The following is a 556942-nucleotide window of genomic DNA, read 5'->3' as shown; positions in this document are numbered from 1 at the left end:
ACGCACTTGCGTGCGGGGCTGTCCACCACCACCGTCTGACCAGCAGAGCCACAGGGCCCCTTCAGGGCCCAGGGTGACCTCCTGTCTGAGGGCCCCTCCCTGCCGCGCCCGGGGAGGGAGGCTGCAGTGACCGTGAACATTGTCCAAGCAACCACAGCTGACTCAGAAAGCTCCCTGCAGCCAGAGGAAGCTGGGAAGGGGCAAGCCCGCCGGGCGCCCACGGGTCAGCTCTGGGATCATTCTGGAGGATCACTTCCCCTGACAGCGATGTCAGCCCTGCAGAGGCCTGGGGCCCCTGTCTCCTCGCAGGGCCCCGACTTGACGGGACCAAGGTGGGGGGCGCCCGGCTGAAGCCCGCCCTGGGGACCACATTGTGGCTCCCCGGCACCCCTCTGGCCCAGTTTCCCTGGCCGCCTGCGGTGGGAGGCGGTCACAGTTCCAGGCCGGTTCCAAGCCCAAGGTGCCTGAGTCCCCGCCGGGAGCTGGAGCGGAATGAGGCGCTGGCCGCGCAGTCTTGGAGGCCCCGACCCTACAAGTGGTGCTCTGGTCCAGCGTCTTCCTTGGCTCCCGCCTCACCACCCTCTCGGAGGGCTGGCCTTCCCCCACCCCACCGCGTCCTCCGCCTGCTCCCTGCACACCCCGAGTCCAGCAGACAATGCTCCCGACCCCCCGGCCGGCGCCTCTGCCTGAGCCTACACCCAGGCCGCCCACCCCAGCCCGTAGTGTGGCCCTCAGGTCACCGCTCCAGGTGGGGGGAGGGAGGGTCCCCAGCCTTGGGGACTGTCTGTCCTCCGCCCAGCGTGGGGGTCCCGGGCAGGTAGGCTCTCTCTTCTCAGCCGTCCTCCAGACTCAAAGGCTGCCCTCCAATCGTAGCGCTCTGAGGCCAGCCCCCTGCGCCTGGGGGCGGGGGTGCGCGCCCCCCCATCCCGCCCCTGCCTGCCACTGTGTCACTCTATCCCAGCAGCCCGGCGGGGCGGGGGGCCCCGGGGGAACAGTGTCCCCCTTTGAGGCGAGGGCAGCGGTGGATCAGCTGTCCCGGGCGGGGCCGTCTGCTGGCTCAGGGCAGGGGCCGCGGCTTTGCCGTCTTCAATAGCCCGAGATTAGGTTCCATCCCCGGGGGGGCCGCCCGGCTGTGTGGTCATTGTGACAGCGTGGGAACTGCAGCATCCCGGCCAGACAGGGATGCGCCTCCCAGCCCACGGGAGCCCCGGGCTGGGGCTGATGGGGCGTCCGCCAGGGATGGGGCACAGGCTGGCACGTGTACGCAAGCACACACAGCCCTGCGTCGACGTGGGGTCTCGGGAAAGCTCGCCCCGCGGGTGGGCCGTGTCCGCACTGTCTCACTGGCTCGCCGGCCGCCCCAGGCCATGCTAGGGAAAGGGTGCTCCTTCTTTACAGCCAGCCTGGTGCGCAGAGCGCGATGGCGGGATCTCAGTCGCTTGTCCTTGGTCAGCGCATGACCGCCCGCAGGGGCACGGCGGTCCCTCCCAGGCCTTCCGAGGCTTTCTGCAGCCTCTGCTGACCCGAGGTCCTCCCCTGGCCTCTGCCCTGGCTGCAGGGCTCGTCCTGGGCTGACTGGTCACAGGTCAGTCCCCGCTGGAGGCAAGGAGGGATCAGGCCGCCGCAGGCCGACAGCTTCAGGCGCCAACCGCGGGGCCTGAAGACTCGAGTCTCATCCAGGGATGGGCAGGCTGTTGTGGCGGTGAGTGAGACTCCTCAGCTGCCCGAACACCCCGCGCCGCGTCCCCATTGCCCTTCCCCAGCGCGTTCCTCGGGCCCTGACGCTCGGGGCCCGGCCGTGCACACAGTTTGGCAGACAGAGCCCAGCTGAACTCCTCAGAGCACACACACGCTTGTGTCTGTGCGTGTGTGCATATGTGTGCCTGCCTTCACACACGTGCAGGGGAGCCCGTGTGCCTTGGCTGGGGGTAGGGGGCACGGTGGCTCCAGCTCTGCTCGTGCCAGCCAGCCAGCGTGTGGCTGAGTGCGGAGGACACGTGTGTCCACGTGTATGCACGCCCAGGGCCGGCCCCTGCAGCTCAAGCCGCCTCCTTCCCCTTGGCGCAGCTGTAGACTCGGGAAGGAGGGGCGGGGCGGGCCGGCCTCGACCTTGCTCCCCAGAGAGGTGGCCAGGCCAAGGTGGGAGGCCGGGGCCAGGCCAGCGAGCCGGCGGGGGCCGGGGTGGCCTGTGGTCTGCGCCACGTGCTTCCTGTCCGGCCAGTGGCAGAGACTTTGGACGGAAGGTTGGCCCGATCAGGAAGGCGCTGCCTGGAGAAGTGGGGCTCCCGGAGGCTGAGTCAGCTTCCCCCGGAGTTCATGCAAACCCTCTGCCTCTTCCTCCTCCAGGAGCCTCCTCGACCGCTGCTGTCCCCAGGCTGGCCCCAGAGGCAGGGCGAGTGGAGCGGGAGGATCCCGCCTCTGCCCGTGGGCTCTGCCCGTGGGCCCAAACACGGCACGTCAGGGCCAGCTGGTGGTGCCAGGCCCTCTCGATATCCCCCAGCACCTCCCAGCTGAACCGCTGCCTGGGGACCCCAGCAGACATGCTCCCCAAGTTCTCACTGCCCTAAGAAGTGACTGAAGACCGCGAGGCGGGCAGGACTTGCTTAGTGACCCACAGCCAGCTCTGGAAGGACGTAGCTGGGCCCTCCCAGCTCAGGACACTTATGACTGTGGCATCGACGGCTGACCCCAGATCATCCTCCAATACACCTGAACCAATGGCTGAAAACCCCCGTCGGGGAGCAGGGGTCAGTGAGCAGCCCCTCAAGTCCAGGGAAGGTGCAATCCTCCAGGCCCTTGTCCCCCACCCACTGCCCTCCCGGCTTCTGGGAGATAAGCCCTTTCAGACGCCCACCCCGCTTACCCTGTGTTAGCGTCCTCGGACTGCTGTAAGCAGTGACCGTGAACTTGGCTTAAAACAACAGGTATTTATTATCTTCCAGTTCTGGAGGCTAGGAGTCCGAGATAAGTTGTGGGCAGGGGTGGTCGGGTTCTTCTGGAGGCTTAGGGGGGCGTCTGCTCCCGGGCCTCTCGCCCAGCTTCCAGGGAGTGCTCACGGCCCTCGGCATTCCTGGGCGAGTGGGAGCATCGCTCCGACCTCCGCCTCCGTCATCACGTCTCCCCTGCATGTTTCCGTGTTCTCTGCTCCTCTTCGCAGGGTGTTTCTCACTGGATTTAGGATCCACCAGATCCAGGCTCATTTCCCATGCTGGCAAGGTGATGCTCAAAATCCTTTAAGCTAGGTTTCGGCAGTATGTGCCCTGAGAACTTGCAGATGAGCAAGCTGGGTTTCAAAGAGGCAGAGGAACCAGAGATCAAATTGCCAACATTCTTTGGATCATAGAGAAAGCAAGGGAGTTACAGAAAAATATCTACTTCTGCTTCGTTGATTATGCTAAGGCTCTTGACTGTGTGGATCGCAACATACTGTGGAAACTTCTTAAAGAGATGGTAGTACCACACCACCTGACATGTCTCCTGAGAAACCTGTATGCAGGTCAAGAAGCAACAGTTAAAGCAGACATGGAACAACTGGCTCCAAGTTGGCAAAGGAGTCGGACAGGCTGTATAATATTGCCCTGCTTATTTAACTTCTGTGCAGAGTACATTGGGTGAAATACCGAGCTGGATGAATCACTAGCTGAAATCAAGATTGTCAGGAGAAATATCAATGACCTCAGATATGCAGATGATACCACTCTAAATCCAGAAAGTGAAGAGGAACTAAAGAGCCTCTTGATGAGGGTGTAAGATGAGAATGAAAAAGTTGGCTTGAAACTCAACATTCAAAAAACGAAGATCATGGCATCCAGTCCCATCACTTCATGGCAAAGAAAGGGGAAAAATTTGAAGTAATGACAGATTTTACTTTTTGGGCTCCAAAATTACTATGGACAGCGACTGCAACCATGAAATTAAAAGAGGCTTGCTTCTTGGAAGGAAAGCTAAGACAAACCTAGACAGCATATTCAAAAGCAGAGACATCACTTTGCTGACAAAGGTCTGTATAGTCAATGCTATGATTTTTCCAGTAGTCATGTACAGATGTGAGAGTTGGACCATAAAGAAGGCTGAGTGCCAAAGAATGGTTGCTTTTGAATTGTGGTGCTGGAGAAGACTCTTGAGAGTCCCCTGGACTGCAAGATCAAACCAGTCAATGCTAAAGGAAATTAACCCTGAAAGTTCATTGGAAGGGCTTATGCTGAAGCTGAAGCTCCAATACCTTAGTCACCAGATGAGCTGACTCATTGGAAAAGACCCTGTGCTGGGAAAAATTGAAGGTGAAAGAGAAGAGGGAGGCAGAGGATGAGATAGTTAGATAGCATTATTGACTCAATGGATGTGAGTTTGAGCAGACTCAGGGAGATAGTGGAGGACAGAGGAGCCTGGCCTGCTGAAGTCCATGGGGTTGCTAAGAGTCAGATACAACTTAATAACTGAAAAACAACAAATCCAGGCTGACCCCCATCCCAAGGTCCTTCACTTAATTATGTCTGCAAAGACTCTTTCGGCAAATAAGATCCCCTCCACAAGTTCTGGGGGTTAAGAGTTGGACTTACCTTTTTGGGGGAGGCCATCATTCAACCAGGGTCTCCCAGGGGGTGCAGTGGTAAAGAATCCATCTGCCTGCCAATGCAAGAGATACAAAAGATGCGGGTTCAATCCCTGAGTTGGGACAATCCCCTGGAGAAGGAAATGGCAACTCACTCCAGTATTCTTGCCTGGAGAATCCCATGGACAGAGGAGCCTGGTGGGCTCTGGTCCATGGGGTCACAAAGAGTCAGACATGGCTGGGCACACACTCACCCCCCCCACACACACCATTCAACCCTTAAATGCCAAGGGTCTGGGAGGCTGCGTCTCCCCTCACTGCCCGCCAGAGGCCCTGCACTTCATCACGGCAGCCTGGGGGCCATGACGTGCGTGAGTCAGGAGGGGCAGGGAGCCCAGCTGATGGGAGCGGGCGGCGGCTTGGGGAGCAGGCAGCTCCAGGCCTGCCCCCGGGAGTGTGGACGGGCTGGGCAGACAGACAGCTGCTGCAGCCCTGCGCCCGTGGCTGGTCCTGGGGGCCCGGGGCCCGCCCCACGTAAGGACAGAGGGCACTCGTCGATGGGCCGACACCCCCTCAACGGCCGGCACTCTGCAGGGGCCTCCCACTAGCAGGCCATGGGCATGAGCCTCAGGTCTGGGCACGAGCGCCGGGCAAGTGGCCACCAGGCCCGGGGCCAGTGAGGCCCAGGGCTCACCCCCCGCGATTGCCCCACCAGCGGAAGGCGCCTTCCGCCTGGAGTCACGGTGCCAGACACAGGCTCCACTTCTCCTCCGAGGCTCCTTTTTCAACAAGCAGAAGGCTTGGCTCCGAGCTCACCAGCCGGGACTGAGGCCGGGCCTGAGGGCTCCCACGCTGAGGGTGGCCTCCTCGGCCCTGGCTCGAAGAGCTGGGAGCTCCACCGCGTCTTCTGTGAGCCCTGCTTCGGGCTCAGCCGGCCCGAGTGTAGCGTGGGGTGAGGCTCCTACACGTCTGCGTGGCTTCCAGGGACCCCGGAAGCGAGGGACAGTGTCCCTGGCCACAGATACACAACCTGAGGCCAGGAGGGGCCTGGCCTGAGGAGAGACGTAGCCTCCCAGACCCTTTGGTCTCTGCCCGTCAGAAGCGGGTCGAGGCCCCAGATGGCCCACCACCTGCTGACCTGCCTCCTCCCAGGCCCTCTGGGGGCAACTGGTGGGAACGGGCTGTGTCTCAGCCTCCCAGCCCCGGGCGGCCGCCCCCTGGGAGGCCTGGCCAGCGGGCTCAGGTGTCCCGCACGGCCGGTTCCTCTGCCTCGTCTGATCCTCGCCTCTGTGGAGCCAGAGGGCGGGTCAGTCCCCAGGGGCGGCAGCACGGAAGGCAGGTGGGCGGGGTGGCCGTCTGGCCTCGGGGGTGGGGTTGGCGGGGGGCCTGGGCAGGCTCTGATGCCATCTTCCAAGTCCCCCCGGAGGCTGGGCCTTCCAGGTGTGTCCCCGGGGACCTCCCTCGCTGCCCCTTCCCACGACCCCTGTGCCGCACCCCTGCCCGGGGTGTGGTCCTCACTAGCCACCGGCTCTGCAGCCCCAGCCTGCACCGGTCGGGGGCGCCCATCTGGGGCCCCCCGGCTCAGGCGAGTGGCTGCCAGCTGCAGAAGGCCAGATGGAGCCTGGAAGCCTTCCCGGGTGAGGGGCCTGTGCTCCCCGGCCGCCTGGTCCTTCTTGGGGGGTCACAGTCGTGACCTCGTTTTATAGGAACTGAAAGGAGGCCCCGCATGTGAGGGTCCCGGCACGAGGGCCGTCCGAGCCTATGGCCAGGACATCCCGCCCGCCACTTCCGGCTCCTGACTGTCCAGCCCGGCCCTGGGTCTGACCGGAGAGACCTCATCATCTTGAGCCGGGGTTGGGAAAGCTGAGGTTGAGAGCTGGGCCGGATGGTCACCCTGCTTGTCTGCCTCTCAGAGCCACACTCCTGGTCTTGAAGTCTTAGTTCTGCGGATTGTGCATTAGCTGTGTGACCTCTGGTGAGTCAGAACCTGTCTGTGCTTTGGTCTCTTCACCTGTGAAATGGGAGCCGTTAGAAGACCTACGTCAAAGGGTGCAGTGAGGAACGCGTGAGCTGACCCTGCAGGCCTGATGTGTGGTGAGGACAGCAGCAGGTGGTGTTCTGGCCCCGTCACCGTGGCATCATCAGGCCCCCCTGCTACAGCATGACCTCCAGAGCCCAGTTTTGCCTTGGCCACTGCAGAATCACTGGGCTCAGGCCAGAGTTTATGCCTGGGGAATGCCTTTTTATATGTGACATTTACTTTTGGCTGTGCTGGGTCTTCGTTGCTGCACAGGCTTTGTGAAATGGGAGCCGTTAGTTGTGGCGAGCGGGGACTGTCTTTCGTGGTGGGGCGCGGCTTCCCATCGCGGTGGCCTCTCTTGTCGCAGAGCACAGGCCCCAGGGCGCGCAGGCTTCGGGAGTCGTGGCCCGTGAGCTCAGCACTCATGGCTCCCAGGCTCTAGAGCGCAAGCTCAGTAGTTGTGGTTCACGGGCTTAGTTGCTCCGAGGCACGTGGGAGCCTCACGGATCAGGGATGGAACCCGAGTCTTCTGCATCGGCAGGCGGAGTCTTTACCCCTGAGCCACCAGAGAAGCCGGGTCAGGGAAGGTCTTTAAACACGGAGCTGAGGCATGAACCCAAGTCGGCCTCACTCCGGGGGTCTCCCCTGCTCTGTCTGTCTCTCTGAGCCCCTCACGGGCTTTCTCGGCGCCCTGCTCAGCGCTGCTGTTATCCGCGTGCTGCAGTGGAGACTGGGGCTGAGGAGGCAGCCCGCCCCAAATCCAGGGCACCCCAGTTTGGTTGGTGCTAAGGAGCTGCTGGGTGGTCCAGGCTTGGGGGGCTGGGCCGGGGTTAGGGGGATGGAGAAAAGCCGAGCTGGGGGTGGGGGCCCCGGGCCCCTGCAGGCACGAAGCTGGGCAGGTGCCCAGGTGGCTGGGCCTGCCGAGACTCGCCGACCAGCGCCGCTGCAGACCTCAGGCAGCCACACAGAGGCAGATCTGGGTGCCCCCCCAGGGGCCTGCGACCCCCTCCCTGAGCGCCAGCAGTCAAGGGCTGCTGCTCTGCCAGCTCCACCCAGGGCTGGACTTGGTGGGGGACAGGGGGCCCCCTGAGGCGAGTGTTTGCCCCCCATGGCTGAGCCCGCCCGCAGGCAACCCGCACAGCGCCTGCCGGAGGTCATCCGCCCGGGAGTCCTGCGGACAGTCCCGGTCCTCGCGTCCTCTCCGGGCGCAGTGACGCTTGGCACAGAGGTGCTGACCCTCACAACCTGTCTGCCTGCGGCCTGGGGGAGGAGCGAAGGCAGGAAGTGCGGGGGAGGGGCGGCCTTGGCCTGCAGCTTGGTGATGGCAGCTGCAAAGCTAGGTCTTCCTCGGTTCCCCGGGGAGCCCCGGAATCCGGTTCCCGCCTACACACGGCAGAGGGAGGCCCCCTCCCCACCCCTCCTCCTCTCAGGGCCCCTGACGCTCCCTCCCGCCTCTGGGGGACAGGACGTTTTCCCCTCTGCCGTCCCTGTGGGGCGAGGAAGCAGAGGCTGGCTCGGCTCCTCCCACCCCCCGGGGCCAGAGGCTTGGTGGGCCCTGGGCCCGCTCAGGGCCCTTCCTCACTGAACCCCTTGGCGGGCCGTCCCTCTGAGCTTCAGCCTCTCTCACCACTGCCGCCTTCGCGGGGCCCGGCCAGCCGCCACCTCACCTGCATCTTTGCACGGCTGTCCCCTCTCCCCCAGGGTGGCCCAGGCCTCCTTGGTGGCTGCCTCCGGCCAGGCCGGGCAGCAGGAATCTATCTGGGTAGCCAGCCTCCTAGTCACTCCCATGGCCCCTGGGAGCCGAGAGTTATGGGAGGCTGGAATGGGCAGAGGGTCCAAGCCGGGGCCACACGCTTCTCACTCAGGACTGGGCAGAAAGCTGTCTTGCCTCACGAGGCCCCTCAGTGAAAAGCCTGGGCCGTCACCCCTTGCCATCTAGGGAGAGGCCCAGAATTGGAAATCGGGCGCTGCCTCCCTGCTGGAGGCTCTAGCCCTTTCTACCTAAGACTCGGTGTTCGCAGCTGTGAAATGGGGTGGTGTCCTGTTCTTCCTACTTCGCATGATTCCCGAGAGGTTGAGAAAGCAATGGAGGCCAAGGGTGAGCATCAGCAGGTGCCCAAAAGGGTGAGGAGAGACAGGCCAGTTTCAAGGGAGGATGCTCCCGGCTTATCAGGCCTGAATCCTTCTAACAGTCACTCATCCATGGCCCCCAGCCAGGGAGCAGCCACCACGCACCCCAAGACAGGAGCCCCCAGCAAGGTTCCCATCAAGCTGAGCTCCCCTGACATCTGAGCTGGAACCCAGAACTGGAAGCACGTTCTCCCAACTGCACCACCCCGATGGTGAGCTCCCCATCGCTGGAGGCATGCAAGCAGAGGCAGGAGAGGCGCCGTGGGGAGCCAAGCATGGGTCTGGCGTCCAGGCTAATCAAATCCTGGGGATGCCGGACTGCATGATTCTTTCCCTGGGGACAGGATGCAACAGGAAGTGGTGTGTGGAAAGACTGCACCCAGGAGGCAAACGGAACAGTGAAGACCTCTGGTGTGAATTCAGAGCAGCCCAGACCTGGGACCTCATCCACCTCTTGATGAGAGCGCCCCATCCCTTCACGCAGGGCACCCACCGCCTGCCAGGAGCCAGGCACACGCTTGGGGCTAGGGCCCTGTGCTCGTGGGTCTGACCTCCGGGGGAGAAGGACTACACGGAGCTCTGCAGGGCGTGTGGGAAGGGACAAGGTTACAGGAAGAACAGAACCGGTGCTGGAGTTGGGAGGGCAGGAGGGCAGGGCCTGTGGCCTCACGGGGACGGTGACATTTGAGTGAAGACTCAGATCGGGCGGGGCGCAGGGTGCGTCTGAGACATTTGGGGAGAAAACGTGCAGACAGAAAACAGACAGAGGGCAGGCGCAGGCCTGGCGCCTCCCGGGCGCAGCGCGGAGGCCAGGCTCGTGGCGCGGGACTGCGGGAGAAGGTGGTCTCGTGCACAGCCATGAGCATGTGGGCGAGGGGGCGGACGAGCAGAGGACAGGGCCCGGGGTGGGCCTGGAGACCCTCCACTCCCAGGACAGGAGCTGACCACTGGGCCACGGCTCCCCTTCCCGCCTCTGAGGCTCCCAGAGGAGGAGGGCGGGGACTCGGGGACGATGCCAGGGACAAAGGGCCGGGGGGACCCAGGGGCTGGATTTATGGCCTGCGCTGACCCCGGCAGAGAAACCGGCCTTGTTGGGCATCCCTGAGTCACCAGCGACCAGCCTGGGGGTGGGACGGCCGGGATGAAAGGCCCAGGGAAAGGATTAGCCGTGGCCCAAGAGGCCACGCAGGGCGCCATAGCAACCGCAAGGCCACAGAGCCCCAGAGAATGGGGCTTGTGTTAACACCCCACACAGCCTCCCCCATGGGGCTGGGGGCTTGTTAACCAGCTTACCAGGCGGCCTGGCCCGGCCCATTGACATGGAAATGCGGGCCTGCCATCAGTCAGCCCTGAAAAGGCCTGCCGGACCCTGAAAGGCGGCAGCTAGGGAGCAGGGGGCCCTCGGCGGGCGGGGTGGGCCGGGACGCGCCCGAGTCCCACCTTCCTGCCCCGCGTGCCCCCAGAAGCTGAGTGCCCATGCACCATGCCAGCAGGGGCGCCCAGGCTGGGGAGGGTGATGGGGGTCAGAGTGGGCCCTGGGAGGAGGCTCACAGGGGCGGTGCGGCGGCAGGAGGCCGCGTGGTCCATGACGCCGGGTTGCATGGGGCTCGGGGGTCAGCGCGGGGCACGGTGGGCCTGAGCCCGCTCAGTCCCAGACTTCAGGGCTGGAGGGGACCCCGAACGTGGCCATGGACACACGCGTGGGCAGGGGCTGTCTGACCCTCACCCCCACCCCCGGGCCCACACCCATCCCACCCTGCCCCCAGCTCAGAAGTGAGCTGTCCCCGAGCCTGCCCAGAAAACGCGCTCGGGTGACCTGTCAGAGCGCCCAGCCCTCCCCGGCACTGAGACACGGGCTCAGGAAGGAGGAAATGAGGTGGGGGTGTGGGTGGGGAGAGAGCCCCTCCGCCCGCCCCAGTGGGGGAAGCCCCTGTGAGGAGAGATGTGCAGAAATGCTGGGCAGGCCCGCAGGGGGTGGGGGAGGCTGGGCAGGTGCCTAAGCCCCTGCTGACGTGGGATTACAGCCATCTGGCGGCCCCCTGCCCACCCGGCCGGCCCCCTCCCCTGGGCTCTGGGCAGAACGGGGGTCCCTGCAGGGCGGCTCTGGCAGCTGGCTCCCGGGTGGGGTCTCAGTTTCCCTGTCGGCAAGGTGGAGTTGGCAGTGGGCAAGGGTGCCCAGGGGGGTGGCGGGGCCTGAGGGCTCAGGAGAAGGCCTCTCTGCACTGGCCTCCGGAGGCAGAGCCCACTTGCCGGGCACTGGACGTGTCCCCGAGCCTCAGACCCTCATCCTGGCATGGAGAGGGGGTCATGGGCTGAGCCCTGGCTTTGCAGGGAGGTGACGCGTCTCCCTCCGGAGAAAGGAGCAGGAGGCACGATCCTGGGGAAACTGAGGCTCGGGGCCTTGACGCCCCCCAGGGATCCCAGCCTCACCCCTGGCTGGCCCTGGGATTTGCTCACAGGGCACCCCTGTTCCTGCCTACAGACACAGTTGGTCACACATGGCCCGCGGCCCCGGCCGGGGAAGCCCGTCTGCAGCCCCGGGCCCCCGCTGGTGTTGGGTTTCTCAGGGCAGGGCCCCAGCTGCACACAGCTGGCAAAGGGCGGGGGGCTGGGAACCTGAGAAGGTTGCATCCCCCCGGATCCCAAGGAGGGGGTCGCCCATCGGAGCCTCCCCCTGCGTTCTCAGCCCCCAGCTGCCATCTGCCTCTGTCCCTCCTCGGGGAACGAGGCGGGGCCGACCCGCATTCCTGCACGCGGCCCTCCCCACGTCTGCCTTCCCAAACCTCCCTTCTTCCCCAGCAGGCCCCTGGCAGTGTCTGGGGGGCCACGTCCCCTCTGCCCGCCCGGTGCCCTGGCATCTGTGTGCACTCTTGCCCGCGGCCCCTGGCAGCTCCGTGTCCCTCATGCCCCCTGTACGCCCAGCTCGGGCGGGCACCTCTCCGCCCCCCCAACAGGGCTCAGGAAGGCCCTTGAGCTGAGCGGGCAGGAGAGAGGCAGAAGGAAGGAGGCCGGCTGGACGGTGGGGACAGGTGTGCCAGGAGGAGGGGATGGGCCAGGTGGGCACCCCGCCCTGACCTGCATTCTGCTGACACAGAGGCCTTCCGTGAAGGGGTACCTGGCTGGGCAGAGGGAGAGGTGGAGGGATAATGGGTGCCAGAGGAAAGTGCAGACCTCCAGGCTGAGGGCTGAATGCAAGGCTCCTTATTGACCCCATGGACATCCTGAAGGAGGAGGTCCTAGAAGCTGGGTCATAGCAGGGTGCATAGGAGTTCGCCAGGCAGAGACAGGACTCGTTTTCTAAAGTTCTGTGTGGGCCTGGTACTTCGCTCAGTCAGCATTTCTAGAGCACCTCCTGTGTGCCCAGCCCCAAGCTGAACTCTGGGACAGAGACATCCAGAGAGGACTGCTACCCATGCCCTGCAGGAGGAGACGGGCTATTCCCTGAAGCCTAGGGAGGGTGAAGGACTGACCTACACTGGGACGAGCTTCTCACAGGGGCAGCTTGCCGGGCCTGGGGGGACAATGTGTGCAAAGGCCCTGCGGCCAGGAGACTGCAGTGTTTGAGGACAGGAGAGAGGTCAGCGAGGAGCCAGACAGAGGGGCGCATGCACGCTGAGGGGGAGGCGGGCACGGTGCGGGTCGTGGGGGGTCCCACCCTCCTGAGTGCGCTGCCCCCCGCCCCCAGGCTTCCTTCCGCGGGAACCCAGAGCCTGCAGTGGACTCCCGAGGGGCCCACAGGGCGGCGCTGAGGGCCACGGGGGCCTGGCTTGTGCAGGGAATGATGTGCGCACATGGGGGACACATAAAGTCACGCTTCGAGACACTCAGAGACAGGGACGCAGCAGAGACGCAGGGACTTAGGCAGGCTCTTGGCCCCCCAGGCCCCCCCCCAGCGCACACACCAGCCGCCAGGCGGATCCCCTTTCTCCGCTGCCCCTTTCTCTGGCTCTTCAGCAGAGCAGTTGCTCGAAACTAATTGAATTTTCCGCCTGGGAAGGGCCTGGGGAGTTAAGGCGGGTGGGGGCTGGGAAGGAGCTTGTTAACAGGTCTGGCCTCCCTCCCCACCCGGCTCCCCGCCTCTGCAGTGGGGGCGGGGTGGTCAGGCCCCGGTGGCCTGGGAACAATGGGCAGACGGATAGGACGCAGCCCCCGCCCCCGGCAGGGCCTGAGGGGAGGAGAGGGGGCCTGGCCGTGGCCCCATGCTCCCCCCTCCCGCCACAGAGAGAATGGGGTGCGGCCCCGGGTCCGTAAACCCGACCCTCGGATGGTGGATGCAAGGCGGTCCCTGCAGACTCGGGAGCCCAGCGCGCCGCCTGCGGGGAGACTGAGGCCCAGGCAGGCCCTCTGTCGGCCTGGGGACAGGAGAGCCGGTGGCTGGTGGCTGAGTGGGCTGGGGCTTTGGGGAGAAGGGGTGGCTGAGGGGCCCCAGGGTTCCCCCCGCCCAGCTCCCGTGCCATCCTGGGAGGTAAGCTGCAGGTGTGTGCGTGCGTGACAGGTGTGTGTGCGTGACAGGTGTGTGTGTGCATGACAGATGTGTGCGTGCATGACAGGTGTGTGCGGGCTGGGCTGAGGAGCAGCAGCCTGGAGACAGAGGGGGGCTTGTAACCCTCGCTGCCAGACTCCTGCCCCCCTACCAGCCTCCCTCCTTTGCTGAACCCCAGCCCCCTCCCACTTGGAGACTGCCCCAAATGTGAGGTGGTTTCGCCCTGTTGGCAAGCCCCCAGCCCCATACCCTCACGGGGGCCATGAGGGTGTGGGGCGGCTCCGGGGGCTTTGGGAGCCAGATGAGGGCCCCCCGACCCCCGGGAAGCGGCCAGATGCTGGGTCAGGCCTGAGGGCTGGCCTCTGACTCGGGACAGCCGCGTCTGCCCCTCCCTCGCTAAACAGCTGCCTCTCGGGCCTTACCGGGGCTCCTGCCTGGGGGGCCTGCTGCGGGGTCTCAGAGGCAGTGCTTCCCCTAGTGAGGGGGTGACAGTGGCAGGACTGCAGGTCTTGTACCGTGGGGGCCCAGCCCCTCTGGCCCCTCAGTGCCATCCTGGCCTCCCGGCTGGGCCCAGAGCTGCACAAGCCTCTGTGGGGGCTTGGGAAGCGTGGCTGTCCGTGGAGGGCAGGGTGACATGGCTGTCCCTGGGGATGGGGTGGTGGCACGTGGCTGTCCTGAAGGCAGAGTGGCTGTAGCCCAGGATAGGGACGCTGAAGCCCTGGGTCATGCAGATGGGGGTGAGGCTTTGGTTCGGGGTTCAGATCCTGACTCCATGTGTATCCCCCCCAAGTCCGGATCCTTCCCCCACTAGGTCTGCAAGGCTGCGGGGGTTCCCCTGGAGCAGGGTGGGTCCCAGATGTGGGGTCAGGGGGTCTGGGGAGGACGCCGGGAGGACCAGGGGCCCAGGCGAGGCTGGAGGCAGCCTGGGGTGACCGAGAAGTCGGGAGCTACCAGCGGCCCCGGCTTGCCCTGCCCCCCAGCTGACCTCCGGGATGCCCGCAGGCACAGCCTGCCTCCCTTCCTGCCCCCCTCCCCGGGGCCCTGGCCCACGAGGCAGGCACACCCGTTCCTGCCTGCTTCTCCGGAGGGCACGCGCCAGGAACCCGCGGCAGCCTCTCCGGCCTGCGCCTCTGGGGGTCACGTGGGGGTCACGTGGGAGCCCGGGGTACTGAGCTGGCCGGCGGGAGCAGGCGGGCCCTGGGCACTGATGACCGCCTTTGCCAGGCTGGGGGATGACCTGTCTGTCCAAGCCCACCCAGCCACATACCACCCACCCACCCAGCACTCCTACCCAAGGGCCTTAAGCGCCTGCCTGCCGCAGACCCGGGGCCCGGCTGGGTCACAGGCGCTGACCACACAGTGCCCTGTTCCAGGACCCCAGGCTGGCCACACCTCAGCGTCCAGGCGTTCAGACAGGGATGCAGGCCCTGGGGGGGCATGCGCGAGGGTCACTGCCTGGAGCTCGGCACTGTAAGTCCCTCCTAACAGCCGCCAGGAGGCCATCCTGGGGAGGTGACCATGTCTAGGGTGGGCGGGGCCGTGAGGGCAGAGTCCCGGCGATCAGCCTCCAGGGCAGGCGCTCTGCTGTAGAGAGAGGCCCCCAGAGGAAGGATGTGGTTGGAGACGAGTCAGAGATGCAGACACAGAGACAGCGAGACCCAGAGGACCGTGAGGTCGACCGGGTCCTCCCCTCTGGCTCGGCGTCCCGGACGGGCGGCCAGCGGGCGCGGGGCCCCTCCCTCCTCCGCCCCAGCAGGGAGATGAAGGGGAAGAGGCTGTGATACGCCTGAGTCTCTTGGCAGTCGGAGCCTGGTTCTCCTCTCGGGGGCATTTTTTCCCCATCAAGTCATCCTGGGCTTGGTCCAGGGCCCTCTCCCCAAGCCTGGGGTGACCATCACTCCCCCGCGAGACACCCTGAGGCCAGAGAAGGGTCTGCGAGGGGCCTTTCCCACAGCCTTTCCTGGAACCCAGGGCTCCCCCTGTACTGAGCTCGCGGGGGATGGGGAGGGACGTGGAGTCGGTGAGGACCTGCTCCTCCGGGCATCTATTTGTCCATCCAGGCAGCGGGGCCCCTCTGCGGCCTCTGGGGCTGTGCCTGAACGGGGGTTGCCCACCCTGCTCATGACAACGGATCCAACCCCGCCAGCTCCTCGGGCTTGGGTCAGAGACCCGGAGGGCCAGCTGCGGCCTCTGTCTTCCTGGAGCCCCCACCCCGAGCGGGTAGGCGTGGCAGAGGAAGCCGTCCGTCGGGGTGGGGGTGGTGGTGGTGACAACTGAGGGTTCCAGGAAGGAGCGAAGCTCTAAGCAAGAGGACACTGAGCCAGGCGAGTCTGGGGCTCTGCCTGCTGTCCCCACCGCGTCCTCTCTGCTTCTCTGATCCTGCTCCCTTGGCCCCCTGCCCCCTCTGGACAGACAGATGGACAGAGGGGCATGTGAGTGGAGGGACGCTTGGAGGATGAGTGGTCAGATAAAGGGAGGGGGCGGACAAAAAAGACAGAGGGATGGATGGACAGAGGGATCAAAGGACGGCTGGATAAATGCTGGGCTGGCTGGCTGGCTAGACGGATGGATAAGTGGCGTAGAGATGGAGAGATGGCAGGAGAGTGGATGGATGGAGAAGCAGATGCTCATATAGACGGAAGGATGAGGTGGCAGAATAGTGGCCCCCACCACCCCCAAAGACGTCCACGTCCTCCCCCCCCATACCCGTGGGTTTCCTGCCCTTATACGGCAAAACACTTTGACGACATAATAAGTGAAGAATCTTTTTTTTTTTTAAGTGAAGAATCTTGAGACAGGGACAAAGAGGTTTTCCTGTACCTTGCCAGGGGACCCAGTGCGGCCACCAGGTTTTTGTGAGTGAAGAGGGGGTCCGAGGAGCTGTGAAGGTGGAAGCGAGGCTGAGTGTTAGCATGGCGACCTCTGAAGACGGAGGCCGAGGCCTCCAGCCAAGGGATGCAGGCACTTCTGGAAACTGGAAAAGGCCGGAAAACAGACCCTCTCCTGGGGCCTGCAGAAGGGATGCAGCCCTGGCCACACCTTGATTCTCACCGGCCAGACCCATGTCTGTCCCACGGGGCTGTGAGATAATAGATTCGCGTTGTCTGAGGCCACTGCGTTTGCGGTAATTTATTACAACAGCAACAGGAAGTTGATACAGACAGAAGGACAGGCGCTAAATGGAGGGGTGAGTGGATGGATGGTCAGAGGGACAGGCGTGTGGAGAGACGGCCCCAAGGCTCACTGCGCAGTTCACACTTAAATGAGTCCTGGTGCTGAGGGCTGGGTGGTTAGACCACTGGCCCTAAGCAAGGTTCGGGGTTCAGACGCCCCAGACTTCCAACATAACCAGAGCCCTCACACCTGCAAGGCATGAGCCAGGCCGTGGGCCTCAGGGCTTACTGAGATCGGCCTAGAAACTCCCAGGAGGCAGTCCAGAGTGGGGCCTGCCCAGGTCCTTGGGGGGTCCAGACGGCCTTTGTTTGGACACTCACCTTCACACACACACACAGAGCCAACGGACACACGTATGCACACGCCTACCCACGCTCCTACATGGACACCACGTCGCGGTGGAGGAAGGGCCTGCTCAGCCCTGAACCTGTGTCCCCAGCCACGTCCCTAGGCCTCTCGGGGTCTGCATCTCCCCATCTGCAGGCTGAGCGGGGCGGGGGCCCCGGCCACGCGTGGGTGTGGCATCAGAGCGGCAGTCCTGGCCCTCGCCGCTGTTCCTGACCACCAGGCTTCCTCCCCCGCGCCCCTCTGGGAGGGACTGTAATTAACTTCTTCCTGTTCTGATCAGGAGCCTGTTTCCAAAAACATATTTCGAAGGATTATTTTGCAAAGGAAATGTTTTTGAAAGAATCTCGTGTCCCGACCCAGCCTGGGGAAGTGGGGGCCGCAGTCGGAGTGGGGACGGGGCAGGGTGGTCCTGGCGAGTCCTGGCGGCCACGGCGAGCTGGTCCCGGCCCCTGGCCCCCCGTCCGTCCGGGGCAGGGAGGGCCTGGGGCGAGCAGAGGCCAAGAAGTGTGAGGAGGTGAGCAGGGACGGCTCCTCTTCCCCCCACCCGCTGCTGCTGCCCTCTGCTGAGCTGCAGGCCCCAGCCATCCTTCGCTGGGGAGTCGCTGCCCGTGGAAGCCTCTGCCCGGCTCCCTGCTGACCACGCGCTCCTGTCCTCACCTCTCCCCGGGTCCTCTCCTGTCCTTTGTCCTGGGCCCAGAGTCCTGCTCACCCTAGCCCTCGTGCAGAACACCCGCTGCGGCCGGGGGTCATAGGCATCCATCCTCCAGCCAGCGGGGCGCCGGCCTCGGTGTCTGCCCCTCCCGAGATCTGCTGCTCCCGTGCACACCTGGCGGGCACTCACTTTCTTCACTTCTTGCTGGGGTCAAGAAACACGTAAAACTTCCATCATCAAAAAGCGAGCAGTACTTTGATGGAGCGTTGCTGGGGATGGGGGGAGTCGTTTAATGGACAGTTTTGGTTTCCAGTAGAAAACACCTCGACTCTTCTCTGGGACGTGTGGGCCGGGGACACGCCAGAGCCTGCAGAGTCCTGACCCTGACCCTGACCCTGACCGAGCAGACTCCAGCCTCGTCCGTGTGCCCACACGGGGCCCACCGCGGCCAGGTGGCCTTAGACGTCCGTTTACATTGTTCACCTCCTGTTGTGGTCACCAGCTCCCGGCACACGATGAGCATTTAGTAATTGTCTGTTGAACAAATGATGGATGGATCATGTGGACCGCGATAGGGGTCTTGCAGTAAAGACCCTTTAATTTTAAAAAATCCACCCCACAGTTCCCACCACTCAGAGTTCCCGGCTGGGTCCTGGGGTGGGGAGGGCCCGGCTCCCCAGGCAGCACCCCCGGCCTCCGCTTCCTCCAACCTCCCCCTCACAGGGTTCAGCCCACTGTGGATCTCACCTTCCCTGTTGTTACTGGGGCTGTGGTCACAGTACTGGCCACGCCGCTCGGGGGACGACCCCCAGGGGGCCCAGGGCAGGGGAAGCCCGCCAGCAGGGGGCGTGGGGAGCAAATGTGAGAAGGACACGGAGGGGAAGGTGTGCTCCTGCTGAGCGGCTGAGAGCAGGAACTCGGCCTCTCTGGGCCTCAGCTTCCATCCTGGGAACACAGCGCGCCTAGGAGATGAGTCCTTCACGACCCCTGAGGCCCTGGGGTCAACCGGGTCAGACAGAGCTCCCCACCCGCTGGCGCTGAGCATCCATCCACCTCCACCTCCCGTTCAGCTGCCCGCCCAGCCGGACCTCAGCCAAGGGGCACAGCCCCCTCCCGCTCTGGAGGCGCCCTGGAGGCCCACCCGGCCTGGCCCTCTGGAGGGGTTGGGGCTGCCAGTCTAGGGTGCCCGTCTCCACCCACCGCCTCTGCCCCCTCTGCAACCCTGCTTCTTCGCGTGCCTCTGCGGGTCTCTGTCCATGCCCGGTTTCTCTCGCCCTCACCTTCCCTGCTGGCCCCGCTCTGCCCCCCCAGCCCCCACCCTGCATTGGGCTTGCCATGTCACCGCTTGGGGTCCCGGGACTCCGCCCCCCACAGATGTCCTGGAACTGCGTGAGGTTATTTCGGGAGCTGGCGGCTCCCCCGGGCCTTTCCCAACAGTTCTGGCGAGCGTGTTCGCGGGGGTCAGCCCGAGCGGGCCGAGGACATGCGGCGGCCGGCCCGGGCAGGGCTGCAGGGAGCGTGCTGCGGGGACTCGGTGACCGGCGCTGACCTCCGCTGTCCCAGGCGGGGGCACCGGCTGGGCCTTCCCAGCTGTGCGGGGCCAGAGCTGCCCCAGAGGACGCTAGGGAGGGGGCGGCCCCAGGCCAGCTCGGTCCCCGGCTTGTAGGGGCCGCTGGACGCGCCTCACGTGGTGCAGCCCAGCCTGGTGCTCCCTCCGCTCACCGCTGAATGCCGCCTCACTCTTTCCCAGCCCCCAGTGCTCCCAGGCTGCGGTGAGGCCGGCCCGCGTGCTGCTCTGACCCCAGGGCCTTTGCATCTACATCCCTCTGCCTCTCCTGAGCAGGCCTTTCTCGGCATGAGCTCTCGAAGCAGCAGCCACTTCCCCTCAGAGTTCCCTTCCTGCTCGAGCCGAAACAGCCCCCACCTCTGAAGAGCCGACTCGCTGGAGAAGACCCTGATGCTGGGAAAGACGGAAGGCAAAAGGAGAAGGGGGCGGCAGAGGTTGAGATGGTTAGATAGCATCACTGACTCAGTGGACATGAATCTGAGCAAACTCCAGAGGACAGGGGAGCCTGGCGTGCTGCAGTCCACGGGGTCACAAAGGGTCAGACATGACTGAGCGACTGAACAAGAATTCCACCCCTACCATCTCAGCCTGCGCCATTCCACAGAAATAGAATGCAGGCACAGATGCAATTTAAAATTTTCCAGTGGCCACATTAAAAAAAAAAAAGATTTTAAAACAGGTAGAATTAATTTTAATATTATTTTATATTTAACCCAGGGTTTCCCCAATGGCTCAATCGGTAAAGAATCCATCTGCAATGCAGGAGACAGAGGAGACTCGTGTTTGATCCCGGGGCTGGGAAGATCCCCTGGGGGAGGAAATGGTTAACCCACTCCAGTATTCTTGTCTGGGAAATCCCATGGACAGAGGAGCCTGTGGGCTATAGTCCATGGGGCCGCAAAGAGTCAGACAGAGTTGGGCAAGCATTCCTATTTAACCCAATACATACAAAATATTATCATTTTGTTCAGTTCAGTTCAGTCACTCAGTCGTGTCCAATTCTTTGTGACCCCACGGACTGCAGCACACCAGGCCTCCCTGTCCATCACCAGCTCCCGGGGTTTACTCAAACTCATGTCCATCGAGTCAGTGATGCCAGCCAGCCATCTCGTCCTTAGTTGTCCCCTTCTCCTCCTGCCCCCAATCCTTCCCAACATCAGGGTTTTTTCAAATGAGTCATCAGGTGGCCAAAGTATTGGAGTTTCAGCTTCAGCATCAGTCCTTCCAATGAACACCCAGGACTGATCTCCTTTAGGATGAACTGGTTAGATCTCCTTGCAGTCCAAGGGACTCTCAAGAGTTTTCTACAACACCACAGTTCAAAAGCATCAATTCTTCGGTGCTCAGCTTTCTTCACAGTCCAACTCTCACATCCACACATGACCACTGGAAAAACCAAAGCTTTGACTAAATAGATCTTTGTCGACAAAATAATGTCTCTGCTTTTTAATATGCTGTCTAAGTTGGTCATAGCTTTTCTTCCAAGGAGCAAGCATCTTTTAATTTCATGGCTGCAGTCACCATCTGCAGTGATTCTGGAGCCCCCAAAAATAAAGTCTATCACTGTTTCCATTCTTTCCCCATCTATTTGCCATGAAGTGATGGGACCGGATGCCATGATCTTAGTTTTCTGAATGTTGAGTTCTAAGCCAACTTTTTCACTCTCTTTTTTTCACTTCCATCAAGAGGCTCTTTAGTTCTTCTTCAATTTCTGCCATAAGGGTGGTGTCATCTGCATATCTGAGGTTATTGATATTTCTCCCGACAATCTTGATTCCAGCTTGTGCTTCATCCAACCCAGCATTATGCATGACATACTCTGCATATAAGTTAAGTAAGCAGGGTGACAATATACAGCTTTGAGGTACTCCTTTCCTGATTTGGAACCAGTCTGTTTTTCCATGTCCAATTCTAACTGTTGCTTCTTGATCTGCATACAGATTTCTCGGAGGCAGGTCAGGTGGTCTGGTATTCCCATCTCTTGAAGAATTTTCCACAGTTTGTTGTGATCCACACAAAGGCTTTGGCATAGTCAATAAAGGAGATGTTTTTTTGGAACTCTCCTGCTTTTTCTATGATCCAACAGATGTTGGCAATTTGATCTCTGGTTCCTCTGCCTTTTCTAAATCCAGCTTGAAAATGTGGAAGTTCATGGTTCACGTACTGTTGAAACCTTGCTTGGAGAATTTTGAGCATTACTTGGTTAGCATGTGAAATGAGTGCAATTGTGCGGTAGTTTGAGTATTCTTTGATATTGCCTTTCTTTGGGATTGGAATGAAAACTGACCTTTTCCAGTCCTGTGGCCACTGCTGAGTTTTCCAGATTTGCTGGCATATTGAGTGCATCACTTTAACAGCATCATCTTTTAGGATTTAGAATAGCGATCTAAAATCATTAATGAGATATTTTACACCATTTCTCTGCACTAAGTCTTGAAAATATAGTGTTTTTTTAATACTCACATCTCGATTCACACATTTCAGGTGCTCAAAGGCTAAGTGCAGTCAGAGGCTATGGAACTGAACGGTACAGCTTTTTTTTTTTTTTAATGCTACTGTCCTATTTTACTTTTTTCCTAGCACAAATCACTATCTAGAATGTTCCATGTCTTTGTTGAGCTAGCTATCATTTGTTGTGCTCTCCACAATGCCATGCAATAGGCACGCTGAACATGTTTGGGAATGAGTGATGGGAGGCTACGTGGGTCTGACTCACCCTCACCCGGGAGGGGTCACGGCCCCCGGGTCACAGAGCAGGTCACGGACGTTCACTCTCTAGAGAGCGGGGGCTTGAACCCATGCCTGGTGTCCTGCATCCCCTTGAGCTGTCGCCATCTCTGCCCTGGTGCTGGGCGCGGGGACTCTGGGTCCTCGAGGCACCCGCAGCCCCATCTTAGGCAGCTTTAGGATCCCCCAGCCACTTCCCTATCTAATTGGATTCCCAGCTCTTCCGCCTTCAAATGGGGCTGCTGCTGGGTCTGTTTATAAACCCGGTGCAGCCTGCTTCCCTGGCGGCTCCCGGAGCCCAGAGCCCATCTGGAGGAGTCGTTACAGTCCCCCGTCCAGGCCAGATGTCCGCCGGTCTGTCCCGCCCTGGCCAGCCCAGCTGGCCCCCAGCCTTTGTCCTCCGCAGAAGCCTCACCTTGGCCTCTGTGCCCGGCCAGCGGCCGCCGCACCCAGGCAGCCTTTCTGGCAGGCCCGTCTGGGCTGATTGAGCTTCCTGCACAATGGTACCATCGTGGGATGACTCCTGACTGGTACTGGTCAAGGCCCAAGAGGCCCCGGAGTCCCAGCCACATCCTACCCCGCCCAATCCAGAGCCATTAGGGAACCCTCCCCCTCAGCCCCAGGACCCCAAAGCAGCATCACCAAGGGCTTTGGGGGTCTCCTGAGCACGTCCTTTGACAGGGCAGGGTCGTTCCCAGCGTACCCCACCAGGGACACATGCACGCGGCCCACAGTAGCCTCAGGCTCTCCGTCTGTGAAATGGGAAGGGAGGCCCGTGCCTAGCAGGGCTGTGAACAGACGTGAGCTCACTTGGAGGCCTGCAGAGGAGGGGGGCCCTTGTAACACACGCAGAGCTGAGGAGCGCAGCTGTGGGAGCCGGGAAATGACAGAGGGAAGCTGGGCGGGGGGAGGCTCTGTCCTGCCTCCCAAATCCTGCCCCACTTCCGCAGGGCTGTGACTGAAGACAGCGGCTCCACCAGCAACCTGGGCCAGTGAGGTCTCCCCTGAGCCCGGCTGCCGCATCTATAAGCACGTGGTGAGACAGAGTGGGGGCCGGGCGCCCCCTCCTGGGGGCTGAGGCCTGACTGGGGTGGGCCTGCACCCCCTCCGGGAATCCTGTCTGGGCAGGAGCCCACATTTGCCGACAGGAATGGGGAAACCCCAGCCTTACCCCGACCAGCGTCGGATCTCCGTTGCTCAATTGCCCAGAGCCCTCCCTCCGTGTCCCTTGCTTGGGTCAAGGCCAGCTTTGCGTCCGTGTCCGGCTGAGCTCACGGGCAAAGCTCATGGTGCCCCTTGGCAGCCTCAGGTGGGGAAACCGACTCCCAGAGGCAAGGACTGTCTGCGGTCAAGGGCAGGCAGGCCGGCTTCCACTTGCAGGGAAGGACTGGAGGGAAAGGTAGGGCTTTCCTGGCGGCTCAGCCGTGAAGGATCAGCCTGCAGTCAAGGAGCCGTAGGAGATGTGGGTTTGATTCCTGGATCAGGAAGATGCCCTGGAGGAGGGGAAGGCAGCCCACTTGGGTATTCTTCCCTGGAGAATCCCATGGACAGAGGAGCCTGGTGGGCTAGAGCCCGTGGGGTCTCAGAGAGTCGGACACAACTGAAGCGACTTGGCACGTTTGCACGTGTGGAGTGAAAGCTGTGGGTGGGGAAGGAGGGGTGGCCCCAAGAGGGGAGACCTGCAGGGTCCCCACAAGAGAGAGGCCAGGCTGACGCCAAGTGTCCTTTGGGCCACCAGCCCACCCCTGCCAGGGAGGAGGCGACATCAGATCTGGTAGCCCCTGCTTGGCACTGACTGGGGTAAAACCTTATCACCCTCCACGTGCCCCTGCATGAGCTGATTCTCTGGGCGATAAGAGACTCGGCGGAAAGCAGGGGACACAGACAATGGCCTGGCACTGGGTGGGCAGCCAGGCCAGGAACAATGCCAGCCCAGATGAGGGAGGCGACGGTGGTGCCTAGCAGGAAGGCCAGGGAGGGATGGATCTCAGCCAGGCAGCAGAGGTGGGGCGGGGAGGGCTCCTCCCATCTTGGCCTTTCCCTCCCCAGGGCCTTTGCACACTGTTCCCTTTTCCAGTAACACCCTTCCCCTGAGTGCCTGTTCTAAGCTCAGTTCCAATGTCACCTCCTCCAGGAAGTCTGCCCAGACCAACTCATGTCAGTCCAGGTTCCCCCAGACACCACGATCCCTCCTCATATTTTCCCTCACGTGAAGCTGGACTTGCCTCAGACACTGGAAGTTCCCTGAGGGCAAAGGCTCTGTGGCTCTCTGTCTGTCTGTCTCGTGAACCACGGCTCAGGGCCCAGTGCAGAGTAGGGCTCAGCTGACGTTTGCTGAGTGACTGTGCGGGCGTCTGGTTGTGATGGGGGATATACCCCACCTGGCCAAGGGATGAGTGATGAGCACTGAGCTCACGGCAGGGGCTCAGCTGAGGCGTGACCGCGACCGTGCCAAGATGGGCGGGGTGCCCTGGATGGCTCTCGCGTCTCCCTTCTCTGAGCCTGGCCTCAGCTGCCCCCGGTGGCATGGCCAGAGCCCGAATATCCAGTGCAGGTGGCGCCATTTGCAGGGGATCTTCCGGAGCCAGGGATGGAACCTGCGTCTCCTACAGCTCCTGCGCGGCAGGCGGGTTCTTTACCTGCTGAGCCATCAAGGCTCCCTGTGGACGGTGGTTACCACTATGCCATGGGGCAGGATCTCTCGTCCGGGTACCTCTGCACCAGGCCCGTGCCTGGCGCCACCTGGCGATGGCGGCCCCAGGGCTGAGATGGGCCTCTGAGCCCAGGCTGCTGTCTGGGTGGATATCCTCCTTGGAGCTGGGTGGAGACCCTGCTGCCTGCTCTGGAAACCAACAGCCTGGGGCAAAACCGCACATCCGGGAGGGGGAGGGGCTGCGTCTGACTGCTCTGGCTGGGCAGGTCTGTTTGCTTCAGGCCCCAGCCCTGGCTGGCCAGAGACTCCAGGTGGGGGCACCGCCCCCGGGCCCCGCCCCCACACCTCGGGGACCCCTGAGGACAGCTGGACTCCATGACGTTGGGTGCACTTGCAGGGCTGCGCCAGCCCTGAGGGGCCTTCAGGGCCCCTGGCTGCCCGGCCACTCCTGGCTCCCACCCCATGTGGAGAGGTGCCAAAGCCACAGCGGTGGCCGTGTGCGGGCCCACGCCAGGCACAGGTGTCACGGGGTGGGCAGAGGCCCAGAGCCTGCCTGGGCCCAGTTGGGCTTCGTGAGGTCCCCAGGCTGGAGCGAACAGGCAGGCTCTCCACCCCACCTGCTCCAGGTTCAGTGTCTACCTGTGGCACAGTCCCCAGAGGCCCCCATGTACGGGGAGGCTGAGGCTCAGAGTGGGACAGGCCTGCGTGCATCAGGGGTCCCCCGGCTCCTCACCCAGGCCAGGGCTCTCGGCCACTGAGCCCCGGGGGCCCTCAGCCGGGCCCTCTGCTGACCTCAAAGCCAGGAGACAACAGCCCAGGGCGCTGCATCCACCCCAGGCTACCCTCCCTGCCTGGGGGAGAGGCGGGGGGCACAGATGGCGTTGTGCAGCTGGGAGGACTACGCCCAGAGGTTACCGGCTCTGGGCCCCCAGAGTGCTGGAAGCCTGCTCGGGACCCCTGAGTGCATGCTCTGCCCACCCCAGCCCGTGCTGTCCCCAGAGTCCAGGCCATGAGCGCCCGCCTCGCAGCGGGACTGGAGGCAGGACCAGGAGGAGCAGAGGCAGGAAGGGGCTTCACCTTCTCTGAGATCCTCGGGGAGGCAGGGGCCAGGGGTCTGCCGTGCTCGGGCCCCAGGATGACCCGGCCAGGTGGGGCCCTGGATGTGGGAGTCAGCAGGCTGGTGTCTGAGCCGGGAGGCCACAGCGGGCAGCCTCACCTCCGCTGCCCAGGGCTGCCCCCTGCAGGCCCCGCCGGCCCTGCCCAGCCCCCTGCCTGCAGGGGAGGGTGAAGCTGGCGCATGCCCGCGGGGTCACGGCCACCTCCTCGTCCCTTCCCATTACCACTACCTCCGCATCAAAATGACAGGCACACACTTCTCACCAGCACAGAGGGAGGCCAGGCCGGACCCAGCAGGGGGCGGAGGGAAGAATGACCCAGGGGAGTGGGGTTGGGGGGGGGCTGGCAACCCTGCCCCCCTGGGGCCCTGGGGGGCCAGATAAACCCCGGCCCCTGCGAGGCTGGGCAGGGAAGAGCAGCAGCCCCAGGAGCCACACACTCAGCCTCGCACACCACACCCCCACATCCAGCGTGCACATCGTGACTTGCTGACTCCCCCGCCACCTGGTCCCACACTCACCACACATCTGCACACTCGCTGCCCACGCACTGCATGCCCCACCCCCCGCGGCAGCCCTGGGCTCCGTGCGTCCAGCCTGGCTCCTCTCGGGCTTGGCTCCCTGGACAGTCCAGCCAAGACTCCCCCTTGGCCGCCCGGAAAGCCTGGGGAGATACTGCCTGTCTCCCCCGCATGCTCCCCAAGGACCCCAGCCTGGCCTGCTCCGTGCTCAGCTGAGGGGGCTCAGGAGCAGGCCAGCAGGGGTGTGGGGGTGTGGGAAAGGCCGCCCCACCCCATCCACCGCCAGCGCCCTGGAATGCGCTGAGCGCAGCGGCCAGCCTAATCCGCGTTCCGCCCGTGGGGCGGCTGAGCCCCTGGAGCAGGGCAGCCAGGGGAGGCCGGGCTGGACTGGGGGGCTTGAATCACCAGGCGGCCAGACGGCCCCAAAGTCCAGGGCACGGTGGGTAGGCCTCCTCTCTTGACCAAATGGGGGAGTCTGGGTCCCAGAGACCCTGGAGGCTGAGGCTGACTGGGGTGCTGCCTGGGCCACGCCTTGCCTCCAAGAATGGAGGAGAAGTGCTTTCCTGGGGGCCTGGGGGTCCTCGGAAGTGGAGTGAAGCCCGAGAGCCAGGCAGGCCCCCGAGGAGAGGGGGTAGGGAGGGGCCACCCTGTCCGGAGCTGGACTAGAGGACCTGCTGGTGGGGGTGGCGAGAGGCAGAGGGGGCAGGGAAGGCGGGTGACCTCATCCCTGGGGTGGGGCCCTGCGCCCCCGCCCAGCCCAGCCGCTATATCCCCAGGCTGCGCTGCTCCCCACAGAAGCCGGAGAGATGGCCCTGCAGGTGGGTGAGGCCTGGATTTGGGGAGCAGAGAGCAGGGCCCACTGGCGCCCCGCCAGCTGTGCTCCCCCTCCCCGGAGACTGCCCGGCCAAGTGGGCATGTTGATCAAGGGGCTGGGGTCTGGGCGTGGGCCACAGGCTGTGGGGCTTCCAGGGGAGGGGGTACCCCAGGGAGAGGAGGCCGGGACCCAGGCCCTCTGCCGCCCCTTCTGTCTGCAGTTTGAAGCCTTCCACGCGGGCGGCCTGGCCCCGGGCTGGAACCTGCTGGTGCAGGGACATTCTGACTCTGGAGAGGACCAGTAAGGGCCGCGCTCTCCCCCTCCCGGGTCCCCTCCTCGGCCTCTGCGGGTGACTGCCAGCCGCCCTCACCAACGCCATGGTGCCCCCCAGGTTTGAGATCAACTTCCTGTCTGAGACGGGCGACATCGTCTTCCACATCAAGCCCCGGTTCTCCAGCGCCACCATGGTGGCCAACACCTTCCAGGGCGGCCGCTGGGGCCAGGAGGAGGTGTCCAGCGTCTTCCCGCTGGTGCTCGGGGAGCCCTTTGAGGTGAGGGGCCGGGGCGAACCCCTGGGAGGTGGGGGAATCCGTGGGGCGGGAGGGGGAGGCCCGTGGGGTGGGGCAGGCAGGTGGGGGGAGGGTCTGTGGACTCACCAGGGCCACCCACTGCTTTGCGGGGTCGCACTGAGGCGCCCCGTGCCCCCGGCTTCCAGCAGCCCTGCTATCCCCGCTGGGGCTCCAGTTGAGTGGGGGGCTTATTGCAGATGCTTACAGGGGAGAGCCAGTTCGGGAGTCTCCCTGCTGGGTCTGGGGGCTGCAACCCCTGGCTGCCGGCTTAACCCTCTTAGGCGAAGGGAAGGGGCCCCCAGCTGGGGGCTCTGAGCCCCTGAGGGGCGGGCCTGCATGACGGGGGTGGGGGGTTCACATGCTGAGGGGACCCGGGCCCACCCACCTCCACGTGCTGAGGGGACCGCGGATCCACCCGCCCCTGCTGGGCCTCCGGGGCTCAGAGCTGTCGGAGCTCACGCAGGGGCAGGACGCGGGCCCCAGGGCCACAGGTCCCTGGCCTCCCGCCCCCAGATGGAGGTCAGCTCGGACGCGGAGCACTTCCACGTCCACGCCCAGGAGCACAAGGTGCTGCAGTTCGCCCACCGCCACAGGCCGCTGGCCGCCATCACGAGGGTGCAGGTGCTGAGCGACCACCGCCTGGCCCAGGTGGAGCTGGCCAGGAAAGGCCTGAGCTGGGGGTAACGTTCCGCCCGCGGGGCATCTTCATCCGGGATCCCACCCACCCGGGAGGGGTCTGTGGGCTCGGTCCTCCTGCCCGGATCCTCTGCGAGCCCGTGGGCCCGTGCGGGGGCGGGGGGCGGGGCTGGAGCTCAGGCGGGCCGATGCTTGCAGGGCCGGGGGCTACTGAGCTGTGTCGGAAGTCCCAGGATCGAGCCTCAGCCGTTGACCCTCCCATGTCCGGTGAAGCCCACTCTGGAGAAGCTGGGGGGAGAGGGCTCTGTGGTTCTGGGACCTGCACTTCAGCTCCACCTCCAATAAAGTTTAAGCAGGCTACAGGAGCTTGGCTGCAGTGAGACAGGGGTGGGTCGGTGCGGGGTGGGGGCCAGAAGCCCCTGAGACCTGTGTCTTGGGGATGGTCTGACCCTTAACTCATCCCCAGGACACGGGGGTCTGGGGGGCTGCGACAGACACAGGCTTGGGGTTGTTACTGTTCAGCCGCTCAGTCGTGTCCGACTCTTTGTGACCCCGTGGACTGCAGCACGCCAGGCCTCCCTGTCCTTCATTATCTCTCGGAGTTTGCTCAAACTCTTTTCCATTGAATCGATGATGCCATCCCACCATCTCATCCCCTGTCACCCCCTTCTCCTCCTGCCCTCAGCGGGGAGTCCTCCTCTAGGGGGTGGGGGTGGAAGTGGTGACGAGATTGGGGTGGGGGGCGCTCCTGGCCGGAAGGTCCCAGCTGGTCCTCACCCAGGACACCGGCCTCACACCCTCCAGCTCTGCCCCCTTGGGAAGTTCCCAAACTGTCTCCTCACCCCGCTTCTCGAAGGGTGGAGGGAAGGGGTCCCACCTGGACAGAAGGGCCCTTCTGGGTGTGGGGGGGATGGGGGAGCCCTGGGGGCCACGTCTGGGGAGAGTGCACACGGCTGGGGGTCCCCTGGCCCTGGTTTCAGAGCTCACCCATCCACCCCTCTATCCATCTCAATTAAACCAGTGGCAGCGCAATTTAGAATGAGTCTTAACAGGTGTCCGCCCTGTACGGGTGAGTGACAGAGACAAGTCAGGTCAGCAATCGCAGACACAGGAGGGCGGCTGTGGCAGCAGCGGCCCGGGCCCGAGAGGCAGCTCTGCGGTTCTGAGGGGCGAGGGGCGGCCTTGGCGAGCTTCTGACCCTCTGGGGGCCGGGCGAGCCCTCAGCTCACAGGGAGCGCTGGGACTCGTGAACCGACCCAGGGGAAGCCCGAGAGAGGGGCTGGCACTCATCCTGCAGGAATCCCTGGCAGGGTCCGCCCTGGTGTCTCCTGCTCCAAGGTTACAACGGGGAAACTGAGGCTGGGAGGGAAGGAAGTCAGCAGGGAGGGGCTCAGAGAGGGCAGGGCCCAGTGACCACCCCGGCTGGGGACCCCAGAGTGGAGGAGCCTCGGGGCACCCGGACAGAGGGCAGACACAGCGCCCCTGCCCCCAGGTGGGACAATGGCGGCCCCAGCCTCCAGCAGAGCGGCTTCCTTCCTGTCTCCGCTCACTTCCCCGCCTATGTCCACAGCCCAGCTGGCCCAGGAGCCCCTTCCCGCCCCCTCCTGCGGGAGGCCTGGCCTTTTGTGTTGGCCAGGAGGGGCTGGGGGCTGGCGGGCCGGTGGACGTGTAGCCGGTCAGGCCCCGGGAAGGACTGGGGTGGTGGGAAGGGGCCAGGGTGGGGTGGGGGTCCGAGCCCACGGCGGGGCTCCCCGCTCACGGTACGGGCCCCCTGCTTCACCTTGAGATGCCTGCTCACCCTCTCTGGGCCTGGTCTCCTTGTGGGCAAAAGGCTCCTCTCCTGGTGAAACTCTGCCTCCCCAAGAGGGATGCAGGTGGGAGGGCGGGAACATACGGCTTTCGTTTCCTTCAGTTCGGGGCAGGGGGTGCTGAGTCTGGGGACGTCCCGGGCCCGGAGGCAGACACACTGACTCCGGATTTTGCTGGGCTCTATTTGAGGGCCAGGTCTGCACCATCTCCCAAGGACTCGTCCGGGTATAGAGAGAACATTCCTTTTACAGGTGGGAGGCCGGCTCAGAGAAGTTAAGTGACTTTCCTGGGGTTGCTCAGCAGATGAGAGATGGAGCCAAAACATCCATCTGACAGAATTCACACACACACAGAGCATCCCTCGAAGTTGGTCCTGAGCTAAGGCTGCTTCAAATCAGCACTTCTGTGGGGCAAGTCAGACCTCAGGGGCCCCAGGCCCACTGTGTCTTGAGCCCCAGCTATGAAGCGGGGTGCAGGGGGCTACGGTCTCGGAGAGTGCTGCCGCAGGAGCTGTGTGCCGTGTGGTGACCCTTCCATGAACCCCAGCCCGCTCTCAGCGCAAAGGGCAGGGGGTACCCACCTGTCTACAACTGCACCACAGCCCCGTGGCCAGAACTGACACTGTCCCCTTGGCGCAGTGACACCGCCCCTGGGAAGCCCTCCCTGATTTCTGCTCCCCTCCACCTCCTGCCAGCCTCACATTGTCTCTTCTGGAGGCCGGGGACCGGGTCCAACGCCAGCCTCCTTCTCCCCCAGCCCCAGCCGCTCCAGAGCACGTCTAGCCCTGGAAATTGCTGAACGAGTGAGTGAGTGACTGACTTGGGGAAGACCACTTAGAGCTTTGAACAAGTCAGAGAACCCTCCCAGAAGGGAGCAGGGAACGGCAGAGGCCTCTACTGCTACCTCCATCCTGTTTGAGGTGGGCCGCACACCTGGGACTTGAGAGCAAACGCAACCGCTCCCCTCTGTGCCCAAAGGCCTCGCACTTCTGGTTTCTCTTCTCCCGCTGCTCGTCCACCTGCGTCCAGTCCTGGAACAGGAGCCATCTCTGCCCCAGGGCCTTTGTACCAGCTCTGCCCTGCAAATCCTCCCCCAGCGCCCAGCCAGCCTACCCCTTATGGTTATTCAGGCCCCTCTTCTGCACGCTGTCTCCCCGTAGGGACTGCTAGGCTCCCTGGCCGAGTTTACTCTCCACCACTGTTGCACTTGCTCCTGAGGAGCAAAGTTTGGTTCATGGGTTTAGCTGCTCCCAGGTTGGCCATCTCTCTCTCCCTGCCTGGACAGCCAGAGCCCAGACGGTCCCCCACTGCGCTCACCCCTTCAAACTAGGCACAGGAGGATGTGGGTCCAGAATGGGCAGCTGCTCTGACTCTTAAAAACCCCAAGTTAAGTTGCTGTCCAATAATGTCTGTTTTTACTAACAAATACTGACCACTACATACACAGAACGAGGCATCAACCTGCAAGCTGCCCTGGGGCTGACCAGTTCAGAGCCTCTGCTCTGAAATCCACTGTTGCCTGTCCAGTCCCACTGGGACAGGGTTACAGGTTACCGGGGCTGGGTGGGCAGGTGCCTTCCAGCTCCCCACCCCCTGTTCCGAAAGCCTCTCCACCTCCTCTCTGACCAGCAGAGGCACCAGACACAGGCCTGTCTCAACCCCAGTGGCAGGCTGCAGGGACCCGCTTCCAGGGCCCGCCAGGGAGTGCCTGGGCCCAGGGTTTGAGCTCCTGCAGAACAACAGTCTGGGCCGGAGGCCAGCTGCTGAGACGGGGAGAACCAGGCACGGCCGGGCCCTTCCTGTCTGCCTTACTGCGGAACCCCAGCCCTGGCCCGCACTGAATGACGTGTGTGTGCGCCCGTGTGTGTGTGTTAGTCACTCAGTCATGTCTAACACTTTGAGACCCCCTGGACTGTAGCCTGCCAGCTCCTCTGTCCGTGGGATTCCAGGGAAGCCCCCAGTGCGTGATGGACTTGAGCCAATTACAGCTTCTCTGACCCTCACTTTTCAATTGGACACTTGGCCTTGGAGAGGGGGGCGTGGGGCAGGTGTGATTTGCCCCAGCTCCCCTCCCCGCCCTGGCTGGAGCCCCTGACCCCTCAGTCACCGCACAGCACCGCCCTGAATAAGGGGCTTGACCCTCCCGGTTACCTCTCCCCACCCGTCGGCCGGAGCTGTCTTTTCAGCACCGAGGCAGTGACTCCAGCCCCGAGGGTGAGGGCCCCAGCCAAGGGAAGCCTCTGCCCCCAGCCCCACAAGCAGCAGCCCTTCTTTGCGGAAGCCCCGTGGACATCAGCTGACTCAGGGAGGCAGGGCTCCTCCCGTGGGAATTGAGCCCCCAGCCCCGTCTCCCCCCGGCAGGCTCTCCTGCAGGAGGCGGAGGTGGTGCTACCGTGCTGGGGTGGTTCACTCCAGCGGGTCCTGGGGGGCTGGCCTGTCCACCTGGGAGGCCTGTGGAGGGCGGGGTCCTGCACAGAAGTGGGCTCGGCCTCCTCCCTGGGTCGCGGCTGTGGGTTTTGTTGGGGGGCGGCGCCTCTGATGTGCCGATGGCGTTCCTGCTGGCCTCACTGCACTCAAGCGCCATCTTCCCCACCCCAGCCCGTATTGGTCCCGTGGGTAGGGTGGTGACATGGGAGGAACGTCCCCTCCCCAGGCCGCCTGGTCCTCTACAGGCCTGGGCTCATGTCTTCCTCCCCAGAAGGAGAAGGGCAGCCCGGGGACCCTGGGTCGGGGGCTGAGAAGGTTCCGCCAGGCAGAGGGGAGAAGAGCTGGGAGCGGAGGAATCGGGATGGGCGGGAGGCATCAGCATCCTCCTCCTCTGGGGCCCTCCAGGGGGGCTGGGTCCATCTCCCAGCTTAGAGGGGGGGCACCTCTGAAAGTCAGGTACTGTTCCCCGGGGGAGGGCTGGCTCTCCTCCAGAGCCTGGGCCATGCCCCCACCCCCACCCATTCTCCTCTCTGTTCACTGTCCCTTCCCACATGGGGTCTTGGTGATGATTTCAGGGGTTAAAGGCAGCCCAGCTTTGGCGGGATAGAACTTGCCAAGAGAGGGCTCAGTTGTGAAAAATGTGAGAGATGTGACGTCTGGGACCCGGGGCCCCCAGGGGCTCGGCAGAGAAGCTGTCTTTTCTAAACACTTCGCGGTGACCTCACTTATCTTCACAAGAGCCCTCTGAGGTTGGTCCCGTTGTCGATTTTTAGACGAGGGATCTCAGACACGGAGAGGGGGAGACGTTTGCCTGAGGGCACACAACATGGGCCCTGGGAGAGCTGGGATCCGAACCTGGGCAATCTGATTCCGGAGCTTTCTAGACATTTGTGTGGATGTTGTTGGAAAAAACATGTATATGGATACACATTTAGTGCTATTTCCATCGCTTTTCTTCCTTTTAAGAATACTTTTCGCAGTTACTGACGGCCGTGCGGGTCTTCACTGCCGCCTGCAGGCTCTCTCCAGCTGTGGACGGGGCAGCGTGGCTGCTCTGGCCATGCAGCCGTGGCTCAAAGCGCTCAGGGTTTAGTGGGTGCAGCGCGCGGACCCAGCGGTCGTGGTGCGTGGGCTTAGCTGCCCTGCTGCACGTGGGATCTTCCTGGACCAGGGAGCAAACTCATTCTCCTGCATTGGCAGGCGGTTTCTCAACCACTGGACAACCAGCGAAGTCCTCCTTACTGTTTTATTATTTTTTTTCAATGACATTTTGTGTTTGCAAACATGGATTTTGTAAACACCATTTGGGGGGGGGCTCTGACCCCCCCCAGCTGGGGAGGCGTGGGTCTCTCTGGCCCTGGCAGAGGCCCACACTCATGTCTGATTCCTGCAGGTCTGAGAGGGGGTCTGGGGGGGCAGGCAGGTAGTGGGAAGCGGGTAGAGCCAGGGGCTGTGGCCCATCCAGGCCCCGAGGGAGCCCAGGGGCTGGCTGGAGGGGACCCTGCGTACTCTGGCCAGCTGCCTGCAACCTCCTGGATCCTGGAGAAGGGGACTGCCTCCTTCTGGGAGCGCCAGGCCCTGGGCCTTGTGGGGGTGGGGGCGCATGGAAGCGGGGCGTGAAGGAGGTGGCCCGCTCCTACGGCCCCTGCGGGAAGGCGCCTCCAGCCGCACCGTGACCCGGCCGTGCCTCGACTGGACCCTGGCTGTGGCTTCAGGACCCTGGAGACAGCCCGCCACCCTCACTTCAGCCCCCGCCCTCCCTCCAGCCCCGAGCCTCGTTCCCGTGTGCTGAGCACTGCCCTCCCTGACAGCCAGCCTTTCAGAGCCCGCTCGCCTGGGACCGGTTCCAGCCCACGGGACAAAGCGGTAACCAGGGCCGCAGGCCCGACTGACCCTGGACGGGCAGTTGGCTCCGCTGCCTGGCAGGGCCCCTGCCATGGTTACAGCCCGCCCAGGGCTCTGCTCAGAGGCTGGCATTGTCCGGGTGTCAGAGTGTGGTGAGAGCGCGGGAGCCAGGCGGGCACTCTGGCGAGGGCTTTCCCACGCTCCGGGCTCTCAGCCACCCCGGGGAGCTGAGCGGGCACCAGCTTTGGCACCTGGAGAAGTGGGGGCCCGGGGAAGAAGCGTGCTGGGAAGTCAGGGTCGGCCTTGGGATGAGGCTCTGAGTCAGGGCCTGAGGCATTCAGATGATGAGCGCAGCTCCCCACCTTTGCGAGGGAGTGTCAGCAAAATGACGGGACTGCTGTGACGCGAACCGTGAACACATCCAGGCTGACGCGGCCGCTCTACCAGTTCCGTTCCCAGGCGGACAGGAGCACGCGCGGCTCAGACGCCCTCAGGCCTCCAAGCCTCTGCCCCACTGACCACTCTGCCTAACTGCCTGTCAACCAGTTCTGTCCCTGGGCACAGATCTTCCGTAACCCCTCACCACGGAGCAGGAAGGGACACTGTTTCACTTGCCCCTTTTAAAACACACACCAGCTTCTCTTTGGACACTTGTCCTTCCCTTGTGCACTGTGGTCTTGGGGCGAAGAATTTCCCCCCTCAGAGGCTGAAGGTGCCTGGAGGGTCTTCCTCCTGCGCCCCCTCCCTCCCCTGGGTCAGCCCAGGGTGGGCCCTTTGGCGTTGTCTGCTGGATCTGGGTCTTGAACGAAGGACACAAGAATGGGTCTACCAACTGCACCCACCACCCCATGGTTACCACAAGGTAAATCAAACGCTGAGGAAAAACACGGAAGCAGAGACTTCGCTGGTGGTCAGGGGTTAAGACCCCACCCTTCTACTGCAGGGGGCATGGGTGGAATCCCTGGTGGGGGAACTAAGACACCCCATCTCTGCTGTGGGGCACAGCCAAAAAATAAAATAAAATCCAGTGTCAAATTGTTTTAAAACATCTTCAAAAAAGATATGAAAACAGCAAGAGAAAAAGAAGTCTCGCATTCACAGAACAACAGTAGGATGATGACTCACTTCTTAATAGGGAGACGAGTGGAAGGACATACTCAAAGTAGTAAAAGAAAAAGAAGTCAACCCAAAATCCTATATCCAGCAAAACTATCATGAATGAAAGTGAACTGAGAACATTTCCAGGTTTATAAAGTCCAAGGAGAAGCACTGCAGGCAGACCTGCCTTACAAAAAATACTAGAAGAAGTCCTTCCGGGTGAGAAGAAATGACAAGAGACAGTAACTCAAACCTACAGAAATAAATGAAAAGCACTGAGATGGTAAAAATGTGCATTAAGTAAAAGACCGGGTAAGTGTATTTTGATTTCTTACCTTTTTTAAAAGACATAAGATTGTGTAACTAAATAAGGATAACGCTGTATACTTTAATAAATAATTTTACCACTGTATTTATGACAGATATACAGATGTAACACATATGACAATAATAGCACAAAAAAGTGGAGGGAGGTAGAGTTATAAATTATATGGAATTAAGTCAGTATTATTCAGAAGGAGATGCTGATAAGATGCATATGTAAACCTCATGGCAAACACTAAGAAAATTACTAAAAATATAGTTTTAAAAAATCAACAGAGAGACTTCCCTGGTGGCCCAGAGGTTAAGATTCTGCTCTTCCAGTGCAGGGGACCCAAGGTTTCATCCCTGGTTTGAGCCCTAAGATTCTGCATGCTACAAGTTGCAGCCAAAACAACCCACAAAAACAGAGAAATTAAAGTGGTGTGTGTGTGTGCATGCATGCTAATTCATTTCAATCGTGTCCGGCTCTGTGCAACCTTATGGATTGTAGCCTGCCAGGCTCCTCTGCCCATGGAGGAGGAGAATGTCCATGTCATTCTCCAGGCAAGAATACTGGAGTGGGTTGCCACACCCTCCTCCAGGGGATTTTCCCAACACAAGGATCAAACCTGCTTCTCTTTCGTGAATATTTATGTGAGTTATGTGAATAATTACATTAAATATGAATTTGAGTCTAAACACCCCAATCAAAAGGCCAGTGCTTTCAGACTGACAAAAATTTTGCATGACAAAAAAATTTTTAAATCAAGATTCAACTCCATGTTGTCTAAACCTTAGATTCAAAGACACAAATAGTTGAAAGAAAATGGACAGAAAAATACACGTGCAAACATCCGGCCACAAAACAGCTCAGGTGGCTGTATCAACATGAGACAAGACAGACATTAACATAAGACATACGACTAGAGACATTTCATAATGATATGGCAATTATAAATGCATGCATCTCTAATGTAAGAGTCTCAAAATACATGAAGCAAAAGCCGACAGAACTGGAAGGAAAAAATTAAACAACGCAGTTGGAGATTCCAATACCCTACACTGGATAACTGATAGCACAACTCGTCAGAAAGTCAGGAAGGACAGAGAAGACGTGAACAACACTGCAACCAACTAGACCTGACATGTACGGACACCCCACCCAGCAAGGGCAGGAACACATTCTTCCCGAGCGTACCTCGGACCATCTCAGGACAGAGTGTGTGCATGGCCACAGACCACATCTCAAGATACTACACAAAGCATGTTCCAGCCACAGTGGAATTAAATTAGAAACCAACAGCAGAAAATCATCTGGGAAATCCTCAAATATCTGGAAAACAAACAACATGTTTCAATAAAACATGAGTCAAAGAAGAAATCACTAGAGAAAAAACGGAATGTTTTAAACTGAATGAAAATGCATGCATGCAGGCTTAGTTGCTTCAGTTATGTCTGACTCTTTGCAACTGTATAGACTGTAGCCCACCAGGCTCCTCTGTCCATGAGATTCTCCAGGCAAGAATACTGGAGTGGGTTGCCATGCCCTCCTCAAGGGAACCTTTCCGGCCCAGGGATCGAACCCACAACTCCTGAGTCTCCTGCATTGGTGGTGGATTCCTTACCACTGAGCCACCCGGAAAGCCCAGATGAAAACGCAGCATATCAAGCACTGCAACAAAAGCAGTGCTTAGAAGCAAACCATAACTCTGGACACCTAGATCAAAAGTCTCAAATCGATAACATAAGTTTCCACTTTAAAAGCTAGGAGGAGAACATTAAACCCAAAGCAAGCATAAGGAAGGAAATAATAAAGACGAACACAGAAATCAATGGTAGCAGAAAAACAAAAGAGAAAATCAATGAAACCACAAGTCGTCTTTTAAAAAAATATTGTGACTTCCCTGGCTGTCTAGTGGTTAAGACTCCATGCTTTCAGTGCAGGGGGCTAGGGTCCGATGCCTGGTTGGGAAATAAGATCCTACAGGCCGAGCCAAGCTGTGCTTAGTTGCTCAGCCATGTCTGCCGCTTTGCAGCCCCACGGACTGTAGCCCACTAGGCTCCTCTGTCCACGGGATTCTCCAGGCAGGAACACTGGAGTGAGTTGCCATGCCCTGCTCCAGGGGATCTTCCCAACCTAGGGACTGAACTTAGGCTTCCCGCATCGTAGGTGGATTCTTTACCGTCTGAGCTACCAGGGAAGCCCATGAATACTGGAGTGGGTAACCTATCCGTTCTCCAGGGAATCTTCCAAGCAGTGTGGTGAAAAAAGTAATTTTTAAGAGTTAAAAAAAAATAAATCCTTAGTTAGACTGACCAAAAAAACCCACAAAAGGGCAGAAGGTATAAATTACCAAATTCAGGAACAAAAGAGGTGAGAACACTTACCCTATAGAAATAAAGGCTTACAAGAGAATATTATGAACAACTTTATATTAGCAAAATAAACAACTTAGATGCAATGAATAAATTCCCATAAAGACTCAAAATTTAAAAACTTACTTAAGAATAAATTGAAAGTTGGAAAAGACCTACAGCAAGGAAATTGAATTAGTAACTTAAATTCTTCCCACAAATAAAAGTCCATCCCAGATGGCCTTACTAATAACTTCTACCAAACATTTGAAGAAAAAATAATACCAAATCTCTCACAAAATGAAAGAGGAAACATTTTCCAACTCATTCTATGAGGACATTCCCCGACACCAAAACAAAGACATCACAGGAAAACCACAGACCAATATCCTTATGAACACGGATGCAAAAACCCTTAACAAAATATTACGAACTGAATAGAGTGCCATGTAAAAAGGATTATACACCATGACCAAGTGGGATTTATTCCAGGAACGCAACGTTGGCTTAATATTCTCAGATCAATTAATGTAATATTCCCAACTGACAAAAGAGAAGAGAAAACCCACAGGATCACCTCAATAGATGCAGGAAAAGCATGTCACAGAGTCTAATACCCATTCGTGATAAAAACTCACAACAGATGAGAAATGGAGGGAATTTCCTCAAACTGATAAAGCAGTCTATGAAAAGTATGAATAATACCATGCTTCATGATGAAAGACTACATTTCCTCTCTAACGCTGGGGAAAAAAAAAAAAGGATATCTGCTCTTGCCACTGTTATTCAACATTATACTGAAGGCTCCAGCCAGTGGAATAAACAAAAATAAAATAAGATAAAACAAAAGAAATAAATGAAAGGCATTCTGGTTGCAAAGGAAGAAGTAAAACCGTCGCTTCTCACAGATGACACAGTCCTGTTAAATCCTAAGACATCTCCCCCCAAAGCTATTAGAACTAAAAAATGAGTTTAGCAAGGTAGCAGGATTTAAAATCAATATACAAAAATCAATTGTATTTCATTTAAAAAATATTTTTATTTGTTTATTTGGCTGTACCGAGTCTTAGCTGCAGCATGCTGGATCTAGTTCCCTGAACAGAGATCAAACCCAAGCCCCCTGCATTGGGAGTGTGGATGGATCCCTGGGTCGGGAAGATCCCTTGGAGAAGGAAATGGCAACACACGCCAGTTTTCTTGCCTGGGAAATCCCATGGACAGAGGAGCCTGGTGGGCTACAGTTATGGGGTCGCAAGAGTCAGACAAGACTTAGGGACTAAACCACCACCACCAGGATGGCTAGAATCAGAAAGACAGTAACAAGTGTAGCGAGGACTGGGGACATTGAAACCCTCAGGCATTGCTGCTGACAACCAAATGGTGCATCCACTTTGTAAAACAGTCTGCAGTTTCTTTAAAAAGTCAAACTTCCATGCGACCTAGAATTTCTACTCTCAGGAATCTACTCAAGAGAAATGAAGACATATGTCCACACACAGAGGTATCGATATATGAATGTGCACAGCATTATCTCCACAGTGTTCCCCAACTGGAAACAATCTAAACGTCCATCCACTGAGGAAGGGCCAAACAAGACGGAGTCCATCCAGACAATGGGATACTATTCAGCAATTAACAAAGTAAGTACTGATACCTGGGACAACCGAACGAATCTCAGAAACACGCTAAGTGAAGCCAGACACACAGGACTACTAATACTGCAAGATTCAATATAAGTGTTTGGAAAAGGTAGACCAAAAGAGACGGAAAGCAGGTCAGTGATTTCCTGGGGTTCCAGTGGAAGCAGAGTGGGCTAAACAGACTTGGGGGCACTTTTGGTGTGATGGAAATGTTCTAAAACTGGATCGTGGTTATGGTTGTATGACCCTGTAAATTTACTAGAAATCATGTACAAAGGGTAAATTTTGTGTGATGTTAATTTTACCTCGTCAACAAACCTATTTTTTTTAAAAGAAACAAACGTGTATTATTCTGTGGTATCATAGTATCTGTGTTTGTTGTGTTATTTTATTGTGAGAAAAATACAATAACCATTCATAATCACTAAAAATAAAAACTCAAGACGCAAATCTAGAGCTTCCCAGGTGGCGCTAGTGGTAAAGAATCCGCCTGCCAGTGCAGGAGATGCAAGAGATGTGGGTTTGATACCTGGGTTGAAACCATGGAGGAGGGCATGGCAACCTACTCCAGCATGCTTGCCCGGAGAACCCCATGGCTAGAGAAGCCTGGGGGGCTACGTCCATGGGGTTGCAAAGAGTCAGACACGACTGAAGTGACTTAGCACCCGCACACAGATGCAGATCTAACAAAACACGTATAGGACTTTTATGCTGCAAATTACAAAATACCAAAGCAAGAAATAAAAGACTTAATAGTGGAGAGACAGACTTTCCTCATGGAATATAAGGCTCAACATAGTAAAGATGTCATTTCTCCCCAAATTGATATACAGATTAATGCAATTCCTGCAAAGATCCCAGCAATATTTTTTTTCCCAGCAATATTTTTTGTAGAAACAGAAAACAGTACACTAAAATGTATGTGGAAAGACAAACGAACTCAGCTAAAACAACTCTGAAGAAGAATGAAAGGAAAAGAATTACTCTGTTCAGTTTCGAGCCTTACTCGACAGTGACAGTGATCAACAGCGCATGGTGTGGGTGGAGGGTAGACACACAGATGGAGGGAACAGAGAACTTGGAAAAAGCACTGCGTAAGTACAGCCAGCTGATTTTTGACAAAACTGCAAAAGCAATTCAGTGGAGGAAAGATTGCCTTTTCAGTAAACAACGCTGGAACAATTGACTAGCCACAGGCAGAAATAGCAAACTTCAGGGGCATTGCTGGTGGTCCAGTGGTTAAGGATCCGCCTTGCCCCGCAAGGGGCACCAGTTTGACCCCTGGTCCTAGAAGATCCCACATGCCACGGAGCCACGAAGCCTTAAAGCGCAACCGCTGCAGCTCTCACGCCCAAAGCCTGCGCACGGTGACGAGAGGCCCCTGCTCCCCGCACCTAGAGAAAGCCCACACGCCTCCACCAACACCCAGCACAGCCTAAAAGAAATCAATTTAAAAAATGTAAACTTCAATCTAAGCATCACAATTTATTTTTAAAAATCAACTCAAATTAATCATGGATTTAAGTGTATAATAGAAAACTTTTAGAAGATGGCATAGGAGAGCTTTGGGACCCAGGACTCGATGGAAGAGTTCTTAGATCTAACACCAAAGTCACAGTCTGTTAAAAAAAAAAAAATGAATAAGTTGAATCTCATCAAAAAACAAAAAACAAAAAACCTCCTGCTCTGTAAAAGACCCTCTTAAAGGACAAAAAGACACATGCTTGCAGAGTGGGAGCAAATATTTGCAAACCACACATCTGACAGAGGACTCATTTCCAGGGTTTGTAAGAACTCTCAGAACTACATTAAAAAAATCCAGTGAGAAGATGGACAAAAGACACACCGAGCCACTTCTGCTGGGGGGCCCTCACAAGTGGACAAGTGTGTGCGGGGGCTGGACCCGGTCCGGAGCCCAGGGCGGGGCGGGGCGCGGCGGGGCCTGCCGCTCTCTGGCAGCACCACGCATGCGTGCACCTGCCCGTATTCGACATCACCCCCCGAACAGAGGAGGCCCAAGGACCGACTCGGGCCTGGTGGTCCTGGGGCCACGGCCTCGGGGCTTCAGGACCCGGGGGAGGCCCAACAGGGGCCCTCGGTGAGGAGTGACCTCCTCAGACAGCAAGTAATGGAGCTGACTGTGAGGGGGTGAGGGCCACGCACCTCTCTCCTGCCAGCCCATCACTGCAGAAAGATTCACCAGGCCGGGGGACTGCCCACGCCCCTTGGAAAAGCCCTTGGATTTCCCAGCAAAGGCCCCGCCCGGCAGGCGGTATTCCTGACCCGAGGCTGCCCCCTGGCGGCAGACACGGGGACACTGCAAACCCAGCCCCCAGCCGACCCGGGGACCCGGTCACCTTGCCTGGTGGACCCCTCCGCAGAGGTCCCACGTGGCGCTAGTGGTAAAGAACCCACCTGCCAAGACGCGGGTCCAGTTTCTGGGTCAGGAAGAGCCTCTGGGGAAGGAAATGGCTATCCCCTCCAGTATTCTTTCCCAGAGAATCCCATGAACAGAGGAGCCTGGCGGGCTACATGCATGGGCTCGCACGGAGTGGCGGACACGACTGAAGTGATTGAGCACGCACGCCTCCCCAGAGGGGACCTCGCTGGTGCCCATGTTATCCGGAGGAGGGTGGGGAAAGCCCTGGGGTCACTCCAGAGCTGCAGGCCAGGCTTGTGTCTGGCCCCTGGGAAGGCCTCTGCCTGAACGGAGCCAAAATCCTGGGGCAGCTGCTGGGCGTGACCTGGAGGACTTCGATCTTGGTCAGACCCCTCTCTCACTTCACTTTCCTTATCTATGAAACTGAGACAGCTACGGTGCCCACTCCTCAAACTTACACAGTCTATTCTGGCGGCCTCTGGTCACTTGTGACCACCTGAGCACTTGAATGGCATCACCGACTCAACAGACATGACTTTGAGCCAACCCCGTGAGCTAGTGATGGACAGGGAAGCCTGGAGTGCTGCAGTCCATGGGGTCGCCAAGAGTCGGACACGACTGAGGAACTGAACTGAACTGAGCACTTGAAACGTGAATTGGTATGTGCTGAGTATAAAATACACACCGGATGTTGAAGTCTTGGTATAAAAAAAAATTTACATTCAGGCTATAAAATAGCTTATAATATTTTTTATATGATTCACAAATTGAAATGATATTTTGGATATATTGAGTCAAATATATTGTTAAAATTCACTTTTTGCTTGCTTAATTTTTAGGGAGATTAAAGGAAAGGTTTAAATTAACATGTGGTTCAAAGGGTTGTTGGGAAGTTTCAATGAGATGGCACGGTGACCAGGTTACCCTGATAAACGATGGCCACGTCAGTCCCCGCCGGAACAGCCGAGTGTGCTTGGCCACTCAGTCCTGTCTGACCCTGCGAGCTCATGGACTGCAGCCTGCCAGGCGCCTCTGTCCACGGGATTCCCCAGGCAAGAGTACTGAAGTGGGGTGCCCTTCCCTCCTCCAGGGGACCTTCCCGACCCAGGGATCGAACCTGTGTCACCTGCATCTCCTGCACTGGCAGGCGGGTTCTTTATCCCCACGCCCCCTGGAGCAGAGTGGCCGATGACAGGAGGAATTTCCTCAAAATCTGGTTTTATCTGGAAAACTGACAGTAACTCTGAATTCTGTTCTTGTGCTTCTTTTCGAAATTTTTCTTTTTAACAACACTTGAATTAGTCAGCAGCTGAGGAAGAGGTGCCCCCTTTTACCTAGCGGGTCAGCAGGGCAGGTGATCGCGGCCAGGCCGCCTCCGTGAGCAGCAGGCCCAGCCCCGCTGCCCTCAGCCCCGCCTGTCCAGCCCCCTCCCGCTGCCCCGACTCTGCTAACAACAAGAGCTAGAACTGTCTGCCTCATTCATTCCTCAGGAGTAGCTGGGGAGACTCAGCCACACATCTCCTGGGACACCCCCACAAGACGGCCCAGAGCAGGGAGTGACGCTCCTCACAGACAGAAAGCAAGAGAGTGAGCCCCACGAGAACTCGGCCCGGGTGAGTTCTGGAACTGTCCATCACGGGGGCAGACAAGCCACAGGTGGCAGCTGAAGTCGGGAGAGGAGTGGAGGTCAAATGTGGGGAGATTTGGGGGAAGACACGGTCCTGGCTGTCACGAGAACAGGGAGAGAAATCAGCGGGCTTTGAGGAGGAGGTGATGCCGCCTGAAGGCCAGGGCGGTTCTCAGAGCCCCTCCCTGCCGCAGCTTTCGGCAGCGGCCTCCTGTGCCCGCTCCGTCACTCAGGCTCTTGGCAGCTGATGCTGGTTAGGGGCAGAGCATGACCACCCCGGGCGAGTGCAGAGTCGCCCCAGGCGGACACGGCCTTGTCCTAAACGAGGCCCCTCCTGGAGTCGTTGGGGCCACAGGGTCCCCTGGGGTGGCTCCTGATGCTCCACACTCGCTGGGCGAGTGGACGGCCAGCAGCCCCATCCTCGTGCCTGAGGAGAGGATCTGCATGCACGCCCGCTGCGTCCTCGATCACAACCAGCACAGGCACCAGCTGCTGCACCTTCCTGCACTCCAGCCGGTCCTCTGACCACCCTCCCTCTCTCTGGCAGGAGTTCACGCATTCACGAATGCATGCGCGCGCGTGCGCGCGCACACACACACACACACACACACACACACACACACACACACACACACACACACACACACACACACACACACACCCCACACACGTATGCGGCCAGGCTGCATGCCAGTTACTGCCTTCACACCCTCCGAGTGCACAGGGCTTGGAGAAAGGCTGAGAAAAGTGGATGCTGTGATAGCCAATTCTTACATAACACTCAAGGTGTTTGGCCAGGACAGAACGTGTTTCCATTCAAGACGTGACCACTGCTGAGCAGAGAGCACATTTCGGCGTCTTCACCAGCTGAGAGGTTTGCAGTTTCTCAAAGCCCCTCAGAAAGCCTACAGCATCTTTCGCATGCCTGTCTCAAAGTGTCCTCAGGAAGGCAAGGCAGAAGTTGAGCGCTAGGATCACTGATTCCCCCAAAGCAGTGACAGGCAGGGGCCAGGCTCTGACCTCCACTCTTAAAAAGAAATTATTTATTTGGCTACACTGAGTCTTAGTTGCTCCATGCGGGATCTAGTTCCCTGGCCAGGGATGGAACCGGGCCCCCTGTGTTGGGAAGATAGAGTCTTAGCCACTGGACCACCGGGAAGTCCCCTGACCTCCACCCTCACCAGCTTTCGCATGAGCCTCTCTTTAACCTGGGGAGATGAGTACAGTAGCTGTCTTCTGGGATCTAAGCCATCTAATGAGGGAGAGGCCACAGGTCTGTGTGGTTTCTGAGTCAGAGAGAGGCGGGCTGGGCTCCCGAGTTAGGAAGAGGTTATCCAGCCACTGGGGGCAGTGAGGTAGTAAGCCTCCTGCCACGGCGGGTGTGCAAGGCAGAGCTGACCCAACCTGCTAGGGAGACTGCTGTGGGTTCGGGGTGACCCCAAGATCTCCTCCCACTCAAACATTTTCTGGTGCCAATTCCTTCAGCTGCACAGACGTTAGAAGTGTTTATTTACTCGACAAGCCAGATTCGTGGGGGTGGGGGGTTCACCAAGGAACAGCCTCCAAGGAGAGTCCAGCAAAACAGCCCCCGCGCTGCCCCTGCAGCCCTCTGCGGGCGCACAGAGGGTCTAGGCGGGGACACGGATGTTGGTGGAGGAGAGGCAGGGGAGGGCGGGCTGTGGAGAGAGCCCGCGGCCAGGGCGGGCGGGGGCAGGGGTGGCCGAGGGGAGCCTGTGAGGGGGGCCCCGCCCGGCGGCGGTGCTGGAGCCTGGGCCTGGCCTCCGCCAGCCGCGATGGGGCGCTGGCAGCCCTGTGCGTGCTGGGAGTGGGCTCACAAGGGCCTGGGGTGTGGGAACACCCACAAGTACCCCGTCCCAGAGCTCGGGCAGGCTCGGGGCTGACTTGGCGTCCCTGGCCTCCCTGCTGGACAGGGACATTCAGGTCCAGCTCGTCCGGACAGGGCCCCCGGGAGGCCAGCACAAAGGCAGAGGGCGCCCGGCCAGGTCCTAGGAACCCTGGGAGGCAGCGTGCGGGGCTACGGCGGGGTATCCATGGGGACCACCTTGACCCCATTCAGCTTAGAACGCCACGGCCGCAGCCCCGAGGAGCTCAGAAAATCCATGTCTCCGGGCATCTGAGCAGGCTAACTCACGGCTTGCACCTCACCTCCACCTGGCACCTGCCTGCGTCTCCAGGCCTCGTCAGGTAACTACCTCTCCAGGTGGGTCCCTCAGCCCGGCCAGAAGCTCCGGGCTGGGGATGGGCTCAGGGCTGCTTGTCTTCTCAGCGCCTGCGGCGGGGTGCCCCTTCAGGAGGCTGTGGGAGTGTGGGGGCGGCACGCACCCTCAGTACCTGGTTGACAGTGAGTGTTAGTTGCTCAGTCAGGTCTGACTCCTTGCAACTCCATGGACTAGAACCCCAGCTGCTATATCCATTGAATTCTCCAGGCAACAATATTGGGAGTGGGTAGCTGTTTCCTTCTCCAGGGGATCTTCCTGACCCAGGGATGGAACCCGGGTCTCCTGCACTTCAGGCAGATTCTTTATCATCTGAGCCACCAGGGAAGCCCTTGGTCAAATACCTCTGTATTAGAACGGCGCCGTTCTGATTGTGCCCTCATACTGGCCCTCACGGGGCATCAGAACTGGCTCTGGGCAGAGCTCACAGCCGCTGAGGGCAGGCGGCCTCGGGCGCACTGCCACCCTGGCCGATGAGGATGCAGCCCCGAGCGCCGGGCGCCCAGCCCTCTCTGGCTGCCGCCCATGTGGCGTGAGCTGCACTGGACGGGAAGAGGCCCCCAAATTAATTAACACATTTAAGGCAAGACTCTCTTGGCTCCGCAGACGGGCGCTGACACCCAGGGCGGGGCTGCTCCGCTGGGTTTTTCCTCTCCCCTCCCCTCTGCGCTGGGCCTCCCTGCCAACACTGTCGCCCACATCACTCCACCCCAGGACCGCGGCGGGCTGTCGGCTGTGTCCTTCCCGCCAACTCCCCACTGTTCCATCGTCAGCAGCCTGAGGGCCAAGCCATCCCGAGGCCCTGCCTGTCGCCTTCCTCCCAGCCAGTGTCTCCTCCTAGGGAGGCTTTCCCAAAGGCTGGGCCTGACACCGGAGCCCCCGCGGCCTGCTGTCGGACGCACAGCCCACGCAGACAAGGCAGGTGGGGGAAGGCCGGTCAGGTGGCTCAGTGGCAGGCGCTGGTCCTGAGTGCTCTGCTGAAGGGTAGGGCTCAGCGGGGAGGTAGGGTCGGAACACCTGGGTTCCTGAGGAATGGCGGGGCCAGAACAGACCACCACAGCCTCGCGGGGTCTCAATTTCCCCATCTGCAAAGTGGGGCCAATAATCCGTATAACTATGGATTCTGGTCCAGCCCATGTCTTCACAAGAACCTTCCAGGAAGCCCTGGCGCTTCCATCAATATGCCTTTTCCCAAATTAGACCTCTTTCCTTGGAAAGTCTAGTCTCACGGCAACTTTCCTCCTTGGAGTATGACACCCACAGACCGCCCCAGGTCAGGAATGAAAGGGGCCCTCTGGCAAAGAGACTGGCACCCATTAGCAGAGTGCCCGGTGGGGACGGCTGGAGGAGAAGTGACGCACGGGAGGGGATTTCTGAAGACACGTTTGCCGGAGCCAGACCGGGTGTGCCCAGATCCTTCTGCCACCTAACTGTAGGCTGGGCAGCAGACCCTGCCCAGGGCAGGACGGCCCTGCTCAGGCTGGTCCGCCCCCCACAACGCCCCACGACAGCCCGGCGCTTCTCCTGAAGTGCTGTGGGAACTCCATGCTCTGGGAAACATTTCTGGAAGAATTTAGAACCCAAACATTTTTCAACCAAACCTTTTAGAAATCCAGACCACTTCCAAAGCCAACTGACTTTGAAACCTGACACTTTAAATCCACTTTTCGAATTTGTGCCCCAAAGTTTTGAAACCAAAGTATTCTGGAAACCTCCTGGAAGCAAGATACTCTGGGAGAAAACCAACTGAAATGGCAAAACTGTTTCATCTGGATTGTTTTTAAGCCCCCAATTTCTGTAAAGGGCTTTGAAGAGTGGTTTTGTCAAAGCCAGAGTTTCCGCTAGAACTTTCCTGGGAAGAAGCTCAGATGTCTGAGCTGAGCCCACAGAAGTGTGTGCTTGTTCCTTAAGGACACTCATTGCGCTGTAAACAGGGATGGTGTCCAGATCGCGGGAGGGGTCTTGGATCCCTCACTTCACACACTTCTTTCTCAAACTCTCCACCCAGCAGTCTGCTGCCTGATGCCGCCGCCCTCCAGCGACTGGGGTGGAAAAATCCATCCCCGAATCACGGCTCAGCCCGTGTTTCCACCAACCCGCAGCTCTTCCCTTCTGGCGTCCAGGGGCCTGTTCAGCCTCGGAGCTGGATGAGGGGACACAAAGTACCGGCGGCCAGTGACCGTGGGGCCCAGGTGGGCAAGGTGGGGCCTGTGCACGGATGAGTGCTTTGAAATCCCATCTCCCCACCCTCCAATCTCTTGCTGGACTTCTCTTCACCGTTTTCACTTCTCCGACAGGCCCGGTGAACACCACTGTGCCCTGGGTCTGGGGGGTGCGCCTTCCACTCCCTGCCGTCCCCGCTCCCGGTGAGGGGCGCCACAGGGAGCATGGGGCCACGCGGAGGCCGTGCTGGCGAGGGTGGAGGTGTGCGGGCTGGGGTTTGAACTTCACTCTTCCCCTGTTTTGGATGGGGCTGGAGCTGACCCTCCGTGTTCCCAGTCTGTAGATCCTCTTGCTCCAGGCACCGCTGCTGACCGTAGGGCTGGCACTGTGCTCCTGCCCCTCCGAGGGAGCATTCTTCCCTTCAGAGGTCAGTGCCACCCCACTCAAGCCCGCACCCGGCTGAAGTGTGTGCGGTCCCCACCGCAGCAGGGGCATTCTGAAGGCCCGGGGACCTAAGTTGTGCTTCTCAGCTATACCCTCCAGGCACAGCACACGTGCTCACAGTCCTGCCAACCTCCCACCAGGACTGCAAGCTCGCACACTCAAAATCTGTCAAGTGCAGACGCAGGAAGACAGGCTGTGTTTGCCCATCACTGACAAAAGTCACCCAGCAGATCCTAGTCCGCGGGCGTGATGGTGCCATCACCACGAGCAGATGCCCTCTGGGTGGTGACCAGGACCGCCAGGTGGAATCATTTCCAGCAGGCCTGACGGGTGAAATCTGGTTCTCATCTAAAGCACTCAAGCAAAGGCAGGGACAAGTGCAAACCAGGGGTCTTCATTAGCATCACCTCCGGATGATGTAAGACGAAATAATTCCCCAAAGAAAACACCCCAGCCTTCCTCTTTCACAAGGATCACCTAATCCCGGAGCTTCCCCACTGCCTCAGTGGTAAAGAACCCGCCCGCCAAGCAGGAGACCTGAGTTTGATCCCTGGGTTGGGAAGATCCCATGGAGAAGGGAATGGCAACCCACTCCAGTGTTCTTGCCTGGAGAATTCTATGGACAGAGGAGCCTGGCGGTCCATGAGTTCACAAAGAGTCGGACACGACTGAGCGACTAAACAAAAGAGCTTTCACTTTTGGAGGATGTGCTGCCCTTGCACAAATAAGGTCCTCCTTTTTGCTGAAGACAACCAGGAACCCTCCCTTCCTGAAATCGAGGCCCTGAGGCCTAAGCGCGGGCCACGGCATTGCTCGGGGCCCCTCGTGAGCGTGTTGCCCCACCAGAAGAACCACAGTGCAGGCGGCAGGAGCAGGTATAACCTTTTACTCCACCACTTCCTTCTCCACTTTTCATATTAAATATCTGAAATATATTAATCTTAAAAAAACAATATTAACACAGTACTCAATGAATACAGGGAAGCAGTAAACAGTAAGTCTAGACTGCAAAACCATAGGTTATTTTACAAACTGGAGTGTGGGTGTGATCAGTTCCAGGTGTTTCCAGCGGGCTCGTCAACTGAGCACTGTGGAATTCACACCAGGAGAGAAACGAAGCCGTAAAAAAATATATGTGGCAGGCCGGTGCTCCATCCTCTGGAAGATGGTCACGGTACCACCGGCCCTTCCTTCAGGTTGAAAGGAACAACACAAGCACTTTTATTTTGGTGTTCAGGATCTCCCCCAGCGCCTTCAGTCTCTAAGCAGATTTTCAGGTTTGGGGTAGCCGAAGAGAACAAAGTCTGCTTCGTAGAGTTTGTAGAGCTGCTGCCTCCAGGCCAGGGGAATGTTGGCAAACCAGCCTTCCTCCCAGCTGCTGGCAGTCCTGTTGCGGTAACTCGGGGGGAATTGGAGCAGCCGGTCCACCTTGAGGAGCCGCAGCAGCTGGGCAGCATCCTGGTCCAGCGTCTCCAGCTTGCCCACGAAGTCGTAGTCGATCTGGCAGGGGTGGCAGAGGCGGTGCACCTGCCGCCAGTGCTCATTGAAGGGCGCCAGCTCCTCCGTGTGCGGGTCCAGCAGGTACTGGATGAAGTTGGCGAAGGACACCCTGAGGCCGGCGCTGAAGGCCTCGCTGACCGAGGCGGGCAGGCTGCTGTGGTTGGAGTACATCCTCAGCATGGGGACAGCGAACTTCTGATAGAACTCCTCGTTCTCCAGCTCGAACTTGCTGCGGAAAGCCGAGATGAGGCGCACGAAGGGGTCGCGTACGAACAGGAACTTGGTGTACTTCTTCAGCTTAATCTTCATGAGGTGCCTGGAGAACTTCCCGTAGCGGCGCCAGAACTTGTTGAAGGTCAGGTGGGTGCTGGAGTTGTGGACGTACTCCCGGGGGATGTCCAGGGGGTCGCGGTAGGGCATGCCCTGGTCCGAGAGGCTCTGGCTCAGGACGATCATCACACGCTTCCAGTTGGTGCAGGCCACCTTGGGCACGTAGCAATAGATGACCCCGTGGCGGTCGTCCACGATGAGGTGGTTCAGCTCGTAGTTGGGGATGTCATCGAAGGAGCGCTCCTTAGTGGGGAACATGAAGCTGGCGTTGGCGCAGAACTCCCTCAGCACGCTCCTCCGCTCGGCCTGCCGCCCATCTGGGTCCGGACTCTGCTGGGCAGTGTGGCTGGACCAGTCGTAGCCCCTCACGCTCTCCTCCAGGTTGCCGAGCACAGGCTTGCTGGAGGCCGGCAGGGAGGGCTGCTCCACCCTTTTACCCAAAAGGGGGCGCTGCTTCTCCCTGATGAAGCTCTCCCAGATCTCGAGGCTGGAGGTGAAGACGTCCCCGGGCGCTGAATTGGGGCTGGGGAAGGGCTTCAGCACGTGTGGCCTGGAGAGGGAGGTGTGCAGGTTGAAGTGGGCGGGGCCCATGTTGTCCCAGTACACGATGATCAGGAGGATCATGAAGGCGGACCCCAGGACCAGCCACAGGCGGAAGAGCCGGCTTTTGGTCATCGTGTCCATGGATGCAGGGGCCTTTCCCTGGACCCTTTCACTTCCGCTTCCAGTAGAGACGGGACGCCGTGCTCTGAGGAAGCTGGAAGACAACAGAGGCCAAGTGAACGATTAAGGTCCTCTCCCAGCCTGCAGCCCAGATAGGAGGGGTCTGCTTCTCCACCTCTTCACCCTCTGTGAGCTGAGTTTTGTGGGGGGCCTGGTGGGGGGTGTCAGCTTCCCCATGTGATGTGACCCCCTTGCCCCACCCCAAGCCCCTCTGCTGCGGTCACATCATCCAAACGGACACGTGAGCTGGGCCCTGTGAGAGGCCGACAGAGTGCGTGACCTGGGCAGGCTTCTGCCGGGGCTCAGCCTCCACCCCCACAGCACCGGCGGATGCCGGGGCCACCGGGAGCGGGGCTGCTCAGGAGGGAAGCCAGGTGTGTGCTGCGGCTTCAGCCCTGTGGAGGGCTGTCACGTGGCAGAGGGAGCAACTTCAGAAGAGGAAACCAGAAACTGAGTCAAGCCCAAGGACGGAATACCCTAACAACCGTACGTGGGCCCAGACCCAGAGCAGGCGGCTTTCTAAGCCGTCCAGGGCTTCTCTCCAGGGCTTCTCTCACTGCGGACACCAGGCACAGAGAGACGGAGCTCATCCTGGGAAGTCCAAAGGAGAGTACCGTGCTGAGCACACTCTGGGACAACTCCCAGTGTGCACCTGAGTCTACATTTCTAGTAGACTACGCACCTGGTATCCAAAACATTTTCATTAGGCAGAAATTTGAGGACAATCTCTATTCACCTTTGCAGCTTTTGCTTACCCTTAATTCACTTTTTTTTTTTAATGGAAAAGTGATACATACTCATGGTAAAGATATCAGCAGACTGTGGGGCTGGAAAAGACGCTCAAGAGTCCCTTAGACAGCAAGGAGATCCAACCAGTCCATCCTAAAGGAAATCAACCCTGAATATTCATCAGAAGGACTGATGCTGAAGTTAAAGCTCCAATACTTTGGCCACCTGATGAGAAGAACTGAAGCACTGGAAAAGACCCTGATGGGAAAGACTGAAGGCAGGAAGAGAAGGGGGTGACCAGGATGAGATGGTTGGATGGCATCACTGCCTCAATGGACAGGAATCTGAGCAAACTCTGGGATACAGTGAAGGAGGAAGCCTGGCGTGCTGCAGCCCATGGGGTTGCAAAGAGTTGGACACAACTTGGCGACTGAGCAGCAACATATAATTACCACACATTATACAGGTAACAAGCACACCACAAAACCATGAAGCAGGCTGCAGGTGAGACATCGTGCTGTCTCCTGTGAGACTGCCGCTGGGACTTTAGCTGGCTCCCGGCGAGTGGGTGTGAGTGAGACAGGGAGAGGCAACGCTGCAATAGCGTTCAACACCCTTTTAGTGGTAACGGTTATAATCACACACTTTTACAGCCTATTTTTAAACTAGATCATAAGTACCCATGTCACTGAAGTTTTCAAGACCATCCCTTCTCAAGGATGTGCCAGGATGAACAGTTTATAAAGATGAAGATGAAACCATATTAAAAAAAAAAGTTTGCTACAGGCTGAGAAAGCAGCAAAGGGAAAAAGTAACTTAAGATGTCAGGTGATTTAAGAGACCGGTTTTCACTTTTAATATTAAGACCAACAAAAAGAAGAGGTGATGCTGAGCCACGGGCACATCTTGTGGACACAGGCACAGATCAGCCGCATGTTTATAATGCAAAGAACCACCTGGCCTGATGACCTAAATGCTTTATTTTTCAACCAAGTAGTAGTATATGCACATTAATAAATGCCAGTGTCTAAACCCTGACTCTTTACTAATAATTGCAAGGAAAAGACACGATCACAGTCACAGAAAAGACAAATACTGTATTTGCACTTACATGAGGTTCCTCAAGGACTCAGATTCATAGAGACAGAAAGTAGAAGAGCCAGGGCCAGGGGCAGGGCCGGGGGTGGGGAGTCAGTGTTCAGTGGGCACAGTCTGAGTCTCGGATGATGAAGTCAGTGCTCACAACGGATGGTGGTGACGGCTGCACAAGAACATGAATGTGCTAACGTCACTGAGCTGTGCACTTGAACATGGCCTAGGTGGTAAGTTTCATGTTATGTGTATTTTACCACAAAGAAAACACTGGAGGAAGAAAAATGAATTAGAGCTGTAACAGTCGACTTGTGGAGGAATTTCTAAGAGGCAATGCTGCGTGAATAAGGCAAATGTTGGACAGTGGGTAGAAACTAAAGCAAGGCCTAATGTAGCAGTGAGCGGTCAGAGGCTGACCGCGGAGCCTGCTGCTGGAGCCACAAGTTACCTGCACGGTGCAAAAGCTCCACAGGCGACCCTACCTCAACCTGTTTATTAAGCGAACACTAAAGTTGTAGAAATTTATAATTGGGGGTTACTGCACAAAAACAGGACAGGCCTTCCCCTTGGGACAGCAGAAACCCTGCGCCTGGTTACTCACTGGGGAGACTGGTCCAGGAGCTTTGTCTCGCCCCGGAGTCCTGCCACGTCACAGCCCCTTGCAGCCCTTCTACACCACAGGGCTGCGTGCCTATACACCGAGAGGCAGTGCTGACCCATGGGGCTGAGGCCACGGTTCATTTTTAACATCACGGAACAAGGGCAGTCCTTTGTGTTGTCATCGCTAACCTCAAACAAGCCACAAAAGCAGCAGTGGTGGAAACCCGCTGGGCTGTGCGCATTAAATGGCCTGTGAGAGCGGTCCTCTGGGAGGAAGGACCGCGGCTGCCTCAAAACATGCACGGAGACAAGTACACAGCCTCTTGGAACTGCAATGAGAGAGCAGAGAAGCAAACTGAGTCAAGACTATCACACAGCACTGCCAGCAACAAGCTTTACTTTTCAAAGGGGAATGGGACATCTGGGAACTCCTGGCCCAGCGGCCTGGGCAGCTCAAGCCAGATAATCCAGGTAACAAGGCCCCATTCTCTGGGGGAGAGAGCAGAATGACGGGGAAAGCCAGGCTGAGAACCGACGTGCGTGCTCAGTCACTTCAGTCGTGTCCGACTCTGGGCGACACCGTGGATTGCAGTCTGCCAGGCTCTTCTGTCCACGGGACTCTCCCGGCAAGAATATTGGAGTGGGTTGCCATGCCCTCCTCCAGGGGATCTTCCTGACCCAGGGATCAAACCCGCATTTCCTGTATCTCCTGCATTGCAAGAGGATTTGCTGAGCCACTGGGGAAGCCCGCTGAGAACCAGGGACTGCTTCAAAAACATGTCAGGGAACAACAGTGACCACATAAAGTAATTTCTCATTCATGAAATAAGGGCATTATTTCTGAACATAAACCTCTCAGTATTTCAAAAAGCAGTCAACAAAAAGCCCCACCAGTTTTGAAGAAGCAGAGCAAGAAGAGCCTTCACAGAGGAAAGGCTCCACGTCGGTCTCCAGTTTTTGCCTCCAGCAACAGGACCAACAGTGAAGGTGAGCTAGAAGTCTCATCCCTGGAGGGCCGGTTTTCTACTAAAGCAGAACACTGTGGTGAGGTAGTTTCTGGGCCCAAAGGGGGGCTGCTGAACATTTCTGCTCACACAGGGCCGGGTATGATGCCAGAGCAGACGTGGCCACCCCTGGAGGCAAGCACCCCAAGCAAGCTGGCTGCCCACCTACGGCTGCTGGTCTGAAGGAGCTGTCGTGCCAACGACAGACAGGAGTCCGGGAAGATGGGGCAGTCCATGGCACAGAGCTGAGGGCCGACCTCCCTCACACTCAGGAGCGTGTCACCCCAAAACCTCTGAAAGCGAGGGCCACGTGGCCAGACCCACATTCAGACGCATGTAAGGGCGTTTCCCATAATTTAACGGCAGAACAGCACAGGAAGGTCCCGCGGTGTGTGCAAATACACTGTCAACTTTCACACGTCAACTTGACTGAGCTGTGGCTGCACAGGGAGCTGGTCCCACACGCTGGCGTGTCTGTGAGGGTGATTCTGCATGAGATTCATGTTTGAATCGGTAGGCTGAGTAAGGCAGATGGCCCTCCCCAGCGTAGGTTAACCTCACCCACTTTGGTGAAAGCCTGAATAAAGCAAAAACGCAAGGGAAGAGAGAACTCCTTCTCTCCACCTGACTGTCTTTGAGCTGGAGCATTGGTTTCCTGCCTTTAGACTCGGACAAATTCGGGAACCCTCACCACTGGCGTTCCTGGTTCTCAGGTCTTCAGACTTAGACTGGGACACACCAGCGGCTCCCAGGGTCTGAACTCCTCAGCCTCCATGCCATGGGAGCCAATTCCTTGTGATAAATACACACACAGACACACACACACCCCTTACTGGGGTTCTGTTTCTCTGGAGAGCCCTCACTAATATATGAATATTTATTTTGTCACTTGGACTGGGGTTTGTGGGTCTGTGTGTGTTTGTATATTTACTACCTATTATAGACACAAATGATCAAACCAGTAGAATTAAACAGTGAGTGGTAATAAATGGAAATTAATGGATCTGGTGTTGTGGAAAGGAATGTTAAATGCAGAGAATTTCAGCCAGTGTAGAATATCCAATACAAGTATTCCAGAGGGAGACGCTGAGATTGTTTTTTCCCCTATAGATACCTTGCTGTTCCAGCACCTGATTTGTTTAAAAGACTGTTCTTTCCTGGTTAAATCATGTTAGCACCTCTGCTTTTTTTCCCTAAGTGAAGATTACTGAGGTATGATTTATACACAATAAAATGCACTCTTTTAAACTGCACAGTCTGATGAGTCTGAGCAAATGAACAGTGTTAAAGACACAGAACATTCCCATCACCCCCAAAGTTCCTGCACCCTCCCCAATATCCAGCTCCAGGCAGTTGCCAATCTGTTATCTTCCCTATAGTCCTGTCTCTTCTTAGAATGTCACAGAAATGGAATTACACAGGAAGCAGGTGCTTGTATTTGGTTTCCTTCACTTAACAAGATGCTTTTGAGACTGGTCTAAGATGTTGCTTGTGTCATGGCTGAACAGTACCTGCTATATGATTAAACCACTACCTGTTTATCCATTTACCAACTGACGAACTTTGGAGTTAGTTCTCTATTTTTGTTATTATGAAAAAAATTGATACCAACTTTTTTTGCATACAGACCAGTTTTTTTAATGCTGAAACATTAAAAAAAGTCAAAAAGATTGTATTTAAAAATATCAAGACGATTTTTCACTTCCTGGAAGGTTCTATAAGATCTATAACAGCAGATGTTCTAGAATTAAGCTTAGGGATTCTATTTAAAGATGAATCAAACTGACCATCAAAATATGATATACGAATCTTAGATTATCATTTTTCAATTATAAAATTTTACAGGCTCACGTGATTAGAGCAAGTTTGTGAGACACAAGGTTAATATACAAAAGTTAACCATTTTCCTATATATCAGCAATGAACAAGTAGAATTTGAAATTAAAAACACAATCCCATTTATTAGCACCTTCCCAAAATAAAATACTTAGGTTTAAATTTAATATGTATAAGGTCTCTATGAGGAAAACTGAAAAATTCTGATGAATGAAATCATCAGAAGAACTAAATAAATGAAGAGATATTCTATGTGCAAACTGCTAAGGATAAGAAGACTCAATATTGTCAAGATGTCAGTTCTTCCCAGCTCCATCTACAGATTAATCCCAACCAAAATCCCAGCAAGTTCTTTGTGGACATCAACAAACTCTTCCTAAAGTTTGTAGGTGGAAGCAAAAGACCCAGAGTAGCCAACACAATACTGAAGGAGAAGAATAAAGCTGGAAGATTGATGCTATGTGACTTCAAGATTTACCACCAAGCTACAGTAATCAAAATGGTGTAGATTGGCAAAGAATAGAGAAATAGATCAGTGGAACAGCACAGAGAGCCAGAAACAGACCCCCATATAGCTAACTTATTTTTAACAAAGGAGCAAAGGCAATACAATGGAACAAGACAGTCTGCAACAAATGGTGCTGGAACAACTGGACATCCACATGTTTAAAAAAAAAAAAAAGGAAACTAGACACAGACTTTACACCCTTCACAAAAATTAACTCAAAATGGATAATAGACCTAAATGTAAAATGCAAAACTATTAAAGCTCCTAGAAGAAAACCTAAACTACCTTGCATATGGTGATACCTTTTTAGATATAACACCAAAGACACCATTCATGAATGAAATTACTGTCCACACAAAGATCTGTACAAGAATGTTCATTGTGACTTTATTAAAAATTACTACAAATTGAAAACACCCCAGAGGTCCACCAACAAGTGAATGAATCAACAAACTGGTATACTCATTCAGGAGAAAACTATTCAATGATAATAAAGAATGAACCACTGATTCACACATCAACACATGCAACCACACAGATGAACCCTGCAGATATTACACTAAACAAAAGAACCCAAACACAAAAGAGCACATACCACATGATTTCACTTATCAAGTTTATAAAAGGCAAAATTAGTAACAGAAATCATCAACTGCCAAGGGACAGGGGGAAATGTGGGTGAGGGAAGTTTTCTATTCCATTGTCTGTAAGGGTGGTTACACAGGTGGGTATATCTGTCATGGAAGTTTACACTTAAAATGCGTGCATTTTATTGCACGTAAATTATACCTCAATGCATTTGACTGCAAGGGGGAAAAATGTGAGCGGTCTTATTAACTTAATCTCCAAGAGTTAAAACTTTGCAGCGTAAACTCTATGCAACTAACCAGCTGTCACTTACTTCTACCATACAGGATAAAAACACCAGCACTGAAGTCCTACACACACATTTAGAGATTGGGAAGAAATGGACAAGAATTCTGAGGCCCAGTCCAGTCTCTGCTGAGCGGCCTGGGATATTTCTTTAAGTCTGAGTTTTACTTCTTTACCTATAAAACAAGAATAATCAAGGTCTTTTTGCTACTCAGAGTTACTGAGAGGATGAAAATGAGAAAATAATAAATAAATAAAAATTTAAAAAAAAGAAAATGAGAAAATATCAGCTAAATGTTTTGTAAAACAGTAAAGCATGTTCTTTAGACTATACCACTGGCCCTACTTATCTTTCTGTTTCATCTGGCTCTCAAATATAACATTATTTTTATTATTAGTCATGCTATCTATCAATATCCAGTTATTAGCAAAGAAGAATGTATGATTTTAATTAATTTTATAATAAAAACAACAGTAGCTAATATGCTTTCCAAAGTGCTGATATAAGGTCTGCATATCTGAAGTTATTTAATCCTCACTGTAATTTTGATAGAGTTAGGGCAAAATAGCCAGGCAAGTTGCCCAACTGTGAACAGCTACCACTGTGCAAAGCTGGCATTTGACAACTGATTTTAGGGCCTACATTCCCAACTATTACACTCTACCAGCCTCTCAGGAAATACTTAATGTGGAATTAGTTGGTTTTTCTATGCACTCAAATTTTTATCACCTTTATTTCTGAGAGAATTCGCTTCTCCTTATCCAAATAACCAACTTCTGAGCCTTAAATCAAATGACATGACCTTCATTAAGAAGTCCAAGAATGTTTCAAATTTTATTTCTGCTACTAGCAAAGAGACCAGAAACTATCTACTTCTTATCCAGCTTTGCAAACACTATATAAGGCAAATACTTCGCCATGGTTCTCATCACTGCAGTCAACAGAAATCTGGAAAGTTTGTTAGTGAAATCAACATTTACTCTCTGCACCCTCTATCACCCAGCCCTACAACTGGTGCTGGATTAAAACCTCTACTGAAAGGTATATTTTCACTTCATGCCACCAGCACTGGGGGTTTATTTGCTTGTAAAATTACTTCACTTGTATTCAGTTAACCCTGAGAACTAAATCTGACAGTGTATCCAAATAAAAATAAGTAATAAATGGTCACATTGATGAGAACCAAAGGTTGATGTTCATCCCAGAAGACCTGAACGAACACTGGGCCAAACTTGGCCTTTGAAATAAAGTAACTTCCCACAGAGCTGGCCACAGCACAGACGGCCATCTGCTGACATTGATGTCTTCATCCCTGGAGTCTGAGCCCAGGGAGAGCCTCACAAGTAGTCAGGTTATTAAGGTAGGCACTCCAGTCCCATATTCCCAAATTAGATTTCAGGTTCTTGGGAGACAGGGATCATGTCTACCATTTCTTCTGTATTCCTCACAGGACTCAAATACTTGTTGCAAGGTACTTGACTCTGGAATCCAAACAATAACTCATTTCCTAGAGTTAAGTCAATTCAAAGAAATTATTTCAAGGGAAAATAGATAACAAATTTCACTACGATTAGCCGAAAAACCTGATTAAGGGCTTTACTTTCTTAATACACGCAGACCCTAACCTTTCTCAGCCAGTTCTCACCTGTGTTACTCCAACAGCCTCCGACCTGGTCTCCACTTCTGCTCTCGTGTCCATATAATGTAGCCATGGTTATTCTGCCAAAAGTGAGATCATGTCATGGCTCTGCTCAAAACTCAATCACTGGGGTCCAATGTCTCCCATTTCCAGTCCTTACGATGGCCTATGACAAGCCCTGCAGGACGGGGGTCCCACACTCCCATGCCTCTCACTCCCCGTCACTGGCCCCACGAGAGCCACAGTGGCCTCCTCCCTGTGCACGCCCTGCACCAGCCAGGCTCCCACTGCCTGGACGGCTCACGCCCGGGAATCCTGTGGCTCACCTCGCACCTCACCGCATTAGCGAGGGCTTCCCTGATCGCTCCCCACCCTGCTGGCCCATCCTCCGTACCTGTTTCTTCTCCGTGTCATTTGTCATCACCTACTGAACTGCATATTAAATAGTCACTAGTATATTTGCTTACTGTCTATCGGGACTGGAATATAAAATTTAGAAGGGAGGTTCTTTGTCGTAGTTGTAGTCTCAAGGCTATGAATAGTGCCTGGAATATTGAGCTAGATGCTCAATAAAGAGTTGCTATGCTAACAAAAACAGATAAACATGACTGACTCTGATTTCATAGTTTCTGAAACTCGGTGAAAGTAAAGAAGAGAGAATAATATTATCATTTCTACTTTTGGATATGTTTTAAATTCCTTTTGTTGTTAATTTTTCAGTCACTACATGGTATCTGACTGTTGACTGCAGCATGCCAGGTTTGCCTGTCCTTCACTATCTCCCAGAGTTTGCTCAGATTCTTGGATCACAGCCTTGTCATGGCGAAAGGGCTTGCATGACTCAATGAAGCAATGAGCCATGCTGTGCAAGTCCACCCAACAGGTGATAGTGAAGAGTTTTGCCAAAACATGACCCACTGGAGGAAGGATTGGCAAACCACTCCAGTATTCTTGCCTCAAGAACCTCATGAATAAAATTCCTTAACAAGTTAAAAGAAAAAAGCTAAAGATAGCACCAAATCTCTGATATGGGACCACAGCCAAGAGACAGGATACTGAGAACAATAACAATAATGGAGAGGAAATAAGAACAAGTAAACTCTCCCATTAAGAGCCTGGTGAGTGATCCAGCTGCACACAGAACACCCAGAGTCTGGCCTCTTCTTTCATTGGAGTAGGAAGCTTACTGCTTTGTCTTTATTTTGATCAACATTATGTCTGTATGTGAAAGGATTACATCATCACCAGAGTTAACTATAAACACAGCTCCCAGTCCCTGCTTTCCTGTTACCCACCTCCATCTTTCTTATTTGTTTTTGGCCACGCAGCATGTGCGATCATAGTTCCTTGGCCAGGGATCAAACCCGTACCCCTGCAGTAGAAGCACAGAGTCTTAACCACTGGACTGCCAGGGAAGTCCCTCCCTCATTCTTAGCTGTCTCTTTTGGTGTCACCACCTGCCTCTAAGTAATTGCCCTGGGCGATAACCGAATAGTTCAGCTTGGGCATCATCCACTGACTTCCCCAAATAGTGGCAGGCGGCAGGCAGAAATGTAGTCTTTCTTTCCTCCATCAGCCCTTCAAACAACCATGCCACGCTCATCTCCACGCCTCCTCCATACAGGCATATCATCATTTTAATGAGAGCGATATTCAATGTTTACATAAATTATTACCGTTGCGCAAAGGCTATTCACAGCAAAGCCTTGCAGTACACCATAATTATTTTTCTTTCCTGCACAACAGCTTATTTTCCTTGGAACTTGTTAATAGTCTCATGCTTTCACTTGCTTTGTTTTCTATGTACTTATCACTACTACAACCCCAACTCTGCCAACCGTCTAAATCTCCTCTCCAGATGTTTCAGAGCACCAGGGACCCAGTCTTTCATCTTCCCCAAAAAATCCCTTTGAGGAAACATAGAGGCTCAAGTCATGAGATACCTGCTCTCCCTACCCAGTGCCTGGGTTGGCTGGTATCCCAGCTTCTCCACCTACCCAGCAGATTCTTTTCACCTTTTCTCTGAGGATAATTCTGTCTCCTCTAGTTCTGACTTTCCAGATTCCCCACCTTATTCTGGGAAAGTATGCTTGCCAGTCATTTCTTTAAAATACATGAGAGACAAATTTTTGGAGCAAGTGTGAAAATATCTTTATTCTACCCTTCTTTGCCTGATTTTAGAATTCAAGGTAAAATATTTCCCTTCAGAATTTTGAAAGCAATGCTCTCTTGCCTCCTAGCTTCCAGTGCTCCGGTAGATGGTTCCCAAGCCATGCTGCTCCATCCTGTGTTGACCCGCTGGTGGCCTGTCTCTGTTCGTTCTCTAGAAGCCAACACAGTCTCCTTAGCGCAGAGTTCTGAGATCTCACGGCGGTGCCTTGGAGAGAGTGTGCACGGTTTCTCTCCACGTGAACTCTCACCATGGAGATTCCGCAACACACACCTTCGGATGCTCTTTCAAATAAACTCCTTGCTTCCAAACTCTCACGAGTCACTACCAGAAATTCAGTATTCCTCCCTATAACAAACTTGCTCCCCACACTCTGAATATCCAAACTGGGAACTGAACAGACGAGGTGAGTGAACCTGCATTTTCATCTGTGGTGCTGGTCACTCAGTAGGCCCCTTCAAAGGAGGAAGTTTTTGTTTTAGGATTTACCTTATACTTTTGTGGATGATTTTATCCCATTTTATTTCTTGCTGAAACTCTTACTATGTAAACCGCCTAATCTGACCATTTAATTTTCTTTTTTCTCTCATTTTCCTTCTCTTTTTGTTGTTGTTCTATTTCCTGAGCTGTCAACTTCTTCTTCACTTACTGAGCTTTTTATTTCTTCCACTGTATTTATACACATGAGTCATCTTTTTGGATTTCTGAACGCTCCTTTAAAACAAAAAAAAATCCTCAATCCTCTGTGGTGACCTTTTCCTAAATAGAAAGGAAACCCAAGGAAAGAGGGGATATATGCACAAGTGTGGCTGATTCTCTTTGCTGCACAGCAGAAACACAACACAGTAAAGCAACTAGACTCCAATAACATACATAAAAAGAGAGCATCCTGTTCTTGCCTACGGATGAAATGTTTTCCATCTCCATGTGTGTATTAGTGACAGTATGCTTTTTAAGTTTTCTTCCGGCATACTCTCTACTGCTTCCAAGTGTGTGTTATGATTTCTGTCCTCCCAATCAGAGGTTTCTTCACTTGTCCCTGGTTATCCAGTCCTATTTAAGGGGAAGGGGATTAAAAGAACCTGGAAGCTTTGGACTCTAGAAGGGAGTTATTATTATTAAGTATGAGCTTTGTTAGTGAGTGATCCAATTAGGCCTCCTTACTGTGGGCCCCTGATGTCATTATTTTTAAATCCTTTCTCAGGCTACTCACTTTCCCCAAAGATTCTTCCATTCTCCTACCTGGAAGGAGAAGTACCAATTGATAGTATTCTGCGAGCCACACAGGCTCCATTCACTTCATCCTCCTGTGTTCTGTCCACCCCTTCTTCCCCATTCAACTACACCCACTGTTTCCTATTCCTCTCTGAAATGCAGTTCTCTAAACAGTTACAGAAACCACCACCTTGGTTAAGTACAGGAAGTGCTGAGTTACTGAGTCAGTTATCATTAAGCACATCTGCTGGCAAATGACTGGTGAACGATGAGCTTGGCTGCAGCCACAGACCCACTAAGTACTCTGAAACTAGCCACTCCTCTCTGAAGAAAAAGAGAAAGAATCTAAAAACTGAAACTGAAGATGTTAGTTTTAAAAAACTACAAACTAGCAGCATTTGTTTCAGTATTATCAATATCCTGTCTCTTATCCAGGAATGGCACTTTAACCTGAGACCTTTCTGGAAGAGAACCACCCGCTAGCCTTAGTGACCATGCAGTAATGACAGTAAGCTGCATTTCCTATGGCAACCATCCAACGTGCTCCTCTTCTGCCATCTACCCCTTTCCTGCTGGCATTCCCCAGGATTCCCTCCCGGGGCACATTCTTTCTCTCCAAGAGCACATCTCACCCAGGATGGCCCACAAATACTGTAAATTTCACAAGTCCAAAAATCAAATGCATTTTAGCCCCTTCCTTCTCCACATGTGCTCCAGTATTCCCTAGCTCAGGTACCGGCCCCTCCTCAGCACCCACATGAGACATCCTGGTTACTTCTGCCTCTTTCCTTTCCCTCTCACCACATCCCACAGAGTGCCGTCGTAGTGTCGACCCTCCTGCTTCTTTCAAGCTGACGCCCTTCTTGACTCTCAGCCACCGTTCTGACCCACGCCCCCTACAACTGTACCCCATTCAGTCTCCATCTCCTGATACCCTGGACCCATTTCTCTGTTCTCACTAGGGTTACTTCTCTAAAACACATCTTTCACAGCCCACCCCAAACCTTGACTACCCCTCACCAAGAGGATAAAGTCCAAGCTCCCTGGCAAAGCATTCATGGCCCTTCGATCAGAAACCTCTTTCTGGCCTTAGCTTGCATTTCAATCCTCAAACCCCATCCTCCAATCAACACAGGGGGCTCATTGCTCCCTCCCATCAAACATTCCATTCACTTCCTCGTTTTCACACACCCTGGAATGTTCTCCCCAAACTTCACTCACCTCTCAAGGCCCAACTCCTGTCATCTCCACTATGGAAAACTTCTGCAACACCTAACAACGAGTTTAGCTGCTCCCTCTTTCTTCACACTTTGTAAACACCTAGATGACAACACTAATCGCAGGGTGTTACAGTCAGGCTAGCCATATTACCAGCTTCTGGTCCTACTTGGCATCTTACAAAGGATGAGAGGCTCACTGTTGGCTCAGATAATGAAGGAGGTGCACGCCGAGTGACAGCGAACAGCCCTGCTGGCTTGAAAACACCAGCCCAAAGTCTTATACACCATCTGGCAAGAAAACGAAACATCCCTGTGTTTCCATGCAGGCACTCTCTAAATTCTCAGCAGTGCTACCTTCAGGTAACAATTTCCTAGGCGTTAGCTGACACTTCTGTGGTACTCGTGTTGCAATATATAAGTGCATCAAATCAACACTCTGCACATCTTAAACTTACACAATGCTACATCAATTATACTTCAATTTTAAAAAATCTTCCTAGTATCTCCTTTCTCACCCTGACACCAGCCCTGTCTCACATTCCCAACACCAGATGTTCACAGAGAAGGGCTAGACTATGTCCTGGTTTGGGGGCAGGTGAGGACCAGCTGAGCTGCTTCTCAGCTGCCCCCTGCCTGGACCCACACATTAGGGGACAGTCTCCTTAGAGATGCACTTGCATCCACTCTCCCCTAATCCACATTCTCATTCATCCCGGGTCTCCCGAGTCTCTCCGGCGTCGAATCATAAAATAAATAATTCAATAATCACAGGAACACTATGGCTTGTTGTGCTCCGCGCCAGACGGAACCTCGGCTCCAGCCAAAGGCTCGCCGGAGATGTCTTGGTGGCTGCCAGCCCAAGTGGAAGATATAAGTCCTACTGTTCGCGACTAATACATGGCTTCCTCGCGCTGTTTCTGGAGCAAAGGCTCATCTGAGTGGTGCTCTTCCAGGACGCGCCCGCCTCGGCCAGGGCTGCAGTTCAGGCTGGCGGTCAGCGGGACGGGGGAATGCTCGCGGCCTCGGATGGCCCAGGGCATCGCGGGCCCCCCCGCAAGAGGCTGGTGGAGGGACGCGTGCGCCTGGGGCGCCCGGCCCCGCGCCGGAGCCCCGAGCGCCTGCTCCCGCTCCAAGCTCCCGACCAGCCCGATGGGGGAAGCCGAAGACTCTCCGGCCGCCGCCGCCGCCGCCGGCCCCCTTCAGGATCGATGCCCAGCAGCCAAAACGGGCGGGGGCCAGCCCCGACGGCGGGAGTTGACCGGCCGCGAGCTCCAGCGCCCGGCCCAGGCCTCTTTCACCCCCGCAGGACTGGGGCTCAGAGACGGTGCGAGCCCGGCCAAGGTCACACAGCGAAGGCGCGGGCGCTCGGCCCGGGGCTGCGCTGGACCTGCCCTGGCGGCTGAGGGGCAGGACCTGCCCCGGCTCGCCGGCGCCACCCAGGCCCCGCGCCCCTCGCCTCACCTCACCCTGCACCTCTCATTTCGCCGCTCACCTCACCTCGCGCGCCCCTCACGTCCCCGCGCATCACCTCACCTCGCGCCGCAGCTCGCGCCTCCAACGCCTCGCGACCGGCGGCGCCTCTTGACACCGCCCCTCCACCGGCCCCGCCCCCTGCTCCTCCTCTCGCGAGAAGTCAAGGCCGCGGAGGGGCCGGGGAGGCAGAATCGCACCCCCACGCAGTGCGCCTGCGCCTTCCGCACCGCCCCCGGGCCTCCCCAGCCCCTGCCATGTGGCGCCGTATTTACGGCTCGGAGCGCCCCCGCCCCCTTCCCAGCAGCCAATCCTGTGCGGCCGGGCGCTCGAGGCCAGCGCGCTGCTGCAGGCGCTCCGGACCTCCCGGCGAGCACCTGCTGTCTCCTGGGCTGGCTCGCTAGCAGCGACCGCCTGCAGAGCATCCTTACGGCAGGCCCTGTGTGGCCTTGAGCAAGTGACTGAACCTCTCTCTGCGGTTGTCTCTAAGTCCATCAGTAGGGCCGTGACTTCGTCCTGCAGGGAGCTAGCGAGACAAATGTATGGTGCTGAGCGAGGTGCCCGACGCACCGTCAGCACTCCCCTCGTGGTTCTTACTGTTTGTTGTTGTTTTTTTTTAAGTTGGGGTAAAAATACACATGACATATTGCCTCTAACCATGTTCAGTGTACCACAGGGCAGTAAGTGCATTCATATTTCGTGCAACCGTTTCCACTGTTTGTCCCCGAGACTTTTACGGTCAGCTGTTCATGGTTCCTCCGGGTGAATGAGTTGCCTTCTGATGAAGCCACGTCTCATTCAGTCACTTGGCGGTGAGGTCCCGCTGCCGGGCCCTGGAAGCGGGGGAGTGAAGGAGACAGGAAAGTATCTTATTTACATATTTATTTATTTGTTTATTTTTGGCTGTGCTGGATCTTCCTTGCTGTGAGGGTTTTTCTCTGGCTGCGGGCCAGGGGAGCACTACTCTTCAATGCAGTGCGTGGGCATGTCATTGCGGTGGCTTCTTGTGTTGCGGAGCCCTGGCTTTAGGGGAGAGGACTTCAGTAGTTGCAGCATGGTGGGCTCAGTAGTTGTGGCTCCTGGACTCTAGAGCACGAGCTGTAAGCCCCTGAATGGTGGCTCACCGGTTTAGTGGCTCCACAGTGCCAGGGATCTTCCCAGATCGGAGGTGGAACCGGTGTCTCCTGCTTTGGCAGGAGGATTCTTTACCACTGAGCCACCAGGGAAGCCCAGGCCTGCCCTGTTTGAAAAACAAAAACCAGACTGACTTCTACTCCTGCAGCCAGCCCCTTCTCAGCTCATCTCTCAAAGCAGGGGTCTCTGCACACCCTCCATTTCCCTTCATCCTACTCCCTGGAAGAAGGAAGCAGGCGCCAGCCAGGCAAAGACGGGAGCACCCGGGGAGATGCAGAGACACTGGTTAAGTTGCATTTCTGCAGTCAGTCAGAAGGTGACGGGTAGGTCTTTTTATCAACAGGGTTCAAAACTTAGATATGTCACCTATGTCATCTTGTCTGTGTGTTAGCTTCCTGTGGTTGCCATAACAAAGTACCACAGACTGGGTGACTTAAAAGAAAACTGAGATTTAATCTCTCTTGGTCTGGAAGCTGGAAGTCGGAGAACAAGATGTCGACAGGGTGAGTTCCTTGCCTTATAGACGCTGTCATCTCTGTGTCTCTTCACATTAACTTCCCTCTATGTGTGTCAGTCTCTGCATTTAAATTTCCCCTTTTAATAAGGACAGTCACATTGAATTAGCGCCGTCCTAATGACTTAATTTTAACTAGACTTCTTCTAGATACGAGGGGTTAGTTAGGACTTTCAGGTACCATTTGTTGAGAGGGACACAATTTAGCCCATACCAGAATTTGTCAAAAGTTACAGAGTAAGCTGGCTTAAAATGCTGTTTCCTGTTATGCGTCTATTAGAATACATAATATAGAATATCTATAGAATGATTAAAGCAAATTTTTAAAACATTACAATACTCCATGCTGGCCAGGATGCAGAGCAGCTAGGACTCCCCTGCATTGCTGCTGGGAATGCAAAATGGCTCGACTGCGTTGAAAACCAGTTTGGCGGTTTCTTAAAAAGTTAAACATGAATCTACCATACAACCCAGCAAACCCCACTCCTAGGTATTTATCTAAGAAAAATGAAGGCTTATATTTGTCCAAAAACCTGTATGCTAGTGTCTTTTTGTGGCTTTATTCATCATTGCCCCAAACTGGGAACGACCCCCAAACCTTTGACGGGCGGGTGAACAAAGTGGGGCTCAGATCCTCATGCTGGAACGCAATTCAGCAATGAAAGGAACAGAGCGTCTGCAGCCACACAGACGACCTCAGGTGCTTCATGCTGAGCGAAAGAAGCCTGTGGTGTGAGTCCGTCTAGATGACACTGAAAAGGCAAGGCTAGAGCTACAGGTGCTCTGTGGAGTCTGGGGTCAGAAGAGGGCTGCGAAGGGCCATGAGGAAATGTAAGGTGCGTTAGAACTGTTCTGTGTCTTGAGTGTTGGAGATGTTGGAGGTGGTTACTTGACCAAATGCACTTGTTAAAGCTCCCCAAACTCTACACTAGAAAGGAGGCATCTTGTCTTACACATAAATTATACCTCCATTAAAAAAAAAAAAAAACTTTTAAAATGTAATTTCCCTGCAGCCAAGATCTTGCTAGTTATGAAGAAGTGGTGCATAATGGAGATGAAATCATTTATCCAGGGGACCTGCCTTTGGAGGCGCTCAATTGATGTTTCTACAAGGCCAGGGATTCCCAACGTATCCCCTGAAATGGGGGCCTGCAGAGAGGGACTGGGTGCCCCTTTGATAAGATTAAAGGGCCTCTGGTCAGAGAAGAATGGGATACAGTTTTAAATGTTTAATTACAGGCAGACTTCTCAGAGCCTTTGCCAGGATAAAGCTGTTGTGATTGTAGAGAATTTCCCCACAAATTCCCCAGGCCTAGCCCCAGGGGGTGTTGGTAAAGGTTTGTTTGAACTGAGTAGATGTTCAGGGTCCAGGAGCCAGAATCTCACACTGACAAAGCCATCCTGGGAAGGTGAGCAGGGCAGCAGGGCTGCTGGGTGGGTGTGAGGGGCTCAGGCTTAGGAACAGGGCGAGGGTCTCAGCCGACTGGACCTGGAGCTGAGATTAGGACCTTCCGTCCCTGGGCTGTGGGGAGGAGCAAATTCAGAATGGGAGCAGGCCCCTTTTGGGGAGCTGGAAGGTTTTGGAACCGGATAGAAGTGCTGGTTGCACAACATAGTGAATGTGCTGAATCCCACACAAGTGTACACTTTAACAGGGGGGAATTTTATCTTCTGTAGCTTCACCTCAATTAAAAGAAAAAACAGTTCTTACATTAGCAACCTACACTTTTACTCACCCTCTCTGAAATAGCTACATGTTACCTCCTCATTTGGGCTTCCCTGTGGCTTAGCTGGTAAAGAATCTGCCTGCAATGCAGGAGACCAAGGTTCCATCCTGGGGTCAGGAAGATTCCCCTGGAGAAGGGCATGGCAACCCACTCCAGTGTTCTTGCCTGGATAATCCCACGGACAGAGGGGCCTGGTGGGCTCCAGTCCATGGAGCTGCAGTTAGACAGGACTGAGCAGGTATCACTTTCACAGATTCACCTCCTCATTTATATACAGGGTGGCAGAGGCTCAGAGAAGTTGACCAACTAGCCAAAGACACAAGTTGTCTAAGTGACAGAGTTGGAATGGGAAACCAAATTTGGGGCTCCAGAGGCAAAGCTCTACGACACTCCAGTGACCTCCTTGACTGGAAGGGCACCAGCTATGAGGGATCTGTGAGCAGACCAGTTCCGGCCTGGAGATGCCTGGCTCCAGTCCATTGTGACTTTCAGCTCCCCCTCTTCCAGTCCCCGAGCTTCTTCAAGCTGCTGGACCCCAGCTGATCATCTTCCCCTACAGCAACATCGTTGGCTGAGACCCACCTTCAGGACCCCTGTGCAAAGGGTTTAGTGTTCTCCCCTGGGCTTGCCATAGTTTCCATGTTTTAATCACGTTGTCCCTACCACGACTATTTCTGCTTTCATAACCTGTGTTGCAACAGAAAGAAGACAGAAGTAACTGTGGATTGGTTCAGAAAATGTCAACTGCCCCTGTTAGAGCAGCTGGGAGATTCTGATTACTTCTGGGTGCTGAATTCTTGAGAACGTCAAGAGGGTAGAGGCTGGGGAGGATAGAGGTATCAGAATTGCAAATTCAACTCACCGTCTTTGCAGGTGACAAGGAAATTCAGGAGAATGGACGCACGAACCTCCCTGAATGATCTGAGCTCCTGCACCCTCAGCCCCACCCCAATCTCACCGCCGTGTTTCTATTTCAGACATCTTGTGGGTGGTGGAGCAATGCAGGTGTGGTCGGAACCCACTGGACACTGAGGCAATTACAAAGCCGTGGTGTGACCATGCCGGGTCTCCCAGGCTCTCTGAGCTTCAGTTTCCTTATCTGTATAATGCTTGATGTAATTACCCCTGCCTGCTATCGCGGTTACATGTAAAAGGGGAGATGGTGTGTGCCCAGTGCTGGCCCCTAACAGCATTTCTGCTGGGAGAGCAGCTGGGAAGCCCTGTGGTGGTCCTGACGTGGATGATGGTGCCTTAAGGAGGTGGGGGGAAGAGGACAACCGGGAGAGATGTAGGAACAGGTGGACAGAGTGGAGAGGGTGGGCTGATGGCGGGAGATGGGAGAGAGGGGTCACGGCGACGCCTGATTTCCAGGTTGGCGTTGGAGCGGGTGATGGTGCCGCTGTTTGCAGAGGAGAGCGGTTTGGGAACAAGCTTTGTGAACTTGGCTTTCTGTGTGCAGAGTGACGGTGGTGTTTGCATCTGGGACTGAGGGAAAGGGGAGCAGGCTGGAGATGTGAGCATTAGAAATGTTGTAAGCGGGTGCTGTCACCCCAGGGGCCCACCCAGCCCAGTCCGTGCACCTCCCCCCACACCTTAATCCTGGCCAACCCTCTCTGCCACCTTCTGCATTACCCCTCCTGGCCACTGGAGTGACCAAGAGAGGTCACGTGCCGTGGAGGTCACATTTTATTCTGGGGGCAGCAGGAACCCACAAAGGGAAGGAAGAGGGGACCCTGGTCTGGCTTGAGAAGCTAAAAGAGCAAAACCTGGTTCCCCCAAATCCACATGCTCAGGGCCACCCTGGGGGTAGGGACAGGAAGGCTGGGGACCCCTGAGGAGGAAGTCACTGGCTGAGCCCGATGCTCTGCGCGAAACCAGGAAGGACAAGCTCCTTGTGGATTAGAATGACCTGCTCTCTGGAATCAGCCTGTGAGGTGTCAGACTTGCTGCCGCCTGGTGGCCTCCGTGACCAAGACGCCCTTGGCAAGGGGCCGGCCCCTGCTTGCCCACCTCCAAGTTGGGGGGCTCATTCCCTGTACTCGGGTCGCCCAGACAGACTTCCTGTCTCTCCTCCCCAGGAAGCCCCACTAGCTCCTTGTTTGCGGAACGGCTCTTCTTCCTTGCCCCTCGCTCCCCTCCTGCAACGAAGCCTCAAAACAACCACCGTAATAATCACAGGATGTTCCCAGTGCAGTCATCTGGTTTGCACTTTCAGACTGTACCGCACACACGATGCCTGGACACTGATGAGGTCCCAGCACCGGTCCACACCGCGGGCAGCTGGGGCAGTTCAGAGTCTTCCCACAACCTCAGTCCAAGCGCCAGTCCCCACCGCACCCGCTGGCTGTCTTCAGGTTGCTGGAACAGTGCATCTCCTCTGCCACCTTCCTGAGTCATGTTTGCTGCATTATCTTAAAGGGCCAGCCTTTCCAACAAAATGAGTGCAGTGCCGTGTAGGCGACCTGAGAGGTTCTCAAGTGTAATGTTGAGCCTCCCTGGCTTTGCCTGTATATAAGGCAAGCATGGAACGCAGTTCTGCTACCTTGCAGGGCTTAGTCTCAACCACATCCCTGATGTACAGGTGAAAAGAACCTGAAACTCAGAGAGCAATGCCAGGGACTCCGGAGCTGCAGCCTTGGCCACAGCCCCCAGTGCAGAGCAGGGTGGCCACACCAAGGAGGGTGTGCACCCAGGCACCCCCCTATGCACTAGTTGAGGGAGGAGGCGGCTCTGCATGGGGCCGTTGAAGGGCAGTTTGATGCCACAAGTTTGGTCAAGAGGATTAACAGTTCCAAAGTGCATGTATGGTGAGCCCAGGTTTGCATGTGTTGGTAGTTTAGGAAAGACACATTTGCAGCTTCTAATGCATGGGCCACTCCGCAGCCTCACGCTGAAGACCCCCAGCCCTGAGATACACCAGCTCTCTTTCTTAGCCAACAGGACAGGGTGTTGAAAGACTGGAAGTTCCTGCTGTCCTTTCACACCACCCTAGGACAACTTAGGGGTCGTACCCAAACCCCATATCTCTACCACCATGCTTCCATCTCTGATCCCCCACTGTCACTCCACAAAAGCACCAGGATCTTCTCTAGTCATGACTTGCCAGCTGCCTAAGCTTCCCCTCATGTGTCACTTGGAATGAGAGGCACCAACCACAGTGTTTCTTTCTCTCTCAGGTTAAGTCTGGAGGTAGGATGTAATAACAACAATGTGGGACAGCTCTGCTCCCCAAGGACTCAGGCTCCTTCTGGCTTCGTCCTCCATCCTCTGTAGGGTGTGGCCTTTGCCCTCATGCCCCCAAGATGGTTGCTAGAGTTCCACCCATCATATTCTAATTCCAGGCAGCAGGATTGAGTAAGTGAAGAAGAAAAGAGGCAAGAGGGACAAACCAATTATCCTTTATGATAAAGAGTTCTGGAAGCAGCTTCTGCTTTTATCCCATTGGTCAGAACTTAGTCACGGAGCCATATATCACAGCAAAGGAGGCTGGGAAACAGAGTATGTTGGGAGCTGCGGCCAGTTAGAAGTTGGTTTCCATTATCATGGAAGAAAGAGAGCGGATTAAAGGGGCAGTCAGCAATTTTTGCCCTTCCCGGGATCTGGGGCCAGGACAGGAAAGCAGACGGCATCCCTCCCCACTGTGGCCCCAGCACTTCCCCCCCAGGCGAGGGAAGTGGGCAGTTTCCAGTGCCCACACAGCAGATCTGCAGGAAGCAGGCAGCAGAGCCCCTGAGGATAAAGGGGACCCACTTCCCCACCTCCACACACTCCGACACTCCTCCAGACAGGAGAACATGGCTCTGAGGAAGCCCCTCGCATGTCTTCTTTGACGGCAGGCGTTACGAGGAGGCGGCCAGGCCACAGCACGCTCTGTGCCACTTGCACAACACTTGTGGGGTGCCCAGCACATGCCAGGAACACACAAGGGCAAAGATGCCCCGCCTCCCACTAGGGCCAGGAGACCGCGACATCGCCTCCACCTCCAGGCCCCACGCGCCCGACCCACACCAACTCCTGCCACCAGGGGGCATGGTCAATCCCCAGGACTCCCAATACGGGGACCCTGGAAGTGAGGGCTGATGATCCAGCTCACATGGGATGCTCTTCCGTTTCTCTGTTTTCGTCTTTTTTTTTTTCTGTCTTGATGAGAAGAATGACTGATGCTTATGCAATCCTAATGCAAATGGAACCTTAGCTTTTGGATTTCCAGTTTACATGACTGGTTTCATTCACCCTGACAATTCTGTCTTGTTCTCAAGAGTTAGCAATGTTTTCCTCTCTGCATTGTTGGGGTGTTGAGAGGGACCAGAGAACGCAGTGGGAGATGGGTGGGTCATGGAAGTGGGAGCGCATTCTTGTGTTTCCCTGGGAGCCCATGATTGCAGTGACCAGTGGCGCTCTGGAGTCTGGCCAAGGCTTGTGGGACAAGAAGGTAAATTGTGTATCAAACCGGCCTGACCCACAGAATCCAGATATCTGGTCAAATGCCAATCTCAGTATTGCAAGGGAGGTATTTTTTAGGTGAGATTAACTTTTAAATCGGTAAGTAGACTTTGAGTAAAGCAGATGAGCCTCCATAATGTGGGTGGGCCCTGTCCAATCAGTTGAAGGCAGATTAAACAAACTGAGGTCCCAGGAGGGAACCTCTGAAGAGGGAACTCGGCTCCAGATGCCCTTCACACTCCAGGCTGAAGCATCGACTATCCCCCCTGGGTCTCCAGCCAGCCCTGCAGACTTGCAGGCTCCCACAACCACATGAGCCAATTTCTTCCAGTAAATCTCAGTCTCTCTCTTTTGTGTCGACTCCCTGTTTTGTATAGACTCCCATACAGACACATTTACACAGTCACAGATATACACATACACCCCCTTCTGGTTCTCTTTCTCTGGAGAACCTCAGCTAGTACATAGGTGTTGGAGACACATTCTTTCCTGCCTCTTGCCAGGAGCTGTTCAGGTAAGAAGTCACTGACCTGGGGGTGTGACCCTAGTGTCCCAGCCCCTACAGAAGGTGCTCCCAGAGCAGGAACCACAGAGTGGGGTGATCCAGGGAAGAGCACCCATGAGTGGGAATGGCCCCAAAAGGCTTGAGGTCTCTGGGAAGGGATCTGATGCTCCCTAGACAGCCCTCTTCTGAAGATGGTTGGTGAGACGGTCGGTGAGGCAGCCACCAGACCTATGCACAGGGCTGTAGGAAGCATACACGGGGCGGGCTGCCCCCTGAAGCGTCCCTGGCAGAATCCCCGTCTCTCAAGTCCAGCTTCGGGGCAGAGATACCCCGGTACCCAAGACATTCTCCCCACCTGCTCTGCCTGCGGCCATCTTCACTTTGGTCTTCTTGGCCTCTTCGCGCTGCCGCCCTGGCGCTTGCAGGGGTGGCTGGGAGGCAGTGGGCTATGATGTCGGCCTCCGCTGTCCGTAGACCCTGGGTGGGGGAGGAGGGGGAAGACTTCATTATTGTTTTATTTGAAATACAACTTTATTCTGATTCTAAATGAAAAGGAATGGGAATGACAGTAACAAACAAGATGGTACCTCTCAATATTGTCAAGTGACTATAGCAGTCTTATATTTGAAGCTCAAGGAGGAAACAACGTGCTCCAAAACACCTAAATACGCAGGTCCAAAAAACGAAGGGAGGAAGACTTTAGAGCAAAGTCAGAGTCCCAGCTAGGACTTGGTGACTTGGCTGACTGGTCCCTGCTGGGGTGGACGCCCTGGCCCTGGCCTCAGTCTCTTGCCGGGCTCAGTTCAAGACCAGTGTGGACCTTTCTCCCCCTCCAGCCCTGCCCACGCCCCCAGACAACCTCTGGGCCCTGTGGATGTCACCTCCCAGACCTGGGGCCTCGTTTCTGAGTCTGTCCTGGCCTCCACTCCTCCCATAACCCAGGCCTGTCCCTAGAACCCCTTCAGCCAAATTGTCCACTATGGTGAACTCACGCCATTAGGACAAGGGAATCCTTGTGGACTATTTCCCATCCCTCATATTTAAAGAAACGTTGTTTAAATCCACTATGAACAACTGGCTGTTACTCAGCCTGCTCTGGTCTGAGAGCTTTTGGCTCCAAGGTTGTGGCCAGTAAGCACCTTTGACACCATTTCCCCCAGAACATTTAAACAGAAGGGCATGAGAGGAGCAGTTGTTAATCTTTTCTGAATCACCAACGTAAAGGTACAGGAAGAAGACCAGGGTTAGCCATGAGGAACTTCCTGCCTAGGACCAGCAGCTCCTGGTGGTCTTTAAGCTGAATGTTGATTTATACACATCCTTACAGACAACCTGGTTGTGCGTTGGGTCAGTGGTGAGAAAACAGTGCCAGGATGTCAGAGGGAGTTTCCTGTTCCCAGAAAGGATTCAGGTCACACGGGCCTCACAAGCTGGCACAAGGATGACATGAACATGAGTGCTAATGTGACTTAAACCATCTCTGGGATTGATGAGATACCCAGACACATAGGCGTTCTTGCTCAAGATATAAAAACAAAACAATAAAGGAAGGAGGTGAGGAAGAAGTGGAGGGCCATTAGCACAGTGACAAATAGGTGTCTTGTGTTTTATGGTTAATACACAGAACATGCAATATTATAGTAAACTTGTAATTTTCATGATAGGACTAGTAAATGTGCAAAATTACAAATATTCTGGGAAGAGGTTTGGCTAGAAGTTAAATAAACCTGCTTTTGAGTGAGTGAAAGAACAGGGATGCATGATTTGGGGCAGGTTCTACCTATTTAGTTGCTAAGTTGTGTTGGACTCTGCGGCCCCATGGACTGTAGCCCACCAGGGTCCTCTGTCCGTGGGACTTCCCAAGCAAGAATACTGGCATGAGTTGCCATTTCCTTCTCCAGGGGATCTTTCTGACCCAGGGATCAAACTCATGTCTTCTGCTTGGTGGGCGAATTCTTTACCACTGAGCCACATGGGAAGCCCTTAAGTCCACGTAAGTTGTCAGGGGCCAAAAAGGCTACCGAGGTGAGACGAGTCATGTGGAAGGTACGTGCACTGCTGCCCTTCCAAGATGAGGGGATGTGCAATGAACACTCATGTCTGAGAAGCATGGGGACTGCTGTCACAGCCTCCTTAGCTGAAGGCGTGCGTGATATTGGTCAACTCTGAGTTACAGGTACATTCTGTACGCCACCTCAGGTGAGGAGAAGTATGGTGAACTCTCATGTCTAAAGTACACACGCACTGCTGTCCTGGTGAGGGGGCATGTGGTAAAAGGTCATGTGTGTGGTTCACGTGCAATGCTGAGCCTCCTCAGGCGAGGGGAGGTGTCATGAGTGGTCAAGTCTGACTTACTCGCCCTGCTGTTAGAGCTCCACAGTTGACAGGAGGTACCTGTGAGGTACATGTACATACTGTATGGCCTCCTCAAAGAGTAGACACATGGTGACTGGTCATGACAAAGGGATATGTGCATTGATTATCACAGACTAGCACTTTAAGGGGAGGATGGTATCAGACAACCTTGAAGTAAATGTACATGTTGTAACAGACTCCTCAGGTGGGGAGACACATGATGACTGGTCTTATTTGAGGGATATGTGTACTGTTGCCACAGCCTCCACAGGCGAAGGGGCCTGTGGTATTAGTCCACCTGAGGTGAATGTACAAGCTCTGTCAGCCTCAAGGGAGGAGACATGCAGTGACTCATCATATCTGAGGAAAATGTGCGATTCTTCGAAAGCTTCCTCAGATGAGAAGTGTGGAGATTGGTCAGGTCTGAAGTAAATGTGCATATGTCACAGCCTCCTCAGGTGAGGAAATCTGTGATATTGGTCTGACTAAGGTAAATGTGCAAGTTCTCTCTGCCTCCTCAAGTGAGGAGACACGTGCTGACTGGTCACGCATGAAGAACACGTGCAGTTTTCTCACAGCCTCGTCAGGTAAGAAGACACGTGGTGTTTGGTTAGCTCTGAGGTAAATAATGTACATGCTGTAACAGACTCACTGGGTGAAGAAGCCTTTTATATCCATCAGGTCTGAGGTAAATGTGCACACTGTCACAGTCTCCTTAAATGAGGAAAGACATGGTGACTCATCGTGTGTGAGCTATGTGCAATGCTGTAATTGCCTTCTTAGGTGAGGAATCTTCTGATATGGGCCATGTCTGAGGTAAACATGCATATTCTCTAAGCCTGCTCAGGTGAGGAGACACATAGTGACTGGTCACATTTGAGAAGCATAGGCAATTCTGTCCCAGCCTCCTCAGGTGAGGAGACTCACAGTAACCAGTGACACTGGAAGAACATGCGCAGTTCAGTAATAGCCTCCTCAGGGGAGGGGCCTGTAGTACTGCTCCAATGAGGTATATGTACCTGCTCTCTCAGACTCCTCAAGTGAGGAGAAGTCTAATGACTGGTCACGTTTGAAGAGGCCTTCCCTGGTGGCTCAGTGGTAAAGAATCTGCTTACAATACAGGAATCACAGAAGATGCAAGTTCAATCCCTGGGTCAGAAAGATCCCCCAGAGGTGGGCACAGCAATCCACTCCAGTTGTTCTTGCCTGGAGAATCGCATGGACAGAGGAGCCTGGTGGGCTACAGGCTATAGCGTCACAAAGAGTTGGACACGACTGAAGCAACTCAGCACGCACGCACGGACACATGCACACACGCACTTTGGAAGAACACGTTCGGTTCTGTCAGAGTAACCTCAGGTGAGGAGATAGGTGGTGACTGGTCACATTTCAGGAACACATTCAATTCAGTAATGGCTTCCACCGGTGAGGAGACCTGTGGTATTGGTCAAATCTGAGGGAAATGCCCATACTGTCGTCGTCTCTTAAGGGGGGAGACCTGTGGTGACTTGTCACATGTGACCTACAAGCAATGCTGTCACAGCCTTAGCAGGTAAGGAATATTTTTATATGAGTCACTTCTCAGGTTAATGTGCATGTTCTCTCACCCTCCTCAAGTGAAGAGAACACGTTGTGACTGATCCTGTTTGAGGAACACATCCCATTCATTAATAGCCTCCTCTGCTGAGAGAAACTGTGGTATGATTCCTGTTTGAGTTAAATGTACATACTGTCACAGACTCCTCAGGTGAGGAGACACGTGGTGCCTGGGCACATGTGAGATACGTGCACTGCTCTCACAGCCTCCTGAGCTGAAAAGCTTTCTATATCATTTTTTCTGAGGTAAAGCGTGCATGCTGCCATGACCCCCTTAGGTGAGGAGACACTGGTGACTCATCACATGTTAACTGCACATGTAATGCTGTAATGACCTCCTCGCGTGAGGACAGTCATGGTGACTGATCATGTCTGAGAATTATGTGCAATGCTGTAACAGTCTCATCATGTGAGGAAGATTTTCATACCCGTCACTTCTGAGGTAAATGTGATTGCTGTTCACAGCCTCCTCAGGTGCGGAGACATGTGACTGGGCACCTTTGAGGGTTATTTGCACTGTTCTCACAGCCTGCTCAGGTGAAAAGCCTTTTATATTGGTCAGGTCTGAGTAAAGGTGTGCATGCTGTCATAGTCTCCTCAGGGGAAATAACCTTTTATATTCATCTGGTCTGAGGTAAATATGCATGCTGTGACAACCTCCTTAAATAGGAGACACATGTGACTCATCAGATGTGAGCTACTCATGAAATACTGCTCAGGTGAGGAGAGCTGGCAATCTATCCTGTCTGAGAGTCACGTGCAATGCTCTGAGCCTCCTCGGGCGAAGAAAGCTCTTGATATCAGTCACATTCGAGGTTCCCACGCCTTCTGTCACACCCTTCTGAAATGAGACGTGTGGTCACTAGTCACTTCTGAAGGACACACACACGCTGTCACAGCCTCCTTAAGTGATGGGCCCTGTGGTATCTGTCATGTCTGAGCTACAACTGTACTCTGTCACACCCTCGTCAGGTGAGAGGACTTTTATTAAATGGTCACATCTGTGGACACACTCACTGTTGTCACAACCTTCACAGGCGAAGGGGCATGTCATATCCATCATATCTGATGGATGGGTGCGCAGTGTCACACCAGCTCAGCTGAGAGGACTTGTCTGAGCTGCCCTGTTGGAGGTACTGATGCACCCCTGTCACTGCTCTCCTGGTGACGGGATGTGTGGTGATCACTCACATCTTAGGTACACATGCTAACTGTCACAGCCTCCTCATGTTAGGAGACAAGGTGACTGGTCACGTCTAAGAGACAGGTGTGCTGCTATCATAGCCTCCTGCATTGAAGCTGTGTGTGTTATCAGTCACGTGAGGTACACGTTCACGCCGTCACAGCAGTTCGGGTGAGGCGGCGTCAGGGAGCTGTCATGTTGGAGGTACTCGTGTACTGACGTCACAGCTCCACTGGTGAGGGGGCGTATAGTATAGGCCATGACATGGTGACCGACCACATCTGAGGGACACGGCACACTCTTATGGCCTCCTCAGGTGAAGAGGTGGAGGCACATGTGCACTCTTTCTCAGCCTCCTCAGACAAGGGGGTGTGTGGTGAGCTGTCACGTCTGAGGTACAGCTGCGATGCGGTCACACCTTCTCAGGGGAAGGTACCTGTGGCATCGGTTATGTCTGAGGTAACACGTGCACTATGGTCTCCACCTCCTCACGTGAGCGGCTGAGGTGAGAGCTCACGTCTTAGGTATAAGTGTCTTGGTGTCCCAGCTCTCACAGTTGAGTGCCGTGTGTTGACAGGTTAGGTCAGATCTGAAGTTCAGGCGCAGTGATGTCACAGCCCCACCAGTGACAGGGTGTGTGATGAGCAGCCATGTCTGAGGTACTCACGCTCTGACAGATGAGAGCATGTGTGTCTGGGAGAGGTAGGCACTGACCTCGGATGTCCCGGGGCAGGAGGGGTGCCCTGCTCAGGCCTGGGCTGCTCTGCCAGGTGGCGATGGGAAAGGTGAAGCTGACCTCCGGCACGTGCAGTGTGCTTTCATCTATAACAGTGAACCAGAGAGGAGAGAATATCATTATTTTCAGGGACCACCCAGTGAATCCCGGGAATAAACTAAATAAGGAGGGTCTGATGCACTATATTCAGACTCACTATGTGCTGGCTGTTCACTGAAGTTACCTCATTTTTTTTCTCCTACATCTCTGTGAGGGGCTGTGTTTTCCATGAGCTCCTGAGCTTAAGACTTTCTGGAATTTTCCCCTCTGGCTTGTGGCTCCTCCCTATTCTTCTCAACCACACTCTTCCTTCCTCTTTCTGTTCCCTCCTTGCTCTTAGCTGACCTTGACTTGGTTATGAGAGGATTCTCTGGGTTCATTGAAAGGTTTAATCAGATGCCATCATCAAACAGGAAAGAAGCAAGGAAGGTGTGGTGGGGAGATAAGGGGTCTCTCCTAGGGTCGAGTCAGGTGCCCACTTCCCCAGGTCTCTGCTCATGGTTACCCCTACTCACTCGTTCATTCATCTGTCCATTTTGCTGCTATTTATTGAGAACCTGTTGTAATTACTGGGCATAAAGCAGTGATTGAGATCCACCATCATCCCTGTGCTCACGGAGCCTAGCACATAGGATGAGCTCAGTAAATGTGAATGCTTGTTATGCGGCGATACAGGCCAGTGCTCCCAACCATCCACGGTGAGGACTAGCTTGCTTGCCTGCTTCTCAGCCTATATGGGGCTGAGAATTTTGCAAATATAACCAAAGCAAATTACTAGGAAGATTAAATGAAAAATTTCTTAAAGACGGAATCTAGGCCATTGATGACAAGCTGTGGTTCCGTCGAATCTGACTGCCACGTTCTTTTCTAAACCCTTGACCTCAACTTCCGTGCTCCTCTGATGGCAGGTCAGTAACAGCTGGTGACCCCTTTGAGGAGGGCTGTCATCCACCAATCTGTTCCCACAACTGTGATAAACTGGACACAATCCTAACATCCCATAATAGGGGACATATGTTCATGTCCCTGAGCACCCCATGAGGAAGGAATGATCTTACAGAGATCATTCCTGGGTGGTGGGGTTTACAAGTGGTTTCTCCTTTATTTATGATGTTATCTATATTCCAAAGTTTTCATGATGAGTACTTATTTTTGTAGTAACAACCACCGCAGAAGGTGGGACTCAAACCAGCACTGAGAGAACCCACAGGGGCCCGGGGTGCAGACTGAGTAAAGGCAATCAGCCATATGCGCACAAATTCAATCACTGCCTCAAACTCTACTGGGACATCAGGCAGGCCAGCAGCAAAACTGAGCACACCCCCAAATATATCTTTTCAAAGAGCCAGTGGTTATGACTGACCTGCTGCCTAAAAAAACCTGAAACCTCACTCACACCAAGGAGCAGACAACTGATAACAGCCCAGACTGTCACACCTGCCAAACATTTGAGAGGAGGGGCAGAGATGCAGAAAAGAACCCAACTTGCTATTTTCCTTTTTCGATCATATACCTGCATGAATACTGAGGCTGGGTTTCATCTTAGAGGCTGAAGGTACAGCAGGGAGAAAGCTCTTTCCCAGAGACTTTGACAGCTGAGGGAGTGCAGGGGGAGGCTGGCTCTCGGCTATATGATCCATGGAGGGTGGCTGAAGTTTTTCTGTTGCCTATGGGGGGAAATATGACCAAGTATGGGGAGCAGGTAGAGAAGGAATGAAATGTCAAGGTCACTTTGAGCTGCAGCCATGCACTGATTAAACACCTACTGTGCGCCAGCTATGTGGGTATCTTAGTGAACACAATGGGCAGAATCACTGCTAACATTCACTTTCAACCACCACCAAGAATGAATGAATGATTGATGCTGTTCTGGGTTTTTGTCCCCGGGCTTTTCCCTTCTCAACCACATGCCCCCATGGAAGGGGTTCTCATCTAAACCACTGTGATGGTTACCATTTAAACCCATCAACCAAGTAAAGCAGATGGCTCTCTCTAATGGGGTGGGCTTCATCCAATCAGTTGACAGCCTGCATAGAACAAAAGGGCTGACTCTCCCATGAGTCAGAGAGATGCCCTCTCTGACAACCTTTAGCTGGGAGATCAGCGTTTTCCTGCTTTTGGACTTGAACAGAAACATTGGCTCTGGTAGCTGGCATGTGTGTTTGTATGGTGGTGGGGGTGGGGTGAACATATACACACACACACATTCTTTTGGTCCTATTTCTCAGGATAACCCTGACCACTACACCCACCTTCTGCTCCTTGCCGCTGTCTCACTTTTGTTCCACTGAAGAGTCACCAGAGTCATTTCTATTTGAATTAGCAAATGCCCACTGTGTGTCCAGCAGGACTCAGGGTCTCACCCGCAGGGGCAGAGTGGAGCTCTGGCAGCCCTCTGGCCACCAGCAACGCCCCCAGGAGTAGCCTGCTCCCTTAGGCACACTCGGTTTACTTAACCAAGTGGATGGTGAGAGGCAAGCCCCTCCCGGTGAAGACGAGCTCCATTTGCACCCAGGGACTCCGCGCCCCCACCCCCCATGCAAATGTCACTCCCACCATTGTGGTCACTTAAACTCTTCCACCTGCTCTCTGCTTTTGCTTAATGCTATTTGTTGAGGCTTTGCCACAGGTGTTCACTGCCTAATATCTCAGGAAAGTAACTCAGCATGAAGAAATCTGTTCCCATAGAGATACATAAGCATCGTGCATGATGGTCAAAAATGAAAGACAGGGACCTCCCTGGTGATCCAGTGGTTAAGACTCCGTGCTCCCAATGTGGGAGTCACAGGTTCAATCCCTGGTTGGGGAGCGAACATCCCACACACTGTGCGGCATGGCCAAAAAAAAAAAAGAAAGACAACCTGCGTGGCCATTTAACGGGGAGCAGAAACCCACAAAGTGGCCACAAACGGAATCATGTGTGTCCGGTCATCCCTCTGCAGATATGACAGAGGGCCGGTTGCCAGGCTTGGGGAGGAAAGACATCTCCTGGTCATTAGTGCATAGCAACTCACCTCTCACCAACTGTTATTTATCTCACGTGGTTTAGAATCAACTAAGTATTAGTCGCTCAGTCGTGTCCGACTCTTTACAGTCCCACGGACTGTAACCCACCAGGCTCCTCTGTCCATTGAAATCTCCAGGTCAGAATACTGGAGTGGGTGGCCACTTCCTTCTCAAAGAATCTTCCCGACCCAGGGAACCAACCCAGGTCTCCTGCATTGCAGGTGGATTCTTTACCAACTAAGCCACCAGGGAATCCACAAGAATCAAGTCATGTGCCTTTTATAAAGTGCAAATACTAGGTAGGCACATGAAAATTCATGAAATAATGTTAGGGAAAAAGACCCAGATCACAAAACTGTGTTTCCCTAGAATGATGACCACACGTGATGTGCACACATGTGGCTTCAGTTCAGGAGGAAGGGACAAGGTCACAGTGACGGGGGGCGGGGGGGTCTGGTTCTCTTCCCTCCCTGGTGTGCTAGGCACTCCCGCCCCCACCATGATTTTGTTGAGGTCAGTCCTGCTGTCCCCCTCCTCTGCTCTGAGTGAACCCCTGGGACCAGCACCCCCAGGCTCCTGTCCACCTACCGGCTGGACGCTCCCAGTGAGGAGGCGTGACGGCTTCCCCCTGGCCTTCCTCTCTGCAGAGCAGGCCCTGCCCGGGCTGGCTTGTGGCCACTTCCTGTCGGCCGGGATTGTCTCCGTGGTGACGCTGGGCTTGGGGTCCTTGGGGTCTGGAGCTGCCTCCTCTGCAGGGTGGAGGGAGGAGCGGCCACTGCTGCCCTCGCGGTCCTGTGCCCTGGAGCGCCGGGTGGCTGCGATGAGGGCGATGCTCTTGGTGCCTACGGCCATCTCCTTGAGGGCCTGGGCACTCAGCCCGGCCTCCGCCACCGTCCTCGAGGTGGGGGTGCCTGGCTCCCGGCTGGCCGGGGAGCACAGCTTGGAGACCAGTGTCTTCATGCTCTGGGAGCCTGGCTTCTGTGGGGAACGTTGCAGCGGTGGACCGTCAGCGGCCCCAGGTTGGGCCCAGCAGCAGACCCAGCGACAGGGGTCACGAGTGGTCACCTGGCTACTCTGGGTCTCATTTCCTGTTTATAAAGTGAGGGTGACGCCCATTCCTGCTGTGCACGGCTGGGGGAGTGTCTGTAGTGGGTTGGTCAATGGTGACCCCAAGTCCATGTCCACCTTGGACCCCGAGTGTGACCTTTGGATTGAGTGTGGGTCTTGGATCCCCGGGGGGCGGGGGGGGTTTACAAGAAGGGAGACACAGAACCACAGAGGGAGGAGGCCGTAAAGACAGAGGCAGACGTTGGGGAGGCCGCCCAGGAGCCCAGAGCCCCCAGGGGCTGGACGAGGCCACAGGGACCCTCCCCTGGAGCCTGTGGGGGGAGTGCAGTCCTGGGACACCTGACCTTGGACTTCCAGGCCCCAGAAGTGGGAGAGAATGAACGTCTGAGCTTTAAGCCTCCTGATCTGTAGTGTTTTGGCCTAGACGTTTCAAACCCTAATGTGGTGACACTAGCTGGGCTCAATACATGGTCACCACCATTGTGATGGCTGCTTCAGGACAATCTGCTTTCCAGAAGCTTCTCTCACGCTCGCCCTGGGCCAGCACTGACAGGCCCCCAAGCACCCACTCGGGCTGGGGAGCCTCACTAGAGCTTTGGGCCCATTAGCACCGCACACACCAACCTCGTGAGCCGCCGGGCTCAGCAGGATGTGGAGCGAGGAGTGGGGGAGGAGGGAGTCTTTCTTGTCCAGCTTTTTCGACGGCGTGGCTTTTGATGACTTGTAACTGTCACTGTGGATAAAACACAGAGGTCTCAGCAGGGCCGGGGCTGGGGCCCCGGGTCCTTCATCCAGTCTCCAGGGCTGTGAGAAAATAATTTCTGCTGTTTAAGTCCCCTGGTCTGTGGTGTCTGGTTATTGCAGCCCAAGCTGAGGTGGTGACACACGCACGGGGAACATTAGCTATTAAACCAGGTGGTGAGTATGTAGTCTTCAGTCTACAAGTCTGAGTCTGGGTGCGTTGGAGACACCAGAGGAAAAGAAAGAAGGACAGAAAAGAGGAGGAAAGCGCTGAGGTTGGGAGCCGCAGGCTGATGGTGAAAGGAAACCACATGTGAAGTACAGCTGGTCTTTCTAGCATCAAAGAACCCAGTCTCACAATCGCTCCGTGTGGTGCGTACCCACACTTATTCCCCTTAAACAACTCTGCAAGGACTAGGCATTAGCCTTGCCTCACAAGATGCGCCCAGGGTCACACGTCAGCGGCTCTGGCTGGATATCCACCTGCCAGCCTCCGGTTCCCCATCTGGGCTCCACCTCACCCTGGGAACCAGGTGATGCCCATGGCCTAGAAAGGGGGCCCTGTCACCTGTCTAGATCCAGCAGCGTGGGGGGCAGCTCAAACTGGGCGCCCCACGGGAGGTCCTCCCTGTCGTCCAGCTGGTCTCGGCTGGGCTCCTCTGGCGGGGGAGAGATGTTCAGAACAGAGCCATCCTGGGACCAGACAGAGGGCGGGGTGAGGCGGCAGGGAACATAGACACGAGCGGGCTGTGTCGTCAAACAGGGCCCGAGGAGCCAGAACCTCTGGAAGGAATCACGGGCTCCTCCACTATGCCTCCCATCGCAGGCAGAAAGGGCCAGAGCCCAGGAAGCACCGGGCACAGCCTTGACCCTGGGCAAATCGGTGCATAAAGGAGACGCTGTTACCAGCACTCTCTATAGCCAGCAGGGCCTCAGAAAGTCAGACAGAATCACCATACACAGGATCCAGCAATCCCACTCCCGGGGGCGTCACCAAAAGAACTGCAAGCAGGACACAAATATGCGTGTGCACCCACTTTGGGAGCAGCCCTATTCACAACAACCAAAAGGTGGAACAACCCGAGTGCCCGTCAATGGGTGATGAGTAAGCACAGTGTGCTCCATCCACACACGGGCTGTGATTCAGCCTCAACACGGAAGGGAACGCTGACAGCTGCCGCAGCACGGATGGACCATGAGGACGTGATGCTCAGAGGGATAAGCAGACGCCGAAGGACAGAACTGGGTGACTCCACTTCTGTGAGGTCCCCGGGGGAGTCAGGGTCACGGAGACAGGAAACAGAGTGGGTGCCAGTGACTGGGAGGATAGGTGGTTTGTCGAGTGCTTGTCGGGTGTTTGTCGAGTCTAGGTGGTACAATGGCCTTTCTGAGTTCTGCGAGTCCTTTCAGTGAACTGAGCCTGAGGGGGGCAGTCTTGGGGACCCTGACACTTACCCTAGGATCCCACGAGGGATCCTTACAACAGCCCAGGGGACAGACCTGCCGTGGGAGCAGCACACAGGCCCCCTCCCCCAGGGACGCCTCGTCTGAAACCTGCCTGGATCCTGGCGGGTGGCACGGCCCTATCCAGCCCAGCCCCAGGTGCCTCTGGCTCTAGGCAGCCTGGTTCGTGGGGTTTCTGAGTTCCCTCTTCTCTCTACTGGGGCCAGTGCACCCCAGGGCTAGCACACAGGCCAGGCAGGAGGGGGCCGTGCCAAGCAGAGCCCGAACCCGAAGCCGACTCACGCGCAGGGAGCTGGCCATCACGGCGTGCAGCAGCAGCAGGCGGTTCAGTGTGCCCGCGCCCAGCTCCCGGGAGAACAGACGGTACCGCTGCTCCAGGGCCTCCGGCACCACCAGGCTGCTGTCTGCGGGAGTCGGGGAAGCAGAGATGGGGCGAAACATCCATCACTTGTTAGAAAGACAGTTTCTTTTTTGGAAGTTTGAAGGCAATGCGCCAATCTGATAAAAAGATTTTTCTACAGAGCGGGGTTTCTGTGGGTCGTCTTCTTTGCGTTCCTATTTTTAAAGTTTTCTGTTATGTTCATGTATTGCCTTCAAATCATAAAATCATATCATTAGCAATTCTAAAGGATAAATAAACTTCAATTTAAAAGTTAAAGAGCAGGAGTTCCCCAGTGGTCTAGTGCAGTGAGGCCAAAAAGTAAAAACACTAAAGAACATCCCTAGGGCTTCTCTGGTGGCTCAGTGGTAAAGAATCGGCCTGCCAATGCAAGAAACGTGGGTTTGATCTCTGATCTGGGAAGATCCCATGTGCCGTGGAACAACTAAGCCCATGCGCCACAAGTACTGAAGTCCATGTGCCCTAGAGCCCACCCAGGCTCTGAAGCCGCCGCAGTGAGAAGCCCGCTCACCGCACCTAGAGAAAAGCCCTTGCGGCAACAAGGACCCAGCAGTCAGAAGCAAATAAATAACAACAACAACAAAAGAACCACTCGTAAGGTGTCCACCCAGGACTGAGAACAGGGAGCGGAGGGCGGGGACAGGGCTGGAGACTGGCGCCTCCCGGCCTGCTGTGCGGGGTGCGGCTTTCTGGGGACCACATGCACTGCCCACTCTTTCCAGAAAAGTGTGAGTCGCTCAGTCGTGTCCGACTCTGTGTGAGCCCGTGGACTGCAGCCCGCCAGGCTCCTCTGTCCATGGGACTCTCCAGGCAAGAACACGGGAGTGGGTTGCTTTTTCCTTCTCCAGGGGACCTTCCCGACCCAGGACGCAGGGATTGAAGCACCCGGGGGCTGCTCTTCCCAGAAGGTAACCCTGACGGAGACGGGGGGCCCGAGGACGGGGCGGCGGGCGGGCCTCACCCTGGATCAGCTGCCGCTGCTCCCGGATGATCCGCTCACATAGCAGCCGGTGCTGCTGGCAGCGCTGGATCAGGAAGTCCTTCTGGCACAGCAGGCTTCTCCCGCGCAGGCGGTGGGCCTGCAGCTCCGTGTTCTCCACCTCCAGCTCGTGCGCCCGGCAGAGCAGCCGCAGCACCTCCCGTTGGTCCTCGCTGATGGCCTGCTTGGGCAGCAGCTCCTCCATCTGTGAGGCCTTCTTCTTGGCGTTGGCCAGACGCTGCTCCAGGCCCGCCTGGCGGAGAGACCAAGGGTTCAGGGCAGACGCCCGGGGTCTCTGCTGCTGCCAAGTCCGCTCGTCCTTACAGACTCTGGTTTGCAATCGCGCTCACAGAAACATGCGGGATTGACTGTGAGGACGTGCCCCACATTAAGCGTGTCCTTCATTTCCTGTTCTGATGCTGTCGCATCTGGGGACCCTGCTGACCCTGCAGGGGCAGCTCCCCCAGAACAGCCAAGTCCGACAGACAGCAAACAACTCGCCCTGAGGCACATCTTTCACTGCAGACCAGCCAACCCAGAGCCCAAACCCTCTCCCTCTCCTCCACGGGGTTCCACAGTCTGGGCCACTGTCCACCTGCCCTCATCACCCAGGACAGGTAACTGGATAGTCCATTCCTAGGCAGGTTGAAAAGAAGTCCGGGGTCCCTGAGGAGGAGAAAGGAGTCTGGGGCTCTCAAGGAGGAGGAAAGGACAAACTTTTTTTTCCTCTACATCTTAGTCACATAAAACGTTTTTTTCTTTACACCTCGAACTGATGATTACACAACAAACAACTCAGTTTAAACTCTGTACTAGGGATCGCGTGACAACAATGTACCCTGCTTGAGGGCAGTTTCTTCTTCCTGAAAACCTGACTAATCCTGATGTCTTAGAATGTATATTATGGGAGTGGGTCTGGTAGGATCTTTCTATTGTTAAATTCTCATCCTGTTATCCTAAAATGTAAATTTTGGGAGTGGGTCTGGTAAAACTTTCACAAACTTGAGACATTCTTTTGATTAATTGTAATAACCAATTAAAAAAAGTATTTAACTCCCTTGCTAACACTAGCGAGGCGGGCACTCTCAGTCCCCTTCCGAGTCTGTGTCAGAAGCTTTCCCTGTCCCTTTTCTTACTTTGATAAAACTCTGCAACGCTGTTGAGTGATCACGCCTAGTCCCTGGTCCCGAAGCTAAATCTTCTTTGGAGAGCACAAATTCGACATCTTTCACCATAAGCTATCAGTACCAAACAACCCGGGACGGGCCCTGTGCCCCGGAGCCTGTGGGAACGATCCAGACCAGCCAATCCTCAGCTGCCCACCCTGCCTTGTCCACTCCTTCCGCAGAAACCTCAGTCCTCAGCTGCCCACTCCGCCTTGTCCACTCCTCCCGCAGAAACCTCAGTGAGGTCTCTGGTCCGCACTGACCCTCCCTCCCTCTGCCTCCAGCCGCTCTGGGGTCTCCTAGTGTGGCCCTGCCTGGCATCGCATGCCCCTTCTTGCGAACTTTGAGTAACAAACGATCTTTCCAAGGCAGTTGTCTCCTGATCTGTTGGCCTCATCTTGAACGTTCTTGAATGTTCTATTAATGCACGGCATTTTAAGAAGTAATTATTTTTATTGATTTATGTATTTGGATGCTCCGGGTTCTTGGTTGCCACATGCGGGATCTAGTTCCCCGACCAGGGAATTGAACCCCAGCCCTCTGCATTGGGAGTGTGGCGTCTTAGCCACTAGTCCACCAGGGAAGTCCCTTGCCTGGCACTTTAGAACAGACCCAGGGCTTAGTCCTCACCACAGCATCTGCTGTGGGACACCAAGGCTGCCTGTTTTCACGCTGTGACGCTGTTGTAAGATGGCCCTGGTCGTCACAGAGAAGGCTCTGCAGGGATGCCTCTACAGCCTCTGTATTGGAGACCTCTTATCTGAAAGTTCACTTCCCCGGTGGCTCAGAGGGTAAAGCGTCTGCCTACAATGCAGGAGACCGGGGTTCGATCCCTGGGTCAGGAAGATCCTCTGGAGAAGGAAATGGCCACCCACTCCAGTACTCTTGCCTGGAAAATCCCATGGACGGAGGAGCCTGGCGAGCTACTGTCCATGGGGTCGCAAAAAGTTGGACATGACTGAGTGACTTCACTTTATCTGAAAGTGAGGCCCTGGTTCTTTTGGGCCGAAGTCAGACTTAAGAAGGAGCAGAAAGACGGGAGGCCTGGCTCGTCGACTGCAGCCCTCTTGCAGAAAGTCAGCGGAGGGGGGCGGGTGGGGGGACTGTGAGGTCTGCCCGAGACCCTTGATTTTACTCTGTGGGTGAGTCAGGGCTCCAGAGAAACAGAACAATATTTATACATGTTTGTGTATATATATGTGTTTACATGTTTCTGTGTATATAAATACATATATACACATTCATGTACATGTTTGTATGTATATGTATACACACACACACATGCACACACTTACATAGAGGGGCACGGTATCCCACTCCATTAGCCTTGCCTGGAGAATCCCATGGAAAGAGGCTGGCAGGCTACAGTCTACAGGGTCACAAAGTTGGACACGACTGAAGCAACTTAGATGAGCTGGTTGGATGGCATCACCGACTCAATGGAGATGAGTTTGGGTAAACTCTGGGAGTTGGTGATGGACAGGGAGGCCTGGTGTGCTGCAGTCCATGAGGTCACAGAGAGTCAGACATTAACTGAGCGACTGAACTGAACTAAAGCAACTTAGCACACAGCACGTACATATACACACATAGACTCACACAGAGATTTTTTTTTTTGGCCAAGCTGCAAAGCATATGGGATTTTAGTTTTCCAACTAGGGATTGAATCCATGCCCCCTGAAATGGAAGCATGGAATCTTAACCACTGGGCCGCCAGGGAAGTTCCCACAGAGATTTATTTTAAAAAACTGGGACTGGTGTGTCCAAAACCCATCAGGCAGGCCAACTGGCTGGAAACTCAGTCGGGAGCCAGTGGTGCGGTCTTGGGGCAGAATCTTCTCTTCTCTAGAATCCTGTGTTTTGCTGGTAAGACCTTTCAGCGGACTGCATGAGGCCCAGCCACTCTATCTGGGGTAATCTTTACTTACAGTCAACTGACTGCAGATGTTCACCTCACCTACCAAATACCTTCACTCAGCCGTGTCCGACTCCTTTTCGACCCTGTTACAGTATAACCTGCCAGGCTCCTCCAACCATGCGGTTCTCCAGGCACAAACACTAGGGTGGGTAGCCAGTCCCTTCCAGGGATCTTCCCGACCCAGGGGTCAAACCTGGGTCTCCTGCATTGCAGGTGGGTTCTTTACCATCTGAGCCACCAGGGAAGCCCAAAAACCTTCACAGCAGCACCTATATGAGCATTTATTCAATCAGATCCCTGGGTATGGCAGCCTGGCCACGATGACACCTGAAACCATCACCACACCTCATAGCTCCATCCAGTCCCCCAGATAGTAACGCTCAGGCCGAAGCTGCCTGCATCCCATCCTCAAACTCATGGTCCCTAGGGGCAGGTGGGACGCCAGCCCCTAGTGCGGCCCATGAGGCCCTGCACCAGCCTTCTGTGTCTTCATCCTCAGGGGCTGAGAAGGGATCCATTTGGGAGAAGCTGGCTCAGCTGCCCTAGCAAGATCCTCCTCTCTTCCTTCCAGACCCATGCCCCCCCGAATCAACAGCCCCTCCGCCAGCTCCCTGGCACCCTGCTCCTACATCTATTATCCTGCTACCATACTGAAGTGTACACGTTTGTGTCTCTTCCCAGTAGACTGACAGCTTAAGTCTTAGTATCTTGTTCATCTTTATGGCCTCGGGGCCTGACACGGAACTGGACACTTAAAACGCTGATTTGTTATTGACTGATCGACCAATTAATTAATTCATCAGTAGGCCCACATGTACACGGCACAGCTCAGCGTCTATACTTGGCTCTTGGAGGCCATGTTCCCTGCTGAGGCACGTTATCTGTTTAAGAAGAAGGCGTTTTTCTTATTTTTAAATGTTAGAGAACTTTTGCAGTGAGATCATGTAATCTCCAAATTGCAACAGGCAGATGCAATAATATTAAGAGGTTCTTGGTTTGGCAAATAGCTTTTAAGTGAAATAAATGCTGCCTGCTTTTAGCAACATGACATCATCAGATGCCTTCTCCGCTTGCCTGAAAATACACCTGCTAACATTTAGCTAATGGGCTGAAATAGTAGCCAGCTTCACTGGTATTTTCCCCAAAGTCTCCATCAGGCGCCAGTTCTGTCATTTTTCTGAAGTGAGACTATTAGATAACCAGCTATTATATAAATAGCTCATATAAATAGCCGGCTCTTCTCAGAAAAGAGGAATGTGAGAAGAGTTCTCTCTCCGGAGAGGAGCCTGGAGTCTGGGCTTCCTCTGACCACACTCCTCGTCCCCGAGCCACGGGCCTGAGACCAGCCTCAGGGGAGCCTGAGGGGATGCCGATGGACAGCGCCACAGATGGGCAGGCAGAGGGCTCGGGAGACATCACACCACCACTCAGGCCTCGCTTCCACAGCCCCCCGTGACCCCCAGTGTAGCCACAACCATAAATCGAAAGGGCATGGACCATGGCATCAGACTCAGGTCAGGTCCTGCTCTCTGGGGCTGGGGGACAATCCTGCTCATCTCCGAGCCTCAGTTTCCCCACCTGTAGGATGGTCATGATCAGCCCTACTCTGAACGACTATCCCAGGAGGGCGTAATGCATCAGCTTCGATCAAAGAGCGTTAGTGACTCGCGGCACCCCGGCTGAGCCCGCGGACGCGCTGTCTCTCCCGCACCTTGAGGGCGGCGGTTTTCCGCTGCTCGGCCAGGAGCATGTTGACCTCCTCCCTGGCCAGGGCTACCTCGTGCGGCTCTGCGGGCTGGCCCTCGTCCCCTTTTGGGCCGGCCTCCAGCACCTCCTCGTCCTTCTTGGGCGTCCCGGCCCTGCGCGTCACATGGTGGGTGTTCTCCCGCTCCCAGCTGCAGCCACACAGAGGGGTCAGGGGTCAGAGTGCAGGCCACGCCCGAGCTGGGGGCCCTGGCATCTGGCCCTGGAGTCCCTGTGAGTCCCAGTTGGCAGGTGTGGGTGTGAAAATGGGGCAGAACTGGGTCTGCTATCTGATGCCTTCTACACATATGGAAAACAAGAAGTCTTAAGAAACGTTGGAAGGAAGTAAAGAAGCAGTCAACATTTGTGGCAGGACCGCCAAGTGCAGAACTCAGCAGCCAGCCCAGCATGCCTCCAACCCCAGGGCCGTCAGGGTGACCATGGGCCCCCTGCCACAGCTCCTCAGCTGTAAACTTTGGAGACTACAGCACCCCCAGGGCTCTGTGAGGACGGACTGGGATGACCCGGCTCAGGCGACACCTGCAAAGGTGCGCACAGGGCGCCAGAAATGGAACCTAAACTACAAGGAGGATCGAGTGGAAACTGCGAGGAAGGAGGACGCGGAGGGGCGAGGGCAGAGACAGAGGAATCCGTCCAGTGCAGCTGCCCTGCCGTTTGCCTAATTAAGAAACTACACAGGAAGGGAGAATAAGGAGGAGAAATGGGAAGGACTGGAGAAGAAGCGGACTCAGGGCACGGCGCCGGGCCCATCAGCGCGTGGACATGTGTCCAGGTTGTCCAGGGAAGTCCCACTGACACCATCGCCCCGGCAGGATGGCTATTACAGCACCTCCTCGCCCTCCAGTGACCCTGGTCTGGATGAAAACCTGCATGGCCAGTCCCTTTCCACACAGCCAGTCAGTCACTCACAGTAGGTGTGAACCGCGAGTGAGACTGGAACGGTAGAAAGACCCCAGCAAGGGGACACAGTTTCCACATTCCGTCTGACCTCAGCATCCTCGCTGTAAAATGGGGTTGACCCTAACCTGTTGGGACTGGGCCTGCAGCAGGAAGCCAAAGCGGCCTGGAAGGCTCTCCCACTGGCCCAGCTTAGCCACAGGGAGGGAGATGAAGGAAGGGAGGATGCCTGTGGTGGAAGTCCCCCTGGGGATGGCTCACTCGGCGATGGTCAGCAGGTGGCGGGACGTGTCCACGTCCAGCTCGATGTTGATGTTCTCCAGCTCCACCAGGCTGCGCCGCATCTCCAGCTGCTCCTTGAAGGCCCCGATGAGCTGCGCCCGGATCCTGTTCATCTGCAGGCGGCTGTCCTCCTCTGCGTCGGGGGCAGGGATGGTGGCTGGGGCAGGAAGAGAGCCAGCTGCACCTGGCCATCCAGGCCAGAGTCAAATCCATGCTTGCCCAGCAGCGTAGGATCTGGCCCAAAGAGGGGCTTTAAACACAGTGCGTATGGAGGGTAGACAAAGCAGGGAGGCTGGATGGGTGGATGGGCTGGTGAATGGATGGCTGAATGCTTGGATAGATGGATGGAAGCATGGATGGGTGGATGACGGATGGATGGATTAATGGATGGGTGGATGGGTAGACGATGGGTGGATGGGGAGATGATGGATAGATGACAGATGGATGGATAGATGGATGGGTGGATGATGAGTGGATGGATGGGTGGATGGATAAATGGGTGGATGACAGATGAATGGATGGATGGATGAGCGATGAATGGATGGATGGATGGATACTTGGATGGATAACTTAGAGTGATTTAGACTCTCCATTTGCCTATTTTGGGCTCGGATTGCATGGATTTGAGTCTCAGGAATCCCAGGAGTGGGGCTAGGTTATCCATCTCAGCTTTGACCTCTCTTTCTCCGGGAAATGCTCCCAGACTGTCAATCTGGGTCCGTCTGCCACTTGCTCTGATAACATCCTGCCTTCTCCTTGGCAGTCTCCTGTGTATCCATAATTTGGTGGTATGTTCAACACCTGCTTTTCCTGCTAGAATGTGAGTTCCACAGAACAAAACTATTTCTGTTTCCCATGGTCAGGTCCTACCAAGCAGTTGTGCAGTGGTTAATCCACGGTTTTCTCTGCTTGTTCCAGCAGTTAGCTCTACCCTGGTCATAAGTGATCGGTTCCCCTGACCTTGAGGGCAGTGGTTAGGGGGTAGCTTTTCCCTGAACATCAAGCAATCTGGAATTGGTGAAATAAATTGTGATGCACTCAGATGAGCAAATCATTGCAGTCATTAAAACAAACCACACAGAATCCTAGGAGACGCTCGTAAAGGAAGGATCCTGGGAGAGCGTGGACATCAGCATCCCACAGCATCCCTAGGCTCGCCAGAGCAGGACCCAAGGGAAGCCCCTCATGCCCTCACCATGAGACCCCCCACCCTCTCCGCGACGCTGCCCACCTCCTCAGACCACCAAGCTGAGTCCCGGTAACTAACAGACCAGCAGGATGAGAACTATTTTACAGCATGTCTCCCTGTTGACCCCTGACTCCAGACAAGCCCAAGTTTCCCAGTCATCACCTGGTTTTATAGATTCTCTACAACAGCCCATCGACCACTGCCACCACTCCCTGAAGCCCTCAGCTGGCCCCATGGGGCTCTGTCTCGTCAACAGCCCCTCTTCTTTGAAATCTTCCTTCACTGTCTCGCTCCAACAGAAACTCAAAGCCCCAAATTTACCAAAGAGAAAAAGGCACCCACGTGGGCAAGGGGGTTATGTGACTAGAGAGCCCAAAGTGCCCACCAGAAGGGGCAGGACAAGCAGACTCTAGTGTGGACATTCCTGCCCTTTATCATCCATTTAATACTACCTGACATTTTAATGTTAGACAGTCCGATAAGTGAAAACAGTTCCAATCTGCGTCTGTTTCCTAATGCAATTGAGAATTTTTTCCTATGTTTACAGCCACTAGAGACTCTCTCCAGTGCCTATTCATTTCCTCACCTGTATTTGTAAACTGGGCTGTTTGTTCTTCCTTGTGTGTGTGTGTGCTCAGTTATGTCCACCTCTTTACGACTTCAGGGACTGTAGCCTGCCAAGCTCCTCCACCCAATGGAATTTTCCAGGCAAGACACTGGAGTGGGTTGCCATTTCCTGCTCCAGATCTTCCCGACCCAGGGATCAAACCTGAGTCCCTTGCATCTCCTGCATCGGCAGGCAGATTCTTTACCACTACACCACCTGGGAAGCCCTTTGTTTTTGTTCTTATTGATTTTCAAAAGTCCTCTATTTACTATGGCAAAGCTTATCTTAATAAACGAAAAGAAGTGTGTGTGTACACACCCGTCTACTTAACTTCATCACAAGTATTTTTTTAAGGGCATCTTTTAAACTTACTGATGAATCTTAGAGTAAAACGATGGTATGCTCTCCTCCAAAAGGAGGCCTCCGAGATCAAACCGGTTTGGGGAGAAGGAAGGACTGGACAGCAGCTGCCTGCTGCGTGTGGGTTCCACTTCGGGGCAGAAACGATCCAGAGTAAGACAAGAGGGGGAGGCTGCCCCACACAGTGGGCCTGCCGAATGCCAGTGGATGAAGCATTTGATTTAAGGGGTGGGACGCTCAGCAAGGACCTAGCGCCAGGCAGGAGGAGGCCGTGGGCTCGGGGCAGCCCCTCGCAGGGGGTGCAGGTGTGCTGGCCCTACCTTGAGCATCCCGGCCGCCAGGTTCACCCCTCCGCTCCCTCTCCTGCCTTTCCACCTTGGCCTTGAGGCGCTGGATCTGCCCGCGCAGGTCAGAGATGACGTCCGTGTACTGTGCGATGTGGTAGGACACGCTCAGCAGGTTACGCTTGACCTGGTGGCCGGACGCGACCAAGGTCAGGGCCCGCGGCTGCCCTGGGAGAGACTCCTTTCACGCGATGGGAACACGCAAGCACGTTTCGCAAGGAAAACTCAAATCAGCACTCTTCAGCCTTAAACAGGAAGGCTGGAGGCTTAAAAGGGAAGGCTCCGACACCTGCTACCACATGGGTGGACCCTGAGGACGTGACGAAAAATGAAATAAGCCAGACCCAGAAGGGAGATACTGCAGGACCCACGTGTGAGGTCCTCGGAGGAGTCGGGTTCACAGGAAGGGGGAGGGTGGGGGTCACGGGTTGGGGGAGGGGGGAGGGGGTTACTATTTAATGGGAACAGAGCTTCAGTTTGGGGAGATGAAATGAGTTCTGGAGATGACAGTGGTGATGGGTGTGCAACAAACTGATGTACCTAATGCCACCAAACTGTGCTGTTTAAAATGGTTAAAGGGGTGGATTTTATGTTACGTACATTTTGCCATAATTTAAAATATGTCCAGTCCAACAAGAGGTTTCTGAAAGCCCTCTCCGTGGGTAGACACTGCTACCATTTTGGCGTGCCCCTTCTAGATCCTTTTCTGTGTGGCGTTATATGTATATGTGTTCACATACCTAGAGAGACGCACATGGGGAATGTGGGGGTGTACGTTCTGCTTTTGGGCATTTACATAAGTTACATCAGACTGTAGCTGTTATTCTTTAACTTGCTTTTCTGGTCCAACGATGTGTCTTAGAGGCTATCTGTCTGCATGGGCTCCACCCCGTGCTCTGTAGCAACTGCGGAGTGGGCTGGAGCGGCGGGACACAGGTAGCTGTCCCGACCTCTTCCTGGGCACACGGGGCACACACACTCGCGCTTTAACCAGACATGCTCAACGGCCCCCACTTTGCACAGACACACTCTCTTTATCACCCGTAGCTCAGCTCCCCTGCCTGACCCAGTCCTCTTTGGTGAAGACCCCTGTGAATCCGGCCTTCTCTGTTATTCTTCCTTGCAGCGCCCTGAGGCTCTCTTATAGAGCGCCCACCACAACTGGAAATGGTACATTTGTCTGTGTGGGTTCATGTTTCATAGCTGCCTCCCCTCTGCTGGGCTCAGGGTTTGTGTGGGAGCAGAAGCTCCGGTGATGATGATGATGGTTTTATCAGGGCGCCTCCCCCAGAGCCTCAGAGGGAGAGCTGTAGAGTCAGTGAGCAGGTGGGAGAGTGAAAGAGAGGGATGGGGCAGGGAGGGGGCGAGGGGAGTGGGGGCGAGCGGCTCACCCTCGTCTTGATGTTCTTGGCCCGGTAGGCGTACAGCAGGGTGGTCCGCGACTCCTCGAAGTGTGTGCTGGCCGGGCTGATGTGGGCGATCATCACGGTCCGGCTGTTCCCTCCCAGGGCGTCCTGCTCGGGGCAAGGTGCCAGCTGGGGATGACGGGACGGGGGCCCCCACCTGCCTGGTGATGCACCCCTCCCCGACCTGTACCAAGCTCTGCTGGACCATCTGAGCTTCCCGCTCCAAAGCCCGAGAAGGGCAGCTGAGCTGGCCCAGGAGTCAGTGCTCGGGGAGGTGACACTCAGGATGAGAAGACCTGGGGCAGGCCTCCCCATGTGCCTTTCACTCAGATGTGAGCACATTAGACCAAGAGGCCACTCTTACAGGGCCACTTATGTATAGCTTTGCCTATCTGCCTATCTCTGCCCTGCCTTCCATAGAATGAAGGTGACAGCATTCAGCTTGGTATGAGTGGTATGAAGTTTTTCGTGGTCAGACTGTCTGCCATGGGACAGGCAGCCTCAGTGAGGCAGTGAGCTCCATGTCCCTGGGAGTATGCAAGCATGGGTTAGACTACACTCACAGAGATGGAGGGGAGTCGAGCAGAGAGCAGAGGTGGTTTCTACAGTGTTTTCCTGCCCTCAGGGGCTCCTTCCTGCCCTCAGGGATAACTGGAAGGGCCCTTTGGCCCAGGTAAATCCTGAAAGATGCAGTCAGATGCTGCAGCCATGCCTTCGTACCTTCAGCAGACGCGTCAGTTTGCTGTCCCGGAAGTTCACATACTGCGCCCGGCTGCCACCCTTTTCGCTGAGTGCGTTGATGCAGTTGCCCAGTGCCAGCAGGGAGCGGTTGATGTGGGCGCCCTCCTTCATCCTCTTGCCTTGGTTCTGGGTCTGCATGAAGAGAGGCCGCTGGTGGGGAGGTGTTGCTCACCCTCATCACTCAGGGCAGGTACCAGTCAGCCAGGGGCATCCCTGTGCTCCAGAGCCCACTCCTTGCCCATGCTCAGCCTGTCTTCATAGAAACCACAAGAAAGATCTTGTCCACGTTTTCCCCTTGTTCCCTCTGCCTCCTGGCCGACCCTGGTGCCTCCCTGTGGGGCACTCATGTCTTCTCATGCCCTCTCCTCTTGGGAACTGTGAGTAACAGACTATTTTCTCAGTGGTAGCTCTCTTCTGACTGTTTGGCCTTACTGGATCTCGAATTCCATTCTGTATTAACACAATACACTGACTCTGTTGGCTTCTGGGCCAGCTGGCCAGGCTCTGCTCCTTTCAGTAACCCAGGCACCAGGGCCGGGCCAGGTGACGAGCAGATGAAGGAATGAATGAGTGAAGCAAGGTAACGGTCAATAAGCCCTGAGGACTCAGAGCACAGACCGCAAAGTGAAGTAAAGTTGCATAGTCGCGCCCGACTCTTTGCAACCCCATGGACTGTAACCCACCAGGCTCCTCCATCCATGGGACTTTCCAGGCAAGAATACTGGAGTGGGTTGCCATTCCCTTCTCCAGGGGATCTTCCCGACCCAGGGATCGAACTTACCCAGGTGACCCGCAAACTGGACTACAAATATCAGTAGTGAAAGGCAAGGATTGGGGCCAAAACCCTCTAGGCCCAAAGCCCAGATCCATTTAGTACCTTTGTGTAGGTGAAGTCACACCACCTCAGGTCACAGCCTTGCATTTGTAAAGCGGGCAGGAGGCTTTCTGCCCTCTAGGCGTTGGGGGATTATGTGGGTGATGAGTGCTAAGTGCGTTGTTGTATAGTTGCTGAGTTGTGTCTGTTTTGCGACCCCATGGACTGTAGCCCACCAGGTTTCTCCGTCCATGGGATTCTCCAGGCAAGCATACTGGAGTGGGCTTCCATTTCCTTCTCCAGTGGATCTTCCTGACCCAGGGATCGAACCCGCGTCTCCTGCACTGGTAGGCGGATTCTTTTACCACTGAGCCACCAGGAAAGACTGGTGCGTTAGAAGGACATAAAATGTCCTTTGTTGGTAACATTACTGTTGTTCTGACATGGCCGCCGTTAAGCGTCGTCTCTGTTCCTGGCGCTGGTCTAGGATCTGCCTTCAAAGAACGCTCCGCCCTGGGGCAGCGGCTGGAACAGTCCTGACCTCCCACAACAGGTACCGCGGTGCGGCGGGTGGGGCGCGGGTGCTGGGCGTGACCGCAGCGGGTGGGCGGGGCTCGGGGCGGGGCGGGCGGGGCCTCTGTGGTGGGGGGGTTGCGAGTGGGCGGGGCCCCGGTGGACATCCCGACAGCCCCAGCGCAGGCACCGCTCTCTCCGCCTGAGGGGCTTCCTCTCACCCACCGAACTCCTGGTGACCTTTCGGACTCGGCCCTGAGGACCCCCTTCCTCTGGGCTCCACAGCCGCCGTGTAACCCCGAATCTCAAAGCTCGGGCCTCCCGGTGCTTCATTATCAGCTCGCACGTCTGTCTCCCGGCCGCCCCCAGGGGCCGTGAGCTCCCCGAGGGCGGCCGGGGTGTCGCCCATCTTTGTCTCTGGTGCCCTCAGGCCCTGCCGCGCGGGAACCCTCCGAGACGGCCTGGCCCCCTGCGCCTGCCGAGGACGCATTCGCTTGGCACACGCTCGGCGGGCGCCTCCCCTGGGCCGGGCGCTGTTCTAGGTGCTGGAGACGCCGCGGCCTGAGGGGCTGCCTGACGGGGACGGAGAGGACGCGAACCTGGGACGCCCGCTCCGAGCCCGCCAGGTCCACCATGAAGAGCCTGCCGACGCGCACTTCCTCCGCCAGGTGTGCGCCGCGGCCGCGCCGGCGCACGGTGACCTGCAGCACCGCGTGCGAGCGGGACGACGTCTTGTTGGTGGCCGTGGGCTCCTGCGTGCGCTGCCGGTTGCCTTTGGTGAGGAGCTGCATGATCTGAGGACAGTTAGGAGAGGACAGACGGTCAGGGGCCCCTGGGCGGCCACAGGCTCCCTCCAGAGCAAGAGAAGCGGGGGTGCGTGCACCCCTCGAGCTCCTTCGGGAGGCTTTCCCCCAGCTGGTTTGCTGATAGTGGCAGAACCGCGTCCAGCAGAGGCCATTTCTGGCTTGCGGCATGAAGTGATTAATTAACCAAGTCAGCAAGTCCAGCATAAAGGGCACGTTTCAGATCGCTCACACGTTTATCACCCCGTCCACAGCCTCTGCCCATGGCAGACATCACTAGTGGATCACCCAACTCTTCCCCACTGAGCCCTCTTCCATACCGAGCTCTGGGCAGTTGTAGGATTTGCTGGAGCTGGCAGATGGACTGAAACCCACTTGTGCACAAGCAGCTGTGGAAATTAAGCTAGTGAGCCTCTGCTGCGTACCTACTGTGTGCCAGGCATGCTAGGACCACAGAGCATTGTGGAGAGAGACTGACATGGCCACTGTGCTTAACAAATAGGTGAGCAGGCTCCTCTCCTGTTCCTGGAGCCTATGCGGGACTGTGCTAAGGGTGGGTGGCCTCAGACCTAAGCCAGCACGACTGAAGACTGGGGGACGAGGAGTCTGTGCTGTTTGCAGGCAATTGGGAGCCACTGAAGGGTCTGAATGGGTGGCAGACCCACCTCAAGGACTGCCCAGAGAGACTGGAGGAGAGAGAAAGACAGAGGGCTGGATAAGTCTTTCCAGCTCACCCTCCTTATGGGAGCAACCCTTGATATCAGGGTGGCAAATGGATTTCAGACTTGATTGGCTGTGACTGCCTGCAGTGGTGTAGAAAAGGGGTCCCCCACCTCCATCTGAAGGCAGAGGGAAGAGTGCGAGATCCATTGGTGAAGTCTGCCCTGAGCACAGATTAGCAGAGCGGGGACATGGCACAGAAGCTTGCTGCACCCTTAGCTCAGAAGCCGCCTTGGAGCTGTGTGTCTGGCTCTGCTCTGCGAGGCCTGGTGAGTGTGGTTGCCGTGGAGGAACCACATGTCCCTCTGTGGGCCCTGTGACCCTCACCTCCTGGGCGTTGGAGGTAGAGACCTCTGTGATGCCTGCAATCTGGATACTGCCCCTAGAATCTTCCCGCAGGTCCAGAAACCCCGAGGACGGGCTCAGGAGGTCCCGGATCACTTCATTATAAATCTGGGATAAGACAGAAGCGCTGGCAGCAGTAGGTTTGGTGCAAAGGAGGCACTGGGGCTTTCACCTATCCCTGGGACTTTGCATCTCCAGAGAAGTCTCAGATGCCCTGAAGTTTCCCACAGGCCAGGGGGATTTTGGGGTGACACACGGGGGTTTGCAATCACAATCAGGTCTGTTTTGCAGACAGGGCAGCCAAGGGGGTAGGCAGCTCACCTCGAGATAAGACATGGACACGCTGCAGTCCATGTTGTCACGGGTCTCCTCGATGGCCTGGAAGAGGTCACTGAGCATCTGCAGGTAGATCCCGGGCTCCGTGTCCATGCCTAGCATCGTGTGGGTCTTGCCAGCACCTTCAAGAGGAGGGAAATGCCCACCTAGGCAGGGCTCCTGAGCTGGGCTCAGCCCCTCCCAGAGCCTGGTCACACCTTTATCTTGCAAACCGCCCCGGCCACTCTGACATGCTTGGTTTCCATTTTGGAAATAAGAACAAAATTAATGGCTGGGTGGGGAAAGCGGAGAACATGAAGCAAAAATGCAGACAGTGTCAGAGGAGGGGGCCCGGGAGATGGCTGTCCTCTCCAAATGCACTTGAAGATGTTTGTGTTGTTCTCATGACGGGAGCGTTAAAGTGTGTGTTAAACTCTAAGCAGTTACCTTCAGGGGATCTGTCACCTCCCCTTACCTGTTGGCTCTGTGGGAGAGGGCCAGCTGGCACTTTCCCTTCCCTGGAGCCCAGCAAATAGCAGGCGCCCCCTAATGTTTGTTGAATGAATGAATGAAATAAACAAGCTGTGATTTCAGACCAAGGCTTCTCAGTGCCTCAGTTTCCCCACCTGCACAGGGAGGCGGTTAAGGCCTGTCTAACTCTGACCCTCCATGAACCTAGTTTCCAGGAGGAGAGGCAGCTTAGCTCTATGAGCATTTACCAACCCCAACTGGTAACTGCAGAGAAGGAACCTGTGGTTCTCACAGGCAGCAAAGTGTTGGCTTGGGCTGAATTTCGGATTCAGTCCTACCTGCTGTGTGACCGCAGGCAAATTCCTACCTGTCTGAGGCTCAGTTTTCTCATCAGTGATGGGGCTCATTCTACCTGTCTTTTGGGGCTGCTGCAAGGACCAAAGAGCCAGGTGCAGAGGGGCCAGCATGCGGCCGGCCCTCAAGAAGGGGGCGCTCTGTGACGCTGTGAGGAGTCCCACCGCCACCGACCTGCCTCCCAGGCCAGTGCCCTGGCGGTACCTGAGGGGCCGTAGGCGAACACCGTTGCGTTGTATCCAGAAACCACGCCTTCCACTAGTTGCTGGGTGGTGGCCAGGTACACGTCCTCCTGCGGACAGACAGACAGAAGACAGTCAACACAAAGTCAGGCACCTGGCTGTTTGGAGACATGGGGTGTGTGGTGCCTCAAAGGCCCTGCTCCCCCTGGACACGGACAGGCACCCCATGGAGGAGGAGGCCAGTTCAGACGGGGCCCGAGCCCCACCCCAGTCCTGCAGTTGTGTGACCACAGACACACTGCCTGGCCGCACCGAGCCCCCCGGAGGAGACCATGGTGAGGGAGCAGAGCATGAGAACGTAAGTGATAGTGCACGCCGTGAGGCTTGCCGGGTTTGGTTCCAAACAGGTGTGAGTCCTTCCCGGGGTTTCTGTATGAACTGAGAGAAATCAGAGAGTGCCAAGGACTGGGAAGCACTGACAGGGCTGGAAATCTGGGAAGAGCGTTATGGTTCCTCTCGTGGGACAGAACCAGGACCAGGCAGTGAGTTTCGGGCTGGCGGAATTTAATTCAGGGCAGCAGTGCATAGCTATAGGAGTGTGTGGGTAGTAAGCACCCTGTCCACAGAGGTATTCAAGGAAGGACACCTTTAGGGCTGGTGTTTGGGGGTGTGGGGGTTGGGCTGGACTGGATAAAAAGGACAGTTCCCCTTCTTCTGTCTTCCCTGAGTGCCGCCCCCTGCCCAGACTCCACTCTGCACCTCTGTTCCAACATCCCTGGCCAGTGACCCGGCTCAGAGCATCTGAGCCCTGGTAGGACAGAGGCCAAAACAAAAGGTACCGCTTCCCTCCATCCTTGGACTTACACGGTCCAGGACTTTGTCCTGGCTCTACGGGTCTCTAGCCACGTGACCTCAGGCCAGTTGCTGACCTCCTTAAGCTTTACCTTCCTTCCCTGAAAAATGGGGATACTATCACCATGTACTTTATAGAGTTGCCCTGACGCTTGTAAGACAATGCATGTCAAGCACTTAAGCACAACACTTGACATGAAACAGCTGCTCAATAAATGACAACCACCAGGTCACTTCTACTTTTGATGCCGTGAAGGTCTCGGGAGCAGAAGAAGCCTGTCTGCTCAGAGAGCTGGGCCTGCCCCGCTGGCTGGGGCGTGAGCCACTGTGGGCAGGGCATGTGTTCTAGCCTGGTGTGGACCAGACACGGCTTTGTTGGATGGTTGCATGGGTGGAGAGATGGGCACGTGGACATGGAGGGGTGAGTGAGAACCGGTAGAGCTGGGGCACCTTGCGGCCCCGCGTCTGTGGAAGGGGCCTTCTGCCCCCTGCCCCTGGGGTGACCCAGGAACCAACCTCTCTGTCCTTCAGGGAGGGCCTGTGAGACGTCACAGGTGAGGCTACCTGGCCAAGTCCTCCCGCGTGAGGACATCTCGGCGGGCCTGGGCCAGCAGGGTGTGGGGGGTGGGGGGCGGACACCTGGGACGCGTGCTGGTCGAACACAACGTCGAAGATGAAGGTCTTCTCCCGGGACCGGTGTGTGCGCAGCGGGTCCTCAAGGTCCTCGCTGGGGTCCATGAGCACCACCATCTAGGAACCGTGAGGGGCGGGGGTCGGCTCCTGGATCAGGGCAGAGGAGCCAGGCCTGGCTCTCTCCCTTGGCGGCATCCAGGGCTCGGCCCGTGGCTGGGACGGGCTGCAGGTGCCTGTGCTCACCCACAGGCAGCCTCCCCACTTCCATCCACCGGTGAGGGTGCAGCGACCCCAAAGCCATGGCCGTGAGGCCCCCAGGCCTCCCAGGCGCTGCCTCCAGTCCTCACACACCAGCGCCCCCCCAGTGCCTGTCTGCCAGGCCCTGCCCGATGGCACCCGGACACCGGCGATCAGCCAGACGGGGTGCTGAGGGTTAGGGAAGAGTCCCGCCAGCCCCAGCGCCCCCAGCCGCGCCCTGCAGGTGGGGGACCGGCTTTATGGACGGTGGAGCTCAGAGCCAGTGGCGTTGCACACAACCCTGGGGATGTTTACCTGCCCATTTTCCTCTTGCTCAGGGTGCTGCGCCCCCCAGAGGAGAGGGGAGACAGAGGAGTGTGCCACAGAGGAGGAGGACGGGGCCCACCAAGCTCTGGAGCCCACCTGTCCCTCTGATCTCCTCGGTGCCCCCTCCCCAGGGCCCCTCCTTTCTCACATAAATACGTAATTATAAAGCAAGATGTACAAGGCCCCTGGGGACAGGGAGGTTCAAGAGAGCCCTTCCCTGGGCACTGGGGGCAGGGCATCTAGAGACCCATGAGCTGTTTACTCTGGCGCGGGGCCTGGGGTACCCAGGGAGTCTTAGGGGCATGACCATGGGGACCGAGAGCCCCGCCCCCTGGCCACCTGCCCGTCTCACCCAGAGACGGCCAGAGCTCTCTGGGAGGAGGTCAGTCCGTCCCCATGATGGGCGACGTGCCAAGATCTGGGGACTGGGGAGACCACGTCGACAGCTACTATGGGTTCTGCCAATTGTTTGCTTTCCAATTATTCTGAGGGCCGCACCTGCCTCCTCACTTGCGTTGGTTTAATCAGTGAGGTGCGCACAGTTTAAGCGTAAGGACTTGTCAGCCTATGGACCCGCAGCCCCGCTGCCCCGGCTCTCGGCTGAATTTGGGGCCACAATAGCCCTGTCTCTGCAGAGCGCGGGCCCTGGGAATCTGTCCATCTCTGCCACATCCTGCGGAGTCGGCCCCCACGTCCCGCCTCCCAGGGAGTCCCGTCATAAGCTTAGTTACATTTGCACTGTCTCCTTGTTAAGACTGTGTACATGCTCTTCACGGCTCAACTGAAATCTTTCCTACAAGACTGTGTACCCCTCAATCTAACAGCGGTCTCTTCAGGTCTCCGTGAACTCAGCCCTAGCCATCCCACCCTCTCTGCGAACCGCCCCAGCACCTTTACACACCCAGACGTCCGTCCCGGCCTCCTCCCCACGGTGTCACCCCAGCGTCTCCCTGCTGTTGGGACTGGGCGCCCCCACTCGGGGGGCATTCTCAGCCGGGTGCCGCGCCCCACCCCCAGGCTCCTTTGCAAACTCATCCTGGGAACGTCCCGGAACAGCTGCCCACTGAAGGCAGACGGGGGAATGCAGTTTAGGCACCAAGTCTGCTCTTCCCCCGGATTTGGCATTTATTCCGGCTAGTGGCGACCATGGGCCCCGCACCTCGAAACCGCGCTGAGAGCTTGGCTTCTGAGCCGGTCTCCAAGGAGCGGGAATCCTTGATGACTTGGCAGCCAGTGAGCCACCCGTCCTACAGTGCGGGGGTCAGTCACCCGGCCCCTTCACAGCTGCACGGGCAGCCCCCCTGCTAAACCGCAGGCCCTGCTGCCCTGTCCCGGCGCCGCCTGCCTGTCTCTGCGTGCTCCCGCGTTTGGGCCTGGAGCGGCCTCTGGACCGCCCCTCCCTGGACCACCGGCCTCTCCCACCTCCACGCCACTCAGAGAGGCTGCTCGCGGCCACCTCTGGCTGCTTTGTTCTCTGTGCACTCAGCTCCCCGACCTTGGATTGTTATCTCTTGCTTGACGCCCTGCTCCGTTCCCCCCTCCCAGGTAGGAAGGGAGTTGAGGTGGTGGGGTCAGCGGGGCGGGGGTGTGGGGGAAACAGGCCCTCGAGTCCCCCTTGGCTCCACCCGTGTGTGGAGCACCCGGGGCCACCGTGAGCTCTGATGTGAACTTTTCTGGGAGGGAGGGTGGAAGGAGTGAATGAGTGGACGGGAGAGGGGGCCCGAGGTGGGAGACCGCGTGCGGGGGTGGGGGTCCCGCTCTGCAGCCCTGCGACGGCCTCACCTGGTCCCCCACCTTGTGGGCGATGACGGCGGCCCCTTCCTCCAGTTCTGTGTCGTTGAGCGGGCGGATCCGCAGAGCCACCTGTGGGCAGGACACCGCTTCAGCTGCCTTCCAGGGACCCAGGGAGGGAGCGCCCCGTCCTTCCAGGCCACAGAGTCCCCGGCCCAGCGCCCACCGCCACCTCGGGTGAGCCTCCCACTCCCGGTGAAGCAGTTAAGGCCGCGGAACCCCACCAGGTGCTGACTTCCTCGTCCACGGCTCACGATGGTGCCCAGAGGAGCACTGTGGTCAGGTGACCCTCCTTAGTCTGAACTGGGGAGACTGAGGCACAGACAGTCTCACACCTCACCCTGGCTTCTTCACCCAAGGGACCTTCTTGCAGGCTGTGAGCACTTTCAGAGCAAGAATTGGTTTTCTAAGTAGAAAAGCCCTGGGCTCTGCCTCCCACCTTTCTCTGCCCCCCACCCCCCTCCAGCTGGGCTGTGAGGGGGTCCTACAGGAGACCCCCTGGGATCTTGCTGACCCAGGCCCCAGATCTTCCTTGGTCATGAGCCGTGGGCCCCCAGCAAGCCAGCACCTTGCTCCTGGGCCTCTGCTTTCTCGTCTGTGAGATGGGAAAGTCCCTCCTGGTAGAAATGGGAGCTGTGCTTCTCCCAGACCCGGGACCGGGACATGACAGGGTTCCTCTGCGCTGAGCCTGCAGGCCAGCGCACCCCTGGCCTCCACTCACCCCACTGTCTAATGGACTGAGCCTGCCCGTCACCTAGGGGACGGTGGTCAGGCCTCTGGGGCCCTGATGGGGCCAGGTGTAGGGGGCATCCACCCCACTCCATCTGGGGGTCATAGTCCAGGCCCTGAGCTCCCTGGGGAGTGAGGTTCAGAGGGCAAGAGTGAAGGGATGCTGGAAACTCGGGCTGAGGAGCAGGGGGGTCACCAGGTCCTCATGAGGGACGGCTAAGCAGAGCAGGGACAGAGCAGGGCTGAGCAGATAGGGGGCCGGGCTGATGACAGCGGGTCAGGAGGAGGCAGCCGGAGGGCTGTCCCGGCACGCGGGGGAATGCTCACCGTGAGCTGCTGGTCCTTCGGCTCCACCTGCCTCATGGCTGGGCTGCCCCGGGCCGGGGAGGGGCCGGCAGCAGGGCGCGAGGGCATGGCTGGCTGCGGACAGGAGCTGCCTTCTCCCTGCTATCCTGGCGGGAGACCTGTTAGCCCCGCCCCATATGTGACATCATCAGGGTCCCTGGGGCCCAGCTCGTCCCTGAGTGTCTCAGCAGCTCGGGGGACCGCCTACGTGGTTCTTCGGGGGGCGCCCCTGTGTCGGACACCATGGGCTTCCTGTGGTGTGTCTGCCTGAGAGCCCACCAGGCTTAGCACCGGAGCTGTTCCACCAAAGGGGCACACGTTCGATGAAATAGTCCCCTAGGAATACTTCCTGCCGGAGGCATGTCCACGGCAACCTTGAAACGTACCTGCAGCTTCTTATTAGGATGTGGTTTTTAAGCCCCTTTCCCACACTGCTTGTCTGCACACACCCAGGGCCCCGCTCCCCTTAACCCTCAGGCGTATTTACTCCTTAAATGCCGCGCCCAACTTTTCCACTGCGGTCTCCAGGGAAGTCACTGCGCTGTGAACCGTGCCTGACAGGTGGCGCTGCTCGGCAGCGTGCCAGGTTATGGCAGCAGTGGAGAGCGCGCGCTGGTGAAACAACTGCTGCATTTCCATACAGACCGCGGGGGCCAGATCCGCGAACCGAGGTCTGAGAACTCTGACTTCAGGGTGGGAGGGGCCCAGGGCCCCTCCACGTGCGGGGCTGGGCCTGGGGTTGGATGACCGCAGGGTTGCCTGGCTCCGTTTGGCTGGCCCAGCAGCATGGACCATCTGCTGTCTAGGGGCAAGGCTGTGCTGGTCGCATCCAGGTCAACGCTGGGCTCCAGGACTTCTTGGCCATGTGAACGAGCCCCCCTAACATCCATGCTCCCCTGCCCCCTCCCCACCTCCACCCCCAACGAAGGTCCAGCCTCTGACCCCCTGGGAACTTGCTGGAGTCGTCACTGGGTTCCCCCATGAAGGCAAATCCCTCACACCCCGACTGCCCCGCAGCACGACAGAGACAAGGCCTGTGCAGGTGGCCAGGAGCCCAGAGCCTACCTGGGGCCCAAGCCACACGCTGGGGACCCTGCCGTCCCCACTGACCCCACTGGGTGGGTCAGGAAATTGCTCCACGAAGGGCCAGCCCCAGGACACCCAGTTAGTTCTACAAAAGAAAGAACGCAAACACAAGTGCTTAAGAAATTTTTATTCACAAACTATGTAAAAGTTACAACTAGCCAGTTTAAAACAGTGAGAAGTTAGTTTTTTAAAAGCTCTGTTAAAAATCTGTTAATATGATAGAACCATGTGCTTGTTCCTTCCTAGGGCCATGAAATTAGAAAACGTGGGTCTCGACACAGTGAAGTCTGAGGAACAGGACAGGTACCAAGAACTGCCGTGATTCTGAAGGGGTGAGAAGGAGCCTGGAGCGCCTGGCCCGCAGGGGGAGGCCCGGCGCTCCCGGGGGAGCCGGCGGGTCAGGGACCACTCCGCGCCAGCCAGCTGAGCCACAGGGCCGATGGCTGCCTGTGCCTCGCCCCACCGGGTGTCTTAGGTCTGTACACAGTACGGGTCATGGCTGTGAGCTCCAGGCGTCACTGCCTTTTAAACTAAACTTCAGGTTCTGGGAGAAAGACAGACGTGGAAGAACTGCCGTTTCACAAGGCACGGAGGACAGCGCGACGCTGCGGTGAAGACGGGCCGAGGTACATGGGTTTGCTCAGCCCCTCCCGGGAGGGGAGGGTTAAATATTCAGACAGGTGACAACTGTCAGTGTAAGTCTTCAAACCTGTGTGACTGAGCAAAAGGCTAAAGGGTTCTTTCTCATCAGGTGAACTGGGAAGTGCAGGAAACAAAACAGAAAGAAGAAACCGTGTCTGGGCTGACGCATCACTTCTCAGAGCTCAGCTGAAAAGGAGGGGACCCCGAGGGAGGCTGACGACCCCTCCGCGCCTCTTGAGTGCAGTCTGGACACAACGAGCCCAAGGCGGCTGCTACTGCGGCAGACGGAAGAGGCACCAAGGTCAAGGCCGCTATCTACATTCAAAGAGGAGAAAGACAGCTTTTTCATACACGTTTGCTTTATTTCCGCGTTCAGCCTGTTGAGAGAACCTGTCACAACCTGAATGGCAGGGGGCGCACCACCCCGAGTGGCTCCCCTGCTGGCGGCCAGGGAGCCCAAGGGGCCCGCGTGGCTGTGCAGGCGCCGACCGCGGGAGGCAGGGCGCCATTTGCAGTGCGAGAGATCCCCAAGGGGCAGCGCCATCACGCCTCCGCTGCGGCGGGCACCCGGGGCTGAAAGGCACAGCGACGTGTGGAGATGGCGACTTCCAGGCGCGGCCTCGGTCCGAGCGACAGAAGCACAGGTAGAAATTCAGGATGTGCAGGCTTTCTGCAAAAGGATGAGCTTGGTTCCAGCACAGCACACGGCGACACTGCAACAAGGGACACGGCTCACCCTCCGTCCTGAACGAGGGCCGGTGGCAGGCCGGGCGGCGGCGGCCCCAACCCTGGGAGCAGCAGGTGGAGGGACGCTCCAGTCCGATGCCTGCTGACGGGGGCCACCTGGACAGGGTAGCCTCCACGCCCGCGCTCTCTGCCACGGGGACCACACAGCCAGACAGCCCTGTCCCGCCCCCAGACACATGGTCAGCTCTGAGGGCAGAGCCCCAGGTCCTCTGTCACTGAAGTATACGTTCAAGCCACAGCGGACAGGATTTTGGAGGCTCTTGTCCAGACCAAGCGGGGACTGACTGAACAGGCGCTGCGGCTGGTGTGGCCGCCCGTCTGATGGGCACCCCTGTCTTCTCCCAGCAAAGCCTCCCTTGGCCCTCTTCGTGGCCACAGCCAAGTCCTACTGGGTTTCAGAGGAACATTGCTCCCTAAACGTGGAGTTCAAGGCCCAGAGTGCGGACACCAGAGTCTCCCCGGACTCCTCATGGCTCACAGGCAAGGATGTGGCTAACGCTGGATACAGGAAACGGGGCTTCACTCGCCACCTCCTCGCTTACTAGACAGGACGCCAACAGCTCCCTGTCCCGTCTTACCACAGTGCTCTCGGATCACTCCTGATTTCCAAGGGGAATAATCTCTTCAGTGACAAAAAACTCGATGGTCTCCTCCTCCCAGTCGTCCACGTTGCTGTCCAGCTCGTCAGTGTCCACACCTGTGGGGGGTTTGCCGGTCACGCCATGTATGTGTGGGGCACAAATCTGAAAGACGCCACCCCCACCCCACTCCCCACCACAGGCCAGTGTGAAAACCGCAAGGAAACTCAGTTCTGTCAGGAATCTTTTAAAGACTCTGTTTATGATCCTTTTAAGAGGACTTCCCTGGGGGTCCAGTGGTTAGGACTCCCCCTCTGACCGCTGGAACCCAGGGGCAATCCCTTGTCAGAGTGCTAAGACCCCACAAGCCACAAGCTGCGGCCAAAAAAAAAGGTTCTTTTAAATTCAGGCAACACTTGATGTTTTCCAAAAAATCTGGGAAAAGATCCAAAAGGGGAAAAATATTTTAACTATATGCTATAAAAGGTGTGTCTTTGGCTAACAAAGTTACCTCCTCGTAATTCTAGCCGTGCATTTTTCTGCTCCATATAGAGCTCTTGAGCCATTTTCCGGTATTTCCGGAAATCTTCCATCATGGTTCGTCTTCTCTCCACTAATTCCTGTGTGCAAAATTGGGAACAACTTACAGGACGATCACTTACCACACACCACTGTCTTCACTTTGCTCAACCAAGTGGGAATGAAACATGGTCAGGGGTGCCCAGCCTGACGGACAGGATGGCGTAGGGCTCCACTAGAGACAGTGGGGTGGGCACACCAGCCATATCTGCTCGCCCTCAGCTTCCTCTAGCGGCCCCTCCGCCACGCCCTCCCGTGGACGGAAGCCAACCCTGGGGTCTGTCCCTCTGCCTGGTGTTGGCCTCTGCCATGAGGCAACAGGGACTGTCTGGGCGCTTCCCTCATGCCTGGGGACAGGGCTAACCTTTGAGGCTTTGGACTGGCTCAAACGATCCTTCTGTTCAAAGATTTTGGAGTATTTCTTCAGATCCTTTTTAATTTGCTGAAACAAAGACAATTCCCTCAGGATCAGCATATTCAAAGCCAAGAGCCACAGACACGCTCCTCACGGCTGCAGCATCAATGGTCAGCAGAGCACGGCCACCTGAGTGCTCAACATGGCGCTGGCCTCCACGTTTCCCACCGGCAGCCTTCCTTCCCCGGGATATACACTCACCCCTCAGAAGAGCTGTCCCACCAGTTAGGTAAATCCCAGGTCTTACAGTCTCACCAGGACTTTCCAGCAGCCCATCACCCTTCACCCGCCCCTCCATTTCCAGAAACTTCCTACAACGGTTTTGATGTGGTCTCACAACCGAAATCTGTTTCCTCTGCTGAAACTACCCTCTTCCTTTTGGTTCTCACTGCTCTGCATCTCCTCAAAGGGTCTGCTGTGAAAGCGACACCTCCATTCCTCACTCATTATCACCCTGACAGTATCAGGAAGGAAAACCTTCTTCTCTTCAGGCCAGTCACTGCCACGTCCCTGCAGCTGATGAGGAAAACCAGACCTTGATCTGATCCTGGCTCAGGAGCGTGGGGGGCCGAGGCCTCCAGAGCAGCTGGCAGAAGCGGTCCTTGCTGTTCTTCTGCAGAAGGCGGCCTTGGAAGGTCCACAGCCAGTAGGCATTGTCCACCTGGAAGAGAGCAGAGCCTCGCTAGCTGCCCACCCCACCAGATGACCCCAGGACAGACCCTGAATCCTGTCAACAGACCTGGCAAAATTCACCATGTCACTCAACAAATGTCTGAGAACCAATCATTTGCCAGTATTGATGGCACTGGGGGACACCGTGAGCAGGGGAGGACAGCTAAGAGGATGCACTTGGTGGGACAGTGCAGTGCGTGCAGCAGCCAGAACAGCACCAGCAGAGCACTTGTGCCGGAACACTGAGGACAGTCCGCCACCACCGCTCAGCAGGCATCTCTTCTGTACCAAGACCTTCTTGACGAAGGAGGTAGTGCCTACATCCTGGTGGACTCCCGCTACTACTCGGGGGGCAGTAAACAGAGTGGTCAGCACACTCAGAGGATTTAGTGTCAGGGCGGGCCTTGGTGAGGGGACCTCTAAACAACAGGCCTGGGCACGGCCAACATACCCTGACCTGAACACAAGGACGGCATTCAAGACACTGCTTCCAGCAACATTTGCAAAGCTCTTGCTCCTAAAACTTCACTAAACACAATCACTCTGTCTCGACTGGTAAACGTGTGTCAGCTGGTTCAACTGTGAACACTTCAATCAGTAAAAATAATTATTAAATATAAAGAAGGATCTTCAGCAAATTTTACCAGCAATGGGAATACTGGGCTTATAAAAAAGATAGTATAGACTGTGACTTGTACAGACACAAACTTCTCAGGCCCTGACTCTCCCAAGACCCAGAGGAAGCAAGTCCTCTCCCAGGAAAGTGCCAGTGCACACACGGCTTCCACCCTTCCAGGGAGGCCCCAGGCCAAGAAGCCCCCTGCCTGGCAGACTTCACAGCAGTTCTGCAAGCACTGAGTCCTGCATCTACCCCCACCAATACACCCTCGGATCTTTCGCTGAAGACAGAGAGGATGATCTTTTCAGGAAGTTAAAAACAGAAATGACATATTTTCTCACATGCCAGTTCGGTCAGCAAATCCTGACTGAAGGCTGACAATGTGCGGCAGTTTCAGATGCTAGGGATGTAGCTCAGGAGAAATGGCCCGTCCTCGAAATGTCTCAAGCCGGCAGGAAGAGAGGACAATGAATGGCTAACAATGGCTGAGGCGAGTTCATGCTGTTGAGCGGGGTCACGATGAGAACACAGGGGAGGCAGAGAGGATGCAGGGACCAGGCTGGGGGAGCCTCTGTGGACGAGGGCTGGGGACCCGTAACGGCAAGACGCTCCGCCACCCACAGAGCTACAGCCCTGGCGTGAGTGCACGGGCCCTGAGGCAGGAACAAGCAGGGCGCTTAGGTCCCCGTACCTTGTGGCTCCACCAGGACACGGAGGTGACGACATAGCGCCCAGTGGGGTCCCACTCCACGTCAGAGGCCATGTAGTGCTCTGCGATGTTCATGACTGTGCAGTCTGAAGTGTCAACAAACGCCAAGGCGCCGTTCATACTGGGGAAACAGCACAGCTGGAGTCACTGAGAGCCGCGTCTGCGCCCGCCCTTGGCTCAGGGTGAGCAGGCTTGGACTGGGAAGCTGGGTGTCCCGCCTGATTGTGGACAGGGAAGTGATCACAGTGACACAGACGAAGCCCAGGGCACACAAGCACCGCAGTGTCTGCTGTGATTGCTCCTGGAGGAAAGGCTGGCAGAGGCCAAGCCGCCAAACCACAGCAAGAGGCGCCCAGTGAGGCGGGGAGCCCCGCGGGCCCACAGGAGACACTGCACGCTTGTCACAGGTTCTGCACGGCCTGCCGAACAACCAGGTGGGGAGCAAGGGGGTGAACATCCAGGTGCTCGTGGGCTCCCAGCCTGACCAAACACCCTTCCCACACAGACACGCGGCGCTCACATCGGGGAACTGGGTCACCAGGAGGAGGGCCTGTGTCCTCAGTCCCTGGTGGAAGCGTCTGCAAGGGGCCTGGTCCTGGCCACGTCTGGGCAGCAGGATGGAGACACCGCACGATTCACCCAGGTTGGGACGCCCTGTGGGAGGACCTGTCCCCACACTCTCAGGGAGGCAGCAGAGCAACCTTCGGGGCCGGAGTCCAGGCCTGGGTCACGGTCTCCCCCAGCCCGCAGCCCCGCACAGGGCAAACCCACCTCCGCACGCAGCAGAACCCACCTCCGCAGGCCAGCCAGCACGACGAACTGTCCTTGGGGGCTCCAGAAGATGGTATTGGCCTGCTGCTTGTCGAACATCTCTGAAAGGAGAGGGTCAGAGGTCAGCATGCAGCCGAGTTGGGGACACCCCATGGGTGTGCACACCAGACTCCAAGGTGCTGCACCTGCATTGTTGGGGGGCCTGGAGGGGTTCTCAAACTGCAGTACTTTAAATGACACAACACTGCGCCTGACAGAGTAATCAGACAAAGCACGCCACTCAGGCTGTGCTACCAGGGGAACTCGACACCAGGGTAAGGAGTCCAGCTTCCATCATATTCTCACAGAGATGCATGACCCCAAAAGCCTAGAAATCCGTTCTACTGACTCAAACATTTTTTAACTGAAAGAAGCTAATCCCACCATCTCTCCCAATGCTAATTGCTCAGTCCTGAAGGGGTGGAGCCTGGTCCTCATCTCTTTACTCAGGAGGGAGGAGCAGGGTGGGGAGGGGGACAGCACCACCCTAATAGGGAGGGGCAGGATTCTCAGACCAAGACCAAGGGAAAGCATCTCCGCGAGCCGATCAGCTCGGCAGTCCCCAGCACAGTGTGGTGACCTGCAGGCTGACCCTGCAAGGGCAGGCAGGGTTGCAGGGGGCCTGGAAAGCAGAAGCATTTGGATGCTTGCTGTATCATAACCGACTTTACAACAGGAGGCCATGAAGTCTTCAGTTGTCCAAATTTCCTTTCATGACAAAGAAACTAATAACACTCAGTCTTGTGACCACCAGTTGACGACACCACAAAGTGATGCTCCCACAGACACCGCTGCTCAGGAGTGCGCAGAAGGCCCGTCCTTTGCGACAAACTCCCTCGGCGCCACCATCAGCACCAGCCCACACGACCCTCTGTCCAGCCAAGCACTCTCCCAGGAGCAGTAACCAAGCTCTGACCCTGGGCTCCCGTTCAGCTACTCTGAGACAGGCACAGGCGGCACTTACTAATAAGCTCAATCTTCCCATTGCTCTTCACATGGTAGAAGGAAACGGATATCCGGGGCGCCTCCCCATGCAGCACAGCGAACTTACTTCCGTTTGGTTCCCAGGCGAAGGCGATGATGGTTTCTAAGGCCAGGAAAAAAGGGTGAGCTCCTTGGTCACAGAACATCATTTTCAGTTAAGGCTGTTCAACCAGAGACGCTCCAGATTCTTCAGTTCATTAAAAGGCCCACAAGCAGCACAGCACAAAGACAGCAGGCTGAGCCCTGTGGAGCCGCCACGGCCGGCAGGCGCCCCCTGTACCCCGACCCCTGCCACAGGGGGCAGGGCGGCTGGGGTGAGCCCCCACTCTCCTCACAGCACTGGACGGGGTCACGCCCTCTACCAGGCTGTGCCTTCCCGTCCTCCTCAACCCAGCAAAACAGGATATAGGCTAAATGGTCCACCTAACGGCGGGAACAGTGTCTCAAGTTTTCAGGAGTCCAAAAAACCAAAACACCACTACTAAACTGAGCACTTTCATAGATAAGAGGACAAGCCCTTCAGCTGCGTTGCTGGGTGTGTGGTGAAAACCTGCTCTTCACCCTCCTAAGCGTGAAACGGCTTGAACCTGTAGTCCCTCTGCTACGTAAGCAGATCACATGGTATGAATGAAAAAAAAGGGGGCGTCTCTTCACTTGGCAACTGGAAAGGCTAAGAGACTGAAGCTGGGAAGGACAAAGAAACCGTGAACCAACGTATGCTTTATAACATATAGACAGACGCCTGACCTCGGCCAGCCTGCCCAGGCCGTGAACTCCCAGGGAAGCGTATGAGTAGGTGGGACGGCTTGGGAGCCACTCAACCAAAGGACAGGACAGTGGCACTTGCCTTTCATCTCGACCACATCAACAGGCACCTGTTTTTCTCTCATTCGGAATATTTCAAAATTTGTGACAACACCCTGTTTAAAAGAAAAAAGAAGGGGTGACATTCTGAAAACTAAAAGCATGACGCAGACTTAAAGGACAACTTAAGAATTTAATGAAGGATTAAACGTATACACCTGGTAGAGAAATGAAAATCGGCAGTGACTGAAATGGTGAAAACAACAGCTCTCAAACGCTGATGAAGGCAGAGACTGGTACAATGTCTGGAGAAGAAACGGACCCCACGGCCTCAACCCAGACCCTACTTCAAGGCCTGCCCTAAGGTCTGTCCAGCAGACAGGCCCAGGGATCCGTACTGTGGCTTCTCTGCAAACCTTCTGTAGCACCCCAAAGGCCCACCAACTGGGACTGATCCAACTATTATTTCAAAACAATGGAACGTCCAGGTTCATGTAAAAAGCTGCATTATCCGTAATAGCCAAAGGATGGAGACAACCCACAGGCCCACCAAAGGATAAATGGGCAAACACGATACAACACAGTACACACTGCTCAACCATAAAAAACGATGAGGGACAAGCCTGCACCCCTCGCTCAGTGAAGGAAGCCAGATAACGGAAGGCCACAGAGCATGACTCCGTTCCTGAGAAATGTCCAGAACCGGGATGCCCAGAGACAGGAAGCGGGAAAGCAGGTGAGAGGGTGTCAGGAATGGGGTGACGGCTGCTGCGTGAGGAGTTTCTTTCGAGGGAGATGGAAATGTTCTGGAGTTAAGACAGTGGTGACTGCTGCATGACTGCTACGTGACTGCATACCTCAAAAACTTTTTGTGAAAAAAATATTTCCGTTAGAAGGAAAAAAAACCACGAGTTTGTGTATAAACAAATGTTAAGTGATACAAACAAAGTCTGGATGCAGAACTGTGTCAAGCATGCTACTCTGTGTTTCCAAAGAAAAACCTAAAGAAAACAGTGTGTTGTTTTAACACCTACAGAGAAGGAAGGTGGGTGCCTGGAGGAGATCTCCCTGTGTTCTCTTGTGAGCTCTGACCTATCTCAACTAAGTGATGCATCACCCACTCAGTTTATAGGAAAGAATTATACTCCTCTGCTGGAATATGATGACAGTTCCAGCCATGATGCAACAGCTAACTTTTGGTGCCAGGTGGGCCTGAAAAAAGTCTGAAGTTTGAACCAAAAATCCACCAACACAGCCACACTCCCCCCACCCCCAAACAGCGCTGAGTAGGCGGCATGACCCCGCCCACTGGTGTCCACTCACCTGGGTGCCTTTTGGAGTCCTGTCTACTTTAACACACAAGTAATCTCCATTTTTCTGCCAATGCAGCTTGCAATCCACAACGTTAAATAGGTTTCTAACTCTGATCTCTTGTCTGGTAGGCAGCTGCATCAGGGTTACCCTGGCTGGAATATCTTTATCTTCAGGTACCCAAAAGGCTATTATGTTACCACCGGGGGACCAAGAAAAATCTCTGCAGAAGAAGAAAATAAAATGCTTACCAGGACCGGCTGAGCCGTGATGAGGAAGGCACAGAGAATGAAAGAGCTCACTCACTGTGTAAAGCGGGGCCCTGGCACATTCACCTCCCAGGACAGCATGGGAGCCAATACCACCGAGTGCCCACCTCCAGAGGCCTGCTCTGGGCTTCCTGGGCAGCCTGTTCTGTCCCCAGGACCACCGGGGGCTTTGGCAGACTCACTGGGCCAGTGAGCAGAGAGGCGCTGATAACACCATGACCCACCAACATGGGGGTCACAGGACTGAAGCCCCGGCTCTGAAACCCCACTCATGCTCTTAACCACGAGCCAAGTAAAATAAACTTTAGATTGATGGACCATCTATGTGATTTCTGAACATTCATTAAGAGGTCAAAGGGAGAACACCTCAGATCAAAAAATATAAGTGAAGGAAGAAGTAGGGGCAATTCTCTACACAGCAACATTTTAAAAGTGCCATTAACAAACAATTCACGAGTTCCTGTCCATGCAGAGCATATTCACTTTTGCTTTTACTGAGAGTTAACGCCCAGTTTTAATTATAAGCCATACTTTTGCCCAATACATAAATATAATAGAACAGTAAGAAATGTGCACATCCCCTGCACTGCTATTTCACTGCCCCCAGAGATTTCAGGCGGATAAAGACGTGCCTCCTCTCTGACAGACGAAACCAGTCACAGCTCAGAGGCCAAGCAAACCCATGGCACGCACCATCAGACTGACATGGAGACTCCCGACAAAGAGGAGACTTCTCTTCCTCAAAGACTGTGCCCCCAAGTCTCCCATCCCCAGGCGGGAACGTGAAAGGAAGCAGCCCTCGAGACGTCCCTACGAGCAGGAGCGGAGAACGCTGACGTGGCCACCAACGAGCAGCCCACAGCAGCAGGCACGAGCCTGCGGTGGCATCCCTATGCCCCTGACTGGCACTAGCATTTTCTCCAAGGGTATAGGAGCCAGGTGCTAAAGGAGGGAGTTAATCCCCACTCCCACCCCAGCCTGTGCTGAGAGAGTCACTTACTTTATGCCAGAGATCTTCAAGCTCTTCTTGTCCAATAGACCCATAGACTGTGGAAAAAATGAGGTCACAACAGCGTCAAATCAGACCACCGTCTCAACAGCACATACAATTCTTTGCAGCGTGAGCTTGTTGAGGGAGCAGTGTCGGCACAGGGCGACAGACCAACTGGGACACGATCACCCACACAGCACACCCTCCCAGGGCTGTTCCAACCACTCCCATCCCAGCTCCCCGTGGCAGCAGAAGACCCGAACCAGGGCCCGAGAACCCGAAAGGCAGACACCGGAAGACCACCCTCTCTCCTCTCGGCCACCCACACACTAAGGAAAGCTCTGCGCCCGGAACAGCTCCTGACAGGGCAGCTCAAGTCAGGTAATCAAATAAGCCACTTACAGGAGTTTCATAGATACTGAGAGTATCAAGTGTCATTCTGGCAAAAAATTTACCATCGTGGCTCCACCTGAGGAAAAAAAAAAGAAGTGCCAAGCTGGCCGATGAAGACAGGGGCACAGAGGCCACCGTGGCTACCCGGGGCCACTTACTTAAAGATGGGCCAGTGGGCTGAGCTCTCACAGTGGAAGCCTCTCTTCTTCTGCCCGGTGAGGATGTCCCAGATGATGATGGCCTGGGGGTCATCCTGAGTGTCCATCAGGGGGCTGAAGGTCACCAGGTACCTGCAGCAGAGGGCACAGCGTCAGCCCCTGCACCCCGCCGCCTCTCCTGTGAGGGCACCCCAGGAACCAGCCACAGGGGGCGTGACGGGCTTCTGCTCCCAAACGTGGCTCCAGGCACAAGGGAGGGAGACTCCTAGGACAAGCACTCAAGACTCGTGCAACCAGCACCTTCTCCAGCCCTCCAGGCTCCCCAAAAACGTCATCCCGTCCAGAGAGCCCACTCCAGATACAGGGCAGAAGCACTGTGGCACATGCCACTCAGGCCTGCCTGGCACAGCAGCGTGCTCCAAGGGTCACCTTAAGATGTTCCTCTGATAAAAGCAGAACAAGGAAAGATCCAGTGGGTTCCCAACAAAAGTCCGCTGTGTGCACTAGCGGGAGGGGTGGTGTGGAGTGCTCACACTTTCTTTTCCTTGGACTCATCAGGTAAAGAGCACCAGGGGTCATGAGCAGCACCCAAAGGGAACTGGTCTGGGCCCTGCAGTGGATACCGACGGCAGCGGGTGCTTAAGGCCCTTGTTAGACGACGGGGTTTACACACATGTGTAGAGAGAGGAAGTAATAAAGCACATGCAACAAAATATGACCCACCACAGTAAAGAGCACACAGGAACCCTCTGTGCTCTCTTGTGACGCTTCTACTTTACAGAGGCAATTATTGCAAAATAAAGCTTTAGAAAAGCACCTACAGAGGGCTGGCAGCATCCCATTTGCCATTTTATAACGGCTTACCTTTCACAAGGTGAGAAATCTATAAGCTGAACCCCTTGGTGGCTGAATCTCTGAATCTGTTTGAATTTCTCTCCCCCCCACAGAGCAATGCCTCGCTGGTGAAAGGTGGCCAGGTAGGTTCCCTTAGGAGACCAACGCACATATGTCTCTGTCCATCGCTGTGGAAAAAACCAGTGCCAACGTTAACACAACAAAAAAACTAAACACAAAGACTCCAAAGTCTATGATGAATTGAGTTCCCAAACTTTTAACTAAAAATACAAAAAGCCTATTCACTTCGTAGGATTTGTTTCAAAGCTGGAAGAATAAAAGTTGCTGTCAAGAGGGGTAACCTCAAAGCACATGACACTTCACCTGCTCATGTACCAAGCTCTCTTTCTCTTTCTGGCCATACCACGTGGCTTGTGGGATCTCGGTTCCCTAATCAGGGATCAAATCCAGGCCCGTGGCAGTGAAAGTGCAGAGTCCTAACCACTGGACCGCCAGGGAATTCCCACCACACCCTTCTTTGTTAAGGAAACCTAGCAGTGAGTCCCTGCCTGGCAGCAAATACCCACCGCTCTCTCCTCGATGGAGACCGGGTCCTTCACATCATTCCAGAATATGGAAGTGCGGTCCCCGCTCTCGAAGATCACACTGTACTGATCTCTGCACTCTGCCTCTTCAAGCCAGTAGCGCAGGTTTCCCTAAAGGAGTCAAGCGCAAGGGATGGAATACGTTTCCTTAATTTTAGCCAAATAAAAATTATATTCATAACTGTCACACTTAACAATATGACGAATTCACTCAGCATCGTTAATTCCTAAGGAAGTCACCGCTTCAAGTCAAGAGCCACCATTTCTTGTAATTACATAGAGATTTTATGCAACATACCAGGTCTTTGAAAGGTTGCTTCTCTGGGATGTCCCATTCATCACTGATGGTCATGTACCTAGAAGGTCAGTGATATTCAGATGACCACAAGGGTGAGTGGTCCTCGGCCAGGTAGTACTGCACCCGCCCCTCCCCAAGAAGGACAGGCTTTGCTCAGTCATTACTGGTGAGGAGGTGCTGGGGGGGCGGGGGCGGAGCGGCTGGCCGGGGATGTCAAACGACCCTGCACTGTCTGATGGAAGAGTGCAGCCTCCTGAAAGGCCACTAAGTACCCCCCCGGCCTCCTGGGGCAGAAAGGCCTGACCGTGCATGCTCAGGAAGATGTCTAGGATCTCCTGGGCTGAGTCAGAACTTACTTGTCAAAATCGGTGAAGAGGTTGACTCTGAACGTGTGCTGCTTGTCGAGCTTGTAGCCATCAGCATTTTTCACAGCGTCCAACGCGTGGGCAGGGGATGCGTATTCCAGGAAAATATACCTGAATCGAGGGAGAGGGCAACTCACAAGAGTGCAGACCCAAAGAACAGGCAGGTCATCCTCCACACACCCAGGCCCCCGCAGGGCTTGTACGCACCACGAGCATCCATGACCCGTTTGCCTGCCACGTCCTGGAAGCAGTCAGGTCCCTAGCAGAGCAGCTACAAACATGAACAGAATCCCAACACAAGAGCCAATGCCTCTAAAATTAACCAAAATGCTCACTACCCTGACTATGGTAACCATTTTATGGATGTACATGTTCATCAAAACTTACGAAATTGTACACTTTAAAACTCTCTGACTTGACTGTGTGTCAAGTATCTTTCAACAAAGCTGTCTATAAAAAACAAGAATAAAAAAAACTAGAATATTCTGATACTGTGTATTATAGGCAAAATCACAAAGGCTCTCAGAGAATGTTTCATTTTAATAAAATCGCGCATGCAACTGCTCCAAAAAAGGTTATCCTCCCACCTTTCTCAAACAGAAAATGTATGAAATATTACTTGTGTGTGATCAATTTTCCAAGAAATTAAATCTATTCTAGGCAGTATTTAAAATCTGAAATTAAAAAATGAAGTTTATACTACTTTCTCATTCCTGTCCCATAAAAGATGATTTTGCCCATACTCAGAGGCTGATGTTTTTATGAAATTTTAATGGAGAAAGTCTGACAAGTGTGTGGCACAACCAGCAGAACTTTGATTGCTGCCGGCTGAGCACAAGCTGGGAACGACCACGCGGGTGTCTCTGGGGATCGCCCAGAGGCGCTGCAGACGGGCCACTATGCAGGCACACTCTCTCCTGTACCCAGAAGAGGACAGGCTTCCCAACTGCTGCTCAAACAGTCTGTGGACAGGAAAACTGATAAACTGTCCCACGACGGAGCACCACAGCGTTTACAAGGAAGCAATCAGAATCACATTTACCAACACAGAAAATCTAATATTGAATTTAAAAAGCAAACCGTAGGACACATACCTCATGCTATTGTTTTTAAAAGACCCGATATTTCAGGTAATACCACAAAAAAGTTACCAACTGAACAATGACACAATGCTTTCCTTTAGACTCTAACAAGTACCCCCATTTCAGATGTTAAAATGTGGGAGAAAAGCATATTTTAGAATCAAAATACCATACGTCAGATGTTCCTGAAGTCCTGCCAACCCCTAGATTTGCCTGGATCTACCTCGCATCAATCACTATTCAAGGACAGAAGAGACCGAGCTCCGATGTTCCAGCAGCTCAGCAGCTGACTCACAAAACCCAACTAGAACCAGATGCCCATGTCCTTTTCCCTCCCATTGACGGTCCCTGCCCCGAGGCCCTGCCAGCTGAGGGCCGCCTCAGCACACTTGCCCATCCACCGGAGTCCCCAGCGCACCATTGCACCATCGCCTTCACGGTGTCAGCTGCCAAGAAAACACAAACCACACGTCCGTGCTGGAGGACATCACTCACCCTTTGGTCCTTCCGTCCTCCTCTGGATAAAAATCGTTTGTGATTTTCCCAAACTTGGAGAAGATCTTATGGATGACGTTTTTGAGTTTCTCCAGGCGGTCGGGCCCCACCTGAGGCACGTTGTCGACCACAATCACCGAGTCAATCCCGTCTGCTTCCTGCGGCCGGTCTTTGAGCACGTCCCCCAGCAACTCTGCAGGAGGGGAAGGTGTGCCGAGTGACTTTGTCTCACCAAGTTAATGCACCAGGTTAACACACTGAACAGATCTCCAAAAAGTAAAAGATGCATAATTAATCTGAAAGCTTTTGCTCCGAACATTTAGATATTACAGCCCTAGCTTGACTAAAAATTTAAACTTGAAATAATTGGGAGGACTGTAACTCTTTGCACGCCCCCTAACAGTCAAAATATGTCAATAATAGGCAATATTAAATGAATTTTTAAAAAATTTTAAAAAACTTTTCACTCTATCCCCAAATGAATTTTTTAAAAAGCCTTTAACAACAACAACAACAAAAAAAGCCTTTAAAAGTGAAGAGGCAAAGAGGATGGACTTTTACCAGAAAAAAAACAAAAACAAAGTGAGCTGAGGAACACTTGTGGTAAGCCTTCTCCGACCTACCTCTCTTACAAACTCATCACCCGAGGTTCTTCACGTAAAGCAGCCTTGTTTGAAGACAGCATGGGACAGAGACTGGCACTTAAACCAGGCAACTAGAGACTACAGAAGCTCATGAAGGCATGCAAGTGATGCGTCTTATAGGTTGCGGTGTCTCCAGCTGGACAAAATACCTGGCGGTATTATCACCGGGAGACACCAGTCATTTAGACATTAGATTGTAAACACTTAGAACAGTGCTTGGAACATAGCAAGAAACGTCAACTAGTATTTTCATAACTTCATGCAAAAGCTCAAAATGCATTCTGTTCACGTGACAGAACAGAAATTAAAATCACAGAACCCAAATCTTAAGTGCTCTCAGTAACACAGATCTTCCTCGACTTATAATGGGGTTACTTCCCAATAAACCCATTTTTGAACCATTGTAATTCAAACCATCACAATTTCAGGACTGTCTGTACAGGCAAAATGAATGTCCAAGGTAATTTTTAAACAACAGCTGAAGAACAAAGGCTTATTATCTGTGTATCTATGTGTTCTAGAACCTAATTATGACTAGTTTTTTAAGTTTTTCAACATTATATAGGACACATGTCAGAAAATATTCTTTGTTGTATTTTATTTTCAAAAGTTGAGGTGGGAAAAAAAAAAGTTGAGGTGAAATTTCTCCACTTTAGTGCTTGAAATTTTCAATAATAAAAAGTCTTTAAAAAAGGAAAAAGAAAAAAAAAAAAGGAAAAAGAGTAATTTCCAGAAGCAAGTCCTGTTATAAACTACCTCTGATGAATTTCAACACCTTTATGAATGATATTGGAAATGTTGCCTTAGATAAAAGAACTGCCATTTAAATTTCAATGAAGCTAAAATTGTGACCAAACAAAGAGGAAACAGAAGGAAAGAGGCAGATTAGGGTATCTTCCCTACAGAGACTGGACTCAGATGCTTGGGTGACTTTTAAAGCTGACTTACCAAACTTTTACATCACCTGTTAAGCCTGATCTGAATTTACAAGGTTTACAGTAAGAAGCTCAGCTTTTATACAAACTGTGGACTCCTTCCCACAATCTTGAAGTGTCTAGCTTTACAAGAACCCGCCCATACACAGTAAGGGAATGATCATAGTAACTACAGGAACACACTTCCTTCTCATCACGGCCCACGCATCTGGTTACTCTTGGCTCATGGACTTCCAATCTGACTCCAGAAGAAATACAAAAAATGCACGTCTCAAGACTTAAGTACCAAAGACATTTGGTCAGAACCTCTACCACATGTTTGCCTCGTTGAGCACCAAGGACAAAAGACGCTGTGATTAAGATGCAACTGTGTGACAGTTCATCTGTCGGGGGGGGGGGGGGGGGGGGGCAGACACAGGCACCAGAGCTGTGGAACGTGCAGGAGGGCTCGTCATGACACTCAGTCCATTTTCACAAGAATCGGTACCTTGAGCATCACTCTGACCCTATAGGACAGTTCTCACCAAACAGAAAACACATGAACTACTGACTACAACCACTGGCCTCAAGAAGACCGACAGCTTGCTTGATTTTAGCTCCTTAGGACCAGGAGCCTCACAGGCCCCTCTGAAGAAGTATCAGGATCACAAGGGCTTCCAGAAGCCCTCCCAGCAGCCACCTGGCTTGGCTGGCCTGTGCTCATGTCAGCATCCTCTGTCACACCATAAGTCACAATCCAGAAATCCTGTGTGATTAGGTGTGTTCAAATAATACTTAAAAAAAAAAGTGAATACCGAAGGACTCAAAATGAGCTTTAAAACCAAACTTAAGATTTTAAAATATAAGAAAAACTGGGCCAGTAAAAAAGAACAGTGGTCTAAGCTGGGGGGGCGTAATGAGGAGGGGTGGGCTACCAAGCAACACCGACTCTGTGGATTCTCAGCAACCAACTCCCCAGGAAACACATTCTGTTAGAGGTGAATGGGTGAGGGGCTTTGACTGGGTCAGCAGCTCCCAAGTCCTCATGAACAGGAAAGTGCAGCCTTTCCTGCTTTTCATGCTGAAATGTCTTTTGTCTCATGAAACAAAGTGTAAGACAATGCGGACAATAACCTTTAAACTTCTGTTTCAAATAAGTCTTTATGGGGTACATCCCAAACCTATACAGTGCTGTGTTATCAGTTACCTCTCAATATAACTGGATGAAAAAAAAGAAGCACTTGATAAAGAATTTTAAAATAAACTATGTTTCTAAGTCAAACAACTCTTATGTTCTCTAAACTTTCTCATTTTATGTGAAATTCTTTATGATTCTGACTCAATCTCAGTGATGAGACATGCTCCCCCGCCAATCTTTCTATCTCTGTGTGGTAACATCTTATTTTTCTGGTGTCTCATCAGCTTTTTCAATGGTGTTTTACTCATTATTCCATTTTAATAAAGTGGCCAATATGCAGAGGAATCCATTGATGTGCTCCCAGCCTGAAGAGTCACAATGGCTTAACAACAAACAACGCAAAAACAAAAACAAATGAGATCAGGCATCATCAGAAGTCACCTTAGGAAACAGGCTCTCTCAGGCAAAAAGCAGAAAAAATGCCTGTTAGTCGGAACCAAGGCAGAACCAAAGTTATAATATACTACAATTCAAGAACATCATTGCTAACAGAAGGACGGTAGCATGCCTACAGATTTAGGAAAAGAGATGGGAACAGGTATCTGGCAAGTCTGCCTGGGACTGTCCCTCTGAGGACAGACACTCCTGTGGGGCAGCCGGGGCAAAAGAATCCAGTCTGACCACTCCGCTCTGCCCACTCCTGAGACAGCGTCCGTCCACCCCTACGGACACGGCACCGAGTCAGTTTCAGGCCTCTGACAGGCAGGTCTGGCGGGTCACTCGGGGCACCCAGACCTCGGAGGAAGCGCTGTCACCCAGGACTGTGCAGCACGTGGAGCGTCCTGCCGGGCCCTAATGACCACACCGCTGCACACTCGGTCACAGCTGCTGCGGGCCCGCCGCCGACCCTCGCCGCCCTCCAAACTCCCGGCTGCAGTGCCAGTGTCTGGCTCGCCAAATTGTCTCCCCCTGCTCCCCTCCTTTCGGAGAAAAGACGGCGATCCAGGCGCTCACGGAAGCCTTCCCCAGGTGCGGGGAGTCAGGCGTGGGACCGGGAACCTCGGTGCGGCGCAGCCCCGCCGCCTCACCTTCCTCGCTCACGTCGTCCACGAAGTCCTCGGGGTCGCTGAAGGAGGGCTCGTCCGCGCCGCCGTCCTCCGCCGCACCGTCCGGCTCCCCGCCCGCCCCCTCGGACCCGGCCTCGGCCGCCGCGTCCTGCGCCTGCTCCGCCGGGCCTTCGCCTGCGAGCGGGGCAGGGAACTCCTCGGGCGGCGGCGGGGTGGCGCCGGGGGTCGCGTCAGCCTTCTCCTCCCCGTCGGCCGCAGGCTCTGCCGGCCCCTCAGGCCCCGGCCCGGCCTCCGCCTCCGCGTCCTCGCCGCCCGCCGCCTCCTGCACGCCGGGCCGCGCCACCTCTGCCCCCGGCGACGGCTCGGCGGCTGGCTGCTCCGGCCCGGGCTCGGCGCGCTGCTCGGCCGCCTCAGGCGCCGCCACGTTCTCCGCGTCCTGCATGGCCCTCCGCTGCCGCCTCGCCCGGTCTCGCCGCGCTTCCGACTCTCCCAGGCCGCACCGCGCGCCTACCTCCCGGCCATGTGCGTGCGGCGGGGCCGCCCACGGGCACGGGGGGGCGCCCGCGGCCTGAGGCCGTCCCGCGCGCCCGGAGGAGCTCACAGGGTGGAACTGTGTCCGCCGGGGATTGCGGCGGCTCCCCCGCCACAAGCGCCGGTCCCAGGCTGAGCAGCACCCTTGTGTCGGTCAGTCTACAGGCGGCTTGAGAACCAAGCCACCCCACCTCAGACAGCGGGTGGTTCCGTCCAACATGGCAGCACCGCGTCCTCCTCCCATCAGGCCGTGCGGTGGGGAAAGACCACCTGTGACGCCGCAGGGAGGCACCAGGCGTCCGCCCAGTGCGCGGAGCGCGAAAGGGCCCTTCGCCTAGACACTGATGCCAGCATGAACGCTAACACAAAGTACTTTGGTTGGGATATCTTGGCCTTTCGCCAAACAGTTCAACTTACATTACCAAGTTCCACCTCTACACGTCGGCTTTTAGACGCGTCTACTGACTGGGCAAAAGAATGGGCGGTTCCAAAAGATAGAAGGAATACTTGGCGAGCCAGAGAAGGCCCAGGCTGCTACAGGGACGACCGCATGGCGCAACACAAAAATGAACGAGCGCTGCTTTGATCCCTCACACCCACGTTCACCGCGGCGGCTGTAATTCCGCCCTTCCCCATTCTGATGGTCACCATGGTTCGACCCGCGCGAGCCTCCGCCCCCTGACGCGCGCGAGAGCGCGGCCACGGTGCGGGGCGGGACCAGGCGCGGTGCGGGGCGGGACCATATCGTAACGGGCGGGGTCTCCGCGGGGCGGGGCTAGAGGGCGGGGCCTGCGCGGCCAGGTGCTGAGTTACCCGAGGCGCAGGGCCGCGGAGACTCTGGCAGGTATACCGTGTTTGCATCTCTGTCTTTTCGATTTTGCGGAGCGCGCGGGCCTCCGCTCAGTGTAAATGTTTTAGTTCTAAGAAAGAAGGCGGTGCTGCGGCGGCAGGCGGGACGGGAGTTTAGGACAGTTTGGGAAGACGGATAGGGTGCCGGCTGCCGAACGCGCTTCCTGCCTCTGAACTCTGCTCTGAAAAATGGATAACACTGTAAACGGAGTGCTGGGTGTATTTTACCTCAGCTGACAGGAAAAGAGAAAAGAAGCAGCGTTCTCAGGTTGCCTACCTGTGCGTTCGAATGCTCCCTGTCTTCCTTTCAGCTTTTGTAGCTGTGGGCAGGCCCCACGGCCTCTCTGCCTCGGTCTCCTCACCTGTGAAATGAGGTGCAGGCAGGGACGGGCTTCAAAAGGCAAACTAACTTTTCCTGGCCGTCAGAGTTACCCTCCTAATTTCTGGTTTCTTCCACAGTTTTCACCGGTTGCTGGGCTCTGCCAGTGCTTTTCTTCTAGAATGTGCTATGGGTGACAAAGCAATGAATAATAAGTGAATGTGTGTGTGGTCAGTCGTGTCCAGGTCTTTGTTACCCTATGGACTGTAGCCCACCAGGCTCCTCTGTCCGTACGATTTTTCAGGCAAGAATACTGGAGTGGGTTGCCATTTCCTCCTCCAGGGGATCTACCCCACCCAGAGATGGAACCCTCCTCTCTTGCATCTTCTGCATTGGCAGGCAGATTCTTTACCACTGAGCCACCTGGGAAGCCCCTTAATAAGTGGATAGTCACAGAGCGCTTGAAAACAGCTGACCTTAGCAGGGCAGCTACATGTTTCTTAGGGAAGACTTCTCTGGTGTGCAGGTATTGTAAGTAGCCACTCATTACTATTTTCCAGGGGAGGGACTCGTAGCTTATCCTGCAGGTAAACTTTTGAATGTGCTCATGATGCAAAAAAAAAAAGTGTATTTTCAAAGTACATCCCGCAGTGTTCTAGCAAGAAGAGCAGCAAGATCATCTGTAGTTCCTCCACCCTCCAGAATTTGAGGAGTGCTGAGGGGAAAGTTCGGCGTGTATCAGAGCCAGAGTGGGAGGCACTCTGTGTGGGGGGTACAGCAGGGAGGAGGCATTGCGGTTCTTGTCTCAAAGTCCCAGTGCCATGGGGGGCAACAGTCAGGAGTCAAACACCACAGGAGTGAAGCTAAAAGTAAATCTGTCATAGAGTCAGAAATCCTTTGGCACCCCTTTCAAAAGGGGAAGCTAGGGAATCTCCCTGGCCGTCCAATTGTTAAGACTCGACACTTCAACTGCTGGGTGTGCGGGTTCCATCCCTGGTTGGGGAGCTAAGTCCTACATGCCATGAAGTGCAGCCAGAAAGTTTTTAAGAAGGAGGAGCCAAACCCTGGTCTCCTTAAGTGTGGGTGCCCCTAATCGCTCAGTTCTGACAAACACGTTGTGGCAGAAGTGGCGCCATGTGACTGCCAAGTGTAGATCCTGAAAATGATAAGCTTCCACCTGGCTCGCTCTCTCTCGGGTCTCTGGATCTGAAAGAAGCTAGCCACCTTTCCCTCAGGGCACCCAAGCAGCCTGTGGAGGAGCCCGCTCTGTGGAGGCACCCCGTGTGGAGGAATTTCGGTCCCTGGCCACCATCAGCACCCAGTTGCCAGACCCCTGAGATGAAAGCGGCCCTCCGTCCCCAGTCCAACCTCGCTGGCTGCAGCCCCAGACCAGTTCTTGAGAGAGGGCTCAGGAGACTCCAAACCTGCCAGCACCTTGATCTTGGACGTCCAGCCTCCGGAACGGTGAGAAATAAATGTGTTGTTTTAAGCCTTCCGGGCTGTGGTATTTTGTTATGGCAGCCTGCACTGACTAATACATTAGATAAACATGTGAAACATGTAGAAAAAAGCCTGGACGGATACACGTCCACCTGCAAAGGGTTTGATGAAACTGAGCGGTGGCGGCGGTCAGGAAGAGCGTTGGCCATGCCGTCTGGGTGGCAGACACGTGACTGCTCACTGGGACATTCGTTCTGCATTTCTGTATGCTGGAAAATTTTTATAATAAGTGGTTGGGAAGGGGTGGGGAGGACTTCAAGAGGCCCCCTGCTGGAACAGTTGGAGCCTCAAGAGGAATAAAAAGCTGTATATGTTTGACATGTTTAAGTTCATTTGTTCGTAATGCTGTGTTTTATAAATCCCGTTGCTCACAGGTGAATATTGCTGGGGCATTGTCTCATTCTGAAAATAGATAAAAGACTGAAGCAATACAGTTTACCTTGCCTTTTAAATTTTATCTTTATATTTCAAGGTAAGCAAACAGTTGATGAGGGGAAGCTCTTACTTATAAAATAATTCTAGCCAATACATGCAGAAGGTTCAATAAAATTAGAGAAGCAACAGTTTGCAAACCTTATGAAATAACCATCCAAGGAGTGATCCTGAAACGTTGGTGAGAGGTCGGTGGGGGACTGTGAATTGGAGGGACCAGGATGATAGCATCTGAATTTAAAGCTGTAATTTTCCCTCTAAGCACTACTTTAGTTACATCCCACAAATTATAATATGTTGTGTTCTCTGTTGAAAATGTTTTCTAATTTCCATTATGATTTCTTCTCCGATCTGTAGTTTGTTTGGAAATGTGGTCTTATTGTGCAGCCATTTGAGAATTTTTCAGCTATGTCTGCAAAGTTGGCTTCTGGTTTAGTTACGTTGTGAGCAGAGAACAGACTTTGCTTTTTGCTTTTTATTTTGGCCATGCTGCTTCTGTGATCTAGGTTTCCCAACCAGGGATCAAACTCGGGCCCTCTGCAGGGAGAGCGCTGAGTCCTAACCCCTGGAATTCCCTAACCAGGGGAATTCCCCAGAAAACATACTTTGTATGATTTCAGACCTTTTGAAAACTTGTTGAGCTCTATGGCCAAGAATGTGGACTCCCTTGGTGCATGTTCCTTGAACTGCTGCTGTGGGTGCGTGTTTAGGAAACATCACCGAGACCCAGTGGGTCCCGGGCATTGCTCCAATCTTTGAAACTTTACTGATTTTCTGCCCCTGTGTCCTGTCAGTTGCTGAGAGGCACATGTTGGAAACTTCCAGCTCTAATGATGGATTTGTCTCTTTCCATTTTTTTGCTTCTTTCATGTACCTTGAGGGTCTGTATCGTGTACACGTCCGTTTAGGGCTGCTTTGTCTTCTTAATGAATTGGCCACCTTGCCTTTTTAAATACTTCTTTTTATTCCTGATAATATCCCCTGCTCTCCAGTTTACTTTGTCTGGTACTAATATAACAAACTTCCAACTTTTTTCTTTTTCCTCTTTTAAAATCGTTATTTATTTAGTTTTGACTGTGCTGTGTCTTTGTTGCTTTGTTGTTTAGGGTGAGAAGGAATAAGGAAATAAGTCTAGAGCGGGGTGGGGGGGTGTGAGCCAAGTGTATTTTGGGGGGCAGGGTGTCAGCCAACTGTATACATTGTGTTTCTGGCCAGCAGAGCAATTACAGTTACCGCTTATCCACCTTTGGTTTACCATAATGGCACTTTTGACCAGAGCAGCTCCAACTTGGGCCTAGAACGTTATTCCAACACATCAAAAACCTATTTTTTAAACTTAAAAGCATTTTAAGGTCAAATTTAGAGTTCCCATTGAAATCATGAGTTGGACAGCTAGTTTTATTTCAATTACATTAGGAGAAGGGGATGACAGAGGATGAGATGGTTGGATGACATCACCGATTCAATGGACATGAGTTTGACTGAACTCCGGGAGTTGATTATGTATAGGGAGGCCTGGCGTGCTGCAGTCCATCGGGTCGCAAAGAGTCGGACACGACTGAGTGACTGAACTGAACCTGACTAGGTAACTATCAAAAGGGAAAATGTTCTGCCATGTTCTCACCCACTTTGGGAAGCCTGGGGCTTGGGAGAGAAGGAGAGACCTGGGCTAGGTCTAAGCTGCCTGCCTTGTTAGATGACCTTAGGCCATTTATTCATCATTTCTAAGCTTCAGTTTCCTTATCTTAGAAGTGGGAATAACAATAATATTTGCCTCGTAGGCTTGAGAGAAGTTCCAGTGAGATTAGGTGGATGACTTATGCCTTTATTTATCTGTTGTTATTGTTCTTCAGTCCCTAAGTTTGTCTGACTCTTGGCGACCCCACGGACTGCAGCATGCCAGGTTCCTTTGCCCTCTGTCTTCCTTATTTATCTGTAGATTTATCTTAAAACAGTGAGAAGTATTTTCAAGAGGGCTAACCTTGTTCTCACTGGAAAAGACTCAGATGCTGGGAAAGATTGAAGACAAAAAGAGAAGGGGGTGGCAGAGGATGAGATGGTTAGACAGCATCACCAACTCAAGGGACATGAACTTGAGCAGACTCCGGGAGATAGTGGAAGACTGAGGAACCTGGCATGCTGCGGTCCATGGGGTCAGGAAGAGTTGGCCACAGCTGAGTGGCTGAACAACTGCACCCTGGTTCTGAAGGGTGGAGGTCCCCTCTGGTTTTCAGCAGGAGGTTCAGAGCTGGGTTGTGCCTGGCTCCTGGAGGGCAGTGGATGAAGTGGCAGAGACTCCATATGCCTGCTGGAGGTCTCAGGGTGGCAGGATCCCCAGCAGGAAGGTTCGTGGGTTTTGGACATCTTTGTTGTCACCCGCAGCCTAAGCCGAATTTCAAGAACCCTGTTGGGCTGGAGGGATTGGATGGTAGTGGTGTGACCTGAGGCCTAGACTGCCCACCTTACCTCCTAGCCATTGGCCAGCCTGGGCGGCTTTGCCAGCTCTGTGGCCCAAACTTGACAGCCTGAAGGACCGCCCCAGAAAAACAAACCATTAAAAAAATGTGAAACTGAATTTCTTCTTGGTCAGGTGAGCGGAGGCCAGTTGTCAGACGTATTGGGGTTGAGAAAAAGGAAAATACGAGACAGCTGCACATCAGATTTGCTCTCTTACCGTGTAACGTACTGTATGCAGCACACAGTAAGTGCCCGGGAAGCGGTGGTGCTGATTAGCTCTGATGGCCTGACTTGGCACACACTTGTCCAGCCAGCCTGCTCTCACATGACCAGGGGGCCCAGGTGAGAGGCACCCCTGCTCCGGGCCGCGGAAAGCTGACCTGAGGAAACCAGACGCACTCAGACGACGAGGCCTTAGGGAACACGCGGGGTGGCACCCATCGTGGTTATTCCTGTCGGTGGTCCACGTGGGGAATGACTGATGCCTTGTTCTTCTGACACGAGGTGGAAGGGAGACAAATAAAAAAGGGAAATGAAAGGACTTCCCTGGTGGTCCGGTAGTTAAGATTCTGTGCTCCCAACGCAGGGGGCCTCGGTACAATCCCTGGTCAGGGAACTAAGATCCTGGATGCCACGTGGGTGTGGCTGAAATAAAAATAAATACTCTATAAAATAAATTTTTTTAGAAAAAAGGGAGGTGAGGCAAGGAGGGGTCTGCTCATTGGTCTCGTGTGGACGGCAGCCCCACTGCCATGTTTGAAGTGCTTCAAGGCAGGGAGCCCCGATGACGAGGACGTGCTGTGTGCTGGCCGAACCCTGAATGTGCACACTGCCTCAGGTGCACGGCTGGAGGCGCTTTGTATCTAGGAAACCGTGGCCCGGTCAGGACACAGAGCTTTTCATCCTCCAAAGTTTCCTCTCGCCCCTCTGCAGGTCAGCCCCTCTCTGTCCCCAACCCAGGCACAACTGATTTGGGGGAGAAGGAATCTAAGTGCTGGGAAAAGAAAATAAAAACAAAGCTAGTGACTGAGGAGGGAAAATTGAGAAGCAGCAGGATGCCATCCGAGTTTCTATTTGCAAAATTGCTCTGTGTGTATACATACATTTGGGAGAGAAACTGGGCTTTGAGAACAGATTTGCATTTTCTTTGTGATTTTTCTATTGAGTTAGAAGGAACAGAACCTCAGTGGGCAGAATCTCAGATGGCTGCCACCCCTGTGGTTCTCAAATTGTGGTCCTCAGGGTGCTGTACTAAGGTAATGTAAGAGAACAGCCTTGTTCCCGGGAAATACTCCCAGAAGTGCAACTTACTCTCAAACATATAAAAGACTGCAAGTTATGGAGCATGTCAGTAAGATGTGAACAGCAGTGAACAAGAGATGGGAAACCTCCTAAACTTGGGGAAGATTGGGAACAGGCATGGCGAGTTTTTTCTAGGAGCTCTAGGGCTTGACACAGCGTTTGCAAATGTCTGTTGAGTGAATGAATGATTGAAGGAATGAATGAGTTAATAAATAATGTGATAATATTGGGTGAAATTGAAAGACGTTTGCTCCTTGGAAGAAAAACTATGACCAGCCTAGACAGCATATTAAAAAGCACAGATGTTACTTTACCAACAAAGGTCCGTCTAGTCAAAGCTATGGTTTTTCCAGTGGTCATGTATGGATGTGAGAGTTGGACTATAAAGAAAGCTGAGCACCGAAGAATTGATGCTTTTGAGCTGTGGTGTTGGAGAAGACTCTTTAGAGTCCCCTGGACTGCAAGGAGATCCAACCAGTCCATCCTAAAGGAGATCAGTCCTGAATATGCATTGGACTGAAGCTGAAACTCCAATCCTTTAGCCACCTGATGTGAAGAACCGACTCATTGGAAAAGACCTGATGCTGGAAAAGATTGAAGGCGGGAGGAGAAGGGGACGACAGAGCATGAGATGGTTGGATGGCATTACTGACGTGATGAACATGAGTTTGAGTAGGCTCCGGGAGTTGGTGATGGACAGGGAAGCCTGGCGTGCTGCAGTCCATGGGGTTACAATGAGTCGGACACGACTGAGCGACTGGACCTGGCTGAACTGAATCTTGGCTGGACATAGATATAGGGCCGCAGTCCTCAACCTTTTTGGCACCTGGGACTGGTTTCATGGAAGACAGTTTTCCCACAGACTGGGGAGGACATGAGGATGGTTTCAGGATGATTCAAGTGCATTACACTTATTGTGCACTTTCTATCTATTATTACACAGGCTCCACCTCAGATCATCAGGTATTAGATCCTAGAGGTTGGGGACCCCTGATGTAGAGAAATCTTAATAGTAACGTTGACCTTTCTGTGAAGCTTCATTTTGAGCAACACTCCCAGTGCACAGTAGTGGCCAGCACACTGTCCAGCAAAAGTATAATGTGAACCATGTATGTAATTTTAGAACTGTCCAGTGACCACCTGAGAGGTGTAAAAAGGATCCGTTCAGTTCAGTCGCTCAGTCGTGTCCAAATTTTTGCGACCCTATGGACTGCAGCACACCAGGCTTTCCTGTCCATCACCAACTCCTGGAGCTTGCTCAAACTCATGTGCATGGAGTCAGTGATGCCATCCAACCATCTCATCCTCTCCCATCCCCTTCTCCTCCTGCCTTCAATCTTTCCCAGCATCAGGATCTTTTCCAATGAGTCAGTTCTTCACATCAGGTGGCCAAAGGATTGGAATTTCAGCTTCAGCATCAGTCCTTCCAGTGAATATTCAGGACTGATTTCCTTTAGGATGGACTGGTTGGATCTCCTTGCAGTCCAAGGGACTTCAAGAGTCTCCTCCAATACCACAGTTTAAAAGCATCAATTCTTCAGTGTAAAAAGAATAGGTAAAGTCAATTTTAATAATGTGTTTCATTTAACCCAATGTATTAAAATATTATTTCTTTAACATATAATCAATATTAAAATCATTGAGACTTTTTACATTCATTTTTCCATTTTCCAGCTTCCCTGGTGGCTCAGAGGGTAAAGCGACTGCCTGCAATGCGGGAGACCCGCGTTCGATCCCTAGATTGGAAAGATCCCCTGGAGAAGGAAATGGCAACCCACTCCAGTACTCTTGCCTAGAGGATCCCATGGACAGAGGAGCCTGGTAGGCTACAGTTCATGGGGTGGCAAAGAGTCGGACACAACTGAGCGACTTCACTTTCTTTCTTTCTTTCCCATTTGAAGTCCTGGCAGTCCAACACATACTTTACTTATAGCACTTCTCAATCTGATCACTAAATTTTCAGCAAAATACTTGATCCGTATTTTGATTTCATAAAATTTACAATAGAAAAAGTAGATCCATATACCCAAATTGTTCCAAACACACTTGAAAGTTTTCCCATAGCTGAATGAGGATGGCTTTTAAATTTCAATTAATTTAAAGGAAATAAAATGAAAAATTTGGTTCCCTAGGTACTCATGTTGTTTTTGTTCAGTTGCTAAGTCGTGTCTGATTCTTTGGGACCACATGGACTCTAGCACTCCATCCTCCACGATTTCCTGGAGTTTGCTCAAATTCGTGTCCATTGAGTCGATGATGCCAGGTACACTAGCTGCCTGTCAAGTGCTCAACAGTGCCCTGTGCTAGTGTGCGCTGTGTTGGACAGTGTGGGGGTACATGCTCCCTAAATATGGGTGGATGAATGAATGAGTGAGTGGAGCTAGGCTGGTTAAACCACCCTCTCATAAGGGTTTTATAGTCAATCAAAAGCGTTTTGTTAAAGGAAAACATCAAGTAGCAAAATCATATGTGCAATATTCCATTTCTGTTTTTTTAAATATTAAATAAGTAGGGATGTCCCTGGCAGTCCAGTAGTTAAGAGTCTGTGGTTTCAATGCAGGGGGCGCTAGTTTGATCCTTGGTTGGGATGACTAAGATGCCACATGCCATCAGGTGCAACCAAAAAATAAAAATTGAAAAACATTAAGTAAATGTTAGTATATGCATAGGAAGAATAAATATCAGACTGTACGCAATGAATTCAGTACGAGTTCGCTGAGAGCCAGGCCTACTGGAGTCGCCAAGTTAAGGCCTCCACTCTGACGGAGCTGCTGCTCTGATTGGGAGACGGTGGAAAGCTGGAGAGTGGAGAGTGGCCGTGGAGAGAAACAGAAGCTGGTGGGGCAGGATGAAGGCAGCACCAGACTGGGGGTGCCTCAGAAGGGGACGCATTTGTGCTGAGACCTGGGAAGCCAGAAGCGGGGGCTGCGTGGGAAGGACTGGCGCTATTGATGCTCCCACCGGAGGAAGTGATTCCTAGGATCTCGGGAAAAACGTGAGTCGGCAGAGAAACAAGTCGCCTGCAGGTGGCGCCCTCAGCCCGCCCTTTTCGGTCCATGAAATGGGGCTGCATTTTCTCTCTTCCCTTACTCTCACCACGTGGAAAGCCCAAAGATGAGTTTTGCAGTCGTTTCTCTAGGATGTTGTATCTGAACAGGGCTGTAAGATGGAACAGGAGGGTCTAATCTGGCCCAAATCCCCCAGACCTCTCCCCTTCTCCCCTGATCCAACCTACCTCTGCCTTCACCCAAGGCTAATTCAGCTTCTTCAAAGGGAGCTCAGTCAAGAGTCCGCCTTTAGCTCTGGAGACCCTGGGCGAGTTATTCATCGCATCCGAGCCACTTCCTAGCTGTGACCCGGGTCAAAAACCCCGACTTTGAAACAAGGTCGTGGGGTCCCTGGAGTGGGCAGCGCCTCTGCCTGGGTCCTGGTTGGTCCTGGGGTAGCTGACGCCAGCTGCCAGGCACTGTCATGGGTGCTCACTTGGTCCCTGGGACAGCCCCCAGGCGGGGATGCTGGCATCCCCACGGGCATGGGGGCGGCTCAGCCAGCCTCCCCGTCTCAGAGGCTGTGCTCCACTCGGCTGCCTGCCGTGCTGCCGTCTGTGGGGTGGCAGAGTCAGACACGACTTAGCAACCGAACAGCAGATGAGAAGAGCCTCCCTGTTTCAGAGACAGATGCCTTCACCGGGGTCCTTCATGAAGACAAGCAGAGCTTGTGATGCTGTATCCCTCAGCAGGAGGGAAGAGTGGGGGGATGAGTGGAGAGCAGAAGGAAATGATACTTCTCTGGAGCCAGGCCAAACCTTCCCCTCCCTAGCTCCTGGTATCTAATTACCTAGAGGACTAGGATTTATTGAGCACCCACTAGGAGCCAGGCACTGCCTTAGATACTTTATAAACACTGTCTCATTTAATCTTTTCAGCATTTTTTAACTCAAAGTACAGAGTAACATATACATACCCATTCACTTACATCCAGATTTTTAAATGTTAACATTTTGCCATATTTGCCTGAAGGGTTTTCTTTCTAAGGGGGAAAGAAAAAGATTCAGAGCCCCTTTCTATCTCTCCTAAACTGCATCTTCTCCACATACCCCCACCCTGCCCAGAAGAAGCCATCATGTATCTGTAAGTAATACATACATTGTTTGGTATCTTTCAACAAAATTTTTACTTATTTAACTGTAGATTCACAGACAGTTGTAAGAAATAAAATAATTTGCCTAATTTCCCCTAATGATGCAAAATTACCACAAAGCATCCCAACCAGGCAGCAGTGAAGTGAAAGGGCTTCCCTGGTGGCTCAGTTGATAAAAAATCCGCCTGCAGTGCAGGAGACCCCGGTTTGATTCCTGCATTTGGCAAATCCCCTGGAGAACGGATCGGCCACCCGCTCCAGTATTCTTGGGCTTCCCTGGTGGCTCAGCTGTAATGCAGGAGACCTGGGTTCCATCCCTAGGTGGGGAAGATCCCCCAGAGAAGGGAAGGCTACCTAGTCCAGTGTTCTGGCCTGGAGAATTCATGGACTGTGTAGTCCATGGGGTCACAAAGACTGTGATACAACTCACCTGTCCTACGCAGGTTTCCTGTTTTACCCACATTAGTCCGCGTTTGCCTACTGTGTCTTTAAAGGTACACCAGTGGTAGGCTATGCATCTCCTTCTGCAGGGTACTCTTTCAGCCAGAACGGTGTCTGAGAGCTGTGCTCACCTTGGCACGCGCTGTTCTGGCCCACCCACTGTGTGAATGCGCCGCGGCGTATCACTCGCGCCCACTGATCTCCAAGTAGGCTGCTGTCTGTGTGTCTCGCACAGTGCTGCAGTGACGAGACTTGTACTTGTCGCCCCCGGCCGTAGATCAGAGGACACGACCAGACGGGGGATTTCCGAGTCACGAGACATCTGCATTCCAACTTATTAGACATTAGCAGCTTGTCCTCCACAGCATTCACACTCCTCCAGCAGTGTAGGAGTATTTCTGTTTCTCTTCATCTCCTGTTCATGAAAGGGTATCTATCTCACTGCTGTTCGAATTTGCATTTCCCTGATGTAAGTGGATTTCTGATTTAAGCAGAAAAGGAAGTTATTAAAAGTAGATAAAATCTCCAGGAGGGCTGGGAAACCAGGCTCAAAGCTGAGCAGCCCAGAAATGTGCGGACCCGGCCAAGAATGGGCGGTGAAGACAATGCTGGGTCCCAGATGTCAGAGCTGCACGCCAGCCCCTGATGCTGGTGGAAGCCCCCAGCCCCCAGCCCCCTTGATGTGGGGTGCAGGCGCGTGGCTGCCGTGAGTTATCACCGTCGCGGAGGCCGCTCTGCCTCCGGACCCCAGCTTCACGTCAGCCTGGCTGGGCGCCGCTGGGACTGAGTGTCTGACATTTCACCTCTAGGAGTGTCAGGGGACTCAAAAAGGAAGGAATTCTTCCAACATGGAAAAGCAGGTTCACGTGCGGTATGACCAAAAAATGACAGGTGTCAGCAGACCTGACTCAAGAGTGAGGCTGAACATCTTTTATGTTTATTGGCCACTCAGACTTCCTTCTCAGGGAGAGAACAAGGAATGCATATGTGTGTGTGACTGAGTCGCTTTGCAGCACAGCAGAGACGGGCATGGCCCTGTAAGAAGACGAGAATGCCCTGTGAAGACAGACGCCCAGGGAGAAGGCAGCCGCGTGATGTGTCTACGAGCCCAGCAGCACCGAGAACTACGGCGAACGCGGGAAGCTCGGAAAGGCGAGGAGGGCTTCTCGTCTGACAGGTTTCAGAGTGACTGTGGCCACCAACGTGATTTCAGACTTCAGGCCTCTAGAACTGTGGGCAACACAGCTCTGCGGTTCTGGTAAGGCACACGGATTGCCGCGCTTTGTTAGGGCAGCCGCAGGAGAGGAATACATGTGGCGAATTACCTTGATGGATTTAAAACGTTACACCAAACTTGCATTTCACTTGGTCGAAGTACTTTTTTTTTTTTTTTTTTTTGGTCGAAGTACTTTTTATGTATTACTGGATTGGACTTGGTTATATTTTTTCTTTTCTTCTATTTTGCTAAGGCCTTCCATGTCTGTGTTCATGAAGAATGTTATCTGTAGTCTTCTTGTGACGTATTTGTTTGGTTTTGGTATTAAGGTGATTTTCTTTTAATGTCTTTGTCTTACCTTGGTGTCAGACTCTTACAGAAAGAGTTTGGGGGAATAGTTTCTTTAAGACTATTTTGTTAAGGGAAGTTTAGGTTCACAACAAAATTGGGGGGGAGATACAGAGAATCCCCACAGACATTACTTCCCGCATTTGATCGGCACCAGTCTCCAGAATGGTGGGTTTATTACCAAGAACGAATCTACACTGACACATCGTAATCACTCAAAGTCAGTGGTTCCCCTTAGGGTTCACTCTTGATGTTCTTCACCCAGTGAGTTTAGATGAGTTGGGGAAATGGTTTTGTTTCTTAATTTTCCATTTGTTTGTTGCTATTATGTTGTTGTTTAGTCACTAAGTCGTGTCTGACTGTTTTTCGATCCCACCGACTGGCGTCCACCCAGGCTCTGTCCACAGGATCTCATGGGCTAGAATACTGGAGTGGGTTGCCATTTCCTCTTCCCGGGGATCTTCCCCGCTTAGGAATCCGACTTGCGTCCCCTGCCTTGGCAGGCAGATCCTTTACCACTGGGCCACCAGGGAAGCCCTTGTTGATACTGTGCAGAAATACAGTTGGTACTTCCCTGGTGCTCCAGTGGCCAAGACTCCATGCTGCCAGTGCAGGGCGCCTGGGTTCAATCCCTGGTCAGGGAACTAGGTCCCACATGCTTCAACTAAGACTTGGAAGGCCGCAACTAAAGATTTCTCATGCTGCAACAAAGATCGAAGATTCTGCATGCTGCAACTAAGACCCGGCAAGGCCAAGTAGATAATAAAAATAAATATTAAAAAAAGAAGAAGTACAGTAGATTTCTGTGTGTTGATGTGTGTCCTACATTCCTGGTAAATTCAGTTATTCTCATTCAACTTGGGTTTTTGTTTTTAAGATTCCTTAGCATTTTAAAAATATGCTTCCATATGCACCTTCCTTCCAATCTCTATGCCTTTTTTCCTGCCTACTTCACAGGCGGGGGCCTCCAGTCAACGCTGAGTAGGAGAGCGAACATCTTGCTTTATTGCCAGTCCTGGGGGAGACTGTTTAGTCTTCCACTTGATGTATGATGGTAGCGCTAGGCTCTCAGAGATGCTCTTTACCAGGAAGAAGTTTCCTTATCATCCTAGTTTGCAGAGTTATAATTGTGAACGGGTGTTAAATTTTGTCAGAATTTATCTGCATTATTTTTTTTTTGCAATTTATACTTTCTGCATATGAGATACTCATATGAGTCTTCTGTTAATATGATGAATTACACTGATTTTTTAGATAATGAAACCAACACTGCATTCCTGGCATATGCCCTGCTTGCATTAGATTGCTATTATTTTTTTCCTTTAGAAGTTTGACAGAATTCACCAGAGGAGCCATATGGACTAGGAGTTTTCTTCACGAGGAAGGTTTTTTTCCTTTTCTTTTTGGCCGCACCTCGAGGCAGATGGGACCTTAGTTCCCCAACCGGGGATCAAAACCCAAGCCCCCGCACTGGGAGCACGGTGTCTTAACCACTGGACCACCAGGGAATTTTCAATTTTTTTCTTTTTAAATTGTAAAATATACATAACATCAACCATTTTAAAAGTGTACAGTTCAATGGCACGAAGTACCACAAATTTAATGACTTGAAACAACAAAAATGTCGTCTTACAGATCTGGAGGTCACAAGCCTGAAATAAGACTCATAGGGTTAAAATCGAGGTGTTGGCACGATTGTTGCTTTTGGAGGTTCCAATAGAGAATGCCTTCCTTGCCTCCTCCCGCTTCTAGAAGCTCCTGGCATTCCTTGGCTCATGACTCCAGTCTCTATCTTTAATATCACATGGCCTTCTGCCCAGCTTTGACAGTCTTCAAAGATTCCTTTTATACGGCACTCTCATAATGACATTGAACCCGCCCAGGTAATTCAGGATAGTCCTTGGAACTTCCTTGGCGGTCCAGTGGCTAAGGCTCCACACTCCCAGTGCCGGGGGCCTGGGCCGTCCCTGGTCAGGGAACTGGATTCCACGTGCCACAAGGAAGAGTGTGCATGCAACTGAAGATCCCCATAATGAAGATCGGAGATCCTGCGTATTGCACTTAAGACCTGGTACAGCCAAATAAATAAACATTAAAAAAATACATTCATCCCATTTCAACATCCTCTGAAGTCTCAACCCTTTATAGCATCAACTCAGTGCAGAATCTTATCGAAATCTCATCAGCTCAAAAGTCACAAGACTCCTTATTTGAATAATGTAAATCGCTATGGGTGGGACTGAGTGTGTGATTCATCCTGAGGCAAAATTCCTTTCCATCTGTGCACTTAGAGAATAAGTGATCTAATCCCCAAATACAATACTGATAGGTATAGGGTAACAGTTACAGTTGGACCTAACAGAAGCAGAAGATATTAAGAAGAGGTGGCAAGAATACACAGAAGAACTGTACAAAAAAGATCTTCACGACCCAGATAATCACGATGGTGTGATCACTCACCTAGAGCCAGACATCCTGGAATGTGAAGTCAAGTGGGCCTTAGAAAGCATCACTATGAACAAAGCTAGTGGAGGTGATGGAATTCCAGTTGAGCTCTTTCAAATCCCAAAAGATGATGCTGTGAAAGTGCTGCATTCAATATGCCAGCAAATTTGGAAAACTCAGCAGTTGGCCACAGGACTGGAAAAGGTCAGTTTTCATTCCAATCCTAAAGAAAGGCAATGCCAAAGAATGCTCAAACTACCACATGATTGCACTCATCTCACATGCTAGTAGAGTAATGCTCAAAATTCTCCAAGTCAGGCTTCAGCAATACATGAACCGTGAACTTCCAGATGTTCAAGGTGGTTTTAGAAAAGGCAGAGGAACCAGAGGTCAAATTGCCAACATCCACTGGATCATTGAAAAAGGAAGAGAGTTCCAGAAAAACATCTATTTCTGCTTTATTGACTATGCCAAAACCTTTGACTGTGTGGATCACAATAAACTGTGGAAAATTCTGAAAGAGATGGCAATACCAGACCATCTGACCTGCGTCTTGAGAAACCTGTATGGAAGTCAGGAAGCAACAGTTAGAACTGGACATGGAACAACAGACTGGTTCCAAATGGGAAAAGGAGTACATCAAGACTGTAAATTGTCACCCTGCTTATTTAACTTATATGCAGAGTACATCATGAGAAACTCTGGGCTGGAAGAAGCACAAGCTGGAATCAAGATTGCCGGGAGAAATATCAATCACCTCAGATACACAGATGAGACACCACCCTTATGGCAGAAAGTGAAGAAGAACTAAAAAGCCTCTTGATGAAAGTAAAAGAGGAGAGTGAAAAAGTTGGCTTAAAGCTCAACATTCAGAAAACTAAGATCGTGGTATCTGGACCCATCACTTCATGGGAAATAGATGGGGAAACAGTGGAGACAGTGTCAGACTTTATTTTGGGGGGCTCCAAAATCACTGCAGATGGTGATTGCAGCCATGAAATTAAAAGACGCTTACTCCTTGGAAGGAAAGTTATGACCAACCTAGATGGCATATTAAAAAGCAGAGACATTACTTTGCCAACAAACGTCTGTCTAGTCAAGGCTCTGGTTTTTCCAATGGTCATGTATGGATGTGAGAGTTGGATTGTGAAGAAAGCTGAGCGCTGAAAAATTGATGCTTTTGAACTGCGGTGTTGGAGAAGACTCTAGAGAACCCCTTGGACTGCAAGGAGATCCCACCAGTCCATCCTAAAGAAGATCAGTCCTGGGTGTTCACTGGAAAGACTGAAGCTGAAACTCCAATACTTTGGCCACCTGATGCGAAGAGCTGACTCCTTGGAAAAGACCCTGATGCTGGGAGGGCTTGGGGGCAGGAGGAGAAGGGGACGACAGAGGATGGGATAGTTGGATGGCATCACCGACTCGATGGGACATGAGTTTGCGTAAGCTCCAGGAGTTGGTGATGGACAGGGAGGCCTGGCATGCTGCGATTCATGGGGTCGCAAAGAGTCGGACACGACTGAGCGACTGAACTGAACTGAACAGTTACATACATTCCCATTCAAAATGGGAGAAGGAATGGAAAAGGAATTGCAGTCCCAAGCAATTTTGAAATCCACGTAATTCGTTGCCGGTCCAGTGGCTAATATTCTGTGCTCCCAGTGAAGGGGGCCTAGGTTCAATCCATGGTCAGGGAACTAGATCCCACATGCCACAGCTAAGAGTTCACATGCCACAACTGAAAAGATCCTGTGGACGTTGCTGCTGGCACAGTGGGTAGGGATCCACTTGCCAGTGCGGGGGACACAGGTTTGATCCCTGTTGTTCAGTCGTTACGTCATGTCCAGCTCTTCGTGACCCCGTGGCCTGCAGTGCGCCAGATTCCCTGTCTCTCACGATCTCCTGGAGTTTGCCCACTGGGGTTAGCTCTTCGCATCAGGTGGCCAAAGTGTCGGAGCTTCAACTTCAGTCCTTCCAATGAATAGCCAGGGTTGACTTCCTTTAGGATTGACGTTTGATCTCCTTGCAGTCCAAGGGACTCTCAAGATTCCACATACCAGGCAGCAACTCAGCCTGTGCACCACAAGTGCCGAGCCCGTGAGCCGAAGCTACTGGAGCCTGCGCGCCTGGAGCCCGGGCTGTGCGGCGGGAGAAGCCCCCGCAAGGAGAAGCCCGCGCCCTGCAGTGAGGAGCCGCCCCCGCTTGCTGCAACTGGAGAAAGTCTGTACAAAGCAAGGAAGACCTATGCAGCCAAAAGAGTAAATAAATAATCTAAAAAATTAAAAAGATCTTGCGTGTTGTAACTAAGACCTGTTGCACCAAGTAAATAAATAAATACTAATTTTTTAATCCAGTGGAGCGCACTCAGGTTTCAAGGCCTAGGAATTATCCTCTGTGGCTTCCTGTTCTGCCCTCTGGGCCCACGGCCCCACCCTCAGTCTTCTTGCTTTTTCATCAAGGGTTAGCACAGGTTTGCAGCTGAGTAGTGTTGTGAGGCTGTTTCCTGCCTGTAGAATTTTGAGGGTCAGGCAGCCTTCTTTCATTTCTTGTTTCTTTGTCCCTGTCTGTCCTAGCTGGCAGAATTTCTACTGACATAACACGCGAAGGAACCTATGGCTCTCCCATGGACGTCACTGGGAAAGGGGCTTATCCACAGGTCTTTCCTGTGGATAGATAATTCTATTTCTATTCTCACTTCGAAGAGACCTAATGTCTTCCAAGAGCCCTCTGTCACCAGATACGGTGACGTTCCGTACCTTTCTCGGCACTAGAAAAGTGCAGTTCAGCCTTGGTTTTCTCTCCAAAGCACACTTTCCCGACAGTGAGCCTCCTAGGCTACCCAGTCCAATATTCTTGGGCTTCCCTGGCGGCTCAGCTGGTGAAGAATCTGCCTGCATTGTGTGAGACCTGGGTTCGATCCCTGGGTTGGGAAGACCCCCTGGAGAAGATAAAGGCTACCCACTCCGGTATTCGGGTCTGGAGAATTCCACGGACCGTGTAGTCCATGGGGTCGCAAAGAGTTGGATGTGACTGAGCGACTTTCACTTTGCAACCTGGATAAGTTCTTTTCCATATAACCATAGGATACAGTTGAGCTAAGCTCGCTGTCACTGTAGAACACGCTCCCTGTTACATCCAGTTTCCAACAACATGTTCCTCATTTCCTCTGAGCCCTTGGCTGAAGTGTCCCTATTGCTACCAACAGTCTGTTTATGACGATTTAAGTATCATCATCTCAGATGATACAGATTTTCTTTACCACAGTTAGCAAAATTGTTAACATCCATATGCCTGTTAACAGTCTATTCAAGGCAACCAAGGTGTCTTCTATTGTGCTTCTTAAAATTCTTCCAGTCTCTACCCATCACCTAATTCTGAAGTCAGCTTCACGTTTTTAGGTATTTGTCATAGCAATACCCCACTTCCCAGTACTCGTATTAGTATTTTGTACTTTTTTTTTATTGCAGTGTGGCAATCTATTGTATGACTCCACAGCAATATGTTCATCCAGTCTGTTGTTAATAGACATTTGGGTTATCTCCAATTTTCAGCTCTTTGCATGTGGCTTCTAGGAATGAGCCTTTTTTTGGTGGACATATGCTTTTATTTCTTGTGGGTAAATATCTTGGAGTGGGATTGCTTCAAGGATTATTCCTTTTCCACTCTTGGTCCACTGTGGACAGCCAGCTTCCATGCTGCTTCAGGAGGCTGGTGGGTCATCCCTTCATCAATCCTGATTATGTCTAGGAAGTTCAGGTCTGTTTCCCGTGCTTGCTGGGACCGAAGCCTTCCTATTGCCTTAACCCAAGTTCCTAGAACCTTATCTTATTTCTGAAAGCTCTGTGAGTTGTTTTCTTCAGTTTTTGTCCATTCCTGTAACTTAAAGTTCCCCCTATGCGGCACTCTTTCTTGCTTTTGAATCCAGCTATGTAATAAAAAATAGTTTGAAAAAAAAAAAAAAAAAAAAAAAAAAAAATAGTTTGGGGGTAAAATGTTAGCTAGCATTTCTGTTTGGGGAACACAGTGAATGTACTTCTGCACCGGTTCAGACCGTCTTAAGAAGTCTCTTATTTAAAACTTTACCTTTGACCCAGGGCAACGTGTTGGAGCAAGTAATCTTGATATATCCATTTTGCATGTGAGCAAACTGAAGCAGGTTAAGCAGCTTGTCCAAAGTCGAATCAGGACAGGGACTTCCCTGGTGGTCCAGTGGTTGAGAATGTGTATGTGTGTGCTCAGCTGTGTCCGTCTCTTTGCGATGCCATGGACTGGAGCCCGCCAGGCTCTGTCCGTGGGATTTCCCAGGCAAGAATGCCGGGGTGGTTGACATTTCCTTCTCCAGGGGATCTTCCTGACCCAGGGATCGAACATTAGTCTCTTATGTTTTCTGCACTGCAGGCAGCTTCTTTACCACTAGCGCCACTTGGGAAGCCCAATTCAGAGGATGCGGGTTGAAGCCCTGGTGTCGGAGCCAAGATCTCACGAAGCCAAATAAAAAAATAGAAACCCAAAAAATAAAGTTTGACTAGGACAGCCAACTTGTTTGAGATATTTAAAGCTTTCTGGGGCTCATGGAGGATGTGGGCAACCCCCTTTCCTCCAGGCAGAAATTTTATTTTTTAAATGTTTATTTATTCATCTTTATTATTATTTGGCCATGCTGCAAAACATGTGGGATCTTAGTTCTCTGACAATCTTAGTTCCTCCACCAGGGATGGAAACTTTATAGTTTTCTGACCAGGGATTAAACCTGCACCCTGCAATGGAAGCACAGTCTTAACTGCTGAACTGCCCCAGGCAGGAATTTCAGAATGGATACTGGAGAGGCGCTGCTTGAGCAGGTAACCCATCGTGTCAGAAGAGGATTTGATTTCATGATCGTCACAGTATTAAATGAGATGATACTGGTTCATCAATTAGCATAGTGCCTGAAACCTAGTACATATTTTTTTTAAAAGTTTGGGATGATTGATATTATTAATGAAATTATAATTTTCTCTACCTTTAGAGTTATTTCTCTTCCCTACTTTTTGCTTTACAGAGCCATAGGCAGCTTCCCTACCAGCCTCCTGAAACAAGGGGTTATGGGTGGAGCAGAATTGGGGGGTTAGGAAATTCGAAGATAAATTGCTGGCTTTATAGCACAGGGAAAATGCTGCAGGGGCTCTGGGGATGGTCTCTGGCACCAGACAGTGTGGATTTGAACCCCAGATCTTTTATCAACTAGCTGTGGGGTCTTAGAGGGTTGAACTTTTCTGAAGAAAATGAAGATAATCATACTACTATTTTCTAGATTTATTGTGAGAAGTCGACAAGCTTCTAAGTAAAAGGCATATGTGAGAGTGCTCAGTACATAATAGGCATGTTCAGTAAAGGTTCGCTTGGTTAGTGTGGTTAGCATTTACTGCTGTTTATCGGGCGTTTCTGGCTGGCTCTCTTCCAAGGGCATGGTAATGTGTTCCACTTGTGGTTGGGCATAGCCATGACTAGTTCTGGCCAATGAGTTGTGAGTAGAAGCCTTGTGGTGATTCTGAGCCAGAGCAGTTAAACGCTCCGAGGGCTTCCCCTTTGTCAGGAGGGCAGAAATTCAAAGTGGAGGCTGCCCTCTTACCCTGGGTTTCTGAGGGCTGGTGGTGAATACAACCCCTTTGCTGTTTCTGGCCTCTGAGGTTTGAGATTGTTACTGCAGTGTGATTGAGCCTGTGCTCACAAACACGTGTACGATTATTAATAACCTCGAGGAGGGTATCCTCCTCGAGGCATTTTAGTGACTCTCTGGAAAGGTCTTTAGTAGGACCTGGCGGTGCTTGCGTTGGCAGGATAACCAGTAAGAGCCCCCTTCTGCACGTCCGCCTGCACAGGAGTCCCAGCTTCAGTGTTCTGCGTCCCAAGTTCTGTCAGTTCGCTTACACAGTTCTCCTTTTCCTGAAGGGAAAGTGATAAAAGTGACTCAAAACACATTAACAGTCTTCATGTACTTGAATTTGTGCCACTAATCAAAGGGTCTAAAAAAGCAGACATTCCATTTTCTATTTACCATTTCCTGAATGAAACAGAAATAGCATAAGGATTAGGCTTCTTTGGCGAGGATCTAAAGACATGACAGGCAGACATATTTCGATGCATGTTTCCCAAGCATGCTCTCACTGTTAGCGATATCTGGCAGTGGAGCCCACAGCTTGTGAGGGCTGAGTTCCCTTCTCCTGGAGGCATTCATAGCCTGTCACATCGGAACCAACCATTCATCTTTCCTCCCACAGTGCCCGTGTTTGCAGCCCTCCGCTCCCACTGTGCTCTGTGTGGTGTGGGAATTCGGCTGTGTTCTGCTCCTCTGATCAATTCCATCAGAAAATTTGGAAGGTGGGGACCTCTCCTGATTATCCCCATGTGGGGTTCCTCACTCTCCTCTCCCATGACAAACAGAATTCCCAACTGAGCAGATGCTCAAGAAATTTGCAAGGATAAAACAAACTTTCAACTTAGAGCAGTGGTTTTCCACCTGGGCTGCACCTTAGCATCATCCAGGGAGCTTTAAAAAAAAAAATCCCGAGTTTGGACCATACCTGCTGCTGCTGCTGCTAAGTCGCTTCAGTCGTGTCCGACTCTGTGTGATCCCATAGACGGCAGCCCACCAGGCTCTGCCGTCAAGAACACTGGAGTGGGTTGCCATTTCCTTCTCCAATGCATGAAAGTCAAAAGTGAGAGTGAAGTCGCTCAGTCGTGTCTGACTCTTTGCGACCCCATGGACTGCAGCCGACCAGGCTCCTCCGTCCGTGCAATTTTCCAGGCAAGAGTACTGGAGTGGGGTGCCAGTGCCTTCTCCGGATCATACCTGAGACCAATTGAATCAGAACTTCTGAGGGTGGGCTTCAGGCAGAGGATAGTTAAATGCTCCCAGGTGATTACTGCAGCCAAGGTGCAGGACCACTGAACTACAACAGAGGCCGGCTGACCATGTCAGGGGTGTTCAAGTAAAACAATAAATTTAATGAGCTGTTACTCGTGCGGCTTCCCAGGTGGCACTAGTGGTAAAGAACCCACCTGCCAATGCAGGAGATGCGAGAGATGTGGGTTCGATCCCTAGGTCGGAAGATCCCCTGGAGGAGGGCACTATATCCCATTCCAGTATTCTTTATTTTTTTAAATTTTTATTAGTTGGAGGCTAATTACTTTACAATATTGTAGTGTTTTTGTCATACATTGACATGAATCAGCCATGGATTTACAAGTATTCCCCATCCCGATCCCCCCTCCCACCTCCCTCTCCACCTGATTCCTCTGGGTCTTCCCAGTGCACCAGGCCCGAGCACTTGTCTCAGGCATCCCACCTGGGCTGGTGATCTGTTTCACCCTAGATAATATACATGTTTCGATGTGCCATATGACCCAGCAATCCCACTCCTGGGCATATACACCAAGGAAACCAGATCTGAAAGAGACACGTGCACCCCAATGTTCATCGCAGCACTGTTTATAATAGCCAGGACATGGAAGCAACCTAGATGCCCATCAGCAGACGAATGGATAAGGAAGCTGTGGTATATATACACCATGGAATATCACTTAGCCATTCCATTATTCTTGCTGGAGAATCCCATGGACAGAGGAGCCTGTTGGGCTGCAGTCCATAGGGTCGCAAAGAGTCAGACACGACTGAAGCGACTTAGCATACATGCATGCTTTTATTCTTGTGTAATGTTTAGCTTTATACTTGTTCAGTGCCTCACAGTTTTCAAGGTGCAGTGAGTTTAGTTTAAGCATTGAATAAGGATCTTATGATCTAGTGGGGGGAGGGGGACACAGATATGTAGCAAATTCTTCCAGGAAGTTAGAGAGGCGGAGAGAGAGAGAGGAAGGGAGGGAAGGGAGTGGGAGACGAGAGAATGACAATGTGTGTGTGTGTGCGCGCGCCCTTGGGAGGGGAGAAAGTGCTGAGCACATCATTTGATGCAAAACCAGCTTAAAGGAAGCCTGCGGTGGTGGAAGGAAACAGCATCCCGCTGGGACTTGGGAAAGCTTCTACATGCCGGTCTCTGGAAGAGGCACACCACTTCCTCAGTTATGCTGGGGACAGCATCGTTGTTGGTCGGCTCACAAAGATATCCGGTGGCTGTAACAAGGAGAACTAACTCCCTGCGGAGGGGACTCCTTTCTAGAACCCTGACTGGGGCTCTGGGCTCTTGATTGCTTTTACCGGCTCCCCGGGCGTTTACAGTTGTCCCGGTATTAGGAGGTACACGGTCCTTACCTTGGGAACAAGGCCCCCCCTAACGGAGCACTACCAGTAGCTCCAGCTTCCTCTTCGGCCTCCGCTTTTAGCTCCAGGAAGACCACAGCGTTTGCAGCTGTGCTATGCCTCGGGGCCTGTGGGTATCCGCTCCTTCCTCCCGCCGAATTCCTCATTCCTCCAGCTTCAGCTGAGGCTCTCCGTATCCCGAGATCCCTTCACCCGGCCAGGGCCGGGGGAGCGCTCTTGTGCGGCGCTCCCACAGTCTTGTTCTGGAAGTCGGGACACTCGCTCCACTCCGGTGGCCTGTCCGTCCTCCATATAGGGGAGGGTACCAAATGCACAGGCCCGCCTGGCCTCCAGGGGGCAGTCTGGAGACCTGACTGAGGGAGTGAACGACTGAATGACCAGGTGGCTTAGTGAGCGAGTCGGTGAACGAACGAGCGGATGGACCAGCGGGCGGACGAACGAGGAAGTGAACGAGAGAGCGGACCAGAGGATGAGAGTGAGAATAAATGGATGAATGAGTGAGTGGGGGCCTGAGAGAGGGCAGGTGGGGACTGACTGGGCGGGCGAGGGAGCGGCCAGAGAACCTGCAGCGGGGGAGCGGCGGACGCCGGGCGCTGAGCTCGCGCCTGGACCGCGCCACCTGCCCTCCGCGTGGCAGCTGAGCCTGGGCTGGGCGGGAAGAGGCGGGGGAGTGGGCGGGGCGACGCCGGGAGTGGGCGTGGCGGACCAGGCGCGTGGGCGGGGCGAGGCCGAGAGTGGGCGGGACAGGCCCAGCGCGTGGGCGGGGCGATGCCGAGGGTGGGCGGGGCAGGCCCGGGGCGGGCGGGGATAGGCCGGGAGTGGGCGTGGCCAAACCCTGGGTGTGGGCGGGGCGAGCCTCGGCCCAGGCCGGCGGGCGCAGAGGAAGTCACGTGGCGATCGCTCACATGACCGGCGGCGCGATGGACCCGCTGCCCACCGCGCCCGGAGCTGCAGCTGCGGAGGCGGAGGCGGACGAGGAGGCGGACCCGCCAGCGGCAGGTATGGCAGGCATCCCCCCAGGCCCCGCGTGGCTCCGGCCCGCGCCCCCGAGGCCCTGCGGCCTGCGGTTCTCTTCCTGGCTCCGGACTCCCCGCGCCTGCTGGGTCCTGCCCTCTCACGGCCCCTCCCGGTCCACGCCCAGGAGGGCGCGTGGCTCCGCGGCTCAGACCCCAGCACCTGTCCGCGTTTGCGCTCCGCGCGCTTCTGCCTGCGTCTCCCCAGGACTGTCCGGGTCCCTCGGGGCCGCAGGACCCGCCCACCCCGCGCTCCCTGCGTGCCCACCTGCCCGCCGCGTGCCTCTGGACTTGCCGGGCCTTGCGCGTACTGTGGCAGCTCAGGACTTGGGTGTTTCTTCTGCCAGCCCGCCGTGTTTCTCCGTACGTGCTTTTCTTAGTGCGTGAGGCTCGGCTTTTCTAGGATGGCCCCATGTAGAGGGCACCCCCTCTAGCCTTCTAACGGGAGAATACATGTGGGTGTGAGTTACTGCAGCTTCGCGGTGGCGGCGGCGGCGGCACGAAGTTGGAAACTCCGTTTGGAGGGCCTTGGCAACGTGTCCCTGAGGAGGTCGTGCTTAAAGTGAGTCCTGGAGGGCTGGTGAGACGGTTAATTTATTAGGGAGAAAAGGAGGTAGGAGTGGAGTGAAGCTGCTGGGGGCCGGGGTGGGGGTGGACGGTGCTCTTGATTGGCCTAAGTGCTTTGAAGACCCTGGGTGAGTCTGCCTTTAGACACCGGACCCGCCGCTCCCCACCCTTGGTCTTTATTTTCTCTTTCACTTGTAGCTTTGTAAGGGGTAGCATGTGATGGCTCGTGCTCATGGTTAGAACATTGTGTTCAGGAGGTCACACGTTTGAGCCCAGCGTGGGCCAGTCCAGCCTGCCTCTATCAGGTGCCCACACTGGACTCCTTATTCAGGTCACATTTGGAAATGTGAGGCACTGTTTGAGCAGGAACGCTGCTTCCCCTGGAGATTGTAAAGCAGTTCAGGGGTGCTGGATGTGGTGGTCGTTCTGGGCTCTCTCTGCAGGTCAAGGGCGGCCTGAATGTCTCCTGCAGGACTTACCCACTGGTTGCCATTATGGATGGTGTCAGCCACCCCCTGCTCTCTGAGACTGGCAGCTGGCCTTGTTAGGGGCTGCGGTGATTGTGTTAACATCAGGCATCCACTTGAAGGAGGTGGCGTGGTAGAGGAAAAACGCAACAACAGCAAAAAAAAAAAAAACCCCAATTTTTTTTTAAACTGGGAAAGCAAAAACCCAGAGGTAAGTGGCCTGCCCACAGTGGGCAATGTTAAGAGGGTATGTTGTGGTGGGGATGGTGGTTAGATGGGCTGCAATCAGAAAATAAGTTTTTGAGAGTGAATTTTATCCAAACATGTTACATGTGTCTCATGCTTGAGCAAAGGTTTGTTTTGACTGTTGAAGAAGTGGCTTATGCATATACAGCAAATTTCATTTTCTCTGGTGTTCTGTCCACACAGCCGTAGCTCACTGTTAGTATTAACTGTGGGGACTGTGGGGGTCTAGGTCTTTGTAATGCCTTTGGGATTGTCAGAAAAAATGATGTTCACTGTGGTTTTCAGCCTTAATGTTTAAAAAAAAATTTTTTTTAAGGTTAATTTTTTTTTGGCTGCTCTGGGTCTTTGTTGCTGTGAGAGGGCTTTCTCTAGTTGCGTGGAACACGGGCTGCTCTTCCTTGCTGTGTGTGGGCCTCTTATTGCGGTGGCTTCTCTTGCAGTGGAGCACAGGCTCAGGGAGAGTGGACTTCAGCCGTTGCAGCAGGAGGCTTGGTAGTTGTTGCGCACGGACTTCATTTTCTCCACAGCCTGTGGAGTCCTCCCAGACCAGGGATCCAGCCCATGTTCCCTGCATTGGCAGGCAGATTCTTTTCCACTGTACCATCAGGGGAGTCCCAAGAATCATATTATATTCTAATCCTTGGAAGCTTAAGCTGTGAGTGATAACTCCCTTCCTAAAAATTTAACTTTCAATTTTGCAATATGTAGACAACTACATTTCCTTTCCAAAAAAAAAAAAGGGCAAACACAACTGAGAACACTACAGATCGGCACTCACCCCCGCTCACCAGTTTGGGATGGATCCTCTCGCCCCGTTTTTGTGTTTATACTCACGTGTGCTCAGACAGTGTACACCTCCTTGTTCCTCTGTGCCTGTTTTTCCCTAGGGTCGTGTATTGGTTTTCTGCTGCTGCTGAAATAAAAATGACCACACAAAGTGACCACAAAGTGGCTTAACCAGCAGAAATTTATCATTTTACAGTTCAGAAGGTCTGTAGTCCAGAACGGGTTTCCCTGAGCTGAAATCTAGCTGTAGGCAGATCTGCGTTCCATCCGGAGGCCCTGGGGGAGAAGCCGTTTCTTGGTCTTTCCCAGCTCCCAGATGCCTTCCACATTCCTTGACTGATAACCCCCTTGCTCCAGGTGCCCCAGGCCACGCCTTTCTTGCCCTGTCCTGTCTCCGACTCTTTCTTCTGTCCACTTCTTCTACTTTTAAGGACCCCTCGGATTACATTGGGCCCACCTGGTAATCTGATAGGATTCTCCCAATTTTAATGTCAGCTTATTAGCAACCTGAATTTTATCTGCACCTTTAGTTCTCCTTTACTGTGTAATCTAATAGATTTATGTTTTCTGGGATTAGGGTGCGGGTACCTTTAGAGGTCATTAGTCTGCCATAATGGCTGCCCAAGATGGCTCATCGGTAAGGAACCCAGTTGCCAGTGCAGGAGATGCAGACGACTTGGGCTTGATCCCCAGGTCGGGAAGATCCCCTGGAGGAGGAAATGGCAGCCCACTCCACAGTATTGTTGCCTGGGAAATCCCCTGGACAGAGGAACCTGGTGGGCTGTAGTCCATGGGCTTGCAAGGGTCAGACACGACTGAGCACCCACCCACTTTCTGCCTTAAACACCCTAAGGAGTGGAATTGCTGGGCTGTAGCGTTACATACTTTTTAAAAAAAAAATTATTTTTCGCTGTGCTGGGTCTTTCTTGCTGCCTGGGCTTTTCTGTGGTCGCAGCTAACGAGGGGTTACTCTCTAGTTGTGGTGTGTGGGCTTCTCACTGGGGTGGGTTCTCTCATTGCGGAGCACAGGCTCTCTGGCGCAGAGTTCAGTAGCTGTGGGTCCTGGGCTCTAGAGCTTGGGCTCAATATCGTGACTCCCGGGCTTAGTTGCTCCGCGGCATGTGCGGTCTTCCTGGATCAGGGATCAATCCCGTGTCACCTGCATTGGCAGGCGGATTCTTTACCCCTGAGCCACCAGGGAAGCCCAGTTGCATGTTTTTTGTTTGAACAAATTCTGACAAATTATCCTTTCTGATGGCTGTTACCAGTTTATACCTGTAACAGCAACGCTTCTTTTCCCCGTCACCTCACCACCACTAAATGCCATGTTTTGAAAAAGATTCCTTCAGCATTAGAGAAATTAAGAACATGTTTTATTTTTTTTTTAATTTCTGTTTTTTCAGTTATTAGTGAGGTCTAGTTTCTTGTGATGCTTTGATCTTGTATGATCTTCCTGAGCTGACTGTTCTTATCTTTGGCCCATTTTCTTATGGGATTTTTTTCTTTTTTTTTTTCTTTGTAGCAGTTCTTTTTGTATTTTGGACTTAGACCTGTTGTGGATTTCATATTAAAATCATAACCATCAAAATATCTGATTGACTGGAACACTTTTTTCTGATTGCAGCATGAGAGTTTATTTCAGGGTCTGTTCAGAGGTTACAAAGCTCAGTGAGGATGCCCTGGAGTGCCTAAGAATGAGTGTGATAGGTGCTTGCTTGTCTAATCTGATTTTGGGAATTGCATCATGCTGGATAAGAATACAGATTACCACTGGGTCCCAGCCCTGCTTTCCTACAACCCTGCAGACCTGAATTTAGTCTTTCCTTCCTTCTTTCCTTCTGCCCTGCGCCTCAGAGCTCCTGGGATCCTAGTTTCCTGACTAGGGATTGAACTCTAGACCTTGACAGTGAAAGCGCCATGTCTTAAGTGATCGGTTTCAGTTCTGCTGTAGCCCCTCGCTGAACATGCGCCGTACCTGCTGTTCGGTTAGGAAGCTCTGAGCTGTTTGTCTTCCAAGCCTGGGAGGCGGGGGCGGGGGCCTCCAGGCTTTCTGTGGGGTCAGACCTGAGCTCTGCTCCTCCTCTGAGCGACCCCACCGCCTGCGCACCTGTGTGGTCTGCACTCCCCCCACGCTCCCGCCACCATCCCGCTGCCGCTGCTCTGCCTGGACACATTTGTCAGGCAGTTCACTGACCTGTTGCTTGAGATGTATGCATTTGACGGATTAAATTATACCTTAAAGTATCACCTGCTTTGGGCCAAAAAAATACCTTCCTGTCCATCTTTCCCTCCATCACACACATTTCTGTTGTCAGCTCCTGAGGGGCAGAAACCATTATTTTTCTTTATATCTCAGCATCTGCTAATGGAGATAGGGCTCTGCTAGAATAGAATCACATGTGGTTTTTTTTTTTTTTTGGTGGCATGCAGGATCTTAGTTCCCCAGCCAGCGATGGAACCTGGGCCCCCTGCAGTAGAAGCGCAGAGTCCTGATACGCTGCACCGCCAGGAAATTCCCTAGAATTACGTTTTTATCCCAAGTGTGTTTAGGATAGTATCACATTTTAGTTTGGTAACAGTGGTAGCTGCGTGAGTGTTATTTAAATTGGTGTTAATGCTCTTTGAACTCTGTTCCTCTGTCTCTCTCACACACACAATTTGCAAGGTAAAATGTGTCCATCTGAGGAAAGAGGAACTGAATCTCTCCTACGTAGGGCAGATTTTACCAGAATTTGTGGTTAGCAAGAAAGTGATGTGTTCTGGTAGGGGAATTCTGTTTTGGTTTATTTTTTTCCTTCCCAAGAAGAATGTACCAGAAAAAGAGATGTTTGGCCTGCAGCGTGCAGGCTGATGGGAGAGGCTGGAGTGGTGAGATGCCGGAGAGATGGGAGTGGCCTCCCTGGGGCCTGCAATTCGTGTTAAGACGAGCTGCCCCGGTGATTAGAACCCAGGCCCAGTGAGCAGGCTGGCGGCTGCTCGGGGATTCAAAGAGTGCACCCTCTGACCGTGTTACCTTCTGAAGAACGGTAGTGTTTTCATCCTTTGAATGTGTTCGCTGTAGAATAGGTAAGAAATCTCAACCAGACTCGAGGGAGAGGTTCTTGGGGAAAAGTGTCAGCAGGAGATCCAGCAAGTCCATCCTAAAGGAGATCAGGCCTGAACGTTCACGGGGAGGACTGATGCTGAAGCTGAATCTCCAGTACTTTGGCCGCCTGATGTGAAGAGCTGACTCACTGGAAAAGACCCTGATGCTGGGAAAGATTGAGGGCGGGAGGAGAAGGGGATGACAGAGGATGAGATGGCTGGATGGCGTCACCGACTCGATGGACATTTGACTAAACTCTGGAAGTTGGTGATGGACAGGGAGGCCTGGCATGCTGCAGTCCGTGAGGTCACAAAGAGTTGGACACGACTGAGCGACTGACCACCACCAGGGATCAGTGTTAAAACCTCGTATGCACGGGGTGGGCGTGCTCCGTGAGTGGAGCTCCAGGAAAAACTGAGGCCACCCTTGGTGCTGTTTACGGCTGGCCTGGTTGGGGGAGGACACTCGTGCCCTTGGGGTGTGGGGATGGGTGTGTTCAGGGTCCGTCAGCTCTCTTACCCACTTTGAAGTATGCGTACTACGCACATGTGAGGTGAAGATTCACGACTGATGAGTTCCAGGGCAGTTGGTGTAAGGCCTGGAGGCAACTCTGGAAGCATTGAGACATGCCTTTCCGAGACTCTAACCCGCTTTGTGCTGGTGACCTTCTTGCCTACAAGTCTTATGAATGAGTCGTAACCAGACCAGTGAGATTTCATGTGGTGTGTGATTCCGCACTCCCAGGAGAAGGCTGCACAAGTAAGACAACCACAAATACGAATGTCTTATGAAAGAGAAATCACCCGTGAGCCCATAACCGCTGGTGTTAGCCCGTTTCCTGCCCCCGTGCGTGTGTTGGACATGGTTAACCTCAGGGTGCATTTACATCTTGTCTGCCCGGTTCCCTTAACGTTACTCTGTGCTGCTAAGGGGTTTTCATGCTTTTCTGTTTGAGCTCTGCGTGGCAGTGAATCACGTGTGCTTGTAGAGTACGGAGGTGGTAAAATGTGATCCTTCAGCTGGAGTCAACATTAAACCTGTCCCGATGGTTGCGCTTGGTAAACAAGGCCTCTCTCCTGCTGAACTAGTTCCCCAACCCAGAGGTGATGCCTGCTGTCAGCTGTGCGTGTGGAACCTCGGTTTACTAAGCTCGCTGTTAGACTTTGGAGCTGGGGAGGTGTCCTCAGATGACCTTGGTCGTGTCCTGCTTAGTGACCGTCTGCAAATACGAGTCCTGAGCCCGTGTGCCCTCTCCTGGGGGTGTTTGAGAGAAGCCAGAGAAGAGACCCCGTGTGACCTCTGTTCATCTAACGTGCACGCCGTGCAGTTAGACTCTGCAGTGGGGGGGTGCTTACGCAGGGGGAGAGGCGGCAGGTGAGGAGCGAGGGAGAGACCCTGAGAGTGGGGCTGTGCTTGCCTCTGGTTGGAGGAGGGAGAGCCTGTGAGGGCGCAGGCCGGGGGCTTCCAGGACTCCAGTGCTGTTGGCCTTTTAATCTTTGTGTTTATTTGTTTGACTGCAGCGGGTCTTGGTTGTGGCATGTGAACTCTTTCATTCTGGCCTCTGGGGTCCAGTTCCCTGACCAGGGATGGAACGGGGCACCCCTGCGTTGGGAGTGCAGAGTCTTAGCCGCTGGGCCACCAGGGAAGTCCCCCAATTCTCTTTTCCGTTTTTGACCTGGATAGGTCAGACCACGTGTGTTGATACATAAAACTGTCCGTAGACATTTTACACGCCTGTGTGTCTGTGTCTGTTTCCCAGGAGAAAAGTGTCAGGGAAATCCCAGCGTGTCCCAGATTCTGTGACATTAAGTGGATTTGCTAATAACACAACTTGACAGGCAGAGGTGGGCGCCGGGGATCTTGTTTGAAAATGGTTTTGTAGGAGTTTTGACCTCTCAGCTTCCACTCTCGTTAATATTGCAGATGTATTTATAACGAAAAGCGTGATTTGTTGTGTCAACACCCACCCCCAAGGGAGAACCGTGCAGCTCATCAGCAGGAGATTGCTGGCTCCGCTGTTTCCGGTGTCTGTGTCTGGCTGCGCTGGTGCCAGCCCAGCCCGCTGGCGAGCCCAGTGTCCCCGTGGCCCCTGGGACCAGCAGGAAGGGGCCCCAGGGCCTCCGGCATCGTGTGTTGGGAGGAGGGACGTCTGGGGATGTCACCTCTGCTGGAAGTGCAGAGGCCCTGTGCTGGGACGGAGGCGGGCGACACTCCTGACTCTGCACAGTTCGTTATCTGCAGAACCGTAATTTCACCTCCCAGCTCCCGAGAAGTTCCAGTCCAGGCGGCGGGGTGGATGGGGCTTCCGGGAACTGACCACTCACGGGTGGGGTTTCACACCGAAGGGAGGTTTGAAATTGCGTCGTCAGCTCTTCAGGGCCCAAGGCCGGTCTGCGCGTGTCCTTATCTCGGGGTGGCTTCTGCCCCCCGCGCGTCCTCGTGGGATGGACGGTGAAGTCGGGGTCTCGTGAAGTCTCCGCAAGAGGTTCGGGTTTCCCCGTGCGCTGTGGGGGTTCTGTCCCCTGAGAGGGGCTCTGCTGGGGGAGAGCGTGTCCCGCCCGCCACCTCCCTGGCGGGGGGCTTGGCGGGGGCATGGTGCGGGGCGGTGCTGCGTGTGCGCAGTGGTGACCAGGGCCTTCCTTGTGCCTGCCGCGTGAACTAGCTTAATCCTGCAGTAATGCAGTGCAGTGAGGGGTCTCACCCGCCCCACCTTACAGATGGGGAGACCGAGGCACCCACAGACCGAGACTCGCCCGCACCTGCTGCTGGTGGCCGAGCTGGGGTCCCCCGGCGCCCGGCTCCGGCGATGCGTCGGGTCCGCCCTCCTCACGCCGCCGGCCCCTTTAGGAGCCTGTCTGGAGAATCGGCTTCTGACTGAGTAACCAGCCGCTCCCAGACACAGACCCTTCGTCCTCAGAGGGTTTTTCTGAGGGGAAGGAGGTTCCAGGATCCCGTTCTTATGGAGACCACCCGAGACCCTCGTGAGGGGTGCCGTCTTCTCTGTCCAGAAAGGGGGCGTCTGCCCAGAGGGTGTGTTCCCCGAGCCCAGGAGGGGCGCGAGGGGGCCCGGCCCTGCCCCCCGCCCCCCGAGAAGCCCGCGATCAGCCTTGGGGTGGTGTCACAGGGGGCTCGCTTCCCGCGGCGGTGGGTGTGGAAACTCAGGAGTAGCAGGCCCCGGCCCGCGTGCGTGGAGCCCGGGCGGAGTCCCGTCACGTGTGCATGGCTTGGATCAGCCGCGTCCTCCAGTTCTGGGGCTCCGGGCGGGCGGGACTAGACGGGCGCTCAGCCTTCCCTGCCTGGAGACCTGGCTCTCCACCTTCTGTGCAGACTTAGCTGTGGGCGAGAACTGACTCAATCCTTTCCTTTCTGTGACATTTTTCATAGTTCCTAGTTCGTCCCTGCCAGTTTCCGAGGCGTTCCATGTTCTGGTTGATTAACTGCGTTCCTAGTCGTCTACTGCAAGGCAGCCAGCAGGCAGGGGCCCTGTCTCACTCCCTGTGATCAATAAATACCTGTTTAAGTGGGTTTACTTGTATGTCAGTTGGCTTCTAATATTGGGTGATTGCTTGGGATTTTATTAGAGGGACTGAATTAGGCTGCAAACGCAGGTTCTCTGCGTTGCCTCCGCTGGAAGCCAGAGACGGAGCCTGCCAGGTATTTTGGAATATGTTCACTTTCCCATCCAGAGATCCTAGAAAACCTGAGTCACTTTTAGACGAAACCATCCAGGCCTGGGAGGAGGGTTTTTTTTTTTTTTTTTAAAAGAACAAAACCCAAACCAGATTGAATTGAACAGAGATGAGTATTCTTTTTGGAACTTTGAACTTCTGCTTTGTCAGTAATTCCAAGATTTCCCGAGTTAGCTAAAATAGTTTTGTTTTTCTTTTTTTTAAACTCTGGAAAAAGTCCCTGGGCCTCCCCACATGAAAGCATTCCAGAAGTGAGAGACCCAAGGAGACTTTGATGAACAGATTCCACGAGCCCTCCCAGAAGCAGGTTAGTCAGGTTCCTGAAGAAGCAGGGGTCCCCGCGGGCGGGCAGGTTCCTCTTGCTGGGCGTCGGGTCAGGGGAGACCATCTGACAGGGGACTCCTTTCGGGACTCCTTCCATTTTGTGATGTCCTAAGGAAACAAACGGGCGATTTCCCCCCTCTGTGTGGTTTGGCCCCTTGCGTCTCCTGCAGGGAGGAACAGCCACTCGCAGCCAGAGAAGCCCCGTTGGCGTGAGCGTCAGTCGTTCATGTGCCCGGACTGGAGGGCCGGGCCGTCTGTGCTCTGGGGGTTCTCGTGGGATTTAGGGAGTCACGTCGCCGTGGGACCCAGCGCTGGAGTGACCGGCGTGCCGTGGCCAGCAGCTGGTTTCCGTCTGCGGTTCTGTCCGGGCACACGTCCTGTGAAAGCCGGGCACGGCGCTGTATGCTAACACATATAAGCGTGTTTTTAAAGTTCGTGCCGTCAACCAGGAATGTGCCTGGTGTCCCCGTTTCGGAGAGGAGGAAACAGTGCAGAGAGCTGAGCTGCTCGCTCACAGCACAGGGGAGCCAGGCGTTTGCACCGAGGCGCCCCGACTCCTGGCCCAGGAGTGTGGCGTGGCCCCGGTCCCCTGCGTGCTGTGGGCGTCGCATGAGGCCCTCTGACTCCCCTCACCTGGCGTGGGCTCTGGCCCCACGAGTCACCTGGCTCACCCTGACGTCCGGCCGGCCTTGCTGCTGGGGGCCTTCAGCTTTCACGTCTGTGAGATGAGGTCAGAGCATCTACTTGGAGCGTCTGCGGGGTTAAGGAGACGTTACATAAGCATCCGGAAGGTTCAGACTCTGGTCATGCCTCTTCAGTGGTGGTCGACCCTGCACACAGCTGTCCGAGTGACCTCCTTCATCCCGCTTTTGGGTCCGTGGCGGGAGGAGGAAGGGGGAGACGCTTTATTAAGGGGTTTCGCCGTGCTCAGCGGCTGCGTCTGCTCCGACTGACCTGGAGCTTCACAGCTATGCAGACGCAGGGAGGTCCCCGGGCCCTGAGCGTGGCCACGGGGCGTTTCTGGGGCGGCCTCCCCAGCTCACCTTCTCTCACTTGTGCCTGGAACCCACCGGAGGGTTTTGCATGTGGATGGTCTTTTCCTCTTAGCAGACAACTTCTCTTGGAGTGGGAGCCATCTGTTTTCCAGGCTCCGTCCTGGGCTAGGAGGATACTTGTCCATGCTCACAAGAACTGCAGAGAAGAGAAGGAATTCCTCAGGCATTTTTAGAGGCTTTGTTGAGGTGTAATTCACATACCGCATAATTCACCCACGTCAAGCCTGCAGTTCAGTGGTTTTTAGTGTACCCTGAGAGTGATGCAGCCTCACCATGGTTGATTCTAGAACATTCTCATCATCCAGTTCCCATCAGTAGTCACCCCCCTTTTCCTCCAGACCCCTCGTCCCCCAGACTAACAACCACTAGTCTTTCTGTCTCTATAGACTTCTGTCTTCTTGAGATTTCATATAAATAGAACCGTGTATTAGAACATCGTAGGCCTTAGTGACGACTCCTTTTACTCAGCAGTGTTTTCAGAGTTCATCTGTGTTGTAGCTTGAATCAGTATTTCTTTTTATGGCTGACTAATACTCCATCGTGTGGATAATTCACGGTTTACTGATTCGTGCGTCAGCCCATGGACGTCTGGGCTGGTCCCGTGTCTTGGCTGCTGTGACTAGTGCTGACGCCAGCGTCCCCTGCGCCCGTCTCTGGGTGGACCTGGTGTCTCACTTCTCGTGGGCATCCACCTAGGAGTGGAGTCACCGGCTCACAGCCCGTGTTTGACCTTCTGAGGTTGGCTGCCAGGCCCTTTCACCGCTGAGTGTGTGGGTTCCCGGTTCTCCACGGCCTTGCCAGCGCTTGTCACTGCCTGCCTTCCTGACTGCAGCCGCCCCAGTGGGTCGGGTCCCGGGGGATTGGACCTCTTTTCACGTGCCTCTTGGCCTTCTGTACGTCTCCTTTGGCGAAACTCTATTCAGATCACTTGCCAATCTTTAAAATTAATTTGTCTTTTTTAAAAGCTTGAGTTATAAGTCTTCTTTATGTATGTTAGGTGTAAGTCCCTTATTGGATGCATAGTTTTGTCCATATTCTGTGGATTGTCTTTTCCCTTTCTTGATGATTTTTTATAGCACAATAGGTTTTTGGTTTTTGTTCTTTTTGCTGTTGTTGTTGTTTGGCTGTGCTGTGTGGCTTGCTGAATCTTAGTTCCCCAACCAGAGATCGAACCTGGCCCTGGCAGAGAAAGTGCTGCGTCCTTACCACTGGACCACCAGGAAATTCCCAGCAGTTTCTGATTTTGAAGAAGTCCAGTTGGTCTCTTCTCTTTTGCAGGTGCTTCTGGGGTCATATCTAGGAAGGCTTTGTGTGACCTAAGGTCACAGGGATTTGCTCCTGTGCTTTCTGCTGAGAGTTTTATAGTTTTAGCTCTGACGTTTGGGGCCGTGATCCGTCTTGGATGAGTTGTGTTTGGTGTGGGGACGGCGCCTGCTGGTGTTCTTTGGGAACCTGGCTGTCCGTCGTCATGCAGAGCTCCTGAGATTCACATTGTGTGTGCCCCTCCTGTGCTGGGCAGGAGCAGGGAGTGAGAGCTCCCTGAGGGGTTTGCATGGTGTGTGTGGGAAGCCTGTGAGCCAGGTGGGTTAGGAGGAGCTCGGCCAGGACGCTCAGGCCAGCCCGAGAGCTCGAAGACCAGACACGCCAGAGGCGCTCGGGGCACATCCCTGGTGAAGCGCGTCTGCATCGAGCTCCTGAGGCTGGAGGGGACTCGATTCAGAAATTCCCAGCTAGTAAGTACAGAGGGCTTGGAGGGACCTTGAGAGGTTGTTTGTTATAAACAAATATGTGAAGCAAAATATACAAACACTTAATGGCTTCCCAGGTGTCTCCGAAGGTAAAGAATCTGCCTGCAATGCGCTCGAGCCCTGGGTCGGGAAGATCCCCTGGAGAAGGAAGTGCAGCCCACTCCAGTGTTCCTGCCTGGGAAATCCCAGGGACAGAGGAGCCTGGCGGGCTGCAGTCCCTGGGGTCACAGAGAGTCGGACACGACTGGGTGACTGAGCTTGCACACACAAAAGCACTTAAACCTTTGCAGGAAAGTGGAAAACATCCTTTTCTTGTGGTGGAGATTGGTTATCCACAGGGCCAATGCAGCCTTATAGAATCAGGGTTTTTGTCTTATATTCTTTGGGGCAGATAAACAGATACAGACGCAGGTGGGCAGAGAGGCCGTGGTGGGGTGCAGACCCGCCAGGGTGAGGCTGTCGCTGCTCAGGGCTCTCTGTGGCCATGCGCGGTGGCAGCCGCCCTGTGTGAGCAGCTCTTCCTCTCGCTGCAGCTCACCGAGGCAGGGTTCCTGCCGCCAGGGAGGCCTGAGTGCGGTGGGGGGGTGGGGGGTGGGCTGTGGGTGGGGTGTGGGGGGGGCGGGGGGCGTCCCACCTGTCCCCAGACACAGCAGGCCTTGACTGCTCCGCGGGGCCTTGCTCCTGGGAGTTGGATTCCCGCTTTGCGCTGACAGATGCTTCCTGGGCCGTTACTCTCTGCTGGACCCTGTTCTTCGTCACCGGGCTGCCAGCTGGGAGCAGAGTAAACACAGAGGCTGCGCTCGTGGGCTCTGTTCTTGCCGTGGAGGTGGACGCTATTTGGTGGACGAGGCGAGTGGGATGCCGGTGGGCGCTCTGGCTGGGGGTCGGTTAGGGTGCAGCTTGCTGTCACCGAGGAAGCGTCATTGAGAGCGACGTGGGACCGAGTTTCCAAGGAGGTGGTCTGGTGGGTTTCTGGGGAAGGGGACCCTAGTCAGAGAGGCAGCAGGCATGAGCTGCATTCAGGGGTGGCGTGGGAAGCCAGTGTGGCCGGAGAGGCGGCCCAGGAGGGCAGGAGCCTCTCCCGGCTGAAGAAGGTGAACGTTCGGGGCGGGCGGTGCTGGAGGTGAGGAAACTTCCCGCTAAGAGCTATTCTGCTGATGGGCTGTCATTCTGATCCTCACTTACGAAGCTTTAGTTCTTTCTTCTTTTTCTAAAAATCATTTCCTTTGTTTATTTATGGCTGTGCGGGGTCTGCGTTGCCGTGTGGACTTTTCTCTAGTTGCGGCGAGCAGGGCCTCAACTGCGTGGGGGTGCTCGGGCTCCTTGTGGTGGCGGCTTCTCTAACTGGGCAGCTCGCGCTCTCGGGCACACGGGCGCGATGGTTGGGGCTCCTGGGCTCTCGACACGGGCGTGGTAGTCGTGGCCCACGGGCTTAGTTGTTCTACAGCACGTGAGATCCTCCCGGATCGGGGATCAAACCTGTGTCCCCTGCATGGGCAGGCGGGTTCTTAACCCGAGCCCCCAGGAAAGCCCTCTCTCTTTTTTTCTTCGATGCTGCCAGGAGACACACACAGATGGCTCAGGTGACTGTGATGTTGAAGAGACGTGTGAGCGATGCGGTGTGGGTGGATAAAAGCCATTCGGGGAAGTGTCTGTTAGCAGGAAAAAGTGTAGAATTCTCCAGGAACTGATTGTAACGGAGAGAATGAAAGACAGAGAAGAGTGAAACTGCACGGCAGTGTTCTTCATGCTGCTTTTAACAGCAGAGAGCAGTTAGCCGGGGCACGGCTAAGTGACCTTTAGTTCTGTCCCTAGGTCATTACGCACTGTCTGCAGGCAGCAGTCTTAATAACTTCAGAGAGCACAGAACGTACAAGGAGGGATACCAAGAGAAAATGGCAGGTGGACTGCGGACGGTGTTAGAGAGTCAGGGGCCTTCTGGAAGGGTGGGTTCAGCCGCTCAGGAAGTAGTGAGTATGGGTCAGCGCCTGAGGCGGCCGGGACCCCCGGTGCAGCTGGCTCAGCCGCTGGGAGAGCGGGGGTTATTTGCTGAGCGGCGCACACGGAGCCCCAGGATGCAGTGATTTCACTCGGGAATGGACCCAGCAGGAACGCACACGTGTGCCGCCGGCACGAGGGTGCTGGCCTGTCCTTGGCAGCGGCGTGTGGAACCGCCCAGGCGGCGCAGAGTGAGCGGGGCTCTGGCCGACTCGCAGCCCCGAGTGTGGTGTAAGCCCGGCGGAGCTGCCCGGAGGCTCCAGCGTTCTCTGCCCGGGGGAGGAGCCGCGTGAGGGGTGTCTGTCCGGGCGCTGCTGCGCTGAGAAAGCTCCCTGCAGTGAATGGTGTGAGGCGTTCTCTGCTCTGTCAGCACGTCCTGTTTCAGCTGAAAGGGTTTTCACAGCCATTGGGGAAAGAAACTAGCTGTGTGTTTATCCTCCGTAATGAAGTGCAGGACGTACAGGTACTTTCCGGACACTTACTAGAGAAAGTGCACAAACCTCGCCCGTCCACCATGCGATGGCGGTGACTTTGGAACAGGAAACAGGGTGGGGAGGATGGTGTGTGCATCTGTAACGTTTTATTTAAATTTTTTTTCAGCAAAGAATATGGCACCGTGTCCTCTTGAGTGAAATCTCGGTGGATACACCGGTTCTGATATTTTCTATGTTTGTTTCAAGTTTGTTTGAAGTATTTCTTCACAACAAAAACGTGTCCATTTAAAAGTTACATGACATCCCCCCGATGGCTCAAGGGGTGAAGAATTTGTGTGTGAGACATGGGTTTGATCCCTGGGCAGGGAAGATCCCCTGGAGGAGGGCAAGGCAGCCCACTCCAGTTTCTTTCCTGGAGGGTCCCATGGACAGAGGAGCCTGGTGGGCTATAGTCTTTGGGGGTCGCAGAGTCGGACACGGCTGAGCACGGGCGTTGCAACAACAGGGCACCATGGAAGTGAACCTGTTCATGGTGATTATATGAGTGGCTAGGAATTAGTAAGGTTTTTGCTTTTACAGAAAAGTTGAAAGAGAGATGTCATGGAAACTTGGAAACATACTTGAAAATTGTGTCATGTTACAACTCTGCACATGTGGAGAAGAATGCACACAGTGACTGGATATTCATAGATTGTTGGGTTGGAGGGTTTTCTTTATGTTAATATATTGTGATGTTAATAAAATAAGTCACTGAAAGAAAAGTGAACCTTGAATTTAATGAAATTGAGGCCATGCAGAGTTTGTTGGAGCTCCTGAGTTACCGATAATGGAGAGTTGAGTGGTGACATCACTTTTTGAGGCGAGCTGACCACAGACGGGGCGGGGGCGGGGGGCTCTGTTTCCTGGCATTCGGGGGGGGTGCATTCCTGACGTTCCCTGGCCACAGAGCTGCTGAATTCTCATTTCTGAGGCTGTGGCCGTGATAAGGATGCGGAGACTTCTGCTTCCATTTCCTGAGAACAGTTTGTTAATTTCAGAACGAGTAGCTCAGCGTTCGCAAAGGTTGAAGCAGTTTCATGAGTCTGAGAAGGAACATTCAGGTTGAACACGGAAGGTGTCTGCTGACCCCGTTTCATGCTGTTCTGGTGGAAACGTTGTCTGGAATGTCCTTCATCCCGTGAGCATCCGCTTGTTTTAGGTGAGGGGCCTGGACCCCAGGTCCCGTGACCGCGGTTCTCCATAGAGGCCCTGTGACCAGCAGCGTCACCTGGGAAATTGTGAGAAACTCAGATCCTCAGGCCCCACCCTAGACTCTTGGGGGCGGGCAGCACTCTGAGTGTTTTCACGTGTGAAATATGCGTAACATGCAGCTTTAGCCGTTGCTGGTGTGCCTTCCGTGGCGGTGAGCACGTTTGTTCCGCTGTGTCTGTGGATACTGTCCGAGCCTACAGGTTCATCCCACACAGCTGAAACTGCCTGCCGAGCGCTCACTCCCGGCCTCTTCTCCCCCAGCCCCCGATAACACCCCGCACTTTTACTCTCTTTTTCTGTGACTTTGTTCTGGGAACCTCGTGAGGGTGGAATCACACACCACTTGTCGTTGCGTCTGGCTCATCTCACTGAGCGTGACATCCTCCAGGTTCCTCCGTGATGTAGCAGGTTCAGTAGTTGGTTACTTCTTAAGGCTGAGCACTCTTCCATTGTGTGGACAGGTTGCACTTGGATGATCCATCATCCGTCAGTGGTCACTTGGGCGCTAAGTCACTTCCGTTGTGTCTTGACTCTTTGCTGCTGTATGGACTGTAGCCCACCAGGCTCCTCTGTCCACAGGATTCTCCAGGCAAGAATACTGGAGCAGGTTGCCATTTCCTCCTCCAGGGGGTCTTCCCGACCCAGGGATTGAATCCACGGCTCGTGCATTGCAGATGGGTTCTTCACCACTGAGCCGCTGGGGAAGCCCGGACACTGGGCAGTTCCCCCTTTCGGCTGCCGTGATCCTGGCTGTGCGACCACGGCTTCTCGTTCCTGCTTTCAGTTCTTTTGGGTATAGACCCAGACGTGGAATTGCTGGATTCTCTGGCGAGTCTCTGTGTAACTTTCTGAGGAACTGCTGCTATGTTCTCTGTTGCAGCAGCACCACGTTTTACAGTCCCACCGGCCAGTCCTCCACGTCCTCGCCCTGGTTTTTGTCTGTTTTTTTCGACAGTAGCGATCTTAACCATTCATTCCACACCTGAGTGCGGCCGGGCCCGATGATAACCCTGACGCCCGGTGCTCACTCTGGAGGCTTCTGCTGTCACTGATCCGTGTCCCGCTGGACCGCGACCGTGGCGGGCAGAGGAGGGGAACCCCGAACCTGGACTCCATCAGAAGACACGTCCCCCTGCCGCCCAGCGGAGACGGTGGGGACCTCCCGCCACTGACTGCCTTTGGGGGCCACGTGACCCCCCAGTGGCCCACTGTACACTGAGGGGCTGTCTGCCCATGGGGAGACCCCCGGGGGAGGCGGGGCTGAGCGGGCGTAGGTGGTTCTGGGGTGCTCAGAGCCACTCCCCAGAGCCAGCGTGAAGGGTGTGGGGCGGCAGGCTGGCTATCCCCCCCACCCCGTGAGAGGCTCTCCCGCTGGTGGCCCGTGTCCTCAGCGTTTGCTGAGGTCTGCCAGATAAAGCAGAGGCACGTGTGGGACAGACCTCGCTGGCCTCCCAGAGCTTCGTGTGGGAGTCAGGGCCCCCAGCTCTTAGCTGCTCACAGGACCTGCGGGGCTGGCCTCTCGGGGTGCCTCCCAGCGGCAGAGTTACTGCCTGAAGATTCCGGCAGAGGTGTGTTGGGCAGATCGTTGGTCCGGGCGTGGGTTTCGAGTTCCATTGCTCTGATTTGTGGCTAAACGACCTGGCGCTTGCTGGGCTTCCCAGGTGGCTCAGTGGTGAAGAATCTGCCTACAATGCGGGAGATGTGCGTTCGATCCCTGGGTCGGGAAGAACCTCTGGAGGAGGGTGTGGCAACCCACTCGTGTTCCTGCCTGGAGAATCCCGTGGACAGAGGAGGCTGGCGGGCTGCTGGTGGGCTGCGGTCTATGGGGTCGCAAAGAGTCGGACACGACTGAGCAGGAGCATCGTCAGACCTGGAGCGTCCGGGAGCACGGGTCTGGATGGAGTTCGTTCTCCCCAAAGGCGGTCCCTCGGCGAGCGGCAGGAGGGCATGCGGTGTGGGTGGCTGGCCTGGGAGTGGCCCAGCTCCCATCAGTGTCACCCCGGGGCCAGCAGAGCAAGATGTCCAGTGCGGAGACGAAGCCGCCCACCGTCCTGACGCAGGGCTGGGAGTGGCTCTCAGGCCCACAGGCCAAGCGCCTCGGGCTGACACCTGCCCACTCGGTTGGCCCTTATGAGAACGGAACGAGACAGCACAACTCAGACGCGGCTCCCGGAGGCACGCTGGACGCCCACCCCACCCAGAGCGCAGGGGCTCCACTCCCGAGAGTTCCTGTCTGCTGAGCGAGTGTAGCACGCGCTCCCACCAGCCGGCGTCAGGCCCGGGCTCCAGGCTGTTCAAGGTCAGGGCTTCCGCCGCCAGGGGACCCCACGTGGAGCAGTTGTGTGTGGAAGGGTTGGGGTGGGGAGGGTGGGGGACGCTCTTGGAAGGGTCCGTCAGGATGCTGTGATTCCTAAAGCCCCAGTGGGGACGCAGGGCCCAGGGTGGGCGTCTCTGCCAGAAGGCTCAGAGGCAGTCACTCGCCAGCCACACTGCGGGCTTGGAGGCTGGAATTGAGCTGCTGTCCGCCTGTGGTCACAGCCAGGCTCTGTCCTCCGCCGTGAGCCCGGGCCTGCCCAGCCCCTCTCGTCTGGGCTGTTCTGTCTGTGGGGGCTGGGTCGGCGGGTGGTGCCTCTTCCAGACGTCGGTCTTCTTGTTGTTCAGTCGCTAAGCCACATCTTACTCTTTGTGACCCCCACGGGCTGAAGCGTGCCAGACGTCTCTGTTCTTTGCTGTCTTGGGGAGTTTGCTCAGACTCATGTCCTTCCAGCCATCTCAGCTGCTCTTATGGGGTTCATGTCCTTCCCTCCATCTCAGCTGGTCTTATGGGGCGGCTCAGACTGGCTTCGGAGGCTCCGTTTGAGGAGAGGCTTGCTGGTGAATGTAACGCTGACCCCTGGGGGAGACCGGAATCTTCACCCTGCCCTCTGCCCCGTCTGCAGCGTGTGGTCCGTCACATGACATCGAGCCTGTTGGAAACGGCACCTTTCTCTTCTTTTTTGTTCTTAAATGTTTTCTCTTGGAATATATGGCTGTCCTAGTTTAGCAAATTGATGTTCGGAATCGTGGCTTTCTTATGATACAAACATAAGGAAGGGGTTGTTCTCAAGGCGGTTGAGAGTAATGTCTTTGATTTAAAATGTGTCTTTGTGTTTTAAATCCTTCAGCGATCAAAGTTCGGGTTCTTCAGCATGTGGTCATTTGGTAATCATTACTGAGCTTACCTTCTGTCTCAGGACATTGTTTTATTTTAATCATCAGGAAAATCATGAAGTTTTCTCTATTAAGCGTGTGTTTTTATCATATAAAATTTTAAATAGAGACCTCCTGGTGCTCTTTCAATGATCTTTCCCCCCATTAATTTAATTTTTTCCTGTTTTTTCGTTACTGCTTTCTTTTACATTAAATAAGTTTTTTTTTTCCCCCCAGTGTTCCATTTACCTTCCCACATTGTTTCGGGTATTATACTTTTGGGGGGTTATTTTCTTGGTGATTGCCATGGGAGTTATAGCTCCTGTGTTTGTAATAGGCTGCCTTGGATTAATAAGATTTGATTTCAGTAATATAGAAACCCCTTGCTTCTGTGCCCTCTCCCCTTCCTGTGCTGCTGTCATATGAATCGTTGCTTTTTCTTCTTCTTTTTTTTTTTTTTACGAATTGTTGCTTTTGTTCAGCCGCTAAGTCCTGTCTGACTCTGCAGCCCCACAGACCGCAGCACACCAGGCTCCTCTGTCCTCCATTAATCCCAGAGTTTGCTCAGATTCATGTCCGTTGAGTCAGGGATGCCGTCTCACCGTCTCGTCCGCTGCCGCCCCCTTCTCCTGGTGCCCTCCATTTCTCACAGCATCGGGGTCTTTCCTGTCTCACAGATTACTTCTGTATAACTTGTTCCCTATCAGAACAGACTTAGACTCGTTGCTTTTATACAGTTGTCTTTGAAATCGGCCAGGAAAAAGAATTGCAAATAAAGAAATATATGAGTGCTGTCTTTTATCCTTACTGATATGGTTACTGGTGTGCCTCATTAGTTCCTGGGGATTCATTTCTTTTCTTTTCTTTTTTTCCCATTTATTTTTATTAGTTGGAAGCTAATTACTTTACAGTATTGTAGTGGGTTTTGTCATACATTGACATGAATCAGCCATGGATTTACATGTGTTCCCCATCCCGCTCCCCCCTCCTGCCTCCCTCCCCATCCTATCCCTCTGGGTCTTCCCAGTGCACCAGCCCTGAGCACTTGTCTCATGCATCCAACCTGGGCTGGTGGTCTGTTTCATCCTTGATAGTATATTTGTTTTAGTGCTATTCTCTCAGAACATCCCACCCTCGCCTTCTCCCACAGAGTCCAAAAATCTGTTCTATACATCTGTGTCTCTTTTTCTGTTTCGCATATAGGGTTGTCATTACCATCTTTTAAAATTCCTTATATATGTGTTAGTATACTATATTGGTCTTTATCTTTCTGGCTTACTTCACTCTGTATAATGGGCTCCAGTTTCATCCATCTCATAAGAGCTGATTCAAATGTATTCTTTTTAACGGCTGAGTAATATTCCATGGTGTATATGTACCACAGCTTCCTTATCCATCTGTCTGCTGATGGGCATCTAGGTTGCTTCCATGTCCTGGCTATTATAAACAGTGCTGCGATGAACATTGGGGTGCACGTGTCTCTTTCAGATCTGGATTCCTCAGTGTATATGCCCAGAAGTGGGATTGCTGGGTCATATGGCAGTTCTATTTCCAGTTATTTAAGGAATCTCCACATTCGTTTCTTGTAGGGAAGAGCTGCTGGTGAGGAACCTTACCAGTTTCAGGCGTCGGGAGTGTCTCAGGATGTCCTTTGCTGTTTTGCGGGATAGTCATGCCGGGTGTGGAATTTCTGGCACTTTGACTCTGATTTCCCACCTCCCTTTGTCCTGCGTGGTTTCTGGTGAGGAGTGAGCTGTGAATCTTGAAAGGAATCCTTCATATTTGGCAAGTCATTTCCCTCCTGGTGTTCTCAAGATTTTCTCTTTGTCCACTGTGAACAGTTTATGATGCGTCTAAGCGTGAAGCCCTTTGAATTAATCCAAGTTGGAATTTTTTGAGTTCTTGGATGTTTAAATCAAATTGAGCCATTATTTATTCAAGCATCTTTTCTAAACCTTCCTCCTTTTGGGATTCTTGCTAGGATTATGTTGGTATGCTTGCTGTATCCCTTGGGTCTCTGAGGAGCTATTAATTTTTCTACGTCCTTTTCTCTTCCTGTCCATCAGACTGGAGAAGATGTCAGTTGACATGTCTTCCCGATTGCTGATTCTTCCTCCTTTCCACTCATATCTGCTGTTAAGCCTCTAGTGAATTTTTTATTTCTTATTGAACTTTCTAGCTCCAGAATTTTTATCTTTTTCTCTTCTATAATTTCTGATTTTTTTTTTTTTAATATTCCCTGTTGGTGAGGTGTTGTTCTCATGCTTTTCTTTAGTTCTTTAGAGGTGGTTCCCTTAGTCCTCTGAACATATTTTAAATAGCAGATGTCAGGTCTTTCATAGTTCCAGCACCTGGGTTTTTCAAGGACAGTTTCTGTCGATTATGTGTCCCGTCTCCTCTCCCCGTGTTTGGCCCTACTTTCTTCTTTCTTTGCGTGTCTTAGAAGCTCTCGTTGAAAACTGGATACTTTAAATAACGGAGCATCTCTGGCGTGAGCGTCCTGCGGCTGCCATGAGAGAGTGCAGACCGGCACTGAAACAGCTGGCCTGAAACAGCTCTGGGGGCCGGAAGCTGGAGGTCAGGATGTTGGCTGGGTCTTCTGCTCTGAGCCCTCCTGGGGAGGATCCTTCTCTGCCCGTCTGGCTCCTGGGGGAGGCCGGCCAGCAGGTGTCCCTGGGCCTGCAGCCGCCCTGCCTGTGTTGCCACGTGGCCTCCTGGCTGTGTGTTCGTGGCTTCGTAGTCTCTCCCTCTTTTAGGAGCTGCGGTCACTGGGCGAAGGCCCAGCCTACTGCTCTGTGACCTCACTGTGACTTAACTCATTATTGCGTCAGTAGCTGTGCTCTGGGTTGTCGCAAGCCTTTGGTCACTTTCCAGTGTTCTGAGAAAGCAGATTCTGACGATTGTTGCCTTTGTCCTCATTGCTTTTGTGGAGCAGAGGGTTTTTGGAGATCCTGACTCTGCCTTTCTTGCCGATGTCATCTGCATTTTATGGGCTTCCCTGGTGGCTCAGATGGTAAAGAATTGGCCTGCAGTGCAGGAGACCTGGGTGCTATTCCTGGGTTGGGAAGATGCCCTGGAGGAGGGAAGGGCTTCCCACTGCAGTATTCTTGCCTGGAGAGTGCCACGGACAGAGGAGTCTGGTGGGCGGCAGTCCATGGGGTCACAGAGGAGTCGGACACGACCGAGGGACACAGGCGCACACTCTGCCTCTCCTGCTGATCTCACCTGCCTCTTATACATAAAGACTTTATGCAGTTACTGTTTACATGCCAGCAGTTTGCTCATTTAAAGCGTGTAACACAGTGGTCTTTAGTGTATTTCCCGCCGTGCAACCATCAGCACAGTCGGTTTCAGAGCATTTCCTCAGCCCTGGAAGACACCCATTCTTCCTCAGCAGCCATCCCCACCGCCACCCCCTCACCCCCCATCCCCCCAGACCCCCAGCCCTACGGAAGCACCACGCTGCTGTCTGTTTCTGCACATTTACGTGTTTTGGTGTTTCATGTAGATGGAGTCATCTGACATGTGGTCTTTCATGACTGGCTTCTTTCCACTTGCTATCTATCCTGTGTTCAAGGTTCATCCATTAGTTGTGTCTGACTCTGTGACCCTATTATGGATGGTAGCCCGCCAGGCTCCTCGGTGCGTGGGATTCCCCAGACAGGTCCTGGGCTGGGTTGTTACTTCCTCCTCCATTGTGTGCGTGCACCACTTTTGTTTATCCATTCTGCTGATGGACATTTGGATTCTTCCTCTTTGGCTGTTACAAACAATGCCTCTGTGGACATTTGTCTACAGGTCTTGTGGACACACATTTTTGTTTGCCCTGAGTGTGTACCTAGGAGTGAAATTGCAGGGTCATATAGTAACTCTGTTGCTAACATTCTGAGGAGCTGCCAGGCCGCTTTTGAAGGCAGCTGCACCATTCCCACACGTGCAGAGTGCGCGAGGGGTCTCCACATCCTCCCCAACACTCATTGTAAGCTTGTTTTTCTTTGTAAATTAGAGGTGGCGTCAGGCGTCGGGCTGTGATGGTTCACTGTGCTGAGGCTCTTCTCGTGCATGTCCTGGCCATTGGTACATCTTTGGAGAAATGTCTATTGCAGACCCTCTGCTGGTTTTTAAATTGCATCATTTGTGCTTTAACTGAGTTGTAAGGTTTTTTTTTTTTTTGTATATTCCAGATCCAAGCCTTTTATTAGATATATTATTTGCAGGTATTTTCTCTGATAAAAAGATTCTCCATTACTTTTTTAGCTTTATTGTTTACTGTTTTCCCACACATTCTTTGCTCTAGTTGAAGATTTTGCTTTGTTTCAGAGTGTTGGTTTTCCCTCCTAGAAATACAGTAAATAACAGTAAAGAGTCACTCCGTGAACGTTCCTTGAGCCCCTATTGTGTGCCAGACCCCCCGACCCCCTGATGCCCAGAAGCCCATGAGTACAGAGTGAGGCGATCCCCGCTCTCCTGGGTTTGCCAGGGCACTTTCAGGGTAACCATGGCCTGACTTCATTCTCCCTTGAGTTTGGATGTTTATAGGTTGTGCCTGGCAGTGGTGGACACTCATGGCCGTTTGCTGTGTGGACGAATTAATGAGCTCAGGGACCCTGTCTTATTCATCACCATGTTCCCTTGAGCTGGTGCTTAAGAAATGCTTGCTGTCTCCTTGAGGGTTCTTGTGGTCCCCAAGGAGACTGTGTAAACACAGTTTTAAGGCCCTCAAAGTGTTTTTCCTTGGAAAGGGGCTGGGCTCCTGAGATGACTTGGGAGAATAGGTGCCTTCTACAGCTGTGGTCTCCACATGTTTTTAACCATTAAGGCACTGGGGATTCATTGTTGGGGACAGCCCCCCATATATATACTTCATGTACACACACTCATGTATACACAGTCATATATGCATGCGCACATATTTACTCATACATGTACGTATACACACAAATACACACATACTGTGTGTACTGTATTCACACTCCCGTATTCACATGTGCATATACACGCGCTCATGCACACAGTCATGCACACATGTGCAGATACTCACACACTTGTACACACACACTCCTATACTCACATATGCATATACATGCACTCATGCACACAGTCGTGCATGCATGTGCACACACTTACTCACACACTTGTACACACACACTCCCGTATTCACATGTGCGTATACATGCACTCATGCACACAGTCATGCACACATGTGCACACACTTACTCACACACTTGTACACACACACTCCTATACTCACATGTGCGTATACATGCACTCATGCACAGTCATGCATGCATGTGCACATACTCACACACTTGTACACACACACTCCTATACTCACATGTGCGTATACACGCACTCATGCACACACAGTCATGCATACATGTGCACACACTCACACACTTGTGCACACACACTCCCGTATTCACATGTGCATATACACGCACCATGCACACACAGTCATGCATACATGTGCACACACTCACACACTTATACACACACACTCCTATACTCACATGTGCGTATACATGCACTCATGCACACAGTCATGCACACATGTGCACATACTCACACACTTGTACACACACACTCCTATACTCACATGTGGATATACACGCACTCATGCACATAGTCGTACATGCATGTGCACACGTGTACATATATGCTTATAAACACACACCTCTCACATTCACACGCACACACACATGCACTCTTGCACACAGCCATACATGTATGTGCACATGTTCATGTATATTCAAACACTTATACACACATACACACATGCATATGCACACACGCCTCGTATTTCTATGTACACCACATGCACATATACTCATACATATACACACCCAGACACCCACACACATTGCATATGTGTGCACACGTACATTTGCACACTCGCACACACATTTACACACTTTGCACACAGTGACACTTTTACACACACTCGCACACACATTTACACACATTGACACTACACACACCTGCACACTCGCGTGCACACTTGCATGCTCGCACACACATTTGCATACGCTTACACATTTGCACACTCGCACGCACATTCACACGCACACACAACTACACATGAATATTTTAGTGAGTTGCGTGTGTGCTCTTCTGTTATATGCTGCTGCTGCTGTAGTTCAGTCTCTCAGTCGCGTCCGACTCTCTGTGACCCCATGGACTGTAGCCCACCAGGCTCCTCTGTCCATGGGGTTCTCCAGGTAAGCATACTGGGGACTTTATTCCTCCTCTAGGAGATCTTCCTGACCCAGGGATCGAACCTGCATCTCCTGCATTGTAGGCAGATTCTTTACTACTGAGCCACCAGGGACTCCGTCTATGTGCGTTAGTGTAATCTAAAGAGGAAGAGATAGAAAATACTAGTGAGTTGCTAACACTGTCTTCCTGCTCCTGGTGGGTTATTGGGGCCCTGGAAGTCTCTGCCCTCCCTGGGGAGCTCCGTGCCTTAGAGCAGGCAGTATTGAGCTTTTGTGTGGAGTTTTGAGGCCCTTGGGGGTTCCTGCGTACACTTTAAGCCCTTGTTTTCTTTCTTAATCTTTAAGGTCAATTCAAGGCTGCTGTATTTTGAATCCTAAAATGCTAAGTGATTTCACAGATGGAAATAACCCTAATAATTCTGTATGAGAATGTAAACCAGAATCTTGCATTGAAAAAGTCAGTCCTATGAAGTGATACAGCCACACTGCTGAAGATTGAGAAGATGGAGAAATACAGTTTGTTCTGTTTATTTACAGCAGTGTTTCCAGGAAAAAGAGCTTTCCCCCGGAGGGACACCTTAACCTTTATTCTTTTTTCTTAACTGAAAAGAATGTTTTTCTCTTAAAGTTCTAAACTCTTTGTACTAAAAACCAAACTGACCTTTTAACAGGGTTTTCTTGTTTGTTTGCTGGCAGCTTGTTGGACATAAAACCTCTGATTTGTCTTTGCCTGTCCTGTGAATGGCACGTGGGTGACTTCTCGTGTCTAAGGAAGGCGGGGTGTTAGGGCTCAGTGCTTTGGTTTGTATAAGCAGGAGCCCAACTCAGGGGCACCGGGCTAAAGCAGACATGCCGGTTTTCACACATTAGGGTGACTGGGCTGGCAAGAAGGCAGCGTGCATTGATTGTGGAAGCACCTGCTCATGGAGAAATGGGGCCTGTTTCTTATCTTTTATCCCTTTATTTGACCCCGGAGAAAAGGAAAAACCTTGTTTTTTGCATGTAGCTTGCAAACATGCCACTCCTTTTCCTCTGTCCAGGTGGAAAACTAGACCTGCCCGGTCCTGGATGTGGGGGTGTACGTGCTGACTCACGGCCTGCTGGTTTATGAGGGGAGGATGTGGCCCCGAGTGGACGCCCGGCTTGAATGAATGAGCCAGACCTGGGCCAGGACCGGGCTTGGTCGGGTGACGTGGCTGGGGTCCACGTGCTGAGCCAGCAGGCGGGGGCGGTGGGGCGGCCTCCAGGCTGAGCCGCGGTGCTCACCTTCTCTCCGCAGACTCGCCAGTGCCCCTGGTCAGCGAGCCCAGGGCCCCAGACGCCGGTCGGATGCAGGTGCCACCGGGGAACCCGCTGCTGCTGTCGCTGACGCTGCAGGAGCTGCTGGCCAGGGACGCCGTGCAGGTGGAGCTCGTCCCAGAGAAGAAGGGCCTGTTCCTGAAGCATGTGGAGTATGAGGTGTCCAGCCAGGTACGTGCGGGCGTGGGGGTGGGGGGGGGGAGGTGCAGGGAAGACCCCCCCAGCACATGCCCCTGCGTCTGGCTTTGGCTCACTGCCCCTCGCTCAGGCACCCGCCCGCCCTTCTCATCCTCGGGCCCTGGGATCCTGCTTCTCGGGACACTCGGTTGGGCTCTGGCCCAGACAAGCTGGCCCTGGGTGGTCCTGCAGTGTTGGGCAGCCCCTGGGAAGTAGTGTGTGGACCCCGCACTGCAGATCAAGTGTGCGGGCGGGACTGGTGTGGGAAGCTCATCCCCAGAGGGTGCTGCATCCCCGTCAGGGGTGCCCCAAGGTCAGAGCGAGTCGGGTGCCGGACACCTGGCCCCGGGGTGGCCGTGCGCGGGCTGTCCGATGGCGTCAGCAGTGTTGATCTTTTGTCCTTTGCCTGTCATCGAGTTCAGTTGGGACGTGTTTTGATAGGAGCTTTTATTGTTTATCCTGGAGATAAAGTCATTGGTGAACTAAGAGCACGTGTGTGTGTGTGTGTGTGTGTGTGTGTGGTGGGGGGAGCAGGGGGTATCTCGTAGGGTCAGAGTGGCCCCCCCAGCGCTGAGAGCCAGCCGGGTTACAGACTCGGGTCGCAGCCCTGGAGGGCTCAGGTCAGGGGAGTGTCACGATCATCATCCAGGCGGAAAGGCATGTGGGCACGTGGGAGCAAGTTCCCCATGGCGGATGGCTGTTCCGTGGAAGTTAAAAGGATTGCAGCATTTTTGCCTCACTGTGTTTTGAAGCCACGATGAGGGGAGCCTGGAACTAAACTTTGCTCTGACACTGGTCAGCGCCGCTGCCGAGGGAGGCGGCTGAGGTCAGTGAGGGAAGGAGGCCCTCCCTTGTTTCGAGAACAGCGTCGCTGGCAGGCACCACCGCCGCCTGGCATCTGCGGCCGCAGCAGGGCTGAAGGCGACAGCGCCGCCTCGGGGGCCGCGTCACCCGGGGGCCGGGCACCTGCGTGCGTGACTCACCTCCCTACTAGGACAGCGGCCTTGTCTTCGGTCTCACTTAACGGCCTGTTTCTTAGGTCAGTCGATGACCTCACGGTGAGGAGGTCATTTTCAGGAGGAGGCTGATCTGCTCAGGTTGCCTCCTGAAGTGTGGGCGAGGGGGTGAGCCTGCTGAGGATGGGGCCTCGGGGCTGGAGCTGGGGGGCTCACCAGGCTGCGCCCCCTGCTTGCACACCTGGTGGAGTCGTGGTCAGTGCAGACGTGGCATTGGGCCCGGCAGGTGGCACAGGCAACCGCCTGGTCGCCTCTGTGCACGTTACAGCCTAAGGGTTCTCATCGTTCAGTCGCTCAGTCGTGTCTGGCTCTTCGTGACCCCCTGGCCTGCAGCACGCCAGGCTTTCTTGTCCTTCACTGTCTCCCGGAGCTTGCTCAAGCTCATGTCCATTGAGTTGGTGATGCCATCCAACCATCTCATCCTCTGTCGTCCCCTTCTCCTCTCACGTTCAGTCTTTCTCAGCATCAGGGTCTTTTCCAATGAGTCGTCTCTTCTCATTAGGTGACCCAAGTATTGCAGCTTCAGCTTCAGCATCAGTTCTTCCGATGAATATTCAGGGTTGATTTCTTTTAGGATTGGTGGATTTGATCTCCTTGCAGTTCAAGGGGACTCTCAAAAAGTCTTCTCCAGCACCACAGTTCAAAAACATCAGTTCTTCAGCGCTCAGCCTTCATTATGGTCCAGCTCTCACATCCATACATGACTACTGGAAAAACCATAACTTTGACCAGATGGACTTTTGTTGGTAAAGTGATGTCTGCTTTTTAATATGCTGTCTAGGTTGGTCATAGTTTTTCTTCCAAAGAGCAAGTGGCTTTTAATTTCATGGCTGCAGTCACCATCTGCAGTGATTTTGAAGCCCAAGAAAATAAAATCCATCACCGCTTCACTTTTCCCCTTCTGTTAAGGGTTCAAAAAGTTGAATGTGTTTTTCGGTTCACAGCAGGATTGAGGGGAAGGAACAGAGTTCCTGTGTTCCCCACCCCCAGTGAGCACCCCCACCAGATGGAGCGTTTGTTCCAGCTGGTGAACCCGCGCGGATGCGTGCTTGTCACGCAGAGTCCCCGTTCACCCGAGAGTCGCTCCTGCTGTTGGGCGTCCTCAGGGCGTGGCCCACTGCTGTCGCCTGTCTGCCCGGAAGGCCCCTGTGTTCCGTCCTTCGAGCTCCAGCCCCGCCCCGACCCCGGACACTGCTGGCCTCTCACTGGCCCCACAGCTGTGTCTCTTCCTGGCCTCACACGGCGTGTCACCGTCTCAGACGTCTTCCCCTCTCGGTGACGTTACTCAGCAATTACGGTAACGTACTGAGTCTCAGTGGTCGCTGCTCGCGCCTGGGTCTCGTGTGAATGCTTACTCTCGACCCCGATGAGGTTACTCGGGTCGGGGTGCTTGTCCTCTGGAGCCTGCGGGTTTTTCACGGGCGGGCTCCCAGTGGAATGTGTTGACGGTTTCGTCTGAGTCACGAGTCTCCCGTGTCTCAGTCTTGGTGCTCAGCGTTTGCGCTGCTTCTAGGCAGTCGGGTCTCTTTCAGGAGGCGGCTTGTGTTAGCGCTGTTTGAGAGTGCATGCTGAGGACAGACCCTGAACGCTATCCTCACCTGAAACCCACAGATGGGAGATACTGCCGTGTGGCTGAAAACGCCTATAAAGAGGCTCATGTCTTACGGAAGATCCAGAGCAATAGGGGGCTAATTAAGGGCGCAGTCAGAGCTGTGCGGCATGTAAAGGTTGTGTCTCCGTCCGGTGAGGACGTGTGGGATTCCCCGCTTAGGGAAGGCCTGGTGAGCACGTAGGGCCTTTCATCGTGTTATTTCCCTGGGTCCTGTTCAGTGGCGGGAAGAGCAGGCCAGGGGCAGTGGTGAAGGTGAAGGTGTGGGTGTCTGGCAAGGACTCTGAGCTCTGCGCCCACTTCCCGCAGCGCTTCAAGTCCTGCGTGTACCGCCGCTACAACGATTTCGTGGTCTTCCATGAGACGCTGCTGCACAAGTTCCCGTACCGCATGGTCCCGGCCCTGCCGCCCAAGAGGATGCTGGGAGGTAACGCTGGTGTGCTGGGGCCCGGGGCCGCGGGGCGTGCGGGGACCGCGAAAGCGGGGTCGTTCTCAGCCTTTGTGAACGTGCAGCCTTCGCAGATGGGACCCCGGGGGCCTTCACGGGGATATCCTAGTCCAGTGTCTTCCAGTGATTTAGAGTTTTAATACTTTGTTTGGCCATGCTGTGTGGCATGTGGCATCTTAGCTCTCCCACCAGGGATCGAACCATGCTCCTGAAGTGGAAACTCGGGATCTTAACCACTGGATTGCCAGAGAATTACCCCAAGTAATACTTTAAATACCGTTTTCATGGAGGAGGAAATGGCAACCCACTCCAGTATTCTTGCCTGGAAAATTGCATGGACAGAGGAGCCTGGCGGGCTACAGTTCACAGGGTCACAAAGAGTCAGACACGACTGGGCATGCATGCACACAATACGTAATATATAATTTATACTGCTGTGTGAAGCAAAGATCTTTTTCAAAATGTTATAACTAAGATCATGGCATCTGGTCCCATCACTTCATGGGAAATAGATGGGGAAACAGTGGAAACAGTGTCAGACTTTATTTTTTTGGGCTCCAAAATCACTGCAGATGGTGACTGCAGCCATGAAATTAAAAAAGACGCTTACTCCTTGGAAGGAAAGTTATGACCAACCTAGACAGCATATTAAAAAGCAGAGACATTACTTTGCCAACAAAGGTCCGTCTGGTCAAGGCTATGATTTTTCCAGTGGTCATGTGTGGATATGAGAGTTGGATTGTGAAGAAAGCTGAGCGCTGCAGAATTGATGCTTTTGAACTATGGTGTTGGAGAAGACTCTTGAGAGTCCCTTGGACTGCAAGGAGATCCAACCAGTCCATCCTAAAGGAGATCAGTCCTGGGTGTTCATTGGAAGGATTGATGCTGGAGCTGAAACTCCAGTACTTTGGTCACCTGATGTGAAGAGCTGACTCCTTGGAAAAGACCCTGATACTGGGAGGGATGGGGGCAGGAGGAGAAGGGGACGACAGAGGATGAGATGGCTGGATGGCATCACTGACTCGATGGACATGAGTTTGAGTAAACTCCGGGAGTTGGTGATGGACAGGGAGGCCTGGTATGCTGCGATTCATGGGGTCGCAAAGAATCGCACACGACTGAGTGACTGAACTGAACTGAGTTGAAAGTAAAAAAAAAACACACCGTTTTCACTTGTGGTCAGGTTGAAATACCCTCAGTGTGTGGTCGTACGCGTTTACTTTTTCCCCCTCCCTCAAAGTGAAAACACTTAACCCAAATGAGGCAGCTTGCGCTTGGATCCATGAGATATTGTTCATGGAGACCGCAGGAGGGGGTTGCAGCAGCGTCTGTAGGCCCTGTGGTGAGCGGTCAGACACTGCTGGCTAATGCCGGCAGGCTCTGGTTTTCCTGGGTTTCCTCGCAGATACCTGGCCCAGGTATGTCCCTGGGGGCAGGGCGTGGGGTCCGGGGGGGCCCCCGGGCCTTTTCCCGCAGCCTGTGGTCTGTGTCTGGTGCCTCCGGCTGGAAGTGTGGCTGGGGGGCCCTCTGTGCGGGAGGCGCTGGGCCCTGAGCGCCAGCCTGGGGGCGGTGCTCCGGGCCCGCGGTCACCCGCGTCCTGCCCCCAGCCGACAGGGAGTTCATCGAGGCCCGGAGGCGAGCGCTGAAGCGCTTCATCAACCTGGTGGCCCGGCACCCGCCCTTCTCCGAGGACGTGATCCTCAAGCTGTTCCTGTCCTTCAGCGGCCCCGTGAGTACCGGGGGGCCTGGGGAGGTATTCTGAGGCGGCCCGGCTTTCGTTCGTTCTCGCCGCTAACTCCCTGGTTCGGCCCGACTCGTTCTATTTGCTGGGGCAGCCCTGGGCAGGGCTGTCTCCCGGGCGCGTGGGAGGCGTCTGCTCTGGCCTGTGGGAGGGCCGGGGGAGGAGCCCAGGCTTCTTGGCACGCCCTGAGGTTTGAAGCTGCTCCGCAGGGGGGGGCTCCGCGGTTGAGGGGCTCCTGCGTGGAGGTGTGTGCACTTAGGGAAGGCCGGGGTGGACTCGGTGCGGTTCGCAGAGCTGCGGGTGGACGTGTGTCCCGGGCGGCGTGGGCTCTGCGTGCCCGCGACTCTGGGGAGGCGTCGGGGCGGCTGTGTCCCCCTCCAACTGCCGTCGGCCCATACCCCTGCTCCCAGTGGAGGAGGCGCTGCTGTGATGGCCCCCCGTGCCAGGCCCGAGTGCTTCTCTAGCACCGGGGGTTCGCCATGGACCCTCTCCTCGTGGGCATGGGCAGAGGGGGCCCCGCGGAGGACTCCCCGCACTGGAGTGGACGGCACGGCCACGGGCCCAGAGCCACGGAGGCGGATTCCCCACGCGCCTGGCCTCCCCTCTTAGTGCACACTCCCCGAGGCCAGAGGGGCCTTTGACCCTAGAGATCCGGCGGCCTCCCTTCTGGGGTGCCTGTCCCTCAGCCCCTTTTGTGGGACCTGTTCCAGATGTTCAGGATGTGTTTGCTGTGGTCTCCTGCCCCTGAGCGGGCAGGGTGGGCCTTTTGAACCCTGGGACTGGAACGGGGATCTTGATTGCCAGGAGGAAAGTGCTGGGAGGTGAGAGCCACGGGGCTCAGGGCAGAGGGAGGGGAGCCGGGGAGGCCAGGCGACCCCGTGCTCCTGCAGACGGGTGTCCCCCGGACCTCTGTGGCACCGTGTGCGTCTCCGGTGAAGGAGCTCTGCTCTGACACGCTGTTCTTCCTGCACCTGCACACTACCGTGTGTTGGGGTCTCTGCCTGTGTTTGTTCTGTGGCTCTTCGTGGGGGCTTGTCTGAAGGCTGGGTGTTACCAGGGAGGCCCCCTTCCGTGGGCAGAGCGCGGAGCCAGGGCGCGGGACGCCCAGGGCTGTCCTTTCTCTGCCCATCAGCTTTGCTCAGGCTCTGGGCCTGGTCCGTGGGTCTGCTCAGAGGAGGAAGAAGCTTCAGTGTCTGAGCCCCACGTGGGGCCTTCCTGGGCCTGGTGGTCTCGCGTCTCTCTCCACTCTCTGGCCCCTGGTCCGCGGGTGCACTTTGTTTTTCTGGAGAGAGGGCTCCTCTCCAGAGCTGCCGTTTGCAGTGCTGTTGTGAACTTGGGCTTTGCCACATCTGGAAGACCAGCCTCCCGAAAGGTCAAGGCCAATGGGGGAAACAGTGGAGCAGGAGACAGGCAGAGAGACACTGCTGTCTCAGAGGGACTGGGTCCTGCCTTCCAGCGACACGGATGGTCTCCTGCCCACCTCTCTGCGGCCGGCTGAGGGTCAAGGGTTTCTGTCTCCCCCCTTGCAGGACGTGCAGAACAAGTTGAAGGAATCTGCTCAGTGCGTGGGAGACGAGTTCATGAACTGCAAGCTGGCGGCTCGGGCCAAGGTACTTACCTGATTCTGATGCTCACTCCCCCCAGAGCAGCAGCAGGGCTCACAGTCAGTCAGTTCTCTGAGCGCCAGACGTCATTCTGAGATGTGTCGCGTGTTTTCCTCACCTAACCCTTGTTTCAGTTGATCTGAAGCACAGTGGGTGCCAGGCCCATTTTACAGATGGGGAAATGGAGGCTGCCATTGGCCAAGGTCCCAGATGTCTCGGCAGCTGAGCCTGTGTGTGACTCAGCTCCCTCTGACCACAGCGCCCGGCCGCAGGCCCTCGCACCGTGCCCCCAGGCCTTCCGTGACTCAGATGGACGTGCCCTTGGTCGTCTGCTCTTTGGAAGGAAGGGAATTGATGGTTGCACTGGTTTACCTTTAAATTTAGTTCATCCTTTTCTCAAAAGGATGACAGTAGCTATTTGGTAGCTTTTTTCATGATTCTTTCTTAAGCCACTTCTCCAGACATTACCTTCATTTTATTCCCTAAACTTTTTGTTTTCCAAGCACTGCGTAGTTAATATTAGTTAGTGTTAATGGGTAGTTAATGTTAAAGTTGGTGAGAAATTAGTCTTGGGGAATAAATGAGGGAACCTGGAGGCCTGCCTGGTGCAGTCAGGAAGCACGCCCGTCCTGTTGGGCCTGAGGACTGTTTTTTGCGGTGGGCACGCGGCGCTGGCTTCTCTTTTCCTTTTGGATGAGAGGGGAGGTCTGGGGTGGGTTCCTGGGCTGACTGCTGGGTGACCTGGGCCTGGGGTCTGGGCTTGGCTGCCTGCTGGGCGGACGGAGCTGCTTCCTCTCCCGTCGACTGTCCCCGCCTCCCACCCCATCAGGACTTCCTCCCGGCCGACATCCAGACGCAGTTCGCCATGAGCCGGGAGCTGATTCGAAACATCTACAACAGCTTTCACAAGCTCCGCGATCGGGCCGAGCGGATGGTGTCGCGGGCCATCGACAACGCTGCCGACCTTCTCATATTCGGGAAGGAGCTGAGGCAGGTGCCCTGGTGGGCTCCTTGTGGGGAGGGGTCTTAGACTTGGGTGGCAGGCTTGGAGGAGCAAGCGCGTTTACTGTGATGACCCTCATTCCGACCCGTTCACCCCAAGAGGGAAGGAAAGGGCCGGGGAGACGGGACATCATACTTAGAAGAAAGAACAATGGTGGAGAGTGTGGGCAGAACATCCGGTCCTAGACTTAGGCTCCCTCCCCTCAGCCTGAGAAGAGGCGTTTGGAGGGGCCAGGCCTCCAGCCAGCGCCACGCCCCCCCGCCCCCCCTCCCGTGGCTCTCCCCGGAACCGCGTGCCTCCAGCCTGGGTCTCACCGACGTGGTTCAGATCTCCGAGGGCAGAAGTCCCACCTTTCTCACAGACGCCGCGGGTGGCTGCTCTTTGAGCAGTGGGGGTATGGGTTAGGAGATGTGCAGGGCACCCTGGGGGGGGCGTGGTGTCGGGAAGTGGGGTGTCGCGTTGGCTGCCCGCCCGGCTTCCGGGCCTGCGTGTCTGAATGTCTTCTCTTCCCTCAGTGCTCTGGGGTCCGACACGACCCCGCTCCCCTCCTGGGCCTCACTGAACAGCGGCACGTGGGGGTCCCTCAAACAGGCGCTGAAAGGCCTGTCGGTGGAGTTCGCGCTGCTGGCTGACAAGGCCGCGCAGCAGGTGAGTGGGCGCCTGTCCCCAAGGACGTCTGAGCCGCGGTGCGCGGGGCGTCTCCTCCTGGGGGCCGTCAGGGCTGTGAGGCCTGCGTGAGGGCGCCGCGGCTGCCGGCCGGCCCTGCACACCCCCGTCTGTCCCCCGTGGCTCCCAGGAGATCTTCACGCTCTTGAGGCTTGCTGATGCCGGGGACGCACTGGGTCCTGGTCCCGGAGAGCCGACTTTGCTGAGGCTGTGAGGTCTGCCCTGACCTTGAAGCTGTAACCTGGCACTTGCCAGGGCGTCCTGAGCGCACAGGCAGCCCCTGTTTTGCTCGCCTGGTCAGGTAGCATTCGGCCACTTGATGACTCATCGGGGCAACCGGGCTCCCAGCACCCCAGAGGCCCCACCCAGGTCTCACCCTGGACGCCCAGATAGCCTCAAGAAGCACTTCTGTTCTGCGGGCAGCGTTACTTGTATAATAGAAGTCTGCAGAGAATCTTGTCGCTGGGGATTAACTTTCAGTCAGAGGGAAAAGAGAGGTCCATCTGGGTGCTCTTAGGCTATAAAACTGTTACATAAGTTTAGGGGTGAGAGCGTGCTTCCTGGCTCTTGGGGAAATGGGCTTTAGGCTGCTGGTGGGTGGTTTTCAATGCACTGAAATGCTGTCCCCGTGGAGGCCTTGCTGCCCGGCAGAGGCCCGAAGCTCCGTAGTAGTGAGTCAGCAATGGGCAGATGTGGGGGTTTTCAGGCTCCAGGTGCATGCTCAGCGGCCCACACAGCTCTGAGTGTTGGAACGGGAATCTAACCGCATTCCTGGTGTGGAAAGTCCTCGGTTTTCTTCCTCCGCGGTCGCCCTGCCTATGGGTTCTCTTTGGAAACTGAGTGACGGGCGATGTCCGCGTCTCCTGGAGTTGGCGCTGGGCTGGCCCATCTCTGGGTCTGAGGGGGAACAGAGAGCGTGGTGTCAGAGGGCTGGCCGGGTATAGACGGGGCGAGCCCAGGCAGCCTGCTCTCTGCGCTGGCCCGAGTCTCACGCAGGGACCTCACCCTGCACTCGTCCCCAGGTCCTTTCTCCACGATTAGAAACGAGAGGGCTGGACCAGCTGGGGACAGCTTTTCATTTAAGCTTCGACCCTCTACTGAGAGCTCAGTCTGTAAAGCCTGCGAGGGGAGCTGGGACCCAGGCCCTGGCCCACAGCCCCTCTCGGACAGGTTTCCTGGGAGGGGGTGCACACAGCAGGTGGGAGCCCCGGACTCAGGGTCTCCTCTGACCCGGAAGTGGATGTGGTTTCTGCCCCGAGGAGAGGGGGCGTGTGGCCCCCGATGGGGTGCGGTTTGTAGTCTGCCTCTGAGCTTCTCGGATTCCTCACACGCCATCGTGTCTGCACGGGTGCAGTTTCCTGAACATTCCTCAGTGTCTTTGGTGGTTTCTGTGTTGGAATAAAATCAGTTCAGTGTTAACTGGTTTAGATTGGAGAGGTGGCCCATTAGGACTGTCACCGTCAGGGCCAGGGTTCCATCTCACGCCTCCTGTGCAAGCGAAGACCTTGGAGGGCTCGTTCTCAATTCTGTTTTATTGTGTCCTGGTTTTATTCTCCCCAGACCAGCTGGGAGGCCTGATAACTGTGTCCCAGCCAGATAGGTGAGACTCAAGGCGGGGTTTCTTCCGCAGTGACCGGTTTTTTTGAAGGCACGTGTGCTGGTGGTTTAGGGTCTTGCAAAGCATCGGGACCAGAACGGGACTTGGTAGCGACTGTTGTGTGTAGGAGGCACCCCTGCCACACACGCGGGGAGGAGCCTCCATTCTCTGTGTCCCCTGCCAGTCAGGAGGGCAGGGCACCTGCATGGCCGAGCCCGTGGCCTCGGCTCGACTCCGGCCATGTGCTCGGGCGGTGTTGGCCCACCCGCCCCGTGTCTTCCAGGGCAAACAGGAGGAGAACGATGTGGTGGAAAAGCTGAACCTCTTCCTGGACTTGCTGCAGTCCTACAAAGTGAGTCTCAGAGCTGCTTGAAAATATCCTGTGACCTTTCAAGGGCGTGGCTCTGGGGGGTGGGGCAAGAGCCTGAGGTCAGGGCTGCGGAGGATGGAGGGGTCTCCTGCAGGCTGCCCCTGGGGGGTGTGGCTCCAGTGTGCAGACAGGCGGAACGAGGTTGCTGGCAGTCAGACCTCAGCTCGGGGCTGGGGCGCCTTGCTGATCTTTGGTGGTGGGCTGACTCCCTGTGAGGCCTTGGTGCTGACCTCAGGGTGCTGCCCCGGCCCTGGTGGGGAAGGTTCTAGAAGGAATCCTGGGGTGGCGGCCGGGTGGCCTCTGTAGCTGCGGCCTGTGATTCTGCGGCTCCTGTTCCCACAAGGCCTCTGACCGGCTTATCCTGGGGCCCCAGGGAGATGCCAGAGCGTTTTCCCTTGGGAGCCTGTCTGGTCTTGCTGCTGGCGGCATGCCAGCTTTCTGGGGACGCTCAGTTCATGGTGTGCGGTCTGGAGCCGGCCTGGTGTGCACGCATCCCTGCGGGTCCCGGGCTGTGCTGATTTGCACTGTGAGCCCCTCGCAGCGTGGCCCTGGGCGGCTCCCCTGGGCGGTCCCTCCCGTGACTACTGAGCGTGCAGAGCGGGGTGCAGGTGGGCGTCCGAGGGGGAGAGGCCCCACTGGAGGCCGGAGCCCTGACCGCCCCCGCCCCCAGGATCTGTGCGAGCGGCACGAGAAGGGCGTGCTGCACAAGCACCAGCGGGCCCTGCACAAGTACAGCCTGATGAAGCGGCAGGTGATGAGCGCCGCTGCGCAGAGCCGTGAGCCTGAGGCCGTGGAGCAGCTGGAGTCCCGCATCGTGGAGGTGCGGCCCCGCCGGGTGGGGCGGGCTGGCGGGGCCCCCATCCTCCCCGCTGTTCTGTGTGTGTGTGTGCTGGGGGTCTCCGTGAGTGGCCGGGACCCTGACGCCTGTGCCCAGTGACGGGTGCTGTGACCCAGAGGCGGGGCTCGGGCTGCCCCGGGGGGCCCACTCCCCGTTGTGCCGGGCCGGGTGCCAGGGCCTTTCTGCTCTGCAGCAGGAGAACGTGATCCAGACCATGGAGCTCCGCAACTACTTCTCGTTGTACTGCCTGCACCAGGAGACGCAGCTGGTCCACGTCTACCTGCCACTCACCTCCCACATCCTCGGGGCCTTCGTCAACTCCCAGATCCAAGGGCACAAGGAGGTGGGTCCGGGCCGGCGGGCACCCTGCTTCCTGAAGCGGCTGCCCGGCTGACCTTGACGAGTGACCTGGGTGGGTGGTGGGCGCCAGGACCTGACGTGACTCTTGGCGGATTCTGCGGTCTCCTGGTAGCCGGGGAGACCGTGAGGCCGTCCTGGTAGTTGGGGGGCGCGGGGTGGGGGGTCGGGGTCCCCGGCCTCAGGAGGAGCTGCAGGGAGGGTCAGCGGCGGGGTGCACAGATCCCGGGACAAGAGCAGAGAGGTGGGGTGTTGGTGTGAGGGGCTGGGGAGCTGTGCCCACGAGGGGACCCCGCAGCCTGAGGCAGCCCAGCCCGCGCTGTCTGCAGCCGGTTCTCGGCTTTCTCGGCGCGTTGGTGCTCACAGCGGTCCGAGGGCAGAGTTCCTGCCCACCCGTCCTGGGTGTCAGCTCTTGGCTCCAGGCATGCTCATGGCGGTGGTCTGCGTGGCCTGTGACCAGCGTAGAGCTTCCTTTGCATGTTTCCCGTAGTCCCTGGGGCCCCTGGAGTTCACTGGGGTGCCCAGGGCACCCTCGGGCACAGTTTGGGAACTGCACGTGCGGCTGAGGCAGCAGCGGGGTGCTCGGGCGGGGGCAGGGCCGCACAGTGGTCAGCACTCACAAGCGGGTCCAGGGGCCGCAGGGCGATGGGCAGAACGCGGGCACGTCGCTTGCCGCAGCGCTGTTTCTCCTCCGTGGGCGACTCAGTCCCCCGTCTCCAAACTCGGCGGCTGTGCTCACTGCACGTGCCCCGGGCCACCCTGCTCCCAGCAGCCCCTGAGCCGTCCTGCCCCAGTGCCCGTCTCAGACGGCCCCTCGCCGCCCGGCTCCCCTCCTGCCCGTGCCCACGGCCCCCGCCTGCAGGCCGCCGCAGGGCCCGGGAGCCACGGCGCGGTGCCCGGCTCGTGCCTTGTTTCTGCCTTCCTTCGGTGGACGTTGTTGCGGCCTCGCTGCAGAGCCTTTGGCGGGAGCGACCCGGTGCTGAAGTTCCCTAAAGTCCCTCACGGGGCACCTTGCATGCGTCTGCCTGTGTGCGGGGCAGAGGGAGCAGCCCCCGTGGCCCCTGGCGGTGGGGGGACTGCAGGGCAGGGGTGGGAAGCCGCTCTGGGGCCGGGGACGCGGGGTGTCCTTGTTGCGTGTCCCCCAGCTGCTCTCAGCTGGCCCGCCCCCTCCTCCCGCAGATGAGCAAGGTGTGGAACGACCTGCAGCCCAAGCTTCGCTGTCTCTTCGTGGGACCGCCCGGTGCCCCAGCCCCCCCGCGGCGCCCCCAGGACGGCCTGTCTGCTCACTAGTGCCCGGGGGCTCGGGGACAGCTCGGCGCCCTCACTAAAACCTCTTTCCGAACGGTGTGTCCCTGTTTGATTCCCTCAGTCAGTGCCCGCCCCCCACCCTGAGGGCCCACGTGTCGGGCTGATGCCCCCTGTGGGGCCGCCGGCGGGGCCGGGGATCCAGGTAGCCATGACTCCCCTCCCTCTCGGGGAGCAAGGCCGGGGCCGCCTGGGGTGTGCGCGGTGGCCGGCAGCCTGGTGGTGGGAGTGGGTCGGTCCCTGGAGCGGGTTCCCCCACGTGCCCCGGGGAGCGCCCTGGCGGCCCTGGCGTGTGTGTGCCTGCCTCCACGCTGACATCCGCGTGCCCGCTGGGCTGGGGCGGGGGAGACAGAGGGACCGCGGTGTCTGGAGGCTCAGGTGCTGGTGCCTCTGCCTTGGGTCTGTCCAGGTTCAGATGGCTGCCGTCCCGCCTTGGGCGGGCCAAGGCTGCCTGCGCAGTGGGCGCGGGCGTATCTGCTGGTGACCTCTCCTCTTCAGAGCAATGGGACCCCCTTCCAGCCTCCCTTCCGCTCGCTCCGGCCGGGCGTCTGAACCCAGTGGGGTTGTGTCCGCCTGGGACCGGGTGTTTCTGCTCTAGACCCTCGACGTGGAAGCCAGGCCTGGAACCCGCCTGCCCCCAAGCCCTCACGGCCCTCTGCTCGGGGGTTGGGGGGTGGTTGGAGCAGGGTGACTGCAGGGGAGGGCTCCTGAGGGTTTCTCGAGAACACGCGCCTGGTTTGGGGTCTGCCCTCCATCTGAGGCCCACATGTAGGGCCTGGAGGTGCTGGGGGACAGGCGGGCATCCCTGACGAGTTGACGCACGTTTGATGCAGGAGGCAGCGTGTCCCGCCCTGGCCTGGGCCCGCCACACGTGGGTCCTGCCGGTGGCTCCAGAGCAACCTTGGTGTGAGCCGACGGCCCCGAGGTCCTGGGCCAGCAGCACAGGTCGGGGGGGCATCTTCCCACACGGGTCACCGGGCGAGTTCTGGCACCAAAGACTCGAGATCCTGTTCCGGGGTGACCGCTCCTGGAGGACTGGCTTTCACGTGGACACTGGGAGCACGCACTTCTTTAGGGACTGCGGGGGTAGGTGGGGGGGGGCGCTTCCTAGTCTGCATCCTCCTCACCCCAGGAGAGGCGGCATCAGGAGGCTGGGGGTGATGGGGGTATGCTGTGTCCCCCTGCCGGCAGCTGGGGACGAAAACGCCTTTTCCCCGGAACCCCCGCCACCCTCCCCGGGCTGCTGGATGTGGGCTTTCTGATCAGTGTTTGCTGGGGGAGAGCGAGGAGAGGCTGCTCCTGGGCGGGGGTCCCCACACCCTCTGTGTCCTTCCTGCTCCCAGGCTTCCTCACCCCCAAGGAGAGCCTGGCCGCCCCCGGGAAAGGACACTGTGACCCCAGCGGGAGCCCCGGTCCCTCCGCGGTCCGGGAGGACTAAGCGTGGCGCGCGGGGTGTGCCCGCAGGCTACGTCCCTACAGCCTGTGTCTGGCAGACTCGCTGTGACTCAGCCACGGCCTAGTCGCTGGGCGAAGCCTTGGAGGGGGGATGCGGCTGGGGCTCCGCCGCTGGAGCTCAGGGCGGCCCTGCATCTGAGGCCTTTTTTCTTGCTTTGTGCGAGTCGGTTTATGTATGAAGCACTTTATGAGGCTGCAGGAGTCAATGACCACCACATCCAATTAACTGGAATTGTTTACAAATGAGCTACATTCCGAGATTTCTATCAGTGAACTTACAAGAACAACTATCATTAAACATATTTATAAAAGCTGCGTCAGGCTGTGAGTCTGTGTGTGACAGATTGACAGGCTGTGAGTCTGTGTGTGACAGATTGATGACCCTCCCGTGCCCCCTCAGCGGTCCGAAGCCAGGATGGGAACAGCCTGCCTTGGGGGCGGGAGGGCGACCAGCTGATGGCAGATGAGACTGGGGTGTGAGCCCTGGGCGCTGACTGCCCCTCGGCTTCCCCTTATCTGGGGTGGGAGGAGACGGCCCCTGGCACACCCTGGGACCCCTCACACATCCCTGTGGGCCTCCCACGCCAGCCAGCCCCTTGCCCTTTGGGCCCGTGTCTCTGCCCGTCCTTGTCTGACGATGCAGGTCACAGCCTGGCACGTCTGGAGGCTTCCCGAGGACAGACTGGGCGGGTCACGGTGAGGCCTGGCGGAAAGTGTCGAAAAAGAGTTTTATTTGCCTTTCCATCCAGCCCTGCTCCAGACTGGAGACCAGGGCGCGGCCAGGCAGGGGTCTTGGGGTCTGAGGGGGTGAGCCAGCGCCGCCCTAGATGGCGTCCACCTCGCGGAGTGTGTAGTCCAGGATGGTGTCCTGCCCCTGGAACCTGAAGAAGCCGCGGAACTTCTTCCTCTGAAGCAGCAGCGGGAACCAGTAGCTGTCGTCCGGCCACATGTCCCTGAAGGGGATCTGGTCCAGCCGGAACCACTGCGGGCGCATCTCTGCAGGGGACGAAAAGGCAGTCACCAACGCCAGCCTGGATCTCAGACTGACTTTCTGCGAGTGCTTCGCTGAGTTGCTCCGTGCGAGGGGCTTGGCGTCCTATGCTATTTCACCCGGGCAAGGGAACTTTTTACAGCGGAGTGGGGGGCGTGGGGCCGCCTCTCCCGGCCTGCACTCACCGTCGCTCTCCACGGGCGTGCCCTGGACGCTGTCCGTGCAGAAGACGTGCACGTCCATCAGCTCGGGGTCACCCGTGAACTCAAACGTGATCTGGCCCACCTTGTGCAGCCTGTCCACGGTCAGACCGCTCTCCTCCTGCAGCTCCCTGCAGACAGACGGGCGGGTGGGAGGTGACAGTTAAGTCGAGGCGCCTGTGTCCACATGGAACCAGAGTGGAGATGGGTGGATGGAGGCGTGGAGAGCGCATGTGTGTGGCCAAGGGGTCGGGTTTGGGACTGCTGTCTCGGGCGCCCAGATGTGCCCCCCGCCAGCTGAGCACTCGGGCGCACAGAGGGGCAGCCCTGGCCTGGCCCCGCGCGGCCGCTCGGGGGTCCCATGGCAGGGAGGGCCGCGCTAGAGCCGGGAGCCCCTACCCGCCCACTCAGCTCCTCCTGCAGCCGCCCGGCCCGAGCCAAAGCCTTCCTGCCCAGAGTCCCGCTCTGGCCTGCCCTGCTCGGAGCACCGCATCAGCCCGCAGGTTCCTCTCGCCTCGTTCCCCCAGAGGAGGGGTGGTTTTACCTCTTTTCACCAAGCAGACATCTCTGCCCTCCCGCCGAGATCTCGAGATCTCGGGCCTCATCTGAACTTGATCGCGGGGGAGGAGCTTCGGGCCTTCCTTGCTGTGCCTGCCTTCTCAGGATCCCGCTTCTCTCCCCGCCCCCTACCTGTGCTGGGAGGAGGGGCCGGGGGCTGGTCGCCCCACCTGAGCTCACAGGCCAGCTGATTCACAAGGAAACAAGCATGCCCCCCTAAACACGCGTGCCTGTTTAACAGCAAACACTTCCCCAAGCCGTGTACGTGCTGTAGGCAGTTCAGTGAACACACACGGCCTGGATGCACAGCAAGAACCCTCGTGACCACTGGCATCCTCCCTTCGGGTCTCTGTCCTTCGTGCGCCCCTTTGAAAACTGCAAACAGTACCTGTACCTGGGACCTGTGCTTCTCACACAGTCTACGCCTGCAGGAATCCAACCAGTTTCTCTGCCGTGGTGTATCAGAGGATAAGCACCCCACCCGCGCATCGCAAAACCTTCCTGCCTAGCGCCCTCAGACATGCCCTCTGCCCCAGCCCCTCCCCTGGCCTGCTTCTCGCCATCAGGGACAGCGCTTTCTGGAGGGTCTGCTGTGGGCTCTGGGGGCCCCACGAGCCCTGCAGCCGTGAAGCTCAGCGCCTGTGTCTCCTGTTAGCGACTCTCACTTCCCCACTACTCTGAATTTATTTCTGTGGCTGTAAAACCGTTCTAATTATGTCTGACCTTTTAGAGCTGTAGGTTATAAAAAGGTCTCTTTAAGCTCTGATCTCGGAGTTCTGTTAGGAACAGAGTGCATAATTACTTCCTGTGCCCACAACTAGGAGTCAGGGAAACCAGTGTGTTCATTAAACACGCACATTCGGTTAAATGGTCTTATTTAAACAGTCGCCGTCCTGAGCCTAGACTCTGCCCTAACCTCCCCGTGAGGCCGGGAGAGGAACTGGGTCCACCTGCTGCTATTCAGTACGGCCCGAGTGATGTTCCGAAAGCCGGAACATACTCACTGCGATGATTAATCAAAACTAGACACGACCTAAAAAAATGAGTGTGTTTTTGCTAGTGGGGGTGCAAATGGCTCCCCAATTAGACGTAATAGAAGCACTCAGCGGGGCCTCCCCACCTCTGGCAGCAGGCTGGCGGAGCTTGTTTTTAAAAACGTCACCGACTGATTCACTGTTTTGACTAATTTGGGTTCATCTTCCCCGAGTCCATGGCGGGGCATGAAATATCAGTCATCTCCTCAGTGTCAGAGTCAAGGCTCCATTTCAGGCCTGGATAATCAGGCAGCCGGAGATGATACTGTTCCAGTTCTGCTAATGTGTCTGATTGCATCTCTGGGATGTTCCCCAGATGGCAGGCAGGGAATAGGACACGTGACACTTTAAACCAAGCCGTGGACAGCCGAGCGCCCCGGTGGGAGCAGGGCGGAGGGGCAGGACCCTGTGGTCTGGAGCCCGCTGAGGAGCTTGGGGGCCCGCCTGCTCTTCCTCCTCCAGCCTGGCCTGCGGGAGTTCCCTGAACACCACGCTCTGCGTCCTCACCCATTCTGGGAACGCTGGCCAGGACAGCAGTCCTGCTCCACACCCAGAGCCTGAATCTGGCTACAAGGCGCTGCCGGCCCCCAAGTGCCAGCAACCGCCCCCCCCCAGGAGGGAATGCATCTTCCTTGGGGCTCGTGGCCCCCCAAGTATGTCCTGCACACGGGAAGACAGAGCCAGCCCCACAAGCCACCTGAGCCTGCAGGCGAGTGAGGAGTGCACGTTAACCCAGCCCCGGGACCCCAAAGGGCAGGGCACCCGACACCAAGGCTGCCGAGACCTTGCCCGTGAGAGCCGGGCCGCCGCTGAGGAGCAGCTACACGCACGGGCCAGGAAGGGAGCCAGAGCCGCCCCAGGGGCCGGGGGCTGACTACAGAACTGGGCGCACGGTGCTGCGGCCTCGTGGAGCGGCTCTCAGCCTCTGCCTTGGGCATGGGGACATGCCACCCATCTGACCTCCCACCTGCAGAGGCTCCGCAGTCCTTTGTCAGGGGGTGTCCTGATGCAGGGGGCAGGGATGGGAAGGAGGCGTTGGACCAGACTGTGTGGGCTCAACGGATGACACAGGGTGTTGAAATTATCCCCACGAGCCTGAGGGGCAAGAAAGCAAAGAGGCTAAAGTCTGGAGGGCTGTGTGACCTCGGGCCTGCTCCGTGTCTCTGGGATTCAGTTCTTGCCCACGGGAATGTAGTTGGTGTCGAGGAAGAACGGAGACTGTGAGTGAAAGGTCCCAGATACGCTTGTCATCAGCTCCCCTGAACCAATGAAGAAGCCCAGTGGCTGGCCAGCCCCTTGGCTAGAAAGAGGAAACCATGACTTTTCCACCCAAACCACCACCGCATAGCAGCAAGCCAAGGTGTACTCGGCTGGACCACGTGCCAGGCCCCATTCAGTCCTCATGCTTATTTTCTCACTAAATCCTCACAACAATCCTAAGAGGTAGTTGTTGTGATGGTGGTTTAGTTGCTAAGTTGTGTATGACTCTTGTGACCCCATGAACTTTAGCCCGCCAGGCTCCTCTGTTCATGGGATTCTCCAGGCAAGAATACTGGAGTGGGTTGCCATTTCCTTCTCCAGGGAATATTCCTGACCCAGGGATGGAACTCGGGTCTCCTGTATTGTAGGCGGTCTCCTGCATTGCAGGTGGATTCTTTGCTGACTGAGCCACCAGGGAAGCCAAGAGGTCGTAGACACTGTTATTATCCCCACTTGGCAGATGAAGAAACAGGCTCAAGGATTCACCCTGTGCTCCAGGTCACATGGCTCTGAGTGGTCAGGGGTCTGGCTCTACAACCTGAATCCTTGTCCCCCGTGGAAGCTGGCTCTGCAGTCGGGCCTGCCCCTCCCCTCACCTCTTGGCCCCGTCCTCGATGGTCTCTCCTTCTTGGACTTTGCCCCCGAAGCCGTTCCACCGGCCGGCCCCGAAGCCTCGTTTCTTCATGCCCAGGAGGACTCGCTGAGGCTGCAGCACCAGGACCAGCGTGTAGAGCCTTGAGGTGCGCATGGTGCCTGTGGGTTCTGAGAGGAAGGCAAGGGGCTGGGTCAGCTTGATTTGGGCGTGGACAGGGTGTGGATGGAAGCATGGGCATTTTGGTGGCCAGGGGCCAGGTAGACTGGAAATGTGTGCTGGAGAGCAGGGAGAGGTGACGGCCAAGTTATGCCTGATGTGGCAGATTTTCTGTGGCAGATGGAGACCTGGCCCCCCCGACCCAGTGGCATTAGCCCTGGGCCCTTTGCTTGCTGGGGTGATGCAGGTCAGGCAATGGCCAGGTCGACCCTGCCTCTCTCCTTAGCGCAGGGCTGTTCTTGCTCCTGCGTCCACGTCTAAGCCCACCTGGCATGAAATGAACCATGCTTTTTACCCAATGGTTCTTGCGTCTGGCTTTTGGTCTTGGCCTTTTCATTATAGGGCCTTCTGGTTATTGGGTTCTGGTTTCTGCCTCCCTGCAGCAGCAGACCCCCAGATTCCCAAGAAAGGTACAGCTCTGATCGTGGAGAGCCCACCCAGTGAGGCCTGGTCTGTCTCCCTTGCTATGACAGGTTTTCAGGTTCTGCTCACAACCACTGCTGCTCTGGGACCTGGTGCTCAGGGCCTGGAATGCCGCTTCTGCCTGAATGTGTGTGTGTGTGTGGTCCAGAGAAAGACCTTCAGGGGACGTCTGGTCACTGCTGGAGACATGCTGGAGGTCCAGGGCCGTGCTCCCTGTCCACCCATCCTCATCCTGGTCTGGGGCCCACACTGGACGAGAGGCAGGATTCGGGACCAGGGATGCTGCTGGGAAGTTATGGTGTCCGAGAACAGGGACTGAGACCTAGGTCTTGGTGCTGGCGGCCGGTTGTGCAGAAGCGGGTCTCTGGGTCCAGCTTCCCTTTAACCTGTGGACTTGTCATGTTGCTGACCTGTTAAGGCGCAAAGCCCTGACTTCCTGAATTAGTTAGGAATCTCAGCTGTCAGTTATTAGGCACGGATCATATACTTTCCAAAACGTATCCCACTTAACAGACCCAAGAGCCCTGTGAGCTGAGACGTGGCTTCTGTTTTCAGCCAAGGAAACTGAAGCTCAGAAAAGCTAAGTCTGACAGAAAATCAAACTCCAGAGCCAGTACCGAACTCTGGTCTACCTGCTGTTGAAGTCCAGTTGGCCACGGCCTTGGCACCACCGTCAGGCGGGTCCCCAGGCTGCCCACTTGACGTCAGGGGCCAGGCGGCCCCCCTTCTCAGCAGGGTGTCCTCTGAACGGGATCACCGGTCCAGAGGCCCGTGAGTAGGGCTTAAAGAGACAACACGCCGTCGAGCGCCAGGCTCGGCTCCTGTATCTGGCCGCCCGTGTAGGGCCTCCGACTGCCCTCTGGCGGGTCCCAGGCCCATCTCCCGCGGCCGCATCCCCTGCTCACCTGTACTCTCGCACCCGCGCTCACCCAGGCCCCGGCACTGCGCGCGCCTTTCGAACCCACGCGCCGCTTCCGGGGGCGTGGCCTCGGGCCGGAAGTGAGGCCGGCACTTCCGGTGGCGGCAGCGGGAGCTGGTCCGCGTCCATGGCCGGGTGAGCGGTGAGGCGGCTGAGGCGGGCGGTCGGTGGGCGCGGCGGCTGGCGATCAGTGGGAATTAATGGAGCACCTACTGCATGCGTGCGGGAGGCGGAGTGGTCAGACGCCGGCCCCATTTTTCGTGTCCGAAAAGGGGCTCAGAACTTATCTCGTCCTGGCTCGGAAAGGGGTCGGGTCAGCCTCAGCGAGGTGACTAGAGCGGACCGTCCGTGCTCGGACCGGCCAGGGCTTCCCGAGGAGCGACGGCGGGCCGAGGGCTGGAGAGGCCTTTAGGGAGAGTAGGGGGCGCTGCTGCTGGAGGTGTCGCTCGTGCAGAGCACCGCGGGCCTGAAGCCTGTGTCTCGGAAACGAGAGCCCCGTGTGGCTGGACCCTGGTCATGGGGTGGGGCTGGCGGTCAGCTGCCCACATCAGGTGGACCTGGGGTGTGCAACTCCCCTCTCCACCATTCCGCTGACGGTGGAGTTAACTCGGCGCCCAGGACCGCTATGCCCTCTTTCCCTGAGGCTCCTACGCCTTCTGAAGGCAGCAATTCAAAAGTATTGTCTCCAGATCTTTGTCAACAAGTTTTCATTCTGAGGGAACTTTGCCTGAGAGCCATGAGACTAATAATAGTTCTTTTTTTTCTTTTTCCTCAGAAGAAAAGAATGTAGATACTTTGTAGGGTTCTGAGAGTTAAATAAAGGGAGGTGTAGATAACCCATGGCTGTCAGTAAACTTAAAAGCCCCACTTTCCAAAGAGGCTTGAAAGTTGCCCTTCTGAGTTATACACAGGGCAAGTTCAATTTTATTAAGAAATGTGACAGGTTGGTCAGACCCTGTGCTGCCCACCAAAGCGGTGGAAGTAAGTAAGGCAAAGGGCCTGTCCTTCTGTGTGTTTTTTTTTTTTTGAATCTCTTAAAGCCCAATGAAAATTTGTATCCTGTGAGAGAGAATGTTCGTTTCATGAAATTTATCAGTGTTTTCAACCAGTACTGGGAAAACTTTGGTTGGTACAAAGTGACTATCATTACCATTTGAGATTTTCTTGTGAAGAGAACTCGGGAGAAAAAAACATCTTTTGACCACAGAGGAGAGGCCTGCTGGATTAGTTTGCTCAGGCTTGTGTAACCAGGCACCCCAGGATGGGCGACTGAAAGAGCAGAAGTTTACTGGCTGAGTGTCTGGAATCTGGAAAACTGAAATCAAGTTGTCAGCAGGATCAGTCTCTGAAGCCTCTCCCCTTGACTTACAGACGGCCATCTTCTCCCTGTGTCTTCATGTGGTCTTTGTCCTGTGTGTGTCTGTGTCTTGATTTTTTCTTATAAGGACACCAGTATTGGATAGAGCACACCCATTTACCATTTAAGGTAGTGGTAAAGAACCCACATGCCAGTGCAGGAGACATAAGAAATGTGAGTTCAATCCCTGGGTTGGGAAGATTCCCTGGAGAAGGAAATGGCGACACACTCTAGTATTCCTGCCTGGAGATGCCCATGGACAGAGAACCCTGACAGGCTACAGTCCATAGGTCGCAGAGAGTCGGACACGACTAAAGCGTCTTAGCACACACACACGCACGGCTTTATTTTACCTTCATTACCTCATTAAAGACAAGTCACATCTTGAGATACTGGGGGTTAGGACTTTCTCATATAGACTTTGGGCTACCTATGTGGTGCTAGTGGTAAAGAATCCACCTGCCAATGCTGGAGACATAAGAGACAGGGTTGGATCCCTGGGTTGGGAAGATCCCCTGGAAATGGCAGGAAGGAAATGGCAACCCACTCCAGTATTCCTGCCTGGAAAATTCCGTGGACAGAGGAGCCTGGTGGGCTAGAGTCCATGGGGTCTCAGAGAGTTGGACATGACTGAGCACACATGCAGACTCTGGGGGATGTGGGTCAGCCCATAAAACCTTTCCGGCTGTAGCCTTGTCAAGTCACCTCTTCCACTTGGGCCATAGTGACCCATCTCTAAAAATGTGCGGGTTGAACCTGGGGCCCCACTGGCCTATGGGATGCCAACCTGCGTGCTCCCTTTTCCTCACCAGGTCCTTGAAACTGGTGTGGGCTTCCCTTCAGCGTCAAAGGTTCCACACCACTGGCAGTTGCTACAAGGGCCGGACTGGCGCTGAGCACCTGTGGCTGACGCGGCATTTGAGGGACCCGTTTGTGAAAGCTGCAAAGGTGGAAAGTTACCGGTGTCGAAGCGCCTTCAAGCTCCTGGAAATGAACGAGAGGCACCAGATCCTACGGCCTGGCCTCCGGGTGTTAGACTGTGGGGCCGCTCCTGGCGCGTGGAGCCAGGTGGCTGTGCAGAGAGTCAACGCTGCGGGCACAGGTGGGGCCTCCGCACTGTCTCAGGGGCCTTCCGACCACTGTGGTTTGGACGCGGGCCGGCCGCCCTCTTCAGGGCACACAGAGCAGCCAAGTTGCCTTGTGAAAGTACATGCTTCTGCGTGCTGCTTTAGTAGGAATGATACAAACAACACTGACATTTTCAAAATGAAAGACGGAGGTAGAAAGGGGGAGTGAAGGTGAAAATCACCTGCGACCAGACCACGGTAGTGTGTAGGCCGGCACGCTGGCGTGTGTCCTGGGCCTGTGCTGCTGATGTGTGGCCTCAGCAACGAAATTAGACAGCCATCTGTAAGTCAAGTTTCTTTCCTCAGCAAAGAAATCGCAGAGCGATTTCTTTTTGCTTGCTGATATAGCGACATCTTCCCTTGACAGGACAACTGAATCAACCTGGGGGTTTCCTGGAGTTGCTCCTGGGGCTGCCCAGGGAGCCCTCGTGGCTCTGGATTCTCCACTTTGGCCCAACTCGAGGGACTTAGTTCTTATCTCTTTTATATTTGGGGGTTTTAACTAAGATCATATATGTAAAAAAGTGCCTCTGACTAATAGATCAACCAACTATCCAGACAAGGTGGAAAATGATGCCGTCCATTTAAACAGCTGCATACTATCCCAGATAATGATTATACTATTGGTATTTAGCCAGTTTCGTCACCATGGGCATCAAGATTGCCTTTGAGTCTTTTGTAGGTGAGCAGTGCTAAGGTAACAATCCTTACCACTTGTATTTCCTACTGTAACTTCTGAGGGTGCCACCTGCACGGGCAGGTCACAGAGATCTCTCCCATACACCTTAGAATGGGTGTGTGTGCCCATCTTTCTGATGAGAAAATTGAGATCTGCAGAAGTTTAGTGACTTGCAGAACCAGGCATGCCACTCCCTGGGTTTTGTCATCAGTCTCTTTAATCTGGGTAGGATGCCTCAAGGGGGTTTAGAACAGTTTAAAAACATTTCTTACAAGCTCAGTAAATGTTTATCATTCAAGTGAATGAATCTGTGTCAAAAACTTCAGTTCATTTTCCCACCACTGAGTCTATCCACAGACTTCCTAATGACTGATTTTAGAGGGTCCTGTCCCCTAATTGCTCTTCAAGAGAAGCAGGAAAACAGCTAAGTTTAACCTGTAGGAAGAGGTGGGAGAAGCAGAGACTGGGTACATAAAATGGTTTGGGTTCTTTTACTCCCAAAAGAAGTTGCAAAAATGCAACCAAAGCCATTTGCTTTTATTTATTTATGTATTTTTTCTTTTCTTTTCTTTTTTTTTTTTGCCATTTGCTTTTAGAAGGCACTTCCTGGGGCTACAGTATGTGGGACATTAAAGGAACGAGTACAAGTGTGTAAAATGGGAGAGCCGTCCCACTCTACAGGGCTGAAAGCAGAGTTTTCCGCCTTTGATAAATGAGGCACCCTACAGAATAGCTGGACTTCTCATCTTTAGATAAAGAACAAATACCCTGCCCCTCACCCGCAGAGCAGCCTTTTTACTAAGCAGAGCAAGCTCTGAGTCTGTGACTGCTCCATGGATCCACCCTGGTGTGTAGGGAGTGGTGCTGGGAGGGGCTGGGGGGAGGTGGAGGTGGGGGGGGGCAGCGGCCTTGCAGGCAGGAAATCCCCTTTCAGGTGAAGTGAAACTGACAACTTTTTATTTCACAGCTGGTATCACTCAGACATGGGCAGGGTATCAGTTTTTTACCTTATTTAGCATCTGTCCACTTTCCCTGTTTCTTGGCTTGTTTCTAATAGTTTCTACATTGAAAGAAATTAGGTTAAACTGCAGAATGGATTTGTTGATTTAATCCAGAGGCTCTTTATATAATAATATGTCCTTCTCTGTTTTAGTGTATCAAAAAGACTCCTCAGAGATAAGATCCCTTTTAAGGGAGAGCAAGGCTCGGAGAGTGAAATGGAGTCAGAGGTGGAGTATCAAGGCCAGGATGTGGTCTCATGTCTGCCTGTCCCCTGGGACAGTCAGGTTGCCTCTCCCAACCTGTTTCCTCAGATGTAGAGGGAAGACCACCACTCCCCGCCCGCCACATGTTTTTCTAGGAGGAAAACCCTGTGTGCCCATTTTTGCACATTAGTTCTTTTTCTTGGTCCTGACTTTTTTATATATATATATATATTTTTTTTTTTTTTTTTCTTTAGCCTGTGCCATGTGGGATCTTATTCCCCAACTAGGAATTGAATCTGTGCCCCCTGCATTTGAGGCACACACTCTTAACCACTGGACTGCTAGAGAAAGTCCCCTTTATCTCTGTTTTATTATTTTGTTACATTTACTTTTTGTGGGATGATTTCGGGGTGTCAATGAGTAAGTACCTTCACCATTTCTTCCTTAGACCCCAGTGCTCCTGTTGGCTTTGTGCTTGGGGTAGATCTTCTCCACATATTCCCCCTGGAAGGAGCAACGTTTCTGTGCCCTGCTGATGTGACTGACCCTAGAACCTTCCGAAAAATCCAAGAGCTGCTTCCTGGTGGGAGAGCAGACGTGATCCTGAGTGACATGGCACCCAACGCCACAGGGATCCGTGGCCTCGACCATGACAGGCTCATTAGCTTGTGCTTGTCCCTTCTGGACATGGTTCCAGATGTCCTCCACCCCGGGGGGACATTCCTTTGTAAAACCTGGGCTGGAAGTCAGAGCCATCGGGTACAGAAGAGACTGACTGAGGAATTCCAGACCACAAGGACTGTAAAGCCCGAGGCCAGCAGGAAAGAATCATCAGAGGTGTACCTCCTGGCCACACAGTACCGAGGGAAGCCGGGAGGTCTAAAGGGCTGAGTGCTTGCTCTGCTGTTTGGCTTTTTCACTGCAGATGTAGCTTGAGCTCTGTCTGAAGTGTGGCTGGGGAGATCCGAGCTGGATCTGGGATGCAGCAGGCAGGACAGATGGGGGACCTTTTTTTAAGACAAAATTATATTCAGTGTTCACAATATATGATGATATAAAAAAATGGTTGCTATAACATGATTTGTGAAGAGTTACCGTGAGAAAGAGACAAAGATAAAAGGATGAAAAGACTGGGATGCATAAAAACACTGAGGCAGAGAAACACATAGCTTTATGGAATTTTCTCACCATGGTTAGTATGTTACAGGGGAACTGGCTTCCATCATTGCTGCAAAACGATCTCCAGGTTTCCAGGTGTTATTTTGGCTATACAGTGTAATGTAGAAAAATCTGAACCTTCAGTCAGGGTTTGTTTCCATCTTTGTGGTGAATGATCCGGAAATACTTCAAGCAGTGAGAGCTCCCTAAGGAAGACATTTGGTATGAATTATGTACGGGGTGGGGGGGGGGGGACGGGGGGGCAGTGTGAAACTGGAAATGTTTCTATAACACGCCAGGCTCCAGAAACTTAATAACCAAAGCAAGCAGACACATGGTGTGTTTATTTCCTTTTACTCTCTTCCAGGAACTCAAGGCTATAAAATAACATAGGGTGTAATATTTTCTGGAATTTCCATACTTAAAATTGATTTCTTTGAAACCATTTTCTGGAGGAGTGCTCATCCCTCAAGCGTGTATTGACTGTGATGATGATTAAATCTTGTTGACTGAAAACAAACACACAACCTAAAAAGCTGGGAGTTATTTTTATTTGGCAGCTAAAACTGGGGACTTAAGCCTGGGACACAGTATCTCAGGTAACTCTGAGGGACTGCCCCGAAGAGGTAGAGGAGGAGCTGGAGTATATAGGAGTTTTCGGAACAAAGACCAGCTGCTTGGAACAGCAAAAGATTTCTGGTTAATAAAAAACTAGATGTCTCTAAGAATTGAGTGCTTTCCTATGTGTGGGAAGATGCAGGAGTCTCAGGCTCACTGAAATTCTTCCTTTGATGTGTACCTCAGCTGCCTGGGCCAGTGTGCTGGGCTTTCTCACCCTGAGTCTCCTCAGGGTCCACTGTCTGGGCTGGAGGTGGGGTAGCGTGGGGTGGTGGCAGCTGCAGAGTCTGATGATTTGGTGGACGGCATTACGTTTTTGGGCTTCCTTGGTGGCTCAGATGGTAAAGAATCTGCCTGCAGTGCAGCAGACCCATGTTCAATCCCTGGGTGGGGAAGATTCCCTGGAGAAGGGGATGGCTACTGACTCCAATATTGCATGGAGAATCCCATGGACAGGGCAGCTTGGCTGACTACAGCCTATGGGGTCACAAAGTGAGACATGACGGAGCAACTGATCTGTTTTCACCCTGAGCTCATCCTTAAGAGTGGCTGACTCTGCACACATTATTTACTGATATGGCAGGCAGCGTTTTTAGTCCACAAATCCCAAGGATGGCTGGGGAAGAAATGGGGTCTTAGGGAAGTCCACATCCGCGAGTAGTCTGCAGGCCGGCCTTAAAAAAATTTTTTTTCGTCTTCTTTTCACTTGCCCCGTGTCCTACCTCCACATCCTTTTTCCTTCTGGCTACACAGATTCATGGTTTACTCTCTGGAAATGCGGTGCAGACCCTCGGGCGCTTCGCTGGGATTGCGAAAGAGAAAGAAAGGACTTGAGAGACCCCTTAGTAGACGCAGGCTGGAGAGATTCCAGGAAGGACCTGTTGGCTGTGGGCTGACTGCGTCCCGCCCTTGCTCCCTGGAGAACGGGACCCAAACGGCGGCTCCGCACCCCAACAGCTCCCAGGGCGCTTGGAGGACAGCTTAGTAGCATAGTATTTCCTGTTTTTCTTTTCTTAGAGAAAAGTAAAAATGCATTAGTTAATTTAAGCAAACACCGTAGTGTCAAAAGCTGCGGACTAGTCAGGAGTGCAAGAAAGTTTGGCCCCAGGAGGCCACCGTTGGGCGGTGCTATTCCACACAAGACAGTGCAAGACAGCCGTCCAGTGGAAGCCTGGCCAGCGGCGGACAGGGGCACCAAGGGAGTCCCGCGGGCCAGCCAGGGTTCCGAGCGTGCTCCGAGCCGCGGCATCCCTGGCCTGGGACGGACACAGCCCCGGCATCCGCAGACCCGGAGCTTTACGGGCAGTCTCGCCCAGATCTCGCGAGAGCGCAAGGGCACGTCTCGCGATACGCGGGCTCGGGTGTAAAAGAGGGAGATCTGAGCCGCGGCGGTGACGGCTGCAAGCTGACTGAGGTGGTGAGGTGAGCGGCCAGGGTCCTGGGCGGGGGCCTGACTGAGCCGGAGGCGGGTGCCCAGCAGAGCCGGCGGGAGGCGGGCAGGGAAGAGGCTGGGGCCGCCCTCCGGGCCTCCTCTGGTGGCTGTGAGCCGGCACCCCTCGACGTTCCCGCGTCCTTCTCTGAGACCCGCTGTGTCCGCTCGATCACCGGGCCGGGGTCCCTGCCGGTCCCCGCTGCGCTCCGTGCTCTGTCCTCTCCGAGAGGAGCTGGAAACGGCCGGGGCAGAGGCGGCTTCGGAGGAGAGGGACTTCAGCGATCCCCCCACCGCCGCCCCCGGCCCGAGACGGCGCGGTGCACTCTGAGGGGCTCTTCCTCAGTTCCTTGCGAGTTAACCGCACTGTCGCCTGCACCTCTGCACCTGAGCGGTCAGTGTGGGGTGCCACTACTTCGTTTTCCACCTGGGGAACTCGGTGGGAAGATAGGAAGCGCCTTGCCCACAGCCGCACTCCTGGCAGGTAGTGGGAGGGGCATTTGGATTTCCTCTCCCGTGGAAGTAGGAGAAAGCAGGTAGAGGAGCGGTGAGCTCAGCAGGCCAGCGAAAGCGCCCGGGGCGCTGAGAAGTGGTGCTGCAGGTGGTGAGGATCCTTGTCTGTAGGTTCCCTCAGGAGGGAGGGCACTAGAGAGTCAGAGTGCTCTGCACTCCAGCTCTGGATACCGTCCAGAGCAGCTGACATCCAGTGGTGAGGTTTCTGGAAGACCTGAGTCTCCTGGATACAGAGGATGGCGTTTGAGGTCCCACCTTTTCCCTTGCCTTATGGAGCGGCTTCACCTGGAAGGCAGGTGAAAATGCATGTGTTCTTTTCATCCTTGTGTATAAGGTGCATCAGCTCTTACAGAGGATGCTGTCTTGAGAAGAGGGTATATTGGCTAAATTTCCCATCGCGGGGTGGAAAGTATTAGTTCACTTCAGTCGATCAGTCGTGTCTTAACTCTGCAACACATGGACTGCAGCACGCCGGGCCTCCCTGTCCATCACCAACTCCAGGAAAGTACTGTGGCCCCGGTCATCGGTGATTTGCCCTGCGGAGCAGAGTGCTGCTGCCTGGCTCCACGCGGGCCGTGTCTCTCTACCAAGCCCACAGTGCTCTTGAGGGCTCCTCTCGGGTCTCTCTGCCAGTTCATTTTCCATTTGTATCAAGGAGAGGTGGCGAGAACAGCTATGTTGGGTGAGAGTGGAAAGGACAGACTGCAGAAAACAAGGGCTCTGTGTGCACAAGAACAGTTGTTGTTTAGTTGCTAAGCCATGTCTGACTCTGCGACCCCATGAACTGCAGCCCACCAGGCTCCTCCGTCTATGGGATTTCCCATGCAAGAATACTGGAGTGGGTTGCTGTTCCCTCCACCAGGGGATCTTCCTGACCTAGGGGTCAAATTCGGGTCTCCTGCAATGGCAGGTGGGTTCTTTACCACTGAGCCACCAGGGAATCCCAGTGCACAAGGTCAAGGTATTTGTTAAATAGGAAATTCAGCATCAAATCAAAGACTCTTCACTTTTTTGGAGGTGGGGAGTGGGTTGAGGGCAGGTGTTTTCCATCTGATACTTAGGGATCATCAGTGAGAGCTGGCTGCTTGCCTCAGAGGAACACGGTATGCACCTGGAGGAATTCACATCTTTTGGCTGTTCACTGTGCTGGGACACTTCCACCCTTTCTGACCGGTAGACGGCCTGGTGCGAGGCTGGGATTAGCACAGGTGTGGGGATGCAGGTTCTTTGCTGCTGTTTGTCCTTGGCCTTCACATCTTGGCCTGTGGAGCACGGTCGACCTTAGGGCCAGACAGATCTCCGTTCTGTAACTCTGAAAGCCTCACCTCTCCGGTAATATTCAAGAAGACCTGGTTCATCTGCCCAGTCTGAGGATTACGATGACTTATGTGAAATTGCAAGCAGAGTGACAGTTACACTCTGTGGTGATGGCTGTGCCGTCTGCGTTTGGAGCCTTCTCTTGGGCCCTGTAATCCTCCCAGCCTTGAGAAGTGGGGCCCTTAGTTTTCAGATAAGGAGATGGGCCCCAGAAGCCTTGGTGCTTACTAAATGTCAGGTGCCTTTGTCTGTGGCACCTGGCTGAAAATGGTAGCGATGTCATTGTATAATTAGCATTGCGGTGGTTGTCGTCCTCACTGCCACTGTTGGGTGCTTTGTTTCCAATTCCGGGAAGCTAGGCTTTTTGTGAGTGCTTCCGTGGGAGGTGAGCACCTCGTCTTGGGAGCCATCCGTCTGTCCTGCTGGTCTGCTGGTCAGCACTCTGATGGTCAGCAGCTTGGTGGCATACTGTCTTTTTATGCCTCTATTTCTTCTCTGAGAAACTGGAGATATGGGCTCACAGTTAACTCCGAAGAATGTAGTTACAGAGGTTGGAGTGTTTTAAAGGTTCTGAGAGAGCATTATGGGAGTGGGGCTGCCCAAAGGTACCCTCTGACCGGGCAGCTGGCCATGGTGATGGCGCATCAGAAGGCTCCCTGTGACTCTTCCCTTGTTTTTTTCCAGAAGGGAAGTAATCATGGAAGACCTGGGGGAGAATACCACCGTCCTGTCCACCCTGAGGTCTTTGAACAATTTCATTTCTCAGAGAGTGGAGGGAGGATCTGAACTGGATGTTTCCACCTCTGCCCAAGGCTCTCTGCAGATGCAGTACCAACAGAGCATGCAGGTGAGTGGTGTGTGTTGGGGTAGGGGCCTTCAGGTACAGACACCTGCCCTTAGGTACAACTGAATCAAGTTCCAGAAGGCTCAGGTGAGCGGTGTGTGTTGGGATAGTGGCCTCTATGTACAGACACCTGTCCTTAGGTAGGACTGGATCAAGTTCTATGTAGTTGAGGCAGGTCAGTGTTTTCTCAGCCTGGAGGCCAGCATCTCCAACATGGATTTTCATAGTTTTGGAGGATAGCTAGAGGTCATGGTCTGGCCCTGAGATGTCCTGACTCAAAAGCCTGAGATCACAGCACCCCAGAGTGGGCCTACTGTTTAGTATTGCACTCACACTGTGAGCTCACAGACATTAGAGATAGGATTGGAAAGCCAGCTCATTTCATTGAGGAATAAAATCCTAAACTGCCTGGAATCGTGACCACTGGAATTGTGCAGCCAGCTGCTGGCTTCCTTGATGGTGTAACACATAGGAAAGCTGTGTTGTAAGGATAGGTCTTGGCCAGCCGGGCAGGAAGGGCAGGGCAGTGAGAGAAGCCTTGGGCAGGAGATGGTCTCAGCCTAGGGAGGCCATTTGCACATCTTGGCTTCAGTTTGCCAAGGGCTCATCTTTACACTTTGACTTTGATTATCGTCTCATCTCACTTTAGTTCAAGTGCTCGGCAGCGCTCCCTGGACATGGCTGTAAAGGCTCAGGTCTTCTGAAGGACTTTAGGTTCTGGTGCGCTGTGGGGTCAGTGCTCGTTGGGGCAGGGATTGCAGGGTCCACGCAGGGAGGGAGTGTGGTGTCTGAGCCTTGGCCTGGCCCCTGGCCCTCCGTAGGGGCTGCGTCAGGCGACCCCTGGCTTCTTTGCTTGAGTCCCGTCTCTGGTCTATGTTGGCTGTGCTGCCGCCGCCTTTCTGCCGGTGACCTGCCCTGGGGCCCTGTGTCAGATGAGCCAGGAGTTTCTGTTGCTCCGGGAGTCCTGATAAGCCTGTCTGGTGTGGCACGACAGAGGCTGGTGTGTGTACGCATTCTCTGACTGAATAGTTGAATTGTACTTACTCTGTGTGTGTTGGTAAGCTAAGTTGCTCGCTGCCCCTTTTTGGCATGGACTGTTCTTTATTCTAAAATTAGGTCATTTATATTTGTTTTTGGTGTTAAAACACCTTTTTGGAAATAGTGGTGGAAATACACTGTAGTTTTTGTTTATTTTTTTTTTTCTTTATCTTTGCTCACTGGCAAAATATGAAGTTGGCAACTTTGGTTTAAAGAAGTGTTATAACTTTGTTGATGCAGCTCTCCGGGAACTTTCAGCCTGTCGGAACTAGAGTCTGGGATTTCCACGGTCCCAGTTCTCACTCAACTCTGACTGGAACAGCTTCCCCAGGGGGGAGGTCAGTAAACGAGAGCTGTAGCCAGAGTGAGCTGATTAGAGCCGTGGGGCACAGGACCTGCCTGGGAGGCCCGACCTCAGATGTGTCCTGTCTCAGGAGTCCAGTCAGCGTTCCCTCTCTTTCCTGTCAAGCCTGGCAGGTGAGCGGACAGAGCAGCCGCAGGTCTGCGAGTCTGGAAACAGAGCAGGGTCTTGTCTGCTGGTCCCTGCCCCTGCTTCATTGTAAAGTTCCTGTTTCTGGCTGCGTGTCACTGCTGGCTTAAACATAAAAATGGGACTTTCCTGTCACTGCTCCAGGAAGATGTGGCCAACACATCTGGGTCTCTGGGACCCCTGTGTGGCACCTTCATACCTGGGGCTGGGGTCCCACCGTCCTCTGAAGAAGCTGTGCCTTAGCTTCAGACTCAGAATGAGACAAGAAGACTTAATTTGATGGAGGGTTAAGTTAGGAATTCCCAAATGTCAGCAGGTAGGAATTGAAATGAGAGAATACATCACAGGGGTAAAGAAAGGGTGGGCTTTAGCTCCCAAAGGAAGTTGGGGGAGGGTGGAAAAGATGTCTTTTCTCTACCTGGGATTTCACACCTGTGGCATGACTGACATTTTGGGCTGGGTAACTTTTTGTTTTGCAGGACTTTCCTGTGCATGGTGGGATGTTTAGCAACATCCCTGGCTTCTCTCCGCCAGATGCCAGGAGCAAACACAGACTGCCGCCCCTTCTTGTGATGATCAGTAGTGTTGGATACCTTTAAAAGGAAGATTCTGATTTGGTATCAGTGGCGCGGCCTGAGATTCTGTGTTTCTGTTAGGTGCCCCGGAGATGCCGTATTGCCAGACTGCAGGCCAGTCTTAGAATGGTTGGGCCCTAACCCACCTGAAGACAAGGCCCTGGCAGTTGGTGATTCTGTGGTACTGTTGGCTGTGTCTTCTGAGGCCCTTCAGAGCTTCCGTCCCCCCCTTATTTACTTACCCTCTGTGAGAGGAAGACTTCTGATGGGCCCCAGGCTGCTAGGCCCTGGCAGCTTCTCCCACTGAATCAAACACTTAAGTAGGTGTTGAGGCCATGGTGTTCTGCAGTTAGACTGAATAGCTCCAGCCAGCCGACCTCAAGGTGGGAGAGTGCCTGGGTGGGCCTGGCCCAGTCAGGTGAATCTTTTACATCCGGGTCCAGAGATCAGACAGACGTCAGAGATGCAGGTAGGAAAAGGGTTCCACATGTGCGAGATTCTCTCGGCTTTGTGGGTGGAAAGGCCCATGTGGCAGGGAATGTCACAGCTTCTAGATAGCCTCTTGGGTCTGCCAGCCAACAGGAAATAGGAGGAGGCTCCTGAGTTACAGAGAACATCACTGCAGACTGTGTGGACTTGAGCCTGTTGATCAGCATCCCTGATAGGAGAAGCTGGCTGTGTGTGCCCAGCGGTCTGACCCATGGAACTGATAGCCAGTTCATGGCGCCCAAGCTGCTGCATTGGTGGTAGTTTGTTAAACCGCACAGAAAATGAACAAGCCGGCACACGGTCATCTGAAAACGCACCTTCCTCTTCTGTCCTTCATCACCTTCCCTTCCCTTGCTGCTCCCAGCTCCCATCTCCCACCTGGGGGCCTAGTGCTCCTTCTTCCGCAGGGCTGAGTGAGGGCCTTGGGGGGAGCAGGTGCTCAGTAAGGAAATGGCGAGTGAGCCCCTCGCCTCGCTCGAGTGAGACACAGCTGCTGAGGATCTGTCTTTCCTTTGCATGGACCCTGGTCAGTTGGAGGAGCGAGCCGAGCAGATCCGGTCTAAGTCTCACCTCATCCAGGTGGAGCGGGAGAAGATGCAGATGGAGCTCAGTCACAAGCGGGCTCGCGTGGAGCTGGAGCGAGCGGCCAGCGCCAGTGCCAGAAGCTACGAGGTGGGTGCAGGAGAGCCTGCTCCCGAGCATGGGGACGTGTGTCGTGCCCGCCAGCCTGTGGGAAGTAAGCCCCCAGCCGGAGCCCAGGTGCGCCCCCTGCCTTGCTGGGCCCCCCAAGGCTTCGGGTCGGCTCTCGGGGGTGTCCTGGGTCCCCAGGGAAGGCACCACAAAGGGCTGGCTGCCGAGCCACGATGCCTGAGGAGGTGCTGATGGGCGCTCTCTGCTGGACGCCTGGTTGCCCTCTCTGCTAGAGTTGGCATACAGTTCTGGCAGGAGTGCCAGGAGGCCTGGGTGTGGCTGGAAAGTCACCAGCTCGCATAAGAGCCTGAGGTCCAGGCTGGGTCGTGCACACCTGGTCACACGGTCTCAGGGGCTGCCCTGCAGTGGCCTTGGCTTGCCCCCACCCCGCCGCTGTTACCCAGAGGAGGTGCTGGGCCTTTTACTCAGTGCATAAATTCCATGCGTGCTTTGCTCTGATAACAGCACTTGGCCGGGGTTTTCAATAAGTGCTGGTGACTTACGGACATGCCACCAAAATTCGGGCAGAGCATTGGACCAGGAAGCCTCTGGCCCCGTGCTTTTCCTGGGTGGGTATCTGGCGCCATGCTTGCCTCCCATGGCACATTCCCACCCTTTCCTGGTCCCTGTAGAAACAGCTGATGCCTTTGAGGGAGGGATGCTGTTGGGATGTGTTTGATCCCGCTGTGCGGGTAGCTGGTTGTGGTGCCTTGTCGGGGCTCAGGAGCGCGGTACCCTGCAGGTCGGGTCCTGCTGCCTCGGCGCTGCCCCTGGTCCTCTTCCGAGCGGTGCTCCTCTGTGACGAGGGCCTTTGGCTGATGGTCTGGGCTCTCCTGGGAAGGACCGTCCTGAGGAACCTGTGGGAAGAGGAGAAGGGAGAGGCCATGGGACTCTCACAAGTACTGGAGTGAGTCACCGGGGAAATGGAAGGGTGCAGGACTGACTGAACTTCTCCCTGGGGCCTGTCGCTGAGCCTGGGCCTCCCTCTGCAAGGCCTTCCCTTGTCTGCCCCAAGCCTGGCGGAAGATGGCTTGGAGCCGTCTGAGCCATGGTTTTCGTGTTGTCCTTTGTCTCCAGGGCCTGTGATGGTTCTTCGGGAAATGCAGTTTGGTTGGGGGGGGGGGGGGGGTCAGCCTCTCCCCTGGAGAGACCTATTAGATGGTGAGACTTCAGTGTCCAAGGTCTGGGGACCTGCCTGGACTGTCGGGGTGCACTTGGGACCGCAGCCCGAGCAGAGGGCCCCGCCCTGCCCTGTGACGCACTGATCGGGTCCCTGCACGGCCCCAGCCCTGGCTCCTGCGGCACGGCGGGTCCCCTGGCCTCACAGCCTCCCCATTGTCTGGGTGGGAGCTTCTGTGCCTTGGCCTTCTGAAGTCAGAGGTCAGCCAAGCGTCGGACTCCAGGTAGCCAGGACTTGTGGCCTTTGCCGCTGGGACTCTGGCTCCCACTCTGTGGCCCCTGAGCTGCTTGGGCTGAGGGTCATCCCAGTGGCTGACACTGGAACCTTGGGGCCTCCGGGGGTCATTAGAGTGGGGAGTCTGAGTTCTGTGCCTGCCTTCCAGGGCAAGCCATGAGGCCCGGCGGGGACTGGTGCAGGGTGGCCCTGAAGCTTTGTGGAGCTGAGGCCCAGGGTCAAGTGTTCCTTTTGCGGGCGCCTGTCCCCGCCACCTGTCGCTGCCTGGCCACCCGCTCTCTGGGGGCAGTCGGCTCGTCCTGATGGGAGCCTGTGTGTGATCAGGAAGCTGTTGGAGCTGCCAAGCTCAGAGGCTCCTTCCAGGGTGGAGCCTGAGTGAGGTTTCTGTGCTCCGTCCCCTCCCATGAGCAGTGGCCAGTGACGGGGGTGGTGCGTGCCATGTGCCCTCCCGGGGGGGCCACTGTGAGACGTGCCTGTGTGCTGCGGGGCCATGCGCGCCCCTCAGAGGGTTCCTGGCTACAGCCCTGGGGCGGCTGAGGTCTTGACGACCGGCCTCTTGGCGGCTCTGCTCTGGGTCTCAGTCCTGTCCTGAGGGTGGAGCTGGGGGCCTGCCTGCTCAGACTCCCCTCACCAGGCCCATCCTTCTTGGCAGCGCGAGATGGACCGCAACCAGGAGCTCCTGACGCGCATTCGGCAGCTTCAGGAGCGGGAGGTGGAGGCGGAGGAGAAGATGAAGCAGCAGCTGGAGCGCCACAGGTTGTGCCAGCAGAGCCTGGACGCAGCCGGCAGGAGGCTGCGGGAGAAGGAGGACAGCCTGGCCGAGGCCGGGGAGGTGAGAGGCCACGGCCGGGGAGGTGAGGGGCCGCGCCGAGGTGCTGCTTCTCGGGAGAGTGGACACAGTCCCACCCCCAGCCTGAAGCTGCAGGCTAGTGTCCCTGGTTGATTCTGCTCTGCCTGCATTTTTTGCAGAGGTGTGATCATAGCAAAAATATTAATTTTCCATTTTGTGGTTTTCTGTTAATAAGTTGAATGCTTTTTTAGTCTTTGTAATTATGATTTTTAGTGGTTGATTAATCCATTTTCAGTCACCTTCAAGTGTTCTTTCTCCACACACACATCCTGGTATGGATACATGCGGGGCGCATAGCTTCATGCAGGTCCTCTTTTTGTTTCTGTCGAATGATTTTATTTGGACAAACCCCTCGGGGTTTGTGGGATAGTGTTATCTGATCACCAGTTACAGGACTCTGTATGGCTTTTGCTACCAGTTGCCATGCTCTGCTAGTAGCCATTGTTGAGGATTCTACTTTCACTGTAACCTTCCCTGTTATGGATGGAAATACTGGTCGTCCCCCCGCCCCCACCCAAGAAGATGTAAGTAGGTGCCTCTCGATTTCCATGTCTTTGCTTATTAGCATCTGAGAATCTCTGTGGAGCCAGAACGTGGGTGAACTGTGGTCCTGTCTCCACTAGCTGAGGCTGTGTGCATTTTAGAAACGGGGCCCAAATGCTGCTGCAGGCGCAGATTGGACTCCTGACCTTTCCTGTCCCTTCCCTGAGCCGCTCAAGGTCACAGGTGCCGTGAGGAAACGGATGAAGCGCTGCCGGGGGGAGCCTGGGGATCATTGGTATTCTGTCTCTGCGTAGTTTTCTCTCCTTGATAGATCTTGGGAGCGGGCTCCAGGTTATTTTTGCCTTGGCAACACTGGAGAGCCTGTTAAGGTTGTTCCTACATCTGTCCTTTGATGTGGATGTTGGCAGGAGGGGCGCCGTGAGCGGCCTCAAGACAAGCCCTCCTCCTGCCCTGGTATGTGCCTGCCTGTGCTCCACTGCAGGCTGTTCCGGAGGCGGGGGCGGGAGTTACGGGGGCGGGTGTGTTCCGCACACAGCTTCATGAAGGGCAGAGGTTGCAGAGCAGACAGCGGTGGGCCCTGGCAGGGCAAAGGTGGTGGCGAGTTGGGACGGAGCCCTGCTGTTTTCCTTACTTTTCACTCCTTTGGAGAAGCCCCCCTCAGTCTGAATCCAGGGCTGTAAATCCCACGCCCACCCTGCCGGCCGACAGTGTTTTCTTGTCATGGTGCCCTGGTTTAGGCGCTTGCACTCTGAGGTCATCTTGCTGACGGCTGGGCTTCCCCACAGCTTTGTCCTCCGTGGGGCGGGTGTCTGATTGCAGTATTCAGCACAGCGCCTGTCTGTTTAATTCAGGAAGGGTTGTCAAAGGCTATGTTTATTGTTACATAGTTTTAGTAAGTTCATTCTTCTGAGTCCCAGGTTGATTGTTGTAATAAAGGGAACCATGCAGGATGTTAAGAGGGAAGGGCCCAGAGCCCCCGCCCCCCGCGGTCAGCCTCTCCGGGGCCTGTGGGGGGCCGCGTGGGTGCACTCACACTGCCCTGGGCTGGGTGGGTGAGGGCGTGCTGTGGCCGCCGTGTTTGCACAGGGCGCCCCATGCAGGTGTTGCTCATGTGGTGAGCTCGCTGGTCCATCCTCTTGCCCTCGACCTGTAGGTTGCTGTCTGGCTCTCCGACTGACGGGGTGATGTTTCCGCTTGCTTGTCCACTTAGAGTGGCGCGCCTGCGGGCTGGCTTTGCTGTTGGAGGTGTGGTCTCTTGCCCCAAGACAGCCACAGTGGAGCCCCATCACCAGAAGGTTGTCTGGGGAGGCTGCGGTCTGCGCCCGTGTCCGCCTGGTGGGCTTGCCGGCCTGGGGCTGGGCCGTGGGCCGGCCCACCCCTGCCTTCCTCAGCGACTGCATCTGACCTGGGAGGTGGCAGGCTCTGCGGCACTCGGGCCACTCCTGTCCGTTCTAAGGACAGCCTCCGCACCCGCTCCTGTGTTCTTGGCGGGCGCCTGGCTGGTTCACAGGTAGCATCTGCAGAGCTGGGATGGGGCAGTTGGAGAAGGAATCCAGGCTGAGAGAGCAGGTGTGTAGGGAGAGCGGCGCGGAGCTGCTGAGGATGGGGGGCTGCGTGCACATGGCGGGAGGGATGACGGGGGGTGTGGGGCCGCCCGGATGCGGTCCGGCCCATCGTGGTCAGCAGTGTCCTCATGCCTGAGGCTGTCTGTCATCAAGGCTCGGCTCGAGGGGCGGTCACAGGCTCTGAAGGAGGAGCCGGCTCTGTCCTTGCCCTCAGGAGTGGACTGGATGGGAACTGGCTCTCGGGAGAGCGTTGGCCCGTGAGTTTCTGTGTGAGAGGCTCCCCTCCGTGCCTGTGCCGGAGACCCGGGTGAGTGGCTTGCGTCTCGCTTTCAGACCATCACCACGTTAAAGGGGAGGCTCTCGGACCTGCAGTGGAGCGTGATGAACCAGGAGATGCAAGTGAAACGCCTGGAGTCTGAGAAGCAGGAGCTGAAGGAGCAGCTGGACCTGCAGCACCAGTGAGTGGAGGGCGGGCAGGGCTGCCAACGTCCAGGGCAGGCGTCTTTCCCCCTGTGCCAGGCAAGCCTGGCCACCTGTCCTCCTGGAGGCCGTCGGCCTGAAGCCTGCTGGGGTGTGCACTGGACTGGACGCCCACTTGTTATCTGTGTACAAGACCCAGGCTCGCTGTCCTGTGTGTGTCCTCGTGGCCTGAGCACCCAGTGCCCACGAGCGTCGTGTGCACTGAAGCTCGGTGGGCCCGTGAACGCCCCGCACGTGCTGTCCTCCCCGTCCGCAGGCTGGGGGGCACACACTGAGACCTTGAAGCCAGGACTGTAAGTGCCGGAGCAGAACAGTGTCTGACGTGTTCCAGGAACAAGAAGTGGGAACAGTCCTTTCTTCCCCCTTCTCTGGGGGTGCCTGCTTGGCAGGAGTCTCCAGAGAAGGTATTAGGTTTGAGCTGGGTTTTGAAGGCTGTGTGGGACATGCCTGGGCCTGGGGGGACGTGAGTGGGAAAGGACGTTTTGGAGGAGGGAGCCTTCTGCTCACAGGCACGGCAGTGTGGCCGTGCTCGCCTGGAGGCATGGTGGAGACACGCTCTCCTGCAGCTGGCGGCCTCTGCCTTATATCAGGTGTTGTCTTGGAAGTCTGGCCACTTGGTGGGACGTGGGGGTGCAGTCCTAAGCGGGTCCTGGGCTTTGGCTGTTCCTGGGCCAGCAGCAGCTTGTGTTGAGAGAACTATGGAGAGAAAAGAGAACCTTTTCTGCGAGGAAGAGAACTCGCAGGTGGTCTGGACTTAACCACCTGCCCTGAGACTCAGGTCACAGAGGCCTGGACCCTGGGGCCTCCTTGCAGCAGGGAGTGTGTGGGAGTGTGTGCTCATTTGTGTATGAGTGTGTGCGTGTTTCTGCTGGAGAGCTTTGAGAGTGAGGGCAGTTGCTGGCTTTACCACCTGCCCGTTTTCTCACGTGTTATACTCTTCTCTCAACAGGAAATGGCAAGAGGCTAACCAGAAGGTCCAGGAGCTTCAGGCCAGCCAAGAAGGGCTGGCAGACCAGGAGCAGAGGATTAAGGTGAGCGGCTCGTGTCTGGCGGGCCTCACGGTGCTGGCTTGACCTCCTGTGACCCGCAGGGTGTGCTCAGCGGCGTCCGGGGAGGTTAGCTGCCTGTTTCGGGGTGCCGGTCACCTCCTTGCCCCGAGCCAGGTGCTGGGGTGCCACAGGAAGTAGGAGGCGTGTGCTGCTCCCAGGAAGCTCACACTCTGCGTGAAATCAGTCAAGCACACAGAGTGGAAAGTCAGCATGCGGCGCTTCCAGTGCCGGGACTGCTGTGATGACCGCGCAGGACTGGGGGGAGATCAGACTGCCTGGGGTGCACGACCCTCTCAGGCGGACTCTGCAGTTCCGGCTCTGCTGCCTCACTGCGGGAGGGCCTGGGGGAGCCGGGGACACCCGCGCCCTGTGACGCCGCGTGCTCCCCCCAGAGCCCCGTTCCCTCTCGGCTCCCCCTCCTCCGGCGTGTGCTGGCCCCACGCCGCCCCCAGCTCCAGCCTTCAGGGCCAGGCCTCCTGGGCTCTCGCCTGGGTCTTCATGTGCTGTCCTCAGTGGCCACAGTGCCCGTCCACCTCCCCTCCCGGTCCGCACTGCTTCGCGCCACCGGCTCTTCCTGCCCCATCTGCCCACACCTCAGCGGCCCCTCAGTCCTGCCCTGCCGCTGGGCTGGCGTCTGTCTTTCTCTGCAGGGACCTTGTCTCCTCTGGGCCACTTCTCTCACTGCTTGACCCAGTGCCTGGCCCCTGAGTGTTGGCTGAACAACTGCCTGGTTTAGCCCTCGGCCCGTGTTCTTAACCTGCTCTGTGACTTGTCCTGGAGTCTCACCGGCATCCCCACGCGTCCCCGGGGACTCCATGTAGGAAAGAAAGGCCTCACTGTGCAAGGACTCGGTCATCACGCTGCACACGGGGCCGGCAGGCAGAGCCCCGCAGACGGGCAGGCGTCTCTCCTTGGAGGCTTCGCTGCATCTCCTCGTGCCGTGTGTGCTGGGCTCCCGCCCCGCGGGCAGCTCTGCACGTGACTCGTGGGGCTGGGGCCCCGGAGGCTGTTGAGGGCCTGGGAGTGCGTGGTGTCTGACCGTCTCCCTCCTCTTTGTCTCCCACCTCAATCAGGATTTGGAGCAAAAGCTGTCCCTGCAGGAGCAGGACGCTGCGATCGTGAAGAACATGAGGTCTGAGCTGGTGCGGCTGCCGACGATGGAGAGGGAGCTGCGGCAGCTGCGGGAAGAGAACGCCTGCCTGCGGTGAGGGGCCAGGGGTGTGTGTGCACACGTGTGTGTGCATGGAGAACGCCTGCCTGCGGTGAAGGACCGGGGGTGTGTTTGCACGCACGTGTGTGTGCACGTGTGTGTGCATGGAGAACAACTGCCTGCGGTGAGGGGTTGGGGGTGTGTGTGCACGTGTGTGTGTGTGCACATGTGTATGTGCATGGAGAATGCCTGCCTGCAGTGAGGGGCCGGGGGTGTGTGTGTGTGCGTGTGTGTGTGTGCATGGAGAACGCCTGCCTGCAGTGAGGGGCCGGGGGTGTGTGTGCGCGTGCGTGTGTGTGCACATGTGTGTGTGCATGGAGAACGCCTGCCTGTGGTGAAGGGCCGGGGGTGTGTGTGCACGTGTGTGTGTGTCTGCACGTGTGTGTGTGCACATTTGTGTGTGCATGGAGAACGCCTGCTTGCGGTGAGGGGCTGGGTGTGTGTGTGTGCGTGTGTGTCTGTGTCTGCATGCGTGTGTGTGCACATGTGTGTGTGCATGGAGAACTGCCTGCGGTGAGGGGCTGGGGGGGTATGTGCGCGCGTGCGCATGTGTGTGTGTGTGTGAACATCTGCCTGTGGTGAGGGGCCAGGTACGTGTACCTGTGTGTGCATGTGTGTGCGCATGTGTGTGGAGAACGCCTGCCTGCGGTGAGGGGCTGGGGGGGTATGTGCGCGTGTGCGCATGTGTGTGTGTGTGTGAACATCTGCCTGTGGTGAGGGGCCAGGTACGTGTACCTGTGTGTGCATGTGTGTGCGCATGTGTGTGGAGAACGCCTGCCTGCGGTGAGGGGCCGGGGGGGGGGGCGTTGTGCATATGTGTGCATACATGTGTGTGTGTGTAGAATGCTATGTAGAACGCCTGCCTGTGGTGATGGGCCAGGGACGTGTGCCTGTGTGTGTGCGTGTGTGTGTGTGTGTGCGTGAAGAACGCCTGCCTGTGGTGAGGGGCTGGGATGTGTGCCAGTGTGTGCACAGACATGTACATGTACACATGTGTGCACACACATGGGCACGCAGCCTTCCGGGGTCTGGGCCTCTGCAGCCGTCCCTGGGGTGTGTGGCTGTTTGAGTGACTCTGCCTCTGACTCTGGCAGGGAGACGCGGGACACCAGCGGGCTGCTGCGGGAGGAGCTGGAAGGGCTGCAGCGCAGGCTGGGGCGGCAGGAGAAGATGCAGGAGACGCTGGTGGACCTCGAGCTGGAGAAGGAGGTGAGCCAGCCGGTCTCTGGGGTCCTCCAGTTGCCAAGGGGACCCTACATCCCAGCTGATCCGCTAGAATGGCGGCTGTTGGGCTCGTATGGTGGGTGGAATGGTGGTCCCTGAAGTCAGCCCCGTCCTGGCCCCCAGGACTATGGAGAAAGGGGACCTGTGGGTGCTGAGCGCTAGCCAGTGGTAGGAGGCGCCCCTGGGGCTCCTGCTGGCCCCCGGGGGGACCAGTGTGCTCCCAGGTCCTGGCGGATGCAGGAGCGGGTAGAGGAGGGCAGAGCCGTGTGGAGCGAGGAGAACTTGGCGTGCTGCTCTTAGTGGCGTTGAAGATGGAGGGGCCGTGAGTCAGGGAACTTGGTGCCTTCTAAAAGCTGGAGTGTTCTGTGGAGCGTGATCCTCTGACCCCTGGATCTAGCCCAGGGAGGTCCTCACTGGACTGCTGACCTGCGGGGCTCAGGACAATAAATGTGTGTCCTCAGTTACTAAGTGTGTGGTGGTTGGTTTCAGTAGCCTTTGGAATATTTATTCAGCTGTTGAGTCGAGGAGAGGAGAGGACTCTCTGGTGCCTGGGACAGACATTGTTCCCCCACAGAAGGAGCAGACTGTTGTGCTGAGATTCCTCTCCCCGGGCCTGCTGCTGGGTCTCACTGCGGGCATTCTGTGGGACGTTGTGGAGATGGCCATGCACATTGGTGCCAAAGCACCCGAATTCTCCTGGGCAGACCAGTGCGAGGCCTCCAGGCCCAGGGTCCTCTGTCCTTCCACACTGGGTGCCCGTGGTCACCCTCTGTCACCTCCCTTTCTGGCTTGCCTGGATAAGCCCTGGCACCCCTTCTCATGACTTGCAGTCTGGTCGGCCTACCTCCAGCAGTTCCCACCAGGGGCATCCTGGGGCCAGAGCACACATCCTCTCAGACACGTGCTCATCTGGAAGCTCAGCTGGAAGAAGCAGTTCTGGAGATAGGTCTTTTTACTTTGGATGTAGGTTATTTTAAAGCTGGTTGAGCTTCTTTGTAGGGAATCACCCTGCCTGGTTTCAGATCCTCCCGTGTGTGTGCGCTGGCCGTGTGACCCTGGCAGGTACTTGGCTTCTCTGTCCCCCTGTGTGACAAGGAGTAAGTGTCTCCCTGTAGGGTTGTGAGGGTTGAATGAGTCCACGTGAAGTGCTTGAACAGTGCTAGATGTTGACTGAGCGTCAGCTATACTCACAGGCTTGTTAACCAGGCTCGTGCCCAGCACGCAAGAGTGCTCAGGGCGGGCTCCAGCGACCGCGTGAGCATGTGGAGCAGTGCCGTGGAGCCCGGGGGAGCCCGGCAGAGGCAGGCGGCCTGGAGAGCGAGCGAGACCGTGACATGCGGGTCAGCGTGCCGCCGCTGTGAGGTCTCACAGGCGTGAGACCACGCGTTCAGGCTGAGGGGGCGCGTCCTCCTGTTCTTCCCAGCAGCCATGGCCCCAGCCATGAAGAATCAATGCTTTTGAACTGTGGTGTTGGAGAAGACTCTTGAGAATCCCTTGGACTGCAAGGATATCCAAGCAGTCCATCCTAAAGGAGATCAGTCCTGAATATTCATTGAAAGAACTGATGCTGAAGCTGAAACTCCAGTACTCTGGCCACCTGATGTGAAGAGCTGACTCATTGGAAGAGACCCTGATGCTGGGAAAGATTGAGGGCGGGAGGAGAAGGGGATGACAGAGGATGAGATGGTTGGATGGCATCACCGACTCGATGGACATGGGTTTGAGTAAGCTTCAGGAGTTGGTGATGGGAAGCCTGATGTGCTGCAGTCTGTGATGTTGCAGAGTCGGACACGACTGAGTGACTGAACTGAAGGGATGGCCGCAGCCTGCTCTGTGTGTGTGTTTTGGGGCAGGATTGGGGCTGAGCATCCTGAGGAGCACCGGGAGGACAGAGGAGGCGGTGGGGGCCGGGTCTGCTCCCTGGGGCACAGGCTGTTTCACTGCAGGACCTGTGAGGTCCTCTTGGCACCCAGCCCACCGTCCTCCCAGCCTGCCGGGAGCCTCCCCAGGTACGGGCCAGTGTGAGTGAGGTGCTGAGCACTCAGTGTGGCTTCAGCAGTTGGGAGGCAGCCTGGGCACACGTCGTGTTTTGGAGATGAGGGCAGGCGGTTGTGGAGGCCTGGGGCCGTGACTGTCCGTTTCCTGGGACGCTGTCCTGTCTGGGTCGCGTGTGCGTGGTGGTGAGGGGGTGGCTTGCTGTGGGGGGCCAGCAGGCCCATGCGCCCCTGGGTGGAGGCACTGACACAGAGCTCTGAGGGGTCTCCCTCCCTGTCTTTTCAGAGGCTCTTGACGAAGCTGCAGAGCTGGGAGAGGCTGGACCAGGCCACCGGCTTGAGCATCAGGTAGGCGGAGGGTGCCAGAACTGTGATCACTGCCTTCTGTCTTCACGGGCAGCACCCTTGGTGAGCGAGCCTGCACCCCAGGTACCTCTGGCAGAGGCCCTGCCTGCGGCTGCTGAGGCTCAAAGGGATGGAGCTGGGTGACTCTCCCTGCCGAGGATGCTCTTGAGGGCCAGCAGGTACTGGCCCAGCAGTGTTGGCCTTTCTGAAAGGACTGTGTTTGTTTTTACTGAGGAAGTAGTTGTTTTGTTGAGAAGTAATTTCTTTTAGCTGGTTGTAGCAATTGAAACACACTGAGTCTTCAGGGGCGGAATAGGAAAGCGGTAATGGTGGGTTGTTTGCCGTCAGGCCTCTGCAGCAGCCTGACCCCACAGGTGAGCGGTGGGCGGGACTGACGGATGCCGAGGGCTGGCTCTTGGTGGGTGTCTTCCCACGCCCCTCCGCCCGGACTGCTGGGGACCCCCCGCCCCTTCTGGACTTGCTCTGCCGCTGGCCCTCAGGCCCTGGGCCCCGTCTTGGCCCACACAGACTGACTCTGCCCCAGGCGCAGGGCTGGGAGGTTGTGGTTTGGGATCAGTCCTTGACTCCCGGGTCCTGTGGTGGTTAAGGAGCCTTTTGCTTGTTTGCTTGTGTGAGCTGAAGACAGGTTCTTTTCTCTGCCCCTCCTGTTGCTCTTGGAAACTGAGCCAAGACTGCAAGGGGCTGTCCTGTAATCACACCCTCTGACTGCTGCTCCGGGACCTGCCAGTCCTACCGCGCTGTGGGGTCCAGGTGCTTGTCACTTAAAACGCCCCGTCTCTTCTCTCTGCCTCGCTGAGTCTCAGAGGACAGGCCAGGCTGCGGTTCCCTCCGGACCTCCACCTGCAGAGCCCGCTCACGTGGGCTGGCCCAGTGGGGCCTCTTGTCTGCAAGTTCTCCTGTTCTCTGGGCCCGTGAGCTTCCCGCCCGCTCCCAGGGAGGCTCTCGTCAGAGGAGGGAGCTCCTGGCTGCTCTCTTGTGCCCTCTCGTGCCTGGGGTGCCAGCTGCTGGGTTTGAGCGCCTAACCCTGTTAAACTGTCTAGCCGTCTGTCTGACCCCATGTGGGGTCTCTTATGCCTTTGTTTTCACATCTGTAAGTGGAAGAGTTTTCTGGAATGTGGGCTTCTCACCACAGGGTCATGCTCTTGAGAATCTGACAAAACTTGTTATCTCCCCTCAAAAGCACAGATTTGCGAGTGGGTGTGTGTAGACGTGAGATTCTGCAGACTGGTCCGGGGACCCACGTCTCTGAAGCATGGTCAGCTGGCTCTGGTGGATGGTCAACGCTGGAGTCCAGCAGCCGTGCTGGTAGCAACAGTTTGAGGGCCTGGGAGGCATTTTGGTCTTTAGGTTCACAGCACGGGCACAGTCTGCTCCTTTGGGGCCTGCTATGACCCCGGGCTCTGGCCGCTGCCCAGGCTCCTTGGGCTTCTGAGAGCTGCCACCACTAGGTGGCACCGCCCCCCGTGATCCTGGCTCCCTGCGGCCTTGGCACCTGCCATCTGCGGCTCCGCTGGCCCGCGTTCTGCCAGCCTGGGCCGGCTGCCGAGGCCAGGGCCTGCGGTCTGTCAGCTCTCACCTGCCTTTGGGTGGCCAAGCGGCCACTGCTGACCGTCCCACAGCCACCCTGCTGTCAGCTCGCCCCTGCAAGGCACGGTCAGCCCTGGAGTCTGAGCTCCTGCTGCTTCAGGCCGAGCATCCTCCCCGTGGCCTCTCCTCTGGACAGGCTGTGGCTTCCCTCAGGTTCTCCGTGGCCTCGCAGAGGTTAGGAACGGCGAAGGGTCCACCCAGCATGACACTGGCCACCCTCTTCCTGTTTTGAGATTTGTTCAATCCCGAGGACCCAGAGATAGCGGCTGGGAGGAGCAGAGTGGGCTGGTGGGCCCGCCAATGCAGACCTATTGGGAAGCCTGTCGAACCGAGTGTCCTTATCCGCCAGACAAGCTCGTCCACTCTTGGCCTTGTCTGACCTTTGTCTCCAGCACACGGGTCATGTGGGCCGGGGGCAGGTTGGCCTCAGGACTTGGAGGGTGTGAGGGAATGCCGTGCATGGGGTGGCGGGGCCTGTGTGCTGGGGGCGCCGGGGTGAGGAGGGCGGGTGCCTCTGGCGTCCTTGTCCCAGGGCCTCGCGGGTTGGCCGGAGGAAGTGAAGGCGCTGAAGGTCTGCAAGGCGCTGAGCCTCTTTGCTCAGCAGTCTGGGCTGGCCGGTGATTTGAAGGTGCTGAACGGGGACATCCTGTGAAGTGTCTGTGACGCACTCAGGGATTCATTTAACAAGCGGTGTTTGTGGGATCTGTGCGCTGGAAACAGAAGTGGCTGAGAGAAGGCAGACTGGCCGCAGTGCAGGTCAGCGCAGGCAGATACTGTCTTCCTCAGTATTGTGGAGGGATTCATAGGTTCCGCGCAATCCCAGTCAGCCCCAGGAGGCTTTTTTGGGAGAAATTGACAAGCTGATTCTAAAATTTCTCTGGACTGGCTGTCAAGCTTTGGAAGAAGAACGTGTCAGAGGGCCTCCAGAGGCTGACGGCAAGCTCCCTGTGAGCAGCGTTAGTCAGGAAGCGTGGTCACAGTGTGGAGTGAATCAGTGGGGCAGGGTAGAATGCTCAGGCACACTCTAAAAACTCGGAGTCAGTTGGTTTCTGCCAAAGGTCACAGGTGATTCAGTGGGAGAGAGTCTTTCAGCAGATGGTGCTGGGACAGCAGGGAGTCCCCACGCCTGGGCACCTCAGACTGTCCACACAGTAGTTCATCGGGGCATGGACTTGAGGGTAAAAACACACTCCTGGAATGTGGGTTTGGTAAAGAGTTCTTAGGACACAAAAAGCAAGACATACATGGAAAAAAATTGGTAAGTTAGACTTCATCAAAATTAAAAACTTTTGCTTTCAAAAAACACTGTTAAGAAAAAAATAAGGCAAAACGTGGAGTGTTGGAAAATATTTGCGATATGTGTGTCTGACTGAGGACTTTTATCCAAAATGCAGAGTAAAATTGTTTGAAATTGATAAGATAACCAGATTTTAAAGAATGGGTGAAAGGCTTTGAACAGATAACTTTGAGATGTGTGGTGAATAAAGACATGAAAAGTGCTCGATGTCGTTAGCACAGAGCGGAAGTCCAGGTCCCAGCGAAAGCCTGCTCCCAGCCCGGGGGCGGGGTGGCGCAGCGGGCGCCTGCCTGACCCAGAGCCAGGAGTGGACGGGGTGCTGTGTAAAGCCTTCATTCTGGGAGCGAGCCCATTCCTTGAGCCTGTCTGAGGCCCACGGGCAGCTGGGAGCAGCTGCTCTCAGTTTGTCTGGGTCCCGGGGACTTGGAGCCAGTGCTGCAGGAGTGTCGCCGTGAAGCCAGGTATTGGCTGCGGAAGGTCAGGTGACTTCATGTAAACCCCGGAGGAGGCAGGTGGACGTGGGCCCCCCCCACCTCACCTCCTCCAGGCGGCCCTCCAGGCTTGCCCTGTGTGACTGCCTGGCGCCAGCACCTGGTGCTCTGGTTGTGCCCAGGGCTGCCATTCTCGGAGCAGGATTGAGGGCTGCCCCAGGGCAGTGCAGCTGGGTGATACGGCTCTCACCCTCGTCTGTCTTTCTGGGCAAAAACTGGTAAATTCCTATGCGATTTTCTAGAAATGCTGTATGTACGCATGAGCTTATTTTTCCTCCAGTTTTATTTCAATATCACCAACAAACAGCACCATACAAGTTTAAGGCGTGCAGCATAATGGTTGGGCTTATCCATCTCGTGGAATGGTTACCACGGTGAGTTTAGTGGGTGCAGAATGTAAAAAATAGGGGAAAAAATGTTTCCTTTGTCATATAAGCTCTTTCTGTATTCCCTGCTCCGCTCCCAAGAGGTGCTCACTCTGTACCGTCACCCTGCAGGCTTGCTTTTTTTCAGTCAGTTTCTGACAGTATTTGTGCGCTGACGCAGATGGCCCCCTGAATTGTCAGGATCTCCGCGGTGTCCATGGTGTGGGTGGATTCTGATGGGCCTGGTTCCCCTGCTGATGGCCGTCAGGTTGTCTCCAGTGGGGTTATTTTCCCCACCAGTAAGCAGTGTTATTTTGGTTGGACAAATTCTTAGCAGTAGCTTTTTACCTTAAAAGATACATGTGTTTGACTGAATTGCCCTCCGAGCGTGTACCTGACCTTTCTGTCACAGTGTGAGAGTGTCGTCGGTCGCCCGGGGCCGCATGTGTTCAAAGGTTCTGACAGAGATGGAAAGTGGAGGCGCAGTGGAGGGGAGCAGGAGTGCAGCGGCCAGGCTTTTAGAAGCATCTCAGCCACTCCTCTCGTGGGGGATCCTCACTGAACAGGCGCGGAACGCCTGTGAGTCCCTCTTGTTTCACAGAGGAAGCAGCTTGCTTATGGCCAGGGAGCCGCTGCGCTGTGGTTCTGTCTGCACCCTTTTGTGCCTGAGTCTGGCCCGGTTTCAGTCAGGCGGGGAGGGCACAGTACCTGCCAGTGTGAGTGCAGGTGTGATGGGGTGGCGGGCACGGGGGATGCTGGCACCAGGGACACAGAAGGCTGGGCGGGCTTGTTGGCTCTGAAGCCTGGCAGCTGCGGCCCCGAAACTGCTGACCCATCATCTGGAGCAAGGCTGGGAGCTGACGAGTGCTGATCTGGACGTTTCCCAGAAGCATTTGTAGGCTGGCCAGGTGACAAGGCCTGGGTACCGTTCCCCTGATGTGTGAGGCCAATTAGGAGGACGGCACGGGGCGTGCATAATCTCCTCCTGAGAACGGATCCTATTGACCAGCTTGGACACTGTTATTACCCTGGTGACTGTGTTCCTGATTTCTAATTACCTGGGTGCTGGGCTGATCGATACAGGAAGTCCTGTGGGCGCCTGGGGAGGTGGCTGAATTGTCGGCTGTCTTGGTTGTTTTAATTGCTCTTGGTGTGGCTTTCTTTAGAAGTTGGAGAGAAGGTGGAAAGAGAAAGCTTAGGCCTTCTGGGTGCTTGTGAGCTGGGCCCCTTCTGGTCTTGCAAGCTGATGCCTCCCTAGTCTCTGCCGAGTTCCTATTTATTCTTGGTTCATTCATTCTCTCACGCGTTCCCAACTGTTCTCAAGAATCCTAGTCTTCAGAGGGTGTTGAACCACGTTTGATTCGCCCTCAGGCCTGTGCATCTGTGAGGTGTTAGCTCCCAGGCCCTTGCAGCCCCAGAGCTGTGGACTTCCTCCCTGAGAGGGTGCAAGCAGAGGCTGGGGGCTTCAGAACCGATCCCAGAGCCTCACCTGCCTGTGGAGGCCGACAGCAGCTGTTCCCGTGGGTTTACTCACTGTGGGTGACTGAGTTCTCAGCATCTGTCAGCCTTGGAAGTTGAGTTTTCTGTCCTGTCGTCCCCAGGCTTCAGACTTGTGACCCAGGAGCCTCCGCCTTTGGAGCCTCCGTGCCCGGATCGGCGGCGTGTTTCGTGAACGTTTGGTGATGAGTGCTGACATCGCGACAGCCTCGTTCGGCAGCTCTGTGGCTTGCTGTGACTTGGGTGGGGCGTCCTTTGGTGCTTGGCTGCTGTGGCAGGGCCCTGGCGCTGTGCGTTGCGCGCCCGGCGGGACCCGGAGAACAAGTGTAGCAGAGAGCGTCCTGACAGCACTCATCCTCTCAGCTGCAGCCCGGGGGGAGGGGGGGGAGCCTACCGCTCCCTGCTGAGGCCTTCACTTGCGAGCCGGCAGCGTCTGGCCCAGCATCCGCCTGCCGGGCTTGTGCAGCAAGGTGTGGACAGACCTGACAGGTCGCTCAGCCCCAGCGGGAAGAGAAGCTGCTCTGTCCCCGTGGGGTCTGGGCCGGCCAGGAAGCTCTGATGGAGACCCAGCCGGGCACGGCCCCGTCTCCCCGACTCTGGGCTCTGCCGCGCCGCAGGGAACGTGGGAGAGGAGCGCTCTCCAGAGGCAGCTCTTCCTGGCTCTTCTGGGGGGTCGTCCCTGTGTGTGCTCCCCCAGGCTGAGCAGCAGCTTTGCTCGGGGAAGCAAGCGGACCTGTGCTTCTCTGCCTCTCACTTGGCTCTTGAAGCACTCTGGGGGCTTTTCTACCATCCTTGTAGATAAAGGCTCTTCTCCTTCTGTGCCTCCTTTTAAACTCATGTGAAGCGACGATCTAAAGCCAGGCAGGAAAAGGGTTTAGACCAGGTCAGGCTGCGCTGGGTTCCCAGGAGCTTGCTCTGGGGGAAGCGGAGGCAGCTGAGGTGTCCCAGGGGCTCGGCCCTGGCAGAGGCTTGCTGAGGGCCAGTCACGCCCGCGGGCTTCCTGGGGCTGTGGGAGGACCCAGCCCCCCCCCCCCCGCCCCGCCCCCTGCTGTGGGAACCAAGGTCCCTGGGCAGAGTGGGGGTGTCCTGAGAGGACAGAACGTGAGGAGGGGCTGGGGGCTGCACACTCCCTCTGGAGCATCCCCGAGGGCCTGCCCACCTTAGAAAGCCTCTCCACGAGGCCTGTGTCTCGGGGCGGGGCGGGGCGGGGCGGGGCGGGGGAGCGTCTAGGAACAGTGAGAGGCATTTCAGTTGGCGTGTGCACCTGGGCTTTCCCCGAGAACCTTGGGTTGTCAGCTCTGAGTGAGGATAGGCCTGTGCAGTCGTCCAGGGCCTCCTGGGGGTCAGCTGCAGGCAGCCACGTGCCCCGTCGACCTCTCCCACGGCCGCTGTTGTTTGTGTCAGAAGCTGGAAGTCTCCTCCCATGCAGCTCCGCCTCAGGCCCGAGTCCAGGGTCAGGCAGTGCGCAGCCTTCTCCGCCTGGAGCCTGGTGCCCCCTTCCCATCGGTGGCTGGCCGCCTGGGGACCTGGCTCGGGTTCTCCAAGACCAGCTGGAGGCCAGGGATGGGCTCTAGGAGTGGCCTGGCCTTTGTCAGTGGTGAGGGATCCAGGTGGTGGCTCTTGGGCCCCTGAAGCAGGCAGGCTTTGAGGCAGGGCCCTTGCTCCTGAGTTGCATGCAGAGAACAGGTTCACGACCGTAGAAGGGAAGTGAAACGATGGTTTAAACAAGAGGCCCCTGAGCCCAGGGCTGCTGGGGGGCTGCTGGTGGACCTGCGCCCTGACTTTTCTCCAGCGCTGCCTCCTCCTGTCCTCCGCGGTCCTGCAGGCTCCCGAGCTCCACGTCGTCAGGAGTCCTGTTCTCGTTCCAGCTGAGGCCGCACGTGGAGCTGGGACACACTGCCCGGGCCCCACTGAGGGGTGGGATGGCATCCGGCCAGCTCCGCACGTGCTGGGTGCTGGACCCACTGTGTGCCAGCCGCAGCAGCATGTAGGCTCTGGCTGTTGCCTTGGGTGAACTCTCTGAGGGGACGTGTCCCTTGGCGATGGGAGTGTCCTGAGGATGAGGAGGGAGGTGGAGCGACAGGAAGTGTCCCGGGCGCGGGCGGCGGTGGAACCAGCGCGGGTGCTGCTGGGGAGTCGGGGGTGGAGGCGGGTAGCACCCTCTGGAGTTGCAGTCACTGCCCCGAGTCTCCCGGTGGCGGGACCTCAAGGTTCTTCCCTGGCCTGTCTTGGGTGTGCCCGGGCGGTGGGTGGTGGTTGTCCTGAGCGGGCGGCCCTCCCTGGGGACCCTCAGCCCCGGGCAGGGCTCTGGTCCCTGGCTCCCTCTGCCTGTGTGTCTTGGGGGTTTGGTGCTGTGGGGGATGTGTCTCTCTGTCCCCTTCGGGGGGGACCTCTGCCCTAAGGTCCTTTCTGTTTCTGGGCCTGTCAGGCACGTCCTGTGTCGGCCCCTCTCCTGGCCCGGGCTGGCCCTTGGGCTGATCATCTGTCCTCATGTCTCCGTCCCAGGGAGCTGGGGTGCGGCCGGCCTGGGGGCAGTGGGCAGCCCCCCTGGGTGCCGCGGGCTGTGCTGTGATGGGCCCACGCCTGTAGGGGGCACGTGGAGGCTTGCTCTTCACGGTGCTGTGACCGGGGCATCCGAGAAGGAACGGCTGTGTCTTCCTTCCCTTTTTGGCCCCTGAGACGGTCACCAGTGAGGCAGCCCCAGGCAGGACTCCGGGCGGCCCCTCGGCTTGGGGGACCGAGAGGGAAACTGGCTCCCCTCCCCAGCTCGTGGGCCGTCGAGGGCCGGCTGTCTGCAGACTGTGGCACGGGGTCCTCGGGGGGGCTGGGCTCTCGCCCCGGACTGTGCCTGGGCTCCTGCTCTAGGGTCTGGCAGGAGGTGGCTGCCGAGCGCAGGCGGCGGAGCGTCGGTCTCGGGGACCGTCCCTGGCGTGGGGCTGGGGCTGTGGCCCACGGTTTGTGTCCAGCACTCCAGGCTCCGAGTGTTGCCCCCGCTGAAGGCCACGCGCTCCAGACCTCAGCGCTGCGGTGCGCCTTTGGAAGGCGTTTCTGTCTTGTGCTCTTGGGGATGCTGAATGTTTGGGGGTGCAGGGTGGCCAGCTTCTGGTCTGGGCCTCAGGATCTGAGAGCAGGCTGTCACTCAGGCAGCGATGGGGCTTGCCTGGAGGGCGGGCCTGGCCGTCCGATGGTGGAACGCTCAGCTGCCTGGTGGGGCACTCTGAGGAGAGAGCAGCAGGCCCCGCTGTCTCGGCACAGAGCCCGGCGCCCCCTGGGGCTCGGGGGGGAGAGGGCACAGATGTGCCTGGCAGGCTTCCTTCCTGTTGTGTTTTCACTCTGACTGGGAGCAGAAGACACCAGAGAGACTTGGGAGATAGCATCCCCTCCTCACTTGGCTCATGTGGAGCCGCGTGGAGAGCAGTCACTCTCCTGCGGGACGTCTTCCCTCGCCAGCCCGACAGGGGACTCAGGTCGGCTGCATGAACGCGCAGCGGTGTTCCTGTGTGCGGACCTGTCAGTAGAGGCCGCGATCGGCAGGAGGGTGGGACGCGTCCAAGTGATGCCTGGGTCCCGCCACCCGCCCCAGCTGGCTGCTTGGTGGCCTGGGGCCCCTGGCGGTGCCTGGGAGGTTCTCCACGACCCCGCGTCTGGGGATGGGACGCTCGGCGTGTGCTCATGCTGGCGCTGGCACCCTCATGGGTGCGTGCTGACCCCCGACCTCACGGCGGCCGTGACCGCAGGCGTTGGGGCCTCTGCGTGTCCTGAGTGCAGCCTACCACACGGAGGCCGTTGGGGTGAGAGGGGCCCAGGGCGCTGGGCTGAGCTGAGTCGGGTGGGGCTGGCTTTCAGCTGGTCCTCTCTCACGAGGCTTCATCCGAGACATGCGCAGGAGAGCAACACCAGTGGAGGAAGGCAGGCTGCTGGTGGTTTAGAGTTGTTCCCAGACACGCAGAACTAATCTTAAGCCTGGAAAACACCCCACAGAAAACGAGAACACCCAGCCTGGCAGTTGCCTGAAGTTGACGTTGAGGGCTGTTTGGGAGGGGGCCGGGGGCACCTGCTAGGGAGGTGGGACGTCGTGTGTCCCTGGTGGGGCCAGCGTCCTGTGGGGGTGGTGTTCAGGGCAAGTTCTGAGGGGAAACGTATGCTGTGAGCGGAAATGAGGTTGGGGTGGAAGGTCGAATGAAACCAGACGGCAGGACCTGGGTGGCCCGGTGGGTCGTCAAAACTGCCAGGTGGGCCCTGGACGGGTTTGGCGGTTTCTCCAATAAACGTTGTTGGAAGTTGCTGTCAACTTCTTTCTTTCACCCTGCCCTGACCTCCCCGCCCCTGCAGTTTGATGAGCAGACCTTGACGCATCCCCGTGTCCCTGACCTCACGGGTGGCATCCCCGGGGCTGCAGGGAGAGTGTGGCCTGGCCCCCTCTGCCTCGCCAATGAGGGGAGCCCCCTGCACACACATGAGCGCCTCTGAGCCCATGCGGGTCCTGCGGGGAGCTGCGGGGTGGGCGCCACAGGGGTCTCTGCTGAAAACTCCCCTTTCCTGCTAGGCTCCGAGGAGGTGGAGCTAAACGAATGAAACCCCGAAACAGCACCCCTGCTCCGCCTGCATTGTCCTCAGCGACCTGGGGGCGGGTGTCCAGCTGACCAGAGGGGCGGGCAGACCCCTGTGCGCTCGGTCCCTGACGGGGCGGGGCCTGCGGGCCAGTGCTTCCCGAGACCTCAGAGGGCCGCTGGCAGCTGGTGCCTGAGGTGCTTGGCTTGGCTGAAAACCTGAGGCTTCCTGTGGGGAGGGGAGGAGACGGGCCCGAGCCGAGGTTCCCGAGAGGCAGCGGCGGGCTCAGTCTGGCGGCACGGCCTGCCCAGCCTCCTAGTCGGCTTCCTTCCTTCCTGACCCTGGGCTGTGGCTGCAGGAGCGGGCTTGTGGGCAGCCTGGGGTCTGTTACAGCCGATACGGGACGTCCCCAGCCTGCTCTGGGAAGTGGTGTGTGCACCCGCGTACGGCCAGAGACTGGGGGTGCTCAGGAGTCGCTCGTCCCAGGCGGTTCTAGCGTGGGTGCGTGGGGGTGGCAGAGATCGCATCCTGAAGGGGTTTGGGTCACGCCGTGGAGTTTGGGCTTCCTCCTGCTGTTGACAGGTGGGCCCCTCTCCTCCCCACTGTCACCAAGAGCGGCCTCAGTCCTTGGCTGGGCCCCCCTGGTGGAGGTCTTGGCTGCTGTCTGAGGCACAGCAGCCTCCCGAGCTCTGCCGCGCCAGGAGGGCGGGGGTGTTTCCCACCGGGTGAGGGCACCCCGTAGGGTTTGCTGAGACGTCTACCCCCAAGCAGAGGATTCTGTTAGTCCTGTTGTAGTGGACACCTGAGGGGGCAGCTCTCCTGCCTGGAGGTCTGGGAACTCGTAAAGGTGTCTCCTGGCCGAGGCCAGTTTCTCTCCATCCGTCCTTCTGGTTTTCCTTCGGGTCGGTGCCCGTCCTCCTGACCCGTCCGTTATCTGTTGAGGGAGCGGTGATTCTGGGGAAAGGCAGGCCGGTGTTCCTTTCTCGCACTCTAGGTTGAGGACCTGCTGTTTGCTGCTCATCGCGGGTCTGAGTCTCACGCTGCAGCTCTATGCTCACAGGACGGACAGAGACTTGTAACAGAGACACTGGAGGGGAGCCTCTGGACCTGGTGAACTGAAGCTGGGTCTGTGTAGAGCACGCAGAGACGGCAGCATTTTCAGGGAGCATTCAGCCGAGACGGAGATGAACCTCAGCTGTAGCTTTGCTGGACTTGCACGATACTGGTGGGTAGAAGGCCAGGCGTTTTCTCTGGTCTGGAAGTTGGAGGCTGACGAGACCCCGAAGCTTGTCTGTTTGAAGATAGTCTTCGCTCTGAAGAGGGTCTTTAGAGCGGGGCCTCACCCATGCTGACAGTGGCTCCTCCAAGGAGAGCTGCTGGGGGCTCTCCACGCCCGTGCATGCGCCCCCTGCTCGCCCTTCACCCAGTGCTGTGGACGAGGTGGTTGCTGCTCCCTCCGCTCGGCAGAGGAGGGGCCAGACGACGGGAGGGCTCGCTGGCCAAGGTCGCCCCGTGTCTGTGGCGCCTTTGTGGGGCTGCTTGGCTGGGCCTGGCCTGGCGGGGGGGCTCGGCCTGCGTGACCTCGGCCTATCTGGCTGGCCACATGGTGCCTGCAGCTGGAGCCTGTGCCTTTGTGAGCCTGTCCGCCTGCTGCTGGCACTCAGGCTTCTGTTGGGGAGCTGCCCACCCGTTTGGCCCAGGCAGTGCTCGGCCCATAGCGGGCAGGAAGCCCATGGCTGATAGCAGCTCTTTCAGACCTGACGGCTCCCAGTGCACTTGGGCTCGGACGTCCTGCCAGCCTGCGAGCCGGGTGGGGGTGGGAGTGACCGACCTCTGCCTTTGCTCAGGCTGACCCCTCTGGGGCGCGGGGTGAAGGGAGATGGCGGTCGCTTGGGAGAGGAGTGGTTAACTTCTGAGGCTGCAGCACAGTCCTGCCTTGCTCGTGAAGGTGGCTGAGTTAGAAGGGTGGCCATTTTTTATTACGTGCAAACTGCTCTTCAGTTTCATGGAGCCAGACAGCCCTCCCACAGCAGGGCCGGAAGCTTCTCCCTCATTCAGTCTCTTCAGGGTGCTGTGGTTTGCTTCTCGACGGCTTGTGGGTCTGTGTGGAGGACATTGAGACGGCGTTCCGTCTCCCACTGGCTCTTCCTGGCTCTGCCTGTCCTGTGTCACTAGAGTTGACTGCACTCAGGAGCCTCCTGTTAGGCTGTCGTGACAGAAATCAGACGTCACGCTTCTTTGGGCTGGGTAAGCTGCGTGTGGGTTTGGCATAGGCTCCTGTCCTCAGAGCTCATTTCCTGTCTTCTCTGACCGGTGCACCTCATTTTATCGTGCATTGCTTCATTGTGCATTGCAGATACTACATTTTTACAAATTGAAGGTTTGTGGAAACCCTGTGTCAGGCAAGTCTTTTGGCACCATTTATCCAACAACATTATTTTTTCATGGAGGCAGGTACACTGGTTTTAGATGTAATGCACACTTAATAGACTACACTATAGTCTGAATATAACTTACATTCACTGGGAAACCAAGGAGTTCATGGGACTTGCTTTTTGCAGCATTCGCTTTACTATAGCTGTCTGGAACTAGAGCCACAGTCTCTCCGGGTCTGCCCATGGGAGGTTGGGCTTTTCCCGCTGGACTTGGTTGGGAAGAGAGTCACCAGAAGCTGCCTCTGGTGTTTCCCTCAGTTGGGGCGTTTTTTATTGTTTACTAGAGCTTGGTTGCAGCGCTGGAGATGTCTCCTAGGGGTCACTACTAAGTTATCAAAGTGTGAGTCTTCAAATGCAGACTTGGTAACAGAGAATGTACTTTCTCTTGTCTTATCCAGTTAGTAGACTAGAGTTTTCACAGTTATACAGTCAGTACCTGTGATGGTGGATTTATAGCAGTGGTTGGCAATTTTTTTCTTTCTTTCTGTAAAGGGCCAAATAGTAAACATGTAAGGCTTTGTGGTCCGTGAAGTCTCTGTAGTAAGTATTTAGCTCTGTCTTTGCAGCACAGGATTGGGTGACCAGCCCTTCGCTTTGGCCTGGGATGTGGGACTCTTCATGCTTAAACTAAGGTGGTCCAGGACAAAACATAACTGTGGGTTATCCAGTGGGAAAGCTGCCGCATGGTATATGAGTGAGTGGGTGTGGCCCTGTTCTAGGAGAACTCTTGTTTAATCTGGTGGTGGCTGGGTTTGACCCGAAGGCCACAGAGTGCTGGGCGCTGCCTTAAGGTCCAGTCCGGGCCGTTGGGTTTGAAGAACTGGCCCAGAGTCCTGCTTGCTGCTTTCCTGGAGCTTCTGTTTTCCACGTGGCTTCCTGCTCATGCAGCGGCGTGGGAGGACTTTCTTTCCTCTTCTCTGGTTTGGGAGACTCTGGCCCCAAGCTGACCTTGTTTGGGGCAGTTATTGCAAGAGGACCTGGTGCAGGTTCGGGCTCCTGCGTCCCGGGGGCACCTGCCCTGCCAGCCTCTGACCCAGGGCCCGAGCTCTCGCTCAGGGTGGGAGATGCCTGCAGGATGGGGCGCCTCCAGGTCAAAGCTCTGAAGCAAGCCCTGGTCGGTTCACTCCCAGGGCCAATGGCAGGGTGCGGGGGGCCTCCTTCCTGTCTTCCCTCTTCCTGGCAGCTGAGTTCCCGGGTCATGTCCGCTCCGTCCAGCAGACGCTTGTTGAGCAGTTGGGTGGGGCAGATGCCCAGCTGGAGAGGTAACCGAGACCGCCAAGCGCCATCCCTGCTCCGGCACTCAGCTCGGCTTTGCCTTGTTGTGGGGGCCGAGGGGGATTGGCCCTGCCTGGCCCGGGGTGGGGAAGCCGTCCTGTCAGACTTGGACCCGACTTCGTCTCACTCCTCGGTGGCTAGGCGGGTGAGCCTGTTGGGTGGACCTGGAGTCCAGCTTCGGGAGGGAAAGGACAGACCCAGGCCCTGCAGTGGCGTCCGGGGCTCTCCCGTCAACACCTTCCTAGGCCCCCTGGGCCCTGACCCTGAGCGTGGAGCCGGCCGCCGCTCCCTCTGTCCGGACAGGAAGGAGTTGCTTTTGTTTCCATCAAGAGCGTGAACACGGCTCCGAGTACTTCCATTTACTGACAACCCTTGCCAAATTAATTTTATTTAATTATCTCCCAGGGCTAAGCTTGAATACATTTTGTGTTAAATTCACAGTTTTCCTTTTTCTAAACGAAATGGACTTAATATCCTTGTTAAAATCTGATTAAAACTAAAATTGAGTTTTTTGAAGTCTGATTATTCCATGAAATGGAATTTTTAAACCTAATTATGGATGGATTTGCATATACTTCTCAGCACCATTGAAAAGAAAGTTGAAATAAATTTATTAATGACATCCTTTCTGTCGTTTCCTTGGGGCATGACGTTAGTGTTGGAGTAGAGGCAGGTGGGGAGAAAAGCTACCTTTCTTCCCCACTTCCTCAGGAGGGATTTGTTTTCAACTTTATTCCTTGGAGAGTCAGTGCCCAGTGACTCTGCACTCGGTCTCATTTTCATTCCGCCCTTTACTAATCTACTGGTTTCATAGTTGATAGCCTTTCTGTGGCTCCTGGATTCGAAGCTGTCATCTTGGAGGAGGAGCGTGGGAGGAGGGGATAATGATTGCAGTCTCAGGGGGTCCCCCTTTCAGCCCCAAGTATGGATTTGTAATTAATAAGTTGCCTTCATCCTAATTCTGTGTTACAGGGGTGTTATTAATAAAGGTGAGAATAAACTGCTCTCTGTGACCACCGGGAATAGACGTGGGGTCCCCGGGGGGCCGCTCCTCATCCTTGGAGAGACGCCGCCTTCCAGGAGGACCTTTCCTGTTCCACGTCTGGAGCCACACCGCCTCTGTGGACTTCCTAACAACTGTGGCCGGCAGACCCCTAGCCATCCTGACCTTCCGGTGCTCCATCCACGAGGCAGACTGTCACTCCTGCTGCCTCGTGGCCTTGCCCCTCGCTCAGTTCTGTCTCCATTGGCGGTCCGTGCTTCGTGGGTACCGGGAAGGTGACTGCGTGAGCAGTCCTGTGACGGGGTGGAAGGCGTGAGCCAGGGTGACTGAGCTCCTGCCGTGGCCCAGCTGCCGACCCCCTGCAAGGGTGTGTGTCCAGACCTCTAAGAGAAACTGAGAACATGGATTTTTTAAAAGCGCCGCCTGGGCCCAGGGAGCCGTATTTGAAGGTGATGCGTGTGCCCGTGCGTGAGGGAGCACGGGTGGCCCGCGTCTCAGCCACACCGTCTGTCAGCCTCCCGCGGCTCCCATCCTCGCCACGCTCTCCGCTCTGGCCTCCTGTGTGTCCTGGGCCCTCCTGTTCCCATGCTCTTCCACACGCTGGGGCCTCTTGGGAATAGTCTTCAGTCTTGTCTCTGTGTCTGAATTACAGTCAAGCCCCGGGTGCTTGGGGGGCACGTTTCTCACTGATTCCAAGCTGAGCAGGAGGCCCAGGCTGGACACGACAGAGAGGGGTGGGGGAAGGTCCAGGCTTTTTAAAGAACTTGTGTTTCATTTTTTGCTGTGGTTCCTAGTGGGAGAACTTGTCTTGTAGGCGCTTTATGAGTGAATCCATTAGGAGCAGAGGCTTGGGGCTTTGCACTCTGTCTTGGTAATGGGCTGGGGGTTAAAGGCTTTCTATATGGGCTGTGTTGGAGCCTGATAAACACCAGGATCACATTTGCTGCTCTGTTTTCAACTTGACCTCTTAGAAACTGCTTCAGGTCATCATGGAGAGGATGGCAGTGTGTGGGGAGGAGACAGATTACAGGCTGTCCCTGGTGAAGCCGCTTCCTGCACTGAGCTCCTGTCTGCAGGATGGAGCCGGTTCTGCCCACCTCCCGGGGTCTTGGAGGAGGTGGGAGGTAACACATACGCATTGGTTACCTGCTGCCGTGCAGCAGACTCTGCCCTAAGGCCTGGTCTCAGGTCTCTGTGGGTCATGAATCTGGGTGGGACTCTGGATCCCTCACGAGGCCACATGCACCTCAAGGCTCCAGGGCAAGGCTCCGCCTCCTCACTCACTCGCACGTGGGCGGGACTCAGGGCCTGGTGGCTGTCCTCCTGAGGCCTCCTCTCCCCTGCTGCGGCACCCTCCACGGAGCATCTTCACCAGGACCGAGTGGCGGCTGGCCTCGCCTGATCGGTGCGGAGGGGGCAGCCGTGCTTTGTGTCCTGGTCACAGAGGAGCTGCCCCACTTCTGCCACGTTCACGTCACCAGAAGCAAGCCCGTCAGCCCAGTCCACGCTGGGGGAGAGGGTGAATTCCAGGAGGTGGGGTCCTTGCGAGCTGCATCAGAAGCTGCGTTCCACCGCATGTTTATTTGGAGGACCAAGTTAGAAAGGGATTATACTAATGGTTAATAAGAGCAATTTTAGTTGCGATGGCACAGAAGAATTCATGTTTATAGAAAGCAATTTTACAAATGTTTTAGCCTAAAATTCTGAATGAAAACATTTAATGTGTGCACTCCGAAGCTTGGGAGAGTCTTACTGTGGCCCCTGATTCAGTCTCTGGGCTCTTTTCCCAGGGAGGGTTATCGGACCGTGACAGCTGCTGCAGAGCACCCAGCCTGCAGAGGCCCCGGCGGAGGCCTGGACCCCCGCTCCCCGCCTCTTGAGGGGAGGCTGGCGGCTCAGGTCTCCCCTTTCCATCTGCTTCATCGTATTCACTCTCCTACTCAATCATCTTACACGTCTTCTTTCCTGCCCTGCTGCACTGGCTGACTCCTCCAGTGCACTTCCAAATAGAAGTGATGAGGCTGGAGCCTCACCTGGTGGCTGATCTTAGAGGGAAAGCCTTTGGTACTTGGTCATCAAGTGTGATGTTGCTTTTAGGTTCTTGGGATGCTGCTTCTCAGGGTAAGGATGTTTTATTTTATTCTTTGCTGAGAGTTTTTGTTTTAGAATTATGAATGAGTTTCGAATATTATCAGATGCTTTTTATACATCTGTGGGGATGATGATGAGGTTTTTATTCAGTGTTCTGTTAATGTAGTTGGTATATCAATTGATTTTTCCAGTGCTTAACCAGCCTTGCATTCCAGGGATAAAACCCCTCCTCCTTGATCATGGTATATTGTTCTTTTGATATGCTGGTATTTCATTAAGTTTTTTTTGCTTCTCTCTTCTTGAGTATTGCTTTATAGTTTTCTTATGATATCTTTATCTGGTTTTGGCATCAGGGTAATTTTGGCTTCATGAAATGAGTTGGTAAGGATTTCCTCTTTTCTTAGAAGAGTTTATATATAATAGGCATTATTTCTTAATTAAATGTTTGATGGGATTTACCCATCAAACTCTGGGCCTGTACTTCTCTTTGTAGCAAGGTTTTTCTTCAAACGTGGTTTCTTTAATAGGTGTAGACTGTGCTGTTAGCTGTTTTTTCAGGGTGAGCTCCCTCTTTTCCCTCCCCCCTCCCTGTACCATTTTGCATTCCCCAGTAGCCCACAGGGGCTCCAATTTCTTGCCAACAGTTTCTTTTTTTTGGTTGTGTTTTGATCATCCACATTTCCACAGACGTGAAGTTGTTCCCCACTGTGGGTCTGGTCCCCATTTCCCTAACGATCAGTCAGGGTCGAGCATCTTTCCGTGGGCTTCTTGGCCACGTGTCTGTCTTCTTTGGAGAAATGTCTATTCACGTCCTAAGCTACTTTTGTAATCGCGTTGTTTTCTTAACATTGCTTTGTGAGGATTCTTCACGTATTCTGGATATTAACTAGATCCTTACTAGAGGTGTGATATTTTCTCTGATCTGTGGGTTGCCTTTTCACTCCCCCGACAGTGTTCTTTGTACAAAAGTTTCTAACATTGATTGAAGCCCAACTCATCTGTTCTTCCATTTGTTGTCTGTGTTTTTGGTGTCACAGCCAAGAAATCATCACCTCATCGAGTGTCAGGGAAGTTTCCCCCTGTGTCTTCTGCTACGAGCTTTATGGTTTTAGCTCTTTGGTCTGTTTTGAGGGTTTTTTTTTTTGTGGTCTTAGGTAAGGGTCCAGATTTCATCTCAGTTTTCCTGGCATTTGTTGAAAACTGTCCTTTCCCTCATTTAATAGTCTTGCCTCTCTTGGCAGAAATCATTTGACCATGTGTGCTGGGGTTCATTTCTGGGTTTTCTGTTCGATTCCACTGGTTTACGTTCTGTCTTTATGCCAGGACCGCTCTGTTTTGATTACTGTGGCTTTGTAATAAGTTTTGAAATCAGCAATATCAGTCTCTAACCTGATCTTCGTTTTTTCCTTCAAGATTGTTTTGGCTATTCTGGATCCCTTGAGATTTTATATGAATTTTAGGGTGGATTTTTCTGTCTTGGCAAAAGTGTGACTGTGGTTTGAAAGGCATTGTGTGGACTCTAGTTTTCCTTGAAGGGAGAAACTGAATTCAACTCATTTTTGAGAAGATGGCTACCAAATACCCGAGTTTGAGTAATTGTTATTTGTCAGTCATTTTTTTCATGTAAAATATTTTTTCCCCCATAAAAAGTGGATCTTAAATCATGGTGCTATTCAGTATAGACTATTTTATTTATTTTTTTAAAAATTATTAAGAAACTAACTTATTTTTGTCTGTGCTGGGCCTTTGTTGCCGCATGGGATTTTCTCTAGCTGTGGAGAGCGGGGCCCACCCTCCAGGTTCAGAGCGTGGGCCTCTCACTGTGGGGCTTCTCTTGTTACAGACCCTGGGCTTTAGGGCTCTTGGACCTCAGTAGTTGGAGCATGTGGGCTCAGAAGGCGCTGCTCACGGACTCCAGAGCACAGGCTCAGCGGCTGTGGTGCGTGGGCCCGGTTGCTCCGTGGCATGTGGGGTCTTCCCAGATCAGCAATCGAACCTACGTCTCCTGCGTTGGCTGGCGGGCTCTCCACCACTGAGCTACGAGGGAAGCCCAGGATAGACTATTTTAGACGACAGTGCTGCCTTCTCCGAATCTTCCTTGCTGCCCGAGTCTTCCAGGCTCTCGGCTATTCTTTCCACCTGGGACCTGGGTCTCCCACCTGCTGCCCCCTGGCCATGGGCTTGCTGAGAGAGAGTGGCGGCCTTGTGGTAGCGGAGATCCCTGCCAGTGGTGGGAGGACACATTCTTGCCTTGATCCAGGTTAGGGCAGGAGTCCCCCGTCCCACCGGCTTCCTGGGATTAAAGGTGGCCTCTGCTTCCCGAAATCTAAAGGCGGATGACGTCAGAGAACACCTGTGTGTTGCTACATCTCGTTCGCTTCCTTTGACAGTGGCATTCAGTGTGGCTTTAAAAAAAAGGACATTTTTTTTCAATTCCTTTAAAAACGTTTAATTGAGGATACTAATACAATGAAAGGATTGACTTTAAGTTTTGAAATTGTGTCTCCTGTCAGTCAGCTCCTCGGTGAAGTTTACGAAGTTTCCATAGCCTCAGAAATTTTCCTCTCTCTTCCAGTCGGTTCCTACCCCAGGGACAACCACTGTTCTCGGTTCTGTAACTGTAGATTGGTTTTGTCTGTTCTTCAGTTGTAAACAAATGGAACGGCATGTGTGTGTATTGCTTAATTGCTGTCTTGTTCAGCCCGGGCTCCCGGGGCTGAGATGAGACTGAGGCAGCAGGGGCTGGGGGCTGCCTGGCCCCTCGAGTAAGGCTCAGAGCGAGCCCCTCCGGCACGCCGCTGCCTCACCCCGCCCCCCGCCCCTGCCTGACACCTGACGCTTGAGCCCCAGCCGTGTCCCTTCTGTTTCGGGTCTGGAAGTCCATTGTGTGGCCGTCTCCAAGTCCGGGTACCCGTCCCCTGTCTGTGGGCGTCTGGGTTTCCAGCTGCTGTGCACTCTCACCGCCAGGTCTGTGCACACCTGTGCGCGCTGTCACTTCTCCTGGCTCGGTTCCCGCGAGCACATTGGTATGCCAGTTGTCTCCCAGCATGGCTGTATGACTTTGCTTGCCTGCCCACGTCGTATGGGAGTTCCTGTTGCATCATAACGTCACCAAATTTGGACTGTTTAAAAAGAAATCGTGGTTGTTTGGTAGGTGTGATGTGGTCTCTCCCCCAGACCTCCGGACTGGGGAGGAAGAAGGACCTGTGTGCAGGCGGTGTGGGTTCGCGCCCAGGGGGCTGGGGGACACACGGTTATTGGAGACGTCGGCAGAGCTGCAGAGTCAGAAGCTGCCGAGCATGGGAAGTCTTCACCCTGGCTGTGAACAGTCTGCTGAAAGTGGTGATCCAGAGAGAGGTTGGGGTCCAGTGTTCTGATTGCCTTTATGTCTCTGTTTTGAGTGCCACAGAAGCAACACAGTTTCCTCTCCAGTCCCGTTATTCTTATTACAAAACCTCACCAGACCTTTCACGTTAGGAAATTATCAGTAATAAGTTAACTGTAGCCGTTAAGTCTCAACGGTGCTTCTCAACTTTGATGAAATCCATTTATCAGTTTTTGTCTTTTATGGTTAGTGGTTTTTGTGCTTTAAGGAGTCTTCTCACATTTCATGGTTGGAAGTGAACTTTCTCATGTTTTCTTCTAGAAGCTTTTTGTTTTAATTCTTCATGTACTGGTGTGTGGTTCACGTCACGTGAAGCCTGAAGCTGGAGTTAAGGTTCCCCTTCCCCCTGCTTTTGCCAGATTTCAGTAGTTTATTTGGTGAAGTTACCCCGCTCCCTTTGAACTGTTGTTTTTGTCGGTAAATGTGGTGTATATGTGGCAGTCTGTTTCTGGATTCTGTTCTTATGTTGATACATGTTTATCTTCATGCCAGTGCTATACTTTCTCAATTGCTGTATGTTTATAGTAAGTCTTAAATAAGGTACTGCAAGTCTTCTAAATCTTTCCTTTGTTAACATTAAGTTCTTAAAGGTTCTTTTGTTTTTCTATATATGTTTTATAAATACATCATCAATATCTGCAAAAAAAACCCTTGTTGTGATTTGTATTGATTTTTTCATTGAATTTATAGGTCAGTTTGGAGAGGATTGACATCTTAATGATAATGACTTTTTCAATTCATGGTATATATCTCTCTTTCATTTTCATAGCAATGGTTTGTAGTTTTAAATATAGTAGTCTTGTTGGTTATATTTATCTAGTCATCTAGAGCTGTTACGTGTTTTATTTAACTCAAGAATTAATGAAGGACTAGTAAGCTGGTCCAAAGGAGATTTCAAAGTACCATGTATTTATCATCAAAGAGTGACCACCAGAATCGATTTTCAGAGGCCAAAGTGGGGAGGCAGTCAGTCTTCACAGGGCAGGCCGCATCGGTGCTCCCCAGGCTGGGGCTGGTGTTCCTGGGAGCGTGGGTTATTTGCATCTCTGTGGGTTTTCTGCTACTTCTGCTTCTGTGCTCAGTTGGGTCCTCCTCTTTGCAACCCCATGTGACCGCCAGGCTCCTCTGTCCATGAGATTCTCCAGGCAAGAATACTGGAGTGGGTTGCCATTTTCTCCTCCAGAGGTTCTTCCTGACCCAGGGATCGAACCCACGGCTGCTTCATTAGCAGGTGGATTCCTCACCACTGAGCCACCTGGAAACTGCTTTTTTCTACTCACTAACTTGTAAAATAGCTCAAAGATTAGGAGAGAAATATGCTTCATAGGTAGCTAGATAGGGCACCAAATCATCTTTTTCTGCCCATTCAAGGTTTTCGCTTTGCCTTCTTGATTATAACAATCTCAAAGATTATTCTTGATCATAAAACATGGATGGTCTCGATAGGTTTGACCCAACCGATGATGTGTGTGCAGCAGGCGTATTAGTATCAGAGAATGCACACCTCTGGAGGCCCAGTGTGGGCTGGGGGAGACAGGACTTGGTTTCCCCTCAGTCGGTGTGTCCACGGGCAGCCTGTCACCTCCTCGTGCACCTTCCACCTTGAGTCCTGGGTTGCCCTGGCACCCGGAGGGCTGCCGCACGCGGCCGTGTCCTGTGTCACCCCGGCACATGGCCTGTGCATCCCCCTCTTTGGCCCCCGCAGGGCTGCCGCACACTCTGGGCTCACGCGGCCGTGTCGTGTGTCACCCGGCACGCGGCCTTGCGTCCCCCTCTTTGGCCCCCACAGGGCTGCCGCACACTCTGGGCTCACGCGGCCGTGTCCTGTGTCACCCGGCACGCGGCCTTGCGTCCCCCTCTTTGGCAGGCTGCAGTGTGTGACGGTGGTTCTCACCGCAGCAGTTCTGCCCTGTGCCCGGGGGCTCCACAGGGGCCCCTTTCTGTCGACACCCTCGTCATGGAGTGCGACGGTGGGCCTGTGGCTCTGGCAGAAGGCCCCTGGGTCGGCTCGCACCGGCCACTCCTGCTGCCCTCTCCCCCGGCTTGGCGGCATGGACGTGCCTGTGGTGACGCAGGCCGGCCTGCCACGGCGCCCTGAGCTCGCTGCCCGCCACCCTGTTCTGAGCTCGTGGCTCAAGTTGTGTTTGGGGCCATTATCTGGCTTTCCTTTTCAGTGTTTAAAGCATGCAAAAGATCACCTTTTCCAGAGAGTGAGGGAACAGGGAGAGAAAATTATGGCATTTGTTTGAAAGGTTCTGAGTGCTTTTTTTAGCTCAAACAGTTCAAAGAGCGCCTCTTGTTAATCAGAGGAATATTCCAGCGTCCCTGGGGTGGTCACACTGGCTTAATTGGAACCCAGGCTGCTTTGAAGTCCTTTTAATCCTGCCTGAGCTGGGAGGAAGAATTCGAAGGCAGCAACTGTAAATTTGAAATTTCTTCATTTTATTTACACGTGTCTGGGGAGCCGTGTAATTCACTTCCCTGCAGCACTTCCGCCGAGTTGCTGCTAGCGGCCGGCCGGGTGAAGCTGGACCTGTGCGTGCTGCCGCGGGGGGCCGGCTCCAGGACCTCCTCGGCCACGGAGAAGCTCGCTGCTGACACACCGGGCTGGTCGCGGGCGTGCCTTGGCCGTGTCTGCAGATCCTGGCTGGCTGCAGGGGCCCTGTCCCCTCCCTCCTCGGGTGGGGCGCACAGCCAGGCTCCTGGCTCCCCCCAACTCCCGCCCCTTCTCCCCTGCCCCTGAGGGACTGTCTGGACTCTGGTGGTGACTGAGCAGGTGCTGGCTTCATTTTATGTTACCTGGAGATTGATGGGTGTTGTCTGTTGGGATGGTCGGTGAAGTTTGGGTGGGGTCGGGGTTGGGCCTCGTCCTGGAGTGCTTCACCGCCAGCAGAGACAGGAGCCCCCGAAGGGTCTAGCTGGCATCCCAGATGCCTGCTGAGGCCCCTGCCGGGGCTCCGTAGGTTATCCCTGTTTTGTGTCCCGGGAGGGGCAGAGCTGGACATGGACAGGACCTGGTGACACTAGAGCAGGGCCCCTGCCCTCTGCACTCTGGGGTCTTCTTGTTAGTTCACACTTTTGGAGCTGTGCCCGGAGATGTTCAGAATCTCCTCATGTCTGCTCTGGAGTGAGGCCGGGAATAGATAAATGTTCTCATAATGTGTCACGTATTTCTACATCAGTCTGTGCTACAATAAGCAAATCAGAGGTGGAAATGTTAATTTATGTAAATCTTATTCTTAGTGAATTCATACTGGTAACCAGTAACTGCCACTTTGCTTTCTAATTGGACACAGATATCACTTTGGCTATGTGTTCTATAATGCCTGTTATTCATAACAGTATAATGCTCTTCCACATTACGTGCTTTATATGCAGTATTCTCATGACAGCCGCGTGTGGTGGATGCTGTTATTGCAGTCACTTTCCTGATGAGGGACCTGAAGTTTGGAGAGGTGAACGATTGTCAGAGGTCGCATAACGAGGAGGGAATGGAGTTGGAGTTTGAGGTGTTAACTGCTTGCTGTTTCTCTCTGTGCTTTGGCGGTTTGTGGAATCTGCTTTCTGTACTCGGCCTCCCGTCTATGCTGTGTCTGATTCTTTCAGAAAGTAGGGTTGCAGCTCTTGGAAGAGTGTGCACCTAAGTGCCTCTGCCGAGACTGACCAGCGCCCCTCATTCTTTCTCTGAAACGTCCTGATGCTTGGGACATAGGCTCACTTTTTTAAAAGGACATTTGGAAGGGCGTTATCCACAGACAGAAACATCTTTAAAGAGTAGAGACACGGCCTCCTCTGGACCCACCCTCAGGTTAAAAACCCTACCCCGCCCCTCCTCCCACCTCCAGAGCTGGCCCTGTGTGTGGTGTTCATCCTGGCAGATTGCCCAGGGGTCGCAGCCCTTCCTTGCTTGGGAAGGGCCGCACCCTGAATGGTGCTGGGCTCTCCGAGATGAGCCTGCTTCTCTGCCAGTTTCACATGTTATTGTAATCACACAGTTTAATTAAATACTGTAAGAGTCTGGTGAAAAATGTGTGAAGAAAGCAGTGTTTTTGTGAAAGCAAAGTTGAATGTTTTGGAAAGTCTCAAAGGAAAATTGCTAAAAAGAAGCTGTTGAGTACAGTGAACTGACTATAGAAAACTAGGAGAAAAGTTACAAGATTTAGGAACATGGCAGGTGTCTATTTGAAAGAAACAGCTAAAATCATGAATTATGATTTGTGGTTTATACAAGAATATAACATGAAACTTCAATTTAGTAGACCCATATTTGAAGAAAAAGTTTGCAGCTTGGAGAATGATTGTGTACGTGTAATATTTTAAGTTAAAATGTTTGAGATATGGATATTGATTACCTGCTTTAGCCAACTTTTGGGAATAGTGACCAGCCTTGATTACTTCGGATGGGAAGTTTTTTATTAATATATTTTTGCCAGACTTACAATGCAAATTATTCTTATTGTTATACTTAGCTAAACATCATTTAGAAATGATATATGATTATTTCATTATAAGTGGTTATAATTAGTTTCTAATGCATTAATTCATCATGAATTAATTATTTTCTCTTTTGAAAAATTTTGTATAATATATGATTCTAAAGTATATGTTTGTAATGCTAAGTTTTAGAAGTTATTTTCCAGATGGTTATTCTATTTCCTTGGTATATATTAGACCTTTTTAATATATTTTTTAGGGGGACTATAATTTATTTAACCAGTAACACTAAATTTCTGATCCAGTGCTATGAGTTCAAACTCTGGTAGAATTTATTTGAATAGTTACTGTTCTGCAAAGGCTTACTGCCTTTTTTTATTCTTTCAGCTCACCTTTATCGAAGGCCCGAGGTAGAGGGCTGCTGGCAGGAGTGTGGGAGTGCCGTCAGCAGAGGAGGCCTGGGGCTGAGAGAGTAGCTCAGGGCGAGGGGCCCAGGGGACGTGGGGTTCGGGGGCTCTGAGTACAGCGGTTAGTCTTGCTGGTCTCCCTGTGACTGTGGGGAGACAGGACCCGTGTGGTCTTGGGATCTGGGAAGGCCTGTGGATGTGCAGCGACCTAGAGCATCCCAGGCCTTAGGGCCTCTCGTCCCGGCAGGCAGGCAGGCTGGCTGCTGGGCAGGGGACCTCGTCTCATGTGGAAACCGCCGTTGGTCACGGGGGCGGGCTGCGGCTTGATGAGGGACCCCTGTGCTGAGTGCCCCACGTGGGCCTTCAGACGTGTGCCCTTTGGGTGTGTGCCTGAGCCCGCATCTGTTCTGGGCCACCTCTCGGGGAAAGAGTGACTTGCTCTCCATCCATCTGGGACACAGCAGCTTTAGAAGCAGTCTGATGGCCACTGTCCACCACGTGGCCAGGATGGTGTGGACTGGCCGCGGGCTTGGTGCTGAGAGACCGATGGCCTTCTTCCCCTAAAGGTTGGTTCCTGTGGCCTCAAAACCGGTCAGTGGTCACGGGCTTCCTTCTCTGGAGTATCCAGCACCCCGCGTGACCTCAGGGCTGAGTGCTGCTTCTCCCCACCCCGGGCTGTGGGCCAGGCTTTGCCAGTCTTCAGTGACATGAATCCTCCCCAACCTCCCTACGTGACTGGGTCACATTATCAGAACTCCCTGACTCACCACGTCCTGTGACTTTGCAGCCGTGAAAGCGGTGGCTCCGTTTGGGCTTTGGCACCACGCTTTTCTCTGTGATGTCTCCTGTCCCCGCTTGTGCATGTTTTCTGCAGAAGCCCGCCTGGAGGGAGTGCACCCGCCGGGCACCCCTCTGACAGGCCCTCTGACCCACTCTCCGGGCTGGGACTCTGGGTCCAGTTGGCTTCTCTTCTGGAAAGCAGCACTTTGGAAGAGAGCTTGAGGTTTCTTGCTTGTTAACTAGTTTTGTGGTTGTCGCTGTTTGATTCATTTTAGAAATGGGAGTCCTCTGGATCTTGTGTCTTTCAGACCCATTGAAGCAGCACTTTGAGCTTCAGCAAGAGTCCTGGCGTCTGCTGTCAGGAGCCTCAGAATAGCTCTGCTGGAGCTGGAATGCCTCTGCCTCGAAAATAAACCACTGGGCTCCACTCCCCAGGCTTCCTGTTTTGCTCGCAGCTGAGTTCGAGTCAAAATTCAGCTGCAGATTGAACAAAGACTTTCCTCCTTCAAAGCCCACCAGTTAGAGTTAAAAGGCTTTGCAGCTGAACCCAGAGTTTAAACAGCAGATGCCACAGCTTGGGCTGCAGTTGGGACTGTCGCGCTCCTGTCATCTCTGAGTCGGAGGATCCCAGGGCCCTCTGAAGGCCTCCACTTTCGAGCTTTTGAAGTGGCAGTTTGGGGGTGGTTGGCTCTTCCTGCTGAGTGCGCCTGTGCTGTTTCGGGCTGCGATGGCACTTGGCCTGACTCCTGCTGGTTACAGGCACATGGCCAGTCCCCAGGGCACCCTCAGGGAGCATCTCTGAGTACTCCAGGTCAGGAGGCTCTGGAAAATCAACACTCGTCCTGCCAGTGGGGGGCACTTTGGCCTCTGGCCTTTGATTTGATGTGTGGTGAAGGCTGCGGTGGTTTAATAATCCTTCTTGATTCAATAACCCTTCAGGAACCTCCCTCCGTCCACACTTGGTGCTCCTGATGGGCAGATGGTGGCAGCGTCCCCAGGTGTGGCCCTCTGCCGTGTCCCCAGATGCCCTGGCTGTGTCCCCAGGCTGTGCTGAGCCTGCCCGGAGGAGCCCCGTCTCCTGTCAACGCCTCTGCTTGTCCGGCTGGGCGTTGCCAATGGCATTGCTGCATGGGGAGCATCTGTGTGGCTTTTTCCGTAGTTTTTATTTGTACTTATGTGCATAATATATAAATGCTCATCAAAAGAAATTCAAATAAGGCACATGAAGTTTAAGACCCCTTTGATTTCAACCACCCCTCTCAGCCCTGACCTGGCTAGGTTATGTTCTATAAATATGCGTGCATATTGCTGCCTTTCTTTAGAAATAAGAAGTGGAGGTGCAGTTTTGGGTGCAGAAGTGGACACTCTACATTTGAACTCTTTCTCTGAGTGCCTTCGGGCCTGCTGACTCAGGCTCCCCTAAGAGGGGCAGGTGCACTTCAGGAGCATGGGGTCTTGGCACACCTCCCGCTTGCAGTGCTGGCTCAGACCCTGCCCGTGGGCCGTGTGGTCACTAGGGTCTGAACAAATGAACGTCCCCTCCCCGAGGCCCAGAAATCAGTGTCACCCCGTCCTTCCCTCTCCCCTCCTTCCTGCTGTGTGGTCCACACAGAGGATGCTGTTCCTCCTCCTCTCTGCTCCGCTCTCGGCCCTGCAGAGCTTGGCAAGCCAGAATGGAGGGAGGCACTCGTGATTGTGACACTGAGCATGTCTGCTTGCCCTCTGCCCGGGTCAGGGCACAGGGGCAGAGGCCTGGGCCCTGGGAAGGGCGTGCAGCCCCTTGGCTCCCTGCACTGTGTGGAACCAGCCCCCTGACACCTGACTTGGTGAACAGGAGCGGAGCCAGAGCGAGCGCAGCGGTCCAGGCCCTCACAGGATGTTGTCACAGGATGTCCCTGCGCCGGGGGGCTGAGATGGCTGGGGGCTCTTTGGAACAGACAGGAAGATGCTTTGTGAGTGATGTTTGGGCTCCCCTGACGGGGCTGGCCACTGGCTCTGGATGACAACGTTGCACCTGGGGCTGAGGTGTGGCTGGAGGCTGCCTGGAGAGTCTGCCGTGGCCTTAGGCGGCACCCCTGCACAGCCTCCCGGCCGTGTGGTCTCAGTGGGAGCAGCTCCCTGCCTGCTGGGTGAGCCACACCCCCTCTGGGGACAAGCTGCGGGGGCTGTTGTCTGCGTGGCTGGTCAAGGGGGAGGAGTGGCTTAGGGGGTGGAAGAAAGCCTGCTGCTGCTTAATTTATTCAGACGTGGAGCCAGGGCCCTGATGGTTTGCGGAAGTAGCTGCTCAAAAGTTCCAGCGGATTTGGGGTCTGACGGCTGCCACGAGGTTTAGCTGGAGGGAGTGAGGCTCGGCCGCCCAGTTGGAGTGGCCGCATGTGGGTGGCCCCAGCCTGCAGGTGTCACGGGAAGATGCAGGTGCCAGAGCCATCATGGGAATAGAGCGTGTCTGAAGGAGAGCATGGTAAGTTCATTTTTCTCTCATTTGACCATTCCCAATTTCCCCTCATTATTAAATGGTTACATTTCAAATTATCTTTACTTCAAAGGAGAATGGAGGTCCTTGGTTGAGAGTCAGCTTTCTGTGTCACTCTAGTTCCTGGCTTTGTGGGACCAGTTTGATTTAATAATAGTTTGCATCCTCCTTTGACTAACATAGAAAAATAGAAGACAACTTAAATCTCTTTAAAATGTTTAAAAAAAAAAAAAATCCCTTGACTTAAAGGGGTTTACTTGTTTTGCTTGCTTACTTGCTTACTATCCAAGGTCGGAAGGCATGAGGAAGCTCTGAGAAGAATGGGGATCTGGCATTCAAGGCTGGTTCAACCCCTCCCCTCTTAGATTTCAGTTTTTCAAAGGTCTCCTGCTGGTGAGCATTTTTCAGTGTGTTGTCTCATCCACAGAGCTGGCTTGCATTTAGGGCAGAGTAAGGGTAGAAATCTTGGCATCTTGCCTCTTGTTCCTCATACGTCAAGGCCGTGTCCTCACAAAATGTGCAGGAAATGGTGTTTCTTCTGGCGGCCGGGGGAGGGCCTGCATGAGGCAGTGTGAAAGGGAGAGTGCCTAGGCCTCCCTGCCTGGGGAGTGTGGAGGACAGAGGCCCGTGTAGGGGCGGGCTGTGGGCTCTGCTCCGTGCAGGGGCTGCGATGGGCTTTCAGGATGTATTGCCGGCACGCGGGAGCCTTAGGCTTCACGCTCTAGTGATGGCAGACCCAGGAGGCCCCGGCTGGTCACAGGGGAGATGGTCCTGAGCAGCCTTGTGATGAGGTGTGGAGAGGCTTGGGGGCTTCTTGGAGGAAGTGACAGCCGTCCTGAGACCTCTCCTGTGAGGATGACAGAGGCCTGGGGAGGCTGAGGGAGGCGCTCTGCAGGCCCAGGGTTAACCATCACAGATACGCGGGCAGTGGATGCATTGGCGTGTCCAGGCAGCAGAGGAAAGTCCAACGGGAGGCGGAGAGGCCCGCCAGGCTGGGTGGCTCGGGGTCTGTGGGCTCTGGACATGAGGCTCAGCTCAGCAAGTTTCTGTGAGTGGTTTTCGGGCAGGCGGGACTGCCGGGGCAACTTCAGCAGGAGTGGGGAGGCCGGAGAGTGCTCTCGGACTGGGTGCTGTGCTGGCTCTGGGGGCTGGGAAGGTGGCCTGTAGGTCCTGAGCTGTCCCCCCTGTGGAGCCCTGGGCTTGAGCCCCGGGCCTGCGCTCTCCTCCATGTGGTGCCTGATTATAGTTTTGATTTGTGTTGCTCTAAGAATTAGAGGCGCTTGGACTGCAAGGAGATCCAGCCAGTCCATCGTAAAGGAGATCAGTCCTGGGTGTTCATTGGAAGGACTGATGCTGAAGCTGAAACTCCAATACTTTGGCCACCTCATGTGAAGAGTTGACTCATTGGAAAAGACCGTGATGCTGGGAGGGACTGGAGGCAGGAGGAGAAGGGGACGACAGAGGATGAGATGGCTGGGTGGTATCACTGAGTCGATGGGCATGTGTCTGAGTAAACTCCTGGAGTTTGTGATGGACAGGGAGGCCTGGCGTGCTGCAATTCATGGGGTCGCAAAGAGTCGGACACGACTGAGCAACTGAACTGAACTGAAGAATTAGTGATGTTGAGCGTCTTTCTTTTTTTTCTTAATGCCATGTTAGCTCCATGCAGGGGTCAATAGTCTTTGCTCTCCACTTCATGTTCCATTTCTGTCTCTCGCCTCCCTTCCTCTTTGAAGACATTAAAAACAAAAACCCGTTTTTTTGACATTGATGTGTAGCTAATTTACAGTGTTGTTATTTCAGGACCGTGCTGACACAGTGTCCAGCACAGTGATTCAGTTACATGTCTCTGTCTTTTTCAGATTCTTTCCAATCATAGGTTATTACAAGGTACCAAATGCAGTTGCCTCTGCCATTGTTGTTCTTGTTGTCTGTTTTATTCATAGTAGTATGTATCCATTGGCTTCCCTGGTGGCTCAGATGGTAAAACGTCTGCCTGCAATGACAGAGACCTGGGTTTGATCCCTGGCTTGGGAAAATTCCTTGGAGAAGGAAATGGCAACCCACTCCAGTATTCTTGACTGGAAAATTCCACGGATGGAGGAGCCTGGCAGGCTACAGTCCATGGGGTCGCAAAGAGTTGGACACAACTGAGCCAGTTCACTTGACTTCACTTCATGTATCCATTAATCCCAAACTTATCCCTCTTTCCCCCTCTGCCCTTTGGTAAACATAAGTGGTTTTTTTGGTATGTCTATGAGTCTTATTTCTGTTTTGTAAATAAATATATTTCTATCATTTTTTATTTAATTTTTTAAATATTTATTTCATTTATCTTTATTTTTTCCTTGCACTGGGTCTTTGTTGCAGTGCATATGGGCTTTATCTAGTTGCTGTGAGTGGGGACCACCTTTGGCTGTGGCGTGTGAGCCGCTCACTGTTGGCTGTGGCGCTTGAGCCCCTCACTGTTGACTGTGGCGCGTGAGCCCCTCACTGTTGGCTGTGGCGCGTGAGCCCCTCACTGTTGGCTGTGGCGCGTGAGCCCCTCACTGTTGGCTGTGGCGCGTGAGCCCCTCTCTGTTGGCTGTGGCGCGCGAGCCTCGCTCTTGGCTGTGGCGTGTGAGCCCCTCACTGTTGGTGTGGTAAGTTAAGAGTTTTGTCTAATCCCATTCCCAGGAGTAGGTTTTCAGAATCATATGGCAGCTCTATTTCAGTTTTTTTGCATTTCCACCAGCAGTGTGGAGGGTTCCCTTCTCTGCACACCCTCTCCAGCATTTGTTATTTGTAGACTTTTTGATAGTGACTGTTCCTACCGATGTGAAGTGGTGCCTGATTATAGTTTTGATTTGCGTTTCTCTAAGAAATAGTGATGCTGAGCATCTTCATGTGCCTGTTGGCATCTGAATGTCAAAGGCGTTTTGTGCGTGCTGTCCTGAGCCTGGCGTTGGGCTGGGGGCGTGGGCCCGGGGTGGCCTGTAGCCCCAGGTCCCTGTCTGTGAAATGGGAAGTGCGCAGCGTGGCCGCCTTGAGCGCCCGCTGACCACTCACCTGGAATAATTCTCACACCCGGAGGCACTGTGCCCGCAGCGCCTGTTGTCCCACTGCTGCCGTCCGCACGCATGGGGCCTGCGAGGAGGAGAGGAAGGCAGCGTGCCCTGGGCACCCCCTCTGCGGCCGCCGGCAGGCACTCTTCCCCCTCATTCACAGCCTCTGCGTGGCCATGGTGTGACGTGCCGACTCGGTTTTTACAGGCGAGGGCTGGCACGAGTGACGTCCCCAGTGTTACCTGGCCGGCGGCCGGCTGTGCCGTGAGCCCCACACCCGCAGTCCGGGGCCTGACAGGCCCTGACTCGCCCTGCTCTGGAATCCGCCAGCGGCTTGCTTGGCTTTGGGCCGCCGCGAGGGTCAGAGCCCCGTCTCCTGCAGGTGCAACCCTGCTGACCCCCTGTGTTTTTGTTCCCCCAGGACCCCAGAGGACCTGTCTAGGTTCATCGTGGAGCTGCAGCAGCGCGAGCTCGCCCTCAAGGACAGGAACAGCTCCATCACCAGCAGGTAGGCCTGGCGGCCGCGCTTGTCCACCAACATGCTTGCTTTGGAGAGGGCTTGCGGGTGAGCGCACCCCTGGCTGGGGCGGCCGTGCCTCCCGTCCCTGGCTTTGCGGAGCAGGGCAGGCACGGCGGGTGTGTGGGGTCCCTCGTCCTGCCCTGCCGCACCAAGGCCGAGGCGGCGGGCGGGCGGGCGTGCGGTCTTCCAGACCTGTGACCCATCAGCCGGGGTCCCTGGGGTGGCTCCTGCGGCTCCGGGGTCTGGGTGGAAGGCCGTGCTCCCCTCCAGGAGCGTGTGCGTCTTTGTGGCTACCTGAGCTCTGAGCGGCCCTGGCGCCCGGGCTGACGCCCCTGGTGCTTGTGTGTGTGCAGACGCGTGCCCTCAGGAAGGCACGCATAGCAGCGCAGCCGGGACACTCGTATGCCCTGCGCCCGGGGGTCCAGGGCAGGCGCTCTGCCTCCTCCAGGGCCGGGGTTTCCTCCACGCCCCGCGGTGTTGCGTGTCCCACACCTGCTTTCACTCTGACGCCTGCTGGTGTCCTGGGATTCAGTTCAACTCTGCCGTGACCTCCCGGGTCAGCCGGACCCCACGGTGAGGCTCGGTCCTACAAGGTGCGCCCGCGCGTCTGTCTGACCGGAAGTGCAGGGTCCTCCCAGCCTCTGATAAGGTGCTAGAGTGATGGCCGGAGCTCAGGAAAGCGCTCTGTCTTGGATTATGGGCTTGTTGTGAAGCGTGCAAGTCAGGTCAGGTGGCCGGGAAGAGCTGCCCCGGGCTCGCGTGGGGTGGGGGCAGAGCCGCCCCGTCCTCTCCGGGCGTGCTGCCCTCCCAGCTCCTCCTGTGTCTGCCGCCTTGGAGTTCGCCTTTCAGGGTTTCTGTGAGTTTCCTGCTTGGTTAAGTCTTGGCCGTTGGTGACTTCCTGGGTCTCCAGCCCACACCCCTCCCTGGAGGTGGGGGGCAGCTGGAAGTTCCCGCCTCTCTTCCCGGGGTTGGTTCCTCTGGCACCCCCCGCCCTCAGCCCCACGCAGCCCGGGGTCTGGCCAAAGGCGCACTCACATCATTCACTGTTGAGGAAATTCCAGGGATTTGCAGAGCTCTGTGCCGGGAGAGGGGAGCATGCCCACGTGTCGGCCTGTTCCTCATTGACAAATGCGCGGGCCTGCCCACTGCTGTCCACCTCCGTGCCCCGGGGCCCAGGGCAGGCTTCCCTCGTGTGTGCAGGGTGGCTGCCGGCTTCCTGGCTGTCGAGTCAGAGGCAGGAGAAGAGGCCTCTTCCTTTTTGGGACCAGGAAACCTTTGCTAGGACCCTCACTGCTGGCAGACTCGCCCTGGTCACTCTCCCTACCCCAGATCAGGTCACCCACGGAGGATGGGGTTAACTAGCCGGTTCCCACTTAGAGTCACTTGAGGGTGGGCAGCTGCGTGAGGTCAGCTCCGCCAGTGAGTGAAGTGAGTGAAGGGCTCGGGGAGGCTGAAAGGATGCTGACCAAGAGGGACCTTGGGCACTCACGCTCGCCCTGATGGGCTGGAGGGGAGGGGTCTGTGAGGTCAGCCTGCAGGCCGTGGTCGCCCCCGCAGCCTCACCCCCGGTGCAGACTGCGTGTTAATAGTTTATTAATAACCAAAGGAAGCCTTTCTTATTTTGGGGGCTGATGTCACTTTGAAAATTGGCTTTTAGAAGCATCTAGTTATGTTGGACATAATCACATCAATTTACTTTAAAAACCTCAAATGATAAAGATTGCCTTTTGCTTTCAAAGTTGCTGTCAGATAAAACGGGCATTAAAAGTGATTTGAAATTAAAGCTGTAACATTTTTCCAGGCGATCCTCTTTATTTTACTTTGAATTTGAAACAGAATGAACTGTTGGAGGAGAGGGAACTTGTCTGCATTTTTTCCTGCCAAACTGTGAGGCCCTTTCTAAAGTTACCTGCTGGAGCAGCAGCAGGAAAGTCAGCCTCTGAGAGCTGTGAGTGCCGCTCTGGTGTGTGGTCCTAGATGGCGAGTCAGTCGTCCCATGTCTTCTGTGGGGTGGGTTTAGAAATGGACTCGCATTGCGGGGAGTGGCCCACCGCGGCGGGAAGGTGGTCTGGGGGACTTGTGGCCACTTGTCCACCTCTCAGGACCCTTGGCTTCCCTCTGAGAGCTGGTGCAGCCGCCCCGGGAGCAAGGGGTCAGGGACTTCCTGAGAAAGAGCTTTGCCTCTGGCAGGGGGGCAGCCTGCCTGATGGGTCCCACGAGATGAGGGGAGGGGAGGTGTGGCGCCTCGGGCCGTGGGGCTTGGGCTGGACTGGTGGCCAGGGCTGGGTTGCCCTCGGCCCTGTCTTCACCCCACGGACGGACAGTCTTGACCGCGCGCCCCCCCAGGAGCACGTCTCGTGTGCCGGCACTGAGCATCGTCCCCTGCCTGCCAGGGAGGTCCCCCTCGTCCGCTGACAGAAAGCACGGGAGAAGCCCAGGGAGGTCCTCAGGGCCTCGGGCCCTGGGAGCAGGTGAGGCTCCTACCCCGTCTGCTGGTGGTGGAGTCACGTGCAGGCCCCTGTAGGGAGGTGCCAGGCTGGGTCCTGTGCCCCCGAGGCCCTGGCCAAGCAGAACGGAGGGCCGTGGGCAGTGCCGTGCTCACAGGCGGCAAACCAGCGTTGCCGTGCTGGGTGTGTTCTGCGTGGAGGCCAGGAGACCTCGTGAGACTGGAAGGGCTAATGTCACTTCCTCAAGTCTTTGAAGGCAGCTGGGCAGAAATCCAAGCGAGACGAGGAGAGGCACCTTTGCAGGAGAGCGGAAGCCTGGGCTCTGCCCAGCCCCAGGCAGGCGGGGTTCTGGCTGGAGGGCTTGGGGGCTCTTCTGAGGATGAGGCGATGTGGCGGGAGGAGCCTTGTCTTCAGCCGCGCTCAGGAAGCACTGGGTGGTGTAAGGTGTTACCAGGCAGTCCTCCGTGGCCGTAGGACGGGTGGTCTTGAGTTCCAGTTGACGTCCTGCCGGGCGGCCTTGGGGAGAGCTGATGTTGGTGGGCCTTTCTGTGGGCAGGGTGCCCTGGCCCGGGGGCTGGTCTCTCTTCTGCACCGTGGCCCTCCTGGGACAGCCCCAGAGGTGCTGCTGGTCACTGGTGAGATCGCTGTCACTGCCTTGCCTCTGGACTGGAGTTCAGTCACAGCCCAGGGAACCTTGCCTTTCACGCGTGACTGCCCGGCGTTGGTCTTGGTCCCCGTGGAGCGTGCTGAGGGTGGAGGCTCCCGCTGTGCGCGTGGCGTGGCGGCGGTGAGAGTGTTCCGGTGCCAGGCTGCGTGCTGAGTGCCTCGCACGTGGCGTCTCCCCCAAGCCCTGGACGATGTGCTGTCTGTCCCCCCCAGCAGGGCGCTGACTGTGTCAGACCCGTAGAAAGCCGGATCTGAATCCTGGTCTGCGCGTCCTAGGAGCTCCACGTCCTTCTGTGAGGCTGGAGCCAGGTCCCGGAGAGGTGCTAGGTGTGGCTGCAGAGAACCCTCTGTCACGCGTTTCTCTGCGCAGTGGGGCTGTGTGGCGTGGGGCCTGCAGGTGTGGCGTGTCGGGCCAGGCCCTCGGTGTGGGTCCCGGGGACCTGCTGTGGGAGCGGGGGAGGGGAAGTCGAGCAGCCTCGGGGGCTCTGCCTGCCATGCGCCATGCACGCCTGCTGAGCCCGGCTCTCTGGGGCGGCCGGTCCCTCTGCACACTGAGCCTGTTCACACCCGACGCATGCTCCAGCTCTGGGCTGCTCTGACGACTGCAGGTTGTTCTGAAGATTGGTCTTCCCTGCTCTGGGCTGTACGTGTCTCAGAAGAGCCCGTGGCCTCAGGCTGTTAGTGTTTGAGGAGCCCTGCAGTGCCTGGGGCTTTCTGGGGGGCGCTTGTGGTAAAGACCCCGCTTACCAACGCAGGAGACCTAGCAGACGCAGGTTCAGTCCCCGGGTAGAAAGAGCCCCTGGACAAGAGCGTGGCACCCCACTCCAGTGTTCTTGCCTGGGAAATCTCATGGACTGAGGAGCCTGGCGGGCTACAGTCAATGGGGTCACAAAGAGTCGGACACGGCTGAAGCAACTTAGCATGCAGCACCCAGAGTCCTGGGGAGAGTGTGACTTCAGGGTAGTGCACGGCAGGCAGTGGCGAGTTCCCAGCAGGCAGATAGGAGTGAGCGGGATAGCTCGTGTCTGTGTGTGTGTGTGTGGCGGGGTCAGGGAGTGGGGCGGACAGAGACAGCAAGTTTGCACACGTGGGCACACCTGAACGATGGGGGGCCAGGGTTTACTGTGGACCCAGTGTGACAGGTGAGACAGAAGGACAGGGTGAGGCTTTTGGTAAGAGCATGTGGATGGTGGTCTTACTTCTCATGTCACTGGAGAACTCAGCAGAAGAGCAGGTGAAGGCAGCGGGAGCCGGAAATGCAGCTTTGGCCACTGAGGCCTGTTAGACAAGTGCGTGGAGCGTGGAGAGGGTGCTTGGCCGGCGGGCTCAGGCCAGGGTAGCCATCTAGACCAGGGCGCCCCTTCCAGGAGGGTGAGGTTGCGAGTCCACCACAGCCTGCGGCTGCCCAGGCGGGCGGGGACGCCAGAGAGCCGCTTTGCGGTCGGTCCTCCTTGCACTGGACGCGGGCGTCTGTGGGGCAGGCGGGCGAGAGCTGGCTCCATCCCCTAGGTGTCCCGGGCAGCTGCTCCCTCCCTCCGGGGCTCATGCCTGTCCGGTTCCTGGTGTCTCTGCCTGAAACGGCTCTGTGCCCACCTGCCCTCACCTCGCTCCCTGCGTGCTCTGTCCCCACTGCCAGCCGTGCTCCCTGGACCCAGAGAAGGGCTGCCCGCCGCGCTCTGGTTGAGCGAGGGAACGGATGAGTGGTTCAGCTGACTGCACGGGGATGTGCCAGGTGGACAGAGTGAGGCCTGCGGCGTGGGAGCCTGTGCTCGGCCCGCCCCGGGGCACCAGGCCGGAAGTCAGGCTGGCAGGAGCCCAGCCCAGGCTCTGCACGGGTCAGCTGGCCTCTGACCGTGCCGTCTTGCCGGGCGGGCAGGGTGCCATTGAGGGGGCCAGGCTTTGCCTTGTCCCTCTGTGCTCCGTCCGCCGTGCGTGGTGCTCCAGCTTCGTGGACTTGCCCTGACTCCGCGATCTCCCGGGGTCTTCGACTGGGAGATGGGGCGCTGTGGTGCTGCCGCACGTCCCGGACAGCCCGCTACAGCTTCCTGCCGGGATGGCTTGTATGCGCCCTCTGGGCACCCTCCCGACCCTCTGTCCCCACTGGAGGGGGCAGGGCCGGGCAGGGAGGGCACGGGAGCCCCAGGCCGTTGGGAGGGCTGTGCCCCCGTCCCACGCGGGAGCCGCCGGAGGCCATCCTGGCCGTCACTGTCTCTGCAGCAGTGGCCCCGGGGTTCTCAGTGATGGAGACGGAGGCCTCGCCTGTCTGCTCGACTCTTGGTGCCAGGCGACCTAATGGCCTTTGGCAGGAGGTGCGGAACCAGAGACGTCTGACAGCTTGTCTCCACGCATTCTTCCTGGTGGTCGTGCACGTGTAGGTTCCACGGCCCTGTGAGGCGCTGGCCGTGGGCTTGATGGCGGCAGAGCAGGAAGCCTCTTGCTCAGGCCGCGCACCCTTGGCTGGTCGCTCTCGTGGCCCGGGGACCCTGGCGCCCGGATCTGAGGTATGCACTTGGAGATGCAGGCAGCAGTCCTCCTATAGCTGCCCCAGCTCCGCATCATCTAGGATGATGTTTTCTGGGTTTTTGTTTTCTGCAACTCTGGTCAGATCTAACAAGGCAATAGTTACTCCCTCTAAGAACTGTTTCCTGGCCTAGTTGGTAGCCGGGAGGTGACAAGCAGATCTCTCCTGGCCGTCTGCCCACATCTGCTCGCCCCTTTGTTCCTCAGACTGCCCTCCGTGCTTGGGACTCGTGGCCGGAGAGCCGCCGCGCCGCTGTGCAGTGGGGGCGCGGGCGCGGTCTGCACCCGCCTGCAGGGGCGCGTCTGCACGTGAGGCGGTGCCTGCAGCCCTCCACCCCACTTGCTCTGACTCCTCAGAACCTCCTCTGTGGTCTCCGTGGAGGGAGGGCATTCCAGGCTATAAGTTCTGCGGCCAATTGGGGAGGGTGGGCGTGGGAGGGCGGTGCCTGGAGGCGCCTCGGGTGAGGGCCCTCTGCAGATGCTTCTCAGGAACCGTGTGTGTCCCCTCTCCTTGAGCGGTGGATTCCAGGCCTCCCGCTGCTTCCCCATCAGAGTGGGCCAGGCCCTTGGGTGGTGCGTGGAGGCAAGGCCCCGTGCCGTCCCCCTTAGGGTGGGCATGGACCTCCAGCACTGATGGCTGTTCTGGCCTGGCCCCGAGCCTCGGGAGCTGGTCTTACTTTCCAGACTGTGGCCGCCTGGCTTCTGTCCCTAAGACCAAGCCCCATCACCCTGGGGGAGAGCCTCGTCCATCCGGGGTCCTGGCGGTGCCAGGCCCACAAGGGAGCCCACTGGCAGCGCCTGTGGCCTTGCCCAGGCTTGTGTGAGGATGGGGCAGGGCTGTGTGTGGAAGCCTGTGGCTGCAGTTGGCACTTGGGTGACGTAATTCCCTAAGGCTTCCCCGGTGGGCTGGGCACAGTGGCTCTCCTGCTGCCTCATTCCTGTGGGGTCAGTGCTGTGCGCCCAGCTCTTCCCAGGTCAGTGAGAGCAAAGACCGCACGTTGGGCTTCCCACAGGCTCTGGCTCGGCAGGTCTGCAGGGGCGGCCACGCTCTGTGTTCCCTGCAGGTGCCTGTGGAGCTGAAGCTGCTGGTCCAGGGACTGCACTTAGAGCAGCAAGAGCTCGTTCTCCTCGGGTTCCCGTCACACAGAGAGAGGCCTGCTCACTCCTTTCCCCTCAGCATCTTGCGAAATGTCCCCTAAATCCCGTGAGCTCCCTGGAGGGAGGGAGGCTCTGTTCTGTTAGGGGTCGTCAGCCTCTTGCTTTTGGGGTGCTCACGTCCTGTGGACACACACTGGGGTGCTACCCCCCGGGGGCCGTGGCCCATGGAGGCCCTGGCATCACTGGTTGAGGACTCGGGCCAACCTCCAGGCCCTCTGCTCCATGCATGGGCCTGAAGGCTCTGGGCCTCTGGGCCTGTGGCGAGTCTGTGCTCAGCGTGGCCGGTAGTCAGTCGATACCCTGTCTCTGACCCTGCAGGGGGCCCTGCACGCACGGCCCAAGGATGACCCTGTCCTCATCGGCTCTCCAGCCCTGCTCGGGGTGGAGGATGTGGCCCTCACTGGGGCGCCCCTCCCTGCCGTCCGCCCGGCAGGCAGTGTGGACGCTGCAGGGGAGAGTGTGCAGTGTGAGCTTGTGCTGGCAGAGACACTCGGTTTGGTCTGCTGGCTTTGAACGGGAGAGGGCAGAGTAGGGGGCTGGGAGGCAGTGGGGGTGGCCCCGGGGGCAGGGCCTGCTGGCAGAGGCTTTCCTGGGACGAGGCTGCGCCCCCTCCCCTGGGCCGCCCTCCTCCCCCGGGCCCCCCCCCCCCCCCCCCCGCCGAGCAGAGGCTGGGGCTCCTCGTCCTGCTTCAGCCAGCTTGTGTTGTCTTCTCAGCAAGATGAGATGCCGTTAATATTTCACACCCAGACTGTTTTCTTGCATGTTTTGCATTTCCATATTTAAAATGTCATTTACATATTCATGGGCCTTTTAAATAAGTTTTTATTGTTAAGAGATGTGGAAGTGGATAAAATGTGAAACTCCCCCTCTTATTCAAGCACTGGAAAAAATGTTCATCCCCGAAATGACATCCGTTTGAGCGGTGGGCTCTGTGGTGGTTGCTGTAGGAGGATCGCCACGGGGGCAGCGTGGGCCGGGACCTGCCTCCCCGTCCGCCTCCTGTGTCCGGGTGCCCGCCTGAGCACCGACGGCCTCCGCGGCTTCCCTCCAGAGTCAGGATGCTTGGTGTGGAGGTGGCCAGGCCTCTTCCCGCGCTGTCCCAGGCGGGCTCTGGTGGACGGATGCGGGCTGTTCCTGAGTGTGCGATGGACCCTCCCCTGCCGCCGCCTCGTGCCCACCGTCAGGAGTGCCTGCCCCTGGCTCCAGCTTGGCCGCGCCTTTGATGCGGCTCGGTGCGGGGAGAGCGCCCACCCTCGGTGAGGGTGTGGCCTGTTGCTGCTGCCGCGGGGCCGGGGCTGGGCAGGGTGGCCCGGCCGTGCCCAGGTCTCTGTCTGCGGGGGCGGCCCCTGCCCTGTGCCGGGTCGTTTCCAGGTCACCGAGGACGTGTGAGGGGCTGGCCTGCAGCTGGCTGGACGGTCTAACTGTTTCTTCATGTTGGGACGCTAGTGAGGTTGGGCGCGCCTTTGCTTCCAGTGTGTGGGTGGCGGGGAGCCAGCTGGAGACCCCGAGCACTGATCGGGATGGGAAACCCTCGAAGGGCATCTGAAGGGGCTGGGTGGGTCTGATCCTAAGCCAGGCATGGCTCCTGGGAGTGACCAGGTGCTTCAGGGCTGTAGCCGTGTGGCTTATGTGTGTAGAGGAGCCTCTTGAGGGCTCTTGAGGGTCTGAATAATGGAGCAGCAGCCCAGACAGTCCTTGGAGACGCAGGGAGACGGAGGCTTGTTTAGACCCAGACCGCAGGGCTCCTGAGCTTCAACTGAAATTGTATTATTTCAGAGAGGCCTTTCTAAGTGGTAGATAAAGTCAAAGTCACATGTTATAGTCTGTTTTATCTTTATAAACTTCTGGCCACGAGATCGCGGCCTGAATACTGCCTCCCCGCATCATAGACCTGCAGCATCACCCTCTCTCTTGGCTTTCTTGGAGACGGAGTGAGTGAAGGTCACTTGGTGAGGGCTCTGGTGGCAGCCCTTGGGTGAGCCGAGGTGCCGTCAGCTCCCGTCCATGTGGCCAAGTGGAGGCCTGGCCTCCGGAGACCAGGGTGTTGGGGACACTGGTGTCTGAGGCGCGGCTCCACAGCTGCGGGTATTGCGTCTCTCCATGTGGAAACCTCAGGCGGCACTGACTGGGACGTCCCAGCTGGACTTCTTGTGGCTGGTGGGGCTCACAGGACATGTCCTTTGCCATCGCCCAGCCTCTGAAACTGTTTGAATGACAACTTCTTCCAGCGCCTGTGTTCTCTGCCCCACACTGGTGCATACTCAAGGCTCCAGGCTGTCGCCAGAGGCAGGTTCCTCCATAGCCCACAGGCAGGCCTGGCCGGAGGGCCAGGTCACACTTCCAGGCCAGATTACCTGAGCCTGAGGGCCAAGGGGCATTGACTGACCCCGTTGGCTGAAGGCAGAGGGGACCCTGGGCACCACCTCCCTTGGACCGCAGGCCCAGGGCGTGGGGGAGGGGAAGCTGTCCTGCGTGCAGCCCTGGCGGAGGGCAGCGGGGCTGTGACCGCGGCAGAGGGAGGTGGCGGTCCTCAGCCAGGCTCAGCCAGCGGCAGGTGGCTCAGGGGCCCTTAGTCTCCTTTATGACGGTTCTGTTAGAGAACAGACCTGGGGTCAGTGCCCTCCAGCAAGAGAATGCCATCTGGCAGAGACCACCGCGGTTGCAGAGGTGCCTGGGTCGCCGCCACCCCGGGGAAGCAGACAGAGTCGTCTTTACTGGCTCCCTCCAAACATGCGTTAGAGTTTAGGTTTCCACAAAGACTGGGATGAAAGCAGAAGTGAGGAGTCCTTGAAGGCTGCTTGCTGTTGGATGAGGGGATGCTGACGAGATCCCGTGGTTGGTCCCTCCTGACTCTGGGTGCTTTGGAACTTCTGCTTCCTTGTCTCACTGGAAGGGACGTGGGGAGGCCCGCCGGGGAGAGCAGAGACTGCCTTGTGGCAGGGACCCATGCAGACGGTCACCGCCTCGATCAGCTGTCTGTGGAGGTCGAAGGTGGGGTCCTCGGGCCTGAGGCTCGGGTTTTCTGCGCTCGACTTCCATGCAGGAGGGGTCACAGCCTCTTTCTGATGCTGCTGTCAAAAAGATTCCTGACACTTTGTGTGAACTTTGGGAACCCTGAGCCGGAGAACTTCCTACTCAGCCGCGAGGCCCCGCTGGCGCTGGCTTGTTTCGGAGAACAAGCCCAGGAAAGCGCATGCTGATCCTCAGCGTGCAGGGCGGTACCTCATTCCCCGGTGCCCCAGGCAGTCTTGGCGCCCTCTCCTGCCTCACTTGGCAAACCTCTGCAGGCTGGTCCTCTGGCTCTCAGCGGCTGCAGGACCCCCTCCCCTCGCCCGGGGGAGGCGGGACAGAGATGGGGGGAGCGTGTGGAGGAGGGCGCTCTCTCCCATGCAGGCGTTCGTTATGTTCCTGCACCTGAAGCTCAAGGATCCCAGCCATTAAATGTCTGAGAAGCCTTCCCCAGTCATGGTGTTTCCTGGAAGCGGGTTGTTCTGTCTCAGAGCAGGGCTGGTTTTGCCCTCTGTCAGAGTGGCAGGGGTGCGTCTCGGGCCCTCAGAGCAGGGCTGGTTTTGCCCTCTGTCAGAGTGGCAGGGGTGCGTCTCGGGCCCTCAGAGCAGGGCTGGTTTTGCCCTCTGTCAGAGTGGCAGGGGTGCGTCTCGGGCCCTCAGAGCAGGGCTGGTTCTGCCCTCTGTCAGAGCGGCAGGGGTGCGTCTCGGGCCCTCAGAGCAGGGCTAGTTTGCCCTGTGTCAAAGTGGCAGGGGTGTGTCTCGGGGCCTCAGAGCAGGGCTGGTTCTGCCCTCTGTCAGAGTGGCAGGGGTGCGTCTCGGGCCCTCAGAGCAGGGCTGGTTTGCCGTGTGTCAGAGCAGCAGGGGTGCGTCTCGGGCCCTCAGAGCAGGGCTGGTTTGCCGTGTGTCAGAGCGGCAGGGGTGTGTCTCGGGCCCTCAGAGCAGGGCTGGTTTGCCGTGTGTCAGAGTGGCAGGGGTGCGTCTAGGGCCCTCAGAGCAGGGCTGGTTTGCCCTGTGTCAGAGTGGCAGGGGTGCGTCTCGGGCCCTCAGAGCAGGGCTGGTTTTGCCCTCTGTCAGAGTGGCAGGGGTGCGTCTCGGGCCCTCAGCAGCAGGGCTGGTTTGTCTTCCAGCTCTTGTTGTTCCCGATGGTCAGTGTGGGAGGCTGCCTGGCTCAGGGTTGCTTCCCACCTGATTCCTGGTGACGTTTAGAACTGGGGTGGCCTCACGAGGCTCTCTGGAGCGCAGGAGGCTACTGTGTGCCTGGATAGAGTAAGCCTCGGGGGTCCAGGAATAGCCCTTAATGAGAGAGGATGGGGCCTTCCCAGAGCTCTTACAGTTGCTGGGCTCACTCGGTGGTGACGGCTGCTGTCTTAAGTGGGCAGAGTTTTCTTTATCCTGTCGTGGATAGAGAGACTGATTTCTTGTCAAATATTTCCATCTTTCAACCAAGTAAGAAGCTAGAGGCTTTCTTGCCAAGATTTAGGAACAAGTCAAGGATGTCCAATTTAACTTCATACTGGAAGTCCTAGCTAATGCAGTAAGACCAGAAATAGGAAATAAAATGTGCACAGTGGGAGGAAGGATGAAGTAAAACTGTTTGCAGATGATATGATTGTTTGTATAGAAATCCCAGAGACTCAAGCAAAAATCTCTTAGAACTAAAAAGCGATTATAGCAAGGTTGCAGGCCATAGGCTAATCTATTTAAGTCAATGAACATTTAGTGTGAAATTTAAAACATTATGTCACTTACATTAGCATCAAAACACAGAAACCAAACAAAATTTTTGTGCAAGATCTAACGAGGAAAATTATACACATCTGATGAGAGACATCAAAGATCTGAGTAAATGCAGAGATGTTCCATGTTCATGGATAGGAAGACTCAATCTTGTCATCTTGTCAGTTCTTCTCAGCATGATATGTGTATTGAATACAGTCCTAATCAAAACGTGGGCAAACTGATTCTAAGTTTGTGTGCAGAGCAAGAGCCCGGGAAGAGCCAATGCAGTATCGAAGGAGAAGAACAAGGTTGAAGGACTGGCCTTCTAGCCTTCAAGACGGCAGAAGCCAGGACAGCTCAGTGCTACCGGAGGAGCAGCCGGCGCCTCTGGGTCAGAGTGAGGCCTGGAGCATCCCTGGAGGAGAGGCGCTGTGCTTTGGTGCGAGAGCAAAGGCAGTCATCTCAGCAAAAGTGCTGGGGCCGCCGCACGTCCACACGCCGAATGGGCACGTGGATCCAGATGCAGATCTCTCACTCGCACACAGATTAGCTCAAACGCACTGCAGACCTCAGTGTGACACGCAGAACCACGACTCTCCTGCGGGATGGAGGGTTGGGTGTAGCTGACTCTCAGTCGGGCAGTGACTTTGCAAAAGCAGCGTCAGAGCCACAGTCTGTGAAAGAAAAGGTTGGTGAGCAGGACCTCGTTAAAACCATGAACTTCAGCTCCATGAAAGATGCTGTTCAGAGAATGAAAAGACAGACCACAGAGTGGGAGAAAGCACAGCTGACCCTTGAACAGTGCGGGAGTTAACCCTGTATAGTCTGCATCCTACAATTCAGCCAGCCACAGACCATATAGTACTGCGGTATTTACTATTGAGAATACCCATGTGTAAGTGAACTGTGCAGTTCAAACCTGCGTTGTTCATGGGTCAGCTGTATCTGCAAAACCTATATGTGATAAAGGACTGGCAACCAAAATATAAAAAGAACTCTTAAAATCCAAAAGTAAAAGCCAACCCAGTTAAAAAATGAGCAAAAGATCCGAACAGATACTTCACTAAAGAAGATAAACAGAGGCAAATAAGCATATGAGAGGTTCCTACGTTGGGTCATCAGGGAAAGGCCAGTTAAAACAACACAAGACACCAGCACACGCCTGTTAGAATGGACAAAGACGACACCCGACACTTTGAGGCTCTGGAGCAACGGAAGCTTCATCGCCACCGGGGGTGAGCGTGGTGGTTTCTTAGAAAGGGGACGTGCTCCCCTGCAGTCTAGTACTCAGGGTGCCCGGTGTTTACCCAGGACATGTGAAAACTTAGGTTCACATAAAAACCTGCACACAGGTGCTTCTGTCAGCTTTGTTGATAAATACCAAAACATAGGCGCAATCAAGATGTCCTTCAGCATGTGAATGGGTAACCTGATACATCCAAAGAGTAGGGAGAACTGAGCTATCAGGTCATGAAAAGGCGTGGAGGAACCGTAAATGCATATTATTAAGTGAAGAAGCCAAAGGAAGAGGCACGTAGTGCCCGAGTCCAGGCACATGGCGGTCTGGAGAAGGCAGAACTGGAGACGCAGGAGGAGTGGAGGTCCCCGGGGCCTGGGGGACAGAGGGCTGGAGTGAAACTGCTCCGCATGGCCCAGGAGTGGGGGCTGCGTAGCATCATGCGTTTCTCCGAACCTGTTGGATGTGCAGCCCCACAGATGAACCCTAATGTGACACGTCGTATGTCCGTTCATTGTTGTAACCAGCGCCCTGACGTAGGATGTTAGGGGAGACTGGGTCGGGGGCTGTAGAGCGAGAACTGCTTTAAAAATCACGCCTTTTAATTTACAACAAACCAAGAGAGATGGGCTAGAGAAACGGCTGTCCTGGCGGCCAGGGTCCTGAGGCAAGTGCGGATAGTTTGTCCAGCTTCCCTGGCCACCTGGGAACGTGAGGGGAGGCTCCCCTGAGTCGGGAGGCGTGGGCTCCGGCTCAGCCTGGCGCCGTGGGCAGCTGTTCCAAGTGGGTGCGGGTGGCGAGGCTCCTCAGGCCCGTGCCGGCAGGGGTGTCGGACCTGGGTGACTGCCAGCTACTGTCTCCGTGGACGCAGACCCGCTGGGCCAGGATGGAGGGGTGGGCAGGGCTGTCCCGCCTTGCTGTGCTTCCGGCCGGGTGTGCTGTCACCCTGGGACCCAGGGCGGGAGTCTGGGGTCACAGTAGATAGAGGCTGGGATGAGGGTTGGGGGGGGACACCCCCGAGTTGCTCTGTCGTCACCGAGACTAAAACCCAGGGTCCTGCCGGTGCCATCAGGGTGTTCCAGGCCCCCTTTGTGAGCGTGAGCCGGGAGACCCCAGCGGGGCCGCCCACAGCTGAGCAGGGCCCTCTGGAACCGGGCTTAGCAGGGAGGGAGAAACGGAACTTTGAATTTCATCTCCTGCCCAGTCTACCCTCGCGCGGAGCCCCGTTCTCTGGGAACTCAGCTCCCCGAGGCTCAGGGAGGGCCCTGTTAGGGCCGCTCTATGGCCCTAGTCTCAGACCTTCCCAAGGGACATTGGATAGAATGACTAAGCGCACTCAGTTCGTAGCCCCACTGATGAGCTTCCCGCCGCCCCATAAGGAACTTTGAATTTCAAATCGGGTTAAATTCCTTTCAATTTAAAATCTTGACTGTTCCTTCTCTGTTCCTGTTGGAGAGCCAAGGATGTTTAGTATTCTCTCATTTCTATGCTCTGCTAATTTTATTGTCTTTCCATATTTTCTTGCCATAAATGTAACAGATTTTATTATGTATAAACCATTTTTAATATAGCCTCTCATAAAGCCGGAGGAACAAGGGGGATTATGCCTTGGCAGCCCTCAGAACGTACGCTTGTCCTTCCATTTTTAAGCCTCCGGGTCAGGCCTCCATGGAGCCTTCCTGACATGCCCCTTGCCCGGCCTTCCAAGGGGGGGCGTGGAAGGACAAGGTCCTTTCCTGGGTGCCACCCACACGTGGACACTCGCTTCTTCATTGCAGATGCCCCGGGGCGGGGCTCGGGTGTCTCTCAGCTCCGTCTGCGCGGTTGCCTGCCCCTCCCCTCCCGCGTGAGGCTGGAAGAGGACTCTGGCTTGGAGCCGCCCGGGTCTCCAGCTGTTTCGGCCCAGGATCAGGGTGCCCAGGAGGGTGTCCTGGGCCCCTGAGGGCGGTGCACGGTCTGAGGGGGTGCCATCCAGGAAAGCTGCCCTGGAGGGGGTGTTCTGGAGCAATTTTGTGATCTGTTTAAATATCCATGACCTTTTGGGTAATTACTCCGTAATGTGTCTTATTAATTGTAAAATACCTTCACGAATGAGTTTCCAGCAAGTTAAGCCTGTCCTCTGAGATTGAGCTGCATTTCACACGCGACTGGTCCTCGAGGCACCTGCAGCTCCCGAGGCCTCGGCCCTCCCGGCCGTGTGCCACCCTCTCTGTGGCGGCCTGGGCTTGGCAGGCAGGGGGGCACGGGGGGCAGCAGGGCCTGTGCTGCCCAGCGTGTGGAGCGCCTGGTGCCGCTGCGCCCCGGGAGAGGGTCAGGGGATGGCTGGGCCCGCCGTGCCGGGAGCGAGCCTGGCAGGATGAGAGGCTGCACCCGCGTCTCCCAGGGAGCCTCCTGCCTCGCCGCTCGCCCACTCCTCAGAGACGCCTCTGCGTGTGCCTGCCGGCGGGGACCAGGTCCTCCTCCCCTGGACGGCCCATCCGCACGCAGAGGCTCACTTCATTGTGGGTGCCCTGGGGTGGGGCGCCTCAGCCCTGTCTGCGCCGTCACCCTCTGTGATGGGCAGACTGCAGACAGCCTGCGTGGCCCTCAAGAGGCTGTCACGGTGGAGGGAGGTCTCTACGAGTTGGTGGTGTCTTGGGCCCCCGTGGCCTGCTCTTCCATCAGAAGCCCTGGGCGCAGCCTCATGGAGAAGGGGTCTGTTCTCTCTGCTGGCCCAGGGACCCGGGGAGGTCGAACCCAAGGCACTGGCATGCTGTGGGTCCCTTGTGCCCGCCTCTCTGCTCGTGTGACCTTGGTGGCTGCAGACAGGACCCTGGGGAGGGAACTGAGGAACTCCATTGTTTCTCCCATTGTGAGCCTCGAGTCCTGTGGTCTGCCATGCGGTCTCCTCTTGTCCCAGGGGAGCGTGTCTGCCCCTCCGTCCATGTGCAGGTGTGGGGTGTGGGGTGACTGTCTGCTTTTCTCCCCGACGGTGGGAGGGGGAACAGCCGGGGTTTCCTGTAACTTGACCTTGAGAAACCAGATTTCATGGTGGGGAGGGGTGTTACCAGACAGGAGTGGGTCTTGACAGGCGCCCTCCGGCACCCCCCAGACACAGCGCACACTCCTACCGAGTAAGCCCTGAAGCTTTCCGCCCCTGGGGAAACGCTGCAGACCCCGAGGGCAGACCCGTCCTGTTCCTGTCCGGCCCCGTGCGTGTGTCCTTGCCCTCGCCACCTGGCCGGGCTGGGGTCCCCGCCGCTGCTGCTTCTGAGGGTCCTGCAGGCCTGCCCTGGGGCCGCTGCCCTCTGGCCTGTTCTTCTCAGCTCTTGCGCGGAGTCCCCTCTGGCTCTGGGCCTGGAAAGACGGTCAGAATGCCGCCTGCCCTGGCCCCGCGGGGCCGCTCCTGTCTGTGTCCCTGGAGCCAGCAGGAGTGGCAGCTGTTGCCTTTGCTCTGCGGGTGGGTCAGTTCCCGTAGCACTTTTCCCTCCCCGTGACCCCAGATGCCCTTGGGAGCTGGCCACGAGAGGGTGGTGTGCCGCCCCCGCTGGCAGCCGGGGTTTCCTCCCGCTCCCCGGGGACTTGCGTCCGTGGGGAGAGAAGTGGGGAGCAGCGGCAGGCAGAGCAGCTGCCTCCTCCTGCGGGCGAAGGGGGTGCTCCTGGAGGAGCAGTGCCTGGGCTACTCCTGAGCTCCGGGGCGCGGGGGCGCAGGGGCGCAAAGACTGCAGGCAGCCCAGCCGGCAGCCCGGGGCCTTCATTGGAGTGACTGTCGGGGCCCCTGTGGGCCACTGACCTGGGATGGCAGAGGCTCGAGGCCAAGCCCTCGGCCTCCCTGTGATGGAGGTTAACTGTGTCTGCTGTCTCCAGCGAGCCCCACGTCACACGCCACCCGAGAGGCTGCCTGCCTGCGCCAAGGACTCTTGATTAAACATCTCCTGTCAGAGAGGTCATCCAGAGCTGCTCCTGACTGTCACTCTCTCAAAACGGCTGCTTGAGTTTTGGCTTCAAGAGTCCTCCTGAGGAGCGACTGCTCTGTGAGAGCCGAGTGTCCAGGACCCGGCCGGCGGCCGGCATCCTCTCCCTCGCACCCCGGCCCTGGCCTGGCCCTCGGGCTGCCCAGCCGCGGAGGTGCGGCGCTCAGGTGGAGCGGTGAGGGGAGACGGCAGACCTCCTGCTGCAGTGGGTGCGGAGCCAGTGGGTGACATGTGCCGTTTGGGCCCAGAGACCTGAAGCCGTCCGTCTGGGACCAGAGAACTGTGGAGAGTATGTGCAGAGCGGAGTCATCATCTGGCTTCAGGAAACCTAATTGATTTGGAAACAGTCTGGGGGACGCTTCAGCAGCGCCTGGAGCTCTCTGTGGAGAGGAGCCAGTTCTTTGGTCCAAACCAGATACTGAATTTATTGTGAATTGAAGTAGCCTCAGTACATTCTTATAGCTAATGAATATGATTAAAAATACGTTGTATTTGTCGGGTGCCCTTGTGAGTCTGGAACTTGACAGGTGTTGCTGTGATGGCCCCAACAGTGCCAGGACCTGGACCCGTCCATCCTCAGGCTTCGGGGGAGGCAGAGAGCTGAGGCCGAGGCCAGTGCTGGGAGATGCAGGACAGAGCTGAGGCCGCCTACCCCTGTCCTGCTGCCCAGCCGATGCTCTCAGACCAGCGAGTCCCCGAGGACGGTGGGGCTGGTGGGCACCCGGCACCCTTCAGTCCTTGCTATCCCCACTGGGCATTTTTCTGGGTCCAGCTCCGAGGGAATTAGTCCCCGAGAGCCATGGTGGTTGTCCAGGCGTCTCCGTGGAGTGCTGTGGGCTTGGCAGCCGGGCGCCTCTCCCAGCCGCCCGCATCCTCCTGAGCGGGCCCACTCCACCTGCACACCCCAGCCCTGCCTCCCTGCTCTGTTGCATGAAGGGCGTGCGTGCACACTCAGTCACATCCAACTCTGGTGACCCCATGGGCTTTAGCCCCCCAGCTGCTTCTGTCCGTGGGATTATTCAGTCAGTAATACTGATGTGGGTTGTCATTTCCTAGTTCACAATGATGCCCTCCTGTCTGGGAAACCCTGAAGCCGGGGTTCAGAGTGCTGGCCGCTATCGTGTGCACGCCTCCCTGGACACGTGGCCTTTGGGCTGCTCTTGAGGCCCACAGCGTTCCTCACGCGGGCCGCGTTACTGCAGAGCGTCCGTTTCCATCCGCTGTTCATTTGAGACACCCTGTTAGAGGTATGGTAGCACCGTTTATCAGCTGATGTTCCTGACCTTGTGGAACTGGGGTTATCTATGTTGAAGTCCGTGGTTTCTAATGAAGGCCCCCCTGCCGAAGGCAGGCAGTGCAGTTACTGCCCCGCCTGGCAGGGTGTCCGCGTGGGGCTGACAGTGCGCTAAGCGCTGCCCCTTGGGCTGTCACCACCTCCTCGGTGAAGCAACTCGCTGAAGCCAGGCTTTAAGAGCTGAGACTGGTCGCAGCAGGCGGTCCTCAGAAGCCCTCCTGGGCCTTCTTGCACTGGGTGTTCGGAGGAGAAGTGCCTGGCATGGCCGTGCGCTGGGCGCCTTGACGGGTCCACGGGCCCCTGGTGCGGCGATGGCTCCGTGCTGCCCCTTGCCCTGCCTTCCCCCTGTTCCCGACCAGCCTCGGGACCCCTGCTGCCCCTAGACCCACCCGGGCCCCGCCTGTGTGTCCTCCACCCCGCCATGTGTTTGTGAGTGCCTGAGTCTCCATGTTTTTCAAAAGTGAGATTTGAAACTGCCTGTTTCTTGATCCTCTTTTGTGTCTAGTCTTTTGAATATTTGGATCAGTGAACTGGGAGCCCCTGAGTTGTTTTTAGCGAGAACTTTGGGTCAGTTGTTGATGTTCATTCGTTAAGTCTGAACTTTTTCTTCAGAAAAAGGGAGCCCCTTTTCTCAGTCTCCAGAGCTTGCTCAAATTCATGTCCATCGAGTCGGTGATGCCATTCAACCATCTCATCCTCTGTCGTCCCCTTCTGCTCCTGCTTTCAGTCTTTTCCAGCATCAGGGCCTTTTCCAGTGAGTCAGTTCTTCCCATTAGGTGGCCAAAGTATTGGAGCTTTAGCTTCAGCATCGGTGCTTCCAATGAATATTCAAGGTTGATTTCCTTTAGGATGGACTGCTTGGATCTCCTTGCTGTCCAAGGGACTCTCAAGAGTCTTCTCCAACACCACAATTTGAAGGCATCAATTCTTTGGCACTCAGTCTTCAGCTCCAATACTTTGGCCACCTGATGCCAAGAGCCAGCTCATTGGAAAGACCCTGATGCTGGGAAAGATTGAAGGCAGGAGGAAAAGAGGACGACAGAGGATGAGATGGTTGGATGGCATCACTGACTCAATGGACATGAATTAGAGCAAACTCCAGGAGATATTGAAGGACGGGAAAGCCTGGCGTGCTGCAGTCCATGGGGTCGCAAAGAGTCGGACATAACTGATGACTGAATAGCAACAGCCTTCCTTATGGTCCTGCTCCCATACCTGTATATGACCACTGGGAGAACCAGACGGACCTTTGACTAGACGGACCTTTAATGTCCTTGCTTTTCAATATGCTGTCTAGGTTGGTCATTGCTTTTCCTTCAAGGAGCAAGCGTCTTTTAATTTCATGGCTGCGGTCACCATCTGCAGTGATTTGGGGGCCCCCAAAAATAAAGTCTCTCACTGACTCTACTGTCTCCCCATCTATTCGCCATGAAGTGATGGGACCGGATGCCATGATCTTAGTTGTTTGAATGCTCAGTTTTAAGCCAACTTTTTCACTCTCCTCTTTCACTTTTATCAAGAGGCTCTTTGAGACAGGCAAGGTGGTCTGGTATTTCCGTCTCTTTCAGAATTTTCCAGTTTGTTGTGATCCACATAGTCAAAGGCTTTAGCGTAGTCACTGAAGCTGAAGTAGGTTTTTTTTGGAATGCTCTTGCTTTTTCTCTGAGGTCCTTCTTCTCGTCCACTCTCACTTTAATCATCTCACTGCATCTCTGCAGCTCCAGGGGCCTGGTGGAGGTGCTGAACCCCACTTCACAGATGAGAGGCCGGGACAGTAACTTGGCCGCAGTCCACACAGAAGTCCAATGGAGCTGCCTGGGTTTCCTCTGCCAGGTCACCCTCTGTCCCCAGGCCGGAGCAGTGCTAGGCGGGGAGTAGCTCGGGAGCCTCGTCCCTCATTACCTGTCTGCAGGACCACCCGTATCAGCAGGGGGAGAGGGGCAGCAGCCGGGGCTAATCGGCTGCTTCCAGAAGCCGGGTGCGCGCTTGCTTTTCAATAGGTGCTCTGAGCTGGCTTTTCAGGTCGTCTGTTTTATTGAGATTTTAAGGCTGGACAAATGTCAGGACTATCTCTTGATATGATCTCCTTAGTTTATTTCAAGAGCTGCCCGGAAGATCCTGGGAACCATTGGATAGAAACTGGGGCAGACGCTCGAGCCGGTGTCCCGACAGCACCTGGGCCTCGTGTTGCTCTGCCTGCCTCCTGAGGAAGCTTCTCTCCCGCCTGGGTGAGCGGCTGGCGGTCAGTCCCCGGCTCCTGTGTGGGAGCCGCCAAGCCCCGCAGCTGTCTTCTCCCAGTTAGGAACCCCGTACCCTGGAGGGGTTTGTCAGCAGCTCAGTCAGCCGGACTCGCCCCTGACTCCCTTGGATGGGTGAGAGCTCATAAATATGCAGAGGATGTTTTAGACTCTGTGTCAGAAATCTTGTCCTGAAGATACAGGGCCTCTCAGCTGCCTTGAGGAAGGCCCTGCCACCAGATGGACCCCTGGTGCCAGTGGCCGGGTGGCCGCAGGGTGGCCGGATGGGCTGTGGTTGACTCACCCCCCGGGGGTAAGGAGGGGGCCACGCCCAGGCCGCCTGCAGCATCCGCTGGTCCTCAGGGCCCTGGGGCAGCCGTGCGTGGTGACCTGGGAGCGGCCCCAGCTCCTCCCGAGGCGTCACTGCTCCCGTTCCGCTTTGCCTGGGCCCAGATCTGCAGCGTCTGCGTCCGGGCAGCGTGGACCTCCGGCTGCTTGCGGTGGTGTCTCTGTTTCCAGTTCGGACAGGGTGGCCGGACTGGCTGCAGGCTGAACCCCAGGACCCCCTGGCTCTCAGAGCCGGAGCTGAGCTGCACCGCCCCCCTCCCGGGGTTGTGAGCACGCCTCCTGGCTGGCTGTGACGGTCCATGCCCTAATGGGGGGCCAGGCAGTGCTGTGCTGGCTCTCTTGAAGAAACTTAAAAGCTTTGCCAGAGAAGCAGGGTGCTGACTAGTTGTTGGCTTATTTATTCGTCTCTGGGCGTGAACGGTAAACAGCTCTGCCTCTTGGCTCAGCGGGAACAGATGGGCGCCTTTGCCTGATTGATTCCTTACCTGCGGGGCCGCACGGCTGGGGGGAGCCGATCGATTTGGCGCCTCCTGCCAAACCTGCTCTGAAATGGGCTTAATTGCCTCCAGCCCCGCTCTCTAGCACCGAGTGTTCCCATAAATCTTGGTTGGAGATGTCGCTCTGCTCAGGCTGCTCGTCCCCTGGGACTGAAGTCTCTCCCCAGGGTGTGTCCTTGAGGCAGCAAGGCTCCTGCCAGCCTAGGAGACCCCAGGACGGCCAGGGGCTTCAGTTGCGGGGGAGGAGGCCCCGCTGTCGCTGACCCGGCGAACGCGGGGACAGCTCTCCTGCTCGCGGTCGGGAGGCTGCTGCTGGCCTGGCCGCAGAGAGAGTGGGCTGAGAGTGGCCCTGGGGTCCCCACGTCCCTTGCTCTCGGTCCCCCGCTGGCCGGGTTCCTGCTGGTGCCCGGAGCCTCTGCGGGGCGGTTACTGATTTCATTCCAGCCCTCAGGCTGCACCGCCCCTGCTTCCCCGGGGCTGCTGTCCGCACGCAAGGATGTGAGTCCTGGCGTCCGTTGTGTTTCCTGTGCTTCCCCTGTGCCCGGGCTGGGGCGGATGCGTCCCACGAGAGCTGGGGGAGCCCTGAGGCCCGGTTCCCCGTCAGGGAGGAGAGCTGGAGGCGTGCCCTGCGGGGACCGTCCCCGGGCCAGCCTGTGCTTCACTGGTCTGGGTGTGGAGCCGGTGCCTGGCCCGCCGTGCCCTTTACCAGCCCTGACCACCAGGGGCCCCATCTGTGCAGGGGGGACTCACGAAGCCCATCCTAGCCAGCCAGGGCTCCCCCGGCTCCAGGACGGGGCTGCTCCCCGGCCCCCCAGGGCGGTGCCCCTGTGTCAGGAGCGGCTGCCTGCAGCTGCCCGTTAGCACCGCCCTGGCACGGCTGCCCTCGCCGCTGTCCCCAGTGATGCTCCCCTGACGCCCTCGTGCTGGGTGTGTGCACCCAGCCAGACCCTTCCTGTGCTGCCGCACGCATCTCTGAGCGCGTCCTGATGCCAAGGAGGCTGCCCATGGGCTGAGCTCAGCCCTGCTCTCGGGCCGGCCCCTGGGCCGGAGCTGCGCCAGCCTGGGGGCGTGTCCACGTCCGCCCTGGGGCCTCGCAGGGTGGCCTCTCTGGGCCCCCGACACTGCGGGGTGGCTTTGAGCCCGAGCTCCTCCTCTCTCCCCCTCCACACGCTTGCCTCTCCTCGCATGTGCTCCTGTTTACAGACCCATCTTGGAATGGTGAACCAAAATAATTATAATGTTTTATGTGTTAAAAAATCCCTTCTCTTTGTGTGTTGGGGAAACAAAGCGATGTAAGACACAGCTCCTGGTGTTAAGGCAGCTTCTGAGAACTGTCCTTGTCAGGGGCTCAGACAGCTTCCACCTCATGGAGGAGGACTTGGCACCCCAGGGTCCCCGGGCCTCAGACAGGCTTCAGCTGGGGAGGGCGGCCCCGGGGCTGGGGGAATGTGCGGGTTTCTGAAGTGGGAGGTGGGGCGGGGTGTGATGTGACTGGGCCTCTGCTTCACTACAGGGTGTGTCAGCTGGTGTATGTTTAGGGTGGGTCGTTGGGGAGGGCGCAGCCAGTGGGGAGAAGTGGTCGTTGTCTGGAAGGAAGTGGCTCTGGGGTGGGCAGCGGGCAGAGAGCAGGGGAGGAGGCCGGGAGTGTCCAGACGCTGGGGCGTCCCTGCATGCGTGGGGCACGGAGTCTGTGGTCCCCAGGAGAGGCCCGTGGGGGAATGGGGTGATCCGGGCTGGCCGCGGGCCCAGGCAGGCAGAGCGACCCGGGCTTCTCCCTGGGCGTCGGCTGTGGTGCTGGTGCTGGTGGGAGGGGCGTGGCGCGGGGGCAGCGGGCCCAGGGCAGCCCTGGCAGGGCCCAGAGTCGTGACCGAGGGCCCCTTGGGGGGTTGTCTTCCAGCTTGGCCCCAGTTGAAGTGCAGGTGGGCCGTCCCGGCTGCCCGTGGCTCTGCCCGGTAGGAGGGATGGGTGGAGGCAGGCGTTTCCCCGCAGAGGAGCGGGGAGGGCGGGTGTGCAGAGGGAGGTGGTGGGCCATGGAACCCCAGGCAGAAGTGCACCGCCGCCGGTCCAGCCTCCGTAAAGCCCTGCCTGGTTGAGTGTCCCGTGCCCGTGGCGCTCCAGCTGACCCTGGGCCCTGCGGGGTTCGTAGAGCAGCTCGGCAGGCTGGGTGCACTTCCCAGGGGCCCGTCACCGAGGGGAGCCCTCGATGAGAGGAGTCCGGAGTCCTCACCAAGGACTCCCCGCCCCAGTCTGCACAGAGGACACAGGAGGAGAGGAAGCGTGCACCAAGGAGATGCTCTCGTTGCTAAAAATAAGCTGCGGTCCCCACGGCGGCAGAACGCCAGACAGTCCATCTGCAGGCTCCCTGTAACCTGTGGAGTTGCCGCGGGCTTGAAGGCATATGAGGCCAGTGGCAGCGCTGCTCCGGGGGCGCGCTGTCCACTGGTCCGACTCCGGGGGGCAGGGGGACAGGAGTGATGGCGTGCACACCCCGCACCGCCCAGCCAGGCCTCCTGGGTGCTGGGGGCCCGGGCAGGGCCCGGGGAGTCTCCTGCCATCACTCGGCTCCAGGTCGCAAGCGGTGACCATGTCTCTGGTGCCGGCTGGGAGAAGGCCCTATCAGGAGCACTGAGGGGTGTGTGCCGTCCCCAAGCCCGCCCCGCCGATCCCCGTGCACACTCACGTGTGTTCGTGTGTGTGCACGCGCGACGCGCCCGTCATGTTCGGGCTGAGGGTCCCCGGTGCACACCGAGGGGGTGACGTCTATGAGCAGGTCAGACTGGGGCTCCGTCCCCCAGGGCCGGGTGGCCAGCAGCGCAGGCCTGACGAGGGTGTGCCTGGGGCCCTCGGGCACGGTGGGTGGCCTCAGGGACACTCTGCAGCCTGCCGGACCTCCGCGCCTTGCGCAGCCACCTGCAGAAACTCGAGCGGCAGCGAGGAGGCCCCTTCCCTTCACACTTCCCTGGGATCTTGCCGGTTTTCCAAGCCAGGATCCCACATCGTGTTAGCGCGCTGCGTCTCCTGGGTTTCCAGCATCAGGGGCGGCTTGTCCTTCTCTGGTGTTTCCCGACCTTGGCTCTTCTGAAGCGCCCTGGCCAGGTGTTGGTAGGACGTCCCGAGACCAGGGTGTGAGTGATTTTTCATCACCGTTAGGTTGAGGTGTGAAACCACAGAAGTGGTGCTGTGACTTCTCAGGCGAGGCGTGGGGTGCGTGGCGTCGGCATGTTCAGACGCGGGTGCTGCCGGCCTTGGTCACCGGCTCCCCGAGTGAAGGCCGGGCGCCCCCTTCTGACTGAGAAATGTCCTGGGGAGCCTCCCGCGGCCGTGCAGTTATCCTGCGTCCTACCGCTTCGCCCGCTCCTCTGCAGCCTGCATCGCTGTGGCGGTTTCCCAGCTCCCGCATTTCTTCTGTGTTGTCCCTTGGGCTTCTCAGAGGAGGACTTGTCCCTTCCCCCGTCTGTTTGGTCGGTGGTCTGTGTGGGAGTGGACGTGTGTGCTGACCTGATTTGCTCAGGTGATTTGCGCCTTAGGCTGGGGGAGTCTTTGGAGCTGGCTCTCGCGTGCTTTTTGTTAGCTGCCGTCCTGCGTTGAGCACGTTCCTCTCTCTGAACGTGTGTTTTTCCTGCCCATCACAGAGCCGCCCACGTTCCCAGGGAGCCCGGCTCCTGCTGGGATGGTCCTAACCTCCTGTGGGTCCTAACCTCCTGTGGGTCCTAACCTCCTGTGGATCGTCCATGCTGTGCTCCCACCCCCGTGCCTGCTTGTTCAGCCTGTGGACACGGGCTCTGCACGGCCACCCGCCGTGGCTGTGCTGACTGGGGTGCGTCTGTCCACGGCCCCCATCAGCGCGCTGCCCCCCAGGCCGCCGCCCTTCCCCTCCCCTGCCCCCGGACTCGTCTCTGGACAGAGGCCCCACAGCAGGGGTGCGCTCCCGCCGCCCGCTCTGCGCGGCCTCCCAGGCCTGTGTGGGGCCCTCGTGTCGGCTGGCCCTCTCCGTTCTCCTCGCCCCCAGCCTGCTGGTCTTCCCTCAGGTCTCTGCACCGGATGGACATGCTGCGCTTGGGGGTCGCTCCTGCGCCAGAGCACCCGCCTCGCCGAGGGCCCGGTGCTGAGGGCTGTCCTTCCCTGGGTGATGGGCGGGGTTGAGGTTGGAAGCGGACTGTGTGCAGAGGACAGGGGCACGGGGTCCTGACAGCTGCCCGTCTTGACCGGGCTCGACGTCTCACTAGCTGTCCTGACCACGGGTAAGGGATGGGCCTGCCCGACCTGTCCTTGTCCTTAGGGGGGTCACCCCTCCCGCCTCCAGTCAGGCCGAGACGGGGAGGGTGGCACCCAGGGGGCAAGGGCCCCTGCAGGGGGCCCAGCGAGGGCCACCGGCAGGGTCGGTGCCCGAGGAAGCTGGAGAGCAACGGGCTGCCCGGGACTCGGCTGGCTGGACAGCCCCCACCTCCCAGCACTGTCACCCCCGCCTGTCCAGCCGGCCACACTCGAGGCCTCCTCTCAGGTGGAGCTCAGGGCTCCCCCACGTTCTCCTGGAAACCGGCAGAGCAGCTGCAAAGCCAGGCTCAGCTGTCAGGACGCGGAGGCCACTCGGCAGGGCGGCCGTGTGCTGTGTTCCCAAGCTGTTCTCTCAGCATCAGAAGGGACACGGTGACCCTGCAGAGTCCAGCCTGGCCTTTCATGGGGTCACCAGCATATCTGAAGCCACGTGCAAGGCAAGGTTAGGGCGAGGACCCTTCCCTCCCCGCCCCCACCAGTGCCCAAAGGGGTGGGAGACAACAGGGAGGCCTGGGAAGACCCTCAGCTCAGAGATGACCTGGGGCTGTGGGCAGCGCCACCCTAGCTCACAGGAAGCCTCCACCTCTGCGCCCTGGGACACCCCGTCCCCAGCGACCCTGTGGGGCACTCGGTGCTCTGGGGCCGCCCACTGGCCAGTGTGGCCTTTTCCCTACTGCCTCCCTGAGGAGGCTGCAGGCTTGGGGTCTCGGCCCCTCACCCAGAGCCGACGCCCTCAGGGAGGATTCCCAGAGTCCCCAGCAGTTCCTTTGGGCCAGGCCAGGTTGTCACAGAAGTGGGGTCCCCAAAGGTCTGAGTCCGGCTGTCCCTGGGGTCACCTGGGATGCCTGTCCGTGGCAGCAGAGAGCTCCCTTCCTGCAGGGTGGGTGCAGGTCACGGCAGGTGGGCCAGTCGCACGGGGGTCCTGTCCCACCCTGAGCCGCAGGACGAGCCGGCGGTGCACGGCCAGGACGGCAGGGCTGTGTCCGGCCCGTGACCGGGGACAGTGCAGCACCACGCGTCTGGCTCGCTGGCTGCAGGGGAACCCGGGGCCCAGGCCGCAGGTCAGCGCCGGGCCAGCTGCTGAGACCCCTGGGCGGGCCTCGTGGTCAGTGCGGCCCCTGACGGCCTCCGCACACCCAGCCCCAGGAGGTGTGCCTGCTGGCGCTGGGTCTGTGCTCCCTGGGTGCCTCAGGTCACCACTGACGCTGCCCATGTTCTCCACGAGGCCCTCCACGAGCTGGCTGGCACCTGGGGCTCACACAGAGGCTCGGGGTGGGGGCCACCACCCAGGGTAGGGGCCTGGCCCTCCACGGGGGCTGCTGAGGGCAGTGAAGCCAAGGCCGCCATGGGTGGAAGCTGCCTGCTAGCGCCTCCCAGCGGTGGAGCACACGGCCAAGCGGGAGCTCAGAGCCGAGCCCGCAGGTGGGCGGGCGGCAGAGCCGGGTGGGGTGGGGGCCAGTGTGCCCTGGAGAGGGGCCCCACCCCAGCCCCTGCGGACCCCTCCCCAGACCCGCCCCAGGACCCAGGCCGGTGTGCACCAGGCCCCTGCCCCCGAGAGGAGTCACTCCAAGCCCGCGGCTCTGTGCTGGGGTCCGAGCCCCAGCTGGGCAGGAAACCCCAGCCCCCAGCCCGACCCCAGGGCCTCCGGCAGTGCGCCCGCCGCGCCCCCACACGGCACTGTAGCCGCGGACGCCCGGGGCCTGTGCTCGTTGGAGGCACGATAGAGGGCAGTGGCACCCTGATGCAGCTCACGTGGGCTCTGCACGCGGGGCCAGGGCCCCTCCAGCCCTGGAGGCCTCCCAGGCACCCCGCGCCCCCGTCGCCTGGCGCCCCTCCCGCCCCTCCCAGACACCACTAGGATCTGTGGAGAGCCGGGTCCCCGCAAGCTGTCCTGGGGCCAGGCCGGGTACAGTCAGGAGCCAGGCGGCCGCTGGCCCCTCCTCACACCAGGGCACTGCCCTCCGCCTCCAGAGCCGCCTGCCTGACTCTGGGCCCCAGCCCGGCCTCTGGGCACTGCGGGCAGCCCGCCCGGAGCCCCCTCCGCCAAGTGCAGCAGGGGAGGCGCCTTGGGCCTCCACTCATCCCCGGGCCCCTGGCCCTGAGCCCCCTTCTCAGCGGGCGCCCAGCCTGAGCGCAACCGCGCCCTAGGCGGCTGGACAGCCGCCACCGGGGCAGCAGGCCCTGCTCCCACCAGCAGAGGGCGCCACGCGGGGTCCCGGGTCCGCCCCAGCTCACCTGCTGCATAGGGCATGTCTCCTCGGAGCGGGCGGTGTCCGGGACCCCGGCTTCTGACTCCAGACCACCAGGAGCAAAGCCAGCGTCCTGCCTGCCCACCTTGGGGGGAGAGGTGGTCCCGCCACTAGCCCCTGAGGGAACCAGGCCTAGGGGCCAGAGGGCAGTGGCTTGGACGGTCCCCCTTCGTGTGTGTGTGTGTGTACACGTATGTACACACTGGGTAAACTTGCCCACCCACTGATCAGAACCACGGCTTTCCACGCTGGCCTGTCTGGCTGCTGAGATGGCCTGGCATTTGCAGCACCACAGCCTGAACCCCGAGGTCTGTGGCCACCACCCACACCCCCCCCGGGCACCCTCCTGCCTCTCCTGTTGGTGGAGCCCCGTTTTCTGTGAATCTGCACATGGCCCCCCCCAACCCAGGTCCTGGGGGCCGCCCGCTGCTCTCGGAGCGGAAGTGCTGCAGGCTGCCAATCAGGGACCCACCGCTAGCCAGGTCAGCCAGGGCCCCGGGGAGACCACAGCCCACTCCTCTCTGCTTCTGCCGGCCAACTGCCCTGGCCACACACGGAGGACAGGACGCGGCTTCGGATGGTCACGGCGCTCCGCGGCCAGCCCCGAGTGCTCCAGGAGCACAGTGAGAGCGCGCTTTGGGGCCACGACCCTGACCAGGACCACTGCCCCGAGAAACTGGACCCTCCAAGGCCCTGCTCCACCCGTGGACTCGGGCAGTGGGCTTGGCAAGGCTGGCGTAGGCCTTGAGGCGCAAGCCCTGCACCCAGGGTGCATTGCTCGTTCACATCTCCAAAGTCCGTGGTCTCCCCGGTGGGAGCCCAGAGGCCAAGGGTCAGCACCAGAGCCCCACTGTTGGCACATGAGGAAACACTGACACAGCTGGGACTGAGCCCCTCAGGACAAAGACGCCAGGCAGCCCCCCCCGGCAGGCCTGCCACCCCCACCCGCTGGCCCTGCTGGCTGCAGCTTGTGCCAGTGACAGGGAGCCGGTGTCCCGCTCACCTGGGGTACCCCTAGTGCAGCAGCCTGAGCCGTTGAGGGCTGAGGAGTCCTCCCGATGGAAGGTCTGTGCCGCCCCTGCGAGTGCGGAGACGCCCCCACATGTGACCAAAGGCCAGGAAATGGGGACCAAAACTCGAGGGTGCCCCTGGGGTCCCGGCCCCTCAGCTCCCCCCAGGGGTGACGGGACTCCTGGAGAGGAGGGAAGCTGGACTTCCCCTGGAGCGGCCAGTGAGCAGCAGTGGGGGAAGGACGGGGCCCGGCCCGCTCTGGGGGGCAACCCCTCACCACGCCTCACACGGTTGGGGCCATGCTCGTCTACGAGGACTGAACACCCCCCTCCACCTGAATTCAACCAGAGCGGAGCAGTGAGTGGGGCCTGGGGCTGTGCAGGCGTGGTGTGGGGGGGTTGCTGCATCCGACCCCTCTGCACAGGCCTGGGTGCTCGGCCCGCTTCTGCCTGAACTCCTGGGTCCTGCCCACCGCCCCGCCCAGCGCTGCACAGGCCCAGGGTGAAGGCTTCCGGCTGCTGGCAGCTGAGGCCTCACCAGGCCGCCTGGCTTCTCGGGGACCTGGTGTGTGTTCTTCCACCTCGACGCTGATCAAGGGACCTCACCACTGAACCTCGTCTTCGTCGCTGTTCAGTCTCAGGAGTTAGTCCGTACTCCTCACAGAGAGCTGCATTTCAGACGACGATGGTTTCCCCCTTCCCACCCTGCGTGCCTCGCCCCACGTCCCCTGAAGGGCCCGCTCGTCCTGCACACAGAGCCCAGAGGCCTCGTCAGAGCTACGCCCCCACCCCACGTCCTCAGCATCCTTCCCGGTGGCAGAGCGGATCTAGGGCAAGCCCTCCAGCCGACACCACTCTGTCACCAGCTGCTCCCGTCTTCAGGACTGAGCCCCACCCTGGCTCGCCCTGAGCTCCCCATGCAGGGCTGGGCATCCCCTGCATCCTCCTTTCCGTGTTCAGGGGCAGCTCAGGGGCCCTCGGGCTCAGCACGCTGACACCTCGCCCGCGTGGGCAGCTGCAGAGGTCAGGGCGGGGCAGGTGCCAGCACCAACCCAGGTCCTCCACTCGCCCCTCCCATCCCGCCATTGATCTTGGGCGCATTGCTCTTCAGGGACTGAGGCGGCCGGGTGAGGACCCTGGACGTGCTCAGCATGCGCCAGGTGCCCTGCCCCACTGGTTCTCCCCCTGCAGCCTCAGCTGAGAAGAGCGCTCGCCGCGCAGTCCTGCCCACCTGCCAGGCTGCCCGCGAGCCGCCGGCCCCCTGGGCACCTCCTCCCAGCAGCACAGCCGCCCCACACGCCTCCCAGCGTCCTTTGGGCTGCGTGCCGGGCTGGCCGGTAGCAGGAGGGTGCAGGGAGACACCACTGCCTGAGCTGCTCAGCCTCCCTTGTCCCCCGGGGCGGCAGTCCAGCGCCCTGCCCAGCCTCGGGTGGGCTGCCGTCCCCGCGTCCAGTCTCTGAGAAGCCCGGGCGGAAGTACGCGCGGCTGGAGCCCCCAGCCCTGGCCCACTGCCCGCCCCCTCTCGAGAGCCTCCCTGCTGGCAGTGCCCTGGCCACGAGGAGACAGGCGGGCCCGCTCGGGCGCGGCTCAGAGGCCGCGGGCTCTGTGTCGGCTGATACAGCATGAGTGTGGGTGTGTCTGGGCACTTCATAGTCTGAAGCTGTGAGTCCTTTGACGTGGTGAATTTCACTCGGGGCAGAAGAAACACAAGCCCAGAACCACTGTCTGCACCCAGGGCGGAGAGGTGCTGCGTCTGCCGTGTGGATGCCTGACTTCAGGGGAGTCACCAGGGTCAGCGAGGTTCAGAGCGAGTCGCCTGTGGTGTGGACGCGGAAGTAAATTCTTCCTCGGGTCCTATTAACAGAAGCGGTGTGTCACAGAAGGGGGTGAGCCCTGACTCATGCAGCCCCCCGTGGTCTGCTTGATGCGGAGGCCTGGCTGCCGACGAGGGACGTCGTGACGGGGGTGATGGGAACCAGCCAGTCTCCGGTGCTGTAGGCCTGTCACTTTCCCGCCGGAAAGGGCATTAGAGGCACTGTCAGGGGACCTCGAAGGGCAGGCTTTGGAACTGGATGAACTGCACAGTCAGCCAGTGGGAGCCTTTGACAAAACGCTTTGCTCTGACCCACAGAAATCCCTGTTGCTTTTAAATGGCCTGAGTGGACCCTCAGCCTGGGAAGGTGTGGCCTTGTGACCCCCTCTGCCCTTCCGCTCGTGGGCTTCGGCAGCGTTGGGCCTGAGCTCGGCTCCCACTCGTCCCCTCTGTCACGGCCCTGCCCACGCACCGTGAAACAGCAGGGTGGTCACTGTTGCTAACTGCAGGACTTCTTGTGTGTGTTCAGAAAGGACCCAAATGGATTCAAAGGAATAATTAGCGTATCCTCTAAGATATGAATCTTAATTCCTAAATTACATATTTAGCAGATGGTCCAAAATAGCACTTGTAATGGCAACATTCAATTAGTGAGTTTAAAAAATGTATATTATTGCAAACACGCTCCATGGGTTTTATTTAGAGGTTTCTAAATATAGCATCATAAAAACATAGAAGTGTCCCAACTGTTTGGCCCCGCACTGCTGCAGTGAGCTCTGGGCGCCTGTGTTCGCCGGGAGGCACACGCAGAGAAGACCCGAGTGGCTCCTGGGTGTGGGGACGGCGCCCAGGGCCCATCGCCCCCTGCCTCCCAAGGCTGGGAGTTCTGCCACGCGCATTTCTGAGTGTCCTTGCTGGGCTTGGGCCTGAAGTCACGCTTCGTTCTTGCTGCGTGCGTGCTCATGAAACCATTTTTTGTGCCTGATTCTGGGTTTGTCTCCAGTGGCCTTGTGGGGAGCTCAGCTCAGGCATCACCCATGTGAACAGAGCGGGAAGCAGGTGCGGGGAGGTTGCACCTGTGTCGTCCGAGGGCCACTTCAGGAACAGAGGCGGTACGTCCTGCCTCCACGGGTTCTCTCACGGTGGCCTGTGCGGCCGTGGGGGCCCCAGAGCTGGTCCTGTCCCCGTGGGACCCGGGCGGTAGCACTGCATGCGGGGTTCGCAGCCGAGGGGCGGCCGTGGGGAGGGGGCCGCCTGCCTGGCTGGCCCTCGTGGTCCTGCATCATTGCGTGTGTGGCTGTACACACATGCACACACACACACGGCTGAAGGAGCGGCACAGTTGTACTGGGCCGCCTTCCTGGAGACCATGCGGGCCGCTCCTGGCTGCGGCTCCTGCCTGTGTCTCTGCCTGAGGAGGAAGCCTTGAGGCCGAGCAGTGGTCCTGTGGGGCTGCCCGCCTCATTTCCACTCTGCACAGAAGACAGTTTCTCCACAACTCAGGAGGGAGGGAGGAGCCAGAGCAGCCCCCACCCCTCACGACCCTGGGACCCCGTGAAAGGCAGGCCTTCCTGGTGAGCAAGTGTTTACTGAGGCAGGCTTTGTTCAGACCCTTTCGGGGGCTCTGTATGTTTCCACAAAGAGCTTTTTAAACCTAAACACAGATGTTCATTTGAAAATAAAAAATCAAATTAAGCGGAACCAGCCTTTGAAAGTTAATGCCCTATAGCAAGTAAAACAAAGGGAGAAAAACAGTGTGTTGTAAATTTCACTTAAATAACTTTATTTTAAATAAAGTTTTAAACTAAAAAAGTGTCATTTGCAAGCCGCTCATCTTCCTCTCTGTCCTCCAATGGAACATCTGTGCTTATTCTGACGCGATGAATGACATGAATTGAACTGACGCTGCTGGAGTGGTCTTTATACCATAATTGCACCTCGCTCATTCCTGAGACACAATGCAGGCATGAAACGCCAATTAAGCCTCGATGTTAATGAGATGGTGCCTGAATAGTAGGTTATAGCGGACACAGCCCAACCCCCCCCCCCCACCTCCCCGGAACTGGTGTGATGTAACTCCCGAGTTCCTTCTGTTTTAATAGAAGTGTTAAACATAATGAAAATCTCCATCTTTCTCTTTAATTTCAAAATGATCCATTTTGGGGTTTTTCGGTCAGCAAGTTTTAAAATAGTTTTTTTTCTGAGCACCGGCTTGGGCACGGTGTCCCGCCTGTGGCAGGTGAGTCAGACAGGGCCTCCTGGAGGGGCGTGCGCTATGGGGCCGGGTGGGTGCGGCCCAGAGACAGCAAGGCCAGGCCTCCCCACCCCAGCACGCTGGCTCCAGGTCTTCACCCAGCCCTGTTTCCTCCCGCCTGCCAGCTGTTCCCGGCAGGCGACTGGGATGGACTTGTCGGGTTGAGAGCTTGGGGGCAGAATGCTGGGTGATTCTAGCAGGGCCAGTGCCTCAGTGTCCTCACCTGTCCAGCGGGGACAGCGGCACCTTCTCTGGTGGTTTGAGTGTGAGGAAACGAGACCCGGAATGTTGGTGCCCTTCCCGACGTTGAAATCCTGAAGTCTTGTGAAATCGTGTTCTTTTCACCTAAGCCAGATCCCAGGTGAACTCTTAACTTCATCCTGAGGATGAGGGTTGTTTGGTTTTCCGCCGCCTGAAACACATTTATCCGGTGAGGGGGCTTCCTTCCTGCGCCCTGGGCTGCTGTCCAGCGAAGTGGACCTGCCGTCATGCCGGGAGGAGCGGAGCGGTGGCGGGACAGGCTCTGCTCGTGGACAGTGCAAGGGGAGGGGCCCGCAGGCGGCCAGGAGGGCCTCGGAGTAGCAGGCGGAAGCCCTCGCAAAGTGGGGCAGCAGGCCCCGCGAGCTGGGCCGGTGGGTGAGAGAGCGGCTGGCTTAAGGCCCTGAGTCGGAGGCTGGGGGAGGCTGCAGGGTCCATGCGTGCTGCCAGCCAGAGTGAAGGTGGGGTTGTCGGTGACCGCGGTCGCCACGTAAGGATGAAAGGAGCAGGGCAGTGTGGTTCACCTGCGCGTTCAGAGGGTGCTCCTGGAGGACGGAGCGTGGCAACGGTTCTTGCAAGGGGCTGAGTGTGTGTGGGCGGGGCTGGTTGTGTGTGGGGGAGGGGCTGATTGTGTGGGCGGGGCTGATTGTGTGTGGGAGGGGCTGATTGTGTGTGTGGGAGGGGCTGATTATGTGTGGTTGGGGGCTGCGTGTGGGGGGGAGTGTCTCAGTGTGTGGAGGAGGGGCTGAGTGTGTGGGAGGGGTTAACCGTGGGGGGAGGGGCTGAGTGTGTGTGGGAGGGGCTGCGTGTGGTAGGGACTGGCTGAGTGTGGGGGGAGGGGCTGATTGTGTGGGAGGGGCTGAGTCTGGGGGCGGGGCTGTCCGGGGCGGGGCTGAGTATAGGATGGGAGGGGCTGAGTGTGGGGGAGGGTTGCGGCTTGCTGAGTGATGGGCCCTGGGAGGCTCTGAAGGGCCCGCCCCTCCTGGCAGCTGCTTCTCAGCCCTCCCGCTGTCCTGGCCCCGCCTGCTCTGCTGTGGCCTGGCCGCGGCGCCCGCCCTGCAGGGTGGTCTCCGGGCAGTGGGAGCCACCTGCAGGGGTGAAGAGGAGGTTGCCAGGCGCTGGGCGGGTGGTCCGTGCGTGGCGTGGCCGTGTTCACCTCCTGGGAGCTCCCTGTGGGACCCCCGCGAGAACTCGCCTCCCTCCCCACCGGCGCTCTTCACCTGATGAAAGTGGGGGACCGGGGACCGGGCAGATTCATCCCGAGTCCCCCGGGGTTCCCCGGGGTCATGTGAGCGAGTCTCCATGGGACCCTGTAATGGGGGAGCGCCGCAGCGGGCCCTCCTGATGTTTGGGGGTGACTGAGTCTGCGACCGAATCGGAGCTGGGCCGTGACCTAGGCGTCCCGAGGTCCGGCTCTGTGCTGGCAGCGTGGGAAGGTCGCCGTGGCGCTGTCAGAGGGCCGCTCGTTCTCATCCAGCTCCGACTGAAGTCCTGGGGCTGCAGGCAGGCTCTTCCCGCTCCCTGACCCGGTGGCAGGCCGCGGGGCAGGTGTCTGAGTGTGCCTGGACACCAGCTCAGAGGGCTGGGACCCAGGAGGTGGACGGGGTTCTCCTTCCCCGGCAGAAACAGCGTGTGCTTCCGCAGCGCTTAAACTAGGTCTGAGCAGAACGCTTGGCAGGTAATCTGGGGGCCCGTGTTCTTGATGGTTAAAGATGCGAGCACAGTGCCAGAGAGGTGAACCCGCCGCGTGGGACGGGGTGGGACAAGGGGACGCGTGTTTTCTGGGGACCAGTTGTAGGGCTTGTAGGTGGGGAGGCTTGGGGTGTTCTTGCACCCACCTTGGACATTGATCTGGCTGGGACGTGAGCTGCTGGCCACTGGGGAGCTGAGGGCAGGACTTCCAGGTCGGGCAGGGATCCCAGGAGAGGCAGGACTCTGTCCTCAGGGGGACAGGCTGTGTCTGTTTCAGTGTTTTCAGGAAGAGTCCTTGCCCCCAGGATGAGTCCTCAGCTGCTGGGGCTTGGGGGGGCTTGCAATCTTGTGGCGTGCACCACAACAGGAAGGGGTGGTGAGAGGCGTGGGTCGGGGCTGGGATGGTGGTTTACCTCCTGGCCAGGTCGGACTCTCCTGTGCTGGGGCATCATGGTGGGACACAGCAGCTCCGACTTCCCCAGAATGGGCTTTGGGGCATCAGAATGAGGCAGCTGGTTTTCAGGTTACGAATTTCAATTCAGTCACTCAGTCATGTCCGACTCTTTGCGACCCCATGGACTGCAGCAGGCCAGGCCTCCTTGTCCATCACCGACTCTGGAGTTTACTCAAACTCATGTCCATCTAGTCGGTGATGACATCAAACCATCTCATCCTCTGTTGTCCCCTTTTCCTCCTGCCCTCAATCTTTCCCAGCATTAGGGTCTTTTCCAATGAGTCAGTTCTTTGTATTAGGTGGCCAAAGTATTGGAGTTTCAGCTTCAACATCAGTCTTTCCAATGGATATTCAGGACTGATATCCTTTAGGATGGACTGGTTGGATCTCCTTGCAGTCCAGGGGACTCTCAAGAGTCTTCTCCAACACCACAGTTCAAAAGCATCAATTCTTCGGTGCTCAGCTTTCTTTATGGTCCAACTCTCACATCCATTCATGACCACTGGAAAAACCATAGCCTTGACTAGACAGACCTTTGTTGGCAAAGTAATGTCTCTGCTTTTTAATATGCTGTCTAAGTTGGTCATAACTTTCCTTCCAAGGAGTAAGCATCTTTTCATTTCATGGCTGCAATCACCATCTGCAGTGATTTTGGAGCCCCCCAAAATAAAGTCTGACCCTGTTTCCACTGTTTCCCCATCTATTTGCCATGGAGTGATGGGACCAGATGCCATGATCTTAGTTTTCTGAATGTTGAGCTTTAAGCCAACTTTTTCACTCTCCTCTCACTTTCATCAAGAGGCTCTTTGGTTCTTCACTTTCTGCCATTAGGGTGGTGTCATCTGCATATCTGAGATTATTGGTATTTCTCCCGGCAGTCTTGATTCCAGCTTGTGCTTCTTCCAGCCCAGCGTTTCTCGTGATGTACTCTGCATATAAGTTAAATAAGCAGGGTGACAAGATACAGCTTTGACGTACTCCTTTTCCCATTTGGAACCAGTCTGTTGTTCCATGTCCAGTTCTGACTGTTGCTTCCTGATTGCGTACAGGTTTCTCAGGAGGATTTAACAAGGAGTGAGCTCACTGAGCCCAGAGCTGCCTTATGGGGAACTTCTCCGTAAAAGTGCGGTGCTGCCATCGTTTCGATCTTCCTCCTGCCAGCAGCAGCCCGTCTCCCGGGGGAGTGCGGCATCAACGCGGCCATGCACGTGAGCCCAGGCTGCCCTGGAGCTGTGGTGCTGGCTGACCGTCAGAGGGCCAGGTCGGCTCGGAGCCGGTCCATGAGGCCCTGCCAGCGTGTCGTCACCTCGGCGGCTCTTGGGACCGGCCTGCCGGGCAGCTGGGCTGGAGGGTGTTGCCGCTCTGTCAGAACGGGACGTGGTGCTCCCGGGAGCACCGGACCTGCTCACTGTGATCCCCCGTGTCCACACGCCGGCAGGCAGGCCTAGTCACAGCAGCTCACTTGCTAGTGGCCTTGGTGCTGGGGACGCATGTGCGTCTCTCCTGGGCTTTTGGTGGCAGAGTGCCTCCAGGGTGGAGACTGTGCCGGGCCTCTCCTGGTGGCAGGCGGGGTGGTGAGGGCCGCGTGTGGTCTGCTCGCAGCCCCCGTCGTTGGGGGTAGAGCGTTCCCAGCCCCTCATGACAAGGATTAGACACGGTCTCTGAGGAGAGGGGCGCGGGTTTCAGAGGGTGGGAGACAGGAGCTGAGGAGAAATCGGCAGCACAGCCCCTTCTCTGCTGATGGGGAAGTGGTTAATGAGGTGATTTTCTTTTCCTCTGACATGTGCAAATGAGACAGCGCTAATAACTGAGCTGCCCCATAATTGATAAGGTTTTAACACCGACGTCAGCCTCTCAGGTGTGTCTGGAGACTGAGGGTGAACCTGAGGGTGAGCTACCCGTGAGCTCCGACCCTGAGCCCGCAGGGGCTGGGCCCTCCCGGGATCCCGGCGGCCGTGCTGGGGGCGGGTGCCTGGGCTGTTCCTGTCCTGCCTGAGCCCCTCCAGGGCTGGAGCGATGATGGAAGGTGTCAGTGAAGCCAGAACCGGTTGCCAGGATGAGGGTGTGACCCAGGGCTGGTGTCCGGGTCTCGCCCCTTCTGTCTGTGCCGGTCAGGACTCTGGTTCCGAGACTCCCAGGTGGGAGCCAGCGTCAGGACCACGGACAGCACCCTGGGTCCCGCTGCGCTGTAGGCGCGTGGGTGGGCAGCTGCCCAGCCTTGCCCTCTGACGGGCAGGCCTGAGCAGGCCCCCAGCATTGTCAAGTCCAGGTGACATTGTTGCCACCCACGGGGAAGCAGGGTTTTCATTCTCAGAAGTGCCCGGTGTGACGTTCAAGTCTCTTGTTCTTGTCTTGAAAACTGGAATCCAGAAGGCCGCCTCTTCCCCTCTCAGGTTGCAGGACCAGACAGGAGTGCAGTGGTCCGTGCGTGTGTGGAGGAGGCCCACGCGGTTGTCCTCTGCCCGGACCCCCTACCTTCCTTGGGGCTGGAAGCTCCTCAGGTGCGTGCTGAGCCTGGGGACTCTGGGTGTTGCTGAATCTGCAGTAGCTGCACGCTCTGCCCTGCCCTGTGTCCCGGCTGGCGAGGGGTCGTAACTGGATGCCCGTGCCCCCCCCCCCCCTCAATCTGGCCTAGCTGTCCTGTGGCAGAAGGGAGGTGGGGGCCTGCCTTCAGGGAGCCTGTGGCACCAGGCCCCTCGCTGCCTCGAGCCTGGGCCCCCTCCCTCCCCCACGTTCTTGGTTCTCCCGGCCATGTTAGCTTCCTGGGGGCTCCAAGAGGGGAGCAGCCCGTTTTGTTGGGGTGTTTGTGTGGCTGGCGTGGTCTGCAGAGGTTGTTCTGTCAGCGCTGGCAGCTCATGCCTGCGGATCGTCAGCAGGAAGTGATGGCCGAGTGGGAGGCCTCCTCAGACCGTGTCTGTAGGAGTTTCGAAGGGACTTGGATCTCCTGGTTCAAGTTTCTGGGGCTTTGATGTCTCCAGCCTGACATGTTCCTCCCGTCCACAGGGCCTGCCTGGCCTCTGGGTGAGGAGGAGTAGCTGTCTCACTTGCAAATCTAAAATGAGATTTTGCTTTTTAAGTAAGGAGGAAAAAAGTGCTCGAACATTTGCAGCTGGGAGATAGCAGAGATTAGAAATGTTACTTATCTCTGCAGCACAAAAGCAGGCAAACGAGAGGAATCCATCGCCGCTGAATACTGATGGCACACAGGCGCCCGAGTCACCCCGGGGAGCCCTCACTGTTTGGAGCCCCCACGTGACCGAGGGGAGGCCGCGCCCTGTCCAGGATGGAAGGTGACCGCAGCTGCGGCCGGGCGCCTGCCGAGCCTCCAGGCCGTGGCCTCCTCGAGGTCAGCACCCTGCAGGTTGAGCTCTCATCATCTCTCCCTCCGCCGGCCGCGCTGGCTCACGTGCCTGTGCTCACTGCCCACGCGGCGTCGTCGGGAGCTCCCGATGGCCGGGGTCCCTGTCCTCTACCCCCGCCTAGGGCTCTGTGGCGAGCCCCAGCCTGTGGTCCTCCCGAGGGTGGACCTCCTCAGTGCTGCTCGGGACACGCCCGCGTGCACACACACGCACAGGGCTCCCTGGGGCACCGTGGGACGGCCTCACATTCTCTGCTGGGCGTGTGCCTCGGCGCCCCCTCTCTGGGCACAGTCAGGGTGCCCCCCCACCTCCGTCGCCGGCCTAGTTCACACGTGGGTTCCGGAGGCTCTGAGCCTCCCTGTTCTCCGCTGGCCTTCACCCCTGGCCGGAGGCCACGGTGCCACCGCCGCCCCCGTGCGTGCTGAGCCTTACGTGTGCGGCGCCCCGCCTACGCAGTCACGCCGGAGCCTCTTGGCACAGCCAGGGCTCTGTCTGCAGGGAAGGGGGGCATTCCCGACTTGCCTTTTGGACCTGAGAGACGGAGCCCTGTGGGCTGAGGTGTCCTTCGCAAGCAGCTGGATCTGCCTCCTCTCGGCAGAGACGAGACGGACCCAGGCCTCCTGCTCTCCTGCAGACGGGCGTTACGTGCTCAGCCTGGCCCCTGCTGGTCTGCCATGACCGTCAGCAGAAACCTGGCAGCTGAAGGAGACCAGACTGCACGCGGGGACCGCCCTGTTCTCCGTGGGAGCCCAGGTTTTGGCCGACGGGGACAGCCTTCTGGTCTGCTCTCTTGGAGGCTGATCCTTACAGTCCTTCCTTGAGCAGGGCCTGGAACCTGCCCACGATGCTGGGCCCCTCACCGCCCGCTTGGCTGACAGTTTTGTGGCCTTGGAGACAGTGGTACACAGTCAGAGCCTTGCTGATCTCAGGGGGATTAGCTCCCTGAGACCCTCGAGGGGGATCCTGTCTCACCTGTCGCAGCTCAGCCGAGTGTCCCAGACCTCTCCCAGCGACGCGTCCTCTTCTTCCTCCTCGAAGGACCACAGTCCCTCTGGGGACCCCGCCCTGCCCCTGTGTCAGCTGCCGCTCCCCGTGCCGTCCGCGCCTGTGTACTCCAAGAGTCACGCGTGTCGTGTGTGGTTGCCGGCGGCTCATTGTCGCGGCGCTGTTGTTTCGTGTAAACGCCGTAGCTTTGTAAACCACCCTGCTGGTGGTTATCGGGTTGCTCTCAGTCTGGGCCTGTCTGGGCAGGGCCGCTGTGGCCGCTCTTGTCCCTCCCTCTGGGGAACATCTGTGCCATCTTTTCTGATGTGGCACTTGGTTTTGTGGTGGTTCCGTCAGTACGTGTGTCTGCAGGTTCTGTCCCCGTCTCTGGGTGCCTCAGTGGTGACCTGACGTTCCCAGGGGATCCAAATACCTGCGCCGCTGAGCCTCACGGGCACGGCCGGCACCCCTTCGCATGATGGGCTCACTGACCTGTGTGCGGGGGAGGCCAGAGGTGTGGCCCCCGGGAGCCCTTCTCCCCGTGGCCGGCCGTGCACGCCCTCATGTGCTAGGCGAGGCGCTCGCACTCCTGAGAGGTGGGTGGGAGGAGGCGGCGAAGGAGATGTCGGTGTTTTATTCGGTTAACTTTAAGAAAGGGCTTTGGTTACAGAGGAGCACACCTTCATTTACAGCGTTCGACAGAGTAGCAGAGAAAACCAGGGCAGGGGAGCAGGACGGCCTGCCCCACCGCCACCCCGACAGCCCAGTGCGTGCGTGCTGGCTCAGGTTCTTCCCGACATCGACGTGTGTGGAAAATGCACTTTCCTGATGCACTTTTAGGGGGAATTTATACCCTTCATACTGTTTGGTTTGGGTCTTCCTGTGTTGTTTAAACTTCTGTGAACTTTTTCCGTGTTAAGTGTTCTTTTAAAACGTAACCTTTGGGCTGTGGGCTGCTTCTTTATGAACACTTTATGTAGCCAAGCTCTCAATAGATACCTGTTTTCATCCTTGTGTTCCTTATTCTAAATAATACTCTGGTTAACACACGTGTCCCCAAATCTGTTTGCACTTCTTATTATTCTCTTAGGAGAGATATTTAGAAGCAGAACTGTTTAGAAAGTACACACATTTTAGAAGCCAGCCAGGTTTGAGCATTTATCTTGGGCCAACTGCCTTTCTATACACGTTATCTGGCTTAACACTTATAAAGGCCCTCTGATCTTCTAGGAAGAAATGCCGGAGAAAATCTGTGTGATCTTAGGCTTGGCAATAATTTTTTTTTAGCTATAACACTGGAAGCACAGTTCATAAGGGCCCAGACTTGGGAAGCTTGCTCAGCCTGTGCAGCTGGCCTGCTCGTCAAGCAGGAGGGTCTGAAGCTGGGCACGCTGGGCCCGCCGGCCCGGGGCTTGGTTCCCCCAGGAGGAGGGCCCCGCTCGGCTCAGGCCTGGCCCTGTGGTCTTGTTCGGTGACCCCTCAGGGCACAGCTCAGGGGTGGGAGCTACAACCCGTCCGGTCAGGAGAAGTGGAGCCCCAGGCCCCCAGCCCCAGGAGGAGACCACCGTTCAGACCTCTCGTCAGACAGGAGTGCGCCCGCTTGGGGTTAGGCTCCTGGTTACCTCTGCCCTCAGCAACACAGCACACCACAGGTCCCGATGCCACAGCCGCCCGTGGACTTAGGAATGTGGAGCGGGGGTGCTGAGCAGGGGACTCGCCGTCTGTCTGTGATGCACCTTCCCCTGCGGAGCGGGGCCGGGGTTCTGACGCGGTACATTTGTCCTTTTTGGGCGGGGCCCCGTCTGACCGCCACGAGAAAGCCAAGAACCTGCAGATCTGTGCGGACACACACGCTCCCGTCTTGCGCGCACCTGGGCGCAGGATGGCCCCCCGCCCGCCCGTCTGGTGATAAACGGCCGGTTTCCCGACCGCCGGCCCCAGAGGGACCCGGCACTCGCTGCCCCGGCGCTCAGGGCTGTCGGTCTCGGCCTGGCCGCCTGGCCCGTGTTTCCTTGCGGCTCCCCCTGTGCTTTTCTATCAACGGGTCACGCTCAGCGCTTTCTCTGTGCTTGCTGGCCGCTCAGATCATGGCTTTTGTGACGTGCTCTCAGTGTAGCTGTGAACTACATGTTTTTCTGTCTGTTCATAATCTTTTATCCATTTAGTCTGCTTTTTTAAAAATTAACTTTTTAGAGAAGATTTAATAGCTTACAGAAATTAGCCCTTTGTCTGAAAATACGGCTTCCCAGTTTGACATCTCCCTTCTGTTTGGTTATACAATTTTTCCTCCAGACGTTCATTTTCAGGTTTTTTCTAGTTGAATCCATGAGCTTTTTCCTCTGGTGCTTCTATTTTGTTTTTGTATGAGTGTGGAAAAGATTTTCTCTGTTTCCTAAGTCATCAAAAATTTTTCCCGTGTTGTCCTCTTTCATGAGCTTATGTTTTATGTCTAACACCTTTCACCCACTGAGCCTGTCTTTTGATAGGAGCTGTGAAGTGAGGTTTCACTTTGTTTTCTCCACAGAGCTTCCCAGTTGTCCTAAAGGGTTTTTACAAATAACACGGCTCCCTTCCCAGCCCATTTCCTACCTGGACTGGGGTCTGTGTTAGAATCTCAGTTATGTGGCTCTGTTCTGACAGGTGATAACCACCGCCACGCCGTAGCTATTGCAGCTGCACGCTGAGTTTTAAATACACAGGTGCCAGCTCCTTCTTTATATTTTTTTACATACTTGCGCAGAGCTGGATGGTCGACTGTGAGCCTGGGCCGCAGGACCCCCCTCCTTGAAGAGCAGAGGGCAGCCCTGGGCTGACCAGGCGGCGGGCAGGCCCGGCTCCCTCACCTCCTTTCCTTGGGCTTCACGTGCAGGCCGAGAGCGCTCTGAGGAGCAGGCCCCGCTCCGTCGTCCGGCGGCCCCGTCTCTGTGCCCCCTTGTCCTCAGGGCCGTTCCCCGCGGACAGGCCTGTCCGTGCGTGGGCGCCGTGCTGGGAGCGGTGGGTGTGGTGTCAGACGTGGGCTGCTGGGGTGCGGGGCCGCGTCCTGGCCTCCCGGGGCCCTCCCAGGCCCCCCCCACCCCCCGAGGAGCCTGCGGTGCACGCTGTGTGCGAGCTCAGCGGTGTCCCTCTGCGGGGCTGGGGAGGCCTCGCCCGCCTGGTCGGGCCCTGGGCCCTCTCCAGTGTCCCCACGCCCGCGGCTTCCCGAGGTGTGCTGGGCGTCTCCCGGCCGCTCGGGTGTTCAGAACGTGTCTGCTGGCCCTCGGAGGTGCTGGGGGCTCTGCCCAGACCGTGAGCGCCCGTGTCCTCCCCACGCAGACCGGACGTGGTGCTGCGGTTGGGTCCACCGCTGGCAGGGGTCCGCGGGGGCGTCTCTCAGAGCGGACCGGAGGGGGCGTGGGGAGGGGCCAGCACAGAGGAGGAGGGGCCCTGGAGGAGGGTGCTGCCACCCGCCTGCGCCCCCAGGTGCTGGGCCCCCAGCTCGCGTCCCTCTCCTCTGGACTCAGTCTGGGAAGGTCCAGGCGGGCGGCCGGGACAGGCCTGCAGGGAGGGTGGGTCTGGTCCAACCAGCCTGGAGCTGGGGTACAGTTGGGCTCTTCTTTCAGTAAACCGCTTCCTAAGCACTTGGCGTTATTATCATTTAAATAGGACTCTTTCTGCTGCTTTGATGGCTTGGGCTCAGGCGAGCCATCCTTGTGGTGAGGGGGTGCAGCTTTGGGATGCTAATCTCAGACAGATGGCCACTTTGAAATCCACTTCTAGGAAGAGTTTGTGTGGAGAGAAGCGCTTTTCTTTGTTCCCAGCCTGTTCCCTCCTCTTGCCTTTGGGATTGCTGAGCGGGACGGTGGCTCCCCCTGAAAGGCTGCGGGGCTCGGCGCAGGGAGCGCTCCCGGGGAAGCGGGTGACTCACCGCTTCCAGGGCGGCAGCTCTTCCTCAGCGCTTGCCGATCGCCCACAGGATAAGCCGGGTGGCGCCCGCCTCCTCCGTCCTCCCAGAAACGCAGGAAAGAAGCCCTGCCTGTCCCCACTGCGGGGCTGCGTCTCCGGGGGGCACGTGCACAATGCCTCTGGGTCTTTGCTTCCCTTCCCTCTCTCCCCCCACCAGCAGCCACTAAAGGTGGATCCTCTTTCCAAGTCAGACTTTTCTGGGAAATCAAAGTGTAGCCCAGAGGTCACAGGACTGAGTGCTTAGTGAGGCCAGCCTGTCACCGAGGAGGGACTCCTCCCTCCGCACCCCAGGGGTCTGGGTTATCTGGAGCACTGCCACGTCCTCCATGCCCGGGGGAGGTTTTGGGTGCAGGGCTGCAATGGCTCCTGTGTGTACCTCCCCTCCTTGAGTTTGTGTGAGAAGCTCAGGAGGTAGGGGTGTCTGTCCCCGTCTGTAGGCGAGGACATCTAAGCTTGGACACAGTTGTAGGACAGTCCACTCGATGGCAGGACACACGTCCTTCTCAAGGGCACACGGGACGCTGTCGGGACCAAGCGTGTGTCAGGCCATGAAATATGCCTTATTCAGAACGTTCAGAACCATGCAGAGTGTGTCCTTCTGCCACGGTGGAATGAAGTTAGAAATCAGTTTCAAAAAGGAAACTTGGAAAATTCACAAAAGGTGAAAATTAAAGAACGTGTTTCTTAATAACCAGTCAGTCAAAGAAGAAGTCACAGGGGAAATTCGAAAATACTTTGTAAAGGAACCAGAATCAAACAGCAGCATATTGAGACTAATGAGTGCAGCAAAAGCAGTGCTCGGAGGTAAATGTGTAGCTGTGAATGCCCATGCCAAAGGAGACGGAGGGCCTGGAGTCGGAGCTGCCTCGACAGGCTGGAAAAAGAAAAGCAAACAAAACAAACCCAAAGCCAGAGGAGGGAAATGATGACGAGATGAATAAGACAGAGAAACAGCAGAGGAAAAGCGCAAACAGGACGTTAGTTGTTTGAAAAGATGAACGAAACGGACAGAGTTTTAGCTGGAGTGACCGAGCAAATGTGAGAGGCGTCTCTTATTAGTAAAACCGGGAATGGAAGTGGAAGTGACCTTCAATAAATGTGAAGAACCGTGTAAGATAATATAGAGTTCATCTGGTTGGCCCAAACAAATTCCCAGAAATGCAGCGAGTACCAAAACTGACTCAAAAGAAATGGGAAATCTGAACTCACCCATAATAAGTAATTAACAAGCAAAGAATTTCCAACAAAGCTTCACTGGTGAATTTTACCTTACATTTATAGAAGTAATTAACACCAAAATATAGAAGAGGCGGGGTCTCTTCTTAATGCAGTTTATGGTGCTGAGGTAACTTCAGAAGAATAAATTTTGGACCCCTGCCTCAAACCGAGTACAAAAAGTTACTCAAATGGATCAGAGACCCAGATGCAAGAATTAAAACTATAAAACTCCTAGAAGAACACTGTTGGTGTAAATTTCTGTGACCTTGGGTCAGGTGGTAATAGTTTCTTGAAAACCAAGCAAAAACATACACAAGTGTCTTTATGCAAAAGCAAAAAAAAAGTCATCTTCATTGAAATAAAATTAAATTTATCAAAAGGATACCATCAAGAAACTGAACAAAGTCAACCCATGTAAGAAAGGAAATATTTGCCAAGTATCTGATAATGGTCTGATATCTAGAATATATGAAGACTTCTCACAACTCAGCCATCAAGAAAACAATCTGATTGAAAACATGGGCAAAGTACTTGAATACACATTTCTCGGAAGGAGGTAAATAAAGGGCCCATAAGGACGTGAAGAGGCGCTCCGTATCACTAATCACTAGGGGAATGGGGCGGAAGCCGGGAGATGTCTCCTTTCGCCCCGAGGGCGGCTCCTTTGAAACCGCGGAAAGCAGGTGTTGGTGAGGAGGGAGAGCGGCCGCCCCCTTGTGCACCGCTGGTGGGACGTGAAGCCTGGTGCTGTGGTGTCTGGGACAGGTGTTTGCACACCCGCGCGCACAGTCTTGGAGCTGGAGGCTGCCCGGCGTCCATGCAGGCTGCGTGGGTAGGCAAACCATGGTCCGTCCACCAAGGAAGTGAAGCAGGGCCGCGTGGTGAGGTGCGGTGGACCTTGAAACAATGACGCTCATTGGAAGAAGCCAGTCAGAGAGGGCGCTGCGGTGTCAGAGTCCAGAGCAAACTCAGAGTGGGTCGGGGGGCCCGTCTGGGCTGGGGCAGTGGCGGGGAGGAGGGTGGAGGTGGCCGCTGGTGGGCAGACGCCAGTGTCGGGTGACGGAGAGCTTCTATAGTCGGTGGGTCCGTCGCTCAGGTGTGTCCAACTCTTTGACCCCTCAGGCTGCAGCAGGCCGGGTTCCTCTGTCCTCACTGTCTCCCGGAGCTTGCTCAAAGTCTGTCAGTTGAGTCGGTGATGCCATCCAACCATCTTGTCCCTATCTCCTCCTGCCTTCAGTTTTTCCCAGCATCAGGGTCTTTTCCAGTGAGTCAGCTCTTTGCATCAGGTGGCCAAAGTATTGGAGCTTCAGCATCAGTCCTTCCAATGCATATTCAGGACTGATCTCCTTTAGGAAGGACTGGTTGGATCTCCTTGCAGTCCAGGGGACTCCCAAGAGTCTTTTCCAACACCACAGCTCAGAAGCATCAATGCTTCGGTGCTCAGCTGGCTTTATGGTCCAACTCTCACATTGCAAATATACCGTAACTACTGAATTGTTCATGTTAAAATGGTGTGGTGATAGATTTTATGTAAATTTTGTCTAAAAAAACGAGTCAATACGTGTAACTCTATGGCCGATTCATGTCATTGTATGACAAAACCCACTGAAATGTTGTGAAGTAATTAGCCTCCAACTAATAAAAAAAAATTTTAAAAATTAAAAAAAAAAACAAAAACGAGTCAATTCCTCAAAAAATGGTTTTGTAACATTCATGCCTGAGAACCACGTGAGGCTCATTGAGAAGGTGCCCCCACAGTAACCGTGGCTTCTGCGATGACTCGGTGGGTGGTGGGTGGGGACCCTGGTGCGTGGTGCAGCGGGTCCTCTGGCCCAGCCGCCTGGCGGGCATTGACGGCCAGTCTGAGCTCCTCGGGGAGGACCTGGGCCACCCACCTGGGCTCCCGGAGGCCCCTCCTCCCGTGAGCCAGGCTGTCAATCACCATTTCTGCCCGCAGGCTCCCATTTGAGCAGTTTGCTGTACAACAGTCATTTCAGGGAAAGGGGACTTCGTCACTTGCTCTTAGCGTCTGCTGCACGGGGCCATGTTCATGATGATACGCAGGGCCACGCAGGGAGCCGTCGTGGGGACCCCGTTGGGTGGTGGCGGGTCCCTGGCTGGGAAGCAGGTGCTTCCTCAGTGCTCCCTGGACGGAGCAGGGCTGGGCCTGTGCTCCCCGGGTGGTGCTGGCCTGCCCCTCCCGGGCCTGGAGCAGCGGGCAGAGGGGCTGAGGCTGCGCGGCCTGTGCACGGTTATGGAGGGTGGGGCAGCTGGCAGGCCAGAGCAAAGGGCCCAGGTGGCCCACGCCCCGCAGCTCGTCCCAGGACCCCAGGCGCTCCATGGAGCCGGTCACCATGGTCTTCTTTTCTGCATCGATGCGGACGCACAGGAGGTGCTCCTTGGCAGGAGTTGGCCTTTACTGATGGCCTGTGTAAGCAGGGACCCGCGGCTGTGAGCATGAGCCGGCGGCCATGAGCAGCGTGGGGTCCGGACACAAAGACCCACGACTGGCCTCCAGAGCCTGCGTGCCCGGGCACCGGGGCGGGCCGCAGCGTGTCCAGCGGGCGTGCGTGGAGGATGGGGGTGCTGGCCCCGCTGTGAGCTCTCGTCCTGTCTGCCCGGGGAGCAGCCTGCGCCCGCCGCCGGGCCCTGCGTGTCTGTTTCTGGCGATGGCTCTGGCGGGCTCCTGTGTCACCTGGGGGTGGATGACGGGGCGGGGGGTGTGGAGCAGAGGGTCACAGACCGCAGAGACAGGGCAGGGGGGAGCAGACGTCATGGAGCCGGCGGGGGGATGGGGTGCATTCCGTGTCTTGCTCTCAGGTGTCCCCTGGGGCGCGGGAGGGTGCGCTGGGCCTCCGTACTGTCTGCTGTCCTTGGCGATGCGTTTCCTGAGTTTAACCCCGCTCCCGGTGGAGGGCTGTGCGGTATCAGCGCCCTGACAGCCGTCCACACGCACCACCCCCCGCCCCTGCCCAGGCTCTGTTCCAGGGATGCCGCTGTCCCCAGAGTCTCTCCGGAGGGCTCTGACTTCCCGCGTGGCTTGCATGGGGCCCCGGGGCTGTCCTGGGCCTCAAGGTCCCGGCTCCTCCTTGACGCCAGGCAGTGGGGCCATGTGACAGCCGGGCTCAGTGCTGGAGGTCCGTGCAGAAGGAGGCTGAGGCTGCTTCTCTCCTCCAGGAGTTTCAGGAAATTCAATGAGTGTTCACAATCACGCCAGACCTTCGTTTTTCTCCGCCTTCTATTCACACGCTTCCAGACTTGTTCTCTGAATTGCCGACCGGCGTCTCCTGAATACTGTTGAATTATCGCAGCCGCTCAGCTCTTCCCCGCCCACCCTGCCCAGCACCGCTCACTCAAGACGCCCTGCTGGGTGTAGATTCACCAGTGAAAATGGAATCACTGCGTGCATGTCCCTGAAGTGTTTTTTTCCCCTCGTTGGTCTGTGTGGAGAACTAGACCTTGGCTGGGGGGGGGTGTCCTACTGGAGTTATTCAGCGGGTGATGCGGCAGCCACCCACTCCCGACCCTGACCCCGGGGACCCGCCCACTCCAGACCCCGACCCCAGGGGGCCGCCCACTCCCGACCCCGACCCCGGGGACACGCCCACTCCCGACCCCGACCCCAACCCTGACCCCAACCCCACCCTGTGCACTCCCGGGTCCAGGTCCCCCGCAGCCTCCTGTGGGTGGGTGGACTCCGCCCTCTGCTGGGGTCTTCATGGCTCTGCTGTTGCCTCTTCTTGAGCCGCATGTGCTGTCTGCCTCCTGCGGTAAACCGGCCTTCTCAGCCGGGAGGCGCCCCTCACCACGCACCCGCTTGTGCTGTGCTCCCCTCAGACGTGCTCGCCCCGGGCCTCCAGTGACACCTCTTCCAGGGGGCACCCCGGGCCTTGGCTGGGACTCGCTGTCTTCCCGCTCGTGGGCCGCGGCCTTCCTTGTCACCGCAGCCCGTGCAGCAGGATGGGGCGCCCCAAGCCCGCGTGCAAGGCGATCACAAGGATTACGTGGACGGTTGGAAGCAGAGCGCCTGCCATGCATTGGGGCGTCCGTCAGCCTCTGAACACAGTGCGTTTCTTCTGAGGAATCTTGAGGGGTGAACGGTGCTGTCCCCGGGTCCCTATCCCGCACTCTTGAGTGGCGGGCATGGGGCTGACCACCCAGGACCCCGCAGCCCTGGCCGCCGCCCCCGTCAGCTGCCCCCACCCAGACCCATTTGGCACTTCTTCTCCCTGGCTCCGGGCGGCATCTGCAAGGTGAGCTCAGGAGTCCTGCCCCCCGGCGTGGTCTTGGGGGCTCCCGGCCCCTGTCCTGTGGGTGAGCGGAGGGGAGTTCCCGCTTCCCCGACAGGGCCTGTCTTGTAAAGGTCGTTTCTGTCTTCATCGGCTCACCCCGATGAAGTAACTGAGTAACACTGGCCTTTCTCCAGGCACGTGTCAGACCCCCGGACCCCGCGCCTGGGGATGGACGTGGGACGGGCAAGTGAGCGGCTCTGTGGACACAGCAGGGCTGGGTGGGCGCCTCCCTGAGAGCAGAGGGAGGACCTGATTGCATTTAAGTCTTGATGTCTCCTGCCCGCTCGTCCTTCCAGCCCGGGGGCGCCCTGGAGGTGTTGATCAGGCGGCGACTAGAGGGCGTGCGGCCATGCCTGCTCCTCCCCCGGGAGCCCCGCAGGCCACGTGCTGCATGCCTGGTGAATGCGGTGGACGCCAGCCTCCCGGGAAGGCTCCTGGCCGGCAGGTTGTCAGGACGCGGCGTCCGTGGGAGAATGAATGGTTGTAACGGGCTGTTGCCCAGGTGGCGCCCAGGCAGCCAGAAGCACTGTCGCGGGTTCAGGGTTGTTGCAGGTGCAGAGGGCGCTGCCGGCGCCCGTCTGCAGGCGGGAGCCTTGAGTCACAGTGGCTGCTGGGGTCCTCCAGCAACTCAGGGCAGATGGGGGGAGACGCTGCTGTCTCAGTTTCACCGCTGGCCCGAGCTCACAGGTACCCTCCAAACCTCTGACCAGCTGCTCGGCCGGGACGGCGGGGAGGCCTCGGGCCCCACCAGCCCTGTGCCCCCCTGATCTGGCTGTCGTCCTCGGGCAGCTGTGCTCCACCCCCCACCCCTTGGTCCTGCTTCTGTTGGGTCCCGGTTTTTATCCCGTCTCTTGTGCCGGACTGTGAGCTCCCTGAGGACAGGAGGTGTGACCTTGTAAAAACCTGTTCCTCTTTGTCATTTTTTAGCTTTTGTAGCGCTCACCCCGAGGCTGGGTGGGCAGGGTGCTAAGAGAGCAAAGGCCTGAGCCTGTGTTGACCGCCACTCCCGGGACGCCGTGGGGCTTGGAGAGGTGGGTGCACATGAGCGGTCAGGCCACCTCCGCAGGCCCGAGGCAGGGTCACCCTGTTACCCGGCCGCCATCTCCTTCCGTGGGTGCTCCTGAGCTGGGTGTGAGGATTCCGGCAGTTGCTCTGTAGGGTCTGAAGGCCCTGCCAAATCTGGCCCTGCACCCCTGTCGCCCGGGGGGGGCTGCACCAAGCCAGCCTCTGGCCCCCTCCATGGAGTTTGGAGCTCTGCCACCCCTGCAGTTACAGGCTGGTAACGGATCGGCTAAATTGGGTTTTATTCATTATGGTTGGGCTTGAATTGAAATTGCAGAGAGTAATTTTCCTTCTCACATTTCAAGGTCAGGTGAGAGTATTTACTGTGTGGCCTCTGTTTATCTGGGAATGCAAATTGAATTTGGTGGTTCGGGTTGATGAGGGGAGCGGTGGCCGGGCAGGCCCTGTGATCGCGGCTCCTTCAGCCTTTGCTTTCCTCGTTCTCTGGGTCTGTTTCTGCTGTTTGGATTTTTAAAATTTTTTTCTGTGTAATGTGTGCTGACCTTTGGAGGCACTTAAGGCTTGGAATTAGATGCTGTACGTGAAGACGGCTATGTGCCACCGTCCTGGGCTTCCTGGGCTACCCTCCCAGGCAGCCCTTCTCGAATCCGAGCAGGACCCGGGCCCGAGGGGCACCTCCCTCCCGCCCTTGGCTCCCCACACACGCCAGCGCTGCCCCTTGGCGAGACTCAGGGCGCCCTGGGCCCTGCTGCCCCCGAATCCTGAGCCCTGCCCGCATGTGTAGGTGGGCTCTGCCGGCGGGGAGCCTGGCTGGTGTCCGCCCCCTGACTGCCAGGCTCCTGCCCGCCCGCTTCCCAGCTGGGGGTGCCCAAGGCCAGCTGTTCCCCTGGACCACTCAGCATATGTACACATACACACACCCTGCACCGGGGCTCCCTCTCTGGGTCTCATGCCTGCCGGCTTCTCCCATCTCTCCTGCCGCCTCGGGGCATCGTGGCGGCCCCGCTTCTGGCTGCTGGTGACCTTGCTCCCAGCCAAATCCCGGACCTCCTGGGTACGTGGCTCCCGTGTGTCCCCGAGTCCTGCTGGGTCCTGCCTGCCAGCCGCACCCCTCGTGGGGTCAGCCTGCTCTTTCCTCCCTTGTCTGCCTCTGGGACCTCGGCTCCGCCCTGCCCTCTCCATGGCCTTCCATTCGCTCTGCACAGGCAGCCTTGGAGGGTTTTCAGCGTTCGAGGATTCCCTGAGGCTCTGTGGCGGCCCCAAGCCCCATGGTCGTCCTCGGGCGGCTCTGCGGCTGGCCCAGGGGTGTGGAGAGGGCCTCTGAGCCCTGCAGCTGGCCCGGCAGCCCCGTCCTTCCTGACAGACACACTGCCGCCTGCCTGTGGCCCGGGGTGCGCGGACACCGCGCTGGAGCGGCTGGTGGGGGGCCGTGTCCCAGTCGGCAGAGGTGCACAACCCTCTGCCGGGTCCCCACCGGTGGGCCGGAGGCGCTGGGGGCGCGTGTCGGCCGGGTGCGCTCTGCTCCTCGGAGCCCGGGGCAAGGACGTGCTGAGGACTCTGAGCAGCTGGGCACGGTCACTGGCAGTGGCCTGTTTGCTGCCGAGTGACCACAGGGTATCTGTGTGCGTGAGCTGTGCCCACCTGCAGGCCTCGGCGGGCGCCTCTGCCTGGGGAACGCTTCCGGGCAGTTGTCACAGATAAAGCTGTGCCTCGTCCCGCCATCGCAGCGAGTGTCTGGACCGTGTTACTGCCCAGAGGAATCACGCACTTCAGGGCTGTTCTTGCTGGGAACTCGGGTCCAGCCACAAGCGCACCGTTTACGCCCTCTGAGCTGACCTGCCAGGCAGGCCTGGGTGCGAAGCCACCGCCCCAGCCTCAGCTCAGAGCGGGGCTCCAACAGGGCCAGTGTCCTTCCCGTATGGGCTGCCCTGCTCTGCCTCCTGCCTCCCAGCGCCGCTGGCCAGGCCTCGGGGCCTGCTGCTGCGTGGACGTGCGTGCCAGCCCTGACCGGTATCTGACGCCGCGGCGGCAGCTGCAGGGGGAGGATGTGGAGGGCGGGGTGCGGACAAGGCTCCCACCGCCGGGAGAAGGTTCACGCAGCGGATCTTGCAGCTTCACAGCACGTGGCGCCCTTCACCGCTCCTTCAAGACGGGCCTCCCTGCGTAGGGTGTTCTGATGATGATGGCGTCACAGAGGGCCACGCGACCCGGCCCACAGAGCGGGCTCTCACGCTCAGGCCTGACCTCCTCCTGCGGACGCCGGCTCAGAAAGGCGGCAATGGATGGACGTGCTGGACGGCCACTCCTGAGAACTGAGGGCTTTGCTTTGAGCCCCCAGGGGTGCACGAAAATGCCACTGACCTCAGGGCTCAGCGTGAGCAGAGAGCCAGGAGTTTAATTTTTTATGAGTTTTGTCCTCCGCTTCAGCAGAAGGGCCGCGATGGAGCGAGAGAAGGTTCCCGCAGAGAGGAGGGGCTGCGGGCCCGGCGAGCGGATGCCTGTGTCCTGCCCAGAGGCGCCGCCGGCTGTGCGCTGGGCTGCAGGAGTCCCGCTCTGCCGAGGCCGCTCTCCCCCCAACCCCAGGCGCTCCAGGAGGTGTCGCTGCCCTTGGGCAGGTGGGGCAGGTCGATCTGGGGCGTTCCGGGGTGAGATCTTGGAAACATCAGGAAAGCACGCTCCTGGGGGAAGCAGCACGTTTGTGCCAGTTCGTTCAGCCCTTGTCCCCCGAGGCCCAGCTGTTCAGTCCCTCCTCTCCTGCCCACGGGGGCATCCCCACCCTGCGAGGTCACTCCCGTGGGCACACCCTGTGCTCCTAGCCGCTTCCCCGAGAAGGTGCAGAAGCCAGCGCCCCCTCCTCCGTCCCCGACCCGGCATCTCCGCTGCTTTGTTCTGGAAGCTGTGGTCTTGGCCCCGTTTGCTCTCTGCTGCCGCTTCCTTGCAGCCCTCCTGGGTTGCTCTTCATCCTCTTCCTGTCTCTGCCCTCTGACCCCTGCGGGTCCCTCGCGCACACCCGCTGGCTTCAGACCCCCGGGGGCTGCCCTCTGTGGGCGGGCGTGTTGTCCTGTAGACGGAACCTCCGCCCTGCCTGCCCTCGCTTCTCGCTCCGTCGCTCCTGAGGTGACCGCGTGCCCGCTTCCTGTTGCTCTGCCCCATGGCTCGTGCGCCACTGCCCTCCGCTCCAGCCTGTTCTCCGGCTCTGCTCTGCCAGGCGATGCAGGAGGCGCTGAGGGGAGGGAGCCACACACCTTGGCAGGAGGCCTGCTGGCCCTCCTCTGAAGAGGGCCCCCCTGCTCCCCCCACCTGCCCTCGGTGTGCTCGGACAAGGGACCCCGAGCTCCTCTGATTAAATCACGAGGCAGAGCAGTGATTCAAGTGCTCCGAACGTCCCCACCTGAAGTCAGTGATTCCAGAGTCGATTTCACAGTCCTTGATTATTAAATCGGCCTTTGAATAGTTTCAAATTGAACTGGAACTCAAAATAGCCTCTTAACAAGTCTGTTCCAAATGAATATTTATACACTTGTTTTTTAATATCGTTTTTTGCTTTTAGTCATGCACCACCTCGAGGTGGCAGGTGCCGTCGGCCAGCTGTGTGGCAGGGTGGGGGCTCAGTCTTAGGGTGAGGCTTTTAGGGGGCTGCCCGGGGTCAGGCGGCAGGGCAGGGCAGGCCCCTTGGGGGAGAATGTCCCAGCTCCCGCGGGCGCTGAGCCCCGTTCAGGTAGCCCAGACCAGGACTTCTCTTACAGCGTTCTGTAAAGGCGTGTTTCACGTTTACTCTCAAATTAGCTGTTTAAAGAATTGCAGTAAATTATAATAAAAAACCGCATACTCACTCAGATGTGAAATAGGAAAAGTTAGCGTGGTGGAGACCACCCCAAAAGAAAGCATTGCCTGCCATCCCTGTGAATTAAGGTTTTCTTGAAAACCGTGTAATCGAAGCAAAAACATAATTGGACACCCAAGAATGATGCAAGATTCCGGTGTCCTCTGTAGGCCTCAGCTCCACTGTTAATGTTTCCAAAGTCGTCTCGGTGTAGCCACTGGGCGTTAGCCCAGGTAAATGTTACAAGTCGCACCTTATGACGGGATCCTGGTAGAATCTCCGAAGGAAAGAACAGGGGCTTCTCTGGTGGCTCAGTGGTTAAGACTCCATTCCTGCGGTGCGAAGGCTAGGGGTTTGATCCCTGGTCGGGGAAGCAGCCCCCCCATGCCGCATGGCATGGCCAAACTAAAAAAAAAAAAACAGGGGAATATTAAAGATGTTTTTGGAAGGAGGTTTTCTCTAGTTGGAATAGCATGAGCGTGGTGTCTGACGTCCACACCTCACGGTGCTCCCGCCCCACTCCCGATGCCCCTGGGGCTAGCGCCTCCTTTCCCCGGGATGTCTTCCCTCCCGGGAGCTCTCCTGGCAGCTGTCCCCTCGCTAAGCGCAGGGCGTGTCTGTGTGCGGCACGTCTGATGTGGGCGGGATGGGACAGGGCTCCGAATGTCCGTGTGGGAGCAGGCCAGGGCAGAGGACGGCTCCGCAGACTGTGAAGGATGGGGGGCATTTTGAGGGGAGTGTTGGTCTTCGGGCCTGTGGCCGCCCACCCGGTCTGTGCTTGGGGGGCGGCTGGGTGCCCAGGTCCGCCCCCTGGAGCTCTGCATGATCCGGGGGTGGGAAGGGGCCCCTGCGGGCCTGTGGGAAGTGCTCCAGGCTGGCCTGGCTCTCTAGAGGCACCTCCGAGCCCGCGGCTGGCAATCTTCCTTGCTGTGTGAGGCGCGTTCGAGTCACCCTGGGCCCCGTTTGAATTCGGAGTCTCCCGAAAGGCTCCGAGTAGCTGCTCAGAAGCGGGGGACGGGGGCAGTGAGGGCGGGCTGGGCGCGCGTGCGGCTCCGTCTTGGGGGCTGAGTGACACGTGGGTGCTGGGCCTCACTCCTCTGCTCTTCTGCCCCTGCAGCGCTCGGGAGCTGGAGAAGGCCCGGCTGCAGCTCCAGGACGAGGTCCGCCAGCTCGGCAGCCAGCTGCTGGAGGAGAGGAAGCGGCGCGAGACGCACGAGGCCCTGGCGCGGCGACTGCAGAAGCGTGTCCTGCTGCTGACGAAGGTACGAGTGGCTCCCGGGGCCGGACCCCGGACACCCTCCCAGGCCAGCAGACCCCCAGCCCCCCGCGTCCTCAGTCCCAGCCCAGCAGCCCCCAGCCGGCCCCCGCGTCCTCACTCAGTCGTCTCTCCAGGCCTACGCTGGCCTCGTGTCTACCACACGCGTGCAACGCCCAGCCCCCAGCATCGCGTCTCTCTGTTGGAGCGGTTAGCCTTCCCGCGGAGCTGCCTGGGAGTCAGGGCTCAGGCCGGGCTGGCTCCCGGTCACTAGGAGGGCGTCTTGGCGGTATGGCCGCCTTGTCTTCACCCTGCCTCTCCAGGAGGCTCTGAGATGCTGACCCGGAATCCCCGCTGCGCCTCTCCTCCTCCTGAGGGCCTCGCCTGCTGACTGGGGTGTGGGGTGTCGGGCGTCGACCCTGAGCCCCTGGCTCCTCACGCGGGTCGGCCTCCCTCGGGCCCCGGGCAGGCCCAGCCTCTCCTTCCTTCAGAGCTTAATGAGCAGAGGCTGGCATGCACTGCGCCCCCGGCTCTGGCTGTGGGCCGGGGTCTCCAACTGTGCTGAGCCCGGGGCTTCTGAAGTCTGCCTCGAGAAGCAGAGCTTGCTGGAGTGTGAATTAAGGTTTCTGTGTGAGAGAGCGTAATTTAAAACGTTGCCGTGGATGCTGAGGTTTCAGAAGACGAGGCAGGAAAAAGCCAGAATCTGTCCCGAGATGCTCTTGTGGGGGGCGAGTGGGGGCTTCCAGCTGCGGGCAGGCTCCTCCCGCACCCCCCAGCCCCCCCAGGCTGATGCTGAGGGGCTGGGTGGGCCCCCGCCTGGGAGGGGGCCGTTCTCCCGGGACGCACCAGGAACTGGTGCTACGTGTGACGACTGTGTTCCTGACGGTTTGATAAAACCCGGGCGCTCCGGGTCGTGAGTCTGCTGGAGGAGGCCTGCCGTCCCACTGTGCTCCCCACGGTGTGCCCTGCCGCGTGTCCGCCACGCAGGCTTCCCGGGTGGGCTCGGCCCGTCCCACCAGTGACCTGGCAGGTGCCCCACAGGGGAGACCCTCACCCGCTGCCCCGGAGCGAAGCGGGCGCGGCCCCCCGGGGGGCGGCCACGCTCAGTGACCCGGGGCTGGCCCCTTAGGCCCCTCCCCTGCGCCTCCCATGTCTCTGGTGTGTCCTGGGGTCAGCTGTGTGGGACACGCCCCCGATACAGGCGTGTGGTCAGCCCTACAGAGGCTACAGCCCAGGGGACAGGCCGGCGGGGCTCCACACCCTTGTGCCTGCAAACGTGACAGACGCAGAGCTCGGCTTGGCTCCAGAGGAGTTTCAAAGGTGCTGAGAGTGGAGCTGAGACCAGGACTTTGACGTTGGTGGAAGGAGCGTGGAGAACCAGGCCTCCCGGGCGGCGCCTCAGCATGGACGGCAGGGAGCCGCCGCAGTTCCGGGCAAGATGCTGGAAAGAACAGGGCGACCGAGGTCCACCAGACACCGCTGACCTGCACCCCACCCGCGGGCGCAGGCTGGTGCAGGGGCCTGGCGGGGAGGCAGACGCAGTGGCTCAGGGCCAGGGCTCCAACGGGTGGTATGGACGCCGGGGCCTGACATGCGGGCAGGAGGCTGTGTGTGGTCCCTGATGCGGGAAGCACGGAGCTCTGCCCCGCTGACGCGTGGGGAGCCCGTCCCTGTGACCGCGGGAGCACTGCTTGCTGGCTGGGTGTCCGTCCTCAGCCAGAGGTTTAGGCCGAATGGCCCCGCTGTCTCCGCGTGCTCCGCGCTGCTCCACACAGAAGTTGCTCAGCCGGCCTGGTGGTTCTCACCTGGATAGTGCTCGCCGGGCGCTGGGAAGACTCCAGAAGGACCGGATGGGGGTTCTGAAGGTTCGGAAATGGAACCACCGTGCGGCCAGCGGTCCTGGCTCCGGGCGTTTGTCCAGCGGAGACAGCAGCACCGTCTCGCAGAGACCTCTGCATGCCCTTGTTTGTCGCAGCGCTATTCCTGAAGCCTGGAGGACCCCTCGAGGGATGGGCGGTGAAGCAGTGGAGTGTGTGCAGTGGACACTGCTCAGCCGTCAGGAAGGAGATCCTGCGTCTGCGACAGTGTGGCTGGACCCGGGGTTGTCCTCTGATGAGACGACTCAGACAGAGATGGGCTTGCCTATGAGTGGGATCTAAGAAAACTGAGCTTATAAAAGGGACCAGGTTGGAGGCTGCCAGAGGCGGGGGTCAGGAGTGGAATGACTGGGTGAAAGAGGTCAGAAGATGCAGACTTTGTTACAAGATAAATGGGGGGGTGGGAACGGGCGAGGCCCCCCGTCCTGTTCCCCCGTGGGGGCTGCCGCTGCCCGGCTCTGGGCAGGGTTTTGGGAACCGGGGCCGCGGGGTGGGCAGCGGTCGTGTCGGGCCCGTGTGGGACGGTCGGGCCTGGCGTGCGGGTGACGCCACGCTCGTGCTGCGTCCCGGTGGAGGCGTTTACACGCGGCTACATGTGCAGTGACGTGATGCGGCCCCACACACTGCCGTGTCAGGGAGGTCGCGGGAGTGGAGGGCGCAGGACGCCCCGCAGGACGCCCCGTGTGCCTGGGCGGACGCCCCAGCTGGAGGCAGTCTCGTCCTTTCCAGTTCTGCTCTCACGAGGAAGGCGCTCGGGGGGTGGCAGGGGCAGGAACAGGCTCCAGTCTGTCTGGAATGGACGCCTGGAAGTGTGACCGCTGGGACCTTTCACCAGGGGCCCCGGTTGCTGGGGAGAGGCCCCAGGGAGGCCTGGGGTCCAATTTCTGGCCCCTCCTCTCTGTGGGGACAGCTTGCTGGGGAGGGGCCCCAGGGAAGCCTGGGGTCCAGTTTCTGCCCCTCCTCTCTGTGTGGGGACAGGCTCCCCCTCGTCGACCGAGGGGTGCTGGTGGCTCTCTCTCTCGCCTTCTTCTGGCCGCACGGGAGGAAGTCCTTGCCTCTGAAAGGTCACCTGATCCGCTTGCCCACCAGATAGTCCAGGGTGAGCGCGCTCGTTTAAAGGTCTAGGAGTTGCACTTCATCTGCTGAAGCCCCCTTTGCCTCCGCGTTCCTGGGGTGGCCTGGGGGCTGTGACTTGGGCCCACGGGGCCACCGGCAGCCCAGAGCAGGACGTGGTGCCGCGGGGCAGAGGGCGCGTGCCTCCGGGTGGGTGGCCCTCTGGCCTCAGCTGCCTGTGGCCCCGGAGGAGCCCCTTCAGGCTTTCGGAGGAGTCACCCCGTGGGCCAGCGCGTGCCCTCCAGTGGTGCTCGGAGGTTCCGGCTCATCTTCGGAGGCACAGCGAATGAGGCACTCTGGGAGGATGTAGCCCCTGACCGTCCGCAGGTGACACAGCCTGGCCCTTGACGAGCTCAAGAGCCGTCCCTGCGCAGGGCCCGCCAGCCCCGTCCGTGGCGTCCACCACGGGTGCCTGCGCTGCCCAGCGAGTGAGTGTCCCGGGGCTGGCTCGGCGGCCTGGAGGCCTGGCCCCTGCTGCCCTCCGTCAGGGCTGCCTCGGTCCCGGGCGTGGACCCCTGCTCGGGGCGCGGGGGCAGGGCCACCTGCTCGGCGGGGCCGCGTGTCCACCGCCGTGGAGCCCGCGCCCTCAGCGTCCCCGGCGCCTCCACATTTGTGCGCTTGTGCTCGGCTTCCGTCTTGGGCACTTCTGCCCTTGAGAGTCGCTGCTCCCGGCTCCCAAGGCAGGAAGTTTCCACTCCTCTCTTCCTCCAGCTCAGCGGGTTGGAAGGCAGCGGTGCTTTCTGGCCTAATTCACCCTGGACTGGCTCGCTGCACTCACAGGCGTAGCTGTGAGAAGGGTATTGATTGCCTGGCACTGACGGATGGCTTACACTGCCTGTCACTCGGAGGCGTGTTTGCGAGGGGTCGATAACGGTCGCCCGCGCGGCCCGGCTCCAGCACGCAGGATCTGTCCTGCCAGCCGCGTGATTAGGCCGTTCGTCAGGCCAGTCTGCAGAGGGCGGCCAGCCTGCCGCTTCCTGCTCGAAGCCGAGCACGTGGCCCCCACCCACATGGCCCCGTGGGTTCGCACCCGGCTCCCGTGTGGTCTGCGAGCTTCCTCCCCGAGGCACCTCCAGTGTGGCAGCTGTCTGGCCTCGAGGAGGTGTGGGCTGCTCATCTTGCTCTGTCCTTCCTGGGGAGGTGCCCCCACCCTCTGGGGGCCCCCAGCCCGGCCCTGGGCGGGTGTGGTGAGTGCACTGTCCCTCCCTCCACTGGGCACTGAGCCAGGCCCGCCAAGGGGTCGCCCGCTCCCGCAAGCCATCGAGGGCCCTGCTTGCCTGCTTGACATTTCGGAGTACAGTGCTTGGAATGTGCGATTTTATTTTGAGACCTTATTAAACATCTCCAGTCTAAGGGTTTAATTGTTACTGATAGCTAAGAGTGTAATTACCTTGGTGAAATACCGTGACTATTTTAAGCAATTGAAAACTGGCTTCCAGAACTGGGTGAACACAAACCATTTTCCTATTTGAAATGCGCTATTTCCAGTTGTGCCCCTAATATTCCACAATATGGTTACAGAATTCTATTTATAGACTCTTAAGCAGTGAAAGCTAACTTATAGCATGAAATTTTAAAAATGAAAGTAAAATCCCCCCTTCTCCTCCCCCAGATCCCTGGGGGAGCGGCCTTTGGAGGACAGCAGTCACTGCCAGCCGGCTTTCCCAGGGCATGGTCTGGGGGTGATGATGTCCGCCTCGTGGGCCCCCACTGTTGCTGCTTAAGAAGCAGAGGTGAGGGCAGAAGGGGAGGCAGGAAGTGCTGGGGGCCCCCCAGGAGAGGCCGGGGCGCCTCTCACCTCGTGTGCAGACGAGGTTGTGCTGGAGGAGGTGTGGGAGCAAGGTGGGCACCGTGCCTGGGCTGGGGGAGCCGTGTCACTGGGGGTTCCTGAGGACGGGACGCCCCCTTCGCCCAGGGGTTCACGCTGTGCCCAGGGGGCTCTGTCCAGTCTCCCGGTCCTTTTCCGACCAAGGGGCTCTGCTTGGGTATCGGAATTTGTATAAGATTATTTATTTTGTGTAAATGCAGCTCTTTCTATTCCTCGTATTCACTGGGCAGCTTAGAGAAGAGCGGTCGTTACGTAGGAACCGTGTGAGGCGGGGCTTGTCCCGCTGCGGCCATGGATCAGTGGTCAGCGGCTCCGTAGAGGGAGGGCACGACCCCGCGGTTTTCCGTGGAAGCCCAGTGCCCCCCAGAGCCCGCTGGCACTCGCTCACAACGCCAGAGAGTATCCTGCTGGCGTGGAGTCTGCACGCCTTCCTGATTTCAGGCAGCTAAGCCCCGCGGGCGTGGGCGCAGCTCTGGCTCCGTCTGCACAGTCTCGGCGTGTGTGTGTCAGGTCAGAAGCAAGGAGACCGCAGGGAGTTCCGGGTTTTTCTGAGTTTCCTGGAGGCGATCCAGGCAGGTGGTCCTAACAGCTGTGTGCCCGGCGAGGGCAGGCTGAGGGCTGGCCCCTTCTCTGCAGACGCCCCGCCAGTGACGGGGGAATCCTGGCCCGGTGACTCTGGCTGAGTCACGCTGGGTGCAGAGGCGCTACCTCGTTCATGAGATCCTGCAGCCTCGGGAGGTGGGGCCTTGGTGTCCCGTCAGTGAAGGGCCTGCTCCTGCCTTGCCCGCCCTGTTTTGAGGTTTTCGAGGGTTGTGTCTGTGCCGAGTCGAGGGGGATCTTTGGTGGGAAACGTGTGGCGGCTCCTCTCCTGGGCCTGGCCGCCTGCTGACTCCCGAGTGAGCAGGGGTTGTCGTCCTCCTGTGGACTACCAGCTTCCATCTTGTCACCTTGACTTTGGCGCTTTGTGGGTGGTGATGGGCCGATCTTTGCCTATCAGAGCCGCAGAGACATGCCCCTGCTTCCGTGTTCTAACCTCTTACACGTGGCTGTAATGTGCACCAAGACTTGATTTTGGGTGTGAGCAAAGCAGGCAACAAGACGGTTTTCCCCATTGAAAGCGTCATTAATCCAGCACCATTTCTGGAAAGACCCTTCGTCCCCCGTGTGCAGTCTGGTTGCCCGAGATGCCGGCCTGTGGCTGCCGACGGGCGGCTGAGCTTCTACGCGCTGGTCCCACCTGTCCACCATCTTCACTGAGGCGACTCGGTGGTGCTCTGATACTTGGCAGTAAGCTCCAGAGGGATTACTGCTCTTCAGGAGTCTCCGGCTCATCCTGGCCCTTCGCTCAGAGTCATTTTGTCAGTTGACACACACACAGTCTGCTGGGGAAAGGTCGGGATTACAGCGAATTTACCAAGAACTTGTATGTCATTTTGGGGATAAACGGCCCCTTAGCGTCATTTCATCTTCTCAACCAGAGCACTGGGTATCCCGTCACTTACGTAGGTCTTCGCTCATTCTCTCAGTGGTATTTGCCAGTTTCTAGGTGGAGGTCTTGCACACTGTTGGGTACCCCCCCCGCCACGTGTTTTCTGTACGGTAATGCTGCCTTTCAGGGGTGGTCCTCCGCTGTGTGTGGTCCCCTGGGCCCCCCAGGGTGGGAGCAGCGCCCCTACCCCCCGCCCCACCTGGCACTGCAGACTCGAGAGCAGGTCGGGACGCGGGGCTCCCGGCGCCCGGGTCTCCGTCGGGTCTCAGGGAGCCCCCGTAGCTCAACGGCACACGCCGCCCTGCATGCTGTCTGTCTTTGTGGGCAGTCCTTGTTGGATCACGAAAGTCCACGTCGAGCAGGAGTTTTCTGAGGTCTTTTATCGTCAGTGCCTACCCCGTGAATTCTGATGTGGGTTATTTTTATTTTCCCGTTCAAAATATTTTCTCACATCCTCTCTCAATCTGTAAAGGCCGACCTTCAGGCGAGGTTTGCACGTTCCAAGCTCACAATGTAGCAGATGGGAAGGCTGGAAGGGAATTTGAAGAAAGAGCCCAGACTCACTCACTCTGTCCTTCTCTTTGCTGAAGCACAGGTTTTCAGGGGCTTCTGCCGTGAGCCACGCTCTGTGGTCTGTGCTGCGGCGGCGGCCGGGCAGGCAGGCTCAGCGCCGGGGTCTCCCTCGGGTTGGGGTAGAGCAGACGGACAAGGCTCGAAGAAGCCAGGGGTCAGCACCCAGGAGGAGGCGTGCTGGGGCCTGGGGACAGCTCAGTTTTACGACCTTTAGAAAGAACGCAGTTTAGACCCACAGGAAGTTGTGACAACGGTGAGAAGGTGCATCTCACCCAGCTTTCCAGGACCGGGTGGTGGTGGTGGGGCTGACATCTTAGATGGTTCCAGTGCAGCGTCAGGACCAGGACTGATGTTCATGTAGTATGTGTGATGGTGTGAGTGTGTGTGTGTGTGTGTGTGTGTGCATGAGTGTGAGTGTGTGTGTGAGAGAATGGACACGTCTGTGTGCATATGAGCGCACACATGTGTGTGACTGTGTATAGGTGAGTGTGTGCATATGTGCATGAGTAAGTGTGAGAGTGTATGTGCACAAGTATGTGTGTGTGCATGAGTGTGCGAGTGTGCATGAATGTGTTGAGAGCATGTATGAGAATGCGAGTCTGTGTGCATGAGTGTGTGTGTGTGTGCATGTGTTGCATGTGTGAGAGAATGCCCGCGTCTGTGTGCATGAGTGTGTGTGTGCATGTGTTGAGTGTGTGTGCGAGAATGCCCGCATCTGTGTGTGTGTGCATGTGTTGGGGGTGTGTGTGAGAATACCCGTGTCTTTGCACACGAGTGTGTGTGTGTGTGCGTGTGTTGGGTGTGTGTGTGAGAATGCCCGCATCTGTGTGCATGAGTGTGTGTGTGTGTGTGTGTTGGGTGTGTGTGTGAGAATGCCCGCGTCTGTGTGCATGAGTGTGTGTGTGTGTGCATGTGTTGGGGGTGTGTGTGAGAATACCCGTGTCTTTGCGCATGAGTGTGTGTGTGTGTGCATGTGTTGGGGGTGTGTGTGAGAATACCCGTGTCTTTGCGCATGAGTGTGTGTGTGTGTGCGTGTGTTGGGTGTGTGTGTGAGAATGCCTGCGTCTTTGCGCATGAGTGTATGTGTGTGCATGTGTTGGGTGTGTGTGAGAGAATACCTGCGTCTGTGTGCATGAGTGTGTGTGTGTGCATGTGTTGGGTGTGTGTGAGAATACCCGCGTCTTTGCGCATGAGTGTGTGTGTGCGTGTGTTGGGTGTGTGTGTGAGAATGCCCGCGTCTTTGCGCATGCGTGTGTGTGTGTGCGTGTGTGTTGGGCGTGTGTGAGAAAATGCCTGCGTCTGTGTGCATGAGTGTGCATGCCTGTGTGCGACTGACCACGTGTGTGTAGGTGAGTGTGTGGGATGCCATCGTCCTCGCAGGAGTGCCGCTCAGGACTCGCCGCCACCGTGAAGCCCTCCTTGGGCTGCACCTTGGGGCTCCCGCAGCCTCCCTTCCCCCAGCCCTGATCTAGTGCCCATCTCCAGAAGTTTTAGCATTCCAAGGACATCGTGTAGATACAGTCACAGAGTCTGTGACATTTAAAATGTTGATGGTTTACATGGCATAACTTTATTTTTTAGAGTGGCTTAGGTCTTTAAAAAGTGAGGTAGGAAACAGTTCCGCGTCTTCCCCTGCCCGAGGCGGCCCTCCTGATGAGTCCGCGCGCGGTGAGTGGCCGGTTGTCTGGCTGAGAAGCTGTGTTGCTCCGTGGCCTGAAGCCCGCAGCCCACACCCGGGTCACCCTGTGCTGGGCCCTGTGGCTCTGAATGGTGCTTGTTGTCGGCTGCCCGCCGCAGGGCGCCCCGCTCTGCTCCCTGCTCCCCTGGACCCCGGCCCTTTCGCCGTCTCCGTCATTGCTTTTTTCCGAAGGTCGTGCAGCTGGAGTCCGGCGGTGTTGCCTTTCAGACTAGCCTCTGTCATCAGTGGTATGTGTTCCAGGGTCCTCTGTGTCTTTTCTTGGCTTGATAGCTCCCTTCTTTTTATCACTGGGGAAAATCCATTATCTGGATGGGTCTGCTTGTTTACCCCTCACCTACTGGACGCCTCCCTGAAGGCTTTCGTGTGGACGTGAGTTTTTACCGTTATTACCGGAGCTGCATGGAGAGTGTTTAGCTGTGAATGCGTTTGACCCCAGCACATCCTGTGGGCGTCGCGGGCCCCTGCCGCGCGGCTTTCACACGTCATGTCTTCTCCCCTCTTCTGTGGAAGCCCTGGAGGCAGGGGTGTTTCCGCATTACTGTTGAGGACCTGAGATGCGGAGCAGGCGGGCGATGTTGCACCTGGAAGCAGGCGGGTTCTGCCCTGGTCTCCGGTTGGTCGGCCCGGCCGTCCCTCGGCGGTGGCTGCTGGCACCTTCAGCATCTCAGGTTTCATTTTCATCACACTCGTGAGTGGAACCACTGGGGGCCTGGCTGTAGCGTTCAGCGGCCCCGTCCACTTTCCTGTGACTGGTAAGGCGGGCAACGAGGCCTGGGGGGCTGTGTGATGTGACCAGGTTTGATGAACATCGCCCAGCCCCCTGGGGGTCTGCGGGGCCCCCTCAGCAGCAGCCGCCCTGTTGCCCTCGCACCCCTGAGGCGGGAACCTGCCCCGGAGCCGCCCCGACCGGCCAGGCCTGAGCACCGCCTGTGGCTGTCGCCCTTGGTCCACGCCAAGGCCTCCCGCCTGGGAGAAGAGCTGAGCACGTCTGTTTCTCATGCAAAGAGCAGAAAGGCCACCAACTGCTTCTGATCACGCGTCTCCACGCTCCTCTCACACCATCCTCGGCCTCGACCAGCTTCCTAATCTTATTAGAAGGGTTTCTCTCCTGTGCTGCCTCTTTTAATGCTGGGAATTCTTGGTTTGGGGAGCACAGGAGGAAATACTTAAGAAGCTCAGGACGTGCTCCATCTTCTGAGAAGCAGAATCCTCTTTGTGTGTCTCTGGCGTGCTCTTTGCCACCCACCGAGGCTCGGATCAGGGGCACCGTGGCCCCTCCCCGCTTCCACCTCAGGAAACTGCAGTCCGAGTGGGGCCAGGATGCTGGCGGGATGGAGGTGGTGGCTTGGGTTGGTGGCTGCTGCAGGGTGGGGCTCCTCTGGACCCCCCTCCCCTGCCCTCTGCCCTTGACCCTACCCCTGGTTAGGGGGAGTCCCGGGACTGGGGTCCAGCTGTCCTGCCTAGGTGTCTGAAGGGTGCTCTGCTCCCCGGCTCGGGTTCAGCCTCTGCTCTCCTCTGAGTGCCTCCCCTTGAATGTCGTCCCCTTGGGGACCTCTTCCTGGCCCCCAGACGAGCCCCGAGGAGGGCCGTGAGCGCCCGACACTCAGCCTGGTGTCCCCCGCCTCAGCTGAGCGGGACCCTCTCGGCTCCAGAATTTAACTTCCCGTGTTAAGATATTGTCCTTTCAGGTTACTCCTCCTGGCTGACCACCTGTTTTGTTATGGAAAATGCAGTTTGCAGAGTTATTAGAAAGCCAGTCCTGTCGCCAGGATCATTATATTATCCCACCTAGGGGGCAGCCGGACTGGTTCGTGGCAGGAAAAAACTCCAGAGAGAAAAGCAATTTGGGGAAATAAAATGAAATCAAAACAAAATGCCTTTCATCTCTCTCCAGTTTGAAGATGTTTATTAAGATAGGCTTGTGGTCGCGTGGGAGAGGGGTGCTCTGGGTGGGCGGGGGGCCGCCGTGGCCTCGCTTAGAGAGCCGTCCCCTGCGGAATGTGGGCCGCCCGCCTCCATGTCCCTGCCCAGAGGGAGCGCGGCCCCTGGCCCCACCCTTGCCGGCCCAGGCGCCCTGGGCTCTGCGGGGGGCGTGGTCCCCGGGGAACCGCAGACCTGGGCTCGAGTGGCCCCCAGCGGCAACCCTGGTGGGTGTGTGTGTGACCCGAAGCCATGCTGGCCTCCCTATGGACGCTCCCGGCCCAGTGCAGCGCCTGCCCTCACCCTGCTGCCCGGGGAAGGGCGAGCGGCTCGGTTTGCAGGAGTGCTAACCTGTGACCCCGTGCCGTGAGAAGGACGTTTGTCTGAGCCAGGATGTCCTTAAGCGGGACTCGGGTCACACTTGGCTTTGGTTGCATCCCCCCACCCCCCCGCCCCATCTATTCATGAGACTAGGAGGCCTTGCAGTCCCGGCCGCTGCTCTGGTCTGGCCGGCAGTGCCGTGCGGGCAGGCTGGGGGCTGGGAAGATGCCCTTCCACCCCCTGGTCTTCTGCCGCCTCAATGCCCATCTCTGTCCCTCCCGGGAGGGTGGGGCCTCTTCCCTCGGGATCCCCAGCAGTGGGCACACAGCGGGCACGTGGAACCTGGCCGGCGCCTGGAATCTCAGCTCAGCGTCAAGTCCCTCATGTGACAGACGAGGAGGCCACTTGCTCGGAGCCCCAGGGGACGAGGGGCAGTGTTGCGGCCGGCCGTCGCCTCCTCCCACTTCTCAGTGTGCGAGGGGGGCCCTCTGTCGCCCCCCCACACCCCTCCCGGCTGCCTTTGAGCTGGGAGTGGCCTGCCTAAGTGCGTGCCACGAGATCTCCGTACACATGTGTCTGTTTGATGCTGTGACTTTAAAGGCCCAGTGCTAATTGCTCCTCCAACAGTGTGAGTGAGCAGAGCCGCTCCCGGCAGACGGGGAGGTGAGCATGGCCGGGCAGGTGTCCCGGGGCTGGAGGCCAGAGCTCCAAGGGTGTCAGTGCGTGGGCGGCGTCCCTCTGACTGTGTGAGCCCTGCCCCTCCCCGCGCTCCGGGAGGGTGCCTGTCCTCCCCCGGGGCTCCTCCCCGGGCCCGCTCCTGGCTGGCTTGCAGCCTTTGTAAAACCATCCCAGTCTGAGCGCCAAGTCCACATTAAAAGCATGTATGTGACCCATTGTCAGCGATGCAGTGTTCAGTGATCAAGTATCAGTACGTTCATTTTTAAATTAAAAAATAAGGTTACATAAAAACTAGCACAAGTAAAATTTCCGCGGTTTCCCCCACCCCGAGTGGTCCTGTGTGCCCCTGTGGTCACACGGGAGGATGCTCCCGGCTGGTGGAGGTGCACGGCCGGGCGGCAGGCAGGCCTGGGGGCCGCGGGCCTCGCCGCTCCTGCTTGGACTGCTCACGGGCGGGTCAGCGGAGCCACAGGCGTCGGCTGGGTCCGCACTCCTGTCCCCTGGGCCGGGCCCTCGCTGAGCTCGGGGCCCCGTGGGGCACGGGGCTTGGCCTGTGGCTCTGCTCACATGGCACGCGGGGCCGGTCAGGAACCAGGGTGCTCTGCAGGCCGGCTTCGCTCCCCCGAGCCTCTGTGCAGCCTGCGATGCCCCGGTTCCCCGAGAACCCCGTCTTTGAGGTTCCTGAGGACAGTGTCCTGCGGTGAGTTTTCTGCAGAGCCTCGTCACCGCTCACCGCGTCAGTGCGCCGGTCGGCCTGTTCTCGGCACTGGGAGACCCCACGGCCGGCCCTGTAGAGGTGAGCCTGCCAGTGCTGGACAGGCCCTGCCACCCCGGGCTACTGTTTGTTCATGGGGCCTTCGTGTGGACTTTGTGTTTCTAACCTACTGCGGTAAAATATGCTGTCTCGTTTATTGAACCTCTGGCACTTTCTTAAATGTGACCCCGAGCGTGGCGCCTCTGTCTCCGTTTCCTCACCGGCCAGCAGGCCCTGTTCCTCGCTCTGCCTCCCGGGCGCCCCAGCTCCAGCCCTCGGCAGGGGGAGCGTCTGCAAGGCCGGGCTCTGACTGCCAGGAGGCCAGGCCCGCCTGCCACAGTCGCCCGCCACGCGGCCTGGGCGCCCGTCTGGGTCAGGAGGGTCTGGGCCTGGGAGGGCGCGGCTTCCCCGGCCACGAGTGTCCTGTGTACACCGCAGATCTCCCTTGTTGTGGAGCCTGTTCTCCCTTTAATTCAATTTCGAAGAAATCCAAATCTTTGAATAACCTTCATCCTGAAAGGAAAGGAAGTTGGCTGCAGGTGAAAATTGATGGTCATGCTCAAAGACATGGTTCCCTGCCAGGCAGCCTCTTGAGGCTGTTGCTAAAAATAGCCGCGGTGCCTTGCCGGGGCGTTTGACTTGTCGCCAGGCCGCTCCTGGTGATTATCGCAGGCGCTGCTGCAGCGCCCTCGGTCGTTCCGGCCCTGGCGTGTCCGCCCTCGGCTTGTGGAGGCCTGACAGGCAGCTGCTTCCCTGCCCCCTGCCCCTGCTGGGTCGTCCGGGTTTTGCGGCCAGGTTGTGAATGTGGAGGGGACCCCGTACCGCCTTCCCCCGGGGAGGGTCCCGGGGCCCTCCGTCTGGGCCTGGGCCCTCCCGTCACTGTCTCTGGCTCCAGGCTGCCGCCGTCAGGCAGGGCGCCGGCCCCGGCTCTCGCAGCTCACCGAGGGCTGTATCTGGGCAGGAGGCGGCGGTCCGCAGGGTGTCCAGCGAGGGGGGTGTGCCTGGTCCTTTCGGGGCCCCGCCGCGCCCGGTCCGGCCTCTGCCGGGCTCTGTGGCGGCCCTTCTGCAGGAGGCCCTGGAATGCTGCCCCAGAAGCCTGCTTTCCCTCATCCGGCTCGTGAGGGGCTGGGAGAGCCAGCAGCTGCGCCTGCAGCGGGGGCCTCCCTGTGTGCCCAGGAGGGGAGGCGGCGTTCTCAGGGCAGGCTTCGCTCCAGGCTCTCTGTTCTGGGGAAGAGGAGCCTGGGACCGCGGCTCAGGAGACAGCTGGAGCCTGACCTCTGTCGTTCTGTCCCCTCCGCTTCCCACGGCAGGACTCCCCACATTTAACCTTCTCTTCCTCTCCTAGAGGCTGAGGCAGGGGGGCCCGCCCCAGAGACTGATTATGGGAGTATGTTTTACCTGTAAACTGATATTCACAAAAGCGTGGTAGTGAGTTGAACAAACATTGACAGTTGCTATCATGTGACCTTTGGGTTCCTGAAAATTACCCAGCTACCAGTTGCCCATACCACTCAGAAACCTCATTGGTGATGCAGTGCAAGGGCGAGAAGAACCTGGTGGAAACGGTGGCCCAGTTTCACATGTGACCAGTGGTTGAGAAACAGGCAAAGACCACAGTGAACACAGCACTTGGCCTAGACTAGACCCCGGGTGTGGGGTGCGTGTGGCTGTGGGTGGGGCTCCTGCACCGCTGGGCCGGATTCTCACCCGGGGGCTGCCCCCCACAGGCCAGCCCCTGCCGGTTCACCCGCAGTGCTGGAGGAGTCCGCGCCTTCCAGTCTCCCCCCACACCCCGGCTGGACCGCCGACGCACGCCTGCTGAGAGGCAGGCGTCTGCCCCCGCGTCGTGTTTATCTTCCCGGGAAGGTCTGTCCTGCCTTGGTGCGGGTGAGCAGGCGTTCAGTACCTGCTGAATCATCTTGTTACCTTGTTTTCATTAACTTTTATCGTCTAAGAATCATCTTTGAAAGTCATGAAAACTCCGCGAGCTAGGATTTGCAGGCTCCCTTCCTGTGGAGGAGGAGTCTTAGCTGGGGAAGGCTGAGGAGTTGCAGTGGGGGGACAGGTCGTGTCCAGGCAGGTGTGACTGGCTCCACCCAGAGCCGCCGCCCCCGCCCATCAGGTCGCAGCCCCCGCATGTCTGGGAAGGTGGGCCTCTGAGCCTCGTGCACACGTGAGCCTGTGCGTGCGTGCAGGCGTGTACATGTGCGTGTGACTGCACGTGTGAGTTTTCATTCTGGAAAGCCGGTGGTTGAGTGCAGTTAGGCTGCTTTTCCCGTGAGACCTCCTGGAACACGAGGCCAGCCTGGCCATTGTGATGGTTACTGCAGTGAGATAGACTCTGCGTTCACAGACCCGGGGTGTGCTCAGCGCAGAGGCGTTAAATACCGTCCATCATCAAGTGGAGAACAGTCACATGCAAGGAGCGTGGCTTGGAGTCCATATTCTCTTGGTTAATTTCGCCCACAAAGACCCAAACTGCCGCCCATGAAATGCCGCGGGGCAGGGGAGGAAGCGCCTCCCGAGCAGAGCCACCCACAGCAGGATTGCGGGGCTCCTCCCGCGGAGTTCCTCATTGCGTGGTGGCCAGCGTGTTCGTGGTGTGAACACACGCTGCGTGCACGCTGCGCGGGCTCCTGTGGCTCTGGCCGGGGTGGGCGCGCCTCTGGGTCCCTTTCCGGAGCTCTGGTGTGTGCTGTGCTGGGGGCCATTTCTGGTTTTGCACGGGCTCTGGAGAATGGGGGGCCTGGGGCCCGAGGAGGGGTTGGCAGCAGACTGCCCGCCCAGGAGGGCGGTGTGCGGAGAAGCGCTGCCCCTGCCCCCGGGGTTGGGGAGCCTCCTGACAGTGTTGCTCAGCGGGCCGAGGCTCAGTGTCCCCGCCTGTGAAAGGGGGTGCCTGGGCTGAGGGCCTGGGAGTCGCGTGGCGAGCAGCAGACCCGGCCACCTGGAGGGGAGCCTGCCCGCGCTTAGCCCCCCTGTGCTGCAGGGGTGGATCGGGACCCCAGAGAACGGCGTGCGCTCGCTGCTCTGTGTCCGTCACAGATCCCCGCGCTGAGAGCCTGAGGCCGGGACAGGCCTGGGGCCGCCTGGTGTTGCCAGGAACCGGCCTCTGCGAGGCGTCTCCGGGGACGGAGCTGGTCCTTGGAGGGACCCGCTGGACCCCGGGTGGCCACGCCCCGGGCCTGCTCGTCCCGCCTGCACTAGGCCTGTTATAGCCTTGCTTTCCGGGAAACAAACTCACTCAGAAAGACAGTGCTGCAGATAGTGGAGTGCAGTTTATTACACCAGTGGGCCCAAGGCAGCGTCTCCTCTTAGCCAAGAACCCCGACCAGCATTTGTGAAAATCTTTTATACCCCATGTGTACGTGTCCAAACCCACCAGCCCAAATCCCTTGAGGCTTACAAAGGAAGGGTAAATACAATCACAATAACCCCATCATTCACGTGTTATGTGTTCAAACAGTTAATAATCAATAAGCCCGCGGTTATATTCCAACCGGTTAATAACCGATAAACCTGTAGTTACATTCTGATAGATACTGTCCGGAGGCAGGGGTGATTAGTGTCTGTTTTCTCTTAACCTGGAAGTGATCTTCAAGATTCCCCTGCCCAGAGAGGGTCTTATCCTTTCATTGTCATTCCCACAGGCGCTAAGCACAGAGTTCAGAGTCCATTGGAGAGGCGGCCTAGCACGATCAGCACGGACAGGCCTGAGATGGAGTCCAGTCCCTATGAATTCCTTCTTCAGGCCCATCTCGGGGCTCCCTTGGGGCTCTGGTAAGCTGTTATGAAGGCTCTTTTCTGTAGCTTTATGAACGTCTCTAAATAAATTAGAGCCACTGGTTAGCCTTCACCGGTGACTTATTAACCTCTGGTTGAAGGAGTATCGCTAGTTATAGAAGCCAGGTTTATTCCTGGTAAGCCGGCCACGCGGAGTGCACAGCGCTCGCTGCTGAGTGAGGAGAGGCTTGGGGTGGGTGCGTGTAGGGAGTCAGTGGCTCAGGGCCGGCTCGTGACCTGGCCTCCCCCGGCCCCGCTGGTGGGGAGCTCCATGCTCAGGGGCCGCCTGCAGCCTCGCCTCCTTGGCCGTGGACGAGCAGACAGGGCCTGTCTGCTCTGCAGGGCCTGTCCCTCCCCGGTGCAGACCAGGGGGCGAGCTCTATGGACGGCTGTGCCGGGAGCAGGGACTGCGGAGGGGCGGCAGCGTTTCCTTGTGACCGCTGCTCCTGGTCACTCTGCCTGTGACGACGTGCACAGGGGCCGTCAGACGCCTGGGTTCGAGTTTGGACTCTCCCAGCCATGGGGCCAGGGCAGACACTCCCTTTGGGTGGTGCTGGCCCAGCTCAGCGTCTGTGCCACCCCAGCCTGGCTTTCCTCGCCCCTGCGGTGCAGGTCGTGCCCTTCACGTGGAGGGGGTATTTGCAGGCCTCCCTTCCGCGCGTCCTCCCGGTTCCCTGGAGCAGTGAGCTTCGTGCCTGCCTCCCCTCACCTTGCTTCGAGGGAAACCCCCCATCCCGCGGGGCCCGGCCCTGCCCCCCAGGCCGTCTGCACTGCCGCCCCGCCCTGCCGGCTTTGTGAGTGATAACCCGGTGTGGGTGTGCGTGCCTGTCTCTTCTGGGCCTGGCTTGGGTGTTGAAAGCACTGTTCCCACTGTGTCTGTGGCCCAGCCGCCTCCTTCCAGCAGAGGCCACCGTGGCTCTCTCTGGCACCTCACCTCTGGGAGCGGCCATGAGTGCCTGTGAGGACTGGCGGCAGAGCATGTCTGTGTGATCCGGGTCGGTTCCGCGGGCGGTGGCCTCGTCATCCGGTCGTGGCCTTACTGGGCCCGCAGCCCATGGTCACCATGGGGAACCTGGGCAGGCAGCGGGGCGTCCTCAGCACGGTGCCCGAGCTGTGTTCCCATCCCTGTGGGCGGGGCTGCGGGTCGTATCCTCCCAGACCTGTGCCCCGCTGGTGACCGCCTCCGCCTCCCCGGCTGGCAGACCCTGTGCGCCAGCCCAGGCTTCCATCGCGGGACCACCTCCAGACTCCATGGCAGGCGCGGCACGGCTGTTTCTGGGCTGGGTACCCAGATGTCCCCTCCCCAAATGGGCCTCTCTGGCCACGCTCTCCATGGGGGGCTGCGAGGATGGGCCTCCAGGCTGTGGTGAGGGCCTTCTGAGGAGGGCTGCCAGGGCAGATCGCTGCCTGGATTTTCCGAGGATTAAAGTTAATTAAAGAGCTCTTCCTGCTTTCATTTCCTTGTATCTGCCAGCTATTTACATGCTAATGCAGGCCCTGCCAGGGGGAGGAGAGAGGTGTCAGCTCCAGGCTATTATCCTTCGAGAGAGCGGAGCCCTAGTTTATGTATTTATATTGTGTCCCCCTGGGTTGTGAGAGGTGTGCAGATTCAGACACGTTTGAAAGTCACTGACTTAGTCTTTTCTTAAAAAATATCTTCTGAACTGTCTATGTGGCTGACTCGAGCTTTCTCCATTAAGGCTACATCTTACACTGCATAATTGAATATATTATGCATGGTAATACCTTTACATAAGCAATTTTATAAATAAAAAGAATGCAGAAAGTAGGGACCAAACTTGTTAAGTCCAGCGCTGTCTCCTCCGGGAGCCTGACTTGATGGCGATGGGAGCTTTCAGCTCAGGGATCAGCCGGTACTGTGTCCGCTGACTGTTAACTCCATCGACTGGAGGGGGGAAAAGGCGGAGTGTGGACAGCGGGAGTGTTTATGTGAGACGCGTTTACCCGCGGTGGATGGCAGGTGTGTGTGGGCGGGCGTCCTTTTCTCGGGCAGTAGAGATGACCGCCAGCCTCTTGACCAGGGTTCTCTCTGACCTCTGGGTGTGGCGGTCCTGCTGGCACAGAGCTGGATGCCTCCAGGGGGCCTTGGTGGCTGGGGGCCTGGAGAGTGGGCGCCGGGGCCGTGGTCTCCCCCGGCCTCCCCCCAGCCTCGGGGGCCACGTTGGTGAGTGTTTCTGCACCTCAGATGTCACACCGTTCTGTTGGAGTCCTGGATTCCTTGGGCAGAGGGGGTTCTGTGACCCGCGGTGCCTCCTCGTCTGGTTTAATCCTGCAGGTGTGACTGTCACCTGGGAGCCAGGAGGCGAGCAGACGCCCGCTGCCACAGAGTCGCTCCTGACGGCGTCTGCTGCCGCGCCAGCCCCTCGACGTGCTCAGCATTTGCTGTGTGAGTGATTCGTTTCCGGGAAGATGGAATCGACATGCTTTCCCCATTTCTTTTTCCTTTTAATATATTTTTTACTGAAGGATAATTGCTATACAGAATTTTGCTGTTTTCTGTCAAACCTCAACATGAATCAGCCATAGGTATACTTACATCCCCTCCCCTCTGAACCTCCCTCCCCACCCCACCCCTCTAGGTTGACACAGAGCCCCTGTGAGTTTCCTGAGCCACGCAGCAAATTCCCATTGGCTTTCTATTTTACATATGGTAATTAAGTTTCCATGTTACTCTTTTCTACATCTCACCCTCTCCTCCCCTCTCCCCACGTCCATAAGTCTGTTCTCTATGTCTGTTTCTCCACTGCTGCCCTGAAAATAAGTTCTTCACCATTCTTCTAGATTCTGTATACATGTGTTAGAATATGATATTTATCTTTTTCTTTCTGATGCAATTTACTCTGTATAATAGGTTCCAGGTTCATCCACCTCATCAGAACTGACTCAAAGGTGTTCTTTTTCATGGCTGAGTAATATTCCATTGTATGTATGTACCACAGCTTCTTTATCCATTCATCTGTCGATGGACATCTAGGTTGCTTCCATGTTCTAGCCATTGTAAATGGTGCTGCAATGAACAGTGGGATACATGTGTCTTTTTCAGTTTTGGTTTCCTCAGGGTACATGCCTAGGAGTGGGATGCCGGGTCATATAGTGGTTTTATTACTAGTTTTTTAAGGAGTCTCCATACCGTCTTCTATAGTGGCTGCATCAATTTACATTCCCACCAACAGTGCAAGAGCATTCCCTTTTCTCCACACCCTCTCCAGCATTTATTGTTTGTAGACTTTTTGATGAGGGCCATTCTGACCCAAGTGAGGTGATATCTCATTGTGGTTTTGATTTGTATTTCTTTAATAATGAGTGACGTTGAGCATCTTTTCATGTGTTTGTTAGACATCTGTATGTCGTCTTTGGAGAAATGTCTGTTCAGGTCTTTTCCCCACTTTTTCATTGGGTTGTTTGTTTTTCTGGCCTTGAGTTGTATGAGCTGCTTGTATATTTTGGAAACTAATCCTTTGTCACTTGTTTGATTAGCTATTATTTTCTCCCATTCTGAGGGTTGTCTTTTCACCTTGCTTTTGCTCTGCAAAAGCTTTTCAGTTTAATCAGGTCCCACCTGTTTACTTTTGTTTTTACTTCCGTTACTCTAGGAGGTGGGTCATAGAGGATCTTGCTTTGATTTATGTCATTGAGTGTTCTTCCTATGTTTTCCTCTAAGAGTTTTATAGTTTCTGGTGTTTCTTTTAGGTCTTTAATCCATGTTGAGTTTACCTTTGTGTATGGTGAGGCAAAATCGGTATACAGAAATCACTTGCATTTCTATGTACTAACAATGAAAAATCAGAAAGAGAAATTAAGGAATCAATCCCATTCACCATTGCAAGAAAAAGCATTAAATATCTAGCAATAAAGTTACCTAAGGAGACAAAAGAACTGTACACAGAAAATTATAAGACCCTAATGAAAGAAAGGCTGTATATTGTCACCGTGCTTATTTAATTTATATGCAGAGTACCTCATGAGAAACACTGGGCTGGAAAAAGCACAAGCTGGAATCAAGATTGTCGGGAGAAATATCAATAACCTCAGATATGCAGATGACACCACCCTTATGGCAGAAAGTGAAGAAGAACTAAAGAGCCTCTTGATGAAAGTGAAAGAGGAGAGTGAAAACCTTGGCTTAAAGCTCAACATTCAGAAAACTAAGATCATGGCATCTGGTCCCATCACTTCATGGGAAATAGATGGGGAAACAGTGTCAGACTTTATTTTTTGGGGCTCCAAAATCACTGCAGATGGCGATTGCAGCCATGAAATGAAAAGACGCTTACTCCTTGGAAGGAAAGTTATGACCAACCTAGACAGCATATTAAAAAGCAGAGACATTACTTTGCCAACAAAGGTCCATCTAGTCAAGGCTATGGTTTTTCCAGTGGTCATGTAAGGATGTGAGAGTTGGACTGTAAAGAAAGCTGAGCGCTGAAGAATTGATGCTTTTGAACTGTGGTGTTGGAGAAGACTCTTGAGAGTCCCTTGGACTGCAAGGAGATCCAACCAGTCCATCCTAAAGGAGGTCAGTCCTGGTTGTTCATTGGAAGGACTGATGCTGAAGCTGAAACTCCAGTAGCCACCTCATGCGAAGAGTTGATTCATTGGAAAAGACCCTGATGCTGTGAGGGGCAGGAGGAGAAGGGGACGACAGAGGATGAGATGGCCGGATGGCATCACTGACTCAATGGACATGAGTTTGCATAAACTCTGGGAGTTGGTGATGGACAGGGAGGCCTGGCGTGCTGTGATTCATGGGCTTGCAGAGTCAGACTATGACTGAGCTGAACGGAACTGAATGAAAGAAATCAAAGACGACATAAACAGATGGAGAGATGTTCCATGTTCCTGGGCAGGAAGAATCAATATTGTGAAAATGACTATACTACCAAATGCAATCTACAGATTCAATGCAATCCCTATCAAATTACCAATGTCTTTGTCACAGAACTCGAACAAAAAATTTCACAGTACATATGGAAACACAAAAGACCCCGAATGGCCAAAGCAGTCTTGAGAAAGAAGAATGGAACTGGAGGAATCAACCTTCCTGACTTTAGATTATATTACAAAGCTACAGTCATCGGGATAGTATGGTACTGGCTCAAAAACAAATATAGACCAATGGAACAAGACAGAAAGCCCAGAAATAAACCCATGCACCTTGGGTACCTTATTTTTGACAAAGGAGGCAAGAATATACAATGGGGCAAAGACAGCCTCTTCAACAAATGGTGCTGGGGAAACTGGACAGCTACATGTAAAAGAATGAAATCAGATCACTTTCCCATTTCTTTTGCTGAATAAAACTCAAACCCTGGGCATTGTGTATGAGGTGAGAAGGGTGGAGGCCAGCCTCGGGACTCGAGGAGCAGTTTGTGATGGGCTCCGCTGGGGTCCGTTTGAGGTCAGCTGCCCGGATCGGCCAGAGGGTGCGACCACACAAGCCCACTGTCCCCACCCAGCCAGAGCGCTGGGTGGGCTGTGGCCGGGGAGAGCAGACGTCTTACGTGATACCAGAAACACAGGAACTGAAGTTAAAGTGTGACAGATGAGTCCATGGTAGAAAGGAGGGAAAGATCAGCCAGCGGGGAGATGGAGTGGCAGAAACAACCCCGTGTGCGATAGGGAATCCCAAGGAGAGCGTGCCCGTCCTGCCCAGCGTCCCGGCAGAGGGCGGAGCAGGGCCAGGCTGCAGGGAGTCTTTTACTAATGGTGAGTCCCTTCAGGCTTTTTGCTGCCTCTGCAGGCAGTTGCGGTGGTGTGTGTCTGCTGGGAGTCTGTCCGTTTCACGCAGGCTGTGTAACTCTGGGAGTCCAGCTGCTGATGGAATCCCTTTGATCCTTTTCACTCCTGTAAGGTCTGTGGCGCCGCCTCACATTTCATTTCTCACTGCAGTAACTGGAATCGTCTCTTTTTCTGGCTCAGCCGATCCAGCTACAGCTAAAGCTTTATCAATTTTATTGATCTTCTCAAAGAACCAGCGTTTGGCTCTTATTTCCTACTTTCCATTTAACTTATTTCTACTCTTGTCTTTATTAATTCCTTTGTCTGCTTGCTTTGGGTTAACTGCAAAAGCAGTTCAGTGGGAGAAAGATAACCTTTTCCATAAATCGTGCTGGAGAAGTTAAACATTCGTAAAGCAAAAAAAGTGAACCTTTTGTACGAAAATTAACTCAAAGTTAATCACAGACTTAAATGTAGAATATAAAAGTAGGAAAGTTTTATTCAAAAGGGAGATAAAATCTTCAGGATCTAGGCAAAGAGTTCTTAGACTTGGCACCAAAATACAGTCTGTGGAAGAGAGATTTAGTTAGACTACAAACTTCTCCTCTGTGGAAAATCCTGTTAAGAGATGAAAAGACAGATAGAGACCGAGAGGACGTTTGCAGACCGCGTACCTGACCAGAGAAGCGCTCTCAGCACTGAGTCGTATATAAACACGTTAGTAAACGGGCCGAGGCCTTCCCCGGGGTCCAGTGGTTAGACTGCACGCTCACTGCAGGGGCGCGGGCTCCAGCCTGGTCAAGGAACGAGGATCCACATGAAAGAGAGGGAAGGGGAAACCGCTCAGTCGTGTCCCCAGCTCTCTGTGACCCCGTGGACTGTAGCCCACCAGGCTCCTCTGTCCCTGGGATTCTCCCGGCAAGAATATTGCCATTGCCTTCTCCAGGGGATCTCCCTGACGCAGGGATCGAACCCGGGTCTCCTGAATTGCAGGCGGATTCCTTCCCATCTGAGCCACCAGGATCCCGCGTGTGTCCCACGTGCCAGCCGAGACCCGGCGCAGCCACGTCAGTCGTCAGCCAGCCTGACCCTGCCTGGGCGTCCACGACCCTGGACTTGAGCCATCGGTGAGGCTGCCTCACGTTGCGGCCTGGGATGGAGGCAGCTCGCGGCTTCTGCTCGGCCTGCAGAGCAGTTGGGGTGGGGGTCCCTGTCTCGTTTTAAATCAGCGCGAGCTGTTAGGGTTGTTCCATGAGTGCCTGGGACTCAGTGCAGTGAGTGCTGGAGCGGCGGGGTCGCTGCCCAGAGCAGCAGGTCCTGAGCCCAGGGCTGTGCTGGGCGGTGATGCCCCCTCGGCCCCGCCTCGGCCCCGCCGGTCCCTGATGACCCGCTTCCTGCAGCCCTGGGCTCCGAGCTCCGCTCCGTCGCTCGTGTTGGTGACCCGGGCAGGTTCTTGTCCTCAGGCAGCCGGGGCCCTCTTCCGAGAGGGGGCTTGGCACCTGCGGCTGTTCTGGAGCTGGGCCATGTCTCGCGCCCAGCTCTCCCCTGAGCAGGACTCACCAAGTCTCACTGCGCTGTGGGCTGTGTGGGGGCCGGGCGTCCAGCGGAGGGGACGCGGGGCGAGACATGGTGAGAGCCGCCTGTGTCCCCGCCCCCGAGAAGGGTCCCCGAGGCTCAGCGCATCGTGCAGGGGTGGGCGACCACGCCCCAGGCCCACAACCCAGCCTCCGTTCCGTGGGGAAGGAAGCAGCGGGTAGAGCAGGCGGGCTGTCCCCCCTGCAGCCGAGCTGGCCTGGTCCACGAGGCAGCCTGTGCCTGCCTCACCCGCCCTCCGTCTCCAGCCTGTCAGTCCCGCCTAACCTAACCCTCCGTGTGGCGGCGGTCTCTGTGCGGCTGCTGTGCTGAGCGGGCTTGCGGGGGCCGTGGCCTCCTCCCTGACTGGGGAGGTGCTGGCGGCCCTGGCCCCACCTCCCTTGAAGGGCACCCGCGCTGAGTGAGGCCCTGCTCTGGGAAGCTGCGAGCTGGTCAGGCGGGGGGCCGGGGAGGCGTTATCGGCTGACATAAATGAAATGGAATTGGTAAGAGAGCAGTGTGAAAGCTGAGTCAGAGGGCTCCGGGAGGTCACGACTGATTCCCTCTCCCACCTCCAGTAGGTGTTGTGGATCTTTTCATCAGGAGGTTGAAGTTGCAGGAACAGGGCCGCTGGTGAGAAGTACGGAGACCCACAGATGAGCCGAGGCTCGTCCCCCGCCGGCCAGTGTGGGCTAGGGCGGAGGTGCCCCGGACCGTGACTCAGACCTCAGGTGGCTGCGCCCGGCGGCGCCGTGAAACCGGGACCACAGTCCTTCCCGGAGTGGGCCCTGCAAGCGCACCTGGAGGTGCCAACAGGCTCATGCACGCTGAACCCAGGTCGGAGCTCCCTTTCCAGTCGGGCAGCCCTCGCCTCCAGGGGCCTGCTCTGCATCTGATGAGCTGCAAGCGATAAGACCATCGTGTAATGAGGCTGATGGACACAGCGGTGAAGCAGAGGCACCTGGGGGTAGGCTGGAGAACCAGGGAGGAACACGCTCAGGTCCCGTGTTGAGCAGCGGGCGTGGATGGCAGGGGCCCAGGAAGCTGCTGAGCGCCAAGGTCGGGGTCTGCCTGCTCCGGCTGCCCCAGGAGCCCAGCTGTGAGGGCGTAGAAATCAGAGCCCATGCCAGCGAACCAGCCCATTAGGGAAGGTTAAAAATGCGTGTCCTCCATTTGCTGTGACCGGGTCGACGTCTTACTTGTTTAGGAAGCATTTCCATCAAGCGCAGATGAATAGTTTTTGCCACTTTTAAAGGGATTCCGCTTCCTCTTACTGTAGCCCGGCTCCTCCAGCCTATCCTGGGGAAGCATGTTGGGCGGGGCGTGTGCTGCGTGAGCCTTGGTGGGTTCGGGAGAAGCCAGCGAGACACACACGCGGGGACACTTCTTTCAGGCCACTCCAGAACGTGAACAGAACTGCCTTCTGTTAAAATTGCCCCCTAATCCACTCGTCATCCACTGGGCGGCCTGTTCACCCAGGTAGCTGGAGTTGCTGAGTTTTGACTTCTCTGAAAACGTTTGCCGTGAGAGCTGTTTTCCCCTCCAGCCTGGGTTGAGCCGCGTCTCCGGGGACCTGTCCTGTGCGGGTCCTGAGGTGTGACCCCTCCTGCAGGGGCGGGGCGGGGCAGGTGGGTGCCCACGGCCACCTCTCTGCCTGCTGTTGTGGGCCCTCCCTCTTGGCCGCGGCAGCCTGGAGGGTCAGGACTGGAACCTTGGCCCCTGGTGTATCCCCAGGCAATGCCAGGGCTAGCACCGTCCAGGTGACCCCAGGCCCCGGGAGCTGGATTTTCTCGGGAGGAAGACCTGGGGACCTTGGGCAAGAAGTGCCAGCCCTTTCCCAGAGCGCGGTGGGTGTGGGCCGGCCCCGGCTCCGTCCCACGGCGGTGTGGGTCTGCTTCTGCTCCGTGCTTCCTCCCGGCCCCGCTCTCACCGCGATAATCACAGCTCCCACAGAACCTCCTCTGGCCGCCACTGTCCCTCCCTGCTCCAGACACGCAGCGTGACCCTCAGGCCCTCCCCTGCCGGCTCTCCTTCACTGAGCGGTGGGACTCTGGGGAGCCTGGCCGGAAGGCCCACCCTCTGCCGCGCCGCACCTTCAACTGCGGGACACCCTGGCCTCCCTGCGAGTTCTTCCTGCTCGGCAGGCATGGGGTGGGGGGAGTTGGTCGTGGGCTGGGGGTTTTTTCCGAGAAGCTGTGAGTGTTAACTTTACAGCCAGAGCCTTACTCCTGAACCTGCACAGTATCTTATATCTTTAATACTTTGGTCTGCTTTCTATCAGCCTGTGACATGCTTGCGGAAGACGGTTTCCGCGGGTTTGGCGCTTAGTCTCGATGGACTGTGCAGCGCGCGCCCGCTGGTGCTTGTGTGAGCTGCTCAGGTTCGTTTCTGTGTGACGGATGTGCCGTCCTAGAGCTGCCCATCCTCCTGCTTTCTCGGCGATGGTGAGTAATGCTGCCGTGGCGTCTTCCCACTTGTGTCTCGGTCACGCACACGCACGACTTCCGCTGCACATCGCTGGGAGGCTCCGTCACGTGCTCGCCTGCAGAGCTGGCCGGGGGGCTGTGACGGCTGCGGGCCTGCGGCAGGGCACGGGCATGCCTGTGGCTTCAGAGTCTGGCCCACAACGCGCGTCGTCTGCGCTGCCTCACACCCTGCCGTCCCGGAGAGCCGGCCCGTCCTGTGTTTGCTGCGTGTTGTGCCTCCCAGGGGCGGGTGGGGGGCACCCCTCCTGTGTTGATGGGCCGTTTGGAGATCCGCTTTGGCGAAGCCCCTTCCACGTTCACTGCCCTCCCTTTTTTTTTCTTTCCGACCTTTTGCTCCCTGATTTGTAGGAACTCTTTGTATATTCTGGATCCTGGGCCTTTACCAGGTATTGGTTTGCAAGTATCTTCTCCTAGCTTTTCGCTCTAACTTAACAGAGCTCTTAATGGTAACAAGGTAAACTCTTACGAGTGTGAACGTTCCTTTCCAGTTACCACTTTTTGTGTATCTTCTGTTCAAGAAAGCTTTGCTTGCCCCAGGACACTGAGGTGTTTTTTCATGGTATTTTCTGTAACGCTTTGCTTTTTCACACATAACTTCACAACACAAAGCTTTATGGTATCTGGCAAGCTTGGTTTTCTGCCCACAGGAACATTCAGCTGACTCGACAGCATTTTTTGAGAAGATGGGCCTTTCGCGCTCCTTACGTGCACCTAATTGCCCCTCTGTGTGGAGCTGTCCCTGCCCCTCTCTCGCGCGGGAACCACACCGCTGTAATCCCTGAGACTGCGGTCTGGTAGGGAGCCCACCCTCCTCGCCAGCCGACTGCTGACACTGTGCGCCGACCACCACCCTCTGCATCTGCATGTCGAGCTTAGAGCTCAGCCTGTCAGCTTCCACCGATAAACCTGCTGAGGTTTTACTGGGGATACAGTGATTAACTAACATCTTTATAACGTGAAATCTTCTGATCCAAGAACGTGTTTTTGTCTCCACGTTTTTAGGTCGTTAATTTCTCCCAGTAATGTTTGCAAAGTTTTCTGGGTAGACATCTCATCTCGTAGGGTTTTTGGTTTTTTTTAATGATGATGTTATAAATGGCATCTTTTTCAGGATTTCCTCTTGGAACTCTTTTTGCCAGCATGTATAAATGTAATTGAATGTTGGATGTTGACTTTGATCCAGCAACATGACTAAGCTTACTTGTTTTAATAATTTATCTGTAAATTTTATTGGGTTTTCCACCTTCGCAGTTGTGTCAGCTACTATTAGTAGTTTTTCGTTTCCTTCTGATCTTCACGCCTTGTTCCGCTGCTTAGGATCCCTGTGCTGCTTGGAGCAGGAACGTCAGTAACTCTGTTTCTGACCCTTCCCTCCCACCCCCACCACAGCCGAGGAGTCGGTGTGGGCATCTGTCAGATCAGAGAGGGTCCCCTTTCTTCCTCCTCTGCTGAGGGGGCTTTTCCATCCTATGGTTTTAATCCTGAATAGCTGTTGAATTTTAATCAGATGCTTTTACTGCATATATTGAGCTGATCATGATTTTTTTCTTTATTCTGTTAACTTGGAGAATTTAATTAATTGGTTTTCAAATGTTAGAGCAAAAATGCATTCCAGGAATTAAACAAACTTGTCTGTGGATTGTCCTTTGTAAGTAATGCTTTATTTGGTTTGCTAATAAGCAGTTCAGGGATTTTGCATCTGTGTTTATGAGAGATCTTGACAGTTTTTATTTCTTACAAAGTTTCCTTAGCAGGTTTTGGTGTCATGGTTTTTCTGGCTTTATGAAATGCGTTAGAAGGTTCTCCTTTCCCTTCTTTGTTGTGTGAGATCGGTGATATTTCTTTCTTTAAAGTTTGGTGGAGTTACCAAGAAAGGCGTCCAGACCTGGAGTTTTTGTGTTGGGAAGATTCTGTATTGTGGCTTTGATTTCTTTTAATAGCTTGGGAACGATTCAGATTTTCTTTTTCTTCTTGATTCAGTGGTGATAAGCCTTAAAAACAAAACAAAACGAAAAAAGGTTTGTCTATTTTATGTAAAATTTTAAATTTATGTGAAGTTCAGTGTATCTTGTTAGATTTTAAAATATTTCTGTGGTCTGTAGTTATGTCTTCCTTTTCTGTCTCATTATTTGGTTTTTTAATCTCTCTCTTGAAGTATCTCATCAAGGTTCATCAATTTTATTAATCATTTGGATGAACCAGCTTTTGGTCTTGTTGATTCTATACTCTATTCTATTTCATTAATCCCTATTTTTATATTTCCTGTTACCTTTCTTTGTTTTTCTTGTTCTGACTTTCTCAGTGGTATAGGTAGTTGATTGGTTTTATCTTTCTCTTCTGATATATTCATTTAAGGATGTAAATTTAGATGCAGAGTTCAGGATTGATATCTTGTATTTCTCCTGTTTAGTTCAAAATACTTACCAGTTTCCACTGTGACTGCGCTTACACGTACCTGTTACCACTGACGTCTTGACACGTCCAGGGGACCCTTCTCCTTCTGCTGGAAGGGTAGCCTTTAGTACTGCCCCTTGGTGTGGCTGTGTGCTGAGGAACTGTCTGAGTTTTTCTTGGTGTGGAAATGTTTTTATTAAACTTACTTTTGGAGGACTTTCCTCTGGGTGCAGACAAGGTGGGCAGCCTCCCGCCTGTGCCCTCTGACGGCCCCTTCACTGTCTGTCGACTCTCACGGACTCTGTTCAGAAGTGCGCTGTCCTGAGCTCCCCTTGCGGCTCAGCTGGTAAAGAAATGCGCAGGCCTCTGACTCTGGCGGCTGAACTCGCCTCCCTTTCCCGTCTGAACCGTCTGTCCTGGCTTCCTCCTGGTGTCCTCTAGGACTGGTCCAGGGCTGCAAGGCTGGACTCTGAGCTGCCTGCGTGGAGCTGCCTCAGCCTCGTCCCCGGGGCTGCAAGGCTGGACTCCGAGCTGCCTGCGTGGAGCTGCCTCAGCCTCGTCCCCGGGGCTGCAAGGCTGGACTCCGAGCTGCCTACGGGGAGCCGCCTCAGCCTCGTGCCCGGGGCTGCAAGGCTGGACTCCGAGCTGCCTACGGGGAGCCGCCTCAGCCTCGTGCCCGGGGCTGCAAGGCTGGACTCCGAGCTGCCTGCGTGGAGCCGCCTCAGCCTCGTGCCCGGGGCTGCAAGACTGGACTCCGAGCTGCCTGCGTGGAGCCGCCTCAGCCTCGTGCCCGGGGCTGCAAGGCTGGACTCCGAGCTGCCTGCGTGGAGCCGCCTCAGCCTCGTGCCCGGGGCTGCAAGGCTGGACTCCGAGCTGCCTGCGTGGAGCCGCCTCAGCCTCGTCCCCGGGGCTGCAAGGCTGGATTCCGAGCTGCCTGCGTGGAGCTGCCTCAGCCTTGTGCCCGGGGCTGACGTGGGCGTGCGCCCCAATGGACGCACGTGTCGTAGGCGTAGGGCAGGGCCCACGCGGTGTGGTCCTCAGGATGTGTGCAGACCCTCTGCCTTTTCACCCAGGGCCTCTCCCTCTGTCCCGCCCAGCCAGGCCTGCTCACCCCTCAGCAAGTTCTGCGTCTGGTCCTTGATACCTGGGGTAACATGAGGCCGTGGTGTTACCCCAACCACCGCGTCTGTTAGGAGTGTGGGGCCGGGCCTGGGCTTGGGGGCCTCGGCCATCCCTGCCCTCCCCCGCACCCACAGCTCGTCTCTCCTGAGATTGGGGTATGCTGATCACGTGACCAGCAAGGGTGGCGGGGACACAGGATTGTGGGGCCCCAGGGAGAAACGCTCTGCAGGGGCCGGTCTTGTCCGCACGGAGGGTCCACCCGGCCCGTCTCTGCCGACCTGTCTGTTCAGGGGTGAGTGGCCACGCTCGTTTAAGTGGAAACCAGAGCGCTTCACCGCAAGTGGACTCTGTCCTTCAAAAGTCATTATTGGATCCAGCCAGCACAGTTCTCGTGACTTCGTGACTAATGAGAAAACAGTTTCTGTAAAAGGTACAGACAGCAAACTTTCAACTTTGTGTCTTCTTTGATAGCCTGGAGACGTAACAGAAGAGAACCATAGTGAGAGGTGGCATTGTGGAGATTTACGGGGCAATAAAGGCGACGATTACCGCTTGTTTATGAAAGGAAGACCCTCCTGGCCCGGCCCCCACGCGCCCCGCTGCTCCGTGCTGATGCCTCTGTAACCAGCTCGGAACCATAAAAGTCAATGGGAAGATATAGGATTTCAATAAAATTATGACACTCGATAAACCGTCCTGTTGGAAACAAATTTTCCACGGGTGTGTGACCAGTTGCAGTTGGACTTGTAACTTTAATTTCTCACTTATTGAATTTTTTGTCATCACCTAATGATGAAGTCTGTGCTGGAGTGATGGCCCAGCCGGAGGCTCGCGAGACCACTGAACTCGGCAGGCAAGGGTCCGTGGGCTCCCCAGGGAGACAGTGTGGTCCTGTGAGCCCCCAGCTTCTCCAGTCTCACCTGAAGAGGGGCCCAGGGCGGCCCAGGGACCGCGCGGTGCTCAGGGTCAGGAGCGGTTGGGGTGCATCTGTCCTGGGCAGGCAGGCCTCCAGTCACGGAAGCACCAGCTGAGAGGACGTGGGCAGAGGGCCCGTGGCCTCGCCCCCCAGTCTGTTCCAGGTCTGGGAACGTGCCTCGGGGCCAGTGCCGATGTGGGCTGACCCTGCAGCTCGCCTGGTCGCTGCCCTGCTGGGTGTGGGGACTGCAGGGGCACTGGGAGGGTGTGGAGCGAGGTTGCGTGACCCTCTCCAGTGGCTGCACCAGGACGCCGCACCCGTGAACACGTGGGTCTGTTTGTGTGTGGACGGGATCGCTGCTGTCACTGTGAGCCTCGCAGGCCCCAGGGCCGCAGCTGGGCGCTTGGTCCAGGACAGTGTCGGTCGTCCTGGGCAGCCTGCGAGAGCCGCTGATGAGGAAAGACGGAGGCTCGGGGGGCGAGGATCAGAGCTGGGACTTGGCTGCGGTCTCGTGGGCACGTCTTCTGGGTTCTGCCGGCCCAGGTGGAGGCTGCCCAGCTGTGCGTCCTGCTCCCCAGCGCGGCTGGCACACCGCGGCTTCACCCACCAGAAACCCAGGCTCTCGGGCCCCCCCAGACCTGCTGGAGCTCTCAGGATCTTTCACAGGAGGCAGGAGCATTGTGCATTGGTGCCCCGTGAGCCTGGCTGCGTGCAGGGAGCGGATTCTCTTTATTTATGTCACCTGTGTGGGCCTCGTCGGCGACAGCTGGGGGCACAGGGTGGGAGGAGGTTAGGCGCCCATGCCCAGCTCCTGCCTAGGAAGAGGTGCCCGCTCCCCGCTCGCCCTGGCGTCAGGCCCTCAGTGGGCAGAGACCTTTCCCGGAGTCAGAGCGGCTCCACTCCTGGACGCAGGGTGGCCCGCAGTCTCCCAGGACTTCCCGGCTGCCCCCGTCACAGCACCTTGGGAAGGTCACACGCTCGGGTGTAGCGCCTGTCTCCCCCAGGCCCTGGCCTCCTTCCTGGCTCAGGCTGTCGGCCTGCACATCGCTGAGCGGTGACCTGACTCCTGTCGACTTTTAGGGGTGTTCTTGGGGCATGTGATCAGTGTCCCAGGAAATCTGAGCTGTGTCTTTACCGGGCACCATCTTTTCCCAGACACGGAGGAGTGGGGCCAGGCGTGGCTGGGGCACGCTGACGCCTTGAACTCTGGCCTCTTGCGTCCCACGAGCTCCAGGGGAAGGAGAGCCCCCCCATTCGCCTGTGAGTCTCCAAGCACCGCAGGCCCGATGGTGCCACTCGAGGCTGGGTGGTCGGCGTGCGCCCCACCTGAGGATGGCACTCGGGTCCACTGCTGCAGGCCAAGCTCCGCCAGGGTTCAGAGCAGTCAGGGCCCGGCCTGGCCTCAGTCCTCTGCTGGGCTCGGTTCAGCTGAAGGTATTCGAGAAGCCTGGCAGCCTGTCCCCGGACTTGACCCCGTGCCCCCCATGCCGCTCTGTCTCTGATATTGCCTCTCCCCAGCCCCTCCCCCGCCCCGGCCTGACTTCTGCCCTCTCACCCACAGGAGCGTGATGGCATGCGGGCCATCCTGGGCTCCTACGACAGTGAGCTCACCCCGGCTGAACACTCGCCCCAGCTGACCCGCCGCATGCGCGAGGCTGAGGACCTGGTGCAGAAGGTGCATGCGCACAGCTCGGAGGTGGAGGTGAGTGCTGGGCGGGGGGCCTGCACCCCGAGTCCCCGGCTGTGCCCCCCGAGACGCTGACGAAGAGCGATGGGGGGGCCCGCACCCCGAGGCCCCGACTGTGCCCCCCGAGACACTGACGAGAGCCATGCATGGGGGGCCTGCACCCCGAGTCCTCGGCTGTGCCCCCCGAGATGCTGACGAGAGCCACGCATGGGGGGCCCTGCACCCCGAGGCCCTGGCTCTCTGTACCCCGAGGCCCCTGCTGTGCCCCCCGAGACACTGACGAGAGCCATGCACGGGGGGCCTGCACCCCGAGTCCCCGGCTGTGCCCCCCGAGACGCTGATGAAGAGCCATGCACGGGGGCCCTGCACCCCGAGTCCCCGGCTGTGCCCCCTGAGACGCTGACGAGAGCCATGCACGGGGGCCCTGCACCCCGAGTCCCTGGCTGTGCCCCCCGAGACGCTGACGAGAGCGATGGCGAGTCAGGCCCGCGCCCCGAGGCCCCGGCTCTCTGTACCCCGAGCCCCGCTGTGCTCCACGCGCACTCGGTCAGGTCGTCGCCAGCTGGCCGTGCTGACCTCACGGCCGTCCGTCCAGGCTTCCCGTGTTGGTGCTGGGGGCTGTCCGTGCTCTCAGAGTGCGTTGGCAGCGTGGTCACCGCCTCACCTTGTCCTCACAGCTGCAGGCAGGGGGACACCCGGCCGCCTCTCAGCCCCGTCCCCCGTGACCCCGACTCCCCCGGGTTCCCTGAGACTGTTGGGTTTGGGCAGAGAAGGCCGTGCCCCCGCCCTTCCTGTGGCCAGCAGGGCCGCGGTGGTCCCTCTGCCTCCCCGTCCCGCTCAGTCTTCTGGGAGCTTGGAGTGGCGGGCGTCACAGTGCAACCGCGTCACCGCCCGATTCCCTCTCTCATCATTGTCAACTGGGAGCCCACGCAGCTGGTCCAGGCGGGCAGGCGGCCCCAGGCAGAGGAGGGCAGGGGAGAGGGCTCTGGCCACGGCAGCACCCCGCCCCTGTCCGCATTGGGCCTCCCAGCCCAGCCTCGTGTCCTCCGGATGCAGCTGTGAGCTGGTTTCCTGCCCTCCGCCCAGGCCATGCTGACCTCGGGCCACGACAGGACGGACGGCCCCACCTGCGAGGCTGGGCATTCCTGGGACCCACCGCGTGCTCTGTACGTGGGCTTTGCCAGGCCCCGCCAGCCCGGCAGACTTGCCTTCTGCGTATCCTGCACTGCGGACCCTGTATGACAGGGAGCCCCCGAGCCCCACGAGAGCCCTGCCTGGGCCTGAGCCACCGTCCCTGGAGAGGCTCAGGCTCAGAGGGACTGAGCGGGGAACCCCGGGCAGGTGAACGGGAGGTCAGCAGGCAGGTGAAGGGCGGCTGCCCGCCTCCGCTGTGGAAGTCAGGACTGGGCCCACCCTGCTGGGAGCCGTTTGCCAGCAGGTGGCAGCAGATGGAGCCGGGGCCCTGCTCTGGGTCGGCGGGATGGGGGCAGGTCGGGGGCTGTGCTGAGGGGCCCGCATGGCACGCAGGACACACAGGACGGGCTTCTGCTCAGCCTGGGCGCGCCTCCTGCTCGGCTCTCCCCCCACATCTCAGAGCCTCCTCCCTACTTTCCCCCACCGCCCCGGCCATCTGCTGACCCCGTGCTGGGCACCGCCTCCGTGGGCCCCGGAGCCCGCCTAGTAGGAGCCCCCGGGCGCCAGGCCCCCGGCAGGACAGGCCCCGAGGTGTCTGACTGACCCCCGCCCCCCAGGCCAGCGGCCCCACCCGGCCCCGGGACCTGCAAGCGGGGCTGGGGTCCTCCTGGCAGCTCCTGTTCTTGTGTTAGTAACAGTAACATCTCCTGTCTCAGAAGCTCGAAAGCTACCCACACTTGGAGACTTTAGAAGCTGCTTCAAGCTGCTGCCAGACGTCTATTAGTTGAGCATCACGTATTGACACTTCCCTGGTGGCTCAGACGGTAAAGCGTCTTGCTTACAATGCGGGTGACCTGGGTTTGATCCCTGGGTCAGGAAAATACTCTGGAGAAGGAAATGGCAACCCATTCCAGTACTCTTGCCTGGAAAATCCCATGGACGGAGGAGCCTGGTAGGTTACAGTCCATGGGGTCACAAAGATTCGGACACAACTGAGCGAGTTCACTTTCTTTCTTTCACATCACATATTGACAGACGGCAGAAACTTACGTAGCTTTATAGAACCTGTTAGTGGTTGTTTGGAGACTCCAGGCGAGTCCTCCATCACTCAACGCTGAGCTGTGAGCACTGTTGGGCTTTGGCAGGGAGGAGCCCCGTCCTGCCCGCTGTGAGCACTTTTGGGGCTTGGCGGGGAGGAGCCCCGTCCTGCCCTCTGTGAGCACTGTTGGGGCTTGGCGGGGAGGAGCCCCGTCCTGCCCGCTGTGAGCACTGTTGGGCTTTGGCGGGGAGGAGCCCCGTCCTGCCCGCTGTGAGCACTGTTGGGCTTGGGCGGGGAGGAGCCCCGTCCTGCCTCCTGTGAGCACTGTTGGGCTTTGGCCGGGAGGAGCCCCGTCCTGCCCGCTGTGAGCACTGTTGGGCTTGGGCGGGGAGGAGCCCCGTCCTGCCTCCTGTGAGCACTGTTGGGCTTTGGCGGGGAGGAGCCCCGTCCTGCCTGCTGTGAGCACTGTTGGGCTTTGGCGGGGAGGAGCCCCGTCCTGCCTGCTGTGAGCACTGTTGGGCTTTGGTGGGGAGGAGCACCGCCCTGCCTGCTGTGAGCACTGTTGGGCTTTGGCAGGGAGGAGCCCCGTCCTGCCCGCTGTCTCAGGAGCTGCAGCGCGCAGCGGCGCCTGCAGGGAGCACAGCCCCACAGCGCACCAGGCCTCATGGTGTGCGCGGAGCGAGACCCGGGCTGGGGCGGGGGCGCCCGGGGTCTGGCAGGCCTGGTGGCGGCTGGGGCTCCTCCTCCCCGCCCTCCGCTCCTCGCTCCTCTCTTCCGGCGTCGTCCCTCTCCTCGGCTTCTCTCTGCTCTGTGTTGGCTCCGTCTCTCTCTGCCTTCGCCCCTCTCCCCCGCCCTCTCTCTCACCTTCCTCTGCCTCTGCTTCTCCTCGGCCTTTCTGCGGCCCGTTGCTCGCCCCAAGCTCCTGCTCCTTCTCAGCAGGCTGCGTCCATGAAGGACCCACAGTGAGGCCTGTGGGCTGTGTGACCATGGGGTCTTGACGCTCAGCTCGGGGGCCATCGCGTGAAAGCAGCCACGGGCCCTCGGTAGATGGTGGGTGAGGCTCTCTGTTAATAAAACTTTACTGACAGGACCGGGAGGGGGCTGGATTGGGACGCAGGCTGCAGTTGTCGGCCGTCTATCTCAGCGCCTCTCTTCTGGGACCCCGAGGACCCTGCTGCCTCTGTGGGAGCCACCATGCCGGCTCCACGGGGCCCAGCCAGCCCCCGCGCACCCAGGGCGGGCACCCACCCACGGTGGGGGACGGGGCGCTCCTCTGGCTTTGACTCGCTGGGACGGAGTGGGAACCACAGGTGTGAGCACAGGGAATTTGAAAACACATCCACTTCTGACAGAGCCATCGCATTTCACCCATTTAGCTTAATCAGCCAGTTCTAATGGGAAACGTGTTTTGATTCCGGCAGAAACATCTCAGTGTGACTCGCCGGAAGTGTTGAGGTTGGGAGAATCCCAGTAGCCCATGTCTGCTGCTGCCTTGCAAGGCTTTTGTTTATTCCGTTTAATAAAGTGGCTGCAGAAGTTGGTGGCATATGTTGTGAGTCCTCTTCTGTCAACAGAGCCATAAACATGCAGCTCACGCCACCGTGATTCGAGATATTAGCCTGAGTTGTGTCTCCAATTTATTTAATTAAGCAGATTACCATGCTGTGGGCTGCATGGAGGTCTGTGGAAAATCCCAGTTTCATAATGTAACAGGTAATTTTGGCTCCAGTTTAGGAAGAGTTGGACGCCGCTCTGCTCCTCCCGTGACTTACACCCGGGTTTACGTCAGAGTTTCTGTGCTCGCTTCCCGGCCTGGGGGGCTTGGCCCTAGGAGGAGCAGCAGGTTTTGAACCCTAGGGTGTTCACCAGGTCTAGGCTTTTTCTTACTCGTGAAAGTATGCGTTTGGTGCTCTCGTTGTATAAGGAGCTTGAGCTGACTCCTGTAAAAAGCGCAGCTGAAACAAACTGGAAAATATTGAGACAGAATTCCAGGATGAGCAAGAGCTAAAGAGAAGCGGCGGGGAGGAAGGAGGTGCGTGGGGAGGGCACAGCACCACGCCCGGGCCCCTCTCTGGCCGCAGGGACCCGAGGGCAGAGGCCAGAGTGATGGGCGGCGGCCCGTGCTGCTTTTAGTTTCCCGAGGACCCTCTGGGCTGTTTCCCGTCACCGCTGTGCCGCTTTGCATCCCCCCCCCCAGCAGCGCAGGACACGTCCTTGCACACTCACTCCCTGTGGTGTCGTGGTGACGCCCCCCCAACAGGTGCGCGGGGACCCCCCTGCTCCTGCTTCATGGCTCCCGGACGGCGGGCGACGCCAAGCATCTTTTCTGTTGGCCATTTTTATTCTTCTTTGGAAGAACGTCTGTTCAGATCCTTTCACCATTTTTAAATTGGTATTTTTTTTATATATACATTCAATCTTATGAGTCCCTGACATACATCGGATATTACCTCCTCCTCTGGTACGCCGTTCACACGCACGCTCTCCCGTTCGACGGGCCGCCCTTCCTTTTGTTTCCTTTGCTGTGCAGAAACTTTATATTTTGTGTCTTCTGTTTCTGTCAAAAATGTCAGTGGACTGTTGATTGAGTTGACTTTGAATCTGTAGCTTGCTTTGGAAAGTATGCACTATTTAACAGTATTCTTCCAATCCACAAACACAGAATATCTTTCCATTTATTTACATCCTATTCAATTTCTATCATCAGAGTCTTATATTTTCCAGTGCATAGCTCTTTTACCTCCTTGGTTAAATTTATTGTTTTCATTAATCAATTTTCGACTTTGCCGGGTCTCAGCTGCTGCCCGGGCTTGTTCTCTGGTTGTATGTGGGCTTCTCATGGCCACGGCTTCTCCCGTTGCGGAGCATGGGCTCCAGGGCGAGAGGGCTTCAGGAGCCGTGGTGCGCGGGCCTCGTAGCTGCAGCTCCCGGGCTCTGGAGCGCAGGCTTACTAGCTGTGGCGCGCGGGCGTACTGAATCTTCCCAGATCTGGGATCTGGCTCTTCTCTCCTGCATTGGCAGGTCGATTCTTTACCGCTGAGCCACCAGGGGAGTCCTATTTTATCGTTGTTTGATGCTGCTGTCCTGGGTGTTCACTGGAGGGACTGATGTTGAAGCTGAAAATCCAATACTTTGGCCACCTGATGCGGAGAGCTGACTCATTTGAAAAGACCCTGATGCTGGGAAAGATTGGGGGCAGGAGGAGAAGGGGACGACAGAGGATGACATGGTTGATGGCATCACCGACACAATGGACGTAGGTTTCGGTGGACTGCAGGACTTGGTGATGGACAGGGAGGCCTCGCATGCTGTGGTTCATGGGGTCGCAGAGAGTCGGACACGACTGAGCGACTGAACTGAACTGAACTGAGGCTGTTGTGAATGGAACTGTCTAGTTTCTTTGTCAGGTGGTGCGCTGTCGGCGCACAGAAACAGCTTTTGGAGGTCGGGGCTGTGCTGGTCTTCGTTGCTGTGTGGAGACTTCCTCTCGTTGCGGTGAGCAGGAGCCCCTCTTGATTGCTCTGTGGGCTTCTCGTGGTAGCTTCTCGTCTCAGAGCCTGGGCTCTAGGGCACGAGGCCTTCAGAAGTTGTGGCAGCGCCAGCTTAGCTGCCCCGAGGCACGTGGAATCTTTCCAGACCAGGCATCAAACCCATGTCCCCTGCATTGGCAGGCAGATTCTTTACCACTGGACAGCCAGGGAAGCCTGCAACTTACTTTTGTATATTGATTTCTGTGTATTCACTGAATTTGTTCATTAGTTCTAATGGTTTTCTAGTGAAGTTTTAGGATTTTCTATACATAAGACCATATCATCTGCAAGGAGACAGTTTTACTGCTTCCTTTCCTGTTAGATGCCTTTTATTTCTTTTTCTTGTCTGATTGCTCTGGCTCAGGCTTCCAGTGAGAGTGGGTGTCCTTGCCTTGTTCCTGATCTTAGAAGAAAAGCTTTCAGCTTTTCACTGTTGAATATATTAGCTGTGGGCTTTATTATGCTGAAAAACATTCCTTTGGTACCTAATTAATTTTTTTGTGAAAAGATATTAAATTTTATCAGATGTTTTCCCTGCCTCTGTTGAGATGCTTACGTTATTTTTATCCTTCATTCTGCTGATGTGGTGTTTCGCCGTGACTGATCCATGGATGTTGAGCCACCCTTACATTCCATGAATAAGTCCCACTAGATCACAGTGTACGATCTGCAAAACATGCTGTTGGATTGAGTTTGCTAGTGTTTTGCTGAGGATTTTTGCATCTGTGTTCATCAGGGTTATTGGCAGTTGTTTCGTTTTGTTTGTCTTCTCTTGGCACCCTTGTCTTGCTTTGATATTGGTAATGTTGGCCTTGTAAAATGAATTTGAATGTGTTCCCTTCTCTTTGATTTTTTGGAAGAGTTCAAGGAGGATTGGTATTGGTAGTTTTTTAAATGTTTGGTAAAATCCACCAGTGAAGCCATGTAATCCTGGGCCTTTCTTTGTAGGGAGTGTTTTTTTTTTTTTTTTTTTCCATTAATTCTTCTTACTCATTATTGGTCTGCTCAGACCTTTTTTTTAAGGTTTTTCTTGACTGTATGTTTGTAGGAGTTTTATTTTTTACATTGTCCAGTTTTCTGGTGTTGGATGTTGATCACAGCAGTTCTTCAGTCTTCGTGTTTCTATGGCATCCTTTGTGATGTCTTTGCTTTCATCTCTGATTTTATTTACTTGAGCTTTATCTTTTTCCTTAGTTCAGCAAGATGTTTGTCAGTTTTGTTTATCTGTTAAAAAGACAGCTCCTCATTTTGTTGACCTTTTCCATCTGGCCCCTGGGTGATTGTCTGAACCCGCGTCCTCTGAGGGGATAACCACTGAGAGCTGTGCCTTCCCCTTGTGATGCCCTCCGCCTGGACGCTCTTTGAGGTCAAGTGGCTGGGATGCCCAGACCTGGGGTTGCAGGGCTGGTGAGGAGAGAGCTCTGAGGGGCGGGGGCTGAAGCCTGGCACTCCCGCAAGTTCCAGGGTGCTGGAGCTATGGTCCCAGACCCACTGCCCGCAGGGTAAGCAGGGGTGGACTGAGCCGGGACAGGGGCCAGGCAGGGGCCCCATCTGCCCCACGCTCGCTCCCTGTGAAGGCGCATCTGGGGGTGCTGCCGAGATGTGCTCCTCGATCGACTAGCGTCTGTCTTTGCACTTCGTCACCGTCCTGTGTGTGCAGTGAGCCGGAAGGCAGGGGCCTGAGGCTCCAGTCTCCTCCTGTCCCTGTCACCTTGGGCATTGCCTGTCCTGCCTGCCCTAGGGTGGTGTCCGGTGCTAGGTCGGAGATAAAAGCAGCCCCTCGCAGTCTGGGTGCAGCCCTCACCACGGCAGGTGGTCCCTGGGCGCTTCCCGGTGACCTCCCGGCGGCCCCTGAGCCGCTGGCTCCTCTGTCTGCACGCCTGCCCCGCCTGCTCCGCTCCACGCAGTGCAGCAGCCGGAGGGAGCGTGCCCCCGAGTTCTCAGGGTGGCCGTTCCCGTCAGGAAGTGCCCTGTCCTGGGCCGCGTGAGCTGCTGTGAGGAGTCACTGGCCAGAAACTCCTGGGCTGCCTGCTGTCTCCCCGTGTTCTCACGGCGCCGCGCCCCCGTGTAAGGCTCACCCTGCAGGGTCCCCCCTCCCAGCACCACCTCGGGGTCCTCCCGGGTGCAGAGCGCGCCAGCTGGGCGACCGCCAGCACTGCGCCTCCTCTCCCCGGCGAGGAGCCGGCCCGGGGCAGCGACGGCTCCACCGGACTCTGTGCCTGCGTCCAGATCTGGGCGTTGGGGCTGCGTGTGGCCTGCAGCCGCCCCTTGTTCTGCAGCCCCGGTCTCCCGAGTGGCCGGGGGGGGGTCGTGTGGCCCCCCTCCCCGCTGCAGCCTCTGTGCACAGCGTCCCCTCCTGCGCTCTGTCCTGCGCGTCCAGGGCCCTGCCCGGGCCAAGGGAGCCGGTGCGGTGGGGCCCGTCTCCTGCGTTTCCATCCCTCACACCCGGGTTCTGGGGGGCCTGCCCATTGATGCCAGGAAACCGCTGTTTGCGGGGTTTCGTTGAGGAAGGAGGGTAGACCTGGCACCTGTGTTTTCATTCTGCCCCCGCCCCCAGAAGCCTTCCTGGAGCCTGGGGGCCGTGGCGGCCTGGTCCTGCCTCCCCGGCTCCACGCGGAGGCCGTCCTGACATCTCCCTGGACCCCTGGGCTACTCTGAGGAAGGACTGCAGCCCGGGTGCTGCTGAGGGGCTTCCTCGCCACCACCTCCCCCCTGCCCAGCCTCCGTCCTGCTGGGCATTGTCAGAGGCCTTCCTCCTCCAGCTGAGGGCCCGCGGCACCCTTGGGATCTCCAGCACGGGCGGACACCATGCTGTGCGTCCACTCGGCCCTCCCTGGGGCCCGTGATGGGCTGTCTGATCGCCTGCAGCGATGGTGCGCATCCTGCTAAGAATCCTCCACTTCTTGTAGCAGAATCGCCTCCCTTTCTCCCTAATTTGTCCTCCAGAGTGCTGGTGCCTGTGTATTTTAAATCTACTTTCTCATTGAAGTATGACGCATGCACACACACAGATGCACATGTCAGCACTGTCCGCTTGATGAGCATCACCCAGGCGGAGCCCCCAGGGGCCCCCGCTGCCTGGTACTCCAGGTCCCCGGAAAGATGGAGGGGGCCCCTGCCAGCCCTTGGCAGCCCCACGGCTGTGCCCCGTCCCCACACCCCCGTCCTGTCACCTCGGCGCATGCTGTGTGGGTCGGTGTCTCCCTCCTTGTGCATGGCCAGTCCCCTGGCCTCTTAACCTGGGCACTGAAACTCCACCCTGAACATCTCTCTCCTTCAGGCAGCTGCTTGGGGGGTGGCCTTGACAAGCAAACTGCCCTTCCTTCCAAACAGGGGATTCGGGGCTCCCTGGGCAGTGGCGGGAGCACAGAGACGGGTTGGTGTGGTCCCTTGTGCCCGGGGAGAACGCCTGCTGACCCTGCTTCTATTTTGTCTTGAAGGCTCAGCTGTCACAGGCGCTGGAGGAGCTGGGAGGCCAGAAGCAAAGAGCCGACATGGTGAGTCTCGAGGCCGCGCCCGGTGGAGGCCTTTGTGGCACAGCGGCAGGGCCCTTGACAGTCGTCCTTGTCAGAGACGCGGCTACCAGTGGGGAGGGGGCTTCACGGTCGAGACCAGAACCCTGCTCCAGGCTGGGGCGCCAGAGTGCCGCCTGCTGGAGTCCATGCCGCCCGGCAGCGTGGACCGCACCCTGACCCCGCGGGGCGCCCTGAGCCTTCCAGCCTCATGCGTCCCCTTTGCTTCTCTGCTGCCCCGGCTGCGGGCCGACTCCTGACTTCAGACCACGTCTGCCCTGCCGTCCTCGCGGCCTGGTAGCCCTCACCTGGGCGCGTGCAGACGCGGCCACATGACCCCGCTGGCCCTCGGCGCCCATGGGAGACGGACAGAGTGGCCGCGAGCGTCCTCATCCAGTGCAAGCTGTGAGCCGCTCTGGCGCCTGGTCTGGCGGCTTGGAGGACGACACCCCTGGGCAGAGGCAGGCCGTGCGGGGGGATTGGCATGTGTTGTTCGGTTGCCCTGCCCAGGCCGCTCGCCCGCTGGCCGGGGCACCCAGAGGCTCTGTGGGCGGGGCGCTGGAGCTGCTGTGGGCGGGGCACCGGAGGCTCTGTGGGTGGAGCGCCGGGGCTGCTGTGGGCGGGGCACCGGAGGCTCTGTGGGCGGGGCGCTGGAGCTGCTGTGGGCGGGGCACCGGAGGCTCTGTGGGTGGAGCGCCGGGGCTGCTGTGGGCGGGGCACCGGAGGCTCTGGAGGCGGGGCGCCGGGAGCTGCTGTGGGCGCTGGGGCTCCTGCCTGGAGTCGGGCTCCTGTCTCCGTGTTGGCGCCGCCGGTGGGGCAGATGCAGGTGGGGGTGAGGCGTCCTTGAACGCTCCTTGTTGCCCCGCGGCCGGCCCCCCAGGTGTCTCCACCACTGCTGACCCCTCCTGTCGGGAGCGCTCCACCCGTGGGGCCCAGGGGCGTGGCGGGGGGTGCCCAGGCGAGGAGTCGGGGGTGGGGAGGCAAGGGGGGATCAGGGAGCTGGGTTCAGAGGAGGATGCGGCGTCAGAGATGCAGCGGGCTTGGGGTCCGGAGTCCCGGGCGGGAAGCACCCTGTGTGCTTACCCCTCGAAGGTGGGGGTCAGTGCCCATGGGGCAGAGCCTGAGGCCAACCCAGCCTGGCTGCTTCAGCTCAGATGCCTGTTGGGAGTTGGGGTCAGCCCCACCTGGGGTGGAGAGGCTGTGGCCGTTGAGGGCCCCAGTCCCGTGTGTGATGGACACCGTGGGACAGGCCAGGGCGGCCTGGGGCCTAGGGGAGCATTACCTGAGGAGGCAGAGGGCACATCTGGACCCACAGAAGCCCCTGACCACAGCCTCCGGGAGCTGGGAGGGTGGGCTCTGGTGATGGGGTGGGGCGTCCCTGGGGCCTCCCCACCTCCCTGTCCTTGTCCACGGACCTTGACTCTGGGGCCGCCGGGCGGGGGGTGTCCTTGAAGGCCCTCCTACGAGGCCCTGGGGACAGGACATTGTGTATCTCCTGCACGACTTCCTTGCTGGGTTTGAGCTGGAGAGTGCCTGAGGGCACAGTTGCCCCGAGAAACCCTGAGTCGATGAGGTCCACACGCCCACGGCGCCAGGCTGGGAAACCTGCAGGAGCTTCCCCAGCCCCGGGGCTTTTGGACAAGCTGGGTGCCCTCTCAGGAGGAGGGGAGATAGGCTGCTGCGCTTGCCCACTGGCTCCTGGCCCTTGGCCCGGTGGACGCTGGGCCGCTGGGGCAGTTGCCCCTGCTCCCGGGGGCTGCAGGGCTGTGTGCTTCCTCCTACTTGCAGCTCCTGCAGTCTCTGCTCTTCATGTGAAGCCTCCAGGGGCTTTGAAGTCCCTCCTCCAGACCGGTTACACTGGAGCTTGTAGGGGGCGGGCAGCCAGGCAGGGATGTTATTGCACATCTCCCGGGGCAAGTCTGGTGTCTGCCTCTGTGGAGAGCCTCCTGTGGGCCTGGTGCCCCAAAGTCAGTGCCAGGCCCTCCCCTGGCCACCGGGGGACCTTTGGGGACCGCTCTGCATGAGGCAGCTTGTCCCAGTGGTGCTGACCCTGCAGAGGGCTGGAGTGCATGGCCTGTCTCTTGTCTGAACCCAGAGGTGCGGTGCCGGTGGCCCCTGCGTGCATGCCCAGGGCACTGCAGACTCCTCACATTGGTACTTTCAGACTTGTTGTTGAATCTGGGCTGTTGCTGTCTCCTCAGAGAGGCTTTTAATCTCTGCCTTTGATTGTCCCATCTTTAGCTTATTTTGTGTTGTTTATTTCTCTTCTCTCTTCTCTTTCCTTGTTGAAGGGAAAATGAGAAATGGCAGTGCAGGGACCCGAGGGCGGGAGCATGCGAGCCTCTGTTCTCGCTCCCGACTGGGTCCAGAGGGCCCTGCAGCCCCCGAGGACCCAGCCTGATGCCCATGGGCCAGTCCTCAGGGAGTGGGATCGCCCAGGAAGTGCTTCTGTTTGCTTACAGGGGCTTTCTGCTCTGATGTAAACCCCCGAGGGGTGGAGGAGTAAGAGACTGGAGCAGGGGCAGTGACCCCCACATGCTGAGGCTTGGAGGCCACAGTCAGCCCGCCCTCCCATGCCAGTGCCCAAGGCCTTGGTCCTGCCAGTGTGTGTTGCTGCCGCTAAGAGGGTGGGGCTCCTCTGGGTCTGGGCGGCGAGCAGCCTGCATCCAGGGGCCCTGACCACCCCAGGGCCTCTGTCCAGGAAGGTTCCTGCTCTTGCTTTCCCAGCCCCAGCCCCCTTACCTGCTGTTGTCTGGCCCAAAGTCAGCTCGCTAGGCAAGAAGAGACCTTTAAAAAAAATTAATAATAATTAAGCATCTTGAGGTAATTGCAGATGACAGCACAAAGACAGTTTGACTTTTTGTTAATAATTAGCAAATTCATGCCAATTAGTATGTGTGAGTACCATTCATGTTTTTTTCTTTAAATGCAATTAACATCCCAAGGAAAGATGTCCCCCACTGTAGTTGTGTCTTTGACACACCCGGCCCTCATTAGGTTGGGCGGGCTGTGGCTGGACGGGAGGTTTTGGTTCTAACTGTCCCCTTGCTGTCACTTGACCTCAGGGACTGGGCTGAACACCTGTGCTGGGGTCCTTGGCCAGCCTCCCAGGGCTCCTCCCGGAAGCGCTGGTCCAGACGGGCAGTGAGCACGGGCAGTGTGCCCCCTCCGCCTCCCACCGCCCTCCTCCTCTGCTCCGTCTCCAAGTGGGCGCAGTGGTCCAGGCAGTGAGCGTCCAGGCTTCATGTGCCGCCCAGTGACACGTACTTTACAGCCGCCTCCGTTGCCCGTGGACAGCGCAGCCAGGCAGGTTGCAGGGGCTCGCGGGCCTCCGGGGCTTCCCCTGCACGGGAGACCAGCGGTGCTCGCTGAGCCCCGGGGCTCGAGCACAGATCACACGGATGGTGGGAGATGGTTCGTAGCCCTGCCAGGCGGCGCCCAGCCCCACAGATCGTGCTGACGCTGCGTCACTGTCGACCGTGGTGCTCAGGCCAGTGAGTCACCGGGAGCGGGGTGAGCCTCCATTGTTCACCATTAGCAGCACCACCCGCGTGCGCCCCCCCACCCAAACATCCGGCCTTATCACAGTCCTCCAGCGGGGCCAGCTGCCTTTCCGTAAATCATTATTAAAAGCACCTCCTGGTTCTGACTGGTGGTGAGTCATTTCACGTTCTGGATCTGTCCTGCTGTGACTGGAAAACGTCTGTCCTAGGCGGGCGTGTCGGTTGGGCCCGGAGGTGACCACGGAGGCCGTGAGGAGCAGACCTCCCCAGCCCTGGCCCCTGCCCCGAGCCTCAGCGCCCGCTGGGAAACGCTGCTTTCTCAGGGCCTGGCCTGGAGGCGTGAGTCCATGTTTGAAGGCCCACGCCGCTTAGGCTCATGTAGGTGGAGGCAGACAGTGACTGACCATGTGGCCGTGCGAGGGCCCCGCATCTCTGAGAGCCAGGCTGTGACAGCGGGCAGAGGGCCGGGGTCCCGCTGGCCGGGCCTGGCGGAGCGCCCCCTTCTCTGCACGGGCACAGGGGGGCCGCGCTCACGGGGCCTGCGTGGCTCCCACAGCAGACACAGCGTGACCGTGGATCCTTCCTCTGCACTTTCGTAGCTGTCCTCCCGTCTCCTGCCCCAGGTGGGGCCTGGCGCTCGCTCTCCAGGTTTCGGGCGGGCCTCCCGTTGGACTCCAGCCGGCGGACGGACTTCCCTGGGAGCCGGCGGCACCCTGCACCTCGGTGTTGTGAGCGCTCTCAGCACATGTGCCCACTCAAGAAATGGCCTTCCAGGGCAAAATGCAGCCTTACACGTTCTCCAGCGGGGCTTCTTTTTATCCAAGGCGACGGTGTGTCCGAGCTCAAGTCAGCACCTGGCTGAGCCGGTGGTGACCGCCTGTGGCCTGTTGCACCTGGCGTGGCCCTCAGGCTGAGGTGGAATCGACAAGGGGGCCATTCCAGGCCCTCCCAGGACACAGCACCACTGCCACCGCCCCCCGAGACCTTGCTGGGTGCTCGAAGGGTCCAGGCTGAACAGGCCCTTCAGCCGGGGTCCCCTCTGGTCTCAGTGTCCTCTCGTCTCCAGGAGGCCTGGGGCCCTGCCTGGTGGGGCTCCGGGGGAGAAGGCAATGGCCTGGACCTCTGCGATGAGGGTCCTGGGTGGGCAGCTCTGGAAACCCAGGCCCTCAGCCCCGTCGTGACCGTCTGTGGGGCTGGACAGAGGCCGGGCTCCTGTGCTGAGACGTGTGTGACCCCTCACGCTGGTGTCACCAGTGGCCACGCTAGTTAGACTTGCTTTTGGGGGAGGGAAAGCGTGTTGTGGGGTTGGGTACCGGCCCAGCAAATTAAACTGACGTTCACGGCTCTGTCTAAAGGTCGTGCTGTACTAACAAGCTCGCCTTGAGGACCATTAGCGTCCAGTCTCCTCGTGGAGAGGGAGGGGTCGTGTCGCCAGTGGGCCCAGGGCGGGCAGCGTTCTGCTGGGGAGTTAATGCCTGCTGAGTGCCTGCCCGGCGCCCGCGGACCCGGAGATGCCAGCCTGGCCGCTGGGAGCAGGTCTGGTCTCTCCCGTCCTCCTCATGTCCGTCCTCAGCCCTGGGGGCCGGTCGGTTTGCTGGGTCCTCAGGTGCCACTCCTCCCTGCCCCCCGCGCACCCCGTGAGCTCTGGTCTCCCGACCTCCCCACGCTCTGGCTTCTGCTGCGTCCTGGATGCTCCCAGACCTTGTGCTGGGCCGCCCTCAGGGCCCACCTCGCTGGGATCCTGCGCATTGCTGCCCGCGGGTCAGTGTTTTTTCCTGGGGAGGCTCAGTCCCGCCCAGGCCCTCGATCTGTGACAGAATCACCCTCTCCGGCTCTGGTGGGAGGAGGTGCGGAGGGCAGGGCCGCCCCCAGGCTCTGGGCCTCGGGGCGACGCTGGGTCAGGTGGAGAGAAACAGACTCTGTGCCCTCAGCGGCCCGCTCCCTGTCCCTGGCTGGAGCCCGGGGCAAGGCGCGGGCGGGTCTCCAGGGACCAGCTTGGAGCTGGAGTTGCAGGCAGTCCCTGCCAGACAGCCCGGCAGTCTGGGGCCCTGTCCCTCCCCAGGTCCTTCCAGAAAGGTCTGTCCTGACCCTGCTCTCCCCCGACGTCCCTAGAGCGCCAGGACCCCGTTCCAGAAGGTACTGGGCAGTGTGTTGCTTTAGAGTCGCCCCCAGCAGAGACTTGACTACCAGTGACTGAGACCAGAACTGAGGGTCCCTTGCCCGTTTCCTGCGTTCGGGTTTTTGCACTCTGTGCCTTGGCTCCCCGGGTCCACTGCCTGCTGGCCCTCCTCTGTCAGAACCTCTCCCGGCATGCCCACTCTGACCTCCCCTGGAGCCGCCTGTGACCCGGCCCTGCTGCAGAGGGGGCGGAGTTGGCTGGAGGGCCGCTGTGGCGGGCGTCCTGAGCAGCAGGAAGGCCGTCGCCTCGGCCAGCCTGGGGGCTTAGCAGATGCTGTCCCCGGGGTCTTCCTCAGGATGGAGCTGAGCGAGAGGGCGAGTCCAGCCCTGGTGGTTTCACCAGACCGCCAGGTGACGCTGGCTTGCGAGACCCGGCGCCCTCGGGTAGCACGGGCTCCCCTGGCGGTCCCCTGGTTGAGAACCGCCCTGCGTTGCAGGGCACACGGGTCCCATCCTGGCCTGGGGCGAGCTCACAGACCGTGGAGCTCGAGCCCAAAGCCACAGCTGCTGAGCCCTTGCTCCCTGGGGCGCGTACCCCGCGACGAGTGGGGCCTCCGCAGTGAGGAGCCCGCATGCACCGCGACCAGAGGAAGCTGGCACACGGCAGTGGAGACCAGGCACAGACAAAAATAAAAAATAAAACTTTTTAAAACTTAAAAAAATTCCAGTAGAACAAATAGCTTTTCTCTGATCACACTGTGATGAAATATGAATTTAAGAGCACAACCAAAAAAAGAAATAGCACCTAATTCTTGAAAGAAAAAAAGTAATAGAACAAGAGACTCACTCTCATTCTTGGGTCATAAAATTGAGAAAACAGTCTTAATGGGAACTCTTCCTTTCAGAGCCTGTGGGAAACAGCCAGACCAGCGCTGAGAAGAAAAAAATCACAGGTTTAAATATTTATGTTATTGAACAAGAAAGAGTGAATATGTATGGATTAAACACCCAATCCAAGAACTTGGAAAAGGAAGACAGAATTAACCTTAGTAAAGGAGAAGTAGGAATTTGTAAAGATCAAAGCAGAAGTTAATGAGAAAGTGAAAAATGGTAGAAATAACAAATAAATCCAAATGCCTGTGCTTTGAAAACAAACTAGTAAAACATATTAATTATTCACAATCCTAGTAAAAAATTAATAGAAAGCATCACCACCCGAACGAAGAAATAAGAGTCGTTCGCTTGGAGTTGCTGGCCGGGCGGGGGCAGGAGAGGAGAGCTTGTCCCGGGCCCCGAAGGCTCCGGTCCGCCCTGGACGAGGCTCCCCATGTGCCGTTGCGCAGAGTCGTGGGGGTGCACCCTCACAGGGCGGGCACTGCCCCGCACACAGGCTTCCCCTCCGCGGTGAGGACCGCTGAAAACACGCGTTAGAGAGAACCCTGGAGACAATCACGAGGCCTCCGTGAGTTATGTAAAAAGGTAGGAATTATGTCGCAACTCTGTTTAAAAGTGAAAACCTGAATGAGATGAATCATTTTCTATGAAAATATAACCTATGAATACTGACTCCAGAAGAGAAATTTCAAACAGACCAGTTACTACCGACTTGTAAAAAAACCAGCCACCTCTGTCACCCCGCCAGCAAAAAGGAAGAGATGGAGCAGCATCCGAGTGTGAGTCCCAGGGAAGTCCCGCTGCAGGTCCAGCGCCATCCACACCGCTCAGGCTGCCTGGGCACAGGGGAGGGAAGCTTGGGTTGTATGGACACCAACTCCGCAGGGGCCCATCTGTGCCGCGTGTGTCCACGCATGTTGGGACGGGACGTTCGGAGGTGCCGCGTGCATCCACGTGTGTCACGGGACGTGTGCAGGTGCTCGGAGGTGCCGCGCGCATCCACACGCGTCGGGACGGGATGTGCTCAGAGCTCCTCCAGGCCAGGCTGCCGCTCCGACCCTGGGCTGTCAGCTCACAGGACGTCTGCTCTGTATTTCCTAAAAACCCGCTTGACAAAGTCCAACAGTCAGTCTTAAGATCCCCTAATAACATAACGGGGTAATTTCTCAGCACGAGTGTATTCATTTCAAGCGGAAACCGACATGCTGTAAATAGGAAGATGCTAGATTAGTCCCACCGAAGCCAGAATGCGGGCAGCAGCGTCGGGTGTTAGAACCGTACCTTGGTCTTCTGGAGCTCGCAGCTGTCACTGTTGGGCAGGAAGACACGCGGGACCGGTGCTGGGGAGGAGCAGGCCCCGCAGCCCACCTGAGACCCCGCGAGGGGGCGGGCGGCAGAGCCAACGCACAGAAAGTTGACGGAGCCTGTGTCTACAGAGACGAGTCAGACGATGAAGAAAATCCTCCTACTCCAGCAGCAGGAAGAGGTTGGAGGACGCAGGAGCCGCGGGTCCTGACGGACAAGCCGGCTCCGCCCACGGCCGGGCCCTGGACGTGCGGCTTCACCCTCCCCGAGCCCCAGGTTCTGAGAATAGGTTGTTTGGGTACTTTTTAAAATATGGGGTGGGTGAGGCAGGAGAGGGAGGGCCCGAGGATTCTTGTCGACTGGATGTCCGAAGTTGACCTGGTTACAGACAGGAAGCCGCGCGCGCCTCTGGGGGGTGAGGAGCCTTTCTTTGCCCTTGCGAGGCCGGCTGGGTCTCACCCTGAAGCCCGGCAGGACCCGTGTGGCCTCTCGTCTGTGAGAAACCGTTACCTCCCAGGCTGTCCTCCAGTGCCAAAGAGCACGTTTAATCAGAAAAGCAAGAAAACGCAGAAATGGAAGGAAACAGTCAAACAGGACAGAGCAGTGATGAGTTTAGCTCTAGCAGGACGTCCAGGGCCTTCAGTTCCTCCTTGGGGCAGTAGGTAGCTTCCTGGCCCATGTGCTTCATTGTCTGCAGACCAAGACCCCTGCCAGCTCAGACGTTCACTAGGTGCTGGCCTCCCGCATGTGGGCCCAAGGCCAGTTGGATCCAGAAGGTTGAAGGTTGATGTGGGCTCAGACACCCACAGTCCTCGCCCCGATCTTGTCCTTAAAAAGCCCTCCCTGAAAGCCGCCAGGGGCTCGGAGCCTTTAGCATGAGCAGCCCGAGCTCCTCGCTCACCCCGGGCTGGGCGCCCTGCAGTGAACACTTGCGGTCACTGCAGCCTGTGAGCCGGCTGACTCCACCATGCGTTGTGCGGTGATGACATCAGACGGGACTGCAGGCAGACATGCAGCTCTGGGACTCGGCCTGCAGGTCGGCTTGTGCCCAGGGGACCAGCGTGTCTGAGCCGCCGGACAGGAAGCAGGTCAGATGGTGGTCGGCAGGAGGTTGGCCGTCGGGGGCGGTTCCCGGACCCATGACGGCGAACTGGGCGCTCTCTGTGTGCAGATCTGCAAATGCCTCCAGATGTACTGAGTGAAAAAAATTAACATACAGAACAACATGTAGGAAATGTTCTGCTTTTATAAACAGCAAATACATTTTAAGGAAGGGAAGAACATCAGCCTCTTAGCTGGTAAACGCGTGAGCCGAGCCTGGGGACTGCGGGCTGGGTGAGGATCAGGGCAAAGCTGGAGAGAGGCTTCTCCACTTCACCCGTCTGAGTGTGATTCCAGAGGCTGCAGAGTGCCCGTGGGTTCCAGGACGAGGTGTGTGGGCCTCCGGCAGGGCCTGGCACAGGGCTGTGGGTCTCCAGGAGAGACCACCACCGTGCCCTGCTGTCAGATCAGCCCCCGCCTGCACGGAACAGGGACCAATTCGGATTGACTGCTGGGCCCACGTTCCCCCAGGGGAACCCTAACCCTAACCCTGATCCAGGGAAGTTTGTGTCTGCCAGTGTGTTTGATCATGACCGTGAAGGTGGAGACAGTGAGGAGGGGGGCTCCTGGGTGACCACCACCAGCCACCAGGTAGGAGGTGCGGATGGCATCAGAGAGGAGGGACTGGGCACTCAGGGTCAGCAGCACATGGACAGCTTGGTTCCCAGGAGGAGCTTTGTCCAAGCCCCAGCTTCCGAGCAGAGGTCTCTGGACACGTGGATGCCACTGGTCCTGAACACGAGCGGGTTCTGATCTGCTCGTGACGCCACGTGGCGCGGGCATCATTGATGCCGGTTAGTGAATCGGGCCATCACCCTGACAAAGGGGCCATGCTGAGGGCCCCTGCCACCTCCGGGGGGTGCAGCTAGCGCGGCGGGCACTGGGCCGTGTCCTTCAGCGCCGGGAGAGGCGGAGGAGTTGGCTGTGGGCCCGCGTGTAACTCAGCTCCGCGAGGCTGTTCTGGGAGCTGGTCCCCAGGGTGCTTGGCTTGGTCTGCGCTCCGGCGGGCAGGCTCAGGTCTCCCAGTCCCGCTGGCCCATTTAGGGGCGGGGTCTCTTCCAGGGACCTGACGGCCAGTCGGGGAGTAACAAGACTGAGTGTCTGGGGCCCAGGAATCTCTCCAGTCAGGTCGCCCAAGGACTCCCTCGTAGGACTGGCCTGGAGGGCTCGGTTCAGGCGTCAGCCTGGCCACAGACCCCGCCTCGGCGACGCCGCCCCACTCCCAGCCGGAGCCTGCGGTTGGTGTGGACCCCACGAGGAAACTTCCTGGCTTCCCCTGTTCCCTCGGGGGCTCGGAGGGGAACTCACCGGGGTTAAGGTCCTCCCTGGGCGTCAGGACAGCCAGACCAGCAGGAGTCCTGGGTGGGGCAGCGGTCCAGGAACAGCCAAGCTGAGTGTCAGTGACCCGCGCGCGGGGACAGGGTTGGCTGGGGGCGGGGATGGCAGGCCCTGAGGGTGGGCTGGGGGATGGCTGGAAGCCAGCGTGGGGACAGTGGTCCTGCGCCCGCGGCCGGCCACCTGGCCTGTCCTTCCACCTGCCATGTCCCATCGGGGCCCTCGGAGCCCAGGGCAGCTAGGGCCGAGCGCGCTGCCCACAGCTGGGGTCTGCCCCGCCCCACGGGACCACCTGCCCCGTCCCTGTCCCCCTCGGGTCCGAGGCTGGGTGTCCTCCCTGCTCTTCTCCAGCCTCGTCATGCCCCCCCCCACCCCAACTCCACGTGTTATGGCAGCTCACTTCCTCGTTGCCTTCCAGATGGTCTGTGCAACTTGACATCCTGTAGAGGACTCTGACGTCCAAAATAAATAATGGATCAGGACTATTAGAACCGATCAAAGTGCTGCAGTGCTGGAATACGTTCTTTCCAGCTGCTGGGTCCCCTTGCCCCAGAATCTGACATTTCCTGTCAACGTGCCCATGTGACTGTGTCTCCCTCCATGGCTGTTGTGGAGACAAGAACTAAAACACCGAAGCTCTGTTTGCAGGAGGCTTGGCGGCAGACGGGAGCCCAGCGAGGAGGGTCTCCTCACCTGCCTCCCACAGGGAAGTGGCTGCACCCCCGGGCTCCTGGGGCCCACGGTCCAGGCTGACCTCTCGCCCATGTCTCCCGTGGTCCAGGCTGATCTCTCACCCGTGTCTCCCATGGTCCAGGCTGATCTCTCACCCGTGTCTCCCATGGTCCAGGCTGACCTCTCGCCCGTGTCTCCCGTGGTCCAGGCTGACCTCTTGCCCGTGTCTCCTCACAGCTGGAGATGGAGCTGAAGATACTGAAGTCGCAGGCGGGCCCAGCTGAGCAGAGCTTCCTGTTCTCCAGGGAGGAGGTGAGCTCGCTCAGGTACGTCCTGCCCTGCCCTGCCCCTGGCTCCTCTGTGCCCACCCCCACCGTGTTGTCGTCACAAGTGTCCGCTCTCCGCCCCCGCACCGGGTTGGCTGTTCCTCAGCGGCTCCTCCTGCCCCGAGCCCGGCATGGTGCTGTCTGCGGGGACCTGACTCTGCTTCACCCGTGGGCGCGCGTGTGTGATGACAGGCGGTGGGCAGTGCGGTGGGGGTGCCCCCGCGGGACTGGGGGTGCTCCTGAGGATGTGCTCGCTGGCCGGCGGGGCAGCTCTGGGGAGGCTTGGCCGTGTTCCCAGGAGCAGTGGGTGGGCTGATGGGAGGGGCTGGCCACTGCCCGCTGGGCCCGTATGTCCTTCCTCCAGGCTGTGGGGGTGAGGGTCCCTGGGAGCCCCCGACCCGCTCACTCTTCAGGAGCCTGTGCCCTCTGCCCCCAGCATCTCACAGCCGTGACCACGGGGTCAGCGTCCTCCACGTGGCTGAGGGCTTCCTGGCTTTCCCGGGAAACTGCTTGGCTGGAGGACAGGGGCCGGGAAGCCCACCACCACCGTCCGCCCCGGTGCTCGGGAGGGCTCGCTCTGAGTGAACCCCGGCAGCTTCCCCTCTAGTCCTCCCCGCCCTGCGAGCCTGGCGGGCTGGGGCAGGGTGGGCTCGGCCACGCTGTGTCACTCATGCAGGGAGAGACGCTGCGGGTAGATCACACGTGTGTGAAACATACATGATACATGCAACACGTGTGACGCAGCAAGTGTGCACGTGTGACATTTTGAAGCACGCCTCTGTTACTGAAGAAAGCTGCATGGAACTCGAGTAAAGACTTGAGTGGCAGCAGCTCAGGGGCCCCTCGGCTGGAACAGAGCTGGGCTCTTGCTCCCTGCCGTCGCGGTTGGCTCTGGCAAACCCCAGGCGCTCTCTGTGCTTCAAGGGCTGGACAGGCTCATCCTCCCGAGAACAGGCATCTGTGTGGGGGCCGGCTCGTCCCCAGACCCCCCCAGGACCCTCACTGCCCTCCGGGCCCCGCCCACCCAGCCCCAGGCCCATTCCAGCGGGAGCAGCCCCCTGCCTCAGGGCTGGGGGACCCTGACCCTGGAGACGTCCCCTCCCAGGACGGCTGTGCCCTGGGACCCGCCCACGCCCTTCCAGGCCGCTGGGGCTCTGCTGTGAGCGGATCCCCGCTGAGCCCCCTGCGCGTGGTCTTGAGTACCCTTGCGGCACCGTTGGTGAGACAGGCCCTGCCTCAGAGGAGGGCACAGCTGCAGAGGGACGCAGCCACACGGCCACCACCCACGGCCCAGGCAGAAGCAGAACCCGTCCCCGCGGGCCTGGGCCTGGTCTGTGAACCGCGGCGAGGGTGGGGCTGCCCCAGACCCCGGTGCCCCCAGGCTGAGGGCTCGGTCTGGAGGGGGGCCACTGTGGGAGCCTCGCGTCTGATCCAGGAGGCCTTTGCGGCCCCATGCCCCTCCTGACCAGGGCCGCTCCGTCGGGAGGAAGCCCACTCACCGATCAGCAGGCCTCCTCTGCCTGCCTGCAGACTCCCCCGTGAGCACAGCTCCTGCAGCATGTTTGGGCCCTGGGCTCCCCGCTGCAGGAACCAGGGGGCGTCCCAGCCGAGGCTGTGCCCAGCTTCCACTCCCGCGCTGACCCTGTGGCGGGCGGGAGGGGCGGCCTCCCCCGGAGCAGAGCCTCTGGGCCCGCGGTCCCGGACTGCCCCGTGCTGCTCTCCAGAGGACCGCGGGCCGTCTGCTGTCCAGGGTCCTGAAATGTCACAGCCACGCTGTCGTGTCTCGGGCTGGGACACCCTCCAGCTCTTGGAAAGTCCCTTCAATTATTCATTGGTCATTTTTCCTCTTGTATTTTCTCTGTTGTTTCTTTCTGAAGCTGTTACTTAGATGTTGAACTTTCTGGATGCTTTCTGTTATAAAAACACTTTTGATCCTATCTTCTGTCATTTGTCTTTACTTTCTATAAAATGTTCTCAAATCTATCAGCCCGTTCTTACTTTATTTCTGCTGTCAGACTCTTAATTTCCTGAGGTTTTTGGGTTTTTTGGTAGCGTTGTTGTTCTTTGAGCATTCCCTCGTGTGAGATATGTTCACTAGCCCTTTGATGTCAGCGATGGGACTTTCCGAGGTCTCCTTCAGCCCATGCCCCCTTCTCGTCACGCTGCTTTCTCTGTCAGCGTGGAGGCTGGGGGAGCTTCCTGCTGATGCTGCCCCTGCGGCCCTGGCGTCCGCTCATGAGGAGGCGGCACCGGCCCCTCCCAGTCCCGCCTGGGCCTGGTGGGCCTGTGCTGGCGGCTTCTCTAGGTCTACCATGGCTGTTTCACCGTGAACCCTCGCATCCTTGGGGAAGAGCCCCGTCTGGAGGTGGGCTGCCAGCTTCCGGGTGCAGAGCTGGGGCGGGACCCGGGGTTGGCGTTCATGGACACGGCCGTGCGTTGCCCTGCCGACTGGGGCAGCTTTGCCCCCACCTGCTGTGCCCCTGCTCTGAGACCTGCTCTCTCCTCTCTCAAGAAAATAAGTGTCTGGTCTCCAGTGGGGGGTGAGGCCTTGCAGCATGGTACCTGGCGTGTCCAGGATGCAGTAAAACCCATCCTACCTGGAGCTGGGACAAGACGAGACCGTCGACAGACACCAGCGCCGCGGTGACTCAGACGGGGAACTGCCTGATGAGGATTTTACAGCAGCATCGTAAGAGTGCTTCTGCAAACTGTTACGCATCCTCTCTAAACAAATAATAAATTTCAACAAAGAAATAAAAATTATGTTTTTAAAAAAAGAACCAAATGTAAATTATACACCAGAAAAATACAATAACCAAAATAGAAAACTCAGCAGGTACGCCCCGCAGTAGACTGCCAGGTCAGCAGAAACCCCTCAGCAGAGAGCAGGGAGACAGACTGGGAGCAAACAGGAGCAGAGCCTCGGGGACCCGCGGTCAGGAGACAGAGGGGGACCTCGCTTAGCTGGGGTCCCAGAGGGGAGAAGGGCGTTGATGCTGAGAAGACACCCTAAGAAGTAATGACTGGCAGTTTCCCAGATCTGGTGAAGGGCATGGAACTACAGATTTCAGAGGCTCAGTGGACCCCTTACATCATAAAACTGAAGAAACCCGCACCATGACACGTGCTGATCAACCTCCTGAAAATTAATCACAAAGGAAAAGTCTTGAAAGGAGCTGGAGAGAAACACTATTATCTGTGGGGACATGGATCTGAGCGGCAGCAAGTTTTTCATCTGACACTGCGGAAGCCAGAGGAAATGCACAACATTTCTCAAGTTCAGAGAGAAAAGAGCTGTCAGCCAGCAAAAACATCCTCAGGGATGAAAGAAAAATCAAGACACCCTCCGCCGAAGCAGAGCTCAGAGAATCTGTCACCAGCAGACCTGCCCTTGATGAACGTCAGAGGAAGCTCCTGGGCACGAGGGGCAGGATGAGAGGGGAAAGCCTGGAACCTCCATGGGGAAAGGACAGTGGCACGGGGAAAAACAGGGAGACGCGTCAGGATAGCAGGGTGTCCTCGTGTTTCTCTGACTCATCCCCTAGGGTGGAAGCCTGGAGTGTCCCACGATGCTGGTGCTCAGCACACGAGGTGGGAGCCTCGAGCCCCCCTGATTTGACAGCAGGCAGGGGAGTCTGTCCGCGCCGGGAAGCCGCGTTCCGTGTGTGCATCTCCATGCCTCCAGCAACAGTAAGAAATGTGTACAACGCCGTGTATCCAAAACGCTGCAGAATGAGATTCTAGAAAGTGGCCAAGGAACTCACAGGAAGGCAAGAGAAGGGAGACAGAGGGAACGAACAGGGAACATGAGTGAAGTGGCAGATGTAGTCACCAGGAAATCAAGTCAGGTTTAATGTAAACGCACTAATTAGGAGACAGACTGGCAGCGTGGATACAAACACGACCCAGTTATATTTTATCTATAAGACCCACTTCAGCCATGACAACACAGGTGGATAGAAAGTAAGAGAAGAGAAATGGTGTGCCGGGCACGCACGAATGTTTTTAAAGTAGGTGTGGCTTGTGCCGATGGAATAATGTCAGGTAGAATACGGCGGACCAATAGGGACCCTGCGTGAGGCTCTCTGCACAGAAGCGTAACTTCCACTCACGAAGCTGAATGGTGGCCTGGGAGGAGGCGTGGCAGACCCACCTGTGCAGTCAGGACCCGGCACAGTGCTCGCAGGAGCAGCAGGACTGAAGCGAAAGGCAGCAGAGACGCGGAAGGAGTGAGCAGGACCCGGTCGACAGTCGCAGAGGCACGGCGGGATGGACTACACCCAGTCGCGGAACAGCACGTCCTGGGGTGTCAGCTCACCCCCCATGTGTTCTGTGTCCAGAAGGAGCTTGATCCGGAAGTCAGTGCCAGGGAAACCCAGGGGAGTCTCCTGGCATTTGGAGATTAAACACACTGTTAAACAGCCCGGGTGTGAAAGAGGACGCCTCAAAGGAGAGGGATATATAGCCAAGAGATGGTGAAGACATACCTGTGAGAGTCTGTGGTCCGGGCAGAAGTGCCCGGCCCTGGCAAACGGATGTCTGGTTTATAGTCCAGTCTCCAGACCTTGGAAAAAGAAGGGCAAAGGGAGCCCAAAGCAAGCAGAAAGGATGAACTCGTAAAGAGCAAATATAATGAAAGGAGAAAAACAGAAAATTACTGAAGCAGAAAGCCAGTTCTCTGAAAATTAGTGAGCCTCCAGCAAAGGTGACAAGTATAAAAAGAGGAGGCCCAGAGCATCAGTACCTGGGAGGACCGGGGACGCCTCTACAGATCCTCCACCATTGAGAGGATGTGGCGATGTCATGAGCAGTTTATGCTCACAGAATCGTCAACTCGGGGACGACGGACCACTTCCTCAAAAACCAAGGACTCCCACACCTCAGCCAAGACAAACTAGATAATCTGCATCAACTTGTGTGCGTGTGTGCTGAGTCACTCAGTCGTGTCTGACTCTCAGTGACCCCGAGGGCTGCAGCCCTCCAGGCTCCTCTGTCCATGGGATTTTCCAGAGAAGGATACTGGAGTGGGTTGCCATTTCCTCTTCCAGGGGATCTTCCTGACCCAGGGATCGAACTCACGTCTCCAGTGTTGGCAGGCGGATTCTTTACCACCGAGCCACCTGGGGAGCCCCCCTCCCCCCCCGCCGCCTCGTCCTACAAACGTTGAAAACTTGCGTTCATGATTGCAGTGCTTCCCCCAGAGGATGTTGCCAGAGCTGTGTGTCGTCTCTGGAGAACTGCAAACACTGAGAGGATCGGTGACATCAGCTCTGCACAGTCTGTTTAGACAGCGCGGAAGGAGGTGGCTGGGCTTGTGGGGGGGTCTCCAGAGGGACGCTGGTGAGCTCCTGGCGGTGGTGGCCGCCCGCGTGGCGGCACCCGTGGGGCTGTGCTGCTTGCCACTGTCGACGGAGGCTGTGTGAAGAGGACGTGTGCCTCCTCCTAGGTTTGTGCAGGCTCCTGCAGTTCTTCCCTGAGAAGCAGGGGAAAGAGAGAGGGAGACTCCAAGCTGTTTTCAGAAGTGAGCTCCCCGTGACGCTGTTTCCGAGACCTTCGGGGCTGTTAGTGGTGGAAACTTCTCGGCATGTCCACGGCTGGTCCAGGGCTTAGCTCTTTTGTGTCATTTACCACTATGCTTCTGTTTTCCAACTTCTAAGGTTTTTTGGACGCTGTGACTTCTATTTTCTTTGTCTATTCAGAAGTAGGCCTCACAAGAAGTCAGGAAGACCCATGCTCTCATTTTAAAGGAACTTTGAGAGAAGTTGCACTTAATTGTAAATGTAGAAGCCACCACCTTCAGCTGAAGTCTCTAGCGATTTTTCTGTTCATAACCGTTGTGTGCAGTGAGACCGGCATCATTTAAACCCCGACCCTCCACTTTGTCTTGTAACACTTCTCTGTGTCTTTGCAGTCTTCGTGTAAATATTAACCCTTAGTTTGTCTCATGCTACAGTTGACTGCTCCCCTTTTGGAACTTGAATTATTTCATGTTTTCAGCTGCTGAGAACAAGCTATGATGAATGTATCTGCATGAACCGTTGCCCATGTTTTTACATACACACATGCGTGTTTTCTGGGTCCCAGGCATCCGATGATGCTTGCATGTAGGATTCCAATGCGCTATGGCTGTGAAACTAGGACACCCTCCCCGCCCCCATCAGAGCTGTCGTAATCTCTGCGCCAAAACAGCTGACGTTCACCCAGTGCTTCCTGTGGGTCAGACTCTGCACCCCAAGCTTCCCATTCAGTGCCAGCCCTGAGGGATTTTAAATGCCTGTGTCATCGGGGCATACTCCACATACAACAGGATGTGTCCTTCTAATGCCCAGTGTTGTGGGGCACCGAGGGTGGGGCCGTGGGAGTTGTCCCCCAGAGAGCAGATCTCAGACAGCATGTTGCCTTGGAGAAGGTTAAAGCAGTGATTGGACTTCCCAGGTTGCTCAGTGGTGAAGAGCCCTCCAGCCAATGCAGGAGACATGGGTTCGATCCCTGAGTCCGGAAGATCCCCTGGAGATGGGAATGGCAACCCACTCCAGTATCTTGCCTGGAAAAGTCCCACAGACAGAGGAGCCTGATGGGCTACAGTCCATGGAGTCGTGTAGACGGACATGACTGAGCATGCACGCATGAAAACAGTGAGTGAAGTGAAAGCCCGTCTGCTTTTGCTTATCACCATGTTCCTCCAGATCTGAAGAATGTCAGTGCTCAAACACTCCTCTTCCACCCACCCACCCCACCAGACACCACAGTCACACTTGACAGATATGTGCCCCTGCTTGTAATCACCATCACGATAAGCTACAGAACGTATACCAGGAGGCTTGTTACCTTTGACTTCTAGAATTGTTATATAGCTGTTGTTGCTTAACTGTGTCCGACTCTTTGCAACCCATGAACTGCAACACGCCAGGCTTCCCCGTCCTTCACTGTCTCCTGGAGTTTGCTCAAACTCTTGTCCGTCGAGTCTGTGATGCCATCCAGCCATCTCGTCCTCTGTCACCACCTTCTCCTCCTGTCCTCATTCTTTCTCAGCATCAGGGTCTTTTCCAGTGAGTTGGCTCTTCTCCTCAGGTGGCCAAAGTGTTGGAGCTTCAGTGTCAGCATCAGTCTTTCCAAATTGTCTTTTTCTTGGTGTACAGTCCCAGGCATTTTAATTACTTGCCCCTTAATCAGAGCACAAACTCACGCCGTCACTTCAGAGCCCCCTCCTGCTGTCAGCTGATGATCGCCCCCGCACACCTGCGGTCCTGCTGCAGCCTCTGATCTGCTCTCTTCCCCCCAGTTTCGTTTCTTTCTCAGTAATGTCCTATAAATGGAGTCCTACAATTTTAATCTTTTGAGACCAGTGTCTTTCTCTCAGAAGTGAAATTCCTCCATGATGTTGTCACCATGAAGTCCTATATTTTCTGATTACTGTATCTTTCTGTCAAGCTTGGAAATCAGGAAGTATGAATTTTCCCAATTTGTTCTTTTCCAAGGTGGTTTCAACTCCTCTGACGTCTTAACCATTTTAAGTCTTCCTATCCATGAACATGGTATATCTCCCCATTTATTTAGTTTTTCTTTAATTTCTTTCAGCAATCTTTTGCAGTTTTCAGTATACAAATCTTTTACCTCCCTGGGTAAATTAAAACCTAAGTAGTTTGTTCTCTTTGATGCTCTTGTAAATGGACTGATTTTGTTAAATTCCTTTTTTATTCAGATTTTTCATTGCTGTTGTTTAGAAATGTAGCTGATTTTTATCTATATTGAAACATATTAGTCATTTCAGCCAAAGATTTGTTGATTTTGTTGATCTTTTCAAATAACCAGCTTTTGGTTTTGTTAATTTTCTTACTGTTTTTCTGTTTTCTGTGTCATTTATCTCTGTTCTAGTCTTTATTTCTTTCTTCCTTCTAACTTTGAACTCAATTTGCTCGCTCTTTTCTAGTTTCTTAAGATGTATTGTTATTATCATGTTATTGTTAATCATGTTATTGATTTGAGATCCTCCTCTTTCCTGGTGGCTCAGCTGGTAAAGAATCTGCCTGCAATGTGGGAAACCTGGGTTCAATCCCAGGGTCGGGAAGATCCCCTGGAGAAGGGAGTGGCTACCCACTCCAGTATTCTGGCCTGGAGAATTCGGTGGACAGAGGATCCTGGTCTACAGTCCATGGGGTTGCAAAGAGTAGGACATGACTGAGTGACTTTGCTTTCTTTTAAAATGTAGGCATTTAACACTATAAATTCCCCAAGAGCCTTGCTTTCATTGGTATCCTGTGTTTTGTGTTTACTTTATTTTCTCAAAGTATTTCCTAATTTCCTTGTGATTTCTTCTCCGATCTATTGCTTGAGTCTATTATTTAGTTTTCACATATTTGTTTTCCCTTTTTTTCTCTTATTGGGCTTTACTTTCATCTCATTGAGTTAATTCCGTTAGATCAATAAATTTAGCTTTCTGAGACTTGTTTTGTAGCCTGACACGCGGTCTTTTCTGGAGAATATCCATGTGCGCTTGGCCGGAATGTCCTCTGCTGTTTGTCTGACTGAGTCACAGGTTCCCAAGCGCACTGCTTCTGTGCTATAGTTTTTCCTTTTTATAACTGGGTAATATTCCACTGAGGATATACCGCAACTTAACAAAGTGTATCTGGTCACTTCCTGAAGGATATTTGTGTGGTTTTCAGCTTGGGGCAGTTACGACTAGAACTGTTACAAACATTTGTGTGCAGGTTGTGTAGGGGCGATGATTTCCATTTTTCCAGGGTAGATACCCCAGAGTGGAATCTCTAAGTAACGTGTTCAGTGTGTGTTTGGCTTTGGAAAGTAGTTTGGTGGTTATTTAAACAGAACCGCGTGAGATTTGGGTTCTTCTGTGTCAGCACTTGGTATTGTCAATGTTCTTATTTTATTTAGCCCTTCTGCTGGTGTGTGATACCACACACCATGGCTGTCTCACCATGGCTTTTCACGTGTTGCTGGGAAATCCCATGGACAGAGGAGTCTGCTGGGCTACAGTCCGTGGGGTTGCAAAAGAGTTGGACACGACTTAGTGACTGAACAACAGAAACAGAAAGACAAGAGGGAAACATCCACCCTGGGAGACGTAGCAGCGCATCAAAATGACGCACTTTAAAGGAAGATGACAAACGAAATGAGAAAACATCTGCAACTGAGTGGAAATGAGAACACGACAGTTGGAGTGTCTGCCCAAATGGCTAATGATGTTGAGCATATTTTCATTAGTTGCAACCGGTTTAGCCTTTTTGGTGAGATATCTGTTTAAATATTTAGTTGTTTTTTTCTTGTTGCTGTTCTGTTCGTTTTTTTTTTTTTTTTACTTATTGTTGAATTTTGCAAGTTCTTTATTTATCGTGGATATGTGTTTGTCAAATACGTGATTTGCAAATATTTTCTTTTACTCGGTAGCCTGTTTTTTTCATTATCTTACCAATGTCTTTAACAAAAGTTTTAAATTTTGAAAAAGTCCAATTTATCAGTTTTTAGATATTGAGTCTGAAAACTTTTTGCTTAGCCTTGCGTATCAAAGATATTCTCCTTTGTTTATTTCTTAAAATTTTATGATACCACATTTTACATTTAAACTTCTGACCCATGTTCAGTTGAAGTCAGTGTAAGACATGAGGTTTAGGTGAAGATTTATTTTTGCCTAAAGATGTTTAATTCCTTCCAGACAATTTATGGCAAAGGCTGTCCTTCCTTGGTTGAATTGCTTTTATGCCGTTGTCACAAATCAGTTGGGCATATTTCTCTCTTTTCTGGACTCTCTGCCTCGCTGTATTGATCTCAGTGTTTATCTCATCACCACTGTCTTGATTACTTGTAGCCTTGGGGTAAGTTAAAATCTGATAGAGTGACTCCTCTGATTTAATTCTTCTTCAAAGTTGCTTTAGCTGTTTTAGTTCCTTTGACTTTCTGTATAAATTTTGGAGTTGGTTTGTCTAGATCTAACCACCTCCCCCCCCCCCCCCCCGCAAAAAAAAAGTCCTGCTGGAGTTGTACTGGCTTTGTGTTAAATCTGTATGTCATGTGGGAAGAACTGACGTTCTCGTTGTGTTGGGTCTCCCATTCCATGAACACAGTATCTGTTTATTTACATCTTTGATTTTTTTCATCAGCATTTTGTCTTTTCATTATACAGATTCTGCATGCTTTATTAGATTTATGCCTAAGTGTGTCTTTTATATCAGTCGTAAATTTTGTTTTACTTTGCCTCACTGTTATGTACTATGACTGGAAGTGACTGATTCTTGAGTTGTTCATCTTATATCCTGTACCTTACCAAATTCACTTTTCAGTCCTGTGAGGGGTTTTGGTGTTTATTTTTGGTTGATTCCTTGGGGTCTCACTGCGCAGATACTCCTGTCTCTAAATTATCTGAGCTTCCCTGATGGCTCAGATGGTGAAGAATCCGCCAGCAGTGCGGGAGACCCAGGTTCAACCCCTGGGTCGAGAAGATCCCCTGGAGAAGGGAATGGCTACCCACTCCAGTGTTCTTGCCTGGAGAATTCCATGGACAGAGGAGCCTGGCAGTCTACAGTCCACGGGGTCATAAAGAGTCATACACGACTGAGCGACTTTCATAAGTTGTCTGTATCAGTTTCAAGTCCTCTCCAAGCGGTGCGCCGGAGGTTAACCAAAGGTTAAGACTTCCAGGCTGGTGTTGGAGTGTCTGCCTCATTCTGGTCTTGAGGGAGCTCCTAGTCTTTCGCCGTTGAGAATGATGTTAGTTGTAGGTTTTTGTATGCGTGTCAGGATGTAGGAGTTCTCCTCCATTCTTGATCGGTCTTTTATTCTTGATTTGTCATGAACAGATGTTGAACTTTGTCAAATCCTTTCTTTTTCCACGGATTGATACGATTGTGTTTTTTCTTCTTTGAGCTGCCAATATGGTAGTTTATATTGATTTATTTTTCAATATTGAACCAGTCTGACATCACAAGATGAGTCTCCTTGGCAGTCACTGTTCTTTCGTATTGCTGGACTCAACTTGCTCGTGTTTTGTTGATGATGTTTTCGTTCATGAGGGATACGGGTGTGTGGGTTTTGTTTATTTTCTGTCCTCATCTGTTTCTCTTTGAGCGTAATGCTGGCCTCCTGTGCCAAGCTGGGAATTATTCCTTCTTTTTTCTGGATGAGATTGTGTAGAATTAGCATTATTTCTTCATTAAATGTTTGCACCCTGTAAAACCACGTAGGCCTGGATATTTCTGTTGTGGAAGGCCTCTGAAGGCTGGGTTGTGGGTTTTGTGTGGGCGATGTGGCAGGACACGGGCAGTTGTCCGTGTGGACGCCCGCGTGGCTCCTGTGTGTGTCTGCAGGGCCCAGGGTGGGCTCCCCTGTTCCTGGCGCTGCTGCCTGGCCTCTTCCGCCGGAGCCTCACAATTTAATTGGTCTTTCCAGAGGAACAGTGTCACATTTCTTTCATTTTTCTCATTGTTTTCCTGTTTCATTGATTTCTGCGCTTTATTAGTTCTTCTTGCTTTGGGTGTACTTTCCCCTTTTTTCTTTTTTTAGTTTCTTAAGGTGGGAACTTAGATTGTTGATTTGAGGTTTTTCTTGTTTATAGTATAAGTGTTTAAGGCTACAGATTTCTCCCTAAGCACTGCTTCAGCTGCACCCCACACTGACCCCGCACTGAGGTCTGTCTTGTTCTCACTCTCATTCATTACAGATGTTTTCTAATTTCGCCATCTTCCTTTAACAGTTGTTATTTTGATGTGCTGCTACGTTTTCCAGGGTGTGGATATTTCCCTCTTGTCTTTCTGTTTTTGTTGTTCAGTCACTAAGTCGTGTCCAACTCTTTTGCAACCGCATGGACTGTAGCCCACCAGACTCCTCTGTCCATGGGATTTCCCAGGAAAGAATACTGGAATAGGTTGCCACTTCCTTCTCCAGGAGATTTATCTTCCCAACCCAAGGATTGAACCCATGTCTCCTGCATTGGCAGGCAGGTTCTTTACTACTGAGCCACCAGGGAAGCCCTTCTGTTATGGATGCCTGGTTTAAATTCCATTATAGTCTGTGAACTAGTTTGAATAGTTTTCATTTTCTAATTTGCCAGTGTTTATTAATGTCCCAGGAACATGCTCCGTCTTGGAGAACGTTCTGTCTGTACTCGAGAAAGCGTGTGTTGCACGGTGGCAGGGGGAGCGTTTTGTGAAGTCCTGGTGGACTGCGGGTCCTTGCTCAGCATCTGTCCACAGGTTTAACTCCTTGGCAAGGAGTTCTGACATCTCCAAACATACTTGTGGATTTGTCTGTTTTTCCTTCCAGCTGTCACTTTCCGCTTCATGTGTTTTGAAGCTCTGCTTTTAGGAGCATGTTCATTTACAGTTATTGTGTCTTCTTGGTGAATAAATGGTTTTACATTTTTGAAGTGCCTCTTTTCTGGGCAGCCACTGTCTAGATATCTCCCCTGAAGTCTCTTGTCCAGCCACCTCAGCGTCCATCCTTCCCCCCTTTCTTCCCTTGCCTCCCTTTGTCCAGCTGCTGGCGGTGATTTGGGATGACTCTTGGTTTACAGGAGGGTTGGTGGGTAGCACCGAGTGGGCCACATAGCTCGTCCCTGTCCCTCGGTATCAGCGCCTCCGTTTCTTGGTTTTATTTTCCGCCACTTTGCAGGGCCGCAGGTGGCCCGTTGCACAGCCCCAGCCCACGTGTGTCTGGCAAATCCCTGATGGGCTGATGGGCTGGCTCTGGGGAAGGTGCCTGAGTTTTGGGCATCAGGTCAGGGGTGACACGCTGTGCACAGTTCCCGCTTCACTTTCGTTATAAACAGGAGGAAGCAGGAAGCCCTTTGGACACTGCACTCATCGGCCCCCTGGACGCCACAGTGCCGGTTCCTAAGCACTTGGCCACGCCCCCTACCTTCCAGCCCCGCCCCCAGCATTGCCGCCGCCCGCTCTGGTCTGCTTTGTGGGGCGTGTAACTGGGGGCTGCCTTTCCGTCCACTGGATCCTCTCTCTACCTTTTTTTATTTTAATATTGTTTTAAAAATACTCATTTACATATGTGGCCGCGCCAGGTCTCAGCTGTGGCGTGTGGGGTCGTTAGTTGTGACGCGTGGCATCTCGTTCCCTGACCACGGATCGAGCTCCCTGCATTGGGAGCACAGAGGCCTAGCCACTGGACCAGGGCCGTCCCTCTCTCTGCCGTTTAATTGGGGGTGTTTAGAGCGTTTACATTTAATGTGACCATTGTGTGGTTACCTTTGACCTTGTCTTATTTTCTTTTCTGTTTGTCCTGTCTCCATTCCTGTTTTCCTGTATTTTTGACTTCCTTTGAACTATTTGCATGTTTTTTTATGATACCATTTATTTCCCTTTTCAGCCTATTAGTTGTCACTTTGTCTTTTCTTAGTGGCTGCCTGGGTTTTTAATGCTCACCCTTCACTTATCCCCGTCTACCTCCCAGTGACAGATGCCTCTTCACACGCAGCGTGTCATCTACAGCTGCTTGCCTCTGTCATGCGGCCCTGTGTTCTGGCTGTCACACATTTTATCTGGACTTAAACCCCAGTATGTTTTTATTGGTTTTGTTTAATCTCTTTTTAAAATAGTGATTTAGGTATTTTCTAAAGATTTAAATAGCATGAAGCCAGTTTTGCTGCTCCCGCCTCTGGTGGGCCCTCTCCCCTTCCACCTGGAGGCTTTCCCAACACATTCCCTGTAGGGCAGGCCGGCCCAGGATAAATCCTCTGCTTCTGTGTGCCTGAGAACATCTTTATTTTGCTCTTGTTTTTTGAAAGATATTTTCACTGGGAATAGAATTCTAGGTTGACATTTTTCATTTCTTCCAGCATTAGATAGATTTTTCTCCTCTTTCTCACTTGCGTTTCTCTGCTGAGAAATCTGTTGTGTTGCTCCGTGGGTAGCATTTCCTTCCTGTGGCTGCTTGTAGGGTCTCCTTGTCAGCACTGGTTTTAAGCACCCACCTTGTTCCGTGCATTGGGGCTGTTTGCTTATCTTTCTTGTGCTGGGATTTGTGTGGCTTCTGGAGCCTGTGGCTGTATGCTGTGATCACATTTGGACCCTTCTGCGGTAATTTTCTGTGCCCGCCCCCAACCCGCAGGGACTCCAGTTACACGTAAACCCCGCTTCCTGAAGCCGCCCCACTGCTCATGCTGCTCTCTCCGGTTTTGAAGATTGATTTTCCTCTCTGTGCCACCAGGGTAGTTTTTATCGCCCTCCTTCAAGTGCACTGAACTTCTGTCCTGCAGTCTCATCCATCATGAATCCCATCCAGTGTTTCTCATCTCAGACACTGCGGCTCCCACCCAACAGAACGCGCCTTTATTCCAGGAGCTTTTAATAACTTTTCATGTCCGTGGATGCTGATTTAATGCCTGTGTAGTTCTTTCTTGGTTATGCTCCTCATTGTGGGTCTTGTTTTCCTAGTTCTTTCAATGCCCGGTAACCTTTGACTGACGGCAGACCGTGTGTGTCAGCTTGTTGGGTTCTGAACGTTTCTGTGTCCCTATAAATCTTGGTGCTTTTTTCAGAGGTGCAGTTAGGCCCCTTGGAAAGAGTTTGGTCCCTTCCTATCTCGCTTTTGTTGATTTGCGAGGCCATTCTGGAGCAGTTCTGTCTGAAGAAAATCACCCTCCCACTCCCGAGTCGACCTTCCTGAATGACCCATGGGGCGTGAGTCCTCCATCCCAGCTGGTGGGAGAGGCTCTGTCGCTCTCCCCATGTCAACGCTGGGCCCTGCTCCCTGGGCACTTTTTTATTTTTCATTTTAATTTATGTTTGGCTGTGCTGGGTCTAACTGCTGCAGACCAGCTCTCCTCTAGTTGTGACAAGCAGGTCTCTGTCATCACGTGCACGGCCTCTCGTCACTGTGGCCTCTCCTGTGCATGGCACGGGCTCCGTGGAGCACAGACTTCAGTAGCTGCCGCACACGGGCCCTAGAGCGCAAGCTCAGGAGCTGTGGCCGCGCAGGCTTCATTGCTCCACGGCTCATGGGGTCCTTCCGGATCAGGGATCGAACCCACGTCTTCTGCGTTGGCAAGCTGAGTCTTCACCACTGAGCCAGCAGGGAGCCCCCAGGCACTTGTTTATTTTAAACTATATCAGCGCAGTTCCTGTAAAACATGAAGACAGAAACAGCCGCCTTCTCACAACAGGGACGGCCTACCTGCGCGCCTGCCGCCGCCCTGCCCCCGGGCTTGCGTGGCCTCTGGGCCCTTGGGGAGAGAGCGCCTGTGTCTGCACCCTGCCCTGGTGGCCCCCAGCCCCAGCCACGGCCACAGCCCATGTTGTGTGTCTTTTCTGTGTTTTCATGGAGTCTGGTCCTTTTCTTGATTCTCGAGTTTTCCCCAGGGTGTGGTCCCACGTGTGGGGTGGACCAGTGGGCATAGGGCACACAGACCCCACCTGCCCCCCATTGGCCTCCCTGCCCCCCGGCGTCGGGGTCAGCACCCCCCCACCTGCTCCCCGGTGTTGCGGTCAGCGAAGCCCCCCCACCTGCCCCCCAATCATCTCCCTGCCCCCCCGGCATCACGGTCAGCGCCCCCTGTTAGTCCCCCTGCCCCTGGCGTCGTCGTCAGTGCCCCCCACCTGCCCCCCGGCGTTGCAGTCAGCGCCCCCCCACCTGCCCCCCGGCGTCGCGGTCAGCACCCCCCCCCCCACCTGCCCCCCGGCGTCGCGGTCAGCGCTCCCATAGACGCTGTGTTTTCGCGGCTGCTCCTGGCTGGCCCCTCCCTGTGCCATTTTTCCACAAGTGCCTGTTTAACCGTGTCGTGGCCCTTCCCTGTTCCCTGCCCAGAGGCTGTGCTGCGGTGGGCCTCCGTCACGGTCTGCTCCCCTTGCAGGTTGAAGGTTGAGGAGCTGGAAGCGGAGCGGAGTCGCCTGGAGGAGGAGAAGAAGGCGCTGGAGGCGCAGCTGGAGCGGCTCACCCTGCAGGTGAGTTTGTCCGAAGCTCCCGCGCCACAGCCATCCACTTCCCGGTGAACGGGCCAGACTGACCCAGGGGCCTGTCCCCTCCAGACGCCCTCGCCAGCCGAGAGCTCAGGTCCCGAACCCGTGGCGGGCACCCCCAGCCTCAGGCCGCGCTGCTGCCCCCCAGCACCTCCAGCCCCATGTACTTTGTTGATGCGCAGCCTGTTTTCCCAACCGCTCCCCGCAGAGCCCCTGTGGCGCCCGTGGCGGGTATGCTGGCCGTGCTCCCGGGGGCAGAGGCCCAGCAGAGGGTCCCGGGCGGCCTGCAGCTGTGAGGGCCCGTAGCTGTTTACACTGTTGCAGTTTTACTTTTTCATTTTTATCCTCCTGTCTAAATTGTTCTCAGGCAAGAAACCTGCAGGTCTGTGATTACCCAGATTCTGGACAGGCCATTGATTTTTGTCTTGACACCTATTAGAGGCAAATCAAATCTCTTTTTTATTCCCGATTCCTGGAGACGGGAGACGTGACATCCTTGATGGAGCGCGGCGCCAGGAGCCGCGCTGGTCGGTGTTCAGCTCCGGACCTGTCATCTCGCTCGGTTTTAATTGGGCCGCAGTCCTGACGCGGGGCGGCTGCTGGCAGGTGAATCCCTGGCCGCCCGTCAGCGGCCGCGGTGGGTCGAGCGCGCCCGAGGTCACGGCTGACAGCTCCCGGGCCTCGGGACGGGGCTCAGCCAGTCCTGCTGAAGCCGACAGTCACGCAGTTCTGCTGGGGGTGTCGGGGGTCAGACCAGGTCAGAGGTGCAGTGCGCACGGTCAGTCAGTGGGTGCGGGGACTGGGGTCCGCGATGTCGAGCGCGTCCAGCCTCCTGTGCCCCAGGCGGGCCCCCGTGGGCTGGGGCATCCGCGTCTGCAGACCTCGGCTGGAGCCCTCCTCCTCGGCTGGGTTGTCTCAGGCGTGTCGTGCTTTGCCACCTGAGCCCCCAGCACGTGCTTTATAAAATGGGGGGCGACGAGCCCCCGTGGGGGTAACAGGAGCGCTGACAAGGGCTCAGGGGCCACGTGTGGCCGCACCGTTGTGAGGGCGGAGACCTGGTACCTGGGCCACGGAGGTCGCAGGAGAGGCAGGCGCCCTGCAGGGCTGGCTGGCCCCAGGCTTGGTCCGTGTGACCGCAGCGCTGCGGACCAGAGTCCGGGTCGGGGCGGGGGATGCAGGCTGGGGGTGGCTCGGCACACGGCCCCCCAGCTTGTGTCTGTCTGTGGCGCTGCCGGCCTGCTCCTGATGCAGCCCCCCTCCCCTCTCCCCTGGAAGAGTCTTCACGGCGGGCTGCTTCAAGGAAGATTGATTAAAATCAGCTGCAGTTTGACTTAATTGGGAACATATGCTTGGAGAGGGAGTCGACTAGTTAGAACTTCTTGTAATTAGTTCACAGCTGGTTGGTGAGGCACGCGCTCCAGTTACTGCTCAGAGCCGAGTGCGTGGCTGCCCGTCTGCCCACTGGTACCTGGCAGGGCCGGGCGACGGTGCAGGCGGGCTCCTGGCCCCTCATTCTGTGCCATGTGGCCTGTCCCGGTCTTCTGGGGCCGTCAGCTCTTCCCACTGCGTCTGGGGTGACCCGCGTGTCCCTAAAGTAGGCAGCCATCAGGGAGACAAGCCCTGCTTAGCGATAGCGGGACTGAGGCCCCAGGAGCCAGACACACCTGGCCGTTTTGTGAAGGCGGGATGTTCTGATATAGGCTGCTCTCGAGCAGACCCCCTGAAACTCTGGGCCTGAAGCTGCGGGGGTCCTCTGGGAACCAGACTCTGCGGGTCACACTCCTGGTGCCCCAGGCCTGCGGCGCCCCACCCTGCCCCCACCTGGCTGTGCCCAGGGCCCTCCTCAGCGGTGGGCCCAGGGCTTGCTGTTGGTCCTGCCCCTCCACGGTGGTGGCCCTGGTCTCAGTCTGCTGGCCGGGATGTGGAGCTGACCCCACGTCCTGCAGGCTGTGGTGCAGAGCATGGTGATCTCCAGCCAGGAGCACTGCCCCGCCGAGGTCACTGCTCTTCGTGACAGCGTCACCTCGATGGTGCCCCGTGTGTCCACATCGTGGGCCACGTCCGGGGCTGTCAGCCAGCGAGCCACCTGGCGCTCTGAGGAGCAGCCTGAGGGTCAGACGCACTGCAGCTCTGGGCCTGACGGCCACTGGTCCCCCAGCAGGGCCCCTTCCGGTGAGGAGCAAACCTTCCGCAGGGGGGCGGGAGGCCTCGGGCCCTGTGGTTCCCCTGGGTCCCGGGAGTGGAGCCAGCGTGCTGATGCAGCCCTACCGGTTTCCCGATGTTGCAGACGTGGTCAGACATACAGCAAAGTTGCAAGAATTTCTCCGTGAGCACCCCGTGTCCCCCCTGCTGGGGACACTCTCCCTCGGCCGCCGTGACGCACCTGTCCGCCCCTTCCTTCCGTTAGTCCTGTCTCTTTTCTTGACGCATTTTAAAGCAAATTGCAAACATCTGTACCTCTAAATGCCACAGCACGCGCGTAATTAGGCAGAATTCATCTTTGGGGTTTGAGCCCCCATCCCACCGTTGCTCAGAGGGGGCGGGAGAAGCCCCCTTAGCAGGAGCGTCCCCTCATGTCCCCGCCCCGCCTGCTTCCGGCCGTGGAGAGGGGGGTAGCTGTGCTCAGGAAGGGGTCCGACTGCAGCCCGGTGACATTTACACTGACTGTATCTTTTTTGGAAATGGAGTGGGTAGAAAATTGCCGGGTTCCCTGTGAGCGGAGAACGTGTGGAGGAAACTGCCCGGCTCCCACCCCGTCTAATGATAGCGGCTCCTGGCCTGGCCTCCTCCTGCTCTGGGAAGCGGGGGCCGGGGGGAGGCTGCGGGAGGGGCAGCCTTCACCGCTCTTCATGCCTCGCTGCCCTCGCCTCTGACCCCATCTAATCACAGAAGCCCCCAGCCTGGCCTCCTGCTCCGGGATACGGGGGGCAGGTAGGGGGACGGGGCTGTTTCGGGGGCGGGCTGCAAAGGGGGCAGCCTTCACGCCTCGCTGCTCCCGGCTCCCACCCACTCCCCACGCAGCAGACACGAGCCCTGCTGGCCCCTCGACTGCAGGTTCCGCCTGCCCCCCCCGCCAGGGTCAGTCCTTGGACCCGAGGTCCCTCCCCCACCAGTTCTCACTGGCCAGGAGCCCTGAACCTACAGCCGGTCCAGGCTCTGCTTCTCGGAGCCTGTCTCGCCTTTGGGTCCTCCTGGGCCTTGAACATGTCCTGTCCCCGATTAGATAGGTTATTTCCTGATGGCCTGCTGGTCGTACTTCTGGAATGTTCTCTGGGCGTTGCTCCCTGGCGGGGGCAGGACCCTACAGACCGTGGGGCCTGGTGCCAGGTGGGGTGAGCCCCCAAGGCTGTCCCTGGTGGGGCCAGCTGTGTCCCTCGTGGCCAGGCTCACCCCACCCCCAGCCCTGCAGGCTGCTGTTGCTCTGCACGTCTGGTTCCCCGATGCTGGGTGTGGACTGACGGCGGTGCAGCCACGGCTCTGCACACACCAGCCCCTCCCTCAGCTGTGACCCTGGCCCCTTCCTGGCCGCACCCAGGAGCACCACTGGCCTGACCCTGCTCCTGCTCTCACTCAACACTCACGGGCACTGAGGTGGGCGTGCTGTTCCCCCCGAGCAGAGGCAGCCTGGCACACACAAGCCACCCATCTGCCGCGTGGCAGAGGTGACACGATCACGCCCCGCACCCCAAGCCGGCTGCACCGCCCCAACGGAGGTCCAGACCTCCCTGGCCAGCAGCCCTGGTCTGCCCTGAAAGCCTGGGTCGTCTGTATGAGGACCACCGGGCTGGCTGCATCCTGCCGCCCCACCCCCATCCTGGCCAAGCTGGAGCTCTGTGGTGTCAAGACCAGGCTGCCCTCCAGCCAGCTGCCCTCCCCGGGCCGTGAGCGGCCGTGTGCCGTGCGCCCTGCCTGCCTGTGGTGGGGGGTCCCGGGCTGGCAGCTCTGGCATCGCCCCTTCCCCAGGCACTGAGCCGAGTTCAGTGACCCGGCCTGACTGCAGCCAGTGTCCCTGGGGCACAGGAACTCCAGGGCGCACGTGGTGATGCGGGCAGGGCGCCCCAGAGGTGGGCTCCGGAGGACGCACGTCCAGGTGTGAGCTCCTGACCCGCAGACTGGGGCCCTGGGCGGACGCTTCCCTTCCCCGGTCCTGGCTCCTTCGCTCAGACCCTGACGGGGGAGCCAGCGCCCAGGGCTGCGAGCATCAGGCCAGGTGCACGCGAGGCTCTCGTCCGGCTCCTCTCCCACGTAGCTTCTTGGAGTTGGTGGGTTTGCTCCCCCTAATGTGAGCCTGTACTGCCCACCCCCCCCCCCCCCCGTAAACTCAGCCCGTCTTCACACTTCCTGATGCTTCCGTCTCTGTGCGTCTAGGGGGTTCTCCCCACAGATACGTGGTGTCCCGTTAGTTTTTACGCAACACGTGGCACGTCTGCGTGCGTGTGTTATGACGTGCTAATCCTGCCGGTTACCAGGAACGTGATCACGACCTTGCCGTGGCATGCATCCTTTTGCGCACGCCTCTGCCATGCGTGTGTCTGTGTGTGGGAGAGACTCCCAGAAGAGAGGGTCGGCAGGCACCTGCGTGGGTTTCGACAGCAGCACCCGACAGTCATACGACGGCTGCACCGTGAGGGTACTGACCCCCTGCCCCAGACACCAGACTTATGGGCTTTTCTGTCCCAGTAGGTGAAAACAGTGTAGTTGGAACGGTCAGTCCCTTTATCACATGTGAGTGAGGATTTTTAAATGTGTTCGTATGTGTTGGTGTCCTTGGTTCATTTTTCAAATTGTTTGTTGGTGCTTTTCTTGTTGGTTTCTCGGAGCTCTTTGCATATTAAGGGCATGTTAAGCTGTGAATGTGTTTTTCTAATCATCACTTGTCTTTTGACTTTTATGCTTGTGCTGTTTTTCCTTTTTTTTTTTAACGAAGCAGAAGTTTTTGGCTTTTAGATTTATTTTATTACAGATGCGTTTATCACCTTTTCCTTTTTAGCTTCTGGGTTTTTGTTCATATCTTTACGTTTCTCATGTCCAGATAGTAAAGAATTCTCTCATGGTATCTTCTGGTTTTCTGGGGCAGTTTCAGTTTTTACATTTAAATCTGACGGATTTGGAATCTGGTTTGGGTTTTTTATTAGGTGGGAGGCATGGTTTTGGGAGGGGCTCCTCCTGGTACCCCTGGACCACTTCCTGAAAGCCTGTCTTTTCCTCATTGGCGTGAGGTCAGCCCCCTCGTGCACCCAATGCCCCGGGTCAGGTCGAGGCTGGGGCTCGGTGTCCTGCTGCCCCCAGACTCTTTGTTTATCAGGGTTTTCTCTTGTTCACTTTTATATGAACTTTGGAGTCAGCGTATCCAGCTCCCTCTCCCCAGCCAGCTTAGAACTTGCTGGATGCCGTGAACCGAGAGCGTGAGGGTCTCCTGGCCTCGCCCTCCTCCAGGAGGATGTCGCTGAGGTTCTGTTGGGGTCTGTGTCCTCCCCACCGGGAAGCTTGCACAGGACACTGTGTGATTCCACCTGTGTGGGGTCCCTGGCGGAGTCAGGGTCACAGAAACGGAGGGCAGAGAGTGGGGGCCAGGGGCTGAGGGGCAGAGTCCTGGGGACAGGGCCTCAGCTCGGGAAGGTTTGTGGGTGGACAGTGGTGACGACCGCACAGCAGCTTGAATGTACTTAAACCGAACAACACACTTAAAAACGATTAAGGCGGCGAATTTTATCACAGTTCCGAAAACTTTTCTTACTGGCTTTGCTGAACATCTTCTGTTATAGCTCAGAGGCCTGGCGGGATGAGCACAGCCCGTGTCCGTGGTGAGGGGCGTGGGTGCTGGTCGCCCCGCCCTCTTCTGCCCCGCAGCCAGGCCCTCCCGTTCACCAGCTGGTCCTACAGCCGCCGGCCTGACCGGAAGCCCCCGCTGCCAGTTCCCGCGGCTCAGGGCGGATTTGGGGCGCCTGCTGCCGCTTGCTGTCTGTGACTGGGAGATCTGGCAACCCAGGCGCCTGATTTCCAGCTGGGACACAGGTCACTTGGTCAGCGGGCTTGGAGGGCCATCACTGTGGAAGGGCAGGGGCTGCCGCAGGCATGTCCCACCTTCTCTTCCTCCCCCGGCCTCCCCCGTCCCTCCCCCGAGAGCCGTGGCCCTGGGTGCCCAGGTGGGTGGCCAGTGTCCCAGCCGTGCGCACTGCCCTGATGCAGTAGCAGCTTAGGGGGCAGCCCGGCCTGTGGACAGGAGTGTGGGGCCTTGTTAGCGGGGGGCAGCTTGGCCAGCTTACCCGCCATGCCGCACCTCCCCAGCCTTGCATCTGCTGCACTGCAGCCGAGTCTCCCTGCAGGGTGGCCTGGGAGGGTGATCGGGGTGGGGGCGCTGGGTGGGCCCAGGGCCCACAGCTGGCCCTCAGCCGGAGTGGCCACCATCCCGCCCTCCCGACAGTGAGGGTTGTCTTTCATGGCTTCCCTGCAGGCTGTTTACAAGCCTCTCTCACAGCTGGTTACCTTCTGAAGGACTCCGCATGGGGGTCGCGGACGATTAGCATCCTGTAACTGGCTCCGCCAGCCGCCCTGTGTCTGCTGCTTGGAGCCGGGGGGTCGGGGCTGTGATCTTGCGCACAGGGAGTGTTGGGTCACAGGGGCAGTGCGCCGCGTGTGCCAGGGCCCCCGGCCTCTGCAGCACCCCTGCTCTGTCCTCACTTTTCCTGGTCCTCACCTGCCCAGCGAGACCTGGGCAGTCCTAGGCTCTCGACAGCACAGCTGTGTCAGAGGTCCCGGGAGCTTGCGGAGCCACACTGCTGGACCCGAAAGAGCCAGGATCTGGGGCAGGTTGATGAGACTGAGGACCGAGCATCTCGAGCATCTCGAGCATCCCTGTGGCCTGGCTTGGACTCGGTGTCCGCCCGCTGGGTGGGTACCTTGCTGCAGCCCCACAGAAGTGACCTGGTGTCCCCTCTCAGGTCCCTGGACACCTCTGTCTTCTGTCCCGCATCCCTCTGCAAGCACCTGGGTGGGGCAAACGCGGGGGTGCCTTGAGATGGGAGGCAGTGCTCCCCACCCGTGTGCTGCGGCCTCGGGCCGGGCCTTGTCCCCGCTCTGCCTTCCTTGGGGGTCAGGTTTGCATGGGTGCTTTCCTGTGCCGTCTTCTCGTAACTCCAGGAAGGCCTGGGTCCTCAGATAGGGGCACACTGGCCACATCCAGCAGGTGTGAGACACGCCCGTCAGGATTAACACTGGCTTTTGCTCCACAGTCATCACAGATAAGAACGGCACACTCAGCAAAGCTGCGTTGCATTTATGACTGTCTTCACATCCACTGACTTTCTGATCTTTCCAGACCTGGGAAGGTGAGCAGAGTCCCCATTTTACAGATGAGCAAATTGAGTCTCCGAGCGGCCTGGTCATCTCAGAACCAGAGCAGGGATGTCTGTGTTTCTTGCAACAGAACGCCAGTCGAGGGGCTGCACTCTCTCACCGGGGGTCCGTGTGAGCAGAGGGGCTGCTGTCCACAGGACGGGTGGTGGCCCTGACGGGAATGCCCCTCCTCAGGTTCCACAGCCCCCGAGGGGACTCTGGCCGCAGCCACAGGCAGCCGGCAAGCTCACCCGTGTCTCGGGCGCACACGGCGCCTCGTGGCCAGTGGCAGACAAATTCCCTGCCAGGCTCCCTGGCGCTGGCGGGACTGTCCGGGGAGGATGATGTGAGAAGGGCCATCCACGTGCGTCGGCCTGGTGACACCGCTCCCATGGCCCATCCTGCCTGCGCCCCAGCTCACACCCGACCTGGGTCCTGGCGGCCAGCTCCCACCCCGCCCCTTGGCTCCAGCGGCTGGTCCTCAGGGCTGGGCAGCGGCGAGCACACACGAGGGTGTTCTGAGGCCCCCTCGACCCTGACGGCCCCTGGGTGGCGGCCCCACAGCCGGCTTGTTTGTGAGGAGCCTAGGCCACAGGAGGGGGTGTGCCAGCGCGTGGGGGCGGGCCCCCGGGAAGGAAGCGTGGGGGCGGGGCCTCGGTCCCTGTAGGCCCTGGCTTGTGGTGCCCCAGAGCAGGGGCTTGGGAGTGCCCGCTTCGCTCGGCCCACGGCAGGAGGCTGGTCCCCAGACGGCAGGCCATCTCCTTGCCCGCGGCCCTCCTGCCTCCAGCCCAGTCCCTCCCTCTTCACCCCTCTCGTGACCTGCTCGGTGGCCGTGAGGGTCTCTGGCACTGAGTGCCGGGGGTCTGTAGGGTCTGGCCTGCAGTCACGTGGCCCACAGCTGATGCCGCAGGCTCTCTACCTTCGGCCAGCACACCATCTCGAGGCTTGGCCTGCCGGGTGCCCCCAGCTTCAGAGCTGGGCAGCGTCCAGTGAGCCACCAAGCGCCAAGGAAACCGGCCCACGCGGCGTGTCGGACGTGAAGCCAGCGCCCAAGGGACTCGCCCAAGGTCACGGAGCCCACGGGCGGCTGGGCGCGCGGGTCCTGGGCTCACGGAGGCGGGCGTGCAGGCTGACGGGGCCTGGAGGGCTGAGCGTCCCTGTCCTTGAGGTCTGGCTCACCCTGCCCCTCAGCTTCTGTGGGACCCTGAAGCTCCCGCCCTTCTCCCTGAGCTGAGCTTCCTGCAGCGGGGAGAGGTATTGATTCAGTTTTCAGGCCGGGTGATTCATAAATATGCATGAGGATCGGTGGTTACTTAACTGTGCTTTTTAATTCTCGATGCGTCCCTACCTCCTGCCAGCAGGGTCTCTTAGCAGGCACAGCAGGCCCCCTCCCTGGCTGTTGCGGTCCTTCACGGCCCACAGGGGTCCTGGGGGTCTGCCCCCCATCCTGGTCTCCCGGGCGCTAGGCTGAGAAGGCCCTTAGAGGTCAGGTTCACTGCCCTCCCACTTCCTCGGATGGAAGCCGAGGCCCTGGAGGACAGACGCCCTGGGCAGCCCGCAGGGCAGGGCAGAACTTGACCGCTGACAGCAGCGAGGCAGGTGCATGGGACTCAGAAGGCCAGCTCCAAGGCTCGGACACAGAGGCCCTGGCCGTCCTTCACAGCTTGCCCAGAATCTGAGCGTGAGAAGAAAACCCCCGTGACCTGCAGGCTGCAGGTGGGCTGCGGGGCCCCCGGGAGGAGCCCTGCTCAGGCCCAGCCCTGCTACCCGGGCCTGTGGTTGTTGGGCGGGCCCGGTCCTCTGCAGACTCGAAACCCCTCCTGTATCCTGAGAAACTCTCAGTCCCCCAAGGACCCCGGTGGGGCTGGAGCTCCTCTGCAGCCTGCCCTGAGCCCACCTGCGGTCTTGGACGGGAACAGGCCTCCGCTCCTGACGAGGGGGAGTTTTTGTTTGCCGGTAATTGCACCCACGCATCAAAGAGAGGCTCAGAACTTTTCCTTTTGAGATTCCCGTCAGCGTCTCAACAGTTTCCTCAGCTGTGAATCAAACAAGGCAACAAATTTTTAGCAGAAGATTACAGCCGTTTCTCTTCTTTCTTCCTCAGAGCCGTCATCTAGTCGCAGATATCAGCAGATTTGTTCACGCCCTCCCATCTGCTTTAGTGGTGCCGGCCCCCGATGCCCCTCACGGTCCCACGGGGCCCCAGTGCCCGTCAGGGTCCCACGATGCCCCGGTGCCCCTCACGGTCCCACCAGGCCCCAATGCCCCTCACGGTCCCACGAGGCCCCGATGCCCCTCACGGTCCCACGATGCCCTGGTGCCCCTCACGGTCCCACGGGGCCCCTGTGCCTCCAACCATGCCCGGGGTGAAGGGTGGCACCCCTGCCCCTGGCCGGCTGTGAGCGCCTCCTCTCCCGGGCGCCGTGCAGCCCGCAGGGAAGGAAGGAGGGACAGACAAGAGGGATGGGAGGGCCTCCTTGCTCCCGAAGGGGGTGCAGAGCAGAGCCCAGTGCCCTGAGCCCTGATGCCTCCTCCCCCAGCCTGGCCACCCAGTCCTGTGGGCCTTTGACCCATGGCGGCTTTGTAGGGCCTGTGAGGGAGGCCGACTGGGTAGCAGCTTGTGTGCAGTCCAGCTGGGCCTTGGACCAGCCCTCCCGGGCACCTGGAAACGGTGGCCCTGTGGTCTGTGGTGCTCCTCCGTCCCCAGGCGGGTCAGACTCCTGGGGGAACAGCTGCCGCAGGCCCCCTCCTCTGAGCAGAGTGACTTTCCTTGACTCCTCAGCGCCCTATGGAAGGCTGCAGGCGTCAGGGCCTGTGGCCGACCCCAGCCCCGAGGCGCTGTCATAACCTTGTCTCGAGTGCCTGGCCCCCCAGAGGCACCTCAGGAAGCCCCCTGAAAGTCCAGCTGGACCCAGGTGGTATGGGCCTGAGCTGGGCGGGCTGGCCTGCCTCCTGCCAAGCCAGACACGCAGACCTGCCCTGAGGACCAAGGTCTGGAAAGCGTGTCGCTGAGGCTGGAGTCCTGTGGGGGCCTGTGACTGGGAGGTGGTTTGAGAGGAAGCCGGGACAGCCTCAGTCAGGGGCAGCGCTAAAGACCTCTGCCCTGACCTCCTGGGGCCGCGGGGGCCGTGGGTCGTGCAGGCGCAAGGAGACCCGCAGGCAGGGCTATGTGCACACCCGAGGTCCTGGGCTGTGCCAACCAGGGTCAGCCCCGCTGTGGACCCGCGTCCCCCAACCCCCACCCCGGGCCCAGCCCCAGCCCCAGCCCAGAACCACTTCCCCCGGCCCAGCGCCCCCCAGGGCTCCACCAGCCCAGCATGCGCTTCCCGCGGCCCAGCGGCCCCCCAGGGCCCTGCCCCGTTCACGCTGCCCGCAGGCCAGGCAGGCGCCTGGAGGAGGAGCTGGTGCCGGGTGGGCTCTCAGGGCAGATGGAGCGCCCGCACGCGTCCTGCTGTGTGTTTTTCCTCTCTGCTTTCATCTCTTTCTTAAAAACAGCTTTATTGAGATACGATTTACACACCACAGAGCTCGCCCGTATGAAGCGTGCGGTTCGGTGGGTTTCATACTTTCACAGGTAGCGAGCAGCCATCACCACACAGGTTCCGAACGTTCCCATCCGCTCAGGAGGGAACCCCGCACGCCCCTTGCCATCGCCCTGCGCGCCCCGCCCCCTCCCGCCTCCAGCAGCCGCTGCTCTGCTCTCTGCGCCTGGAGCTGTCCTTGCCGGACAGTCATGCGAGTGGCGGCGTGTGTGTGGTCTTCTGTGACTGGCTTCACCCCCCGAGCACGGTTTTTTCTCTTTCCCCTTTTGCCGCGCCGGGGCGTGTGCGATCTTAGTTCCCCGCGAGCCCCTGCGCGGGAGGTCCCCGGCAGTGTTTTCCGGGATTGTTGGCTCGCAGCGGTGTCAACGCTCTGCTCCTTTTCACGGCTGCATCACACTCCCTGGTGTGGTGGGCACGCGGATGGTGCTGCTGTGAACACTTGTGTGCAAGTTTCTCTCTGGACGTGTGTTTTTATTCCTCTCGGGCGGGTCCCTGGGTGTAGACTCGCTGGATCTCATGGTGCTGGTGGTGGTGTTTTGTCGCTCAGTCGTGTCTGACTCTGTGACCCCGTGGACTGTAGCCCACCAGGCTCTTCTGTCCGTGGGATTGCCCGGGCAAGGACACTGGAATGGGTTGCCATTTCCTTCTCCGGGGGACCTTCCCGACCCAGGGATCAAGCCCACGTCTCCTGCACTGGCAGGTGGATTCTTCACCCCTGAGCCCCCTGGGAAGCCCAGGCCACGTGGTCACTGTCTGGTTGTTTGAGGAACTGGTTTCCGTGGAGGAAGCACCATTTTCTGCCCCAGCAGCAGCAAGGCTCGGTTTCTCTGTCCTCACGGAGAGTGCCTTCATCATTCCTGGTGTAAAGTGATGTTTCTTTCTGGTTCCGATTCCGGTGTCCCTGATCGCTGATGACATTGGTGTCCAGCATCCTTTACTGTGCTCATTGGCTGTTTGTATATCTTCCTTGGAGAAGGATTGGTTCAGACGCTTTGCCCGTTTTTACATAAGTTTGTTTTCTTTTGTTTTTTCCTTGTTACCGAGTTGCAGGAACTCTTCATGTGTTCTGGATACAAGTCTCTTACCAGAGAAGTGATTTACAAGTACTTCCTCCTGCTCTGGGTGTTGTTTTTTCGCTTCCTTGGTGGTGTGCTTTGAAGCACAGAAGTTTTTCATTTTGATGAAGTCCAGTGTGTCTACATTTTTCTTTTGTTCCTTGTTTTTAGTGTCATGTGGAAGAATCCAAGGCCAAACCCAGTGCCTGTGTTTCCTGCCCACGCTGGCTCTCATGCTTAGGCTTTTATCCGCTTTGGGGTCACTTTCGTGCACAGTGTGAGGCGAGGATCCAGTCCGATGCTCCTGCACGGGGCTGTCACCCTGTCCAGCCGGGAGGCGCTGGCCCGGCCCTGACCCGCCGTCAGGTCGGCCGCTCCCCCACCCGGTGCCCGCCCGTGCTGCCCGTGCAGAGCTTCAGGGCCTGCACGGTGCTCCCTGCCTTCCCTGTCGCTGCCCCGTGGGGACAGACGGTGTGACCCGCACCGCCTGGCACGTCTGTGCCAACATGCCCCTTTGCAGAACATGTCTGTGCTCATCTTCTCCCTGCACCCCCGACCCGGCGCCCCTGGGACACGCGGGTCCCCGGGCTCCCCCTGTTGGCCGCAGGGCCTTTGCCCGAGCATGCAGGGTGGGCGGACTCCATGCCTGGGTGTGTCTCCCAGGCTGTGAGAATAGGACGAAATAAGATCCCTTCCGGCCTGACAGCCTGTGACTCACCGGAGTTATACCGTGTCTCTTTGAGGCTCTTACAAGGTTTTCAGAAACACGCGGGGAGCCGGCCGCCAGCCCCCTGCCCTCCGCTGACTCTCCCCCCACCTGGGGCAGAAGGGCTGGCAGCGTCTCCACACGCCCCCTCCCTTTTAGGGCCACAGTTAGCAGGCTGGCGAGGGCTGGCCGGCAGTGGCCACACAGCCTCTGGTGCCTTGGAGGGCTGGCGTCCTTGCAGCTTCGCTCCCATGCTGGGGCGGCTGCTCTGCGGCACGGCCATGTTGCCGGCCTGCCCCACCTCCCGGGGGTTTGGTGATCTGAGTAACGTTGCTGTTCCCGCTGCTGCCCGTGGAGGACAGAGCTGTGGGCAGAGGTCCCAGGCGGAGGTCGGGTGTTCCAAGAGGGAGTCTCGGTGTTGGAGTGGAGGAAGACAACTGCTCAGCTGGCCCAGCGGCCCTCCCTGGGAGGCAGAGGGGCCTGGCCGGCAGGCCCACGGCCCCTTGGCCAGGGACACAGCATGTCTCTCTCCCCACACCTAGGGGAGACCCTTGGGCTCCCCTCGCTGAGGCCCAGGCCTTCCCCTCGCGCCTGCCCTGTAGGGCTCCTGCTTGTCAGGGGGGTGCAGGGAGTGATAGCCAGAGACACGCGGCTCCTGCTTTGATTTCCGGAGCCTCAGAGCCGAGCTGCCCCTCCTGGGGACTCTGGGCCAAACGGCAGGGACAGAACTGAGGGTGGGGTTTATTCAGCAGCGGCCTGTCTGCTCCCCGCCTGTGCTTAGCTGTTGGGGTGACTGTCAGTGACCTCACCTGGTGCCAGTGAGCTTGACGGGGGTGAGGGTGAGCCTGACGGGGGTGGGGGATGAGCCTGATGGGGGTGAGGGGTGAGCCTGATGGGGATGAGGGTGAGCCTGATGGGGATGAGGGTGAGCCTGATGGGGATGAGGACTGAGCCTGATGGGGGTGAGGGGCGAGCCTGACGGGGCTGAGGGTGAGCTTGACAGAGGTGGGGGATGAGCCTGATGGGGGTGAGGGGTGAGCCTGATGGGGATGAGGGTGAGCCTGATGGGGATGAGGACTGAGCCTGATGGGGGTGAGGTGCGAGCCTGACGGGGGTGAGGGTGAGCTTGACAGGGGTGGGGGATGAGCCTGATGGGGGTGAGGGGCGAGCCTGATGGGGATGAGGGTGAGCTTCACGGGGATGAGGGTGAGCCTGATGGGGATGAGGACTGAGCCTGATGGGGGTGAGGGGCGTGCCTGACGGGGGTGAGGGTGAGCTTGACGGGGGTGAGGGGTGAACTTCACGGGGGCGGGGGCGAGCCTGATGGGGATGAGGGTGAGCTTCATGGGGATGAGGGACGAGCCTGATGGGGATGAGGACCGAGCCTGACGGGGGTGAGGGGTGAGCTTCACGGGGGCGAGCCTGATGGGGATGAGGATGAGCTTCATGGGGATGGGGGTGAGCCTGATGGGGATGAGGGTGAGCTTCACAGGGATGAGGGGTGAGCCTGACGGGGATGAGGACCGAGCTTCATGGGGGCGGGGGCGAGCCTCACGGGGGTAAGGGCTCCCTGATGCGCGTGGCAGGAAGCTGAGGCCGGGCTGGCCCAAGCCTCCTTCAGGGCACGGCCTGGGTGTGTGCACCGGGTAACACGCCTGCAGGGATGCGCACACATCCAGCGTGGACGTTCACTGACCGTCTGCTCCTGGCGACCAGGCCCCAGAGCAGCTCTGCCCGCAGCCGTCCCCTTCTGCGCTCAGGTCTGGTGTCATGTGTCAGTAACAGGAGCTGCGACAGTGAGGCATGCGGGGACTCCACTTTAGTGTCTCGGCTTTCTTAAGTGTTTGAATTTTAGAAGCCGGTCTCAGTGTGAAAGCCTGGGGCAGGAGGGTCCCCGCGAGGCTGGTGAGGACCCAGGCGTTTGCGGATAGTGTCTGAAAGCACGCACTGGACGCCGACGCTCAGGGGGATGCGGGTCAGAGAGGGGGCTCGCGCACTGCCTCCTGCCAATGCCCCAGAGACGGGGGCACCCTGTGGGCTGGCTCCCTTCGCACTCGCCCTTGGGGCTCTGACCGCCTGCCTGTGGTCCTCCCGCAGGGCGACTACGACCAGAGCAAGACCAAGGTGCTGCACCTGAGCCTGAACCCGGCGGGCGCGGCACGGCAGCGGCTCCGTGAGGACCAGCAGCAGCTGCAGGAGGAGTGTGCGCGGCTGCGGGAGCTCGTCCGCGCCCTGGAGGCCGGCGGCCCCATCCCCGCCCACCTGGAGGCCGCCGCGGGGCTGCCCTCGTCCCGGGAGGTGGCAGGTAGGCCCCGGTCCTTCCATCCGTCCCTCCGTCCAGCCTGTGCAGGAGCTGGGCCATGGGTCTCTGGGGGCTGGGGACCCCGTCTGCAGAGTGAGCGCGGTGAGGACCCGAGGTGGCATCTCTCCAACCCGGGAACAAGTTAATACCATTTATCAGCGCGTGTGTGTCCATTAATCACAGGGACACCAGTGCTCCGGGAAGCAGGGGCCATCTCTCACAGTCTAAGTACATTTCCGGACCCAACGAGGCCTCTGCAGGGGCCTGTGACAGGCAGGCGGGGTTGGAGCTGCCTCTCCACCACGAGGGTCTCACCCGCTCTGCAGCTCTACCTCGGGGTCGCAGTCTCTGACCTCGCAGCTTATCTCTGTCTGCAGGCAGTACAGTGCCTGCTGCACGCCGAGGTCCCCAAGGCCGGCCCTCAGGCAGAGGCAGGTCCATCACCACCACACAGGGAGGGCATCGTCTGGGGGCTCCATTTTCCCAGGGGTCACCCAGTTCAGGCCCAGGGGGAGCCTAGGGGCTGCCTGCAGCCTCACTCCTTTGTCAGAAGGTGCCAGGCGCGACTGCCTGCCTGGGCCTTGAGTGGCTGGTGGTGGGGGGGTGTCCTCCCTGGCACCCCCGGAGCACAGCCCCCACTCCCGTGTCTGCTGCTGGCTCTGCTCACCCCCCACCCCCGTGATGTCTGTGGGGCGTCTGCGTCGGGAGGACACGCTGCTGTTTTCCTGACATTTGCTGCCTGCGTTTCCAAGCAGCTTTTCCCCCGGGAAGCCCTTTCCGCTTCCTCCGCCCGCGTCTGCCGTGTCAGGCTTGGAGAGGGAGCGCAGGCGTCGTCTCGTCGGGAGCCAGGCTCTGCCGTCGCCCCGTCCCCGGGGTCGCGGATGTAGCCCCTCCAGCCCGTGAGCTCCCACTGTCGACCTCCGCGTGGGGCTAGCCTTTCTCGGGGCGCCTGGTCAGCGGTCACTGTCCTGCGAGCCCATGGAGGCGCGAGGCAGGCCCAGCACCGACCCGCGGGCCTGGAGGCCTCGGTCAGCTGCGGCCTTGACCGGAGCGAGCCCGGCTGTCCTGCGGGGCTGCGCTCTGCCTGCTCCCCATCCGCAGGGCATCCCGAGCGGTCCTGGTCCCGTGCCTGTCGGCCCAGGGTCGTCTATGAGGCGGGGGTCTGTGTGCCGCCAGGCTCAGTGGGGACCCCGAAGTGCAGGTCTGCCAGCCCCTCCCGAACCCTTGGCTCCGCAGGCCGCACCCGCTCTCCAGCTGCTTTGCCGTGACCAAGTGTGGGGCTGGTGGACGGTGACCGTGGGCGCCGTGTGAGGTGCACACCTTCCTGCAGACGCGTACATGCCCTTTCCTGCCCCTACTTGCCTCTCCCGTCTTGTCTTCAGGAGCCTGGCATTGGCTGCCCGGTGCCGCCCAGGTGGTTCTGGGGCCAAACCACGACTGAGCCTCTAAGACCGCCGTGAGGGGGCCCCTGCGGCCCGGGGTGGGCTTCCCGGCCCACAGAGCTGTGAGGGGCCTCAGCAGGCGGGCGGCCAAGCGTGGTCTCCAGGCCTGCACTCCAGTTCTCTCCCCGGGCTCCTGCAGCCGCGCTTCGCGAGTCGCCTGTGTCCTTGACAAGTTCAGGAGCTGGGAATGCAGACTCGGGCGCTCAAGGTGTCTCTTCGTTCTGCACAAGCATTCACACCATCTGACGTGACAGACCGTTTACTCCTCAAGTCTGCCACTCCTCTGACCGGCGGGCTGCGTGCTCAGCTGTGGGGGCGCAGCTGCTCAGAGCCTCCTGGGGCACCCGACACGCGCCCAAGGGCACTGTGGGCGTCTGGACAGACGGCTGGCTGAACCTGGGCCCCAGCTCTGCCATGTTCCCTGAGGCCCCACAGAGAGTGGGACCGCGGCACCTCTGCTGTTGGGACAGCCGGTGGGCGGGTGGTTTAATGGTGAGTGACTTAGGATGAAGGACTCCAGGCAGCTGTGGTCGTGGCCTGAACCAGGCTGAGTGATGCCATGACTCTCCCCAAAGGCCAGGAATTGGCAGCAAGTGGCGCTGGGGGAGGGGCGTGACCGCCAAACTCTGGAGCACGAAGGATGCGCGCCCGAGGCATAACCGAGAGGCCCACCGACCGCAGGCTTCACCCAGCTCCATCTGTGGGCTGCGGCCTCTCTCCCAGCAAAGTCGGATCATAGCGCTTCCCCCGGCGTGTGTGGAGATCCAGGTCCCCGGGCTCCATCTCAGACCTGCTGGGTCAGAATCCCAGGGGCCCTCACCCCCACCCCTTTCACCCCCTGGAGCCTGATCAACCCGAGGAGACAAGGTGCTGAACCTGGAGGCCTCCTCAGACACTCGGTTACTGCTCAGTGGCCCTTGAGCTGAGCTGAGCGGCTGGGAGAGCCCAGTGCTGGCTCTGACCAGGGTTGGCTGACGTGTGCGGGGGTGCAGAGCAAGCAAGTGGGAAAGGCGCCCGGAGGACACGGGCCATCAGAGGGGTGGAGACCTCCGGAAAGCGTGTCCTCGGAGACAGGGAGCGGCTTTCAACAGCAGCACACGGACAAGAGACTTCAAATTTCTCCAAAATGGAAGACAATAAACTTCTGGAAGTTAAGAATATGAAAGAGTTAAATGATGATCTAAATAGTGGATTTTTAAGATAAAACTGAGAAAGTTAATCTGAAAAGCAGAGAAACAAGACAGTGAGATGGGAAACAGGAGGAAAAGGTGAGGCAAGTCGAGGAGCCGGCAGCCCGAGGGGGCCACTCTCTGAGTCCTAGCTGCTCCGCAGAGGCTGGGAGGACAGGCCACACCTGCACTGTCTCGGACCTTTCACAGCACGGAGGGGTTGCCTTTATGTGTGGGGGTGCTGGGCAGGGCCCGTGGTGGCAGAAAGCCCCCCCACACACTGGAAAAGTGGGTCAAAGGCCAGAGATCACAAGACGTCCCTTCTCAGCAGCAACTCTGGCGCTGGGACCGCGGGCGCTGCTCCAGGTCCCCTCCCCGGGAGCCTGAGAATGCCCGGTGCCTCGTTGATGGCTCCTGAGCTCCCGGAGGACAGATGGCAGGGACACTGAATAGCTGAATGGGTGGCCGCCTGTGCACGGAGCGTGCTGTCAGAGCCTGGCCTCTGTTGCTGTGTTTCTGTCTGGCCAGGCTTCGCATGGTCAGCAGAGTCACAGCTCAGCAAATGCCCTCCCAGGCCGTCCGCGTCTGCCTCAGCACCCAGGACTCCAGCAACAGGGCCAGGCAGCCGGGCTCTGACCTGTGACCTCCTTCCAGCCGTAGAAATCTCAGCACACGGGCGCCCTAACCTCCAGAGCCTCGTCGTGGAGAGAGGGGCCCTCCCCGCCTTCCCCCGTGGCCTGCGGGCCAGCCCCGCACCCCGGATGGGCTCATCTGCTGTGTATACGGCGTAGCCTTGGCTCTCAGCCTGCAGATGCCCTAGCGGTCGTGCAGGTGGGCGTGGTCTTCACCATGACAGCTGGCGGCCAGGATGGGGGCGGCCCAGCAGTGGAGGAGCCCCGGCTCCCGGGAGGTGTCAGCCTCGCTGTCCTCATGACGGGAGCCGTTCTGGGGGCCGGGAGGGACAGTGCGGGGCAGCCGCCCGGCCGCAGGTGACCACACCACGACAGGTGTTCCCGGACCTCAGCCTTAGGAAAGCCCCTGCCAGGAGCACGGCCCTCGGTCGGCGGGAGCCTGAACCCCGTCTCCCCTCCCCTGCTCCTACCTGAGCTGGCTCAGCTCCTCGCATGGCTCCCCACCCACCCAGCCTGGGCCAGAGAGATTACTAATTGGGGTTTAATTAGGTAGTGCATTAATATTAAAATACCTAATCTTGTCAGAGCAACACACAGGAGGTGATCAGATTTGTCCCTGCCTGACTGTGCCGCCGATCCCGAGGGTCCCTGGAGAGGGCTGTGCCTGGGCCCCTGCCTGGAGCCCCGCTCGCTCTGCCCGGAGAAGAGGCCACCACGGGGAGGCGGCCGTGGGCCGGCCCGCAGCAGCTGTGCCGTCTGCTGTGTGTCTCTGCAGACCGAGGCTCACCCCCTTTCCCACTTCAGCCAGCGCCCGCCCTGTAGGGGGAGGACGGGGCTGCCGGGGGTTGGGGGAGGCACTGGGGGCCCCTGGCTGAAGCCGCAGGCCTGGATTAGCACTGGCCGGGACGTCACAGTGCTGAGCACAGAGTCTGGGCCGCCGCGGGTCACCGTGAGGACTCTGAGGCTCCACGTGGCTCGGCACCCGGCACAAGGTGGTGGACTTAGGGCTACATGTGTCCACTGCTCTGGCTACCTGAGGCGTAGAGGCGGGTATACCCTGGATCAGAGAGTCGAATTCAACAGGAGCTGGCCTCTGAGCACCTAGCCTTCGGGGAGCAAGGAGAGCCCCCAGCATGCAGCAAGAAGGTCCTTGCCTGCACTTTCCCTGCTGGTGGTTCTCAGCTGGAGGGGCCGCCTCTGAACAGCCAGGAAGACCGCAGGGAGGTGGGCAGCGGAGGCAGGAGTCGTGTCTTTCCCCCTCTCGCCCGCCCCCCCGCCCCCCCCCCCCGGCAGAGCTCCGTTGTCCTTCTCACTGGCATTCCCGGCCTTGCAGCAGGTGGGAGGGAGGCCTGCTGGGGTCTTTGGATGCCCGAGCAGCACGTAGGTGGATCTGAAAAGCACTGTGGTGGCTTCGGGCGGAGCTGACGTGGAACCCGAGCCACAGAGGGTGGGTCAGACGCGCCCAGACCCTGACCAAACCTGAAAAGTGAAGGCAGGACGTAACTGCCGGTTCCTGTGAGCGTTCTTGGTTTCTTTGGGTGACGCCGGCGTTGGATCACTGGGTCATGTGGTTCGTGCACTGTGAGCCTCGAGGCTGGCTGTGGTTCCGCACCCGCGCTGGCCCCACGGGGGTCTGTGGCTGCACGTCCCGCCAGCTCTGGGCCCTTCAGTCATTCCCAGGTATGCGCAGTGGAGGCCCACCGTGCTATAACTGGCGTTTCCCTGACGGGTAAAGATGTTGAGCCTCATTTGTTTCAGGTTAGCCCTTCCTGTATCCCCTTGGGTGGGTGGAGGCCCAAGCTTTTGTCTATTCTTTGTCTTTGACTTGAGTTTGGGGGTTGCGTTTCCTAGCAGAGGCTTTCTCAGAGCAAACACCTATAACTTGGATGTGCTCTAGTGATCAGTTCTTCTCTTTTAGGAGTCAGATCTAGGGACTTTGGCAAACCCAAGGTCAAAAAGTGTTTTATCTCTTAAGTCTTTTATTTCTGCATTGAAATCTGTGACCCATTTTGTTAATTTTTCCTGTCGTGTGAGATTCAGGTTGTGGTGGGGGACTTTCCTGTAAATGTCCTGCTACTCCAGCATTGTGTGTTGAAATGGTGTCGTGCCTCTGTCAGTCACCTCTGTTCGTCTGTCACGTCAGCTGACTGACGATGTGGTCCTGTCCCCTCACCGGCCCTCCTGCTTGCAGCTCCGAGCGTCCCCGCAGCGTCTTGGTAGCTGGACGGCAAGTCTTAAGGTCAGCAGCGTAATCCCTCCCACTTTACGCTCTTATTCCAACATCGTCTGGCAACCCCGTTTCTGTTGCCTTTCTCTTTAGCTTTAGGTTCAGCGCGTCTGTATCTGCAGAAATCCTGGTGACCTTTACACAGGGAATCCATTGAATCTGTAGATCAGTTTGAGGAGAATCTGTATCATTAATGTGCTCAGTCTTCCCAGTCCAGATCCAGCGTGTCTCTCCACTGACTCAGGCCACCTTCGAGTTCATTCATCAGCATCGTGTGGTTTTCAGCATACACACCAGTTACGTTTTGTTAGAAATAGACTTGTGCGTCTTTCATTTTTGTTAATTTTTAGTTCTCCTCAGTGCGTGTTTTTCTTTATCATCTCCATTGTTCTGTGCTTGTGTATGGAAAAGGAAATGGCAGCCCTCCCCAGCATTCTTGCCCGGGAAATCCCACGGACCGGGGAGCCTGGCAGACTGCAGTCCGGGGGCCCAAGGCACGGGACGCGACCGACTGACAACAGCGACGCCGAGATGTGGCTGGCTTGTGTCGGGCTCGCAGCCCGTGGCCTCGCTGAGGCCAGTCAGCTCTGGGAGGGTTTGGTTTTCACTCTTGCAGTCCTGTCGTCTGTGAGCAGGGCCTGTTGAGTTTGTTCCTGTGGATCTGATGCCTTGCGTCACACATTCTCCCCCTGCTGCCGTGCGACTGGGACTTGAGGACTGTGCCGGGCGCGGGTGGTCAGCGTGGGCACTGGCCCTCGTCCCGGTCCAGGGGGCGCGGGCAACTCTGGGCTCTTTGCAGATGCCCCTGCTCGTTCCCATCCAGTCTGAACCCGCCGAGAGCGTTTGTCAGGTTAGGTGTTGAGTTTTTTCAAATGCTTTTCTGCATCACTTATAGGTTCATCTGGTTTTTCTTCCTTACACTGTCGGTGTGGTGGGTTACTGTAAAATTTTTTACTAATATGTTGAATCAGCCTTGCATTCCTGCTGTAAATCGCCCTCATCTGTGGTATATTTTTCTTTCCACATGTTGCTGAATTCAGCTTGCTGTTTCGTCTGTGGTTCTGGTGTCTCTGCTCACCTTGGTCTGAACTTCTCCTGTTCTTTTGTTGTCTGATCCAACAGAGCAGTGAGGAAAGGCAATGCACAACTTTTCCTCTTTGCAGATGACGTCTTTGTCTACACAGACGCGCCCAAGAAGTTTTTTTAAAAAAACGAATGCAGTGAGTTTGTCGTTGATTCTGTGTTGCTCTTACATCCTGCGTGCTCAGCCGCTTCAGTCGTGTCCCGCTCTTTGTGACCCTGTGGACCATCGCCTGCCAGGCGCCTCTGTCTGTGGGCTTCTCCAGGCAAGAATACTGGAGAGGGTTGCCATGCCCTCCTCACGGGATCTTCCCGACCCAGGGGTCAAACCCAAACCCGTGTCTCTTTCGTCTCCTACATTGGCAGACGGGTTCTTGACCATTAGCACCACCTGATAATCCCATTATATCCCGCAACCTTGCTGAATTCACTTTCCTGATACATGTGTATAATACAAATATGACATCTGTGAGCAGTTAGGGAAGCCGAAATCTAAGACATTATACCATCCCTGCTCACTCTCCACGAATGAAATTCCTGCGTATAATTCTAACAAAGCACATAAAAGGTCTGTGTGCTGAAAACGACTGTGCATTGAGCAAGGAGTCAGAGGACTTCTAATAAAGGAAGAGGCAGACCGCGTTCAGGGTGAGAGCCTCCCTGTCGGGAAGCTGTCCCTGCGGCCCGGGCGGGTCCCGAGCCGCGGTTACCACGGGAGGTCAGCTCTCCGTCAGCGGCGTCTTCCCCGTCTGCCCGCGCAGGTGCTTCTGGCTGGCGATCAGCCGTTCCCTCCTTGCCGGTCAGCGCCTTCGTGAAGGGCCGGTGGGTTTCCTACGTTCATCTTTCCCAGGCCTGGAACTTATGAACCTGTGGTCCGAATGCAATGAGATATCTCATGGTCACCAGAGCTGTTAATAACCACACCGACGACCTTGAACTGGTGAGCGGACAGACCCCCTGGTCAGCCGCCGCCCTGCCGCTCAGCATGGAGATGGCCGACCACTGGCGTCCGGGACTCCGTAAAGGGTCTGAGGGGCCGCGTGCGGGAGAGGCCTCAAGGTCTGCAGGGCCCCAGGCCCTGTGGGGGACGTGCCGGGAGGGGCCGGGGAGCCAGTCGGAGGCAGAGCCCGGGCTGCGGTGCTGGGCCAGGGCCCCGGCGGTGGGCCCACAGATGCCTGCGCCTGGTCAGACCCCGCACATGTACACCCAGAGCGTCGGCTTTACTGCACACTTAAGACTTTTTAATAGAAACGGCATCTCACTTGATTGCTAATAAGGAAGCATTTTTTACCCCCTCTTTTCCAAATGGTCTCATCACAACCAGAGCGCCTTTATCTCTTCTTCTGCTCACTCTGTACAGAAGTTTAACTTCTTGTTTTTCTTTATGATTATTTTGTATAGAAAGCGTTAACTTATTTTGGAGCTTCATCGGTCTATTCCAGTTAAGCTTAGAAAGTTCTTTATTGACTTGATAAATTCTATTTTCTTCTGTGACTTTTTGGCTTGTATTTTATATTTAAAGATCTAATCTGCTTGGGACATATTTTGGGATGTGGCATAAGGTGAAGGCCTCAATTGATCTCTTTCCTGATCACAGACAGCTGCCCTGGTGGCATCTATGAGATAATCGTTCCTTGCCCTGTAGGTTTATAATGTGTCTTTATTTTTCTTTGTCTTTATTCCATGGCTTCTGGGCGTTTATTTCATTTTTCTGTTCCACATCTTTAGTAATTATAACTGAAAGTGTGTTTGCATATCTGGTGTGGAGCACGGCTTTTCCCTTTTCTTTCCCTTCATTTAGATTTCCTTGGCTTGTTTATTATTCTAAATGAATTTCAGAAATGTTTTGTCAAGTTCAAGAAAAAGCCATTGAGCTTTTGGGTTTTATTGACACTGCTTTAAAAACATAAATGACTTTGGTGGGTGAGTTTTCAGCTTCGTTGCGTCCCGTGTCTCTGGATAGGTGGGGGAGTGCCAGGCCCGTGGGACCGAGAGGGGCCAGGTCAGGGGACCCCGCGTGCTGGGAGCCCCTCTGCAGGCGCAGGTCCCGGATGCATGCCTCCACCCCCACCCCGCTCCTGGCCTCCATCTGCTGCCGGGCTGTGTCCGGAAACGTGGTTCCAGGCCGCCTTCCTCCGTCGGGGGCCCGTGCGTCTCCCTGCGCCCCCAGCCCCAGGCCCCAAGCCTGCCCGCTTCTCCCACTCTCGGGGTTCTCCTGGGGTCACCTCTGCTGGAACAACAGAAACAGCTCGAGAACCCTTTGCCCGGCGGCTCCCCTGATAGTCACAGCAGGTGACCTATGGCTCTGGTGAGGCATCTACTTTGGAGGCAGGACCCGAGCCCCAGAGAAGAGCCGGAAGCTCCTGGCAGGGCGCACGCCTTCTCAGGGACACGGGCCCACGAGCCAGGGGCCTGGAAGCGTGGGGAGGTCCCCGTGCTTGCTGCCAGGGTCAGGCAGGGCCACGTGGGCCCGACGGTGGGCGCTGCTGCTTGGAGCTCCTGGGCCATGCTCAGCACCTCCAGCATGGCTTCCCCAGAACCCACGACGACCCCTGTAGGAGCCTGGACATCAGCAGAGCCCCTGAGCCCAGGCGCACCCAGCGGGGGTGGCACCGGGTCTGCCCGCTGGGGTGTGCGGAGGGCCCCCTCATTGGCCACTGGGGTGTGCGGAGGGCCCCCCTCGTCGGCCGCTGGGGTGTGCGGAGGACCCCCCTCGTCGGCTGCTCGGGTGTGCGGAGGGCCCCCTCGTCGGCCGCTGGGGTGTGCGGAGAGCCCGTCTCGTCGGCCGCTGGGGTGTGCGGAGAGCCCGTCTCGTCGGCCGCTGCGGTGTGGAGGGCCCCCGCGTCAGCCGCGCCCAGGCAGGCTCTGTGTGGAAACCGCTTGGCACTTTAATCACTGTGTGTCCTGGGCTGCTCTCTCTGCACTGTTTGTTTGCTCTTGGTGTCAGGTAATAAAGGGCAACACCATCAATTAGGTGTTTAATTGGAGTTGTAAGGGAGTCGTGTAATTTAATCTCCGGGTTTGCAGGCAGAAAGGCTGAGGAAGGGGCGTGCCAGCCCCCGCCGCGGCGGCTGCGGGCCCCTCTGCCTCCTGCTGCCCGTGAGCAAGTCCCCGGTGGCCCTGCCATGTCCTGGGCCGCGAGCAGACCTGACGCCGTCCAGGGGCCGGACCCCAGCATCAGCACCAGCCAAGCGCCCCGACCCAGCGCCGCCACCCAACGCCCCCACCCAGCACCCCCAGCCAACCCTATTCTCCACGTTGGAAACACCCAATGGCCTGGCGAGGCAGCCTGCTCAGAACATGGGTGGCGGGGATGTTCCTGGGCAATCAGGCTGTCTGGGCAGGAGCGGCCCTGCAGGGCCTGTGTCTGCAGCGTCTCTGGGGTCCCCGCCTCCCCCTCTCCCCGGCTCCTGACGGGACTCCTCCACGAGCTGTCTCCTGGGCATCGCGGGATTAGCAGTCTCAGAACTGGCCTCCACGGGCTACAGTGAGAGTCCCAAGCCCGTGAGAACGGCCCAGGCCCCTCGCTGCCGTCACCGAATGCTGGCAAGCAGCAGAGCCGCGGGCACTCTGTCCATGGCTGGTGGGGGCTCAGGATGGCGCAGCCAGTCTGGAAGCCAGTTTGGTGTTTTCTTACAAAGCGACCGGATGATGCAGCCGTCGCGCCCCTCAGCATTTTCCCGAAGGAGCCGGATACGAGTATGTCCACACGAAAACCTACAAGTGCCACAACCTGGGGGCAAGCGGGCCTTCAGGAGGCAAGCAGGTGAGTAAACCGCACTCCGTCCAGACAGCAGCCCGTCGTTCAGTGCTGAGAACAGATGAGGCGTTGAGTCAGGAGGAAGGTACAGAGGAAGCTTCCATGCCCATGACTGAGCGAAAGGAGCCGGCCTGGAAAGACCATGGACCGTGTAGCTGGCGGCACGACCGTCTGGAGGGGGCAGATCGGTGGAGATGGGACGAAGGGTGTCGGGGGGCGCTGGGGGCAGGGTGGAGCCCTGGGAACGTTCAGGGCGAGGAAGCTGTCCTCTGTGCCTCTGGGAGGCTGAATGCTGGCCGTTCCACGTTCAGTCAGACCCACAGGCGGCACGGCCCACAAGTGAGCGTCACGGCAGTGGTGGGCCGTGGGGCTCGTGGCTTCTGGGCAAGCTCGTGAGCGAGGGCTCCCTGCTGGTGGGCGTGTTGATGGGGGTGGGCGCTGTGGCTTGGTGTTCGCCTCCCGTTTCGCTGTGAACCTGACGCTCTTCTGATAGTCTTTAGAAAGAACAGCAGCCTAGATGCCCAGTTGTCTGCCGTTCTACGTGAGCGGGTGTTTCCACTGAACGCCCGTCCCGACAGTCCGGCTCCGGGACGTTAGGACTCCCCGAAGGGTCTCGCTCCTGTTTGCAGTCAGTGTCCACGCCCCTCGCAGCCCCATTGGCTGCTGGCTCTGCCGGTGGGTCCCCTCTGGACGCCTCGCAGGAGGGGGGGTCCCCCAGCCCGTGGGCGTCTCATCACTGTGTCTTGAGTGACCCCCTCTGCACGCGCTCCGTGGCGGGCCCCCCGTCAACTGGCGCCCACGGGCTCTTCGCACGCCCTGGCTGCTGTGAGCACCTGGGTCCGAGCCCCGTGTGGACGAAGGTTTGCATTGCCCTCAGTGGGAAGGGGGTTGCCATGCTCTACGGTATGTTTCTGTTCAAGAAACGGCCAGAGGGCCTCCCGGGTTCCTCGGGGGGCTCCAGAGGGCTGCTCTCCTGCCGCCACTGGGGGCTCACAGCGGGGGGGTGCTCCAAAATCGCTGCCGCCTCGGGGGCCCCGGAGGCCCTCCCTCCCCACCCTTGCTGGGCAGAGCCTGTGCTGCTGGCGCTGCGGCTCCTCGTGGTCGGTGGCCTCTGGAGAGGTGGGGGCCAGGAGGAGGACGGGGGAGAAGGCTTTCCCGCAGCCAGGGGGGCGTCAGTGGCATCTTCTGGACTCCGCGGTGGGGGAGCCACATGCTATCACGTCCGGACTCTGCCGGGGGCCACGTGCTGTCACATTGGTGGTGGTCAGCCCAAGCCCCACTGCCTGGGCCAGGAGAAGAGTTCACGCAGCCTAGATTCTGGTCCTGATGGCCACTGACTGCTGTGTGTCCTCAGGCGAGTCCCTTGACCCCTCTGAGCCTCCACTTCCTTCCCGGGCAGAGGCTGTCCCTGACCGGGGCCCTGTGTGCCGGGACCGCAGGGCCGTCCAGGCTGAGGGGTTCTGCAGGGCCGCCCGCGCCGCCTCCTTCCCCCCCACCCCCAGTGGGCGTGTGCATCGGGCTCGCTCCATCTCACAGGCGGAGCCAGGACACTCTCCGTGTGGTCACCCCCAGGCTGGACCCATCTTCCCAAAGGTGCTCGCCCGGGCCTGGCTCCGCTGGGAAGCCTATGTCCTGGCCCTGCAGACCTCGCGGGCTGCCCTCGCCCCGTCCGCTGCTTCCCAAGCCTGCAGCCCAGCTGGTTTGAAGGCTCTCTTTCTGCTCCCGTGCCATCTGAGGAGGTCCCTGCAGTTCGGCCGTGAGGCCTCGCTGCAGACGTCGGCAGCTTTAATAGACCGCCTTGCCTCCAAAGGAGGAAGAGAGAGACAATTTAAACTCTTGTCTCGCCCAAAGCAGACAGATTGACTCACGAACGACTCAGTCAATAAAAGATGAGCTCTGGAAGCCTTCCCTCTCTGAGAGGGAGCTCGCCTTCCAGGGAGTTCGTGTTCTGCGAGCCCACCACCAGGAATTAATAATGCACGCAGCGTGGGATGGACAGAGCCAGAGCCTCCTGGAACCGCCCCCCACTCGGGACAGGGCCCGCCAGCCAGCAGCTCACAGCCACCACCCCGGGCTCCTCCCCACCCAAGCCTGCAGGCCAGAGCCCCGTCATCCTCTGCTCCCCAGAGTCTCCTCCTCTGGCAGGCAGCCTGCAGCGTGTGTGGAAGCCCCTGGAAACCCACATCAGCCAGCGGTATTCTCACGATCCGTCTCGGAGGTCGAAGGCGCTTCTTCTCTGGGGGGGGTCTCTGGCCCTGGCGAGTGTGTGAATGTGTGCGGAAGAATGTGCACGTGTGTGTGCACGCGCACATGTCAGCACGTGAATGTGTCTCCAGGCGCTTTGCCTGTGACTGCCAGAGCCCGCTTCCCTGTCCTGAAGTGGGGGTGCGCGTGGTGATGCTTCGTGGGGTGCTTCCAAAGTGTGAGACCAGCCGGCACGTGCAGAGGGAGCCTCAGCTGGCTGGATGAGAGGCAGTCACGAGCCGTGCACCCAGGTCCCCGCCGTGGGGGCTTTAGTTGGGAGATGTGGGTGGTCAGCAACCAAGCAGGTTAACAAGTCATCATAGGGCAGCAAGTTCCACGAGGGCACCCAGCGTGGGGCCCAGAGGCCCTGCCGGGGCCTGGGCAGGGGGCCAGCCTTGTGCCCGAGACGGCCCAGAGGCAGGGTGGGTCCTCACCGCAGGGCTGGCTCTGCCCGGGGGCCTCTGGGGCCCACCCGGCTCCCCTGCTCTCTGGGTGATGCTGAGCAGGGCACTGACCTTCTCTGGGCCTGACCCCACGTCTACCCTGCCCAGGGCTGTCTGGGTCCGGCGGGGGCGGGCTGTGGCTGTTCGTCCAGGCTCAACTGGCCGTCTGTTCCCAAAGGAGCCAGTGGGTTAGCGCTTGGCGTGGCTCGGGCCGGGGGACAGGCCGCCCCCTGGGCCCCTGCTGCAGCGTCTTGGCGCTGGGGAAGGGCAGCTTCCCAAGAGCATGGTACCGCATCCGCATCCGCGCCCGCCTGTCACCCCGGGACTCTCCCACCCCGTAATCTGGTGGGCTGTAATTGCTGGTGTCTTTTCAGATCTTTTCTGTGCAAGGTGACAAGCTGCTTGCCGAGTGAGCAGTTAACCACACAGCGAGGCCCGTTTGAAAGCCGGCGCCGCAAAGACCAGGGCGGGCGTCTGCCAGGCAGCCTGGCGGTGGGCACGCGTGCTGCTCATCTGCATGTAATTCCAGGGCCGTGTCTCCTCTCTCGTGTGAAACGTGCAATTTCCTGCCCCACGGGGGGCCCGGGCTCATGGCGGAGAGACTGTTCTGGAGCCTCTGGAGGCAGGAGACTCCGGCCAGTGAGTCTGGGTCCCGACCTGCTGTCGCTGAAGCCAGCAGCGGGGCTGATGTGCCCGGCGTGCCCTTCCTGGAAAGGCGTCCGGCCTGGGCGCTGAGTCGGGAGGGGAGCGCGGGACCGCGGAGCTGCCAGGCTGGCCGCGAGCCGCTCAGCACCTGTGGACCACGCGGGCTTCTCTGCCATCTCCCCTCCCCTCCTCCCCCAGCAGGAGGCTTTGCCGTGTCGGGGGTCAGCCTCGCCCCGCTGTGACGGAGTCCCACTCGTGGAGCTCGGCGCCCACAGACGCCCCACCGTCTCCCCAGTCCAGGTGGCCCTCGGGTCCGGGGCACTCAGTCCCAGCCCTGCAGTGCCAGCTCCCACGGTGGCTAATAAAGCTGCATCAATATTTGATGCATAATTATTAAATATTTAAAAATGTAAAACTGAACTAGTTTAGGCATTCCCAGACATGAATAATTCAGCCCTAGCAGGGGCCCTGCACAGGGCCTGAGCAGAGCCAGCGGTGCTCACGGCCTGCCAGAGCCCAAGGCCGAGTGTCCAGAGGCCGCTGGGATCCCTGCTCCCCGGGTGGACCAGCCTCCGTCCAAGCCACTGGCCGGGGCAGTTGGGAGAGCTGGTCCACCCCTGTCCCCAGCCTTGGCCTCCCCGTCGCGGAGCCGGCCACGGAGGCTGCTCCTGGTGAGCAGTGTGGAGCTAGGCAGCCTTCATTCCCGCCGTGGCTGCCCCTGCTGTGCCCGGGGGGACAGGCTGTGTGTGAACGTGGGAGCTGGCGGTCCCCGCTCTTAGGAAAGCAAACGGTGCCCCCCAGCCTGCGTCCTGCCCCCCACCACTACCCCCCCCCCCACCGCCAGGCAGTCCCAAAGGCCTTCCTCTTGCCGTTTCTCGGGTGTCCTGGGAGTGGACCCTTTTGCACAGAGAGATGCTCTTTATAACGATGAAGAATTCAACCTTTTGTTGCTTTTATGAAGCCTGAAGATCTCAGCATTACCTAAGTGTTTTTTATTCACTTTTCAGAAAGAAAAATGACTCTGTCCTGAGTCCCCAGAGGACAATTTCAGAAGCTACTTCCAACTCCTAAACAGCGTCCTTGCAGGAGCCCAGCCTGCACGGGCAGCCCGCAGGGGCCTGTTCACAGCTGGCTCGGGGCGCCCCCGCGGTGGCAGCCACCCCCGCCCCGCGCTGGGTCCCTCCATGGAGTGGGGGCAGGGAGGCCGCCGGGGTGCTAGTCCCAGCACCAGCCCCCCTTGGTGCTGTCAGCGCCCCCTCCCATCTGGGGCCCCCAGCCGCCCTGGGCTTGCATCACCATCGTCTGGGGACAGAAGGCCTTTTGGAGCACCTGTGGGAGCCTCGTGTTGCCATGATGGCCATGGGTGGCGTCCTGGGAAGGGCATGAGCAGCCCTCTGGGAAGGGCGTGGGCCCTCCCGTGACTGTGGCCGTGGGCAGCCCTCTGGGAAGGGCGTGGGCCCTTCCGTGACTGGCCGCGTTCCTCACGGCCAGAAACACATGCCATCCTCTGGGGACACACGAATCCCACCCCCTCCGGGGCTCCTCTTGCCTCTCTGTCCTCCACTGGCCTCCACACACTGCCTGGCGCTTAGACCGCAGCCCGTCACCACGGGCTGGCCTCCCCGGGTGGCGTCCCCCTGCTGTCAGCCCCCTGCCCCGCCATCCTCGCTGCCCTTCCTCTGCAGTTCCCGCCCCGCTGTGTGTTTGGGGGGCTGCGGACGGCGGGACGGGGCTTCTCGGAGACCGTCGGCTGCCTTCAGGCCCCAGGCGGGAGCCGGTTTGCACGGAGCTTTGCGGCCCGCTTTGTTGGGTTGGTGGTCGGTCGTGCCGGTGGCCCTGGGATCGGATGCCCGTGTGGATCCGGCTCCTGCTCCCTGCAGGAGGTGGTGTGTGAGCCCGTCCGGCCTGGGAGACGCGGCCTCTGCTTCCGGAGGCTTCTGTGTGGTGTCCTTGACATTTCTCCTGCCTGCCTTCCGAAGTCTCTTTCTGTAAAATTCCCACCAGCTCGGTATTGGGGCGCCCAGGGCTGCTGGTTTCATCCTGTCTTTGGTCTTTTCCATTTGTTTTCTGCGTCTCTGGGAGGCGTCCTCTGCTGTCTGAGCCCCTCCCCGACGTCCATGGGAGCCTGACCCCCGCTGTGGGGCGGCCTCTTGGACGAGGCTGGACGTTGCCGGTGTCTGTCCGTCCAGGTTGTCTTGTTCCCGTCTGTACGTTAGAAGCTCCTGCGAGTCCCGTGACCCTGATGTCTTCTGTGGATGCTTCTCTGGGTGGGCGGGGGACGGAGGCTGGCCGGGGCCTCCCTCTGGGGCTCGTCTGCCGGACACTCGTGTGGCCCCAGCTCCCTTTCCGAAACGGCCGCTGCCCAGCTGCTGGGGTTGAGGGCTCAACAGGGAGCTCAGCTGCCAGGCCCCTCAGTACCCCCCCAGAGACAGAGAGACCCTCAGTCACCCCACGACCCAGAGAGAGACCCTCACTCCCCCCCAGACAGAGAGAGACCCTCACTCCCCCCCCAGACAGAAAGAGAGAGACCCCCCTCACTCCCCCCCAGACAGAGAGAGACCCTCACTCCCCCCAGACACAGAGACCCCCTCACTCCCCCCCCAGACACAGAGACCCCCTCACTCCCCCCCCAGACATAGAGAGATCCCCTCACTCCCCCCCCAGACACAGAGAGAGACCTTCACTCCCCCTACAACCAGAGACCCCCTCACTCCCCCCCAGAGAGACCCTCACTCCCCCCAGACACAGAGAGACCCTCACTCCCCCCCAGACACAGACCCCCTCACTCCCCCTACAACCAGAGTCCCCCTCACACCCCCCAGATGCAGAGAGAGCTAGGGAGACCCTCTCCAGCTGTGCTAGTCAGCGGGGCTGGGGGAGACCATCCCTGCCACGGGTGTGAGTCCCGGGAGCATCTTGCGGGCGTCTCGGGAAGGGAGTGTCTGAAACGGGCCTTTGGGCCTGAGGCTGGACTCTGTCTCCTCCCGGGGAGGCAGGTCCCCTGGGGCAGGAGGAGCGGGGTGACACCGTCACCCGGACCCTCAGACCCCTGGCTGCCCAGACTGGGCGCCGGCCGCCCGTGGCCACAGCTCAGGCCTGCTGGCGGGGCGGGGAGGAAGGCTCAGCTCAGAGGGAACTGCCCTCAGGCTGAAGGGCAGGACGGGCAAGGGATGGCTGGCGGGTCCCGCACCGCGGCTCAGGCCCTCTCAGCTGCGCCTGCTGCCCGGGCTGGCAGGGAGGCCAGGGGCCCTGCGCAGGGCCCGGGGGTGAGGCTTTCGTGCCTAGCACAGTGGAGCGGCCTGGGAGAGCTCGTGGGGGTGAGGTCTGGGGCCGGGAGCTCAGCGAGCCTGCAGGCGGGAGCTCAGCAAGCCAGGCAGCTGCTGGCTGCTGGCTGCTGTCGGCCAAGAGTGGCCATCGCCAGCAGGTCACGCCCGAGGCTAGCCCGGGCCCCGGTGGGACAGCTGTGACTGCTGCGGGCTCGGGGTCTGAGGCCTCTGCTCACTCTGGGAGAGGCTGCGCCAGAGCGGTGCTGTTTCCACGGAAGAAGGCCTATCTTTTATTTATTTAATCCAAGCCATTCTGTGAATTATTCATTCACATTTATGTAAGCAATTGAGCTACACGGATCGTGGGGGCAGGTCAAGGCACTGACTCTACCCCGAATCAAAGGGGCCGCCCCCAGGGTCCTCCCTGGACTCGCCCGTTCGGCGGGCTCTGCTGCCCCAGGCCTGCCCCCATGGACCAGGCCGCCCAGGGCCAGGTACTCTCGGCCGGCGGCCACCCGCAGGGCCTGGAGGACGCTGCCCCTGAGCCCTGCGTCCCGGCCTCACCTTGTGGGCTGAGAGGGCTGCACTGGGCCCAGGGCGAGACCTGCCCCCCGGGGTCCTGGGGCCGTCCCGACAGCTCGGGTCACTCGCCTGCTGTGGGGTCTGTCGGCGGGGGAGCAGGCCGCGTCTGCACACAGCGGGCGTCCCCTCTCACGGCCGGGCTGCGTGCGTCACCCAAATACTCCCGTCCCCATTGGGCGTCCAAAGCTCATGGGCGGTGTGGCCTGTGTCTGGGGTGAGATGCCCCCACATGCTGAGCCGTGAGCGCTTCCTCCAGAACAGGTTTTCCCACCGTTAACGGCCCATCCTCGGTGGCTTGGCTGAGGGACATGGGGAGAACCTGGGGTCAGAGTGGCCGGCTGCCTTTCTGACTTCGAAGTCTGATTACTGGGTTGATCAAGGGCCCCATCCCCAAGCTCGGCTCTGGAGTTAGGGCGCCCCTCCGGCCTTCGGGGCAGGAGCCCATCCAGGAGCGTGGGGGCCGTGGAGAGGCCTGTCGTCGGGGTCCCTGGTTCAGGGCCGGGCTGCCCCAGCGCTGCAGGCTGTGTAGACAAGACTCGGGAAGTGTGTTAGAATCCTGGCGTGTTGTGGAGCCTGTGGGGGCATGAGGTCTGGGGTCAGAGGGCCCCACCTCTGACGCGGATCTGCGGTCAATGGTTGGCCACCCAAGTCCGCACTTATGAGGCGGGGGACCCTGCACGCACCTCGCGGCCGCGGTGGCTGCCACCCCCGACCCCCCAGCAGCGCCTGGCCCCGGGCCCCACTCAGTCCAGCCTAATTCTCAAGACAGCTGCATCCCCGACAACCCCTGGAACCAGTGTGGGGGGAGTGGTGGGGGGGTCTCTCTCCCCGGAGTGCGGGCTTCCTGCCCGCCCTGTCGCCCCCTCGGAATAAACCCTGACGACATCCGCTCATCTTAAAGCAGCCCCGCCAGGGCGCTCACACCTGCACCAGATGCCCTGGGTCCTGAGGGTCAGCCTGCAGCGGGGGCCACTCGCGTCCCCGTCACAGTGAGGGGGTGGTCCTCGGGGAGGGCAGGCTGCACACTAGGCTGAGGCTGGAGGCCTGGGGGCCCCGCATCCCCCGGGCAGCTCCAGACGGGGCCCCCCTGGGCAGTGTCAGGCCTCACAGGCGACTGCGCTGAGTGGAGCCGGCTCGCTAATCACGGGGCTGAGCCGAGGTTTAATTGCCGGGACGGCGTCGTGGGGGGGAGGACGCGTGTAACTGCTGTGCACGCCTGGTGGCTTCACGCAGCTGCTTCCTCTCCGAGCGGCCCCGCCCTGAGCTCTCCAGTTAGGACGGGCCGGGCGCCCTGCCCCGCCCCACACCCAGGGAGCCGGTCTTCTCCCAGGGGCTGGTCTCTGGGAGGCCGGCCGGGAACCAGGGGCAGCGTGATCCAGAGTCTCCAGATGACCTCCGCTCCCGCGGCTCCCACCCCCGTGCTTCTCGGCGGCGGCCTGGGGAGTGTTTGCCACTCCCCCGGCTAACGGGACAGACCCGGGGCTGGAGTCCGGGCTGGGGGTCCCCGTCTGTGCCCAGAAGTCCCCGTCCGCCTGCTGCCTTGGCTCGCTCTCCTCATGGGGAGCCGCACATGGCCGCCTGGCCCCCGGGCGTGGTGTGCACCCCCCTCACCCCTCAGTCGACGCCCTGCCGCCCCTGACTGTCCTCCCGAGACCCCAGGGAGCTGACCCCCTGTCCCTCCCTGCAGAGCTGAAGAAGCAGGTGGAGAGCGCGGAGCTGAAGAACCAGCGGCTGAAGGAGGTCTTCCAGACCAAGATCCAGGAGTTCCGGAAAGCGTGCTACACGCTGACCGGCTACCAGGTGGACATCACCACGGAGAACCAGTACCGGCTGACGTCCATGTACGCCGAGCAGAAGGCCGACTGCCTCATCTTCAAGGTGGGACGCGGTGCGCCCCGGGCCCCGCCCTGCCCTCCTCCCTCAGCGTCCGCCCCCGCCCCACCGGGGGCCCAGGACTCCGCGTCACAGTGTTCTCTGGGGGCTGAAGAACAGGGGGAAAGTCAGGGAGGGGCCCTCAGCGCGGCCGCGCATGCAGCTGGACGGCAGTGGGCGGGACCAGTGAGAGAGCCCCGAACCCGAGCTGCTCCCGTGGTCGGGGGCCACCAGGCCGGGGCCCCAGGGAGGGCTTTCGGGGGCCAACAGCGTGGCTTGGGCTCTGCCGCACCTGATGGTGGGAAGTCTAAGCAGCTCAGTGCCCTTCTGCCCTCTTGCTGGACCCCAGGGCGCTGAGTCGGGGCGGGAGCCCTGTGTCCAGCACAGCCCCCTGCCTGCTGGCTCAGAGCACGTGCAGAGTGTGGGCTGAGGGCGGGAGGGACCCAGAGAGATGGTGGCCGGCGGGGTCCTCCCCTCCAGGCGCCCTGCGTGGAGCACCTGTCTCACTGGGCTTGGACTCAGGGCCCTTCTGGCCTGGCCCCCAGGGGTCAGAAAGATTCCCGGCCAGCCGAGCTCCAGGGAAGGGTCTTGGGGAAGCTGGCGGGAGCGGAGGCCGGCCCTGCCGCCTGGGGCAGACACAGGCTCCCGGGGCCACGGGTCCGGCTGAGGAATGACCACAAGTGACAACAGCCGCCGTGATTGACTGTTTTCCCAGAGGTGGTTTCGCCGGCAGCAGGGGTGCTGGAGGCAGAGTTAGAAACAGCTGCGCCGTCGCAGGTGGGGGCCACAGGTGTGCAGAGGGGAGGGCGGGCCTGGACGGCCCCGGGGGACAGGGGAGCCGCCTGCCAGAGCTCAGCCCCGCGTCTCCCCGCAAGGCCTGGCCCCCGGCCCGCCTGCCCCCGGGAGTGGGCCCGGAGCCCTCAGGCGTGCCCGGGAGGTCTGTCCCCCAGGAGCGGGCCGGGAGCCCTCAGGCGTGCCCGGGAGGTCTGTCCCCCAGGAGCGGGCCCGGAGCCCTCAGGCGTGCCCGGGAGGTCTGTCCCCCAGGAGCGGGCCGGGAGCCCTCAGGCGTGCCCGGGAGGTCTGTCCTCCAGGAGTGGGCCGGGAGCCCTCAGGCGTGCCCGGGAGGTCTGTCCCCCAGGAGCGGGCCTGGAGCCCTCAGGCATACCCGGGAGGTCTGTCCCGGGAGCTGACAGCCCGGGTTCCTTTGAGCTGGGAGGAGGTGGCGGTTTCCAGACACCCGGTGTGCGGGCAGCCACTTCTCTCCCCTGTGGGCGTCAGTACCCCTGGGCCCTGCGGCGCTCGCCTGCGGCTCTGAGCCCCCATCCAGGCCCCGCTGACCACCATGTTCTAAACCGGGCACCGCGTCCGTCCACTTCCCAGACCTGTAAGCAGTGCAGACGGGTGTGGTGTCTGGAGGCCCCGCAGCCTGAGCCTTCCAGCGGGCCCTGTCACCAGCGTCACGGCGGCCCTGCTCTCTGAGACCCGAGGGGACGGGGCCCAGGGATCCGGGGGGAGGTGGCTGCTTCTCACACGCCAGGGCCGCGGTGTGTGCACCCGCGTGTGGAGGTGCCGTGGGGGCGGAGCTGCGTCCCTGGGCCCTGAGCAAGGGCTGACTCTGTTAGGAGTGATGAACCAGGACTCGCGTGTTGTTTTAACTGTGGAGTCCGTGGGTCCCCCGTGTGTGGTCCAGGCTGTGGGTTTTGACGAACGTGAGCTGTCACGTCCCACAGAACAGCTCGCACCCTGAGCAGCCCTGTGCTCACCACCGCCTGGCGCCCCAGTCGTCACCGGCTCCGTGGCTTTGCCTTTCCCGGAGGCACTGGACTCACAGGTCGGCTTCCTTACTTGCTGACCGACTGAGGCCCCAGCTCTCTTCCTCCTGACTTGCCGGCTGCCCCTTGCGCCCTGAGCCGTCTTCCCGTCTGGACCACCCACGGTTGGCTTGTCCGTCACCTCCTGAAGGACGTGGTTGTTCCCAGGCTTCAGCAGTTACGGATGAAGCTGCTGTAAACAGGTGTAAACCTTTGCGGCCACGTGAACACGTAAACGCAGCCTTAGCCCGTGGGCGGCGCGGAAGCCGGAGCACAGCTGGGCGGGCCGTGGGCTGGGGCTGCCTCCCTGCTTCTGCATGCAGCGCGCCTTCCCTACGCCCGTGCGTCCAGGTCAGCCGAGCCGGCCCAGCTCAGGCGCGGCCTCCGCCAGAAGCAGGGGCCACCCTCACCCCCTCTGTCCTCCCAGCCCGGCCCTGAGGCGAGTCCGGCCGGGGAGCTGGCCTCGTTCTGGGCCTGGCCTCGGGCCCAGAGAGGGCGGCAGGTCCCCGAGGGTCGGAAGCAGGGAGCGGAGTCTGGCGGCAGGGGGAGCAGAGCCTGCATGTGGGGCCTGCCTGCGCGCCCTGGGGGGCGTCCTGGGGGCATCTGCTCCTCCCCATGCCCCCCCCCCCACTGGTGTCAGCTGTGGCCCAGGGCCGGCGCTGGGTCAGCGTCTGTGGGATGGAGGTGACTCCCTAGGCGTTGCTGTCAGCCGGGGGGGCGGTGCTGGACCGCGGGCCACAGCCTCGGAGGTGAGACTGTCCCTGGCGCCCGTCAGCAGGGCGCCTTCTCGTGGTTCAGTGCGTGCCCTGGCAGGGCACGGGGATGTGCGGGGGACCCCGCCTACTTCTGTCCCCTCGGGCCAGGTCAGCGCGCCTCCCGGGGGCCCACGGCCCCGCCCCTGAGAAATCCACGGTGGGCAGTGCAGTGGGACGGGTCCCTGCAGTCTCCAGGCTGTGCAGTCCCCACTGACCGACCCTGCCCCCTCACGGCCTGTCCAGCACGCCTCGCTTGTTGGGCCCTGCGGACGGGCAGAGCAGGGTCCACCCCAGGGCGCCTGTTGTCAGGGGTCAGAGACTCAGGTCGAGGCCCCTGTGGCCCCAGAGGGTCTGGTGTGCAGGCGCCTGGGAGCGTCCTGGCTCCTTCAGGCCCCACTGCCCCGGGCGTGGGTGTGCGCCCCCAGCTACCCGCTGCGTCCCTGGAAAGCGGCTGGGATGAGCAGAGCGCGTTTGCAGCCCCCCCACCCCAACCTCATGGAGGGAGCAGGCCCCTCACCACCCTGGCTCCCAGGCCCACTCTGCCCCGGCACAGGTGTCCCGTCTGCGGACACAGGCCAGCAGCCTGCTGCGTTCCTGGGAGCGTGGAGAGGGCCGCCCCCGTGGAGGCGGGAAGGGCTAGGAAGCCCACCACCCCACCCCGCGCGTCCTCTGCCCATCGCCCCTGCCTCCCTGGAGAGAGCCGCCCGAGCCAGGGGTGGGGCTGGAGAAGAGAGCAGACTAGGCTGGAGCCAGGCCGTGGGGGGGCTCTGAGTGGCCGGGGCGCGGGGCTGGAGCCAGCAGGCTTTTGGGAAGGTGCCTGGGGTTGCCCAGTGACAGCTCTCAACTGGAGGGGGGTCAGGGCTCTGAGGCGCCCACGCTGTCCTCCTAGATGTTTGGACCTGGTGACAGTTTGTAGTTGAACACGGTTCACCCGAGATGGGTCCAAGGAGCAGGCGTGTGAGGTGCGGGTGTGGGTGACTGAGCACCCACTGGGTGCTGCCCTGGGGGTCCCGAGGCCAGCAGACAGCTAGTAACTGCCTCAAAGAAGAAGCCCTTTGGCAACTTGGAGAGCCCACCCAAGAACGCCCCCATCCCCATCCCAAGAGCCAGTAGGCCCTTGTTCTCAAAGACCATCCCCAAGGGGCTTTGCCTCTGAGCTTGTGGGCCCGACCCCTGCCCCGCCCGCCCTTCCCTGCAGGCCCGGGCCTCGCTGCCCCCCAGCCTCACTCAGCGCTTGGCTTGGGGCCCTCATACCCGCTCCCCCCCCGCCCCCCGCCTGGCACAGGCGTCCTTACTGGTCACGGGGCACCTGGTTTGGGTGCTGTCGGCCTGGGAGGGGCCCGCCAGAGGACCCCGGGGCTGGTGCTGTCCACCGCTGGGCTGGACTGCGGTCCCAGGGCCTAGTGGGTCACACGGTGCCCTTGTCCAGCTCATGGAGCCAAGAGTCCTGGTGCAGGACCACCTGCTGTCCGGGGAGCCGGGCCTCCCCCTGAGCTGACGCCGCAGGGCTGGGCAGGAGTGCTTGTCTGGTGGCGAGCCGGCCCTGGGCGGATGCCGAGTCTCCCGGGCCGCCGGTCCTGATTAACTGTGCAAACCTCATTAGTTCACATCAAAGTCTGTGGAAGGTACTCCTCCGGGGGCCGCGTGAGCAGCCTCTGCTTTCCAAGGAGCGGCCCCCCCCTCGGCTCGCAGCCCCACCCGCCCGGGCGCCGCGGTCTGTCTGCCCCTCCTCCGAGGCGCGGCTGCCGTGAAGAATATTAAAGCAGTTTTTCCAGGAGACGGAAGGGAGCAGGGGGTCTGGAGACCTGCATGGCCCAGCATCCGGTGTGGTCCCCGCGGAGCTGGGGCTGGGCCGGGCCCTGGTGTCTGTCCTCGGGGCACGGCCGTGGCACAGGCGCCCGGCAGAGCCCCTCGGGGAGCTGGAGTCTTGGGGGCCGCTGGGCAGGCTGGGCACTCTGACGGTGACCCTGCCGCGGGGCAGCCTCACGTTCACTACCTATTCGCTGCCCCATACACGCTGGGTCAGAAGGCCCCATGCTGGGCCCAGGGTGGGGGCCTAAGGGAGCTGCCCCCCGCCCACCCCTCAGCCCCGCCTCTCACGGTCCTCCCCTCTGCTTCCCTGAGACCCGCCAACTGCCCGTCCCTCCAGCCTCAAGGTGGAGAGGGGCCCTGCCGGCACCCACGGGGGCCCCGGCCCGGGTCCTGGGGGCTCCCCTCCACGCGGCCCCTCTGTGGCTCACGGCTGCACCACTTCGGGAAAGGGCCTGAGTGCAGTGACCGAGCGCCCCTGGAGACGGGCGGAGATCCCTGGCAGGGCTGCAGGGCGGGGCCTCAGCTCGCCCTCCATCCTCAGGGCCCGGTGGACCCCGGGGCTGGACAAGCGAGGTGACCGAGGTGACCGGACTGGCCTATTGAACCCCGCCCCACCCCGCACCCAGGCCTGTGGCTTTAACTCACCTGGGAACCAGGACCCCGGGGTCTGGGGAGCCAGGAACCTGGGGGGTGCTGGTCTCACAGGCAGTGGCCCAGCACGCGCCAGGCTTCCCGCAGCCAGCCCGGGTCGGGGGCCGGGTTTCCCCTTATACAGGGGAGGCGACTTGGTTTCAGGTCAGAAATCCTCAGGTCAGGATGGACATTCCGAGTCCCAGGGTCAGGGCGTGTCTGGGGCAGGCTTGGAGCTGACAGGGGAGCGGGGTGCCCCCCAGGACAGTGCTCCCGGCCCGTGCTCCTCTGCTGACCCCAGCTCTTACGGTGATGGTGATGGTTCTCTCAGGCGATGCCGGGGCAGCTCCCACCCCGCCACCTTCTTCCTGCAGTGGAGGGGGCGCTTCTCGGGGGCTGGCCGGCCCTCCCCCACCCGCGGCGGGCTTCCCCCCGGCCCCCCAGATGCGGACGAGGCTCCGTTGCTTTGTGAACTCATTGTCAGGGTCACCCTGTGGGAGGCGTGTTTGTTTTCACGTTACGCTGGTGATACAGAGCTTCCTTCCAAGCTGGGTCTATTTAAGTTGATAAGGATAGTTGATTTAAAGAAAAACATTAAGTAAATGACAGATCTGGCTGGCGGCGTGTGCAGACAGCTGCCGCTCAGACCTGCCGAGCACCTGCTCACTGGCCGCCCGCTTGGCCCACAGCAGCCCCGACTCCTCACCACACGGAGGGTTCCCAGGGAGCTCTGCCCAGCTGCGGCGCCCGACACAGGCAACCTCTGACCCGGGGGCTGCCGGGTCCCCGCCCCGCTCCCCTGACTCAGCTGAGATGCGGCCCCGATGCCAGCCTGCAGGCTCTGGCACACGCGTCCCCGGACCCCGCTGTTAACGACAGAGCTCCTGCAGTGATTTCCTCGGCTCTTAGCCTGACCCCGTGGTGAGGAAAATCAAGCTGAAATTAAATCAAATTTCAAATGTTAAGCTAACCAATTATAAAAGCAATCACATAGAAACACACGTTTTTCAAAAACACTGTTGTTTACTCTGCCCTAATTAATGCATGCAGGAAGGAGGTCTGGGCTGCGGGGCAGCGAGTCCAGCACTGACACTGTCCTTGGGACCTGTCCCTGGTGGGTGCAGGGCCAGGGCGGAGCCCAGACCCGCAGGCCCCGCCCCCACCTGTACCTCTGGCTGGGAGTCTAAGAACGTGCCAAGTGCACCTCTGAACGGGCACCAGTGTCCTGGGGCAAGACATCCCCGGCCCCCTAGCGAGGCCCGGCCTGGCTGTCACCGCTGGAGGCGTCTGCCTGCGGTGCTCCCCTCGGGTGCTCTCCTGCTCGGTCTCCCCCTCAGGTGCTCCCCTCAGGTGCTCCCCTCTGGCACTTCTCCCCCTCGGGTGCTCCCCTCTGGTGCTCCCCTCCAGCACTTCTCCTGTCGGTCTCCCCCTCCTCTCCTCTCCCTGGCGTCCTGGGCCAGTTCTGCACTTGAGATCAGCACTGGAGCCCATGTTCATGCAGGATAGGCTGTGTCCACGGGTCAGGGGCTGGTGAGGAGTGAGAACGGTTCAGCCGCTACTGCTCAGCGCCGCCTGCAGACTCAGTGCTGTCCGTTACTCCTGATACTTCTCGCAGAGCCAGGACAGATAACTCTAAAACTTACATGGAACCACAGAAGACCCAGAATCGCCAAAGCAATCCTGAGCAAAAAGAACAAAGCTGGAGGCATGACCCTCCCAGACTTCAGACAATGCTACAAAGCTACAGTAATCAAAGCAGCGTGATACTGGCACAAAAACAGACAGATGGATCAGTGGAACAGACTAGAGAGCCCAGCAATAAACCCACACACCTACAGTCAATGAATCCACGAATAAGAAGGCAAGAACATACAACAGAGGAAAGATAGTTCCTTCAGCAAGCAGCACTGGGAAAGTTGTACAGCCGCATGTAAATCAGTGAAGTTACAACGGAGCCTCTCGCCATACACGAAAATAAACACAAAATGACTTAAAAACCTAAGTATAGATTAGGACACCATCAAACTCTGAACTCCTAGAAGAGAGGACAGGCAAAGCGTTCTCTGGCATAAATTACAGCAGGGTTTTTTTATATCAGTCTCCCAAGGTAATAGAAATGAAAACAAAAATAAATAAATGGGACCTAATCAAACTTAAAAGCTTTTCACAGTAATGGAAATCGTAAACAGAATGAAATGACAGCCTACAGGCTGGGAGAGAACATTTGTGAATGACATTATCAACAAGGGCTTCCTTTCCAAAATACGCAAACAGCTCATACAATGCGATAACGAAAAAGCAAGCAACCCAAACGAGAAACGGACAGAAGGCCTAAGCAGACCTTTCTCCAGAGAAGACGCTCGATGTCTTAGAGAAACACAGATCAGAGCTGCAAGGAGGCGTCACCTCACACGGGTCAGAATCGCTGTTGTCAGAAAGACCGCAGTAATGAGCAGCGGGGACAATGAGCGTGGAGACAAGGGGGCCCCCCTGCACCGTCAGCGGGAGTGTGAACTGGCACAGCCGCTGTGCACAGCAGTCTGGAGATTCCTCAAAAAACTGAAGACAGAGCCGCGCGGTGACCCTCCAGCCCCACCCCGGGGCCTGTATCCAGACAAGGCTGTAAATCACGGGGCTTCCCTGGAGGCTCAGCGGTGAGGACTCTGCCTGCCAGCACAGGAGACACAGGCTCAATCCCTGATCCGGGAGATCCCACACGTCCTGGGCAGCCGCGGGGAGGCGCAGTGGTCAGCCCGGCCCTGACGGTGTCCCTCCGGCGCGGGGGGCTGGGTCTACCCTCGCCCCCACCCTGCCTGCCCGGGTGGGGCCGCTGCATTGGCCTCTGTCGGGGGGCTGGCGACATTGCTGATGGGGGTTCCCTCGGGTGAGCTCCCCTGCCCCGGGCAGTGCCAGCCGTCTCCCAGGAGGACGCCAGGCCCTCCAGGACGGGCCGGGGGCAGGGCCCGGGTCCCTCCAGGTCCTGTGGGCCATCATCAGGCGGGGGCTCATCTGTGACTCCATCCCACTGGGCCTGCTGAGGGGTTAGGGGTGGCCCCTGGGCTGCCCTGTGAGCAGAAGGGGCCATGGGCAGCTCTGGGCGGGGCACAGGGTGGGCCCCATGGGTTCAGAGCCGGCTTGTGGGGCCTGAGGCCTGCAGAGGAGCTTGGGGGCGTCAGGACCGGGGGACGCGGAGGCCGTGCAGGCACAGAGGTGCGGCGGGGCCGCCCGCTCAGTGACGAGGGCCTCAGCGGGCACGTGGATGAATGTGCCTGGTGCTCAGGGAATGAGCTGGTAATTACACTTCACCATGAGGGCCATCAATCGCAGCCCTCGCCAAAGCACCCCCGCGGGAGCTGGGGAGGCCGTTTGTTACCTGGTGACTCACAGGAACGGCTCAGCCAGCTCCAAGCACACCTTTCAGGGGCTGGACCCAGACTCCAGGGCTGCCCCCCCACCTGCCTGCCCGCCCACCTGCCTGCCCCCCGCCTGCCAGCCCCCCTTATCTGCCTGCCCCCCCCGTCTGCCCCCCCCTGCCCCCCCAACCTGCCCGGCCGCACGGTGCCCCGGGAGGCCAGCAGGAGGGCTGTGTACGGGTCCCTGGACGGCATGATGCCCAGGGATTGCGGAGGATGAAGGGGGCTCGCTTGGTTCAGCCTGAAGGAGGTCGCAGGGACCGGGAAGGACTGAGGCCCCCAGCCCCACTGAGCTCCTGCCGCACTCCCCCTACCAGACCCTGAGGGAGCACCCCAGAGGGGTGACCCCAGTGACTGTCCGTCCAGCAGGTCCCAGCCACGGCCAGGCCCTGGCCCCAGGCCTCTCCTCCCTCCGTCCCCACGGGCGCCCATGCTGGGAGTGAGAGGCCCGCCTGCATCTCGGGGTGCATCTTCAGGAGGGCTAGGGCCCCGCTCCCGCCCCCTCCGTGTCCCGCAGGGCCCCGCCCGTGGGTGTCAGGCCAGGAGGGGCGCCTGAGCGGCAGGGAGCCCCATCATGGACACCAGGTGATTTAGTGACTTGATTACTCCTAACGCAATACCTCATAGAGCTGCTTATTAGATTTCCCCCTTTCCTTCCAAACGCTGCTTGGAAATAAACACCTGGGGCTGTTATACTTTATCCCCCTCCGTTTAATTAACTTTTAAATCACATGATGTCACCAGACCACTCTCACATGTTGGCTGTCTGGGCCGGGCTGGTGACTATGAGCTGCCTGACAGGCCCGCCCTGGCGAGGCCCCCACGCCTCTCAGACGAGATTCGGGCTTCTCGCTGTGGCCTGAAGTCCCAGCTCTGCTGCAGTGGCCACGTGCCTCGCTCCCCTGCCCGGCACCGAGGAGCCTGGAAACCCGAGGGGGCGTCGCAGCCCCAGGAGCTTTGGCCCGGGAGCGAGGCCCAGGGAAGCCGCTCAGACGGATGAGCGTGGGCTGTGTTCAGACAGAGGCCCTGCCAGGCTACTTGGGAGCTGAGATTCCCCCTTAAGGTCATGCTCTTCCAGGAAACAAAGCAGTGTTTTCCTAATCCGGGTGGCCGTCCTTCCTGGAGGGAAGGATAGCGTTGTGTGGCTCGTTGTGGCCCAGGATCACGTCTCCCCGCGTGGGCCCGGCCCTCACGCTGTCCTGCTCCCAGAGTGCAGAAGGGCCGGCAACCCCTCCCTCGCACGCCCTCCCACCTCTGGTGGACGCGAGCCCCAGGAGCCCCCTCGGCCGTGAGCAGGCTGTGGGGAAGGCACTGGACAGGAACCCTCCGCCTCGTGGGAGCAGCGGGCATCAGAGCCCTGACTGACTCCCCGGAGTCACGTTGGCTCAGGGAGGCCGAGGCGGGGGCTCTTGAGCCTTCCTGCAGGACCGGCTCTGCAGGGTCACCCTGAACCTCCACGCGCCCTCTGGGCTCGACCGAACTTGGCCTCTGCCGCTGTGCCCCGCTGCCCCCCACCCATGCCCGGCTCTCTGCCCGAAGCCTGCAGCATGCGAGTCCTGGGTTCCATGTCCTGACACAAAGCTGGTGCTTACTCGGCAGAAAAGGCTGGCAAAGTTGGGAACAATCTGTGGTCTTCCAACTCCCCAAAGGGAGTAATTTCCTCTCCCCGGACAGACGTGAACATGAGGGGCCTTTGCAAAAGTCATTTCTGAAATTAAATCACAGGAAGATAGCTGCAAGAAGTGAGGACATTATCTGTATTCCATTCTTGGGGCCAAGGAGCAAATTCAGCTGCAGAATGTGTTTGGAAATTTCTTTTTTAAATGAATGTGGTCAATGCAAATGCAGCGCTGTCAGCAGGATGAGGAAAGCCCGTCATACGATTCAGGCCCCGCGAAGCGCGTCTGGAAGCCGAGTGTGGCCGCATGCAGGCTGAGGTGCTGATGAAACAGAAAATGCACTTCACACGCTGTGCGTACGCAGACTGCATCCCCGCGCGTTCTCTGCAGAGAACGAAGCCCTTTCTCCCTTCTGCGCCCGTTGTCCGCGGGCAGGTGGGGCATCCGCGAGTGAATGCAGGTGCACACGCGGCATCTCCGGCCCGAGCTGGGGAGCCGGCACCCTCTGCCCCCACCCCGCCGGTCTGGGTGGTCACTGGCTGGCACTCATCCTATGCCCGACGCCCCGCGGGTCCTAGCAGTGGGCAGACGCCCTGGGTGACTCATCAGATGGGCGCCCTCGGGGTGGGCCTCCCTTGGTGGCATAGATGTGATCCATCCTGACAGCAGGGCGCGGTCCAGCCAGAGCCAAGGACGCCCCCGCCCCACCTGAGCTCTGAGCTGCCTGGACGTCGCGAACCTTGGTGGAGCTGGGCAGCAGGGCAGCGTGAGAAGCTGCCTCCGGGTGAGGGCATGCCGCTTGGCGTCAGCACGGAGCCCCTGGGAGAGGGCGCAGAGGATGTGCCTTCAGCACGGCCGGACCCCGGGACCTGCCTGGGGTGGCGGGGCGGCAGGGCCTGCACAGGGCGCGGTGCAGAGCTCGGGGGGATGCTCAGGACCTGCCTGGGTCGGCGGGGCGGCAGGGCCTGCACAGGGCGTGGGTGCGGTGTGCGAGGGCGTCTCGGGCCCTGGCTTGTGCCGGGGAAGGCGGCTTGTGGGGTGGGGGGCTTCTCTACAGGAGATGAGTCCTGACCAAACCCGCTGTCTCCAACATGAGTCTCGGCCCGGTCTCCACCCCCACCTTTGGCTTTGACTCCGTGTTAGCAGAAAAGCCCAGTAGGAACCGTGCACTTCAGCAATGAGATGTTTTAATTGCATCTTAAAATAGAATTGCAATAAAGAACCTTAAACTGTGGCTAACCAATTGTATTTAAGGGAGTCCCGGCACGGTCAGAGGCGGGCAGACTAGTGAAGCTGGCCCACTCCCCGAGCACCAGCCCTCAGAAGGGCGCCGGGGCCTCGACCCGCCTGGCCACCCCGACCCTTTCCCAGGCCCAGCTGCGTCACGCCGGGCGGGCACCGAGGGGAGGGCCGGACCCTGTTGGTTGGTTTATCGTCCCTCAGAGAACCTCTGGGTTCTACCAGGAAGAGAGGAGGCCGCCTCCCCGGGGGGACACGGGGGGCGGACCGCCTGTACAGGGCTGTGGGGAGTCGCGGGGAGCCGGCCCTGGCTGCAGTGGATCTGGGCGGTCCCTGGAGCTCCTGCGTGGTCCTGAGGAGTGAGCAGGTCCCCCTTGCAGCCACCCTGCCCCCTGGGGGCTCCAGGGGGGCCACGTTGGCTGCAGAAGCCCCGAGATTGGCCAGCCCAGTGACGTCTCACTCTAGCCCCCGCCGCTGCAGCCCAGCCTCCAGCCTGGGGCTCAGACACACTGGTCCTGGTCCCCCAGTTGGCCTCCCTCCTGAGAGGAAGACAGCGGTGGCCACGCCTCGTAACCCGCACATACCCTGCCCTGCCCTCCCAGCTCCTGACTCCGCTGCTCTGCAGGGGGAGTCGGGGAGGAAGGGTCAGCTCTGCGGCTGCACGCAACAGGGCCCGGCCCACATCCAACTGAGGACTGGCTGAGGGGCTGTGTGGGCACGGGAGCCCTGAGAAGGGGGCCAACCTGTCCCGGGGGCGCCGGGCACCCCGTGGGTTTGGACCCTCAGGATCCTTGGGGAAGCCTCTATTTCTGGCTCCTTTCCCACTTTAAGGACGTGCGGTCTAGCTCCAGAATGGACAGCAGGGCCAGACCCTGAGCAGGGAAGGCTAGGGCGGAACCCTGGGTGGACCACCTCTGGCCTCCGGGCTGAAGCCTCGGGGCCGCGGGGGCCGCAGCCACGTGGAAGCCCAGCGCTCAGGTGGGAATGGCCGGGGGTGAAGTCTGTTGCCACTTCCTCTCTCGTTTAATTACCAGCGTGTCAGTTGCAGAGTTGAAATGGAGCTTAAAAAGCCTATGTGAGTAATTAGTGTCAAAAACACAAGATCTACAAAGCCATAAGCTCACAGCTTGGTGATGTTACCAAGTACTAATTAAAAAGGAAGAGGGAAAATTCTGTCTGGAGATCAGATCCTCATCCCTGCCAGAGATGGAAAACAAGGCCAGTGCAGACAGCCTGGTGCGGGGTAAGAGGGGTGGTCAGCTCCGGCCCGCGCACATGGGCTTGGCTGGGCCTCCGGACACCACTGCTGCACCTGTGGTTCACCCAGCGCCGGCCAGGCAGGCTTCCGGGGCTGGTCACCTGTTCGAACCACAGAGGCCGCGTCCTGCAGTGGGCGTGCCCTCACAGTCAGGCCTGCTCCCGCCGTCCCTGTGCCCGCGTCCAGCGGTAGCGGCAGAGGAGGCAGCTCTGGTGAGAGGAGAGAGCCTTCTCCTCTCCACGCCGCTCTGTTGATGGAGGGAGACCGAGGCTGCTGGGTCATCATGTCAGACGTCTGTGCCTGACACGCTTGTACAGCCCAGCGTGAAAACAGGAGAGTGTCGCACAAGGGTCAGGGTCCACGCAGAGGTGGCAAGGAGGCTCCTGGGAGATGGCATGTCTGCAGTAGGACTGCAGGGTGTGTGTGTGCGCACGAGAGAGAGCATGTGTTTTTGTATACGAGAGTGTATGTACAAGTATTGTGTGTGAGTGTGTGAGGGTGAGAGCATGTGTGTTTGTATATGAGAGTGTATGTACAGTGTGTGTGTGAGTGTGCGAGGGTGTGAGAGCATGTGTGTTTGTATACAAGTGTGCGAAAGTGTGTCTGTGTGTACAATAGCATGTGTGTGCAAAAGTGTGTGTGTACGAGTGCATACTCACTCATGTACAAGAGTGAGTGCCTGTGTCTGTGTGTGTGTGGCTGGGAGGAGCGGGGTCAGGAGAGGCCGGGGGCCGTGGTGGTGAGCCAGCCCCTCTCTCCTCTGCCATCTTCCAGGCTCCGTCTTGGCCTCCAGTTTTGTTCCTCTTCAGTTTGGGGGGTTCTGGCTCTCGGCGTTTCCACATTCATTTTGGACCCAGCTTGTCGGCCTCCCCAGAAGCCTGCTGAGGTTCGGTTGGGACCGCCCTGCAGCGGGGTCCCCTGGGGAGAGCCGCCCTCAGCAGTGTCGTCTTCACCCGCGAACCGTCTCTCTCCTCTGGCTTCCCGTTTCTTTCTGTCGGACTTACCTCCAAGTGTTCCGTGTGTCTGCTGCTATTGTAAACTGCTTTTTACTCTTAATTTCGTTTTGTTGCTAGTATATACAAATAGTTGGTTCTTATAAAAGGGACCTTTTATTTTGCAGCCTTGCTGACCTCGCGATGAGCTCTAGTAGCCTTTTAACCTGTTGTGTGGTATTTTCTGCAGAGACGGTGGTGGGATCTGTAGGCAGTGACAACTGCTTCTGCCTCCAGGCTGGAGGGTCTCGTCTCTTTTCCTCGCCTTGTTTCCCTGGCCGGAGCGGGAACAGGAGCTTTTCTGCCCTGCGTTCACCCTGACGGGACGCATTCAGCTGGAGCCACTGAGGGTAGCGTCAGCCGTGGGGCAGTCGGGGATGCCCATTTCCAGGCTGAGGACGTGCTGGCCTGATCTTGTCCACGGAGGAATGTTTTTGAGGAACCAATGTCGGGTGTGGTCAGATGCTTTCTCTGCATCTTTTGAGATGCTGTGGTTTTTCTCCTTTACTTTGTTAATATGTTGAATTACTCTTTCTAGCAGCAAACCAGCCTTGCATTCCCGGAAGAGCGATGTGATGCACGTGCTCAGCCTGTCCGACTACATGGGCTGTAGCCTATCAGGCTCCTTTGTCCGTGGGATTTCCCAGGCAAGAATACTGGAGTGGGTTGCCATTTCTTTCTCCAGGAGATCTTCCTGACCCAGGGATTGAACCCGGGTCTCCTGCTTGGCAGGTGAATTCTTTACCATCTGAGCCCCCCGGGAAGCCCTCCTGGGGTAGAACCATGTTACCCTTATTGCCTATGTTGTGGGACGTGTATTGCTTACTGCTTTGCTCAGAATTTCTGCGTCTGTGTTCCCGAGGATTCTCAGACTGCGCTTTTCTCCCTTGTGATGCCGTCATCCGACCGTGGTATCCTGGTGACACCTGACTCATAGGATGAGCTGGAGAGCCTTTCTCCTCTTCCATTGCTGTAAACACTTTATGTAGAGCTGGTATAGTTTGTTCCTTAAATATTTGAAAAGATTTAGCAGGAGAGCCATCCAGCCTTGGAGATTTCTCTGTGAGAGGTTTTTCACTATGATCTCGTTTCCCTGAGAAGATGTCTCCTTCCTTTGTGATGAGCTTTGGTCGTTTGGTATCTTTCCGAAGATACCATTTGATGTCCATTTGATGTAAGTTGTCGTATTTATTGGCAAAAAGGTGTTTATAATGTTTTCTTACTGTCCTTTTGAAAATCTGTAGAATTTCTAGTGCTGTCATCTCGCTTATTCATGATACTATTAACAGTAATTTGTGTCTTTTATTCCTGATTCATCTGACCAGTTTATCAACTTTATTAAATGTTCTGAAAAAGTCACTTTTGGTTTCATTTATTTCTAATGCTTTTTCTACTTCACTGATTTCTGCTTTGATCTTTATTTCCTTTCTTCTGCTTACTTTGTGTCGACTCTGCCCTTTTTATTTTAGTTTATCATTTTTTTTAAAAAAATTTCTTCTTGGCTGTGCCCCACGGCTTGCAGGATCTTAGCTCCCCAACCAGGAATCAAACGCTTGCCCCCCGCAGTGGAAGCATGGAGTCTTATCCACTGAACTCCCTGTGAAGCCAAAGTCGCGATCTGACTCCTTTCTCTTCTCTGATGTAGACTCTTAGTGTTCTGCATCTTCCCCTGAGTAAATTCTGATTCTTGTTTTTAAATTTGTTGAAATTTGTGTTAAGGTCTGTCCAGAATGTTGTCTGAGTAAATAACACTTAAAAGTAATTTGTATTGGGAACTTCCCTGGTGGTCCAGTGGTTGACAATCTGCCTTGCAGTGCAGGGGACACAGGTTCAATCCCTGGTCAGGGAAGTAAGATCCCGCATGCCAGTGGGCACCTAAGGCTGCAGGCTGCAATAACCGAGCCCGTGCTCCACAACTAAGACACGATGCCGCCAAAATTAAATAAGTGATTTTAAAAAGTAATAATTTGTATTCTTCAGGAATGCTATAAATAAGTGAGGTAGTTTCTTGGTAGGCTTGTCAGATCTGAATCTGTACTCATTTCCTATCTTCCTTTTCTGTCAGCGGACAGAGAGATATTGAAATCTCTGACTGTGGTTACAGATTTGTCTGTCCCTTCTTGCATTTCTGCTTTTATTTCATGTGTAAATGAATCCCTTTATTGTTTTCAAATGACCATTTTCCTTGGTCATATTCTTTGCTCTGAAATCTGCTTTGTTTGGTATTAACACGGTCACTCCAGCTTTCAGCTTCTGCTAGGGTGGCGTATCTTTTTTTCATTCTTTTTTGGGTTGCATGGGATGCAAGTGCCTGGAGGCGGGGTCACTGGGAGGCCTTTCAGAAGCCACCCAGCACTCGTGTCGGCCTCCCCAGGGGCGCAGTCGTTTGTGGTGCGTCCCTCGAGGGCCCCTCAGCCCGCTCACGCATGTACTTTTCTTTTCATTCTGATCGGTCTCTGTTGCTACGTTTTTAAGTTCACTGGACTTTTCCCCACAACATCCAGTCTGCCGTTAACACCCCGGGGCACTTGTCCCGAGCGCTGTGGATTCACCTGCAGAAGCTCAGTTTGTGCCTTCTATGTCGTCAGCTTTCTGAACGTGTGGAATAAGGTTTGCGTCATCTGCTGATTCTAGCGTCACTGTCAGTTCTGGACAAGGATGAGTTTCCATTGACTGCAGGTTCTCTTCATGGTGAACCACATTCTCCTGGGTTTTGCACGGCCTGGCATCTTTGCTGGGCGGTGAACTTCCCCCTGTTGGGGGCTGGGTGTTTCTGTCTTCCTGTGACTCCTCCTGCCCAGGCTTGGTTCAGAAGCACTGTTCCTTACTTGGAAGCAGATTCTTTCAGATCTCGGTTTAAGAAATGAGAGCCAGGGACGTCCCTGCTGATCCAGTGGGTAAGATTCCGTGCTTCCACCGCAGGGCATGCGGGGTCAATCCCTGGTCTGGGAAATTAAGATCCTGCGTGCCAGTGGCACAGCAGAATCAGCCTTCTGAGCGGGACCGGAGCAGCAGGGAGCCGCGGGTGACTGCCCGTCCCGAGGGGAGACCGCCCGGTATCCTGCGCCGCGTCCTTGGCGTGGCCGGGGCGGGCAGGGACCCGGCGGCGTGCGCCTCTGTGGTGGCGATGTCGCCCTGAGCCACTGCGGGGACTTCTCCTGGTCTCGGGCGCTCTCCTGCTCGTGGACTGATCGGCTCCCTGGGGGCTGCTCAGGGGCCCTCTGCTCGGGCCATCTTCGAGGCCTGGCTCCCGCCTCAGGCGCTCTGCCCCCGGGCCCCCAGGCCTCCCCAGCGCTCAGCTGACCCTCTGTTCAGTGTCTCCCCCCGTGCCCAGAAAAGCCGCTCGGGGAGACGGGGCTGTCCCGGGCTCACCTCCCGTTTGCCGGGGCCGCCCCCCCACTCCCTCACCGCCCAGGACTAAAAGTGCCCTTGCGTTTTTGTGTCTCGTTTTTCCGGTTGTTTCAGACAGGCAAGTAAACCTCCCTCTTTCTCCCAGAGCCGAGTGCGTGGACTGGTGTTATCATCTGAGCCCACCCACAGCCCTCCCCTAAAACTGAGGCAAGTCCAGCTCAGAGCAGCGAAGGGAGGCGCCCGCGGCCACACAGCACCTAGGAGAGCAGCCCGCGCGGACCCCAGCTCCCACCGCTCCGTCAGAGCCGTCCCCCAAGCACCCGCCCCTCAGACGGCCCACGGGCTCTTCGGTCACTCCCAGGCTGTCTGAATGGGGAGGCGAGGAGGGGGAGGCCTCCCGGATGAAGGCTGGGGGGACAGGTGGTCCAGCCCCCCCTGACGGAGGAGACAGAGGGACCCAGGCTCGCCCGGGTCAGGGCGGCCGGGCCTGCAGGGTCCTCTCTGCCCGTTGAGAGCAGGCGAAGGACCCGGTCAGCCCTGAGGTGCCCACCCCACTCGCCTCTCCCCCCTGCCCCCCTTACCCACCTCTGCCCCTGACCACGGGCCTCTGCCGCTGGGACCGGGAGGCGGCCTGGGCGCCCGCCTGTGCGGAGCAGGGCTCCTGGACGTGACCTCCGGAGGCCTCGCCGCTCCGCCTGCACCCGCCCCCTCGTGAGGCTGCAGGAACAGCTGCGTGTGGATCTAAAACGGCGCATCTGAGAGATGGAGGGCTGTATAAATAGAATAATAATAATAATTGTGGGTTTGAGATCGGTCTGCAACTGTTGGGGTGCCTGGCCTTGCCCTCCCCAACAATCACTCTTGGGAAAGGTCACCCCTCGCCGAGGACGGTGAATTCCAATAACGCTGGTATAATTAGAACATGCAGTATTTAGATGCTTTTCAGTACAATTAAGTGGGGATAATTGGGTGAGCTATTTTCCGCGTGCTGGACATGCTTCCTCGCCAGCTTCCGTCCGTTCCCTGGAACTTGGTGCGGGGACAGCACTCAGCTCCTGGCCACGCTGTCCTGACCCACTTGCCTCCGCGGCCTCTCTGTCCACGCACAGCAGCGTCTGCCTGGGGCTCCCAGGGGCCTCCGGGACCCAGACACGCAGCCAGCCCCCAGGGGCCCGGGTCCAGGCAGCCACGCCCGGCGGCCTCGCAGGGTTGACAGCATCTCCTGCTGACAGGGGAAGGCGCCGGGCCCCGGGGGTGGCGGGACGTGCCCGCAGGCCCTGGGAGGGCTGGGCCGTCCGTGTGGGCCTCGGGCCTGCTCCAAGGCGAGGGGATAGCAGCCGGGCGTGGACGGGGCAGGGGATGCTCCACACAGCCAGGCTCTCGGGGAGCCAGGGGGCTGTGCGTGCGTCTCTCCCCGCGGAACACTCATGGGCAGGAGGCGTGGACACCTGGGACAGGCGGGCATCCCCGGAGGCGCCCTCCCACGGTGGAGGGCAGCTCAGATCTGGGGGAACCAGCCAGGTGTCGCCCCCAGCCCCCGGCTGAGCTCACACAGCCCTGGAGGCCAGCCGGTGGGGACAGACCCCCGGGCAGGCTGTCCTGCGAGGCCTGACTCCTGATGCCCTGCATCCCCACCGCAGGTCCTGCCTGGCCCCGGCCTGGGGGCTGCTGACACAGACGTCAATGTGTGTCTGTAGCAGGGATGGGGTGTGTGTGGGTGGGTGTGTTTGCCTGTTCCCTGAGCCATTCAGCTCTCGTGGGTATAATTTAGGTATTGTTTTTTCTGATCACAAATACTATGTGCAGTCTCAGTGAAAACCCTGGAGAACGCAGGAAACCGTAATGACCCCCCCTTTCCTCCTGGCCCTGTGAGCAGCCGGCCGGCATCCTGCTCCGCCGCCCTTTCTGACAGCCTCTTCCTCCCTGTCGGTGGGAGTGCTGTGCAGGTGTGGAGGCAGGGGGACCCTGGGGCAGCCCCCCCAGATTAGCCTGGGAGCACATGAAAGCCCCTGGAGCGTGTGAGATCCTGGTTGAAGTAGCCCTGGTTCTGTTCTCCGGACGGGAGCGTCTGGAAGCCTGACCCTGGCACAGAACGGTGTCCGTGGCGGCCATCACCTCGGAGGGTGGGCAGCCGGCTGGGCCTGGGGCAGACCACCCCCGGACCGGCTGACCTGTCCCGAGGTCCCCGGACACAGAGGGAGCGCCTGGTGGCTGGGCGAGCGGCCCCACACGGCCCCGCTGTGGACACCGCGAGGCACGTCTGCACGTGAAGGGCAGTCAGGGCCTGGGGAGGTGCCCGGAGGAGCCCCAGTTCAGTTAGAGCGGAAGGGCCGCCCCCGGGGGCCGGGAGACGGGGTCTGCGCCCTGCCCCCCGGCCAGACAGACGCAGATGCCCTTCAGCCCCCGCCCACCCCCAGCCTGCCCGGGGCCCACAGCTACAGGAGAACCAGCCCCTCTGACATTTAGGGGAGACTCGGAATCAAGAACAGAAGGCAGAAATGAAAGGATTTTCTCGGTAAAGGTCAGAGTGGTTTCTCGTATTTTTGTGTAAAAACAGTCTGTGTTGAGCTCTGACAGGGCTAAGTGAGCAGGAGAACGGGGCCAGCTGCCCGGAGGGGCCACGTGGTGGGAGGAGGTGCCCGCGGCCGAGTTGGAGCTCGAGGGCCGGGCGGGAGGCCGTGGTCTGCGGGTCAGGGGGCCGGCCCGGCAGCACCCAACTCCTCCCGAGACGCCACACCCTCCCTGGGGTCCCAGGCCCCCACCATAGCCCATGTGGGCCTGGACCGCCTCGGCCTCTGCTACGCAGGCCCGCAGAGGGGTGACCCTCGCCCCCGCGAGCACCCACCCGCGTGTGCAGCTCAGGTCCTCTCGGAGCGTCCGTCGCTGACGCAGGGGGCTCTCCTCCCCTGCAGAGGCTGTGCCCGCACCCCGAACCCCCCGGCTCCCCCGGCTCCTGCTCTGCACGCCTCACGGCAGTGGCTCCCGCAGCGCGCCCCCCGCGTGAGCCGCCCGTGGCGCTGTGTGCACCAGGCACGTCTCGCTCCTCCCGCGGCTGGGTCACCCCGTCTGTGGCCGCAGCGCGGGCCTGTTCGCCTGTCGGCGGTCGTCCGTGTCTTACTGTCGTGTTGAATGCTGCTGCCCTGGACGCTCCCGAGCCAGCTCCCGTGTGGACCTGCTTTCACTTCTCTTGGGCACGTGCCCAGGAGTGGCGTCGCGGGTTGCAGGGCTCTCTCCTGAGGAACCGCTGGGTGGTCAGCACCACGTCCACACCAGCGCGGTCCTTGCGGCCTGGGGCAGACCATCCCCGCGGGCCTGGTGCAGCTCTCACACGGGCTGCACGTGCGTATTCCTGGAGACCGTCGGTGTGTGACGTTTGTCTGCTCTCAGGAAACGTCTGTGGGGGTCGCTCCGCTACTCTTTTCTTCCCCCCCCTACTCTTTAATTGGGTCACTTGTCTTTTTACTGTTGGTTGAAAGGGTCGCAGGTGCGTTCTGCGCGTGGCCCTGTAACAGACGCCTGGCCCGGGTGGGGGTGTGTTGTGGGGTCTCCGTGGCTGGGAGGAGCGTGTCCGCTGGCCCCCGAGCTTGGGCCACCCTGTGCGTGGGCCCCAGGCAGCTTTCTGGTGGCCGTTACGGGAATCCTGGTGGGGTGGGCGCCCATGGACCAAGGCAGAGCCTCAGGGTTCAGCTGGCGGGCAGGTTTGGGGGTCAGGGGAGCTGCCTGGGAAGGAGGGGGTCTCCAGGGGGGTGCATGTCACCAGGGTATCCCAGCCCCGAATTCTTTAAACGGAGCGGCAGCTGGCGTCCTCTGGGCAGGGGTGGAGCTGAGCGGCTCAGGTGGGCAGGCTGGGCAGGTGGCTGCTCCGTTGGGGGGGGACCCCCGCCCTTGGTGGCCCCCACCCACCTCCCCTCCCGCCCTCCCGAGCTTCCCCACCGGCACTCCCGCCTCGAGGTATAGGGCTGCAGGCCACAGCCTCCTGTCCGACGCTCGATGGCCTCTCCCCAGGCCTGCATCCCCAGCTCTCCCAAACCCCAGCAGGCAGCCCCTGGGGTCCTCTCTCACCTGGGACGGGATGGCTGGAGGGGAGACCCCTGGCAAGCAGCCTCCGCCTGCCCCTGGGTGCTGCCCACAAGACGGAGCGGTCACATGAGCCCTGCCCGAGGGTTGGGCACCTTTGGGCCTCCGTCCCCTCCAGTGGTCGAGCACCCGGGCTTGGCTCTGCTCAGACCTGCCTGGTGAGCCCGGCCAACCCCGAGACGTCTCCGAACGTGCATGTGAGGCTAGTCTGGGGCCTGTGGCTCCCAGTGTTTAGAGGGAGGCCCGTCTTCCTTCCTGGCACTTCCCCAACTTCACCTGATGTTTAGACAAAGAAGGGTGGAAGGAATCAACCCCTTGGGTTCTCCAGGACGCATGGCTCCCACCTGCCGCCTGCAGTAAGCCCTCCAGGAGGGGGTGGCCCCCCAGCATGCCCTCAGCGGGGAGCCCCTCCACTACTGCCCGAAGCCTCGCAGCCAGAAAGGATGGGATCTGAGCCTGGGCGGGTGGATGGGTGGGCAGGTGGGCGCCAGAGGTGGCCCGCGGAGGCCCCGCCCTTGCCCTGCAGCCGGCCCGAGGGCGGTGAGGCCTGCCTCAGACTTCGTGTGGCCAGCTCACGAGGGCGGGGGCCGAGGGCGGGGGGAGCTGGGTGGGCTGACCTGGAGGAGCTGGTGAGCTGGAGGCCACACCCCTATCTACTTCTGGACCCTAGAGAAGGGGTGAGACCCTGGCCACGAGGCCCGAGGCTTGGCCTCACCCACGGGGACGCGCCTGGATGTGAGTGATGGCCGGGCCGCCTGTCCGCATCTGGACCTGGGGCCTTGGGGGGAGGTGTCTGCCCAGACCCGCACCTGCTGACGCGTCCGTGTCCCCTGCAGGCCGCGGGCCCCTCGGGCACCAAGATGCAGCTGCTGGAGACGGCGTTCTCACGGACGGTCCCGGGGCTCATCGAGCTGCACCTGCTGCAACAGGACAGCATCCCCGCCTTCCTCAGCGCCCTGACCCTCGACCTCTTCAGCCGCCAGACGCTGGCCTAGTCCCCGGCCCCCAGCCTCAGAGCGGGGAGCGGGCGGCCGGCAGGAGCCCTGCGGTCTGTTCCTCGGGGTCCCGGGCCAGCCGGCCCCCCAGGGCCCAGCCTAGCTTCTGCCCCGACGGGGCCTCAAGCCTTGCAGCCTGGTGGGGACTCCTGAGCATCACCCCGCACCCCGCCCAGGCGCCCCGCCCGAGCTCAGGGCCCAGGGGCGCACCTCTGGCCGAGTCAGGGGGGTTAAGCAGCTCAGGGTGGCCCCCTCCCAGAGCCCTGAGCCCACGCCCGCTCTGCAGGGCAGGCCCACCTCCTCACCCCCCATCCTGCAGGGCAGGTGTGGGGGGTGTTCTGTGGCCGGCTCCCTGCCCCTCCCCACAGTGTCCACTCACCGCAGCCTGCTCCAGCCCGGCCGTGCTGGGACCAGACAGATGAGCCTGGGCGCCTGTGACGCCCCCAGCTCTTATGAAATAAAGGCCCCCTCAGCACCCCAACCCCTCACCGTGTGTGCATCTGAACCCCACGGCCCCCGCACGCCCCAGGCGTGGGGCAGACTGTCCTGCTGTCCCTGCCCTGGGGGCCAGCCTGTGACCACAGACCCACCTCAGGCGCTGCCCACAGTGGGTTCCCGGGTCACCGCCGGGGAGGCGGGCAGGGCAAGGCTGGGACTGGGCCCACCCGCTCCCAGCGCACAACCCCAGAGCCCTGGGCGGAGCGGCCTGTGTGTTACCTCCAGGCGGGGCTGGCAGAGCCGGGGCCACCCCTAACCCTGCTCTGCACTCAAGCCGTCACTGTCGGCTCCGGAGCTCAGACCTTGACTGTATCACACCTTGACTTTCGGGACGTGGCCCGGCCCAGGGTCACCGCGAGGTCAGCCCAGACCCTCCTGCTGGAACCCGGAGCCCCCGGCTCGTCCGGCTGCACTGCAACCTGGGGGTTGCTGTTCCTCCTCCCAGATGAGAAGACCAAGGCCTGGCGTGTGGATTGGCTTCCCAGGCGCCCGGCTGCTCCGAACTGGACTCTGGTCCAGCTGGGCCGTGCCGCTCCCCTCCCCCCCCGACGCTCTGGGTGCCTCACGCACGGCCGGGCGCCAAGCGCCAGCTCTCGGGGGGTGGGGGCCCGGCTTTGTGCCCGACACTCGTCACAATGCTGGGGCGGAGGCAGCACTGCTGAGCCGGCGGGGGCGGGGGCCCTGCTTACCGAGGCTGGCGGACGTCCAGTGGGTTTCCACTCCCCACGCCCCCAGCGTCCGGGGCCCCGGACGCATCAGCGCAGCCCCAGGTGCCCTCCTTGGCCCTGCGAGCCTCCTCAGGCAGGTGGGCCCCCTCCTGCCTCCCCTCAGGAGCCCCAAACCCTTGATGGTGACTTCCTGCCGCTTCATGGGGGGCGAGGTTCTGCAGGCGGGTGTCCGGGGACCAGGCTCTGACTCTGCCCCGTCGCGAGCCCCCGTCATGGAGAGCCCCCTGGAGAGCTGGGCCCGGGCCCAGGCGTGGGGGAGGCTGATGCCTGGGCCCGACGTCCCTCCCAGGTGAAATGGCTGACACCAGATGCTGCCAATGGTAGTAAAATGCTCAGATCAGAACCTGACACAAAATCATTAGCCCCTAAAATGCCCTGCAAGGCCCTCGTGCGCATCAGCACGCCCCTGCCTGTGGAGGGTGCTCACTAGGGCCGGCTCCCCGGCGGGGCAGGTACCAGGGTCTGGGGTCCGCTGGCCAGGGGCAGGAAGAGGGTCACACAGGCCAGACGGTCCCGAAACGCGGGCCAGGGCTGAGGCACTGGGCCTCTGCCCAGGGGTCACTGCGGGCCAATGGGGGTGCGCAGGCCAGGTGGGCACCCCCAGGGTGGTGGTCTCGGTCACACGGCCAGAGCTAAGCTCCCGCAGTCTCCGCAGAAAAGGCGCTGGAAGGTTGGGGGCGTGTGAGTCAGGCTGGGAGGTCACGCTCGTGCTGGGCCCCAAGTGCCATGGGCTACGCGGCCCCCAGGCCAGGGGCCCACTCAGCCCCAGCCTGCGCCTCGTGCCCTGGGTCACCCGGAACCACCTGTCCCTGCCTGCTGTCACCTCCCGAGAGTCGGCCCCCCGGGGGGGGACTTCTCCTGGTGGAGCCAGGACTGGCCCCATCTCCGCAGGAGGACAGGGCAGGTGCCCGGCAGCTAAGCCTCCCCCAAGTCTAGCCTCACATGAGCACCCGGCCCTGGTCTCCCCCCTGCCCCAGGCTCCCCCCCAGGTCCACAGTGAGAAGGTCCCTGAGGCCGCTTCCAGGTGGGAAAGCCACCCCAGGCCTGGACCACCGACGCAGCGCCGGCTCGGGGCCAGCCCCAGGTTGACAATGCTTGTGCTCAGTTATGAGATTTCTGTCCCTGAAGAGGCAGAAGGGGCTGAACCCCCCGCCCAGGGATGCGTCTGAGCAGGACGGGCACAGAGGCTTCTGCTATCCTCCCGGTCAACTAGGTCACCAGCCACCAAGCTTGCCCGCCCCCTGCCCCACCGCCTGCTGGGGGCTCTGAGCGCACTCGCGTGGGGAGCCAGACCCCAGAAGGGTCTGGTTCTGGCAGACCCCCTCTGCCACCAGCTCGTTAGCGAGCACCGATGCTAAGGGGTTGTTAAGCCGCTAATGACTCATTTTTAGGGATTAGTGCTGCAGCGATAAGCCGTAATTGCCAGGACGGAATGGGGTTTGGTGTGCGCCAGGCTCCTTGCAGTGTCCCCCTGGGCTCCCAGGGAGGAGGGCGCCGCCTACCGGGCTCCTGGGGACCCCCGGGACCCCGCCTGCCCCTGCATTGGGCAGCTCGCCTGCATACAGTGTGGTCTCTGCCAAGCTCTGGGAATGAACACGACCCCGATGTGGACCACAACCAGTGCCTCACCCAGGAGGCGGTTAGACACGCTGGGGCCTGCTGGGTCAGAATCAGGATGTGACGCGACCCCGTTCCAGTCCGGTAGGCGCTCCCCTCCCCGCCCCGATGGGAACATCCCAGTGTGCAAAGCTCCGGCCCGCCTGTGAGCTGACTCCCATCGCACGGTGATCCTGCAGGCTGGGTCTCAGCAGAGGAGGAGGCGGAGGTTCAGAAAGGGCCTGAGCCCGCCCCAGGCCCGGCCCTCCTGATAGGCTCAGCTGCCCCCACGACCCCAGCTTCTGGTCACACGTGGCCTGTTTCCCTTGTGGTTCGGTGTCGCCAGGATGCCAGGGCCAAGTGAAGGGCCGGGCATCTGTCCCCGGGCAGCCTCAGAGGGGTGACCCTGAGGTCCAGAGCAGGACAGGCAGGGGGTGTGCGCACACGCCCACGTGCAGGACTGCATGCGTGGACGCGTGTGCATGGGTGGCTGTGTCACGTGCAGGTACATGCATGTGCATGTACCAGTGAGGACCGGTACCAAGCTGCTTAAGCTCCTGCTTCGGGCCCAGAGAGGGGCAGGGCCTCACCCAAAGTCACACAGCACAAGGGGCCAACGCCCTGTGGCCCATCTCCTTGTGGCGTCCGTTTTCCTCTCATTCTCTGTATCCTCAGCTGCATGACACTGACATACTTTCAGCGCATAAAGAAATGCCCCGGCAGCAGAAAGGTCGAGTGTGAGGAAGCCCCCCGGCCCTGCCCAGCTCGTCCACCTGCGGGGGCTGCACACACCTGACGCGCGGTGTGGCGTTCAGTCTCACTGGGCTTCTCCGTGTTTTTAGAATAACTGGGTTGTTCTGCAGCTTGGATTTTTTTTTTCTCACTTAACAATTGTCCTGGAAATTTTCCATAAAAGCATCTACTGATGTACTTCACTGGATTTTTTTTGTTGTTATTTCCAAAACACTTAAGGAGTTTTATTGAAAGCAATAACCTACAGAAACACCAGATTCTCATTTTAAAGTGAAATCGACAGCATCTCTCAGAACTTCCACACTTCTGAGCCATGTTGGTCATTTAAAAAAACAAGCAAGTGCCAAAACAAACAAAAACTAATTTCCAGGTCCAAATTAACAACTGTAGTCCTTCTTCTTGTGGTTCCAGTCCCCACCCTGTTCATGGCCCCAGATTTTCCAGAGTGAGCAGAAGGTTTGGGGTTTTCCCCAACTGGTCAATATTTCTGAGAACTGGACCCTGTGGCAAGCCTCGGACATGCCAGCCTTGGTCTCCCCTTCCCCGGCATCCCCCCAGTATGGGTTTCTTCCCAGAATCTCACCACCTCGTCCTCCCTTGTGGACGGAGCTGTCCCCCAGATTTATCTGTTGAGTTCCTACCTCTGTACCTCACAGTGTGACTGTTTGGAGAGAGCCTTTCAAGAGGTGACTGAGTTAAAACGAGGGTTTAGGCTGGGCCCTCATCCCGTAGGACTGGTGTCCTTGTAAGAGGAGATCAGGACACGGAGGCACCAGGGACGACCACGTGAGGATGCAGGGAGAAGCCGGCCATCTGCATGCCGAGGACAGAGGCTTCTGCAGGAACCAGCCCTGCCCACACCTGCATCTCAGATGCCCAGCCTCCAGGACCATGAGAAAACCGTCTGATGCTGAAGCCACCCAGGCTGTGGTTCCTTGTTATGGGGGGCGGCGGGGGGCGGCGGGGGGTGGCGGGGGGGGGGGGGCCCTGAGCCGACTCGTGCCTGAGCCTCTGCATCCTTCCTGTGGCTCTTAATAATACCACCACCTGATATTTCCTTCTGCATGTTTCACTTATAATATATGTGTATTACACATGTGTGTCTTCATCAGCTTCAGTGCCTTCTCAAGAACTTGTAGAACCACCCTGGTGACAGAGATAACATGCAAGCCACATATGTATGTAATTTGAACTTCTTAGTAACCACATTTAAAAAGGTGGAATTTTAATGAATATATTTAACCTAATATAGCCAAAATTTTATTTCAACATGGCATCAATATAAAAATTAGTTTTGCAGTATATACAAACATTGAATCATTGTGTTGTTGAAACCAATATGTCAGTTATATCTTAACGCTAAGATACGAGTTCTCTAAATAATATACATACATATAAATTAGTGAGAGTCACTTGACCATCTCTAGGCACCGAGTCTTGAAAACCCAGCTCGTGTTTTACACTTGCAGCCCATCTGGGTTCCCACCAGCCATGGTCTCAGTGGCGCATGCGCAAAGGCCACCAGTATGGCTCCCCGCCCCCACGGCTCTCCAGCCCCACGGACTGGGCCGGGTGAGAGGGTCCCGGGCATCTGGCGGCACTGCTGGGGAGCCATGGTGTCCGACTGATGAGAGAAGTGGCTGTCCCAGCAGGTCACCTGGAGCTCCTGGAGACGGCAGAGCTGCGGGGCTCGGCCCCCACGAACACTGCACACCTGGGTCCAGGCTCCCTCAAGGGGTCCCTCCGGGGCGCCCCGCTTCCCCAGGAGCCAGGCCCAGGCAGCGCACACTCCCTGGCCCGGACTCCAGGCTCCGCCCCAACCTGAGCCTCAGTCTCCACGTGGGAAAAAGGGCCCAACAAGCAGAGCCCGCTGTGGGCCCCTGACAGCCGCCTCAGGGCCCCACCCTCCGTGGGCTCCGCGTGTGGCCTGTAGTAACACTATAATCAGCTCAATTACCAGCAGCCTTCCTGGCTTTTTTCTTTGTTTCAAACTTAAAATGGAAATTTACCTTTGCACCAGGTTTACAGGCTGTTAACGGAATTCATTTAATCAAACCCCAACACCAAGTCCTTGAAAATGAGAATTAAAAAAGGTCTGCATTTGCATATTCATGTTTTTAATAGGGTTCAGAAGGTATATTTGCAACTGATGAAAAGGATTAATTAAACCTAATTTGCATTGGTGGAGCATCTTAACCCCTTCCAAGCTGGCCCGAGGCTGGGAGGGCACAGGCGGGCCAGAGGGGCCCAACCTGGCCAGGGAGGTGGCCCAAGACCTGCCGCTGAGCCACTTCCTGGCGCCACGTGTCCTGAGACCAGAGGTCCGCGCGTGGGTCCGGCCCACGGCCTTCACGGCAGCCACCCCGAAGATGTAGCTGGTAGGTTTTACTTAAACACATCTGAGCGTTTTCTTTGTAACATTCATAACCGGTCATTGTCAAATATTTGAAGAAGGTGGGAAAGTCTGGGAAGAAAGTGAAAGTCCCTACCCATCACCCACGGGCAGTCACTGCACAAGGCTGACAGCTGTCTTCCGGCCCGCCCCCGCGGGCGGGCGTGTGTGCGTGTGCGTGCTTGGGGTGCGTGTGCGTGAGTGCGCACGGTGTATGGATTCATGCACAGTGTGCATATGCGTGTGCCTGCATGGTGTACGTCTGCGTGCGTGCGGTGTGCGTGTGCGTGGCTGGTGTACGTGGCGTGCGCGCGGTGTGCGTGTGGGTGCCTGGTGTACGTGGCGTGTGCGCGGTGTGCGTGTGCGTGCCTGTGTACGTGGCGTGCGCGCGGTGTGCGTGGCGTGCTGCGTGTGTCGTCAGGGCACGCGGCCCTCGGCCTCCTCGCCCGCCGGGCGGCACCTCCAAGCACTTCGGCCGCAGCTGCGTGCTTCCGCGTCCCTCAGGACCGATGACGCCGGACAGGAGCCAGAGCCCAGCCCACAGACGACGCGCGGAGCGGCAGCAGGTAGTCCCGGGTGACGGGGGTCCAGTCGGGCCCGCGTCCGGCTTCGGGGAGTGGTGGACACGCAGCAGCAGCGGCCTGAGAGCCCTGACTGCCGCGTGGCCGTGGGGGCACGCGAAGGACTGGGACGGGCGAGAGTGACCGCAGGGCGGGGCCGCGGGCAGAGTCGCGAGCAGACCGGGAGCCGCGTGGGTGCACCGAGGGGTCCCTCCCTGCCCGGGTCGTTTGCTCGCCGGCCTCTCGGCTTGCGGCGCCGTCTGTGCGCCCACCACCCCCCAAATGCCCCACTCTGAAGCCCTTGCGCCATGACAACACCCCGCAGATGGTGTGGCTCAAACACACGCCGGTTTCCCGCAGACTTGGTGCCGGCGAGGCTGGTTGAGGCCTGCCCAGCCGCTATGTCCCCCCCTGCTTCTCGGAAGGCCGCGTCCCATGGGCCAGGCCCTCCACCCGCGGGAGCTGGTTCACCTCAGCCACCCCCCGAAGGCCTGTGAGAATGTCCGCGTTTGCGGTCGTTCAGCCCACCGCGGTAGGGCTTACCTAGTTAGGAAGGCGCACAAAGCCGTCTAAGCGGATCTGTATATTTAGCGTCTGGTTTTCATTAAACATTTAGATGCGTTTGATTAAAGTTTATAATCAATACCTAAATATCTGGCTAGTTTTCTTGGTTAATTTTTTAATGGGGATACACTAATTGCACGAGTGTTTAAATATTTAGGGAAAGATGCTTAATGGATTGGTAAAATGAGCGAGGTGGTCTCTGGCCACCCACGAAGGGCTGAGCTGGGACAGGCCGAGAACACGCCTAGCTTCGCGCATCCCCATCCCGAGGGAGGCCGCGGCGCTGGACAGGACAGGTCCCTCCACCACCACCCCCACCACCACCACCACCCCCCAAGGGCACCTGGGAGTGTCCTCCTAGCTTCAGGTCTCTAGTCGCAGGCAGCTTGCTGCTCACAGGGGAAACAGGAGGGGCTGCAGAAGGAGTGGGAGGGGTCGGGATTCCAGACGTGAAAAGGCAGGAGCAGGACAGGGTCGCTGCTGGAGGCGGGAAGGGGCGCAGCGGGCCGGGTGTCAATCAGAGACCCGCAACAGGCAGCGAGGCCCTGAGGGGGCGGCTGAGGGCTCCCTGGGGGGGAGGGGACGTCCTGGCCGTCACGTCTGCAATTAAGAAGACTGAGCTTCCACAGGGCCGGCTCCCAGGAGGACCCCAAACCCACCGTTTCCTGGAGTACCTAGGCCAGAAGGTGGGCCATGGGGGGGAATCCTGATGCCAGGAGGCCGCAGACCAAAGCCAGGGTTCGAGGAGAGGACGGTTCTGAGCTGGGAGTTCGCGTTCACTGAGTGGCGTTTTGTGCAGTAAAGCAGACACCCCCAGGTACCTGGCACTCAGAAAGCCCACCCAGCTGCAGAGTCCTCAGAGGCCCGGCCCAGTGGGCCCAGTAGTGGGGCAGACTGGACTCGAGTCCGCTGGGAATGGGCCCTGGCACTAGGCTCTTGAGTTGACTTCAGTGGAACCACGTCTGTTTCTGTGAGTCTGTATTACGCTCAGTCCAGTGGCTCAGTCGTGTCCGACTCTTTGCAACCCGATGGACTGCGGCCACCAGGCTTCCCCGTCCATCGCCAACTCCCAGAGCTTACTGAGACTCGTGTCCATCGAGTGGGTGACGCCGTCCAACCGTCTTGTCCCCTGTCGCCCCCTTCTCCTCCCGTCTTCAGCCTTACACTGGACATTAATTGTTCCTCTTGAAAGTGAACACACGAGGCACGCGGTTTTCACGATGCTGGAGTGCATGTAAGGTTTCATTTGTGTGTATAATTGATTTGGCTATGCAGCATGTGACACAGGCTAGGGAATAGGTCAGGGCGGCGTGCACCTCAGGGACCCCCCCCCACATGCTCACGGTGGTGCTGGGAAGCGCCCCGGCCCCCTCCCGTGCACCCTGGGTTTGGAGCGCATCGTCGGCTTGCTCTGTGCGCCGCTCACTTCACGCTGCACGACGTGTGGTTTGGTGTTGCTTGCTATCGTGCCTGTTGGTGATCGACGCAGCTTTCCCCTCTCAACACAGTGTTTCTAAGGTTCGTCTGCGTTGTCTGTAAAATTCCATTGCATAAATACACCCCAAAAATGTACTTTTCCATTCACCCGTCAAACGGACGTTTGGACTGTTTCCAGTGTTTTGCTTCTAAAAGCAAGTGCTGTGAGCAACCCGGCTCGTCTCCTTGGGCTCAGAAGCAAACATTTCTTTAGAATTTAACGAGAAGCGGAGCTGCGGGGTCATGACGTCTGCAAACGCTCAGTTTTACAAGATGAAGCCTAATTATTTTCCAAAGAGCCCGGAGCCATTTGCGTTCCACCAGCAGGAAAACCACATCCCCAGCGCTTGTCCCATGGGTGTGGCAGCTAGGGGGTCTTCACGTGGGTTTCCTCCAGCTAGCAGAGGAGTGGGCATCTTTGCCCGTGTCTGTTACTGAGAAGCTGGTTTCTGTCCCTTACGTTTTTCTGTGGCTCTTCCCACCAGTGTTTACACCCTGATACTGTGCCTTTGCCGCTTTATGTCTGGCATCATTCCCTCCCAGTTCGTTACTGACTTTTTTCCCCTCTGTTTTTTTGATGAACAGTTTTCTTGATGTCAGTGTAGTTACATTTATCAATCTGCTCTTTGACGCCCGGCGTGTTTGTGTCTTGTTTAAGCAGGCTTCCCGCCTAGGTGAGGTCATAAAGATAATCCCCCACTTTGTCTTCTACAACTGATTTTTATTTATGGCTTGAGACAGAAATCCAATTTCATTTTTTCCACATGAATAACTAATTGTCTTGGTAGCATTTGTTAAATGGTCTCCTCTCTCCCGGGGGTCTTCCCCCCCACCTCCGCCATCATAAATCAGGTTCCGTGAACCAGTAGGTCTGCTCCTGGGCTTCTCCTCTTCTCCTGGGTCACTAAGTCTATCTCGGGATTAATGCCAAAGTGTCTCAATTACTGACCTGCTCACACAGCACGGTCAGGGGATGGAAGGGGCCACAGGGGACCTTCTGTGCTTGTGGTAAGCTTGCTGTTTTCTTAAGAGAGAATATTTCTTTTTGCTGCATGTATGGTCTTTCTTACACACTGAGTAAACTTGTGTGTGTGTACATTACCGTACATAATCACGCCAATTCACACGTTACGTGACACGGGGTTGTACACGGACAACCACAATCACAGGCTGTCGTGCTACCGAAGAGCCTTTCTTCAGGCTGAAAACGTTCCAGTCTTTCCCCCTGTCCCTGGGAGATTTTGTCATGGACATTTTTATTGAAGCATAACAAATACGAATAAAGATGCACAAATGAATTCTCAGTAAATTCACTGAATCCTCTGGGCTTCCAGCGCCCGCACGAAACGCTGGCAGGACGTCAGAAACTGTCGTGGGCCGGCTCCCAGTCGTGGCCCCCACACCCCCCGGGGAGACTGCCCTCACCGGCCGCGGGTTTGCCTGTTCTTGAACCCGAGCGGCGTGCTTCGGTGTCTGACTTCTGCTCAGTCTTGTGTTTAACACACCCAGCCACACTGATGCCAGGGGTTCCTCTTCCCCAGGTTTTTATTATGGAAAAACATTTAGCGGTCTTGAGCGAATTGTCCAGTGAACACACACTCACCGCCTCGATTCTGCCATTAATATTTTACTGTGTTTGGTCTGCCCCGCCCTGTGCGCCCGCTGTTCCATCCATCCGTGCTCCTTGATGCATTTGAGAGTAAAGCGCAGACGTCAGCACCGTCTTCACCGGACAGTTCAGCGTCTGTGAGGTTTACCAGGGTTCCCTCCGTGTCTACAGTTTCTTTTGTCCAGAGTCAGATTCACCCCAGACGTCGCCCTTCAGTGACGGCGCGTACACGTGTGAAGCCCCGGGGCACGCAGAGTCGGCGTGGTTCCGGAGCATCCCTGTTGCCCCTGCTCGGCCAGCCGCCGCCTCGGCCCCCAGCGGCAGCAGTGCTCTGGTTTGGCCACTTCGCTGGGACTTAACTGACGCCTACAGGTCCTGGGCCTCCGGACTCGGCCTTAGTCCAGCTCCTGGACACCGGGTGTCCGGCCTCTTTCCCCGCTTCCATCCTGATGAGCGCTCTCTGACTACAGCCTTGTTACGGGTTCTGGAGGGTTCCATCCCCCACCCCCACCCCCCGGCAGGAAGCAGGAGGGGATCCTAGCCAACATTCGCTGCGAGGAGCTGGACCTGGGACAGGGACCCTGGAGTCTCCGCCGCATGGACGGGTCCACGGGCACCCCACTCCGGGTCAGTCACAGCCCAGGCTCCGTGCCCGGCCCGGCGGCCGGGGTAGGGTTAGGCTTTCTCTATGCTGAGCTGCGATGCTCTGCTCTGGGCTGGCGTCTGTCCGGCCGCCTCCTCTATGGGAGATGCTGGTGTCCACTCGTCATGGGACAGAGCGACTGCTCTAGGCTCCTTCCGGGCAGGAAGAGTTGTCTTTCTGCCCGTTTTTAAATCCGGTTGCTTTCCTTTTTCTCACTGGTTTGTGGGACATTCTGAGTGTGAATTCCTTGTCAGACGTGTTACAAATAATGTCTCCCAGACTCTGGGCTTGCCTATTTATTTTCTTAATAATGTCTCCTGATGAACAAAAGTTTGCAGTTTTAATTATCTCGTTTATCATTTTTTGATGGTTAGTGCTTTTTGCATTTTGTTTCAGTCAGCTTTGTCTAGCCCAAGGGAATGGGATGTTCTTCTATATTTTCTTCTAGAGACTTTGTCATTTAGCTTTTATGCTTGGCTATATGGCCCACCTCAAGTTAGTTTTATGTATGGTGTGGGGTCGGGATTCATTTCTTTGGTTGAATGCCCATTACTTTGGAACCCTTGCCTGGAAAGTGCGTCCTCCGCCTCTGCCTGTGCCATCGGCTAGGGGCTCTGCCTTCTTCTCCACTGATAGCGGTTCCACACACTCTGAATTACTGTACATCTCTATTAAGCCTTGAGATAAGGTATCTAGTAAGTTTTGCTAAATTCATTATCGATTCTAATAATTTGTGGCTTATTTTGGATTTGCTATTCTCACAGTCATCTCCTCAAATAAAGACAGTTCACTTCCTCATATCTGATTTTCATCCTTTTTGCTATCTTTTGCCTCATTGCATTAGCTGGGATTCACTGCATGGTGTTAGGTAGAAACAGTGGTTGTGGGTGATCTTACTTTGTTTACAAGGCAGGCAACAGTTCACCGTTGATATGATGTTACCTGTAAGTTACTTTGATACCCTTGCTTGAATTAAGAAAGTATTGTGCTATCTGTGATTTTTGGAGCTTTTTATTATGAAAAGTTGTGGTATTTTTGCTCTTCTTTCATTTCTATTGAGGTAACCATATGGGTTTCCTCTTCTGCTCTGTTGATATGGTAAATAACTTTTTTTTTAAGTGTTGACGCAACCTTTGATTCCTGGGGTTGGCCCACTTGGTCATGATACACTAGACATTTTTAGTCATCCCTGCATTCAGCTTGCTGGATTTTTTTGAAGAGAGTTTTTGAGTCATTTTATTGACTTCCACCTTAATGAGGCATATTCTGAAATTTTCTGGGGTGTCTTTGATTTTATCATCAGAGTAACAGCGACCTCATAATATGAGTGTGAAGTGATTCCTGCTCTTCCTGCTTCTGAAAGTGTGTGGAAAGAAAAACTTCTTACGCTCAGTTGTGTCTGACTCTTTGCAACCCCATGGACTGTAGCCCACCAGGCTCCTCTGTCCATGGGGTTCACCAGGCAAGAATGCTGGAGTGGGTTGCCGTTTCCTCCTCTGGGGGATCTTCCCACCCAGGGATCAAGCCCACGTCACCTGCATTGCAGGTGGATTCGTTACCCGAGCCTGTAGACTGGGGTTATTTCCCCCTTGAATGTTTGGTAGAATTCACCAGGGAAGCCATCTAGGCCTGGAGTCTCACTTCTGCCATGTCTTTTAGTGTGAATCGCATTTCTTTAACAGATGCAGGGCTGTCCAGTTTATTTTCCCTAGAATGAGCTTTGGTGGCTTCTATCTCTCAAGAAGCATGGTAGTCTCGGTTATGGGATTGCTGAGGATAAAGTCGTGTGCAGTGTCCCCTTAGAAGTCTGCAGAGCTGTGACGACGTCCCTTCCTTCCTTTGTGGTGTTGGCAGTTTATTATTCCTCCTGTTCCTGCTTCTCCTCCTCCTTAGGCTAAAGATTTGTTCATTTTATTGACCTTTTCAAAGAACCAGGTCTTCATTCCATTGATTTTTCTCTGTTGTTTTTCTCTTCTCATGTTCGCTCATTTTGGCTCTTTTAAAAATTTTTTTTGCTTCCTGCTGCCTGCTCTGGGGTTAATTTGCTTTTATTTTTCAAGTTCTGATGTGGATCCAACCAAACAAAAACCATGCCGTAGTCTAAGCAGGGGAAGTGTGACGTAGAGAAAGTAAAGAGTGGGTCAGGGAGGCTCCGTCAAGGTGGGGGGAGAACTCGAGGGGCCCGAGGGCTCAGGGGAGCGGGACAGACTTGGGGGCTCAGGCCCCCCCTGAGGACGGTGGGGTTCCCCATGGGGGGAGGAGAGTTTGCTGGTTTTTCTGGGCAGTGGGCAGCCGGGCAGGCCTGGGGCATGTGGCCCCAGCCCCCTCGGGGATGGTCTGGGCGGCCGCGCAGGCCCTGGGGAGCCGGGAGCAGCGGGGGCCCTTGGCATCTGCGCTTCTCCACTCTGACCGGCCAGCCGCCCAGCGTCACAGGCTGGACCCCCTCTCGAGGCAGAAAGCTGGGGGCTCGGGGATCAGTCTAGGAGATGCTGTGATGACTGGGGTTTACTGAGGAGACAAGTATGTTCTTGTCACTTTTCATTCAGGCAGAGAATAGAATCCTTCAGTCCTGTGTAGCATTTAGAAAGATTGACAGACTGTTGAAACACAACAAAATAATCAGTCTTTGTATCTCGACTGTATTCTCAAAATGCAATGCAGTATAACTTCTGTTTAATAAGCATTTTATAATTAGACTTTTGAAATATTCTCTTAAAGAAGTCTTGAGTCAAAAAGGAAATAAAGAACTGCACTTAAATTCTATAATGATGAAGGGAATGTTGGATGTTTAATTATGAGATTCAGCTGAGACTGTGAGGGGAGAAAACATTATAGGGTTAAAGGATTCCATTGTTGAACAAAAAATAATGAAAGCCAAGAATTTGGAAAGACACCAAAACATGCCTAAAAAAGAAAACAAGAATAAATGGATAGCATGTTATATTAAAAAGATTATTAGTGACACGCATAGACTCTGAAGCCGGTCCTGGGAATCCAGGCTGACGCACGGAGGCGGTGTCAGGCCTCTGACGGGCTCCAGGCGTCTGTGCCCAGGCGAGGCCTGCAGGTCTCTGCGCCGCCGTCCGTCAGGGTAGGCACGTCGGCCTGGCTGGAAGCTGCCGGTGGGGACCCTGCCGTCCCCGCAGGTGTGAGCTGTGTCTCGGGGTCCGGGGCCGCCAGGAGGGCCGCAGTCAAGGTGGGGTCCGTGCAGGAGCTGCGGGTCTCAGCCGAGGCCCTGGTGGAAACGGAATGCGGACTCTCGGGCCCCACGGTGGACGCTCTGAGTCAGGCTCCGTGCCAGGGATCTGACGGAGAGAGCCTCTCGGAGGTGCTGCTTGAGACCTGAGCTGACTCCTGTAATAAGAGGGGATTCTGGACCCGGGAAACACGGGAGTAGGACTGGAGGGGTGCAGGTCCCCACGGCCGAAAGGCTCTGACACAGCTGTCCTGGGCCCAGAGGGGCAGGGCACCGAGCCCGGGGCGCGGGTGGGGTGGGTCAGGACGCCGCCTGGGCTGCCCTCTCCCGAGCCTCAGGCCTGGGAGCGGCCCGGGAGCCGGCTCGCCGTGGCGTTGGACCTGAATGGTACGCGCAGTGGGCCCCCAGATGGCAAAGTGCCAGGTGGGGTCTGAAGCAGCCCCGTAGAGCCCCCGGGACCCGCCTGAAGCAAGCACCCCCACGGCAGGCCGCGGAGAACCCCCACGCTCGGTGCCAAGCGTGTGCTCGTTCGAGTGTTCATATAACATGCCGGTGACCGTGTGGATCTTTAAAGTCACTAAGCATCCAAGAAAGGAAAACCCCAGATAACAAACAGAACTTGGTCCCTTAGGACACAAGTCTTGGTGGAAGGGACACGTTGCCTTTTTCCAGAGGCTGGTGACCTGGGAAGACAGAACAGAGGCCTGCTGTCCGAGGGCAGCGGACAGGTTTCCAGACCGCGGTGCAGGGGCCGCGGCCCAAGGGCGCCTCCCGCACGAGTCTCGGGTTGCTTGGCATCCACCCGGCTTCTGGCCTCACATGGTCTGGGGTCTCTGTGCTCGTGGGCAGCAGTTTCCTCACGGGGGGCCGGGTCTGCTTCTTGCAAAGACAACTCACGGACGTGTCCAACATCTTCCCGCACCTCTCAGGGAACTGGCGGTTCAGTGACTCGGGCTGGTTTGTCATCTCAGCTGTCGCTGGCTCTGGGCCCAGCAGCCCGGCCTTGTTTCTGCATCTGCACGTTCCCCAGTCATTTCCTGTCCAGCCGCCATCTGAAACCTGGGCGGGCCTGGGAGACCACAGCTGTCCTACCAACAAGAGGCAGGCGGAGGACAGGGCCGGGGGCTGTCCCGGGAGGGCCCGTCCGTCCTGCTTGGTTCCAGCCCCGCCTTTCCCCTCGTAATCCTCAATCCTGGGTGTGGAGCAATAAAGGGATAACGTTTTGGATGGAGGGATTAATCGTAAACTTGGCAGAGGGATGCAGTTTGGGAACTCGGTTTTGGAAGAAGTACACAGAGATTCTGAACTTAAATGTACTATTAGCAGGACTTATTAATATCAAGAAAACAAGTTGCAGAGCCACACGGCGTAATTGACAAACCCACCAGCATAATAGACAGAACAAGCAGATAAACATCAGTGAGGATTTAGAAGATGTGAACAACAAAAGGAACAAATGTGATCTACGAGATTTTTATAGAACTCTGCGTGCAGTAATTGGAGAACAGACTTTCTTTTTAAGTGCACAAGGAACATTATAAAATTGGCTGCATTAGGTCATAAATCCAGTCTCAGCAGACAGGAGTGAACCGCAGAAAGCGCGTCCTCTGGTCACAGCGTAAGTAGGCAGGAGACCAGTGAAGATTAGGGGCTTTCATTCCTGAAAATCATCCGGAAATTTAAAAAGCATACTTCTAATGGCACATGGGTTAGAAAGAAAATCTCATAATGGAAATTTTAAAATGCTTAGGGCTAAATAATAAAAAACCAAAAGATGGTAGTGAATGTGGTACTGTGTGCTGCTTAGAATGTGATTTATGGTCATAAATGCATATATTGGAAGAAAAAATCTGAAAATTAATGAATTAAGTGTCTTACCTGAAAAGTTAGCAAACTGGTGATTCCCTGGCACTTCAATAGGACTCCACACTTTCACTGCCAGTCCTGGGAACTAACATCCCATAAGTGGCGTGACATGGACAAAAAAAAAAAAAAAAAGTTAGAAAATAACAACAAAGTAAATCCAAAGAGAATGGAAGAGAATTTTTTTTTTTTAAAGAATTTAATGAACTAGAAAATTAAAATGGAAGGGGCAGAAATGACAAAGATGAAGTTGTTTTTTTAAAGACTAATACAGCTGATAACTGCTTATGAGACTGATCAACTTTCAAAAAGATGAAAAGCGCCAATAAAACTATTAGACTTGGGTAAAGGATATTACTGCAGATGACAGGAGAGATTTAAAAGTTAATAAGGGAACATTATGAATATCTTTCTGCAAATAAATTTTAAAATATAGATGAAATGACAAGTTTCCAGGAAAATGCGTATTTCCAAAACAGATTCAAAAGCTGCCCCCTGAACTGTGCTATAACAACAACGAAAATTGAGTCAGTATTTCAGAAGTCTTCCCATAAAATAAAAACAAGGCCCAGCCTCTTTTTATGGGCAAGTTCTAGCAAAACCTTCAAGGTACAGATGATTCCAGTCCTTGATTCCAGGTCTCTGGGACCAGAGAGGAAAAGCAGTCACTCCCTGGCTAGATGTGCAAGGCTGGAGAACCTTCATGCCCAAGTGAACAGGACGGTGAGGGACAGTAAACCCAATGACGCGCTCTAATATACTCTCAACTTAAAAATCTGTGGCACAGTATCACCAAGTCTGGTTTATCCCTGCAGTGAGAGGGAGCTTTGACCCTGGAAGGTGGTCTCTGCCTTTCTCCTTGATGCTGAAACAGAAGAATCTTTGCCCACCTCGGTAGGTGACGGGAAGGCATTTAAGACAGAAAGGAGCAGCCGTCCATGACAGAATCCCTGGAAACACAGTTTCCTTCACCCAAAACCTTGGCAGTGCTAATAGCGGCAACTCCTTAGAGGCACACTTGGGGTTTTCATCGGACCTGAGAGGCCGGTTCTAGAATTTGTGTGAAAGTTGTGGGACGAGAGGAGCCAGACGGTCCTGAGGAGAAGGGGGGGACGAGAAGAGTGAGAAGGCTTGTTGATGTGTATCTGTGCCGCGGCCCACAACACGGAAGTCAGGGTAAACGAAACTCAGCCACACGCGCCAATGGGCGTATCTTAAAAGTGGAGTAAAAAAGCAACTTGTCAAAGAATCGATGTACTGTGACATCATTTTATGTCTAAAAATAATTTTAAATACTGTCCTGGGGGTACACACGAAAGTAGCACAACCCCAAGGAGAGAAATTGTGATGAAAATAAAGATTAGCTCAGACTGTGGCCACCCTGGGGGCCGGAGGACAGGAGGAGGGGTGGATGCCGGGGCATCGCAGGTGGCCAGGTGTGTGTCCTGTTGCAGACATGATACATGTGCGTTATATGTTGTGTGTGTGTCAGTCTTAGAGGAAAAAGGAAAAGATACGGGAATTCATAAGGCCCCAGTAAGGTAGCTGGTTAAACAGTGTGTGTCCTGAGTTCTGGTGCCAGAATCTCAACCGTGGAGTAAATATTGGCCATAACTGTTGATCCAACTACAGTCTATCTCTCACATCAGTTGCAATGAAAAATTCCCAAGAGCATATGAAATGCAACTGTCTGAGATCTGCGAAGAGTATCAGGGGTACCAATCCGGTAGGCTGAGATGGTAGGCGTCATTCTTTCTAATTTTATTGGGGCATAGTTGACTTAAAAAGCTGTGTCAGGTCGCCGCCGTCGCCTCGGCGGTTGGGGGGTCGGTGGGGCGGCGCGGGCGGGGGGCTCTGCGCGGGGCGGCGCGCCGCTGTTTTGTCTCCTCCTCTCCCAGTGGAGCGGCTCGGGCAGCCGGGGAGGCCCCGGCTCCCACCGGACGCCGCGGCGGCGGCGGCGGCTAGTCCGCGGCCCTGCCGGGAGGGAAAGCGACGCGGCGGTCTTCCCGGGCGACGCGGAGAGCAGTAGTTCCAGAGTACTGCTGGTTTATGTTTTAACTCTTGCCAAGTTGTAAAAGTAGTGAAGGATGCTTAGACTACTTAACATTCAAATTGCTCTCTGGTTAATCATCTTAAGAAGACTGGATTTCTGGATATCAACTCTACTCCATCTCTATTGACTTTTAAAAGATGATAATGCAAACCTGTAACACTGACAGTCATCCATGAACCTTTAATTACAGTGATTGGTAGCGTTTGAAGCTTCCTCAGGGAGTAAACAATGACATCAGCAGTGGTTGACAGTGGAGGTTCTGTTTTGGAGCTTCCCAGCAATGGAGTAGAAAATCAAGAGGTTAGCCATCCAATGTATTACATTTCTGTTTTGTTCATAAAATCAATGCATGAACTAATGAATTTAATGGGAAATAGGCATTTGAGAGTAGAAATGTATAGTACATGAGATTGTATATCTCTGTCGTGTGTCCTCATATAATTAGGTACTAGAAGGTTGAGGGAGGTAGTGCTGGGCCTGAGTTGCCTGAGTTGTTGGAACTTCCATATCTTGGAATGAACTAGGAGGGAAAAAAGAAAGAAGACAATAGTGTTAGTTGTGAAATAAATTTAAATCTCTGATAAAATCCATTGTTTTGGATTTTAGAGTATGTAAGTAAATACTGTATCTACATACCTAAATTATGCATCTTACTTTAGAATTTTGTATCTCTTTTTGTTGTTACCTTTGTCTTTTGATTGTTCTAATTCATGTGAGAATCCATTGTATTTTAATTATGTATTATTTATACTTAAGAATTTAGATAATGTTTAAATAAGAAGAGAAACTCGGTTTTGAAATTTTATACTTGATGAATTTTGGAATGTTAGTGTATTTGTTTTTTTGTTGTTGTTGTCATTATTGATAACATTAAAGAATAAGAGATAGGAGTAGAAAACAACAGTACCAGAAAAAAAAAAAAAAAAAAAAAGCTGTGTCAGTTTCTGTTGAGAGCAGAGTAGCTCAGTCATGCATACATATCCTCTTTTTCATATTCTTTTCCATTGTGGTTTATCACAGGGTATTGAACATACTGCCCCGTTTACACAGTAGGACCTTATTGTGCATCCATACATATATAGCAGTTTGCATCTGCAGACCCCAAACTCCCAGCCCTTCCCGCACTCCCTTCCCCCTGCTGGGCAACCACCAGTCTGTTCTGTTTCCGTGAGTCCCTTTCTGTTCTGTAGACTGGTTCATTTGGGTCTTGCTTTAGATCCCAAATATGGGTGCTGTCACACCATGCTTGTCTTTCCGACTGACTCGGTATGATAATCTCTGGTTGCATCCATGTTGTTGCAGATGGCTCTCTTTCACCCTTCTTGATGATTGTGTACTATTCCGCTGTGTGCGCCCCATCTGCTTTATCCGTTCCTCTGCTGGGAGGCTTCATTCTTAACCGCACAAAGCAGAAAGCCACACCGTTCCATCAGCGGGGGAAGAGGTGAGCAGGCCGGATGCGTCCGCACGGTGAGCAGCCTCAGTACCGGGGAGGACATGGCCGGCACCAAGGTCCATTCCAGGAGGCCTCCCCTCTCCCCAACCTCGCCTGGCAGCAGGCGGCCCTCCTGGGAGCACTGGCAGGTCCACGCGTCCGTCTCGCGCAGGGAACCCGGGCACCAGGCGCAGCGGGGCGGGCAGCGTGTGCTCTGCGGAGGAATTCAGGGGGACAGCAGAGCCGATTAGGGTCCGTCTGCCTTCGTGGCCGCCGGGCCCTGGCCACTTCAGCAGCACCCCTGACAGCCTCTCCGGAGGCCCCCTGGGCTGGGCTCACTCTGGGTCTCAGTTCTCCGCAGTGTCTGCCTCCACGACTGTCTGAACACCGCGGGGGTGTCGCGGGTGAGCCGTTTCCCGCAGGGAGGTCGCAGTCCTGCCTCCACTGCCTGTGAATGTGCGGGGTCGAGAATGAGGCTCTCTGTGATGTCACAAGTGAGCTGACCGGGGTCCCTGCAGGGGGGGATCTTAGGGTGCGGGGAGAGGGCCGTGGGAAGATGGGGGCAGGGGTGGGGGGTGCACCTCCACCCGGGAACCCTCAGGTCACAGCAGCCCAGCAGCACGAGGGGAACCCTGGAGCAGACCCCCTCACGGCCTGGGGGGACCCCCACTGCAGACACCCGTGCTGGGATGGGCGGGCCGGGGCGGGGCTTCCTCTGCAGTTTCTCCAGGTGAATAAAGGAGTTTGCGGCCTCAGCCCGCGGGTCCCCTGCTCTGCTTCCTGCCCTCGTCTTCTGCCCGAAGTGGATTCGGGGAACCCCTCCTGGGAGCCCAGGCCCTGAGTCCACAGCGGGGCACAGTTCACTTCCTCCCCCGCGGGGTTTAAACAGCAGGTTCGCGCTGAGCCCTGGGAGCACAGAGGCTGCGCGGAGCATTGCTGCTGCAACATACAGCACAAATCAGTGGCTCAACATGACAGATGCCTCCCGGGGTCACGGGCAGTCCTCCTGGACCGGGTCTCACGGGGCCCGGCTGTGTCCCCAGAGGCTGCAGGAGAACTCGTTTCCTGGCCTTTGATCTCCTAGAGGCTCCCGAGTTCCTTGGTTGGGGGCCCGCCTGCATCTTCACTCCAGGGGTGCAGCTTGGGAGGTGCAGGCCTTGGTGGGGTCCTCCCTGCACAGAAGCCCCCTGCCCCCCGGAACCAGGGGACACTGAGGGTCCCAGCAGTGAGGACGACGTGCTCTGAGCGGGCTCAGGCTCGTCGCCCCCCCTCAAGCTGGCCCCCCTAAAGTCCATCCCTCTGCCCCCCGACCTCCGGAGGCGGGAGGAAATTCCAGCCCCGCCAAGCAGGCCAGAGCAGGTGAGTGGACGCCCTGCACCCCTGAGCCGGCCGGGCCGGTGCCTGCTCCTCAGGAGATCCGCCTGGCTCGTCAGCCCGGCACTAAATGCCTGGCTTCGCCCCTGTCCGTTGCCCAGGGCTCCTCACAGGAGCCACTCCTAGGCAGACCCGGGACAGCACGTGACCCGGCGGCCCCATCACTGCAGCGGGGGGCTCTGCCTGGCCAGGTTGGCTCACAGCATCCGCTCCTTTGGTGGGGATGCGCCCCTGAGTCTCGCTCAGGAGGGGGGTGTCAGGCCAGAGGGGGTGGGAGTGGCCGCAGGCAGACCCCCCCTCCCCCGGGCTCCCGTCCTTGCACGTGGCTCTGACACCAGGGTGTGAAGAAGCCTGAATTAAAGGAGAGAATTATGGTGCTGCAGCATTAGAAGACCTGACACTGTGAGGATATAATTTTCCTCTAAGATAGTCTATAAATTTAAAGCAATTCCATACAAAAGCCCAGCACGACTTCTGGAATATGATATAGCGATTCCCACGTTCATCTGGATGAGAATGTGTGTGAAGACAGCCAAGAAGAACGTGGAAACACGAAGGGATCAGCAGGGGCTGCCCATCAGTAACCCCCACCCAGCATTCCCCACTGATCGACGCCCTGAGACTCAGAGGGGACAGACAGACCGACCGATGGGCAAGGACCCGGGTTTGAACCAGACATGTGGGCAGTCACGGCCCCCGGATGGATTAGTCAATAATAGTGTGGGACAGCTGGTCACCCACTTGGAAGACACTTTCTGAGATCCTGCTTTATGTGGCAGACCAAAGTACACCCCAGAGTATTAAATATTTAAGATGAAAAGAGACAACAAAAGCTAAAAGAAAACACGGGGTGGTTCTTCATTCTGGCGGGGCTGGGATTCACAATTTTCTCCGTGGAAACAGCACTCCTCCTGGCGGTGTGGTGCCGCAGGCCCATTCACACTGTCCCGGGACGGGAACCGCGGCCCGGCGTCACAAGGAGCGTGTCTGCTTCTCCGGTGACCTCAGCTCATCCCTTCTTCTGTCGATGGACCTTTGGGGTGTTTCCACTTTGGGCTGTTGTGAATATTCTTGTAAAAACACTAGGATGTATAAAGAAGAAAAGATGGATATATTTTTGCCAATTAAGTGTTCAGAGGTTCCTTGAGTCTCGGTAAATGAGCGCATGGCCCTGTAATGGCCGCATGTGCCGCCTCAGCCTCCCTGCTCCGTGTCCCGGGCGGGGCGGAGACTCCAGCACCGTTTTTGCTTCCAGGCCCCCGCAGGCCAGGCCAGGCCACCCCTCGGGGGAGCCGCATCCTGCCTCCACTGCCCATGCTGCCGCCCCCAGACTTCTTTCTACTGGGAACACCCGTGATTCCTTGCCAAGAATTCCGCTTTCAGGCTGTGCTTCTAGAAGACCAGTCTAACACTTGTCGTCCGGAGGTGGGCCTGCAGACGTGAAAGACGCGGTCCTGCAGCTGGCTCACCCCGGGCAGATGACGTGGGCCTGGCCTCGGGCGCAGGAGGAGGGCTGGCCTCCAGGACGCTGCCCGGGGTGCGTGGGGAAGAGGTGGGCATTCACTGGGCGCAGGACGGGCGCGGGCGTGGTGACCGGGTCTGCAGACAGAAGCCACAGGGCCGGCGCGGCGCGGAGCGGTCGGGGGTGGGGGGCTCCGCTGCAAGCGTCTAGGGGCTTCTAACGCAGCCGTGTCCGGCTCCCGCTCTGGCAGCCGTGCGGGACTGTCCTCCCCGCAAGCAGAAGACGGAGCCTGAGATCCACGCAGTGTGAGCAGGAGACCTTGCCGCAGCTCGGACCCCACACGGGCAGCTCCCCCCAGGCATTGGAATTGCCTCACAGACGTTTCAGAGCAACACCTTGGAACAAGTGGACAAGAAAGTCTCGGCTAAGACACAGATGATATAAAAGAGAATCAAGTTATAGAAATTAGAGAACTGAAAATACAGCAGCAAAAACAAATTCACTGGACAAGTGGAGTAGCAGGTTGGAAATGACAGGGGAAAAAAAAGAACCGGTAAACTTAAAGACTTGTTATGAAATTACTCAATCTGAACAACAGAGAGATAGCAGGCTGGAAATAAATTATCCTGACTGTTAGGAATCTGTGGAACAATAAAGAAAGATCTAATATTTGTGTTAGCAGAGTCCGAGAACAAGAGTGTGGGCTGAAAAAAATTTTTTATTAAGATAAAATTGGCATTATATTAGTTTCAGGTGTACAACATAGTGATTCAATACTTAAATACGTAGCAGAGTAATCACACCTGAAGTCCAGCACCACGCAGTTACGGGCATTTCTCTTGTGACGGGAACCTTGAGGAGTCCCTCTCGGCAGCTTTCAGATGGGCAGTGCGGGCCTAGTCCCAGCGGTCACGGGTCCCAGCCCAGGACTCGCGCGGTTTGCGCCTGGAAGTCTGTCCCGTCTGAGTCCCTTCGCCCGCCTCCCCTGTGCGCTCCCAGCCCCTCAGTCCGTTCTGTCTCTGAGGTCGCGTGTGTGCTGCTGCCTCACTGTGCAGATTCCACGTGCAAGATCACGCAGTGTCTGTCTCTCTCGGGCTCGCTCAGCACAGTGACGTCAAGGCCCACCCATTTTGTTGCACGTGACAAGACGTCGCTCTTATTAGTGGCTGAGTGATATTCCTGTGTGTTTGTGTGTGTGTGTAATTTTTTATTCATGCATCTGTCAGTGGGCACTCGGGTTGCTTTCGCATCTTGACTACTGTAAATAATGCTGCAACGACCTTGATGGGTGAACCTTCTAGTGCTCATTTTTTCTGGGTCTATGCCCAGAAGTGGGGTTGCTGGGTCACCTGCTGGTCCTTTTTGTCACCATACTGCTTTCCACGGCGGCCGCCCTGAGTTGCATGCTACCGGCAGTGTGCACGGGCCCCCACGTACCCACATCTCAGCACATCCCCATCCCTGCTGAGAGCCATCCTGACGGCGTGAGGTGGCAGCTGCTTGTGGGCTTGGTCTGCGTTTCCCTGATGGCTAGTAACGTGGAACCTCTTGGACATCTGTGTCTTGTTTGGGAAAGTTATCTATTCATATCCTCTGCCCACTTAAAAATTTTTTTTTAAATTTTTTAAATGAGTTCTTTATGTACATAAGGGAATGTTGACCCCCTATCAGATATGATGTGCAGTATTTTTTCCCATTTGGTAGGTTGCCTGTTCATTTTGTTGATGGTTCCCTTACATGTGCAGAAGCTTTTTAGTTTGATGTAGTTGCATTTATTATTTTTTTTCTTTTATTGCCTTTGCTTTGGGTATCAAATTGAAAAGTTCATTACCAGTAAGTGTTGAGGAACTTAACGCCTGTGCTTTCTCCTAGGCGTTCTGTGGCCTCACATCTTAGGTGCGAGCCTTTAATCTGTTCTGAGTTGGCCTTTGTGTGTGGTGCAAGTCAGTGGTTTGGTTTCCTTTTTATTTTCTGCATAAGGTTATTCAGTTTTTCCACTATTTATTGAAGAAACCACCCTTTCCCCCATTGTATATTCTTGACTCTCTTGTCACAAATTGACCATATGTGTGTGGGTTTATTTCTTGGCTCTGGATTCTGTTCAGTTGATCTGTGTGTCTGTCTTTATGTGAATACCATGGTGTTTTGATTACTGTAGCTTTGTAATATAGTTTGAAATCATGAAGTGTGGTGCTTCCAGCTTTGCTCCTCTTTTTTAAGATTGCTTTGGCTATTTGGGGTCTTTTTGTGGTTCCATACAAATTTTGGATTGTTCATTATATTTCTATGAATGCTACCATTAAAATTTTGAGAGGGATTCCACTGAACCTGTAGATTGGGTATTATGGACATTTTTACAATCTTAGTTCTTCCAATCCATGAGTGTGAAATATTTTTCCATTTATTTATTATTTTCCATTTCTTTCATCAGTGTCTTAAAGCTTTCAGTATACATCTTTTGTGTCCTTGGATAAATTTATTCTTAGGTATTCTGTTCTTGACGTAATTATACATAGAATTTTTTCTGTTATTAGTGTATAGAAACACAGTATATTTTTGTATCTTGTAGCTTTACTTAGTTTGTGTATTAGTGCTGACAGTTTTTCATGGCGTCTAGGGTTTATGTACCTACGAACTGTCATCTGCAAACAGTGACAGTTTTACTCCTTCCTTTCCAGTCTGTGTGCCTTTTCTTCTTTTTATTGCCTAATTGCTCTGAGGAGGACTTTGAATGCCTTGTTGAATAAATGAAGCAGGAGTGGACATCTTTGTCTTCCTCCTGACCCTAAAGGAAAAACTTTCAGCTTGTTACCATTGTGTGATGTTAGCTGTGGGCTTGCCATCCATGGTCGTTAGTTTGTTGACATGTGTTCCTTCTATACCCACTGTGTTGAGAGCTTTGATCATAAACGGATGTTGGGTTTTGTCACATGTGTCTTATGCACCTACTGAGATAATCATATGCCTTTTATTCATCATTTTGTTAATATGTACTACGTTGATTGACTTGAAGATATGAACCATCCTTGCATCCCTGGAATAAATCCCACTCGACTGTGGCATAGGATCATTTTAATGCGTTGTTGACTCCATCTTGCTAATATTTTGTTGAGGACTTTTGCATCTATTTCATCAGAAATATTGCCTGCAGTTTTCTTGTGGCATCCTTGTCTAGTTTTGGTATCAGAGTAATTTTGGTCTTGTAAAATGAGTGTTGTAGTGTTCCCTCGTCTTCAGTTTTTTGAAAGTTTGAGAATAATAGATGTTAAATCTTTTTTGAACATTTAGTAAAAATGCACCAGTGAAGTCATTTGGTGCTGGATTTTTGTTGGGAGGTTTTGGTGACTGATTCAGTCTCTTATGTAGTAATTAGTTCATTCAGATTCTATTTTTTCATGATTCAATCTTTGTGGGTTGTGTATTTCTAGGAGTTTATCCATTTTGTAAGTCGTCCATCTTGGCATTATGACTGTTTGCGTAGTTATTTACAGTCCTTTGTGCTCCTGTGACACCAGCTGTAACTTTCTTTTTTCATTTCTGATTGTATTTGAGTCCTCTCTCTTTTGGTGAATCTGGCGAGCAGTTTGCCAGTGAAGTTCAGCTCTTCGTTTCACTGATCTTTTTTGTTGTCTCTGTTTCTGCTCTAATTTCTGTTATCTCCTTACTTTGGGCTTTGTTTGTTCTTTCTGGTTCCTTGAAGGGTAAAGGCAGGTGGTTTATCTGTTGTTCAGTCACTGAGTTGTGTCTGACTCTTTGTGATGCCATGGACTGCAGGGCACCAGGCTTCCCTGTCCTTCACTATCTCCCGGAGTCTGCTGAAACTTGTGTCCATTGAGTCAGTGATGCCATCCAGCTGTCTCAGCTTCCGTCTCCCCTCAGCCTGTCCCAGCATCAGGGGCTTTTCCAGTGAGTCGGCTCTTTGCATCAAGTGGTCAAAGTGTCGGAGCTACAGCTTCAGCATGAGTCCTTCCAGTGAGTATTCAGGGTTAATTTCCTTTAGGATTGACTCATTTGATCTCCTTGCAGTCCAAGGGACTCTCAAGAGTCTTCTCCAGTCCCACAGTTCGGAAACATCCATTTCTTGGGTGCTCAGCCTTCTTAATAATGGTCCTGCTAACATCCATACATGACTACTAGAAAAACTGTAGCTTTGACTGTACGGACCTTTGTTGGCAAAGTGACGTCTCTGCTTTTTTATACGCTGTCTAGGTTTGTCACTGCTTTTCTTTCAAAGAGCAGGCATCTTAATTTCATGGCTGCAGTCACCGTCTGCAGTGATTTTGGAGCCCAAGAAAATCTGTCACTGTTTCCAGTTTTTCCCCATCTATTTGCCATGAAGCAAAGGGACTGGATGCCATGATATTCTTTTTTTTTGAATGTTGAGTTTTAAGCAGCTGAAATAGCTTGTTTCTTGATGTAAACATTTATCTCTATGAACTTCCTAGAACTGCTTTTGGTATATCCCCCGTATGTTTTGATACGTTGTGTTTCCATTTTCGTTTGTTTCAAGATATTTAAATTTTTTAGTATTATTCTTTGACCCATTGGTTGTTCAGTAACTTGAGATCCACGTATTTGTGACTTTTCCAGTTTTCTTCTTGTAACTGATTTCTTGTCTTATAGCATCGTGGTTGAAAAGATGCTAGATGTGATTCAGTCTCTTGTCTTAAATGTAGTAAGACTTGTTTTGTGGTCTGACATACAGTTTACCCAGAAGAACATTCATGCATACTTGAGTATATATATTTTATTGCTTTGGGATGGAATTTTCATTGTATTGTCTGTTAAGTCTGTCTGGTCTAATGTGTTATTTATGGCCAGTGTTTTCCTTACTGATTTTCTGTCTGGATAATCTGTCCATGGGTGAAAGTGAATTGTTAACATCTGCACTATCCTTATACTGTTGCCTGTTTCTCCCTTTAGGTTTGTTAATACTGATTTGTATACTTAGGCGCTCCTGTACTGGTGCATAAATACTCACAAATGTTAAGGTGCTGAAGGGTCCCTTCTATCATCATGTAACTTCCCTTTCTGTCTCTCATACACAACCTTTGTCTTAAAGTTTGCTGATTGATTTAAGTAGAGCTATTCCAGACTTCTCTTGATTTCCATTTTCATGAAATACCGTTTTCCATTCCTTCACCTTCAGTGTGTGTGCACTGACATCTGAGATGAGTGTCCTGTCCGCAGCATGTGGGTGCGTCTTGCTTTCTGTCTGCTCCGCCGCTGTGGCCTTTGCTGGCCTGTTTTCATTTGAAGTGAGCGTCCATCGTCTTGTGCTGACTACACCTTGTTAATTGTTCTCTGGCTCCTCTGTTCTCACTTCTTCTTTCTGCCTCCCCGGGGTCTATCTTCTGTCGGAGCATCCTTAGATGACTTTGGTTTCCCTCTTGTGCATCTGCTATAGGCCTTTGTTTTTTTCTCTTTGGCTGTGCTGGGTCTTCACGAGTGCATGCGGGCTTTTTCTAGTTGTGGGGCGTGAGGGCTGCCCTCCGTGGTGTGTGGGCCTCTCACCGCGGTGGCTTCTCCCCGTGCAGCTCCCGGGCTCTGGAGCATCGGCCCAGCAGTGTGCACACAGGCTTCGTTGCTCCAGAGCATGTGGGATGTTCGCAGATCAGGGATTGAACCCGTGTCACCTGCATTGGCAGGTGGGTTCTTTACCACAGAGCCACCATTCTTTACCTACTCTATAGGTTTTTGCTTGTGGTTACCATGAGGCTTACATAAGACAACTTACATTTATAATGGCCTATTTTAAGTTGATAACAACTTAAGTTTGGATGCATTCTTAAGCTCTCCATTTTTACTCCCCCCCACCACCAGTATGCTTTATATTTGCAGGGATTTTGTTTTGTTTTAATATTTATTTGTTAGCTGAGGTGGCTGTGCCGGGTCTTAGCTGTGGCATAAGGGCTCTAGATCCCTGAGCAGGGATGGAACCCAGGCCTCTGCGTGGGGGCGTTTAGTCTTAGCCACTGGACTGACAGGGAAGTCCTATGCTTTCCAGTTTTGATGTTACAGTTTACATCTTTAGTCCTGTGTGTCCCTTAACAGGAGCAACATCTAACCTCAGACATGCAGGTGACACCACCCTTACGGCAGATGACACCACCCTTACTGAGCGACTGAACTGATCCCTTAACAAATTATGTAATTAATACGGTGTCATGCAGATGACACCAACATGCAGATGACACCACCCTTACGGCAGAAAGCGAAGAGGAACTAAAGAGCTTCTTGATGAAAGTGAAAGAGGAGAGTGAAAAACTTGGCTTAAAGCTCAACATTCAGAAAACTAAGATCATGGCATCTGGTCCCATCACTTCATGGCAGATAGATGTGGAAACAGTGGAAACATTGAGAGACTATTTGTTTGGGCTCCAAAATCGCTGCAGATGGTGACTGCAGCCATGAAATTAAAAGACGCTTACTCCTTGGCAGGAAAATTATGACCAACCTAGACAGCATATTAAAAAGGAGAGACATTACTTTGCCAACAAAGGTCCGTCTAGTCAAGGCTATGGTTTTTCCAGTGGTCATGTATGGATGCAAGAGTTGGACTGTGAAGAAAGCTGAGCGCCGAAAAAATGATGCTTTTGAACTGTGGTGTTGGAGAAGACTCTTGAGAGTCCCTTCAACTGCAAGGAGATCCAACCAGTCCATCCTAAAGGAAATCTGTCCTGAATATTCATTGGAAGGACTGATGCTGGAGCTGAAACTCCAGTACTTTGGCCAGCTCATGAGAAGAGTTGACTCATTGGAAAAGACCCTGATGCTGTGAGGGATTGGGGGCAGGAGGAGAAAGGGACGACAGAGGATGAGATGGCTGGATGGCATCACCGACTCGATGGACATAAGTTTGAGCAAGCTCTGGGAGTTGGCGATGGACTGGGAGGCCTGGCGTGCTGTGATTCATGGGGTCGCAAAGAGTCGGACACGACTGAGCGACTGAACTGATCCCTTAACAAATTATGTAATTAATAACTTTTTATGACTTCTGTATTTTAGCCTTCATACTAGCTTTATAAGTGACTAACCCACCACGTTTACAATACTGGGGCTTCCCAGTGACTCGGATGGTAAAGAATCTGCCTGCCGTGCAGGAGATGTGGGTTTGATAGGTAGGGAAGCTCCCCTGATGAAGAGAATGGCTACTCACTCCAGTATTCTTGCCTGGGGAATTTCATGGACAGAGGAACCTGGCAGGCTATGAGGTCGCAGAGTCAGACAGGACTGAGCAACTAACTCTTTGCGTATTTGCAGTATTATTCTGAATTTAACCATGTATTTAGTGTTACCAGTGAGAGTTGTTTTCCTGTTAACTAATTACTGCCCTCTTGTTTCTGCTTGAAGCGCCCCTTTAACATTTCTTAGAAGATTGGTCTAGAAATGGTCATTGTTTTCAGCTTTTTTCTGTCTCTCTCCTTCAGTTCTGAATGACAACTTCTCCAGGTAGAGTATTCTTGGAGAATTTTTTCTTTCAGCACTTTGAGTGTCCCATGCCACTGTCTTCTGGCCTGCAAAGTTTCTGCCAGGAAATCGGCTCATGGGCTTATGACTATCATCAGCATAAGTTGTTTTTCTCTTGCTGTTTTTAAGATTCTCTTCCTTCACTTTTGACATTTTAATTATGATGTGTCTTGGTGTGGGTCTCTTTGGGTTCATCTTATTTGGAACTTTTTGGGATTCCTGGATTTGGATTCTGTTTACTTGCTCCAGGTTATTAAATTTATGGTATTATTTCTTCAAGTAAGTTTTCTGCCTCTCTGTCTGTCTCTCCCTTCTGGGACCCCAGGAATCGGATGTTGGTCTGCTTGATGGTTCCCGTTAGTCCCTTAAGCTGTCTTCACTCTTTTTATTCTTGTTAAAAATACTCATTTATTTGGCTGTTCTGGGTCTCAGTTGCAGCAGGCAGGACCCTTTAGTTGCGGCATGTGGGGTCCAGTTCCCTGACCAGGGATCGCATACAGTCGCTGCCTTGGAGCGCACGGACCGCCAGGGACCCCATGTTCTGTTTTCCGCTTTGCTGCTCTGGCGGCATTTTCTCATTGCTCTGTCTTCAGGTTTATTGATCCTTCCTTCTGCTTTGTCTAGTCTGTTGTTGCACCTCTTTACTCTTCCAGTTTAATTATTGCTTCAGTTCTGTGACCTCTCTTTGGTATTTTCTTTTATGTCCTCTCTCTCCGCTGAAATTTTCACTTTGTTCATCCATTCCTCTCCTGAGCTTAGCGAGCATCTCTGTGACTCTTACTTTGAACTCTTTTTTAGATAAATAATTTCTCTCTGCTTCGTTACGGTCTTTTTCTGAGGTTTTATCTTGTTTCATTTGGAACTTGTTTTTCTGTTTCTTCATTTTACTTAAGTCTTCGTGCTGGCTACAGACTAGTAAAAAAGGTTTGATTTTTGTAAACCAGACATCTGACAAAGGTCTTGTATCTAGAAAATGTGAAGAACTCTTAAAACTTGGTCGTAAAAACGAAGTGTTCAGAACACAGGTGGAAGATGAGGACTCTCAGAGAAGAGAGGCTGATGGCAGGTCAGCACGGGAAAAGAGGCTGAACATTAGACAGTGGAGAAGTATCAGTACACACCATTCCAACACCAGAATTCAAAACAGCAGCAACACCAAGCACTGGTGAGGGTGTGGAGCCGCTGGACCTCCCATCCATTGGTGGGAACGTGAAGAGGTGCAGGAGCTCTGAAAATCCAGCCCTAACCTCATACTTACCATCCAGTGCAGCAATTGCACTCCTGAGCATTTATCCCAGAGAGATGAAAACTTAAGTTCACATGAAAAGCCTGTATGAGGATTTTCATAGCAGCTTCATTTGTAAAAACCCCAAGCTGAAAACAACCCAGATGTCCTTCAACAGGTGGGTGGCAGACAGTTGATACAGTAACGACTTGGATAGATCTCATGGAAATTATGCTGAGCGGAAAAAAAGCCAGTATCAGAAGGTTGCAGAGTATGTGACTTCATTTGCACGAGGTTCTCAGAAGGACCGGGCGGTCCTGGGAGTGGGGGCGGCCGTGCAGGACGGCACGCGGTGGTCTTCCTGCCGGCGGGCTGGCTGTGTTTCTTGATCAGGGTGGTGGTTGCGCAGGTCTGTACACACAGGGTGTGTCTGCAGAGACCTCACACACACAGGCGCTTGTGAAAGCTGGTGGGACTCGGTGAGCGCGTAGCGTGACCTGTAGTGTAGTCCACACGGCCACACTGGTGGACAAACGCCCTCCTGGGTTTGGTACTGCACCCCCAGGATATGGGGCTTCCCTGTGGCTCAGCTGGCGAAGAGCCCACCTGCAGTGCAGGAGACCCTGGTTCATTTCCAAGGCTGGGAAGATCCCTTGGAGAAGGGATAGGCTACCCACTCCAGTATTCTAGGCCTGGAGAATCACCATGGACAGAGGGCTTGTTGGGCCACAATCCATGGGGTCACAAAGAGTCAGACACGACTGAGCGACTGAGCGCAACTCAGGTGTGTGAAACGGTGCCACTGGCGTGGGCGGGTGACTGTATGCTGTTTCTATGACTTCCGTGTGGCTGTATGATTGTTTCACATGAAAAAAAACCCTGAACATGTCCCAGGCAGTAGGACAGGAAGGCAGTGCAGTGGAGTGGGAAAAGACACGGAGTCTGCAGTGGGTGGAGGAGGCCCCTCCTGGCCCCGGCGGCCCCAGCCTCGGGTCCCTGTAGTTCCGCTTTCCACGGGGGGTGAACCATCCGTGGTGCTCGCCCAGACCACGCTTTCCGTCAAGCAGTCAACCTCATCCGTCCTTTACATGCGTTTTTATTGAAGTATCATTGTTTCACAGCGTGGTTAGTCTCTCCCATGCAGAAAGTGACCCAGTTACACATATACTCTTTTCCATATTTTTTCCACTATGGTCTGTCATAGGATGTTGAATACAGTTTCCCGTGCGGTACAGTAGGGCCTTGTTCGTCCATTCTGTACAGATGGTTTGCAGCCGCTCACCCCAGCCCCCCAACTCCCCTCCCCCACGGCAGCCTGTTCTCTCTGAGTCTCTGTTTCATAGATTACGTTCATCTGTGTCATATTTTAGATTCCACTTGTATGTGATGTCATACGGCGCTTGTCTTTCTGACGGGCTTAGTGTGACAGTCCAAGTCCATTCATGTTGCTGCACGATGGCGTTCTCCTTTCTGTGGCTGGGTAACACTCCTTTGCATCCGTGTGCCACATCTTCTTTATGCATTCATCTGTGAGCGGACACTCACGTTGTTTCCATGTCTTGGTTGCTGTAAACCCTGCTGCTGTGAGCACAGGGGTGCACGTGTATATCTTTTCGAGTCACAGTTCTCTCTGGGTCTGTGCCCGAGGGTGGGACCGCTGGGCCGTGTGGTCACCGTCTGTGGTTTTCTGAGCAGCCTCCATCCTGTTCCGCACAGCGGCTGCACCAGCTTACCTTCCCACCACCGTGTGGGAGCGGGTTCCTGTCCCCCACACTCTTGCCGGCGTTTGTTCGTGGGCTTTTTTTGGCCACGCTGAGTCTGCGTTGCTGCCCGCGGGCTTTCCTCCAGTTGCAGAGAGTGGGGTCTGCTCTGCAGTGGTGTGGTGCGGGCTTCTCCTGTTGCAGGGCACGGCCTCCAGTGGTTGTGGCCCATGGGCTTCACTGCTCCGGGGCCTGTGGGGTCCTCTGGAGCAGAGATGGGACCTGTGTCTCCCAGCTGGCAGGCAGGTCCTTCACCACTGAGCCACCGGGAATCCCCTGATATGGGTAGACTTTTTACCGACGGCCATGCAGGCCGGTAAACCTTAGCCCTTCTCGCTCATATTCTGGCCCTTCCTCCCTCGCTCAAGCACCAGCCGTGCCGTCCTCCCTCCCGGATCTCGCCAGCATCCTGCCGCTCTCATGTCTCCCCGCACCCTCCACGCCGTCAGCCCGCAGCGCAGCGTGGGGAGGGGCACCTCCGGAGAGGGGCTGGGAGGTCCGGCTACGTCGTTAGGTCGTGGTGGCGCAGGCAGCGACTTGTGTTTTCCTCTCTATGTTTAGCTGTTTTCTATAGTTCCTGTAATAAAAGGGTTGCTCTGAGATAAGGCAAAATCAATATAAGATATTATTCTGTAAAATCCCTCCATGCCCCCATGACCCAGAGCCTAACTCTTAACTCCTTTGTGCTTGCACAGCGGGCCTGGCCCCGCCCCAGGCCCCAGCTGACCTCCAGGGGCACCCTCCTGCTCCTTGGGCGTGGGGGGTGGCCTTGGTCCCCGGGGGTCCTTCCGGGAGGCGGGCCCGGCCCTGCCCGCACCTGTCCAGCGTGCTGGCCCGTTTGTCCGTCAGCGTCTGAAGACCAGCCTCCCCGAGGGCCTGCTGCTCTCCTCGAGGGACGCCCCAGCCCTGCCCCGCACCTGGTCAGCGCCCGAGGGGCATCGGGTCAGCGCCCGCGTCTGCCCGCGGCCCCTGCCCCGCGTCCTGACACAGACTCCGCCGCCGGGCTTTCCGCCTCCTGCTTCCCCAGCCGTTCAGCCCCCAGGAGATGGGTGCAGGGACATCGGGTGGGCGTGGGGGGGTCCTCGGGCTGGCGGTCCCCCACTGCCAGCCCCCCTCCAGGGCCCTAGTGGCTGCTTTGCACGGCCTCTCCACCGGCTTCTCCCCACGCCTCGAGGGCCGAGCCCTGCGGCCAGCCGGCTGTCGCTGTCCCCTGGGCCCCTCCACGCTCTCTGGACGTGGCCCTTTCAGGCAGACGCCCTTACATTGTTCCGATGGGACCTCACCTCTTCCCTGCTGGGACGGTGACTGGTATTGGTGGGGGCACAGGTGTGGGTGTCTCTGGGATGTCTGGTACAGAGTCGGGGCTCTGTAACTGCACACGGAATGAGCCAGGACTGTGGTCTTGGGCTTTCCGCTCTCTGTGCTATGGCCCCTGGAGGGAGGGCACGCTGGGCTTGGCCTCTGTTCTCAGATGGTTCTGGTTCTCCCGGCGCTCTGCCCCTGTGGACGGGCTGCCTGTCTGCACCTTGACTCTGAGTCCGGCCACGTGACTTACTCTGCGTGCTGGAGGCTTGCTGTCTTGGCCGTCGCCGGGGCCGGCTTGTGGAGGACAAGAGCCGTGCAGAGCAGAGCTCAGTCCCCCTGGAACCCCCCACCATCCCCACCAGCCTCCCCAGTCACGGGGCCAGGCTGACCCACATCAGCCCGTCGGTGATCAGCCGTGTGTGTGTGTGGTGGTGGCTGGTTACAGGGTGTGCTCCAGCCGGCAGGTGACGGTTGTAACCGCTGCATCTAAGGCGCCCCGGGGCGAGTGCGGTGAGGAGGGGCGGGGCCCCCCACACGCCAGGAGCGCAGGCTTTCTGGGGTCTCCGGTCACAAGCAGCACAGCTCCGTCTCACAGGCCAACTGCCCTCGGGCAGCCAGTGCCAGCCCAACCAGGGTAGGATGCCCTCGGGCGGACCCTCGCTCTGTGCCCTGAGCCTGCAGGCCGCTGGCCTCTGTCCACCCTGTAGCCTCCACCCTCGTTCCTCAGCATGGCCTCCTTTTTCCAGACATCACCTCTTCCAGGAAGCCTTCCAGACTCTTCCCAGGCAAGAGTGTTCCCCCTACCCTGGGCCCTGGACCCTGTGCCACCCAGAGCCGGTCACCTGCCAGCTTTCGGTGAGCCTCCCTGGAGGGGCAGTGGGGACGCAGGGTCGGACCCCCCCTGGGCTCTCGTAGGGCTCGGCACAGAGCCCACAGGCGACACCCAGTAAGTGTGTGTGTCGCGTGTGACCGCCTTCCAGTAGGGGCACAGCGAGGCTCGGTTCTGTGTCCTGGGACTGGCCCAGGGTCGGGCAGCTGGAGCCGCTTCTGTCCAGCCCACGGGCGTTCGCGAGAGGGCCTGCGCTCTGAGACAGGCGTCCTACTTGGGACGCACACCCCTCCCCGTGTCTGTCTCCAGGTCCTCGCCCCTTCCCAGGGATCCCTGCTCGGGGGGGGGTGCTCCCGGGGCCGACGTGTCCCTCCCCCAGCCTGGCCCGTGCAGTCAGCTGCCCTCTCCCCAGGGAAGGCAGCTCCGTGGTGACCGCTGGTGTCTGATGCCCTCTGCAGCAGCAGGGAACAGCAGGGTGAGAGGCCTAGCCCTGCATCTGACCAGGATGGGCACCCCTCACTATGTGACCTTGGGCGAGGCCTCCCCCCACCGCCAGCCTTTCCCCCTCCCTGCACAGCCTCTCTGGGCACAGCCCCGTGGTCTCCAGCCCACTCACGTCTCTGGGTTCTTTGCTTTGTCCTCCAGGCTCCATGACAGGGCGAGGAGCTGCCCAGAGCCAGGGAGCCCAGGGCGGTGTCCTCAGAGGGGGCTCAGTCTGGGGGGGCTCGTCAAGGGGGCCGTGAGGAGGCCCCGCGTGCAGGACCTTGTGGGGTCACCTGGGTGCAGAGACCAGGATGGACAGACCAGCCCTGTCCCAGCGCTGGGCCCTGCAGGGTGCCCTGAGTGAGGCACTCACGGAGGGGAGTGAGCAGCCTGTCCTCGGGGGCGTGCAAGGAGTGCGGCTGACCCAGACTGCTCCCAGTCCCGCCACTCCATCCTGCCTTGCGTCTCCGAGGCTCCCACCACCTCCGTGCTCGCGGCGTCTTTGTCAGAAGCAGAGCGAGTGGGTACACCCTGGGTGGCGGGGGCGGGGCGGGCCTAGGAAGAGGGCGAGGCCCGGGCCCCTGCAGGTAGAGCGAGGTTGGAAGTCTTGATGTGTCCCACAGGGGGGGTCCGCTGTCCCTCGGGGCTCCACCCCCACCGTGGACCAAGGATGGGGGTGGGCGCAAGGCCCCCCACGTGGCCAGCAGTGCACAAGGCTCCCAGACGGCATCTCGTCCTCCAAGCCGTGCTCTGGCTCCCGGGGGCACCTGTGACCTTGGCAGCAGGCAGCCAGCCACCTGGACGGACCTGGTGCCAGCTGGAGGTTGGGGTCCAGGCTTCTGTGGAGACTTTAGAATCTAGTGTTCATAAACGCACTCACACCTCTCCTGCCAGATTCGGGGCCAAGGGGCCAGCTCAGGGGGCTAGGGGCTCCAGGGGTCTGCAGCAGCCGGATCTCAGGGCTCCCGCCCTGCAGCTGTGTCTCCAGCGGCTGGAGGGGCCCCAGCCCTCTTCAGCTCACCCCACTCCCACCAAACCCTGCCAGCCACATGCAGGGTCAGACACACGCCAGCCCACCCATGCCGGGCGCCCTCAACCCTTTCTGCCCCGTCCACACTGTCTCTCAAAGCCACGCCCCAGCCCAGGGCTGGCTGCCCCTAAGCCGAGGTCACTCACACGCACACCTTCCCCCAAGCCCCAGAGGAAAGACCACTGCAAACAAGTGTTGGGATTTTTCTCCTTTGCAGAGTTTTGTTTTTTTTTAGTAGACATAGTCTTTTTTTTTTTCCTTTCTTATTTTACAGCAAACATTGCAAATATAGAAATATTTCTCTATACAACAGGAGGACAGTGTATAGTGGGGGCAGGGCTGGAACGCACACTGCTGGCCCCCACCACCCCCGCCATCTGCAGGCACAGCCCTCCCGCCCCCGAGTCCCGCGGGGCTCCAGGACCATGCCGGAGGCCGCCTGCGTTCGCTCTGCCCCGTCCGGTGGCAGCGACAAAGAGACGGACTAAACAGAGTCCACAGAAAGCCACAGACAGAGGAGTCACGCAGGGCCAGGCGGCCACACCCCCCACGTCGAGCGTTTTACGTCTTATAAAGAGAACTTTTTAAAAAAAAAAAGAGAGAAGGCAGAGAAGAATCAAAAGATAATGAAAAAAATCCCCCCCCCCGCCCCCCATCCCTAAGACACAGTTTTCGGAAGTCCCTTGTGTGTGTGCACAGTGTGTGCGCGCGCAGGCACGCGCGCGTGTGTGTGTGTGTGGACGGGCCCCTCCCACCGGTGGAAACGTCTCCGGGCAGGTGCACGCGCTCAGCCACGCGCCCCTCCCGCCTGCCGGCGCCCCTCCCCACTTGGCCCGCAAAGCCCGGGGCTTCAGCAGTTGCGGTCTCTGTGCGCGCGCACGTGCGTGCGCCGTGAGTCTCTGGGTTACGGATGCTGCGGTGGCCTCGTGCGCTCTGTGGCCCCGGGCGCGCCCGCGCGGCCGGCTCAGGACTTGTGCTGCGCCGACACGCCCTTCCAGTAGTCCAGGATGTCGTGCAGGTCCTCGTCCTTGGCGAACTGCACCTTCCTTCGCAGCGCGTGGCCAGCCGCCACGCACTCCCCGGCGTCCCGGTGCCGCCGGCGGCTCAGTCTGAAGCGGCCCCAGAGGCTGCGGGAGGCGCGGCAGGCGTACTCGGGGCTGGAGGCGTAGCTCAGGTGGTGGTACTGCGGCGACAGCGGCGCGTAGGCCAGGTCGCGGGGCCGCGGCCGCGTTAGCGGCTCCAGGATGGAGGCCTTGCGGCCACCCAGGCTCTCAGGGGGCATGGGCGGCGCGGGGGGCTCGGCAGGGTGGGGCCCGGGGTACGAGTGCCTGTGCTCCCCGTACTGCCGGCCCTTCTCGGGCTCGGCCCTCAGCACGGCGGCTGCGGGCGTCACGGTGAGGATGGCCTCGGCCGCGGGCGAGCCCTTCTCGATGTACTTGGCCTCGTGCAGCGTGGTGGGCTCTGCGCGGTAGGGCCGCGGGCTGCGGGCGGAGCCACTGGAGGAGGAGCTGGCCCGTGGGGCCCCGGGGGCGGCCTCCAGGCTGTGGTGCCGCTGCAGGCTGCAGGCGTCCTGGTAGGCGGGCGCCAGGAAGCCACGCTTGCTGGCCAGCGGCTCGGCCGTGGACACGGCCCCCGGCTTGCTGCCCTGGAAGGAGGTGGACTCGGCCTTGAGGGCATCGATGCAGTTGTTGATGATCTGGTTGACCTTGTCCACCTCCTTGGCGATGGTGGAGATCTCGGCCACCGAGCTCTGGCTGTCGGGGCCCGGCCGGCCTGGCTCCCCGTCCCTGCGCTCCACCTGCTCCGCCGCACGCACCTCCATGTAGCCGCCCTTGCTGCCCTTTGGCGTCCCTCCACCCTCCGCCAGCTGGTACTGCTCCACCTCGCCGGGGCCAGCGGGCAGGTACGGGATGCGGGTCACCGCCTCGGGGCCCAGCAGCGGGCCCTGGGACAGCGGCGCCAGGCCGGGCGCCTCCAGCTCGGGCCCGTACTTGAGCTCGATGATGGTCTTCTTGAGGCTGCCGGCCGCCGCGGCCGCCTGCTTCTGCTTGCCCTCCCGCCGCCGCCGCCGCCGCAGGCAGTAGTAAACGGCGCCCAGCACCAGCACCATGCCGAAGAGGCAGCCCAGGACGGTCATGATGTAGTGGGTGGCCGTGGAGGGGCTGGGCACGGGCCCCGGCGGGCTGGGCGGCTGCGGCAGGCAGATGGTGAGGCAGGTGTGGTTGTGGTGCAGGCCCGAGCTGCTGGATACCACGCAGTACGTGTAGTTGGTGAGCGCGTGCAGGTTGGTCAGGCGGATCTCCTCCTGGGCCCGCGTCAGCCTCGACACGGTGGACGGCTTGCTGTTGTTGAAGTGCTCCAGCGTGTACATGCGGGTGAACGGGCTGGGCAGCTGCACGGTGATGGTGGCCGAGTTCTGGGTCAGCTGCTTGACCTTGATGAGCGGGCGGGCCTCGGCCTGCGGGGCCAGCGTGGGCAGGGCCACCAGCGGCGTGGTGCCGTCGCCGGAGAAGCACTCATCGTCAGCGCAGGGGGCCTCGCTGGGCTCCGCGGGTGGCGCCGGGGGCGGTGGGGGCGAGCGGCCGGGCGGGGGACGGCCGGGCACGGGGCGCGTCTCCGCCGCGTACGGGCTGTCGGTGCACACGGACTGCAGCTTGCCCAGGATGCTGCGCTGGCCGTGGCGGCCCTGGCCCAGCAGGAAGTAGCCGGAGTAGAGGGGCGGAGACTCACACTGCACGCGGTCGTGGGCCTGCGTGGCGTTGGCGAAGGCCGCCAGCCAGCGCAGGAAGCCCAGCAGCTCGCAGGAGCAGTAGAAGGGGTTGCTGTAGAGCTCGCACACGGAGAGCCGGGCCAGGCCCGCGAAGGTGGCGCTGTGCAGGCGCTGGATGCGGTTCATGGACAGGTCCACGTTGACGATGTTGGGGCACTCCCAGAAGGCGCCAGGCGCCACCGCCTCAATGAGGTTGGCCTGTAGGTACAGGTACTCGAGCTTGCCCAGGCCGCGCAGCACGCCCTCCGTCAGGTTGCGCAGCCGGTTGTAGCCGAGCTGCAGCACCTGCAGGTTGAACTGGCCCGAGAAGGCGCCGTCCTCGATGTAGCCGATCTCGTTCTTGGTGAGGTTGAGGTACGTGAGGTTGCCGAAGCGGCTGAGCGCCGCGTACTGCACGCTGCGGATGCGGTTCTCGTTGAGCCGCAGGTCCACGATGGTGCTGTTGATCTGCTGCGGGATGGCCTCGTAGGGCGGCTGGTTCTGGCTGCAGATGGCCAGCCACACGAAGCCCTTGTCTCCCTCGATGAGCCAGCAGTCGCCGCGCGCCAGCCCGCCCACCTGTAGCAGGGCGGCTGCCACGCACGCCCACACCCACGGTGCCCCCCGCCCGCACGCGGCCATCAGGACCCGCCCGCGGGGGCCGCCCGCTCAGCCTGCCCGGGGCGCGGGGTGGGGGCCTGGGCGGCGGGGTGCGTGGGAGGGGAGGGCGCCCGCCTGCTCAGCGGCGTCCCGGGCGCATGGCCCCACGCTGCAAGGGGAGCGCCTCCCTCACGGCCAGCCGCCTCGCTCGGTCCACCCGTGTCCAGCCGGGGCCACAGCCTGCTTCCCCATCGGTTCAGCCGGTCCTGCGGGAGATGAAAGGGGGGGACGGGTCAGCAGGCCTCCCCGCGGGCACAGGTCTGGTGCAGGCCTGCACCCAGCCCACGGGACGTGGAGGCGCGTCCAGGATGTCAGTGATAAGGGGCCCTGGGGGGCTCAGCGGGGCCATTCCCTGACCCGGGGCAGGCGTCCACCACCGCCTCCTACCCCCTTCTCTGCAGACACATGGGAATCCAGCGCAAAGCTGGACAGGGGGGCACACCAGGAGCGAGGCTGCCATCACTCAGCGAGGGGTGATGGGGGTGACAGGTGCCCGGGGGGTGGCTCTGAGCCCCGCCCCGGGTCCTGAGCTCCTGTCAGGGGAGGTGCGGATGCTGCACTCTGGGCCTGCTTCCTCCAACAAACCGCGGACCCCGAGGCTGTTACCACCGAGTCGGGTCCCGGCAGTAAGGACTGGGAGGAGAGTGGCCCCCGGCTCAGCTGAAGACACCGCTGTGGCCCTGACATCTCCCACCTGACCCCCCAACCCTGGGTCTTGGCTGTGAAAACCCTGCCGTCTGCTCCCCCAACCCCTGAGCTGCTTTAGAGCAGGCCCTCCCCACCGCACGCTCACCCCCACTCCACGGAGCCCGCGTGTGCGGGGAGATGTGGCTGGATGGCCGCTGGGTTGGTCCTGCTCCCCGGGACTCTCCTCTGCCCCTCGTATTTCTCCCTCAGGACCAAAGGATAGGGGTGTGTTTGCTTGTTACTGTTTGGATTTACAGCGGCCTCTGTAACCGCTCTGTGGCCTGGCAGGCAGCCAGCTGACTGTATTTCACTGATATTGACATTTGCAACTAGTGCGCACTGAGGCAGGTTTAAATCAGGAGAAAAAAATAATGGTTTCTCCCCCTTCAGAAACTTCATCAAGAACAGTACTGAGCCTGCTCCTGCAGAAGAGCTTTTCTGATTTAAAGCGAGGGGAAGGGTCAGCAGGGGTGGGGACGGGAGAAGGTCCTGGCATGGCCCAGTGCTGCCATGTGACCCCCGGGAAAGCTCGGGGCCTCTCTGGGCCCGACCAGAAGCGTCTGGGAGAGGGGCGACCTGGGGCTTGCTGGGTCCCTCTCCCCTCAGGGAGCAGCCCCGGGTCCCCGTGTGGTCGTCCTGTGATGTGAAATCTACACCCCGTGGGGCATTGCCGCCACCTGGAACCCACCCCCACGCACCTGCCCCATCGTCCCGATGCTGAGATGGGGGCTGCACTGGTGGCCAGAGGCCCAGGGTGGGCCAGGCAGCACGTGTGGGCGGGAGCACCAGGCTCCCCAGGCCCAGCTAGGAGGTGCGTCCTGATCATAATCACTTTTAATCACTTGCTCAAAATAACCCAAAGTCAAGTTAAGGAGGATTACAGGCCTAAAGAACCCTTATCTCAGGGCTGCCCAGCCTGTGCCAGCCGCATGCTCGGCACACCTGGGCATGCGGTGGCCGTGTGTGTGCACGCACACACACGCTGGGACCTGCGTGCCTGGAGGTGGGCGCAGCCTCACGCCAGCACCCGAGCGCGAGCCGGCACCTGGGGTCCAGCCGGGCGGGCGCGCCGCCTCCTGCCCTGGCTGTGAGTCTAAGAACTGTGCTGGGGACCAGGCTCGCCCCGCGGGCACCCCCGCCCGGAAGCCGCCTGTCACGCAGGCAGGTGTGACAAGGAGGCGTGACTGGCCCAGCCCACCCTGAGCCCCCGAGCCCCCCGCCCTCAGAGCCTGGGCTGAGTGAGAGCCAGGCTGGGGAGGCGGCGCCTCGGTGAGAGTGTGGGTGTCACCTACAGGCCATGCCCCCGCTGCATGCAAGCGCTGCCCCTGCCCCCGTGACCGCGGCCTCCGAGGGACCCCAGCGCGCTGCCCACGCACACGGGCGGGAGGCGGGGGCAGAGGGCTGTGGCCAAGGTCGCCTGTGAGCAGCGGGACAGCGGTGCCTCGTCCCTGGGGGTCGCCTTGGGCCCCGTGTGCATCATCATCCTGAACCTCAGCAGGCGGGGGGGGGGGGTGGCGGACCCCACCCCCAGGGCCTGGGAGCCCCGCGGACTGGGGACCTCGGGAAACAGCTGGTTGTCCACCTGGGAAGGTTCAGAAAGTTCCGCCAAGCCCCCCACCCCTGGGGCTCACAGTCCACTGGTTCCTCCACATACCACCCCCCGCCCCCTGGGCGCCCCACGTCTCCGCACGTGCCCCGGGCCCAAGGATCCAAGAGACCTGTCCCGCCCTGCACCCTCGACTCGGGGCCCGGCCCAGGTGGAGCAGGGGCCTCACCCTGCCCGGCCAGCCCTTGGCCTCTCCAGGGTCCCCATGTCCCCGGCACCTCTGACGTGCGCCCCCCCGCCTCCCACCCCGGCCCCTCGCAGCACCCGCTGACCACACCAGGGCAGAGGGCTACCCGCGCCTCGCCAGACAGGACGGCTGCGGTCTCAGGTGGGGCGGGGCGCTAGCAATGTGGCTGGGCAGTCATGCTGTCGGACACGTTCTAAGAACCTTCCTCAGGGAGACAACAGGACTGGACAGCCTCAGGCCGCGCCCCCTCCCCTGCCTTCCTTCCCAGGGCTGTCAGCGGTTCCACCCCTCCCCGACCCCCTAGGCAGCGTCCGGCCCCCACCTCCCAGGCCACCTGCTGCTCGGGGGGCGCCTCCCTGTCGTTGCAGGTGGCAGCCCCGGTGGCCCTGCCCCCTCCCTGCCCCCTCACTGTCCCTGCGTGTCCCCGCAGTGGTCTCCCCGCCCCCACCCTGACCCCTCACTGTCCCCGCGTGTCCCCGCAGTGGTCTCCCCGCCCCCGCCCTGACCCCTCACTCTCCCCGCGTGTCCCCGCAGTGGTCTCCCCGCCCCCGCCCTGACCCCTGGTGCTCCCCCCGCAGTGCTCTCCCCCCCCCCAGCAGTCACAGTGCTCCTCCGTGTACCTGACCCGCCGCCCTCCCTGCCCTAGGCCCCAGACTCAGACACAGCTGCTTCCCTTCGAGCTCAGACTCCCAATGGGGCGCATCGTGCCCCCCGCGCTCCTCATGCAGGAACCAAGTTCTGTCCTCAGGTCCCCACTCTGGGCTCCACGCGCCCAGGCCCACGACTGCAGTGCCCACACTGCTCCCGGCCGCAATCCCCGCTTCCCGCCATACCCACTGTGCACCCCCCAGGCCAAGCCAGCCCCTTCCCTTGCGGCGATGAAGCCCACTGCCCCATCTGGTCTGCGGGCACCCACACTCCACCTCCCAACAGCCCAGGGCCTGGGAGAGCCTCACAGGACCCCGCCGCCCCCACCCTGAAGGACAGCCGCCCTTCCCCAGGCTGCAAGGGGAGCAAGACCCAGGCCCCCCCCACGGACCTGCCGGGGCCGGGCCAGCACCTCTGCCCTCCAGCTGCCCCAGCACAACCGCTCCGCCAGAGGGCGCTCATCACAAGAGGCCCCTGCTCTCGGGGCGGGGCGGGGGAACCCCAGGCCAGCGGCCTCCCCTCTGAACCAGCTCCTGACTGTCTGTCACCCCTTCCTCTCTTTCCGCCACTGTCTCCTGACCGGCTCCTTGTCCTCTTGATTGATTTTCTAGATGAATGTCGTCCCTGGCTGGGATGTGAACTCCAGAGGGAAGCGTCCAGATCCCTCTGTGACACGCCAGGCCCAGAGCTGTGCCCAGCACGTGGGGGGTGCCCGGCCAGGCACGTGCGCTCCGTTTCCTCATCTGAGACATGGGGGAGGGGCGCCCAGCTCACAGCACGAACTGCTCTGTTCAAGCGGCCAGTGGGAGCTGCCCCTATGCCCGAGGGCCACCCTGGCCTGAGTCCCAGCACGGCCAAGAACGCGTGTGTGACGTGCCCGTCCTGTGCCCAGGAGGACACAGCCCCCCCGCACAAGTCACCGTCACAGCCGTCGGGCCTGCAGGCCTCACCCGCGGTCCTGCAGGCGAGGGGACGGCACGGCCACCACGCCCTCTGGGCCCAGGGGAGAAGGGACAGCAGGCCCCCCAGAGCCCCTCGCCCCGACCCCGAGGAGGCCCGATGGGGACGCTGAGCTGAGCCCGGAGCCCCCCGCCCCGTCCCCGAGGAGGTCCGACGGGGACGCTGAGCTGAGCCCGTGGCCCCCCGCCCCGTCCCTGAGGAGGCCCGACGGGGACACTGAGCTGGGCCCGGCATCGGGTTTGCTCCTGCACATCAGCACTACAGCCTGGGTCGCTGCTGATGAGGTGAAGAAATATGGCAGTTCCAGGCTTTTAAACTGCTTATGACTGGATTTGCATGATCACGGGCGCTGTGCGGGGACAGAAGCACCTGTTTGTAAGACATGGGACGCGGACAAGGGCCAAGCTGGCCACGGAGCCCGCCGCCCGAGAGGAGAGGCCTCGGCACCTCCAGAGGCCGCGCAGGCTGAGGGCCAGGCGCGGGAGTCAAGTACCCACAGCTGCCTGCCGTGCCCGGGCTCTGCCGACAGATCACGTTTACAGGTGACGTCTGCCGGTCTCCGCAGCCTGGCGATGCCGCAGAGAGACGGGTCGTGGGGAGGCACGAGGCAGACGGCGTGACCCGGACCAGCCAGACCAGCCTTGGGGCCTGCCCGCGAGAAAGGGCGCGGAGCCAGCAGCGACCACAGGTTTCCAGGTTGGGACTGGCACGCTGGCCGTGCTGCGCTCCGGCTGTGACCCCGGGTGGTCACCGGCCTCGCTGAGCCTGCTGCCTCCTCTGTGTGTATGAACGGAGGCGTCCCGCGTGGGGCCCGGCGCGGGGTGCTCTCTATGCCCTGGTCTCCCTGCAGCTGCCCGCCTGCGGACAGGGAGGAGCCCTGGGCAACGCATCAGCGAGCCGCCCGCCCCTGGGTGCCCACAGAGACTGGCGCGGGCTCCCACAGTGGGTGGCCCAGCGGCGCTGACTCAGCAGGGCTGGCACCTCAGGACCTGGCCACGGGGTTGGGCCCGGTGAGCCCCTGACCTCGGCTGCCTCGTCCTTCGGGAGGCGTGAGGGGCCAGGATCACCCCTGCCCTCCACCCTCAGGGATGGAGCCAGTGCGGGCCAGGCGCAGAGACGCCGCATGCCTGGACGCCCGCCAGGCACCCTCAGGCCTCACCCCGCCTGCTCGGAGGCTGTGGTACCCAGCACGTGTGCAGGCGTGCCCTCTTCCTTCCTCCAGGACCCTGCACGTATCAAGTGCCTACTGTATACCAGCCCGCTTCTCCCATCTGCGGGGAGGCAGGTGTCAGCGTCACACAACTGGATGCAGGGGAAGCGGGCTCAGGGCAGGAAAGGTGTCAGCACCGGGGCGCGGGCCGTCCCAGAGCGGGGCAGGAGCACAGCTCGCTCCCACCACTGGGGAGAGTCCCCGGGGCCCAGGGCAGGCGGCAGCTCCAGGGACGGGGGAGGTGCCTGAGCAGGAGACTGGGGTCTGGAGTCCTGCCCACTCCCCCTCGCCCACTCCATCACCCCCCGCCCCGCCAGGCCCCCGCTCAGAAGGCTCAGGAGTTAATTAGGGACCCAAACATTTCATGGTCTGTTATGCTTCCACTGGGCATCTTTTTAAATTAAAAAACATGATGTACGGCATCGTTGGAGGGAGAAATCACTTTGCAATGGTTTCCTGCTTGGTGCTGGCAGGACGTAGGCGAGGGTAGCTGGATGGCCTCCGGAGGGGGGGCTGACGCAAGACCCTCTCCAGGGAAGGGTGGGGGTGCCCGCCAGGCCCTGTTCCGCTCACAGCCCCAGGGCCCTGGCGCCAGGAAGTTCTGTCTTCAGTCAGACCCGAATCTCTCATTCTGAGGGCTGGCCGGTCCGAGCCTGGACGCCGAGATCGTCTCTTCTGCTCCTGCTGGTGGACCCTGAACCAGGGCCCTTCCAATGCCCTGAGCCCTGAGCCCAGCCTGGTAGGGGGCAGGGCTGCCACTCAGGCCGTGGGGAGGGCCCAGGGCCCCCTGTGCTCCGCGGCCCCAGGACCCTGTTCACGCAGTCACACCTCTGCACACGCGGGCCCTGCCTCACTTTGCCGGGCTGTGATTATTCATCAGAGCATCCTTCCTGGCCACGATTAATGGTGTTAAAGATTTGGGGCACGGTTTTGGAGCAGAGATTATAAATGAACAATTAGCCCTCAAATGCTAAATTAGTATGGGAAATAAAACGCCAGGCAAAGTCGGTCTAAGAGCATGTGCAGCGTCACAAGCAGGACACATCTGTAGAGCCCAGGCTGCTCTCGGCGGCTAGCACAGGTCCGCACGGTGCTCGGCAGCGGGGGGTTCAAGTGGGAATCGCAAGAGCTGTTCACACCGCCAGGCAAGCCAGGCTGCTCCCGGGGAGCAGGCGGGCGGGCGTCTGAGGACGCGTTTCCCTGCGACCTGCGCCACGGAGTCCCCAGAGGCCGTGTCCTTCCAGGAGGCTCCCGCCGTCAGCTGCCCCGCACACGCCAAGAAACCCCCCAGACACGTCAGGCCCGTGCTCCAGCCCCGCTGGGTCTGAGCTTAGAAAACAAACCTGGAAGCTGCCTGGTCTCATCGCACCCGTGGCCACAGCTTCCAGAGGGGACGCCACCCACAGCCGGGCCTGGGCCAGTGCGCACACTCGTGAGTTGCCACAGACACACTCGGCTCACGTGCGTGTGTCACAGAGGCACTCACGTGCGTGTCACCACTAGTGGTCATGTGCATGCGTCATCGGCTCACGTGCGTGCGTCATCAGACACACTCGGCTCACGTGCGTGTGTTACCACAGACGCGCGCACACAGGCTCGTGCTTGTGTGCGTCACCACAGACACGGCACGGCTCTTGCTGGGCTGCCCCGCCCGTGGGGACCGCGGGCCCTCCTGGGACCGGACACCCACCTGTCTGAGCATCCCCACGTCTGCATCCGTCCACGCAACTTGCCTGCAGCAGAGAAGGACTCCTCGGGCACAGAGAAGGGTCAAACCTCCCCCGCCCCTCCCCCACTGCAGGCACAGTGGGGTCGTCAGGACTCAGCCCCCTCCCCCACAGCCGACCAGGCCCTGCCCGCCCCCCCCCCCCCACACCCTTCCTGTGACCTACGAGGCGGTGACCAACTCTCATCTCTCACATTTTCCCCAAGACACTGTCTCTGCCTGAACACCCCTCCGCCAACCCCAACCCTCCGCGGCCAAGTGTCCTCCGTTCAGACTCCAGGCTGGGGTCTCCCCTGGGTAATGCCCAAAGCTGCTGGGGCTTGCCCCACCATGACCCCACACCACCAGTACCAGACCCCCCGTCTCCCCACCCGTCAGATCCCAGGCAAAAGGCCCGTGGCCAGCAGGGCCGGGTCCCTGTGTCTGCCCGGTGCAGAGCGGGCAATGCCCTGAGCCCATGGGAGCCCCCATCACCAGAGGACACGTCACTCACCCCGGGATGCCCCCCACTCTCCTCTCTCCCGGAGGAGTTCTTGTGGGGCCCCTTTCACTTGCAGATTACCCCTGTTTGTGCAGTGAGCTGTCCCGAGGTCACCCTCTGAGGTGGCCTCGGGGGACTCCTGTTCCCACACGTGCACACACCGTTTAAATCACTTTCTCCACTGGTCAGAACGGCCATCATCAAAGTCTACAAGTGACAGGTGTGGAGGGAAGGGAACCCTCCTACACGGTTGGTGAGGATGCAGATGGGGTGCACTCACTATGAAGAACAGTCTGGAGATTCTTCAAAAAACGAAACCCGGAACTACCGTGCAATCCCACTCCTGGGGGTGTTTGCAGAGAAAAACTAGTTCAGACGAAGACCCCAGTGTTCACTGCAGCAGTGTTTACAACAGGCAAGATGTGGGGACAGCCTAAACACCCATCAGAGAGGAGAGGATAAAGACGGGGTACACGTTCACAACGCAATCCTGCTCAACCACAAGGAGGAGGAGGTAACGCCATTTGCAGCGACACGGGCGGCTCAGTCGTCGGAAGGACCAACACCGCGTGACAGCCCTCACCTGTGCCCGCGAGCCCGAGGCGCAGGTGAGCGTTCGTGAAACAGACTCAGCAGACAGACTGGCGAGTGGCTGCCGAGGCGGGCTGGCGGGGGGTGCCTGGAGCAGGAGTCGGGGGAGCGGACGCAAGCTACATGCAGCGCGCGGCGGTCCACAAACTGTGGCCCAGTGACCGGCTTCGTGGGCGGACAGTTTTCCACGGACTGGGCGGGGGTGGTGGTGATGGTTCAGGCGGCAACGCGAGCAGCAGATGAAGCTCCGTGGGCTCGTGTGCCCAGGCCCTGCTGTGTGGCCAGCTCCTAACGGGCAGCCCCGGGCCGGGCACCCGATCCACAGGACGGGCAAACGCAAGGTCCTCCTGTGCCACCTGGGATGCGCCCACACCGTGTGATAAACCACGGCGGAAAGGAAGACACATGCACACACACATGTACGTGAATCGCTGCTCTGCGGCAAAGACCCACACAGCACGGCACGTGTCAGCCAGGCTTCAGCGAAAAACAACATAAATCACCGTGCCTCTGTCAGCAGCTTCCGCGTGCAGGGGGAAGAATCCTGTGCACATTCTTCGAGGTAAACCTTTTAGAACCATCTCATCCCAACCTTCAGAACACGCCACCAAGGTCCGGATGGGATTGCACGGAACCGGTAAATTGATTCTGGCAGAGCCTCCAGGATGACGGTGTTCCAGCGTGGCTGACGACACTACTGCTGTTTCCCCCAGCATCTCAGGAAAACTTTAGCGTTCTTCCTGATAATCCTACTTTTTTCTTGTACATGCGTTCCTAGGGATTCGGGGAGGGTTTCTTTGTTGCCACTTTGACTGGGAGCTGTTTACTTCATTATGTTACCCAACCAGGTGCCGCTGGTACAGAAGAAGATTATTGATCCGTGTACGTCTGCGTTCTGCTCCGCCCAGCACCTCCGCCAAGTTCTCATATTTTTTCACTTGGTTCTCTTGGGTTTCTAAGCTCTCAAATCACATTGTCTGCAAATAATTTCAATTCTTTCTCGTATCCCATTTAATTCTGTTTCATGTCTTATTGCTACATCAAGAATATCTGGACAATGATAAAGGGCACACTGCTGGGTATTTTTTAATAAAAGTTTTTGGGTTGGAATCAAGAATCTCAATCACCTAGATGACACTGGCTGTTGAACTGAGACACAGACGCTTCACTGTGGTAAGAAAGTATCTCTCTGGCTCCATTTTTAGCAGTTACTTTAAAATACTGGTGCTGGGTTTTATCACAGGCCTCTTGTCATTTATTCCCGCCGGCATTGTGACTTACCTGCTAGCACTATGTATCACATTAATAGCTCTCTCTACTATTAAGCCATCTTTGAATTCTTTCGATAAATCCTACATAATCATGGCAGAGTCTCTGCCTGATATTTTGTGGAATTGAATTTGCCTGTGACTTACCGAGGATTACTGATCTGCTGTTCATGGGTGACATCCCTGTGGGGCTTCTCTCCAGGGCCATCTTCACAATTTGCGGTCTGGGGCCCATCTCACTCCAGCCTCCTTGTTCTGTGAGCCCAGCCGCCCCGGAGAGCCGTGCAGACAAGTCCCACAGGCCCGTTTGCAGGGTGCACGGCCGTCTCGTCACGGGAAGCATCACCCGGACCTGTCTTCTGTGCATTCCGGGTTTGCAGGAGTTGGGTCTGCTCAGCGCAGGTGAGCAGCAGGGAGACCTCAGCTGAGAAAGTTCAGGATGGGCACCTCGCTCGGGGAAGTCCTGCCCTGGCCTCCAGGGACCCAGGGCGGTGCGGGGAGGGCTGCGCAGGGGCCTGGGAGGGAGACCCAGCCCCTCGGTGAGGTCAGGGTCACACCCTAGCGGGCCTCTGCGCCATCCGTGGGGACAGACAGACGTCACATGGGCCCAGAGACACCAGCAAGAGGAAGGCACAAGCCCTCTTGGCACGCCCCGTGACTGAGGGGAAATCGCGATTCATGGGGGGAGGCGAGGCCACGGCCCTTACAGCAGACGGTGTCCCCAGACCTCCCTGCCCTGGGAGCTGACCGCCCCCCGGCCCCAAGGGGTCTCTCTCCGCACCCCTTGAAGCAGGGGGCCCGACTCCGCTCTGGCGACAGCACCCGTGGAAGGAAGCCATGTCCTTCCCGGGCACGGCCCTCAGCCAGGCCGCCAGGGACGCGTCCGGTCTGGGAAGAGCCGCCAGCTGACAGCGGCTCCTGGCACCACATGTGGAGAAGCTAGGGATCGAGGGGGTTGGCGTCTGGTGTGAGGGTCCGCGGCAGACAGAGCGCCCCTCTGCCCCCGGCCGGCTCTGTCAGTCCTCGGCAATCTATGAAAATGTCAACCCCTAACACAGCAAACGTCCCTACAGCTGCAGGGCCAAGACCGGGACTGGGAGACACTGCTGCTCACGGAGATGCTCGGGCAGGCGCGGGGTCTCCCGTTCCCACCCACGCTTGTGCCCGGAGGTGAGCCTGTCCCTCCGCGTGGGGCTAGGGGTGCAGACGGCAGAGGCCAGGGCGCCTGACACCTGAGTCTGCCCTGCCCCTCCAGCTCGTGGTCCAGAGGAGGACGGGGCGGAGGGGTGCTGCTTCCTGCTGACGGCCAAGCGTGGGGAGGACTGAGTGCAGACCCCACGGATGGGGAGAGGCCACCCACGGCCCTCTCAAGTCCAGGGGCTGAGGGGCAGGGCACGCGGACACGGCCAGAGCCTCCAGCCAGGAGGAGCCAGGGCAGCCCACGGTCACCCCAAGGCCTTTGGTCACTGCTGGAAGGTCGCAAGGAGGCGTAGGGAAGACTCAGCCCCAGTTACCTGGCCTTGAGCCTAAGGAGATCCCCCCACCAGGTTAAAAGGCCTTGTCTCCGTCATCCCCACTACTGCAGGGAGGTAGACCACGGCTGCACGCCTCGGTCACTGAGGTGGAGGGGACACCCTGGCGGGCAGCCCTGGAGACTCCCCGCTCCGTCGCGGGGACAGACCTCTTCCGCAGTTGCTCGCTGGCTCACTCAGTACCTCACAGGCGCAGGACATGGCAGCTGTGCTCGGGTCAGAGTCTGCGAGAACGACGCAGACCACAGGATTGCTCAGCCCTAAGCTGACCTCACACCCCGATCCCATCGCTCGGTGCTGTGTGTGCCCATGCCCAGCCGCACACACACAGGACGCCACTCACACAGGCCCCAGAGGTGGGCGCAGCCGCCCACAGCGGGGGATGCAGACCTGAGGCTCCAAAACCCCCCCGTGTGTCACGAGCGGCTCATAAATACAGAGCGCAAGCAAAAGCCTGTAGGAGGATCGTCAGCACAGAACGTGGAGAAGGACTTGGCTTCAGATGGAAGCGGGCAGGATGGGTCCTGGGGGCAACCGCGGGTGTCCGTGGGGTGACAGCACGCGGCGCGAAAACGCTCAGGGCCCCCGGCCTGCACGCTGCGACGGTGACTTCACGTTCTGCGTATTACACCACCACCAGAGTCTCAGGAAGAAAGCCGAACGGGGGCAGGGTCCGAGAGGGCTGCACGGGAGCTGTGGCCTCGGGGCTGGGGGTGGCGGGGCACTGGAATGCCCTCTGTCCCCTCCAGGGCGTCCCCGGACGCGGCAGGGGACCGGGTTACTTTCACGCTGGAGAGGAGCCCTTTCAGGCACTCACGCTATCATTCTTCATACCTCGGGTGGCGTTAAATATTTTATAATTAGTGAAATATTTATTAGAGATTTCTTAAATATTTGAGACAGCTTAAATATTTTACAACAGATTTTAAAGTGTTTTGAAAAGGAATGGACCGCTGTGTGAGATTGAGCTCCCCGTCACCTGAGGAGCGCTCGGACAGGCGGGCGTCGGCGCGGGCACCCGGGCTGGAGGGGGCGGCTGGAGCAACGTCTCCAGACCGGGAAACCCGGCGGAGCCGCTCGTGAGCTTCAACCACGCAGGCCACCGCCCCCGCCCCAGGGCCGGGCTCTGGTCCCCACTCAGGAAGTCGCGCGAGGCCCCAGGGTCTGTATTTGTTCCGAGGGCCCCCTGGCTCCACGGGGGCTCGCTCTGGTCCGCGCGTTGTTTCCAGGCCCCAAGGACCAGGCCAGTCTCAAGTCAGGACAAGGCTGTCGGCTTCACGGCCGTTGAGTCAAGGGTGATGTACCAGCCCTGAGCTGATCCCTGGAGGTCAGGCGAGGCCGTTGACGCCTGACGTTGCCGTCAGTCCTGACGTCACGCTGTTGATGTGTGATTCCACGCCGTCAGTCCTGACGCCACGCCGTCGATGCGTGACACCGCGCCGTCGATGCGTGACGCAAGGGCTCCCCCCGCCCAGGGTGGGGGCTCAGGACCACCGGGAGGCGAGGTCGCGGGCAGGCTGGAGCCCGAGCCTCCCCGCCGTCCATCCGGGGCTGCCGGAGTCACAGGCGTCACAACCCCCGGCGGACGGAGCCACCCTGCTGCCTGAGGACGCAGGGGCACACGCCTCTCGGAGGCCCGCGTCCACCCGGGGTCTCTCCGGCCAGGCCTGGCCTCACCAGGCGCCGCTTAACCGTGTGCGGGTTATACCCGACCGCGCGGACAGGGGCGTAACGCTCCTGGCGGCGGATCCCGGGAGAGGTGCCTCGCCTCACGGCCGATGGCACCGACAACCCAGCCTCTCCCGCCCGGTCGACAGAGCGAAGCCCCTACTACGCGTCAGGCAGTCTGCAGGGAGGCGGGGCGCGCGGGTGAGCCGTCCAGCGAGGTGCCCTCCCAGCCAGCCTGAGGATTCTCTCTGAGAGAGCCTCCCCGCTCTGGCCTCTGCTCTCTGAGGCTCAGAGAGGGCGAGGAATTTTCCCCGGGTCACACGGCAAGGTCACGGCAGAAGCGGGAAAAGGGCCTGGCCGTCCTGACCCTCTCCCGGGGGCTCCTCTGGGCCCCCACCCAGGACGTCAGGCCGGTCACAGCCCCAGGGCCGGGAGTCCAGGCCGAAGTCGAGAGAGGGGTCAGTCGTGGAGCTGGTTCCCTTCTGCCTGCACCTCCTGGCCAAATGGGGTGAGCAGAAGGGCTGAGCGCTCGGGCTCTGCAGACAAGCTGCCGCTCGCCAGACAAGGGCCCTGGGCAAGATGTGGAATCTCTGCGTCACTGCTTCCGTGTCAGAAAGCCAGCAGCTGCCCCCCAGAGCTGGGAGAACCAGTTACAGTCCTGCACCTCACTGCTCCCGGCGTCTGGCATCACAAGCGCTGACACCTGTTCATGTAAGCGCTCCTAAACGCAGCAGCGCAATGACGGGCCTCGTTCTGAGAAGAGGAAACTGAGGCACCGCAAGAGCAGGCGGCCGGGCTGGGAGCTGGACCTGCTGGATGGCGTGGGCTGCCCCCTGGACCGTCTGGGCACGCAGGGCCTGAGTCCAAGTCAAGTGTCAGCATCCAGTCGTCCGTCCTTCAGATAATAATGCAAGGATGCCCCAGTTCACTAAACACACAGAAATCCTGACAGCCGGTTCTGAGAGAGGGAGGCCCAAGTACTGAGATGGGGAGTGGGCCCGCGGGGGAGGGGACCCAGCTCAGGAAGGGAGAGGCGGTCTCAGGGCCCGTGATGCTGGAGCAGGAGGGGCTGCAGGGGTCTCCGGATCCACGCTGGGCACACTGCTGGCTCATGAGGCCAGGCAGAGGGCGGTCTGGTCCCCAGCTGCCCCATGGGGCCCGGCGGGGTCCCAGCGCGTGGCTGCCCAGCCCGCCCCCACCCATAACCTCAGGGCACCCTCTGCACCTGAGGCTGGTCGGGGGTCTGGCTGGCTGCCCCTCTCCTGAGGCTGGGCGGGCCTCGAGGGGAGCTGGAGGAATTAAAGTGGGTACAAGCTGGAGACTTGGAACCCTGGCTGGTCCCCACCTTCTGCTCCCAGCAAAGGGTGGGTGGTGGTCCCAGGCCATGTCCCAGTGAGGGCTTCCTCGTGACGAGGGAACCGGGAAGGAGACAAGTGACGTCTCCTGGGACAGCTCCAGGCCGGGGCAGGGATGCTGGGAAGGAGGAGCCGGAGCCAGCTCGGGGTGAGCAGGCCTCTGGGGCAAGGGTGCAGGCGCCGCCCGACCCCGGGGTCTGCTCCACCCCCATCTCACTGCTTATCGCCTCCCCATTTAAGAAGCATCCTCGGGGCCCTGCGGTGCCTTCCGTTTTCAGGTTGACGGCAGGGCTCCGGGCTCCGCTGCACTCGGCATGTGCAGCCGCTCAGCCAACTCAGTCCCTGCCCCTCGATGGGGCCTGTGGCTCCCACCCTGCCCGCCCACCTCCAGACAAAGGGCGAGCGAGCCCCCCGCCCCGCCACAGGCCAGATGCTGGGCCAACTGGGATGCAGACAGAGGTGGGGAAGACAGAACTCTGACCGGCCTGAGCAAGACGGGACTGAGTGCTGTGGGGAGCCCACTGCAGAGGGTCAGTCCCGGGTCCAGGTCTTGGCCAGGGGCCTCAGAGGTTGAGGAGACAGTCTGCCCCTGCAGAGCCCTGGGTGGGTGGAAGGGAGAGAGGGGCAGGGCCTGTGAGGACATGCGGGGGCCGGGAGGCTGGAACCAGGAAGGGGGTGGCGTACGGTGAGAGGACCCATTGGGACAGACCTGCTGGGAGCTGTGATCAGACCGGGGCACTGGGGAGCCAAGGAAGGGTCAGAAGGGAGGAGGCAGGACCGCTCTGGCTGCGGATGGAGAAGGAACTACTGCTGGAAACAGTGGGTGCAGGGAACAGAGAGGAAGCTGCAACAGTCACGGAAAGAGGGAGGGCGTGGCTCTGGAAACGGACAGACAAGGCACAGATGAGCCCCGAAAAAATGCGCGCCCGCGGGTACAGAGGGACGCAGACGCTCACAAGTAGCACTGCCCATGAAGGCACCGACTGGACGCCGCCCGGGGCCCAGTGACGGGAACACAGCGCCAGGGCAGGCAGGCCCCGAGGACCCGACGGCGTGACGTGTGTCACCACACACGGCTGCGCAGGGAGCCATTCCCAGAATCACGAACGCAGACGGCGAGTGGCTGCCCTCGGGGTGGTGACGGGGAGGGACGTGAGGCAAGCCTCAGACGGCAGTGATGCCCTTGATCTGGGTCCCGGGACACGAGTGTGCCTGGTTCATAAAAGTTTATGGAGCTTTTCTGTGTGTGTGTCACACTCCAGCGAGAGTCCAGGGCGAGACAAAAGGGCACAGGAGAGGTCAGACCAACGTCACCTGGCTTACTGGGTGATGGGGGCCGGGGCAGCGAGTGACGGCCTCTCAGTGCAGTCGGAGCAGCACCCCGCGCTGACTCTGCGGCTGGTCAGGACCCTGGACAGCTCTGGGAGCCCGAAACTCAGAACTGCAGGCTCCCTGCTTTTCTTGCCTCTGGGACACCCCACCCCTGCAGCCCTGAAACCCAGGCTTAGAGAGGCTGATGTCCCGGGGCGGGGCAGAAACGAGGGCGTGGCCGAGACCCTGTGCCACCAACCCAGGGCTGGGGCCTTACTGACCCTGCACAGGAAACAGACAAGTCGATCTGTCTCTACACAGGGTGACCACACACCCAGGGTTCCCCCCGTTAATATCGTCTTTTCACTCTCAGAAGTGTTTCTCGATTAGACGCTATGTTATAGTCACCCTCTCGCTAGGCTGGCAGGAGTGCCAGCCTCCGCCATCACATTTAAAATGTGCAACACGTCCTCTTGCCCAATAACTTTCAGTAACGGCAAGCTTCCTGCCCAGACCAGTGCGGCCCTGGAGTGAATCCGTCACATGCCAGCCCCTCCCCCGCACACCAGCCAGGCCGGCTGAGGGTGCCCCCGCACCCGCTTCTCTCCACAGGCCTCAGGACGGCCGGGAGGAATGTGTGGTCACCAGTTTCCATCTTTCTCTTCCTTTGCTACTGGATCCAGTAAAGACTGCGGTTGCCAGTCTCCCTTGTGGCTAGGCATGGTCTAAGGTCTAGCCAGTAGGCTGTGAGTGGGGCTGAAGTGCACCGCTGCTGAATCACTCCCTTACAAGGAATGGGCATGCATGCACCTTGCCCAGTCGGGATGCAGATGGGATGGTGGGAACTGAGGCAGCCACTCTGGTTCCAGACACAGAAGCCACAGGTTATAGAGCTGCCCTACCAGCCCTGGGTCACGGGCCTCTGGGTTGGAACAATAAACAAACTTCTACCTCATTTGAACTGCCATATTTTCAGGACCGTCAACCACTCTCCACACGCCTTTCCCAGGGGTGGTCACTCAGGGGCCGTGGGAACTGACCTCAGGTGCAGAGAGGACCTGCACACAGTCAGCGCTCAGCGAACGCACCCCCCCTCCTGTCCTCTTGCCCACACATCCGTCTGGTGGAGACACATCTCCTGAGCTCTGGGCCACGTCCCTCCCTGTCAAATCCCCACGAGAAAACTCTGTCTGCTGGTTTCCACACTGGCTGCCCTGCCCAAGCTCCCCCGGCCCCAAACCCCACCCCTTCCCGACTCCCCTCCTCTCCCATCACCCCCACAGGTGCCTCACCCCAGCCTGGCCAGCAGCCTCCCCTCCCTGGACCCTTCCCTCCTGCAGCCCTAGCCCTGGGCCCACAGCGGCTGCTGGAGCCCAGCTCAGCAGGCGGAGCTGGGGAGGGAGGCGCTGAGCCACCAGGACATATCCGCACAGAGCGGTATGTGCCCACGTGTACAGAACGTGGACATCCCCGGGGAGGGGAGGACGGGGAGGCACAGGTGGGTGCCCCTCGGGGCCTCATTCACTTCAAAGAGCCCCAAGCAGCCGCCATCACCCTGTCATATGGATGAAGAGCAGAGAGGTTAAGCGACTTACCCTTGATTGCACGGCTGCCCAGCACTGCGACCCCTATTTCAAACCTGGGGCCTGGGGTGGGTCCCCACACTGGTACCAAGGAGAGGGGTCCGGGGCAGAGGTCGGGTCTAAGAGGGAGGGGTGAGAAGGAGCTCAGGCCGAAGGACCAAGCCTGTGGGAGGGTGGACACAGGAGCAGCAGGCAGGACCCCCGGAGCCCTGGCCTGCAGGAGAAGGGGTCCCCGGGGCCAGCTCCGCCCGAACCCGACCCTCCTCCTGCTGGTTCAGCTCAGAAACTGCGAGGGACGCGTCCCAGGAGGAAAAGAAAGGGTTAAGTGTGGGAGCAGAGACGTGGCCCTGGTGGCCTGGCCCGGCCCCCGGCTGGAGGGACACAAAAGCCAAAGGCGGCATTGCCAGAGGCAGGAGGGGGTGGGGACCCAGCCCCCCTCACTCCCGGCAGCGCTGTACAGGCTGACTGGGCCCTTGAACCTGGGCACTGCTGCAGGTGGCAAGGGTGCCCTGGGCGAGGGGAAACGGTACTGGGGGGGGGGACCATCCTTGAGCTGAGCCCCCTGTGAGCGGCAGGGCCAGGCATGGGCGGAGCGGGGGAAGGATGCCCTCCGTGACTCAGCTCACAAGTGCTGCACGTGGCCTCACAAACACCACAGAGGCAGGCGATCGTGGACCACAGCGGGCAAAGAGAATGGGCTCAAGTTGTTGCCCCGCTAACAAGGAACAGACTTGGCCAGCATGCTCCCTTCCCTTCACCTCTCCTGCTTTTCCCACCTGAGATGCAGATATGATGACTGGAGGCACAGCAGCCTTTGGGAGGCCATGAGGGCAAATGCTGGGACTGGCCAAGGGGGAAGCTACAAGAAACCTGACCTGCTGACGGTCTCCTTAGACTCTGCACCACCCGCACTCGTTATGCGAGAGAAAAAGGAACGCCTTGGTGGGGTTCAGCCACACAAATGTCAGGCTTCTGTCTTGTGCAGCCAAATTCAATCCCGAGCTGACACAGCATAAAATACTGCTGAACAATTTCATTAGAAAGTTACTCTCAATTTAATTCTTTTCAGCGCTTCTGATTACATCAAGAGAAAGTCTCACGTCAGGGCTAGCACGTCTTGAACACCTCTGCACACTTGCTGTTTTCCTTTTTAATAAAGCGATAGAAGGCCTTGGGCTCTGAGCCTCCCCTGAGCCCCAGCATCCAACTAGAATTTAATAACATTGTTTTGTTTCCAGTGAATTTATTTTTATGATTATCAATTCTATTTATGGAAAAGAAGGCTTGTTTTCCATTTGTAGTAGTGCCATAAAACTTCCCTTTTAAATAAATGTATTTAAGTTTTTAAAAAGTAAATTTACTTAAGAGGAAAAACAGTAAGCAAGCAGTCAGCGGGAAGGCGGGGTCAGGGGGTGGTACGTGGGTGGCTGCTGCGGATGGTCTCTGGATGGTCCACCCCTGGGCTCTGGGCTGGATGCCCAGGGGGTGCGGGGGTTGAGGCCAGCCCTGGACGCACACTGGGGACTGGTCTCCGTTGCTTGTCCAGCCTGGGCCGGGAGTGGGTGCCTGGACCCCCGGCGCCGGGAATTTCTAAAAGGTGAAGCTCAGCGCTGTGGGCTGGGTGGTCAAGTGATGAGCTGTGGGCAGGGTTTTGAAGCCATTCTGGTAACCAAGCCACTAACTCAAAGCCTCAGCTCCTTCCAGCCTGTCTGTGTGAGGCTCTGACTTCAAAAGCGGGGCCTCCAGGAGCGGGCGTGACCTTTTGCTAATTAGCTCGGGCTGTTTGCTCTGCAGCCGCCAACTGATCTCTGGACAGCAGCTCCAACCCCAGCCACTGCCGCCTGTCACCTTCCGGCAGATAAATAGCTGCTCCTTGGAGAGGTGCGGGGCGGGGCCGGGGGGGCCTGGCTGGGGGAGGGGCAGGGACGTGTAGGAGGGGGGCGCATCCTGACAGTTGCTGGGTGGCAGGTCACCCCTGTGTCACGCTGGCTCTGCTGGGGAGAGCATCACCCCCATTTCTCAAGAAAACCGAGGCCTGGAGAGGGGAGGGGTCTTACGGGAGGGGGGCACCAGGCTCCAACTCTGCCGGCTCCCAGACCGCCCGCAGCAGCCCAGAGGGGCCCGTGGAGGCTCTGTCCTTGGTGTTGAACACGGGGCCAGCCCAGAGCGGGCCCTGCCCCACGGGTCACCTGGGGTCATCAGAACGCTCAGAAGGTCCCTCCTGGACTCTTAGTCACTGCTTCAATAAAAGCAACTTCTAGGGACAAGGCCTTTGGACCAGGAAACGGAGGAGGAAGGAGGCAAGAATAGACTGAGAAAGTTCAAGTCACTAAATGACAAAATGTTCTCTCTGGAAGGGATCTGGGAACAACCGCCCAACCCCCAGATTCCAAGAGCAGATGAGGGCAGGGCGCCGGCTCCTCTGCCAGGCCCGCAGGGGCCTGCCATCTGCTTTGCCACCTGCCTTCCCAGGTGGGGCGGGGCTGGGAAACACCCATCCATTCATCCCACAGACACTCATTCAGGTCTGCCTCCCGCCAGGCTCACTGGAACACGCAGCCTGGGGCGAGCGGAGGGCTCAGGGCCAGAGCCAGGGGGAGGCCCAGACCAGCTCGGGCGAGCCCGAACCTGAACAGCCTGCCATGAGCTGGGAAGGGCAGGCGCCTGCGGGGAAGGGAAGAGCTAGGTTCATGGAACGTGATGGACCAGAGACGCTCCTGTTTCATGCTTGGAGTGGGCTGGGGGCCGGGAGGGGAGGGGGTGCCCACCTCTGTTTCCTGAGCGCCTGCCGGACATGGGGCAGTTGACATGTCCCCACTGAGGCTCTCCTTATGTGGGAGGAGAAGGATATTATCGCCACTTCACAGGTTTAAGAAACGGGAGGTCATAAAAGTGAAGTAAGTCAGAAAGAGGACAGTTGCCGTATGATGCCATGTATGTGGCATCTAAAATGTGACACAAATGAATTCATCTATGAAACAGACTCAGATGGAGGGCAGACTTGTGCAGCCAAGGAGTGGGCTGGGGAAGGATTGGGAGCTCGCGACTAGCAGACGCAAACTAGGGCACACAGGACGGACAGGCAGCAAGGTCCTACCGTTCGGCACGGGGAAGTGTGTTCAATATCCTGTGATGAACCCCAGCGGGAAAGCGCGTGCGCGCACACACATGTAATTGAATCACTTTTCTGTTCAGCAGAAACTAATACATTGTAAATCAAATATACTCCAATGAATTTATTTTAAAATGGGACATCAGAGGTGGTGAGCGACCTTTCCAGCGTTTTACATCCATAGCTCGGCAGAGTGGGTTTTGCCCGACACCAAGATCGCTCCAGAGACTCAGGGACCTTGGGGAGACGGCACCACCGAGGGCAGAGGCTCGGGGTGGGGAAGGACTGAGCCGACGCCGGAGCCTCGGCCAAACCCTGGCTGACGGGCACCCCCCCGGGGCCGTGCTGGTGGCCTGGGGTCAGCACGCCGAGTGCACCCCGCCGGGCCCGAGGAGTCCACGCTCCACCACCTGTGTGGACAGCGCCAGTGCCGTGCGTCAGTCTGGACGCCCACAGCGGGTCTTAGGCTCCTAGGTGGTCAGAGCGGACCCCTCCCCAGACGGTCCTGTCTTCTCGACTTCTCAGCAAGTCGATGCAAAGGGTTCTTGGGGACCCCATCCCGTTTCAGGTGGGACCTGAGGAGCAGGTGCTGACCACTGTCACACGGAGCTGGCGGCCGTGACGGTCAGAGCCCGGTCCTCCCACCCGACCTCCTTAGCGATATCAGCTAAAGCAGCGAGGCCTTGCCCAGCGCCACCTGCGCGTCCTCACACTCGCCCTCCCCCTGGACTGGGGGCGGGGTCGCCACCCACCCCCATGACCAGACTCTGGCCAACAGCAGGCTCTCGATGGTCGTCTGAAGAATGAGGGACGAAGCAGTGGCCAGGTGGCTGAACCCCACGATCTGGTCCCAGCCCAGCTCTCTGCCCCGCCCCGCCCACCAGACCCAGCCCCCGCGCCTGTGCGCTGATCCCCACCCAGGCCAGGCCTGCCCAGACCCCCGCTGCCTCGGTTACGGCGGTGGGTTGTCCCCATTGTCTGCGCCCCTCCAGAGCCACCCCCCAGAGGCCTCCGTCTAAAGCCACAGAGAAGCCTGGGGAGTGTGTGATGGAGGAGGAAGCCTCGCAAACTCCCCAGTGCCTCATCAGCAGAGCGTAAGGTCATGGTCACTTTAAACTCAGCTTAGAGAATTCTCTCTACAGCAGGCAGCGGTCTACTAGAGACACCCCAAACCTGAAGTCCACAGTCAGCGGTCAGCGCACCGCGTGGCTGACCAACAGCACCCTTGCCGGTTCAGTGAGACGACGGCCCAGCTGTCAGCCCAGACGCCCCACGGCACAGGCCCAGGAGCCCAGTCAGAGCTGCCAAGTCAGAGGCCCGGGAAGTGCCTGTGGCCCAAGAAACCGAGACACCGACCGAAGAGGGCGCGTCCGTGACTTCTGGGCTGACGGGAGACAGCCCATCCGGCTACTCTCCAGCTGGAGCGAGGCGCCAGCAGACACGGCACCGCTGGTCACCGAACCCCCAGCCACTGCAGGGCAGCTCCGGCCCCCTCTCTCACTGGGGCGTTCAGTCCAGCGTCCGTCTTCAGGATAAACAGCCTGTCTGCAAGCAGACACGAGGCATGTCAACACGCACGAGCCTCACGGTGGCCATGGCGGTGTACGCTGCAACCCGACGCTGCATCTGTTCCCACAAAGCGGAGAAAACAAAACCTCCTTTAACCCACACAGCACTGGTGCCCCATCGGGGAGGACGCCAACACGCCGGAGCACAGCCGCCCCAACTGAGACCATTTCCAGGTCTCCTAAAGCCCTGAGCTCCTCCTGTCAGGCCCGAGGAGGCCCTGAAGCCTTGGCCATCTCTCCTCCCTGGGGTGTGCATCGCCGCTGCATGAGAGTTGGACGCTGAAGGCCGTCCGTTTCTGTAGGACAACGGGCCTCACGGACGCCTGCAGGCCTGCCCACAACCCAGCAGCCCCGCATCCAGGTCGTAGGACTTGCCCTGCCTGCCTCGTCCAGACGGCCCCCAAGGCGAGGTGGCCCTTACCTTCAGCTCAGGGCCTGCCAGTGAGCTGGCCCGTCTGCAGAGACCAGGTGGGTGGATTCCTCCCCGTGGGGGTCGCGGGCATCACCTCCTCATTCCAGGACATGCAGGGAGACGGGGGTCCAGGCAGGACACAGGGTCTCCGGCAGCTCCTGCTGTGTGGAGATAGAGCACGCGGAGGTAAGGAGGACGTGGGGGCATTTGGAAGACCCCTCCGGCCAGGCACACAGAAGCCTCCGCCCTGGGCGCTCCTACACATGGGTCACGGAAGAGAAAGGCCAGGGCTTCCGGTACTCGAGGAGGGCAGAGGGCAGGGCCGACGCAGAAACAGAGATGACAGAACCTCAGAGTTCAGACTGGCTGGGCCTGTGGTCACTGCTGGGGCTCTGGCCCGCTCCACCGTGTGGTGGCCCAGATGCTGGGCAGGGGCCCCCAGACAGAAGCCTTAGACCCACGCCAGGCTCTGGCCGATGCTTAGAAAGTCAGTTTACAGTTGGAGTCCCCGCACCCGCCCACCAGCTGTGACCCGTCATCCATCACTTCCTGGACCGACTGCAGCAGACCCTGAGCGCCCTCCCAGCCTCGTGAGCCCTCACTCCGCAGTCACTGGACCCCTCTTTGCAGGCAGGGAAACTGAGGCAGGGGGCGCCACTTGCAGGGAGTGGGGGACACAGCAGAGACACAGTGAGAAGCCGGGCCCCTCGCTCTCGGCCTTTCTGACTGCAGGCCTGTGTATCCCACCTGGCTGGGGGGCTAGGGGCCTGCCCTGAGGAGGAGCTGTTTTTGGGACAAGTGGTTTCTGGGAGTAAGGGCGGCCCTGGGACACCTTTAGCCCCTGGAAGCCTGACAGCGACCCTCAGGAGGGCCTGAGGGGGTCCCCGGGCTGTCAGCCTGAAGCCCCCACCCCCACTGGAAGCCCCCCAGGCTCCGGGGCTGGGGGGAGGGCGCCTGTCGCGCTAGAGTGTGTGCAAATAGATGAGTGAGTGGCGTGTAATTACCTAAAATTGTTGGTTAGAAGCGGATGTAAATAACCAAAAAATATGTGGGGAAGTGGGGGGAATGCTCATCAATTAGACTTAATTACTTAACAGCTAATTGAAATAATAATGGATGCATTTGAATATGCTAATGAGGCCGAACCTGCCTAGGAAAAGGTAATTGGAATAAAAATAGAACGCGGGGGCTCAGAAGCTCCCAAGAGACTTCCTGGCCTAGCCCGAAGCTGGGGGACCAGGGGCGGGAGGCCAGAGCCGCTCCCACCCACAGCCTCTGCCCACCCAGGGCGGCCTCCGCTCTCCTCTCCCAGGTCCTGGAGACCCTGACTACGCCAGCTCGGCCTTCCAGCTGCCCAGAGCAGGCAGAAGGGCTGCCTCGCCCACCAGGCCCCAGAGGAGAAAGGGGAAGGCGCGCGTGCTGCCTGCCTGCTGTATACCCAGTCCTGACTGCAGACTTGGAAGGCCGGGGACCCCGCACCCTGCCGCCTGGGCGGCTCCGGGCGGGGCCGGGGCCGAGTGGGCCGGCTCGCAGGCGGAGGAGGAGCAGGCCAGCACCCGGTCCTGCGCTCACACTGCCCCGCCGGCATCGCTTGCAGACCCACGGATCACACGGGTGCACGCGCAGGCACACCCTCCGGGCCTGTGTGTACCCACACACTCACTTCGCTGAAACTCAGCCCCAGCCAGCGTCCCACCACGCGCACCCCAGGGGAGGTGGACCACCCCCGCCTGCCTCTGTCCACACTCAGCCTTTCCCGAGCGGCCCGGAGCACCACCTGGGGCCCAGCGGGAGCCTCTCTGGAGCTGAGCCTATCCCAGTATTAAGACAGCGCTTGTGCTGCTACCGGAAATCACAGGACTGAACAGCCCAGAGATGGGGCCTCTCGGGAGCGAGGCGGGAGGAGCTCGGGTGAGGCCAGTGACTGAGGGTGCGGGCTCGGGGCGGGAGCCGTGGCCTGGGCGGGAGACCCGGGGAGGGGTGTGGCCTGGGCGGGAGCCCCGGAGTGCGTGGCCTGGGCGGGAACCCCGGGGAGGGGCGTGGCCTAGGCGGGAGACCCGGGGGCGTGGCCTGGGCGGGAGACCCGGGGAGGGGCGTGGCCTGGGCGGGAGACCCGGGGTGGGGGAGGCGGTTAGAGAGGGAACCGGGCGTCCGACCCATGTGACCTCGGCAAGCCTCAGCTCCCCCTCCAAACTACGGGGATGACGGTGACCACCCCTCGCTGGCCACCGCCCAGGCCGGTCTGAACCCACAGGGCTCGGCCCCAGAAGCCCCAGAGGCCCCCTGGGTTGGAGGGGTTGACGGTGACAATCCCCGCCCCTCCCGGGCAGGCGGGCACACACACATGATGCTGGGGGTTCACCAGGGACCCTAAAGGCCTCCCGGGGACTCTGAGTCTCCGATTTACCGACACTGACCTGTGCCGGGCTTCTCAGGTGCGAACGCGGGCCCCAAACCTCCCTCAGCTGCCCCGGGGGCCTCGCGGCTATGGCCCACCCCTCGGACGGGTGACCTGGGGCTGGGGGCCGACCGACAGGCCCCAGGCCACACGGCGGGGGTGCCCGAGGCCTCCCTTCTGAGCAGCGCCATGGACACCCACCGCGTCCGGATGCCCCTCCGGCAGCAGAGGTGGGCGGTGGGGGTGGGGGTCCCCAACCCTCCTCCATGGAGGGAGCAACGCGTCCCCCGAAGACGTCAGTCCGGGTGAGGGTGGGACAGAGGAAAGGCCCAAACTTGACATTTGCATTTCAAGCACTTATATCAGCAAAACAAATACCAGTAATTATACCATTTGCATATTTTCTACCGTGATTGTTGGGGAGGGGAGGAGGGGCCCCTGCTGACGCCAGCAGCCCGCCTCCGCAGCTGCGCAGCCCCCCCACCCCAGGCCCTCTCCTCCGCCCCACACCCCCCTCGGGGCGGGGGCGCGGGGACTCCGGGCGGCAGGAAACGTCCCGCTCCACCTGGGCCTGCCTCACGGGTCCGCCGCCAGACCCCGCCTGTGAAGTGGGGCCCAGGGTGCACCCCCCGACCCGCCGAGCTCAGGCTCGGCTCCTCACTCAGACGCTCCACGGCCTCTCCGCCCCCGGCGTGCGTGCTCCCCCTCACAAAGGCCTCCGCCCCGACCTGACCCCACTGCCCCGCACCAGCCGGCCACCCTCTCCGCCTCGGTGGGCCTGGCACGCAGCAGGCTCAGCCGTGGGACGCTGCCAGCCCAGGCCCCTCCCTGGTGCCGACCCCACAGAGAGGGCGGGGACCCCCCACTCAGAGGGGACTCGTGGGCTGGGGGATGGGACCGGCGGGGGGACTGAGCGCCCAGGCCCCTCCCTGGTGCCGACCCCACAGAGAGGGCGGGGAGCCCCCCACTCAGAGGGGCCTCGTGGGCTGGGGGATGGGACCGGCGGGGGCGGGGGACTGAGCGCCCAGGCCCCTCCCTGGCAGCTGCTGTGGGCGGTGCCCTCCCGGGGCGTCCAGAGAGAGCAGGGGTGCCCCACACGGTCTCAGCTCCCTCCTGCCTCTGGGGGGCTCCGGGGAGCGCTCCCTTCCTCAGCACCCCCACCTCCCTCCACTGCCCGCAGAACTGGACCACAGCAGACTCCCCCTCGCCCTGCCTCAAGGCTCCTGATGCGGCCCTTCAGGGCGGGGTCCCTGGGCTCATCCCAGGCTGGGGACCCGAGAAGGGAACCAGGTGGCTTCTCCCTGCTCTGTCAGGTCCACGTGCGGACTGTCTGGTTTCCAATGGAGGGAATGTCAGGAGGGAGAGGGGTGGGAGGGGTCCCAGCGGCACCTGAGGCCTGCAGGGAGGACAGGCCGAGGGGCAGCAGAACCCTGCTGGCAGCGTTCCCCAGGCCCGCTCCCTGGGTCGGGAAGCAGACACTCAAGCTCAGTCTGGGGCACTGACGAAGGGGATGGGATGTCCCCGGCCCATCACAGCTGGGACCCCTGAATAGTGACCACGACAGCGGAGACACGAGCAGGCAGCCCCCACCCCGCCCCGCCAGGCGGGCACCTCAGTCTTATCACCCTGGTCTCCAGAGAAATCGAGGCTCAGAGGAGTCACTCCACACACGGGGCCAGGACCTGTGCCTGCCGGCCTGGCCCCCTCCCCCCACTCTGCTTTCTGCAGGACAGGGGTCATCAGTGCCACCCCTCTGCAGACGGGAGACTCAGTCCCAGACGCAAGAGAGAGCAGCCTGTGATCACCCAGGACGCTCCTCAGCCGGCCTGACAGCTCTTTGCTTCTGACTTAAAGTCAGGCAGCGGCAGCAAGGGACGAGGTAATTACAGCTCCCAGGCTGGCTGCAGACACACCACCTCCCCCCCTCCCTTTAATCTCTTCCCACTCAGCCCCAACGAAGGGAAGCCAGGGCCCCAGGCTTGGAAGTGCAAATGAGGCCCCTTCCCCCTTTAACTGCAAGCAGCAATTAACTCCTCACTTCACACCCCACAGCCCCACAAATTCCAGATGGAGTAAACAGTTAAATATGAAATATTACACCATAAAAAAAAAAAAAAAACTGGATGAAAACAGAATTTAATACTTAGCAGTCCTCAGGAAGGAGACAGGCTTTCCAAGCTCTGAGGAATAGGATAAATTGTACAAGAGAGAGACAGATCTGACCATATAAAAATAAGGTAAAAGAACATAAAAAAAAAAAAAAAAAACCCATAAGATGTACAACATACAGGGAAAACTATTTATAGCAAGTGTGACAGAAATGATAACTTCATTATGTAAAGAATTCAAATTGATTAGGGAACCACTAACAACGTATAAACAAACGGGAGAAACAGACACAAAGGAGAAAACACAGTTGGTTAACAAATATATAAGACAGTGTTCAACTTCTTGCATAATTAGGGAAATGCAAATTTTAAAATTACACTGAGACACCATATAGGCTCATCAAATAAACAGTGATCTAAAAACCATCACCAAAAAAAAAAAGGCAACTAAAGATAAGTGCTGCGAAGGTTATGGCGAAACTGGCACAATTTTTCTGGAAAGTCATTTGGCAATACAGATAAAAAGCTTCTAAAGTGTGCACAGCTTATAGCAGACAAGAGGCTTAATGGTGAAGCTAAAACTTTCCCTTTGAGACCAAGGACAGCACATGGATGCCTGCTACCACCACTTCTACTCAAAACTGCACTAGTGGGCTCAGCCATTGCAATAAGGCCAGAAAAAGAAATTAAAATGATATGACTCAGAAAGGGAGAAACAACTCTAGTTATTCACAGGTGTTACATAAAAAAAAAAATCCCAAAGAATGTATAAATGCTGTGATGGATGACAGAACTTAGAGCACTAGATATAAAATCCATATTCAAACGTCAAGTGAATCTCTATACATCTGTAGTAAGCAGAACATGAACGCTTATTAAAATTCAACACTGCAAATTGATCCACAGATTCTACGCAATCACAATCAAAATCCTGGAAATTTTTTCTTTCTGTGGAACCTGACGAGCTGACTCTGAAATTTATAGAGAAGAGCCAAGGGCCTAGAATGGTCCTAAATAAGAACAAGGTGGAGTGCGGGGGGGAATTACTCATCAGATCATTTATTACACAACCATAGGCCCTGAAGCAGTTGCTCGCTGTACGAGATCAGAAAACAAGCCCACGGATCAAAGCTGGAGTCTCCCCACTGAGCTGGGACCCAGCCCCTGTGATGATCAAGGCGGCCAGTAACTTAGGAAGTCAGACATCCGGGAGGAAAACGAAACCAGACCCCTACCTCACACTGCATGAAAGATCAACTCCTGGCTGATTACAGACCTCAATGAGAAAAGAACCATATACCTAAGGAGAGAGCAGAAAAATACATGGACAACCTGGAAGCAAGGAAGGTCTCCTTCCCTTGGACCCACACAAGAACATGATCAACTCTACTCCATAAAAGTGAAGAATTCCCGGGGCTTCCCTCGTGGCTCAGTGGTAAAGAATCTACCTGCCAATGCAAGAGATGTGGGTTCGACCCCTGGGTCAGGAAGATCCCCTGGAGGAGGGCACGGCAACCCACTCCAGTATTCTTGCCTGGGAAGCCCCATGGACAGAGGAGCCTGGTGGGCTACAGTCCATGGGGTCACAGAGAGCTGCAACTGAGCGCACACACATGCATTATGCATACTTGAAAGTTGCTATAAAGACAGATCTTAAAACAGTTTTCACCACAAGAAGAAGCTTGAAAAGTGAAGAATTCTTGCTCTTGAAAAATAATAAGAATAAAAACACAAGCCACAGATATTTGAACACAGCCCTCTATCTACTCTAACGATGACATGGTGGGATAGCATCACCCACTCAATGGACATGAACCTGAGCAAACTCCAGGAAATAGTGAAGGACAGGGAAGCCTGGCGGGCTGCAGTCCACAGGGTTGCAAAGAGTCACACACAGCTTAGCAACTGAACAACAAGGACAACAATCTACTCCGCGTTGTCCATCCCGAATCCATGGACAACTCCTACAGATTCAAGGGGAAAATACAGGCACCTCAGTAATACAGAAAATGGAGAGAGGTCTTGAAAAGGCATTTCCCAAATGAGGACATCCAAATGACTCCAGAACATCAAACCATAAAAGATGCTCAACTTCATTATTTATGGAGACAGAAAAGCTTCAGAAGTCTCAGGAGTGTTGTGTTGGGGACGTGGTGAGGCAGGAAGACATCCTCTGCTCCGGGGGCCATATCACCACCACACCGAGGAGGAGACTGACGCACGCCTGTACATTCTGAGCGCAGAGACCCCACCCCAGGTGGGAAGCTCAGACTATGGCACTCACACACAGAGGCTTATCACAGCCCCAAAGCGGGAACCACTCTGATCCAGGCGTAGAAAGGGATGCTCTGCAGCAATGAAAATCCACCCATGATGAACGGATAAATCGTCCCCAAGTACCGCTGACCAAAAGAACATGGTCAAAAAGACTATGGATGCAGGGCTTACATTTATGTAAAGTACAGACACGGCCATCCCAGAATGTATCATCTGGGGACGCTGGTTGCTGTGTGTAGGAATGACAAGAGGGCTGTATCACAGAAAGGCTCTTGGAAGGGCTCCTGGGGGCTGGCGAAGTTCCATCGCAGTCTCTCAACCTTGACTGTGGCTGTGCAGTGTCCACACGATGATCATCCTTTCCACGTTCATACATGATTTCAGCACTCTTCTGTACATACTACTCCCTGCAAGTATGTGTGCACACTCAGTTACTCAGGCCTGTCCGACTCTGCAGCCCCATGCACTGTAGCTCGCCAGGCTACTCTGTCCGTGGGATTCTCCACGCAAGCACACTGGAGTGGGTTGCCATGACCTCCTCAAGGGGATCGTCCTGACCCAGGGATCGGACCGCCATCTCCTGCATTGGCAGGCGGACTCTTTTACCAAGGCAAGTCACTCAGTTGTATCCAACTCTGCGACCCCATGGACTGTAGCTACCAGGTTCCTCCGTACATGGGATTCTCCAGGCAAGAATACTGGAGTGGGTTGCCATTCCCTTCTCCTGGGGATTTTCCTAACCCAGGGATCGAACCTGGGTCTCCCACACTGCAGGCAGATTCTTTACCATCTGAGCTCCAGGGAAGCCCTTTACCAATGAGCCACCTGGAAAGCCCATCCGACAATTTGAAAAAGTCCTGGGAGTGGGGGAGGAAAGTTCAGCCCTTGGGCCAACTGTCTTCCTCCCAAGAACCTATCATAAAGAAATAATCCCAGAGAGGAGCTGAGCCAGAGACTTCCACTGCCTCTTAATATAGAAGAGAAAAAAATTGGAAATCACCTAACTGTTCGATATGAGGAGAAGGACTATGAATCTGTTACAGGACACCCTCTCTAAATACTGCACCATCATTTTAATAATGCTGATGAAAATTTTGCAGCTTGGAAACCGCTCAAGATCTGTGAATGATCAGAGCCAGCAGTTCACTCCCAGATGGACAGAAACATGAACATACACCCGCAAAACACACGTGCAAGGGTGTTCTTAGCAACACCATTCAGAGCAGCCCATGCTGGAAACAGCTCCTCAGTGCCAGAAGGGACCGTCAGACTGGGACGTCTGCACGCCTGGGAATATTACACAGCAATGAAGATGGGGGGGGACCATCACGTCCAACAGAGGAACGTGATTCTCACGAGTGAAACGTGTGACAAAAGCAGCCAGACATGAAGAGTGTGTGATCTGTGATTCCGTTTACACAATGTGAGAAGACAAAACTATGCTTGTTGTTGTTGTTGAGTCACCAAGTCGTGTCTGACTCTGTGACCCCATGGACTGTAGCCTGCCAGGCCCTGCTATCCATGGACTTCCCAGGCAAGAATACTGGAGTGTGTTGCCACTTCTTGCTCCGGGGGATCTTTCTGACCCAGGGGTCAAATCCACCTCTCCTGCATCGGCAGGCGGGTTCTTTACCACTGAGCCAGCAGGAAAGTCCGTCAAGACGATGCCCCTAGAAGCCAAAACTGTGGTCACCCATGGGCGGTACATGACCCCAAAAGGCCAAGAAGTGACTTCCAGGAGCTGGTGGGTTCTGCCTCTTGACGGAGGTGCTGGTTACACTTGATGAAAAATTCAGTAAACAGTACCTTGGGGTCTGTGTGCGTCTCTGTAGGTAAGCTATGTTTCAGTTTGTTGTGTAGTTTTCTTTAAGGGTGATTGATACCAACACTGTAACAAACCCTCATCCTCAAACGAAGAAAAGCCTAGAAGGCCATTCTCCAGGTGGGACCACAGTTCATTTCCCCTTTGAGCATTTTCCTAATTTGCTTTAGAGAAGAAATAGTTCTCTTTGGAAATAAAAAAATAATTGGGAAATAATACTTATTACATATATTAAAATGCCAGGCCAAAAAAAAAAAAAGTGCTGGTGCTAATTAACATTTTGCAATCCAGGATGGTCTGGTGCTTCGATGTTGGGAGAACTCAGGGCTGATGCTAACATGCCTGGGACCCTCACCCCACCTTCTGCGGCTGCAGCCCCGTCACCCCTCGGCCGACAGGAGCTGACGTGCTAATCTGCTGAGCAAAGGCAGAGCCAGCTCGGAGGGTGCGAAGCAGGAGAGACAACCGCAGCGAAGGGGAGGCGGGAACGCCAGGGAGGCAGGAGCCTGATGAGTCCTATGCAAGAGCTGTAAATTTGATAAGTGCTTATTAGAAATATGAGAATGAGGCTTCAAATGTGCCTGCCTGCCTGAAATGATGGCTGAGGTGCCCTCGGACTCTCACTGGCTAAACGTGGTAAGCTGTTCCACTGTAGGTGCAAAGTTAAAAAAAAAACAAACATCTAGACAGAAGTGAGATCCCCGGAAGAGCCTGTCACTGTCCTGGGGGCTCCAGAAAACCCTCCTTAGAAAGGGGCCAGAAAAGCGGCAGGACCCCCACACCCTCCACCGTCGGTCCAGTGACGCTGGCTCCTTCCTCAAGGTTGTCCAGGGTCCCAGCCCCCAGTCCACCCGGCCAGCTGAGCTCTGAGCTGGCGCCGCGAGCACCCATGGATGCTGTGTTCCAGGCCTCATTCTCTTTTCACTCGACCCGGGCAGGTGGACCCGGTTCGGGACCCAGGCGGCAGGTGAGCACCGAGGCTGAGCGCAGCCTGCCAGGACTCCCCTTTATCCCCGCTGCCGGGCAGCCTGGGACAGGTGCCGCCCTCCCCGAGGGCCCCGGCAGGGAGGCCCGTGCACTCCAGCCCGGCCGACACCTGCTCAGGCCCATCTGCCGACGATGACACACACCTTCCCCGTTCACGATGGCAACACTGATAAAAGCAGAAAAAAGACACATTCCCAGAAGAATATGGTGGGGGGGTGGGCAGATTCTTGAAAGGGCTGGAAATCAAAGGGGAAATAAATGTACCCACGGTGAGCTGTCCTCCTCCCGCTGGGAGCCCTTCTGACAGATGAGACCATAGTCTCGGGGCCCCACGGCCAGTGAGCAGGAGTTGGGCAGGAACCTGACCCCAAACACTCCCACCAGAGCCTCGCCTCTGCGTGGGCCATGGACCCGACATTCAGCGCCAGAAGAAACAGGCAGTGGGGGCTCGCCGAGGCCAGGGACAGCCTCCTGGTCTGTGCACCCCCCCACCGCCCAGACACCCCCAGCGGGGTGGATGGGCAGAAGGGGCAGTCGTCCTCTCTGGGCCGAGGCCCCAGGCTCTCATCTGCACCTCTTTGAGTGGAAACGGGCAGGAGACCCTGCCGGCCGCTCCCTCTGGGGCCTGAGCGGCATCTCTTCTGCCAGAGGGCGGGGGCTCCTCTTCCCCAGGACCACCACACCCCGTCCTCTGACCCCGCCCCGCTCACAGCAAACCCTCTGACACCCCATCTCCCCGGACGTCCACACGCCTGCTGGGAAGCCCCAGCCAGAGAGGGTAAGGGCTTCTCCCAGATCTCAAGGCAGATGGCGGGGGGACTTGGACCCCGGCCTGGACCAGCGCTCAACGTTGCCTCCTCCAGAAAGCCTCCCCAGCCTGCCCACATGGAGGGAGCCTGCAGACTGCCCCAGGCCACCTCCGCTGGGCCCTGTCCTCCAGCACCGCTCACTTCTGCGTCTGCACGCCACCCCCACTGACGTCCACCCCACGTGGGCAGGGCCCGCGTCGCTTCCTGGCGGCTACACCAGCTCAGGCCAAGCACGCAGACGCGCTCCACGGGGCTCACCGACAAGGACAAGGACTGGCCTCCCACCCCCAGGCCTGGCGCAGGGCCGGGGGCCCACGAGGTTCGCTGAGTGAGCCTGTGAACCAGTGAACGGGAATCAGGGACGCCTTCAACCAGCCAGGCTTTCAGAGTGCGGGCAGGGCGGGGCTGTGCCCACTCCTCTGCCTCCGGTGGGCTCCTGCCTCCACCTGCCTGGCCCCACGGCTGGCACAAGGGGGAGGGCGCAGGCTGGCACTGGGAGTCAGGTCCCCGTCACTCTGGACTGAGGCTGGTTCTCAGGTGTCGAGGGGACGAAGGTGTCCAGCACCCGGGCCAGCAGGAGCATTGAGTGGACGTCACGAGGGGAGGCAGGCCTCACGGTCCTGGCCGGGCTGGGGGTGGAACAGGTTCCAGGTCGCGGGGCCGGTTCCTCCCCCAGCACCAAGTGAGCGCAGGACTGCAGAGCTGAGCAGCGGCATGCCCTGCGTCGTTCATGATGCCACGTGAGCGACGGGCACAGAGGCAGGAAGGCAGGCGAGTGGTCCCCCACGGCCCCAGGTGGAACAGGAGGCTGCGTCTGGTCCCTGCAGGCAGGACGCCCCCACACCTGCGGCCAGGCAGCTGGGTGGTCAGGACAGGGCCTCCCAGGTCAGGACAGGGCCTCCCAGGGCCACCCTTTCACAGGAAGCGTTTTCTTCTGCAGTGCATCTCGGGCTAGTTCCCATGAGACCCAGAAGCTCTAGTCTGTTTCCCACCCCCACCATGCAGGGTCAGCTGCCTGTGGTCTCAGGGACCCAGACAGGCCCCAGGCGAGGTGTGCGGCTGGAGGACCTCAGGCCAGTCCGGCAGAGCCCGGCCGCCCAGACGCGGCAACCGTGATGCCTTCTGAGCCTGTGTCTCTGCCCTCACTCCTGCTAGAATCTCCACACCTGGGCAGCGGGTTGGGGGGTCACCCCTTGAGGGAGGGGGGTTCCTTTCTCTAGGCGGTGGGGGACACTCCGGCCCCCTTTCATCCCCGCAGCAATGCCTGTGGGTGACTGAGAAGCCAGAAGTCCCCTCTCTGTCCTCACCCCCCATCCTCCCAGGCCCTTTGTGACGTCACTGCTGTTGCCATGGGAACGCTGCCAGCTGAGCAGATGACTTCACGGGCGGGCAGACGGGAGGAGCGGGGCTGGGCCTGCCTGGTCTTGCAGCAAAGGCCACGCTCGGGTGACCGGCCACACAGCACAGGACGCGGGGGAGCCACCTGGCCCACAGGCGTTCCAAGTCTGAGCCTCACTCCCTCCAGGTAGAGGGCGGCAGGGCCACGTCTGCCCAGGGAGGCGGGGAGGACGTGGCTGAGGCCGTCCTCAGCCTCGGTTTCCCTCTCAGAAGGCAGGCGCAAGTCCAGGAGCCCAGGACTTCCAGAGGACTCCCCGCTGCGTCGGGCACCCGTGGGGGCAGGGCGCTGTTCAGCGGTAAAGGCCCCGGCACATCCTGTGTGAATCACAGCCAGATGAGGGCTTCCGGAAGCTTCCCACCTGCTCCTGCTCTAGGGCTGCGTTTCCTGGGCAGAGGGGAGCACTTCCCCATCTCCCGGGAGCCCCCACCTGCTCCTGCTCTGGGGGGGCGTTTCCTGGGCAGAGGGGAGCACTGCCCCATCTCCCGGGAGCCCCCACCTGCTCCTGCTCTGGGGGGCGTTTCCTGGGCAGAGGGGAGCACTGCCCCATCTTCCGGGAGCCCCCACCCCGGGGCTCTGATGCTCTTGGCTCTCTAGCCGCCCCTGGGGACCCCACCACATGCACCCACCTGTCGGCACTGATCCAGGTCTCCCAGACACCTGCTCCACGCGTGGGGTTGCCATGGGGACGAGCCGGTGCGGGCAGCGTGTTCAGGTGGGGCCCTGGGCACCCCCGAGGTTCCGCAGAAGCCGGGCTCACAGACAGGTCTGCAGGTGTGCCCACGCCATGCCCACACGTGTGTGCACGCTTGCACACACACCTGCGTGTTCTAACCTAGAGGTGGGCCCGCATTCAGGTAGATAGAGGCTGTGCATGGCATGTGCCTATCCAGGGGCACGAGCGGCCCAACTGGGTCTCCTTTGGACCTTGACCCCTGACCCCCACGGCCCAGCACGTGGTCGGGAGGAAGCAGGCACCTTCTTTTACTGTCTCCTTTCATTCAACTCTCAAGTGGGGATTCGGGAAGCTTCCCTCAACTTCCGACTAGAAACAAGGCCCAGAGACAGGAGGAGCTCGCCCAAGGTCACAGAGCCCTCGGGCAGTCCGTCTGGGAGGTTGTGCGGGGAGGTCCCAGCCCTGCCTCTCCCCCGCCACCCCCCCCCAGCTGCAGTCCAACCTGGTGCCTCCCATCTATGACCCCACATCTCCTGCAGACAGCGTGGTGCAGGAGAGCAGGTCTCCACGCTGAGAGCATCGCACAGCAGCCCAGCCTCTGCTGACGGCATGGACACCTCCTGGCCGCCCCTGCTGGCCTCAGGTCCGCCCGGCCAGGCCGAGGAGAGACAAGCCCCTCCCCCAGGCAGGAGGGGGCCTCTGCCCCATAAACCGAGCAGCCCAGCCTGGCCCGCAGCCTCTCACAGGCCCACGAGGGTCCTCTGACGGCCCAGCCGCAGGCAGACAGGCCGGACGGAGCTGTCCCGGCCCCAGTGAGCAGCCCTGGGGGGTGGGGTTTGGCTGCAGCACCCGGGCGGGAGTCGGGGCACGTGGGTGCCAGCAGGCCCTCCCCCAGGCCTCATGGCAGCTCCTAACTATCCTCCCAGCCACCCTGCCTTCCGCTCAGCCCACCAGTCACCGGGCAGGGGCAGAAACTGAGACCCCATGTCAGAAGTGGCTGCCAGGAGACAGAAGCTGCCAGGAGGGTCTGGCCGGGATCAGGTCGCTGCACACAGCCTGGAAGCCACCCTGCCAGTCACACGGTCATCCTGAACGCCTGGCCGGCCAGGCACTGCTGGGCTGGGCAGCTAGAGGCTGGTTAGGGATGCAGAGCGGCCTTTAAATACCCCGGTGATTTCACGCCACAGCGTCCTCCTCCTCCCCAGCCGCCCGAGGCACCCGGCCACACGATGGACGCCTAATGAGCTGTGAAGGTCCATTTTTCAAAGTTAAACATTTCCCGGGCTCCCTGGCCCAGCCTCCAGACACAGCCGAGTGACATCCTGGGTGTGGGGCCAAGACAGCTGCTCAGGGAGGCCGGCGCCCACGGGGACTCCACAGCACCCCGGCTCTCACTGCCCCCCGGGGGTCCACGGAAAACCACCCCAGCGACCAGCCGAGGGGGTGGGGCCTGCAGCGGGGCCTCAGCCCAGCGCAGCCTTCGCGCGGGGAACCCTGCCCCTGCCCCACGTCACAGAGGGGAGACTGGCGGAGGGGCTGCGAGTCCCCCAACAGCAGCCTCGAGGTCTCACCCACCTCGGGGAAGGGCCGAGGACCTGCAGGGCCATTCAAGGGGCAGCCGTGGGTGGAGACCCCAGACCCCCGGCACACCCCGGGTGTATCCAGGAGGGCTCCAGCTGACCCGTCAGCCAGGACCACTGCCAGCTTCTGTGTGAGGTAGCTGGGCCCCTCGGTCAGCCCCTGCATCTCTAGGGGGACGGGCTGGCAGGAGGCCTGAAAGTGGCCTCTGCAGGTCGGGGCTCAAGCCTCAGCTCTGTAAGTACCCGCCTCTGTGAGCTCGCCCCAGCCACCTCCCTGGCCCTCAGGACCTCCACCTGCCCTCTGGGGCCATTTGTCTCTGAGCCAGGGGTCATCTGCACTCCCATGACTTCCAAACCTCGGTCCATACTGACACTGTCTTTAGTCCCTGTAGGTGCCTCTACCCGTCATCCATTCACCCACCACCAGCAACGCATCCATCCTCCACTCACTCATCTTTCAGCCATCCATTCACCTGTTCATCAATCATCCATCCATCCTTCCTTCATTCCTCACACATCTGTCCACTCATCCACCATGCATCTCACCATCCAGTTTACTCATCCATCATCCATCCAGTTTATCCATCCATCCATCCATCAATCCATCCATCCCATCATTCATCCAGTTTGTCCATCCATCATCCATCCATCCATCCATCTCGTCATCCATCCACCCTTCCAATTATCCTCCATCCATTTTATTCATCATCCATTCCTATCTATCTACAAACCCACCACCTCAGCCATCTATCCATCCACTTATGAAGAGTAAGTCAGACAGTCCTGGGCCAGGGCTAGAGCCCAGTCCCTGAATCCTGACCCAGTATCCTCTCTAGGATGCTAGCTACGCAAACAGCTCCAGGAGTCCCCATTCTGTCACTGGCATTGACTCTGCTCCCTGTTAGCTTGGGGAAGGGCTCCCATCTCCACTCGAGGGTTCTTGGAGACAACCAAAAGCCAAAGGACCCAATAAGCCCCCAGCACTGGCCCTGCTTCAGGGACCGTGTGAACTTGGTCAAGAAGCTCAGACCCCCATCTGCAACAGACACGCGACTGCGGAGGCTTCACACTGGGCCACACCGAGACACGCGGCGGTAAACGGACAACGTGGTGGGAGGGTGCACCAAAATGAGGGAAAATAAAGCGACAAGACACGTTCTGCCCTCGCCACCGATTCCACAGCTTCCCAAAGGTTCCAGCTGAGGTGGACTAAACCTACCCAGAGGAGCCTTCGGCAGACCCCAGGCAAGCAGGACCATCTGAAACCCCCACATTATGCCAAACACCCAGAAACACATGCGTGATCCCTTAGCAGCCCACACCTGTGGGGTCCACACTGGGAACTGGTGGTCTTCCCCACGCGTCCCTTGATCCTACGGTTCCCGTGTTTGCCCATTTGTACTATCAGACCCCAGACGCATCACATCAACGGAGCAGAGACCAAGGCCCTGGACAGCCTTGAAACTGTGCTCACACAGTGGCAAGCACGTTCGCGTGCATGAACACACACAGGGTGCCCTGTAGAGAGACCAGGCTAAGAAACAACGTCATTACTCTGCTACAAAAGCAACGGGCTTTTGAAAAAAAACTTGGATGAACCTCCAGGAAATTTTGGTAAGTGAAAACAAATTCAAGCCCCAAAAGTTACATACCATATGATTCCATGCATACGGTATACTTGAAAAGACAAAAATCATAGAAATAGAGAACAGATTAGTGTTTTGCAGGGGTCACAGATGAGGTTTGGGGGAGGGAACTGAATGTGGCTATGTGGCTATAAAAAAGCGAAAAGGATTTCTGGATTGATGGAAATGTTCTGTATCTGGACTGTATCACTGTCAACATCCCAGTTGCCATATAGTTTTGCAAGATGTTACTCCTGGGGAGAAATGGATAAAAGGTACCAGGGATCTCTGAATTATTTATCATGAATGCATGGGATCTACAACAGATCGCAAAATAAAAATGTTAAAATGGATGAAATAATGCATTGAAAATGGGTGGTGTTTTTAATAAAAGGTGTAAGATCAACTGGATTTATGTGAAAAGAAATGAAACTGAATCCCTACCTCACACCATAGAATAAAAATTAATTCCAGATGGACTGAAAGTCTCAAGGTCAAATGCAGAACAATAAACCATCTAGAGGAACCTCTTCAGAAACTTGAAGTGAAAAAAGATTTTGCTTTAAGCTAACAAAAAGCACCAATTCTGAAGGAAAACGTGGACTACATCAAAATGAATAACTTCTCATTAAAAGACACGAATGGAAGAGGGAAATGTCAATACGTAGGGTGGGGGGAGATACTTAAAACCTACATAATCAAGATTGGAAAAGAGTATAAAGAATTCCTACAGGTGTGTAAGATGAAGGCAGGAATCTCAACAGAAAGAAATGGGTAAAAGTTTTGAACAATATCTGGTAAGTAAACATAGGAAAATGTGCTCACCTTTCAGTAGGGGTAAAATGAAAAGGACAGTATCCAATGTTGACAAGGACGCAGAACAACCAGGACTGAACTGGGGCTGACAGGTGGGGAGGCCTCAGGAGAGCATTGAGCTCCGACGAGCACTTCTGAAAACTGGCAACATCTACTCAAACTGAGCACACACCGTGTATAACCCCACTGCTGAGTATCTGTCCAACAAAAACGGTGCACATGCCCACCAAAAGGCAAGTGCAAGGATGCTCATAACAGTACTAGCCACAGTTGGAGACTGGGAAAACCCAAATGTCCGTCAACAGTAGGAAAGACCAAAGGAAAAGGAATACTAGGCAACACAGATGACATGTACAACACCGACATTATGGATCTCACAAAAATGTGCTGAGCAAAAAAAGCTGGCCTCAGAAGAATACATATTGTGTAGCTCACGGCTCAGATGGTGAAGAATCCGCCCGTAATGCAGACCTGATTTCAATCCCTGGGTTGGGAAGATCCCCTGGAGGAGGGCATGGCAACCCACTCCAGTATTCTTGCCTGGAGAATCCCATGGACAGAGGAGCCTGGCGGGCTACAGTCCATGGGGTCGCAAAGAGTCAGACATGACTGAGTGACTCTCACACACTCACACACTCATATAAAGCATAAAAACAGGAAAAACTATAGGATTAAAAATCAGAAGTGTTTCCCTTTAAGGAGAAAAGAGGGGGTAACAATCACATGAGAACACGAAGACATCCTGGGATGCAAGTCATGTCTTATTTCTTGAACTGGTTGGTTCTGAAACGAATTTCACTTTGCAGTAATTCACGGAGCTGCCTGTTTTTTAAAGTTGTGTTTTTAGGAGGTGGCACCACAAGATGGGTCTTCCAGCACACTGGAGGGAGAGGGTTGCCAAATCCTTTCCCCCAAACTGTAAAAATAGTAAAAAATGATCAAAAATAACCATTTCAGTACCCTCGAAATTGACCAAAAGGCATTTATCCAGGAAACACGATTAAAACGTTGAGTAAGTCAGGGAAAATCTGTGATATTCTTACCTGGAACTGCTTCCATCTCCCCACTCCAGGCTCGGCTGGGACATCGTCCGAACAGGACAGCAGTGTGCAGGCCACGGAAACCAGAAGCGTCACTGCCAGAGGCTGATTTGATTTCGAGCAGAAGGCACAAGAGTCGGGCTCAGCAGCAGGGATGTCAACAGAGAGCAGCAACCTCAGCGGTGAGTGAGTGAGGAAAGTCAGCTGTGCCTCCAGGCTGAGGCTGCGATCCCGGCTGGGGCGGCCACAGGCCAGGGGACTGGCTGGAAATCTGGCCGAGAAAGACACGAGATGCGGCTGCTGTAGACGTGCTCGATAGACTCTCCACATAAACCCGACTGACGGGCAGCACGCCTGGGGGACAGCAGATGAAGCCCAAGAAACTCACACGTCCCTGGCCCACCAAGAGCCTGAGGACACACGCAGAGGGGACGCGAGAGAGCCTGGCAGAGAGTACAAGGCAGAACAGACTCGAAGCTGCCTGGTCCTTGAAGGTGCCCCTAAACCCATGTGCAGATCCATCAGCAGACAGCAAAAGCCTGACACAACCTCTGACCGATCACTGACTGACCACCAAGCTAAGCAGACACCGAGAGGATCCCTAGGAAGCCGAAATTTAAAAGAAAACCAGGAGTTTGTTTGTTTTTTAAGACAGACTAAGCAAAGACATCAATCATCACACATTAGTGGACATGGATTTCAAAGTTTTAGTCCAGGCAAATTACCCAATAAACAAACAAAAAAACCTAGCAAATGGGGGTGGGGGGGTGGGAATCAGAATCCAGAGGTGCCAAAGGGTGTTGTCTAAAATGCCCATTTTCAACACAAAATTACAAGATATGCCAAGGAGCAGGAAAAGGTAACTCATACTCAAATAAAAAGCAGTCAATAAAAACTGTCACAATGTCACAAGATGTTGTGGTGTACAGCAAAGACTTCAAAGCGGCAATCATAAATCTGTTTTTAAAAAGGGCAAAAGACAATCATGTTTAAAGATGAAAGGAAAATATTATGACATGGACTCAAAACACAGAGAACCTAAATGAAGAGAGAGGAATTATTCAGCAGAATTTTGGAATTCAAAAGTGTAATAACTGAAGTGAAAAGCTCATGAAGGGCTCAACAGTCAATCTGAGATGGCAGAAGAAAGAATCAGTGAACCTGAAGATAGATCAAAATAAAGTATCCAATCCAAAGAACAGGGAGAATAAGTAGAGGAGGAGGACTTCCCTGGCGGCCCAGGGGCTAAGACTCTGCACTCTCAATGCAGGAGACCCGGGTCTGATCCTTGGTCAGGGAACAAGATCCCATGTGCCGCAACTAAAGTTCCCGCGTGCCGCAATAAAGAGCTCGCATGTTGCAACTAAGATCTCATGTTTAAATAAATAAATAAATATTTATTGGTGCATCCAAATAAATATATCTTTTTTTAGGAAATAGATAAGGAAAATAAAGTGAGCCTAAGACATCCGTGGGAGACAACATCAAGGGCTTGGTACCAACATATATGTGACAGAAGTCCTAGGAGAAGAGAAAGAGGTAAGAAAATATTTCAAGAAATAGCAGCTAAAAAGTCCCCAAATTTGATGAAAAACATTAATCTAACAGATGCAAGATCAACAAACCCCAAGAAGGATGAAAACAAGGAACCCACACCTACATACATCATAATGGAAGTGCTGATAGACAGAGATGATGGAGAAAAGCGATCCATCACAGCCAACACCGTCAACGGCCGACTTCCCATCCAAGATATGGAGGGGAGAAGGCACTGGAAAGGCATGCTCAGCCTGCTGAAAGAATGTCGACCGAGAATTCCATACCCCGTGAAACTGTCCTTCAGAGATGAAGGCAAACTAAGACACGCGTAGACAAAGACCGAGAGAATTTGGTGCCAGTAGCCCCTGATTCAGAAGAAACTTACTGCAGGAAGAACTTCAGGCTGAAGGGCAGTCACGTCCAGGGTAATTCAAATCCACAGAAAGAGGAGGAGTGCCAGACGAATATAAGAGACTCTATAAATGCATTGTCTTCTCTTCCATTCCCTTAACTTCTTTTAAAAATGTGAGAGTACATACAGCATCAATTATAACACTACCCTGGTGTCATGACTAGCATATACTGATGTACTTTATAGGACAATTTAGCACAAAAGAGGGAGGGTAAATGGCGCTATACTGGAGCAAAGCTTCCGCACGTTACCACAGCTAAGTCTGTATTAACAGCTATGACAAATCTAGACCGCGTATTAAAAAGCAGAGGCATCACTTTGCCAACAAAGGTCTGTCTAGTCAAAACTGTGGTCTTTCCTAGTAGTCATGTTTGGATGTGAGAGTTGGACCATAAAAAAGGCTGAGCGCCCAAGAATTGATGCTCTTGAATTGTGGTGTTGGAGAAGACTCTTGAGAGGCCCTTGGACTGCAAGGAGATCCAATCAGTCCATCCTAAAGGAAATCAGTCCTGCACATCCATTGGAAGGACTGATGCCAAAGCTGAAACTTCAATACTTCGGCCACTTGATGCAAAGAACTGACTCACTGGAAAAGACGCTGATGCTGGGAAAGATTGAAGGCAGGAGGAGAAGGGGATGACAGAGGATGAGATGGTTGGACGGCATCACCGACTCGATGGACCTGAGTTTGAGCAAGCTGTGGGAGATGACTGAACAATGACAAAAATCAGTGTTAATCTGAAATCATTTGTGTTAAGATGCATATTGTAATCCCCCGAGCAACTACTAAGAACAATGCAAAGAAATAAAGTTTAAAAAACTAAAAAGGAACTAGAACAGCACATTGCAAGCATGTACCTGACATCAAAAGAGAAATAGACCAGGAGAAAGACAAGACGTGCAGAAAATAACGCAGAAAACGGCAACCATGTCAAATCAAAAACTGCATTCCATGAGAGCAGACTAAATGGTTCAATTAAAAGGCAGAAGTTGTCAGATTGGATTAAAAGAGCAAGATCCAAATATATGTTGCCCCAAAATTTTACACTTTAGGTTCAAATATACAATGGTGATGAAAGTAAAAGGACAGAAAAATAGATGAAAACAGGAACCACATAAAAGCCAGAATAGGCAAGTTAACACCAGGCAGAAGAGACTTCAAGAAACATACTAGAGGCAAAGAGACACATTTCATAATCATATTCAGGTTGATACCTCAGAAAGAGATGACAAATATAAACGAATATGTCCATAAGAGCTCCAAAATACAGTAAGCAAAAATTATCAAAATTGAAAGGAGAAACATAATAATACCAATAGCAGACAATACCAAACAGATAATAATACCAATGATAGTTGAAGATTCTAATATTCCACTTTCAATAATTGAGAAAACTAGACAGAAGAAATCAGCAAACATACAATCTGAACGACACCATCACCAGCCTGACCTAACTGACATTTGCAGAACATCCTGCCCTGAAGAATGCATGTTCTTTTCAAACACATGAGGTACACTCCTCAGGATGGACAATATTTTAGGCCAAAAGACAAACTTCCGTAAATTTAAAATGAATGTAACCATAGAAAGTATGTTCACCAACCACAGTGGAATAGAATTAAAAATCAACAAAAGAAATAAATCTGAGAAATCCTCAAATATTTGGAAAGTAAACAACAATTTTAAAAATAGCCATGAGTCAAAGAAATCACAAAGGACATTAGATAACGTCTTTAATTAAATGAAAACAGAACATATCAAAGTCTATGAGATGCAGTTAAAGCAGGGTTTAGATGGAAATTTATAGCTTTCAATGTGCATCAGAAAAGAAGAAAAATCTCAACAACTGAAGCATCTACCTTAAGAAACTAGAAAAAGCCAAAGCAAGTAGAATAAAGGAAATAATAAATCAGAACTAAGGCTGATGAAAAAATAGAATAATAAATCAACAAAAACCAAAAATCATCCATTTGAAAAGATTAACAAATTGACAAAACCTTTAGCCAGACTGACCAAGAAAAAAAACCCCAGAAATTACCAAAATCAGTTATTATTAAAAAGAAAACATCACTACCAACCCTACAGCTATCAAGGGGAATGTAAAACTAATAAAAGTAATATTGTGAACAACTTTATACCAACCAACTACATAACGTAGAAAATGAGTGGGCAAATTCACAGAAAGACACAAATTAACAAAACTGATTCAAAAATAGGAAGCCTGAATCAACTTACAATCATTTATCCAAAAATGAATGACTAATTTAAAACACTCCCACAAAGAAAAGTCCAAGCCCAGGTGGCTTAAATTGCAAATTCTGTCAAATATTTTTTAAAAATCATACTGAATCTAGACAAACTCAGGGAAAAAAAGAGAAAGAAAAACTTCCTCACTCATTCTATGAGACCAGTATTTTCCCTGCTACCAAAACCAGACAAAGGCATCATAAGGAAATAACAGACCCACACATCACATGAACACTGGTGCAAAAATTCTTCATAAAACAGTAGCAAACCAAACCCAGCAATAAAGAAAAAGGATTGTAGAGGTGGCACTTACCCCGGCAATGCTAGGCTGGTTTAACCTCTGAAAATCAACTAAAGTCATACTAGTAAAAGGACAAAAGTCAAATGGCCATTTCAGTAGATGCATATAACCGAATCCAACACACATTCACCATAGAGACACTCAAACACCAGGGCTACGAGGGAACTTCTCAACCTGATAAAGACCATCCGGGAAAGTCACAGCTAACATACTTAATGGTGAGAGGCTGAATGCTGAGATCAGGCATGATGCACCGGTGCCGTTCAGCTTTACTCTGGAGGTTCTGGTCAGCACAATAAAGCAAGAAAAATAATCCTAATGAGAGATAGCCTGTTTGAAAAAGATGTAAGACTCCCCTTATTTGCAGAGGACATGCAGAAAATCCTAAGGAATCCACAAAAGTCTAATGGAACTAGCCAATAATTAAATTCAGCAAGGTCATAGGATAAAATATCAACATACGAAACTCAGCTTTACTCCTACGTACTAGCAACAAACAATCTGAAAATGAAATTAAGAAAATAATTCCATTCACAATAGCATCAAAAAACACTTAGGAATAAATTTAACAACAGAAACTTAATTTGCAAGACTTGCACACTGAAAATGACCCCAAAAAATTGCTCAGAGAAAATAAAGGTCTAATTCATGGAGACACAGTCCATGTTCATGGACAGGAAGACAATATTTCCAAGTTGATCTTTGCATTAGACAGAAGCCCATCAAAAGCCCAGCAAGCACTTCTTTAATTAACAAGGTGATCTTAAAATTTGCACAGAAATGTAAAGGACTAAGAATAGCAGAAAATATTTTGAAAAGAAAAAAATTTAGAGGACTTACATTACCCACTTTCCAAACGGGCCACAAACCTTCAGTGACCAAGCGAGTGTGGTGCTGGCAGAGGATCAGACACACACCCGTGAGGGAGAGCTTAGGGTCCAGAAGCAAACCCTCCACCCACGGCCCCAGGAAAACTCAACAGGAAAGACGGCTGGACCCAGACGAGGGCAGTGAGGCCGTCATGTGCAGGGCGACAACGGTCACACAGGAGAGAAGAGACCCGGGAACGCAGCGGGGAGGAGGGAGAGGGTGGAGGAGGCAGAGGGGAGCACGGCCGCAAAGGCGAACGCCAGCCAGCGGGAGCTGAAAGCAGGGCTCTCAAAGCTGGCGGTGGGAGGGAGGCTCGGGACGGGGACACACGTGCACCTGAGTCACGCTGAGGTCTGGCAGATACCAACTCAATCCCGTAAGGCAATCATCTTTCAGTTAAAAATATTTTTATTTTAAAAATGATGCTGTGACAATTAGAAACCCATGTACCCAAAAAAATGAATGAAGAGCCATACACAGCATTCACAAACGTTAACTTAAAATGGTCAATAAACCTAAATCCAAGAGCTAAAATTAGAATGTAAACTCCTAGGAGAAAACACAGAAGAAATATCTGTGACCTTGGATGAGGCACAGAATTCTCACGTGTAACACTAATAACAGGATTCATAAAAGAGAAAAATTGATAAAGCAAACTTCATCACACATAAAAACTTCTGTGCTCCAAAAGACACCATGAAAAATATTAAAGACAAGATACAGACCAGGCAGGATAAGATATTTGCAAATCATACTTCAGATAAAGGACTCGTATTCAGAACGTATAAAGAACTCTCTCAACAATTTTGAATAATGCTGAAACTCAGTAAGACAAATAAACACATTAAAATGTGCAAAAGATTTAGACATCAGAAACAAAATATGAGCGCCAATAAACACACGCGGAAATGTCCAACTTCACTGGTCACTAGGAAAATGCTAATTCAAACCACAGCCCCCGACCCCTGCCCGGCGCATCTGTAATAAAAAAAAGACCAACATTGCCAGATGTTGCAGGGACGTGAGGGGCTGCAGCCTCGTGCGGCAGCCGGACAAGAAGCCTACAGAGACAGGTGGCGATCTGAGCCTGGGGCAGTGGAGACCACCCACGACTGGCCAGGAGGCAGGGAGCCCTCCAGGGTGACGGGGAGGGTCTGAGACTCAGCCGCGGCGGAGGCCGAGCACCCCTGTCCACGTGCGGACGCTGCTGCAGGTCCCGTCCCAAGGGCACAGAGGCATGGTCACAGTCAGGAGCCTCCAGAAAGCGGGGAGCGGGGACAAACGGGCAGGCTGGCGAGATCGGACACACAACCCAGCCTCCACGGGACGCCAGCCTCACAGGAGACCAGCTTTACTCTAAAGGCCAGAGTCCCCTGCAGGATGACCGAGCGGCCCCCAAGGCCGTCAGCCTCTGAGCCCGTCCGAGATTTCACTCAAACAGGAGCGCCCCGCACACACAGAACCCCGAGTGGGACAGGACGGGACGGGATGGGGCGAGCCCGGGCAGCCTAGAACCCACGGGCCACTCGCCTGCAGCCGGCCAGGGGGCTCCCACCTCGGCGCCTGCTGGGGGCAACCCCTGCTCCCCTGCAGTTGAGGGCCCAGCTCCCAGCTCTCCCAGCATAAAATGGGCAGAGAGGCTGCTGGGGCAGGGTGGGGCAAGGGGTGTCAGAGACAGGCGGGTCTGGGTTCTGGAGCTCGTGATACGAGCCGGGCCCAGCCCCTCCCTCTCAGCCGCAAGAGGCTCCCCGGTGTGCTGGGCGCCCACAGCGGGCGCGGGGCCGGCAGGGTCTGGACCACCACGCCCAGGAGCACGCTGAGCCCTGCGCGTCAAGGAGTCTCAGAGGCCAGGATGGCGGCAGGTGAGACAGGAGCCAGGAGGCCAGTCTGCGGAAGGGGCTGAGCGCCACAGGACTCGGGCACCTTCCCTGTGAGCTCAGGGAGCCGCAAGCAGGCCACGCGCCCAGGGGCCATGCCATGCCCCCCAGCCCCCGCTTCCCCTTTCGGAAGAGGGTGCTGGAATGGCCCTAGAGCTCTGGGTGTGGAACGTCACCTGGCTTCACCCTTCCTGCCCAGGACCCACAGCCCCATTGCCCAGCCCCCAGAGATGGGGTTTTTCTACTGGAGTTTAGAATTTCCAGACATCTTCCCCCAAGGGGCAGGGGGCAGAGGGAAATGGAAGGGGTTCTGGCCGAAAGGACCTGAATTTGGCTCCCACCGCCCTCTGGCCATGCGGCTCCAGGAGGCACGGATGTCACTGAGGAGCCAGGCATCCCCGCGGTCCGTCACCTTCTGCCGAGGGCAGCACCAGACAACCCAGGCGTCCCACAGCGGGGTGTGGGCCCGGTCCCGGCCAGAGCAGTGGCCTTCCACCACCTACACCGACGAGACAGCCCTGCACGGCCTGCAGACCTGCCCTCCCCGACGGCCACCACCACCCACCTTACCCACTCCCCCAGGCGCTTGGCTTCCCAAGGACCCCCCGGGGACGGGCAGAACATTACCTGGGCCCCCGGGCCCCACCCAGCTCTGTGCAGGGCTGGCACAGCGAGGGTGAGCTCACGACGGAGCAGGCCCCCCGGGCCAGCTGGGAGGGACGCGGGGCTGGGCTCTGGGACAGGTGTCCAGTCACTCACACGGCCCCTGGGAGCATGCCTCCCAACCCCAGGCCCCAGACAGAAACAGCATCGTGGCCGCCCTGTGCCTCTGTGTGCAGGGAACACGCGGGACACGGGTGCCGGCCGGGGCATGCGGGCTCAGCGCATGAGTGGACACGCGGGCGTGCAGGGCAGAGGACAGCATGGAGGGGCGGGGACACCTGGGCCCGGTGTCTGGACGCTCACCGAGAGACGAGAGCCTGCCGTGTGTGATGTGCGCTCTGCGTGTGCACGGGCGTGTCAGAGGCCGCTCCTGTGCCTCCAGAGGGGGCTGCATGTACACTGAACCCCGAAGTCACACATGCGTGTGTGTGTACCCACGTGTGCCTGTCAGGGCGTGGGGATCGTGGTCACACATCCTCAGAGCTCTCGGGGCAGCTGCCCGGCTGGGACATCTCGGCCCTGACGCGCGTGGATGAGGCCGGGGGCACCCCTGGATTTCTGCGGAGCAGTTTTTCTGAAAAGCCATCTCCTGAGACTCCCGTCCTCCAGATCTGGCAAGCTCCTGCTCTCTGGGGACACCCCGATGGTGAGGCCAAAATAAGCCCGATGTCCGTCAGACGGCAGACTCCTTGGAGGCCAGAGCCTCCTCCCTGCCCCGGCCTGTCCCCCAGGACCTGGCGCCAGCCAGCTCCCCCCGCCCACGAGGGCGCCACCAGGGGCCCCTGGGGGCTCTGCACGGCTCTGCCCTCTGCAACCGCAGTCCACTCTGCTGGAGGCCCCACAAAAGCAGACAGACAGGAAACTGGTCCTACAGAACCTCAACCCTCAGACAGGAGCCCGAGACGGGAACGCACCGTCCGTCAGGCAGCGTCGGTCACGGGGCCGTGCCTGCTGTCTGCTCCGGCTCCCGGGAGGCGTGCACCAGCACACGCACACCCACGCTTGAGACGTGTGTCTCGAAAGGAAGCACCTGCCGCCGGCTGAGCAACGGCCCGCACACTCCCACCGAGTACCGCGGTGGGTGCCGGTCACCGACTCTCACGCCACCTGCGTCCTCCGGCGGGGGCCCGGGCCCCGCTCCCCTTAGAGAGACGGTGCTGAGTGCTGGGTGTCGGAGGAGAGCAGGATTCGCTTCATACCATCTCATCCTCTACACACACACACACTCCTCGCTCGGTAATGGACACAGATGGGAATGTGGGGTAGCTTTACAGAACAGGTCTCTACAGGAGCGCAGCTCCAATCTTTAAAGCAACGTCAAAACATGCTCCGGGCTCTCCCTCACCGGCGCTGTCAGCCCCGACGGGCGGCCCCATCTCACCAGACGTGGGTGGCCACCCCTGCCCACACAGGCCCCCAGGACACCCCTCCTCCCCTCCAGCCACAGGGACCTCTAGATACGGAAGCCAACTGCGCCCCTCACCGTCTCAAAGTCCCCAAGAGCGTCCCAAGGCAAACAGAACGAGACCCACGTCTTCCCCAGAAACCCCGGCCCTCTCAGCCGGCGCGGGGGGCCCTGTCCCCACCGAGCCTGCACCTCTGGCCCGGCCCTTCCAGCGCGCCAAGCCTGATGCCAGCTCAGGCCCCTGCGTGGGCAGCCCTTCTCCCAGCCCCCCCTTTCCACAGCATAGCGCGAGGGGACACAGGGCCAGGCTGGCCTCCAGGGAGGCGGGGCTCGGGGCTGAGCAGGGCCCACAGGAGCGGCTCTGTCTTCCGCAGAACTCGGGTCACCCGTTCAGACTCACCATCAGGCTGGCCATCGACCTCAGCCCTGCCCCTACCAAGCAGAAAACAGGCTCAGAGGGGTGACCGGAGACTGTGACCCGGCCCCTGGGCCCTGCCCCCAGCCCAGCACGCGGGGAGGGCCAAGCTCTCAACCCATTCGACAGATAGAAGCAGCGAGGCAGAAAGGCGGCCCGTTCCTAGCTTGCGTGGCCAGAGCAGACACTGGGTCACCCCTGACCAGCCGCTGGGCCCTTCCGGAAACTTCCACAGGGCGACCAGAGGTAAAGGCGACCCCTCCGTGGAGATGGGGGGTGGCGGGGGAGGGGGCAGGAAGCAGGCTCCAGAAGCACCGGGAGCCCCCGGCCCGCAGGACTCCAGGGCTGCGCGGGAGCCTGCGGGGGCGTGCAGAGGGCAGGGCGCACGTTGCTCCTCCCGGAAGTCCTCCACGCTCTGTGCTGACAGCAAGGGGCCGGGGGTGCCTCCTCACTGCGCGCTCACAAGCCATCTCTCTGCGGCACCTGCTGTGTGCAGGAAGGATCTAGAAAGCCCCTCCCACACTGGGCTCTCAACCCCCAAGGCCAGCCCGGCCTGGCCCCATCCCCACGTGCGGGGAGGAGGCGCCTGGTCTGTGAGCCGCAGAGGGAGAGCTGGTCCTGCCGAAAATAAACCAGGAAACCAGGATCTGTCGGCAAACATGAGGGAGCCTGGGGTTCCAGCCCACAGGAGGACTCCGACGGGACCCCAGGCTTTCCGCGGAAGGGGAGGGGGCGTGCCGGCCACTCCCGGGGGCAGACCCAGCGTTCGTCACACTGTCCACATCTCCAGGCTGGGGTCAGCGCTCAGCACAGCCGGTGGGGGCGTGGGGGGACGGACAGCAGAGTTGTGCTTGGGGGCGGCGCTGTTAAAGAGGGGGGCCAACGTGGGCCCCGAGGCACCAGGGGTGCAGCTGAGGCCCGGCTGCTAGGCAACGCTGTCTGAAAAGACCCTCTGCTCTCTCCAGGGTGGGGTGGGGCTGAGCCTGGAGGGCTTGGCTTGCTGGCGCTGCAACATCAGGGCCTCAGTCTCCCCATCTGTTAATGGAGGGCTTGAGTCAAAGGTCCTGGGCTGCCGGCCAGGAGGGGTTGGATGCCAGGCGACCCCTGCCCTCCGCACCCCCGCACCCCGCCCTCAGGCAGCCTCCTCCTGCCGGACCACCCAGAGGCTTACGCTGCCATTGGTGGCTCGGTCACGTCCAACTCCATGACCCCCTGGACCGCAGCATGCCAGGCCTGCCCGTCCCTCACTGTCTCCCAGAGTTTGCCCAAGCTCATGTCCAGTGAATCCAACACTGAAGGGCCCAGCGAACTCTTCCTCCGGGAGCCCCCAGGCCACAGCAGCCCCCAAGGAGGAGTGGGCCTCCCTCCTGGGAGCCACAGGTTCCCAGGGACTGAGGCTCCCCGTCAGGCCTGGAAGGGAGGGCCCAGCGGGGCTGAGGCAGAGGCTCAGGGTCACCCAGCATGGAACCTCCAGGAGCCCTGGCGCTGGGTGTGGGGACAGCTGTCATCAAAAGCCGAGTGTAGGTGGCCCGTGACTCAGTTTCCCCACAGCGCCACCCCAGATCCCGGGGCAGAGCAGAGGCAAGGCACAGCCCCTGCTGACCCCAAGGGGGCCCCAGGGAGACTGTCCGGCCCTCCTGGTGTCCCCGCCGCCCTCAGCCTCTGTTCCAGCTCCTTCTGCAACTCCGAGGCCGACCCAGACCCGGCTCCCAGGAGGACTCCAGCCTTGGCCTCGCAGCAGGCTTGCGTGTGACCGTGGGCGATGCTGGACCCTTCTGAAAGGCGGGGCCAGACGGGCTGACGTGGGACCTGGGGGGTGTGTGTGTGTGTGTGTGTGTGTGTGTCTTAGAGACACACACAGACTTGGGACCTGGGAAGTGTGTAGTGTGTGTGCGTGCGTGCATGTGTGCCTAAGAGACACACAGATGTGGGACTTGGGCAGACACTCCCCTGTTGCCGTGCTGAGATCCTGCCGTAATTTAGACCCCACTAATTTTTCCTCTCCTGGAGCAGATGATGCTGACAAGGAGACTTTTAGGTTCAAACTCCCAGGGTCTAAGACAGGGGCTGCTGGGTCCCCGTCTCTCCTGGGGGCCCCATCACCTGGAAGGCCTGGGGAAGGACTGGGTGCCTGCGCCTGTGAGCTATGTACCAGCTCTCTCCCCACCCGGGACACAAGCCCCCCAGTCGCCGGGGCCTCAACATGCTCGGGCTCCAGCAGAACACGCGTGGACCCTCAACCCGCCTGGGGAATAACCATCAGGACCCTCCAGCTCAGAGGGCCAGAAGCCACGGTTCCTGCCCCCAGGTGGCTGCTGAGCCCCCAAGGTCTCTCCACGCCCTCTCCTCTGGGGAGAGCTCGGCAAAGCCGGGAATCAACTGGACACACACAGGGAGGGCAAATGACAGGCAGTGGGGCCAGATGGAGCAGCCATGTCCACACCCGCCACCCCCTCCCGCTCACCGCGTGGGTGCACGCAGACACAGGGTACCCGGCGGGGGTGGGGACGGCCAGGGAGCAGGTGCCCCCAGCAGTTGAGGCCGCCTGCCCTGCTCAGGTGACCAGACCTGAACCCACACAGCAGGGACGCGGCAGCCCCGCCACCAGCCAGCCCACTCACCGTGCGTCCCCAGACCGCACCCTGCCCCACTCCAGCCTCAGTCTCCGCATCTGTGCAGTGGGTGCTGGGACAGATGGTACCAAAGTCCTTCATGTATCTGGGGACCAGCCCCTGCGTGGGCTCCACCATCAGCCTGCTCCCCCACCCCCCAAGACCTGCCCGGGGCCAGGTGACGCCCGAGCTTCTGCAGGAAGAAATCAGAATCCATGTCGGGAGACAAAGAGGGAAGGGCGGTGTGGGGGGGACGGGGGTGCTGGAGAGATGACAAATGTATCCAGCGTCCGCGGCAATGCCACCATCTGCTCCAGGTTCACGCCTGGAGATTTACGGCCCCGTCCCCCGGCCCTGAGATCCATCTCCTGCCTGTCACTCACTAGCTTCTTTCACCCAAGGCGCCCACCGCACCCCCACTCGGCCTGTATTCTCCACCACCCGCCCAGGGCTGTCTGTTTCCTGCGGAGATATATGGACACCCCGGTCCCAGCACCTCTGCTCGTAAATTTCTTCTGCTGCTGAACACCCTCAGAAAGAGGGTTCTGGGCTCACAGCCTGGGCCTCTCAGGGGTGGGGCTCTGACCCAGGCGATCTGAGTGCCTAGAAAACCCCACTGAAACCTATAGCTGGTTTCAGTGGGACCCAGGTGTGTGTGTGTGTGTGTCTTAGAGACACACACAGACTTGGGACCTGGGAAGTGTGTAGTGTGTGTGCGTGCGTGCATGTGTGCCTAAGAGACACACACAGATGTGGGACTTGGGCAGACACTCCCCTGTTGCCGTGCTGAGATCCTGCCGTAATTTAGACCCCACTAATTTTTCCTCTCCTGGGGCAGATGATGCTGACAAGGAGACTTTTAGGTTCAAACTCCCAGGGTCTAAGACAGGGGCTGCTAGGTTCCCATCTCTCCTGGGGGCCCCATCACCTGTTTTTTTGGGGGTAGGGAATTAGGGGAGCAACAGCCTCTTCCCAGCTTGGGGGGGGGTGCTAGCTTCCAAAGGCACTGTGAACAACCTCTGAGCTTTCCAGAGGAAATTGGGGGGGCAGTGGGGAGGGGACCTCAGTCCTTCTTGTCCCCAGGCCCAGGTATGGGTGACCGCCACACCCCGTGCCAACCCCCTCACGTCTGCCAGGCCGGGTAAGACACCCACCCCACTTCCTTCATCAGGACCGCCAGCTCGCAGCTGCTGTGTCACCCTGAGTGAGACCCGGGCGGCCAGCCTGCAGGAGGGGGTCCGAGAGGATCTGACTGCGTGACTCCCAACCTTTCAGACCCGGAGAGCCTGCGGGGCTGGGGTAGGGGGCAGCCCTCCACGACCCCAGGAAAGTGAGGCACTGACACCACCCCTGAACCCAGAGAGCAAGGGGCTTCCCCTCTTACACACAGCCACCCGGCATCCGTGCCTCCATCTCGGGGTGTCACCCTTTCTGATGAAGCGGGATGCAAACCAGGGGTGGGGTTTGGGACAGCGTCCCCCAGGGCTGGCTCAGCTAAAAGGTGGCAGCTGCAAGGACCCAGGGCACAGGAGGCCAGGGGGCTGGTCGGGCAGGAAGCAGGGCAGTACTCGCGGCTGCAAGGCAACACGGGCCAACGTGCTCCTTTCCTCTGGGGCTGGGGCCCCACTGGAGATGGCTACCAGAGAGGAGCCTACCTTCCTATTCCCCGGCATTCCCCCTCACACCCCAGCCTTGAAAGCCTCTGCCCCGCAGGGCCCACAAGACCTTAGATCTTGTTAACGCCTTCTTGCCAGCCCCCAGCGCAACAGCGAGGGAGCCAGGCAGACGCAGCTGCACCCAAGCAAGCGCTCCACAAGGCACACGCAGGGCCAGGACAGGATGGCTCACACCTGAGGCTCCGCTGGGGCTGCAAGCCTGGCTGGAGGCTCCGAGCCTGGAGGAGAGGCCTCCAGGGGCCCTGCCAGTGCTGACCCTTCCCTGGGGTGTTCCTTCCATGGAGCACAGGCTAGCCTTGTGCCCCATTTCACAGATTTGGGAACTGAGGCTCTGAGAGGCTTACCTGCCCCAAGGTCACACAGCTCTTGTCGGGAAGAGCCCGGCTTTCATGCCCGAGGCTGCCGGTCTGTTTTGGAGGGGGAACCCTTGCTCCCACCGTGAGCAGCAAGCAGGTGACCTGCAGCTTCTACAGAATGTAAGGGGGCCCCTGTCTTAGAGGCACGCTGGGGCGAGAAGGCTCAGCACCCCTCCCCCGAAGGATGACGAAGAGAACGTGTCCAAGGTGGGGGGAGGGGTGGAGAACTTCCACCAGGTTCTGAGCAAAGGCCCCCGCCCCCACGCCGAGGGTTTGGCTCCCCTTTCGCGGAGTGCCGCCCTTCCCCAGGGCATGGCTGGACGGTGCCGGGCTGGGGGGCGCCAAACGTCGGGAGCGCGAGCTGACCGAGAAGGGTGCTACCCGCCCGCACCGACGGGGCTCAGGGGCCCCGGGCCGAGGAGGCTCCGGGGAAGGGCAAGGGCCGCGCTGGGTCGACCACGGGAAGCAGCAGCTCTGAGCGGGGGTGGGATGAGGGGCGACGAGGGGAGAGGGGTGCTGGGGCAGGGGCGAGTCCGTGCGAGGGGCAGAGGCGCGCGGGGAAGGGGCGCTCCTGGGGGGGCCGCGGAGCCCCGACCAGGACCCCCTCTGCCCCGCTGAGCCGAGAGCCGGCTCCGCCGCCGCCGCCAAGTTCTTCCAACTTTGCCGGCTCCGCTCGGAGGGCGCGCGGGGCCGGGGCGCACGAGGGGCCGGGGGCGCGGGGTGCGGGGGCGCGGGGCCCGCCGCGCCACCCCCGCGAGCGGCCGGACTGCCGCGCCCCCAGGCTCGGCCCCGGCCCCGCGCGGACTCGGGATGCGCCGGCTCCGCGCTTACCTGCTCGCCCGGCCGCCGTTCCGGGGCTGTGCCCGCCGCCGCCGCCGCCGCCGTCCTTCAAGCTCTAACTTCGCTCCGGGGATTGAAATTCCTCCCCAGCTTCGCCCATCGATCCGCGCGCCGCCCCGCCCCTCGCGCGCGGGCAGGGGCGCCGGAGCCCGCGCGCCGCCCCTGCGCCCCCCCCGCCCCGCCTTTGCGCGCCCCCGCCCCCTCTTCCTCCGAGTCCGGCGCCGAGTCTCGCGCCCCCCCTTCTCCCCGCCCGCCCGGCCTCCTCGCTGCCTGGCTCGTTCCCTCCCGCCGCCGAGCCGGGGGTGGGGGCGCGGGGGAGGGAGCGGGAGGGGGAGGTACTAGAAAGCGCAGGAGGGTTTCCTCTCGGCCCCTGGCCGGCCTCCCACCCACGTCCGCCCTCCGGTGACGGAGCGCGCAGCAGCTGTGGCTGGGAAGGGCTGCCCACGACCCCCTCCCTTTTAAGCAAAGCCCGGGCGTTCTCAGGACCCGGGTCGGCCCGTCGATCCGGCCCACCTGGGAGAAGGCAGGGGTCCGGGGGCAGAGAGCTGGGGGAGGGGCGGGGAGGGCCGGCACCGTCTCCCAGCCCCGGTCCCCTTCCTTCCCTCACTCCCCCAGCCTCTGGGGAGACTCGGGGTGGGGAGGGTCTCTGAGCAAGCTCTCCTTTTAGTTTGACCCCTGCCACCTGCGCGTGCAGAAGCCCCCTTTTCGCAAGTTACAGGCAAGGAAACGACCCAGAGAGGCCCGGGGGCATGCCCCCCGCCACACAGCCGGTCCGAAGCAGAACCCGAGGGGCAGCTGTGCCCCCAGGACTGAGCCTCCTGGCCCCTCGGGGACTCCTCGTTGCGGCCAGGCAGGCCTCGGCGGTGCTCTCGACTGCCCGGGGGGCTGCCCATCCCGCAGCCCGGCCCGCTCGCGTCCCCGCGCCGCCCGGGCCGTCCCCGCAGGCGCCCGCAGCCCCCTCCCCGCTTCCCGTCCCCCGCCCGCCTCTGATTCCCGGCCTCAGTACCCCCGGCACGCTCTCCGCTCCCCGCCAGCAGCTGGGCAATTCACCGAGCATACAAAAGAGTTGACTCAATTCAAAGGCAGCAAATCAAGATAAATCCTATAGTGTGTGGGGACGGGAGAGGGGATGTGAATGAACGCCCACGGCACAGGCGACTCCTATAGGGGCTGACAGACCCCCTCCCCCAGCGCCGCTGGGGCGCAGAAGGTCAGCCAGGACCTGCGGAGTGGGCGCCAAGCTGCCTCCCCTGCCAGCGGGGACTTAGGGAGGCAGTGCTTTGCGGGCCCCTCCTGCCTGCACGGTGGGGCTCTGCCAGGCTAGAAAGGGGCTGCTAGAGCGAAGCCAGAGTGGCCGGTGGTGGGGACTGAGCCCTGGGGAGCGCTGTGTCCAGAAACCTGTCACAGCCCCGAGGATCAGGGTGAGGCCCAGGGAAGGAGGCTGCTGGGCCGCGGGGGCATCTGAGCTGCATCCCTTCTCAATCGGCTGCCCCTGCCTGAACCCTCGCCCCGCAGGCCCCAGGCCAAGGCCAGGCTCCGGGCTCTCCCTGTAGACACAGCAAGCCTCAGATGTGCTCAGCCAGGACTGGGGAACAAGAGAGCAGGCCGGCTGGGGAGAGGGCTCCCCTCCTGCCTCAGAGCCGCCCCCACTCCAGCTGCAGCTGGGGCTGGAGAGAGCCTCCCCGGGGCCACGGGTCACTCCTGGAAGGTCTGAGAAATCAGCCTCCCGGCCTCTGGCCTCACCAGCCCTGGGCAGTGATTGCATGGGAGTGGGGCTCCAGCATGTCCTTCCCCAGGCCAGCCCCTGCCCGGAGGTAACTGATGCCTGTTTCTGGCCGGTCCCCCCACCCCAGCAAGCAGCTGTGGCTCAGGAAGGATGGGGTTGGCTTGGGAGGGGCCATCCCAGAAAGCCAGGGACCGAGCTAGGGCCAGTCAGAGTTACAGAGCAGCCTCCTGCTGCTCCCCAGGCCTGGGGGCTATGAGCCCATTTCTTAGGCGAGCAAGCCGAGGCCAGAGCACCCGCCCCAGCCCTGCCCCACTGCCAGGCGAGTATGCTCCGCCCAGGGTCCGGGCTCCGCACAGGGGGAGGTCCCCGAGCCAGCTGCGCAGAGAGCGAACCCCGGAGTTGCGGGCGCAGGGGATTGCAGGTGGGGCCTGAAGGGAAGCTTGAGGTCCCGGCCACTGACGCCCTCACCTCCCCCGATCCCCGCCCGGCGGAGGCCGCCCCTTAGGGCTACGACCTCTCCGCTCGCGTCAGCTCGGTCGCCCCTCCCCCGTGGTCGCGCCGATCGCCGCCTGCGTGTAAGTCATTAATTCTGTTCCAGAGGCGCCGGCTCCGCGGCGAGGACTTCTGTCAACGACCCCACACCGCGCTCCACGCCCCCTGACCCACCCCCAGCCCCAGAGCGGGTGAGGGGTGGACACGGATGCAGCTCCTCGCTCACCGAGGCTGGGAGACCGCTGGAGCGCGGCGCAGAAGCGCTGGAGGGCGTCGGGGTCCCCGAGTTGACGGAGGGGGCGGGGCCCGAGGCCAGCCTTGGGGACAAAGACCCCCAGGCTGCCTGGGGGCTGGATGCGGCAGACGGGGAGAAAAGCAAGTACCCCGTGTCCTCCGTCCCCCAAATCCACTCAAGCTGGGACCTGAGTGTTGGGGTGGGTGGAGTGGGGGGGAGGACAGAACCCTCCTGGGCCTTGGGGGTGCGTGCAGGCGACGCTGCAGGGGGGCCCACCGGGGCGTCGCCTCTTCCCCGCACGCGAGGCTGTGGCTACACCCCAAAACCCTCTCGGAAGCTTCGCGGGTCCCCTTCACTCTCCACAGTCCAGCCGGCGGCTCGCCACGACCACCGCACGCCCCCCGCCGCTCAGATGGGGCGGGGGGATGGGCCCGCGTCAGTGGGTCGAGAGGGAATTCCCGCTCAGCGGCGACAGTCGGGCCCGGGGACCCCACGCCCCGCCAGCGGGGAGGGCTCCGTTGAGGATGGTGCTAGCATCGCGCCGGTCTGGGCGGCCACAGGCCACACGGTGCAGTTTGGGAAGAAAGTTGGGGGCGACACACAGAGACCAGAGAGTCAAGAAGGAGGGACGAGCAGGGGGCGTGGAGGCAAGAGCGGCAGGGTGAGATGGCTGAGAGCCGCGCGCTGGGGTCCCGCCACACCCCGGCCCCCGGCTTCCGGGCGGAGAGGCTCGGGGCAGAGGCGCCTGGGAATCGCCTGGAGCTGGGTCCCTCGCGGGAGAGCGGCCGCGGCTGGCGGAGCCAGGAGACCCGGTGGGGTGAGGTGGGGGTGGGGGTCCTGTAACGCCCGCTCCGAACAAGGCTCCCCCCACGCCGGCCGTGAGAGGGCTGGGCACCCTCAGTCCGCTCCCTGCCCGCCCTCGACTACTAGATGGGGTTCCTGACGGTTCCTGATGGGGGGCGGTCTCCGCATTAACTTGGGGCGCCGCGGATACCACTGCTCCCTCGCAAGCAAGACCACCCTGTTACCCCATCCCTGCCTATCCCTCCCTTCCTGCTTACAATGCTCAGGAAAGTTTCGGGGTCCCCGCGGCGCCTCCTAGCCCGAGGGGTCCGGAGTTCCGGGCCTTCGGGTCGCGGCGTCGGGGAGGGAAGTTTGTCCGGCCGGGGCCCGGCGACTGCTAACTTCGGGTGCGACCGCCTCGGCACCCGAGAGCGGGGCGGCGAGGACCGGCGGAAACAACGCTCCATAACCAAGCCCCACTGGCGGGAGACTCGGCCCCGGCGAGGACGCTCAGGGCAGGGCGCCGGGACTGGGGCGGCCCGGGCGGTGAGAGCCTCTGGGGACCCCGCGCACGCCCCCACTGCTGGCCGTGAGAGCCTCATCCCCGCCTCCCCCAGGGGCGGGGAGCTGCTGGCCCTGCAGCCGCGAGAGAAAGGACCCCCGAGCCGCAGCCCCGCGCAGCCCCCGCCCCCACCATCCCCTTCCTACCTGCTCTCGGCTGTGGGCCCGGGGCTGGAGGCACCGTCACAGGAGAGCGCAGCGCGCGCGCCCAGGTCCCCGGAGCGCGGCGGCGGCGGCGGCGGCTTCCCCTCCTTCCTCCAGCTCTTCCTCCGCCGGCCTCGCTGGCTCCAGACAGCTCTCCTCCCCCTAGCGCCTTGCCTGCCCCTCCCGGAGCCCGCCGGGCAGGGCTCGGCCTGCGACGGGGAGCGGAGCGGAGCCGGCGGGAGCCGGGCTGCGGCGCTCACTGCGTCAAGCGCTGGGCGAGCGCGGGGCGGCGGCGGCGGAGACAGCGCGCGGCGAGCCCAGGGCCGGCCGGACAGGCGGGGCAGCGGCGGCTCCGGCTCCGGCTCCTCCGGCTCCGGCGCGGGCGCGGTGGTGGCGGCCGCGGCCGCGCCGAGGTTGTAGCACATTCTTTCTGAGCGTGATCGAAGATTTCGTGTAGGAGCCGGAGCGGGGAGGGCTGGAGGAGGGGCGGGGGACGCGGGCGGGGGCGGCCGGAGGGGCGGGCGGCGGTGTAGCTCCGGCACGTCGATGGACGGGGGGTGTCCGAAGGGTGACGCGGGCGGGGAGTCGAGCAGGCTGCGGGGCGGCGTGGGCAGCCCCGAGGCATCTTCGCCCCCCTCCTTCTGGCTCGCCCTGCGCGCCCCTGCCCTCGCCCCAGGCACCGTTAGAATAGAGGCCCCCGAAGGTCTAGGAGTCGGGACGCCGGGTGGCGATGGGAGGTGGGCACCTGGGCGGAAACGAGAGCGCGCGTGCGGGCACTGCCGTGAGCACACACGCCGGGAACCGCGTGAAAGTTGACCCGAAGTCAGACCCTGTGTGGGCGCGCCCGTCCGCGAGTGCAATTGCCCTGCCCGCTGGGGCGCGCGTTTCCGGGATGGGGAGGGCGCTGCACTTGGTGGGGGTGGGGGCGAGAGGGTGGTCGCCCCCGAGGGACTTGCTCTCCCCTAGATCGCTGACCCCCACTAACCCTCCCGGGGCTCAGCGCCGCCCTCCCCACTTTCGGCGGGGGGGGAGGGGGTCAGGGCCGGGGAGGGATGTGGGACCAGCCAGGCTCCTTCGATTCCCGGAAGGTTCGGTTTAGAGGATTTTCCTCCCACGGATCCCTTTCTCTTCGTTCGCCTCCCGAATCCCCGGGGGGCGGCAACCGCTCGGCCGGCCTATAGGCTGGGTTCTACATCCGCAGCCTCTCGGTGGCCCCGCGCCCGCTCCCGGCGTCCACCCCGCCTAGCCGGGCGGCTCCCACTCCCCACGGCCGCTGCCCAGCCTGCGGCTTGCGCGTTGGGCCAGAACTGCAAACCAGGCTCAAGGGCGCACCCGCGCGGCACGGCCTGCGCGCCGCGCCCCGAGCCGTTGAGTCCGAGCCGCGGAGCAGAGACCCGGCCGGGCTCGGGCTCGGGGCGCGACCCTCCGGACGCCGCCGCCTGCGCGGCGCCCCTGCCCCGCGTGCTGCCCCGGACTGGGAGGGGAGACAAAGGCAGCGAGGTCGACCTGCGCGCCACTGGGCGCGCACGCAAAGAGGAGGGGTCTGATGGAGGGTGAGGGGCGCCCCTCTGGAGGAGGCACCGGGACCAGCGTGGCAGTGGCGGATGAGGCTGCGAGCCACGCCGCCAAAGGCCGGCCGGGCCCAGGAAGGGCGCGCGGGGTTCTGGGTCGGGTCGGGTCCAGCCTGCGGCGCCAGCTGCCGCCCTCCAGCTCCTCCCAACCGCACCCGCGTCTCCTCCAGACTGGATGTCCCTGAGGCGGAGCCGAGACCCCAAAGGGGGCCAGAGTGGAGGAGAGCCCACCGCCTTTCCCGTGGACCCTGGGACCCGGAGGATGACGGTCAAGGTCGGAGCCACTGTCTTCAAGCTGTCCTGTCCTTGAGGGGCACTCAGACCCCCTGCACCGGGAGGTGGGGGCAGAGGCTGGCCTTGGGAGTCTCTCGTGTCCAGGTCCCTAATGGAGGCGCTTGTTAGCCCAGGCCGGCTGCAGCCCCCGGTTCCCACTTCCCCATAATTGGCCAGGGCCTTGCAAGTCCGCCGTGACCTGGTTGCCAGGAGCGGCTCTTCTGCCTGAGGGAGCGCGCCTGCTGGATACTTTCACACTCTAGCATCTTGAGATGCTGAAATATGCCCTTGTTTGCTCTGAAAGCAGAGCCTAGCTTCTGCCCTCCGGAAAGGCCAGACACCCCTCTCGCTGAGAACAGGAGACCCCAGCACAGCCATGGAGGGAAGAGGCAGGAGGGGCCCCTCTTTCTCTGGGCTAAATAAAGCCCAAGTGCTCTCTCGCTGGTCTCACTGCTGTGAGATCTCGCTCGCTTGCTCTCCCGCTTTCCTCTCAGACACTCATCTCCTCCTGAAAACCCCCACGCAGCCTGCCTTGTAGACACACACACTCCGCCCACACACTGCGTGTCTACACACAGCCCCAGTGGTACCCACCAGCCCATCTCCCCACCAGGCGTTATCTGGGCGGGAACACGGGATACTCTTCCCATCCTCACAGATGCCCAGCTTGAGTTGTCGGTGGTACAGCCTGCAGCCAGCTACAAACACCCCCAGGTCAAACGCACACCAGTCCACACCTAACACGGGCAGGCTCGCTCGTCCGAATGCAATGATTAAACTCACCTCCATGCATCAAGCATGTGGTTGCGGCTTCCATCAATTCAGTTCATGCTCACGGCCACCTAGAAATGAGCACTGTCAATGTCTCCCACTTCACAGGGAGGCCAGGGTTGAACTCTCCAGGAACTGGGTCAGCAGATCCTGGTTTTCACCCCTGCAAACCAACCACTAAATCCAGACTCACCCCAGTGCCCTGGGGAGAGGCAAGCTAGGCAGTGAGGGGCCTTGGGCCCGGGGTTCTGGGACCCCTACCTTCCCCAGCTGCTAGAGGCCGCCTCTGTGCCACTCTGAGATCCCCTGCCCAAGTACTCACCACACTGGATTCTGCACCAGACTGTGAACTCTGCAAAGAAGGACGGTCTGACTCACCTCTGAACGCCCAGCCAGCACAGGAGGGGTGACCAGGTGTGGCTTCACGACAGAGGAGCGCTCTCGCGTGTCTGCACCCCATTGTGGCTCCTCTCTACTCTGAGGATGGCCTGGCCGGGAGGCACTGACCCAGGCACGTCAGTCAGACCATTGAGGGTGTCCGGGAAAGGAGCAGAGGGACACCGTGGCGGGGGTGGATGTGGAAAAGAGCCCTCCCCAAGCCCATCCTGGGAGACGGTACCTAGAGGGAGGTGGAGACTGTCCCTTCCTGTGCCCAGAACCCCATAGCGATGACAGCAAACACCAAAAAACCAAGAGCCATACAAAAAGCAATGCAGCCATCTTATATCCAAGCAAAGAGCCTAGTCTCCCACATGTAAAAAGTTCTTACAAATCAATAATAAAAAGACCCCCAAAGCAGGAAAAAATGGGCAGAGATTATGAACAAAAAAGGAAATAAAAATAATGCTTATATATACAAAAAGTGCCCTGTCTCACTCCTAACAACAGAAAGGCAAAATTAAAACTACTCTGAGAGATGATTTATTCATCCAGTGGGCAAAGAGTAAGGTTTAATGACGCACTGTGTTACTATGATGTGAGAAGCGGGCACTTTAGATCCTCCGAAACAAGGTCCAAGTTCCAAACACTCACACCCTTTGGCCCAGCACTTACTTCTAGGAATCTGTCCTCCAGAGAGTGCTCACAAATGTGAAAAATGATGTATTACTGCACGCAAGGTCATTCACCGGCGCACGCTCTGTGACAGCAGCAGACTGGAAGCATCTGAAATGCCGGCCGACGGTGGAGCGCAGGGAGGCGTCCACACAGGTGCATGAGCAGCTGGGGAGGCACGCCTAATCTGAGTCCATCTCCCAGAGCGGCCTTTAGGGGAACAAAAGGAGGAGTGGAACTGTGTCTGTAGGACTTTTTATTGACTCCTACAAGAAGGATATAACACAGTAACATCTTATTTGCCTGTGTGTGCAAAACAGTGGCAAAACTGGAGGGCCAGGAGACAGGAAGAAGGGGAGGAAACTGTTGTACTTAAAGATATTTTTCTCCTATTGTTGACAGTGAATTTCACCCTTCTTAAGAGTATACAGTTCCACGAGTTTCGACAAATGTATACATCTGTATCACCACCCCAATATTGAAATTTCCAGCACACCAGAAAATGAGGCTTTCCACTGTGTACCCATATCTGCTGTTTGAATTTTGTACAATGCGCATACGTTTCTTTTGTAATAAATTTAAATACAGAAGTTACAATGAAAGATGGTTTCATATCTGTCATCTCGTCCCTGCAATATCCTAGGAAGGCGACTCTTCCCAGTCCCGTTTAACAGATCAGACTGAGCTTCGCGGAAGAACAGAGACTTGCCCTGGAGAGCCAAGGCAGAACTGGAACCCTAGGCTCTGTCTGATTTTAGCAGCCTCATTGAGGGTTAATTTATATAACTACTCAGTTCACTGTTTCAAGTATGCTATTCAATGGTTTTTAGTATATTCACAAAGTTGTGCAACCATCTAACTTTTTGAGCACTTTTTTACCCCCAAAGGAAACCCCAGTATCCGTGAGTAGTCACCCCCACCCTCCACCATGACATCTACCCCTCTGTCTTTTAACTTTTAATTTTTCACTGGAGTATATAGCTAATTAACTGCTTAAATTACAACTATAAACTAACACTGAATTAGCCTGTGACAGTTTCTGGGTTCCAGCAGAGGCTCAGCCGTACGTACACATGCACCCATTCTCCCCCAAACCCCCTTCCCGTCCAGCCTGCCACGAAGCACTCAGCAGGTCGGTGGCAGGAGGACCTTGTCGCCAACCTGCTTTCTGCCTCTGAGTTTTGACGATTCTGGATGTTTCAAATCAACGCAGTTACCTGCTCAGTGGTCCTCTGTGACCGGCTGCGTTCACTTACTGATCTGTTTCTGAGATTCATGGTGGTTTAGTTGCTAAGTCATGTCTGACTCTGCGACCCCATGGGCTGTAGCCCACCAGGCTCCTCTGTCCATGGGGTTCTCCAGGCAAGAATCCTGGAGGGGGCTGCCATTTCCTTCTCTAGGGGATCTTCCCGACCCAGGAATTGAACCTGGGCCTCTTGCACTGCAGGCTGACTCTGTACCGACTGAGCCAGTAGGGAAGCCCGAGGTTCGCACATGTTGTACCATGTATCACCGCTTCATCCTGATTGCCCGATACTGCTCCACTGTAGAGGTGGACCACCTTTTATTATCCATTCATCAGTCGATGGACACGAGCTGTTTCCACTTTAGGGATATTATAGATACGCTGCTGTGAACATTGATATAGTTAACATGCGCTTTCATTTCTCTTGGAGATATACCGGGCAGGAGAATTGCTGGCCATGGGATAGCTCTGTGCTTAACGTTTTGAAGAATTCCCAAACTGTTTCCCACCAACAGTGTGTGTGTGTGTTTCAACTTCTCTGCACCCTCACCGACACTTGTTTTTATTTCTTTGATTCCAGCCAACCTGGTGGGTATGAAAGGGTATCTCCCTGTGGTTTTGATTTGCATTTCCCAATGGCTAATGACATCGAGCATCTTTTCATAAACTTCTTGACCCTTGTATCCTTACACATGGCCACTGGGCTATTTATCTTTTTATTATTGAGTTGTAAGAGTTAAGCAGGAGACCTGGATTAAACCCCTGGGTTGGGAAGATCCCCTGGAGAAGGGAAAGGCTTCTTACTCCAGCATTCTTGCCTGGAGAATCCCATGGACAGAGGAGCCTGGTGGGCTACAGACAATGGGGTCGCAAAGAGTCGGACACGACTGAGTGACTTACACTTTCAAGAGCTGTTTCCATAGTCTAGACGCAAGTTCCTAATTAGGTTTATAATTTGCAAAATATTTTCTCCCTTTCTATGGGTTGTTTTCTTCACTTTCTTGTTGGAATTGTTGGCAGCACAGAAGGTTTTAATTCTGATGAAGTCTAATTTTTCCTTTCTGTTGCTCATGCTCTTGATGTTGTGTCTGAGAAGCCTTTGCCTAAGGTGAAGATTTACTCCTGTATTTTCTTCTAAGAGTTTTACAGTTTCAGCTCTTTGATCCGCCAGGTTATTTTTCAGACGGTGTGAAATAGGGCTCCAGTTTCATCCTCCTGCACGCGCTGTCGTCCCAGCACCATTTATTGCAAAGTCTGTTCTTTTTTCACTGAATCGCCTTGACCCGCTTGTCAAAAATAGAGTCACCATCAAGAAAGGATTTATTTCCACACCCCCACCTCTACCCCATCGGTGGGTGTGTCTCTATCCTTCTGCCAGACCACTCTGTCCGATCACCGTGTGAGGCTTGACAGCAGGACCTGTGAGCCTTTGGCTTTGTCCCTCTTTTGCAAGATCGTTATGGCTCTTTGGGGTTCCTTACTCTGGAACTCAAGGCTTCCCAGTTGGCCCAGGAGTACAGACTCTGCCTGTCAATGCAGGAGATGTGGGTTTTATCCCTGGGTTGGGAAGATCCCCTGGAAGAGGAAATGGCAACTCACTCCAGTCTTCTTGCCTGGAGAATCCCATGGACAGAGGAGCCTGGTGGGCTTACAGTCCATGGGCTCACAAAGAGTCAGACACGACTGAGCCGCTGAGCGTGCACACACGCTTGAACTCAGTGCAAAGCCTCGGCTGCCCCTCAGGCTCCCCGAGCCCCTACGGCACATGTAGGAGCACCAACAGCTCAATATGACCAAGAAAGAAATCAGCTGACCAAGTGCACACGTTCTAGGCACCTGCGGTGTGCCGGCACCTACTGCGTGTAAGCTCTTGATGTTCACTAGTTCCTTCAGGCCACGGCGACGCTGAGGCACCAGGAGTCTGGGGGGCTCGTCCAAGGTCACACACACGGTCAGTGATCAGCTGCTTGTCTACAGCGCCCAGACTCTCATTGTTTTTCACTCACACGGAACCTTGAAAGTTTTCAGACATACAGAAAAGCTGAAACAGCGTTACGGTGACGCCCAGACGCCCGCAGCCGGCGTCCGGCTCCACTTGCTTTTGTCACCTTCCTCCCCAGCCCTGCGGGAACCAACCGCTTCCCAGATCGGTTGCAGATGCCAGCACAGGGCACCCCGAGATAGGCAGCGCATGCAGCACCAACTAGAGTTCGATGTTTGTTACAGAGTTTTGAATTCTTTGGAGGAAAACTGATACACGATGAAACAGAGACCTATCCGGGGACCATGAATGCTCTTGTGGGCACTCTCTGCAGCCCAGAGCCCTGCTGAGAGACAGAACATCCACTAAAAAAGCTCCCACATGCCCAGCGCCCCCCATACACACACCACCCTGGTTCTGACTTTTCCCACTGAAAGTTGGTCTGCTGTGTCCCAGACATCAAACCAGTTGATCCTAAAGGAAATCAACCCTGAATACTCATTGGAAGGACTAATGCTGAAGCTGAAGCTCCAATACTTCTGGCCAGCTGACGCCAAGAGCTGACTCTCTGGAAAAGACCCTGACGCTGGGAAAGATTGAGGGCGGGAGGACAAGGGGAGGACAGAGGATGAGATGGTTGGATGGCGTCACTGACTCTGTGGACATGAGTGTGAGCAAGCTCCAGGAGCTGGTGAAGGACAGGGAGGCCCTGCTGCAGTGAAGGACCGCGTGCTGCAGTCCATGGGGTCGCAGAGAGTCAGATGTGACCTACAGATTGGGGTCACAGACTGTCCTGTCTGTGTCTGGTCCCTTCCACTCTGCACAGGGCGTGCGTGTCCGTGGCTTGCTGTGTTTTGCGGAGCGGTGCTGAGTCGTACACCCACGCTGCCCCCCCACCGCCTCCGCTCTGGCCCTCGCCTGCTCGCCTGTGTGACCGCCGCTTGCACCTGCGTTCCCCACCTGATCCTCAGGGCCGTCTTCCAGATGCACTCCGATCAGAGGAAAGGAGGGTGAGGCCGCCCCCTCGGAAGCCAGAGGTTGCAGAAACACACGTCTTTGCTGGCGTCTTGAGTCTGGGCTAAATCACGTGACGTGCTGTTAGGTGGAGAAATCAACAGATTATAAATCGCATAGTAATAAATTCAATCCGTTTTGCAAAGCAAAATGTACATGTGCTTAGAAGAAAGAGCTGACAGAACGATGGTGGTTTCTTTCCCCCCAGAATCGTCCCTCTTGACAGTTAGGGATGTGGATTGTGATGGGTGGGGGTGCAGGGGAGACAGTGGGGCTCGGGCCCCTCCAAGGCACCCTGCCCTCAGAGACACTGAGATGTCAGGTCTGTGTCCCTGCCAGACCCAGCACGGGGCCACCATCCATGACCAACCGACGTTTGCAGCCTGGATGCCAGGAGGAAGGACAGAAGGACAGACGGGCAGACAGACCCCACACCTGTGTCAGGCCCAGGAGCCGGGAACTAAGGGGCCACCTTTCCCGGGGCCTCAGAGGTGGGGCTGGGAGAGCCGCCCCTCACTGCCCCCAAGGGGCCCGCACCCCCTCCCGCATCATGAGAGGCCGGGACCACAGCGCCAGCCCCGGACACTTGGCCCTCCCAGGTTCATCCTGCTCGTTGAAGGACTCAGCCAGAAAACAGCAAAGGTGACATGCGGAAGCATCGAAGTGGATTGAGAGGTATCTGATTTCTTAAAAATGGTATCAGCCACCAGGATTTCCTTCCTGGATGGAGAGACCCAGGGTGTCAAGGCTGGTAGAGGTTTTCTGCCTCACGCCCCGTGGGGTCCCCCCGGCTCCCCGGAGACCCCGAGACAAGGCGCTCAGAGGCCACAGGCAGACGTGGGCCTGTGGCCTGTGCACACGTGACGGAAGAGGCCGCAGCGCCGGCCCGCCCCCTCTTCCCACGTGAGCCCCGGGGTCAGGACCAGCCTGACCCAGGTCGCGCGCAGGCAGTGCTTCGGGGCTGAGCTGCAGGCGAGTCGTCAGCACGCAGTCCTGCCGCCCGCCCGGTGGGGACCCCTCCTCACCCTTCTCCCCAGGGACCCGCTGCGGCCCAGCCCGGGGGCATACGTGCTCAGAATCCTGGGAGGGCGGGCTCGGGGGTGGGGGGCGTGTGCTGGTCCCCCTCCCCTCAAGGCCTGGCCTCACCGGCGCCTCTGCCCGGCCTGCCCTCCCGCACCCAGGCTGGCCTGCCCGGGCCTCTGTCCTTCAAGCCCGGCTGGGTGTCCTGGGCGGGTTCGGTGCCCGTGACTGCTGGCCACCTGGTCTGGAGGCCCTGGCTTCTGGACACGGAGCACGTTGAGGGGGCCCCCGAGCCCCGTGCCCCTCAACGGCTTTGAACTGACCTGGCGGGCTGGGGCTGGTGGGTGGGAGGGGAGGCAGGAGGGCCCAGGGCACAGAGCCCACCCCGCCCCATGCAGTATCCACGCACGACCGGCCCGTCCCCTCTGCGGTGTCGGCTGCCCTCCTCCCCCAGAGGCCCCGCACGGCCAGGCCACACTCCAAGCCCCGCGGGGATGGCAGTCCAGGCCCAAGCAGGAGGCTCGGGCAGGAGGGACTCTGCCGCAGGAGCGATCGATCGCGTTTCCTCGGGAAGGAGGCCAGGGCCTCCTCCTGGCCAGCCGCCCTCCCTCTGGCCTGCTCCGCGGGTCACAGGCGTGCCAGCGAGCGTCCAGGGCCCCTCACAGCCGCCCTCCTCTGCCCTTGCCTCTGGGTCAGTGGCGATGACTCTGCGCGGTGAGTCCACAGCTGGAGTCCACAGCTGCCCCCAGGAGCCCACCAGGCTGCCTAGCCGCTGGGCCACCATCAAGGAGCTGACTGCTGTGGGAGATAGTTCCTCCCCTGCTTCTCTCCAGGACACTGCTCCCCTCAGTTACTTTTGACAAGGACACTCCCGACCCTGGTGATACTGGCCTTTCTTCTCCCACTCAAGCTTCCTGACCCAAGATGTGCTTGATTTCCCCTGGTGCCGGGGAGCTCACTACCACACAGCCTGGCACCCGCTGGCTTTCTATTTACCTACAGCCCCACCCGGCTCTGTCCTGACAAGGGGTGAGCACCCCGTCCTGCCCCTCGAGCCATCTCAGGGCAGCCTGTTGTGGGCCCACCTCCAAGTCCTCCTGGCCTCTGCTCAGCCCACGGCCCAGCCCTGCCTGCCCCCTCTGACGTGACCTGCACCCCAACATCCTTGCCTCCCCCACATCTCTGCAAAGGCGGCCCCAGCTCTCCTGACTGCAGCCACCGACGCCCCCTGGGGCTGACCTCTCGAGGGTCTGGGCTCTGCGGGTTTACGGGGAGCAGCCCTGGACAGGCTGTGATGGACGCCAGCGGGGAGAGACCCAGCTTTATGAGTGACTGTCAAGGGGGCAGCAGATGAGGCTCCGGCCCGGCGTGACAGAAACAAGATATGAAAAGCCTCTGCGGCATCTTTTCATTGACGGGAGACCTTGTGCTTCATGTTCCATCGTCTCCCGGGCTAACAGGCCGCACACAGGAGCCCGAGGGGACGCGGCGTCCTGGCCACGGGGAGATGCCCCACGGAGCCCAGGGCCGCGGTTGTTGCCCAGCGTCAGCAGCACCTCGCAGGACTGTCTGGCGTGGGGCGGTCCCTGCCCCCGTGCACTTTCTGTCCTTTCTCTTGGGGGTCCCGCAGGACACGATCGCTGCTCGCGGAGGCTGCGGGCAACGAGGGGCCTGCCCAGGGCAGAGGTGGACCGGCAGCGTCGGCAGAGCCGCAGGCCGCCCCCCGCCACCCACCCCCCAGGAGGACGTGCCCCCGCCTCGCAGGCGAGTCTGTGAGGCCCAGGGACGGGGGTCTTAGCCGACACCCCTGCCAGCCAGAGGCCGTGCTGGACTGTGGGACCCCCCGAGCCTGAGGGAGCCCCCAGCTGGGGTCTGGAGCCTCCGCACACGGGAGGGAGGCTGTGGAGCTGCATTCAAACACCCGCGGCTTCTCACGGTGCCAGGGGTCCGTGGGCCCCAAGGCCCTCACATGGCCAGGTGCCCACGTCTGGGGGTGGGGATGAAAGACACTCTCCTTCCAAGCCCCATCGGGCCTGCAGGCTTGAGGCCAGCAGGGAGGGCCTCCCAGGAGGCCTCAGTCCTGGGCTGGGCCCCTGGGCTCCTGGCGTCTCCTTGCCCGCCCACACCCCATGCTGGGGTCCCCCAGGCCCTCTGGGCCTGCCCCACACAGACCCCTCCAAGCCCCCCCAGATCCCCCCAGCCCCTTGGGCGGGTGGCAGCTGCACGTCCGCTGCTCCTCGCCCAGCCCAGCACCCCAGGGGCTGAGCAGAGCCAGCAGTGTCTGGGGCTCAAAGCAAGCAGGGAGGCAACGGCATTGATGTAAATGAAGGCCTGTTTCTTCTTCCAGAATAGCTGGGCCCATGGCGCGTCCAAGGAGCCCGGGGCACGCGAGCCAATCGTATCACGTGGAGGCAGTAATTAATAAAAACGGGCGATGATGGGCCATCTGTGCGGCCCGCGCTCCGCGGCGCGGCCACGCGGGCCCTCATTAGGCATTCCTCGGCCGCGTCCCCACAGATGTCGCGGTAGCGGGGTGGCTCCCGCGGGAAGACAGAGTCAGACAAATTTAGGCAAACAGCATGAAGCGGGCTGGGTCTCAGCCGCGGCACTCACGCGGGCCGGCCTGAGCGACACCCCTGGGGCCAGCGCCCAGTGTCCATCGTCCACCTGGCCCCACGTGGTTCGGTGTGACCTTGGGCGGGCGCCCTACGGCCCCGGGCCTCCGCCTCCACGCTGCCGCAGGGAGCAGGGCAGGGCCCCAGGACAGTGGTCACTGTGCGCTGGGAGTACACGGTCCCCAGAGCCTTCAGCTCGCTCAAGTGCAAAGGAGGCCGCCGTCCATGGAGTCTGGTTGGTGACCAACAGACCGAGGGGGCCTAGGGTCTTGGAATTCTCCAGAAGTGCTGGTCAGGGTTTATTCTTCTTGACAATTCTAGCCACTCTTCTGCTCCTGCTGGAGACCCCTCACCCCTGGAAACGGCCTGCAGGCTGAGGCTTACCTCTTGTCTGGGGGGCGGGCCCATGAGCAGGAGACAGGGCTGGGAACCTCAGATGCCCAGGGCCTGCAGCCCAGTGAGAGTCAGACCGGCAAAGAGGGAGCCTCAGCAAGACGGGTCAGGGTTAGGATGAGGGTCGGCACATGCGACACTGCCCAGAGAGGAGCCCCTGGAGGGCTGGCGCGGGCGGGCAGCTCGCCCTGAGCACCCTGGGGCCGTGGGCAGGGCACTGAGGCAGCGTTTGGCCTCTCGGAAGCCCGAGGCGTTCGGCTCTGCGGTGGGTCATGCGTGTCATGGCTCCCCACGGTGGGTCCTGCCGGGACAAATGGCCAAATACCCTCAGAGTGGGGCTGTCCCACAGCGGGCAAGGGTAGCTCAGCCTTGAACGCAGCGGGAGAGGCGGAGACGGACCCTGGGGTGCAGCTACCCGAGGGCACGCGGCGACCCGGGAGCCCGACTCCCTGCGGCCGGTCCCCCAGCCAGAGAGATGGGTCGGGGGGTCCCGGGCTCACCCTGCCCCTGCCCCCCCGCCCTCCCTGGCTTCCAGAGCTGAGTTCTCGGCGGTATCTCTAACACTCTTGCCCTGTTTCCCTCCGTGTCTGGATGGCACTGGGACAGTGAAGCTTCCGAGGTAGACCTCGTCTTGGGGGTGAACTCTCAGATCCGCCCGTGGACCTGGAGACTGAACTCGGCTGGAGGATCGGAGTCACTTCAGCAGCTCTTCGCCCTCCGGAACTTGCTGTCCCGTCAGCCAGCCCCCCCACCCCGGAAAGTGAGCGCCCACCTGTGCCTCGCCCGTCCCGAGGGACGGCCAGGTGAGCAGACTCTGGCCGTGGGCCCACAACACCGGACCCCGGGCCGCTCTGGTTACTGCCTGGGTAACCCGAGGCCCCCTGGCTTGTCCCCAGAGAACCCGAGCCCCCAGCTTTGTCCCCACACAATAGAGCGCTCGCCCAGAGAGTGGAACCAGAGACGGCATGTTTGTTCTGGTGCCCTCGGCCTGGCCGACTCTCAGGGTCCCTGGAGGTCAGGATGGAAACTGAGGCCTGGGGAGGCCAGCCCTTTCGTGGGGAGTGGGGTCAGAGTGGAGGCGGGAGTGTGGACCCCTGGGCGCCAGGTCAGGGCTCTTTCCCACCCAGGTTTCCAGGACGAGGGGTCCAGGCCTCCCTGCTGTGAAGGTGAGGCCGCCCGCAGGCAGAGGTTGAGGGGAGGAGAGGGTGCAGGAGCCTGGAAAGCTGTGGAGGGGCCCAAGGGCGAGGGGTGTGGGGGAGCGCGGCATTACCAGCTTGAATAATCATGAGTCCCATGAATATTCATAGAAACATCTCTACCACTGATAAGGGAGACACGGGGCTGGGAGGAAGAACCCACCACTCGCTTGCCCAGAACCTGGACGGCGGTCCTGGACTTTGAGCCCATCTGCCACAGGACCCAACAGGCCCCTCTACAAAGGTCACCAAGGAGCCAGGGCTAGCGAGGGCCTGGCCAGGATGGGAGGGCCATGTGGCCACTCCCTGCGGTGGACGTGGGCTCCTGGGCGCAGCTGGTGCGGGCAGAGCAGCCGGGATTCTCAGGCTGGTCTGGCTGGTCTGGGTAGCTGGCCAGCAGCCAGGAGGAGCTGGGAGGAGGCTGCAGTTGCTGGAAACAGGACCCCCTGGGGGCTGATGAGGTCAGAATCCACGTCAGGGGCGGAGGGAGTCCAGGGAAGGAAAGCGAGGCAGCCCAGAGAGCGGCAACACCTTGCCCGAGGTCACACAGCGAAACCTGGGACAGCCCAGGGCTCTGTTCCCCAAGTCTGTGGGTGCGGGGTCTGGCAACCAGGAAGATGCCATCTGGGCTGGTTCCTATGCCAGGAGAGGCATGTGGCTCTTCCCGCACACAGTAGGCCTTCAATTTGTAGTTGTTGAATGAATGCCTCTGTATTTTAAAGGGGAGAAACCGAGTCTCAGAGGAAGGGCCCCATCCCAGGCCGTGCTGGAGGACGTCACGGACCAGCCTGTGTCTCACCAGGCACGGCCTGCGGGTCGGATGGGAATCTCAGTGGAGGACCAGCGTCCTTGGTCGTCCTGAGCTGTCAGGAGCCGGGAAGCAGCCCCACCTCCTCTCTGACCTCAGTCCCTCCTGACAGTCAGGTCTGAGAAAGCTGCAGGTGATACTCACTTCAGGAAACGATGAGACTCGGGAGACCAGGGCTGGGCTGAGATGGGGCAGGGCAGGGGGACGGGAGGGCCCCCAGGCCGAGGGGGGCCTCTGGAGCAAACCCCGGACCTGTCAGGGCGGTTGCGCACACCCATCTGCATGGTGACTGAGAAGGCAGGATGCCGAGTTGTTAGGAAATCCAGGGAGGAGGCTGACAGTTCGTGGGGAAGAAAAATAATCATAAATGATGGTTTTTATTAAAAAATATCACCAGGAAAATGTATGCTCACTCCAGAAGCCCAAAAAGAGCCCAAAATGTAATAAGGGGGAAGAGAGGAGAAGGGGGATGGAAAATTAAAATCATGAAAATAGCCCAAGAAAATCTTCCGATATCTGCTGGCGGCTGCAGGGAAGGAAGGAGGGGAGGGAGGGTGTCATGTAGTGTGAAGTGATAAACATTATTCTGCAGCCGAAATAGCAGGCACGGCGGCAGGAGGAGGGACAGACAATCCATCTCGGAGCCATGATGGATGGTCCTGCTTGGACGGGGAGGCCAGGCCTGCTGCGGGCCCAGCGGGAGCCAGGGTCCCTGCGAGGGCGGGGTCGGCCTCTGGTGGCCCTGCCCAACCCGTTACACGGTGTCTGGGCCTGGGGCGCGTGGAACCCAGTCTGGATGGGAGACGGGAAACAGGCCCAGAGACAGCAGGCTGGTCCCAGAGCCACACAGGAATCCAGGATCCGGACGGGGGCGTGGGGACCAATCAGTGCCCAGACCCCCAGACCCAGGCTCCCCTGTGGAGGAGTCGGGGAGGCCGTTCTGTCTCCCACCACCTCCGGCTGAGCAGCCGGGCCACAGAACACCCCCCAGCCCCCCTCTGCCCCTCCCCGGGAGTGCGGGCTGGGGAGCCAATCTGGGTTTGAATCCTGAGTCAACCACTCCCCCGGGGAAAGTTCCCCAGCACACAAGCCCCTCCTGGACGTGCAGAGTGGGCCGTGCGTAGTGCCAGAGCCAGGGCGGGGTCCCCTGTTCGTCCACGACTAGCCCTGGGGCGTCTGGTGCCCTGTCCACCGGGCGGCTCTGCTTGGGCCCCCCTCCCGTGTCACTGGGGTGCCAACCCCTGACTTGTCTGAAGACAAGAAAGGAACCCAGAATCTCTCAGGTCAGTGGTCATCTACCCTGTCTTTGGCAGGAATCAGGAATAATCCACTTGAGGGACTTCCCTGGTGGCCCAGAGGCTAAGACTCTTCGCTCCCAAAGCAGGGGTCCGGATCTGATCCCAGGTCAGGGAACTAGAGCCCACAGGCCCAAGTGAAGAGCGTACATGTCACAACCGAAGATGCCGACAAAGATCAAAGATCCCATGTGGGAACCTCCCTGGGGGTGCGATGGTTAAGACCCTGCCTTGCAACGCCAGTGACATGGTTCGATCCTGGTCGGGGAAGTAAGATCCCAGCTGCCACGGAGCAACTGAGTTCTCAGCGGCCGCAACTACCGAGCCCCCATGCTCCTGAGCGCGAGGGCAACACGAGAGGGCCAGGCGCAGCCACGAGAGATCCCGCGTGGCGCCAGGAAGGTCAGCTAAGACCAGGCACAGCCAGATAAATAAATATTTTTTAAAAAGGAAGAAAGAAAAGGAAATGATCAACTTGCAAGGTCTGGCTAAGGAGGCAGGGAGGCAGGAAGGATGGGGGTGGCCAGGGCTCAGACTCAGGGGTGTCTGTGCGTGTCTAATCCTCAGAACCCCAGGAGAGGGAGGCAGCGGTCGGACCACCAGCCTCCTGACCCACAGGGGCCCTGGGCCACCGGCACAGCTGGGAGCCCTGCGAGGTCGGTGGGAGAGACGGGAAGACAGGAGGCGGCGGCCAGGCCTGGAGAGGCCAGGAGCGAGCCAGAGACGGAGACCGAAGACCCCCCTCAGACCCCACCCCCGGGACCCTGCCTCCCGGCGCCCCCGGGCACCACCGTCCTCCCCCCACCCCAGGGCCTCCCGGACACCACTCAGTGCATCCTCCCCGCGTGCCCTTCTGCAAAGCCCGGGCCCCCAGTCCCCAGCCCCCATTTAGGAAAGTTCAGGAGGAAAAGGAGCGAGCCCGCTTCGGAGCCCCCGGGTCAGAGCGGGGAGAGGCCGTGCCCCCGGGCCTGCAGGGGAGGGAGTGGCCCCAGCTGTGATGCTCCTGGGCCGGCTCCCACCCTCAGTGCCCCCCGTCAGCTGCCAGAGGGACGGTCGGGATCAGGGGCCGGGTCCAGGCCGACACGGGGTGAGGGGTGGGCTTCCCTGGAGCCACAGCCCGGGGCACCTCCAGGAAATGCGGGCAAAGCCACCCGCTCTGGGGCTGTGAGAACAGGACAAAATGTCCACCCATCACCACGGCCAGGACCTGCCTGCTGGGGGAACCATGACCCTCGCGGGTCCCAAAGAGGAGAGGGGCTGACAGACACCCCGCCTCAGTCGTCCTGGGTCTACGACGGCCCCCTGCTTGGGGGGCAGGGCCCCAAGTCCAGGGCCCTTGTGGGGTCGGGGACTCCCGTGGTGGTCATCTCCAGGGACCCAGCTCCGAGGGGCCATCCCCCTGCTGGCCTGTGGGGTCTGCGGGCTTTGGCTGCAGGGACGGGAGGGGGGGTCCATCCAGCCTGCTCCCTGTGGCAGCACGGGCCTGAGGACCCCGACCCGACCTGACCTGACCTGACCTGATGGGGGCGTCCCCCAGGAGCCTGGCAAGGGAGGGAGCAGGAAGGGGGCGTGCGTGCCTGGGGGTTTCGGGGGGCTCTGGTTTCCTGAGGACGTGCTGTGCCATGCCCAGCATGGCGTGCCCGACTCTGTGTGACCCACCAGGCTCCTCTGTCCACCGGACTCTCCAGGCAGGACTCTGGAGAAGGTCCCCATGTTGAGCTGAATTTCCATTTGGATGAGTTTTCCCTCTGAAACTGGTTAAAGGCTCCTGGGCTTGGGGAGCGAGGACATGAGGAGGAAAGGGCCTGAAGCAGCCCCAGCGACAGAGAGAGGCCGGGCGGGTGGGCACCCTGCTTGGGGGCTGAGAGGCTGAGGGGTGGGCATCCCCTCAGGGGCTGAGCGGCCGCGCAGGCCCAGCTGCCACAGCTCCTGGGTCCTTCCATTCAGGATGAGAACCGTGATCAGGCCGTCAGCCACTGGGGGCCCAGGCCTTTGCTCCCAGGCGCTGGAGCAATTTTTCAACAGACGCAAACGGTCTTCTTGTGGGGGGTCGAGGGGAGCAAAGCTTCCTTCCAGCCAGAGACGGCCAGAATCCTGAGCTGCCCCCAGGCCTCACCATGACCCACCCACCTCCCCCCAGGACTGGGGGCTCTCATGCCGGACTGCATGCACCTGACCCAGAAACGCAGGGAGCCGACCGCACTCCCGCCCCGCCCCCTGCCCGGACGGGCAGCTCTGCAGCCAGGACCCCGCACACCCAGCGCCCCTTCCCCCTCCCTCTGACACCAAGCCCTCCCCGCCCTAACGTTTCCCAAGGGTCGATTAAGATGTCTGGAGTTGATTAGACTCTGACACTGATGAAACCCAGAGGTAATTAGCAAAAGAAAAAAAAAAGTTCTGATTAGTCCTCAGCATAATTCTCTCCAATTATTCAAAGTTCATGCCTGCAGGGGGTGGAATATCTCCAGGAATATTTATTTATATCCCGATTTTTTTCATCAACTTTGTGAATCTAGTTAATAATCATCAGGCCTGAACTTGTTAACTTGGAGACTTTCATGGGCCCATGTTGGCCTGGTGCGGAGGGGCTCGGCCGAGGGACCCAGGGCCCCTCTTCTCCCCAGGAGGGAGTCTGGGGTCCCCACCAACACGCATCACTTGGGGCTCCCCCGGAACTTGTGGGGGCTGTCATCATCTTACTCCCCGGGGCCTTGTGGTGGCAGGCCCTCCCTGTGGGGGAGGGCGGTAGGGGAAAGGGGAGCCGCCACGTGCCTGGGACCCAGGGGAGGCGCTCCCACAGCAGGGCCCCGGTCCTGGGGTGACCTCCAGGTGGAGGCTAGGGTGGGGTCATGGCCGTCAGATGCCCCAGGCCCTGCCCGGCCTGCCCCGCTCTCCCCGGGTGCCCAGGACTGCAGCCAGTCTCCAAACCTGCAGAGCCCACACTTTGCCAGGCTGTGCGTCCCCCACCCCGACGGCCAAGGAACCCCCTGCTGGCAGCTCTAGCCCCACCCAGGCCAGGACCTGTCCCTCCGAGGCTGGTGACAGCCGGGCGGCTGGTGCGGGCCAGCTGCACGGCCGGGAGGGGTCTGTGATGGGCCCGTCCGCTGCCCGCACCGAGCTCGGGGAGAAGCGGGTCCTGGGGGCCCTGATGTTTTGGGGAGGCCCCAGGGCAGGTGTGGGGATAGCACACGACACTCGTGACTCGGAGCTGGGAGCACAAGTGCTTGGCCATGTTGTTCTGCTTCCCGGCATCGCCCAGCCCAGGCCCCCAACTCGAGGACCAGGTGAATGGGGGCGGCGGAGGGCCTGTTAACGCAAGGGCAGTCAGACCTTAGAGGTAAAGGTTCTCCTCGGTCAGCTGAGCAGAGCCCCCTCCAGCCCAGGCCCCCTGGGCTGCCGGGCCCCCTTCCTCAGGCCCTCCAGGTCAGCAAGCCCCTGGCCTTCGCAGGCGTGGAGAGCTGAAGCCGGGTTCACAACCCGATTCGTCCTCAGAGGCCATGAGCAGGACGTCGGCAGAGCTGGCATTCTGGGGGCTCTGGGCGGAGTGAGTCTACAGAGTGGGGGGGCCACGCAGGTGCAGCTCTGAGGACGGTCACCTCCCTTCCTTCCCGCCCCACGGCCCTGGCGGACCCTCGGCTCCCCTGCTGAGGGGTGGTGTCTGGACGGCCCCCACGGGCAGCCTGAGGGAGTGACGCCGGTCACAAACAGCAACCCGATGGCCCCCAGGTCTGTCCTGGGGGCACAAACACCCTGTCCTGCCCGCAGACCGCACCTTCTCAAATGAGGTCCCTTCCTCCGGGGAGTGGGTGCTGCCCCCCCAGCGCCTCAGGCAGCAGAGCCCAGCATGCAGCCCGCACGGGGCCCTGACTAAGCAGAAGAAATGACTGCACTTCAGCCCCAAGTCCGGGGCGCTCCGTGACGCGGAGACAGAACCTCTGGATGGGAGCCGGACGGGGCTCAGGGGCTCCAAGCTGTGCCCAGCGCCCGACTGGGCCCCGCATCCCACCCTCACCCCAGGCCCAGTGGCTCTGGGCTGCCTCTCCTCCCTCCTGTCCTCACTCTGAGGACAGGACTGAGGACTGATTTTCAAAGCTGACGCTCACAGCTCTGCCTCCGTCCGCTTCCCTCTCCTCTGCCCCTGTCAAGGCTGCCCGGAAGAGCTGGCCTCACATCAGATGAGGCTCTTTTTGGATTAATTTAGCCCGGATCGGCAAGGGCTCTCGGGCGGGTGCTGCCCGTTAGGGCTTAATGGGGAGCTTATTAGCTGGGCGGGTCAGGGATGGGTCCTTGCTCTGTCTGCATGGGCCGGGCTGCTGCCGTCCAGCCGAAAGGAAGCTTGGAGACACTCGTGTGCCCATGACATGGAGGCCCCACCAAGACGGAGGCAGAAGGGGAGCCGGGCATCCACTGGCCACAGTAAGAGGCCTGGCTGCTGACTCTGGCGTTGGCATTGGCCATCGGCTGATCCCAGCCAGCACCCCGCCCTCTCCAGGCCTCAGCTTTCCCACCTGCACTCTCAGTCGGACGAGATGAAGACAGAACAAGGAGACAGATTCAGGGCTTCCCAGGTGCAGGCCCAAGTAATGCATGTGTGCTCTGTCCTATCTGACCCTCTGACCCCAGGGACTGCAGCCCGCCAGGCTCCTCTGTGCCTGGGATTCTCCAGGCAAGAGTACTGGAGAGGGTCGCTGTGTCCTCCTCCAGGGGATCATCCCGAACCAGGGATCGAACTCGTGTCTGTTACGTCTCCTGCATTGGCAGGCGGGTTCTTCACCACTAGTACCACCTGGGCAGCCCCCCGGGTAACAGATCCAGCAGCAGAGTCGATCCTCCCAACAGCCCAGGGAGGGGCACTCGGTCTGCCGGTCACAGGAGCTGCTGGGAACATCCCTGCCCTGCCTTTCTGGGACGGCGTGTGTGAGAACCTAGGAGTGGAGCAGCCGGGTCTTCAGAGCAGGTGTGCATTGCACTCCTTAAGAAACCGCCAGACTTCCCAAAGTGCCGCCCACCCCACGTCCGCTGCTCCGTGTCCTCACCCGCGCCTGCCGCGGTCGGCCTTTTCTACTTTGCCTTTCTAGGAGGCATGAGAAAGTATTGTACTGTGGTTCTCATTTGCATTTTCCTAACCACCAAAATCACTGCAGATGGTGACTGCAGCCATGAAATTGAGAGACGCTTGCTCCTTGGAAGGAAAGCTATGACAACCTAGAGAGCACATTGAAAAGCAGAGACATCACTTTGCTGAGAAAGGTTCACACAGTCAAACCTATGGTTTTTCCAGTAGTCATGTATGGATGTGAGAGCTGGACCCTAAAGAAAGCTGAGTGCTGAAGAATTGATGCCTTCGAACTGTGGTGTTGGAGAGGAATCTTGAGAGTCCCTCGGACAGCAAGGCGATCAAACCAGTCAATCTTAAAGGAAATGAACCCTGAATATCCATTGGAAGGACTGATGCTGAAGCTGAAGCTCCAATACTTTGGCCACCTGATGCAAAGAGCTGACTCATTGGAAAAGACCCTGATGCTAGGAAAGATTGAAGGCAGAAGGAGAAGAGAGTGGCAGAAGATGAGATGGTTGGATGGCATCACCGACTCGACAGACATGAGTTGGAGCAAACTGCGGGAGATGGTGAAGGACCGGGAGGCCTGGCGTGCTGCCATTAAAAAGTGAGCTCAGGCTTCCCAGGAGGCCCAGTGGTTAAGAATCCACCTGCCAATGCAGGGCACACGGGTTTGACGTCTGGTCCAGGAAGATCCCACCTGCCACGAGGCAACTAAGCCCACACGCCACGACTACTGAGCCCGCGTGCCCTAGAGTCTGTGCTCTGCAACGAGAGAATTCACTGCAAGGAGCAGCCCCCGCTCCGCAACTGGGGAGCAGCCCCCGCTTGCTACAGCTAGAGAAAGTCCAAGCGCAGCAGACAAGACCCAGCATGGCCAAAAAAAAAAACAAAACGTGGGCTCAGAGTCTTCCTGTCACTGGGTTATGAAAGATCTTGAGACATTCTGAACACAAGCATTTCCTCCAGGTCTGCCATCTGCCTTTTCATGGGGGAAAATCGTAGGGACCTTGGGTTTGGCAGAGATTTCTCAAACATGACAGAAAAGGCACAGACTGTAGAATAAGTGGACTTGATCAGCAGTTACCGGGTGGCGCCCATGTTAAAGGTGAGGAGAGTGAGGCTTGAAGCATCTCGCATTTCCATTTCCCCTGGGTGAGTCCAGGGTGGGGCGTGGCGAGGGGGAGGGAGGAGGGGTCGGGGTGACAGGCTGCTGGCTCAGCTCTCTGGCCTCAGAATCTCAGCCAAGGTGGCATCTGGCCCCTGCTGGTGGCTGGGGTGGGGGCGCAGCGCTGGCCCAGGGGAGTACCCCCGCCGCTGAGTGGTGGCGCCCGTCTTGCGGCCGGAGGTCTGGCCCCAGGGGAGGCTCTGCTGCTCAGGAGAGCAAGAGTGAGCCCTGTGGACGCAGCGTTTGGGGGCGAGGATTCCCGGGAAAGCTGGGAAGCAGAGGCTGGCAGAGTACGCGGAGCAGCAGGAGGTGGCCTTGGGAGAGGAGCCCTGCCCGGGAACAAGGAGCCTGGCACATCTGGGGGCCAGCCGGGGGGCCCGGGGCGCTGAGCACAGGCTCCTCGCGGCCACCAAGCCCCTCACCTCACAGGCCCTGCCTCGGCCCCAAGGTCAGACTGAAACACGGATCCCCCAGGCTGGTCAGACCTCCAGAAGGCATCTACTGTGGTTCACGGATGGCTCAGGAGCGGAGGGGACCCCGAATCACATAGGTGGCCACGACGAGGCAGGCCCAGCCCCAGGGTTACCCGCCAGGCCAGCGGGCTTCTCAGCCTCCACCGGGCCTCCCTGCCTCCAGGCTTCCCCCACAGGAGCTGGCTACCCAGCAGCGCTCCTGCCCCCACTGCAAAGCCTGGGGGCCCCCGAACCCACGGACCGTCTGGGGCCAGACCCTGGGCTGGACCTGAGGATGCCGAGGCGGGGGCACGGGGCACTGAGGTTCCTGCTGGCCGACAGCTCCGCCGGACGTCCCAGACCCTCTGCATGGCCCTGTCCCTTCTCAGTGCTCTGCCCTCTGCTCCTCGCTGACCCACACCCGACCCCTCCTTCCGACCTGCGGCCTTGCTCTTCGGGGCTGGGGTTGGACCGCTCCCCCAAGATGACTTCCTTGGCCCCATGAGCTCTGGAGACCCAGCTCGGGGCCCAGCAAGACCAGATCGACTCTCAAAGCCGTCCCCCCACCCCAGTCCCTTCGCAGGAAAACCGGAACATCTCAGGGAGGGGCTACGAGCTACTGTGCGTGTGTACAGAGCACTTTGGAGTCCAGGAGGCCTTCACATGCCGCAGCCTCGGAGGACGTGCCCCTCCCGGTACCCACGCCCGCTGCTGTCTCTTCCTGCGCTGAATGGACCAGGAGGTGTTAGACTTCCCTCCTCGCCCTCCCGGGTCACTGGTTTTAGGAGGCAAGCTGCTGGCCCGTGAGGACACAAAACAGCCAGTGCAGGGGCCGCATGGGAGGACCTGAAGCCCCAGCCACCAGCCAGTACTGACCCTGAACCACATGGATGGGCGCTCCGGCCCCGGTCAAGCCTCCAGATGCAGCCCCCTGAGCTGGACCCACCCAGCTGAGTGACCCCCAGATGACTCACTCCTGAAATTATGGAGGTGACATGTATCCTTGTCAAGCTTCACTAAATCTGGGGCAGATTTGTTATGCAGCAAGAGATAGCAAATACACAACACATTTGTTTTGTGAACCAAAAATAATGACAGTAATAATGATACACATCTTTGCCCAAGTAGTGGACAGAACCTCCCCCAGCCCGGGAGCCCCCCATGACGGCGTCAGGCAAGAGCTTCCCCATGAAGGCACAAGCAAGCACAGGTCTCACGCCCTGAGAGTCCCCAGACTCGCCCAATTTCCCACCAGCCGCCTCCATGAGGCTTCACCCAGGCAGGGGCCGGGAGGGGGCCTCGGGTCTCCCTTCTCTGCCTTCTCCGTCCAGTTATTGCCCCTTTCAGCAGGAAAAAGCCCTCACACAGTTTCTCCCATCTGTGGCTTATGCAATAAAGTCTGTGTTCTCACTCAAAAACGCTTCCTTTCTCGAAAAGCCCTGCTCTTGCAAAAGAAATCCTCTGCGCTTTCAGAATATTGCCTCTGCTGTGCGTTTTTAAAAATTCATCCAGAAAGTCAATTGATTTCCTTGTTCTTGGTTGTGTCTGCCTCCCCCCTGAGGCAGCCGGGGCCCCAATTCAACGGGCAGAGGCCACAGAGCAGCAAGAAAACTGCGGAAAAGATAAAAAGCCTCTGTTATTAACTCCAGAGTGTATGGTGTCACAAGTGGGCCCAGGCTGTTGGGGGGCAGGTGGAGCCACGGTGGACAGGATGGGGGTCAGCCACCTCCCCTGGCCCCGGCCCTAGCATCCCCTTCAGCTGGGAGCCCTCCCCCACCTGGCCAGGGAGACCCGGGCCGGTGCAAACAGCCCTGGGCGTGCACGGGCAGGGGCAGAGGGCACAGTGGCGGAACAGGGCTTCCGGTCACTGGTGACGTCAGCGCCGAAGCTTTAGGCCCACGGGCCTTGACCCCACCCCGGGGTGAAATAAACCTGAGGCTTCGTTGCTCAGTGGTAAAGGATCCACCTGCCAGTGCAGGAGACACAGGTGCGACCCCTGGTCCAGAAGGATGTCACGTGCACTGGAGCAACTGAGCCCACAGGCCGCAAGTACTGAGCCTGCGCTCTAGGGCCCGGGACCCGCAACTACCGAGCCCACGGGCCACAAGTACTGAGCCTGCGCTCTAGGGCCCGGGAGATGCAACTACTGAGCCCACGGGCCACAAGTACTGAGCCTGCGCTCTAGGGCCCGGGAGCCTCAACTACTGAGCCCACGGGGCACAAGTACTGAGCCTGCGCTCTAGGGCCTGGGAGCCTCAACTACTGAGCCCACGGGGCACAAGTACTGAGCCTGCGCTCTAGGGCCCGGGACCCGCAACTACTGAACCCACGGGCCACAAGTACTGAGCCTGCGTTCTAGGGCCCGGGACCCACAACTACTGAGCGCACGGGCCAAAAGTACTGAGCCTGCGCTCTAGAGCCCGGGACCCGCAACTACTGAGCGCACGGGCCACAAGTACTGAGCCTGCGCTCTAGGGCCCGGGAGCCTCAACTACTGAGCCCACGGGCCAGAAGTAATGAGCCTGTGCTCTAGGGCCCGGGACCCGCAACTACTAAACCCAAGGCCACAAGTACTGAGCCTGAGCTCTAGGGCCCAGGACCCACAACTACTGAGCCCATGGGCCACAAGTACTTAGCCTGAGCTCTAGGGCCCGGGAGCCTCAACTACTGAGCCCACGGGCCACAAGTACTGAGCCTGCGCTCTTGGGCCTGGGACTCACAACTACTAAACCCAAGGCCACAAGTACCGAGCCTGCACTCTAGAGCCCAGGACCCACAACTACTGAGCGCACGGGCCGCAAGTACTGAGCCTGCGCTCTAGGGCCTGGGAGCCTCAACTACTGAGCGCACGGGCCGCAAGTACTGAGCCTGCGCTCTAGGGCCCGGGACCTGCAACTACTGAGCGCACGGGCCACAAGTACTGAGTCTGCGCTCTAG

General features: G+C 57.6%; 10 protein-coding genes across 24 annotated transcripts; 5 read left to right on the top strand and 5 right to left on the bottom strand.

Annotated features, from left to right (window-relative positions):
- Positions 1–26486: 26486 nt before the first annotated feature.
- GRIFIN (galectin-related inter-fiber protein) lies at positions 26487–28252 on the top strand. Its single transcript, XM_065919247.1, has 6 exons — positions 26487–26573; positions 26719–26850; positions 26977–27056; positions 27148–27307; positions 27839–28005; positions 28160–28252. The coding sequence occupies exons 1-6, from the start codon at positions 26487–26489 to the stop codon at positions 28173–28175; spliced, it is 642 nt and encodes a 213-aa protein (XP_065775319.1). The 3' UTR covers positions 28176–28252.
- A 20908-nt stretch (positions 28253–49160) lies between these two features.
- Positions 49161–65327, bottom strand: CHST12 (carbohydrate sulfotransferase 12). Of its 7 annotated transcripts, none has more exons than XM_065920189.1 (3): positions 65262–65319; positions 59130–59203; positions 49161–50875 (listed from the first exon to the last, which is right to left on the bottom strand). In XM_065920189.1, exon 3 carries the CDS (start codon positions 50800–50802, stop codon positions 49543–49545), a length of 1260 nt encoding a protein of 419 aa, XP_065776261.1. In that variant the 5' UTR covers positions 50803–50875; positions 59130–59203; positions 65262–65319; the 3' UTR covers positions 49161–49542. The 7 variants fall into 7 exon arrangements, with proteins under 7 accessions (XP_065776261.1, XP_065776262.1, XP_065776263.1 ...); XM_065920190.1 differs by lacking the exon at positions 65262–65319 and adding an exon at positions 65221–65249; XM_065920191.1 differs by lacking the exon at positions 65262–65319 and adding an exon at positions 60419–60466.
- A 13460-nt stretch (positions 65328–78787) lies between these two features.
- On the bottom strand, positions 78788–107211 carry LOC136157323 (kinesin-like protein KIF19). The gene is made up of 20 exons (XM_065919246.1): positions 107176–107211; positions 106111–106191; positions 103771–103881; positions 102302–102389; positions 101279–101415; positions 100940–101065; positions 99689–99883; positions 97742–97894; positions 97007–97129; positions 95592–95742; positions 95020–95051; positions 93095–93246; positions 91884–92067; positions 87071–87341; positions 85992–86113; positions 84814–84938; positions 84129–84237; positions 83025–83414; positions 79370–79418; positions 78788–78936 (listed from the first exon to the last, which is right to left on the bottom strand). Exons 1-20 carry the CDS (start codon positions 107209–107211, stop codon positions 78788–78790), a joined length of 2784 nt encoding a protein of 927 aa, XP_065775318.1.
- Positions 107212–108387: 1176 nt separating this feature from the next.
- Positions 108388–127544, bottom strand: EIF3B (eukaryotic translation initiation factor 3 subunit B). The gene is made up of 19 exons (XM_065923694.1): positions 126424–127544; positions 122640–122832; positions 121054–121173; positions 120698–120755; positions 120382–120510; positions 119825–119982; positions 118961–119092; positions 118812–118878; positions 118419–118465; positions 117162–117372; positions 115882–115954; positions 115015–115137; positions 114034–114112; positions 113223–113361; positions 111776–111901; positions 111190–111267; positions 110758–110866; positions 110247–110365; positions 108388–109634 (listed from the first exon to the last, which is right to left on the bottom strand). The coding sequence occupies exons 1-18, from the start codon at positions 126842–126844 to the stop codon at positions 110262–110264; spliced, it is 2367 nt and encodes a 788-aa protein (XP_065779766.1). The 5' UTR covers positions 126845–127544; the 3' UTR covers positions 108388–109634; positions 110247–110261.
- A 1617-nt stretch (positions 127545–129161) lies between these two features.
- SNX8 (sorting nexin 8) lies at positions 129162–190773 on the top strand. 5 transcript variants are annotated; one of them, XM_065923686.1, is made up of 12 exons: positions 168546–168870; positions 168964–169601; positions 177986–178176; positions 181117–181234; positions 182863–182984; positions 184526–184606; positions 185430–185590; positions 186119–186251; positions 188150–188218; positions 188907–189056; positions 189268–189417; positions 190611–190773. In XM_065923686.1, exons 3-12 carry the CDS (start codon positions 178036–178038, stop codon positions 190719–190721), a joined length of 1236 nt encoding a protein of 411 aa, XP_065779758.1. In that variant the 5' UTR covers positions 168546–168870; positions 168964–169601; positions 177986–178035; the 3' UTR covers positions 190722–190773. The 5 variants fall into 5 exon arrangements, with proteins under 5 accessions (XP_065779760.1, XP_065779756.1, XP_065779759.1 ...); XM_065923688.1 differs by lacking the exons at positions 168546–168870; positions 168964–169601 and adding an exon at positions 129162–129565; XM_065923684.1 differs by lacking the exons at positions 168546–168870; positions 168964–169601 and adding an exon at positions 151512–151638.
- Positions 190774–192577: 1804 nt separating this feature from the next.
- NUDT1 (nudix hydrolase 1) lies at positions 192578–198451 on the bottom strand. Its single transcript, XM_065923693.1, has 4 exons — positions 198374–198451; positions 196831–196996; positions 193368–193513; positions 192578–193187 (listed from the first exon to the last, which is right to left on the bottom strand). The coding sequence occupies exons 2-4, from the start codon at positions 196980–196982 to the stop codon at positions 193015–193017; spliced, it is 471 nt and encodes a 156-aa protein (XP_065779765.1). The 5' UTR covers positions 196983–196996; positions 198374–198451; the 3' UTR covers positions 192578–193014.
- A 26-nt stretch (positions 198452–198477) lies between these two features.
- Positions 198478–204641, top strand: MRM2 (mitochondrial rRNA methyltransferase 2). 2 transcript variants are annotated; one of them, XM_065923690.1, is made up of 3 exons: positions 198478–198522; positions 200557–200846; positions 203204–204641. In XM_065923690.1, the coding sequence occupies exons 1-3, from the start codon at positions 198515–198517 to the stop codon at positions 203644–203646; spliced, it is 741 nt and encodes a 246-aa protein (XP_065779762.1). In that variant the 5' UTR covers positions 198478–198514; the 3' UTR covers positions 203647–204641. The 2 variants fall into 2 exon arrangements, with proteins under 2 accessions (XP_065779762.1, XP_065779764.1); XM_065923692.1 differs by lacking the exon at positions 198478–198522 and adding an exon at positions 198548–199918.
- A 1064-nt stretch (positions 204642–205705) lies between these two features.
- On the top strand, positions 205706–438258 carry MAD1L1 (mitotic arrest deficient 1 like 1). 3 transcript variants are annotated; one of them, XM_065923682.1, is made up of 18 exons: positions 205707–205953; positions 208478–208637; positions 211758–211898; positions 213983–214162; positions 216583–216707; positions 217679–217760; positions 218852–218982; positions 220083–220197; positions 222493–222554; positions 254109–254195; positions 309055–309199; positions 341015–341155; positions 350284–350340; positions 361521–361609; positions 377424–377514; positions 392265–392472; positions 411647–411837; positions 433625–438258. In XM_065923682.1, the coding sequence occupies exons 2-18, from the start codon at positions 208488–208490 to the stop codon at positions 433781–433783; spliced, it is 2154 nt and encodes a 717-aa protein (XP_065779754.1). In that variant the 5' UTR covers positions 205707–205953; positions 208478–208487; the 3' UTR covers positions 433784–438258. The 3 variants fall into 3 exon arrangements, with proteins under 3 accessions (XP_065779755.1, XP_065779754.1, XP_065779753.1); XM_065923681.1 differs by having other exon boundaries at positions 208475–208637; XM_065923683.1 differs by lacking the exon at positions 254109–254195 and having other exon boundaries at positions 205706–205953; positions 208475–208637.
- A 32036-nt stretch (positions 438259–470294) lies between these two features.
- Positions 470295–532447, bottom strand: ELFN1 (extracellular leucine rich repeat and fibronectin type III domain containing 1). Of its 2 annotated transcripts, XR_010661339.1 has the most exons (3): positions 498461–498477; positions 495411–495562; positions 473631–473702 (listed from the first exon to the last, which is right to left on the bottom strand). XR_010661339.1 is itself a non-coding variant. In XM_065920186.1 (2 exons), exon 2 carries the CDS (start codon positions 473476–473478, stop codon positions 471052–471054), a length of 2427 nt encoding a protein of 808 aa, XP_065776258.1. In that variant the 5' UTR covers positions 473479–473702; positions 532094–532447; the 3' UTR covers positions 470295–471051. The 2 variants fall into 2 exon arrangements, 1 of the variants encoding a protein (XP_065776258.1); XM_065920186.1 differs by lacking the exons at positions 495411–495562; positions 498461–498477 and adding an exon at positions 532094–532447 and having other exon boundaries at positions 470295–473702.
- On the top strand, positions 528899–532510 carry LOC136157322 (spidroin-2-like). Its single transcript, XM_065919245.1, has 4 exons — positions 528899–529190; positions 529341–529359; positions 530474–531424; positions 531673–532510. The coding sequence occupies exons 1-4, from the start codon at positions 528899–528901 to the stop codon at positions 532508–532510; spliced, it is 2100 nt and encodes a 699-aa protein (XP_065775317.1).
- The last annotated feature ends 24432 nt before the right edge of the window (positions 532511–556942 follow it).

The sequence above is a fragment of the Muntiacus reevesi genome, chromosome 2, assembly GCF_963930625.1.
Source record: "Muntiacus reevesi chromosome 2, mMunRee1.1, whole genome shotgun sequence".
NCBI lineage: Eukaryota > Metazoa > Chordata > Mammalia > Artiodactyla > Cervidae > Muntiacus > Muntiacus reevesi.
Note: the sequence above shows the minus strand (reverse complement) of the source record. Positions and strands in the feature narration are given on the sequence as shown.

Excerpts from the sequence above, each read along its gene's own strand:
- GRIFIN (XM_065919247.1), top strand. The coding sequence starts at position 26,487 with ATGGAGGAGAAGTGCTTTCCTGGGGGCCTGGGGGTCCTCGGAAGTGGA. Across the intron at positions 26,851-26,976 it reads CCCGGAGACTGCCCGGCCAA|TTTGAAGCCTTCCACGCGGG; the intron begins GTGGGCATGTTG and ends TTCTGTCTGCAG. Across the intron at positions 27,308-27,838 it reads TGCTCGGGGAGCCCTTTGAG|ATGGAGGTCAGCTCGGACGC; the intron begins GTGAGGGGCCGG and ends TCCCGCCCCCAG.
- CHST12 (XM_065920187.1), bottom strand. The coding sequence starts at position 50,802 with ATGGACACGATGACCAAAAGCCGGCTCTTCCGCCTGTGGCTGGTCCTG.
- LOC136157323 (XM_065919246.1), bottom strand. The coding sequence starts at position 107,211 with ATGAGGCAGGTGGAGCCGAAGGACCAGCAGCTCACG. Across the intron at positions 101,066-101,278 it reads TGTCCATGTCTTATCTCGAG|ATTTATAATGAAGTGATCCG; the intron begins GTGAGCTGCCTA and ends GTCTTATCCCAG. Across the intron at positions 92,068-93,094 it reads CACCTGCTGACCATCGCCGA|CTGGGAGCGGGAGAACACCC; the intron begins GTGAGCCATCCC and ends GTGTGGCTGCAG.
- EIF3B (XM_065923694.1), bottom strand. The coding sequence starts at position 126,844 with ATGCAGGACGCGGAGAACGTGGCGGCGCCTGAGGCGGCCGAGCAGCGC. Across the intron at positions 115,955-117,161 it reads GGACTCCAAAAGGCACCCAG|GGTGTTGTCACAAATTTTGA; the intron begins GTGAGTGGACAC and ends TCTTTTAAACAG. Across the intron at positions 110,867-111,189 it reads GCCAGTCCAAAGCCTCAAAG|GAATTAGTGGAGAGAAGACG; the intron begins GTTAGCCCTGTC and ends TTTTGCACACAG.
- SNX8 (XM_065923684.1), top strand. The coding sequence starts at position 151,545 with ATGACCGGCGGCGCGATGGACCCGCTGCCCACCGCGCCCGGAGCTGCA. Across the intron at positions 151,639-177,985 it reads GGCGGACCCGCCAGCGGCAG|ACTCGCCAGTGCCCCTGGTC; the intron begins GTATGGCAGGCA and ends TTCTCTCCGCAG. Across the intron at positions 182,985-184,525 it reads TCCTGTCCTTCAGCGGCCCC|GACGTGCAGAACAAGTTGAA; the intron begins GTGAGTACCGGG and ends CCCCCCTTGCAG.
- NUDT1 (XM_065923693.1), bottom strand. The coding sequence starts at position 196,982 with ATGCGCACCTCAAGGCTCTACACGCTGGTCCTGGTGCTGCAGCCTCAG. Across the intron at positions 193,514-196,830 it reads ATCGAGGACGGGGCCAAGAG|GGAGCTGCAGGAGGAGAGCG; the intron begins GTGAGGGGAGGG and ends GTCTGTCTGCAG. Across the intron at positions 193,188-193,367 it reads CACGCCCGTGGAGAGCGACG|AGATGCGCCCGCAGTGGTTC; the intron begins GTGAGTGCAGGC and ends CGTCCCCTGCAG.
- MRM2 (XM_065923690.1), top strand. Across the intron at positions 200,847-203,203 it reads AGTCAACGCTGCGGGCACAG|ACCCCAGTGCTCCTGTTGGC; the intron begins GTGGGGCCTCCG and ends TTTCTTCCTTAG.
- MAD1L1 (XM_065923682.1), top strand. The coding sequence starts at position 208,488 with ATGGAAGACCTGGGGGAGAATACCACCGTCCTGTCCACCCTGAGGTCT. Across the intron at positions 218,983-220,082 it reads GAAGAGAACGCCTGCCTGCG|GGAGACGCGGGACACCAGCG; the intron begins GTGAGGGGCCAG and ends TGACTCTGGCAG. Across the intron at positions 254,196-309,054 it reads AACAGCTCCATCACCAGCAG|CGCTCGGGAGCTGGAGAAGG; the intron begins GTAGGCCTGGCG and ends CTGCCCCTGCAG.
- ELFN1 (XM_065920186.1), bottom strand. The coding sequence starts at position 473,478 with ATGGCCGCGTGCGGGCGGGGGGCACCGTGGGTGTGGGCGTGCGTGGCA.
- LOC136157322 (XM_065919245.1), top strand. The coding sequence starts at position 528,899 with ATGCCCCCCGCCACACAGCCGGTCCGAAGCAGAACCCGAGGGGCAGCT. Across the intron at positions 531,425-531,672 it reads AGGAGACCCGGTGGGGTGAG|GAAAGTTTCGGGGTCCCCGC; the intron begins GTGGGGGTGGGG and ends TACAATGCTCAG.